The 569,756-nt window shown below is 35.3% G+C and overlaps 34 protein-coding genes, 3 long non-coding RNA genes, 1 other non-coding gene and 1 pseudogene across 85 annotated transcripts; 21 read left to right on the top strand and 18 right to left on the bottom strand.

Moving 5' to 3' along the window:
- Positions 1-1,522: 1,522 nt before the first annotated feature.
- LOC105677250 (carboxypeptidase N subunit 2-like) lies at positions 1,523-6,272 on the top strand. Of its 3 annotated transcripts, none has more exons than XM_012375728.2 (3): positions 1,523-1,639; positions 2,094-2,363; positions 3,398-6,272. In XM_012375728.2, the coding sequence occupies exon 3, from the start codon at positions 3,407-3,409 to the stop codon at positions 5,267-5,269; it is 1,863 nt and encodes a 620-aa protein (XP_012231151.2). In that variant the 5' UTR covers positions 1,523-1,639; positions 2,094-2,363; positions 3,398-3,406; the 3' UTR covers positions 5,270-6,272. The 3 variants fall into 3 exon arrangements, with proteins under 3 accessions (XP_012231151.2, XP_012231149.2, XP_067212400.1); XM_067356299.1 differs by having other exon boundaries at positions 1,557-1,639; positions 2,230-2,363; XM_012375726.2 differs by having other exon boundaries at positions 1,539-2,363.
- A 4,661-nt stretch (positions 6,273-10,933) lies between these two features.
- Positions 10,934-20,083, bottom strand: LOC137000241 (uncharacterized). 2 transcript variants are annotated; one of them, XR_010890521.1, is made up of 8 exons: positions 19,529-20,082; positions 18,771-19,251; positions 18,019-18,499; positions 17,267-17,747; positions 16,515-16,995; positions 15,763-16,243; positions 15,014-15,491; positions 10,934-11,631 (listed from the first exon to the last, which is right to left on the bottom strand). XR_010890521.1 is itself a non-coding variant. In XM_067356319.1 (7 exons), the coding sequence occupies exons 5-6, from the start codon at positions 16,649-16,651 to the stop codon at positions 15,778-15,780; spliced, it is 603 nt and encodes a 200-aa protein (XP_067212420.1). In that variant the 5' UTR covers positions 16,652-16,995; positions 17,267-17,747; positions 18,019-18,499; positions 18,771-19,251; positions 19,529-20,083; the 3' UTR covers positions 12,658-15,491; positions 15,763-15,777. The 2 variants fall into 2 exon arrangements, 1 of the variants encoding a protein (XP_067212420.1); XM_067356319.1 differs by lacking the exon at positions 10,934-11,631 and having other exon boundaries at positions 12,658-15,491; positions 19,529-20,083.
- Positions 20,084-24,597: 4,514 nt separating this feature from the next.
- Positions 24,598-27,099, top strand: TfIIFalpha (transcription factor IIFalpha). Its single transcript, XM_012375809.2, has 7 exons — positions 24,598-24,769; positions 24,940-24,986; positions 25,070-25,441; positions 25,507-25,826; positions 25,937-26,223; positions 26,300-26,643; positions 26,719-27,099. Exons 1-7 carry the CDS (start codon positions 24,746-24,748, stop codon positions 26,930-26,932), a joined length of 1,608 nt encoding a protein of 535 aa, XP_012231232.1. The 5' UTR covers positions 24,598-24,745; the 3' UTR covers positions 26,933-27,099.
- A 127-nt stretch (positions 27,100-27,226) lies between these two features.
- Positions 27,227-35,808, top strand: LKRSDH (lysine ketoglutarate reductase/saccharopine dehydrogenase). Of its 2 annotated transcripts, XM_012375806.2 has the most exons (11): positions 27,227-27,745; positions 28,886-29,368; positions 29,741-29,770; positions 29,885-30,110; positions 30,539-30,866; positions 31,123-31,486; positions 31,713-32,035; positions 32,212-32,461; positions 34,431-34,694; positions 34,807-35,188; positions 35,532-35,808. In XM_012375806.2, exons 1-11 carry the CDS (start codon positions 27,647-27,649, stop codon positions 35,645-35,647), a joined length of 2,865 nt encoding a protein of 954 aa, XP_012231229.1. In that variant the 5' UTR covers positions 27,227-27,646; the 3' UTR covers positions 35,648-35,808. The 2 variants fall into 2 exon arrangements, with proteins under 2 accessions (XP_012231229.1, XP_012231231.1); XM_012375808.2 differs by lacking the exon at positions 29,741-29,770.
- Positions 32,103-34,554, bottom strand: LOC137000243 (uncharacterized). The gene is made up of 2 exons (XR_010890523.1): positions 34,416-34,554; positions 32,103-32,497 (listed from the first exon to the last, which is right to left on the bottom strand). It is a non-coding gene; the product is annotated as an uncharacterized lncRNA (long non-coding RNA).
- Positions 35,809-35,993: 185 nt separating the features above from the next.
- On the bottom strand, positions 35,994-88,270 carry LOC105677282 (A-type potassium channel modulatory protein KCNIP1). 8 transcript variants are annotated; one of them, XM_067356317.1, is made up of 9 exons: positions 86,142-87,269; positions 83,328-83,714; positions 46,674-46,743; positions 46,531-46,601; positions 44,595-44,873; positions 43,149-43,441; positions 42,058-42,682; positions 41,820-41,906; positions 35,994-41,700 (listed from the first exon to the last, which is right to left on the bottom strand). In XM_067356317.1, exons 2-6 carry the CDS (start codon positions 83,490-83,492, stop codon positions 43,394-43,396), a joined length of 633 nt encoding a protein of 210 aa, XP_067212418.1. In that variant the 5' UTR covers positions 83,493-83,714; positions 86,142-87,269; the 3' UTR covers positions 35,994-41,700; positions 41,820-41,906; positions 42,058-42,682; positions 43,149-43,393. The 8 variants fall into 8 exon arrangements, with proteins under 8 accessions (XP_067212418.1, XP_012231223.1, XP_012231227.1 ...); XM_012375800.2 differs by having other exon boundaries at positions 41,820-42,682; XM_012375804.2 differs by having other exon boundaries at positions 35,994-41,906.
- Positions 40,355-59,585, top strand: LOC105677281 (dynein regulatory complex subunit 5). The gene is made up of 11 exons (XM_067356302.1): positions 40,355-40,496; positions 47,150-47,211; positions 47,590-47,862; positions 48,258-48,449; positions 53,161-53,331; positions 53,424-53,562; positions 53,871-54,108; positions 56,314-56,463; positions 56,913-57,027; positions 58,714-58,883; positions 59,321-59,585. Exons 2-11 carry the CDS (start codon positions 47,165-47,167, stop codon positions 59,368-59,370), a joined length of 1,545 nt encoding a protein of 514 aa, XP_067212403.1. The 5' UTR covers positions 40,355-40,496; positions 47,150-47,164; the 3' UTR covers positions 59,371-59,585.
- Positions 88,271-88,786: 516 nt separating the features above from the next.
- LOC105677278 (ADP-ribosylhydrolase ARH3-like) lies at positions 88,787-90,791 on the top strand. Its single transcript, XM_012375791.2, has 6 exons — positions 88,787-89,031; positions 89,368-89,525; positions 89,644-89,859; positions 89,956-90,065; positions 90,150-90,360; positions 90,479-90,791. The coding sequence occupies exons 1-6, from the start codon at positions 88,869-88,871 to the stop codon at positions 90,659-90,661; spliced, it is 1,041 nt and encodes a 346-aa protein (XP_012231214.1). The 5' UTR covers positions 88,787-88,868; the 3' UTR covers positions 90,662-90,791.
- Positions 90,439-122,730, bottom strand: axed (axundead). Of its 5 annotated transcripts, XM_067356307.1 has the most exons (7): positions 122,401-122,730; positions 122,158-122,195; positions 95,118-95,329; positions 94,779-94,951; positions 94,148-94,416; positions 93,648-94,042; positions 90,439-93,391 (listed from the first exon to the last, which is right to left on the bottom strand). In XM_067356307.1, the coding sequence occupies exons 3-7, from the start codon at positions 95,190-95,192 to the stop codon at positions 93,170-93,172; spliced, it is 1,134 nt and encodes a 377-aa protein (XP_067212408.1). In that variant the 5' UTR covers positions 95,193-95,329; positions 122,158-122,195; positions 122,401-122,730; the 3' UTR covers positions 90,439-93,169. The 5 variants fall into 5 exon arrangements, with proteins under 5 accessions (XP_067212408.1, XP_067212407.1, XP_067212406.1 ...); XM_067356306.1 differs by lacking the exons at positions 122,158-122,195; positions 122,401-122,730 and adding an exon at positions 107,301-107,774; XM_067356305.1 differs by lacking the exons at positions 122,158-122,195; positions 122,401-122,730 and adding an exon at positions 103,379-103,421.
- On the top strand, positions 96,613-98,279 carry LOC137000244 (uncharacterized). The gene is made up of 2 exons (XR_010890527.1): positions 96,613-98,058; positions 98,160-98,279. It is a non-coding gene; the product is annotated as an uncharacterized lncRNA (long non-coding RNA).
- On the bottom strand, positions 112,693-112,765 carry TRNAK-CUU (transfer RNA lysine (anticodon CUU)). The gene has a single exon. It is a non-coding gene; the product is annotated as a tRNA-Lys (tRNA).
- A 2,165-nt stretch (positions 122,731-124,895) lies between the features above and the next one.
- LOC105670941 (putative leucine-rich repeat-containing protein DDB_G0290503) lies at positions 124,896-137,945 on the top strand. Its single transcript, XM_012364707.2, has 5 exons — positions 124,896-125,087; positions 125,959-126,265; positions 126,346-126,605; positions 126,805-126,927; positions 127,150-137,945. The coding sequence occupies exons 1-5, from the start codon at positions 125,039-125,041 to the stop codon at positions 132,753-132,755; spliced, it is 6,345 nt and encodes a 2,114-aa protein (XP_012220130.2). The 5' UTR covers positions 124,896-125,038; the 3' UTR covers positions 132,756-137,945.
- On the bottom strand, positions 137,943-141,890 carry Rexo5 (RNA exonuclease 5). Of its 2 annotated transcripts, none has more exons than XM_012364716.2 (10): positions 141,605-141,890; positions 140,933-141,107; positions 140,696-140,865; positions 140,368-140,614; positions 140,029-140,227; positions 139,595-139,823; positions 139,361-139,505; positions 139,035-139,285; positions 138,555-138,954; positions 137,943-138,448 (listed from the first exon to the last, which is right to left on the bottom strand). In XM_012364716.2, the coding sequence occupies exons 2-10, from the start codon at positions 141,056-141,058 to the stop codon at positions 138,155-138,157; spliced, it is 2,061 nt and encodes a 686-aa protein (XP_012220139.1). In that variant the 5' UTR covers positions 141,059-141,107; positions 141,605-141,890; the 3' UTR covers positions 137,943-138,154. The 2 variants fall into 2 exon arrangements, with proteins under 2 accessions (XP_012220139.1, XP_067212398.1); XM_067356297.1 differs by lacking the exon at positions 141,605-141,890 and adding an exon at positions 141,202-141,337.
- Positions 141,891-145,189: 3,299 nt separating this feature from the next.
- Positions 145,190-166,961, top strand: LOC105670924 (bromodomain-containing protein 4). The gene is made up of 9 exons (XM_012364673.2): positions 145,190-145,529; positions 152,576-152,830; positions 162,680-162,898; positions 163,054-163,232; positions 163,413-163,707; positions 163,949-164,407; positions 164,600-164,827; positions 165,418-165,646; positions 165,803-166,961. The coding sequence occupies exons 1-9, from the start codon at positions 145,413-145,415 to the stop codon at positions 165,898-165,900; spliced, it is 2,079 nt and encodes a 692-aa protein (XP_012220096.1). The 5' UTR covers positions 145,190-145,412; the 3' UTR covers positions 165,901-166,961.
- Positions 164,849-171,400, bottom strand: LOC105670925 (unconventional myosin-IXa-like). Of its 3 annotated transcripts, none has more exons than XM_012364676.2 (13): positions 170,941-171,400; positions 170,265-170,361; positions 169,840-169,900; positions 169,475-169,762; positions 169,182-169,383; positions 168,814-168,976; positions 168,657-168,734; positions 168,331-168,488; positions 168,113-168,241; positions 167,805-167,949; positions 167,227-167,639; positions 165,805-165,951; positions 164,849-165,644 (listed from the first exon to the last, which is right to left on the bottom strand). In XM_012364676.2, exons 3-11 carry the CDS (start codon positions 169,875-169,877, stop codon positions 167,227-167,229), a joined length of 1,614 nt encoding a protein of 537 aa, XP_012220099.1. In that variant the 5' UTR covers positions 169,878-169,900; positions 170,265-170,361; positions 170,941-171,400; the 3' UTR covers positions 164,849-165,644; positions 165,805-165,951. The 3 variants fall into 3 exon arrangements, with proteins under 3 accessions (XP_012220099.1, XP_067212402.1, XP_012220097.1); XM_067356301.1 differs by having other exon boundaries at positions 169,475-169,746; positions 170,941-171,399; XM_012364674.2 differs by lacking the exon at positions 170,265-170,361 and having other exon boundaries at positions 169,475-169,746; positions 170,941-171,399.
- Positions 171,401-171,718: 318 nt separating this feature from the next.
- On the top strand, positions 171,719-172,950 carry galla-1 (cytosolic iron-sulfur assembly component galla-1). Its single transcript, XM_012364682.2, has 3 exons — positions 171,719-171,996; positions 172,201-172,464; positions 172,548-172,950. The coding sequence occupies exons 1-3, from the start codon at positions 171,840-171,842 to the stop codon at positions 172,646-172,648; spliced, it is 522 nt and encodes a 173-aa protein (XP_012220105.1). The 5' UTR covers positions 171,719-171,839; the 3' UTR covers positions 172,649-172,950.
- A 144-nt stretch (positions 172,951-173,094) lies between these two features.
- On the top strand, positions 173,095-178,944 carry LOC105670927 (venom protease-like). 2 transcript variants are annotated; one of them, XM_012364681.2, is made up of 6 exons: positions 173,095-173,518; positions 173,812-173,933; positions 175,711-175,911; positions 176,868-177,133; positions 177,671-177,969; positions 178,330-178,944. In XM_012364681.2, the coding sequence occupies exons 2-6, from the start codon at positions 173,846-173,848 to the stop codon at positions 178,628-178,630; spliced, it is 1,155 nt and encodes a 384-aa protein (XP_012220104.1). In that variant the 5' UTR covers positions 173,095-173,518; positions 173,812-173,845; the 3' UTR covers positions 178,631-178,944. The 2 variants fall into 2 exon arrangements, with proteins under 2 accessions (XP_012220104.1, XP_012220103.1); XM_012364680.2 differs by having other exon boundaries at positions 173,812-173,942.
- Positions 178,945-179,096: 152 nt separating this feature from the next.
- On the top strand, positions 179,097-208,821 carry LOC105670931 (dynein beta chain, ciliary-like; annotated as a pseudogene).
- Positions 208,822-210,467: 1,646 nt separating this feature from the next.
- On the top strand, positions 210,468-249,701 carry LOC105670930 (uncharacterized). 2 transcript variants are annotated; one of them, XR_010890526.1, is made up of 3 exons: positions 210,468-210,975; positions 248,145-248,322; positions 248,634-249,701. It is a non-coding gene; the product is annotated as an uncharacterized lncRNA (long non-coding RNA). The 2 variants fall into 2 exon arrangements; XR_010890525.1 differs by lacking the exon at positions 210,468-210,975 and having other exon boundaries at positions 246,454-248,322.
- LOC105670926 (uncharacterized) lies at positions 236,877-246,345 on the bottom strand. The gene is made up of 2 exons (XM_012364679.2): positions 245,449-246,345; positions 236,877-240,914 (listed from the first exon to the last, which is right to left on the bottom strand). The coding sequence occupies exons 1-2, from the start codon at positions 245,668-245,670 to the stop codon at positions 239,544-239,546; spliced, it is 1,593 nt and encodes a 530-aa protein (XP_012220102.1). The 5' UTR covers positions 245,671-246,345; the 3' UTR covers positions 236,877-239,543.
- RabGGTb (geranylgeranyl transferase type-2 subunit beta) lies at positions 249,415-251,776 on the bottom strand. The gene is made up of 6 exons (XM_012364671.2): positions 251,435-251,776; positions 251,195-251,299; positions 250,591-250,947; positions 250,139-250,283; positions 249,893-250,068; positions 249,415-249,704 (listed from the first exon to the last, which is right to left on the bottom strand). The coding sequence occupies exons 1-6, from the start codon at positions 251,435-251,437 to the stop codon at positions 249,492-249,494; spliced, it is 999 nt and encodes a 332-aa protein (XP_012220094.1). The 5' UTR covers positions 251,438-251,776; the 3' UTR covers positions 249,415-249,491.
- A 140-nt stretch (positions 251,777-251,916) lies between these two features.
- On the top strand, positions 251,917-253,067 carry LOC105670939 (18S rRNA aminocarboxypropyltransferase-like). Of its 3 annotated transcripts, none has more exons than XM_067356315.1 (4): positions 251,917-252,145; positions 252,201-252,367; positions 252,436-252,839; positions 252,907-253,067. In XM_067356315.1, the coding sequence occupies exons 1-4, from the start codon at positions 252,031-252,033 to the stop codon at positions 252,914-252,916; spliced, it is 696 nt and encodes a 231-aa protein (XP_067212416.1). In that variant the 5' UTR covers positions 251,917-252,030; the 3' UTR covers positions 252,917-253,067. The 3 variants fall into 3 exon arrangements, with proteins under 3 accessions (XP_067212416.1, XP_012220128.2, XP_067212417.1); XM_012364705.2 differs by having other exon boundaries at positions 251,919-252,145; positions 252,436-252,823; XM_067356316.1 differs by having other exon boundaries at positions 251,982-252,141; positions 252,436-252,823.
- A 568-nt stretch (positions 253,068-253,635) lies between these two features.
- GramD1B (GRAM domain containing 1B) lies at positions 253,636-258,704 on the top strand. Of its 2 annotated transcripts, XM_067356296.1 has the most exons (13): positions 253,638-254,181; positions 254,294-254,585; positions 254,670-254,868; positions 255,039-255,319; positions 255,550-255,702; positions 255,803-255,956; positions 256,322-256,480; positions 256,756-256,877; positions 256,952-257,144; positions 257,281-257,502; positions 257,591-257,744; positions 257,823-257,943; positions 258,269-258,704. In XM_067356296.1, coding segments are annotated over exons 1-13 (2,184 nt in total). In that variant the 5' UTR covers positions 253,638-254,179; the 3' UTR covers positions 258,401-258,704. The 2 variants fall into 2 exon arrangements, with proteins under 2 accessions (XP_012220127.2, XP_067212397.1); XM_012364704.2 differs by lacking the exon at positions 256,322-256,480 and having other exon boundaries at positions 253,636-254,181.
- A 192-nt stretch (positions 258,705-258,896) lies between these two features.
- RpS27A (ribosomal protein S27A) lies at positions 258,897-260,788 on the bottom strand. The gene is made up of 4 exons (XM_012364706.2): positions 260,652-260,788; positions 259,742-259,855; positions 259,166-259,383; positions 258,897-259,070 (listed from the first exon to the last, which is right to left on the bottom strand). Exons 2-4 carry the CDS (start codon positions 259,842-259,844, stop codon positions 258,921-258,923), a joined length of 471 nt encoding a protein of 156 aa, XP_012220129.1. The 5' UTR covers positions 259,845-259,855; positions 260,652-260,788; the 3' UTR covers positions 258,897-258,920.
- A 289-nt stretch (positions 260,789-261,077) lies between these two features.
- Positions 261,078-262,651, bottom strand: Ip259 (NSA2 ribosome biogenesis factor-like IP259). 2 transcript variants are annotated; one of them, XM_012364669.2, is made up of 2 exons: positions 262,534-262,651; positions 261,078-262,254 (listed from the first exon to the last, which is right to left on the bottom strand). In XM_012364669.2, exon 2 carries the CDS (start codon positions 262,214-262,216, stop codon positions 261,437-261,439), a length of 780 nt encoding a protein of 259 aa, XP_012220092.1. In that variant the 5' UTR covers positions 262,217-262,254; positions 262,534-262,651; the 3' UTR covers positions 261,078-261,436. The 2 variants fall into 2 exon arrangements, with proteins under 2 accessions (XP_012220092.1, XP_012220093.1); XM_012364670.2 differs by lacking the exon at positions 262,534-262,651 and adding an exon at positions 262,337-262,527.
- Positions 262,652-263,086: 435 nt separating this feature from the next.
- On the bottom strand, positions 263,087-264,275 carry RpL30 (ribosomal protein L30). Its single transcript, XM_012364713.2, has 4 exons — positions 264,169-264,275; positions 264,028-264,073; positions 263,620-263,765; positions 263,087-263,302 (listed from the first exon to the last, which is right to left on the bottom strand). Exons 1-4 carry the CDS (start codon positions 264,240-264,242, stop codon positions 263,125-263,127), a joined length of 444 nt encoding a protein of 147 aa, XP_012220136.2. The 5' UTR covers positions 264,243-264,275; the 3' UTR covers positions 263,087-263,124.
- Positions 264,276-264,623: 348 nt separating this feature from the next.
- On the top strand, positions 264,624-267,363 carry Mpi (mannose phosphate isomerase). 2 transcript variants are annotated; one of them, XM_012364710.2, is made up of 6 exons: positions 264,624-265,010; positions 265,150-265,484; positions 265,547-265,862; positions 266,058-266,225; positions 266,320-266,522; positions 266,605-267,363. In XM_012364710.2, exons 2-6 carry the CDS (start codon positions 265,167-265,169, stop codon positions 266,806-266,808), a joined length of 1,209 nt encoding a protein of 402 aa, XP_012220133.1. In that variant the 5' UTR covers positions 264,624-265,010; positions 265,150-265,166; the 3' UTR covers positions 266,809-267,363. The 2 variants fall into 2 exon arrangements, with proteins under 2 accessions (XP_012220133.1, XP_012220132.1); XM_012364709.2 differs by having other exon boundaries at positions 265,147-265,484.
- On the bottom strand, positions 266,966-268,695 carry TfIIFbeta (transcription factor TFIIFbeta). Of its 2 annotated transcripts, XM_012364711.2 has the most exons (6): positions 268,338-268,689; positions 267,918-268,069; positions 267,768-267,857; positions 267,568-267,692; positions 267,362-267,505; positions 266,966-267,261 (listed from the first exon to the last, which is right to left on the bottom strand). In XM_012364711.2, exons 1-6 carry the CDS (start codon positions 268,484-268,486, stop codon positions 267,103-267,105), a joined length of 819 nt encoding a protein of 272 aa, XP_012220134.1. In that variant the 5' UTR covers positions 268,487-268,689; the 3' UTR covers positions 266,966-267,102. The 2 variants fall into 2 exon arrangements, with proteins under 2 accessions (XP_012220134.1, XP_067212415.1); XM_067356314.1 differs by having other exon boundaries at positions 267,768-268,069; positions 268,338-268,695.
- A 389-nt stretch (positions 268,696-269,084) lies between these two features.
- On the bottom strand, positions 269,085-273,958 carry LOC105670947 (WD repeat-containing protein WRAP73-like). Its single transcript, XM_012364715.2, has 7 exons — positions 273,739-273,958; positions 273,436-273,618; positions 273,144-273,323; positions 269,965-270,234; positions 269,730-269,886; positions 269,384-269,590; positions 269,085-269,312 (listed from the first exon to the last, which is right to left on the bottom strand). The coding sequence occupies exons 1-7, from the start codon at positions 273,898-273,900 to the stop codon at positions 269,107-269,109; spliced, it is 1,365 nt and encodes a 454-aa protein (XP_012220138.2). The 5' UTR covers positions 273,901-273,958; the 3' UTR covers positions 269,085-269,106.
- Positions 270,384-273,070, top strand: Elp2 (elongator complex protein 2). The gene is made up of 2 exons (XM_012364714.2): positions 270,384-271,701; positions 271,898-273,070. Exons 1-2 carry the CDS (start codon positions 270,518-270,520, stop codon positions 273,054-273,056), a joined length of 2,343 nt encoding a protein of 780 aa, XP_012220137.2. The 5' UTR covers positions 270,384-270,517; the 3' UTR covers positions 273,057-273,070.
- Positions 273,959-274,073: 115 nt separating the features above from the next.
- LOC105670934 (palmitoyltransferase ZDHHC2) lies at positions 274,074-281,311 on the top strand. Of its 7 annotated transcripts, none has more exons than XM_067356312.1 (10): positions 274,074-274,638; positions 275,183-275,209; positions 275,421-275,515; positions 275,639-275,759; positions 275,849-276,072; positions 276,195-276,324; positions 276,399-276,525; positions 278,529-278,655; positions 280,192-280,251; positions 280,639-281,311. In XM_067356312.1, the coding sequence occupies exons 1-9, from the start codon at positions 274,491-274,493 to the stop codon at positions 280,201-280,203; spliced, it is 1,011 nt and encodes a 336-aa protein (XP_067212413.1). In that variant the 5' UTR covers positions 274,074-274,490; the 3' UTR covers positions 280,204-280,251; positions 280,639-281,311. The 7 variants fall into 7 exon arrangements, with proteins under 7 accessions (XP_067212413.1, XP_067212411.1, XP_012220117.1 ...); XM_067356310.1 differs by adding an exon at positions 277,348-277,434 and having other exon boundaries at positions 278,529-280,251; XM_012364694.2 differs by lacking the exon at positions 278,529-278,655.
- Positions 281,312-282,103: 792 nt separating this feature from the next.
- On the top strand, positions 282,104-283,281 carry MED10 (mediator complex subunit 10). Its single transcript, XM_012364701.2, has 3 exons — positions 282,104-282,268; positions 282,714-282,797; positions 282,873-283,281. The coding sequence occupies exons 1-3, from the start codon at positions 282,147-282,149 to the stop codon at positions 283,060-283,062; spliced, it is 396 nt and encodes a 131-aa protein (XP_012220124.1). The 5' UTR covers positions 282,104-282,146; the 3' UTR covers positions 283,063-283,281.
- A 1,267-nt stretch (positions 283,282-284,548) lies between these two features.
- Hexo1 (Hexosaminidase 1) lies at positions 284,549-290,728 on the top strand. Its single transcript, XM_012364688.2, has 6 exons — positions 284,549-284,703; positions 286,822-287,236; positions 288,037-288,480; positions 288,829-289,340; positions 289,615-289,745; positions 290,367-290,728. Exons 1-6 carry the CDS (start codon positions 284,639-284,641, stop codon positions 290,597-290,599), a joined length of 1,800 nt encoding a protein of 599 aa, XP_012220111.1. The 5' UTR covers positions 284,549-284,638; the 3' UTR covers positions 290,600-290,728.
- Positions 290,617-329,211, bottom strand: Ac76E (adenylate cyclase type 2 Ac76E). 2 transcript variants are annotated; one of them, XM_012364686.2, is made up of 19 exons: positions 328,494-329,211; positions 309,818-309,984; positions 308,300-308,641; positions 307,772-307,990; positions 306,351-306,457; positions 305,378-305,489; positions 299,825-299,952; positions 298,322-298,480; positions 297,800-297,932; positions 296,513-296,583; positions 296,139-296,244; positions 296,002-296,060; positions 295,455-295,625; positions 294,841-295,075; positions 294,150-294,313; positions 293,817-294,054; positions 293,269-293,523; positions 292,888-293,005; positions 290,617-292,642 (listed from the first exon to the last, which is right to left on the bottom strand). In XM_012364686.2, exons 1-19 carry the CDS (start codon positions 328,504-328,506, stop codon positions 292,377-292,379), a joined length of 3,063 nt encoding a protein of 1,020 aa, XP_012220109.1. In that variant the 5' UTR covers positions 328,507-329,211; the 3' UTR covers positions 290,617-292,376. The 2 variants fall into 2 exon arrangements, with proteins under 2 accessions (XP_012220109.1, XP_012220110.1); XM_012364687.2 differs by having other exon boundaries at positions 307,772-307,966.
- A 755-nt stretch (positions 329,212-329,966) lies between these two features.
- Positions 329,967-335,032, bottom strand: E(z) (histone-lysine N-methyltransferase E(z)). Of its 4 annotated transcripts, XM_012364717.2 has the most exons (14): positions 334,829-335,032; positions 334,577-334,725; positions 333,810-333,964; positions 333,272-333,585; positions 332,969-333,202; positions 332,659-332,875; positions 332,365-332,388; positions 332,057-332,157; positions 331,805-331,982; positions 331,343-331,717; positions 330,949-331,239; positions 330,685-330,867; positions 330,439-330,604; positions 329,967-330,362 (listed from the first exon to the last, which is right to left on the bottom strand). In XM_012364717.2, the coding sequence occupies exons 3-14, from the start codon at positions 333,943-333,945 to the stop codon at positions 330,302-330,304; spliced, it is 2,280 nt and encodes a 759-aa protein (XP_012220140.1). In that variant the 5' UTR covers positions 333,946-333,964; positions 334,577-334,725; positions 334,829-335,032; the 3' UTR covers positions 329,967-330,301. The 4 variants fall into 4 exon arrangements, with proteins under 4 accessions (XP_012220140.1, XP_067212396.1, XP_012220144.1 ...); XM_067356295.1 differs by lacking the exons at positions 334,577-334,725; positions 334,829-335,032 and having other exon boundaries at positions 333,810-334,087; XM_012364721.2 differs by lacking the exons at positions 334,577-334,725; positions 334,829-335,032 and having other exon boundaries at positions 332,365-332,385.
- Positions 335,033-335,859: 827 nt separating this feature from the next.
- Fife (regulating synaptic membrane exocytosis protein fife) lies at positions 335,860-494,603 on the bottom strand. Of its 9 annotated transcripts, none has more exons than XM_067356282.1 (23): positions 494,247-494,603; positions 460,029-460,378; positions 449,527-449,638; positions 435,779-435,857; positions 433,732-433,891; positions 431,739-431,990; positions 426,712-426,874; positions 426,011-426,319; positions 423,458-423,659; positions 414,753-414,928; positions 405,101-405,169; positions 391,973-392,097; positions 373,073-373,185; positions 372,881-372,945; positions 371,822-371,880; positions 356,221-356,399; positions 355,651-355,866; positions 354,880-355,208; positions 353,582-353,767; positions 346,935-347,022; positions 346,616-346,698; positions 346,217-346,324; positions 335,860-345,586 (listed from the first exon to the last, which is right to left on the bottom strand). In XM_067356282.1, the coding sequence occupies exons 2-23, from the start codon at positions 460,065-460,067 to the stop codon at positions 345,276-345,278; spliced, it is 3,423 nt and encodes a 1,140-aa protein (XP_067212383.1). In that variant the 5' UTR covers positions 460,068-460,378; positions 494,247-494,603; the 3' UTR covers positions 335,860-345,275. The 9 variants fall into 9 exon arrangements, 5 of the variants coding, with proteins under 5 accessions (XP_067212383.1, XP_067212384.1, XP_067212386.1 ...); XM_067356283.1 differs by having other exon boundaries at positions 426,712-426,865; XR_010890512.1 differs by lacking the exons at positions 335,860-345,586; positions 346,217-346,324 and adding an exon at positions 350,295-350,438 and having other exon boundaries at positions 346,646-346,698.
- Ccdc56 (Coiled-coil domain containing 56) lies at positions 365,107-509,888 on the top strand. 4 transcript variants are annotated; one of them, XM_067356325.1, is made up of 13 exons: positions 365,107-365,424; positions 365,686-365,858; positions 382,280-382,955; positions 383,301-383,976; positions 384,235-384,288; positions 425,830-425,867; positions 444,343-444,520; positions 506,763-507,047; positions 507,393-507,675; positions 507,787-507,945; positions 508,703-508,819; positions 509,398-509,481; positions 509,554-509,888. In XM_067356325.1, the coding sequence occupies exons 12-13, from the start codon at positions 509,472-509,474 to the stop codon at positions 509,832-509,834; spliced, it is 291 nt and encodes a 96-aa protein (XP_067212426.1). In that variant the 5' UTR covers positions 365,107-365,424; positions 365,686-365,858; positions 382,280-382,955; positions 383,301-383,976; positions 384,235-384,288; positions 425,830-425,867; positions 444,343-444,520; positions 506,763-507,047; positions 507,393-507,675; positions 507,787-507,945; positions 508,703-508,819; positions 509,398-509,471; the 3' UTR covers positions 509,835-509,888. The 4 variants fall into 4 exon arrangements, with proteins under 4 accessions (XP_067212426.1, XP_067212425.1, XP_067212427.1 ...); XM_067356324.1 differs by lacking the exon at positions 365,107-365,424 and having other exon boundaries at positions 365,703-365,858; positions 507,385-507,675; XM_067356326.1 differs by lacking the exons at positions 365,107-365,424; positions 509,398-509,481 and having other exon boundaries at positions 365,703-365,858.
- On the top strand, positions 509,886-511,446 carry mtTFB1 (mitochondrial transcription factor B1). Its single transcript, XM_012367764.2, has 3 exons — positions 509,886-510,665; positions 510,749-510,902; positions 510,977-511,446. Exons 1-3 carry the CDS (start codon positions 510,035-510,037, stop codon positions 511,242-511,244), a joined length of 1,053 nt encoding a protein of 350 aa, XP_012223187.1. The 5' UTR covers positions 509,886-510,034; the 3' UTR covers positions 511,245-511,446.
- RhoGEF64C (Rho guanine nucleotide exchange factor at 64C) lies at positions 511,284-568,783 on the bottom strand. The gene is made up of 14 exons (XM_012367758.2): positions 566,494-568,783; positions 539,551-539,774; positions 527,853-528,261; positions 525,286-526,719; positions 516,288-518,260; positions 515,956-516,167; positions 513,889-514,153; positions 513,580-513,801; positions 513,353-513,502; positions 513,175-513,282; positions 512,912-513,064; positions 512,700-512,816; positions 512,508-512,609; positions 511,284-512,391 (listed from the first exon to the last, which is right to left on the bottom strand). The coding sequence occupies exons 2-14, from the start codon at positions 539,674-539,676 to the stop codon at positions 512,263-512,265; spliced, it is 5,400 nt and encodes a 1,799-aa protein (XP_012223181.2). The 5' UTR covers positions 539,677-539,774; positions 566,494-568,783; the 3' UTR covers positions 511,284-512,262.
- Positions 568,784-569,756: the final 973 nt, after the last annotated feature.

Below are 569,756 nucleotides of genomic sequence, written 5' to 3'. Positions count from 1 at the left end.
TCAGCTTGAAAATATTTTCGATATTTTAACAAGAGCAACTGTGATTACTCGTTAGATGATAGCAGAAGAATGTCTCTGTATCGTTATTATTAATTTTTTAACACTTATGTGATCTACATTTTGATTTTTATTTTCAATAAAAATGTAGAAAAGCTGTCAATTTCTATTATAAAATATTTTAATTGTCTGCACACATTAAAGAAAGATAAAAAACCTGAATGAAATAAATATTCGTTCATTGACAAAAATTTAGAAATATAATTTTGTTTCAGAGATATATAACTTTAAATATATTTAAATTATTTTTTTAACTGCATTTGGCTTATAAATTTTATGTACAAACTATAACAATTCTTGAAGTTTCGAACCTGAAATTAATTCGAACAGTTTGAACTGTGCGAACATATTTTTAAGCCAAAAGGTTTCAAAGTATTTGACATTTGATCTCAAGATCTGAACTGTCCGAACGGCGGACTATTTGAAATTTCCGAGCACTACTCGTGATTTTTTAAATAATACGCTACCTGAGGTTGTTAAGTGGAGTATAATTGATTGTCCGTCACTATTAAAAGATAGTTAACAGGACGCTTACTTCAGGTATCTACACATAGTCAATTTATCTATCTCTGTAAAATGATATTCCAGCACGCGAGGAAGCAAGATGGCTCCAAGGAACTCGCCGCGGGAGCATCCTTGTTGCTGTGCAAATCTTTATTCTCATCGCGAAGATGTCTCTACGAATACTTTCTGTGGGAAATAAATCTCTCATGTGATGTGTGGTATTTTGCACACGAGAGCTTCGTATATATCGTGCAAGGAACGTCATATCATACGTATGTATAAGTATAGAGAAATACACGCGAGTCAAATAAATGTACAAGGTATCCTGGACCAATCGTATCATTTGTCAATAGCAGATTCCTGCAGTCGGCTTGTATATAAATTTTGTTTAAAGAATGTTTAAAACTTAATATCAAATTATTTATATAAGGCTATAAATAATTTAGAAATAATAGTCGCTTATTAAACTTTCACCACGGAAAAGTGGTGTCTAATTCAATTAAAAGCTTTGTGGTTTAAGAAAGAAAGCTAATTGCGCTACAACACTTGGATGCTGAAGCGCTTATTGCATATAATCGAATGTATATTAAGAGTGTACTGCAAAATGTGTATTAAGCAACTGGGAGAATTATTTATTAAATAAATATTTTAATATTACTAATTAAATTTTCTTTAGTTATATTAATTACGTTAATACTAAAATTATAACTGCACACCGGTACGACGTAGTTATTTTATCGCCTGCGACGTATTAAAGTCTTAATTAGATCGACGTGTTCCGGCTTGAATGTAAGATTTATTGGGTCTTTTGTTAGTTGCGGTCTGTCGATCGGTCGTGCTCCGTCGAACCTTCGATCGGCTCCCAGATACGACATGTATCCGGCACATTATCGCGTCCTACCGCTATCAGAAGTGCTCACGGACGCACGATATAATTATCATCATCATTATTCACGTTATTCGCAACAATTTTATTTTAGTGCGTTTGTAGTATGCGCTGTGAACGTAGTCAGTGAATTCCTCTCCTTCGATATAAAATCAAAACAATAATTCGCGTAGAACATTGGATAAAAAAATCGTACGTCATATCGAATTTATTTCATAACTTGATTCTTTAATAATTCGAAATTTAATTGCTTGCTCGAACACTTCAAAAATAGATGGAATTTTTTTATTGTCAATTATGATATAAAAGTGCCCTAAGTCGATGATTTTCGAGCAAAAAGAGACTCCCGGATGTTAATGATTTTGCAAAAAACTCATTTAACTAACAGATGTTTTCGTGAGAAAAAAGAATTAAACGTAAACTAGTAGAACCAAAAGAAAACTGGTTTCTCGCTGAAGCGGGCGTTGATTAACGCGTGACGACGTGATTTAATTCGAGGAAGGCTACGAGAGGCTCGTGCCATTTATTTTTTTCGATTCTTGACAGACCGAACACGTCATCGTGACGGCAAGTGTCGGCGGTTTTTCAAGAAGTCGATTATCGCTTAGGTAATCCGAATCAAAGATCATTTTTTTTTTTACATGAGGTGTTCTTGCCGAGAACACAACACAGTCCGTCTTTTACATACGCATACGAAGAGATCTAGGAATCTGTACACGTACCGAGATTCGACGGGCTATAAAGCCTTGCAAGACCTGTTTTCGTGATTGCCTCGTTCTCAGGAATCTCGCCGTGCGTTGTCCGCCAGGAATAGAAACACACGGGGCAGTCTTTGTCTGTCAGCGTTCGAAGGCAGGAGGTGTCAGAATATCGTCGGCAATTTTTCCGTGGCTTTTGCGGTTTGGCCGATTGATCGGTAAGTAGAACACGTTCTTACGCGAATGTTCCGTGAAGTAGCGCGATTTGCATTAACCGAAATTTTTACGATGCATTAATCACAAGAGAAAACAAACGGAAGCTGACGCACGAAAGATTTGGAGCGAAAAAAATTGTCCGCGATTTGTGAAGAGTCCACTCTGAACGTAATTTTATGTAACACAAAGTTTTTTGACATAATTTTATGTAATTTATATTTATAATTAAATTTGATATTTGTGTTTCTATTTAACGTGAATCCTTAAATATAATTTGATGGTTCAAATGGATCTTTGATGCCACTTTATATCTAATGAATGGATCTTAAAAGGTGTCGACATACATGTTTACTCTTCCTTCATTCCTTCATGTACATTCATGCACGTTGAATCGCGAATTTGTTAATTTTTGTAGCTATTAATGTCACAATGATGATGAGAATTGTTCACTAATGTCGCCAGAATGCATGCGCTCGCGGAAATTATGGTGGGGTATCATGAATTATGTAATTTGTGCACGGCTTCGAGCGGCGTAACCGGTTTCTATAATATCCGACATAAATTTCGGAGAAACTCTAAGCTGTCGTTTATCAGGATTCTTGTAATTATGCCGATACGAGAGAGTCAGTTATTATGCAGAGTGTCGCAAAATAGTCGTGAAGCGTGGGATTCTTTGACGCGTCTCGGTTACAGAATTTTCTTGTGCTATCAGCGTGAAATCGTAAAGTCAATGTCCTTACATTCTCACATTTTATTAATTGAATCGAACAAAAACTTAAAGTAAATATATTTTGCACGTACTATTTTGATAATTATCAAAAAAGTTTTTGTTAATTTTAAAAATAGTGAAAGAAAGTCCGTTAAAAAGCCGAAAAATACAGCTGAAGTTGAATTCAAAACAAAAATTCAAAATTGAAAGGCATTACTGACGTCTAATCCACTTAACATTACAAGCGCAATCTAATATCAATGATTAACAAATAGAGACACAAAAATCTCTATTTTTTGAAGAAAAAAAATTACCGTTTGTTTTCAGAGAATCGCGATGCTGTTCTTCATCACGTACTTGTTGCCTGTAGTGGCAAGCATACCTACAGAGTTTCAAAAAATCGACAAATCAGGATACAAAACAGACATTGACAATGGCACCTTGAGAAACATTCAGTTTCTCGGAGATCCCAGTTTGAAATTAAACCTCTCGAACTTGACGGATCTCCGCGCGGTGGAGAGAAACGCCTTCAACAATATTCTCGATGTGGAATCGCTTCTGCTGGCTAACAATTCACTGACCTCGCTGCCAGATTTCGTTTTCTCCAATCTGACAAAGTTGAGGAACCTGTCGCTGGCGAACAATGAAATATCCAGCGTGCGAAATCTGTTCGTCGGCTTGGAAAATCTGCAATTGGTAGACATCTCGTGCAATCCTATCAGACATCTCGCCAGAGGTGATCTGTTCGGTCTCACCAGATCCGTCAGGATTCTTGTCGACGGAAACATCTTCTGGAGCATCAGCACGGACACGTTCACCAATTCCTTTCTCAAGGACACCGAGGTGCTAAAACAACTGGCAGCGGCACAGGATCAAGAGTTTTCCGTACAGAAGAACATCGACGACGTCGAGCTCGATGAGCAGGAGAACACCGTGAGCATCAGGAATGACACTCGGGTGAAGATTTGCAAGTCCGACGGTGTCGTGACATCACTGGAGATTTTCCAAAAAGACGAGGAGCTCGCTGGAGGCTGCGTTCAGGTGCCGATCGACACCGACGCGAAGCGAGTGAGTCTACGCGAGCAGGGAATTAGGAGCTTCCAGGAAGGCTGGTATCGTCTGCAATCCCTGCCGATTGTCTCGCTGGATCTGTCGAACAACGAGATCGCCGAGATCACGAGGGAGACTCTCAACGATCTACCGGCGTATCTGACGTACGTGAACTTTTTGGGAAATAAAATTCGCAGAATCTGGAGCCAGGTGATCGAGAACGATCATCTGAGAAGACTCAACTTCAAGGACAATCTCATCGAGGAGATCGAGGAAGGCGCGCTCGGAAGAACAAAATTGCGCGGATTGTTTCTGGCTGGGAATCAGCTGGAGAATCTGAATTTCGTCGCCAGTCTGCCGGACACTCTCACTGAATTCTTCGCGAGCGGAAATCGCGTGAGTTCCATCGCGGACGGCGCGTTCTCCAGACTCTCGCGTCTGCTTTATTTGAACCTCGACGATAATAGAATCGACGCGTTGCCGAGTGACGCCTTTCGAGGCTTGGAGTCCTTGCAGGCGCTGACGTTGACGGGGAACAGCATAACGACGATTGAGCCGGGCGCATTCAGAGACCTGACGGCGCTGAAGACACTCAACCTTCACCGCAATTCAATACGCGACCTGCGGAGGAGCACTTTCAGCGAGTTGACGGCTCTGAAGGAGCTGAATCTCGCTTATAACAAGATTATTAAGGCTGCGTTCGCCGAGCTTCCGCGATCCGTGGACTCGCTGCATCTCGACTACAACGACATCGACGTTCTCGAGGAAGGCGATTTTGTTCAAGCGCCGAGATTCACTCTGTCTTTGACCGGGAACAAGATTGCCAGCGTAAAACGCGGCGCCTTCGACCTGCCAACTCTGCGAGATTTGTATTTAAACAAGAACGCATTGAGGACCATCGAGGGTGACAGTTACGAAGGCCTTGGCCGACTGAGACGTCTTTGGCTTTCAGAGAATGGAATATCTGAGATTCACAAAGGCGCCTGCAAAAATCTAGGGAGTCTCTATATTCTTGACATATCTAAGAATCCGTTTCGAAAGTTGGAAAATGGGGCTCTTCACGGTCTCAATACTGGCTTTGGCACCAGCTTATACATTTATGAGAATAATTTGAAGGAGATGCAAGGCGGCATCTTCGACGATGTTTAAAACATTCGTCTTTTAACACAAGACTCTTATACTTATTAAATACTTATTAAATTTTCTTTTACACTCGCATTTTTTAAATTATCAGCATGTAGCAATGCCTCTTAATTTGTAAATATATACATACATTTACAAAAAATTTAATTCTGTTAAAATATATATTATATAATAATTATTATTATAAGTATCACTCACAAAAAAATGATTTTGCAATAATAGCTAAAATTTTCTACGTGTAAAAAATTAACTAAAACAGATAAATGTTTAGCAACTGTTGTGATATTGCATATGTAATTACTTAATCAGTTTAGATGACAGAAACAGAATATATATCTGTATTGTTTGTGAACTTTAAAAAGAAAGTTTCTCTAAAGCGCCTATCTATATAAGATCAATCACGTGTTAGATCATGCAATGAATAACATTTAGCAATGGTACCTAAATTTTTCAGAAGCTATTGCTAGAACATTACTGCTATAAATTCTATATGTGACAAACAATGTTTTCACAGATACGAAAAATAGCGATACATTCTTGTTGCGATATCTAGAAATCTAACTACATCAGCGAAATATTTTTTTGAGTGATAAAATAAAATATATTTTCTTGTCGATTTTGTAAACATGTACTTTTTATTTTCTCTTTAAAACATTAAAAAATATCATAATATTATCGAAGAAATTAAGAATATTTTTCTGCTTTCTACATATGAATATATTGAGAAATGATTGGTAAATTAATTTTGAAGAACATTACTGTCTCCTTCGTGCAATTTGCAAATCATGAGTGAAAGTAAACTACTATCACGTAATATTTTAATACATAATTTTAAAGGTTTCGTGTTTTTTAAAAATTACTTACATACTTTAATATAACAGGAATTTTTTTTAAAAACTTGCTTTTGATTGCTTTCACCTTTGCTCACTTCAATTTCTAATTATTTGATTATAAATGATTTCTGTACTCTCTCTCTCCCACGAGAAAATAAAACCTTCACGAAGCAGAATTGTAGATTCTCAATACAGTTAATTGCATAATCCATACGCCATCATTACAAATAATTATACTACTTCTTTTAATGCGTGCCGATCGAGCACAGTTCCTTCGTGCGATCGCTCGATGGAAACCTTTAACCGTGTTAATATTTACCCGAGAAAGGCAGAGACGAACGGATAAGTAATTTTCGCAAAAGCGATTCGCTTTCACCGAAGGTGGCTGTGCGAATCCATATAAAATCGTCAATAATAATAAAACCCGTTCGTATACACGAGATGAACGTGCAGCTTGCAACCGGCTGGCCTTGACTTTCGCGCGGAGAACCTTTCAACTTCCAACTCCAACGAGATTCCAACTCCTGAGACCCGTTTGAAGGTCGGCGCGCTGTTAGAAATTTTCAGATTTTTTTTTCCCACCTCGATCGACTAACGGTAGACCACGGCCGAGGCGTTGTATAAGCAAATTGAATAATCGAGCGTCATCTTCATGATTGAGAACCGAGGTCTGCAGGATGCTTTCATCCATTTAGATTATGCGCGATATCCCTAAGCAACAACGGTTGATATCGGCGCATAATGCAGTCTGAATATTATTTTTGTCGTGTGAAATAAATTATCTCTCACAATAATTTAGAAAATATAAAATAAATTAATAATAATTCAATTGAAATTAATAATCTAATTTAAACTATTTATTTCAGATTATTTGAAATTAAATTCATTTTATATTACTTTAATCATTACTGCAAGACAGTTTTCCAGTTATTTTATTAAAGCTTCTATTCTATTTTCTATTCTTTTTATCGAAGTAATTGAGAAAATCAAACATTACAGTCCAAAAAACTAAATCAAAGAAAATCATATTAGACGCATTATATGCTTTATACATGATATAATAACGCGTTATGCATTTGTTATAATGCACACGTTGCATTAAAGCGTTAAAGCAGAGAGATTGAGACCGTTCAACGTCAACGAGTTTAACCCCCCTCGATATTACCGTAATCCTATCGAAACCGGATAATCTCGTTTCACGCCGCATCGATCATGACAATTAGTGCGACAAAACAGACCACGTTTCCGCTGCGAATAAGCAGGCGCTAGCCGGTGTACATTTAATTACGTAACACGTACTCTCCGGGTCTAATTAACTCGCGGATAAAACTCGTGCGCGTCGGATGCGCTTGTAAAGCGCAGCGCGCGATCCTTCCTTCCTTAAACAGACGAGTTCTTCTTCGAGATAGCCGGCGGTACGATCTGATGAGCCGATTTGTTTAATTGGATCTCGAGGGGTTCGGGTTAGATGAGCACAGATAGGACTCGCGCGTCTCTCTGTTGCGTCTCGATTCTGCGATTACGATTTGTACAATGAGCTTCCACGAAACGCGCGCGGATAATTGGCACGTGCTTAATGACTCCCGGTGACTTTCTTTCGCAACTTCTCGAAAGCATCCAGGGATGTCCAAATATCGCGGATATAAAAACTGTACCGTCTACGGTTTTCGCATGAAAGAATTACCGGTAACAATTTCACGGCGACGAGCCGGCTGAAGAAACGCCGGTTCTCACATACCGGGTGCTTCCCGTTCCGTAGCGAAGGTCCGGGGCAATTTCGTGGCATTGACACTGAATACTCGGTGTTTGCCACTTCCGGTTTCTCTCACCAACGGTACCTCGCAGGGTTATCGAACGTAACGTCTGCTAAAACCACTCGAAATATCGAGAAATCCCACAGAATTTCGTCGAATCGCGTCGCAATTTTCATTTTATTACACCGTTGCGGTAAATTCAAGCACGAAGACGAGAATCACTCGAGATGAATAGAACTACAGTAAGGTTTTGCGAATTCTAATAATTCTGTCTGAATATCCGTAGAATAATTTGCATAATTTACGATGTGAAAATGAAAGTAAAATTAAAGTTAATGTTCTTCTGCGTTATCACGATAATTTTATTCGCTGCCGACCATCGACAAGTATTTTATTTTTACTAGCGTATATTGCACCATTAAATATTTCTATTAAATCAAAATTCAATGAAATTTGTTCACGTGCAAAATGCAGACGTGTAGATCTAACGATCGTTAGCAGCACGATTCTTTCGAGTGAGAAACGCAGAAGTGGAAACCTCAAGGTAAATGTCGGCCAGTGGATACCGGTTGGAAAAGGGGATGCAGTCGGATCTCTTAAGTAGAGCCTTAAGTAGAGCAAAGGTACCTTGGATTTACGGGAGAAAGGTCTGCATGACCAAGTTCATTGGCCTTCGCTACCGCTGAGACGGACAATAGCACGTAGCCAGCCAGAAAGCACTACGCTCGCTGAATGCATTAACTTTGTGTTGCTCAATTTAAATTTTATTGCAAGTGCAACGCAGAATCCGAGATGAATGAAATGGTGTTGCACATCACTTTTTCTTTCACAAACATCTGTACTTTTTTTTTGTTCTGAATAGTGATGATTCCAAAGGATTTAGATGATGTGTAACTACTATTATTCAAGTATATAAAAACTAATATTGAAATGTACAACTTTAATTTATATCGTTTTATACAAATAATTTATCTTAATAGCATATGATTAATTGCATTAATATAAATATAAAAAATTGTTACTTTATAAAGAAATTATCGTAGAATGATAATTAATTTAGCGATTAATATTCTATATTGCTAGTAAAGAGAAATCGATCGCGTCTCGCAAGTGCGACAGCGTCATCTTATTAATTATATATAGTACATCCAGATTTAATTATATAAAGCGGAGATTATAGTAACGATAAATGATGCAATGCATTGCCATGATATATGCAGATCTCAAAATCAAAAGGCCAAAGACCGAAGTAATAATTTTCAAGACGACAAACTTTTGCCGCTTGATTTTTCAGACTGGCCGTGTTTCGTAACTTTGTGTTTAACCAGTTGACCCGACTAAGATGCAGCGTATCTGCATAAATTTGTATTCTTCTAGTCTTTTTTAAATGTAAAGTCATAAACCGCTCGCGGAATATTTCGCTTATAGAAAGCGGTCACTACAGTTAAAGAAATTATGTATGATTTCCTTGAGGAATTGCTTTAACAACCGCCGACAAAGAACATGCTGCTTAATTACGAAATGGAAAATTTTCAAACCGTTTAATTGCTTTTCATGCTCTTATTTAATCCATCCAGTTAATAACTATAAAAACTTGCATTAAGCAAATTAAGTAATACGGAAATATTAGAATATAAATATATTCTAATATTTCCTATATTATAAAACTTGTGATAATATTTGAGATTTTATTTATCTTTGCTTCATTCTTTTATTAATTGTAAATAATAATTAATTTATAATTTCGCGATTTAGAAATCATATTATAGTAAAGTATAGTAAGAGATTAGGAGGCAAAAAAAAATTTATATTTAGTTTTAAAAAAATATTTAAAAGAGAACTTTAAGATAATATTTAACAGGACGGAACTAATTTTTAGCAAGCTCTAATGCGTTTCATTTGCATATTTCAGGTCCGCCTAATGACTCGATAATTATCAAAACGACGTGACAATCCGCGCGTGACTGTTTTACACATCAAGTCAATAATTAGACTGCGAAAAATAACAATTAATATTGTTCCAATGTGTTCGCATTAATATTAAACCAAAGTTAAGTATATATTTTTTATAAATTTATTTTCTGTTTAAAGAAATTTCGTTTGGAAGCGTGATGTAAGGATTAAGTTGTGACATACAAGCTACCATAATCATGTTTTGAAATTTAATTGCTGTTTAATTATCTCGCTGTGATAAGAGAATGGTTTCGTAATTCTGTTCGAAGAACCGCGAAAGCGATATGAACGACCATAAAACTCAATTTCCGTCGGAAATATATGCAAATGATGTACATTCACTGGTGCTTATCAGAAAAATGAATCCGCATACCGTTCGCATACATATGTATAAGTTTCTCCGCGGCGGCAAGTATGTATCTTCTTTAATTGGCAACTTGAATCAGTTCGCTGACTCGGTAATCGTTCGGCTGACACGGGAAACATCTCGTGCGTGCAGCCGCGAATTGAACCGAAGCCAAAGACCTAATCGTGAAAATTAATAACCGAAAAGAGAGGATTAGACGTTCGCGATGAGCCAATTTTGTAATTTCATGCGTGACCTGTTTTCCAAGAGGATCGTTTAATAATATGTTCTCACGAAGGATAATTATCCGTAATATAGGTAACCGTCGTAGTGCGTTCTCTCATCGTAATCCAGAAAAAAATTAATAAGATACTTATACAATAATTTTCTTAATAAAAATTTTTATTAAGTATTTTAAGAGAAATTTATTAAGAGAAATATTGAGTGAAATGTACCTACTGGTCGTCGTGTGAAGATTTTTGCGAAAATTACATGTTATTATACGTATTATAATTACTGTTTTTGCTACGCAAGTGATTATTTGGCGCAAGAACTTTTGGCTTAAATATCCTTCATGTATTCCGTTATATGGAGTGTAGTGCACTTCACCAATATATCATAATAAAATACATATGGGTAATTTCTGAATTACATAAATTATTCGAATAGGTAGTAAATATTTTTAGCTTTAATACTGTTTAATATATAAAGCTATCAAATGTAAAAAAATTTGATAATATATATTTTACTTTTATATCTTCATAAAGAAAGAATGCTTCGTGAATGTAGTGTAACCTTTTACGATGTATTTGCACATCCGACATAGATATTTTTGAAAACCACTTTTCACATGCGACGCACGTATATACCATACATACATGAAGAAATCCGATTCCGTAAGTTGTGTGACACAATTTCCATATGTGTAACCCAAACCGGTGTCCCATTTTACTGTTATAGGAATACCAGTCGAGCACTTTGCAAGAAGTATTTTGGATAACGACGACAAGTTTTTTTTCTGTTTGCTCTTCTGCGACTTAATGTGTGTCGTCTATTTTCGCTATAAGTTTTTATATTTCTTATACTTGTGATTTTGCAATTTATTTGGTTTGATTGCCATTTTTCTGGTTTGAAATAAACTACAATATAATTTTAAATAAAACAAGATAACAAATGATATAGTTAAAGCTACACTTATAGTGATAAATAATTAATAACAAATTATACAATCTATTGGCATACATTATGCTATTACGAACTGCGAAATTTTCTTCGACATTGACCTGCATAATGAATAGAAAAAAAGTAACGATAATATACGTCGTTATATTAAATTGCACGCACATGCATGTCTGTGAGGTTGAGGACGACAAGAAATATCACAACAATTTCCGCATTCTGTGTAGATACTCGCACAACAAAAGTGGAACATTTTATCGACGCCAAAAAAAAAACTCGAGAATGTTGCAAATACGTTTCTTTCTGTAATCAGAATGTTATATTTATAGCACAACTATTGAAAAACTTAAGTAAAGAATATTAGAAAAAATTAAAATTAATCAGCCTCAAAAGAAGAAAATATAATAAATACTTGTCGAAAATATTTGCGATAAATAATAACGCGGCAATATTATGCAAGATTTACGATTTTTTCGTTTCTTGCGTTTTTATTTATTTTATTTCAATTTCATTAAAACTTTCTTTCATGTGTCTATTTCTTGAAAACATTAATCTAAATATAATTAATAATAATTATATAATTATAGATATTGTATAATATTAATTACAGATATAATTGTTAATTATTCATTATTCATTACAATACATAATTATTCATTACAATACATAATTATTCATTACAACGGTAAAAAGATTAGAGTCTAGATTATAGTCATCTGAAGAAAGTCTGAAGACATTCCTCTGAGCATCAGGATATTTTTAAGTTGATCCCAGAATGTTTTATGCTTTCTGGGATGATAATCATTTTGTAATATAATCATTTATTGTAATAAAAATGACATGCTAATAATCGTATCATTATTCTCTTTTATAAAAAAAATTGGATCTATATTGTCATATTCTTTTTTCGCATTGAATAATAGAATTGTAAATTTTTGCAGGATTAAAGTGTACAGAAAGACGGAATTCGGACTGCTCGACTTCATTCGGAAAAAAAGAATTAATAACAAAATTTGTTTCTATTCATTAATTTCTATTCTGCTCTTAGGATAACATATTGTATAGGACTATCTATTTTCGTTTTTTATAAAAGTTTAACAGTTTTAAGACGTTGAATAAGAGCAGCGTCTTAAAACTGCGGATTTGTTTGTAGTGGTAACTCACTACACTGACATGTGGTTTGTGTACGTGTGATCGGATAGATTGTAAACAAACGATGCTTGTTTTCTCGACTGAAATTTCGTCGCAAGGCTGCAATATAATGTCCGAGAAGACATAAGCGTATACAAGATGTCAAATAAATATGAACAAATATGACAAAATAATAAATGAAAAATATATATATGATACTATATATATATATATCACTAAAGAAAAATGTCATATACTTTTCTCATTTTTATTTTTATGTAGTAAATACAAAATAACTAATTAATCAATTAATTAATATATACATATACACATATATTGAATAAATAGTTATCTCTATTTTGTATTTTATATGATAATGACTGAAATAATGAGAGTATATATCATTTCAGTCATTATATAAAATATAAAATAAAGATAACTATATTCAATATGTATATGTATGTATTAAATAATTAATTAAGTTATTTATTTATTTTGTATTAATTACATAAGAATAAAAATAGAGAAAGCATATATATTTTTTTCCAATTAGATATATAGTATTATATATACATTTTTCAAATAAAATGTTTTATCATATCTAATTTATATCTATTAGACACCTTGTACAAGTCTATTTCGTCTCGTATGTACATCATACAGGCATACGATAAAATTTCAATTCCGTGAAAAAAGGTGAAATGACTTTATAAATTATTCGATAAAACATTAACAGACCACACATGTAGTAAATTACTAACTAAAAGAAATACGTATTTCTTAAAATTTACAAGCTCACGATAGATCGCCTTTGACAATATTTCTTACAATTTGCCAGCTCACGAATAAATCGTCTTTGGCTCTCTTTTTTCTAAACTGTCAGCTGACGTTAGATCGCCTCCGACTATATTTATTAAAAATTGTCAGCTCACGGGGGTAGACCGCCTCTGACTTTTTTCTAATTTTACATCGCCAGCACACGTTAGATCGCCTCTGACTTTTCTAATTCTACATCGCCAGCACACGTTAGATCGCTTCTGGCTTGTCTTATTCTTTATTGTAAAATATTTTCACATCATGTGCTTTCACGTCATATGCTTTATATATACAGGGTGATTCAAAATAACCTGATGTCCTTGCAATGCCATATTCTTGAGCGAATTCTGAGACGATTTTTCCTTTTACAAAATTTTGTCTAAAGCTTAGTTTTCGAGTTCTAATTGAAAATAGTTTGCTACTTACGAGTCCGATACAATGGACAGGCAGGGACGGTGCAATGCGTCATGAGACGATAATAAACACTTGATAGTCTCATTATACGTTGCGCGTCCCTGCTGCCCGTTGTACTGAACTCGTAAGTTGCTACCTATTTTCAATTATAACTCGAAAACTAAGCTTCGGACAAAATTTTGTAAAAGGAAAAATCGTCTCAGAATTTGCTCAAGAATATGGCATTGCAAGGACATCAGGTTATTTTGAATCACCCTGTATATTATGTACTCTATATTATCTATATTTATATCAAAATATCTATATAAAAAATTAACACCATTTTGTATACTGTTTTTACAAGAAATGTATATGATATATGCCACATTTTTTATTTCTAAAGCATGAAATATAAAAATATTTTTAATTTTTTGTGTCTATTATTTGTAAAAAAATCTTGATAAAAGAAACAACATTAATTTTGCGACTTGCAATAATCTGTTTCAATATATGCTTCTTTCAAATATTTAAAATTAGCCTTATTTTATGCCTTATTTCTGTCACAGTAGAAAAGAAACATTATATCTTATAACAGAGAGAAATGACAAAATATAATATTGTCTAAAGTACAGTCCAATAAAAACTGTTAAAATTAAACATCATATATAATAATATATATAATATCATATATTATAACATATTTCTTTTCTACTGTGATAGAAATAAATTTTATATTTTGATGTGTATTTTAGATACCAAAGTAAGCGCATAAAATAAGGCTAATTGTAAGTATTTAAAAGTATATATTGAAACAAATTATTGCAAATCACAAAATTAATGTTATATATTGAAACAGATTATTGCAAATCACAAAATTAATGTTGTTTCTTTTATCAAGATTTTTTTACAAATGATACATACAAAAACCAAAAATACCTTTATATTTCATGTTTTATAAATAAGTTATATGACATATGTCATACGTCATATACTTATTTATACATAATATAAGTTACTGGCCCTACGGAGTCGAACTCCGACGGCGAGGACAAAGCCACCGCGGGGACATCAACAGTGAGCAGTGCAGCGGAGGGCGCTGCGCCCCCCCTGAGGGGGAGTTGTGACGAATGTCCAAGACGATACCCGGCTCTACCTCATATGGCAAGGAAGGTCAACGGCGAGGGTTTTAGTGGGTATACCAAAAATTTCTTCCCTGGGGACTCCCACATAACCCACGAGTTCTCCACCGAGACCCGTGGGTATCAATAAAAAATTTCCCCCGCCTTACAAAAAAAAAAAAAAAAAAAAAATACTAAAATACCTATTAATAAATAAATGCAATTACCTGAAAGATGATTCGTTAGGCTTCGTATATTTTATGACGTTGGTGTTGACGTTAGCGTCAGCGTGGGCGTGGGCGTTGACGATGGCGTAGGGGTTGGTGTTGGCGTAGGCTTTGGCGTTGGCGTAGGTTTTAGCATTAGCGTAGACTTCGGCATTGGCGTTGGCGTGCGCGTTGGCGACGGCGTGGGCGTAGACGCGTCCGCAAACTTGATCATTGACATAGGCGTGGCCGCAGGGCCATTCTTCAATAAGTCGCTAATGTCCAGCATTAGCGACGCATTATAGAATGGCCCGTAGCTGTATAGCCTAGCCCAACCGTAGCCGCAGCCGCATTCGTAGGCACCAGCCGTAGCCGCAGTCGCAACCGTTGCCGCAGCCGTTGCCGAAGCCGCAGCCGTAGCCGTAACCGTAGCCGCAGCCGTAGCCATAGCCGTAGCGGTTGCCATCCATCATACGCAACGGACAAGAGCGGAGTTGATCTGTAAAATACAAAATCGAGTTCAGATTAATAATGTGTTAAACTTAGTATTTTATAAATAAAATTATTGTACATATTAAATTTTTTCTTTATTTCCCATAATTTTTAATCAAATTCTTATACATTGAGAAAAAACTAATTTTTTAGTAAATATTCAGTAAAAACTTTAATTTAACTTCATTGTAAGTTGAAAGAATTGAAATTATTTGCTTTTCAAGGAAAAAAATATTATTATGATACTAAAATACCTATTAATAAATAAATGCAATTACCTGAAAGATGATTCGTTAGGCCTCGTATATTTTATTGGCGTTGGTGTTGACGTTAGCGTCAGCGTGGGCGTGGGCGTTGACGATGGCGTAGGAGTTGGTGTTGGCGTAGGCTTTGGCGTTGGCGTAGGTTTTAGCATTAGCGTAGACTACGGCGTTGGGGGCTGGCGTGCGCTTTGGCGACGGCGCGGGCGTAGACGCGTCCGCAAACTTGATCATTGACATAGGCGTGGCCGCAGGGCCATTCTTCAATAAGTCGCTAATGTCCAGCATTAGCGACGAATTATAGAGTGGCCCGTAGCTATGTAGCCTAGCCCAACCGTAGCCGCAGCCGCATTCGTAGGCACCAGCCGTAGCCGCAGCCGCAACCGTTGCCGGCAGCCCTTGCCGTAGCCATAGCCGTAGCCGTAACCGTAGCCGCAGCCGTAGCCATAGCCGTAGCGGTTGCCATCCATCATACGCAACGGACAAGAGCGGAGTTGATCTGTAAAATACAAAATCGAGTTCAGATTAATAATGTGTTAAACTTAGTATTTTATAAATAAAATTATTGTACATATTAAATTTTTTCTTTATTTCCCATAATTTTTAATCAAATTCTTATACATTGAGAAAAAACTAATTTTTTAGTAAATATTCAGTAAAAACTTTAATTTAACTTCATTGTAAGTTGAAAGAATTGAAATTATTTGCTTTTCAAGGAAAAAAATATTATTATGATACTAAAATACCTATTAATAAATAAATGCAATTACCTGAAAGATGATTCGTTAGGCCTCGTATATTTTATTGGCGTTGGTGTTGACGTTAGCGTCAGCGTGGGCGTGGGCGTTGACGATGGCGTAGGAGTTGGTGTTGGCGTAGGCTTTGGCGTTGGCGTAGGTTTTAGCATTAGCGTAGACTACGGCGTTGGGGGCTGGCGTGCGCTTTGGCGACGGCGTGGGCGTAGACGCGTCCGCAAACTTGATCATTGACATAGGCGTGGCCGCAGGGCCATTCTTCAATAAGTCGCTAATGTCCAGCATTAGCGACGAATTATAGAGTGGCCCGTAGCTATGTAGCCTAGCCCAACCGTAGCCGCAGCCGCATTCGTAGGCACCAGCCGTAGCCGCAGCCGCAACCGTTGCCGGCAGCCCTTGCCGTAGCCATAGCCGTAGCCGTAACCGTAGCCGCAGCCGTAGCCATAGCCGTAGCGGTTGCCATCCATCATACGCAACGGACAAGAGCGGAGTTGATCTGTAAAATACAAAATCGAGTTCAGATTAATAATGTGTTAAACTTAGTATTTTATAAATAAAATTATTGTACATATTAAATTTTTTCTTTATTTCCCATAATTTTTAATCAAATTCTTATACATTGAGAAAAAACTAATTTTTTAGTAAATATTCAGTAAAAACTTTAATTTAACTTCATTGTAAGTTGAAAGAATTGAAATTATTTGCTTTTCAAGGAAAAAAATATTATTATGATACTAAAATACCTATTAATAAATAAATGCAATTACCTGAAAGATGATTCGTTAGGCCTCGTATATTTTATTGGCGTTGGTGTTGACGTTAGCGTCAGCGTGGGCGTGGGCGTTGACGATGGCGTAGGAGTTGGTGTTGGCGTAGGCTTTGGCGTTGGCGTAGGTTTTAGCATTAGCGTAGACTACGGCGTTGGGGGCTGGCGTGCGCTTTGGCGACGGCGTGGGCGTAGACGCGTCCGCAAACTTGATCATTGACATAGGCGTGGCCGCAGGGCCATTCTTCAATAAGTCGCTAATGTCCAGCATTAGCGACGAATTATAGAGTGGCCCGTAGCTATGTAGCCTAGCCCAACCGTAGCCGCAGCCGCATTCGTAGGCACCAGCCGTAGCCGCAGCCGCAACCGTTGCCGGCAGCCCTTGCCGTAGCCATAGCCGTAGCCGTAACCGTAGCCGCAGCCGTAGCCATAGCCGTAGCGGTTGCCATCCATCATACGCAACGGACAAGAGCGGAGTTGATCTGTAAAATACAAAATCGAGTTCAGATTAATAATGTGTTAAACTTAGTATTTTATAAATAAAATTATTGTACATATTAAATTTTTTCTTTATTTCCCATAATTTTTAATCAAATTCTTATACATTGAGAAAAAACTAATTTTTTAGTAAATATTCAGTAAAAACTTTAATTTAACTTCATTGTAAGTTGAAAGAATTGAAATTATTTGCTTTTCAAGGAAAAAAATATTATTATGATACTAAAATACCTATTAATAAATAAATGCAATTACCTGAAAGATGATTCGTTAGGCCTCGTATATTTTATTGGCGTTGGTGTTGACGTTAGCGTCAGCGTGGGCGTGGGCGTTGACGATGGCGTAGGAGTTGGTGTTGGCGTAGGCTTTGGCGTTGGCGTAGGTTTTAGCATTAGCGTAGACTACGGCGTTGGGGGCTGGCGTGCGCTTTGGCGACGGCGTGGGCGTAGACGCGTCCGCAAACTTGATCATTGACATAGGCGTGGCCGCAGGGCCATTCTTCAATAAGTCGCTAATGTCCAGCATTAGCGACGAATTATAGAGTGGCCCGTAGCTATGTAGCCTAGCCCAACCGTAGCCGCAGCCGCATTCGTAGGCACCAGCCGTAGCCGCAGCCGCAACCGTTGCCGGCAGCCCTTGCCGTAGCCATAGCCGTAGCCGTAACCGTAGCCGCAGCCGTAGCCATAGCCGTAGCGGTTGCCATCCATCATACGCAACGGACAAGAGCGGAGTTGATCTGTAAAATACAAAATCGAGTTCAGATTAATAATGTGTTAAACTTAGTATTTTATAAATAAAATTATTGTACATATTAAATTTTTTCTTTATTTCCCATAATTTTTAATCAAATTCTTATACATTGAGAAAAAACTAATTTTTTAGTAAATATTCAGTAAAAACTTTAATTTAACTTCATTGTAAGTTGAAAGAATTGAAATTATTTGCTTTTCAAGGAAAAAAATATTATTATGATACTAAAATACCTATTAATAAATAAATGCAATTACCTGAAAGATGATTCGTTAGGCCTCGTATATTTTATTGGCGTTGGTGTTGACGTTAGCGTCAGCGTGGGCGTGAGCGTTGACGATGGCGTAGGAGTTGGTGTTGGCGTAGGCTTTGGCGTTGGCGTAGGTTTTAGCATTAGCGTAGACTACGGCGTTGGGGGCTGGCGTGCGCTTTGGCGACGGCGTGGGCGTAGACGCGTCCGCAAACTTGATCATTGACATAGGCGTGGCCGCAGGGCCATTCTTCAATAAGTCGCTAATGTCCAGCATTAGCGACGAATTATAGAGTGGCCCGTAGCTATGTAGCCTAGCCCAACCGTAGCCGCAGCCGCATTCGTAGGCACCAGCCGTAACCGCAGCCGCAACCGTTGCCGGCAGCCCTTGCCGTAGCCATAGCCGTAGCCGTAACCGTAGCCGCAGCCGTAGCCATAGCCGTAGCGGTTGCCATCCATCATACGCAACGGACAAGAGCGGAGTTGATCTGTAAAATACAAAATCGAGTTCAGATTAATAATGTGTTAAACTTAGTATTTTATAAATAAAATTATTGTACATATTAAATTTTCTCTTTATTTCCCATAATTTGTAATCAAATTCTTATACATTGAGGAAAAAATTACTAATTTTTTAGTAAATATTCAGTAAAAACTTTAATTTTATTTTATTGTAAGTTGGAAGAATTGAAATATTATTTGCTTTTCAAGGAATAAAATATTATTATGATACTAAAATATCTATTAATAAATAAATGCAATTACCTGAAAGACGACTCGTGGCAATGCTGTGTCAAGGGTACGTTAGCTTCTCCTTCAGGATGGTTTACCCTTTAAATCCTTAAGGATAAACCACCATCCTGAAGGATACTGAGCCCTCCCACCACGACAAGGTGTACCCATGGGAGGGAAGAATTATTAATTGTAATATGACTTATGTTGGACAGACGAAAAGACAACTTAACACCAGAATAAAAGAACATAAAAACGACATTAATAAGAAGAGCTGTTCTTCTTCTGTCATTTCCAAACACAGAATTGATTCTTCCCATGATTTTGATTGGAATAATGTTAAGATATTGGACGGTGAACCCTCTTATCCGAAAAGACTGATTTCTGAAATGGTCTTTATTAAAAGACAAAATGCAGGGCTCAATAATCAAAACGACACGGATCATTTACCTGATGCCTATCTCCCGATTATTAATTTATTTCCTCTTCTATAAATTTTTTTCCCCTCCTTTTTTCTCTACCAATTTCTTTTTACCCCCATCTTTCTCCTTCCCTACTGACTCCTTCCCCCCCCCCCCTCCTTTTTCTCTCTTCTTACCGTCAATCGGAATTTCTGAATTTCTCTAACAAATTACGATCACTAAGATATTCAAGTTCAACATGTAAAGACATCTGGTCTTTTCCATCTCGTTCCTTCTACTTGGGCGAGCGCTTCTCCATCATGTAATTAATACAAGTACGTTTATCTCTTTTCTTAATTTTACCTTCTTTTTATTTTATTTATTTTAACTATTATTGTATTTTTTTGCATCTATTGCAGTCCTATCTAATTTATTAACAAACAACAATATGGTCGATAAAGGATTGCAAATACGTCTTTTACATCTTTTAATTTTTTAATCATTGCGAGCAAATTTTATATTTTATTGTTTCTTATTTTGTACATTGAAGAAGGCCTGATGGCAGGCTGAAACGTTTGTAAACATTTTTAATGAATATATCATAACCTTTGCACGAAAATCTAGCATTGTGGCTCTTTACGCTCCTTATTGATTTTATTTGATTTAAGAATTATTAATACCTTGCAATCTGGAAAAAATATAATTTTAGCAATAGCTAATAAAATGATCTAAAACAATTCGTTAATAATAAACATATCTAAATATATGTGAAACGTAATTAGAATAAGTAACACCAAAATAAAAATCCTGAACGCGGAAGCTCATAACAATAAAAGCTATCAATCAATAGCTATAATATTTAGAAAGATATTTCTGATATCGGTAGATATTTAGAAAGTATTGGAGTAAATTATTATAATTTACATTTAAAATCAAGTACTTATTTTATTTTCACTATAAACATATTTATTGAAATATTCTATTGTTGTCACCTTGGTTACAATATATAATAATAATTCTTCTTCTCATGATCTTTGTATTTTCAATTGCTTAATTAAAAAGGTTAAACAACTTGTGCATACATTACTAAATAAAGATATATAAACATATAAAAATTGTTTTCAATTCTGTCATTAAAAAATTCTACAAACTCTCCGAATAATTCAATATATCTTGCTCTGATCCATCAATCATGAAATATATTTAGAAAATGTTCCAGGGTTAAATATTCATCAACGTATCTAAGTCTTAGCCTATCCATTTAAGATATTGGATCGAAGAAATAGTGTACTTTTCATATTTTTATTTAAAGTATTCTTGTGTATGATTATATTTTTAATATTATATGATTAATATTTAGTATATATTGATTCGAAAGGTTATTAGGCCGATGAAAGTTGATCGGGCTCAATCAAAATCAATTAGAAACACTTTGCTTTTTTTTAATGTACAACGCATTTTGCAGGTTACATATTGTTTAATAATTTTTATAATTATAATCTAATATAACATATAACTTTTCTAAATATATATAATAATATTGGTAACACATAACTTTAATTTAAATTAATTAAAAGAATAAGTACTTCGTTCTTTAAAAATAAATGCACGTACAACTCAAAATATTTGAAAAAAATACGTGAGAATAAAATTTTGATTACTATAAAGCGATAAACATTATACGGTCTGTAAAATGTGTCGAAAATATTTTTACACTATTGTTCGATCCATTATCTTAATAATAAAAAAAACAAATTGGGCTCACCAATCAATGCGCAGCAGTGGAGTTGTCGTTCTGTTGATCTGTAAAATATGAAAATAAATCAAAATTATAGTTGCATTCAAACTAATAAATATTTACAACATTTTCAACGAATGAATGAATTATTGTTTACCGTAGAGTTGCTCCGCCAGCGCCCGATGGATCCTCCTGAGCCTCCTCCTCCTCTCATTGTCAGTGGTCCTTCGAAGTACTCACACTGAATCACACGCGTTCGCGGCGCACGCCTTGCTCGCGTGCGTGTCCGAATACGAAAAATCGCGCGACTCACATTAAACGACACTTCCGACGTCGCAAGCGAATCGAACCGAATTGTCCAAACAGCGTTACGCGTGAATTCCGTCCGCGTTTCACACAACCGCATTTACCAATTGAGGCACGATTTTCTCAAAACAGAGGGCAAAGGTAAGCTCGAAGAAGATGAGGTGCGATTAGTCACCCAATCAACCGACTAGATACAAGGCATCTGAAAAGCAATCGGTTGGCTTTCATGTAGAACCGAAGATGCCTTTGCCGTAGTCGAGATTTTATGATTGAAACCGACCTTTCTCTCCCCCGAGCCAAGCCTAAAGTAAAAAAAAAATCGTGTCCCAATATTTGTCATATAGCAAAAATGCGTTTATCTATAGATTCGCTATAACTCTCGGCATTAACGGCACTCCCGACGCGCATTTTGTTATATCATACGACGGAACGAATATATTTTGTAGCAGCGATTACGCGCACAAAATTGATCTGTAAAATAAAAAAATAAATGCAGATTAGTGTTTGAAATAATTAATATTTATAAAATAATTACTGCGTACATTAAACTTTATATTAATTTATTTATTCACACGTCTAAACAAAAAATTAAATTTTTAAATTTAAATTTAACTCAAATTTTTTTTAAATAAATTAAGGAATATAATTGTATTATTCACTTAAGCCTCTGAAGCTTTATTACATCATATTGTGATCATTCTGTGTGTAATATGGATACATAATTCTATCTTTTATTTTAATCAAAATAGCTCTTTGATTGAAACAATACTGGTGTTTTAAACCAGCCTCTGCACTATTATTTAAAAAAAATAACATTTTTAACGATAAATTACTTACCACAACGTTGTTCTACCGTCGCCTGATGCCTCCTAAGCCTCCTCCTCCTCTCGATTGTCATCGATGGCTGCTCCTTTTTAGAGCATTTACTCGCGAAAACACGGTTAATTACAAACGATCTTTGTCATGATAACAAAGGTAAACTCGAAAAACGCAATCGCACGAGGCTACAATTCGATATATAGCAGAAGCAACAGCAGAGAAGAGAAATTGAAAATTGCGTAATTAACTTTTCGCTTTATCCGTCGCGACTATGTTACATATAAACTACTTTTCGTGTTTTTCGCACATAAGAATTAATACAAATTAGTAATTAGTTGTAAGGAATAATCTTTAATATGTGTCTTTATTTGAAAATTAATACAATAAGGAGATACGAAAAGACTCATTGCCGTCTGCTCTGGTTCAGTGTCCTTGTGCGAATGATAACAAGGTTATAACGCGCTAAGGATGCACCGCAATGTAAATCGCAAGAAACAAAACTATCTTTGACGACACGCGCCAAAGCATTTCGATGCTAGCTCGCGATGTCGGGGATTGTTTTTGTTTTTCGTGATCTACGACGCCGCGTATGTTGTCTTGCGCACTATCACCTTACTCACATTCCTATTCGAATACGTCACAGAGCAAGCAAAAACTTTTTTTTTAATATTCTCCTTACCGTATTATTCCTCGCAATCACAACAGATATTAGATTATCCTACAAATTTTCCTACAAATAATTGTCGATTTATATTATATCTCATGTATGGAAAGCGCGAAAAACTTGCGAAAGTGGTTTAGGCATAGCATAGCTGCGACGGGTGGTAAGCAAAATTGACTGCGCAATTTTCGATTTCTCTCTGCTGTCGTTGCCTGCTGTGAAAATCAAATAAATTATAGTTTTATACAATCGCGTATTTTTCGAATTTTCCTTTATCGTGATATGACAAAGGAAAGCGCGATCGCATGAAACTATGATCCGTTTCATTCTCACAGCACGCAACAACGATAGAAAGATATCAAAAATTGCGCAGTCAATTTTGCTACCATTCGTCTTGGCTATGATATACCTAAATTACCTTTTACAAAATTTCCGTGATTTCCGCAGATGAGAAATAGTATAAATCGGCAACTGTTTGTAGAAAATAATCTTTTAATATCAATTGCAATTACGATTTGGAAAACAATGCGATAAGGAAAATACAGAGTTATTTCCGCTGCCGTGTGCTCCGCGCGAGTGTCGTCGTGCGAATGTGAGCAAATTATTACACGCAAGGACAATAAGTACGCAAGACAACAGCGCGCGCACGCGTCTTAGATTACGAAAAACAATCTTCGACGCTAATACCGAAATTACTCACATGTAGTGTTAGGGTTTGTTTTTGAATCTTGTTTACATCACGGCGTACGTGCTCTGCGTGTTATTATCTTACCAGAGCAGCAAAAGTTTCTTTATATCGTACTTTTTACCGTATTAATTCTCAAATAGCGATTGCGATACATATTAGAAGATTATATTCTATAACAAAATCCCGATTTTTTTATTTGCACAAATTTAGAAATATTGATTTAGCCAAGACTCAAACCATTTTAGCCAACACTCAAACTATTTGATCTTGGTTAGAATTTTTTGAGTTTTCGAGTTACATCATATAATAGCGCTTTAGCTGTTTTCATAAATAAAAATAAATAATATAAATAAAAATAAAAATATAATAAATAATATAAATAAAAGTAAAAATTGAAGGACGCGATTAGGCGTTTTCTGGCCGTTGCGCATCCTCTAATCTTGATGTTGTCCTACAAAGTACAATGACTGGATAGCAGATAGCAGTTCAGTAGCAGTGATAGAGCGGTATTTGGTTAGGTTATATTAGATGTTATGTTAAAACAGAACTAACAGATTGGAAATACATTCTTTTAAATTATAAATACAGTTTTAAATTGTGACCCTACATTGTGCAAAAGTTTTTATTTTATTAGAACATGAATGCAAATACAGTTTCAAAGGTATATATAATAGATAGTAATTACAATTGCATTTGTAGGTTATATTTATATAACTTTATTAAAAAGAATGCATTATTAAAATATATTCACATTAATATACGTTTCCTAAAAGACAGGATTATGCTATTTTTATATTACAATATTATATGATGTAATTTTTTTATTTTTAGCCTCCAGTTGCACCATCTGTGCAGGAATTCAGTATTAGAGTACCGAAGTTAGTATTACTTATATTTATCTCTCTTTAATTCATATTATTGTAACAAATTTTCACTTGAAAATAATTGATCAAACTTTTAGAAACAGCAAGAAGAAACACAATGTTATGAGATTCAATGCGACACTGAATGTAGATTTTTCAAAATGGACCCAAGTGAAAATGGAACGAGAAAACAATATGAAAGAATACAAGGGTTTGGAGGAAGAAATGCCTAAATTTGGTGCTGGTTCAGAATTTGGACGTGATGCTAGAGAAGAGGCTAGAAGAAAGAAGTATGGTATTACCAGTAGGAAGTATAAACCTGAGGATCAACCATGGATTTTGAAGTCGGGAGGGAAGACTGGAAAAAAATTCAAAGGTATACGAGAAGGAGGAGTCAGCGAAAACGCAGCATATTATGTTTTCACGCATGCTGCTGATGGTGCCATAGAAGCATTTCCTTTACACGAATGGTAAGTTTTCGATACTGTTGATTGTTTTATAGATAATTATAAAAATATGAAACTTCTGTACATAGGTATAACTTTCAGCCAATCCAGAGATACAAAGCTCTCAGCGCTGAAGAAGCAGAGCAGGAATTTAGTCGTAGAAATAAGGTGATGAATTATTTTTCACTAATGTTGCGCAAGAGATTGAGAAATGACGAGGATGGTGGAGATGATGAGGAATTAGAAGTTGGTAAGGGTAAGAGGCCAGGCAAAAAGGAGAAGGAACTGAAAATATCAGAAATGGATGAGTGGATGGACAGTGATGATGATGATTCTGACAGTGGTGAGGAGGAAAATAAAAAAGTATCTGAAGATGAAGATGATGGAAAAAAGGCAAAGAAGGGCAAAGGTAATAAACGAAATAATTATCATTAATTATTGAGATTATTACTAAGAAAATAATTGACAATTGTATAGATAATTAACAAATGCGTTAAAAATTTTAATGAAATATTCTAGTTCAACTGCAAAAAAAGAAAAAGAAGAAGAATGCTTCAGATGATGAAGCGTTTGAGGAAAGCGACGACGGTGATGAGGAGGGAAGGGAATGCGATTATATTTCCGACTCTTCTGATCCCGAATCCGAGCTGGAAGACCAAAAGGAAATCAAGTCCGTCGCAGAAGAAGATGCATTGAGAAAATTACTCGCATCTGACGAAGACGAGGAAGATGAAGAACAAACAGATAAGAAGGAGGGTGAAGAAGACAAAGACGAAGACGAGGAAGGAAAGGAAAAGGATGATAAAGTAACGAAACACATAATTTTTATGGCCTATATCGATAAACAGTTATATTATAATGAAATATATGGAATCGTTTCAGGATAAAGACAAACTTGGTAAAGAAGCGGATAAGAGAAAAGATAAAAAGAAGAAGAAAAAGGCGAAGAAGAAGGATCAGAAAAAGTCAGCATCGGGGAAGGATTCCTCGAGTGATTTCTCAAGCGATTCGGAGTCTGATTCGGATTCAGCCTTGAAAGAGAAAGATAACAAGAAACCTAATAGCGCACACAGCTCTAGATCCGCGACGCCAACGCCCGCAGCATCCGGGGTCTCGGATTCTCTGAAAAGAAAACAAACCAGATCTCCAGATTTGTCACAGGCGAAGAAATTGAAATTGGATAACTTCAATCTGGTTCCAGCAACGACGTACATATCGGGAGCAAAGTGCGTCTTTGTCTTCGCATCAAGTAATAAACACGCAACGTTAATGACGTTTATCACGTGTTTTGTATTTTTCAGCGAATCGGGTATTACGGAGGATGCAGTGAGACGATATCTAATGCGCAAACCCATGACCACCACCGAGTTGCTGCAGAAATTCAAATCTAAGAAGACTGGTCTCACGTCCGATCAGCTTGTCAACATTATGACGCAGATATTAAAGAAGATAAATCCAACCAAGCAAACTATTAAGAGCAAGATGTACTTATCGATTAAAGCGCAATCTAATTGACCCTCGTTTGTATAAGTAGTTCCCAAGATGGTTGATTGTTATAATTATGATTTTTTTAGCACATCAGAAATCTTATAGTATTGTTACTTTACATAATAAGATTTTCTATAAATTAAATGTGTGTGTGTACCAAGCATCTTTATACATTAAAATTTTGTAAAATTGCATCCCGATGTCTTAATTTGACTTCATGACCTCGGATAAGGTGATCAGATATCAGGCGCTACCAAACACTTGACGACATACGTGCGTCAAGCGCGTGTTGTTTGCAATTACGTTTTGTTCTCAGCGCGTGTCCGCGTTTTCAGCGCGCGTCGTCATCTCGATTATCGCGTCAGTGCAATTGATAAATGCGCGCGCGTGAAAGGAAACATTTTTCCGGGATTGGATCGTAAGTTTCTTTTCAGCGGTATACGGCCGGCGTAACGGTCAGAAGGTTACGCGATGCCGATAAGGGTTCCGGTAGCTCCGAGTTTATCAGCGATTTTGTAATACTTTCCGACATTTCCAACGATCCGTGACAATAGTATAACGGAGTCGGTTCAAAACACACAGAAAACGGTTTCGAAACGTACACGCGCGATTACGCCGAGAAGCCGCATTGTTCCAGTCGACGCCACCACCGTGAATCGGTTTCAACCGGTGAACTTCTCTCTCGGATCTCCTCCTCGGCGACCTTTACACTGCCGCTGAATCAGTTTCGACGAAGGTGTAATGCGGATTTTAGCCTTGATCAGAGCTGGACGACGTGAATCACGTCATCTGCTGACCAGTGCGACTTGTGTTGTCATTCGTAGCGTGAAATGTATAAGTGTAAGCAAAGTTACATTCAAAGTAATGTGTCTTCTGTGTAATCTCGGTTCTTGGTGTCGATCCGCTTAATTGATATCACGCCGGCATTGCTGATTCTAGCATTCTGAAAAATAAGTAAAAATTGGAAGAAGTTAATAGGAAATTATTCCGCAAGCTGAATTATTAATTTTCGAAATCTTCTAATTTAAGAATTCTTTAAACTTGTTTTGTTATTTCATAACAGTCAATCTTTCTTCTATTTATACAACTATTTTTGAAAATGTAAATAAAGAATATAAATGTTTCGGTTGATTATTCAATCACCTTCAGTATACATTAGGCGTCAATAAAAATCTAATATTCAAAATACAATAAAATCGATGGTGAAAGCGTAAAGATTGTTAATTTAAATAAAAAAATACTAATATCGCTCGAGAAATGTAAATTGAGCGATTGACATACAGGGTGTTTCATAATGTCCGTGCCAACACTCGTGTGTGGGTAGAGTGCGGTAAACTGAATAGAAAAGTCCTTTATCGTTTTGCAATTTTTGCAATAATAATTGAGATATTAATTAAAAAGGATTGACGAATAATCGCGCGTTGCACGCGGCTAGACCATGGGCTGTACACTCTAGGCGTGACAGCAACGAGGATCACACGGCAACGAAAAATAACAACGCATGGCAAGAGCAAGAGTAATACATGTTGTTATTTTTTGTTGCCGTGTGATCCTCGTTGCTGTCACGCCTAGAGTGTACAGCCCATGGTCTAGCCGCGTGCAACGCGCGATTATTCGTCAATCCTTTTTAATTAATATCTCAATTATTATTGCAAAAATTGCAAAATGGTACAGGACTTTTCTATTCAGTTTACCGCATTCTACCCGCACACGAGCGCTGGCACGGACATTATGAAACACCCGTATATCTTGTTTTAGATTTGTTATTAAGCCTAGGTAGTAGGCCGTTTGTTATTAAATTTTAAATTGAGCTGTTTACGATTTTTTTTGTTACCTTTTGTATCAAATATCGCGTAGATAATTTTTCGTGACAAAAATCAATTAGGTAAAAGTATAAAATAAATTCTTCAAAAATAAAGAGATAAAATAACTTGCTTGTGTAAAGCGCACTGAGTGTTTTTTTGCGTAAAATTTTTTTAGAGTCTTCAGGGCAAAGTGATAGCTATAAGACGGGAGGACCAATCGGTATGGGAAAGAAGGGCGCCGCTGGCTCCGGCGAACGTTCGTCGCCTTGTTCGATCGGGGGTGAAAGTAATTGTGCAACCCAGCAATCGAAGGGCATATCCTGCACAGGCTTACCAGGCGGCGGGCGCCTTGCTGCAAGAGGACATCAGCTCGGCCTCCGTCATCTTCGGCGTGAAGCAAGTGCCCGTGGACCAGCTGATACCGAACAAAACGTACTGCCTCTTTTCGCACACCATCAAAGCCCAGGAGAGTAATATGCCTCTCCTGGACGCGATCTTGGAGAAGAACATACGTCTGCTGGATTACGAGAAGCTCATGGACGCCAATGGCCAGCGAGTAGTCGCTTTCGGCAAATACGCCGGCGTCGCCGGTATGGTGAACATATTACACGGTTTAGGCCTGAGACTGTTGGCGTTGGGTCATCATACTCCGTTTATGGTACGCTAATGATACTCTGCAAGTATCCGAATATATTTCATTAAATTTGAAATTCCGCTCAATTCCGAACAGCGCGGAAAAAGAAACATTCGAAATCTTGAGCTCTAATCTATCATATCGTGATATTAAAAGCTAAATAAATAGGAGAATTACAGAAGATAAGGATATACCATGTGTTGTTCGTTGCATTTTTAGAAACACACATTCTTATTTACGTTGCATTGATAACGTTCTGTTTGTTTTCTCTATGATAATCAAATGGTTGAACAAAAATGTAAAGAAAGAATTATTCACTTTTATTATTTCTATATAGTTTTGATTTTCAAATGCAGAAAAAAAATAATCAAACCATTTTCCAAATTCACCCACGAGAGATCAGGAGCTTGTCACAATTGCTGCAAGGTATATGTTAGACAATATTATTTACTGAATAACAGGAAACGATTTGTGATACATAGATTAAAACAATTATTCTTAAATTCATGCAAGTATTAAGTGGATTAATTGCTTAACCAGCACATCGGACCGGCGCACAACTATCGGGATTCAGCTATGGCACGCCAGGCGATCCGTGGCGCAGGATATGAGATCGCTCTGGGCGCTATGCCGAAGTCAATAGGGCCGTTGACTTTCGTTTTCACGGGTAGCGGTAATGTCAGTCAAGGAGGTCAAGAAGTCTTCCAAGAGCTGCCTCACGAATACGTGCCGCCCGAGATGTTGAGGAAGGTCGCGGAACACGGCGGTATGTTGATGTAATCTCACATCAATATGCGTCATTTGTGTCGCAATTCGCTTTAATGCTTCTCTCTTTATCATTATTTTAATTGATCCGCGAAGCGCAGCTCTCTTTTGATCCGATGTTTTAAAATGCAATTTATTTTTTTTAACATAGAAAGTCTTTAACTGTGCAATGTTTTGCGATAAATAAGTAAGCATTTTTATTATGCAATAGTTATATTACTTTATGTAATTAGCAATTTTAATCTAAAAAGCTTGAAAGCAAATATATTCCAATTCTTTCATCATTTTTGTATTATTCCTCGAGCGATAAAAATGACTCTTTGCGCAAGACTCGTGGAATCTGCCGTTATTTAGAACAAGTAGAACTATTTATCTCGCGCAAACAAATATTTATCTTTTATCGACGTCCGTATTTATTCTTCGCTTCAGATACGACAAAAATATACGGTTGCGAGGTGCGACGTAGGCATCATCTCGAGCGGAAAGAGGGCGGTGGTTTTGATCCCGAGGAGTACGATCAGCATCCGGAATTGTACATTTCTACCTTTAGCAAGAAGATAGCGCCGTACGCCTCGGTGATCATCAATGGCATATACTGGGCGGTGGATTCCCCGAAATTGCTGACGATACCGGATGCAAAGTACTTGCTCAGACCGGCGAATACACCGTGGCTACCGATAAGCGTCGGCGCGCCCGCCTTGCCGCACAGGATGCTCGCTATCTGCGATATATCCGCGGATCCTGGCGGCAGTATCGAGTAGGTGTAGCGTTTATCGTAAAAAAATTCCAGAAAATATATAAAAACTTGGAAGATTATAAAAGAATTATAGAATAATATATCTTATTATACATAATATTAAAAAATAGTGTCGCATTTTTTTGTAAATTGAAATAAGAATTTGAAGAAGCGATTGTTAGATAAATTTATAAGCGCAAATTAATTTTCAATTAATTTTTAACAATTTCGTTCAAGTGTTCTAATTGTTGCACAAATTTTCTGCACATTTTGCAAGATTTATGAACGAATGTACGACAATCGATACGCCATTCTGTCTGTATGACGCCGATCGCAATAAGGACATGAAGTCTTTCAAGGGTCCCGGTGTGCTAGTTTGTTCGATCGACAATATGCCTACGCAACTCCCGAAGGAATCGACGGATTTCTTCGGCAATCTTCTCTATCCCTACGCTTTGGATATCATACAATCGGATGCAAAAAAGCCGCTAGAGGAGCACAATTTCAATACCGCCGTTCACGGCGCTATTATTGCATCCAACGGAGAATTGACACCTAATTTCGAGTACATTCAAGAACTCAGACAACTTAATCAACGAAGCAAGCATAAAGCCGATAACGGAGAGCCGCAGTGTAAAACGGTAAAATATTCCCTCCTACCGATTTTTTTTCGATCAAATAATTTTTCACATGTTTTAAGATTAAATAATATCAATTTAGATAAAATATTTTGTGACGTTTGTTTTGCTCGAACGTTTATTGCAAACGCGCAATGTTTGCTTTTATTTCTGGTAATAACATGATAAAATTTACTTACGTGACTATTTTGAAATCGATAGTATTTTATCTTTTGTGACACGTCAACAGGTAGTTGTTCTCGGAGCAGGATACGTGTCCGCGCCCTTAGTAGAATATTTACACAGAGATACGAATATAAGATTAGTGGTGGCCTCGCAATTGAAAGACGAAGCTGACGTGCTGGCCAATCGATTTCCGGGTGTGGAGCCGGTCTTTCTGAACGTGCTGGATCGTCCGGACACTCTGCACGACGTGATGAAATCGGCGAACGTGGCCGTCTCTCTGTTACCGTACTCGTTGCATCACGTCATCGCCAAAGCCTGCATCGAGACTAAAACGCATCTCGTAACAGCCAGCTATATGAATGACGATGTCAAGGCGCTGCACGAAGAGTAAGTGTTAACAAACCCATAAAACATATCAAGAGACACGGTCGTATAAAAAACGTCACGCACCAAGTAAAAAAAAATTGCTTTTGCTGCATTTTCTAATCATAATTTGCGAAAAGTACATGCAAAATTTGTTACAACTAAAATTTCAAAAGAACCACAACTTCATTGTTATTCAGAGCGCAAGAAGCTGACGTTACCGTGCTGAATGAAATTGGGCTAGACCCGGGGATCGATCATCTCTTGGCGATGGAGTGCTTCGACGACGTCAGACAAGCAGGCGGCAAGATAGAATCTTTCGTCTCATGGTGCGGCGGTCTGCCAGCGCCGGAATGTTCCTACAATCCTTTGAGATATAAATTCAGCTGGTCTCCGCGTGGCGCATTGATAAACACTCTGTCACCAGCGAAATATCTTCACGAGGGTCAAGTGGGTTGTTTAAAAAAATCCTATGCATTGACGATCCTGAAAGAAATAATTTATTGTTAATAACGTGCATTGTGATAAGCGAAATTTCTTAAAGAAATTAAAGGAGGATGTTACAAATAGGTCGATTTTCGCTCATGGTGTGGAACCAAAACTACAAATGGTTTCTTATAGATTTTATACCGTAGAATCACGTGGTAAAGTCCGTTTTTTTCTAGACAGCGGGGAAAGTACGGAAAAATTAAAAAAAAAAGAGCATGAAAAATGCAATTTCCCGTATAAAAATACATGTACTTATGGATGTACTTGAGTGAACACAAGTGTGTCCAAGCTTTTATTACTTTTACTCCAAGCAATTATTATATCTGTTCGACAGAGACGCGTCTCCTGCAAGAGAAATTATAATATCTAATTGTTTATATGGTTGCACTGTCACAGCGATCTTTCACGTCGTACAGTCAGAGAATAGCCGCCCAATCATCCCCTTACTCAGTATATACTCCAAGCAATTCTTATATCTCTTTCAGAGAGACACATCTCCTCCAAGAAAAATTATAATATCTAATTGTTTATATGGTTGCACTGTCACAGCAATCATTGACGTCGTACAGTCAGAGAATAGCCGCCCAATCATCCCCTTACTCAGTGTATACTCCAAGCAATTCTTATATCTCTTCCAGAGAGACACGTCTCCTCCAAGAAAAATTATAATATCTAATTATGAATATGGCAGCGCTGTCACAGCGATCTTTGACGTCGTACAGTCAGAGAATAGCCGCCCAATCATCCCCTTACTCAGTATATACTCCAAGCAATTTTTATATCTCTTTCAGAGAGACACATCTCCTCCAAGAAAAATTATAATATCTAATTGTTTATATGGTTGCACTGTCACAGCAATCATTGACGTCGTACAGTCAGAGAATAGCCGCCCAATCATCCCCTTACTCAGTATATACTCCAAGCAATTTTTATATCTCTTTCAGAGAGACACATCTCCTCCAAGAAAAATTATAATATCTAATTGTTTATATGGTTGCACTGTCACAGCAATCATTGACGTCGTACAGTCAGAGGATAGCCGCCCAATCATCCCCTTACTCAGTGTATACTCCAAGCAATTCTTATATCTCTTTCAGAGAGACACATCTCCTCCAAGAAAAATTATAATATCTAATTGTTTATATGGTAGCACTGTCACACGTGTCTCTCTGGAAGAGATATAAGAATTGCTTGGAGTATATACTGAGTAAGGGGATGATTGGGCGGCTATTCTCTGACTGTACGACGTCAATGATTGCTATGACAGTGGAACCATATAAACAATTAGATATTATAATTTTTCTTGGAGGAGATGTGTCTCTCTGAAAGAGATATAAGAATTGCTTGGAGTATATACTGAGTAAGGGGATGATTGGGCGGCTATCCTCTGACTGTACGACGTCAATGATTGCTGTGACAGTGCAACCATATAAACAATTAGATATTATAATTTTTCTTGGAGGAGATGTGTCTCTCTGAAAGAGATATAAGAATTGCTTGGAGTATATACTGAGTAAGGGGATGATTGGGCGGCTATTCTCTGACTGTACGACGTCAAAGATCGCTGTGACAGCGCTGCCATATTCATAATTAGATATTATAATTTTTCTTGGAGGAGACGCGTCTCTGTCGAACAGATATAATAATTGCTTGGAGTAAAAGTAATAAAAGCTTGGACACACTTGTGTTCACTCAAGTACATCCATAAGTACATGTATTTTTATACGAGAAATTGCATTTTTCATGCTCTTTTTTTCAATTTTTCCGTACTTTCCCCGCAGTCTAGAGGAAAACGGACTTTACCACGTGATTCTACGGTATAAAATCTATAAGAAACCATTTGTTCCACACCATGGACAAAAATCGACCTATTTTTAATATCCTCGTTTACATCGCAAAGAGAATGACTTTTCACTTCTTTATGATTCAGGAAGTGGAGATTGCAGGCGGCGGCGATCTGATGTCTACGGTGGAAGAGTTGGACTTCCTCCCCGGCTTCGCTCTGGAAGGTTTCCCCAATCGCGACAGCATAAAATATAGAGATTACTACGGCTTGCAGAATGCGAGTACCGTGTTACGAGGCACGCTCAGGTTTAAAGGATTCTCCGATACTGTACTGGGCTTACAGTTACTCGGTCTGGTCGATCCCAATCCGCATCCGATTCTTCATCCGAACGGACCGGATATCACCTGGGTATTTTTCGAGTTATAGCGCGATTAACGAATGTCAGAAGTGAACGTTTTGTAGATCCTTTAACGTATCGAAGTAAATTATTTTTCCTAATTGTTCATCGCTTCAATTCCAGCGAGTGCTGCTGTGCAATTTGCTCGGATTGGCGAACGACAACATCTTCTACGAGAATCTGAAACAGAAATTGGCGGAGAGGATGAATTCATGGACGCGAGTGAAAGCTATTGAGGATTTAGGCCTTCTGCAAGAGGATCTGGTCTTGAAACTGAACACTCCTCTCGACACGCTCACGCATTATTTGTCGAAGAAACTCTGTTACGAAAAGAACGAACGCGATCTTGTTATATTGAGACACGATATAAATATACTTTGGCCGGACAACAGGAGAGAGTCCAGAGGGATCAACCTGGTGCTTTATGGAGATGCCACTGGACACTCTGCAATGGCGCGCACCGTGGGATATCCTACCGCTATCGCTGTCAAGATGATCCTGGATGGTGCGTAAATCTTTCTATAATTATTTATTTAATTTTTTAACTAATTATTAAAAAAGCTATTATTAATTTTCTCTTTGTATTAATTTTCACATCGCGATTAATATATTATTAAAAGAAATGTAGAACTGTCTTTTCTCTAATCAAATTATTGCAGAAAAATGTAACGTAAACAAATAGATTAAATTCCAGGATGATATGCAAAATAATGTAGAGAAACTTTCTTTGAGAAAAAAATATTAAGATAAATTATAGCATTTCTCTAAGAAAATGATGTTTGTATAAATGATTTTATTATGTATTGATTAGATATTTATTTTATAACATTCTTACGATATTTATTTAGGAGAAATCCAACAGCGAGGAATGGTGCTACCTTTCACTCCCGATATATATCGACCTATTCTCAATCGACTGAGAGCTGAAGGCGTACAGTCCTTCGAGACCTCTAGATGGCTGTGACTTATTTATCGCAAAATATTATTTCCTATGAAGATCATATGTGCATATCACACTCTGTACATCTGAAAAATAGACAGTCAATATATTTTATTATACACATGTCAATGTATAATATTTATGCATATGTATAATAAAAAGAAATAAATGTCTTGTAACAATTATATATCTGTACATTGTTACAAAAATACATGAGCTATCGTATAAACATAGTATTAAAAATTATTTTAATATAAAATATAAAAAAAAAATATCTATTGATTTTCTATTACCTGTACAATCGATCGTATGTATAGTTCCTTCATACGATTAACAACCATTTGATGGAAAAATCAAGAAGACAAGATCCTTAATTTGATATATTTAACATTTATTGATATTTTACCACCCCAATGTGGAAAATTGCTAACAATACAATGATATTTCGCTTATTGCAATCTCTTTTTGTGTCTCAGTTATTCTAATCTTAAGATATAATTAGAATGATAACACAGGAACACTCTCGCTGCTACTCGTTATGATTTGATTGAAAATGAATCGATTTTGCGCGTTGGAACAATCAGGAAACCAACTGAATTGTATCGACAAAATAATTAAGTTACAGTCGTAATTTGCATTTTATATGTCATATGGCTATTTTATTTATGTAACAAATTCGACAACATTTTGCAAGAATTGGATAAATTTAGTTTAAATTATTTAAATAAATAATTGGTGCTATTCACTGCTAATATTTTAAACCAACACAATTCGGTCATCTAAAAATAATAAAACGATAAAGCGTTTTCCGTTATTATTCCTTAAATAATTTATATACACGTGAAAAAAACCTGAAATATTTCTGCAATAAAAAATTCAATTAAAATTCAATAAAATTGAATATAGTATATCATTGGTTTCAATTGTTTTTGTTTAACGCAAATTATTGCGTTAAATATATTGAACATATTTCTGTTATCACTACAATCATTTATTTTGTCATTTGAAGCAGTGAATAGTTTAAGTTATATCGGTATTTAATGGACCTCTTGTGCGTGACATAATTTGATGTTTGCTCATCGTTTTTTAAAATTAAAAGTAAAACATTGCAATCCTCGATATTTCTGATCCGCTACAAAACCTATTACTATCACAATGGTGGTTACAATAAGTTCTAATCGGCCTTTTATGTTGCAAATTACTAAGAGAACCGTGATCGCGTAATTTTTTACAAAATATTATTTAAGCTTTTCGAGACGTAAGGGATTTACATTCTTTAAGAAAATATTCAATCGGAGCAAAAATATATAGAAAAAAATGCAATCTAATTAAACATTTTTTTTTAAATTAATTTTAGTGCAAAATAATCTTTAAAGTAATGTCTGTGCAAGTGTGTGCTGTTTAAAAAGTTAAGTTTACCTTAGACAAAAAAATAAAACATTGACGCGCTCGCACAAGAGCGATTTGTTGAAATATTTCGAAAGAAACCACCCTCTCTACGCTAATCTTCAACTAGAAATTATCTATCGATGTCATTAATTAGAAACTACGTATGATGATTTACAGTTGGCAGTATGAGACAATATAATTAACGCATTTTGCATATAATCATTGTAGTAATGTATTCTGCATTATCACTATAGCAACAGATCCAAGCCCAAGGAAGGATCTCGCTAATCAATCGTAATTCTAACTGTGACTTCACCATAAAAAAGTGCTTCCAAGCTCAACAATTGTATCGTCTCTAATATAACTAGTGATATATTACGCAACGATTAACTATTGTAATAAACTGTGACATCCTGCTCACGAGCGGTATTAGTCTATTATTGAAAAACCGTTTAGATATTACGAGTTCCAACGCATTTCCACATTCGAATAATTCGCGAAAATTTAATTTTGCAATTTCCGCACATACTCCGATCAAAATAATTATGACAGACGTTAGAAAAATTATATACGTTAATCTCTTACAATTTTGTTCATTTTCAAAATAATATTTAAAATCAGACACTTTTAGAAATTAGACTGTAATAGTGTAAATTAGCGTAAGATTCGAATGTCGAAATAATTTGCTCAAATATCGAATGGCTCCGCTTCTAAAAATCCTGCCGACTATTTTCTGCACATTTATGTGCCTATCGTGATTACAACGTCGTGAAACGCACGTAACGAGATGAAGACTGTCGCCGCGCTCGTTAAAGATACCGGATACGCTAAGAGTGTTTTTTTCACTTAGTGATAGATAGTATCTAATCGTAATATGTAATAATACTTCGACAATGTTTAAGTTTAAAGCCACGCAAATTTTATAATCTGTAGTGTAAATCTAATTAAGTGTCTTCTAAACCAGGGCAGCGTTGCCTGCAATAAGAAGAGTTATCAGCAGCCCTGACTCTAAATTTTAATCAATTGACTAGATTGACAGACTGCTACTCAGCTAGACGCCTAGCTGTAGCTCTTTCCAATTTTTTTTCTTCCTTATGTTTCTCTTGGAATTATCGCAATTAAACCGGTTTGTTTTACGCAGGTGTGTCTATTCATGTGTTGCTCATTTTCGACAATTGAAAGTCGATCTCAAACGTACCGTCCAAATTAGAAATCAGGCGCGTGTAACGTATTCATTAAAAATACGCGCAATTCGAGCCAGTGATATGACATTGCTTCAATAAACGATTTCAGCGATAGTGCAGTATCGCTTTCTAAAAATATTGTTTGTGCAAATTAAGAGTATGAAGTTTAACTTATTTCTTAACTATATTAATTATATTTTTATTTATTATATTTTTTATATTAGACTCGGCAGAGAAATAAATCGTGCTTTATTTTCCGTAGCATCCTAGATTTATATTTTACGATCGAAAGTGTTATTAACTTCAATTAACTTCATTAATCTATGCAAAATATCGTTAATCAATCATAGTCTTAAAAAAATTGCAAGTTCTATTCTATCATTTCCAATGATTTACCAATTAATATCTACTCAGTGCTTAATATCATCAATTTTTACGTTTTTTTTAGGAACATTTTGCTAATTTATTCCAAAAATTTGTTGTGCCACGAGTGCATCTTACGTGTTGCATCTTACGTGTCCTGTCGAAAGTATTTTTAGAAGTGTGCAATATTTTGGAAATATATTTGAAATAGACTCTCTTTTTCCCTGCTTCATAAGGTTCTGTCTTTTTTCAATTAATAATTCAGAGGCGTGTTTTTTTGTTTTAACTGTCGAGTATCAAGCAATCAGTTATATTTAGATCAATGTTGCGTATCCGTTTATATTAATTAACGTTTTAGAGCGATAATGATAGTCGTGATTATTTTTACGCTTTATAGATATTTTCTTAGGAATTGCATGTTTCATTTCTTTTTATGCTAGATCGCGATTAATAAAAGTTATCACACGCAATCTCTGCAAACGCTTTTGGGGAGTTCGAAATACAGTTTCGTGCTTTGCAAAAAATAACAAAACCTTATAAAAAATATATATGTCACTTCGTGTTTTGTACAATTTATACGCACAGGGCATAGTCTTTTGTTGCGACACGTACAAAAGCAAAGGGTGGTGTCAAAACTTATTTAGATCTGCTCATGCGATTTTTAGTTAAATCTCTGAAGTAGTGCGCGAAATGTGGCAAAAGTCTGTTCGAAAAGTTTGGCTCGACATTTTTCAAAAACGCTCGTAGTTCGCAAATTATGCAACGTCTTACAACGCACATCGAAATATTGATTAATATGCTGGCAGATTTGACACATAGGTATTTTCCCAAAAAGTGTTTGATTATACATATCTCCGTGGTTAGCGCTAATATATGTAAAAATTTACATCGATGAGAGACCATAAGAAGATATATATAATAAATGTATATCACTATCTTTTTCAAGCCGGAACAATCGGTGCAATCCTGTCGCTCAATCAAATTCCACGTCACTTCCGCATTTCCGTGGCCACAAGATGACACTAATCGCTCAAACTCAAAGATACGATACGTTTTCGTATATATCCTAAGGAATATAAATTTGCCTGCCAGTGTTTGATAGAGAGTTTTCCAGGCGAAGGTTGCAGCGATTTCGCACCGTTGTTTGCGTGCACAGTGCAGCTAGATTGTGGATTTCACTTCTAGCTAGAATAGATTTCTTCAATCAGTTGTGTCCTTCGTGTTACCGGCTATTAATGTGACAATGCTTATTGTTAGAGAATATCGATTTCTTCGAGAAGAAAGCAATCTCTGCTTGTGTTGAATAATTTGTTTTCCGCTGCCAATTCAGGCTTGATTTAAAAAAACTCGTTTGACGCCAGAATATCTTGCAGATCGCTCGTTCCATTCGCAATCTTCCGCAAGCGTTCGCAAATTAACGGCCGGTATTGAATTTAGTCTTTACGCGCGTTTGATTGCCATAGCTGTTTAGTTTCTGCTGGATAATGCCGTCTCGCTCATACGAATGTTCCGTAATTCGCGAAACAAAACACTTCAGCAGGAAAGTTCTCAAAAAATCACAGATTTCTTTGCAAGAACTTTTCCGCTATGACATTTTGATTCGCGAATCACGGAACTCTCTGCGTAGATCCGCCGTAACTCAATTCGCATCGCTCTAGCTCGATCGCGGTGAAAATTGCGATTTCGTCGTTATTACTCGTTGTTATAGAAACGCGCGTGCCGGGCGCAGCCTGGCAACGCGTGTTCTCGATTCCCGTGAAAGCCAGTGCGACGAGGGATGCTCGCTCCTTCGCGCCCGGCGACGGCATTTCCTCCTCGAGAGGAAATCCGAGCGTTCGACGAACACGTCGTCACGAGCGATCAGATGGCGACGATCAACGACGATCCGGATCTCTGACTTACGCGAACCAACGAGAACCAGACGATATTTCGAAGAGGTACGTTATCGATCGCGATTGTATATACGTATACGTCGTGTATATGGAACGTATTTTTTTTTCTCACGGTATCTCCCGAGGGATAATTTACTGTTGCCGATCATAAACGCCAGGCATCCGACAACTCGCGTTTAATCGCGAAATTTATCCTACGTAAACTATAAATCGTATCTATTATTATTTTTCGTTTACTTAAATAACAGCTAACTACGGTAGCTTGGTGTTTCATTGTAATCGATTTTGATAATCAATAATTGCCGCTCACAGGCTTGCTACTCGCTAGTCCGACATATGCTCGCACGCTCACACGTCCTACAACTCGTAATAACGGATATACATATTAGAAAATCGATGCTTCACGCACGTACACCTGCAACATGTTACACACTATGAACGCTTAAGGAGCCCGCAGGCGATCAATATCTCTTGTCGCTGTTTCAGTATCGACGACGTGATTGAACGTGTCCAACGGCAAATAGCGCGCGCGCGAAAAACAGAAATGTGTGTGGAAAAAAATTTCTGATCAAATCCGGGGACATTTTTCAAAATACATATCGGTGCTAATAATATTTTGTCACGAGGCACCGTGAGTGCAGAGCGTTAAAAAATCTAAAAATATTGGTAATATTTATTAATAAATAAATATCGATTGATATATATGCATATTTAAAAGCTGGCCGTATCAATAATAAATATTGAACGCCTGCGCAGCCCGTTAGAATCAATTGGATCTAGAAAAGGACGAAGTATATTCAATCTACGAATCTACCAACGAAAATACATACGTGTGATATCTACGATCGTCAACGATCGTGTGGCTAACAATTTAGTCGAGGGAAATCGACGCGTCACCGCGCTGAAACCTATAATCATCGCCGAGCCTCGCCTGCTGCTGATCACGATACATCGCGAGGGCGATCACGCGATCATAATAAATGCTCATAACTGGGGGGAGGGCGGGGGAGGATAAATGTAAAGGGATTGACGGGTGCAACAAAGTTATACAGGGCATTTAAAACCAAATAATATTAGAAAGTCAATATTCGTACGTATTTGTATTATACAAGGACTCCAAATTACCTGAGGAATCCGTCGTTAAGAGGTAACGCGGAGTGGCAGGATATACCCTGTATATATATATATATATAACCGTGTAATGCATTTTTACTAAATTGACATATCTTTCCTGGCGATACGGAACAACCTAGAATGCAGAATTTATGTTAATTCTTCAATGTATTTTCTTTCACAACACAAAATATATCCAAATATGAGAGACGAGAAGATGTATTCAAAAAGAAAAAAAAATGTATGACATAATACCATAATTCGCGGGAACGTGTCGTTCTCTTGGCAACGCAAAGTCACGCAATCGATTCGTTGATTATCGTCTCTTTTTCAACATCTACCCTGGAAAATAAAACTAGAATGTATAACGAAAAACGCCCAAACTGTGATCTCCCATATGGCTTATAAATATTTTTGCAATTTTGCATCATAGAGATCGAATCAGGATATTCTACGGGATATCGCATGCTATGAAGAATCCCCGTTTCCTTACCGCGTCTCACAATCACTTTTTTTGCCGTTTTCGTGTTTTTCTCGTCGTCGTCTCGAGATTCCACAACGCTACGATTTGGCACGAATCCGATGATAATAGATTTCCCGAATGCAAGATCTTTTCTCGGCGAGCCACAGGAAGAGATTCGCGTGTTTTGTTTGAGCTTCTTCGATCGATGTACTTTTATTATATTTTTAAACGTCCTTTTTAAATATTTTTCGCATTTAACTGCGACAGATAATTGTTTTTCTGATTAATGTGCAGTTCAATCTCGGATTGAACATTCGCGTGACAACGTCAGATTGCGTAACTCCGCTCAATCCTTGCCAGAGATCGACGCCAATTGTCGGTTCCGCGATTGCCGAAGTATCCTCGTCGTCGCAGAATCGTCGCATTTCTCCGCAGGATTGTCACAATTGAAGCCGGTGAAGCAGCGGTCACACGATGTTCCGCGTGCTGTTCTCGAAACGGCTGTGCCTCCGCAAAGTTCCGTTAATCGGCAAAGATAAGAAATCGCCTTGCATTGCGAAGGGACAAGATGTCGGGAAAGATCCGCTCTTCGATTTCACAGACTTAGACCTCGATTACTATTCTATGTCGCTAGGAGCCGTGTTTTCGCATTGCCCTGAAAAAGCCAAGTCAAAGTTTTCAAGCTAATAAAGATTGGATTGAGAAGAGAAATTCTTAAAAGTAGAATATGGAAAATCATAATTTTTATAACAAATTAATACATCGATATAAAAGTATGAAATAATTTAAATAAACTTGATTATAAATTTAATTTGATGCTCTCTTTTAATCGATAAAGTAATATTGGAATTTACAAAAATTACTTTAATTTTGTTCTCCAAAACAATTTTCGCTTAGAAGAAGTTTCGGAATTTCTCGAAAAATCTGCGGTTAAATCGACGTGTTCCATATATTTCCAAACTATTCCAATATTCTCCCATTTCACAAGAATCGAAAAATGCAGGCAGAGATGTGGTTATTACAAGAAAGAGAAAGAGAGAGAGAGAGAGAGAGAGAGACAGACAGAGCTTCATGAGAACCAGTGATCGGGTATCGGGAAATTTTTGAGCGCGACAACTTACCTTCAACAAAAGAGCGGCGCCTCCGGTTGGTTCCACCAGTGAGCGGCCAGGAGTAGATAGAGCTCCTGATCCTGGACGGTGTACCCAGGTGGCGGTTGGGAGGGCAAGGGTGGTGGGATAGGCGGTAGCAGGGAGTAGGACGGCGGCGGCGGCGACGGGGATAAGGACTGCGAGAACGTCGTCGTCGAGAGCGGCGTCGGCGGCGTCGCGGTGACCGCTGCTGGAGGCTCGTCCTTAGCCGGAGATCAAAGCGCGCAGTCGAACATCGCCAGCGACCGTGTAATCACGTCGTCCTGCGCAAAGATCGCGCGAGATTAACCGAAGAATTCTATAATTCTGTTGTCTGTTTTCTCTCGCGAAATTTAATTCATCAAAAACTCTTTATTTTCGCTGCTCAAATATTATATAACTTTGACTTTAATATTTTCGTTGATAAAAATGGAATTTTAAAATGACTGAAGAAAATAGTGAGAAATAGAATAGTTTATTCTATTATATTAATTTATCAAGTCTCTCGCAAAAGAAATTTTACTGATGCGCTGTGTATTGATCAATGCATTAAAAATATTTATTTAATATTCCTACACTTACACTACACTCCGATGCAAATTTACATTTTTTTTAATTTTATATTATTACACGAGCAGATGCAAATCGCATTTGTGAAACGCTCGCCCAACACAGCGAGTCATCTTGTTCATAATATTATTCCGTTATCGAGCACTGAATAAATTTACGCGAGCTCCGCGTAAACATCGATTAATCTTCAGCGTTCTTATTTTTTGTTCATCATGTTAGAGAACGGTAGGTGTTATATGCACTCTGCGAGTTTACACGCGCATTTATTATTGACCTGGTCCATACATTTCTAGTTGTAATTATAAAAACTAACGAAGGAACCTAATTACACGAGAATTTAATTTTTAATGTTAATAATTCTGTCAAATGTATTTTCAAGATTATAAATATACGATGAAATCACATTGCCCGGCTTGATATAAAAGAACTGCATTACAACAGAAATGTAATCCGACTTAATTATGAAGGATGGAACATGAACAAATATTAATTTAGTTCTCGCAGAAAGAGAAAATAGTTTCAAGAAAAATAGTTTCTAGTTAATGAAACTATGGTTAAAGGGACACTCCCGGCAGAACTGGGACATATCGCAAGTCTTGAGGAACTTCATTTACAAAGTGAACGTATACAGAGTGTCTCAGATTCAACAAGACAGACCTGATTTTGTGTTTTTATAAATATAGAATAAAGTTACAGTATATCCAATTGAAAGACAAGCATGTCACACATATGTGATACGATTTAAAAAAATCATCAGTCATAAAGACTCGCAGAGTCCGTGAAATCGAAAGAGCACGGCAGTGGGCGACACCCTGTACATCTTCTATTCGATCGCTCGCAATTGTTTCACCGCCAGGTAGAACGTACCTTCAGACAACTCTCGATAAACTCCTCGATCGTGATAACGCCGTCCTGGTTGAGATCGAGTTTCTTGAAGACCCTGTCCAGCTGTTCCCGCGCCTTCCTCTCCTCCTCGGCGTGGCCGTGATGCTTCCTGCCCATGAGCTCGTGGACCGCCATCACAACCTCGCCCAATTCGCCCCGCGTAATACAGCCGTCGCCGTTTATGTCGTACAGCTTGAAAGTCCATCTCAATTTCTCGTAGATGCTGCCTCGCAGCAACGTCGACAGTGTCACGAGGAGGTCCTGCAATCCCCAGGATTGTCCAAGGTCGTTTACCGCCGCTCGCGATTATAATTCGACGGGTGGCGAAACGACTTCTTGTTGCGCGCGCGCGCGCTTTCCGAGCTATTGTTCCGATCAAATCTCGCCCGAGCTTTGAAATCGCTCATGATTGCGATATTTCGCAATTTAACGAATAACGAGAGATAATTTGAATGGAAATTGATTCAAAAAGAGACGAGAGATGGAAAGGCGCGGAAAACTAAATATTCTCCTAAAACGGATCTAAAAGGAAAAATTCATTAATATCGTCCGCCATAAAATCATCACAGATTTTTATCAAATTGCAGCAATAACTAAGGATAAAGAATAATATAAAATATATAATATAAAAAATATAACTAATAAATTTAATTAACAAGAATTGAAAGTGAATCGAAAAGTCGTTGGGATTATAATATCTTTTTAGCAAAATTAAATAAAGTTATTACTATGTCCGCACTTTTGCCAGTAATTATATCAATTTACGTAATTACAGAGAAATAGCTACAGTAATTTCTAAATGCAGTTATGCGCGTTAACTCACATTGTTGCAAGAAGAAGACGTCAACCGCAAAAAGCATCGGAGAGAGCGTTGGGGATTAATCAAATAAAATAGTTTCCACGTGTGCCAGCTTATTCGAGTTTAGGTCGCTGGCGCGATTACCGCACTGGACCACTGAAAGCTTTAATATCGCGCATCGATGCTCGCGCCAAGCTGCCTTCGGCCGCGATAGATTTTCATATGCCGCCGCGCAACACTCGCGAAATGACGAATGATCAGCCGATATAGCTTTGTGCGCGTATTTGCCTCGCGTGTCCGATGCATCTCGTTTATCGTAAAAACGATTAATTACTCGTTCGATAAGCAACGCGCTCAATTGACGCGAATTCCGCCTGTCAATCGGCGCGCTATTATCGCGAGACGCGAATGTGCATCGGCGCCCGCATAAATGCATTGCATTTGCGAGAGCACCGCTCGACACACACACCGAAATTTCCTACCGAAACTCGTCATCGAATCGCGACCCGCATTTCACTCGAATCACGACATCGATAGACGAACGAGATATAACCATGCGAACGCATTAAAATATGCAACGCCGTCTGAATTAGACACAAACATAATTGAATTAAATCCTAAATTATCGTTTAGCATGCAAAATTGATAGAGTATTTCATGTTGTAATCGAATAGTGCACTTTCATTATTTTGATCTAATTATTAATGAAGTTAAATGTCAATGTATGAGAGAAATTAAAAAAAAAAGGACATTTTTAATTAAATTGAGAATCATAAAAACTTCACTTTTGAATTTTCCATAATACATTAAAGTCTTACACCAACTTTTTCCACAAATAAAATATATACACTTCTTATTCGGCACAATAAATTAAATACACCGACAAATAAATAAAATATATATTTATGCAAATTTAATGTGAATGCAATAAATTACGAGTGACCGCTTTGCTTTTGAAATTATCGTCGCCAAGTGTGTGCAGACACGCTGTAGAAGATCTTTTTGCACAAAGGACAATGCGCCGTCATTCAAGACGAGAATACGCGCCGTTGAGCATATCGAGCTATTTAAAATAGATGAAAGAATTATGTTACACGAAAGACAGAAAGATTTAATTACCCTGAAGCTGATGGCCCCGTTGCAATTAACGTCGAAGGCCTTGAACACGTAGTGGGCGTAGAGACTGGAGTCTGCAATTCGCATGAGGGGTGGCCATTAACTAATTACGCAAAAACGCGGGCTGTTATTTAATTGGAACTCACTGCCGTGCGGGAAGAATTTCGCGTAAATGTCCTTGAACGAGTCCTCGTGTACTACTCCCTCGGGACACTCCTGGAAAGAGAGAGAAAAAAATGACCGTGGAAAATGATCGTGCTCTTTGAGCGTTTTATCAGAGCGAGGATTAAGCGTTGCCGCTATATATTTTATGCCATATGTGCGTTACATATGTACACCGCCAACCATTTTGTGGATAGCAAGTATACATGTATATATATCGGAAATGACTTTGCACCATTTGTTCCTCCATCAATAAGGCGCACGATGACATTTTTCGTATTACGCTTGAAATATTAGATCACACGAACGTGACACAGTTTTGCTAAAGCTAATCGCGCACGGGAAATATCTTCGATCCATATATTAGATAAGACGATTGACAGCTAATGCATTATTAATCATCAACGTAGAGACATTTCTCGTGAAGCAACAAAGTAATTTATATTTCATACTCTTGTAGAAATTGACATAAACAATGAGGATTCCGCACTCGATACCGAAGAACGTCGTGGCTGCTTACAGGTAAACTTACAGTAAAGTAGAATAAATGCGCTTTTATCTTCTTTGACTAGTCCTTGCACATTTATCTTGATTTTCGTGTGTGTATCGAGCTCTTCTAAATAAAATAAAATCGTACAGCTTTATCTGCAGCTCCACACAGCTTCGATAACGCGAAAAATATCCATAAATTGCGCTTCAGAAATGTGTAAGCACGAGGGACAACATATTTATTTTTTCCGCTCAATTTCGTCGGATAAAAATAATATTTTTCTTGCATCGCGTGTAATATGTAATGCAGTGATCTCTAAAATAAACAGCTTTACGATAAATATTACACAGGTATGAATAATACCGTATTCATCTAACAATATATATTTATCCTGGTAAATTGGTTCGCAGGTGCTCGCCGGAGACCTCGCTGCTCCCGCAGGAGCAAGGAAGAACGCTACGAGCGGAGGACGCCTCGTGGGACGACGACGTAATCCCCGATTTAAAGATTCTTGCGCTCCGCGTCCTAGTCTCGACGTGGAAGGATAATCCCGTTCTGCAGGAACTACCGACATGCGCTGACAGAGACGTGTTGCTGGAAACACTGCCGACGGATCTACCCTTCGAATTGACAATAACGCGAATCGAGGATGAGTTTTATTGGGAACGCGCGGCCAAGGACAGGTGAAACAATGCAATAACCCTCGATCGTGTGATAAAAACTATGTGTAATATATCGCGCGGACCAGCGGGACCATCGAAATTTAAGCGATTTGTAACTGCAGATACAAATTATTTTGACCAAATAATAGTAGGTTTATTTGTACGTGTTCGATGTAAATTTAATCTTCTTTCCTAATCTCATATTTTTGTCGATTAACTTTAGCACAATTTAACTTTTTAAAAATTTATTTTAATTATTTTAGTGTCATTATTCACGAGCGATGTGTTTATTCATGAAAATGCAAGCAACTTTAAGTAAACAAACCGTAATAATAAATACATTTAAAATCATGATTAACTAGCATTTGCCAAAGTGATACTGCACACAAATGTAATTATAATTTCCACTGTCGCAGGTGGGAACACAACGATCCGAACGAACACGGCGGCTCATGGCGACGGTTATACTGCGAACGCCACTTAGCCGAATATTTGGAAACTTTGGAAGCGAGCTATTTCGAGTCTCAAAGAGAGGAATGCGAGAAATTAATAACTCTCGCGAAGAACCATGTACATGTCATACGACTGCGTTCTCTTGTGCCAACCAAGTAAGGCAAACATTAACTTTTTAGATCTTCAACTAGCTTTTATGCGCGAGAGAACGAGATAAATCAAGATAACGTGTATAAAAAATAAGTTTCTTGGTTTTTTTTTAAATCGATTATTCACGCATCAATTTAAGCTACGCAGAAGCTAGAATTTTACTTTGGCGATTTCATAAGACTTAATATTTTGAAACATAGCTTCATCTCTGCTGAAATATATATTCAACATCGAAACTAGATATCATAAATCTTTTCACAGATGATAAAAAACATTCAGCAAAAGGTTTATGATTTACAGCGATATCAAAATTATTACGAAACGTGAATTTCTTTATGAAACATCACGTAATACGTGATGTAGATTCGCATACATGTGCGCGGACCTTGCATCGCCACGCATACACGCCGCGCGAGATTCGTAGTATTTACGCGCCCGGCTGAGAACATCTGAAAATTATTCTTAGAGCCGGTCAGTTGTCGGCTAAAATTGTAAGTGCTTGCACTTGAAGATCCCGGAGTGCGATGGACTCCCGCGTAAATATCGCGCGAGAGCTTGGCGGCCGCGCTTCTATAATTGGCCGGAGTATCTAGGAGGCCAATTATAATCACGGACGCCGGAAGATCGCGCAAATAACCGAGTCGGCTCTTCCTTTCGCTGTGCCGTCATCATCGCGATATTATGCGCACGCCTGTAGCTTAGCAGCAACTTATTTCTTAGTTTTTTAATCTCCATTTTTGTTCTCCACAAGACGTTGCGTAACTCCGTTATATTAAATTCTAATATTCTAGCGTTTAAAATAAAATTACAAAAAATAGAATTTAAATTTAAAAGATAAATCCAAGTTAAATTTTAAGTTAAAGTTGAACTCTGGAGTTATTACACTTTATCTCCAAAGTACATATCGGGATTTACGATTTTACGATGCGAAATATGAGAACCTGTATGCCTTCGGCACCATTCTGTAGCTCAAGGCAGTATGAAAGATCAAACAAATTGCCCTGTCCCTCTCTTGACGGTGCCAATCGCTCTGTCCAAGATCTAATAGTACTTTCATTCACTGTCATGCTTTCGTATACGTTTATCAAACGCTTGAATATTCGTGACTAATTCGCTTCGAAAGAAATTCAATTGCTTGTTTGAAAAATCTGTACATCACGTACAGATTTTACTTCGCAAGCTCACAACTTTGTCCCACCATTCAGCGAAAAAGTTTGAACTAAACGCATAAACGCGGAATATTCAACAGCCGTAAAACATTATTTACCGAATAAAGTTGCGCGGAAAAAATTTTTTCGTATTTGCATCTCCGAAGCATAATTTGTTAGAATTTTTATCTTCGTCAAATCGCAGCATACAGAATGGAAATTCAAAATATGTTATGCATTTCTACGGTATGCTTAATAAAAGTTATAACGGAAACTATTCCAGTCAATCAAGATCTTTGCGCAGAAAACATTTTTGTCAAAAAATAAATATCAGCTTTCGTCGAGAAATATCGTAGCATAATTTGTTGGAACTTTTATCTTCGTCAAATCGCAGCATAGAGAATTGAAATTCAAGATATATTACGTATTTCTACGGTATCCTTAAATTTAACAGAAGTCTATTAAATTACAACGGAAACTATTCCAGTCAATCAAGATCTTTGGGCAGAAAACATTTTTGTCAAAAAATAAATATCAGCTTTCAAGAAATATTACGCACCGTCTATTACCGAACACTTCGTTTACAACGTTTGCACAAAGCGGACCATTGAGAAGCACTTGTGCGAATCTGGTCGCGCCAAGTTCATCAAATCGTAACGGCAAACATACTCGCGAGCGAAATAAACTTGTTAATATGTTAAGGATTCTAATTATACACAAGCGAGCTACGGAATATACACAGCAGCAATTTGCCGCGGTCGTTGAGCAATTTTAGATCTCAAGCGGCGTAAATTTTCACGAAATTTCAAGAATCGTGGCCAACCTGATGTGTGTGACAAAATGTCAATTTGACAGTCAATTTTAGGTGGTTGGTTACGTTCGTGACAAAGTAGAAGTGGAAAACTATAGCGAGACAATGTAAAAGAAAGATCACCACCCCTTTGAATCTCATAGTTTCGTAATTATTAAAAATGTGAAGACTTCTCCGAATAATTATTAATACAAGAATTTATAAATAACTCTTTAATAGTTATAAAATGTGTCTGAAAAGCCTACCAATGTTTCGGAAAAGTCTTTTTCTATATTATTGAACTTTGAACATACAAAATTTTGCAATGTAGAGCATGGACATATGACTTGTAAGAAATTATTACCATCACTTCGCCATCACTCCAGTTTCATTCCATTCTCGGCAGTTAAGGCCATGTTATAAAATGTTGGTGAGAATGGGGACACAGTTTAAAAAGTACGGAGCAAATTTGCATAGTTAGAGCCGCAGAGTCGGCAAGGTGGATACAGTCTCTTATTGCCACTGTAATGAACTTGGGACAAGTAAATGCGAGCAGAATTCTACGATCGCATTTGCAAAACTAATCTCAGGCGGAATAAGTAAAATGATCTTCTTCGTCTTTTTTTTTGTTAAAAAAGAAATTAATTAACTTTTTCCTGCAAAATTTGCACTGGTTCCGCATTATTAACGTGAAAAGAGCTAACGACGCAGTGATACAAACATTATGAAAACTTCATGGAATAAAATTTTTATTTCTCGAGCTCAATGCACGCTGTGCGTAGCATTCGTTCCCATAAAAAAATTCTTTCTTAAATAAAATAAAACAACAAATTCATTATTTTTCGAAAAAATAATTTAGTGTATTTAATGACAAAAATCGAAATAACCAAGCTTTGAAAGCAAATTAAAAATTAACTAGAAAATAATGCTAAGCTCAAAATGTTTATTTCTAGGCAGGATTAAAAATTAAGATATATTTAACGTTAACTGAAAATTCTAGTCACTTTAAACCCAATTTATTCCTGTTGTGTGTTTTTAAACATTTGCAATTCTAATTTAAAGCGCTGCAAAACTCTTAATAATAGATCTCTTTCCATAAACGTCTCTCTGCAACCCGGCATTATTGATAGTTACGAAAACTTTCTCATTACATACTCGCTTTACAAATAACACATGCGATTTTAATAAGCAAAGTTGTGAATCAACAAATTGTTATCCCATGAAAACAACCACTACAGATTTTAGTCTGAAAATTATCATCTCATTTAATTAGAGAAACTATGAGAAATCTCGAGGAATAATTTTCTTAGGACAAAATGCTTCCTTTCGGAATAATCCGTGAATTCACAGTAAGATTTATCTTCACCTTTATTCGGGCTACAGGTCTTTCTACCGCAAAATGGTCCGAACTTCACTGTATGAATTTAAAGTAATTTTAAAAGTTTTTTTTAGATTAATTTAAATACTTTAACAAAATAATTTAACAAAAATAAATATTAATTAATATTTCTTTAAAAATCAGTAATAATCAATAACACACAATTGAAAAGAAGAAAATTATCGCTTTTATTTATATGCATATTTATCAGCTCTTTTGTTCTTTAAAAGTGTTCTTTGAAACATTTTCTTTGTGAAACACAAAATAACGCGTTAGTAAATGTTTCGTGTTAATTAATATGCGCAAACGTGTCATCTTTTAATGCATTCACAGATTTATATTATCCGAAATTTCATTCCACATCAATCTAGTACATCCAACGTGTCTAGCAAAATATCGCATCCGTAAATGTAATTACATGCTGCGTTAATTAATATGCGCAAACGTATTATCTTCCAATGCACTCACCGATTTATTATTCGAAATTCCATTCCGCATCAATCTAGTACATCCAACGTATCTAGCGCATATCTGGCGGTTAATGTGGCCCGGCGTATACGCGTTCTTCAATTATTCACTGCAAGCCTATCGTGCGACTGGGCTTCCTCTATATATGCGATGCAGTTCGTGCAGTGTAATCCATCGACCAATATTGATCATAGCCCCGAGACTCACTTCAATATATTAACGACTCCAACTAATTTTTTGCATGCTCTCGATATTATGAGGATGCATTATATAATGTTTCGAGATTGAAATATTTTTTCCACATTAAAAAAGCTACTTTTTCGAATTCTTTGTATGACTTGTAGATTAAAGCAGAACTCATATGATATAAAAAAATCGGGATAAACATAAAAAAATACACATAAAGCTGGAATTAATAAAAAAATTATTCACAAAATAAAAGCTTTTAAGAACATTCTAATAAACTTTATCACATATCTTATGGTATCATTGATAAAAATAAATTTTTTTAAACTTTTATAATTCTCTTTACATTTTTTAAATTTAATTTATCACTAACATGATTAATTTTTGAAGAATATTGTTTTTTAATTATTCTTATTATATTAATTCAATAAGATCAATTAAGAAACCATTTGTTAATATATCTAAATTTTGCATATAATGATTAAAGAAAAATTATTTATTCATAATTATCCGAAAGTTTGCAACCAATTCTCGAGCAGACATATGATGATATAGGTATTCCAATTCTGTATTTCAAAGTTAAAAACAAAAAGTTTGAAATATGTGTCTGTTCTAGAATCTATTCCAAACTTTGAAATTATATGTCCGTTCTAAAAATGTGAGATTACACATCTGTTCGAAAATCGGTTGCGAACTTTTCGATAATTATGAATAACTCTTTTCATTAATTTCGGTGTAACTTGCAGAAAACAGGTAAAACGACCGAATGTGGAGAATAACGAAGCAACTTTCGAGGAAGACGTCGCGCATCATATTCCCATGGCAATTATATTATCGCAATTCCCGCATCTCGCCGAAATTTACCTCAACTTCGGTATGATCTATATGAACGATGGTTTTGAGTGGCGAGACTTCGAGTGAGTGAAAAGTTTAACGAAAGAGAGAGAGAGAAAGAGGATGAAGATGAATCCCCCATGAATGACAGATAACAGATTTATCGCTCAAACAGGTTCTCGTTGGAGGATTGCGAGAGTCTGGGAGCAGGAATTAAAACCAGTCCAAAATTGCGAAAATTTAGTTTAACTCGCAGCAATTTGGATCGGCCTCGAGTCGCCGCTATTCTTCAAGGGATGGCACTAAATGACAATGTTAGTGAGTAATTTCGTCATGCAAGCAATAGCTGCGTCATTGTCAATCAAGAATTGAAAGTATAACATTGCTCAAAATTAAAGTCGTGACTGCAAATTTTATCGGTTGCAATATTTTCTCATTATGACGATAAAATACGAAAAAGTAGTAAAAAAATATCTACATCTAAATGATATTAGTTGCCGCTGATAAATAATATCTAAAAAGTAGCGCAGTTGTAACTTCTGGCGATTTTTAATCGGAAATTTTATTTAACTCAATTACCACACGATTCACGCAACGCTGTTTCGATTATCTCGGTTTGCAGATTGAGGAATTGGATCTGTCACATTGCAAGTTGATGGACACCGGTGCGCACGCGGTGGGCGAATTTCTGTCAATGCATCGGAAATTGCAGATTCTGCATTTGGCGAACAATAGCATAGGACCAGATGGAGCGGCCGGCCTCGTTCATGGAATATTGAAAGCGAGCTCAACTGCTCTAAAAAATTTAGATCTCAGACTGAACCCTCTGCAAGATGAGGGGGCTAATCATATATGTGCACGTAAGTCTAAAAGTTTCCTTCTCTTTCGGGAATATCAAAGATACGGAATATCTGAGATGAGCAGAAACGGAATTCAAAATTTTTCTCCAACTATGTTTAAACTAGAAATAAAAATAGCATTTTAAACAATTTTATTTTCTCCATGCACTAACACTGTTAACTTTTCTCATTACGAAAAAATAAAATTTTACTTGAACATCCTCCATTTTATATTCAATCGTACGATGCAATATTTTAAAATATATTCAACGAAGAAAAAAATAACGTAAGAAAAATATTTCGATTAAAATTTTTAAAATTACATAGTCTTAAAACTTTAGATAAAAGTAACTGTGTGTTAAAGAAAAGCAGGTGTACCTAACTCGCTGTTCAGTTAGAGGATCAGTTAGCTTCGCGATAAAAAGATCGACGAGTTTTTAAAAAGAAGTGTTTAAAAGGAAGACTTTGGAAACTTTTTTCCCCTCAAGCATAAATATTGTAATTTCGCAGTAAGCATAAATACATTAAAACTCACTGCCAAATTATATCTTTTAACTTATAAGCTGTTAAGACAAATCTCTCTCTTGTAACTTTCGAGCTTCGCTTTTCGCAAAATTCAGAAATATTTGTGCGCAATAAAAAATTCAGTATTAAATATTACAAAAATAAATCGATGTTTTTATACAATATAATATGGCTTTAGCTTTATTTTAATATAATTCGTTAAAAAAATATTTATAACAAATAAGGATTTCAATCGCGAGTTACAATTTTAACCTGCAGTCAATGTCAGTAATGCAATGTTCGATTAAAAATCTAATTTCTAATAAAATAATCTTTTCACGAGTAAAGTAGCGATAAATATAAATAATAATGTACGCAAATATATCAAAATTTCATAAACAATTCTATCTCTTTAGTCTGGAATATCGAGTTGGATGATTCTTTTGTTTGTTTGAAATCACAACGCTGCACCGAACGTTATTCAGTGATGTTTTCTGCTTGAAATTTAATGCCCGAGTAATATAAAGCTTGCCGGGGCAAATTGAAATTTAATGTTGCGTGTAGTGCTGCTTTAGCGTGGACACTAGTGTATGGATGCATTTCATTCGGCGAATAATGAAAATTTCACGAACTTGGAATTCCAGCGCAATGTATATAATTCTTTCTCTTTTGAAAGGCTAATAAAAGTAATGATAATAAATTTATTAAAATATATATATGTATACGGAGAGATCAATGATAAAATTGCATTTTAAAATTCTATATCTTCTGCATTCCTAAATATAATTTTCATTCATTTCAATAAAATAGACGCTAAAGTGGATATTTTAATTATTTCGAAGAAAAAAAAAGAAAATGCATGTTCTATGCATTTTTAAATATCTTCATCAAGTTCCTCTGAAAGATTAATAATGTTTCACGTGCGAGAAGTATGGAGTGTTTAAAAATACGCTAAAGAGCTTAAAATATAAATTACCTCGAATTTTACTTCGGAAATATCGCGGATCGTGCATTGCGCGATAAATTAAAAATACCGTTTGATTCCGCTGCAAGTAGTGCTTAATGTCGATTTAAGAAAAAGAACTGAATATACAATACCACACAATTTCCCGAACATTAGCATAACGTAATCGACTTACAAGTCGAAAGTGTGGCATAAGCGACATGCTGAATTATTTAAATAAATGCAAGTTGAATAGCAAATCGCGGCATGCACGTGCATACAAATCGCATGTTACGGCACGCGCGGAACGTGACTGAAACTCTCATTATATATAAAAATGCATGAAAGGGCAATAACATCCACTATTACGGGTAGGAAATCACCGCCGCAATTTCTTCGAAATTTGTTCTTGGATATATGTATCGTATATCTCATTATGAAAATAATAACTTTGCATTTATGATGGAGAATTTCCATAAAATATGTTGTTGACATTTTAGCTTAATCATTTTTTTTTATTTTATTATAGCTTCGCTTAACGTGCTTGCATTAGCGAAAAATAAAACAGCTAAACGGGAAGTATTAAATATAATGTAAAAAAACCGTATTTTTTTTCGTGCAAAATATAATTTAATAAATAAATAGTGATCCAAATAGTCTTTCTTATATTTTTTACATATTATTTATGCTATGTGTTTATGTCACTTGTACTAAATTTTTTGTAAAATAAGAGATATTTATTTATATGAAAATTTTGTGAAAATCTGTATAATTTTTAGTTCTGGTGAGAAACGAAACTTTGGAAACATTGAACATCAGCGGCTGTGGATTAGGACCGGAAGCTGGTATAGCGCTTGCCGAAGTTCTCTCTTGCGTGAAACTCGAGATGTTATCTCTCGATGTATCTAACAATGATTTTGGACTAACCGGTACGTACATGATAAATCGTTTTGTTCTATATAAAATCTACTTTTTTTCGTAAATGTTATTTTAATAGCAACACAATTCAATAAAAAATTTTTGAAAAGCTTGCAAAGTCGTATGAAGTAATCGAAATAATCAGACACATACGCGCGCGCATGCAAATGAAAAAATATTTATAAACTCTACAAAAGTATATTTTATTTAATTAGAAGTGCATTAATGCAGCTAATTTAATAAAAATTAGAAGACAATTAGAAAGTTGCGCGCGTTTATCAAATAATCATTTAAAACTCGTTAAGAAATAGCTATAAATTTTATTGCTAGAAGATCATTGCGCCATTATCTCGATAGTTTCGATTGCCCATTTGACACGCGATCTAACACGTCTAACGAACCGATGCGCTCCTGAAAGATTTTTCCTTTACGAAAAAAGTGGCAATAAAATTTGTTCCAGCTGGAGAGTCATTCGAGGCGGCTGTGGGGTCTTGCTCGTACATTATCCATTTGGACGGTCGAATGTGCAATTTCGCGAAAGAATCGGAGTACTCGATCAATGAGAACGCGCGCAGGTGAGAGACCCATGATCATCGAGGGTGAAGTAAACGTTCCATTTGATAAAATTCATTGAATTGTGCGAGCGACCGTTTCTTCCGATAGAGCTGTTTGCTTTTATTTTGTGGCCGCAATTCCCATTTCTACGCACGTACGCGCACGAGATAGTATTACAAATTTAATAAACCCTAAGAGACCGAAATAACCGAAAGGTTGCAGGTACGCAGCCTGCTGCAGATCTATAAATTTCCACCGTATTCGGAAATAGACCGTCGCAGAGGGAATACACGATTTTGGTGCGTCCGTAATATTATTTTTCAAATATTTCCGTTAAATTTTCGAAATCACTAATTCACAGTTTCTTGTAAAATGTCTCAAATTTGCTAATTAATCAACGTTTATCATCTTACTTTTGCGCACGATATATTATTTCTGTATTATTTTGTTAGTAATTTTTGTTTCAACGCTCCCGACTCCGTTGCACTTAATGTGTTATCTCTTATCTCAGCCTATCTCAGCGGAAGCAGGCGATGACAATCCCTCCGATAGTTCCGATTTCCTCCTCAAGTCTACGTCGTCTTGAGATAGCCATCGCTTTCTCCAGGTCGTTTGCGGACTGTGTTTGCAAACGTCATTACGTCCGAAAGGGCAACACGACGCTCGCCGCCAGAATGGACCGGGTCGTCGCTTCGGGTGCAAGCACAGTTTCCGACGGCGAAGGCGATGAATCTTACCCGTGCTTGGCAAAATGCCCAGTCGTTCGCCAAGAGATAACTCTTTTTTTTTAATATGTCGTATCCTCTGAAGGAGCATTGTTAATTCATACCGCATTAAATCGCAATCGATTCATAGCCGTGTAATCGCGCAAGATCTGCGGGAGATCGTCCGGCGGCAGAAGTTCCTTTTGGCACGCCGTTGAACTTGTGTGTTGCGCGCTGTTAACACGCTAATTTAACCAATCGATTTATCCGGTTTCCCTTCCTTTTTTTTATTTTTTTTCTCTCTTTTTTTCAAAGAGCACACACGCGGTTTCCCCTCTATTATCACGCGGATCTCCCGTCGATCACACTTTTCCGTGCACCTTTGACCTATTGACGCCGTTGCTCGCACGCCGCGTATAAATGTATCAAGGATTTTCACTCGTGAACACATCTTGGCGCAATTCTGAGGGCCGATTGCACATGAGATGCGTAGCTCTATGCATCCACGGTAATAATCCTCGTCGGTTGCCAGCAGAAACAAAGATACATTGCGTATATTAGCAATTCAATATCAGAAGAGTCGAAGTTTATCTCTCCAAAGATAATAGCGTACACATTTCTCATCCTGATAAATTGAAACACAAAATATTCTCCCTTTTCCGGCACATGATTTTCTATCACGTCTTAAGTTTCATTTATATTATTTTATAAATCTGATAGATCTATAAAGAGTAATCAAGAATTACAAATAAGAAATATAATTTGCTGTAAAGAATCATGTTTCTTTTCGTACTGTAAAACAACTGAACAGGTTATATTGTTATATTATTGTCGAAATCGTATTTCGACCTATTGTACTTCCACTTCCACAATCGCGAAACCGTGTGTCTTCGATGCAATACGCACGTTTATCTGTTATCGACCATACTTCCCAATTTATTTTATCGGGATGAGTTATTGCTTCGCGGCCGCCGTTATAAACCACATGCCACGTTTACGCAGGAATAAACAAAATATGAAAAAGGAGAAGAGCAAAATAGCGTTTTGCCGAAGAAACAGTGTCGATAATTCATCTAGTGCCAAGAGTTTGCAACAACAGTCGGAAGTTGGATCGTCATTCCCCGAGCCAAAGGGTATTGTGAATCGCTTTACAGGCGAACAAATCGATGTTGGTAAGAGTTGCTGTACCACTTTCTTCTACAAGTTATCCTGACTTGATCTTCATATGAAATATGAACCGCAACGTAGAATGTCAAAATATTCACACACACACACACACACACACACACACACACAACCCGCTTTTTACATCTTTTTAGTTAAACATTGAATTCTCCTGGCAAAAAGCCATAAATTTTTACAAAGAAAACTCAATGAATAGAATAAACCTATTTATTTATGTCAAAAAAATAATGTAGATATTTTTATCTATTTTATTTCTATTAATTATATTATAAAAAATTTATAGTAATATTCAAATGCAATTTGGTTCAAATTTCAATTTAAAGAACTCGATTCCGTATTTTTTCAGTCTATATTGATGCGCGAAAATGTATTCCGGGACGTGATCCAAATGCTACATTAAATTTAATTAATCATGGAATTGCAGGCGAGCAGGAGATGATGAAATCAATTTTGAAAGCTCGGCGTATAAAGTAGTTCTATCTACTGAGAGGAGGAGTTCTCTTCTGTGGTCATGGAAAATTTAAAACGCCGTTTGGCAGCGACGCATCCAGAGAAGCACACCGGTGCTTATCCTAGCGGAGTTTTCAAATAAAATGATAAAATAATAAAATGATCTCTACACAAGCTCTGAGGAATACTGTCAACCTTTTTTTTTTCAATTTCAATAAAATACTTTTAACAAGCACGTATTATGAGTTTCTACTTCACGTGTTAGAATAACAATCATCCACGTGTAGATTAAACCGATTGGAAATTTAGCAAACGTGACGATAACGCAAGCATCATGATGTGCGGTAAGTACGTGGTGTGACGCGGCGTGCGTAACACGAACTTCTGTGATAATAACGTATCCTTTATTACGCGTATGTGGCGAAGATTGCATTGTGAAGCGAAATCAGCAGTGCTGCCGGACTATCCTGAATAATATCTATGTCGTTATTGTACGGAGTTGCAATAACAATTTCTGCGCTGTACGTGTCTTCCGAAGAACGAGCGCTCGTATGAACAATCGGACCCGGTTACGTGTATACGCGCGTGATAAATGACTAGCCGGAAAAATAGTGCTACAAAGTTGCGGAGTGCGGACAATGAAATTTGCATTAAATCGTATGCAATCGTATTCAATCAAACCTGCAGAGGCTATCGTAAAATGTTGTAAATAATCAGAACTGTGTAGAAAATTTGAAAATGTCAAATCGCGAGAACACTCGTGATGTTCGTATCATGTAATTAAAATATTATTTAAATTACTCTGCGTTGAACCAGTTGTCTATTCATTTATCACTTATGCAACAAGCACATCTTTTTATTTCTGCAATGACTCGAGTTGTTCAAAAATCTTCTTACGAAGACTCGTAAAATTTCAAAATTCGCTAAAACATCACTCTTGTATTAACAATATTGATTTCAATTTGCTATACTAATGAATAGTATATTTTATCCAAATCAGATAAATTGTGTGTTTTTCCGAAGATAAAACGGAAAGTCCCTACGGTGACTTTTAAACAATTCTGAAAACGGAGTGCGAGCGCACCAGATAGTTAAAACGTAACGGTGTTCCGGTTCAAGTAAAGTTCGCGCGAATCCAGTCCGAATCAATATTAGCAGACATTCGTTGCAAGCTGCGGCTTTTATTTTCGATCTCCAACGCAGCGAGAAAAAAAAATTGAAGTTTTCTCTGTCGTATATATATATATCCTTTTGCTATTCCTCTTCCGCCCAATCGGACCCTTTTTCCACTTATATAAAGGTGGAGAATGTATATGTGATACGCGTGTGTATGTAAATATATATATATATGTGGCATATATACTCGCGGATGAGTGATCTCGTCTAACTTGATACGGCCCAGTTGTCGCCGTAAGCCGTAGGGCGTATCGAATCTCGCGAATCAAAGATGCTATTGATCGCTACACATTCCGATCTCCATTCTCCACGATTATAGACCCGTTCAACCCCAATACAATTTTTTTTCCTTTTTGCTCCGTACATCAAATCATAATTGAATCTCCATACATGGTGAACCGTTTCGTAAAAATTGGCTTAAAAGCCTCGATTTTTCTCTCGGTGTTTAAATACACGATGTGTTCAATAAGTTCCCGTATTATTTCAAATAATTTTTATTTATATATTAGTTTTCAACACACATCTCTTCCTTCTCTACACAAAACTTTAATCGGTGCTGGGAAGTTTGTTCAAAGTTGTTGCGAAATACAATTGAGCCTCAACACTTCTGCTTGAATGTCGAAACACTATCATGTCACTTTTCATTGCCGTTTGGAAAATAGAAAACGCTTCCGCCGTACTCGCCGGATTTCGCTTTTACGTTAGATTTTTTTTGTTTCTCGAATTGAAAATAGCCATGGAGGTGAAGCGATACAACAGTGCTTCGGAGGGAACAGATATATGCTGAAAACTAACATAAATAAAAATGTTATCTAAAAAATTCAAGCTTTTATTGAAATGGTCAGCAAACTTATTTATTGTCTAAATAAATAAGTGCAAACGAAAAAAAAATATTTAAAATTCAGATTAAATATATTTAAAAAAATAAGGTTTCTAATTACAAAAGTCGGTATTTTTTTAAGCAGTTCAAAACATTTTGATGTCATCTGCTCTTGCTGATAAAGCGAGTTCATTAAAAAATCTGCCATTATAAGATCGAGGTGTGTTGCGAGAATACTCTGTGCAAAAGCCATCCAATAAAATAATTTTACACACTGGAACGGATGTTATTCTCTTTCATATAAATAAGTTCTACTGTCTGACCCGATGGTAACAAGTGGGCGGTTGCATGTACTCTCGTGTAGTCGATATCGCGCGCCCGCATACAAAATAGTATTTAAAGCGCGGCCTCGCGCGCCTAGCTCTTCGGCACAGTATATCATGTATATTTCACAAACCCGAAAATAAAGTTTCTGTCGTGGATACTCTTCTCCCGGGACGCGCAAGTGCTATCCCCGCTAGTATTCCAGAAATCTTCTCGGTTTATGTTTCCGCGACCTTGCGGCCTCCGGTTCCAGGCAATCTGGCCGAGATACAGAAGCGTCTGGGGAAATACGTTGTTTAAACAACTGCAAGCAATCGAAAATCTTCTTGTCCGTCTCTCGGGGAAACGACGGACTCTCGATATCCAGGCTCTCAGTCGATTTTGGTTCTTTGTATTTACTAATTGAAGCTGTACGCGGAAATTTGTGCGATTTCCACAGATTTTCTCTATACTTATTGACTGACAACTTCAGCCGACTTCTCTCGGCGAGATGTACTTTAGACACGTTTCTTTCATTTACAAACTTCACCATTACATTTGTATTGAAAATTGTAATTATATTCGTATTGAAATGCATCATGTTGGCTAACGAGTTTTAGTGGAATTTGCATGCGAAGGGCATGTACGCGCCGACTAAAATTAAACGTGTAGTGGCAGCGTCAATCCGACCTTTGGCAAACAAGCTGCTCTAACATAAGCGCTTGAGAACCGACGAAAACGCGCGATAAAATTTCTTATCGCCGCCGAAAGACGCCAGGTAATATTCGCGCGCAGTGATGTCATACACGAGAATTGTTAGTGGAGAGTTTCACGACGTCGACTGATGCGGAGCTCCGCGGTAATTGCGAATTTATCGTGGCTGTGCATGTAACGGAAAATGATATGTACAGATGCATGTACTCGCGAGTGTGTATACACATAGTTAATAGCCGGTAAAGCCACAAATTTAACAGAACTTGCATAACTACCGCATCTCGAACGGCCGTTTTACGTGGAATCGATACGCTCTAAAAGTCCGGTGTGGCTTCTTCGCGTGCCGATGCTATCGACATTTTACGGTGACGATTAACTCTGCATTATTTTCATATGTCGTGTAAAATTCGTAGACAACACAATTTCGAGTGATAGCTAAATCTATCTTGTACAAGACAGTCTGTCTTGTTACTAATGTAAAACGGAAATTGAAGCCGCACGAGATATCATGCTGATAACTTTTGTTTTCAGTTCAGACGCTACGAACACGCCAAAATGATCTCGATAACTCGTTATCACTCGTAGAATATAAAATCCTCTTAAAAAAGGGAAATATAATTTTGAAAATGCACTAATTGTTTTTTTTTATATTATGTCTTCAAGTATTAAGTATTTGATTTCATGTTACTAAACCTTTTTGTTAAATAAAATTAAATTTTATGGACTCGTTTAAATTTACGTTAATTAATATCAGCAATAAAATTGATTTTTTTAATTTAATCTCAATGCAACATGCTACTATTTTGGAGTCTCAGCGTATCATATTGCATTTGCATGTGCACCCAGTTGCTTCAACTTTATACGTTCCTGGTTGGAGAAATGAGTTCATCGACTTTGGGGTGCACGAAAGAGTGAGGTGAGGTATACGTTGCTATCTTTGTGTTCTCTCAATAATCGTGCAACACAAAATTCACCGAGAGCTTTCCTAGTGCAAACCATAACTATTTAATTTATATGAGAATTTTGTGAACACTAGCATTGTATCTCTGATATTTTACGATATATAAAAAATTATTAGTTACAAAATAGTTATGCGCAAACATTAGTTAGTATAAACTTAATATTTTATGTACAATCATAAAGTACGCGAGTGGCAAAGTTGCAGAAACAAAAATTTTAAATCAAGAAAATCGTCATTTTGCACAAAATTATGATTCCAAAAGACTCAAATTCTCATATTTACTTACATGCAAATAATGACAATTGCTGGCGCAACAAGTAAGCTATTAAAAATATTAATATGATAAATGCTTAATTAAAATATTAATCCACGAAAATATCCATTATACGATATTGTTACATCTGCGACAATGCTAAAAAATATTGTGTATGCCAATTCATATCAAGGTGCACTGATAAGCGGCGAGCAGCATCCATTGCTCATCGGCTGGATGCCTCACCGCGTCGTGGAGAAAGTGGAAGAAAGTAAAACGTGTCCGGCGTGAACACGGCCGACATACGGCGGACAGCCACCACTCGCCTAAATAAATATCGGAGCGAAGCCGCTGCTGAATGAACGGCTAAGGTTGAGTCTGTCGCTTGTGTGATCGAAGGACAAGCGTATCATCACAAGCCGCTGGTGGGGCACGTCAGTGACGTCACGGGCGGAGGAGAGGAGAGATCGATACAGCCTCAGCATCCACCCTCTCCCTCTCTGTGTGTCTGCTTCTTCCTCTCCTTTACTAATCTTGTCCTTTCTATCTACACCCATCCTTTTCTCTCTTCCTGTCTCTTTCTCTCCCCCAGCCCCCCCTAAACAAAAATATTTTCTACTTCTCTTTTTTATCCTTCCTCACCTTTTCACACAATTCGCTCCATTCTCTTGTCTCTCTTTAACTTCCTCTCTATGTCTTATCTTTTATTGTGACTGTTTTTTCATGGCCTCTTCGACTACTGTTTTCGTCTCAACAGGCTGTCTTCAGGCCAGTCACTGTTTTTCTTTCTAATTTCTAAGCCGCCCTGCGAGCTTCGTGCTTGTGAAGGATGGTATATCCAACATACTGTCGCTCTCTCTTTCTCTCTCTCTCTCTCTCTCTCTCTCTCTCTCTCTCTCTCTCTCTCTCTCTCTCTCTCTCTCTCTCTCTCTCTCTCTCTCTCTCTCTCTCTCTCTCTCTCTCTCTCTCTCTCTCTCTCTCTCTCTCTCTCTCTCTCTCTCTCTCTCTCTCTCTCTCTCTCTCTCTCTCTCTCTCTCTCTCTCTCTCTCTCTCTCTCTCTCTCTCTCTCTCTATCTCTCACTCTCTTTCGGGTTCTCGGTTCTCTCTTTGGATCGAAAACAGACGCTGACAAGACTTCCCTTGGGCACTTGGGGTTTATTCCAACATTCTGTGTTACAAGCCAGAACTATATGGACATGAGCAACATTCATTAGCCGCGTGGTTAATTAGTCGGATAAATGGAAATTGGTTCTCGCTCTGTTGTTTACTCCACCGCTACCAATATTAATATATTTACAAGTTATTGTTATTATCATATAGATAATAAAAATCAGGAGTGAAGCACAAATAAGAAATTTCTAAAAAACAATAATTGAAAATACGAGTCAAAAAAATAAAGGAACATTTGAAAAATAAAGCTCTTTTAAAAAGATCTTTTTTACTTTTTTGACTTTCTCTCGTAGTTAATATATAATAATTCATAGGCTCATAATTAAATTGAAGAGTACATATATTTAATCAATTGTATCCAACTGATTAACAACCATTTTCTATATAAAATATTAATATTTAATGAAAAATGATACTCTGCATCCGCAATCGCAATTTAATTGTCGTATTTCTCTATTTATTTATCCTCAAAAATACTTGAGAGATTCGTTATAGTGTAATTTGGCTTTTGCACAAAGCACCGCGCGTAGAAATTTATTTATATTAGCTCAGTGTTTTAGTTCTGCTGTTAGTTAGCAAAGACGAATATTTGCTCTGTAACTATGTGTGTAACGTTGTATGTGACACAAAATACAGAAATTTAACGACAGCCAACGATACGTGCATAAAGCAATTAATGAAACGATTCGATCTAATTATATCGAAACCAATAATGAATCCAATCGCGTCTAATGCGCCCGCAGTCGATAATGAAATCAAACGTAATTGCGAATAACATAAACTCACGGAACAATTTCTGCATGTAAATGAAGATCAAATTGCTACGCCAACGCATTTTTGTATACTAATGAATTTTTTTTTGTGTATTTTATATCGCGTATTTATCTTCCTCGATAATGCTAGACTTCAGTGCCATTAAATGTTGCTCCATTTTCCTTCATTACACATAAAACACAGAAAAGTAGTGGCAGACTGTAAAGAAAATATCTGTAGCCTGAATAAAGCGGCAGATTGTAAAGAAAATGTCTGCAGTGTAAATAAAGCGTTTGCGGAACAATACTTCGCTAAAGAAAAGCCAACAGTTTGCTTATTTTTCGAGCACTAAAACACGGCAAAAATTAAAAAAACGCGGAATTCACGTATGAGTCTATATACATATATTATTCATCAATCGTGAAGACAAATTATTAAAAAAAAATAGTTAAAACACTTTACATTAATTGTTAGAAATATATAATATTAAAACTACTATTTCTAGTGAGACTTTAAGATTTTAGTCTCTACAATATGTTTAACTTTAGTCTCTACAATATGTTTAACTGCTGATTATTGATAGCAATTTTCTGTCAGAATTAAAACGGTAATTTAAAAAAAAATTTATAAATTATTCAAGAACACCAATAATTACAATCTAAATAAAAATTGAGACATTAATTAAACAACATTCCTTTCAACAAAAGTTAATGTAATTTTTACTTGCACTTAAGAGAAAATTGTCAATCACGAATATAATGCAAGATTCATTTCCGCACAGTGCACTCAATAAAGTGAGAGGAGACATAATGCAATATCGGGAATCGAAGCTCGAACTTTACTATAGCAGATCGATCATATTCGCAAACTTGTGCACAAAACCTCATTCTAACGTATCCGCGAAATAACCTTTACTTGCCCTTCGAGCATATCTCATTATCTCGATTGATTCAAATGTGCTGCGATTAAAATCAACTTTAGACGCAAATGGATCGCACCGATGGTGTGGATCGCCCTAATGAATATGCGCTATCGCATCGGGAATTGTTTTTCCCCTGTCAGCCTGGACGTTCATCAGAAAGCCATCCATCACGACGATGTTGGTGTGCACGCGAGCCCGATTACATTTATAGTCGAGGCAAACACAACCGCGCGCATCTTCTGATCATGCTTTTTTTGTCCTGTCGACGCGATTATAAAGGGATGTGTAACGAGCGAGATTTCTACGTCCTGGAAAAATAACGCGAATGGCTAGTGAACGGAATTAATGCACTCCATCTCGCGCGCACGCGTGTGCACAGTATATCAAGAGTATTCCTTTAAACAAGAGAGAAATATCACGGACGAGCGAATAATGTCGGCTATTAAAATTGCATTTATGACGCGCCATTGTGAAGTAAGGTAAAACGAAATATGTAAACTGCATCGAGCCATGTGCGAAACTTTATGCGTCGCGTCACGTCTTCGCCAAGCTATCTTGGTTTTATCCCCGGAACTTAACGGTTGCGTAAAATGTGCACAGAGACAGAAGGCGACGTGTTGAAATTATTAAACGAAATAATCTTAAACGGATTCGAAACATCTTCATTTATTTGAAAAATCTATTTCTTTAAAAATTTATCAGTGTCGTGATCTTTTCCGTAGATTAATAAATTAAACTTTATAACACGTTTCAATGATATTGATTTTTTGTATATAAACTACGCCATGTAAAAAAATACTAAAGATATTCGGATTGTTTTATGTACAAAGTGACATTTTTATTCTCCACATTTTTTTCGAAATGATTCATGGATACAAGAATTCTCACTTATTCAAAGCTTTTACTTTTCGTTTATTCGAGCATATATTTTATCGAAAACCAAGGCCGAGCGTCCACCAAAAGCGCGCCCGCCCTCATGTACATATGTAGGCATGCACGTGTACATGATGGAGCCGATAAAACACAAGTTTCGCGGTGGAGTGTTTTACAAACGGCACACGTCGTAAATCTCAGCGTGAATCGAGGACTGTATGTATAGTGAAAGGGATGCCGCGCGTGTTTCGGTATTTGGGTTAGGTATGAAATAGGGATAGCCAGTCACCAACGCTGGCCCTAATCCTTCATAAAAGCGTTACAACGTGATTGCCAAAGCGCCCGGGCAATCTCGTAAACTCGACTGTTTCCCCTTGCCGGCTGTTAAAGTCATTAAAGTCAATTGGTCTTCATGACGGGATGCGATAACATTTCCGGTGGGAACGTTTTGGGCGCGAAAGAGACAGTGAAGGAGAATGCGAAGGGAGTATTGGAATGAGCGTACATCGCTGGAAATCCGCCTTCGATAGACGTCGTTCCTTTTCCCGTCCCGATAAATCACGGAAATTGCCCGGTCATCGCCGAACACGACACGAGTATGCATAAGATAGTGCGAGAAGAGTCAGCACGAAAGGAAATTTCGCAATGGTTCTTTCGTCCATCGGAATGCGCCGGGCAGACAGAGGAGATTTCTAGCTAATCCGCTAATGTAAAATTCATGGACAACGAATAATTTCGACGTAATTGCGAAATAATTGATGAATTGAAAGCGATTCGCCAAAGGGCTTTTTCCAAATCAAGCTTCATGAAATTCGTTAAATCAGACAATTATATTTTTTTTACAATTTTACATGGACTTTGATGGGTTTTAATTTGCAACTGTCAAAAATATGCAACGTTAAACTGTACAAATTGGCAATAAGTGATGACCTTTTTCGCATTTTTACTGAGGTAAAATCGGCTCGCTTGTCATGAAAATTAAGGTCACGGGTTATGCAATAACTGCATGTAAGGGTTGGAGAATTATCAGAGCATTGCAATTACCGCTCGCTTTAATAGACCTCGAGTTTTCTCTCTCTCCTTCTCCCGGATGACGATCAAGTTAAAGTCTAATTATGATATTATACAGAAACTCATTTCTACTTTTTATCAGCTGCTACTTAACCCGCGCGATAGGCATTATCCGCGACTTCCCGACAAAATCACTCCGTTAGCCCGGATAATGGATGCTAGCCCGGAACGCGTCTGAATTATACATGCCGCTTTAATCCGTAGAAATAACGAGCGAGGCTTAAAAGCGCATTTATATGAAAAAAAGAAAGAAACGAAAGATTTACGCGCAAAATTCGCGTTTTATAACGTCGCCGTTTAATATTTTTCTTCCCTACTTTTTAGCTGAGATAAATTTTATCCGAAAAAGCTAATAAAATGTATGAAAAACGGAAGTCAGATAAGTTCTATGTAAGCTACACAATAATACAACCCTTCACGTTATTGTTTCACCCATTTGGGAGCTCGTCCAAGATAAAACGATTAACAAACGGAAAACTGATGGGTGAAATATGTCCGGTAACTGTATATCGTGTAATTGTAGAACATTGTACGACGATACATTGTACAGAGAGCTTGAAAGTAATATCGCATAAATAACAAAGCACATCCGGAAACAGTATTATAGATGCACAAAATATCGTTAATTCAGCTGAATGTGGATTTTTCTACGCTTTATGAGTGCACAATCGAATAACAACATATCCGGCAGTTTTATACACAATCAATCTAATTAAATGCAATTGTTTATATACGTTTTACGATATATCTTTTCATCGATTGAAACAAGATTATAACAAAACAAAATTAATAAACAAATTATGCTTGCTTTATTCGTCTCTCATAACAAAGTACTGAATTTAATTTATGAAATGTATAATAAAGTAAATACATCCAATTTCCGCGATGCGCACAATAAAATAGAATGCTCTGTACGGTTTAAATATTAGAGCATTTCTCTTCAAAATGCTCTGCATATATTCAAATTTTTATTCATTCTTGTGTCTGGATTTGTAAAATTTTTTTCCATGACATTCACTATGAACTAACAATGAACATGAATATACAGCAGTTGCTACGGGCCGTACATTTCCAATTCGCATATGTGAAATTCGTGTACGTGATGTGCGTGTGGTGGTTCGCGGGCATTATATAATTGTCTATTAATATTCATATCTAGAGAATTTCCGGTTACCAGTCTTTCCGCACTTTGTGAAAACCCGTTCTACACACTATGACGTATGACTATTGTGTCATGCGTATGTATCTTGTTAATTGCGCTCGTGAGGCTGAATATATATTCACCTTCCGCAAGTACCTGACTGTCGCCTAGACTGTTATTTTCCCTTATCTCTACTGTGTCTTTTAATTTCGTTAGACGGAATTAGTTTCGACAAGCAAGTGATCGGCTAATTAAATTAAAATCTAGGAAATCCTATAAGCTCGGATCTTAATTTTGATGATAAGTGCTGCGACGAATTTAAAGTCAATTTTGTCCGTATAAAAATGCTTTTCTCCTTATCACTTTATTTATGAGCTTTTGAATACCGTAAGTTAAAAATTTGGACTTAGAGGAAATTTTCTTTTACTTAGAGAAAGAGATTGAATAATTATTTCAAGATAAAATTTTGAAGAATACGCATCACTGCGTATACATTTGATATCCATTAAATATTCTGAAAATTAAGTATTAATTTATACTTTTATCTATATAAATCGAAGAAAAGCTGTTTTAATTTTGATCGTTTACAAATCTGTTGATAAATGGATCAATCGATCTATTTGATTCTACGTTCTTCTCGCTTCGTAGTGAGAGGAAGGCAGCAACGCTTGTGGCAATGCCCATATATTTTCGAACTATTTCCATAATTTGCGTATTTAAGTATGTACATCCATTATGGATTTGCGTCTATACTTAGCATAATGCAAGAATCTCCGCGCTACCATCGATTTGCGGGAAACTAACTATGCGAGACGAGGAGAGAAGCTTTATACGCGTAAATTTCTGCCATTTGCGAAATTGGATAAAAGCGCGGGAGGCCACGAAGGCCTTTCGTTTAACAAGCCATTTTTCACAAGCTCGTGTTAATAAAGACGAATATCTCGTCTGTGGTTGATTTAGTGCAGCTCTTGCCCAGCATTGCTGTTCACCGCTTTCGAAAATGGACTGTGACAGGAACCGCGTGCTTCATCCGTACTGCCAAATCACCTGGCTAGAAGGCCGTGGTTTCTGCGGTGATAGCAGGCATCCGAGAAATCTGTTTTAGTCACGTGAATTAGCTTTTTGCACATTTTGACAGGAAAACTAATCGTGACGTCGTAATTCGGGCCAAAGAACGCTGCGTCAAATTGGAAATTTCGTCATACTAATAATGCAAAACTGCGACAACGCCATAATATCTTGCTAATGATATCTTAATAGCATACATTACACTATAATACTATAATAACGAGTTCCAGTTTACTTATACCGCATAATAGTGATTTGATTGCATAACTTGCCAAGTGATAATACGATGAAAAATAAATTGATCAATAAATGCGCTAACGATTTTAAAGATACCTTGTTTTTAGGACAGTTAAATCGACAATCAGCAAACAGCGAGCATTTTACTTGAAACACGCAAATGTCCAATTAATCGCAATGGTATAATGACTGATCATGCGATTCGTCTTGTTCGGGACAAGCGCAATTTGCGCGCATCATTTTATGCGAAAAATCGCGAGAGGAAAGATTCTGGAAGTGGAACACAATGTGCATTCGGTTGGTAACAATTGTGCGCGCACGAAGATTTGTATTTGCCAGAAATACAACTGTCAGGACATGAAAGCGTCGGGTCGGGGAGTTACGGACTAGAAACGACGAAGAATAGCGGAAGAGACGGCGACGGCGCGGCGCGCACAGAGAGAGGAAATTTCATCCTTGAAAATAGAGGTAGCCAGGCTACGTGCAAAGGAGCAAAGTGACGTTCCCGAGAGATATTCGCGGGTTCGCCGCTGGAAAAGCCGCTTATTAAATGGAGACAAGTCGAGCCGGCATAATTTTATATCAATAGGAATATTCAGAAAGCAAACTTCCCAGGCGGCGAGTATCGACTCTGACTATGCAAATTCGTTTTCGTGAAAGCGCTCGCGAATATTATATATTTTGTATCCAAATAATGGCTTAGTTAACACCTTGCCAGATATATAGTACATAATACAATGATGAAAACGTTCGCGGCCACTCAGTTTTAGATCGCGAAAAAATTACGTTCAACAGCCGTAAAAATTTAATTAATATTCTATTACGGTGTTGAATTTAATCTTTAACAAGACACGTCTGAATTGAAAGCTTAAACCTTGCCTTTCAACTCTTGTTCAAACGAAAAGTAAATAGGAAATTGAGAGCATTAATTTCAATGCCATGCTTTTTTTTATTTTTTAGGTTTCTGAATAGATAACCAATAAAAGTAGTCAACATTATGTCCAACAAAACGTTAAAAAAGAAAAAAGAATCTGAGAGACCCATTCGTGTCGATTTTAAGTCACTATTTAAGAATTTATATATAATTTTATTCATCAAAATTTATTTTAATTATATATTTTCAATATTTCATTAAACAATACACACAATGCGTTACCACAAGCTAATGCTCACTCATGATGGACTTTGCAATCGTTTATGGAGAAAAAATAAACATTCCAATTTTACACGTTACGTTACGGAAACGTGAAAATCTCTTCGCTTTCAGGAATAAAAAAATCTAAAAAGGAAAGTCAGAAGGAAAGAAAAGTTTATAAAGAAGCGCGGAGAACCATTCTATAGAACAGCGAAACTAAAAGAACCAAACAGAGAAAAAAAACTAGCGAGTTCCAAAGACGACAGATTCTTAGCTTGAACGTCATTTTCGTGCTGTAGTCCTTGTTAGTACTGCTTTTCATCTACTGAAGTGCCAGGACTAATGGATACGTAAGAAAAGGTGCGTAAGAAACGTGGAAAACTTTCTTACGTGCTCCTTTAAATCAATTACTACTGGCACCACTTTATTTCGCTCGCAAATATTACGAATTATCGTCACTTCAATTGTCACGATGTAGATATTTATAAAATAAATTTATCTTCCTTTATTTTATTCGATATTTACTTAACCCGGATATCACGTTATTTAGTTTACTAAATAAAAACGAGCTGCTATCTACAACATTAAAGTTACAATACAATGTCAATTTAAGATTCTACATCGCAGTTTTGCACAACGCAATTTTAACTACGCGATAATGCAAGAAGCAAGTAATGGAGTAAACATTTCAGCGTATCAACCAAATGAGTAATCTAAATAAAATTGCAGAAAAATGTATGCTTTACTCAGAATGCGATTCGAAAGTGCATTTATATGTTACGTTTATGCGGAAAGAAGCGTATCGCATTATTCACAAAATTCGTCGGAGACATTTTAATTTGTCAAGTGACGCAAGCTATAAAACGCGAGACGAATGAAGTAATAGCTTCGTACATACCAAAACCATTCTTCTTACACTTCCAACATCTCGTAATCCAATAAATTTTACGTCTTCCGACTTCCGATATAAAGTAGCAGCGTAGACCTTATATATCTTAAATTACCCGAAAGAGAGGAGAATCGTTTGATCGATAACGCAATATAACGCGCCTCATGACGCAAAATTCCGCTCTCTCTCTCTCTCTCTCTCTCTCTCTCTCTCTCTCTCTCTCTCTCTCTCTCTCTCTCTCTCTCTCTCTCTCTCTCTCTCTCTCTCTCCCTTTTTACTTTAGTTTAATAAATCTAGGCTCGAGAAAAATCTCAGGAGTAATAAACGCAGCCTGGCGCGAAAAAAGCGACCACCTGTTTCGAATGCGGTTTACCCGAAAGGTCGAGAATGATACACGATCACAAATAATACATCGCTAAACGTTTCAGCATCACGCATTTCGAATGTTCGTGCCTAACGTGTCTGACCTGCGTGCTACGTGCTAATTTCCATTCCATTGTAACTTAATCGTCGATGGTAGCGAAGAAATATCGTCCGAGGCCGCGCACCTGCACGTAACCCCATTTTTTTCGACACTTTGCGCGCTAAAGTAGATTATTTTGCATAGCATTTCTTCGCAGAAAAAATCTAAGATAATTCTGATGTTCAATTAATGTGAATAAAACAATGAGATACAGGGCTTTAAATCTCTTTCTTTCCGCAAAATTACAAGACAATGCAGTGTATAATGCACGCATGCTTCAATTTAAAATCTTCCTTTCTTTAAATAATGCAGAAAAGTCTGTTTAGAAAAGAGGAAATTTTTAAAGTGAGAAAGGAGTGATTTATACCCGCAATTTTGCCGAAACAGCGCATTACCATGCTGTTATCACAGTAGTTTCGTACAGTACTTGAAGTATTTGATATAAACTCAGTACGAGTTCATACCAAAACCATTCAATATATTGAGATCTGACAGTTGTCAACACGCTAACGATTCGCAACGACGTGAAATGTCGGCCGCCTCGTTACACGAGGCTCACGGTATAAACGAACGATAAGTGTTTAACGTCGTGTCAAGTGCATCAGGAATGACGACGAACGTATCCTCGCTTCTTCACCCGAGAATGGGTGCGCGCCGCCTATTACACGCTTGTTTGACTATCGGGGCTGAAAACGGATTGGGAGGGAAAACAGATTAAGTGGAGAAATAGGGTTTGCACGGATGCAGATAATTGAGTGTGAGCCACGGCGATTTGTCAGGAAAATTACTGCTCGCTCGATGAATGGAAGCCCTAATTTCTCGTATACTCAGAAAGCACGGAACACAGCGGATATTCACGTGCGAGAAACAACCCGGAATTAATTAAAACTGACATTTGATAACGTAATTCAACATTTTATGCTGCCGATTTCTCTCGAACTTCGCGGCTCAAGAATATCTCAATTCTCGTCGCGTAAACTTGCAATTTCCGCATTGAGCATTTTATGAATAGAACAAATAGCATTTTTGCTAATGTAATTTTTATCTGCGCGAAACTAATCAAGAAAGGATCTTTACATCTACTCGCTGTCTTCGAACTTTATTCAATTCGAACGGTAAGTTATGTATCTTTGTAATTAATTTTTCATAATTATCTTCGTAAGCGCTAACTTTCCGATGAAGCTCGATACCACAAACTCGCCGAAACTTCGCCTGCCGATGGCAAATTCTTCATGCTCCGTGTAAGATCCCATGAAACCACGTATGCGTCGATCGATGTTAGCAAGGCGCAAGGTCGTCCTCGAGAGCAAGTGTGACTATCGACTCGCGTAAAACGAGCGAAAAGTACCTCCCTTAAAACTGGGCGTAGCAGAAGGAAATGTCGCGCGCGATCCGCTCGGTTGAGCGGCACGGTGGAATCTCGCGTAATTTCGTTAAGTCACGTGTAATTTCCGCCGGACATTAATACGCGGAGCGGCCGATTTTCGCAGGTGTACGCGACGAATACGAATATCGCATCAGCATAATAAACACCGTTGCAAACGCGACGCGCGCATTTCTGACGTCCCCGCTCTCACAGGGAACATGAATTTCCGCAAATGTGCACACGCGACATTGATCTGTAGTCGCAGAATCCATTACCCGCAAATATGCCAGTCCATAATTCACGAATTACTCCCATGTGATAAATATCAATTCGCGTGATTAACCACGATTAATATGCCGCGCGAGAATAATCCTCGAATTACAAACGAGTCATCCAATTTTTTCCCAGATCTATTGAACGATAAAGTATTAATGCTCACGCATTAGCCACTTCACTTATATATTTCTATAAAATTTCAATTTAAGAATTACTTATAGAATTTTATTTCTAACAATAATGTCAAATATTCAAAAGCCGCAGAAAAACAATAAACGTCCACTCGTCTCAACATTTTAATTAGAGAAAGATGACTTGTGGATTCGAAGGATCTTTTATTAAAATGCGATTTCACGAAAGTGGGGCGGCACTCTATGAGTCGTTAATTTTAAACGAGGCTCATTTGGTTCGTGCCTAAAATTATTCTCATCGCGTTGCCGTTTTTTTCACCTCGCAAGCATTTTTCTTGTGTCCCATTATTATCGGAGAATAAACACGATAGAGAATTGAGATCTCGAAGGTCAGATATAATTTCGATATGATAATGCAGCCGACTCCCATCGGAATGAGAATCTGGGTAACCCCGTGAGCTGACACGAGATTAATCTTGGTCTTCGGAGCTATGTAATATGCGTTTGCGCCTTTGTAGGCACGTGATAATTCAACACGTCCCGCGCATACCTGAACGATCCTTACGCAAGCACCGTAACGATTGCGGTTGTGTATGTGCAAAACGAGCCTCGTAATTGGATCACATTATCCGTCCGTATCATCTGCTAACGTGCGGCGGACTTATCAACTTGTCGAAATTATCGACGCGAACATTATCGGGTACGTGACAGCGGAGTGTCAGAAAAATGAGATGGACACGAAAATAGGATTTTAGGGGTTGAATATATTAAACGGAGGACAGTTAGTAATTCAACAAATTACTGGGAAAGAGGAATAATTTTTGGAAGAATAGCACAGTTAGCATCGGCATAACGAGACCCTTCATCAAATAAATTACTTAAACGACAAAAGTAATGGCGTTTTTATTTAAAAGTAGAAAGGAGATAAAGCCAAGTCGTTAGTTTTGGCTAGTTTTAGCAAATTGCGTGCCATTAATTCTAAACGCTCCTTCCAGGTGCGTTATAAATTATTTCAGAGCAAATTTCCTTTTCAATCAGTTTAAGCGAGATAATAGCACTCGTAATAGCACAATAATCATTTTGAGATAAATATTTAAAAAAAAGCTCACTTTAATCCAACTGGTATTCTTTAGTTTACAAATTAAACGAAGAAACGATTAAATTTTTACAAAGACAACTCTCTACTGAAAAGACTTTTTATTTAAAAGCACATCTTAATATAAGCAGATTAAATTTTAAACAGTCAAAACTGTAGTTAAAGTAATCGTATGATACAGCTGATACGTTGATTATAAGTGCAATAGCTCTCTTTTATATACATTATACTCTACGACAGACAAATAGTAACTGAGCCAGAACCGTGTTATTCGCCTTTCTACAAGCACTTTGGAAGTTCACAGATGTGTACGTTGCTATGCATTATCCTAAGATGCGCAAGAAACAGGCGGTGCAGCTCCCTCACGCTGATCTGACAATGTACACCCGTTGTGCAACGATGCACGATATCTAACTACAGCGGATCTATTATGACTATGGCCGGCCTTCCTCTCATTATTCAAAAGTTCGCCCTATCGCCGCCCTATTGTGAACTGACAATTATTACGAGGCACATTGTCTCGAGAACGCGATTGTCTTCACTCGCTGCCTCTCTCTCCCTTTCCCCCCCCCCCCTCTCTCCTTCACTCTCTCTCTCTACGTTTCTCATCCTCGAAAAGAAATCGAACGATCGGATAGCGAGTGCACGTTATTCTCGTCCTTGTCTTCGGATGAAAAATGCACGCGCCGCACAAAATGCATCCTCTCGATGCAGGAAATTCAGTCGGACACATCACGTTGTTAAAAGTGCGCGAAGAAATACGGGCGACCGTGAAAAAGCGCCGAGGGACGACTTAGCTCGCGTTTATACACTTTGCGCCGTCCTGTGCACTATGTTATGGCGATATGCGCTCTATTGTGTAAAGCAGCTACTGAATAAGTTAGTTCGGACAGCTCGCCACGTCGCGCTAAGTAAATTGAACCATCGTGCCGGCGGTGAATGGATTTAAATTTTGCAGCAAATTGACTCGCTAATACGTGCTCGCGTGTTTCCCTAATTACCGCTTTTAATGTTACGTTGGGAAGTATAATAGAGAACGAAAGTATTGTAACATCGTTATATACGAATGTTAACGTTACATAACATTATAAATAATAACACAAACGAGAGATCTTTATGCTCGGCAGTCCCGCTCCGATAAAAAGACTCGAAAATCAAACTGGCGCTTTGAAGAGAGATGTACGAAACATCGCGGGAGGCGCTCAAAGGTTACATATTTGGCTTCAAAATTCGAAATATTGCAAGTACGCGACGCATCTGGCGAAAATACGACCTTTCGAGTATGCAGCCTGCGAGTGAGCGGTGGAAATGCTACGTCAAGGTAAGATACAAGCATAAACTCAGCTCACGAAGCTGAATAAATAGTCTAAGAGTCGAGGGCGATATAAATGGTGTGCTTGCTGAGATATAAGTCTTTCTGGTTTACGGATTTGGATAAATATTCAACGCTCATATTTTAATTTATTTTTCCTCAAAAGGCGAGATGCGTTGCGTTCCAGTTAGAAAATTAAAACGTGTCGACGAATATATGAAATCGTGTCAATTTGAATCGTGTATGCTCAGTAAATGATAGAATATAAAAAAAAAATATGTTCACGACGGAAGTGTGAAGGCACATTTTTATCGCGCTTTTTATTATCCATTTAACGTGATTCTCGTATTTTTTTCTGCTTTACGCTGATATAAACGGCACGTGAAACGCGTACACGATTGTTTATTAGTGCGTGCATCCGCAAAAATATTTCCTTAACTAATGTTTCACAAATGAAACGCATAACAAATTGTTTTTGTACTGTTTTTTTACTTACACTTTTTAGCAAATATGTTGTCATGTTGGTTAGAATGCATTTAACTTCGTTATTATTCATCAACGGGAGCAAAAATAAATTCAAAATAAAATATATAGATACTTTTTTTTTGCGGTTACAGATTTCTCGATCATTCTAAGCACATTCGAAAATTTTTGAAAAAGTCGACTCTCGCATCCGTGCACAGCACAATCGCAATTCTTTCACTATGATTTTCCGCGAGCAAAAATGTTCGAGAAACATGTCCGGGCACTTTTGCAAGATGGAATTCACGCGGCGCTATTCCCGTGACCGCAATAAATTCAAATAGCTGCTGAGAGACCCTATTCTCCCACTAGTCTCCGGGAAAGAGAGAGGATGCTGGGATACCTTGTACTATCGCCGCGCATGGCACACACACAACTCTCTCAAATTCCAAAACCGCATTTATCCAAGAATAAATCCAGGCAAACGAGGGCGCATCGTCATGGGGAATACGTAATTTCGTGCATGGCGGAATTTTACACGTGGCACACTCATCGAGCCGTCCACGTGTGATCACCGAGGCACAAAACACGTCAATATAGACATACAAACCGTGGATAAATAATAATATTCCTTGTACTTATTAGCAAAAGATAAAAAAAAATCAATTCAAAATTTCTCAAAGAATTCGAGAAATAAAAGAAACGCAAGAGCAATCTATTTGCAAATTTACTCTAGAATAGTTCTCTTTAGGATAATCGCCGAGGATTTGCCAGCTAGTGCGCATTGGAATACACGTTGCATAAAACAATCGCAAGGACTGGCGAATATTTACATCGGTAAGCCTTGAAGAGACCACACATCGGCTCGGCTGTCAGGTGGACTGACAAGTATCGCACACTATCGGCCACAACTCGCCGTCGAGCGGCGTGAATATTTCACGAGAGAGTCATGAAAGTAACCGACCACACACGGAACTTCGAAGCGTGTACAGCTTTGAGCTTCATCGAACCGTGCGTCAGCGCAAAATTATGCATCGCAAAGCCTAAAAGTACGAACAGAATGTAGATTCGATATTGATGCGGACCGTATCGGTATGAATGAAATATTCCATCACGTAACATACGCTATTTACACGTACATGCAGGAAGGAAGTTGCATGTATAACTTTATCTCGTAATCATTATGGAAATTTCAATATTTTTCAATAACGTCCGAGCATATTAATATATGGAATTAAATTTTAATGTAACATTAAATATCTAATTATCTGAATTATGATCTGCTTCAACGATTCGATCATTAATTAACAAAACGTCTTTAATCGTAAATATTTGTGATGATTATTACATTACATTATCTATTATTTTAATCAGCGTGTGAGTGAAAAGTTTGCATTTATTATGCATCCTTTTCTATAGCTAAAATACACCATTAATCACGGAGTGTTTTCCGTTTCTTGTATTCTGAACCGATATGACGTAGATGGAAACCAGGGAGAAACCTGAAAGGTTATCCTGGTGTTTTTCGCGCGTTTACCATTTCTCTTCAGTGCCATTATCTGCATACATTTTAAAGTTAAAATTACGTAGCCACATCCATTTTACGACACTGTTGTTTGGTGCATGTTTGCACCCCGTGTATTTTACATTCACAAATTGTGGGTCAAGAGAATACACGCCCCGTGTATGAAAATAATTATATTATACGATGTAACATAATTACAATTTTAAAATAAATGCAGAGTCTGTTATTGATAAATATAAACAATCAATAGAAAAATTGAATAAAATTAGTAGAATAAATTGATAATTATTAATTGCGGACTCAGTCTTCTATTATAATAAATTAGCTGAAACACTGTATGAAATATTTGCAGTCTATTTTTGTTTTATTTTTACGATATAAACATTTTAAAAGATTCTCGAGGTATTGTTTTGCTGTTCCAATTTATATGTATAATACTTTACTCTGATAAAATAATAAAATCTAAAACCACTCACCTCAAATTATTTGGGAAATATTACAGAAAAAAAGAAGAAAAGAAAAAAAAGTATACCTAAAAAAGTTTCAAGTGTTTTTCTCTTTTCTCCTGTGTTTCTTCCTTTTCCCTCTTTCTGCAATCCCCAATAACTGTCTGTTTCCCAAATAACTTGAAGTAAATGTTTGGCTAATATTATTCTGCCATGGTAAAATATACTATAAACTGATACAATAAAGCAATACTCGGAGAACTTTCCAGAATGTTTATGTTACAAATATAAATTAAAAGTAGATAGCAAATGTTTTCACATAATATATATCAATTAATTTATATAATAGATAAATATCCACGCAATTAATGATTATTAATTATATGTATTTCTTCGGTTCTATTTCCAATTTTACTTTAATCTTTTCTAGCCTATTTATTTATTAATATCGATATGAACAAACTATCTGCATTCATTTTAGAGTTAAAACTACGATTGTATTGTATAATTTACAATTATTATTTACAATTATATCTATGCACGAAGCGTTCTCTCACTGTGCAGATGTAATACAAACGCACTACAAGCGGCAGTATCAAAAGTGGATGTGGCTATGTAATTGCAACTCTAAAATGAATGCAGATAGTGGTACTAAACGAGGATCGGTAAACGTTCTACAAAAAACGTTAGACTAGCCGCTCTTGTGTTTCTTTTTGGCTTTTATTTATACCGCGTCGGTTCGACACGCAAAATACGAACGTTCCGTGATTAATCGGGTATTTTATCCGTAGAGAGTATAACACGTGCGAATTTTTCTCACAAATACCGATTAAAATAATTAGTGTTTATTACTAATCAGTGTTTTACTAAGTAAAATTTGTTGCATTTTTGATTTTTATACATCAGCTTTAAAAAAGATTATTGCGCACGAATAAATGACGAAAATGATCAAGAAGTAGCTATTATAACAGAGTTATAATATAAATAGTTATTCGGGTATTATTATTCATTCGATATTATATTTTATAGCTTTTATATATTGTAAAAAAATATGATTTTTTTTGCTAAAATCGATAATTAATATTACTTAGTTGCATGTATAAACAGAGTGTTCCAATCATATCATCTGTTAAGCGGATTTCCGATATTTGGAGACTAAAATCTTTATAGTAAAATGTCGAAATACGATAGTTTTTAAAGGTATTTAAACTTGATCAATTAGATTGTCAAAAATCCACGTGCTCAAACACGTCTGATTGATTTTTATATTCTTACCATATGAGAAACTTTAAAAATTTGTTATTAGTAAGTGTTATCTGTGACATCACATATATTTTACATTATTTTGAAATCTATTCTCTTAATAATATTAAAACAAATTGGAGTGACTTACCGGCACGATGTGCAGCAGTAAAGTTATGCACAATTTGATCTGTAACATACAATGTAAATCTAAATTATAGCAGTGTTTAAAATAATTATTTGAGAAATAATTATTGCGCATATTAAATTTCTACTCATCTTTTATGCAAATATCTAATCAAAGAATTATATATTTATATCTAATAATCATGAATATTAAAAATTGCAAATAGAAACTTGCACATAGAAAAATTGCACATAGGAACTTTGAAATATTCACAATAAAAGATTTACAATTTTTAATATTTATGGTTATCAGATATAAATATATAATTCTTTTCTTAGATACTTGCATAAAAAAGATGAGTAAAAGTTTAATATGCGCAATAATTATTTCTCAAATAATTATTTCCAACACTGCTATAATTTGAATGTTACAGATCAATTTGTGCATAACTCCGCTGCTGCGTATCGTGCCGATAAATCACTCCAATTTGTTTTATTTTAATATCCACTAACAAATAGAATAGATTTAAAAATAATGTAAAATATATGAGGTGTCTCAGACTAACCGTATTAATAGCAGATTTCTGAGGTTTTTCATAACGTAAGATTATAAAAATCAATATGCGACGTGCTTAAGCATGTAAATTTTTGATTAAATTTAAACTGTCCATCTAAAAACTATTGTAGTCTCCACAACAATTTTTGTCTCTGAATGACTTCGGGAATCTATTAACGGGTAATACGTTTCGTTTGAGACTCTCTGTATGTATCAGAGATACAATACTAGAAATGAAACGCAGTCATAAAACTGTGATTGGATATTGAATATCCGAATAAGCAAATTTGTTTTTAGCTATGCTAACGTGTTTCTTCTTTAGTACTGAACTTCTATCACTAGTTCTATCATATTTATGAAAGTAGTTTTGTTGTACATTTGAAAGTTTTCTAGATCAATATAAATGCCTTATATTCGATATAATCATTCCTGCGTTGTTATGCTTCGTCGCTTTATTATGTTTCACTTTATGTATCGCCATAAAGAATAAGAAAAATACAATAAAAACTGTGCTGTTAATTATACAATTATGAGTCATAAGTATTCCCCATTGTATCGCTATTCAATATTTTGATTGATTTTCGGAAACGTTTCGGGAGTTTCGATAGATTTGTATGATATTAAATGTTTGCCTTACGTATACGCGTTACAACTTTAATATAAAATTTATTTCTCGTAGATAGTTAGAAATACAAGCCAAAGATTCGATAATGAGGCAGCAAATCGATTGGAAGAAAATGCTTTTTACTGATGATTGCTCGCCCAACAGCGCCGCAATCCATTCATTTACGTAACCGCGTTAACACAATTTCTGTGGGCTGCCCGTGAATAATCAATACTTTGCGAGACTATCTTTAATAAAGAAGGAGTTAAAAATACAAGTACCAGCCACACTATATCAGCTACCGCGCGTTACTGTAATCTTGCGACGACGAATAAAACAACGTTCAGAAATATTGGTTTCCATAAAATTCGAGGTTCAACCAAAAGATTTCAGAATTACCTGCGCTTAATTTGCTTGCGCTTGATCCATTTTCTACTAGAATGTGAGATTTGAAGAATTTTTTATCCCCTATACTTTGCTAATAATCTTTCTATCCACTAAACGTATACACATATTATCGAGGAATTTTTACATTCCTCTAAATTTTTGTTTTGAGAATTTGATGCATTTTTAGGTCAAAGCAATTTTCAACTAGGAACACAAACCTATGCAAATGGCAAAAAATACCTTCGAATAAATGGAGGAAATTTTGCGTAATAGAAAAATATGTTGCAACCATAAATTCAGCGATGAAAATGAAACGCTGCCATTAAATGCTAGTAATTAAGTTCATTTGCATATTACGAAGATTTACGATAAAAATTACAAAAAAAAAAGAAGTATGATTGGCGGTGCAAAAACGTTTCGTTGCATAAATTTGCATTTGTAATCTTTACGATTCGAGTGTGTTCACGGCGAGAATGGACGACTGATGCAATGAAAAGACGTACCTGCTTGAAGCCGCGATACATGACTCGAATCTCCTGGCGGGAGAACTTGGTCTGTCGCAAAAGCTCCTCTATCGGCACCGGCCTAGTGGTCTGCTGCCTTGCTCGCGTGTTTTCGAACTCGAAGAACGCCTCTTCCGGTCCCGGCGAGTCCGGCGGCGTCGCCATGACCTTTAATTCTGCCGCCGCCTAAAATTGTCGAAAGCTGCTCACACGACAAGGCTGCCTCTTCTGCCTTCCTCTCTGCTTCCGGTTCCTTTCGATATACGGTGTAATGCCGCGGAGTCACACCATCGTCGATACCATCTTCGTCATCGTGCGTCTCATTGTGCGCTTCTCCGTTTAGCGATCGTTTCGCTGCATTTCGCGCTCTTTCTCTTGCTCTTGCGTCTGTCAAAACGCAAAATTCTCTCTTTCTTTCTCTCTTTTCCTTTTTCTCTTTCTCAAACGAGTGCTACAAAATATTTTCCACGTGATTCCGCCGCTCGGGCAAACAAACCGTTTCGCGCGCAATGCGTTCAGTTAATAACGACTGTATAATGCAAAGCGCGATATTTTTAACGTTCTAATTATGTGACGCGTTATTGATTATGTCAATATTCCTTCCGATCGGGTAATTAGTTCCGTCTTTACAACTGAATGGACATTGCAGCGTGTGTGTGTGCGTGTGTGTGTGTGTGTGCAGGGAAACGCAAACGCACGAAAATTCCACCGTGCAACGGTATGTTAGTTAATTAACGTTTGCAACGCAAATAAGCATTCGCACGAAAGATTCCTTTCTGTATAGTAATACCTCATCTTTACATTAAAATTCATTCTACAGCTGTTTTTAAAACGGATAATGTAATATGATAAAAAAATTCATCGACAAATTGCTATCAAATTATATATCCAATCAATATTTATAACACTTAAATGTTGTCTTAATTGCGTTCAACACAGTTCAATTTAGAAGCCACGGCTTCAGAAGTTATTTGAATGAATTATTTGCAAGAGAAGTCAACATTTGCTGAATTCTAAGAACTCCACATCCGAGTATTCAAGTTTATTGTAATAGTCTGCAACAATTCACTTGCGATATTTGTATTTACATCATATGATTTCTTGGGGCTTGGCATAAGTCCCACGTGAAAGGAAGATATCGCGAATAAAAGTGGACTCGCGGGGGAGGGCGAGTCTGATATATGCGCGGCCCGAGTGCTTCAAGTTCTTCGCGATCCTAGGATAAACCCGTTCCCGTTTGATAGCGTGGCGTGCATACGCGCTATTAATCACTATTAGCAAGACACGGACATAAGCTGAAGCTGCGTTTTAAGATCTAGATTTCGGGGTCACTCTCTGTGAAGATCGTAAAAATAGCTTGGTATAAGACGAGTAATATTGCTCGCATAAAAATCGATGGTTTGAAATTCGCAAAAGGTTACCGTGCCAAAACTTCGGGATCGATTCGAGGCGCGGTCACTACGAAACTTATTGATAAAGATCAGAGACATAATTTTTCTAACATTAAAAGGCTAGTACAAAAATTATTCAATATAAAAGCTTACTAGGCTCCTTTCTTAAAATTAAAGAAATAAAAAGAAAAGATAATGGAAAGAAATGAAAAATTGTCACGTCTATTAACTTTAATTGTCAAGTCAGACTTAGCAAACGGTTTTTTCAATTTAACGTTACGTTTAATTATTTGATATGATTTAAATAAAATATGATAAAATATGACATAAGACCAAAAGTGCAAAGTAATGCAGTCAGCGATTTGAATAAAAGTACGCGGGGACCAACAGTGTGCCTCTTTCCGTAAAGAATATAATAATACCGCTAACGAAACCACTTCTCGAGGTTTGCGGTGCAATAACTTTTCTACGCGCAACGCTGTGTTTATCAATGTTAGCAGATGCGGATATACGGAAAATGTTAAGGATTAATGTCAAAATATTTATATCACGATTGTTGCGTAAATATAATAGTGCGATATGAGGTCAATAGGCATATTACAAGGTGTATAAATAAGCTCATCGTCGGATCGGCTTAATGGCGCGGAAAGAATTACGATAGTAAATTATCTAAATTAGCATTTTAGAAAAATGTTAAAAAAATGTCAAAGCAATACGTTACATCAAAAGTAATGTCATTCACAAATCTTTCAATTTGTCTATTATGCCGCGACATTTTTTGTTTTAATTATTTCAACACATTATATGATTCCTATGTGTATGTTTTGCATCATTTTCCTTTATTAATAATTAACTAAGTGATGTTTATCTCACTGTAAATACGTAAACTTTGTCACTGTTTGAATAACTGTGTAAATAATTATTTATTTATAAAAATGAAGTAAATTGATATTTCAATAAAATGACTAAATGTTTCTTATTGAAAAATTAAAATATAAGAGAAGATTGCACATCATTAAAGCTGCAATAGACTGAGCTTCATGCAAATAAATAATTTTTCCTTACATTTTTGTGTGTACGATTATTGTAACGTAAAAATCTCTTGTATACTCAAAGCTAAACATAGCTATTATATAAATATTACGTTAATGAGCATGCAAATATGTGTTGTGAAACATGATATGTGTTGTGAAACATAATATGTATTGTGAAACATGATGTTATTCTAGAGAAATTGCTCAATAATAATAATTTTTTATAATAATCTTCATAAGACATAATTTAACATTCATCTATCACTAAATTCTTTTTTCACGTACTAAACGAACTGGCAATAATATCATAAATATCTCGTCTCGAGTGCTAAAGCTCTATATAAGATAAAGATTGCATATTTAAAGTTTCATTAGAGAAAAAAATTCACCTGTTAACGGAGACGTGATTCACGACACAATACCGAGATCGACGATAAGGAATCGCGGTGAGGATGACTTCTTATCGCGCGGCGATTAACGACGGAGCGCAAGCAGGCAGGCAGGCAAAAGGGGTGGAAACGCGCGTTTCGGACGCGCGTATAACCCTATCGCGGATCTCCCGTTTGGTTCGTGCGAGAGGATCGCGGCAACGGTCGTCCCGGGAACGAGAGGCAGCGGCTCGCACGCGGCTGCATCAGCGGCGGCGGCGGCGACGGCGGCGGTGGCGGCTATCGTCGACTCGAGCAGGTGGATCACTCGGCGACGCGGTTGATGACCCTCCCACTATCGTGCGGGGAGACAGCGCGGCGACGAGACACGAGGACGTCAACTCACCGATCTCCATAACATGATCCCGTCGCGCTTCGTATCGTCGCGCCGGCCACTAACATCGACGCGGATCAATCATTATCCGGGGAGATAGAAATAAAACGAGAGGGAGAGAAAAAGAGAAAGGTGCGGTTGCGAGAGAAAGCGGGTGCGGTTGATTTTCCGAAATCTCGTAAAGCACTGCCGGTCCGCCCGTTGAAAATTCTACGGGCGCAATTCCAACTACAAACACAATCCGTACAGATACGCGACCGGCGGTACACTGATTGCCCGGATAGAACGCGGCTGGACGGCGCCTTCACTGGTTGGCCGGACGCCGAGGCGGCGGCGCATCGAACCACCGCGGCTGAGTGCCGTCGATCGCTTTGATGCGCCGGCGGAACTACCCTTAAACCGTTTCAAGGGTGCAGCACGTGTGAGAGTGATTATGGGAGGTATTGCATAGAGCGCAATGTGTTTGGTCTTTGTACGAAAATCGTAAAACGGAAATAAATAAATACGTGTGTCTCTTTACTATCTTCACGTTAATAAACGTGATGTATGTGTATAATACAACTTTTGATACAGAAGATACAACTCTGCGAATTAACGCATTTAATTCTGTCACGCAAATATGACGTAATCATAGTATAGCGTGACGGAAAACACTTTCAAGTCTGATACTACTATAAGTGGAAAATTTCTCGTTAATCAAGATTCGAGAAAGTTTTACACATGTAAATTAAGATAAATACATGGCAGCGGAAAAATAAGTTAGATTAGCCATTATGATAGACATTATCTAAATAACTGCATTTATAAAAAATAAATTTTAATTTTAGAAATGTTATAGCTTAATAATTAATTTAGATATTTGTACATCAAAATTTCAAAAATTGTAAACTGACATGAAGTTAATAATTTTTCAACGATCTATAATTTTTCCGTATTTTGCGTAGCATGAAGAGATCTATATTTTTTAATAATTGTATGTAGCAATATAATGTTAAATATAATATAATTGAACGCAATCCACGAATATAACAAATGAAAAAGTAGTGGTAATATCAGTACTTTATGTAATTATTTAAATGTAATAATTCAGTTCACTCACCAGTGTTGCATCCTTTAAAAGCGTGTTCAATTGTACTATCACTAGCACAATTGAGTATTGACGCTAACGTGTATATCGCACATTGATTCTAATGTAATTGAAGCAGAAATAAGAATTATTTTGTGTGTTTACAGCATTAAAATCTTTTCTCATTCAAATTCTAACCTATTTCAATCCACAATTCGACTGCCAGATCACCAATTGACAAAACACCGTAAATCGCAAATATTCGCGATGAATAATACATTCTGATAATCATTCGTCACTTTAATCAGTATCCCCAAATAAAATTAACACTAATTATGTAAGAATTAATACTAAATAATACGGATAAAATTAATACACGATTAATTGCAAAGCGTTCATATTCTGTGCTTTGAACCGTTGCACCCTGCCGGCCAAAAGAAATAATTCAACATAATGCCAATTGTCGATCACTGCGCGCTATCTTATCAACTGCGGATCACTGCGCGGTATCTTAACAACTGTGTCGGTCAACATTAGTTGCGTTTAGTGCTACCAGTGGGCTACCACTGTGTGTAAATGTGTTAGTGTATATGGTTAGTATATATGTGTATGTATGACCGCATGTGTGAGCTCAGGTCCGTGGGTTTGCTAAGCCCAAATGACTGTGCGGTTCAATCATCCTTGCGGAAATACAAATTTATGACGCTTGAATAATAGTGTCGACACATTTACGTGACTATGATTTGACTCTAGCGTCAGAGAAAAAAAAATTGAATTTATAAATTCACGAAGTTTTTAAATAAAATAGTTAGAAAATTTAAACTAAATTAAATACTTTTATTGTACGGTACGTTCTGAAAGTTACTGAAGTAACAAGAGACGATATAATATTAGGTCTGTTTTTTATAGCTGAACTGGCTGCACTAGTTCAGAGTTTATTTTTCTCTTTCCAATGTGAAGAGAAAAAGATAAACTCTGAACTAGTACAGCCAGTTCAACTATAAAGAACAGACTTATTGTATTATACATGCTGATATCATTTACTTATTTATTTTCTCTCTCCCTCTTTTTCATATCTCTCTATGTATCTCTCTCTTTTCCGTAACTTCTATAGCGCAATATCGCACTCATGAGATGGCACTGAATGCAATATATGCAAAAAGTACATTGTGCGCTTATAGAACCTTCCACTCTATCTAATCCTCTTTGGTTAAGGGTTGAGTTGTCAAGTTGTTGCTCGGGCATTGGGTCAGGTTAGGATCAGTTTACATATGATAATGACAAGAAAATGGATTTAGAATTATTGGAAAGTAAATTCTGTGGCACAATGCTGGGCGTCTTGGTCGGCGATTGCCTTGGAAGCACATACGAGGGCCAAGACACTCTATCAAATCGCGAGAAAATGATTTTTCAACAATTTCTCGATAAAATGGAGAGAAGCTGTCTCGCAGGTTAGGATGTGAAATTTTAATCATTTATTTAGCATTGTTTTTTTCTGATTTGTTATTCTGATTTGTTAAAAATTTCACGGATTTGATGTAACAATTTTAATCAAGATTTAATGTCATTTTGGACTGTCTTTCGAGATTCATGTATTCACAGATTCAATATGTTTACAATATCTGTGTTGATAATAATGCAGATTACATCAAAAGTATCACAATATTTTTAATGACTTAAAAAAATTCTAATAATTTTTTCATCTATATTTACATTCTGCATTTTAATTTGCTTAATAAAATAAATTACAAGGCCTCTTTTAATTATGTATATGGATGTGTGTATAGAGCTTATCCTGAAGTATACAGATGACTCGGCAATGACAAAATCTTTAGCCCAGTCGTTAATTAAGAAACGTGATGTAGATCTTGTTGATATAGCAAAACGATTTGTGAAAAGTTATGATCAAGAGCCAAATCGTGGTTACGGGACTGGTGCTATAAATGTTAGTATTATACTAATGCTAGCATTAATTATAATCGATTTTTACTATAAAACAGTAAAATATATTAAAATTGCAGCTATGCAATATGCATATAAATTTAAAATTTTGATGCATACAGGTACTTCAAAAATTACGCGAGGAAAAAACAGATATAAAAAAACCAGCAAAAGAATTATTTGATGGTTCAGGTTCTTATGGTAATGGTGGCGCAATGAGAATCGCTCCTATGTCATTATTTTTTTACAACAATTATGATAAACTTTTACATTATGTCAGAGAAGTAACACAGATTACACATTCGCATAAGCTGGGGATAAATGGTGCTATTTTACAAGTAACACTGCAAATCAATTTTTCTTAATAAAGGAATACTTGTACTTAATATATCTATATTAATAGATATCTATCACAAAATCTGTTGTTATCACAGGCTATAGCAATTCAACAAAGTCTCCGCTTAAATCCCACTGAAGAATTAAATGTTTCTAATTTTCTTGACGACCTCATAGACAAAATGGATAAAATTGAAGTTGATGAAAGGTATGTTTTATCATAATGTGTCTTATCTTAATGTATTATATCAAGGCTTGAACACTAATGTTAACACTGATATATGAATGTTAGTCAGCCGTACAAGGAAAAACTAGATATAATAAAGACCCTACTTTCTGAGGACGGTGATGGTCCTGATGATGAAAAGGTAGTTCAGAAACTAGGTACTAACATCACGGCTGTAGAATCTGTTCCCACTGCAATTTTTTGCTTTCTAAGAGCACAAAGACCTATTAAAGGGATAAAAACTGATAATCCCTGTAGAAGAGCTATTCAATATGCTGTAAGTTGTAAATTCCATGGTGGAATCTATCATGATAGAATAATTTTGCAGTAGAAATATATTTAAAAGTATCTCTGCTTCATTATTCTAATCTCCACTTTTTATTACAAATTTATAGATTACATTGGGGGGCGATACAGATACAATTGCTAGTATGACCGGCGCAATATCAGGTGCTTTCTATAGCAATCGCAAGATCGATGAACTAAATATCTGGAATTTTTGCGAAGGAGAAAAACGGTTTCGAAAATTGGCTAAACAGTTGCTTGATATAGCAACGTCCAACGATTTAAATAAATGAATAATATATATCAAAAAATAAAAAGTGGGCAGATTTTATTAAAATTAATTAAATTAAGCGTTTATTTATAATTATTATGTATATTTGATGAGCACCAATATTGATTAATAACAACTCTGTTAATGCAGAAGACTGTGCCTAGTGTTGTTTGTATATATTTTATTTACATTACGCCTCTTTATAAGCTCCATTGGACAACAATTTACTATTTTGGCGATATATTTTTTACTAATTATAAATATTAAGTAATAACTACACACACACACGCGCAGGCTGTTACATGTATTTTGCTATCTTCATATTTTAGATTCGTTTACGATGTTAAACATATTTTATTTCTAATACAGGAAGAATTAAAAGTTATTTGGTAACTGTGTTATTTGGGAACGAATTTGTATGACTAGTGTTGATAATTTTTCTAATATTATTAGTCATTTGCTACGATGTTAGGCTTGCATTAATATAATCGCGCTTTATTAGACTTATAATAAAAATAGAAAATATTAACGTAAATTTTGTATAAACAAGAATATAAATAGAATACATCTGAAACAATGTTCTTTCTGTTCTTTGAAACAATTTCCTATTGTTTCTTAATAATCACAGAGATTTTAAATATTTAGCATGGGTGATCAGTTCGTATTCTATTGAAGCACACAGTGAAAGAGTTCAGATTCATTTATATATTAATATTCAACTAAAAAATAATAATTGTAAATGGCAACGATACACGCGCGTATATAAAAAACCGTCTTTGATATAAAATTATAAAAATTGGCTAATTGTTTATGTATATAAAACAATTGTTCCTTCCATATTTTAATGTATATTTAACAATGAATTTAATTTTCAAAAACATTTTTTTAATCTAAAGTATTGAATTTATAATTTAATAATTAACGTGAATACACATATATTTGAATAATTCAAAAATGTAGAGCTTTTTATGAATAACAAAGATAAAATTTTTTTAAATTAATTGGAAGTATTAAAGTGAATAAAAGTTCAGCAACTCTCGAGCTGATTTGCAAGATAATATTGTCTATTCTAAAACATTATTCCCCCCCTCCCCTCGTTTTTACACGGACCAGCCATGGTTCTTGTGCTACAAATCATGAATTTAAAGATTATATACTCTAAATAGCAATTATGAACACAACAGCAATTATAAAGATATTGTGATAACATGCAACGCAGCACATATTTGCAATAACGCAGAATTTCATACAACATTTTCTCGTACTCTTCGCAAGATTTACTTAGAATTTTTGAAAAAGATAAAAAAATTATAGAAAGAATTATAGAAAAGATATGCTAATTTTGGATTATATGTCAATAATTGCCAATTGTTGACATAATTGATATTCGTATAAATAAAATATTTTCTTCGTTTTCAGATTGTTATTGAAATCTTGAAAAATCTCGTTTTTCTTTCTTGTAAAATAAAAAAATTTGTTTTCTCATAAAAATTAAAATTGCAAATTTATCCGCAGTATGTAGCAAAGGGCTATCAAAGTAGATCTTGCGCGAAGTTACAAGCGAGAAGATAAAATATATTTCCTAAAGTAACAAAACGTGTGTAAACGACAAAATATTTTTATGATATTAATGGAAGTGGCACGTAACAACAAAGTTTTAAATTTTCTCAGTAGAAAAATTCCACGAGAATTAACATACGTGCAATCGCTGTCTGCCTAAAATAGTATCTTATTAATAAAAATCCGCCAGAGATCTTTAAATCCGCCTCTAAAAACATTACAAAACGTTTCTTTTGATTCAGTCTCTATTTCGTTCTTTGAAAAATATCGCCTTAATATATTATTTACGCGATTTTCAATACTTGTAGTTGATGCAATCGCGTAATATTCTTAACAACACTCGAATATTCATAGGAATCTGATTTGTGTCTTTTCGTGTCAATCAAAGAAACAATGTTATAACATTAGTAAGGAATATGTTTATGAAATAAAATAATTATTTGAGTTAATTATTTGACTACCCGAGAAAAAATGGTATAATATCGTCAAATGTAAATATATATAATTAGTATATTATAAAAGATCTGATAACATATGATATAATCATATAAAATTACATATGTTATCATATAAAATTATATATCAGATCTTTTCATAACTAATTATATATATTTACATCTGACCAATTATACCATTTTTTTCGGGTATTGTAAAAGAACTTTACTTTAATTCGGGTATTGTAAAGATTTCCCAGTCCAAAATTTACAGACTACTTTAATTATGCAATTATACTAAGAATAAACTTTCTAAAAAATTTAAATTTAGTTGCCAGATAACGTGTAAATATCTAAATGTTGTTTTGTAATTTTTTTAAATTATAAAATGTTTGATAAGCATGTCGCTTTCAATTAGATTATTTCGTATCTCGATTCCTAGAGTTAAGTTGCAATCGAAAAGACAAAAAAGACAATGCAACATTTTTCTCGGTGGGAGATTTAAATTTTGCGAGCAGTGCCAAGAGCAGCGATACTTAATCAAATATGTGAGCTAAAATTTCTATAAGACAACTTCCGATTTCAGAGCAAACTCTTTGGCTTCTAGTAGCACATTCCTTCCTTCTATTTTTCCGGTTATCTTGTCGCTCCGTTTTGCCCGGCCTGAACATACTGCAGTCTTCATCCACATAGCAATGTGTCCCAATTCTGGGTGTTTTAGATAAGCTGAACGGTGGAACAATTGCAGTATCTCGAAACTGCGAATTTAAGAAAATAATTTTCAATTGTTTTATCTTTACCTATAAAAAAATGCGCACTATTTTAGATTGTGAAATGAAAGAATTTATAGTATTTGAAATAATTAATTTTAAAGTTTAAAATAAAGTTAAATATGTCGAACTACATAGTAATAAAATTATTTAACCATTTTAATGTACAATCGAACAATTTTATCTTTTCGTATTTCAAATGCTCTGACAGATGAGATAAAAAAAAATTAACGTGCATGCTTACGTTATCGTTTTTCGAGCTTTCGGGATGCCCGAGTATTTTGCTGATGATGTGAACACACTCCTCATTGGTCAGTATACCACTCGCCATAGGGCCGTTGATAAATTCTTCATCGTCCATTAAAAGATACCTTACGCTGTAGCAAATATCGTCTGAGAGCACAGCTCTCTTGTTAGCCGGCAGAGGCTCGATACCTTGTCTTCTACACTCCGCTTTGGCCCACCTGTCCAACGCGGAGAAGAGGTTGCACTCGCTTTCGAGATTTAATGTATCACGCCGCGCCAAATCGGCGACTTCTTGGACGCTAAGTTCATCAAACCGTTCTTGACGCAGCACCGTCTCCGGATTCGCGTCTATCACAAACAGGCATTTGTGTAAAAGATTGGTACACACGCCAGCTGCAATGTAAACAAAAATATCGATAAATTTCAAAGTTTGAGAAATTAAACGATTGAACCGATTACAAATTTTTTTTTTAATTTTATAAGAAGAATGATGTATACCTATTTCGTCGGCGTCGTTTTCGGGCAGTGATGGTGCCGACGGCGAGTTCGGCGATCTGTCGTAGCTGGATTGTTCACTGCCTCTCCGATCGTTCGCATAGAGTCCGAGGTTTTGATAAATCTCGAGCACATTCGATGGTGTTAGATGCTTCTCCAAATATGCTGCAGCTGATCGCGCGAGCTCGGAACAAAGATACTGATGGGCCACGTCAAGAGTAGCTCTGGCTGTGGACACCGTTACAAAATTGACGGGTTCGTCGTGAAGGTATCTGTACAACAAGAAGAGCAAACCATTAAAAACAAAAACAGTAATTGAAAAATTATTACGCGCATCGCGGTTTTTAAATCATTATTATTTCATGGCATGAAATATCTGAAAATGTAATTATCTTTTCTATTCTATGAAATATGAAATATTTAAATGGCAAACTAATTTCTGGCTATCTCTCTCTACAGTGATATAATAATATAATTCTATAATATTTTTGTCTAAGAGAGAATTATACAGAGAAACGTCTGATATCGTATTAATATTTTTGAACGTTTATAATTTTTTATTTTACATCTTTGTGAATTCTATATTTTTAAAAGATAAAGAGAAATTTGTATTTTTGCAAAAAATAATTTTTACCTGAGAAAATGATCGAACGCCCGCTTGTCAACGTGTTGTAATCGCAGCAAGGGTGGCGAATCCGTCTGAGGTGGTGCAAGTGGACCCGTAAGCATTGCCCGAAACCATTCCGATCTTTTGGCTAGTTGTTCTCGCTCGACGCGATATGTCCAGGAATCGCCAGGTAATCCAACCTGTATATTCCATCATTTATCACAATTATAACACATTTTTATCCTTCAGTGTATACAATTTTAGTAAATAATTTTAAGCCACTCAACAAAAGAGCGTGTTAAATTCATGCTGAAAATTCAAATTGCTGAATATTAAAAAAAAGATGTCTAACGCATTAAAGCATACCTGAAGTATTACCATATTGTGGCAATCTGCGACTTGCAGATTGCTTTCGGGTGCCATAAGAGGAACTTGAGACATGTCTGCTTGGAAATCTTTAGAAGACACCTTTGTGATCAACGGCGAGATCAGAATTTTGGAGAAAATCCTCTTGCGTAGTCCTCCAGATTTGTCGCGTCGCTTCTCAGAGCAGTCACGTGAGCATCGTGAATTGTTGCCTGTATAAATTTCATTTGGATGTCAGGAACCACGCAAAATTGCAGCGTAAAAAAAAATTATTATTTAGAAATCTTCGTAAAGTAGGACTGTTGGATGGAACAATGCAACTTGAGCAAAAATTTCTGTCTTATTAATGAAACCCTGCTGTGTAACACGATGCAATGCTACGCTTGTACTGCATTGCAAATTTTTAGAATATCCTTTATCTATACTTGTAAGCAGCAGCATTATTTTCTTTTTTATAAAATATTGATTTTTACGATGGCGCTGTCCGTGCTTCGTGGAATTACTATCGCACGGCGCCAACAATTTTCATCATTTTATCGATTATTAACGTTTACTTTACATCGACTGCTATGTACACATTACAAGAGGCATAGTATCTAATTCATACATGGGTTTGGCAGTGTTTGTAAAAGATAGGACTTCACTGCAGTTACTTATTGATTTTTTAATGATGAAGATAGCACAACATATGTGGATATTTCTGAGTAATACGAAATAACAGAGAAAAAATTCGCAAGACGTTAAAAAAAGGGAGAAGAAGAATACGATATTTATCTAGGAAGTCCTCAGGGTTGATTATGAAAGTTCAACATGTACAGATAAAATTGCTGTGTGCAATTTCGACGGTAAACAAGTTTATCACTTTTGTGCAAAAGGGGATTCATTAATAAACTTATAATCACATTAAGAAATATAAAATATTAAATATTAATAAAAAATAAACTTTTACGGATTGTAAATATTATACGACGAACACATAAAACCTGTCTCCAGGATTTTTTAAGTTGGACACATTAGTTTGATTTTAGATAATAGAAGAATTGGGATGATTGTTTTAAACAATTTTTAAATGATTAATTTTGTACTTCATGTTAAATATATAAATTTTTTTGGCACATCGAAAATACACACATACTTGTATTAAAAAATATTTTACACTCCAACGTTATATCAGCGCGTTTGGTGACATTCGTAAAATATGGAATCGAAGATACAAAGTATTAATTTTAAAAACAATTATAGTAACTAATATCTTTCAAGAGAAAACGTATCATATAAAATGATATTGACATTTAATACGACGGTCACCGCAAACATGAGGGAGATGCCACTTTATTGACAAAACAGGGAGGACTGTTTGATAGCAACTGTGTATATGTCCAACCGATTATAACTCTCTAAGCTTGGCAACGTGTCTATAAATCACATAGGTATCACTGTTTTATATTATACAAACTAAATTCGCAAATTTAAATTTTACAAATTTGTCATTATCGATTAATAAACTTGTTTCTTCTATATTTTTTCTTTTCCTTTAATTTATATTCGGAGTATAGTTTTTCGTTTTTTTTTTAATTATCATTGCTATTACTATTGTTAAGTACAATTTATTTCCAAGCAGCCCTCAATTTTTCATACACATTATGAACGCTTTAAAACGCTTTGTTATTTGCAAATTTTTATCTTCTCGAAAATAATAATTTTTCTACACAATTTCTATACAATTATAATATTTCTTTTTCACACGTAATTATTTCGTGAAATTAAGAAAAACAACTAAAACGTATATGTCACATTCACCAGAAAAATTTTATTTATTGCTGATGAATAAAAAAGAATTTATCGCAAACAGTCACGGAACAGCCGCGGAACAACCCTTCCGGAGCGAGAAGTCACGACCGACTACTAACAGATTCATCAGTTTTATACTTCTGCTATGAATGACTCAGATTTTCTTCAGAGGAAGCGGTTAACTATATAACTGTGCTTGCCTTTCATCAACTGCATCGATTGTTTACAAACGTGACAAATAGAAGGGACCACTGTAAAAACGCCAGAGATTGCTCATGCTATACTGTGAGAAGGGCCTTATCGATACTTCGAAGCTGTAGGCTGTAGGGATTGAGGAACGAAAACAAAGTCTGTTTATTGTGCTCCGAACTCGAGCCGGGTGTCGAAGAATGCAATATTGATAGCGCGACATCGCCGAAGTATTCAAAGCTTCCTGGCAATAAAGCAAGGATTGCTATCAATACATTTTTTATTCTATTTCCGATAAGAAGAATTTTTTTTAAGGACATAAAAGAGGCCTTAGGTCAAATATTGCATATTATTTACTTGCAAATAAGCGTGATAATCAATATCGTAAATATGAGCCTAGTGCAATTATTTCAATATTAATTTTTATGATAAATTTTACGAAGAAATCTGTAAAACTGATTTTGCAAAAGTCTTTGTATAATATTTTTTCCCGAAATTTTTTTATTATCTAATATTTATTGAATTGTTTTTTAAAATTATTTATTTCGAACAATAATAAGTTTTTTTCTCTATTATCTGTTAGAGTTAGATAAAGCTCTGAATTAATCTTTTTTTTTGTATGATTAATATTGATGCATATGTACAAGGCTGGCGCGTATGTCATTGCGCGCGACAATGCAATTGTAAGAACAACCGCGCTCTTTTGTCGTCTTATCGCGTTCACAGATTTCCGGTAGGACAATTCCGAAGTCATTGCGAAGAACACGGATACACACTGATCATCCGCGGAATCAAAGGTGTTAATCGTCGAACGGCTGAAACGTCGTGTATCGAATGAATAATTGCCGTGTGCTAACCGATCGTAATCGGCTAGTCTCTTTGACAACGCAAGATACAGGAAGGCACTAATGATATTCAAGACAGTCGTGAATGAGTCCGTTTGAAAAGTTGCAATTTCAAGGTCATTATAGCTTGTGTTGCTAAAATATAATATGTACTATTGTCGTCCAAATTGACGCTAACATTCACCCCATTGAGACGCAAATTTTTTTTCGTGTACAGGAAATACAATAAGAATCGTAAGATGATATCTGATAAAAAATGTTGGAACAAATGCACATGCAAAGAAAAAAATATCTGGAAAATATACCTATATTAGCACAATATGTTGCAATAAACAAAGTATTAAATAAATATTGATTATAATAGCATGTAAAAATGAATACAGTGAAATGACTTGTGTAACAATGACTTGTGTCCCAAATTTTGACAGAAAAAAATAATATAAATTTGTAATATCTAAAAGTATTAGAACAAATATATGAGTCATTGCATTCTTACTATTGCATTAATGCAAATATTTCAGATGGTATCAATAAAAAGTCATATTTTGTAGATCACATTACATATCGCACATGACACACTTCACAGTGCGTTAGCAGTAATTTATGACAAAATGCGGCATCAGTATGTGCCCCATTATTAACCATCGCGTCGCGAGGAGAATTTCAATGTACGCGTGTGTTTATAGCTGAGGAGTGGCTCGTTGAGACGATCATCGCGGGAACTCGTACACGTTATTGATTGTGCGAATAACTGCGTTAAATACTGCGTGAGGGAAAATCGTATTATGTGTTCAATCTTAAAATGCTAATATAAAAATAAAAAGGTCATTAAAATAACGATTTAACGATTAATAAGCGGAGATTGATTTCTTTTGATATATGTTATCTTGTATATATTCCATATCTCGTATCATAACATAACGTAGTAATGTAGTAGTGCGATAGGATCAACTTACAATCAAAATACCAACGCCGATAATTTTTGCAACATCAGACAAAATGTTATATGGCTCGAAAACAAAACTATGTAATCGAAACATTCGGCAAATAGGCTTTTCTGCACTCTTACATATTTATTACACATTTATTCAGGCAAATGTAAATTTAATTTGAATATATTAATTGCAAAGTGTGTAAGAGTAGTTATAATACAATTAGTTTAAATGCTGTATGCACGATATTGAATGCAATATATGATTTTAACACGACTGCATTCTTGTTTTATAGTTACATAGTGTAACGCTTGCGGAATTCGCAAATGAATCACGGTTTTGCTAAAATTAGAGCTACGAAAGAGCTCGTGCAGGCGCGGGTGCCGAATGTCAAGGGAAATAAAGCAGAATGATTTGAAAACTATTTTTAAGTAAAAGGAGAATAAATAGGTCTCAAAGGAAATGAATGAAGCACAATGTATCGCGATGCACGTTTTTTTTTAATATTCGAGGAAATTTTTTTGTTTTGTAACGGAAATACGTAGCTGCAGGCTGAACGAATGTAATCGAATTTAGTGCAACTAGAATGGCACAGGGTTAACACGAGCTGACTGTTATGTGAGTAATTAACTTCAACGAGTATCCGCACGGCCTTTTAATCCAATTGAAATTAATGCTTTTATTCCAGACGTGCCCGCATTTCAGCGAGATGCATTAAGATCGCGATGGGAAAAAAGATGGCCAAAAATTGGCTGCTATTCTTGGCTCGACACTACCGTGCTAACGTTCTCTTACTTTGCCGATATTTTCGGTTGCCAAATAACAAAAAAAAAAGATAGAAAAGCATGACAATTATATTATCTCTATTTATAAAACCTTCAAAACACTTTTATTTTATTAGAAAAATAATGATTTATGTTTTTAATTATTTCTGAAGATAATAAATAACAAAAATACTTCCAAGAATTATGTATCAAAATGTAAGATGTAGATGTTTACTATTACTTACAGTTTTAACATGTAATAATTACAGTAAACTGGAAATCTTGGAATATGAAATGAAGCGTGAATAGCCAGAGAAGAAACAGTTAATTACACTTTAGCGGTAATGTTGGCCGCTTGCGGCAATTATACGTTCAACACAATCATTGGGGTTCGCCAATTGATTCAATCGAACAGAAGATGCCGAAGATCTCCCTTCGCCCGCATTCATACAATTGCAAACCCCTTCTTGAACGAATGTAAAATCAAAAATGATTACCATCTTTTAGAAGGGTTCATTATTATTACGATAAATGCATTGTGTGGACTAAACTATTTTTATTTATGATTTACATGCCATACGCTCTTTAAATTCCGAAAATACCGTTCTACTCTGTGTACACATGTCTTAAATCCTTGGTCCGATATTTTGCCTATTTTCGTTCGTTAAGCTCTGATAGTTTTGATAGTAAGTGTAATCGATCTACTGACACATAAAAATAAGAGATACAAAATCAGGACGATCACGTTATTACATGCACCGTTACAATTACGTATCGCATATATTCTAAATCTTTGATCTAACTTTTTGCTCCCTTATGTAGCTCTTACACTGCTCTCTTACGTCAAGCTCTAGTAATTTCGATAGTAAATGTAATCAGAATACCTGTGCAGCCTGTGTAAAGAAATGAGACACGAAATAAAAAAGACAAGCAGACAATCATGAAAAAACGGCTAATTAAAATGAGATGAATTCTCGTGACAAGGCCTTAAGTCGATGATAAATTACTCGAATCGATTTTGCAAAAAATGGGAATCGACTTCCCCACATGTTCTATATTTCTTTTGATAATAATATATACACGATGTTTCAGAATTGGGAAAACCCTGAATTGAAATGATTTTAAATCGATTTATCTTTGTTGTGAGAATTTTATCTTTTCATTATTAACATTAATTTATTATAAATTCCTGTATCGCGGAATTCTCATTGCAATTGCAACAAGTCGAGTGATTGTCACGAAGGTTCTTAACGCGTGCGCAATTAAAAGATCGCCGTAAAGTCAACGTTTACGAGCGCGTTCAGTCGCGCGTACGCAAACGTCTATTAATAATTCGATCTCGTCGCGCGTGCAACACGGCATGATCGATCATTGCATCCCGAGGGCGACGAGGACAACGAACAGGTCTGACAGTGAGACGACAATGCAGAAACGTGCGAATTGAATCGCCACACGTGGTACCGCGCGTGGCGCAGCTGCAGCCCTCACAATCGCGAATGTGCGAAAAATACTGTGTCGCGTTGTATCGCGGAAACCTTGACGCGTCGACGCGATAAACGTTGAATTCAGGGAATGGCATCGAAGATACACCGCGCCTAGTATTTATAATCACGTCGAAGTTTTTAGCGATCGTGCAAGGTCTCTTCGCGAGGTGGAATTTCTAAACGCTAAATGCGAGATGACGAAGAAGCGCCGATGACGAAAAGATCGAATGTCAATAGAGACAACTCGTCGCAGAGCGACCGTATGATGACTGTATATGTTGAGAGTAGCAAAGAAAGAATAGAACTTGACACCAGAAACAGTATATCTTATAGATCAACTTCCTATATTGATTCTGCCAAATTTAATTAATCTAATGCTATTAGTCTGACCTTACCTGACGCGCGATTCTTTCTTTTTCTCACACAATCCGCACTATCAATCAATAAACCCATCGTATCGTTGTTGCTTCGCTTGATGAACTTGTTGAAAAGAGTGAAGATGTATAACTTCTCCATTATTTTGCACTCTGTGAGTAACTAATTTCTGACGACTGACGATTGCGTGTTCGAAGTCGCGATCAATGTTAATAATAATATAAGAGATCAGTTGCGCGAGCAAAAAAGCGTTTTAAAAGGAAAGATCAACTCGGAAACACCACGCCGGCCGAATGACAATCGACAAATGAGCCAGTCGTAGATAAGACGCCGCGCTTTTGTCGCTTTAAAGTGATCGCCGCTATATCCGGCATATCTGTGAAATAATGAAATCACGTGATTCATCATCCTGTTCCCACTCTCCGCGGAAGAAAACTTGCGTTTGACCTAGAAATACACACAACAACGGGAAATATTCTTGAGTGATGAATTCATCAGCTTCTTTCCCTATCGTTCGAAAACGGACAGGAAACGTATTGGCGGATGCGGCGAACAATGCGAAGAAAAAGAACACAGAAAAGGAGAATGTTAGCGAGAGTGAGATACTGAAAATGGAAGAAAACCGAAGCGGTCAGGCATCACGTGATATGGGAATTTGTCACATAATTTTTTTCATAATGATTAATTCGATATTATCGCGCGCGCGTCATCGCGTCACATAATGACGCATTAATGATTATCGATTTATAGTTAGAATTTATTTTTGCTTCATTTGATTTAATTCTTTTAATAGGAATCTGTGTATTGTAGAACGCGCGCGCGCGATATAGTATAAAAGTAATCTATAATAATAGATTGTCTAATTTATAATTTATAATGAATTTTATTCGAATATCGATATTAATAAAACTTAATTTTTGTAACAGTTTCAAGCTATGTTATTTTAATATCGCGCTTATGAATCATGTGTTGCAAAATTTGTAGATTGTAATAATCGAGTACGCCGATTGTGATCGAAAAGTGGAATAAGATTACATAGAATTATGTGAACGTTAAATTAAGTGGAAAGATAAGACTCCCAATAGTTTTGTCAAAGTACATAATATCGGTTCGATAACCGATGATAATTGCCGCTGCGTTATCTGCAATGATAATTTTGCGAGGTCGCGAATAATTACCATGAGCATTGCAAAACGGCACTCGACGTTGTTACCATAATTGTAAAACAAATATGCAAAAACGTACGCACACAGTTCCCTAATCGTGTTTTTATACATTAGCTATATTTACAAATTTTGCATTATTGTTAACGATTATTGTCCATCATTTATTTTACATTGCAGCATTGACTTTACAGCACCATATTTCAATTCTCAATAATAAAATGTAACATATTTCAACAGCATACAACATTTTTTTTATTGAGCTGTAAAATTGTAAACATTGTTCTATGAATTTATTATTAAAACAATTAGTATTGAATTTTGTGATAAATAAAAAAATTTGGGAACTATCTGTTCTCTTTAGGCAAGTTTAATTTTAGTAAAATTATAAACAAATTACATTTTGTTTAAATAGTTATCATTAACGGCAGATAATAATTTAATATATTTCACAGGTGCAAGCAGCAAGTTTATACTTATCATATTACATACCGTAGTGCAAGGAGTTATTTATCAATTTTGCGGAATTACGCATACATGGTGCCGATATTTACACCTTCAATAAATTAGCCGAATTGTTTTGGTGCTGAATTTTCTAAGTAAGATCCTGAGATCATACTGTTTTATTATTTTATCATTTACGAGTGAATCAAGTTGCCAAGCGGCTCATATGTCTCGCTTGAGTATGCAATACCCGATGCATAAACTTATTACTCACCCGCGCACGTGTCGCTATTACCGAACATCACTGTTATAAATATTACGTGGCAACGTACTCGCGAATTAAATCAGCACATCAGAGACAAACTATCTGATTGCCGCATTATTCTTATTTGATATTGAATAAGGACATAGACGATTGTGCACACTACATATTATTATTCTCAAGCCAGTGTCGAAGAACAAATATCAGTAAATAATGGAATCTTTCGACTATGGATTTGTTATGAAATTTATATACAAATTAATTCATCCAGGAAGTTTAATCACCAAATGCAGAAATAATTTTAACAAATCTACAACTTTCAGATTGTTAATAGAGATATATTCAATTTAATAAAAAAGGCATTCTTGTTCTCGCTATTAACACTTTGCATTAAAATATGATTGTGATACACCTTTTTGATCATCAATAACAAAATGTGTGTGTACAGAAGAGAAATTTGCACAAAACAGAATTTTACGAGATGCATTATGAATCGCTTCCAGAAAAGATATACGTTCACGATCGCGTCGGAGATTCATTCATCTGTATGAGAATATGACGATTAGCACGTTGAAAAGAAACTCTCGCACGTTCTGCATCGAGTATATATAATTATGCGGTAATATAACGCCAAGTCACTCGCGACTCATTTCTGTCCGAGTCGATTTACCTTAAGCCCGCCTCGATCTATGTATTTCAAGCGTATCGTTAATGTTTAAACGTTCTTGGTGTGCTTAAACGCCGCGCTCGATACATTTTCATAATCTGACTCACACCTCGAGCGAGAGATCGTGCGTGACGCTCTGAAAAAACACTCCGATCTACACGAACACACGTGTCGGGTTACTCGAGTTTGCTTCCCAGGACTTGCTGCCCGGGTTCGTGTGATTTCCGCTTGACAATTTTACAGAGATGTTAATCACAGCAGAGGTGTTTAATAAAAGTACGATTACTTGACAGTGTCTCTAACTAATTATTTTCTATTATTTACTCTATTTAGCAGATGCGATAAAATTACAGATGTAATAAATCAAAGCAGTTAAAACACACTGTTAATAAAGTATAAAGCATAAAGTATAAAGTATAAAGTATAAAGTATAAAGTATAAATTACACACGTGTAAATAAAGTATAAAGCGTATAAAATTCATTAATTAATACTTTTCAAAATTTTACTTCTTTACGTTAGAAATAAAAAAAAATTAATGCCACATATTATTAATGTAAATGCATAAACTTATTACTCACCCGCGCACGTGTCGCTATTACCGAACATCACTGTTATAAATATTACGTGGCAACGTACTCGCGAATTAAATCAGCACATCAGATACAAACTATCTGATTGCCGCATTATTCTTATTTGATATTGAATAAAGACATAGACGATTGTGCACACTATTATTATTCTCAAGCCAGTGTCGAAGAACGAATATCAGTAAATAACGGAATTTTTCGACTATGGATTTGTTATGAAATTTATATACAAATTAATTCAACCAGGAAGTTTAATCACCAAATGCAGAAATAATTTTAACAAATCTACAACTTTCAGATTGTTAATAGAGATATATTCAATTTAATAAAAAAGTTACGACATTCTTGTTCTCGCTATTAACACTTTGCATTAAAATATTTTTTTAATGTTAATTAATAAATATATTTAGAAAAATTATATAAATTTATTTTTTAAATTTGTTTATATAAATATAACAGATAAAAATTTTTTTAAATATTATCCAAACAAATCAGTAGATAAGTTTTATATTATATTATTTTGAGAATTAATTTATTCTTATTATTTTATGTATAAAAAGATCTTGTGAATCATAACGTAGGAGAAACGTGCATCAATTTTGCGAATAATTTTGCTTTAAAGATGGCCGTACCAGAACGTCGCGCCGGCGACGGCGTGATCAATACTCTCCGTTCATGTACAGTTTGGGGCCAGGTATCTACATTCTCTGTCCGCAACTCGCCCTCACTCGGAGGAGGGAAAGAGAGTTTGTGCTCCGCCGGGTAAAAGCTGCCCCGCGACATCAACAAGCTTGGTAACGATTTTATCGCTTTCACGAGCACCGCGCAGGCTTCACCGACTTCCATCGTCGATATTTGCGATTAAAACAATTTTTTACATTGTCATTTCAAAATTTAATTTCCAAGTTAAAAATTAAAGTAATTTAAGTCGATGCAGCAATGCAAATCGAGAAATTGTGAGCTTTATTGAACATTTAAGAGAACACTTACAAATTAATTTGATTCTTGGTTTTAACTCTTTAATTCTATATACATCTTCATAATTAGAGCTACAAGTATTTTAAAATCCAAAACATGTTATGGAGAAATAAGAGAAATATTAACAATTTTCTAAATTTTAAAAAACGACGTCGATACTTTTAATTTCTGAGAATGCAGAATAATCGATAGCTCACATTTCTTTGGCGTCGGAAATATCGCGTAATTCCCATATTCGATACAGTTTTCCGCGAAGTACCAACATAGGAATCGATAGCGAGATAGCAGCGATAAATTCGCGAGAAGAAATGTCGCAAGTTGAAAATAGATTTCGTATTAAATAATATATATGTAATATATGTATAATTAATAACTAATCTGTTTAAAAAATTTTTAAATTCTATTTAAAAATATTTTTTATTTTTTATTCTATTCTTAAATTTGTAATTATTGTACACACAATTTACGTACGATTTTGTAATATAGTATTGATAAGTATTTGTAATATTGATAATAAGTAAATTAATTAATATTAATGATGATCGAATAATTTCCTAGACAATTTTTTCTAATTTAGTTAACGTTTATGACGTCTTGAGATAACAATAAAAATATGACAAACGATTATCGTAAACTTTAAAGGATAATTATCCGCGATTAAACAATCCGTGTTTTTTCGGTCGCTAGTTCGCGAAGATAATTGCGCGAAAAACAAATGTTTGTTCGTTTACCGTCGTCTACTGGCTTTTAGTACCGTCGTTTTATGTGTGCCGAAATTTACAATTTTTCCACAGGCATGTGCAAACACAGTTGCACATGCGATTTCTGAGCCGGCAAATATTGCTTTGATAACGCTAAGAAATAAAGACTCTAACAAATCAAAATCGTGACTGTAAGAATAGTTTCGCCAAAGTGCTCGCGGAAATTGTTCGAAACGCGATAGCGCTTTATGTATATTCAATTCAATACATATGCGTTTCTCGACCTCCAAGCATAATATTTAACTCAGAAACAACATTCAGCTAGATAAAAATTCTAATTTCACTTTACAACGAAAGTAAGGTGATCATATTAATATAAAATCGTCATTTTGTGATTTGCAAAATTGTTGTGAGTACATAGAGTTTTAATTAATTCAAAAGGCAGAAAAATTGGAAGTTAATTTTACTTAGAATTTTTTAAAAATAGTTATTCTCTGTTGCAACTCTGTTTCTAATATTTGATATTAAATATCATGATAACTAAATATCGTATATTAAACTTTTAAATAACAAAATTGTTTTATAGATAGCTTTTGTATTAAGTTTATATTACAAATTTTATTTCTGGTAAATTTTTTATTTTTTCTATCGTTTTTGTCTCAAAAACTGTTAATATTTTGATGATTTTATTAATAAAATTATGAAATTTGATTTTGAATGTATCTGAGAATTCAATTTTAAAATTAGGATCGGAGATTTTAGAATATTCTATAACTTCTTATACAAAATTATAAGAAATAGCATAAATTGCATTGATATAATTTGAATTGATTTATCAGCAGATTTACAGCAGCATTATCAACAGATTTACAGCAGATTTATCTGCTGACAGATATGTAAATTAAGAAAAATTAAACCTTTTTCTTGCTTATAATAATAGCAGCACTAACAACATCTGTTAATTGAGGACCTTGTTATTTTATAATTTTGAGTAATTACCTTATTTTCTTCGTGCTGGTTCCAATTGAAACCGTTCTGAATACAATCCTTTCTTATATTTCTGCCGATTCCATTTATTAAAAGATACTAGATTCGATGTTATTAGACAGTCGATGAAATCAGCTGATATGAAATTCACTCTCTTAAACACTTGTATCTAAATTTCACTCACTCAAAAAAGGCAATTTTTATTATTTCTAAGTTTCTAAACTTAAAATTTATCGATATTATTTGTCATAAAATATACTACTTTTTATGCATAACACTATATCTGTCTCAAACAACCCCGTGTCGTAAATTTTTTCCGGATTATTATTTCTTATTTCTTCACATGCACGTACTTGTATCGAGTTTCGAAAAATAATACCGATTCGAGAACAATTTGAGAGAAACGTCAGCGTGACCGAGGAGAAACAACGTGCGCTTTGGCCGATGACCGGCCCTGCAATGAACATACATAAATTCGCACGAAGGAACCGATGCCCCAGGCGTATCGCTGTCTATACATAGCGCGGCTCGCGATGCGCAGACGCGAGTGTCCCGACGCTTTTACACGGTAGGATAAAGAAATGTTAGATATTTCTTTTCATTTTTCAAACGCAAAATCAATAGACATCAACAAATTATGATTTCCCATGATCGTTTTATTGACCTTTCCTTTTACCCTCTCCAATAACATCGATAAGTCAAGTAAAGTCGAACAATGTGGAAGAGAAAGAACAGGCTCTTTTCTATCCAAATGCCCGTGACCTAGATAAATATTGGGAACTCACAAAAATAGCTAAAGCAAACTTTTCGAAATGGACTACGACTGACCTATCTAATGCTTTCAGTAAAAATATATCTTACGTTGATAGTTCCTGAATTTCGATGCGAATTATAAATGTATTAATAATACTTTTTTCTTGTATAATTAGTGCAAAATATAAATGTTTTCTACAAAAATATGAAAAAATATAGAGAAGATAAAAAGTCGAGTCACGAATATGCAAAACGTATAAATTAAAAATTTACACTACAAAATTTTGATTCCATTAAAATAAAAATGTATGAGAAATTGTGAAAAAAATATATTTTATAGACTAAAGACTTCTTAAATAGTGTATTCAGAGCTTAAGCAAATTAAAAATTCACCATTTAAATTTGTTACACTGAAAATGACCTAAACGTGAGGTCAAATTGTATGTTTTTATTTTATTTTATACGACAAACATTATATTATTAAGCTCCAAGACCTTGCTTAGGCTTTGAATACACTATTTAAGAAGTCTTTATTTTATTCAATAAAAGAGTCGTTAAAAATTTTAATTAGTTTTTATTATTATATTTTATAGATTATGATATACATATTTAATATTTTTACGGTTAATTTTACTATGTTCAATCCGTTTTTTGTATATCTTTAATATATACAAGTTTGATGGACACGTAATCCTAATTATAGATAAAAATGTTTTAGAATTTATCTGAATAAAAATTAGTTTTTAAAAAATATAAATATATATTTACTTGTAATATTTCTTCTTGTTTCAATTTCTAGTCTTTGATGGCGCGTTAACACGAATCAGGGTTGAAGGCCAGCCGTGGCAAACCGATTCAACGCAAATTCGCGCACCATTTTCGGTCGAAGAATTAATTCACTGCAAGTGAATCTAATCACCTGGGATCAAAGTGCTGTATGCAAAAATATAAAATGCACAATGCAGTAGAGCATACAGAGTGTATAGGGTTCGGTAAGTAAATTAATACTTATCATTGAAACACACAAACAAATTTCAGATACTAATAAGCTTCTTGATGTTTTTCAATAAATAATTAAAAAATAATTTAAGATATAAAATAATTAAAAATAATTATTTTACATCTAGTATTTTAAGATCATTAGTTGGTTTCAATCAAACTGTGTGAATACTATTGCGTGCATTTAATTATACAAATAATAAGATTTAATCAATATTTTCTCGACAAAACTCTTCGGCTTCTCCAAATGATCTTCTGTAGTACTCAAAAGCGTATCCGCTACGATACGATAAAGAAGAATGTGATCCGAGAGGCAAGAAGATGAGGTCAAGGGACATATAGCTTCTTACGAAGAAACTGATAGAGAGTAGTATTATCTTCTAAGCTTGTTGTGATTTAGCTTACATAGCATGTATGTATGTATATTGATCATAAATTTTAATTAAAAGTTTGGGAAACATAATTGGGTTTAATATCATAAATAATATTGTTTTATTACTTTTAGAATAAACTACGAATACTCTGAATCAAAATAACTAACAATCTAAAGATAATAGAATGATAAAAAAAAACCAAACTTTATTAATTTTATTGCCAGATCAATATATTTTTAGAGAAAGATTTTCTACAAATGCTTTAAGTTTTGAAAAAAATGTACTTTACATATAATTATATAAGCAACAAATTAATTATTGATGTTGTAAATTTTATGTATTTTTAATGTATATTTGTATAATACATGTTGCATGCATTAATTTTAATTTTAGATAATTATTTAAATTTTTTAATACACATTTGAAATTGTTATGGAAAATATATATAAAATATATATAAAAGTTTTCTTAATAAAAAAGAAATAAAACTTTTTCTCTTTCAATTCATTTTTGTGGAATAGATTTTTGCACAAATATATATAATCGCATTTGCTACTGTCTGTGCCGACAAGGATAATATCGATTCGAGAACACGCAAGCGTACAGCCATACGAAATTGGGTCAAGCTACCTTATCCGGCTTTAGACAGGGTCCATTCTAGAGTCGGAATTTAGGGTCCAATGGATCGATAGCACACTGAAAATATGTGAAAGTAGGTCATGAAAAAATTTTGATTTGTAGAGCTTTTTTATGGAAACCATGTGCAAATTTGAGGAATTGTTTATTACAATCAATGTTTAACTATGGCCGGGCAAAGATACGTACTTCTAAAATATCGGAATCTAGATGTATTCGCTGAGAAACATTGTATGTAATATATCTTTATATATTTATTTTATTAGATTTACTCGATAAAAATTTTTTTCCTATAAAATGAAAAGAAGGAGGGTCTTTCAAATACTCTCTTCAATTATCAATAGGGTTGAGTAAGAAGAGGCAATCAAATTAGACAAAATTGGGCAACCAAATTGAAGGAAATTCAGCGAGCAAATTAACAATTACTGGGTAATCAGACTAGTAATTTTGACAAATATAATCGTTGAATGATTAATAAATACAATTAATAAATAATAAGAATAATGAATACTTAATAATCAATTGATTATTAATCATTAGCTATTTAAATTTTATAATAAAATTAATAATTTATTAAATAATACTAAAATCTAATAATAAGAAACTAAATTAGTATATATTTACACAAATTATCAAAGCAATTTCAATAAAAATGGCTATTACATATTATTTGATTAAAAGTTCTTTTAAATATGTTTACTTTATCAATTAATTTTAGAGTAATTATTATAATGCACTCGATTGTCATCCAATATTGAAGAAATATTAAGCGAATAAAAGTTCAGCAAAAGCGATCGGCAAGTAGTAAATGTCCTGCTTGGTCAGACATGGCGAAATTTTGTCTTGCTAATCGTTGCTTATCACTTATTTCTCGCGCGCGTATGCATCGATTCGTGTTACATCAACAAAGTTACTTGTACGTGATCCGATCTCTCTGGCAACCTCCACAGATCATATTTCGTACTAAATTCTGTTAGTGAATCGTTATACTCAGTATTTGGATTTTATGATTAAATTTATGACTATGTACATTTTTTTCTGAATTCTTTTCCTTCTAACGGAAAAATAGAATGCAACAACTCAATAGATATTTTAAAAATTTGAAAGTATTTTATTATAAAAAAATTGATATTTTATTTCACAAATCACGTTCTTATAAAATAATTGATGATTCGTTAATTGAAAAATGGATAATATCAGACAGAGCAATAAATAGTATAACAAATAATAGTACAATAAAATGTGTGGTGATTTCCTAAGAAAAAAGTTATTTTTAAATTATTGAAATATCTGTTATTAAATTTATTATATTGTTAAAACGAATTTTTGGGAACAAACTGTATATCTATTTATATATATCTACTTATAATTAAATGTATTTATAATTAAATGTAAGATAAAATATCAATTAAATGTATTTAATTATAATTAAAATTTATCTTATTCATAGTTAGTGTCAAATTTATATTTTCTTTTGAAATAAGTGATATATACATGCCAGATTACATTTGTGCCAAGAATATAATATATATGTAATACAGAGCTACTGTTTATCCGTAGCAGATAAGAAATGATGCGAAACTTTCTTAATGATGCTCAAGAATGTTTCGCGCGTAATTGAGATGAATCGTATTCAATTTGATGTCTTGATTAAATACAGACGTTCAATTAGTCTGGATCTTAATAAATCTGTGAAATAATTTCGTCTTTAATTATTTTCTTTAAATATTTTTTGAATCTTTACTTTTATTTTGAATAATATTAAATGTAAATAAAGAAAAAAATTGTCTTAATATTAGAAACAATTTAATGTACTAAAATCGTCACACGTCTAACAACTTAATCTAACAATTATTATAAAAATCTTAAAAGTACAATAATTACTTCTTCAAAAATATCATAAAATTGTAAAGAAGTGACAAATGTTATTTATATTATTTAAAGTTATTTGATATCACGCTCACCTTAATACTCTGATTGATTTTACCGAAGTTTTTCGATCTCGTTCTAAATATTGATTTATTATTGCACATAGCATTAAACATATTAATATTTGCAACTGTCAAAGAAATTTTTCTTAGTAAATCACCGACAATATCACGACATTGATATTCTGTTGAAAGTCTGCGAAACACTGATTAGAGAGATTGTGAGAGATCGCACAAACCGGCCAAAAAGTCAACCTAGAAATTTTTTTTCTCAGCAATATATGAGTCCTTCAACGCAACACACGCATATTCTTTACCTTCGACAAAAACATCGATAAATGAGCCTGGACAAAAACAGTTTCCTTACTTCATCACGGACGGCCTTTCACCTTATGCAGTCATTTTACGCCACATGTGTCTGATTCGATGGATGTCCAGTATTCATAACAATAATGAGTCACTATAGTAAAAAGTGCATTATGTATTCATGAGAAAAATATCTATCTTATTTTTTTTTTATTATATATAGATACTCTTCCTGTAGAAAATAAAAAAATTAAAAAATAGAATCAAAAATTAATTTTCTAACATTATAAATTTCTTGTCATCAGATATAAGAATATTATAGAATATAACAAATTAATAGAATTTTAAAAAAGTTCTTAAAAGTGTAAAGTTTTTAAAAATAAAGGAAAGTTCAGAAATAAAAAAAACCGCCCAACGTGGGGCTCGAACCCACGACCCTGAGATTAAGAGTCTCATGCTCTACCGACTGAGCTAGCCGGGCTTTACAAGAACCGTCAAGAAGTTTAGTTAAAGAAGTAAAATTAATCAATGTTAAAAAGATTTTAGAATATTTTTTTTTAATTGAAATATAAATATAAAGGCCATTAGAAGCTATACCTATTTGACCACCATTTACAACATAACTTAATGTACATTATTCGAGTCTAATTTACTTTTAAACTATTTTTCTTCTAAAATCCTTAATCACTATGTGTATGTGTAATGTGAGTTTAAGTGTATGTGTGTGTGTATGTGTGTATGTGTGTATATATGATCGCAGTGTATGAGCTCAGGTCTGTGGGTTTGCTAAGCCCAAATGACCGTGCGATTCAGTCATCCTTGCGGCTTTCTGGAGTGTGGCGTGCCTGCTATGTTCGTGAACCTAGCATATCATTTTCCAGCAGATCAAAAATAAAAGAGAGTTCTTGTCGCATGCAGTCGAGTTCTATAGTTCCTTATAGTTTTTAGTAATAGTTCTGGTGATTTTATCCAAAAAAACACCAATCGAAAAAATGATCTGCTAACTTCCCGTAGCAGATCATTTTCTAGCAGATCAAAAATAAGAGAGAGTTCTTGTCGCATGCAGTCGAGTTCTATAGTTCCTGATAGTTTTTAATGATAGTTCTGGTGATTTTATAAAAAAAAACACCGATCGAAAAAAATGATCTGCTACGGAAAGTTAGCAGATAAAAAATAGAGGACACTGAACATATATGTGATATGCTGGCCGTATATTGATAGTTCTGTTGATAATTAAAGAGTTTTCGTGTAGTTCTGAGCCAGTACATTGCTTTTCCAAAGAGTTCTGACGACTAAAATAATTAGAAAATTTTTTAACAATTATTTTACCCGAAAAACACGCATTTTTGTACATATATGTGATATGCTGGCCGCATATTGATAGTTCTGCTAAAAATTAGACAGTTCTCTTCTAGTTCTGGGCGAGTACATTGCTTTTCCAAAAAGTTCTGACGACTAAAATAATTAGAAAATTTTTTAAACAATTATTTTACCCGAAAAACACGCATTTTTGAGTATATGTGTGATATGCTGGCCGTATATTGATAGTTCTGTTAATAATTAAAGAGTTTTCGTGTAGTTCTGGGCGAGTACATTGCTTTTCCAAAGAGTTCTGACGACTAAAATAATTAGAAAATTTTTTAAACAATTAATTTACCTTGAAAAACGCGCATTTTTGAGCATATGTGTGATATGCTGGCCGCATATTGATAGTTCTGCTAAAAATTAGACAGTTCTCTTCTAGTTCTGGGCGAGTACATTGCTTTTCCAAAGAGTTCTGACGACTAAAATAATTAGAAAATTTTTTAAACAATTAATTTACCCGAAAAACACGCATTTTTGAGCATATGTGTGATATGCTGGCCGTATATTGATAGTTCTGTTAATAATTAAAGAGTTTTCGTGTAGTTCTGGGCAAGTACATTGCTTTTCCAAAGAGTTCTGACGACTAAAATAATTAGAAAATTTTTTAAACAATTAATTTACCCGAAAAACGCGCATTTTTGAGCATATGTGTGATATGCTGGCCGCATATTGATAGTTCTGCTAAAAATTAGACAGTTCTCTTCTAGTTCTGGGCGAGTACATTGCTTTTCCAAAGAGTTCTGACGACTAAAATAATTAGAAAATTTTTTAAACAATTAATTTACCCGAAAAACACGCATTTTTGAGCATATGTGTGATATGCTGGCCGTATATTGATAGTTCTGTTAATAATTAAAGAGTTTTCGTGTAGTTCTGGGCAAGTACATTGCTTTTCCAAAGAGTTCTGACGACTAAAATAATTAGAAAATTTTTTAAACAATTATTTTACCCGAAAAACACGCATTTTTGAGTGTATGTGTGATATGCTGGCCGTATATTGATAGTTCTGTTAATAATTAAAGAGTTTTCGTGTAGTTCTGGGCAAGTACATTGCTTTTCCAAAGAGTTCTGACGACTAAAATAATTAGAAAATTTTTTAAACAATAACTTTTTATTTCTAATAAAATTTTATGGGTAAAATTAATTATATTTAGTAAACAAATTATATCGCCAAGTTGTTGAACGTATAAGTATCGAGGCTCTAGTTGATATTGGAAAGTTCTCAATAACAATATCCATCAATAGTAATAAAAATAATTGTTAACAATTTTTATCATCTTTTCGCTTATGTAATTGTGATACGTTATTGTATATTGGGGGGTTTTTTCGAACTATATATTTAATACTTCTATACATTTCAGAAAAGTTCTGGTTTCTAATATTTAAATAATTGTTAACAACTTTTATGAACTCTACTATATGATTGTGAATATACTCGGCGTACGAAGAAAAACTTCAAGGATATGAAAAAATTATTTGTATAACAGTAATTATTTTTCAATAATTTATTATATAAAATTATATAATTATATAAAATTATATAAAATTGTTTAAAAAATTTTCTAATTATTTTAGTCGTCAGAACTCTTTGAAAAAGCAATGTACTCGCCCAGAACTACACGAAAACTCTTTAATTATTAACAGAACTATCAATATACGGCCAGCATATCACACATATGCTCAAAAATGCGTGTTTTTCGGGTAAATTAATTGTTTAAAAAATTTTCTAATTATTTTAGTCGTCAGAACTCTTTGGAAAAGCAATGTACTTGCCCAGAACTACACGAAAACTCTTTAATTATTAACAGAACTATCAATATACGGCCAGCATATCACACATATACTCAAAAATGCGTGTTCTTCGGGTAAAATAATTGTTTAAAAAATTTTCTAATTATTTTAGTCGTCAGAACTCTTTGAAAAAGCAATGTACTCGCCCAGAACTACACGAAAACTCTTTAATTATTAACAGAACTATCAATATACGGCCAGCATATCACACATATGCTCAAAAATGCGTGTTTTTCAGGTAAATTAATTGTTTAAAAAATTTTCTAATTATTTTAGTCGTCAGAACTCTTTAGAAAAGCAATGTACTCGCCCAGAACTAGAAAAGAACTGTCTAATTTTTAGCAGAACTATCAATATGCGGCCAGCATATCACACATATGCTCAAAAATGCGCGTTTTTCGGGTAAATTAATTGTTTAAAAAATTTTCTAATTATTTTAGTCGTCAGAACTCTTTGGAAAAGCAATGTACTTGCCCAGAACTACACGAAAACTCTTTAATTATTAACAGAACTATCAATATACGGCCAGCATATCACACATATGCTCAAAAATGCGCGTTTTTCGGGTAAATTAATTGTTTAAAAAATTTTCTAATTATTTTAGTCGTCAGAACTCTTTGAAAAAGCAATGTACTTGCCCAGAACTACACGAAAACTCTTTAATTATTAACAGAACTATCAATATATGGCCAGCATATCACACATATACTCAAAAATGCGTGTTTTTCGGGTAAAATAATTGTTTAAAAAATTTTCTAATTATTTTAGTCGTCAGAACTTTTTGGAAAAGCAATGTACTTGCCCAGAACTACACGAAAACTCTTTAATTATTAACAGAACTATCAATATACGGCCAGCATATCACACATATACTAAAAAATGCGTGTTTTTCGGGTAAAATAATTGTTTAAAAAATTTTCTAATTATTTTAGTCGTCAGAACTCTTTGGAAAAGCAATGTACTCGCCCAGAACTAGAAGAGAACAGTCTAATTTTTAGCAGAACTATCAATATGCGGCCAGCATATCACACATATGCTCAAAAATGCGCGTTTTTCGGGTAAATTAATTGTTTAAAAAATTTTCTAATTATTTTAGTCGTCAGAACTCTTTGGAAAAGCAATGTACTTGCCCAGAACTACACGAAAACTCTTTAATTATTAACAGAACTATCAATATACGGCCAGCATATCACACATATGCTCAAAAATGCGCGTTTTTCGGGTAAATTAATTGTTTAAAAAATTTTCTAATTATTTTAGTCGTCAGAACTCTTTGGAAAAGCAATGTACTTGCCCAGAACTACACGAAAACTCTTTAATTATTAACAGAACTATCAATATACGGCCAGCATTTCACACATATGCTCAAAAATGCGCGTTTTTCGGGTAAATTAATTGTTTAAAAAATTTTCTAATTATTTTAGTCGTCAGAACTCTTTGGAAAAGCAATGTACTTGCCCAGAACTACACGAAAACTCTTTAATTATTAACAGAACTATCAATATACGGCCAGCATATCACACATATACTCAAAAATGCGTGTTTTTCGGGTAAAATAATTGTTTAAAAAATTTTCTAATTATTTTAGTCGTCAGAACTTTTTGGAAAAGCAATGTACTTGCCCAGAACTACACGAAAACTCTTTAATTATTAACAGAACTATCAATATACGGCCAGCATATCACACATATACTCAAAAATGCGTGTTTTTCGGGTAAAATAATTGTTTAAAAAATTTTCTAATTATTTTAGTCGTGAGAACTTTTTGGAAAAGCAATGTACTCGCCCAGAACTAGAAGAGAACTGTCTAATTTTTAGCAGAACTATCAATATGCGGCCAGCATATCACACATATACTCAAAAATGCGTGTTTTTCGGGTAAAATAATTGTTTAAAAAATTTTCTAATTATTTTAGTCGTCAGAACTCTTTGGAAAAGCAATGTACTCGCCCAGAACTAGAAGAGAACTGTCTAATTTTTAGCAGAACTATCAATATGCGGCCAGCATATCACATATATGTACAAAAATGCGTGTTTTTCGGGTAAAATAATTGTTAAAAAATTTTCTAATTATTTTAGTCGTCAGAACTCTTTGGAAAAGCAATGTACTGGCTCAGAACTACACGAAAACTCTTTAATTATCAACAGAACTATCAATATACGGCCAGCATATCACATATATGTTCAGTGTCCTCTATTTTTTATCTGCTAACTTTCCGTAGCAGATCATTTTTTTCGATCGGTGTTTTTTTTTATAAAATCACCAGAACTATCATTAAAAACTATCAGGAACTATAGAACTCGACTGCATGCGACAAGAACTCTCTTTTATTTTTGATCTGCTAGAAAATGATCTGCTACGGGAAGTTAGCAGATCATTTTTTCGATTGGTGTTTTTTTGGATAAAATCACCAGAACTATTACTAAAAACTATAAGGAACTATAGAACTCGACTGCATGCGACAAGAACTCTCTTTTATTTTTGATCTGCTGGAAAATGATATGCTAGGTTCACGAACATGTGCCTGCTGAACTCTAAACTCTGAACGCGAAAATGTCATCATTTAGATAAAACATATTATGGTGATAATATAAATCTCATTTTTAGTTTCATTTAAATGATGATGTTTTCACGTTAAAGTTCGGCAGGCACTCCACACCAGATGTTTTAGCAGAATGAGATAATCATTTTTAAAACATTTCTTGTTCAAACATTTCTAATATGTTAATATTATGTCCATATGTATAATGTGTATAGTTATTCACTTTTCTAGATTAATTGATATTGCAATCCATTTTTTAATATTTGTTATTATTCTATTTGTTGCCTTTGTTTTAATAAAATTTATTTTATTTAAATTTTTGTAGATATAAATCATATTACATTAAGAAATAAATATTATATACAAATTTTGTATTGTTAATAAATATTAGCAATATTTTGAACATATATTTAATATTGTGTAAATATAAATGTTATATATGGTCTCTGTTTGTATTCGTTTTTGTAAGCTAATTGACATTGGTAACAGCTTCTAATTTCTTAATACTTGCCAAAATCATCACACAGTTAGGTCATTAATTTTTTTAAATAAAATATGTAAAATATGTAAGAGAATATGTCACAGGAAAGTTGTCACATAAAACGCATTATTTGTTAAAAAAGTGTTTTAATAAAATCAAATGCAAAATAGTAAAATACAAATTAATATTACAATATATTATACAATAAATATTACAATGTATACAATATTCAATATATTATACAATAAATGTAAAATACAATATATTATACAATACTTTGACAAAATTAATATATGTAAGATAAATGTCCCAGAAGCCAGACAATTAAGAGTTAATCATTATTAAATACCTAATTTCTTTTCTATCAAGATAATGTTTTTCTTATTTTTCTAAACACGTAATAAAGATTAAAGTTTATCTAACAGAAGTAAAACTAAAATTGTTAATAATTAATAAACAATAATTATTAAAATTAATAATTTGCAAAAGAATATGGAATATTCATATGTACCAGTGTTTCTGGCCATTATATTTATAAATATTTAAAAAATTGTTTTTTTCATATATAGTTGCAGATTGAGATAACCACTGAGACATTTATCTGATTACATTTCTCTTAACAAAAACTTAAAATTAAAAAAAAAACTTTTAAAATGATGTTTCTTATATGTAAGAAACTTCTTTCACTTTCGCAAAAGAGAATCTTACTGTTTTCTTATTATCTTTGTCATCAATAAACTACAAACTAACTACCAAAGCAGAAGTTCCAAAGTTTATTGATAGCAAAGAATTTTAACAAATATAGAAGTAATAAAAAGTTTTAAAATTTTTATATGCAAGAAACTCAAATAGCAAATGATAATTATCTGATGTCTTTTTGTCGTCATAATAATCAATTATGATGACAAAAAAATATCAAATAACGATCGTTTACTATTTGGAAACTTTTTCCGCTCTCGCGGAAGAGAATCTTACTATTTGCCCACCCGAAGTTTTGTCATCATCTTTGTCATCAATAAACTGCAAACTAACTGCCAAAGCAGAAGTTTCAAAGTTTATCGACAGCAAAGAATTAAAAAAAAAAAGTAATAAAAAGTTTTAAGATCCTACCTATCCAAAAACTCTAATAGAAAAACCTACCTAATAAAAAATTCTATACCTAGTTTTCTATACCGAATTTTTCGCGAAACCGTTGGGGATTTTTTGCGAGATGCTTAGCGCAGAGCTCAGCTCAGTTACCGCTATTTGCATCAGAAATTCGAGAGGGAGTTTTTCGCAGGATGCTTTAGCGCAGAGCTCGGCTCAGTTACCGCTATTTGCATCCAAAATCGGAGAGTCACTACCTCGGAGTTTCTCACAGGACGCTAGCGCAGAGCTCAGCTCAGTTTCCGCTAGTTGCGTCCGAAATTTGTGTTGATAGTCGACTATTATTCAACGGTCGATCGTATCAACGTTGTTTCGAGATTCGTGCTCAACCATCATCGATGGGACCACAAATTTCGAATTTCCGTGCTCAACCATGGGATCAATTAAGCCATGAGACCACGGATGTATGGATAAGCTAGGAAAGATTATAAGGAAATTGACGTATAGCAAAAATTCATATGTATTTAATAATCGTAACTGTAAATGCGTTATTTATTGAATAAATTATTTCAAATATGAAAATATCTAAGATTCTTAAATTATGTTTCTGCGAAACATATGCTTTTTATTTTTAATTTATACGTATTTGCAATATATTATATATATATGTATTTTGAATTTCTTTGACTTGTTTTTCACGTCAATTTGAACAAAATTTAACCCTGGATATAAAAATGCAAACAGCTTACCTTGTTTAAGGAAAAGGAAAAAGGGAAATAACATAATTCCTCATATATAAAAAAAAATAAAAAAAATTTAAATAAATACATAATCAAAGTTAAATATATTAATCAAATTAATCAAAATATATTGATTTATTCGAAGAGTTCATAGCAATTTTTATGACAAGATTAAAAGCAATTTTCCTACGTTTACATAATGATTTTTATTCAATAATATATGCACCGTTGTTTTCGACAACCTTTAGTCATCTCTAACAAAAGAGCATACATTAGAGAATAAAAATCATCATGTAAACATATAACAATTGTTTTTTATTTTGTATTAAAAAAGTCTACAAACTTTACGAATAACCTAATATATCTTGGTCTGATTTATGAATAAATAAAATTTATAAATAAATAAAAAAAGTACATACATGAAATATGAGTACCATAAAAAATTATAAATAAAAATTTAAGTAAAATCTTGTATAGAATTGATATTTCATTAAACATTGTACATTAACATTGTACTATATAAGAATTTAAATAATTGTACAGACTTATTTCATTAATTTTTCTTTCTCTTTATATACATATAATAGTATCATCTATGCAATAAACCAAAAAATTTCATTAATTAAAAATAAATATTTAATTTATTATATAATTAAATAATAATATACTTCATATTATAAAATTAGTATTTTCATGGTCTTCATATTAAAATGTACAATGTACCCTTTAATTTATAATTTTGTATGTGCATCATAACACATATTCCAGGGCTAAATCATGAACAAATAATCTAAGTCCTAGCCTATACATTTTAAAATAATGGATCGAAGAAATGGTTTTACTTTTTATAATTTTATGTAAAATATTCTTGTACATGATTATATGTTTAATATTCTACTATCTTTTTACCTATTGTTGATCTATTTATAATTAGTCTCTGAATTTTAACATACTAACAATATTAATTCGAAGGGTTATTAGGCCGATGAAAGTTGTTCAGGCTCAAATTTATGTGTTTAATAGTGTGTTTCTTTTATAAAAAAACAAATGTGTGTTTCGGTTACGCATATAATATCTCACATATTTATTTTTTTCCATCCGCAACAAAAAATTCAACAAGACAAACGACGGATAACACACAGACAAATAACATTTGAGAACATTATTAGTTACAAGCTGCCGGCAATGAGACAATAGACAAACACAATACACGACACATAAAAAAGACAAAAATTTACATTTCACAATTTTAAACATTAATTATTACATAAATAACCCCGACATTACTTGAACAAGTAACAGAATAATATGTATGCAAGATATTATATGCGTAATCATAATTTAAATGAAAATTTTAAACACTAAGAATTTTACATAAAAGCGCAACGACTTGCAGTAATCTAATAGTTCTTCAAATCAATATTCTTTAATTTAATTTAATTAAAATTTTAAAAAATTTAATTTATATGAATTAAAATAAGAAACACTTTGCTCATTTTTGATATACAACGCATTTTGCAGATTATATTTTTTAAATTATTTTTGTAATTATAATTTAATATAATATATATCTTATAAATATATATATAATAAATTTGCTGATATAAACGAATTTAATTTAAATTATTCAAAATAATAAGTACTTTGTTCTTTTAATAAATAATTCTTTAATGAATACACGTACAACTCAAAATACTTAAAAAAATACGTCAGAATAATATTGTATTTTTATACAATTATTATAAAAATAAAAATAGCAATAAAAATAAAAAGCAATAAATGGTCCGCAAAGTGTTTCAAAAGTATGTTTTTTACCCCATTGTTCAATCCATTATTTTAATAATTATGAAAAATTGGGCTGACTCACCGGTCGATGCGCTGCAGTGGAATTGTTGTTCTGTTGATCTGTAAAATACAAAAATAAATAAAGATTAGAACTCTGCGTTAAACATAATTAAAATTTGTAAACTTATAATTGCATACATTTAACTTTCAATTCATTTTCTAAGCAAATTTATGTTATAAAAGATTGATTGAAATTTAATATATTTAATCGATTTAATAAATTTAATGTGCAACATTTACAACAAGTAAATAAATTATTACTCACCATAAAGTTGTTCCACCGGCACCTGATGCTTCTGAGCCTCCTCCTCCTCTCAGTGGTCTTCAAAGTATTCATATACATTCGCGAATCCAAAAATCGCACGGCACTTTAAACGGCACTCCCGAATCCCGACGCGTATTTTGTTAGGTTAAAACAAAAATAAAACTCGAATATCGCTCGCACGGAATACGCGTTCGATACTCTACAGTGTACGCAACAGGTAATGAATAGAAAGGAGGGAGAAAAGTGAAAACTGTGAGGAGTAATGAGGGTTGTAGCGGCAGAGGGGGAGGGGGATAACGCGCCGACAGGTGAAACGATCTATCTCGTTCAAATACCGCCGTGCGAATAGTCCAAGAGCAAGGATATAAGGTGACGTAGAGAAAGTACTATTTGGAAGGAGTAGGGGAAAGGAATGTGCGTGCCGATAAGGCGTGCGAGAGAAAGCGTGAGAGCGAGGGAGAAAGGATATAGAGTCCGCTGGCTACTGAGCATATGTAAACAACCCCACCAAACCGCTCTCCCCATGCCGTGAGTTACCGTCGAAATTCCTAATATGATATACTATAATATTTTTCACATTACAAGATATTCTTCGCGCGTTCAGAATTTTAATTTCGATTAATAATTTACTTTAATTTATTTTATTTTTCGCTTTCTATCGTATTTTGTATGGTATCGTATCTTTAAAATTTTTACCTGTAGATTCGTCACAGGAATGCCTTAACACATGAATTTGTCAACGAGTCGAGGCACGTTTGAATTGGCTTGTGTGAAATTCACACTCGTGCAAGTTCATGTGTTAAGGCATTCCTGTGACCGTGTGTACAATGCAAAAAATTTAAATTTTAAAGCAAAATTCTTATCTATTGAGATATAATTTGTATTTTCCATTTTCTATTATCTACTTTAAGTAAATCAATCGCGCAAAATTCCTTCTTTTATAATAGATCGATACTCGATGCTGGAATATTTATTTATTTAAGAAAATTGAATTGAGCTAATGAAGGATAAATATTACAAAAAAAAATAATTTTGATAGTTATAAATTTGTATATAAGTGATTTGATAAACCGTATATTTTGCAAAATTTATTTCATCGAGATTTATTGCGTGGAAAGTCGGCACACATATACATACGAAACAATATTTTTTTTTCAAACATTTTATTTTGAGGATATTTAATGTTAACTTATATATTTATTTATTTATATAACAATATAAAATAGTAAAACGTCGTAAATGTATAAAAACGCGGAATTTTAATGCAATAAAATTAATTCTTATCTTAGATAAGGCTAACGAGTTTAAAATAACGCTGAAAAAATTGTGATAAATAATTTATTTATGAAAATTTACATATTTATTTACATTTATATGTTATGATATAAGATAAAAAAAGTGCTATTAATGCGTGAAACGTGAACATATTAATGAATACACTACTTTTTAACTGCATAAAACAGAAAGTATACTCAAGTAGTTTAGGCGTAGCATAAACGCGACACAGACGACGTACAAAGTTAACTGCACGACTTCTTATTTTTCTTTACTGTCGTTGATTATTGTCGTGAATGTTGCAATCAAGTTGTTTCTTCATCGTTTGATAATAGTAAATCAAATTTTTGCGAATTTATTATAAATAATATTATAAATTTATATTATTATAAAATGCTAACAATGAGAGAAAGTATATGTATATTTATTGCTTTAGAATTTTTTGATTGTCGAAAGATATTTTATTTTGCACAATCAATGTACATCGGAAATAAATTGAGTACACACTCACTATTCAAAATAATTTGTATAGATACTTAACTATGTTAACAAAAAATTTTTACCACGAATATTTTTAGACGTTTCGTGATTGTCATTGGGCTTGTTCGTTTTAGCTACACTGGGGCTGCTCTGGGTCTGCTCTACACAGGATAATACAGGACAGATAAATAGTTTGTCCTGTATTATCTTGTTTAGAGCAGACCCAGAGCTGCCCCAGTGCAGCTAAAACGAACAAGCCCATTGTATCACATCATTAACTCGTATGCTGTCTCTCTTGAATTTCGAAATAAATTTCAACAAATCTATTTCTTTCACTTATCTGCAGACTTTTATTTAATAAAAAATTATGAAGTATAATACACAAAAAGATTTTCGTCCATCTGTAATTAGATTTAGCATATAATGCTGTTATATATATGAAAAATGTTTTTAAGCATGCATATTGTCTGAGTAGCTAGATATCTCACATGCAATTTTGGTCCAGACTATTAAAACATACTGAAAACTTTGTATTGATTCTGCAGACATTGTCTATTACAGAAGTATAAAATTTTATATATATGTTTGTTCCAAACTCTATTGATTTTTTTCAAAAAATTGATTTTATCAGATGAGAAATACATTATTGGAAATCGATATATTACCAGCTGTGCATGTTACATAAAAGTTACATAAAAGATGCAATAGATGGCACAAAACGGCGACCGTCCTTGAAGACCACGGCAGTTGAATTTCAATTGAATTTCTCTTGGTGATAATACACGTGTTATAACCTTTCTTCTACATGTTTCTCAACTTTTATTAACGACTGATATTGTTTTATCGTGCGATATTGCCAGATATTGCGACGGATACCACGAGAATGCTACGCTCTACGAAAGAGTCGGACGATGAAGCGGAGTCAAAAACAGGTTCACTTATTTTTTCGTTCTGAATATGCATGTGATACGTATCGTATTGCCGGTTATAACATGGTACAACGGTCGATTTCGTATCAAAAAAATTATATCTTGCATTTTTTATGCCGTCATCAGTCGCTTCGGGATATAAACGTATCATGTCACAAGATTTATTCTTTTTTTTAATAGTTCCAACAGCTTTTTAAAATTTTTCTGAAATATTGTTTTCATTAAACAATAATTGCCGGTTCAAAAAATGCTTCCAAATTGATCACCCGATTTTTTTATACAAGATCTATGACCTTATTTATTTATTATTGATTTAATTAAGTTGATCTAATTGATTTAGATTCTTCAAGATTTACTATTTAGACAAAGCACATGTGCAATTATTTCTGTAGACTGATTAATATGCGCTTCATTTACACGGTATTTTAGAATATATAGATATTTATATTTCTCTTGTCCGTTTCACTCAGGAATGATTGTATGATTTTTTTAAACTATAAGATATTTTACACTCTAATAACAAGTCACTTAATATATTGTTCATTTTTCTCAATGCAATTATATATATTTTTCTTTGTTTAAATTAAGGATATTGTTCAAAGTTACAGAATAAACCTGTGAGGAAATCTATATACATTAATGTTCTGAAATATTAACAAAATATTCCACAACAATCTGTAATATGCAATATATTATTAGTAACACTAATTTTTAAGTGGGGTTTATCAGACTTTTCACACAAAAAAAAGTACTCAGTCATTCCAGAGTTAAATATGATTATATAAAGTATTGCTATATCAATACATGTATATTTTAATCTTTATTTTATGCATGTTATTTTAATTTTTTATTATTTTGTATGTTATATCTATAGGCCGCATACAGACTCGAATTCTTAGTTCACATATGGTAAATTCTCCATTGCGTCGTAGCAGCAGAATAAAACAAGCTAAAATTTCGCCAGGATCTGAAAGTGATACTAGCAACAATAGTCAACCTGTCAGAATTACCAGACAACGAACAGCGACTATGGATTCTATTGTATCAGAGACAGTAAAAAAACGACTTACTCGATATACTTCTGTCTCTTCAGATCTTAATGAGGCCTCAGATATTGATATGGGAACACCGACAAAAAGAAGAATTACAAAGAACAGTACTACACCTACTCGAGCAACAAAGTATAGTGAACACATCGATACAATTATATTTAATTATATATGTATGAAATACTAATGTTTTTGTTTTATGTAATTGTTAGTAAGCGCCTTACAAGAGCTGGTTCTGAGGCAAAGTCACCCACATATGTTAAAATCACACGCAGGACAAGATCTAGTTCTGTTGAACCAGAATCTTTACAAGAACAAAATAAGAGTCAACCTAGCACACCAGTCAGAATACGCAGACGAACATCTATGTTACCATCAGGCTCTCCAGTTAAAGAAGAAGCTGAAGAAGGAAATATTACGCCTAAACGATTAAATCCTACAATAACTGAGATTGATGAACTTACAGGCACAGGTAATTTCTTAAAATTATATCTTTTAAATGAATCACCATGTATTTAATATTAAATCTGAACTTATAATGACAGTTTATTATTTAATAAGTGTGTATTATCATGATGATTTTTATGGATAACTTTATGGAATTTGTTATAACAGATCTAATGAATGTTTATCTAATGCTTGAGTCTGACATCCATCTTATCTTTTTTTAGATAAAATAGCAATTGTACCCGTTTTGTTAAAATCAGATGAAATACTGTCATTATCTCAAAACAAAAGTAAAATACAAAGCGAACATATGGATCAAGTGACAATGAATAAGGAGCAAACAGTTGGTGAGTAAAGTTGATGATTTTAAATTTTCCAACATTAAATTTACTCTATATCTTTTGCCGAAATACATATTTTAAGAGAAAAATACATTTATTGGAAAAATTAATTGTAAGATTACTTGTTAAACTAAATGCACTACTTATTTTATTGTAACCTTTTAAATTATGTTAATTCATTTGATGATGGAATAAATGATAATTTATGTATGTTTGTTTTTGCAATAGTTGAAGGCCAATCCAGTTCTGAAGAAAGTTTGCTGCCTAATATTAGTGTAAGTGATGAAAAATCTACCGACAATAACTCTTCATGTTTGTTAGAATCTAATAAAGAAGATAAATCTAAAGAAAGTTTGTTAGTAGAGCAATCGTTAATCGACATATGTCAAGATTCGTCTACAAAGAACTTAACAGAAAACTCTTTGAATACTTTTATTGAAGAACAAAAGAGAAGTAACAAGGAAAATGAAACATCAAACATAATTAGTGGCACATCAGCAGAGAAGAATATACAACCTTTTATTAGTAATGTTGTATCACTAAGCACAAAACAATCTCTGACTTCAGCACTTGTGAATAAATTAGATGAGAAAGAAGAAAAGTCCGAAGAAACAAATAAAATTTCACCTATGAACCAAACTGAAACACAAGAGAAAAATGTTAGTAAGAAAAATTTGGACACTAATATTATTACAGAAGATGGCAACGAAATGAATTTAATATTGGAAGAACGAAGTCTAGATCGACGTGAAAATGAAGCTTTATTAAATGTATCTGATTCTGATAATGAAAATTCTGATAATGAAAATTCTGAAAATCAGTCAAACATAATGGATAAACAGTCAGCTACAGATGATATAATCAACAATGATACAGTTCAAGATGATGTAGACAATGCTGATTCTACAGAACAGGAACAGAATTTATCTGAAACAAAATCACAACCAGAACCTTCTAATATTCCAACAATTGATTTGGAGTCCTCCGACTCGGATACGAGTAATATAGTAATTCAAGATAATCAGTCTTTTAATATAACAGAAACTTCTGAGAAATCTGCAGTTGATACCTCAGGAAACAGCATCGAGTTAGTATCATCTCAGCCTGCAGCTTTATCACAAGAAGCAGAATCAAAAGACTCCTTTTCCTCAAAAAGCAATTCAGAACAGAAGAGTGCATGCAATGTATTTGAAGCTGAAGAAGAAAGCTCGCAATTGGAAAAGAATAAAAAAAATCAAGAAGATATGGAAACTATTGATAAGGATTCTGAAGTTAATATTGCTATTAAACTCTTCCAAGATATTTCTGCTGACGAGTGGAAGAAGAAAGACGATGAGGATGATAATGGTTCGGTAAATTCTAATCATCAATCAGAGGCAAAGCAGGAAAGCGACGCTGAATGTGATCTCATTTTGGTAGACAAGCAAGCCTGGCTAACTGCTAAAGATATAAAAGCACAAGAAGAGAAAGAATCTTTTGAATATGACTCAGATGATACCGTGCTATTGAAGAGCCAATCAGATGCAGCGCGAGCAAATGATGAAGCCAAAACTTTGGACATTGTGGATGAAGAATCAGTAGATATTGATAGTAAAAAAGACGAAAAAGTGGAAGAAATCAAGAAACGAAAGTCATTGACTAAAAAGAGATCTATATCTAAACGAAATGAAGATTCTTCATCTGAATGTATAGACGATGAAGAAATTTCAATTACCGTTGTTAAATCTAAAATGTCCTTAAATCAAAGTAATAATCCATCCACTTCTAAATTAAATAACTCAGGACAAGCAGCGAAAGCAACAAAACAAACACATGAAAATTCGGATGAAGAAGCTGAAGATGATGCAAATAAATTAAATAGAAGCAGTCAAGTAAATAAGAATATATCTTTGCGAAAATCAACAGGTGGAAGAAAATCATTGAATAAATCTTTGATGAATACGTCTTCAAATCAAGACGATGATGAAGAGAATGATGTGCAAATGATCTCTATAAATAAATCTCAAATGGATATCTCGGAAGAAGACAACACAGATGCACATAAAGAAAAAAGTTTAAAGCAGACAAAACGTTCCTTGAATAAATCGCGCGATAATAAGACAGTTGCTGATACCGAATGTGAAAAGGACTTATCAAACGAAGATAACAAAAATGCATCCTTAAATCGTTCAACAAATAACAAGCCAAAGATGATAGAAATATCGGACGATGATGAAAGCGATAATAAATGCAATAACAAAATGGCATTATCTGAATTAAAAAATTATTCCATAATAGCACATGCAGGAACAGATACTGAATCAAGCAACGATGATGATACTGACGCCAACAGTATAAATAGTGATGTCAAAAAAGAATACAATTTGGATGGAAAGAAACAAAAGTTCTCAGATGATAACGTAGTTGGTGATGATTGTAGAGCTTCAGAATCAGAATATTCAGATTCTAATGACAACGGTTCGGATCTTGATGGTTTTATTGTTAGCGATGATAAAGTAGAAGATGAGGAAGAAGAAGATGAGGAAGAAGAAGATGATCAAAGTATAAAAAAAGATGATGAAAGTGAGGATGTAGTTACTGAAACTATACATGAAAAGAATGAAGAAGAAGATAAGGATGGAGAAGAGGACGAAGAGGACGAAAATGACGAAATGGATGTTAAAATCATAAGTGAAATAGAAAATAAAAATGACAAAGATACGTGCGTACATAGTGAAGAGGAAGTGGATGTTGAAATCGTAGATAAATCAATTGCAAAGAAAAACAAAAAGACCTTTGCAAATAATTTAAAGTCGCGCATAGAAAGCAGTACACCAAAGCATAGCGCTGATAAACAGGCATATTGGATTTGCGAGCCACCCGAAACACCCTCAGTAGATTTACATCCGGCATTGTTTCATAAGGATACTTGGTACTCAGATGCGAAGAAAACAAGAAAAGATACTTTTGAGAAATTGAAGACTCCTGTAAAAGGAAATACTAGTTTAAAGGAGTTCAATCATACAAGTTATAGAGAAGAGAAGTTAAATAGAAGTCTTCCATCTGACTTGCCGAATGTGAAAATCAAAAAAGCTCATACCGTTAAACCGGATGTCAAAACCAATCTCGCAAGACTACACAAAACAATGAACATTTCCGATGATGACATGTCCACAATAAGACATCTTAGAAAGGAAAAATTAAGTGAAAGTGTACCATTAAGAGTTGACACAAAAGTTACTCCATTAAAGAAAAAATTATTGCTAAGGGAAGAAACGAAGAAGAATACTACGCAGATAGAAATAAAAGAAAAAAATAATGAGGAAGAAGTATCTGATCTGGTAATGCCTTCTACGGATGATGCTATACAAAAACATAGTCAGCGGAAAAAACACAAGAAGCAAGCGGGAGAAGCATTGAATGAAAATATAACTAATCAGGATAGTCGGCAGAAAAAACGCAAGAAGCACGCGGAAGAAGCGTTGAATGAAAGTATAACTGCTCAGGATAGTCGGCAGAAAAAACGCAAGAAGCACGCGGAAGAAGCGTTGAATGAAAGTATAACTGATCAGGATAGTCGGCAGAAAAAACGCAAGAAGCACGCGGGAGAAGCGTTGAATGAAAATATAACTGATCAGAATCAAAAAGTTATTGAGTCAACAACAAAGATTGAAGTTGCCAACCATTCTCCAATGCTAACTGCGAAAGATACCACTAGTAAAAATTTGGAACAGATTAAGAAAAAGAAGAAAAAGAAGCAAATCGACGTAATTGAACAGAACGAAAATGTTGGTGAAGATAATACAACTAATTCAAAGCTAGTTGCACAGAAGAAGAAGAAATCTGCCCAGCATTCCACGGTGTTAATCACAAAAGATAATAACAGTAAAGATTCGGACCAAATTAATGAGAAAAAGAAGAAAAAGAAAAAGAAGCAAATTGACATAATTGAACAAGAGGAAAGTATGAACGAAGATAAAAAGAATGTTCGCAGAAACGAAACGGAATTAGCACAGCGCAATAAAAAGAAGGCTGACAAAATAGTAAGTAGTTTAGAGCGAGATGACTACACGGTTGCAAGAAAGAAACGTAAAGAAAAAGAAGTACTGGAAAATAAAGAAACTTTATCAGAAGAATCAACGAAAAACATTGTGCAAATAAAGACAAAGAAGAAAATTAACAAGAAAGAAAACGCATGTAACCAGATGATGCCGATTAGCGACGATACTGTACAAAAACGTAGTCAGAAGAAACGCAAGAGGCAGACGGAAGAACCATTGAATGAAAATATTGATGATGAAGTTGTATCTCAAGACCCAATAGAAACGAAAAAGAAGATTAAACGTGTTAAGTTTTCCGCAAACGAAGAGGAAATTAAATTTGCTAAGCAGAGAGAACCAGTTACAAAGGATGATGTCTACGAAAATTTGAATCAGATTAATGAGAAAAGAAAGAAAAAGAAAAAGAAGCAAGTAGCCGTAACTGAACAGGATAACATCATAAACGAAGATGATATTAACGCTCCAAAATTGGTCGGAGAAAAGAAAAAGAAAAAGAAGCAAGTAGCCGTAACTGAACAGGATAACATCATAAACGAAGATGATATTAACGCTCCAAAATTGGTCGGAGAAAAGAAAAAGAAAAAGAAGCAAGTAGCCGTAACTGAACAGGATAACATCATAAACGAAGATGATATTAACGCTCCAAAATTGGTCGGAGAAAAGAAAAAGAAAAAGAAGCAGCTTAGTGTAATTCAACAGGATAATGATATAAACGAAGAAGATACGTATCCTCGAAAATCAATAAAAAAAATGATTAAATATGCTCAACGTAGCAATAGTCCATCGCACGTTGTTAAGCGTACTCTACATCCTACATCAGAAAATGAAAATCTCTTATCTTGCCAACAACAATCAAAGATTGAATACGAGAGAGATCGTCTAGCTTGGGAACAAAAAACAGCGCAGCAGCGTAGCATACTCAGACGGTATAACATAATGGAACAGGATGACCAAATTGTTACCTTAAGGGATAGATACGCCCCAGAGCCAGTCAGAGAAAAGGAAAAGAAGCAGCTTGGCGTAATTGAACGGGATAATAATACAAATGAAGATGATACGTATGCTTCAAAGCCAGTAGAGAAGAAGAAAAAGAAGAAAAATGAAATAGAGCAAATTATACAGGATATTTGTATGAATGAAACTAAAATAAAAAATGTTAAAAAAGAAATAAAAAAACTCAAGAAAATGCTGAGATCTGAAGAAAACATTTCAGATTGCGGAGAATCTGTGAAACCAAAAACAATAAGAGGTTCCGCCATGCTGAAAGCATGGCGTGAAGCACGAGCACAAATAATTCATGCAAAAAGGTGTATTAAAGATAATGAAGAATTATTAAAGAAGAGGGAAAGATCAGAAAATGATGAAAATGATGTTGAAAAGCGAAACGTGAAAATTAAGGAAAGGAAGAAGCTTGCGCCATCATCTATGGATAGCATGAACCGTCTTCCAAGTGACGTGATCGAGAAACTTAGTGATATTCCAAAAAAAAAGAAGCGAAAATTGTTGCGCGAGGAGCAGACCAGTGATTCACCGAAGAAAAAGAAACCGAAGGCAACAATTGCAAAGAATGATGACAGTGAAGTTTTATTAGATGTCCCAGGTAGCAGTACACAGTTCAGCGTGATAAACATGCAAAAGGCTAAGAAACAGCCATTGAAAGGGGCTGCCGCGGTAGCTTCGATCAGGCAAAAAATGCTCGCTAGAAACAAACGTGAGCCCGTTTCGGCTTACATGATGTTTCTTGAAAAGCAACGAGCAGCATCGAATAAGAAATCTTCAAAAAATGCATTTTAGATACGTATTATTTTAGTTTATTTTAGTTTTATTTTATAAGCATAAATATTTTCATAATGTTCAAGGTATCGTGTTTATACAGTAGCGGTCAATGAAATGTACTCACCGAAATTATTGTTTTCTTTAAACTCTGAAGCAAAATACCGTACTAAATCGTAAAATTTATATTAAAGGACATTATTAACGACCTATAATTTTGATTAGAACATTTGAGTTGAATTGTTTTAATATACTTTAACATATAGCTAGAAAAAATATTACAAAGTCAAATGGAAAAAATAGACACTCTCATTTAACACAGAGGCTTCTTAGTGGACCTTAATTACAAAACTAATAATTAGACTACCTTCATAAATACACTGAAAATTCACATATATTTATAAAAATAGGACAATATACACTCACCCGCAAAAAAAAACGTATTAAAAAAGTGTATTATAAAGTTAAAAAAAAGCGCTACAGACTTATGATACAATCCAATACAATAGAAACATACTTGCTTAAGGAGCTACATACACCTAGAGACGTAAAAAATAGGCCTTTTTCTCAATTTTTTTTTTTTTGAGAAACGTAATGTATGTAATTAATTTTAGTTTTTTTTACTTTAAAGTACGTTGTTACAACATGTTTCAGAATAAATTTGAAATAGAAATATTTGAAAATGCTGGAGATATTGTCCTCGGCACAAGACCATGTTGAAAAAAGGTGCTCCGCGGTACCAGATACAGCTCGTACAGGACTTGTTTGAAATAAACCAGACTAGAATTTTCTTAAACTGTATGAAATTATCTAGTCTTTATCGTGGCCGATTTTTAAAATATTGATTTTTGACAAAATGGCGGCCGTTTAAAAAAGAACAGTGATTTTTAGGGTAAAAATCGGTCATTCTTTTAGCTGCAAAAAAAATAAGAGCTCTAAAAAAAATCCGCCACGATAAAGACTGTCTTTTTTGTGTAGATTAAGCTCTCCAAATTTCAAGTAAATCGGTCCAGCCGTTTCCGAGATATTTCTGGTACGCGTTTTGAAAACATGGTTTCGAGAAAAACGCGTTTAAAGTTTGACATTCCGATAAAAACGTTGATACGCGCTTAGACCTTTTTCGCTATATTTCCGACAATTTTCAAGGAATCACTTTGAAACTTGCAGGGGATATTCTCAAGACCTTATACTTTTCGAATATGCAAAAAACAAAAAAATGCATTTTTTCAAAATTTTTAGGTGTATGTAGCCCCTTAATAAATTTCTACACGTATAAAATTTCACACGTATAACAATAACAATTATAGGAACAAATAATTAATTATAACAATTATTTGTAGCAAAATAATAACGGATTGATTGAAAAATTACAGTTCGTCTTCGAAGCAACGGCTATATTTCAAGTTTTTCGTATACACTAGCGTCAGAGATGACCCGTACCTTGTACGGCTTTTCGTTCGACTTGTTTGAAAAAAAATATAAATAATAATTTGTAATTTTATTAATTATATAATTTTGAATATCATTAGAATTATTGCTATAGTTTTAATATTATTGGTTGGTGTTGCATTTTTGACTTTATTGGAGCGTAATTGGAATTGTCCTTTTGGAACAATGTTTGGAACAACTAGAACAATCTATAGTGATAAGGAATAGTTTAATTTTTGAAAAAAGGGGGGCCAGCTCAAAAAATAGTTTTTTTTTGTTTTATTGGAGAACCGTTTGGAATAAAATAATATCGCTTTGGAACAATGTGGAACAAAGTTAGAACAACCTGGAACAACTTTCAATATTTGCTTAATAGCTCTCGAAGTGAACAGTCGAGTTGAAAAGTCAGTCTTATACGAGTACGAAAATTATACGAGTACGTTACAAGTCCGGTGGAAACAGTGTGATTTCACGGGTCGGTCTAGCCGAGGACTCAGGGTGAGTTTAGGCTCACCTCTAAGCGTTGTCCTTACAGTGTTATTCGATACAATCGGGGACTCAGGGTAACCTCAGAATTGTAATTTTCAAAAAAAGGGAGACTAACTTTATACACTCCGTACAAGTCCTGTCGAGGTAAATAATAAACACATCCGAATAGCTCGATCGATCCGCAACGACTCTCCGATGATCAGTTATATCGTGAGAAGAGTCATCGATCATGCACAACAGATCGTTATTGAGAGCCGTAGACGAGTCGACTACATATTAATATTTTTTAATAATGTTAAGAATAATATCATTCTATTGCTATGTTTTATGTTTTCTATGACTCTCTAGATCCGTTTTTGTTTTTCCTCCCTGTTATACTGTTAGATATAGAAAAAAGAAAACCGCGTGCAAGTATGTAAAAGTCTTTTATAAGTTTGATTCAAATATGCTTATTTTGTTCAAGCACTACACGTACAGTTTATTTAACCCTTTCGTATGTGCACACCCGAAATTACCTACGTTGTAGCACACTCGGGGTACTCGGGTATCCACCTATAGATTTTCCGGAATATTTACTTTCTAAGAAGAAGCAATTGTTCCTATGAGCCTTTACACGATAATTGTAATATGAAAGAAGAGATAAAAGGCCTTTTCCAGGTATATAGACTAATTCAGCTTATACAAAAGATCCCTTGATACTGAGCGAAGTTGACTCTAGCGGTCGTTTACTACATCGTACACACTACCCACCCTGGTAGAAAGTGCCATGCTAGATCCTGATGTCTAGCTAGCTCCCATCTTGACTGTCATATGTTGTATCCCCATTTAATATAATAAATTTTGTTTTGACGTGGCGCGAATCAGCGTCAAGCTATTTCTAGCGAGGCGCTAGAAATATATTATGTTAATAATGTTTGACTAGAAGTAGCCTGGCGCTAGTTTACTCCAGACTACTTCTAATATAGTAAAATAAGAACTGCGTGAGAACTAGCTATCGCCACATCATGGCTAGATAGTACATCAGAACTAGCGTGTCACGGCTAGATAGCACTACACTAGAGCTAGATAACGCCTGACTAGTCGATTAAGTCGGGTATTAGACTGGAAGAATGTGATGATTTTGTGTCTGGCGCTAATCTGCATGTCATACTAGCTCCTTATCAGGCAGTGGGGCAAGTAAGTTAGCGCCAGCCTAGCACCATGGTGATTTTTCTATCAGGGGAGCGTTGTAATATTACTGACAGAATTTATGGCGAGACTTAGTAAATACTGCACGACACTTTTTGAAAATAAGTGTGAACTTGAACTAATTCCTAGCTCGTGTTAATTATCTACTATATACTCAAATAAACCTAATTTAATTCTTCCCACCCTTACAGTACTTATCAAAGACAGGTTTTTTATTTCGAAGAATCCTGCTGAGTACATTTCATTGACCGCTACTGTAAATATAAGAATTTTATTATTGACAAGTTTCCAATAAAATAACTATATTAAACAATAGCCATTAGATTCTGTAATGTAAAATTAATACTTTCAGAAAAAAGTCACGAACACATCTATCTGTATACAGCATGAGTTATACTTAGAGTTGCCAGATCGCCGGGATTTCCGGGAAAGTCCTGGAATTAGTCAGTTGATCCCGTGTCCAATAATTGAAGTTTTTTGTCCCGAAAATGCATAATTTTAACGAAATCCCAGGATTTATTTCATATTTTTAGACCATTTCTCGCGATCGCAACCGTCGACACTTACAATAAAGATCTAAATAATCAGAAAAAAACTTTTAAAAAAATTATACAGTAGAACCTCGTTTATCCGACGTTCCGCGTAATCCGAGGCACCGAATTCATCCGAGCACTCTGTATTAACCGAGGCGGTTGCTCGGATAATACGGAAAAAACTCGGATAATACGTTAATACGAATTTATGTTACGCTGCTTAAATATGTTGAGGAACAATCAGAAGCTACTGCAAGTGATCTTTTATTAATGAAAAGATGGAGAGATATTACAGCTAAAAAACGCATAAGCAAATTAAAGCAATCTCGTATTACTGACTTTGTTAAGCCAATAACGCATGTTTGCAACAAAGAATAATGTGCATTCGTCAATTGATTCTTATATTTTATATTTTTATCTAATAATAAAGTTGTTTTCAAATACATAAAAAACATACATACATAAAAGTTAAAACAGCCTTTGTATGTATCTATTTTCCGTATTATCCGAGATTTCGGTTATCCGAGGTATGCTCCTCTCACATTATCTCGGATAATCGAGGGAACTGCTGACAACCCGGCCGATATTCTATCGCGTGGAGCATGCCCAGAGGTCCTCAAAAAATCGGAACTGTGGTGGAACGGACCCAGTTGGTTGCGCAGTGATGAATCACAATGGCCCAAATTTATACGACCAGACTTAGATTCGGAAGAGCTACCCGACCAAAGAAAGACAGTAATCGCTGTTTCTACAACGCTTGATGATTTCTACTGTACATTAAAAGAAAATGATTTATAAAGGCTCTTCATTAAATAAAATTATTGTTTTAACGTTGTTTGTAAAGCATGAATAGCTAAAGATAAAATTAACTGCACAACCAATACCAAGGGTTTCAAGATATAGAAGATAAGGATGTAGAGCAATATTGGGAAGAAGTGAAAAATATGCTAAATGAAACAGCAGAATAGGTTCTGAACTATAAGAATCCACGAAAGAAAGATTGAATAACAGCAGAAACATGGAGGAAAGAAGGAGAGAGAAAAGAAATAAAAGCCAAACTAATTTCACGTAAAACAAGAAATAAAATGCTCCAGTTGGAAAAAGAATATAAAGAAAAAGACAAGGAGGTCAAGAGAAATGTAAGATCAGATAGAAGGAAATGGACAAGTAACAAATTTAAATTTAAATGTCGAAAAAATTATATATGTAAGGTCAACGGTTATAAACAAATTCAAAATGTGAGACTTTAATTAATAATCCATTTTTTAACCATTGCCTCAGATATGTCCCGGAAATGTTGGTATTAGATCTGGCAAACCTAGTTATAAGTACTTCATATACGCATGAATTTTGAAGCAAACAATATTTTAAATATAAGTTGTAGTGTGCAAATTACTGCGCTTAAACTGTTGATTCTATAAATACGTTACCAATGAAATGATAAGCTGATGAATTTTTTTCATATTATTATAATTTCACAATGTTTAATGATTTTTTGGAATTTTTTAATTTTGAAATAAAAATGTTCTGAGCCAAGGTATGTTGAGATGCGAAATAAATATATTCTGTGTAATTCCTAATTTTTCATTTATTACAATATCTAAATATAATACAAAATAAGAAATATAAAAGTACCTGTTAATGATAGTTTCTTGTACATCTGTATTCAAACTAATACATATTCACAAATAGGATTCTTTGCACTATTAACACAAATTTTTTTCATAGGATATTCAGTCAGAGAAATGTTTTAGCAACACGCATATCACAAATAATAATTTCCTAAGCACGTAGAACGACATCCGGTGATATTTCTTTCTTGATACTTAAAAAACAAGTACCGTTTGCAGCGTTCTCTAGTCCACCAAATATCACGCATGCAAGACTGTTTACTGCGCCACTTTTCCAAAGTTTATGCATCCATTTATTCACAGTGCGAAAGGTTTTCTCTATCCGCTCGTCTTCTAATTGTTCTTCTTTAATTTTCACATGGCATAATACAAAAGCGTGCTCCATTGCTATTTGCGAGGCTCGTTCTACAGCATGTTTGTCGTTATTCGCTATTACAAGACGTACCTGCAATCATCAACAAATTGGCATTAAACGTATTGTTTTTTTTTTTCATGATAGATAAATTTTGTTCGAGGCAGAAACATTTAACTGTTTAGACGCGCATACTAACTTGATCATTCTTTGCGAAACTTTCATCATCCATGATATTAAGAGAAGAATTTTGTAAATATTTGGAATATTCTGATATTATTTCATCGCGGCCTATGATGGCAGCTGTGTTTTTATTTTTCGTTATGTGGCTAAATATCGATGTAGCGTATTTCTTTATTTCTGTTTTTTGCAACGCCCGCTGTGACATCTTTCCTTCATCCATTTCCATTTTTAAAATTTTCATATCGCGGCCACCAAGCAACACCGCATCCCCGTAATCCACGCTATTAGCTAATTTTAACTTGACCAATTTCATAGAAGCCATTGAATCCTCTGTCGAACAGTGTCCAGCTTTACTATTTTGAATGACCTCCCCAAGAAACTCACGCGCTAAAATCTGCAATTTTGTTTTCCTATACCTGTATTAAATAATATTAATTAAACATCAAATGCAAAATTTGTGTCCTATAATATTAATATCTTTGATATTCTATAGTACCTGTCTCCAGTGAGATTGAATATTATAGAAGTATCGATAATATAAGGGTGCATCATTTTTAATGTGTGTAAATCAGAATTTAAACTTTGGCCTACAAGAATTGCGTCTGGAGGAAGTAATGTTCTCAAGACTTGTTGAACATCGTGCAGTGTAACTGTAACATCATTCAGCATCTCCTTGGTGATGCCACTGTACCGTGTCAAATAATTTGTTATTGGATTTTCAGGTTTAACCAAACTATCATACACGATCTGTGATAAAAATTAAGATGGATTTGCGTGTACACACTTTTTCTTAATACATAAGTACTTTACAGTTGTACTTACATTCATACTTTCATCCACTATACTAATTCTGGTAAGTTCTAGATTGCCACTTGTCGTGAGACACATTTCACAATCTAAACTGAACATTGGCGATGATGATGTGGCCTCTTCATAAGCATCCTTTGTCAATATGTATGAACCGTATCTAAAATGCATCCGTTTATGTTGTAAAGATTACACTTCTATTCTTTGTGATATAACCAAAATTACGTCTATATAATGAAAAAACTTTACCTTTCTGCTAATGTCCCTTTTAATGGTACAGGATAATTTTCTTCTATCATTTGCCATAGTGATAAAAGCAATTTTGTTCTGCAAAACTTGTCAGTAGGTGGTAAATTTTCATTAGAATTATTCTTTACAGATTTTGCATTATTATTTGTCGAATGCACAGGAAAGGCACTTCTTAATAACTTTATGACATCTCCATTTGTTTGCAAAGCAGTTTCCAAAGAACCATATCCTAAAAATTAACAATTGTTTTTTATTCATTTCATAAAAATAGTTTTGCAGTTTTTGAAAATAATTTGTAGCATTCAGCTACAATATTTACTTAATTAAATAAATTTAAAATTGAATAAATTTAAGGTACATCAGAAGATCTTTTACATACACAAATATAATATTAATATTATTATATATATTATATGATACACAATTATACATACGTTTTATTAATTTATCACTTTGAGTTCCTGTTAAAGGAACAGCTGCAAGTTCTTCTGTTATGGATGCTCCATAGACGGTAGGTGTTACCACTTCTAAACGATGATTTAAATTTTTTACTATGTGTGGAAACATACTCTCATAAGCTGTGAAATGATATGCTGATAAGCCTTCGACCACAAAAACTACTGTGTGGCTTACCTTTAGAGAAAATTGTTTATTTTTAGTCATTGAATTAATGATTAATAAATGATAATGATGATTTTTAGTCACTGTGATTTAGGATTGGCTCTATAATAAAATATCAGTTTAAGATATGATACTATAATATCAATCATTACTTTGTTATACTTCTCAAGTTGACACCACCTTGCTGGTAAGTAGGGAGAATGATGTCCAAGCAGTGAATATAGCAGAAGATGCTGTACATCACTGAGAAATATTGGTATTCTCTTTCCTATTTTTGCAATGTCTAAAGTAGCATTTTCACCAACTGCTTTAAGAGTAAGTCTTGGAATTGCTTGGAGTTTCTTTTTGCGTTTCCTAAGTTCTTCTTTTAAATTTGCATATTCTTCAGAGTCAGTTAATCTAGATAAAAAAATTGCATCCAATATTATGTATATAATAGCTCATAATATATAAAGTATATAAAGTTCATAATTGAATTACCTAGGTTTTTTATTGTCAACCTGTGATTCTGTCTCATTGGGATTTTTCTCTTCTTTACTAGTTTTTAGACAAGTATCATCTGAATCCTTGTTACAAGTTCGTTTGCGATTTAAATTTTCTTCCACATTAGAATTATTTCGATTACTAAATTTATCAGTGGTGCTTGTAGCCTAGAAATGTACTTAGTACTAATTGCAAAAATCTTACTTTACATTATTTTTAAACTTAAATACAAACTTGTTTCAAAGCCTTTAATTTTGATTCCTTATCTCTGTCATTGAGTTTTGCAATTTCCAAAAATGCTGCCATTTTTGCTTTCTTTTTCTCCAGTCTTTGTAATTGTTTTGTTCCGAGTTCCTTCATAATTTTGTTATAATGTTTTTATGTAGGTTATATTGAGACAATCTGTAATCTGTGCATAAAGTAAACAATATAATACATAAAATTTCAACATATATATATGATATTCATCATATCTTCATCAAAGGCAGAAGTATTTTATGTACAGTAGTTTTCAAATTCTAAACTCTTGATATTTAAGTTCTGGGCAGTTCTTGATTGACACAATACATTTTTATTTAAGTGAACTGACTGCATTAGAACTTTGAATAAATTTAGATTTGGAGCAATTGATAATTTACTAAAATATCTCATAAAATGTTGATTTGTGAGAAAAAAGCAAAATTTATACATTATAATTATATATCTTTATAACACAACATTGTTCTTCTTACAGTCATTTAGTTATTATTCATTATTAAATATTATGTTATATAGACTGTCATATCTTTTATTCACAATATTTTATAATTAGGGTGGTAAATAATTTTTTATAGTTCACGAGAAATAAGCACATCTATATAAATTAAAACTTATACTATACACATTTAATATAATTATAAACCATACCATTATTTAATGACAGAAATTGATGTCACGTGTTAATCATTTCAGATTAACACTTGCTTAAGAAATTCAGGATTATTTGAATTCATAGATATATTAATAACAACATTACAATTGCAATATAAATAAAAAACATGAAAAAAAATGCAAAAAATATAATAAATAGAAAAATATGCGTGTAATTTTTATATAAGTTATAAAACTAGTTTGATATCATTTAATAAACACCACACTATACAACACGCGATATTTATAGGTTATGTTTAAAAATACAATTGCGCACTGATCAATGAGCGCTTACTGAGCAAAACGTTTTAGAAAAATTAGATTTACGAACAAATTTACTAGAACCAATCCAATGACTTCATTGGTCAACAGTCTAGTGATATGCTCATATTTGTAATTTTCACTACAGTGTGTAATCTATGTATTATACACGATTCATGCTCTAAACAATTTTCAAACGTATAATTTCATTTCATAGTTCAGTGCGAGTTATAATAAGAACAGAATATTAATAAAGAAAAAAACTCTATTATTCTACTTCATTATTTAATATCTTGAGAAAAACGCAAAATTTATGTCACTTCTGTGACAATGTATATAGATCATCGATCGTCGTGGATATTGATTGAGAAGTTGATAGTAACAGTTTTCTCTACGCAGGTGTGTAGTTTTAACCAATATCCGACTTAATCATTCGTTGATTTTCGATAATCAAATTAATTTATTCAAGATAATTGCAATTTTGGCAATTAATCTTAGATATTGAAAGTATATTTTGAATAATTTGCTTCATTCATTTTTTAGAGAATAACTTGAGCGCGATGAAAGAAAGAATGCCTTGAAAATACGCCAGCGCGACGTCTACATCACTGTCGGAGAAAGCGAATATCGTGAACGGCTATCCATTTACGATACGTTATATACAGAAAGGATCGGAAGATTCTAAGTTGGGGCATGATAATGCGCTTTATGCACTGACATATGATTCTCTACCCGCGTATGGAGAAAACATATTTTTCAGCAGTGGTTCTTTCACGCGACAAAATGGCTTGTAATGTGTCTCTACATATTATGCCTGCATTATCTCATTTTTTATCATTCAGAAAGATGACAGCTACTTTGGGACCGCTTATTTTACCAGTAGTGACAGCAAATGCCTACAAAAATGCTCGTTTAGCAGGTAAATAAAAAATAAATTATGCATCCGACATAACCTATATATTTAGAAAAATAAGCGTTTTTTGCATGCATAAAAAAATAATTAAATGAAAGATTATATTATACAAACAAATCATAAAACATGAATAACTAAATTAGTAAAAGTAACTGGAAAATGTATAATGTTCTTATATTGTAACTAGTCCATCAGTAATCTATACCGCAATGATCGAGTTACAGAAATAATGCTTTTATTTGAAAATCAAGTGAAAGCTCGCATATCCGGTGTAAAACGTTTATCGAACTACGTTCTTACAAGTTTTTTTCCTGCGAGCAAAAATAATTTTTAGCTCCACGTGCAAATTGTTGATCCAGTTGAAGTGCTTCGTATGTGCTGCTGGCAAGGATAATTGTTGCGTGTACATAATCGCAGGAATAAGTAATATATACGTGTGATTAAATCACTTCTATACGTTTAAGAATCTTAAGAACACGATCGCCTCTTGTAATGCATAATTAATTAGCAAGACTCAGGTAAAGCGTAAAAGTACAGAATATAGATTTTTAAATGATTAGACAATCTACACACTCATATTTACGAATATGCATTTTTTTTTATTGAATCGAATTGGAAGAATTAATTGGTAAAGAGAAAATTTATTGCACGTGACGTGATTAATACATGTTTAAATTTATTTCGACATTATTGAATTTCCTCTGATTCTTTCTTCAACGATCGCGTCATTTAGAATATATTTGCAGTGCGCACATTAACGTATATATACTTTTTTCACGAGTTACCATATGCGACGAACAAGCGACGGTTTACAACGCGACCTCACGTGTCTACTTGTCGGTGGGAGTACATTTCCTACTTTCTCCGCGATCCGTTCGTCACACAGCTCGTACGAGCATTTACCAGTCTACTTATAAATGTCTCGCGCGCTTCTCTCTTTTGTTCATAATACTCGCTTAAGAGATAAATCGAGGAAGATTTATTCGTGAGGACATTGATTTGTTTATGCAATCGGAAAACATCGGAATATCATCGCGCGATAATATTGCATAATTTTTCATCTCATTACATTAAAAACATTTCTAAATGTCACGATTAGTCGGTGCTCAACATTGAGTATTTCGATAATTAATTCTTAAATCTAAATGTCTCTGTTTATTTAGAATTATTAAAATTATTTTAAGAAAAAGAAATATTTTTTAAATATTTTATTGGCTTATTAAAGTGTGGAAAAACATCTTTATTTATATGTTGATTTTGTTTTCTTAAGAAAAGACACGTATTCTATTAAACTAAATTTGAAAAATCTCATTACACAGATCACAAAGACGAATTTTAGATAGCTATGTACCACAAATAATTGTTATAAATATTATTTTTATGAAAATCCTTTTTTATATGAAAAATGCAAATTCTCGTTATTTTTATATCAAATTCTGCTCCCACCGACTGGTAATTAAGTATTATTATTATTATTGCGGACGAAGAAGCTTCGATGCTTTCTCCGTGTCGTTTCTCCCGCCAACTCTCTGTTCATTGCCACATAAGTACATAGACATACGGTCTACTATATAATACCGTTGTAATATCAACTTCTTCGCCTTCTCCGGTCGTTACTTCCTGTACGTAGCGAACTACACAGAGGCCGATTTTGTACGCGATCATTGCTCCTCGTGGAAAATGTTGCTCATCGCAAGATCTTTCATATACGAGCAACTTTGCCCAACACAAGTAATTTATTATTAAAAATTATATTATTGAAAGCATATATATGAAATGCTGAAAACATAAGAACTGGGAGTATAAGATAAATAATAAAAATGTAACAAATAAAAAGTAGATAAATAACAATTAAGAAATTCCATTAAATTTTATTTAAATCAAACATTTTAGTTAACGTTTAAATCGGATTAGAAGATAAAAATATTTATAGATAAAAATATTTATAATTAAAAAATACGCATTTTCGTATGTGTGAGTGTGTAAAGCATTTACATCAAATAAATTTTCTGCCTTTTTCGCTTTATTTTATCTCTCTTGCGATTTTTATCCCAAATCGGTCAGTCACGTGTGCGGCATTTGCATAAATAAATTTCTCGTCTTTTTCACTCCGTTATATCTATCTCGCGATATCTCCAAATCGAGAAAGAGCGCGATAAAAATGTTGCAAAACCAGTGTCAATCGCGGTGCGCCCACATACAGCGGAGCGGAGCGCATCGTGATGTATATAACAGCGAACACGTTCACTCACGCGTGCTCGCACACACACGGTGTTTAGAAAGTCCGGCAACGAGAACGCCACACCATCGGCGGGCAACGCGAAGGTACACCTTGGTACCAGAAGGCGACGTAGCCAAAGGTAGTGCACACGCCAACGGCTTAGGTGGGGATGCCTCTAAGCTAGCGGTGTTGGCGCTTCCTCGACGCTCACTGCTCGTCGACCCGTCGAGCCATCGACAACCGGGTTGGTACCGGAGCAGCGAGAGAGTTTTTAAAATCGTCCGTCACAACGTCCAGGAGACCGTCAGTCGGCAGTCAGGAAGACGAAGAGACGAGAAGTGAGAGATTGACGGGGTCATTTGACCGTTCGGCCGTCTTGTGCTACGTGGACTAACGTCGAAAAAGGAACGATGGAGAAGGAACAGCCGGACTCCCTGGCGACGGTCGCCGTTGTCTCGGAGAAGATGCCGCAGACCCACAGCCACTACGCGCCCAGCGAAGTCTACTCCACCGCGGAACCGCCACCGGTAAGTCTTGATATATGAATCATAAACGCTTTACATCCATAGCGGATTATTCCTCATCTGTTGAGTCCTTGACAACTTTTCCTTTTGCGAAAGAAGAGCTCGAAAAAATATTCGAACTTTCAATCTCTTTGTAACTTTCCTTAAAAATCCGTAAAATTGTTTTGCTTAATCGAAGAATCCATGGATGAAATCGATGATCCGCTAGAGTTTGGAATATTCTATGCTTTCGATAATTTCAAATTTCACATGCGTATTTTGGCATTGGCAAATTGACTGTAAACTACGCACTTGTTAAAGATTATCGTAAGCAAACTAGCTCAATGGCTAAATTACGCTAAAAAATACTGTCAAATAACACAAACACAATATGATGGTCTTTTGTTGAATAATTCATTAACGATCAGTTTATTTTTTTCCTTTTACATTAAAATATTCAGAAAACATTTAAAACTAATTTTTCGAAAATACAGAAATTATATCTAGTCGTATTTAAAATTTTGCATAAATTTATGCAAATTTTAAATATTGCTTATATTAATAAATGTAAGTTTTTAGAGAATTTTTACGATGATTCGCAAAGTTAGATAAATGTGTAGTGAAGAAAAATTATCGCGCAAATTTTATTGCTTCCATAAAACATTACTATTTCAAAAAATAAAATTAATGTCGTCCTACATAAAAAACGAAATAATATCTTTTAAAGTCATACATTGCTTACAGAATAGTGTTTTTAAGATGATAAAAATTATCATTTTTTACGCTAATTATTTCCTTTTACTCATTGTACTTTCAAATAAGTATAACCGCAATTATATTTAAAGAATAACTCATTTTTTTTACGGCTGCTATATATAAATAATATAAAATAATTATGTTAACTTTTATATGAAATAGTTCATTAAATCGCAATTACGATGATTAGAGCGACGAATAATTTTTACACACGTGTGATTAGTATTAATAGAAGAACTTAAATAGAAAAATAGCGCGTACTTAATGGCAGAATGCAAATAATTGCAATTTGAAAATTGACATTCGTAATTGGACATCGGCCGATGATGAGAAAGTCGCGACAAAAGAATTCCTCGCGAATCTTTCATGATGTTCTTTGTTTGCGAGATGGGGTCCACACAACTCTTCGCATAATTACGCCTCTGTCATTATCGTTGGTAATGGCAATCGGATGGCTTCTTATTCGCGGCCTGTGTTCTCATGGATGTAATTAACTTCTTGGCATGCAAAGCGTGCTGCAGCGTATCCAAAATAACTTGGGAATTTGGCGTGGAAAGAAAGCAGGTCTTAATAAAGGAGATTTCTTAAAAGTATATATTTTTCATCATATGCGTTTTTATGCATATTTGTCATATTGAATAAAAGATGTGAATATTGTGGGAACGTCCTTCAAACTGAATATTTATAGAAAATTTTCTGTTACCACGCTCGTAGTATTGTGTATTTCTCTTGGAAAAGAAGCATGCAAACGATTCCGCGTCATTAATTCGAAGTAATGCTATGAGAGAGTGTTACGTGATACGCATAAATCCCTCGGCTATTATTTTGCGTCGGCCATGATTCGAATCGGTAAGTCGATATGCGAGTGCAAGTGGAATGCAAATATAGCATTTCGCCGATTGATATCGCCGGGGTTGCGTAATGCACCCGCGGGACCCTTCGAGCTCGCGCTTCGAACTCGACAAATGAAATTTAATTGTTTGCAAATAGGGTCACTGTCGGATAATACGATCGCATAGTCGCTGCAAGGATACACGCACGGCATGCATTTCGCAGAATTATATAGATAATATGCAAGATTTAATCGACTAACGATTTACGTAAAGAAACATATCGAAGAATCTCCGAAGGACAGAGAGTCGATGTCAATAAAATAATATTCAGCGAATAATACGACTTTTCTAGAAAATGCGCTAATAAGACGCGGAAAAAAGTCTTAGAATAGAAGATACAGTTTAATACAGCGTGAAATATGATAAATAGTCTGTAATTTTTTTAATCATTATGATTGTTCGCGTAAAAAATGACCTCTAAGACAATGTAAACAGATATTACGGAATATCATTTCTTTACAATATTATCGTTTATTTTTTGACAATTTCGAAATATATACAATATCTTTGCAAAACCGTAACTTTAACGCAGGAAAATCTACTCGCAATTAATTGGCACAATTGAAGAACATAATTTAGAGCGCTATCTTAAAAATGATATAGTTCGTGGAAATTCTAAGATACTTAATTAAAAAATGGTACACGCAAAAAGGGTACAGAACCCGTATACTTCCGTGAAAGTTGTTTTATAATATAATTGCGCGAAATCCGCAATTACACTCGAATCGCGATTGTCTATTTGTTGATTTAATCACCTCTCTCATAAAACAAATTAAAGATAATCAACCGTAATTAATAACAATTTTAAAAAAACAGCTAAATTAATAAATACATGTTGCCATCGGTTGAAACAAAAATAGAAATTTGAAACAAATATTTCTCTATATTTCCTGTCACGAAAGATATTCTATATCTTTCTATTATTTCGCACTTATGTAAAATGTATTTTTTATCCATATATGTTTTTACCTACTGAAAAACTTAGTCTTTTTTGACAAAATTAAAAAATAATTAGGAATGGGTATAGAAAAACCTAGTTACATAAGACAAGAAAATGCAGATTGCAAAAAGACAGGAGATGAAAAAAAATTAAAAAGTACTCTATACAAGATAATACACGAAAATCGTGAGCGTTCTGTTCACTAACGAGAATTTAACTACAGTGATTAAAAGAAACAAGTGTTTAATTCTTGGTATTTATAAGAAAAAAAATTCTACAAAACATGTATGCTTTGCCGTAAAAAACGCAAATTATCGCCATTAAAAATGGAAACTTAATTAACTAATGTGAGAGTTGAAGAAAGAGCGTCGTATAAAAAACGTAAATGAAGCGTGTCCTATCTGAGAATTTTTTCTTTTGTCTGTCATCCTATTATCGCAAATATGCAAATCATACAAAAAAATTAAGAAAAAGTTATAATTTCAATATCCAGATTAATATTTTATTTTAGCAGTGAAAAAGTTTAATAATTTAGAATCTATTGACATAAATTTGCAGAGATAATTATTTGGTATAAACAAATATTTCAATATAAAAACTTTTGTTATAAAATATAGATATATCTACATTTTAATCTGTCTATTAAAACATTTTAAGCATTAAATTACAAGACAAAATAACATGAAATAATGAAGGATATAAGCAATTTGCTTTTCTGTCAACGTTTAAGTCAGATAGAACACACTTTTCTATTCAAAGCAGATGCTAACAAAAAAGAAAAAAATACTTCTTTATTGCGTGGGACGGCATTTATAAAAAACGAAAAAGTTAGATACGAAAAGAGAAACGACACTTTCAAAACTCGTTTTGTCGATGCAATGACGTGCGTCTCATTCGTGCCGTGTTTGTGAACTCGGGGCCTTGAACGCCAAATTTAACGTTGACTATTTTTCTTTTCATTGTTTTGTAATATGTGAACATTTACATTTACGCGCAATATTGATACGAAATACAATTTATGTCAATGACAAATTTTGTAATATGTAAATGCAAATAATCGGCAAGCAAAGTAAAAAAATTTCCGTAAATCTTTATTATTAAATAAGAATTGTTTTGCAATTTGCAATTATAATTTACAATTTCGCTGCGATCAGCGTGGCGTTGCGCGTCGAACTTTCTGGAGATTTCAACGCACGTCTAAAATAATATGTACCTAAGCATATACATATTTTTATTTGTAATACTACATAAGCATGGAGGAATTTGCATCAGTAATACCGTAATATGTTACAAGGAAATTATGTTACCTTATTTTTTATAAGCTCAAGTCTCTCCTCCATGAATCAGGAGGTCATTTCCGCCTACGCGATCAGCACAATGATTGCTCTGCCACGCGTATCGCCGGCATGAAAGTAGATCTATATTCACAAAATGTTTTTATTTAATTACGTTTAAATTAAAATAACACGAATAGTATTACGTATTAACACAATTCAATCACATTTTGCTTTTTTTTATTACGAAGTTTTCTTTTGCATCTTAGCACCATCACTGCATCATTTTGTAGCACATAATATAAATAATTGTATATATTACTACAACATTTCTATCTATTTACAATGCACAGGATGATATTCAATCATTAAATTTAAATATAAAATTGTTCGCAATTAGTGATCATATGTTTATAATTTTTTATATATTTAAAATTTTTTAATCCAAAGATATTCGCACACAATATCTTACATATTTAAAATGTGACGTAAAACTGTAATCGTTTTTTCTAATTGCCGTAACTTATTCATACATTACTTATCCATTTAACTTGCAAATAAAACGCTTGAACAAGAGAATATTTGTCCCCGGACATATCCGTGTATTTTTTGCTTTTTTTGCGCATTATCGGCATTTATTTGTTCACACACACGAGTGGGAAATGACGAAAGCGCTTACATAAGGCGAAATAAACTTACTTTAGATGGTCATGGAAGAATACAAGAATCGAGCTAGATATTTTTGGTCATTCTTAATTGCTTTTTCTGACAAGAATTTATCGACAATTAATGTTTATTTATTATGCACATTCATTGATGTAACGCTTATTATATTTCTCGACTCGCTCATTTTAGACAAGGATATTTGATTTATAAAATTGAAAAGAATTTCTTAAGCGACAATAATAATTATAATAACTTTCTTGAAGAGATTGATGCACGCATTAAATAGATACATGGAAATTGAGAAAAAACGGAGAAGATTCAATCTTGGAGAAAGTTGGAAATTAAAATATGTGATATTTAGATAATACAAACTTAGACGTCAAAATGGTATATAATATGGTTTTCTTACGTTTCTCGTGCAATATAGATTCGAATGTAAAACAAAAGAAATGTTCGCGAGCGTTCAACGCTTTAAAGAGGCTAATAATGAGCTTGGAACGATGCTTTCATTCGTTAATTCCAAGCGTGAAGCCTTCATCGTGCACCGGTATGCATATTAGAGAGAAAGTGCAAAACGTTATCGATCGTCTCAAATCACATGTTGATCACGTGACGATAGAATTACAGTGTTTGAGAATGATTATCACCTTCAATTAATTTTCCAGACGTTCTAGTAATTTTCCAGTGCGTCTCGAGACTGCCTTTTATTAATCGAATAAAACATTTATTTGCCGAATCGTATAATATTGTTGACACAATTGCTATAATTTTAATTACACTTTTTACCACTGGTTTTCAACAAAGTCTACAGACTACAAAAGATTGTTTTCTTTAGCGGTTTTTCTTGATTCAGTTCGCATTGACGGGCATTGTTCCGGAACGTTTTCCACGGACTGCTGTGGGTGTCAATGACTTACGAACGGCGAGCAGGCCAAGAAATTCGTTTCAAATGATAAATGTTACTTTTTTTTTGTGCCTGGCAACGGTGCCTGTTTACTTTTGTCAGGCAAATCGCGCCGGCATAAAGCCAGTCTCGGATGGCCTACTATCTCTTGGAAGCCTCTCACCCGAGTCGTCCATCCACATCGAGGTCATTACGAATTGTACGTACGAGTACAGTCCGTAATGCAAGTCTCTGCATAGAGAGAAACTCTTATCCTACAGAGATTATCCAAATTATTTATCTCACAGAGATTATCCAAAATTAACAATTGATTTGATTTTAACAAAAAGATATTTGACGCGGAATTATTCCGCTTAAAGAGGCGGATAGAGTGAGAAATATACTTTTTGCTCCGAAATTAATGTGTGGCATTACGTTAATATACATCTTGAATACATAAAATAACATAATTACATAATGCGAAGATTGGACGCTATCCGAGTTTGTGCGAAAAACGGCGGAGAATACACACGCATAATCTACGAAGTCAGTTTTGAAATGGATGCAAGCAACGCTATAATAATGTCAAGATACAGTTAGCACGTATTAAATATCTTTTATTGTGCTTGTTGCTATCAAGGCTCTCGGTAGAGTTAAATGGCGACGCAGTGATTTATTTTTAGCCAGATCGTTATAGATATATATATATATATATATATATATACATACAACTTGCTCTCTCGACCGCGACACATAAATTTATCGGCTGACGATGGTCACATTAGATATTATTGTCTTATTAAATATGCATTTCTCTCGCGAGTGTAATATTTAATTTTTATTTTATTTATGAATATTTTTTTTCACGTATATACGACTGAAAGTTAATAGAGATAAATTGATGGAAATATATTTTCACTAAATTTTCAAAATACGCGGCACTATAATTTACAACTTCGATATTCCGAAGACGTTATGCATCTGTGATTTATCATGTGCGATAAATTTTGTTATATAATTTTTTATTCGTCTCCATTTCTCGGTTTTCTTTACAGCTTCCATCAGTTTATGTTGCATTTCTAAATTTTTATACATCCGGCAAACTCGGCTATTAATCCGCTATTACATAACCGAGGAAAATGGTAGTTTACGTTTTCACATTTTGCTCAAAGAGAGAGAGAAAGAGAGAATTCTGCCGAATAAACGAAGCGCACATTAGCATACTCGAGAGATTTTACACAATTATATCCTCTCTTCTCTTTCATGGGTGTAACTGGCACGGGAATTTGCGATAAAGCGCGATTTGTATCCGTATTCACATGCAGCCACACATACAGACAAGTGGAAATAATACGTATGCATATGTGTGTCTGCATTGCACTTGTCACAGAGCGGTAATATGGCACTCTTCTCACATATACAATGGGACACGCGGGACTTCACGCTGGTTAACCAACCGAGTCGAGGCCTTTTGTCGCCTCACGCTCTCCTTTGGTGTCGTCTCTGCTATTGTCGCGTTTAGAGCTGGTTATAACATCAAAAGCGGGAAGAAAATAAAGATTGGAAAATTTTGAAAAAGCTCGAGAAACTCGATTCGAAAACCTTGCCGCTTATTTCTCCGATAATTTTTCGTAAACGATACAATTTTTTTTTTACAGGCATATATGAGACCGCCGACGAAGAGCACAGCGGTTCAGATCGCGAGAATCGCCGCCATCACTCTGATCACGATGTCCATAGTGCTCGGCAGCTTCATCCTGGCGGCTTCCTGGGTTCAGGCCAGAGCCTCCTGCACGCCGGAATCGATCGCGGCTATGCAGGCCGAGTTGAAGTTCAAACAGCAACGACATGCTGGAGTGTATCAGCCGCAGGGTGAATTCCTGAAGCATTTGCAGCCGGAGGCTCTGATACAGGTAAGAATTTTATAATATTTATAATATTCCTTTGCAAGGGAAAAGGCATATTGGGAATTTTTTTTATATTAATAATAATGGAAATTAACCAAAAGCACGTTATCAGCAAATTATCATTTTACTTGGCGATCGCAGCGTTTGATTAAAGCGAGCTCAAGGTAAGTACGCGAAAAGAGTGTGTATGTAGGATAAAAAAAAAATAAAAATGAAATATTGCTATCCGCTGTTTCCGAAAAATGCAGACGCGATTATAACGACGAGATAACGACCATCATCTTGATGGCAGTCGTTGCGGAGAAATCGCGCTGGCGGTCCTGCTAACTTTTCGTAGCAGGGAAAGTGACGGTGCCCGTATCGGTGGTGTTAGATTTCTCATTTAATTGTTATAAGCGGATCAAACTTCATCGTTCGGCGTAAAAACAGAGCCGACGATGCAGCTTTCAGCTCGTTACGTTCACGGTGATGGTTTCCACGGAGATTTCTAAGTTTCCACGTCACGACGACGTTCGACGGCGCTCGCAACGCCGAACAGTCGCCGTGAAGTCTATACTCACGACTTCAGGCCCGCGCTTTAACTCTTTACGATCGAAAGTGAGAAAGAGAAACGTTAGTGCGACACCGCTAATATAATTAACGCCTGCCTTCGCGCTCGTGATAAAAACGCAAATTTGCTTTCGTAAGCGGCGAATAAATGAATTCGGAAATTTGCGAGGATATTAATACGACGCGAATAAGTTGGCATTGAGACACTTACGTAGATAATAAATTTGCACCGAATGTTCTTTCGATCTTTTTTAGGACTTCGTTCAAACGCATGGAAAATTCAAAGACTCAATCTTTTTCTCAAATTTTATGTAAAACGTGATTTCTCACGAGTATTTCTCATTTAGAGCGTTCACATGCCGTTGAATTAAATTTCTGCGCTACAGTGAATCGATTGATCGCATGCTTTTTCGATAAATGTACTGCAATTCGAACAATGCCGATTATTACATTCATCGGTTTTATTAGCGAGAAGACAAAGCGAGCGGGATCGCTTCTCACGGCGTTCGCTGGAAAGAAAGGATTGTGCTCGATCTATCGTTGTCACGCCCATCTCTGTGGTATTCGATTACCAACACGGATACCGAGATTTATCACGAATCTTTCGACCGCAAAATACGATTCGCAGCTCTGTAGACATTTATCGACAGTTCACGAATCGATTACTGCAGCAAGAATCCGTAGAGAAATTCTGTTTATTAACAAGCACATAATATTGATGTCCGAAAAAATAGCGTTTCAATCCAGAAGTTAATAAGAGATAAATTGTTAGTTTGTACTATAATGAACACGAAGAATACGTGCAACGAATGTACAGCGCACGAAATCTTCTTCGGGTGGTAACTGCAAAGTTAAACGCCACGCGCGCGACTTGCAAGTAAAAATTGCGCGTGATAATTATTGACTGCAGCTCTACAAAGCGTTCATTTTAATTTCAGTGTTAATAAATCTGCGAGTCATGCAAAAATGATCACAACAGAATGAATGTAGGCAGTTAATTTTCTAGCAAATAGAATAAATTTTACCGCTTCCTTCTAGCTGTCACACGTAAGCAAATGACTTCTCGGAAAATTATCAAGCGAATAGTTTTTGTTCATAATAAGTGCTACTTGCCGTTTCTATGACTGTTTTTGTTTTTATACATTATGCAATACCGGGAGATAAACACTCGCGAAATTTGTCAATCCCGGCGCATCCAACAGAGAAAGTTAAACGCATCGTACTAACGCCCGGTGGAAATTACGAACGGTCAGATGCTAATGAATGAATAAGCATAAAATGTCAGAAATTTAGAAAGCGTAGAGTTATTTTTACAATCATATTCTTATGCACCTCGTCAAGAGAGATGAACAGAGAGACGAAAGAAGGGAGGCGCGTGTGGTGTCTGGCAACGCGCCCGCTTGAATTGTCACGCAAATTACGATTTCTGCCGACGTAGGGAATCGTCAGCGCGTAATAAAAAATATTTCCGCTGTCGCACGAAATTTGTGAGAAAGTATCACTCAGCGAAATACTTGTCAATCGTTTGGGCGACGTCACGCACGATCGGGCGCGTTCATTATAGAAACACCGGGGTTTCGATGGGAAATCCTGCGGACGCCCATTGAATTATTATCGTTGAACTTTTACTATGCTGCACGCGACGACGATATCGTGTCGACTCGCACGTCTTGAGCGCGGAGAAATTGCGAACGAACTTATGTAAAGCGAGTACAGCAGCTCTTGGATACTCAAGAGAAATAATTGAAAATACTTTTTTCCAGCTGAAAATTCATAGATTTCACGGCAGGCAATTAATTTGTTCATATTTTTACGTTATTTAGTTTATATTTTGCTGTCTATTAAAGCGAAGAAATGACGAAAAACTTATAATATTGAAGTATTCGGAAATTTCGATGTGTGAAAATATTTTCTATCGGCGTTTTCGACTGAATAAATCCGGGGATTTTGATCATGCTTTTAGTAATTCAATAACAGATTCAATGGTATCATTGATCGATTTCAGATCAGTCAAAATCCGTTCAGTCGAAAATATATGTTTATTGACAGTGTTTTAAACGGTGTTTTGCGGTGAAAAATATGATTTCCGTGCATTTCCAAGCATTTCTTTCATTTGTTGATATTGTGTCGATTTTAATTCCTGCTCAGGAATGGCATGGTGTAATTTGAATAGCAAAAGCTATAGTAAAATCTTGGATCTCTATAATCCGTGTTTCGCTTACAACTGCTTCTACTTATGCGAGATTCAAGGTTTAATTTCAAGGATATATGCAGACAAAGCGATTGTTACAGTCGTTTTGCGTGACAGTGATAGTATTGACGAGGCAACGTTACAGTTGAAGAAGTCATTTTTATACGATTATTAACTATCATGGAGCATCTTCTAATAATTCACGTATTAACTTAGCTTGTTTCGCATCAAAATTTTAGTACATTATTTTCTTACGCGATTAATTAGATTAAAAATTTTAAAACTTTTTGCCTGAATTAAATGTTGTTAAATTTTTATTGAATTAAATCAAATGTGAAATTCACAACGGGAACAAAAGCGTGAATATCTCGAATATTACACGTGGTTTGTCTTAGTTTCAAATCTCTTTATTATCATAACAAGTGCTCCCTAAAAATGACAACCGGTGTGCATATACTTTCACTTATAGCTTTTGTCGCAAGAGTACAACCATTCCATAAATCCCGGTGAGATTATCTTTCGTAGTGTCTAGCTGACTGATTGACGGTTGACAAGAAACACGTGACGGGCATAGAAACAATTTTTTTATGCATCGTAAATCCGGCGGTACCACGATGTGATCTCTCGACGCGAACGAAAGGGAAGCAGCGAGAACGTGCAGATATACGTGGACAACCGACGCGATTAATTCCGGCAAAGTAAAGTAACTCGCCGTGAAGAATGGATATTCTAAAAAGAATGGATAAGGAGCGCGCGCGTGCGCGCACCACTGTTCGGTCGTCCGTGAGTATTAAGCGTAGAAAACGAAACGCAAAGAAACTCGCACGAAGCGGTGCCAGGAGCCGCGCGTTCAAGGAGAACCGCAATCAGGGGGAATTACGTAATTCGGGTTGCGTTCCTTATATGTGTGATTGTGATTGCGAGCGCGGATCGCCGAGCGAGCGAGCGTTTGCAAATTTGTTAACAATCATCGCGACCAATCGCGCAAAATCGATTAACCGATGACGAGACGTGCATAGATCAATCCTTCAATCATTTGTGTATTTAACGAATCGATTTTTTATGTTCCAACTTCGACACTTCGGCTTGTATTTGTTTAATTTCTTGATATTGTTGAAAACTGTTTTAAGCCTGTTTTATTTCCCTTATTTTTTCTATTTTGTAAATATTTTATTGATGCAGCTCGTTACAAATGCCTAATTTATTATTACTCGACATTTTATTTCTCAAACTGTCTGTCTACTTTTATTAACATTGCTCGCAAATGCGCGACACACTCCATCGGCTAACATTTGACTTCCGTTAGACAAGCCTCGAGTATTCATCGAACAATCGTGGAACATCGCGGAAGCGGCGTGCTCAATCGCGCAACATGTTTTCTCTTTTGTCGGTAATCAATTTCTCTCGCTCATGAGAAACTGGCTCTCTCAAATTGGATTATTTCCTCGAGCCTAACGACGTTTTCACGCATTCAATGGATATTTGATATTTTCGCCTACATGCTGTAACATCACCTCGGCTTATCCGCAGAGTCGCGGCTCCGAATAATAGATCATACCGGGATAATTGCTTTTTTTGATGAATTAAATTGGTGTATTTTGGGAAGATCGTTACATTATATCAATCATTATAAAATAATTATATCATATTAATTGTAATTACGTTATATTAATTATATACGTTTTTATTGGAACAAGACCACCGTGCGATCTCAGGCATCGTGTCGTATAGTTCGACACTTTTGCTGTCGCCGATTGCGAAATCCATCTTTGAATCGGCAGAACACGCTTTTTCCCCGAAGAGTGAAACCCGGTAGATTGATCATTTCCCGACCGCGAGCCGACGGACATCGTCGCGTTTGATCGCTCGCCGTTTCCCATTCGCGCTTATGGCAGATAGGTAGAAAGTAGGATCGGTATATAAGTATACGCCGCGAGAACGCGGGTAAAAGAACGCTCTCGTGTAACGGTCGTCTAAAGGCGAAAATCGGCCATCGCGAGGTCAATGAAATCCGGCGAGATCGCAGGCGAATCGTGGCTCATTATCGTTATATTGCCATCGGGATCGAAAAATCGCAGAATCTTTCACCAAAAGAACAAATTCTCACGATTTTATGTTAGATTTTTCAATACTCGCGTATTTAATGCAACTGAATTTTCAGATGACGTTAATTACAAAAGAATTATGGAAAATAAAAGTTATATTTAACTAGTAGAACTCGATTCCGAGAAAACCATTTGTTATCAAGCATAATTATATACACCTGCATATACATTATCCATCGCGAGAAATTCAAGTGTATTTAAAGAACATAATCGTTCTTTTTTTCCATCTTTTGCATTTTAATCACCTTGGCATTAATCTCTTATTATTTCATAATGCACGGCTAAAAAAAGGCTTCTTCGATGCTTTATTATTTAAAAATAAATGGTTCGCTCATATTTTAGAGCCTGTACTAAGACTTATCCTTGTTTCAAGGACTATCCTCGCGCGCGATACCCTCAATTTGCTGTGAATCACACGCAAATTAACAACTGCATGCACATCTTCCTCGCAAATTATTCTCGGATTTCGTAATCGTTTTTCTGTTAATTTACAACAAACGGAAGTCATCTGTCAAACGATGTTGAATGTTGGATTGTTCATTTCCTTTATCTTTGCATAGATGTTAATACCTTAATATACTTGCAACGATTACATCTTTGTTATTTTTGAAATCTAAATTGCACTAATATCTTCAATTCAAAACTCCTTTGAAGTTTAAATCTCCTCAACGAATTTTACGTCAGATTGTTAAATACGTATATATTTAATGCAATTAAGAATTAAATTCCCAAGCTTTTCCTAATTAAATTTCTAATGTTACGTTTAAAATGCACATGTATTTAATAAAATTTTAAAATACTTTTCTCAAGTCACATGTAACTTGTTTCAAGTGATTCATTTTCACAATGTAATTAACAATGTCTGGAGATTTAATTATTAGTTGAAAAGTTAAATTATTAAAAAGTATCTTGTAATTTAAATCGAAAGTGACTCTTAACTTGCGAACCTTGTAATTTTCTTGATCTTTACATGGAATACGATAATGCGAAATGCTCGTTGCGCCTTTAGGATGCTGCAGTTCTCTCATCGTCTAGGAGATACTTGGAAAACGTTACCACAATGAAAGTGGGTTACCGGTTGCGCGCAAGCAGCGGGGTGAATGTTCGCTAAAAAGATTTTCTCTCGGCGGACTAACTGTTATTGTTATACTCCTTCGTTTGACAGTTCGAAGGCGGCTTGGGATACCGCGTTCGCACGTTCTGTCATCGTCACCGGTAGAAAATAGAATCCTGACTCATCCTTGTATATGTTGCGATCGTTTTCTTCCTTTTTTTTCCATCATTCATCATTAATGAATGTATCGAGACGAGATTATTCTTCCGTCGATTAGATCTTTATTCCGCGCGAGATAGAGCGTTACGATTGTAATTTGTGATAGCCACTTGAATATATTTACCTTCCACGCACACAAGATACCGTATATAGCATTTGTAACACCCACGCTAAATATATTCAAGTGTTCGCGCTATTTTCCATCACAAGTTATAATTATACGTAATTCTTTCGATCAAGGACGAGCGACAAAAAGTTTATGCTTTAGTTTGGAACGATGACGATTTTGAAAATTCAAAAGTTTCAATTAATAAAAATTTTGGATTAACAAATTTTTTTTCAATAATCTGACAACTTTTTTGTGTCTTGTGAGAAAAAGTTTTTCTTTGGGAAATTTAGTTATGCATCGCAGATTTGAGTTTATTGTTATTAGAAAACCAGTTTTCCATATCTTGCACACAGTTCAGATTTTCTTAGACTTTTAATAATTAATGCATAATTTGATGATGCCAGGTCTGGATTGTGTGGAGGATATAATAAGACGCTTTTCTAATAACCTCGAGAAGTGAAAGTTGCGCTACATATTGATGAATAATTTTTCCAATTAAAAGATTTTTTTCGAAGAACTAAAAAGCTGCCTGATCGTTAAAAAAACGAGTTCAAAGACACGGCAATTATAATATATAGAAAGATACGTTACCGTATTTTAATTAATACATATTTTTTAATAACAATTTTTCTAAAATTGTCTTACTTATATACATATTTAATCGTAATATAATCATAAATATTCAATTTACAACTGTTTTTACAATATTGCGATTAAATTAAATTGCGGTAAGTGGCTTTATATCATACCATGATTATGTCGCTATCATGTCCAGTAACAGAGACTGCAGAACGTGTACACATGTTTTAAAAACGATAGGTACCCATAATTGGCCGTAATAACTCGCTAATTGATAGGTTGAAGAGGATTGTCGCGTTTTCTAAAGAAAGCCATTCAGCACGGCGAAGTTATCGTTGCGGCAAATTGCAATGGCGATTTCTTCCACGTCACACGCTTCGTGAATCCCGGAGTGGATGGAAATATAGCTCTCGTTTCTTTTTTTTTTCTGCGGGATTTCGCGCCGCAATGATTGCACATCACGAATCTCGCAACATATGCAGAATAATTGCTCTATAATGCAGCGAGTTAGCGAAAAGCGACACGTATCGCTCATGTATTACTTAACGTAAATCCTGTTTTGCGCGCAAAAAAAAGAAATTCAGCGCGTGATGCTTAATAATTGTGATTGTAATTTAATCAACTGCGCCATATATGTTTTATCATGCTATTGTAGAAATATTCACTGAACCAAGCAATGAAGATATACATCGTATTTACTTTGATGTGAGACTTTATGCGTGTTGAATGGCGTCTAGAAAGCTAAATCAACTTTCCTTCTCTTATATCTGAAACTTACTGAATTTAAAATTATTAATTAATGAGAAAAAAAATATGTTATATCTAAAACTGGCAACAAATTTTAAATGCGTTTCGTGTAAATCCGAGAAATTTATTGCCTGCGAATTCAATTATTTTCTGTTTGTTTTTATAATTCAGATCAGATATTAAACATCTTCTGAACGTTTGTCTCGTTTAGACGTTAAACGTTTATTTTCTGAAAGCAAATGAGAACTTTTGTAATGACGATTTTCTAATAAAATTACGATGAACAACGTGTTATGCTCTTTCGTCGTTCCCGTGATTACACGCACACATATTCGCAATTTACTTTGTAGAACACGCGCGTGAGAGACGCTATCTCCATCGACGTGGGTTGGTAAACCGCAGTTTATCGACTATTCGCATCCCGTTCTAGTTTGACGATCATGCAGGCTGTCTGTCCCGTGTCTCGTGACTAATCCGCGGAATCCTTTCTACTTCCAATTTCCCCGAGTGGAAAGTGCTCGAGTAGTCGTGTTCCCGTTCGCATCGAACTCTTTAAGCACTGGCGCATGTTCTTTTTTTTTCACCGTACGTAGGATGTACACCAGCAATCCAATTATTGTACCGAAAATATTACAAGCCATATTTATTCATGTGAAAAATATATTCCGTTTGCTTCAACACTCTTACATTATCTCATGATAATTTTTGAAGCGACGCTGTTTAGAATCGGTCTTCACAATTGTTCAGATATTTTAATCGATATAAATGGGATATTTGATAAGGAAAGTATTGTGGAAAGATAAAACACCTACGGTTGCGACAGTGCGAGCAGACATCCCGACAGTTAACGATTGTCATCGCGCGTGCAACGCGATCGTATGACTGCTATGATCCACAATTGTGCAGCTGTTGCACAAGTTGTTTTTTTTTTTCTTTTTTTTGCACGAAACCGTAATCATCCGTTACCAATCGGCCGATATATCGGGGGAATCCGAGAGAAAGATACTGTTAGCGTGAATATTCGCGGGGAGAAGCATTTCGACATGTATACATCATTGCGGTAATCCTTAACTCAATGCCCCGGTGAGGTCTTTCGCCGGATACGACGCGCAGAACGAATGGCACGCTTGGAATCGGAAAGTCTCTTGCACAAAAGCCCGCAATTGCGTGAGACCGAGAAACGCAACCGACGAGAAGAATGCGCGTTCATGGAAGCAACGTTCGAGTGTCGCTTTCTGCGTTTCCGTATTAAACCGTAATCCCGTATAGCTATTATTGCGGGGCCGAAATCCTCGAGCGCTCCGCCGGGCGACATTCGTCGATCATTCTTGCTTCCATTATTACAGTTAGTGATTTTCTGTTTCATTACGGAACGAGTGTAAAACTTGCTTCAACGGGATTTCGGCTTCAATTCGATTGCGGCCGTTACGAGGACTCTTAATCTTGAAAATTGGAAAGTTATGAGTTTTGAAAAGTGGCTTTTATTTAATTTGTACGCGGAGAAAGTTAGATCTAATTTCTGCGGCGATCGCGAGTTTATATAGCGTTCTACTTTTTTTTTATTGTATTTATTTTGCACTCAGATGAAATTAATTTTTACATTTTATTTAATATGATACCAATTTATATGTTATATGTCCTAATGCGGCATGGTGAGAACGTGAAATGTGAAATCGAACCAATCGCGCTGTTTCGTTCATTCGAAACGTTCTCTCATTTATGTACGATTTCCATCGTCTCGTCGAGGGTTATAGCGCGATAACATAAAGCGAGACCACTTTCACTAGTGACCCGATGTCGCGACCAGGAAGACAAGAGTTGCATCAACGAATGATGATTGCCGCTATGATATTTGTCCGGCTTTCGAAGTCTCGAGAAATATTCATTCCTTTTTTTTTTTATACCGATATTTTTCAAGTTTCTCTCATTGATTAGGAAGACAAAGAGTCGTGGCATGACGCCTTTCTCCTGCGGAATGATTAATTAAATGAAATTACTGACCTTAGACTTATCTGAAAGCATTGAGACATTGCCAATGTAGATGCAAACTTTCTGCAACATCTGCAAGATTCTTGTATTGCCTTTTTCCTTATTTAGATTTAATTATCGGCACGATGTGTTATCTCACTAAACGTGAATGTGTTGCGATTTACAAATATGATTAATTAAGCATAAAATAATACACTTGTATTCCTTTGGAATTAACTTTCTAATTAGATGCAATCAAAATTGTATTTTTTTTAAATAAAATTATTACTCATAATGAAACTTCGAGATTTAAAAAAAATTATTCTATTTATAGGAATCCGTCGAGTCGAAGGATTCTCTGCAAAGTCTTGCTGCGCCAACGAAGAAGGATGAGCCGGATACTAAGGACGTGAAAATCCAAGGAGACGGAGAGAACAACTCGAAATCTGACAGCGAGAGCGGCGATGACGACGACGACGATTATGATGACGATGAATTCCCGCCCGTGCACATTAAGCTTCCTCTTCAGTTGGATCTTGACGACATTGCAGGCGTAAATATCTCATTTTTCATACCATTCGATATGTGTCAAAAATATTTTAATTTGTCATGTAAAAATCTTTGACTACACTTTTGTGGCTCATGTTTTTGTGAAGATATTGAGATGTTAAATACGATCCGTCCTTCAAAATTTCGATTGCTCTCCAGACACTGATTCAACAAGCTCGCAGCAGAGTTTCCTGCGTGGTCGAACGACGACGAGCCGACGAGGTGATGGACGGAACCGGCGACAACACTTTGGATAACAGCACCGATCCGCAGCGTTTCCAAAGACTGAGCGGCGAGCGAGTTGCCATCCTTTGCGAATCGGGCAATCCAAATCAGGAGTGAGTAGCAGAAAATAACGTATACATAAATATTAATTGTTTTGAATATTTCATAATATATTTAATAATGAAATTTAATACAATGTCGCTCATATCATGAAATAGAACTAAATAAATTTTTGCACTACGGTAAAAAAATTGTTAGTCGACAAAGTGGTTTAATTAATGTTTTTATTTCAGACAACAGGAGCAGGAAATGCTCACTCCGATCATCGTGCCTCTCGGCACCGTACAGATTCCTCTCCAATCGCAGGAACCTAATCCGGGCTACCATCAATATCAGATACACACGCAGTATCAGGTTCCCGATATGCAGCAACTGCCGCTCAGCGACCCACGAGGATTGAATCACATCCCGCCGGGTGTACTTCCGCCTGAGCTCCGAAATCTTCCTCAGTTGGCCATGGAAATGAGACCACCTCGAATGGGTCCGCAGACGCCCATGATGGGACCTCAGAACCCGATGGGACCACAAGTGAGTCATCCAAGCAATGTAGACCTACTTTGGTTCCGTTACAGATAAAATTCCTTTCATGAATACAGTATGTCTAAAAAACACTTTTCTTGTAGCATTACTATAGTATAGTTACATTTTTATCTGTACTACGTGTAATTTTTATTAAAAGAAATTTAATAAAAAATGTTTTTTAGACATACTGTACATACAATATATGTTCATTTGGCGCAGTAGTTAACCACTCGATATTGATATCCAGATCGACATGCGTCAGATTCCCATTGAATTACGTCACTTCCCGATGGACCCGATGAGGGGAATGCGACCGATGGGTCAAGAGCCTCCTCGCCAGGAACCTCAGATCTCGATAATGTATCAGCAGCAGGCTGAGCAAGTTCCTAATTCCTACAACCAGGAGCAACAGGGTCCGATTATGATGCCGCCGCCTCCACCGCAGGCCGAGGCGCAGATCCAAGAACAGAGAATACCGCAGTCGCCCATGATGATCCCACAGATCCCACAGATCCCACAGACTGAACAAAGACCGCCTGCACCACCTCAGGCCGAACCCGAGAAGCCGCGCTCACTCTTCCAGGGCATTCCAATTGAGATCAGAAGAATCATTCAACAGGTACCGCTGGAGATCAAGAACATCATCCAGCACATCGGCGAGGCCAGGCCGTTCCCGGTTCAAGTGCCAGAGGGAGCACGTCGTGAGGTAAATGTCTACTTATTTGTCTCACGTGAAAGGCAGGTTCGTGAAAGAATGTAAAAATTATATTAACTCACTGCACCCTTTTCATTAAATCTGTGGATCAGATTTAACGTAAAATTTAGTTTTGACAAAACTGAGCGACGGACAATCGTTAAAAGGATCACGCTTGTAAATATACATTCTATCGCGACGCAGGAACTCAAGCCGTTCCCAGAAGGCGCACGTCCGATACCATTAGGACCATTCCCACTTCCGGTGGAAGTGAGGAATTTGATCGAGCATGGAAACATCGAAGGTCGCCCACGCCCGAATGGCGGTAACGAGCAGCAGGAAGCGAAACCCTTCCCAGGCCCGGAGGATGACAGCGACGAAACTGAAAGAAACTTCCCCGTGCCTATGGAAATTCGTAACATAATTCACCAGGTAAAGCGAAAGAAAAAGGCATTATATAATTTTTTAACTTTTAATATTTTACTTTGGCATATAATTCCGACACTTCTCTTAAAGAAGACCAATATGATCTCTAGGAGAGATTCGTTCAATTGTTGTGTTACTAAAATAATTTAATATAATTTAACAGGATTATTATTTAAATAATAAAATTATGCGCGCATTCTATAAATAATCTCTAACGTATAAAATAAACTTTAAATAATTAACGGTAGATAATAATATACGGCATCTATATTTTTGGTAATCATTTCTTTAAAATTAAAACGGAAATATAACGGCACGTATAAAAGAACTTTATCACGAATTATTTACACGGTGGCATGGCCGGTCTAAGGCGCTTTTAAGGCACCAGTCTCTTTCGAAGGTGTGGGTTTAAATCCCACCGCTGCCGTTTTATTTTTTGTTTTCCTTAACAAAACATCAGGCAACGTTATGTAATCGCTAATTATCACATTGTACAATTATAATTTGCATATAATTAAAAATGGCAATTCAGGGAACAAGCAGATATGACATAATAGACGGAAACAATTGAGAGAATCAAGTTTTGGTATCTTTAGGTTGTAGAAGGTCGTGCCTTCCCGGTTCCGAGATTTGCGTTGAACCCGATCGAATCCATGGATGTACCGGTCGAAGCGCATGCTGAAGTAACCGACAGCCAGTCCACGGAGCAGCAACCCGAACAACGACAACAGGAACAACACCAGGAGACACACGTGATGATTCAGCAAGAACAGCAGCAAGAGCAACAACAGCAGCCGATGCAGGAGGAGAAGGCTCGCCCACACTGTAAATAAAGTTTCATTTGTTTTGTATTTGAATTTTTACATTACTATTCTTAATAAATTTTTCAAAACGGAAATCTTAATGAAAATAAAAATAAATAAAAGTTAAATATGTAGGTTGAATATATTGGAATTAATAACAATGTTTATTAATTTACAGACGTGCAACCGCGTTCCGTGCGCTCCGCACCAGACGAGGTCTTCCTTCATCGTCGTGAGAAGCGCGTCCGTCGTTGCGCCTGTGACTGCGCGTGCTGAAGGATGCAATTGAGCGTATCCGTCGGACGGAACAAGTTTTCAAAAGTCCGTCTGAAATAAAGATAAAAAGAAAAGAATTCTAAAAGCACGCCATCAGATACGCACACTTTGATCAGATGTTTGCAATTGTTATGGTCCTGGCAAATGAAGCAAAATGCGACATATTTCGTCAAACGTTGCAAATGCTGAGTGCACAAAATTTCAAGTTTTTCCCAAGTTTCGAGAACTTCCGACAACAAGCAAAAATGTTTTCCAACGAAGAATTATATCAATAAACTACATTCGTCGAATATAAGAAAATATTGTGCGAAGTAGATAAATATTTTTTATATCTCGCGTGGCACAATCAGTGCTGATGAAAACGATTACTCGATGACAGTTAAAAATAAGTGTGCTTATCGAAAAATAATATCCGGTTTCAACAATAACCCGATATATCCAATTGATTTCTAGAATATTTACCCTTCTCTATTGATCAATCAGTACGAGATGAGCAAATCATTTATAAATGTTACGTTTTACCAACAATCTGCGAGTTGTTGATGAGACTAGGCACGAGTGATACTTTCTAAATTCATTGTTTGTATCGTTATATTCATTCATAGAGAGAAAGAATGGAAAGATAGTTTAGAAATCTGTGATTCCTCTACATAAAACCCTGTGAAAAACATGCTTCTGAAAACGCTGCATATATATATATATACGATTTTATTTAAAAAAAAAAGGTTAATGATGAATTTTATTAGATATTTCCGTATAATAATCGTCTTTTGTATCCCGTTATTAATTTCGCATTTTTATCTTCCTCTTGTCCTCATACTTCGCCCTTTAAAAGTGACGAAAAGAAAAATCAAAATTTATAAATTTAAAAATTTCTCAACTTCTATAGAACACTACGTTGTACGTTAGTTCGATTGATTATTTACGGATGTATTTCTATACGTTATATGCGCCTATCGAAAATGAATTTAAGCTCTGAGCGTTTTATTGATTTATATCTTTATGTACTGTTTTTTTTTTTTTTCATGACAAGTAAATAAAGTGACATGATATTGATTAGACTTAACTGATACTTCGTACGCATGCGAGTTGAATATTTTAGTTATAATATGGCGACAAAATAGATCTCCATAATTAAGAGCATATGGAATTTTACACGAGAAAAATAACGCTTGGATTTGATATTTCTAAGAATCAAGATTAAAATTAAAAAAATCATTTCGCGGCTTTATGGCTTGTATGTCGAAGTGACAGGAAACATATTTCATGAAAGTAAACAAATATCGATTCTAAGAGCATCAAAATCAAAATAAAAACAAGAATCACCTATATTCGTGGCTTGTATGTCAGAGTGACGTGAAATGTCTTCACATCCATCTCGGTGCAATCTTGCAGTCCGATAACACTATCACCGCCGGTGCGCGATGGTACGCGCGCCTCTTTGATTGCACGTTCTTCGATAATCTCGTGACTGTCGTCTAACATTTTTTCAACCACCGATTGCTGTTGATCCGCCGTTGTTGCCATTCGTACGATTTTCACAGTCTTTATCATCTCCAGAGAATGCGACTTGCACGGCTCCACCGCTGCTGTTGCCGTTGAGCGATTGCCTTCTTTCGCGCCATTTTCCTTGTTGCGGCGGGATGAGGCGCGATGCAAGCGCTGCTTATCCCTGGATGAGTTTCTTCGTAGGCTAGGTAATCGCTTCACCGATTCCGCGCTGGCACTTAAACCTGCGGCTGTGTATTCAAAGGAATTTCATTGAAAAAAATGAACAACAATGTAGAAAGTGTTCGACAATTTGAAAAGTCAAGAAACTAGAACGCAAATAGTTAAAACTACTGAACAATACAACGATAAAACAGATAATAGGCGATAGGAATTTCTATTAGTTGATCGTTTACCAATATTGCCAGAGGAAGACCGATTGGAACCATGTAGAATATGTATCGTTGTGGGATCGCTGTCTATCGCTGTCAATCTTCCTTCCATGGGCGTGAGAAACCATTCAGATCTAGTTCGCATTCGCGCGGCTTGCCTCTCATGAACCTGTGATCGCATTCTTCATTATAATATCATGTCATACTGTTATTTCGTGTTATATTTTTCCTTTCTATTTTTGTGAAATGTTTGTGAAATTCGAGCGAATGATATCCTTTATTTCATTTATGCTTTTATTTTCTATTTCTATGCTATCCACTTATAATCGTACCTGCGGCAAGTAGCTGAGACTTTTGGTACTCTCCGCATAGCGATTTACCGCACGTAGCTCATCCAATGTCATGGACGCTGCGGCGCGTCTTGAAAGATTGCTACCGTTACTCGACGAGCGACTAGATGCCTGAAAAATGTCAAATGTCTGCTTTGGATATTTTCAATAACGTGAAAGCGTAATCATGCTTTTATCACTTTCAATAAATAGTGTAGTACCTGGAACAGGCCGTTCTCTTCTAGACTAACTGAAAGACGCGCGTAACTCTCGAGTAAGGTATTTTCTGGGATCATGCGCAATGACGAAGCGAGTTTCACGGGTTCGGTCATGTGAATCATCGCCGGAGTCGATTGTGGTTCCTCCTGGTGCAATATACCTGTCGTATGGATAAATAGTTATTAAAATATCATTATAAACAGTGACATTTTCAACACAAAAATAAATTAATTTCTTCTAAAAAGAAAAAAATAAACATATTTGTCGTATTCTTATGCAGCTACGATAAAGGGAGTCAATTGTTAACGAAATACTAGAGCTCATTTACTTTCTAAATTAAATTTTAGTCCCCATTTTTCGCACTCGTATTGCAACCATGTTTTCTCAGCTTCCAGCGATAACTGCCCTGGAATTTGTAAACTCAAATTACACTCATGTAACTTAATTACTATAATTAAAAATGTTTCGTGCGTGTAAAAACTTACTTGACACGAGAGTGTCCGGCGGATATCGGAAATTAAAGATCCAATCTTCTTCTACTTTTATTATTCGACCGGTTATCCGCGCATAATATTCGTAATTATTCCTTCCAAACAGATTCGAAACACCAAAATTATCTATCATGAATTTGGTAACGCGTGTGGCAACCTGGAAATAAATTGTCGACTATTATATGATTTTTACACAAAAGAGAAAAACAATCATTGCAATATTTTAAAATATATTTTACACATTTAAAATTAAACTGAAACAACATGAGTTCTTAATAACTGTAAATTAAACTTCAATAACCAGCAAGAAGAGAAAATTATTTGATTATAATAAATGAAAATCAAGATCTCGTGTGATTTACCTTAAATCTGAGAACGTCTTCCATCTTAGCAGTCTTGCCGTCACTAACGCAACTCTGAAAGAACGAAGGCGCCACGGATACTCCTAAAGCCTCACTGGTCATATCCGTATGTGCTTGCTCACTATTTACAGCTATTACCCTGAATGTTCCGAACAACAATACCAATAATCGTTGTGTGTACATCGGCATGGAGGTAATTAATCTGCTCAACATAATTTTTTTCCGTGAAGAAACAATGAAGAGTGTATAGTCAAAAATATTTAACACACAGTGTCAATTATAAGAAATATTACATGTGTATCTGGTCCCGTTTCTGTTCTATGCTATCTAGCTGTATTATGGCAAACAATTGTTGCTCGTACTCCTTCCCGAACACTCCGCCCGGTATCTTGCGTAAAAACTTCTTCACCACGCTGGCTATTGTGTAAACGCTAAAATTGTCCATATTGACCAGTTGTCCGGTTTGCAAAAAGTGCGTCAATTTCTTCATGTTACCCTGATGACCAGGCGCTCGGAAAATGTTTTTTGCGAATGGTGCTTCCTTGTTTAATTTCAATATCAGGACCTGCGAGAAGAGCAAACTATTGTTATTCTTTATAATTACTCTAAGCGTTTTCAAATGTGTACGTTTGATAATGAAAAAGCATTTGGCATTTACCAGTAAAGGACCGGGAATGTCATTCTTGCACACTTCATCCAAGGGCACGCCAAATTTGACTCTGTGTAAAATAAAAACACATTCGAGTGTTACCTCTCTCTTGCAGTACGGAAGTATTAAATTTTGATGATAGCACGGGATAATTGCGTGAACTCTGAATGATATACCAAAGCAAATTTCTCTAAAATGGGTGAGATGCTTTTGGAGGATGCGCATATTGAATTAAAGGCTTTGCGCCAAATGCATTTTGTGGTTTGTTATACAAAATGACGCTACCAAATTTCACTACTGAAGTCGCTAAACAGCTCCAATAGCTTCACATACAATAGGTATCAGCATTATTAACGCAGTGGACTCTGAGAGATATCAACACACATTAGTAATATATGATATGCGCAATCTTCTCAAACTCTGCATTTACTTACAATTCTACCTTCTCTTCAGAGCATCAAACATATACAATGCAGAATGCCAATAATATTTGTTGGACATATTGTTAAATATCAATTAGCACACATACATCTGTGAAAAAATTTAAGAGTTCTTTATTATCTTAACTGATTTTCTTATTAAAATAACAATACAGTGTCTCTAGATAAGTATGACAATAGATGTTCTCATTGTGTCTTATGTCAATATAAATGCTTTGTTAAGCCTATAGAAAATCAATCTTTTATATAAATAATTTATATTTATATCCTAATAATTAGTACACTATGTAAGTAGACACTTTATGCTTTTACATTCACTAAGAATGTATTACTTTAATTAGGAAGATTTCTGCAGATTTTTATTTGCATTTCAATTTCAATTTTCAATATATATGTCATCATGTAAATGTACAGGAATTTTAAAAATTAGCATTAATTATTTTTTTATTTGTTTACTATAGACAAAATTATTTAATTATTTAATATAAATTATATAATAACAAAGTAGATTTAGTTAAAGAATAAAGAATGCATGCAGTATTTCTAATACATATAAACAGGCACATAAGAGACTGTTATTAATTTTTAAAAAAATATATATTTCTTAAAGATTTAATATCGTAATGTCACGTAAGGTGACAAATTTGTTGTTCTCAAGCGATATACTAACTTTTCAAGGCGTCTCGGGTATGGTGGCCCTGAAGAGGGATGTCCGCAACTGGTCACAACATTTCCTAACGTAGCGGCGCGTCGATGCATTCTTTCCGCCCAGTTACTCATTGCACTAATTAAGAATGGGAGCACTAACACCGCTTTTTACGCACTTGCCTTCTTCCAAGAGAAGTCGCGCTTACTCCGAATTCTGGCTTCCCATGCTTGTGCTAACCAACACTGCTGCACACCACCGGTTTTTGTTTATCGCTGCCAGTCTCAAGTTTCCAACTCATGTTTCAAAATTTCTATCACGTTATAGCTTGGAAATTCACTCTTCCTTATCATACCCATCAATATGTAATTACTGGCGCGAGACATAAAATACGCCCGAATCTTTGTCAATTGTGTACATACGTAAAAGTTTCTTATTGATCGAACACTCCTATCCACCCGAAGTATTCCTTCTTTGGCGCATGCACAGTGAATAAAGTGTCTAGTGTTATTATCTGTAATACCAATTGCAGAAATTGTCATTCCACGAAAAATGCGTTCGTTGAAGTTTTTGAAAAGAAACATTTTTTTAATGAAATATCAAAGTTTTCATACATTTTTTATGTATTTTGCAAATATCTAACGCAATATAAAATCCTTTATAATAGTATGTCCGCATAAAAATATTTATTTTCTAAAAATAATACTATTATAAAGCTAAAATCTCTAGAAAGCGCAATTGTATGCAGTATGAATCTCCCTTAATATTCAGCCTAGAGACTTTCAGTTGTTTAAGTTGCTTCTAGGGTCTCCAATTCAGTTCATCGCACAGTGTCGCACAGTATCAAACATAGATGACGTAATTTATATTATGCTCGATCATGTTGTCATGTTTTTCTTGTTATAATCACTAATTACATAAATATGCTGTCCTTTTTTCGGAAGTTATCACTTGGCAGTAAGATAAAGGATGGTATACTGCCGGAGGGAATTATGGGGACAGCGGAAGATCTCTTAATAGCGAAAAATCAAAGCGCTCTGGTATTAAAATCGGATACCGAGTTAAAAGAATATGTTTACGGCAAGTTGCGCTCTATTTGTGTGTTGTATCATTCGACATTTCGGGCATTGTTCAATGTCCGATGAAAGATGGTGCGATATTGCAAATGTCATGTTCTTTACACTTATTGAACTTTACATTCTTTAGTCAATGGAGTGTGGAAATTTACCTGCAAATTCTATTGACTTATGTGCATTTGATAACTTTGGTTTTGTTATTGTTTAGATCTATTGAGGACGATCAAGGACCCAGAAAAACCACAAACTTTGGAGGAATTAGATGTCGTCTATGAGGAATGCATAAACATTTGCGATAGCACACCAAGGGGAGTTTCCGTAATTCGAGTGGAGTTTAATCCTACAGTGCCTCATTGCTCGCTAGCAACTCTCATAGGATTGTGCATTCGTGTTAAATTGGAACGTTTCTTGGTGGCATCTTTTAAATTAGATATCTATATAAAGAAGGGTGCACATTCTACTGAAGAAGAAAGTATATATACCCATTACATATCTTTGCATTTTTTTCTGACACAGTGGACATATTTGTTCTTAATTCTTTATATTATATTTTAGTTAACAAACAGATTAACGACAAAGAACGTATTGCAGCTGCAATGGAAAATCCAAATTTACGAGAACTTGTGGAGAAATGCATATTAGAAGATGACTATTAGTGTGCTTCATGTACACTAATGTCGTATATATGCTCATTTAAGATAATGCAATAGCGACATATCGGATATTTTTCCGAAATACTATTTTGCTCTGTATTATATTGTGTAAATAAAAATATATTTTGTTTATATACATAAGTGACACAAGTCTGGTTCATCTGCTTTAGGTATAATTGTAAGAAAAACATTTTCTGTGGACAAGATTTAGTCATTATGAGTATTATAGCGTATGACACTTTTAAAATATTTTTACAGAGATGTAATGACAATTTTTTACGCAAATAAAATGCGTTGCAACTAAATCAACAGAATTAATAAATACCAGATTCTTTATTTTTAATGCATAATTTAAATTTTTATTCTGCAGAAAAATGAATATGATTTATACGTGTGATGCACGCAGATCTCACACATAACATAACATTATAAGTTTATAATTTATAATTTTATATATGCAGAGCAATGAAAAAATTAATAAGATGGGCGTATATACATATGCACGTGTGATACTCGCTGAGCGGGCTGAGCGAGATCTATAGTGATTTATATGCAATATTGCGCGTATCGTATGACAGTGATTAACGCTATGTGCAGGCGGGCATCAGAGTTTCCACCCATTTCTACCGCTTCTACGGATGACTATACCGGATCACATTCGCGTCGCGTGGCGTCAGCCGTCAGTCGAGTCCAGTCAGTCCAGTCGAGTCTTGAACAGCCTCGAATCGCGCAGATAAAAGAGTGTTTCGAGTGTTTTCTTTCTTTTTTCTCTTATAAGAAAGAATATTCTTTCTTGAGGAAAGAATTATCAAGTATTCTCCATCAAATATAATAAGTGAGTTATATAACAAGGGAACCAAAGTGCAAAATTTTGTAAGTTTATAAATTATTATACAAATATGAGGAATGTTATTGTATGTATTAATTTTAATTTAATGTATATTCTTCCTTGTCTAATTTTTTTTTCTATCTGCTTAAGTATTAGCAAATCTGTAAATTATAAATTTGTGTAAATCCACAAATTAATACATATTATATGAATAAAATATGATTAAAGTGTAAAATTTTAATTATATTATTTGACATTTTTAATTTTTTAAAACTAAAAATTATTAATATTTAAATTAGTTTTTTCCCTAATCTATATATTTATATTTTTGTTCTAGTTGTCAGGTGCAGAATTATAATCAGCTGATCGAGATGGGCTCCAAATTGTTTTCTTCGCTTTCAATCGTCTTTTTAGTTAAATTGTTTATAAATGCCTTGTCAATGGAAGTGGAACTTTATGGTACTTATGGTACAATACACAAATTTTTAATTAATTTATTTTATATTAAATTAAATTTTTACTAGAAATATATATATTTACTAGAAATATATATATATAATTTATGTAATGTTTTATTTTATTGATAAATGTGAAATATATATATTACTTTTTCATATTTATCGAAAATAAAACACTACATAAATTTTTATACGAATAAACATACTTAAACAGTTTTTTCATGTTACTATTGCTCACAAGTAATATATCATGAAAACAACATGCGTTATAGGGTTAATAGGTCAATTTGATACTCCGCGTTTAATGTATAGCAAGAAATTTATGACGATTTATTCAATCAAATTTAAAATCATGTAATATGTTATAACAACTATTGACACGCCGATATATGCAAAATTATGAAGAGATAAATGTCACAGAACGGAATTCGAAATAAAGCATCGCGACTATATATTTCTTTATTTTCCATTAAATATATTTTTCATTATTATGATGCATTTCTGTTGTTAATCGATAACATAATGGTAATATAGATATATTTAATATAAAAATAAAATTATTATTTAACGCAAATTTCCAATTTTGAACATTCACACACATAATCTGCATCATAAAATCTCAAATTAAAATTCTATTTTAAAATTCTAAAAATTACAATTTACTTAAAATTAATTATAAAAAAGTATAACTTTATTTTGATTGTATTTATGTGTCTAAAATTTTATTCATAATTCTTCGTTTCTTTGTTTTTACCTCATTTCTAATCGGTATTTTGATAATTTAATTTCAAAACATCAACTTTAAATTTGTCATAAATTTTAATTAAAAATTTAAAATTGTTTAACGCAGTTTACGCAGTTTTAAATATATTACTTAGACTACTTCCTGATTTGAGCTTATCTTGCGGTGTCGTAATTGACGTGTTCACGGCCGACTGTTCTTCCCCGCCGTCATCAGATACAATTGATGACCGCTACTAGTGTCGCGGTGGCACGATATTTACATATTCATATTCATACGCAATTAATTCAATCGAAAGAAACGACGAAAGTCATCGCTTGAGTCTGCGTCCGTAATTTTCCAGTGTTACGTTATTGTCGATCGCTGCGCGTCATTCCATATGTAGTACATAAGCACTAATCGATCACGTCTTAACACACAAAGTGACACAACATTTTGACAATTTGGAGCAAATGCATTACGTCTAGATATTCACGACTGCTAATTAAAAAATCCAAATCTACATTTTCATTGTTTAATTTATGTATTATAAAAGCTATTGTTAATACTTTAGGTTTACTTTTAATCGTTCACATATTATTTAATCTTTTACATATATTAAATACTTAAAGATACTTACGTCTACAGGCTGAGTCGAGATATAGTCGGATGTACGTGCGTTCAATGAATATTTAAAATCTTTTGCCTCGAAACTTTAATTAATGTTGATATTTTCATAAAATAAAACATATGATTTTAAAATAGGAAAAGACTCTACAGATTACTTCATAAAATCAATACAATGCTTTAATTTTTATAATTTAGCACTGTTTGTTGTGGAAATGCTATTATCTAAAAATGTAATTTCACGAGAAAAAATGTTGTAAGTCAGGTACATTAACACGCAATTGAAAGTGCGGGTAGTCCTTCGATCGACAGTTTCAACGACCTCAACCGCGTTTTCGCTTATATTCTTCCACATCGCAATCCTTTGCGACGCGTTTACGAGCGATACATAAAGTATAATCTCAATATAATCTCGTTCTGGTTTATGCAGAAGGTAGTAATTGCAAACTGGAGGACGGCACAACAGGCGTGTGCAAAAAGATACACGAATGCCCGTCCAGATTACGGGAGGTGCTGGAAGGTAAAAGAAGCTCGGATTCGATGGGGCGTTGCGGCTTCAAGGACTTTACGGAAATCGTCTGTTGTCAATTGAACATCACGGAAAAGATAGGACTGCGGCCAGCGGAGATAGGTACGATATTGTCAACAAATTTATTCAATTTTTACAATTAAATGGTGTTGCGTAAAAACTAGTTAGTCTACCAAATTTTGAGCAACTTACATTCGAAATACATAACAGCGTGTTTTAATCCATGTATACATACAACTTTTTACAATTAGATAATTTAATTCATTAAACCGACTTGTTAATTTTATTCGGTCCTATTAATTTATATATTCGGAATGTTTTTGATAGAAAAGAGGTGGCTTATATTTCTTCTCTATTCGCTGCTCACGGATATCATTTATTATCTTACTTTTTAAATTACTATGCGCCAAAAGATTGTGAAAAGATATCTTTCCGGTTTTGGGGACGATAACAATTCGAAATAAAGAAAGACGAATCTGATGATTCCGCGCATATATTCTCACTGTTTATTCTACCTTTATTCACAAACAGGTTTCTCGACCTGCTGTTATGATATCTAATAAACGGTTCTTACTCTCTTTTCTGCATTCGAGGAAAGATAAAATTCTGCATGAATAAAATTAAAATATTGATGTCTTTTAGAATTACAAGATAATAGCGTGTTCGAAATTACTGTACATCGCTAAAGCTTTTAAAGCTTGCTTTAAAGTTGGTTTTTTTATATAATGTTACTTATATGTATATATATCAATGTATCTACATAGCTTTAACATTTATCATATTTCTACATTTGTGTTTTTAACGTATCATTAGCACGCGCCCGCGCGCATGTAAATCGTACGCTTGTTTCCGAGAATTCGTTTAAATAACGCAGAGCGATCAGCCTTGAGAGGTAAAGACGCATAGTGACGTAATAAACTCTTACGGTCACGGTTACGACTTTATAAATCCGAGTCGGGTTCCGCGTTAATGGGCATAATGAGCCGGGTTTGTTGTGTCTTTTATAAAAAAAAAAAAAACGCAAACAGCAATATTCATCATGCATTATTGATTTTCAGCGTGCCGACAGTACGAGAACGAGATCGAGACTCAAGACACCAAGGCGAGAAAGAACATCGAGGTGCAATTTAACATATTCGCCGGTTTGCAAGCCGAACGCGGGGAATTCCCGTACATGGTCGCCTTGGGATACGAGAACCAAGACGCGGATGACAATAATTCGGTGCCCATTCAGTATAATTGCGGCGGTACGCTAATCTCTTCGCAGCACGTGCTGACCGCTGCTCATTGCGTAAATAATGTGCAGCAGTTGATACCGATAGAGGTGAGAACGAACTTTGCAAGATCATTATTGATTCCGGCGTTTGATCATCAAAATATTTGCTTCGGTTTGAGTAAATGTAATTCGATGAATTAATGAAAGAAAATTTCGGGCAAATTTTTTCACATCGCTGTCTGATTAAAAAATCATCATCAATTGAAACTAGAGACAAGTAGAAGCAAATCCCGCATAGAAGTAAAATAAATATATTGCCTTCTTTTTTTTAACTATATTTATAGACTTATCTGAAAAGTATTTAATACATGACTCAGAATGTTTCATGTAGCTTGCATTTATTATAATATAAATTTGTTTTTTTTTTACAGTATACGAAGCAGTCCACCCAGTTCATTTTGTAATTCACTAATTTCTGCGAAAAATATCACACTATTTTGATATTTTTTGCGCAAATAAATTGATTACAAGATAAATAGAATGGAAAGGTTTTCTTGACTATTGAATTGTTTGTGACGGATGAAACATCTTTATTTATAGATTGCAAACTTCTAAAAGTTAAGAAAGAACTTCTTTTGCTCTCAGGTGAGGATCGGCAGTGTGGATTTGAGAAGCGTTGGAGACGGCGAGCAACGAATTCCCATAAGCGACGTGATAACGCATCCGCGATACAGGCGCAGCCAGAATTACCACGACGTGGCTATCTTGAAATTACGAACGCCCGTAAACAAAGTGGGCAACAATATAAGGCCGATTTGCATCCAGACAAAATCTCTGGACACTGTGGAAAGGTCGCGGACCACAGACTTAATTGTAATCGGCTGGGGCGCTACCAGCTTTGACGAAGATAGCAGCACCAAATTAATGAAGACACCAAGTCTCAGGTGAAAATATAAGAAATATCTATGAAATACGTAGTAAACAAAACTTTTGGATAATAATTCTTCAAGAATTAATTATGAATATGTGCTTATTAAACTCTTACCTAAAATACATTTTATCGACATAAATGTATTGACAAAAACTAGTTCTATAATCAATCTAACATGCAGTTAAATAAAAAAATATTGTTTTGAATACACATCTCTTTCTTCTCTCAACGACGAAATTCAAAAGATATCTTTTGCGAAGATTATTACCAAGTTCAGAATGTCGGCGTTTAACAATATAAATTTATATATCTGTTATAAATGTGTCATAGAACGAAGACAATGCAGTTGTAACAATTATGCTGTAATTTGCAGTATGGTGGATCGAGAGTCGTGCGCCAAGTCGTTCACCGGTTTCAACAAATTGCCTCGCGGTCTGGACGAGAATATGTTGTGCGTAATAGACACAAACGTTACGCGAAGATCAGACGCTTGTCAAGGGGACAGCGGCGGTCCTCTACTGATGCGCACCGGGCCCACTCAATACAATCACAGTATTGTAGGAATCACGGCGTTTGGCCAAACCTGCGGGGGATCGATACCAGGGATTTACACAGCGGTTCTTTCTTACCTGGACTGGATCGAGGAACAAGTCTGGCCGGAAACGATTGACTAACGATGGGCGATGACTCATCGTCTATTTTTTTTTTTTTTCTTATCAGGAGAAATCTCAGTTCAGTGACACAGCATGCGAATTCAGATACTTTCGAACGATTTGTGGTGTTATTTCGTTTATTACGAATAATCTAGTCGGAAGCCATTGCGCGAAAGGTATAGGTATTCAACATTTATTATATTATTTGATTCCTACCTTATCTATCTTTTTGATACCTCTTTTGCGAATTTTATACTTTTATATATATATAATTTCTCTCACAAACAACGCATTCTTTCATATGTAAATATGCTTTAATAAAATATGCAAGCATATGTTGTCGTGTGGGCGTGCATCAAAGTTTCCACCCATTTCTACCGCTTTTACGATACCGGTTCATTGGCGTTGCGGTGGCTGTTAGTCGAGTCCAGTCCGGTCCCGTCAGTCCAGCTGAATCTCCAGTAGCCTCGAACTGTGCGAATAGAAGAGTGTACTTTGAGTACTTTCTTTCTTATTTCCTCTTCAAGAAAAAATCATTAAGTGCCCTTCATTAAGCACTATTATAAGTGATTTATTTAGAAAGTGAACCATTCGAGGTGCCAGAAATTTCTGTAAGTCTATATTATTATTTAATTATGAGAAATGTAATTAATATTTATAGATTAAAAGTTTTATTTATTACATATACATAATTGAAATTTTCTAAGTAACCAATTAAATTATCTAATAAGTTTTCTTTCTCATCTATTTTTTTTTAATTTAATCGATCGATTTTTCCTTGCCGAATTTTTCTCAACTATTTAAATAAAATAATAATTGGCAGATAACATAGAATCAATAACAAAAGCACACACCTGAGATTAGACTGATCGACATTTGCAATTCTATCATTTGCATTTATTTTTAAGCGATTCGGCATATATTTTACATCAGCGAAAAAAAAACAAACGCACTTTGCATCTCTCTTCTTCACTAACTGTCTTATCCGCCGAGGCTACCTGACTTTTTTTATATGTTTATATTCTTTTTTAGTCGTCAGGTGCAAGCTGTAATAAATCAACTGATCGAGATGGACTCCAAATTTTTTTTCTCCACTTTGATCATCCTTTTAGTTACATTGTTTACGGATGGCTTACCGATTCAAGAGGAACTTTACGGTACAATAGACAAATTTTAAATATATGTTAAATATGTTAAATCATCATGTGACGCGACAAGAAAAATAATGTTTCATTTTAATTTAGGTCAATTTTGCATTGTTTGTTGTGAAAATGCTATCGTTTGAAAACATTGTGTAATTTCATGAAGAAAAAAAATGTTATGAGTCAGACACATTAACACACACGCGATTGAAAGTGCGGGCAGTTCTTCGATCAACGACCTCCGGGTTTTTCCTCACATTCTTCTTCCCCATCGCAATTTTCTTTCGTCCTTCGCGACGCACTTGCGAACGATACGCAGAGTATAATCTCGATGTAACCTTGTTCTGGTTTACGCAGAAGGCGGTAATTGCGAACTGGAGGCCGGCAACTTAGGCGTATGCAAGAGGATAGACGAATGTCCGTCCAGATTACGAGAGGTGATAGATGGTAAAAGGGACGCGGATTCAATGGGGCGTTGCGGCTTCAAGAAGTATACGGAAATTGTCTGTTGTCAATTAGACATCACACGAAGGATAAAACTGCGGACAGAAGATACTGTATCATCGTGGCCAGCAAAATGGTTCATCCTTTCAACAACAAGATAATTATTAATTCGATATAACCATTTCTCATATAATTATTTTTATATTGAAAATTGCGATAAAAATTGATTTACTTGAAATCTTTTAAATAGAAAAGTTTTCTGCCTTATCCATTCTTTCGATTCCTGCATCTTTTTATATGTAAATATGCTTTAATAAAATATGTAAGTATTGTAACATTCGTCGTCTTTTTATTTCTGTACAATATTGACTGCGTTTCGAAATTTACCGCCAGTACTGGAAATCTATAGTTTACGTCACGTATATTGTAGATTTTCAGTACTGACAGTGAATTTTGGAACGCAGCCATTTCTGCAAAAATAGATTGACAATGTTCAGTTGAATGACATTAGTGACAAGAAACGTTTTTTGTAAATGTGAAAATGACCGATAAGAAGGAAGAAGAAAGAAAAGAGGACGATGAACGTCTCGAATATATTTATAAATATTTAGTGCTCTCCAGAAAAATTAAAATCGATAAATGGATAAAGATGCTATCAAGTGAGGAATTCAAGGTGCAATATTTTTCTCTAAATTCTAACCTTTAATTGTATTTATGCAAATAAAATGTAAATGTATGTCATGATTTAAGATATTTCCATTTTTTATAAATTTGTAATATATAAATTATTAGTTTGTTGAAAATAAATTTAAAAATGTTACATTAATGTAATTGTATTTAAAAGACTAGAGTTCTTTTTTAAATGCTGAAACTATCTACTTTCAAAAGAAAAATTATGATCAGTTTTTATTAAACTAATAATTATACAATAAAGATTTATTTTATTTGTCTTTCAAATGGAAATATTAGGAGACAATTATGAAATTTTTCAATACACCGTCGGAGATGATCCTGATTGTACAATTGAATCCAGCTGGAACATTAGTACCGTTTCTCGAAATACCGCCGACAGGTCGTGTAAAGGCATCATATTTTATAAAGAGGAAACCTGTCCAAATCACGAAGGAGAATTATAGAAACGTTATTATACCCGGCGATATGGCTCCGAAACCTATCGAAGAATTGTCTGTTTTAGTCGAAGAGGTAGCAATTTTATGTCTAAATTAGATATCGTTTTATACCTGTAAAGAAAGGTTTATTCTTACGCTAATTTACTTCTCCTTATCTTAATTTATTGATTTTTTTGTATAGGCGTATGTACCGATATTATCAAATTCGAAAAATCATAAGGGTTGGCCGAGTGTTATCGGCGAAGACGTGAAAAAACATGTTTATGATCTGCGCAACATAATATGCCAGGTGTGCGAAAAAGATTACTTTAATCTTTAATCCGCAAAATATAATATCTGTACTAAAAAATATTGGTCTATAAGAAGAAGAATATTTTTTAAATATTTTATTGTGGAATAAAAATGTCTTTATTAATTGTTCAAGTATAAAAAAATAAAATTTCTTAGGTCAAAGGTAAAATGACAGGACAAACCTTACTACCGATGCCGATGGGCATCGAGAATATATTCGACGAGGAATGGAAAGCACAACAGAGCGGCGGTGTCGAGGTCGATGTTCGTTTAAAGAGCAATATAGAAACTATCGTGACGAAGTGGTGCTCGCAAATCGGTGATATACTCAACGAGGAAAGCACACGCGCCTTCGTAAACGACAAACAACCGCTACCTAGTGCTGGTAGCGCTATTTGAATAGTACAATAATATTTGAATTGAAAAATTTAGAAACTCCTTATAATTAATTTTCAGATAAATTTCCGAAAACTCAATCCATCTTTTATCGACGTATCTTTTAAAACTATTGAAACGGTCGAATAAGTAGTTTAAAAAGTCATACAAATCTTTTTCTTGTATATCTGTAATATATTTTATACATTTTATTTTGAAAAAAGAAAATGTGATTTCTGAATTTTTTGATTTATTTAAATTTTAATATCAATTGAGGAAGCGATAATCATTAAAAAGACGTTTTCAGAAATCGAATTCTGGCATCAGCGACTGGAGAACATCGAATCCATTTACAATCAGATGAAGGATCTTCGAGTGAAAAAGATGGCTTCTATTTTGGAATTAACCAAGAGTCCGTACTCGCCACGTTTCAAGACTCTCTTAAAGGATGTTAGCATTGGTTAGATTCTGCTAGCATTTAACCAACGAATTGGTTAACAAATATTGGACTTATCTTTCAGTAAAAATATTCAAAACGATTTCAAACAGATATTAAATAAATTTATGCAGGAAAAATGCTAATAGGAACTATGTAATTTTCAAAAAACTTCATATTTTCAGCGGTGATTGAAGCGCGCGACGTATATTCTTACTTAAAAGCATTGGAGCCTCACTTCGAGGACATACAAAATACCGAATTCAAAGACATACAGCCAAAATTGAAGCCGATGCTGCACTGCGTGTGCCTGTTGTGGGCAAACTCAAAATATTATTGCACCACTACGCGTATAGTCACACTGTTGTTCGCGATATCTAATCTGTTAATAGATGAGGTTTGTAAAAAAAGATATTTAAACACTAGCATGCTTGAAGAATCTAAGTATTCTGCGCGACGACAGGAAGTTGAGCTTATATTTTGTGATGTAGCGTTAAAATCAACTCTTATTTTAAAACACGAAGAACATTGAGAACTTCCCATCGTGATTTCTCTCTTTCAAAATTTATAATATACAGATGTTATTACTAATCGGCAGCTTTTTTCATAGGCTATCAAATATTTGGATCAGAGCACTTTGTTCGGCGACGTCGAAGACAGTCTGAAACGTTTGGATCATGTGACAAGCATGTTGACTTATTATATAGAAATGTTCGACTTATTTAAAAGTAGAGTGGATACTTATTACAAGCATCCGTCCGAGTCAAACGCATGGAGTTTCGACGACGAATTGGTACTCGGAAGAATGATAAAGTTTCTAAAACGTCTAGGAGAGATAAAGGCAAATTTCCCCGTCTTTTTTTCTTTAATAATACAAAATCCGTTCAATCTAAGAAAACATTTTATCTGATTGTATTCTATATTTTTTATCTCATACATTTAGATTTTATTCGACACGGCTCAAGATTATTTCAAGCTAGAAAGGATCGAATTCGGGGGCTTAAGAGGGAAAATCTTGTGCTCAAAAATATATAACATTCACGATAAGTTCGTTAAGTTCTACAATGAATTCGCCGAGCTGGAGTACGATATTTTAATGCCGGAAGAAACACGGTTCACCGATCACGTAACTTCCTTTTTAGCGAAGGTGAGGCGGTAATCATAGATACAACAATCGCGCATTATGCACACCCCTTGATTAGTGCTACAATATAAACATTTATTATTTGTTTCGCAGGTCGAGGAGTTCGACAGACAGTTGGCTAATATATTCGATCAGGCGTTCTCTGAAAGTCACAATACGGAATTTATGTTCAAAGTGATATGGATCATAGGCTCGATGGCGAATCGACCGATCATCATGGAGCAATTATGGCACAATTACGAGAGATTGCTTCAAAGAATCCACAATCATTTTGATGAAATTAAAGTGCGTTGCTAATAATCAGTAATTGATAGCTAACAAATACAATATTGATCTCTGCCTTTTTCAGCTCATATTCGACAGTCATTTCAAAGACATTAAAAAGAATGACTGGATCGACACCGATGAATATTTCCCGCAAGTCGCTGGCGCATTGTGCACGCTGATACAATTACAGCATCGAATAGAGTATCCGATGCAAAGCGCGAAATTGGTCGATCATCCTTTGATAAATCACAAAATGGTGCAGGAAACCAAGCTGAAGTACGAGCAATTGCAGGTAATATCGTGCGAAATCAATGAAAGAAACTATGACGCGATAAAACGATGTTACTCTTCATCGTCATGCAATTTGGTCATTTTTCGATTTACATGTATTATTATTTACATTTATGCTAATATATCGTTTATGTAAATTTTTATATTTAGTTTTGTTGTAATGCAAGTTGCGTTAATAAAAGCATATGTGCTTCTTCTAAGGCACTCATGGACGCCAAGGAGAACGAAATATTCACAGAATGGAGTAAGAAAGTAGTCGAAGTAAGCAATCTTCATCTATCGAGAAGTTTATTAACAATATACGAGGACCAACTACTTGATGTAAACTTCGATCCGGAACTTAACGGTTTACTGCGAGAGACTCGCTATATGATTATCATGAAGAGGAAGGATCTACCTGAGGAAGCATCTCGGCTCTATTACAGGACGCAGTATTTCTTTGAAAATACTTACAATCTTGGTTTGCTCGTGCAATGGTGAGTAAACACTTTATTCAAAAATAATTTGAGTATCTCAATGCATATATTCGTTTCAAACAACAGGTACAACCGAATAAGACAGTACAGTTTGCCAGTGGAATTCGAGTTGGTGAAACACGAAATCGAAGAAGTGGACGAATTAATCGGTTTTGGCCAGAAAAATTACAATTGGAATTCTCCTGGTAAAAATTTATCAATATTTAAATGAGACATAAATAATAAAGAAACGTTTAAGAAATTAAATTCTTTAAAAAACCCTTTACTTTTTTAATAATAATTAGAAAATAATATGATATAATAATTCGAAATAATGTATAGATTAAAAAGAAATTCTATTAATTTAGAATCTTTTGCAATGATAACGCTTTTGAGTATCGCATTTTTTCTAATGAGAATTATAATACATGGACAAATAAAAATGTTTACTTTTCTCCTTATTTTATTGTATAATTTCATCGATATTTTGTTTTTCGCAGAAGTGCCGGAGTATATCGGCAATTTGCTGCGTTTGGTGCAAAAGTTATATACGCGGATCTTCCGCGCGCAAGAAAACATCACTTCATTATTGCAAACGATTTACTCGTGGGCGCTGATGCCGATATTAGAGCGTAAGGATTTTAAGAATGAAAATTTGCTCGCCATAAATGAGCGTGACGAGAATTTGCAAAAGAGATACGATCAGATCAAGCACGCTGCCAAGGAACTAAATCGAATCTTGGACGAAAATTACAAACTTTTCTTCGACTTGCTGCCCGATTCACTGTATAAGAGACATGAATTCGAATTGGACGAAAGTAATTCTTATTGTTTTTCTAAAGATAAGTAGACATACCATACTCGATCATAACACATACTCAATTACAAAAACTCGATTGGATACGAAAGAGCAAGATGTGAAAGACGAAGAAATCCCAAAAAAGACAGACGATATGGAAGCAGATCAATTGAGGTGCGAATCATTCTGTTTTTTTTTTAATGATTAAAATTATGCACAATAATATTTCATTTGTAAGCTGTAATAACAAAATATAAAAATTATTAACATTTTCATAAAACACTCATACATCATCATAGACTTGATGAAGAGATGGATATTGTGGAGGATGAAAAAGCCGAATTGATAGCCGGCGTAACCGAAACGGGAGAGGAAATTGCTCAGCGTATGATTAAATGGAAGCCCTATCTCGCTTATGTCGATGATTTGATATCGAAAGCTCTGATCCAAGCCGCTTCTACCAGGTATTGAACCGATAAATTTATACAATTTGTTTCTAAAATAAACGCGATATTGCACGAGCAACGCCTAACTATTACATACGCAATCGCAAATTAAATCGTAAGGCAAGAAATTAAAACTCTCTCTGAACATTATTTTGCAGATTCTACCAATTAATAATAAATTCATTCTTGTTTTTATGCGATAAATATTTATATACTGCAGTATATGCTACCTACTCGATGAAACCGATCCAGAGAGCAACGTGTGGCCCCTTTTCGAAATTCAGTTGTCGCTCGAAGTACCCCACATCATCTTTCACCCTCCGGTAGATCCGGACAATCCCGACGGCTTCTACGCATTTTACGAGAATTTGTTACTTGACATTATGAAGATGGGAACTTTAATACCACGTGTAGATTCCGACGTCGCAGCGGAACGAGAGCACTACGGAGTACGTTGTTGTATACAGGATGCTCACTGATAGGCGCATTGTTGCATATAATTATATGCATTAAGAACTTTAAATTTTTTTAAATAATTTTTTTTTACATTTTAAATAACAATGGTTAATTAAGAAAGAAGAGATTTTGGCAAACTGTGCTTTAAACATGCTTTGAAAACAAAATTTAAAACAAATATTTAATTGTTAATGTAATGTTAAACTAATATTTAATTTCAGATCAAAAGTTGAATGTCTTTATTAGAGTACATTCTTATTTTCAAAATCAAATATTTTTACATCTTTAAAATCTGATCTATTGTTACTATTGTTAGTACTATTATAATTCTCGGTTCACTGCGTTTATGATATAGTAATAGGATTCTTCCGTTACTAATCGCGATATAATACTTTAAGATCGATTTAGCGGAAGAAGAAAACATCGTTTTCATGCTCGAGGAGACGTGTAACCGGATCAAGTTGGGTTTGGTACAAGCGCAGGAATACATTGTCGTAAGATCTTCAAGTAACTCTATAGTTATCTCATTTTCGATCGCAAACTTTGGTCATAAATACATTTTACTTGTCACGTTTCTGCGATAGAAAGCAATATATCGATACACGGATATGTAAATATGATATATAGTGGACACTCCCACATTTCCAACTCTCTAATAAGAAAACTTGAAGCGTTCCGATGAATAAATATTAGATTTCATTATAATTTGTCAATATTTCTAGATTTAATAATGTTTTATATTTTATTATTTATCCATGCTTAGATGTCTGATCTGTTAGAATCAAATGTATGTTTGAGCGTAGCCAAATTTCCGAATTATAAATAAGTTAATAATTTATTTATATCTTACTAAAATTAACGCTCCTAAAAACTGCAGATTTTCGAACCGTTTTCCTGGTTGTGGCTGAACGACAAACAACAGTATTTGAATCTGTTCTTACGTTTTGGCCGTGCGCTCACGGATGAGGAAAAAGTTATGGTAACGCAAGGGCTAGAAACTTTGTCAGAGAATCTGAAAGAGAGAAAACCAGGATTGGCTGATTTTAAGAGAGAAATTGACTACTTCATGGAACTTTACAATAAGTGCGACAAGTTCGTAAACGAAAAGGTCTTTTTGCGTTGGTTACGGCTAGACGTGAGAGCCCTGAAGCAAGCTTTACTCAACACAATCTGCAAGTGGACTAATTTATTCAAGACGCATCTTGTTGACTATGTTAATAACGAGTACGTATTTGTTCTCCATCAACGTTTCTAATTTTTCTTCACACAACTTTTGATAAATAATTCGACACTAACAACAAGTATTTTATCTCATCTTAATATATGTTGTTTAACATATTACGATCACTCTCTTTCTTCTTTAGAGAATTTAATAAAAATTAAAAATTTAATTATTTTTCTTAAAAATAGTCTTTTATATCTTATAGCATATTAATAGCATTTGATTGATAATTGATTAATTTATATGTCACACGCAGACTCAGGAATCTCAGCGAGTTTCTGACGAACGCTTTAAAGAAATTTACACAGCCGATCGCACCGGATGATTACGAGGACTTGCTAAACACTATATATTACCTAAAAGAGGTTCGAGACCGGCATTATCAGATCGACGACATGTGGGAACCTATTAAGGTAGAGTAAAAAGGTGGTATTATGGGAGCAGTTTGGTTTTCAATATGAAATTGAAGATTAATTAATAAACAGAATCAAGGTTTCTTTGTACTCTTAAAAACCGTTTCCCTTTTTTTCCCACTCATTTATTCAGCAAAATGCGATTGCAGGCTATTATAGACCTTCTTAAGCAATACCAAGTAAAATTCGGCGAGGAAACGTATATTTGGCTGACGGAACTGCCGGAGCAATGGGCGAATGTTAAGAAGTGCGCGGCGCAAGTGAAGCAGATTGTGAATCCTCTGATGGCACGTCAGATCGAGTTGCTGAAGAAACGTCTTAATTATTACGACTTCAAGCAACAGCAGTGTCTGGCGCGATTCCGCGAAAATGTCATCTTCAGGTATCTCTGATAGATCACAAAATATATTCATATTACTAATAGCAAAACATTTTTTAAAGAGCAAAAAAACAATAAGAACCAAAAGAACGCGGGTGTTGATGCACAAAAAAATTATTAAATGATATGAAAACTTGTGTTATTTTCAAAAACAGTTCTGAATCTATATAAATTTGACTTTGAGCTACTGACTATAATTCAAGTTTCTAATTAATTACACAGTTTCGATTGTACGAACGTGTACGAGAAATTGGACAAGATAAATGAAGAAATTTTAGAATTCGAAAGGGAATTAGAAGCGCTGCGTGATCAAGCGAATATATTCGAACAGCAGGTGCCGGAATTTAAACAAATCAAACTCGCGAGACGGGAATTAAAGCTTCTAAAGAACCTTTGGGATTATGTCAATGTCATTACGTCGAGTCTAGACGAATGGAAGACGACGTTCTGGAAAAAAATAGACGTCGAGGGAATGGATCAGGAGTGTAAAAAGTTAATTCGAGAATTGAAACGTGAGTCTTGTATTGACTACAGATATTCAATATATCACGCTTCTAACATGTTGAAAATCAATTTCAATCACATTTTTTTTGTTTTTTTTATTTATCAAAATTATATAAAACAATATATTAAAAAAACGGAGGTTTTCTATTATTTTAGAATTAGACAAAGAGACACGAACTTGGGATTTGTACGCTCACGTAGAAGCGCAAGTGAGGAATATGATGTCATCGTTAAGGGCAGTTTCGGAACTGCAAAATCCCGCCATCAAATCCAGACATTGGCAAGAACTCATGGCTGAGACTCGAGTGCGCAAATAACATCATTCTTGTAATTCTTCGTATATAATCGGAAAAATTTCATTATTTCGATTTGTACAACTCTAATTAACATTACAGGTGAGATTCACCATGGACGATAAAACTACTTTGGAAGATTTATTGAAATTAGAGCTTCACAAATACGAGGAGGAAGTTAAGAACATGGTGGACAAGGCGGTTAAGGAAATGAGCATGGAGAAAGTTCTTAAAGAGCTTCACGGCACATGGGATACTCTCGAGTTCGGCAAGGAGGCGCACGAACGCACTAGGCTCAGTGTCATAACAATAGGCGAGGAAACGATCGAGATGTTGGAAGAAAATCAGGTACGTTATTTATCGGAATTCTTTGGAGAAATTTCCCATTTTTTTCCGCCAAGAGCCTAATTGATATTATTTCCTTCGGTAAAGTATATTTACTATTATGAGCTGGCGTATGCGTAGTAGTATCTGTAAAATTACTGATTCCAGGTGCAACTGCAAAGCATGATGGACTCTAAATACGTCGCTTACTTCCTCGACGAAGTATTGGATTGGCAGCAAAAGCTTAGCAATGCGGACGCCGTAATTAACGCTTGGTTTCAAGTCCAACGAGCTTGGATGCATCTCGAAAGCATCTTCATCGGTTCGGAAGATATAAGAAGCCAGTTGCCGGAAGAATCAAAGCGCTTCGAAAAGATAGACAAGGATTTTAAAGTAATCTTAATTTCTAACAAGTTTTCTTAAGGCATTTTTTTATAAATGTCTAAAAATATTAATTTTCGGAATTTTATTACAATCAAACTATCTTTGGAAAATATTTTATACTTTGTATGCTATTACAAAATCATACAAATTATCAATAATCTAATGCATAATTTTTGCAATAAAAAAATTCTATTATGAATTCATAATTTATGCAATTTCTCAATTGAAAAATACTAATCTGATATTTTTAAATTTTCCATTAAGGATCTGTTGAAGGAAATGGTGGGCAATTTGAATATAGTAAAGTCAACAAATAGACCAAAACTTCTGAGTCGCCTGGAGGAATTGCAAGCGCAATTAAATATCTGCCAGAAAGCACTATCCGATTATCTAGAGACGAAAAGACTGGCCTATCCACGATTTTATTTTATCTCATCCGCAGATCTATTGGACATACTGAGCAATGGTAAAGTACACTTTTTTTTTCTCATAAAAATAATATAGAAATTCATTTTGCCGCTGTCAATACGCTTTATCGCATCAGGAAACAATCCCGAGCTGGTTTGCAAGCATTTATCCAAGTTGTACGACTCGTTGGCGAACCTCACATGGAAAATGGAAGGCGGAAAACCGACGAAAAATGCCAATGGCATGATAGCGAAGGATGGCGAGGAAATGGAAATGCATGGAACGTGTGACTGCACGGGGAAGGTATCAATTAAATTCAAAAACTTAATAAGACACACGATGCACAACACATACATAAGTATTGAGAGTTGAGTTTATGAATGAGCCTCGTTAATTTATAAGATCTTGATTTTTCGACGATTTGTTTAAATTTGCATTAAATCAATTAAGGCTAATCTACTATGTTTAATCATCTGAATCGCAGGTTGAGATCTGGTTGAATCGCGTTACGGACGCGATGAAAAGAACCGTGAGACATCGATTCAGTCAAGCTGTCGCGTCGTACGATGAGAAGCCCCGCGATTCGTGGATCTTGGATTATGAAGCACAGCCGGCTCTATGCGGCACGCAGATCTGGTGGACTTCTGAGGTGAATATGGCATTCGCGAGACTCGAGGAGGGATTCGAGAACGCGCTTAAGGATTATCAGAAGAAGCAGATCACCCAATTAAACACGCTGATTGCAATTTTGCGCGGCGAGTTGAACGAGAACGATCGACAGAAGATTATGACTATCTGCACCATTGACGTTCACGCGCGTGACGTTGTCGGAAAGCTAATATCCATCAAAGCGGAGAGCTCCTCCAACTTTCAATGGCAGTCGCAGTTGAGACACAGGTGATTTTACTGCAAAATATATTTTTTGAAAACAAAGCCTTTTAATTTGATAATTATTTTAAAAAAAAATTATCATGTATAATAAGTCAGAAAAAGAAATAGTTTCATTAAACATTTTTTTTACAAAATGTTTCTTCTTACGAGCATAATACTTTTATCATGCTAATATATATAATAAACATTGTTTTTAATTATCTGTAATTTGCATAGGAAAATTATTTTCTGTCGCGGTAGGTATAGGAAAAAAAAATTGTGTTTTGTGCTTTGTAGATGGGATGACAAATCGGGCGATTGCTACGCCAACATTTGCGACGCGTGTTTCGTCTACGCTTACGAGTACTTGGGTAACGTGCCGCGTCTGGTAATTACGCCGTTGACGGACAGATGCTACATTACGTTGACGCAATCGTTGCATTTGATAATGGGCGGAGCACCGGCCGGGCCCGCGGGGACGGGAAAAACCGAGACGACCAAGGACCTCGGTAGAGCCCTTGGACAAATGGTTTACGTCTTCAACTGCTCTGAACAGATGGATTATAAAGTACATTCTCTTTCCTTCCTTTCCCACCTCTCATATTTAATAAATTTCCTGCGAACGAGAAATGTCCAATTTAAAAAGAATTTATCTTCTGAAATGTTCTTAACAAAATAAACGTCCTTTTTTATAATCAACTACATTACATTCAGAAGAGCGTAAGTAGTGGAAAGGGAAAATTTTCATTATTTTATGATTTTTACTATTTAGATTGTATATCAATTTATTTTAAATAATCAAATTAATTGTTTTCTTGTTCTTGAACATTTGCAGTCGTGCGGTAACATATACAAGGGTCTAGCGCAAACTGGCGCATGGGGTTGCTTCGACGAATTTAACAGGATTTCAGTCGAAGTATTGTCAGTCGTGGCCGTGCAAGTGAAATGTGTTCTGGACGGAGTTAAAAACCGGAAGAAAAAATTCTTGTTTTTTGGGGAGGAGCTTAATATCGTGGATACTGTCGGCATGTTTATAACGATGAACCCCGGTTATGCTGGTAGAACGGAATTACCCGAGAACTTGAAAACGTTATTTCGGTAATAAATAAACAATTTAAGATTACTTTCATTTCACTTGGGAATAAAGTTATTTTTTCTAAATTATTATCACAATAGAAATAGTATAAATTAATTTAATAATTCGTCACTAAAGTATTATTTCTAATAATAAATATATATTTAGATACATTAAGAATATTAATATCGCGTGAATAATCAAAAATAAATCTACAGACCCTGCGCTATGGTGGTGCCCGATTTTGAGCTAATTTGCGAGATCATGTTAGTGGCCGAAGGCTTCCAAGATGCGAGATTACTAGCGAGAAAGTTTATCACGTTATACATGTTATGTCGAGAGCTTTTATCCAAACAAGACCACTACGACTGGGGTCTGAGAGCTATCAAGTCCGTTCTAGTCGTCGCCGGAAAACTAAAACGCGATGATAGGCAAAGGCCAGAGGACCAAGTATTAATGAGAGCACTAAGAGATTTTAATATGCCGAAAATCGTGACTGACGATGTGCCTGTATTCATGGGATTAATAGGTAAAAGAATGATTAATATTGTTAAAGACATTTTAATCCTTTATTGAATCTTATAACTTAAAAACTCTCGATGTTTGTGTTAAAAAATAATTTATACTAAACTGGTATAAATTTTAGAGAATACATGATGTATCAAAAGATTTTGTTTCACTGCACAGGGGATCTATTTCCCGCATTGGACGTGCCGCGAAAGAGAGACTTAGATTTCGAAAAAATGGTCAAACTTGCGGCTCTTGATTTAAAGTTACAGCCAGAAGATGGTTTCATACTAAAAGTAAATATGTTACATATTCACGTTGAATAATTGATTGACGAGCGAGAAAAGAAAGAGAACAAAAGAGAAAAAATATTTTCCCTTTCTCTTTCGGTTTCTCTCAGGTGGTGCAATTGGAGGAATTATTCCACGTTCGGCACTCGGTCTTTATCGTCGGTTTCGCCGGCACCGGTAAGACTGATGTCTGGAAAACGCTCCATCGAACGTACGTAAACCAAAAGCGCAAGCCGTACTACAACGATCTGAACCCGAAGGCGGTGACCAACGACGAGTTATTTGGTGTCATTAATCCGACAACGAGGGAATGGAAAGACGGGTTGGAAGATACTGCACCCGTCAATTTTCAGCGCGCGCGCTCAGGCGCGCGCTACGCGCTCGTATTAGGCTCTGTAATAGACAGCTCGGCGGCTTTCTATTCTTATTACTGCTTTTCTGCAGGTTGTTCTCCATGATAATGAGGGAGCAGGCGAATATGACCGGGGACGGCCCAAAATGGATCATATTCGACGGTGACATCGATCCCATGTGGATTGAATCCTTGAACACGGTGATGGATGATAATAAGGTTTTAACCTTGGCGAGTAACGAGAGAATCTCATTAACGAAGCACATGCGTCTCCTCTTTGAAATTTCTAATTTAAGGTGATCATGAAACTCTTAAATTCATAAAAAATGTTTGATTATTGAAAAAAGTTGATTTTTAAGAAGTCGATCAAAGGAGTCGAATAATTAGATTAAGTTTAAAAAATAAACTTAGCTTTACTTTTATCTAATTAACTAAATATTAAAATAAAATGTGGAATTTAAGGCAAAAACTTTTAATAATTATAGTGCTTCTCATGTATTTTTAGTATCTTAAAATGATTTCTTTTTGTTTCAGGACAGCTACACCGGCAACAGTGTCTAGAGCGGGGATTTTGTATATCAATCCACAAGATTTAGGCTGGAGCCCGTGAGCAATCAACACGTGTAAAAATTATCCATTTTATTTTATGTCGAATTTATTTTTTAAGCCGAAAAATTTACTCGCGCGTAGATTTATAACAAGCTGGATAGAAACGAGAGATCCCATCGAGCGCGCTAATCTATCAATTCTATTCGAGAAATACATTCCACCTCTGCTGGAAGTAACAAAGTCGAAATTTAAGAAAATCACTCCCTTGCCGGAGATATGTCACCTGGAAGTACTTTGTCACTTACTCGATTGTTTCCTGACTAAAGAGAACGTACCGCCAGACGGCCCGAAGGAATGGTAGCCATATCGAAAAAATTCTTTATTTCGACATCTTTCCTACAATAATAAATAATAAAAAAAAAAAAATGCAAAACATGTACATTTATGATTTATATTTCAGGTGCGAATTGTATTTTGCATTCGCCTGTATTTGGGCGTTCGGCTCTGCAATGTTTCGAGATCAGTTAGTAGATTGGCGGAACGAATTCAGCAGGTGGTGGCAAAATGAATTCAAAACTGTTAAGTTTCCATCGGGTGGAACCGTGTTCAGTTACTTTATAGAACCAGAGACAAAAAAATTGGTGCCTTGGACCGAAAAAGTCACCGCGTTCGAGTTGGACTCGAATATTCCGCTGCAGGTTTTTTCCCTCTTGAATCTTGTTAAATTATTTTACAGTAAAGGTGTACAAACGCAAAATAGCATAGAGCAAAATTTAGATAAATTACTGTTTTTTTTTTTAAATTGTAAAGAACATATTGTGTGACAGTATATATTGTGAATAGAAATAAAATAAAAATGTCATTCGTGTTAAAAATTTTTAACGTACTCAATGCAGTCCGCTTTGGTACCAACGGGAGAAACAGTTCGCTTGCGATTTTTCATGGATTTATTGGTAAAGAAACGCGTTCCCGTCATGTTCGTGGGTGGAGCGGGCTCTGGAAAAAGCGTTATCGTAGCCGACAAATTGGCTAGTTTGCCAGATAATTATAACATCGCAAATGTTCCCTTCAATTTTTACACTACATCAGGTAAATAAAAAAATTATATTGTGGACAACAACTGAAATAGTTCCTATATTCATAGACGCATAGTTTTCATAAACTATCAGTGTTTTTCAAAATGGCAAAATAACTTATTAGAAAAATTACACGTCCATCGCACGTTGCAATCATCATAGCTCTCACTAAAGTGACCAAAGTATATATCTGCTTCGTTTTCGTTGAAAAGACATGTTACAGAAAGTGCTCGAGAAACATTTGGAGAAGAAAGCGGGGCGTAATTACGGGCCACCGGGCACGAAACTCTTGGTATATTTCATAGACGACATGAATATGCCGGAAGTGGACACTTATGGGACCGTACAACCTCATACTCTCATCAGACAACATATGGATTACAATCACTGGTAATAATTTCGATCTTCGATACGTGGAATCTTCAAAAAAGTAAAAAAATTTTATCCGATAACTTTCTTTTCAATATTAATTCTATTCCTAATTCTAATAAATAATTCTGATAATTAATTCTAATTGTTAATCTATCACGCTTTAAAAATGCTTAAAAATTTAACATAGGTACGACAGAACGAAACTAACTTTAAAAGAGGTTCACAATACGCAATATGTTTCCTGCATGAACCCTACTGCGGGCAGTTTCACCATAGATCCCCGGTTACAAAGACACTTTGCCGTCTTTGCTGTCAGGTAAATTTTATTACTTATTTATTCAGTCGTATGTGCAGTACGAAAATAAGCATTCATCATCGCATCGACATTCTCGTTTTCAGTTTTCCGCAAATCGAGGCGCTCATGATGATATACAGTCAAATTCTCAAGCAGCATGTGACGGATCCGCAGCAAAAATTCAATCCGGCGGTGCAAAAATTTACGGGACCTCTGATTGACGCCGCGTTGTATCTTCACGATAAAATTTCCGCCACCTTTCTGCCGACGGTCGTCAAATTTCATTACGTTTTCAATTTGCGCGACTTGACCAACATATTCCAGGTCAGAATCAAGTAGTCTAGTCAACAGTAGTAAATATGCGATTTTCAAAGCACAATGTAACGACAATACCACTTCGACATTACGCGCAGGGTATGCTCTTCGCCCGCGGCGACGCCCTACCACTTCCGAGTCATCTAATCAGGCTCTACGCTCACGAAGCGACGCGGGTGTATCGTGACAAATTGATAAATTTTGAGGATCAGAAGATATTCGATCGCCTGCTGCTCGAGGCGCTTCGCAAAAATGTACCCGTACGTTTAACAGCTTGATAAATGTCGTGAATAACTAGCGAAAATTAAAGCCACGTTATTTTCAACTTCTGTTGTTACTATTTTTTAATTCTTTTTATTTTATTTTTTTTATCTTAGACACTGTACTTAATAGAATATTTGACTCTGATTGTGAATGTGAAATATGCGCCCGTCTTGGTTTATTTATACTGATCTCTTATTCAATTGGTTAACGACCAGGAGCTGAACGAGAGAGAACTCGGTTTGGAGCAACCGTTGATATATTGCCATTTCGCGGGAGGAATCGGCGAGCCCAAATACGCGCCAATCAAGGATTGGGCGCAGCTTGTAAAATTGCTCAACGAAGCCTTGCTCAATTACAACGAGCTGGTATTATCTCGATTACACGTTGTCATCATCGTGTAATGTGATTTACAGTTACTTGTTTTGACATATAGGTGTCCGCGATGAATCTAGTATTGTTCGAGGATGCCATGTATCACGTGTGTCGTATCAACAGAATATTGGAGGCACCAAGAGGCAATGCGCTTCTAGTCGGCGTGGGTGGTAGTGGCAAACAATCCTTATCGCGCTTAGCTTCTTTCGTTTCCTCGTTGGAGGTAAGCAGTTTTATCGATTAGGCATTATAGCTACTATGCTCGAGTTTCCCCCACCCTTCCTTGCAAGCTTATCAAAATCTCTAAGAAAATACTTGATAAAGCACACTGGAGTTAGTCGGCTTTGATTGATTAAATATAAATAACAAATGTAAAAGTATTATTTTTTTTACATACAGGAGAATTTTAAATGCCTCAATGTAGACGAATAAGATTCTATGTAAAAAATAAAATTTCGCACCAACAACTTGCGATGCCATTATTATACTAATTTGATAGATTATTGAAAAATTTTTCTAATTATTTAAGTACTTGCATTTTGAAAAAGCGCGTTGAATCTATCCTGATTTTTGACACATGCAGGTGTTTCAAGTGCAACTTCGCAAAGGCTACTCGCTTAACGATCTCAAGGCTGATCTAGCCGTGTTATATCTGAAAGCCGGCGTAAAGGGAATTGGTATTGCATTCTTAATGAGCGATTCTCAGATCGCTGAGGAAAAGTTCCTTGTCGTGGTGAACGATATGCTAGCATCGGGGGAGATCGCGGAATTAATGGCCGACGAGGAAGTGGACAACGTCGTTAACGCCGTGCGCAATGAGGTAAAACACACTGTTTATCATTATTACGCTATTGTCAGTTTTAAATAATTAAGTGTTCATGATTATTATTCAGGTAATTGTTGTAATCCAAAAAAATTTACTAAAAGAATCTTTAAGCGTCTTGAACGACAGATGCCTGGACATCCGGATATTAATAGCAGTCATTATTAGCACGCGATCACTTTTTACGCAGGTCAAGCAAACCGGAGTAATCGACAGCAAAGAGAACTGCTGGAAATTCTTCATCGAACGGGTGCGAAGGCAATTGAGATGCGTCCTGTGCTTCTCGCCGGTGGGAGCAACTCTGCGAAAAAGAGCCAGACAGTTTCCTGCGATAGTAAATTGCACAGCGATCGACTGGTTTCAGGATTGGCCGCAGAAAGCACTGGAATCTGTATCGGCGACGTTTTTGGAAGTACAATGCTTTTTCAACAAACCTTCTCTCAAGATTGCTAAAATTAATTGTTAAGAATATATGTTTCTAAATAGGACATAGTTTTCATCTGCTTCATTCCATCTCTGTGTTAGGACTTAAAGGAATTACCGGCCGAATATAGGACTTCCGCGTCGCTCTTCATGTCCTTCGTCCACACGAGCGTGAACAACATGTCCACGCTATATTTGCAGAACGAAAGACGATACAATTATACGACGCCGAAATCATTTCTCGAGCAAATCTCTTTATATTCTAAGTTGCTGTCAGAAAAGGAATACGACTTGAAAGCAATGATTTCGCGTCTCATCGATGGACTGATAAAACTCGAATCTTGCTCTCATCAGGTAAGTAAATTTTGGTTTCAGTCAAATTATTATTAGTTTGTTAAAATGCATGTATGCATATATAAATATTGAATGAACATTCATCTTTCTACATAAATATTATGTAAGTATACTATAGAAAGTGGCCGATTATGACAGACAGCGATTACGGATTGCAAACGTTCTCAACACGTTGCTGTAGATGTTTGTTACACATATTCCTTGTATTATGTTTTTCACAAAATAGGTTGACAGGCTAAAAGTTATTTTAACGGCTCAAGAAATCGAGTTGAAGAAAAGAAACGAAATAGCCGACAAAATATTAGCCGAGGTGCGTGCGGAAAATGCAAAAGCGGAAGCGGAAAAGGCTATTGGTAAAATATAGAAAAATGTAAGCAATAATGCTGGAATGATACTAATTCATTCAAAATTTCAGTCACCGAAGAAGAAGAGAAAGTGGCGGATATTAAAGAGACGGTGTCGGAAAACCAGAAACGCTGCGACGAAGACTTGATGCGTGCGGAGCCGGCGGTGAGGCAAGCTGAAGCTGCACTCGATACTTTGAACAAGGTAACAAATTTGCAATTTACACTGCAATTAAAATTGAACATATAAGTGGACGAGAGTTTAATAAAAAATATATATATACAAAAGAAATTATTCTTGACTTTTTAATTTAACGCTACAAACTTTTTTCTAAAAGAAACACCTGTGTTAGTAAATATTGCATGAAAAAATTCATATAATCCAATAAGACAAATGGAACATCTTAGAACAGCTTTCTTTTTTCTGTAAAACAGGATATTAAAGGGAATAATTTTTGCATAATTACAGAATAACTTAACCGAATTAAAGTCCTTCGGTACCCCGCCGGAAGCGGTGCTAATGGTCGCTCAGGCTGTGCTCGTTCTATTCGCACCGAAAGGGAAAATTTCGAAGGACAAAAGTTGGAAAGTTTGTAGAACAATTATGGGATCTATCGACGGGTTTCTCTCACAATTGCGCAATTACGATAAAGAGAATATACATCCAGATGTCGTTAAGGCGATTCAGCCGTACATCAACGATAAAGGTATCAACATTGCTAATTCCCACACAACTTAACTGCGATTTAATCTTTCATAATAGATTTGAACCTCATATTAACATAGATACATTATGAAGTATAAGAATATAATAATATCTAAAAGAGCACAATTTGTTTCTATTATAAATTGTAATCATTTTTGTAATATTTTCATAATTTAAATTCATATATTTTTTCAATTAATTACAAAAACGAGCAAAAATGATTTTTTTTTGACACTCAATCGTGAAAGATGTTAAATATTTTATACACATTATTTCCGAATAAAAAAATTATAATTTTAATAAAATGCATTATGTATGATAGATTTCGATCCAGATGTTGTATATTCAAAATCACAAGCGGCAGCGGGGCTTTGTAGCTGGGTGAAGAACATCATGGTATTTCATTATATCAATGAGAATGTGAAGCCTCTGAGGGCCGCACTCGCACAGGCGAACGCCGATCTGAGGGGCGCTATGGACAAGTTAAATTCTTTGAGAAGCCGTTTAGCGGTGAGCTCTGGCTATATCCTAGTATTATCTCTTTCGTTTCGCGTGCATCTTTACCAGAATGAGACGTTGTTTCGCTTACATGCGCAGGAGCTTCAGAAAATGTTGGATATCCTAAGCGAAAAAATGAGCGTGGCTTTAGCCGCGAAACAAAAGTGCCAGGACGAAGCGGAAGCGACCGCGTTCAAGATAGACCTGGCAAATCGATTGGTAAACGGTCTAGCGTCCGAAAATGTTCGCTGGGCTGAGACCGTGCAAGTGTATGTAAATTTCTGCATCACTTATTTAATCGCTATAATTACACAAAACATTATTTAGATAAGCGAAAGATTTGATTCAGTAATTTATTAAATTGAAATTACATTGATATTCATTTGAACGCAATTTTGTTCATTTAATTTCTTCTGCGTTTATATCAAGATAATATATTGGACAAATTTTTAAATATATTTATAATGCGGCAAAACAGGTTAAAAGAATCCGAAATTACTCTTCCGGGCAACGTGTTACTCATCACGGCGTTTATTTCTTATATGGGATGTTTCACAAGGAAGTATCGAACAGATCTCATGAATTTATATTGGTTACCATTTCTTGACACCTTGCAAACACCGATACCGCACACGCCGGACTTGGATCTATTGTCTTTAATGACGGACGACGCAAAAATCGCTCAATGGAATAATGAGGGTAAGACGCGTCGCAACACAATATCCATACTAATATAAAATGTCGAATAAATTACAGATCGTAATCTCTCAACGAGGCAAAAATTTCTTATGAAAAAGCAAATAAAAAATGTAGAACAAATTCTTTGCATAGTTTTCGAAGTGTAATATCTCTTCCGTAGGTTTACCCGCGGACAGAATGTCATCGGAAAACGCCACGATACTGACGAATTCATCCAGATGGCCATTGATAATCGATCCGCAATTGCAAGGGATCAAGTGGATCAAGAACAAATACGGAGATGACTTGACAGTGCTACGCTTGGCGCAGAAGGATTATCTCGACAGAATCGAGTATGCCATCGCCAATGGTGAGGTGGTGCTATTGGAAAGTATCATGGAGACGGTCGACGCCGTTCTCGATCCGATCTTGGGCCGGGTTTTAATAAAGAGAGGAAGGTACGAGAGTATTCTCTTTTTTTTTTTTTTTCTTTATATTAAATTGGATTATCCGGCGAAATTGACCCCGCAAAATTGACGTTAACGAAGGGCCATCAAGGTGGGCGACAAAGAGGTGGATTACGACCCGCGCTTCCGTCTGATCCTACAAACGAAACTGGCGAATCCTCACTACAAGCCGGAGATGCAAGCCCAGACCACGCTCATCAATTTTACGGTTACGAAAGACGGTTTAGAAGAACAGCTATTAGGTGCTGTTGTGAAAGCGGAGCGTCCGGACTTGGAGGCGAGCAAAGCCGAACTCACAATCCAACAGAACACGTTCAAGATCACACTGAAAGCATTGGAAGACGATTTGTTGCACAGGTACGTTAGTCATTTGTTGCACAATCTTGCCTTTAATTGCTGAGTTTGTCAAGTTAATTGTGTGGATATTACGTCTTTATGCAACGTTATTCGAATCACCATCGCAGAAAAAAGTATACTTCATTTATGCACAAGTGAATAATTAACGAATAATTAAAATAAAAAATTAATTGCTTTCTGGAATAATAAATCAAAAAGCGAGCTACTTGTTTATTTTCTTTTTACGAGCACAAACGGTTATCTCGATCAAAAGCCACTAACGATCTCTCATGTCAATCTCTGCATCCCGCACGCAAACGTATGAAGCTTTTAATTATTTATTTTAATTATTGCATCCCGATTTAAATTGACGAACAAATTTATTTATTTATTTTGTCTGTTTTATGAGTCTGACGTGAACCAAAAATGAAAGAAAAAAAAGGTTAATTTTTGGTCAAACGTTTATATCAATTTTTATTGCATTAAAGATTGTCGTCAGCCGGTCCCGACATCTTGAGCGACGTTGCTCTCGTGGAGAATCTCGAAACTACAAAGAAGACCGCCGGCGAGATCGAGACGAAGGCGATCGAGGCGAAGGTGACCGCCGCGAAGATCGACGAGGCGCGAGAGTCCTACCGGCCGGTGGCGTCCCGAGCCAGCCTCCTCTACTTCATCCTTAACGATCTCAACAAGATCAACATGCTGTACCAGTTTTCTCTCAAGGCGTTCAGTACGGTCTTCCAGAATGCCATTAAATTTGCCGAGCCGGCGGACAGCCTCAGTAAACGCGTCGCCAGTTTAATCGACAGCGTCACGTACTTGGTTTTTACGTACACCAGCAGAGGACTGTTCGAGAGCGACAAGCTCATATTTCTATGCCAATTGACTCTTCAGGTACTGGATCACCTCATAAATGATTTCTCCTTAAGTAGGTGACAAAACGTTCAGGCTCGTTTAAAAAAAGGAAATAAAAAATGATTGTCCGATCGTTTTTTTCTACCTCGCAAACTTTACCTTTTTAGAAAGTTTAAATGAGAAAAATAAAATTCTATTTTTTTAGAAAGTTTAGATAATAATAATACTAAATAAATGAAAATAATAATATATAATCGCCTTAATACTTATATATAATTCCAGAATGCGTAACAGAATCTTAAAAAAACTTGCGGCATTTACCTTTTTCACGATAATTCTTGTATTTTTTTCACAGAAAGTTTCTTAAAGCTATCTTTCTGTTATATGCGACTTGTACGTTTCAAATTTATTTTTCTGCTATTTTAGATTTCGCAGATCTTTATAAAGAGGCCATACATATCTTATTATTATTTGCGAGCTAATCATTACATGATTATGTGAAATGTACAAAGAAACACTACTACGATTTAGATTCTGCTGCAAACGGACGAGATAGATTCAATCGAAATGGATTTTCTCTTGCGATTCCCTCATTTGCCGGATCTTACGAGTCCGGTGGATTTCCTCAGCAACGTTAACTGGGGCGGCATCAAATATTTAAGCAGATTGGAGAATTTTCGCAATTTAGATCGCGACATAGACGGGGCTGCGAAAAGGTGGAAGAAATTTATCGAGTCGGAAACGCCGGAGAGAGAGAAATTTCCTCAAGAATGGAAAAATAAAACCGCCTTCCAGAGACTTTGTATAATGCGATGTGTGAGATTGGATCGAATGGTTTACGCTATACGGTAATGTGCTCAAGTGGTTCATCAAGTAATCCAACGATACAAATGCAACCGTTCTTTGATATGAAAATTAATTAATGCCAATTAAAAAATCTCTAATATTAATCGATACGAAAAAACACAGATGCTTTGTGGAAGAGAAGATGGATGCGAAATTCATACATTTCCGAACGCAGTCCTTCGAAAAGTCGTACGAAGAAACAAGCTCGAGCACGCCGGTGTTTTTCATCTTGTCTCCAGGAGTTGATCCTCTGAAGGCATGCTTCTTACAAATCCTAAAATTCATTTGAATCGAATCTACTTAATTAATCTACTAATTTGCGAATCTACTACACACAGAATTAAAACTCGCGCTTGACAAAATTTGCGCAGAAGTTTGCGCTTCCTAAAGATTTCTTAGAATATTCCTCAGCTAACAACAAGTAAACTAACAATTAGGACGTCGAGAAACTCGGCAAGCGGCTCGGCTTTACGTTCGACGCGCAAAATTTCCATAATGTATCGCTGGGACAAGGTCAAGAACTCGTCGCCGAAGAAGCAATGGACCTCTCGGCGCACGAGGGTCACTGGGTTATTCTTCAGAACGTTCATTTAGTGAAGAACTGGTTGCCGAATCTGGAGAAGAAAATAGAGCAACTCTCGGAAGAGCCGCACGAAGATTATCGTCTTTATATCAGCGCGGAACCGAGCCCCGACCCTCACCAGTCGATTATACCACAAGTAAAAGTCAAATCGCACAAATATACGATACGAGGATCGTTCAATTGACGACAACGTTTTTTTTTATCTACAATTTAGCGTATAAGAACTTTATTTTCTTTATGTTATACATAACTGTATAAAACTCTGAATACTTAAACCTGCGTTGCACTACTTTTTGGACGCTCCTCTGGTTTTACGAAAATTTCTTAACACGACTTTATATTTTCGTAACAATTAAAACACAAGGGCATATTGGAGTCGGCTATAAAAATCACCAATGAACCGCCGACGGGCATGCGCGCTAATATCCATAAAGCTCTGGATAACTTTAGCCAAGAAACGCTAGAATCCTGCACGAAGGAGACCGAATTCAAAGCCATTCTCTTCGCTCTCTGTTATTATCACGCTGCTGTGGCGGAGCGCAAGAAATTCGGGGCTCAAGGATGGAACAGGGTCAGTATTTCGAATTTTGCAAATTTGTAAAATATTGCTAGAGTCTCAAGCCTTGCTTTAGATAATCTAAATCTACTTTACGATAAAATTCTGCACTTTTGTGTGCCGTGCGTTACGGAAACAGTTCGAATTATATAAAATTATATAAAATTACACATCTAAAGTCTTAATCTTGTATGTATATTGATTTAATAATAAAGTTGTTGAAACGTTGTTTATTCTAAAAAAAATTAATAAACCTTATGATGCATTAACATCATAATAAATACTGTCGTGTCTCTTGATGAATATCTATGTTATTCAGCTTTCAATAAGTAGTGTCTCGTTAATATTCACAGTCGTATCCATTCAACGTCGGCGACTTGACTATCAGCGCATCGGTATTGTTGAATTACCTCGAGAGCAATAATAAAATACCTTGGGAAGATCTACGTTACTTGTTCGGGGAAATCATGTATGGCGGCCACATAACTGACGATTGGGACAGAAGATTGTGTCGGACATACCTCTTCGAGTATCTCCAGCCGGAATTGGTCGAGGGTGATCTGTATCTAGCTCCAGGTTTTCTAGTGCCACCCAGCAGTGATTACGCGGGTTATCATCAATACGTGGAATATTATTTACCGGCGGAAAGTCCTGCTCTCTACGGACTTCATCCGAACGCTGAAATCGGTAAAATTTTTCGGTTAATTTGATCGTTGATCTTTTGAAGGAAAATAAGACAAAACTATTTCTACAATGCATTTTATGTTCGTGTTTTCAAAAGTGCAGATTTATTATTTATTTATACTTTAATATTTAAAAACTTTGTTTAATTATCGAGAAATAATTTGCAGAAATAGATGAACGCTTGGTTTTATTTGTCATTTTAGTTTTATCTCATTTTTTCTTCTCGATTTACGCTCGCGTTACAATGCGGTAAATTTTTGTTTCTTATTCTATTACACAGGTTTCCTCACAAGCACGGCAGAGAACTTATTCAAAACAATTTGGGGAATGCAGCCGCGGGACGTTGCGGACACAACGGCCGGAGTATCGAAAGAGGATAAGGTGAAGACTCTTATAGAGGATTTGTTGGACAAGCTTCCCGAGGAGTTTAATATTCAAGACTTGATGAGCAAGGTTAATGTTAAGCTATTTATTAGATATTCCGACTACTGTTATTAAAATAATCTTCCGCTAACTTTTAAATAGACCTAGCAATCGTTGCAGAATCGTTTAATCGCGAAGTCATCAATAAATTACGTATGTATATTCCAATTACATTGGAAAATATTGCAGTGTTATATTTAACGCAAATGTCGCACTTATCCTGATTGTCCCTAGTCCTTTTGTGATAACAGTCATTAAATTTGATGTCCTCGACTTGATTTACCAGCGTTTTAAATGCAAACTTAATTTTCGTCTCCTTTATTTTTATAGCATCACGCAACAATGTTAACTTCTTCTCATTAAAGTTTATTCATCCATAATGATGAATGAAATTAATGATTTTCTACCTCTAGGTGGAAGATCGCACACCTTACGTTGTCGTCGCTCTCCAAGAATGCGAACATATGAACATGCTCTGCAAGGAACTGAAGAGATCTCTGAAAGAACTGGATCTTGGTTTGAAAGTGAGCACCAAAATAAGTTTAAAATACAGTGATACAATTTTAAAAAATCTGTTTTAGGGCGAGCTTACAATTAGCGCGGACATGGAGGATTTGCAGAATCACTTGTTTATGGATTCTGTACCGCCGTCTTGGACCAAGCGTGCCTGTCCTTCCACTCTTGGATTGTCGAGTTGGTTCGCGGACCTGCTCAATCGAATAACAGAGCTGTCAAATTGGACGGTAGATTTTAATGTAAGTAAAAGCAAACTCATACAGTTTGCAACAAAATATTATACACTGAAAATGAGATTTTATTACACGAATATCGGCGCGATATGCTTTGGCCAAACGTGAGAAAGAAAATAAAATTTTACGTTTAATTTAAAAACATCAGAGTTTGCCATCTACTTTGCGCCGATATTTGACTTCCTTTCTTTCCACGCGTGGCCAATCCAACTTCTTATGGCGCGCACTTTTCGACAGTTGCCATCATCGATATGGCTGGGTGGTTTCTTCAATCCGCAGTCCCTACTCACTGCCATCATGCAGCAGACCGCTCGTAAAAATGAGTGGCCGCTGGACAAGATGTGTCTGCATTGCGACGTAACCAGAAAGCAGAAGGAGGAACTTACGTAAGAAACACTCGGAATTTGACACAACGCGAAATTAATTCTCTCGGGATGGATTTTCAAATATACAAAATTTCAAAAATTGCACCTCCTATCGAATAAACAATTCAAATCAAATATAAAACCATTTTTCGCGTAGCAAATCTTTAAGAAAAGGATTGTTAAAATTTTCAATTGATATAAATTTATTCGCGGGAAACTTAATCTGTCTTTGAAGAAATATTCGGAATAAATGTGATAATACAAACTTTGCTGATCAGGGTGGCGCCGCGCGAGGGTGCGTTCATCAACGGTCTGTACATGGAGGGCGCGCGATGGGACGTCGCAACCAGTGCGATCGCAGAATCCCGGCTGAAAGAGCTGTTGCCGCTGATGCCGGTGGTGTTCGTAAAGGCGATCACGCAGGACAAGCTGGAGATGAAGAACATGTACGAGTGCCCGGTTTATCGGACTAGAACACGCGGCAACACATACATCTGGACGTTTAATTTGAAGACTCGCGACAAGCCCACCAAATGGACTCTGGCCGGCGTTGCGATTCTCCTGCAAATTTAACCGATTGTATACCTCTCCACGCGGTGCAAAGCGGTACGTTCACACGCAATTCCGCGCTCGTAATAGTTTCTTCTGCTTCTTTCTTTCTTTCTTTTTTTTATGCTTCCCTTCGCAAGAATCGTAATGGCAACGCGCGCTCGCGCGACCACGGTTTCCCGGTTAATAACCCCTCGCAATTACGTCAAACCCTCTCCCGCGCGTACAGGCTAGTCGGAGCGGTAATAATTATAACGCGCATTATTCGGGTAATTACGATCGGCATATATCTACGTGTTGTTGTAACGCGGAGAAGTGGAGCGATTTGGTCCCCGGGTGGAATCCAACAGTCTCGTGTTGATTCGGAGGCGGGGAAACGGAAGAAACTCGGTGCGCGGCTCGCAGATGCGCTCGTTACTCCGAAAGAAATATTGCCGTAATATGTCGCCAATTGAATTGAAAGCAAACGTCAAAAAGGATCGACAAAAGCGACGACGTGCCGTTTCGACGACAACGGTAGGAAGGACGTCGGCTTTCCGCACATCCGGTGCTTTCTTTACGCGCGCACCAACACGTATACACGCTCTCGCGCGGCGACCGCGTATTATATTAGGTCTGTTTGACAAGTCGATGGCGGTACACACGGCGACAATATGATTGGAGGTTCCGAGGAAGTGGTCACCCTTTATCGACTGCGACCATAATTATCCGTTTCGCGATGACGCATCTGGTTTCGCGTGCGATGCGGTGCGCGCGGAATTTCGGACACGCGAGCAAGCGCCTTGCGAAACAGAGCGAGTCGTGCGAGCGAGCCGACTAAATGACGATAACGAAACAACGAATAAAAGTAGCGAAGTTTATTGTCGCGCGACACATCGTGACCACATTTACTCGCAATCATGTGTGCTTTTTAAAACGATCTGCTCGACTGTATTTTTACGTCTCTTGCGTTCATTCAATAAAGTGAAAATAACTATTAATAATTGCGACGACGATATATGCAAATAGAATTTTCTCAAATTTGACAAGCTCCAACTTTCATTCGTTCGGGTAATTTTTTTCTTTAGAATAAAGTTGACATATTTATTTTGCAATTTATACAACGTTACGATTTTTCATTTTATCTAATTACCAAAGGGATTCTTTAACTAGAACTTTCCTTTTCTAATAAAATATTATAACTAACAAATCTTCGAAATGATACGTATTTCGCCTGTTTGGTTTGGAAGCCAAACTTTTATGAGGCACATATCTTCGTGGATAAGCTTCTACATTAAACGCGGTCGCTGATTTTAGACGCAGCCGGCGCTACCTGTCTCGGATTAAGAAAGATTCGGGAAATATTTTTTGGTCATTAAACTAATTAGATTACTGGTATTGCGGCGGTCGGCTATAAATTAGCGTCCCAGGACCTTTACGGTTGCTCCGTCCGAAGCGTCTTCGGCCGAGAACGCCCTCCGGGCAAACACACGTTTCTGGCATTTATAGAGGACCCATTGAACAAGAAGAATGTGATAAAAGAAGCTTTAGACAAACCGATTTCGAGTCATGCCGAACGAATTGAACAAGAGCCGTCGCGCGTGATTGCTACTCGAATACAATCAGATAATACGAGTACGTGCGTTGTTTTGGAACCTGTTTAAATGCTCTTTGATTCACAATAATATTCAAAATATTATCATTATAATATATATTTCGAAATTTTGCTTTTTACATACTTTGTGTAACGTCTCAGTGCCGAGAAAGAATGCCTTCTGACAGAACGTAAGGAATATTTATATTTCCAATGTGCTGAATAACAACTAGCGATAATCAGAAATTGATCATTGTAATCAATGCAGTGATTAAATAATTATAACTCATAATATGTATTTATTAAATTGCTCTGTGTGTAAACTCGCAATCTAATAGTAATGAGATAGATTGGGAAATAAGAAGTCGGCGGAAAAACATTTAATTATATGTGCGCGCGTGTATAATTAAACTCGTATTATATTTACCATCAATGTAATAAAAATATCTTTCTCTCTCCACATCTGTTTTTGCATTCGACTCCGAGATGCGTATGGAAGAAAATACGCAAATTTTTTACTGCAAATTACAGATTGTCTAAAATGGGCTTTACGTGCAACGAGATGGATCCGCAAAAATACGGTTTGTAATTAAGGAGTCAAGAAGAAAGGCTAATCAAGTTGAGAAATAGAAACTTCCCGGCGAAGTAAAGACCATTCTACCCATCAAAATTAAAGTCATATCAAACCGAAAGTTTTACATAATGAGAAATTGTGACGTACTGTGACACAAATGCGGTATCACTACGTCATAAAACGAAGTTTCAGTAGAAGGATATTATATCTTTAACTGATTATACATGCGTCTGCATGTATACAATTTCTCGCTACTTTTATGATTTAATTATTTACATCGGAAATTGTGCCTAGATATTTGCATTTTCAATTTCTACAAAAATCGATGCACAAGAAATAATAAAATATAATATTCCGTAAATTTTTACTTTTTGTCAATTTTAAAATAATTAGTACATTGTATAATTATGTTAAATTACATGCTGCACATTTGTCAATGGATTCAAGAAAAGATATATATCAAAACAATGACTTACGTTCTCCGTCGGTTGGATATGTCCGTCGGACAATGTGTGTTCGCATATTAGAATATATCGTAAACTGAGCACAGCATAGCCGATAATCATTCATTTAAAAACCAATAATCACATTTTTGTTTAATTATTTATTGCACCATGTTTGTTGTGTGAACAAGCAAAGGAAACTCAGTCAAATACACTTTATTATCGAAATCTGACATTTTCTAAATATTCATTCTATTGTAGTTCAGAAAACGGGCATTTCATTGTTGGACAAAATACGTTTCTTCCGTTTCAGGCCAAAATGTGTAGATACTAGTGTTTTTTCTTATCTATTATGATCTTTTTTTCTCATAAATCACAATAGTCATGCAATAAAGGGTTCAAAAATAAATATAATGCAAACATGTTATGCATACAAACATAAAAGTACTGCAAAAAAGTAAGTAGAAGCAGAATTCATGATTCTGAAGCAAGAAACGCGCATGAATTTGCGCGCACAGCAAAACAATGCAGATTAGCTTCGTGCACGCGTTTCTGTCGCACGTGTATTATACGTTACCGCATGTGTATTCACCGCTAATTACTTTTGCTGCTGTCCATCATTTAATTTTATTGTAATTTGCTGATTAAATTAAGCAATTGCAATTAGCGCGTTTAATTCAGAATCAAATAAAGATTAAATGATATGTGAAACAAAGGTACATGAAGCATAGATCTATAAATATTAATATATAATTAACTATACTATGAATCAAGCAATGAAAATAATGCATTATTCTGCATGCTTGCAAATACCGTCATTAAAGTTGGACCGATAAAAAATCAATTATTACATTCGAATTATTCAAATGTTTTTGTTTCAACACTAATTTCTAGTTACGTATTACTCGGCTAAATGTATAAAATCGGTGTATTTAATTTCTATTTATTTATGCTGAGAGAATAGAAACATCAAGTCCCCAAGTAAAATACTTTCCGAGTAATCGTTGTATGACAAAATCTCGCACAATTATTTTCAACACTTTATCTCCACCTTCATTGCATTAAATTTACTATTAGCTACTTACCACTAAGAGATTCCGTGTCTCGCGCCAATATTTCATTCGTGAATTCTCAAGCTCCCGAACATACACGACGCTATGACGATTAGGCCCGAAGTTGATTCTCGATGATTTACATCGCGCATTACTTCATTCCGAATTGTGGTAATGTTCGAATTGAACTTGAGAGGTCAAAATCAACGAATAATATATGCGCGGTGGCTCGTCTCGGTCGGATCTTATTGTTAGTAAAACCGTCGGTCGTTCGCGAGTTTTCCGTCGACATCTCGTCCAAAAAGTTCGCCGCCTCTACCGCCCCGTCCGCCTCGTTCACCGCGGAGACGCGAAGAAACCGTTTCAAAAGGGATACGAAAGGTGCGAAAGACGAACGGGGCCTCCCAGGATGACTCTCGCTAATCGCGGGCAGGCGGAAAACAAGCGTGATGAGTCGCCTCGTCTCGCCTCGCCTCACCTCGCCTCGTCTCGTCTCACTCACGGCCTAACTCGACTCGACGCGACTACAACGAACTGCAACACGGGTGAGTTAACCTCTTCTCTTTCTCTCCCTCTCTTTTTCCTGCTCTCCTTCCTACTACGGCGGCACGTAACGTGCACGATATACGTAATATTTGAAGCAACATGGACGATCTGAGGCGAAGAACATATACACTGGAACGATAATCGATACACGTTATGTCCTTAACGTATATCCAGACAGACACGTAGTTTAACATGTTTTGTATACACGTAAGAACGTATAGCTTCGGAAAGGGAAAATTTCTCGTGCATTTGCGCTATGCGCGAGGCTTGCAAAAATATTTAATTCGCATCAGATCGAAGAACGTACTTTTTATTTATTGATTTTTACAAATGGCGAATTATTTTCGCTTGATACAAAACAATAATCGTTAAAACTGTAGATGATTAAGTGCTCTTGTGATTCTTGTAGATAATTTACTAAAGTGCTTCATATTTTTAAATCTTTTTTTATATCAGGATTATTACAACAATTATATCTGGAATGCATTACACGAAAATTGTTTCTCGCTTGTAAAGTAATATTTTTTAAAAGCGTTTATTATAGAAACATTGCGATAAGAACAAGAAAAATGGAGGCATTATTCTTGAATAATCTACTGACGTTTTTAAAAAATTACAAACTTGATTCAGCAGACAGCTAAAGCAGAAAGGTTATTAAAATTTAATTCTTATTAATAAAATAAGTTATGTCCAATTGAATGATAATTATTTCAGATAATTCGAATGCTTAATTATCCAGATATTCACAATTTTACCGCAAGATTCCAATCTGAAATATTTATATTTCGCAGAATTATCGGAAGCGCATTATTTTTATTGTTTTATCGACTATCGTCATTTTCACTTTTCTTTGCGCGGGTCATCATCTCGCGCCTCGTATTTCATCTCCTCTTCTCTTTATTTGCATACGCGATACATCGTTTTCCGTATCTCTGAGCCTCATCGTGTGTGCTCACGGCAAACGGTGTGCGGAGAGGTTTGAGGATAATTAATGCAAATTACACATGGGCAACGGGCACGCTACCGGTTACACGGCGTTACACGGGATGAAAGCCGCCGTGCACGCGCGCGCATCATGTAAGTCGTTGCTCTTGCATGCTGATGTGTCGTTCCGATTATCGTCCGATACAATTGATTCCGCCGTCGGATTGACTGTTATCTGGCGCTCGCAAGGCGAGATTAGTCCTCGCGCGTATTTTCCGACCTTCGTCCCATCCCCGTTTCGTCTTGCCCCGTCTCGTCTCGTCCGCGTCTCGTTCGCGTGCAGTGAGCTGTATACTTAAGCCGCGGAGAGCCACCGCACTAAACGGACGTGGCGCGTATAATTTATGAATTATTATTTTGTACTATAATATGTGTCGGCCGCGCTTCTCGCTTTCGCTCTTTCTTTCTCTCCCCCCCTCTCTCTCTCTTCCCTCTCTCTCTCTCTCTCACTCTCTCTCCACGCAGCCTCACAGTACGCGCGGCTCGTCTCTTTCGAGCTTCTCCGTGGAGAGAAGCATCTCGTCGGAAACAGTGAGATAAAGAGTATCGTCAATGGCGTAGGGTTTTCTCGCTGTTACCTTTAGCGGAATAAAGATAATATATCGCGTGTAATAAAAGAGCTGTTGCAAGAGATGTAGTATAAAGAAGTAACGTTGCGCCACCCCCTCGGTTTTTATCGATTAATAAATAGAATGCGGAAACTTGTGAGATCACCGTGATGAGCCATTCGAGATTTATTGTTCCTTTGATGAAACGCCGATAATAAAATAAAGAGGATTGCCTTCATTCTTTTGGAAGCGACATATACAGAAATAATTGGACTTGTGTCTTATCTTCCGTTCTCTATCAACGACCGTTCTGGTTCGAACTGCTCCCGGAATGATTAGGATCAATTTTCACTTTTACTCGTTTTATTAACGTTGCGCTTGAATCGCATAATGTATTTGTATTACAAGCTATAAAATTAAAAATTAAATTATTCCGTAATACGGTAGGCAAAGAGTGCATGTACGGCTCTACTGTTTATACACATTAAACATCAAATGCGCTCCTAATTGAAGACGAGTAGCCGAAGATTCGTCTCTAATTGGCCTCTAATCGCGGTGCGGATCGTGCGAATCGAAAGCCAGTGTGAGTGCTCGGAGTGCGCGGTGTGAGCGGAATTGGAGCGGTCCACCGAGAAGCGCGCCAGTGCGCGAAGCCGCGGCACAACGAGGCAGCCTGGGGAAAGACCAGACAGGCGAGCCTAGCGAGCCCGGGGTGAACAGGCGGAGAGGGTGAAAGGGGGAGGCGGACAGGCAGGCAGGCAGGCAGGCAGGCAAGGCAGGCAGGCAGGCAGGCAGGCAGGCGGCCGAGCGAGCGGCAAGAGAGCGAACGGACGAGCTCCGAGCGTAGAGGTCCGAGAGCTCCGAGAGTATCCTATAATTACGAGTAACTCAGCCACATTTGCGTTGATCCGACACCTTAAAGATAGCATTTAGCGGCCCCTTTCATCTCCGCGGCAAACAAACCAATTTATACCTCAGGCCGCTTTGTGCTCCGGCGAAGGGACGCGCTCCGCCCCGAACCTACGAGTTATCTCCGTCCTCTTCCACCTTCTCTCTTTCTCTCCCCCTCTCTCCTCTCCGGCTTCTTCCTTTTCTCCCGTCGCTCTCTTTCCCACCTTCTTTCTTTCTTTCTTTCCTCGCCGAACGTCTCTCACCTCGATCTCCTCGATCCTCGCGAATTTCGTTGGAAATCAATCGCTCTCGAAAAGTGAAATGTATTAACATCCACCCCGCGCGCCGTCCGCGGCGGTGCGAGCGAGGGAAGCGCAGCGAGGGAGGAAGCTGAAACGAGCGACGAAAACGAACAACGCGTCGCGTTTTTGCCTACTTCTGTCGTAACTAATTGGCGCGCGTTATTACTTTCGTACGTCGTTTTCGCTTTTTCCCTCGGCTGCGCCCCCTCCCCTCCCCCTTCCCGCTCCGTCCCGCCTGGTCCTTCCGAGGGGTCTGCAAGGGAGCGAAGGTTCGCGTGACTAAACGCTACGACGCGAGGACGTCGGAGCACACGATAATGGTAGGTTACCGCCTTTTCTTCTGGCATTCGGACTACGTTTCTATATTTATTGTTAACGTCGAGCGAACGCAAATTGTGCGCGCGGCTGCGTTCTCTGTATAAATAAAGTCCGCCGCGTGCGGAATTTCGCGTACATAGTACAAACTTGTAGACGCATCACTTGGAGGAGGCCGGCTAAAAACTTTCGCGACACGGGGACCCCTCCGTGGAAACACGCAGCTGCGACGCAACGTTACCGCTTTACACGTACAGTAGCGAAACACGCGCAGTCGGTTCTCGTTTCCCGTACGTGGATGACGATCGATCTAAATACCCGATCTAAATGCCCGTTGATTCTCGTGATCAACCGTTGATTCGAATTAGCGACACCAAGTCAATTTTCGGGCTGCTTACAATGTCATGCTATTCAAAAATTAAATCACAATTTCAATTTTGATGTTTCAAACACTCAATACTATTTATTTGAAATAAAAAAAAAGATACGTAAAAGATTTTAGATCGCATACGCAAGAGAATCTTATTCTTTCTACATATAAAACGATTTGATTTGAATAAAATGTTTACTCTTCTTAGCATACATTCATTAAATAAAATTGATTATTTGTTACTGTTATCTTCTCTGCTTCTTGCGTTCATATTTACAATATAGTAAAAAAAAAAAAAAAAAAATACACATAGCAAGGTGATAATGACGCTATGCGTGTAACTGTGTTACGCTGATTGAGCGCAAGTAAATAACTAAGTGAGAGGTAAATGATAATACGAGTCATTTTGCCGCGTGACACCGACGTTAGATCCGTCTGACGAGGTCGAGGTGACACGTGTGTAAACTCCCGATTACAAGATATAAATGTAAGCGACAAGCCGTCCGTTCTCCATCCACGTCCGTCCTCGCAACCGGGCAAAGCGGCATCACGCGCGCGAGAGAACCGATCTTTAACGACCGGCCATCACTTTCGCGGACGCCTTTCTTCTTCTTCTTCTTCTTCTTCGGCAACGGTTCGATCTCTTGCCGGCGGTGGAGAGCGAGGAGTTTTACGACGCCCTCGGAATCCTTAAAATATCTCTGAGAATTTCAGACCGCTCGCGCGCATCTCCTCCCGACTCCTCGTCTCCGACGCGGAGCGCCGTGCGCTGGACACCGATATCTGTACAAACGGCGGTGATATGCACCAGGCCGCTCGTAAAACGCGAGATTAACGCAATTAATTCTTGTTCCCGGGAACGACTACTCAGGGCTACTCGGATTACTCTCCGGGCTTTACTACTTTGTCCCTCTCCACATCGCGTCGCCGACGTAACGTGTCATTAGCGTGGCGCGCCGCGCTAACAGAACAAACAAATTGTTTCTCCAACCCGCCCGACACCTAAAGCGTAACTAACCCAAGCCACACCCCGTGGAAACCCGACTAATTTGGCCGATTGTGGTCGACCCGAGGAGCGACCTCTCCCTCCTCTGCCCCCGCGTCCACGTAACAAAAAGAGAGAGAGAGAGATAGAGTGAGAGCGGCTTCCTTCCCGGACTTCGGAGAAAAAAAAAGGAGGAAAGACAAACTGCGATTAATTTCGTAAAACGCGGTTTGCCGAGAGAGAGAGAGAGAGAGGGGGGGGGGAGAGAGGGGGACAGGCCAAAGAGAGAAAAAGTGCGTTGCGCGGTCGACGTCGCTTACGTCAGTTTACGGACGTTTTCAATTTCGCGAGCGACAAAAGATATTTCGGTTACACGCGAGTACCGTGACGGCGGTGATTCGTCTTCGATGCTCCGTGTAAAAAAAAGCGCGGGGGAAGGGGAGGGCACTGTTGTTCGATGTCCGTTACGAACAATGCGGCGGAGGCCCCGGACTAACGCCGGGGTGGTCGGGGCCTACCAAATAAATTGAACGAGCACGAGGTGTACGCCAAAGAAGACCGTCACGGGCCCAATTTCAAATCGATTAGCTCGCCCCACGGATCTCTCGGACTGAGAATAAAAGGCTCCGGCTGCTATCCCGCCACGAAAGAGGGAGAGAGAGAGAGTGAGAGGGAAGGGAAGAAAGTCCGCGGTTACCTGCCTCTTTACGAATACCTTTACGTTAACGCGCTCGCACGCACGCTGCGTGCTCGTTCTCTCCTCTCGCATCGTGTGTATATACGTGTATCTCCAAACGGAAAATATTCCATCCACGGATTCGGGCGCCTATGGCCCGAGGCAGGTTGATGTTTTAGGTTGTTTGACTTGGCGGCCGAGACGCGCTCTGTAATTATCTCGCCTTGGCATGCACTACCTGCCCAGCTGTATTAGCGTCCGATCCTAAAACGCCCGATATCTCGCCCGGGCTGATATCTCCGAAATATTATCGAGACACCGATACACGGCGGTGCGCAATAATACGATACATATCTCCGCGGTAATGAGAGGATCAAATAATGGTGTACGTACGTACATACGTACCGATGTACGGATGTGCGGACGTAAGTAGATACAAGGTCGGTTTTCTCGAGGGAGAATCGCGCGCGGCGGCGGCGGCGGCGGCGGCGGCGGCGGCTGCGCGGGCTAATCATAAGCGACCGGGCTCCTCGCCAATTAATACCACCTTCGGCAACATCCACCTCGGGCATCGGGCACTCGGAGAAGGACGGCGAACGCAAAGGCAGAGGCGTGAAACGAGCCGAGCAGTCGGACGATAGAGCGAGACGGAGTGAGGGACGTTAGAAGCCTCTCCGTTCGTTGCGCGAGTTTCTCTCGCTCGCGCTCGCCATTCTTCCGATGCATTATAGTGCGGTTTAAAGAGAGAGCGCAACCTCACGCCTCGGCCAGGGCTCGGAATACCACAGTTTCTCTCCGAGGGGCTCTTTTCTCTTCTCCTCCTCCTCCTCCTCCTCCTCCTCTTCCTTCGGCTCTTCTTAGCAACCGCGCCGCGCAACTGCGAGGCAACTCTGATCATCGGGAACGAGTGCGAAGAAGAGGAGTGGTGGATCAACGATCCTGTGGCATGATCAGTGGCGTACGTAATAGGGTGTAATGGTGAGACCTCTCGATACCACCGGATGCAATCCGGTGCACGGGGAAGAGATGGCGGAGGGGGAGTGAAGGGGCGAGTGCGGCTACGTTAGTCGGCAACGTGCTCTTGTTCGTATGGCAATTTTTTCGCCGCCCTGTAGCGGTTTCGTACGCATCGATGACATAATCTCGGTATATCGACAAATTGATATATCGTTATGGGAATATGCACGTGTATCGTAATAAGACTAGCAATATTTTTTGATATTTGATATTTGATATTTTTATATTTCCCATTGTCGGTTTAAATGATCAAACGTACGGTGTAGCTATTACTAGCACAAACTGTCAAATGTATTTCTAAAAATGATCTTATATTATTAGCAACTATCTTTTAAATACGGCAGACTGTTATTGATATGTCTCGCATCATGGATATATTATCTACGCGACTGACATCTTTATGAAATTAGGATTAATCAAAGCTGTAATTGCGATATTGATAATCTTCGTGTGATGAACCTAATAATAAGGTAGAAATTTGTTAAAAATGATTATTAATTATTAGATAGATATCACAAAATCTTGAGTAAAACGATCCATCAATTATGTCACAGAGGAGTATCGCGGCATCGCATTTAAACGAGCATCGCAATCATCTGCGATAAACCGCTCACATGTGTCCAAACTACTTTTCAAAATATTATTCCGCAGCTTTCACTTTCATCTTCGCGCATTATCTGCTAATAAGTTTGAAAATGCGTCGAAAATTCGCGCGGCATCGGTAACTGCCGATCTCGTTCGGCGCGATAGGAGCGACGATAACATTCGCATATCTCGCGAGAGGCACAGCGGCGTATCTCTCTCCCTCTCTCTCTCTCCCTCTTGCAAGAGGGACCCAAGATAGGATCGAGACGGTAAATCCTGCCGATCGGGAGAGTTTAGAATAATCAGATTCTTCGGCCGAGATTACGAGTCTGTAGGGAGCGAGGACGCCGCGGTGAGCGGCGGACACAACGGGCCAAGGTGGGAGAGGGATGAGTCAAGGTGATAGAGGAGGTAGGTAGGTAAAGGCAGGCTGGTGCGGGAGAGAAACGGGCGAGAGAAAGAGGAGGGCGGAGAGGGGGGGGGAAGATGGTGGTAGCGCGCGAGAGAGAGTGCGAGAGCGCGAAGAGATCGAGGGAAGAGAGAGAGGGAGGGGGTGGCAAGCGGTGAGAAAGAGAGAGAAGTACAGAGGGTCCGAGGTGTTTTTCGGGGCGTGGCGAAGCTCCGCGTGATTACAGCGCGCGAGGATCGGTCAGCGCGGTGAGAGTTCAAAGCATCAAAGAGCTCCGACCAGCGAGAAATTGCTTAGGATTCATCCTTCTCGGCACGGGCTGCGGCAACGTATGTCGTAAACGTATACCCGTTCGATCCTTCGCCGCTCGCCTTCACCCCGTGGCCAATGATCGGCACCACACCACTGCCGCCCGTCTCTCTAACCCCTCCCGCTCCTCCTCCGCCCTGCATCTCTCTCACTTAAGTAGCCCGACTCAATACCCGTGCGTATAATGAGACCTGGTTCCGATCGTGCCGCGATTACGTGCTATATATGCGTCTAATAGTATCCCGTTCGAGAACTTTATTTACGAGATATCTATTACGACGAATCCCGCCTAACTCGCAGAAAACTATTGGGAGATTATCGTGAACGCTTTTTTTTTTTTTTCTTTCTTTTCTCCCCGCGATGCATGAACTAAATACAAAATTGAACACCGCAAGTTTTTTTTCCCTCTCGAATTATTTATTTTCTTGTCGCCAATTACACGCGGCAGTCCGTCCGCTATCGGTGTCGCGACGGCCCCGCCGCGTTGAATCGCGCCGAATTTGTGCGTCCACGTAACTGCCGTGACACGACAGCGACGCAAAGCGTGCCCAGCAGCGTAAGACATGACAGCAACGTCGTCAAGATGATGTAAAAGTCGCTCACGAAAGCGGCGCACGATTATCGGGTTTCTGCCGGCACAACGGCGCACGCGACGCGAGCGAATACAAATCGAACGGACGAAAACTTGTGAGCAGCGATTGCTCCCGTCGATCGCGTGCGGATGACAGCCGTGCGAAATGCAACGCGTACAACAATTGTCGGTAATTTTCCAGCATTTTCCCGACGGCTTTCTCACAAACACACAAGCGCCTTAACGCGCCAGTTATCGCTAGTCGTGTTTTGTTAATGATCGAAGAAAAAATGCAACCAAGTTTCCTCATTCATTTCGAGTGCGATGAATAAACTGGGAACGTTGCGTGCATATCTTTCACGGACGATGATTGTAAAATTTTCCGTAATGGAAGATTTCTTCGCGGTCCACGAGAATTGAAAGCGAATGGGACGAGGGAGGATGGTGCGCGAGAATTTTTCTCGTCGCTATTACAGCTCGCCCGGCTGCACTAACAAGTACTCGTTTATATAGTAGCGTTATCAATGCGCACACGCAATACCTATTACGCCGTTATTTGTATTTGTAACGATCAGATAACGCCGGGACGCACGCGATCCGCCGATCCTAAGGGCTCGTAATGGATCCCGCACGATGGTAATTACCTCCGTTATTATCGTTACTATTAATATTATTCTTTTTCTTTCTGTGTTTCTGCTCCATCACTTATCGTTATCATCATCTTCCGTCGAAACTCATATCCCGCGACGAAATAAATTTTATTTCGGACTGTGTCGCTGATGGCTCGTCTTTGTCATATCTTTTCATAGAATCTCTTATACATAAATATATATTTCATCGCACAGAATGAAATTGAAACAAATTGTTTCCGCACTCGCGCATTCTGCATTTGCTACATTTTGTGGCATTACGCGCGTTAATAAAATATAAAGCAATTATTCGATGTGATAAAGCAGCATCGGTGGAAAATATAAATCGTACACAAAGACATAAATTTAACGAATTTTGAGCTTTGATTTAAATTGCAACTGATAGAAATGTCACTGACAAAAATGTAGAAACAGCGTGTATTAAATTCTGTGTATTAAAAATTTTATGATATATTAAGTTATCTAATTATCGTTAGGCTAACATTACAGAATATAGACAATGTAACACGTATAACTCTAACATCATATTTTACTATTATTTTGTATTATGTATGCTGGTAATACAATCATTGAATAATTGCACTTTAATCAATCAAATAATGACTACTAAATAAGCTGAATAATGAATCATCAGTGTTATTATTTGTCGATTTTAGTGCCTATAAAGTATTCTGTAATGCGAAATGGTTTGTTTTCATCATGAAGTTTACGACGTAGACAAAATTAAAAATAGAGTAACTAATTAGCAATAAAATAGTACTAAAGAAAAAAATATATATATTTTTTTCTTTTACGTCTTGCTTCTTTTTCGCATAGTTGAGTTAAGCTTAGCGTAGTTATTTTTCAACGATATTATATATATTAGAAAAAATAGAGAAACAAGTTGACAACAAAAATATAAATACTAAAATTTTTTAATTTCGAGTTTTGTATTAATAGATATTAATAGCGTTGTAATAATAATGTAGCATTCAAAGAACGTATCAAGGATGATAAATGTATAAAATGTTTGTCTACAAAAATTCTTTCTTGCGTTATTTCTATTAATATATTGCGCTTTTGCTTCAAAGTATAAAAAATAACAAAAGTAATTTTATTTATGACATGGAAGACTTACAAAGTTTAGAAGTTGTTACCCCATGTTTCTCCGAGGATCTCTTTCGTTAACTCCGTCGGCGCGATGCAGCGGCATAACGACGGCATAACGCGAAAAACGCGAAGCTCAAATCAAAAGCGGCTTTCTGCTAACCCGGTTTACCGTTTATGTTCTGACAAATGAACGCGCAATCACGGCGACCACGCCTCGGAGAATAAAAACTGCTCGCGCGTTTTTGCCTCCCGTCGACGAGCCCTAAGGGCAAACTGCAGACTCTTCATGTTTTCACGTTTTTACATTTTCATAACTTTCGCGGCACTTAAAAAACTTACTTTTCTCGACAGGAATGACAGAATGATTTGTACAACTGGTATAATTAGTTCAACTAATGTACAAAACGTTAAGGATAAATAATTATTTCTTATATTTCTTGCCACGTTTTTATTTTGTTGTTTACAAAGGATGTGCTTTAATTATATGTTTCACATTCGCCTGTATTTTATAGACTAGCGCACTCTTACAAAAATTTCTAGAGTCAAAAATCCTGTTCATGTCATTTGACAGATATTTTCTATTCACTTTCGTAACCATTGCATATCATTTATCGGAAACAAGTACAATAAGTTTTAAACATATTCTTATGAAAAGGACAAAAGGGATTTAAACCAAAAACTTTGAAGATTTAATTCAGTCAGCTCTGTTTCTTTTTTTCAAACGTTTTTATTCAAAGTTCTTTCATCCAAAACTTAATTGAAATACATCTAACAATGATATCTTTGTATTAAAGATAATACGGTCTTTGTTTTACATTTGCGTGCAATAAATAATAACAAGCGCAAATGTTCAATATTAGCAAAACCGAAAATAGCTTCTAACTCTGAAAGATTTCTTGCGATCTGTTAAACGTATTTTATGCTCAATTATCAGTTATTTAGAAGTTATCGAATACTACACGCCCTCCAATACGTAATGGATAGTAAATTCTATTAGTTCTATTTCGAAATAGATAATCAGTGTTGAAAATTTTGATTTAAAGCAGCTTGTAAGAGTGTTAGAATTATACATATAACAAGCATAACATTGGCTTCTACGCAGTAGTCAATTTAGCAATCACAGTCCGTAAAAGGCCTAACAATCTCATCGGCGCGGGCTGAGCGATTCCGCGAGGGTGAGCAGCGAGAAAGAACGCTCCTCTCAAGCGGACTTGCAATTAATTAATAACTCGAAGTACTCTGCCTAGCCGAGAGCGGCTCGTTTTACGGTGATTCTTTCGAGCGGCAGCGAATTTATGATATCGGTCTTGGCCGTGACACTTACGAAGAGTTTTAGGATAATAAAAGAGCGGCCGTGACGGCAGGGGGATGGACGGGAGGGGTGGGAGAGGGGGATCTGCGGTAAAGCGGGATCCCTGAAAGAAAGGAGAATGGCGGGGAGAACGAGAGGAGGAACGAAAGTGATGGACGGTGGCCGATCAGCGCCGTCAAAATAATGATCAGCGTAAATAATAAGCCTCGTTATAATGCCGGACTCTAGGTGTTTTCTCTTCTCCCTTTCCTTTTTATACCGTGCCGAGCGTTCTCGCTCGCAACAATGTCGATCCGACCGGAGTAATCTTTGATCCTCGTAAGCGCGCGGCCCTCGAAAAGCCTCTCTTCTCTTTATTCCTTCCTTCCTTCCTGCCCGCCTGCCTGTCTGCCTTTCTGCCTTTCCGCCTTTGTCGTTCCAGCACACACTCCCTCTTCGAACACCGAATTACATTATCGTACTGCTACCAGAACATCGCTGTATATCAAATTAGATGAGCGCTTTTCAATTTATTGTCGAACGTAATTTTTCGGAGAGACTCGTACGGATCTTTTTTCCGTCGCTTTGATATAAACAATTCACTCGAGATTGTCGTAATATTTTAATAATATTCGGAATAAAAAAAAATGACGTAGTAAAACGCGAGCTTGTGCATTCCTTACTGCGTCTCCGAATATAAATCACGCATGAAAGAAGCTCGTACTTTATAGCGCAGACATTCGGCAGGATCGTTAAATAGATACAGACGAAACGTTATTTTTTTTATTAAAAGTCGGCTCTCTCAAACGGAAGACGAGTTCGACGAAAGAGTAAACGACGACGATGTCGTGTGCGCGCGCTTAAGGTCGAGCGCTTAAGTCGCAATTATATATTTGAATGCAGGATGCGACGATCCGCTTGTTTCACCGCGAGATACATCATTCGCCACGCATATAAAACGCACAAATTAATATGCTCGGAGAACATCCTCCCGTCTCGGCGGCCATTGTTCCTCGCGCACGCACTTTACCCGCGACCCGATTCTCCTACTCGCTTGTCTATGATTACTTCTTTTCCGTACGTTCTTTCGGAGAAAATGAGTCAAAGTGACTCTAGACTCGGTCATCTTAGAGTGCTTTGCCATTAGACGGTCACATAATTACATAGTATTACAATGTTGCTTTATAATGCTACCGTCGTTGATACAATAACGACTTCATGCGACTAACATAAGAGCGAAGCGAATACGTGTGCTATCGAGTTATCTTGTAAGGTAAAATTCTAGAAATCTCACTTCAGCGACAAAGTTGGAGAAAAAGTTTAGAGTTTCGAATCTTTTATTATTTAATATTTTTCTACAAAAAGATTGTTTGAGAAAATTTAAAAAACATAATTATCCTGCATTAGGAGTGATTGCTGAACATAAAACTTTAAGAATAATTAATGTAAATTAAGGAACGATCGATCAAGATGAAGATATTATTTTGATTTATGAAAAATAATTTCTATTTGCGCACAGAATCTATGTGTTTCAAATAAGGCGTGGAGAGAACCGATTAAACCAATACCAAAAGTTAGATGCCAATTAGCCAAAGATATAGAAATCTATTTTTCAAAGTGCATTTCCTAAAACGATACGCAACGTTTTTCACGAATACATATACTTGATGCAAGACGCGTTTCTATCGATATCAAAGGCAAGGCATGATATGTAGATGTGGTATGACATCGCTGACAAGATATTTACGATGTAAATACTGATTACATAAAACAGATTACATAAACGCCGCGTTAAACGCCGATACGTTATTTGCTCTTATGCCTCGCCGCACGCGATGCTGGAACTTTCGATCTTCCTGCGGATGACAGTTAAAAGCGCGAAGCGGTACGCGCGCGCGGTAGGTCCACTCGAGTGCCCCCGAAAAAAGCGGAGTAGCGTGTCGACCGGACGTAATCGCGTGGGAAGTCACGACAAACTACCTTTCGTTCCAGTCTCGCGCCGGTAACGCGCGCGACGGAGAGAGATCTCGTTCGGGACTCTCGTCTCCCTTTTTATGCCGGGCGTATCCGGGCTGATTTATACTATATAACTACGAGAATGAATTATCGGAAGGACAGCAGCAGTAGCAATTATTACCGGGACCCACCCATCGCCGCGGACTTTTCGAGAGCTCGCAATCACCCCCGCAGAACCGTATACGGCGGGATGGGGGGGGGGGGAATTACCCGTTGAAAAATTACTCTCCCCGCGTGCGCGAGCACAAGGGGCGCAACGCGGTGGCCGCGCGCGTGCCACGCGGAATGGCAATGATTCAATGAATTCTGCAAACACAGCGCTTTCTCGGCCGACCGAGGGGTTGGGTCACGGGTCCTCGAACGTGACAAGCTTACGCTCTTAGCCGCGCCCCCGCCGTGAAGAATTAATAACAATGCCCGAAGAAATATAATAATAAAAGATCGGTTGCTCGACGAGAAAGAAAGAGATGAGAGAGACCAATTCCCCTCTCTTCTCTCCTTTCTCTCTCTCTCTCTCTCTCTCTCTCTCTCTCATCCCCTCACTCTCTGTCTCTCTTTCGGGGTTACGATGATGACTCGAGATTTTTCTTACTCACTCTCTTCCTTCGTCATCATTCTCGTTTGTCGTCGTCGTCGTCCGCGATGTGTCCGCGCTTTTTTCACGGAAAGCCTGGAATAAAAAAGGTAGTACACCGCGATATAAAAGCGTCGCGACGCGTATCGCCGCCCCCGGCGGCGAACCACGGGATCGAGCCCGCTCGATCCGAAAGACGAACGACGGCGGCAGCGGCGGCGGCGGCGGCGGCGGCGGGCAACGACGGGAAATTGAAAGAATACGAAGGCCCGAGTGGGAAGTTAATTGTTTCTCTTTTAACCAACCGACGGGCGGCGGGCCGAGTACGCGTCGTCACGGACGTTGCCCGCGCAAAATGGCCGTCGTCATCTTTCGCGGCACCGGCGGAGCGGTGCGGAGCGGCTCGATGCGCGGCCTGGGTAATAATGGCCGGCTCTCGGTTATATACGTATGTACATTGCAACGAGCACACGGCAGGAGGAGAACACACGTTACATAACTCGTTTACGGTTGCTCGTGCTCGTGCTCGTAGATTTGTCCGAGTACGGTATGTGTGCGTAAAATAAGTCGGCGCGCATTAGGGAACGAGCGCGGCGAACGCGAGCGAACGAGCGAGCGCGCGTAAGCTTTACGCTGACTTCCCCACAGCCCCGTGGAACGGAGAGAATAGGGGAATGGGTGCTAGCTATTTTATTTTATAGCCAGGGCTAATGCGCTCTTTGTGTACGCTGTAGGTTTCCGTCGCGGTTTGCAAGCTCGTATGTACGTTTCGCTAATGCCACCGCCGCCGCCGCCGCCGCTGCCGCCGTCGCCGCCGCGCACAGTGTATATGTGGAAGTTCCTCCTCTTCGTGCTTCAGTAGCGAATTACTAAATGCAATAAACATGCCTAGACTCTCGCGTGTAAGAGAGCTTGGAAATAAATTATATAATTGGCAAATTAATACTTGTGCATTAAGATGCAAAAATTCTTGACATTCCATAATGAGCTTTTCTACGGGCGATCTGAGATGCTTTAAGGCGAATCAGCTTTGCATTCTTCATCTTCATTTGACTACATAAAATATTATCGATTCTTATACAATTGTAATATAAAATGGTTGCATAATATTCAAGTGAAATCGTAAAGAAAAATCGTGCGAGTGATAGCAGATTTAGACATGATGTTGGTTCGAAAAGATAATGACTGCAGAAATGAGAATAATTCGTGAAACAATCGGAGAGCTTTTCACATATCTCTGACGGATAAACCGCGCGAGTGATAGCAGATTATTTAGACGTGACGCTTAGTATTCGAAAAGATATCTGATCGGAATCGAATTCCCGTTTTTCAGCCCTTATTACGGGCATTCGAGTAATTTCTGAACCGATCAAAAAGCTTTCAACACATTTCTCACAAGCAAACATCGATTCCAATCGGAACAAAGAAATTTCACACTATATTATCGAAAGATTGTTACCGTCTGTTTTATTGCATGGCGATGGCAATTTGATTCCGAGATCCATGATTGAAAATGCAAATGATATTACCGTCGGAAACACACTAGTTGGAAAATTGCAACCCAATCGTGGTCGCAGATAGTTTTATGATAAAACTCTTGGATTTCAATCTCACTGTTGCCCCTTTGAGAAAATTCATCTCGAAACTTTTCACAAACATCCATATTTTCATTCATAATAAATCAACGCGAAAGTAGAGGAGAGCTAATTTTGACACACAAGTGATCTCTTTCTCCTTCGTGCCTGCATTTTGTCATAAAGAAAAATAGATCGTGTTTGATTTCCAATTAATGATGTTGAGAAATGCCAAACGACGAAACGTCCTTCGATCATTCTCGCCGACGTCGAACCGTTGCAGGCGATCGATGACGAATAGCGGGCTACGGGCGATTTATTTTAAATATAACCGCTCGATTCATTGGCCGATTTGTCACGGGCGTTTCGAGGGCGACGCGCGAGATGTGTACGCACCCCCCTTGTTTCCCTTACGGTGAAAAGGGGAGAGACAGATCGAGCCGCGCGGCAGACGCGAGGTGCAATCCGTACAATGTCACCCCGAAGCGCGCTCGTAATTCGAATATAATGGACTCCGTTTCTCCCCACGTCGTAATACACGCACGCTGTACGTATCGCCCTGTACGCTTGCCGTATTGTCAATTCCAGCCCTCGCTGCTGCTGATTCGACACGATGGTGAACGCGCTGACAAAACATATCATGCTCTCGCGCCCTCGTGTCTTGCGCTCGCGAAGATCCCGCAGGATAAAGGATTCGCATTACGTAGAAAATATTCTAAGTTTTTACTACTGCGGACTATCTCGATCTTAAATTCTCAATGTAATGATGACACGGTTATCGTAATAAGAAAATGCACTGACACTAAAACTGCTACTCATTTTGTCGTGGGAAACAAATCGAGGCAGGCAATTACGATGGAAATGTCCGTAATTTCAAAGATTTTGTTAAGAGACGTTTTCATACTCAAATCCGTTTGCACTAATAAATTGGCGCTAAATATTTATATTATTTATGGATTTCACGTTTATACTTTCTAACAAATCGTGCAGGATTGTGTCCCAACAAATTTGCGCCAGCATAAAGAGTATAAATGCTGTTTTATGTAATTACTTAACATTCGAAGCAAGATATGCTTGCGAAAAATGAACAGTACCACTCATTCAAAGCGAATAATCGATTATTTATTAATTTCGAAACGGGTCGAATCTGATTGAAAACATCGCAAATAGTACAATTTGAAAAATTTCTCATTTTTTTCTCTCTCGCGTATTCCAAAATTCTCCATATTCCAGGATTAAATTCGAAAAAATGTTTTACCGCAATCCATCCCGCCGTTTGCCCGCGTACGAACTGAAGAAGAAAAAAAAGTAGGCTACTACATACTCACTTACTGAGATCGTCTCCGCCCACGTCGACCACGTTGTTACGATAATTTTGCTCTACGACAAGTCAGGAAGAGCGCTCTTTCGCGGTGCACGTTCATTGGCAAGGGAAAGGCACAGGAAATCGTCCAGGAAACAGTGCGCGCGGCGTGCTGCGAAATATTAGTTTATAGCATTGGAGTTTATAGCCTCTTCGGTCGTCGTGCCCGCCGGGGCCTACTTGCGGAGGAACATCCGTCACGGATGTATAATTAAAGCAGGATGGATGCGGGACGATTAACGAGCGCTGTTATCGGGATCGTTACGCTCGCGCTACGCTGTGCTACCTATATATAATATACGTAAGCAAATGCCGCGGAAACACCGCGAGGACGCGTTCCGTTCCGGGTTCTCGCGCTGCTACCTCGTAATTATACCGCTGCTCTTACCGGCTTACGCTCTTAGACGATAGCTATAACAAGGCTATATAATGCCGACTGAATGAGAGAGAACCAATTTGTTTAAATTTTTCGACATTCTCGCGTGAAATCGTTCTGCGTTTCGTATTCTTCGTCAACTATCTTGTTCCATCTATGTTTCCCCTATTCGCTGAGAGATAAATCCCTGAGAACATTGTCATGTTGTGCAGCATGTTTGGAAATGTACGGTAATAATATATGCAGAAATTAATGAAACATTAGATAAAAGAGTGCGCAGAAGATTGATGTACGCAGTTTTAATCAGCGGTCTATCGTCTTCGCCATTCTTTCGTTCGCAAAGATAAATACGAAAACCGACGGCGAGAAAGCTCTTTCTAGCTAATGTGACCGTCGCAAGACACGAACGAGATAAACGTAAAACGACGCTGCGTGTCGCGGTCGCGTCGCCATTTTCGGCTTCCCTATTATAAGATATTGTACGACGTAATGTATCGGCTCGTTAAGCAGTTCCAGCAGTTCCAGCGCTTCCAGCTCGCGCGATAGATCACAGTCGACCCCGCCGTCGCTACCTCATCCCTCGTCGAGATTTCCCACACCAGTGCCAAACCACTACGCAACGCTCTCCACCCTTATTGTCGGGAGTGTTTCAAATGCGAATGTAATATTCGCGTACCATTAACCCCGAACATGTGTAGGGCGTAATCGTTTCAACCCCGAGCACCCCCCTTCTACGACGGAGGGGGGAGGGAGGGGGGGGGAGCGAGTAGGGCGAGAGAGAAGCAATTCCGTAAACCCCAAACAAACGCGGCGCGCTGCGACGCTCGATGCTCCTCGGGGTAAGCCCGATAACAATCGGGACGCGAGCAACATTGTCGACTTTACGACGCGAGAGCGACGTCGCTCTCCTCGAGGAATATAGCCCAACCGCGTTCGAGTGCAAGCGCGAGCGCGCCGCCGCCTTTCTTCCGACATCTGGCCACGATTCGCATTCAGCCAACCAAACCGCGAGTGGCTCACCGTGCTCCCGCCTCCGTGTACGCTTCGATGTCCTATCTACCTATCCTGACCTTTCGCTCGGTGCGCTCTACGAGCGACGCGTTCGCGATGTACGCATGACGAGAGTCGTGGCCGGGAGAGCAGCTCAATCTCCTCGGGACGAGGAGGAAACCGGTAGCTAACCGCGAGTTAACACTGTTTATAAGGTAATAAGACGGGCCAACGAAATAAAGATCGAAAAGACGGAAAATCTGTCTCCGGCGAAAAGCCCCCTGCAATATAAGCTTAAGTAGCGATAAAAGTAAAGATTCGACAGCTTTTTATTTATAGAGAAAGTATAGCGTCCGTCGAATCGAGAGCACTTGTACACGAAGTGCTCGTTAATCAAATGTGTTTTTGTATCAACTCAATACATAATAGATACGTCTGAAAAATAACGAGATTACACTATAAAATTTAAGAAGTTTGGAGTTTTGGAGTTTTCCGCCTGTTTTAATGATATGTCCAGAGTCCACGCGAGCCATTTCTTGATCTTTTATTAGCGAAAGTGATGCAAATTAAGAACAAATTTTCCGTTTGTTTAAATTATTACGTAAAATGTTGTAAGTTATAAATTTTTTGATATATTAAATTCTTCTATCAACAATTCTTCACACAACATTCGAATTGATTATTAATGTTTGGTGGATCCTTTCCGTGAGATTTATTCGTCGAAGTCGTTTTCGGATTCTCCGATCGTTGATGTTCTTCCAAATTTTTCTTGCAGTCTCTAATCTTGTGAATCACTTAAAAATTCATGTACAGAATAAACAATTGTCTTTGTAAATTTGTTTCATACATTTGTGTCGCGATTCTAACGAGCTTAAAACAACTTGATATTTGCTTTATTGCATTTCATGACAAGATGCAGATAAGAAACTGCTGTCACTTCGACCACCTACTATAATTTGTACAATATGTATGCGATGCTTATGAAAAACCGGTTACTTGTAAAGTAAGCATAAAGTTTCAAAACTGCATTGTCAGTCGATGACGCTTACACAAAAACAAAAAAATCCCGTTATTTTTCAGATGTATAAAATATTAATTATGACATAAGCAATTTTTCTAGATATATGCTTGCCAAAAGTAATTAAACATTTTATGTCATTACATTTAATGTCTTTATCGCCTAGAAATCTCAAAAGTCAAACATTAATTGCGGCAAAGTGTCGAGACATTAACTTTCAGTAGAAACTATCTTTTCGAGATATCAAAGAAATTTTTCCGTTATTTATTAATTCTATGACTGTTAGATTTCAGTATCCATAGTGTGTTATTATTGTAATTCTGCAACGTAGCAATTTATCTTTAGTTTATTATCCGCTTTCTAGATCCATATCTCTTTCAGCGATATCGAATAAAAGAAAAGAAGCTCGTGATTTCATATTTCACATGTAATAAGCGTTTGATATGTACAGAATACTTTAAAACTCAAAATTTTAGATAATATTAAAGATAAATTTGTTGATGGATATAAAATTTTTGCAAAAATAACAAAAATTTCAAAATTTCTGAATGAGTGAAAAAGAAGAACTTTTTATAAGCTAGTAATAGTTTTAAAGAAAACTTTAAAGAAATACATAGATCATAAAACTCTTTTTCCAAACAACCGCATATCTTAAAGACACCTGAAAGACGTCCAAGTGACGTCATTTAAATGTTTTTAAAATATGCGTATTGTCTGGATCCTCTTTTAATTTTAAATGGATTTTAATGAAATTTTAAAGCTTAAAATTTATTGAATATTGACATTTCGTGATACATTGCTCGATATTTTTTCTAGGAAAGAATTGGTTACATATTTAGAAATTCTTTTATTAAAATTGAATTTGCAACTTGTGTGTGAAACATTCTGTGTCATAAAATTATAATATCTTAGTCTCATAATTAATGACGTATTCTTAGAAACACGTGTTAACGTAATGGACCCGTACGATGAACAAAGAGTGTTAAGTCGTAATCAGTTGTTTTATCTGACATCAATTTGTCAGACGCTAGAACTTTACTCTTTAAAATTTGTGCTCCGATAGCATGACACCCCAGCTATATAATAAAGCACAGGATGCATAAAGAGTCATAAGCACGGACGAGCATATGAATAGGATTGAAGGGTGAATTGCATTAAAAGTGTAGACAAGAAATATGACTGAATATAATAAATATTTTCTCCTTTTGCAACTTTTTACTTATCAGACATTTTTTTAAAAATATTTTTAAGCGCATTTTTAAAAGGCTTATTTTAAAATTGATAAACAGCAAAATTCGTATTAAATAAAAGAATAAAAAAAAATAACAAAAGTGAAAATGATAAAAATAAACGGACGAATGAAATCACGACAATAAAGATTGTTAAGATATTTGAAATAAAGCAGACGAATGAATAAACAAGATTGATAGTGGTATAAATAATAGTATCAATTACAATGTTAAATTATTTTCTCAAATCTCGTAAATATAAAGTTTTTAATTCTCTAAAATATACATGTGTGGGCATATATTATGATCTCTCCACATTATGCGTTTGAGAATATAAAAGATCACGGTCCGACCATATAATAACGTAAACAGCCAAATCCTCATTCTCGGGCTTCGCGGTAGTTAATTCGGGTACGACGCCGAGATACTATTAGTCACATAGTTGAACCGAGTCAACACTCCCGATGTATATTTCGACGATGTAAAATATACTACTCTTGTGCGTAGACACTCTCTCTGGGGGCAGGCCGGAGCGATGAGCGGCGAGAAAGAGATCCTACAATATTAATAAACCGTCTTTCTTTTGAGCCGCGCTGCGAGCCTCTTTCGCCTATCTCTCCGGTCCTTTTTTCAGGTGAGCCTCGGTGAGAAGGGGCCAACGCCGAAACGAGAATGGGCGACCGAGACTTCCAGACAGCGTGGCTCTGGCGTGGTCACAGGTGTGCCTTCGGGCGCGTTTGCCCCGGTCTGCGCGCTCGCACACGTATGCACACAGGCGGACACAGAGGAGACTCGCGCGCTCACGAAAATGTACGTGTGTGCCCAAAAAGCCATTACTTCTTCAACGCGTTACCGTTTAAACGGGTGTCTTTCTTCGTTTTAGTTTTCATCGGCGCAGCGCGACGTCGGCACAGTATCGATTTTTACTTCAACTTTACACCACGATCTCTCGTCCGTCTCCTCTCCTCTCTCTCTCTCCCCCCCACCCCTTTCCCCTTCCCTTCATCTCCACCCATTGCACCGCACTGCATCGCACCGTTTCAAATTCGTCGCGAAATTTGGCCGCGAGCGCCGAAGCGGTTAGCCCTTTGGTTCGGATCGGCCGAGTCGGAACGCGGCGCGGAGCGGACAACAAAAGCGGCGTTAAAGCATTCGGTCCGTCGGCAATTTTTTCTGGTTCGATTTTGCGGCGGAGGCACCTCTCGGTGAGGAATTCCATCCATCAGTCGGGCCTAGATTACGCCGCGTTAGTTACAGAGGAGGAGAAAGAGGGAAAGAGAGAAAGAAAACGTGTGTATGTATGTGTACACGTGTCCGTATGCGAGAGATGGAGCGTTTCGGAGGTGTCGAGGGGGTGAAGGAGGCCCGAATAGAGGTAGAGAGAAACTGGCCCTGGAGTACCTTAAGGCTAGACGCGGCGGCGGCGGCCGAGGGAACGAAATGGGCGCGAACGCGGCCGTGGAACAAAGAGAGGCGCGGAGAAAGAGAGAAAGAGAAAGCGAGGCAAGAGACGGATAGAGAGAAAGAAAGAGAAAGAGCGCGAGAAGGCGAGAGAGGAGAAACGCTCTTGAGATTCAGGTGTTGATGACCAGACACCGCGCCAGCGCGCGAAGCAGCAACGAAGAAGAAGGCGGCAGAAGCAACGCGCGCTGGCGGTGGCTGAAGGCGGGATGCCTTTCATCTTTTCATCTTTGTCTTCTACCTCCGAGGCTCTCTCGCACATCTTTCCGGCCGAAGCGCGCGGCCTAGAGGCGGCTTCCTCGGCCCGACGCCTCGATGCACATCTGACCGAAAACCCCGCAGCGAGAGCTCTCCACGAGTTCTACGCGTTTTCTAGGTGCCGATTTCGGCGTTCTTCTGACGGGGAATCGTCAAACGAGGCGGCCTCGGGAGCCAATTTTATCATGTCAAACACTGTGGTAGCCGCTACCGAGCCGCGCTACAATACTAACGCACGCAATCACATATAAGATCCAAAAAATCGAAATTACAATCGTATCGCAACTGCAAAACTGCAATTTTTCAGATTAATTTGTGAAATATTTTAGAAGTAGAATTCTGAAGCATAAGAAACTATATTGAAATACATGAGTATAAAATCTCTTCAATTTTTACACGTGCGGTTTTGAACTTTGAGCAAAAGACTGGTACAAGTTTTTATGTTCAAAGATATAGTCATTTTTTTTTTATTGCCATCGATACGATTATTGTCAGTGAAAATCAGTTGAATAGAAGAAAGTGTATACATTTACTTATTTTATACCATTTATTTACAAATGGAAGAAAATCATAAAACTCAAAAATTTTAGGGGCAATGCATCTGGTTGCAAAATGGTTATATCGTATTTTACAAGAAATCATTGATGAATCAGACAAACCTGAGCGTAAACTTGGATTAAACGTGCTGCGGTTCACGAGGGGAGTTCTCTCGCGTATTCAAAGTGGAAAGAACCCCGCGAGTGAGAGCGTACTCGTAAAGGATACTCGCGTTACGCTACAAAAGATCGAGAGGTTGGCCGTGGCGTGCCGTGGCGAAATTAGCCGAATTCTCCTTCTCCGTCAGATCATTTGAGGTTTCCGTTGCTTCCGTTGCGCCTTTTGTTTACTCGCGAAAGCGCAACGAACTCTTCGCGCACAATGCGGATCCGATATACATGCATATCGGACATGGAACTTAAGCACGCAGCGCGACGTAAGGCTGCTCCAAATGATATTAAGCAAATTTCGAGACCGTGTTAGACTTTGGTGAGGCTGATACAGCTGTAATTGATTGCGAAAATGTTGTAACATGACAACGTACGACACAAGATTGATCAAAGATCATTCAAATAAATAAAAGCATAAATAAACGCAAAGATATTTTTAATTTTTCAATTATCAAAATTGATTTTCTCAAGAACAAGGTTTTATATAAAAACATTTTGTCGTATGTCTTACACTTATTTTTGCGTATGAAATTATGTTTCCTCAATTACGGAACACTATATATTCTGCCGTATATAATGTATTCAAATATATCACGCAATTGCTTGCAACATGTAACATTAACATTCGTAAGAAATTCCTATCGATACTTTTCAACAATTTCTTCACTTGATTTGCCCGAAAATTAGATGTTGCGGAGACCACCAGTAATGTCCTGTTATCTAGAACACCCTTTATACTGGCATTCGCCTAGTAACGAGTAAGGTTTCGTCGATTTGTACAATGTATCGCGCACCGAGCGTTATCATCGAGTCACGTAGCGCGGCCGCGTTGCTTTCAATAAAAGATGAACAGGTATATAAGGGTAGGAAAAGAGTAAGGAGCGAAAAAGAGCGAAGAGGCAACGAGAGGACTGAAGGTAGAGACGAAGGTAATTTCATTTGTCCCTTTCTATCCCTCGCGCGCGGCGCGGCACGTACGCCACCACGCAGCTTCGATCCTCCGACTTCGTCGTTTTTCTTCGCAGCGGCATGAATTTGCTCGGAGCCTTGTTAAGTCCTTGCTTTCGGGCCGCGTTATAATGGCGCAAATAATGATCCGAGCGCGCGCAAATGCGCACTCGTAATCCACCGCTAATCTAATCGGCTAAACGATTCAACGTTGATTTTTCGATCCTTCTTCACGTGTTCCTATCTCCGTAACATTTGCGTACGCGATTTATTTTTTTTTTTTCTTCTTAAGTTATTTAAATAGCACACATTTGTATCCGCGTACATGGAGAGAAGGAACGAAAGGAACGGATATCACACTGCTGCGGTGTTCTTACTGAATATTTTACGGCGTGTACACGGTCGGTGCACGCTAAATCGAACCGCTAGTTGACGTAAACCGGACTACTACAGCCCAGGTGACCTCTTAGGCGAGAGACTATACCTATCTACCAACTTGTTTGCCGAGCGCTAGCTTAACGAGCTTTATTAACGATAATCGATTCGCGCAGTTGTAGAGCGTAACGATTGATCGTACGAGATCGATGTACCGTTGCCGTTGAATTCTATCGCGACTGCTCTATCCATAAATCGTTCTCAATGGAACGTAATAATGGCGCTCTATCGTGTCTCCATTATTTAACCGCTTATGACGGTTGTCGATCTTGATCTCGTATACATATATATATATATATATATATATACTTGTATATTTTTCGATACCGGTTTACTTTACTCGCGGTCACCGTTGGCTTGAAATCGAAACGCAAGATTTTTATCACGCTAATTCTCGTGGCGAGTTTAAGAATTTTTTGATATATCTGTAGAATATTTAGCGTGCTTGTAGAATTAACAATTTAGAGTGCGAATGATATCATCATTAAAACTGCAATAAATTACATCGCAAAATGATTAACATGAATGAAAGAGTGAGCGAAAGATCGACCAAGGTAATTTTAATATTTCAATAATTGGAGAACGCTGCGACATTTTGCGCTGACAAAATAATAATTACGATAAAGTTATTGAGAAAAGACGGCGATGCATATCATCGTAAAATTATTAATCATCATTAATTATGCTCATAAGAGAGGTTTGAAAATATTACGAAAATATTACGGATGTGCTTGAGTCATAAATAACTTTCGCCGCGTTAACAAGTACTTATCTAAGAGAAACGGAAGTTATTTATGACTCAACCTAATATTATCCGTCGCAGAACTTGGCAAATATTTCTAAATTTCATTTAATTGAATCTGTCAGGCACAAAACGTGTGAGACGTTTTCAAGCCTCGTCACTATTTAGCGACCGTCACTTACGACACAAGAAGAAAGAGCATTGATATAAAGAATTATTACATTCTTTCACACTCTCTATAGATGTATCGCGGGACGCAACGAGACCCACCAACGAGCGTGACTCGCTGAGGTAGTCCTTATTAAATCTTCCCCCGTCCCCATTAGAGGCAGAAATTACGGATAATCCTTTTTATTACGCACACTACGTGGACTCTCATGGAAAGAGAGCGCAGAAAGGCAACCGGTACGTTAAAAAAAAGTCAAGATAGGTCGCAGCCACGGTTCGACGCGGCATGGTGGTCCGCGCTTCCCATTCCCGACAACAAAGCGCTTTTAAACAATCTCCATTGTGCCCGTAATCCCGAGCCATGCGTGAAATCAACACGTTTTTCCACTTAATTGACAAACACACGCCTCTCCGTCCGTGTGTTCCCGACGAGCGCCCACCAAACATGATTTATAATAGTTATGTATCTTGAGTATAACGAGTAATACGTAACAATGTTTATACGCGTTTAACTGACATCCATTTCATATTAGAAACGATTACTTTTTTGCGACAGAAAAAAATGACGTCTTCTAGATTTTAATCAGTTGAGAATATTGTGGTGCCAGAAATATTGAGATTTATTTTCAAGAATTTGGAATATTTTCAGAGTTGCGCTCTTTTGAATATTGATTGGGCTGGTTTTTCACATAATTGCACTTTGTATGAAAAATTCATTTTTAAAACTGTGAGTGATCGAAAACTCGCCTTGATGTTAACAGCTTTGTGAATTTGTTTCTCATCATTGTTACGTAGCATTTTTACAAGTACTATAGATCTAACACCGCGAGTTCATGCATGAAAGAGATTGAAATGTGTTTAAAACTTGCAAGTAATAAACGATAACTTGGTCACGATAAATTGTAACAACGTTTGAGCCTTTTGGTGCGTATAAGCTATGTAGGTGTACAAAAAATACAATATACGACAGTTTTTTTGCCAATGACGTGAGGGTAAAATAAATAGAGGAATGATCAGTATTGGTAAGAGTAAAAAAAACAACACTCATCTATATGTATCGTTGGTCTATGTATATATACAATAATTTATTTCGCTACGAATCGTTTCTACATTTACAAATCGTTTTTGCTCGAGCAAGTACGAGTACAGAATATAGATGGATGCGTTAACGCATGAATGTAACGAGCAGCCTCTTGCTTCAAGAAATACAAGGCTTTGAATAATTGAATCGACAGTACGCAGGGAATCGCATTTGTTGGCATTCCGCAAAAATCTGGATAACGACGCAGCTTTTGTGATGAGATTTTACAGATTTTATATCGAGACTAATTGAACATCTTTTATACAAAAGGAATCAAGCCCCTTGCTGTTTATTTCGGAAGTAAAATATAAACTTTCCAAATTTGATTTGGAGAAGAGTACAGCGATGTTTCATATCGTAAAAATAATTCACGATGTAGTAATGTAAATCTTAATCTACTCCTCGAACCAATGGTTTTCTTAAAATTTAATTGTTAATAAGTTAATTGCATTAAAACTATACATATATATTTACATATTTTACAGAAAGATAAATGAACAATATATGTGATGCATACTTGTTTGTTCATTATTCCATGATTTATCACAAAAGATAACAAGCAAATAGTGTGTCTCTATTAAATATTCCAAAAAAGAATCTATAGACCAATTGGTGATAAAAGTCTGGCACTTTGTTCCTCTTGTATAAAATATTCCAACTAGACGTAGTTACACAATATAAAACTTAACTTCGGACAATTCATATTTTTATACATATATTACAGCCCTTTCAGTAAAACGTTATAAAATTTTACTCTGGCATTATACACTAGAGAGAATTATTCGTTAAATCAGAATTTAATTTAATTCCTGAGTTCTGACGTACTTTTTCCCAGAATAATATTCCAATATCTTCAAGTTTGATCAAACTAGGAAAAATCTCGCAACACAAAACCAAAATCTTAGCTGGCAGTTGATTCTATATTGCATAACTACGTCCAATTGAGTATTGTTGTTGCAAAACTCAACATCTACTGAGCTACATATTTTCAGAAAACAAATTTTATCGATAGTTTTTATATCTACAAGAAGTAAAAAGTTGTACGATATTAGAAATAACTAAATTACTATGCCGATAATGATGCTAATTAATATTACGAGAGAAAAACTTTAAATTATATATACATTATAATTGTTGAGTTTTGTAAAAACAATTCTCAATTGGGCTTTAGAATGCGCGTATTGAGTAAATTTATTCAATCAGATTTTAAAAATTATTAGATTGCTTCTTTTTATTGAACTTATCAATTCAAAATTTAGAAAAAGGGATAAAAAAGGAAGGAAAAACATTTCTCTTCAGATATTCAGAAAAATTTAACATCGCTGTTACCGTGCTCGCGCCCGCGCCTGCTCCTAATCGTTTAGGGATCGTCTAATTAGATAATTACATAGGCGGAAGCCGCGACACGACTTCGTTTGAACGGTAAAAGTGCACGGCGTCGCGCGCCGTCGCCGATTTGGAGTGTCGCGATTGACAATAATCGACTGGTCGCCATCGCGCGCGTCATAAGATAGCCGTAGATTACGAGTGACTCTAGTTAACTGTTCGGACAGCTTGCAAGTTTCTCGAGACTAAGCCACTTTCGCGACGTAAACCGATATCAGCAAGCAAAGAACTCTCGAATGAGAAGACGGCGTTTTACCAAACGAGGAACTAACGTTATCTACAATGTCTCCTTATCTCTGCGTCGCGTCGATTCGCGGCGAATTGGACAGAGAGTCGCAACACGATTAACATCCGATCGATTGCGTCGCGATCGCGTCAAAAAGCACCCGCGATCATCTCATTTGAATTTTTCGTCGCGTTGTCATTAAATAAGACACTATCGTTTTGCAGCGCCGAAGAAATTTTCGCGGATCCTTTTTGGCACATTCCTACGAGTGCATTACACCCTCGCTTATCTAACAGAATCGGAACAGACTGCCTCGCGCACTTCTAACAAAACCGAGACTTCCTGCTTCGTACACGTGTATACACGAAATCAATAATATCACATAAAGTTGCAAACTTTGATTCCAGACATTTGCATTGTATCTAGATATTCGTGCATTATAAACGACTGTGTTTCACAATTTGGCATGTGTAACAAATTAGAGCTAACATGTTAACAATAGTTCAGATAATAAGTAAATTAATCAATAAAATGTAGTTTTATATTTTTCATCAATAATTACACACAAATGTGTCTAAATCGTGATGCGCGCGTCTCGATTGGCAAAATTTGATAACTTTATGTGATAAGAGATTATTGATTTTGTGTGCACAGCGAAAAAAATGTAGCACCAATCGGAATGAATCTTATCAATTCAACAATAGTTAAGCCAAGCACATGTCGCGTTGTTTTTTTATTTGATTAACACTGTTATCGGATTTAAAAAATTCACTCTATCGTTGATACATCCTTTTTCTCCCTCCGTCTCTCATTTCGTTAGAATAGCGACGGCGACTTTCCTCATTCTGTGAAGGATAGATGCGGTGGAGCACATAATCTCGCCGACGGTATAATTACGTCCGAGGATACGCGACGGAGACGTGCCGAAGGAACGCTCTGACTCTTTGAAACATCTCCCGCGCGTCTTTAAGACGTTTCTTGAACTTTTACGTTGTTCGAGCCGATCGAAGAGATGGGCAGAGTTCAAGTGGCAGTGCCATAGGACGGCCTCTGAACACCCGTGGTCGCGATCGACATCGAGTATCCAGCGTACAGCGGCCTCGGCACGAGGAGCGGGGACTTTTTCGCGATCGTCTCGTCGGACAGTCTCGAGGCCTCCTCGTCGCCGGCACTGGTGCAAATACCACCGCCACCGCCGCCGCCGTCGCCGCCACCCTCGTTATCGTCCGGCGCGATAATATTCTCAATAGTGAACGGTTTTTTCACCCTCTTCTCCGTATTAGCCGTAAGAACGACCGTCGCGGACGGGTCCTCGCGAGCTGAGGGCAACTGGGTGCGCTCGACCTCCGCCACCAGGTTGGAGATCGGCGAGAGGTGGCGATAGGGCGACTTGGTGACCGCAAGCGAATTCGGCGAGGTCGGCGACGTCGGCGGCGACGAAGCGGCGGAGGTCACGGCGGCGCCTCGATAGAGATTTATTCTGGACGACGAGGAGGTGGACGAGGACGACGAGAGCGGCTCCTCCTCGGCGAGCTTGTCGCGATTGTAGCCCGTTATCTCGTAAGTGTTCTCACCCGTGAAAACCGTCTCGCTTTCCCGGCCGGCGGCCACGACGATCGCCGATCCGTTCTCCAGCGCGCGGTCGCTCGACAGCCGGCGTTCCGCGTCCCGAATGTCCCGCGTCCCCGGATGGATGGTCGTTTGCCTGGTGGGGGCGGTGGTCTGCTGGAGATACGGTAGCTGCGACACCGCGTACGACGTGTGCGAGACCGCCGGGAAGCCGGGGAAGCTCCAGGAGGCGGCGGAGTGCAGCAGCGCGGCCGCCTCGTACGTCCTCAGGATCTCGCTGCCGCCGTCGGCGGAGGCGCCGCCCGCCAGTCTCTGCCTGACTTCGGGCGACAGTAGGTAGTATCCGGCAGTGACGGCTTCCGGCGCGGCCGGTCCGGTCGGCAGACCGGAAGCGCCATCGAACCGGCTGAAACCGACCGCGCCGGCGAAATGCTCGCCGGAATTCGAAGCGCTGGCGACCATCATCCGCCTCTCCTGTATCTCCCATCGGAGAAGATCGTCCCGCAGACGATGGAGATTCGCCAGGCTGAGACCGTTGCCGGGGCACGTCGCGCTCGCATCGACGATCCCGCCGGTCGACGCGATCGGTTGCTCCGAATGCGGCTGCGGCTGCGGCGGCGGTGGCGGCGGCGGCGGGGGCGGCAACGGCGGCGGCATCGCCGAGGCGAGTGCCTGCAGCTCGGACTTGAGCAGCTCCTTGTCCGGCTTGTGCAGCTTAAAGCGCTTCCGTCGGCGCAGCAACGAGCCGTTCTCGAACATGGACAACGCGGCAGGATGCAGCGCCCAGTAGGCTCCCTTTCCCGGCCGGTGCGGACCGCGCGGCACCTGAAATCCGGTCATCCGGTTTATCCGTTGTGACAGCACTGACTCATAATGAGAAACCCGATTCGGGATGAAAATATCAATAAAAGATATCGTACTTTGGTACTGGATTTTCGAGTGAAAGCGCATTATTAAGAAAGTAAAAGTTTCACGATTCTGTATTAATTGGAATATGATTTTAAACTCGTAAAATTCTATTTTCGAGAAGAAAAGTATTGTGTGATATAAATAAATCTTCTGAAATGTTTGCGATAAACTGCGATAAGCTTAGGTATTGCTCAAAGCTGAACAGTTAATAACACGTACATTGATATCACGCATTCATTGAAACTAATTTTGAGCCAGTTTAGAGACTTCGCACCAAGGCCGATTTCACTAAATCAATTATTCACTACCAGTTCTCCAAGCAATTACAATTTACATTTAGAAATTTCGCAAGAAATTCATAATTAATTTGCCATGTATAAACAGTCGGATCAACAATTCAATCTATGTCGAATAAATATTTAGATAATCGCATTGATTCACTATCAATTTTGAGTTGAATTAATTTATTTTTCACGAACTTTTTCGCAAATTTAACGTTCCCGAATTACAGAATTCTGTACTTATTCGAATCCGCACTTTGGTGTGCAAAATATCAGAAATGCCTTCGTTTCCGCAAGCAAGCATTCCACACATGAAGCATACTTTTCCAAATATTCGTGATAAACTGCGCGTGACGTTTCAACACGCAAGTGTTTAAATTTCATCTTTTGCTTTACAAAATTCAACACAAGAGTAAGAGAAAAGTGTAAAATAAATTATATAATATTCAGTTAAAAAGATTTTAATTAAACTTTTTAACGCGCGCGACAGTCGTGACGTGCACGAATATCATTATAAATCGCACGATATAAACATCGCTATAAATATCGCACGAATATCGGACACGATGCAAAAGATACCGAGCGGTTGCGTATTTATATTGAACCTACGATTGATAGGTAAAAACAGAAACTTCAGTCATGTCAATTGGAGAACTCGAAATCAGTTTGAAACTAGGTCTGCACTATTTCTCCACGCTTTAGTGAATACGCGCTGTGGAGTGGCGCCTTAATTGATATCTCGATGAACGATCGGGACGGAGGATATACCGGGCCGTCGCGTAAAACGCTTGGAAACGACGCCCGGGACAATTACGCCGATTCTCGTAAAGCACCAGAGGCCGCTTGTATTACACACTCGGGTGGAGTAGCCCTGTGTTTTTTCCTCTCTCGATATCGCGTGGAAAGGCACCTAGCACCACGTCCACTACATTGTCGTCCCGACGATGGCCGATATAAGGCGCAAGTCTTAACGGCGATTGATGAGCTGTAGAGAACCGGGGCTTCATTACTTGCCAGGAACGAACAGGTTTTACATTTAATAACGCGAAACGATTATCTGCCGATCGGCTGAGTTAATTCGATCGGAAAGGCACAACCTGCTGCCGCGGACAGAGATCTCGCGGAGGAAATATATTACCATCGCTATTATTAGTACCACGCCTCGACGGAGAAAAGGTAGACGAGATCGGTCGAGCTGTGCGCCTCGCTTCTTTCGCGCCACACTTCTTTTCATCATTAGCCGCTACTTAAGATTTCGAGTTGCACGGGAGAGAAGGAAATACATTTCAACACTGTGGCAAGTTATTTAAGTAAATGATTTAAATACACGTTACACAAATTTTTTGAGTTTATCGGAAATGATATTTTTTTCGTTCATTAATGACTTTGCAAGACACCGAAAACTTTTTTTTTTACTGCGCAACAAGCGGTTGCACTGAAATTGTTTAAATGCAATTCCTCCTTTCTCTTATATTTTGCGTAAATTGAGTGCGCGTTTCAGCATTATCGAAAATGTTTTCTACACAAGCATAATGCCTATGCATAATGTACAACATATTGTACTATATCTAGATTTGTGCTTTATAAAGTATAGTATCTTAAAATAATTACAATATAATATTAAACAAATTTTTATTGAAGTGTGTCCTAACGTGAAACATATTTTTGAACCTGTTTCTCTTGTGTTTATTTCTTTCCTTCGGTGACGTGAAAAAAAAAGCGATGTAAAAAGAAAATATGAGGTAATTTAGATACGCGCTCTAAAAATCAATATAAAAGTGATTCAATCATCTTTCACTCTTATTAGAATTTATTTTTTTTCGTGTTTTGTGCACATTTTTTTATCTGTTAATTATTTGATCAACTTGTAGCAGATCTTTTCACGCTACAAATTTAATTGGACGTCTTTTACCACAATTTTTAATTTTGTAGTTACCTTTGCATCTTAATTTAATCCTAAATAAATTCGACTAGGTAAATATCGTTAGGTAAATAAAGCATAGGATTCTATTAATTAATTTATGCGATAGAGCGTTTATAAAAAACCGGAAATTTTTGTAATCATAAGGAAGACATAAATAAAACATAATATTTTTGTTGAGACAATCAACTTTAAATTGCTTGCGAATAATATATAAAAATAAACAGATCAATTTGAAACAACCATTGTAATTAATCCGTATACGCTGTGCAAATAATTTCGACTTCAGTTGATATAACTGATCAATGCCTGTCTTTTCCCAAATAAAATTTCTCGAAAATTTCTCGCAAAGACATTATTGCTTTCTATCGTTTCCGCTTATGGTTTCACGCTTTCTAGAGACGATAATTATAATTTGTTGTAAACAGGAGTATATACATGATAAAATTTCCTCAATTTAAGAGGACAAAACATTCTATTTGATAAAAGCATTTTGCATGTTTTGCTTCTTTTAAATTTGTTTAGTTCAGTTGAGTTTGTTTGATTCAATTGAAATTTAAACCTTTGCAATAACAAACATACATCTATTTATATAGAAATTTTAATAGAACACCAAATGCAAATAAGTTATATTATATAAGTAAGTATTCTACAATTAAGAAAAATATAATTTTGATATTTTAAACTGTTAATAAAACATTACGTTAATTAAAATTAATTATTTATAAGACCGATAATACATATTAAAGTTTTTACTAGAAATGTCGCTTAAAATTAAATAATTCTGCCTTGAAATTAACATTTGCATTTATGAAATATTCGGAAAAAGTAAGATTCTAATTATTTTTAATTTTTTACACGCATAAGAACAATTGCTAATGTTAAATAAATAGATAAAATCCGGAGATAAGATTGTTGAATCTTTTATATAGATCTAATAAGATATATGACGTGTGTACATATTACTTACATAAATTTTCATATTTAAAATAATATCTACACGGTTTAAAGCGCTTTCTGTATAATAATTACATTGTATCATCAAATTATCAATTACAACATCAAATTGAAAATTATGTTTGTATTATAAAAATGGTGCGTGCAAATCAAGATATATCCTAAAAAATTTGTGTCCTGTGCAAATTTTATAGGTAATCTTCTTGATTTAGACAATCTTCCAATTTCGAATAATCAATTATGTTCTACAAGATCCATTGTTAGATTAATTCAATATTATATTCAACTAAAAATAATTTTAAATGCATGATTATGTACAAATAAATATATCGAAGAATCATAGAGAGTTAAATGATATTGTGTTATATTAATAAGAGTATATAAAATTTGAAATAATTTTCACAATTGTTTTATGATTATTTATTGTATCATTTTGTACATTAGGATATTTTTCTCCGTGATCTTCATCAAATTGTATAAAAGCATCTTGAAAAGTTCGCAAAAAACTATATAAAAATTTAGAATTGCATTTAAGAAATTGCACGTTGTGTGTAGAATTAGAATATTCTGTGATGCAACTATATAAAGTACTTTTATATCTCGTAGATTGAATAACTTTTATGACTCAATGTATTGTGTAGTATCAAGAGCGTTTTTGCTGTGACTTATAAGTGTCGGACGGCCAAGCGACGAAAGAATCGACGTTCTTTCGTAATTTTGAAGAACGCGTGTGACTATACGCGCCATGACGGTGATCGCACGCGTTGGCAGGTGCGAAACAGATGGCCCGATAATACAACAACCAAACACCTTGCGCGTTGCGTCGTCGCATCGCAAGCCCGGACATTCGCGTTGAAAAGGCACATCGTGTCGGTCAAAAGATCCGTTCCACCCCTCGTCATGCTTCATTCGATTTGATGACATTTCGTCGACCGCGATTCGAGATGTTACCATAAAAACTTTTCAAATATTTTTGGGATCTTTTTAGTGCGAGTGCTTTGTCGTGGTTGATAAACAAAACGGCGAGAATAAAATTTCGAAGTGACTCTTGTTGATCAAAGTAGCAATCATTGATTTTAATACTTTTCTTCACTTAGAATTAGCAGTTTTTCAAGTTTCTTGTTGAAAAATCAAGTCAGCAATCTTGTTATTTGTCAAACAAGATTTAACGACGTACATTTCGCAGCGACCTAATATTATCAGGAGTCGATCAAACCAATAGAATTCGATCTCCAGGTCAGTATCGAGCAGATCGAGTCTCAAACGATGATAGGCAAGTTGCTGGACTAACCTTGATGAAGCAATCGTTGAATGACAAGTTGTGCCTCAAGGAGTTCTGCCACCGTCGCGTGTCCTTTCTGTAGTATGGAAAGCGGTCGGCGATGAACTTGTAAATCTCGGCGAGTGGTAGCATCTTGTCTCTCGATGACCATATCGCCATCGCCGTCAGCGATATATAGGAATACGGCGGCTTCTGGTCACCATAGGTATCGCGCGAGGGTCGCGGCATCATCGACGGGTGGCGCGATCAATCGATGAACCGAAGGAGCAGTCCCTGTCACAACCTCACCGGGTCCTCTTGGGAACGAACGCTCTTACGCGTCGTCGCTCGACACTTTCCACGACATTCGCCGATACTCGCGCGTCGGCATCTTACGGACTGCTGCGAATCGCCAAGTAGCCGAGGACGTACCGGAGCTGCTTTCGGCCGCGATCGGAGACGGGAATCTCCATCGGACCCAGAAGGCAGAGGGATTCCGCGGCGCAGCGTCTCCCGAGGCGAGTGTTAGAGCTCGACCCGCGCTGTGCACGTCGCCACGTATGTTTCGCACAATATCACAATTCAGACAATTTTTGTTTCGCACTGTTCGGTGCGCGAAGCCGTCGATTCGAGCCCCTCGGGAGTTCACCGAGTTATTTTGCGAGTTCGCCGAGGCCCCGAGACACACGCAGACACACCGAGTACCCACGATCGCGTCTCCGCGGATACTGCGGCCGATCTATACCCACACCCCCGCAACGGGCTTCCCCTACCTGCGGCCCCGCGGCTACGCCACGTCCCGGATTGGAGACTGGTCGGTTGTCCGCGATCTCGACTGATCTCGGCTTTCATCTTGTGCGACCGCCTCCGTCCAATGGCACGGCGCTCTCCCCACCGCTGGTGGTTCTCGCAACGCGGAGGATGAAGGACGTCGTCCATTCATTCGAGCGGATGTGGTGGGCGGGCCACTATCGCGAATACCGTTTTAGGCCACAGCCCACGAGCGAACGAGAGCAACCGGGTATCGGCCAATCCGATCGTACGCGTCGCGATCACCCTTCGCGCATACGCCCATCGACGCTGTGCACAGTCCAACGGCACTGGTGCATTACCAACGAGCAGGACGAAGAAGGAAGACTCTTGTCTTCCGCGCGTTGCGAAACGCGGATCGATTCTGCGACGTGCTTTCGTTCCGAGGATTGAAACCAGTATAATTTCGTTGTGTCTAATCCTCGAACGGCGAAACGTTTGGTAACCGCACAAATGGCGAAATCTAAATATGTTTCGGACCAAGAGTGTCCACAATTTCTTTCATATTAATCCGCAATTAATCTAGAATCAGTTTTCTTTATGTGATTTTAATTTTGTGAAATTTATATATTTTTTTTCTTTGACAAGATTAATAAAAACAACACGATTAGCCAAATGTTAGCAATAGTGATACAATAAGTTCGATCAAATTTAATAATTGTTAACATTTTGCTTACTAAGAAGTTAAATAAAATAAATAAGTAACACTCAAAAAAATGATCTTGCAATAATAGCTAAAATTTTCTAGGTGTAAAAAATTAACTAAAACAGATAAATGATTAGCAACTGTTGTGATATTGCATATGTAATTACTTAATCAGTTTAGATGACAGAAACAGAATATATATCTGTATTGTTTGTGAACTTTAAAAAGAAAGTTTCTCTAAAGCGCCTATCTATATAAGATCAATCACGTGTTAGATCATGCAATGAATAACATTTAGCAATGGTACCTAAATTTTTCAGAAGCTATTGCTAGAACATTATTGCTATAAATTCTATATGTGACAAACAATGTTTTCACAGATACGAAAAATAGCGATACATTCTTGTTGCGATATCTAGAAATCTAGCTACATCAGTGAAATATTTTTTTGAGTGAAGTAATACAAATTTGTTCTTCTCTTTAATGTTTTTTTTCTTAATTACATTTCATTTATCAATCGATACTAAACTTTACCTCCCTCTGTTCGTTGGCTATTTCATTTATCTGACATATCATTGTAATCCAATATTTATCATTAATTCTAGACATTAAAGTGAGATTTAAAGTAAAAGGTTTCTCGATGAAATAAAATTACAAGGATTTGATGAATATATGAATACATTATTGAAAGAAAAGAGTAAAAAGCGAAATAAAAGGACGGAAGAAGAAATATTTCGAGATACAAATAAGCAATATTTATCCCGTTTTTTTTTTTTAAACAATTTATATGTATAACGAATATGAATTTTAAGGAGATTTGCACAAGATTTTATAATTTCTTATCTTTACATACAATGCCGTTATCTTTACATTATCGTTATTCCGACATTGTAACATCGTAACAATGCAGATACAACGATAACATCTTTATTATTGAAAAGTAGAGAGCCGAGAGATAAGTATATTGTATTCGAAAAAAACTCCACTCTGAGTAAGGATTCATTTCCGATATTAAATTCACTATGCAAGAAAAAACTTATGCCTGTCGTCGAGTTTTATTGTTCGCGAATCAACGTGCTTATCGATTATTCCAATCATTATTATGTGGTTTCAGTATCCAAATCTGATTTGTAAAATTGCACGGTTCCGATTCTATTTCGCTCAACTACACGAGCGTAATCATCAAGTCTGAGTATTTTGATCGTTTTTTTAGTATTATTAGCAAAATTGTATTGCTCATCGAGAAAACGCGAGATCGATCTTTTTCTAGTTAGTAAGATCCAGCTTAATCTCGATCAGCGACCGCGCCAATCTAAAGATTCAGAAGAGGTGGAAGAAGATAAACCAATCGGAGCGAAGCGCCTTCATCGCTTAAAGTTTGTTGGCGAAAGGCGTGTCGCTACGCCTTGCGCCTCGCCGACAAAATGGCAATTCTCGTTGCTCGTAATGTACGTATAATCATCCGCAAAAGAATTGTAGATAACACTTTTTCTTCTATGAGTTTCAAAATATAACAAAAACTATGATATTGTGCTCGCGATTTTTATGCACGTTCAAATATTCGGTTCAAAATTTTTATATCTTTAGTATGAATGCGACTTTTACAAAAATTTTGATTTTAATGTCTGGATAAAAACGAAGTAATTCCGCGATTAAATAACAACTGCTTTTACTCAAAAATTTAAAAGCAAGCTGTAGGACGTTTTTTTAATTTAAATTAATTATCAATAAAATATAATTAATCTAATGAAATTTTCAGAGTTGAATAAGTTCCAACAAGCAGTCCAAGAATCCGTCTAATTAGATGTCTAATAAGTTCTGAGCGCCGGTCGGAATCAACGCTTACTTGAGGGCACTGCTGAATGCACACATGTAGGTATGTGGATTAGATTATGAATTAGATAAATATAAAAGCTACTAGATAATATCTATAAATTTCAAAAAGTGTGCGTTATGATAAACCGAAATGCAGTATTAGAAAAATATATTTCGATAAAAATTCAGGAAAGATAGAATATATCGATTTCAAATATTAAAATACAAAGATTAAATTTTCAATAAGTACCAAATAAAATTATTTCTGCAAAATTTTTGTCTAATAAGTAAAGTGAACTTTAAAGTAGCACAAGTCTTAAAATACATTTTTTTCATATATTTTTATATCAATTTTTGTCAGTAATAGATCGATTATAATGAGCGGTATAATAATTATTAGTATAAATGTGAATTGTTTATATGAATAATTAACTGACATAAAATTTGAAATATTGCATTAAATATAAAATGTTTAATAAACTTGCGAACTTTTGTACACAGAACAGAAGAAATCTATGTAAAAAAAGTTTTATTTAAAATAAAACAATTTTATTATATTTATCTTTACTTTTACCTAAAAAAAAGATTAATTTTAATTTTTTTAATTATCTTATATGTGCATTTTTATAACTAAAAGATTATAAAATATAAAATTGGGAGAATTAGTTTTAGCACTGCAGTCAGGAAGGATATTTGAAGTTGTTCTGTAAGTAAAAATCGAAAAATACGGTTTATAAAAAACCTATAATCATATATTTACTGAAAGTGCAAACGAGACAATGTACAACATAGAGGTGTGTAATCACACATCGAGCCGCGACGGCTTGAGACCTAAGCGATCGATTATATACTCTGGCATACAATAGGTAGGATTTATTGGTTTCAGCGCGAAATCCTTGTCTAACATTGATAATGCGGTGAGCCCAAATAAAGTATGAAAAGGATCAACCATATCTCCAGGTCGATCGCTAAAACCGCCGGTTTCCATGTCTTGACAAGTCAAAATATATTTTACCTGTAACAAAATTAAAAAAAGTTCTATTAGATTGTGATTTCTTGTTTTAAATCGTTAACTCGCTATCATAGACATTGAAATAATGAATAATCACAAAAGAGAAAAATGCTTAACCTAATATGCAATATCAATTGACTGCAAATTTGAAGTCTAATAAAATTAAAGAATGTTTGAAAATATTTACTTACCAAACCTTTTTTATCTATCCAATGTAGACGGCCTAAAATTGTTAGCGCCGACAGCACCCACCAAGAATAGCACACATCTGGCAATTTTTCGGGTCGACCGTTTAAACCACCAGAAGGTAACTGTCTCTCGCATAACCACCACCCCAAGCGATCAGCGTCTATCAAATGTAAATGCCCTGGAAAATATTTTGATAAATAACATTCAATCGTTCCGAGACACTTTGTACAATAATATACTCTGCATACCTGTTATCGAAAGCAATCCTACGCAGCAATAAATTAAACCTGCATGACTCTCGGATCCTGGTTTCGAACCAAATCCTCCATCAAAATTCATAGATCTCAATACAAACTGCACAGCTTTCTCAACATCTATCGCATCCAACCGATTCTGAAATACATTATTACCATTATAAACAATTTATTTCAATTTTCATTAAATACATGCTTTCCCCTTTTGTAAACCAAAATAAAAAATTTACTTTTTCTGATGTATTTAATGATTCTATGGATCTGATAAGTATCATCCTTAAATCCACTAGCGCCTAAAGATTTTCAGAAAAGTGGTGTTTTCAGGGTATCCATTCTATCTCAAGAATTGATTTTTGTTAGATAAATCAAACGTTCCCATTTTTAAAACGCATCGTGCATATTCCAATGGACCACAAACTATTTAGGATACTCCTCGTGATATTTACCAAAAGTGATAAAGTGGCGACAGCGCAGAATGAAAATCTGACGTCGACCTCACCCCATTGATCACCCATAAAACTTCCATCAGCCTGTTGCCTCTCTTTGACATAATTTACAACTTTATCAACATTAATTACATCCAACGCATCGTACATACACAGTATTTGAACAGCACTCAGTGTATACAGTAAATGTGGATCGTGTTGCAAGCTGGCACCGATGCCACCACTATCATTTTGACACTGTCCAATAAATTCTAATACTTCTTCCTTATTGGTTTGCTCTAATTTTCCCATTAAATCTAGAGCTGTGAGACCCCAGTACATGCCAGACATCCTCATGTGTTCAGTCTGAGAATAATTCTAAAAATAAGAATATATATTAGTCTTAAAAATGTTATGAAAAAAGAAATATATTATTGGAATCATTAAAATCTATATATTAAAATCTATATTCAAGATATATACATATATGCACATATGTACACATTGCATATACATCTTTTATATTGATATCAACTAAATAATTATTAATCAACAAAAATCTACAACTATACATAATTGATTTCTATATATTGAAATAGCAAAAGATATTAAAATATATTCTTACATATTCATCTTTGTTGGTCCCATATGAAATGAGATAGTTTGCATGTTTTTCCATTACGAATTCTGGAATATTGCTCGGTAGTTCAATGTCATTCTTCACTACTGCCTGTAAAAAATGGAAATAAAATAAAACACAGTTTATCATTCCTTTAATAATCACATATCGACAAAATAATTTTTTTAAATCCTATTCTGTACAGACTGTGTCAACTTTTTCTTTGATAACAAAAGGTTAACTTACCATTTTACAATTGTTGTTTAACACACTTAATAAGTATAAATTATATTAATATAGTTAACTATTTAAATCTAAAATTTTCTTTTAGATTTAATTGATAAATTCATAGATAACCCAAAAATACTTGATAAAACTTGGGTTAAAAATAATTCGTTTGACATGACCAAACAAATTCCTATGTTCCATGAATATAATTTAGCAATTCTGAAATTCAGAATTCATGACAAGTACAATTATATTATATACTACTATAACTATAATTACAGAGATAACAAACGTAATAAATGACACGCAAAAATACGCAGTAATGCATGAATCGTACACATATATCAAGATATAGATATGAGTGCGACAAAATAATATTTCACTAGATGGACGGGCATCTAATATCCAATAGCAACACTTGTTTTATAGAAGGAAAATTACTACTAGTAAAAATTCCTAGAATACATTTCTCCTATTGGACATCGTATCTCATCAACTTCATTTTATACTTAATACAGGTTAGAGCTAAGTTAGGTTGGGTTAGGTTATGTTAAGTGTATGGTGCATGTTAGAAAAATAATACTTTCGGTATATTATTTTAAGCTTGAGCGAAAATGTCGGGACGCAGAAAGAAGAATAAAAGTAAATTATTGGAGAAGAGACGACGTGTTTTTAATAAGGAGCAGCGATACGAGACAGATGAAGGACCAAATATGGACAACGAGGCAGGTTAGATAGAATAGATTTTGTAAGATTTGTGTAATCTTTCTAATTCAACTTACAGAATCGACGGACGAACGGTCGATACCATTCCCTGTGGCTATGTGGGATATGGAACACTGCGATCCCAAGAAATGCTCCGGTAGAAAGTTGGCAAGGCACGGTTTGATAAAAACATTACGATTAGGCGCACGATTTCCAGGCTTATGTCTAACTCCGATTGGCACTAAGGTAGCTGATAAAAAAATAGAAAGAATGTTAATTTCATTATAAGTATTTAACAGTGAAATATCTTACAGTGCGTAAGTCCGACAGACCATGAAGTTGTGCAAGAGTATGGCTGTGCAGTCGTAGATTGCAGTTGGGCACGTTTAGATGACACTCCTTTTAACAAAATGAAAACGCCCCATCCTCGGCTATTGCCGTTTTTAGTTGCTGCCAATCCCATAAACTATGGGAAACCTTGCGAATTGAGCTGTGTTGAAGCTATAGCAGCTACTTTGATTATAACGGGATTTCCAGAAGAGGCTGAGTTCTATCTTGGAAAATTCTCATGGGGCCATTCATTCCTAGAGTTGAACAGCGAACTGTTAGAAAAGTATGCTCTTTGCGCAAATAGTGAAGAAGTGATTGCAGTACAAAAGGAGTTTCTAGACAAAGCCTGGCAAGAGAAATTAGATAGGCTTGGTAAAGATACTTATGTGTAATAACATATTTTCATGTTACTTTTTAATAACTTATTCTTATTTTAATATTTTATTTTTTTTTAGCACAACCTGATTTCCCACCCAGTGATACAGAATCTGAAGAAGAGGAGGTAAAGAAAAGTGAAAGCACTGTATCAAGTGTAACTGAAGAACTAGACAATGTAAAAATATAAAGTATGTTGTTAGATATTTGATAAAGTATTAAAAACATTTATATACATGAACATCTTTTGTATATTTAAAATATTTTATTGAAGTTTCAATTAATTTTGTTATTTAATTATTATGAATTTATAAGGTATATTACGATTAAGTCATTGATAAGTTTTTTATTTATACCTTTTTTGTAATATAGTGTTGATATGATTAATATAAATTTATATTAAATCGTAATTGTTCGATTTCTTTGTGCATACATCTGCGCATTATGTACAAATCCATTTTCTCTTCAAGTTTGTCGGATATTTAGGGCCACTATTTTCAAAATCGATTAACTTTAACTGACGGTTCCAATTTGTCGACAAAATTGCCAATATAAATAAAATTTATCGAAAAAGAAACAAATTTTTAATCTCTTTCTTTGATAACAATATTTTATTTTTTATATTAGCAGTTCTGTCAACAAGTTTTGAAATCATCGGTTGACGTTAGCCGACATTGGAAATAGCGGTCCTCAATTGGCTATCAGATAGAGAATTTTTCAAGTTTTCTTAATTCTTTGCTTATCAGCCAATCAGCACATTGGACAAAATTGATCATACAACAAGTGGGACATGAATCTATGTTGTTGGCTACTTTGTGTTCCATGATCGATGCACCGCATCATTTTCGAACGCGATTGCGTGTTTGATAGTGTGTTGTGGTATAATTGACTATTTTGAGGAAAGAGCAATTTTTTATGATGTCGTAAATAATGCAAAAAATACAGTCTATGACAAAGCATAATATGGCAATAAGTCGCGACTTTTGTCGAGTTACCGCGATATAATGCGAGTAATACGTGACACGGTGACGTGCGGCTACTCTTTATCTGAAATGTATCAATCTTATCGCGGTAGGCGCAAGTGTCCAATGTGTGGATAAACGCTCTGTCCGCCAACTAAATGCATACTAACGATCGCACATCGCTTATACGCTACAATACGCTATATTATACAATACGTATCCTGTAACTTGGTGCCACGACATAACGGCTATTCTTCGATTTAGACTCCTTGGCGAGACTCTCTCGAAGCTTCCAATGTTTGACAACTCTGGCCACAAAAGCGTGGAATTCAACTCCGCCTGATTTGTATACTTTGAAACGGCGACGGTTCAGAAACATCTGGTATTAAGCATGTATGTATTGTCACTACTTAATCGTTCATCTCAATAGTATTGTGCAAACAAATTAATATCTACAAGTAGAACATAGATTTAACACTTTATACCTTTCTTCTATTATTAAAAGGAACAAGTCTGTGGAGAATTTGTTGATCTCTAGTCACGAGGTAATCAGTAGTATCAATTCTTCTGGTTTGGGAAATCAGAGTTCTACAGGAAATTTAGGGAACACTTCATCTGTGGAAAATGTTCAGGAAACATCCACTGGTGGTGATCGTAACAGTCCTGTGTCCAGTCCCAACTTGTCCCCACGTCCTAGTCCAAGAGCTCATTCCAGACGAGAATATTCCAGATTAAATTCAGATTCATCTGCCAAAGAATCACTTCGCACAAATAAGTCTGACGATCAACTATCTCAAGTATGTACTGATTGTTCTGGCAGCAAAACTTATATAATGTATTTTGATTTGTGAAACATTTATATAACTTTTCTATAAATGCAGGATGTAATAAGTAGATCGTCTGACTCAGCTGATCTTAATAAAAGTTCCACTCATGAGAATAAAAAAGAGACACGTAGCGGTGATCGCAGTAAAAAGAAATCTTCCTGGTATAATGTACTTTATCCAACTTATAAGTCTCGTTCCGAGGACTTTAAACGAATATTTAAAGATGTACCCGATGATGAGAGATTGGTAGTAGGTAAGTATTGTTTTGAAAGTGTTGTTTTTGGTATGTAAGACTGCATTATACCATATTTTATTCTTTGTGAATTACTTTTGCTAAACTAACTTTGGTTTATATTCGTTACATTCATACAATATAAACCGAATATTTAACATTCCATGATTTAATTGTTCTAACGTTTTTAGATTATTCTTGTGCTCTGCAGCGTGAAATATTGGTACACGGTAGACTTTATGTGTCTCAAAACTATGTGTGTTTTTATGCTAATATATTCATGTGGGAGACATTGGTCTCCTTACGCTGGAAAGATGTCACATCTATTACCAAAGAGAAAACTGCTCTTGTCATTCCGAATGCTATCCTGATATGCACCGTTACTGATAAATTCTTCCTAACATCGTTTGGTGCAAGAGATAAAACATATGTTATGTTATTTCGTGTTTGGCAAAATGCTCTTATTGGCGAGGTATGCATACATTGTATATAACTAACAGATTATCTATTGTCCTTTTGAAAGAATATTTGATTTATTGAGATATATTTGCAAATGAAAAAGTTTGTCAAAAAATTGTTTAATCCATTGCTGAACTAAAATCTAAGTTTCAAAAAGTGGAAATATTTAAATGGATTATACTACAAAAACATTCAGTATTCTTGAAGTTTGTCTTCTTTAATAAAAAATTCTGCTATTTTTAGCCAATGAGTATGGCTGAAATGTGGCAACTTGTACATGCTTGCTATGGTGACGAATTAGGCTTGACATCCGACGACGAAGATTACGTGCCGCCGTTACCTGCAGCAGACGAGGACAAATTGTCAACTCGTCTTTCCGTAGAGTCCTTTTCCGAGGTAAGTTTTTTATTATAACAAGTGTAACATTTTTAATTATCAATGTGAAGTTTATAAAATAAATTTTTTAAATTTATTTCTTATTTAATGAAAATTAAAGGCTGAAGCAGCCACCATGGAAAATTCGGTACCTGCGGATCCCTCTGATCATATTGCTGAACCTCAACTGCAAGTTCCAATACCTAAACCGGAATCTGTTCTTGATCCAACGGATTTGAGTGATACAACAGAAAGCGAGGCAGAAAAACATGGCTGTAAGTATATTTAGGCAAATCTTGATCGCTCATTCTTAATAAAAAATTTCTCTTAAACTATAAAATGCTAATGCACAAGAATGGTTAATGCACAAGAACATTATTTTATTAAAAATGTAATATTAAATTTATATTGTAAAGAGTTCTTCTGATTCCAACTAATTTAAATAGCTATTACTAAATATCCCAATGCTACTACTAAATATCCTAATGCTGACAGAAACAAAAAAATATATATTCATATATGTATGATACTTTGATAAGATGTTTATATCCAAACCTGCATTTTCTACTTGAATATGTACAAATGCTATTCACATCCGGTGGAATTATGCTACAGCACGTCATGATAACGCTTGTTCCAGTGAAAATGAATATACGGGGCACCATGGTCTGTACTTCTCTGCATGAAGGTCGGCAAGTTAACAAAGCAACAATACCTATTCACATCGACCAACTGTTCACCCTGCTCTTCACAAACTCGAAATTTTTCTTAGATTATCATACTGCGCGCAAAACTACTGGTAACAAAATAATATTTCCATTATTAGATTTAACATGCAAAAATATATCTATTTTGAAATTGAAAAATTCGCCTGCTGAAGATTGTTACATAGCTTTTTAAAATATTTTAATTCTTTAAAAATTAAGTTTAAAACGGTTCGAAAGAGTAAGCTTTTTGGTTCACAGTTGCATTTGTATTAATATATTATTTAATATCATGTATATACATAATTATATAATATGAATAGCATAAATTTATTTCTATCGTTCTTTTCTGATGTTTTTATTTATGTAGATTTAGTACAATCGGCATGGACGCAAAACAATCAAACTAATCAAAAGATGAGAACCATTTCATACACGATGTCTTTGACACAAGCTATTGGACCAAGGACTTGTCAAGTTACGGAAACACAGGTAAAAATACAATTCTAGCGACAACTGATCTCTGTCATAAGTTTTTTTTTTAAATACAATATATTATGTTACAGGTGATGTTACCATGCAGTAGACCGGGCCATCTTTATTGCATTGATGTAGAAAGTATTAATGCCGGTATACCTTACGCCGATTCCTTTAGCGTCTTTACTCATTATTGTATGAACAATATTTCCGAGAATGAGACAAGTCTTTTAGTTTACTCGCAGATTAAGTATAAAAAGAGTGTGTGGGGTTTCATGAAAAGTAAGTTCCCAGATTAAACAAAATCGCAGCTTGGAAAAAGAAGTATTGCGATCCACTTTTGCGTTGTAATATATAACAGTAATAATAATATAAATTGTCGAGCAATAAACTTACGAATTTTGTTCTCGAAAAATAGGTGTGATCGAAAAGAATTGTTGGGCAGGCTTAGATGATTATTTCACTAATTTAACAAAAGCACTAACGGTGGAGTGCGAAGAAGGTAGCGGAAGTGGAGGATTAAAGAGGAAAACGAGAAAACGAAGGCGCGCAGCGGGTGTAGGCTCTACTCAGACTCACGCTTCCGATCATACATCTGCAAATCATCAAATTTCTCCTTCAAACTTGCCGCACATTCACAGTAATATAATGCAATGTTTTTTTTCTGATATATTATGAATGTTATACTAACTCACTCAATCAAATGACGTTTCTTTTCTCTCACACAGCTGCTAGTACTAGAAGCGATACCAATATAATTCTTAGTTCAATGTTACTGGTTGCTGTGTTGTGTTTAGTGGTAATTAACGGCTTATTGTATTATAAATTATGGGGATTAGAGGAAGCTGCTGCATATACCATTATGGACCTACATGTACTCAAGTATGTGTTATCGATTTCTTTTATACGCAGAAATATTGTTTTTATATCACGCGTTATATAATGTCTTTTTGCTTCCAGAAATACGCCAAAGACTGAAGAAGATTGGATTAACCTTTTACAGCAGCAAGAAAGTTTGCACAACGTAGAGATGAGGAAATGGCAAAGAGTTTTGCACACAGCTGCACAATTACTTAGACAAGTAAGATTAATATAAGATTAAAGTTTTAGAAAGATAATAAATAAGATAATAAAAAGAAGATAACAGAAAAAAAACTAGATAATAAAATTAAATCAAATGCGATTTAATTAAATATAAATAAAATGCAAAGTAGTATTAGTTTACTAATTATACAAAATTTAAGATAAGTTTTTTAATATAAATTGAAATTGATTAATTCTTGTACGTTTCTTCTCAGTTCTGGATATCAAAGTTCAAAAATTTATTTAGCTATTTTTTATATCTTATATATTCTATATAGAAGTTTTTTTTAGCTTTAATGTTAATATTATGTTTACTTTATAAGACAGAAGAATCTTTAACGGAACTACAAATGAGTATTCATCCTACTGCAACGGAAAAAATGTTCTCCGTATTGAAACCAAGCTTAAAGAGTCTCAATGCACATACGGACCGGCAAAGCAAGTCGGAAATGTAAAAATTTACATATATTAAGTAATTGTAAGAATAACACAAATTTTACGCATAATGTGTCGATTCGCGTTTACCGATAAATCTTCGCATCTAAAAGCTGTTAAAATGTGTATTTTTTCTATTATTCTTATTTTAAGATTGTCTATAGTTCTCCGTACGCTATATATGTGTATAGTTCTACGAATTACTGCGACTGTTATGTAGCAAATATTCATTGTATAGTACATATATTGAATGTAAACTTGCTTTATAATTCAGGCATTGTAAAGATAACATGATATCAAAAATAATAAATGATTTTTAGAACATTCCTTTGTGTGCATGTGTGTGTGAAATCGTCTAAGAATTTTTTTCGACACAGTAGCAACTTCACAACATAATTTACAAGATCAGAAAATAGTATAAATACTTTAAGAAGGAACGGCTGAATATTTTGATTAGGTTGTTTAATCAAATAAAAGAAGATAATATAACATGGAGCGTAAAATTTTAAAACTGTATAAATGGAAATATATTCTTAGAATTTATTTCTCTTCTGGTTTATTGAATACAAGTGTGTATCCACATTTGCCACAATAATGACGATCCTCCATTGCCGCCATGAATACACCAGCACCACATTGTTCCATTGGGCATTCTCGTCTCAAACGGTGGATTTTTCCGTTTTCATCTACCTGTAAAATATTTCCCATGCCAAGTTTAAATATTTGCATCTTAACAATAAAAAAATATGATAGACGAGATAGTTGAATTATAGCTAAACTGTTACCTTGTAGTATTTTAGCACAGCAAGCTTGACCTTCTTCTTCTTGTGCTTGATCTTCTTTGGGGTGGAATAATTCTTCTTCTTGCGCTTCTTGGCACCTCCTCGCAAGCGCAACACTAAGTGTAACGTAGATTCCTTTTGTATATTATAATCGGACAAAGTCCTACCATCTTCTAATTGTTTGCCAGCAAAGATCAATCGCTGCTGATCTGGTGGAATTCCTGAAATAATGAAACGTCTTTTGTAATTTCAAAGTAATTAACATATCAACTCCAATAAACATGTACATATTATTATACGTAGACTGGTTTCATCATGATTTTATCAATGAACACTTGAATCAGCTAAGTCATTTTTTTTTGTTAAAATAGGAAGACTCGAGAAATTAATGTTTTTTTAAAATAAAAATGATAAGATTATGAAGCTATCGTAAAATATATTTTAAATATGCATATAAATTATGCAATCTTATTTTTTTGTGATGATTGTGTCTAATGATAAATCTCATTTATTACTTTAATTTATACTCTCTTTTCAAAAGTAGATTAAAGTAGGTGTTCATATTCAATATTTTCTCACCTTCTTTATCTTGAATTTTTGCCTTCACATTTTCGATCGTATCAGACGCCTCAACCTCGAGGGTGATGGTTTTCCCCGTAAGAGTTTTCACAAAGATCTGCATGATTAATGATTCTGTAACATTATGTTTCTTTGATTAGTTCATTAAATTTTATCATCAAAATCTATTGCAAAGAAAATCTGAGCAAGAAAATCACAAACATCATTTCAAATGTATGTTGAAAAATTTCTTTTCTTTAATTAAAACTTTATCTAAGATAATTAGATAATTATTTCATTAAATAATTCTGTAAATCAAAATAATTTCCTGTTTCAAAAGCAGTATACTAAAATGAAAGAGAGAGAATAATACTTCAGAAACAAACATGACATATTTGTATTATAATTCTTATCTTTATAACCTTTATTTTAGGAATTATTTATATAGTTATTTCTCAAAAATTTTTTTAGTGTTTTATCTCTTCTGAAAAATTTATATATGAGCGTTTTATAAGACATTATATTTACAATATCAATAAAGGTTAAAAGCGAAAGGAGATGGAATCTATTCAACATGTCGATCACTAAAAAAAGCAGTGTTAACCTCAAATATTCATCCGAATATTATCTTAATCAAATTCTGGTGCTGCAATAAATTACAACAATATGCAAAAAATACAATTTATGCATCGAAAGATAACGTATATATAAAAATATTTATTACAAAAAGCGTAAAATTATGTTCAAACCACGTTTATTACATTTGACCATGTGTTCGCAAATTTTTACCACCTCACAAATATAAGGGGATACACAAAGCTACAACACTACGAATCGGAAAAATTCAATGCCTTTCGTAATGAATCATCGAAATAAACGCAAAATGAATCACTTTTTTACTTAATTTGTGGAAAACTAGGAAAAGACCTACCTCCGCTAACGCGGCGAAAATACGGAAAAGAACATAGAATATGCCAACAATATTGAAGTTCCACTCTGTTTTGTGTGATACCGGAAATAGTGATTCCAACGCCATCTAAAGACTGGTGGTTACAAAATGTAAAGATGTATCCACATCAATTTTCATTCGTACGAAACATAGGAATCATTTATCTCTCACAGAGATATTTGATTATCCATTACATCATTTCTTATCATTTGTAACGCGTTAACGCGATTATGATCATGTCTGATATACACTGCTAGTACTGAAATATTATAATGTATATAACGTGACTATATAGATTTCAGTAGACAGTATATATTAAAATAACTGTCAATATAATTCAACAAAATGATTCAAATTAATATTCACGTCTATTGTCTATTATCGACATTCGCAATGATATAAAACATATTATTGTCTTATTAAATTTATTAATAAAATAGTTTTTTAATGTCGCTATAAAAGATAAAAATACATATAACACCAGTGTATGTATAGAATGAGTTATGAAAACTTAGTTAAACTTATACATTTTAAGACTTATGTATTTCCTTTTGGAACCAATTATTCAAAACGCAGTACAAGACATAACAAATCAACCTATTCAGCAAAAACGGAAATATTACCGTAATAAATAACGTTGAGATCTCAAACATATCAAATTTTCTCCTTTGTTGCATGAATGCAGTTTCTCCTATTAATCAAATACAGTTACATACGCTATGTACAGCAATCTCTTAGAAAACTTTAAGAATAACAATTGTGTTGATCTATACAAGCAGAACCGCATTAATGCATCCATCATTCTCAGGATTATTTGTAACTTGTGCGAATTTACCCCATACAACTTTGCCCGATTGTGTAACAAGACCTAATTCTGAGATATTAACTTCTATAATAGTTCCCTTAGTGATAACGCCTAAACTTGTGTACATTGGAGAGCTCGGATTTTTCTTCACGCCAATAATCGGCAGAGAGAATGTTGCTTTCAACTCGGGATGTGTAACGTGTGCAGTTTTGAATCTCAGCGCCATTGGTCTGATAAATCTTTCGAATTTTGGCGGTTTCCTCGTGAAGTTCTCTCCAACAAAAGTTACTTTGGTTACCATCCTCTTCCATGACTTTCGCTTTGTCTTCCCAGTTCTTAGTACTTTAAAAACTTCAGATTCCGACTGTGCTTTAACTTTAGGTATCGGAACGTCCCATTTACCAGCTTTCTCTTTGCGTTTTTGTTTTATCATATTAGATAGTACTTTCGCACGATTGGTAACATCACGATCCAGCAGATATACAGGCAATGCTCCCTCTGGTAGCTTGTCAGACTTTTCTTTGACTTTTTTCTCTTCGTGAGCTTTAATCTTTTTCTTCATCTGAATTTTTTCATTGCGCCGTTGCTTGTTGAAGATTTTGGCTTTTAGACCACGTAGAGTACGAGCCTTCTCCGACAGTTTATGAGGCGCACGTGCTTCCCTTTTCCTCTTTCTTTCTTCATAATCCAAACGGCGACCGTAGAGCTTACGGTGCCTCTCAATGTACTCGTTCTGCGGCATTTCTCTATGTGGATTTTTGTCCTCGCATAAAATTAATCCTTTCAGAAAAAAATTGTTTCATTAATTTAATAAACCTTAATTATTTATAACATATTTATATAATTTATGGAATATACATACTACAAAAAGTGTAAAATTACAACTGAATCATGTTGATCACACTTAACCATATTTGCAATTACTTTCGTCACACCGCAAATATAAGACAATAGATTGGAAAAATCCAATATCTTTCGTAACGAAACATCAAAATAAACGCAATAGCGTTAAATTGAATCTCTTATTTCATTTTATTTGTGAAAAATTAAAAGACCTACCTCTGATCACGCGGTGAAAAACAAATAGGTAGAAACGAGACCTTAGAATATGTCAATATTGAAATTACACTCTGTTTTGCACGGTACAAAAAATAGCGATTTCAACGCCATCTAGAGACTGATAGTTACAAAATATAAAGGTTTATTCACATTATCTTGCATAACCATATAGTGTTTTCGAATAAACGGATTTTAATCCATCATGGATTAATTAATCACTCTTTCTCAATGTATCCAATATAGAAACGGATGTCGACAACGTTATCGTAATAAACTAATTTACTTTAAACAAAAATAGCTTTCGTAAACCAGTTAGACGATAAAAAATAGAAATAATTTACTTCTACATTTTATATAAAATATATATTTTTAAAAATGTATACTATATTATATATATTTTAGCCAAATATTTTTAGACTAATTTATCTTTCGATATTAACTATTGCCTCTTATTTAAGTATATGTTAAACTATTGTTAAATGTAAACAACTAAAAATTATCTTGTATAAATATATAAGAATACAGTGTACTTATAAATAAAAGTAAAATTAAACATTTTTCAAAAATTATTTATTAAATAAAAAATTTACATTATGCTTGATCACTGGTTGGCATGGATTTAATGATGTCAGAATTACCAGGATCTGTAATCGAAAGAGTACAAACGCGGAAGTATTTACCACAAGCTGTACCTAATTCGATATTGTTTCCTGAGTAATGATGTACCCCAGTTTTGGCTAACATGGCGTAGTACTCGATTTCCGACTTCCTGTTAAATCAAATATCATGTTTAGTAAATGAACAGAGTAATAATGTGACGCTCCATGCACTCACAAGCAAGAGCAGGAGACTACTCCATAGAACTCCTTATTATAATATAAATTGACATAAATGTATGAATTTTATTAATTTCTATCAGTTTCAATATAAATATGATATGTTTAACACAAAAAAATTCTAGAGAAAAGTTTCCTTATATTTAAATATTAAAAAACTTTTTTAATTGTTCTTCTTAATTAAATAATTTGTAAAAAAAACTATTATGTCAATTTATTGTAGAGAAGGAGTACTACTTCTCAGTCTCACCTCAACGGCGGCGTATTACTAGCAATGATGACCAACTTGGCTTTGCCTTGGCGAAGAGACTTCAGAGTTTGCTTATAACCAAGAACATATTTCCCCGATTTCATGACAAGTGCCAATCGGGTATTAATGCTCTCTTGAGCCTTTTTCTGGATACACAAGTAATAAAATATTATTAAACATATTTATTGTTATATTTCATATTAAAATTAAATAATCTTTTCTGTATCTCATCTCACAATTAAGGTTAGAATTAAAAACTGCTATTTTATGTAAAAGTTTACGCCTAAGACAATTACAAGTGTAATTCGCGTACATATAATTAAACAGGTTAAAGAAAAAATAAGATACGATAATTAAAGTGTTAGTCTATATATATAAATGACCACGTGGATGGAAAAATGCATTTACCTGTTTTTTCTGCGCGACCATTTTTGCAATGGGCAATTTTTTCTGGCTGGAATGAGATTTGTGATTATTAATCATTATGTGATCGAATAATTAAACATATAGAATAATAAACGTTCGGAACTTTAATTTCACGTAACATACCTCGTGCAAAGCAAGCGTTGAAAGAGAGAATGGAGGCAAAATTTCACGACATATGTAGATGGAAATGCTTCCATTCGAGCCAACACCACATGCTACGTCATCACACTTGTTGATAAATTTGATTGGCTATCTAATAAAGCATTTTGGACTACTGAATTCTAATACCCTAGAATGCTCCGTAATTTTAAAATTTTAGGACGACGAAAAGAGCAGCAAATTAAGTCTGTCTCTTTTTGTGATACATTACACAGATCACTATTGAGGATAAATACTTTCAATGCATCTGTTAAAGAAAAAAATACAACTAACACATTTCATTATATGAAATAATATTAAGATTTAATGTGAATATAAACTATTTTTGATGTTCGTAGAAAATATACGATTTCGTACTGCATATCGGATGATCGTAAATCAAACGCTGTTTAAATCTGACATAAGGTCTGTTCCTTTTAGCTGTATTTCTGTACTTTTTTTTATTTTTCTTTCTTTTTTCATTTAACGCATCTGAATTTATACTTATTTCATTTTGAGTGTAAAAAGTGTAACATAATGCATTTGGAAGGAATGAACCTACAACCTACAACATTGGCCCAAAAATGATTTTTTTACTAATTGGGTGACTGTTAATCAGTTGTAATTCGTCGTTTATAAATACTTGTGTCTCTTGTGTCTATATACGAAAATTAATCATTCAGTGCAATAATAATGTTATGAAGGAGATCATAACGCGTGTTCAAAAAAAAAAAAAAAAAAAACACGCAATTATGACATTGAAATGATAAGATAAACTTCAATAAAATCATAAGATGATAATACAAGTATGACTATATTGTGAGCAGGTATTTATGGCAACGTGTCTGTTTTTTTATACTGTTTGAACATTCGAAAAATGTGTTAAGAAATTACATTGTATTCAATACTTAAACTATTATATAAACAATGCTTAATTTACATAAATTAAAATATTAATTTTAGTAGAGTTGTAACTCTTCAAGATGGAACTAAAATGTGCAGTTCAAATGTACAATTGGGGGAAAAATGGTATGGACAGTATGGTTGCAACTTTAATGAAATCAGCTAATGCTGATTTTGTAGTAGACGAGCAAAAGAATTATGCAGAATTATGGATGGGTACTCACGAGAATGGTCCATCATATCTCAAGGATGCAGATGTCTCTTTGCAGAAATATATTCAAGAGAATATCGAGGTGTTAGGTAGTGATACAGTACAAACATTTGGCTCTAATTTGCCCTTTCTCTTTAAGGTCTTGTCTATAAATAAAGCTTTGTCTATTCAAGTGCATCCAAATAAGGTAATCACATTTTTCCATTGAACACATAAGAATAGTGTAACATAATTGATTTGAAATTTTAGGAAAAGGCGAAAGAATTGCACAAATTGTATCCAAATATCTATAGGGATCCAAATCACAAACCAGAATTAGCGATAGCTTTGACTCCTTTTGAAGCACTCTGCGGATTCCGTCCAATCAATGAAATAAAAGATTATTTGAATAATATACCGGAGTTGGTTGCTGTGATAGGAGAAGCCAATGTTAGTTTGTTACTTCGAGCAGCTGATTCTATGGTCAGTGATGTTTTGCAACAGTGTTTTCGCAGTCTTATGACTTGTGATTCTAATGAAGTAACACGACAGCTGAAAAACTTGATAAACAGATTACATGATATAGGTACTGGTTTCTATTTATAAAATATATAATATATATCATGTGAAGTAATTCTGTGTGAAAAGAAAATATGTATAACTTTTTCTATATTTCCTCTTACTTGAGATTACTTCTTTGATGTTTTATATTGTGATTTATTATATATTCTGACATTTTTGTTTTTCCTCTCTGAAAAATTTTATTTTATTTTTTTTTCAGATGATTCTTACAAGCAGTGGATTAAAGCTGATCTGTTAAAACGTCTGCATATGGACTATCCTGGAGATGTAGGCTGTTTCACGATATACTTGTTTAATTACATGATGTTGCAGCCAGGTGAAGCGATATACATTGGACCAAACATACCTCATGCGTATCTTTCTGGCGGTAAACTATTCTTGAACCTGGAATTTATATATAAAATATGCCTTTAAACATACAAATAGAAATGGTCTATTGAACTTTTAATCCAAACTTTCAGATTGCATAGAGTGTATGGCATGTTCAGACAACGTAATAAGAGCTGGTCTGACACCAAAACTGAAAGATGTGCCAACTTTAATACAAATATTGTCATTTGAATGTGAATCTCTTTCTGCCAAAAAGATTCAACCATCTCGGGAAGACTTATTTACCGAAGTTTTTCGTCCGCCAATGCCAGAATTTGCAGTTGCTAAAATCACTGTAAGTTTTGATGTATGGCCATTTAATGTTGACAATTAATTATTGTATCTTGTTATGTATACATTTTCGAAATACTACACAGCTACCGCCTGGACGACCTTCCTATAACTTAAAACCAAGGAGCTCTGCTAGTATTCTATTGATAGTGGATGGTAAAGCAGGAATATCTTCCAAAATCTTTTCTCGTGGCTCTGTTCTATTTATCCCTGCCAATGATGAAGTGGAAATTAAAGTTTTATGCGGCTGTCATCCCATGCTAATGTTTCAAGCATTTCCAAACATTTAAGAATGCCAAAATCGACCAACAAACTTCTATAAAATTTGCGAGATATGATTAATCTTTAACATTGAAACAATTGGTATGTCTTACACAATTTTTGGCCTGCACAGGGATATCGATTTTTCTAACCATCACAAATGTACAATCTTTTTTTTCCAAAAACCATAAATCTTAAAATAATTGTGGATTTATATTATTTAGAAGCGTTTATATTGAAAAACACTCAACTTTATTAGTAAATTATATTAATAAAGCTTATTAATAATAAAGAATTATATAAATATATATGAATAAGAATAGTCAGTCATCTTCCGATTCGTTGCCTTTCTTTGAAGTACTCTCTGCAGGCTTTTCCTCTTCTTTGTAATGTCGATATTCCGGTTTCAATTCCCACATGTTTCTATGGGGATTTTTTAAATTATAGTTACACACTTCATTTAGGATCTCTTTCAAATAAACCTGAAATTCACATAATATGTGGCGTTAAATAAAATTGAAACTTCCAAAGTAAACTATATATGTACATGTAAAATTCTGAATAAATAAGAAATATATTTACAATTGGTTGTCTTGTGATTTTTACAAGATCTCTTATATTATAATATTGATGTTTTTCGAATGCTGCAAAAAGCATATCTAACACAGCTTCTTTATCATCTCTCATCTTCTTTCCTTCTGCTTTTTTCTTTTCGGCATATTCAATCTGTAAAATGTTACGTATGAGAAATCCATTTAATTGTGTTAAAACAGCTAAAAAATATTTACATTATGTTTGTGATCTGATACAGGCTTGAAGTTCTGCACAACTCTGTCTAATTGTTGAACTTGTCTTTGTGGCACAGAAGCTCTTTTGATGCTTTCCAGTTTTAGTTTCATATAACAATTATCAGCTAAAAAATCAAAGGAGATTATTTAGAGGATATTTCTAAGAAAACATTAACATTTTTGTAAGAAAATAAATATACCATATGGTCTGCATTCTAATTTTTGTACAATTCTTCCTTCCATAAAAAGTTTTTCTGATTCTGGAACAATTGTATCTGAGCTTGTGGATGCTGTAAAATTAAAAATAGATATTAGAGATACATTAAACTTAAAAATTATACCAAACTTACGGGCAACATGTGAAAACACTCCTAGCATTTGTCTAGTAACTGTTGTAACATCTAGCCTATGTTGTTTCGGTATTTCTTCTTCTCCAGATTCTTTCAGAGCTAAGACAGCTTCTGATAACTTAAGAGATACTTCAGCTTTTTGCCCAGGATTTCTAAAGAATTTATAGATAATAATAAAGATTAATATATTTATAGATTGTGTTATTGTATTTAATTTTGACAACAAAGGCTTCTAAATATCTTTATGATAAAAATAAAACGTTACATCTGTCAACTGCGTTACATGATTAAAAATTTTTACTTTAAAAAAATGGTTTGCTTCTATTCTTTAAGAGTTTTTGCTTTGCATTTAGAAATATTACCAATGTTTATCTCTTATTGAAAATAATTTTTTGAATGTAGTAATAAAGACAAACTTACTTGGTAATTTTTAATTTGCCGACTTCTACATTGCCAGGAGCTTTCTCCCATTTATTAGCTATGTATTTAGGCACTTTAACAAGCCAAACACCTCGACCAGCGTTACTCAAATCCAATTCTCTTTCTGTATGCGATACATTTGTTGACATTTTAATTATTTTTTTATATTGTAACAAGAAAGATATTTTCAAAATATAATAATATTGTGTTCTTTTTGTAAAATGAGCAAATACAAGATTATTTGTAAAATTTAAAACACTATCACTAACACACTCATCAACACCAGACAGACCAGACTGAATGTCAGGTTGGAGGACACATCAAAACTGGACAACGTGCAACGGCCAGAAAACGCCTAATCACGTCCTTCAATTTTTACTTTTCTTTCTTCTAGGGTCCTTAAGGACAGTTAAAGCGCCATCATATGATGTAACTTGAAAACTCAAACAATTTCACTCAAATCATTTGGTTTGAATCTTGACTAAAATTTGATCCAATGGTTTGAAAAACGCGATTAAAAATACGAATCACTACGTCTATAATTAAGATAGAAATAAATCACAAATTGTATTTTCGATAGACAATGCACATTTTATAAAACATAATAAATATGACAGTATCCATAAACTCACCTGTCAATAGATATTTTTTTTTTTTTGCTTAAATTTATGTATTCCTAGTTTGATTAGCATTTCAAATACTGATATATTGATTTTCTACTAGCACAATTGGAAAAACAGCACAAGGTTATAATTAAAATGATTATTTATTAAGATACATTTCTGATTTCATAAATTATCGCTTTGTTATAACCGCATAATGCTACTTTTTCTTCCATGGGATGCCAATATCCGTCTACGATTGACATATTTTTAGATATCGGTATAGATCTTGCATTTTTTCGCGTCCATTCATACACACGTGTACACTCCGAGAAGACAAGCAATCGTGGATGAATAGGACTCCACTTGACAGCTAAAGCAACGAAAGTACAAATGTATTGACGTTGTTTTAATAAAAGAGATAGATTAACTTTTACAACATACCTGTGATAGGATTTTCAACTAACAAATAGTCAAGATAATCCGTACAAACATCCCAAATCCATAACGTAGTAGGATAAAGCTCGTGCTGCAGAGCTAAATATTGTCCGCATGTACTAAATTCAAATAGTTTAAACTTTGCGATCGAGAAATTATTATCAACCTTTTTACCAATTTCTATGCATATAGGTCGTTCATGTATTTCGTGCACTAAAATTATAAAAAAAGTTAGACAGTTTCGAAATATTCATCTTATAAAACTAATTAAAAAAGAAAAGAAAAATTTTTTTAAACTTTTTTAGATAAAATAACGTTTTAACGTGCTAATATAGTTACAAACTGTACTTACAAACACATTCCTCGGGAGATGCAAATCGTTTATCAGAAGCTTTTTCTGAATCGGCATATTCCTTATATACTTTCGTTAAATAATTACATTCCCTGATTACTGGATCTAAGTACAATTGCGACAGTGGTTTCCAGGTAATGTAATTAAGGAGGACAACCTATATGTTAGTTTGAATAGCAATAAATATATGCAGCACAATAAGCAAAACAATAAGATATATAGCGAGATAAATTACCACTTCATTAAATCCAATTACGGCTAATAATTGTCCACTGGGAGACCATTCAATATTTTCGATTCCTTTCAATTCTCTCTCATGATTGTATGTTACTTCAGACAACTGAGTGGTTTTCAGCGGAGAGAAGGTAGCCACAGGTTTCTCGCATACGGTAGAATAAATAATAAGCTTAGGCTCGGCGGGAGAAGAACACCATATGCATAATAATTCATCGTTTGGCGACCAGCGAATTCCATCAATGCTATGTAAATGATCACAAATGAGTTTCTGAAACAATTAATAAAATCATATTACGCGCCAAAATTATAAAAACTTCTCTAGGGAATTTTGCTAGCTGACAGACTGAGTTTTTCTTTAACCAATCAAAATCATTAGCGATTGTTGTTGACAGAAAGGTTGCGACACTTTCTACGAGTTTTGAAACGTGCAAAAATTGTGAGGTTACCTCACGAGGTTAATCGCAATGGTCGTTGCTGTCGTAACATAAATCAGTGTTCAAAATATTCTCGTAACATTTTATACATGTAAATTTTTCTAAAATTATTTTGGCATGACGACGCGTTACATTTCCTGTTCGTGCAATCGCATTCCCCATTGCGCCGATTGGGGTAGCAACGATCTCGTTTGCTTCGGAACATGCAACGCGATCGCTATATACGAGCCGTCCACGCAAATCGGCCGCATCACTCAGACACTGCATCGGCATCACGATCATGTCAACACGGTGCGCTGGATAAAGCCGGGGAACGGCGCACCGGAATTAGAATTGCTGTCCGGTTCCGTGGACGGTACCGTGATCATTTGGAGCAAAGATCGTGAAGCCAACACTTTCCGAGATACCTCGGTGTTGGATGTAAAGAATATCGTTACATTTGTCGATTCTCTTCAATTATCCGCTAATGATTCGTTTGCCACGACTCTCCCAAAGCTGTTGATATGCGTAGGCTCGATGAATGGAGAATTAAAATTATGGTCAAGACAAGAGAATGCAGATGTCAAAGTCATTCAGACTATTTCCTTTGGAAAAAAATTACCGATATATTGTCGTTTGACATATCTGCCGAATACCAAATTTCCCCTTCTGGCTGTAGCATTGGAGGATACTTCTATCTCACTGTATACTAAAGATTCTGATATACTGGAATCAAACTTTATCAAAGTTCAGATTTTAACTGGACATGAAGACTGGGTGAGATGTATGGACTTTACTCACGACAGCCAGGGAAATGTCTTTCTTGCAACAGGCTCACAAGATAACATGATACGATTATGGAAGATTAGCGAAACTGTTGTGCAACCACCAAGCGATGAATTAGAACAGAAGAAAGATATTTTTACAATAAATGACAGAGAATATAATGTTACTCTGGAATCTGTTCTTTGTGGTCATGAAGGCTGGGTTTATGGAGTACATTGGCAACCTACAGAAGGGAAAAACAGTAACAATATGAGATTATTATCTTCTTCATTGGACAAGTCTATGATTATATGGGAGTTAGATGACACCACTGGAATCTGGATAGAAAAAGTACGCGTCGGGGAAGTCGGTGGTAATTCTCTGGGCTTCTACGGTTGTAAATTCAGTTCAAATGGACTACACATAATGGCACATGGTTTTCAAGGTTCTTTTCATATCTGGAAATATTCTCAGGAAATTGCAAATTGGATTCCAGCGTCTGCACCTAGCGGCCACTTTTCTGAAGTAGTGGACTTATGCTGGGAACCTAAAGGAAGGTCTGTACATATCTCACACATAGAATAATTTGTTATTATTTTATTTAATTATTTATAGTATTAAGTTGTCAATAAATGTGCAGTAATAGCTAGAAAATTCAAGAAATTAATTTGTTGACTAAATCTGGTTTATTTTTCATATAAAAATAGATAAAGAACAAAAGGAATGGAGAGATAAATGTCTTATGATTTGCAGATTTCTCGTCACAGCCAGTACAGATCAAACCACAAAAATTCATGCACCATGGAAGGATGGTCCTAAAGAGTTATGGCATGAGATTGCGCGTCCTCAAGTACACGGATATGATATGACATGCTTAGTTATGTTAGCACCCTACATGTACGCTTCCGGGGCAGAAGAGAAAGTGGTGCGCGTTTTTACAGCCACGTCAGCATTTAGAGATCGTTTAAGATTGCTAGCAGATACTGAGGACTTCAAATTCACAGCCCATGGTGCTACTGTACCCGCCCTTGGATTGACGAATAAAGCAACGTTTAATAAAAAAGTTGATCAGTGCGAAAGTAAAGAGAAGCCAACGATAAATATTGTATATAAACCACCTACAGAAGAAGAATTGGCACAAAATACACTTTGGCCAGAGTTGCAAAAGCTTTATGGACATGGCTACGAGATATTTTGCATGGCGGCGAGACGTGATGGACAATTGCTAGCCACGGCATGCAAATCAACTAGTGTAGAACATTCGGCAATCATATTATGGAGCACTGACACATGGTCGCAAGTTCAGAAACTAGTCTCCCACCAATTGACCGTGACGCAAATGGAATTCTCTCCAAATGGCAAATATTTGCTATCTGTTTCCAGGGACAGAAGATGGTCGTTGTTCAAAGATGAGGGCGGAAGTTATACGTTAGTCGCTGTCAGTTCAAAGAAAGACAGTCCACACTCGCGAATAATTTGGTGTTGCGCTTGGACACAGAATTCAAGATACTTTGCCACTGGTTCCAGAGATGGAAAAATTGGTATATGGTCCACGAAGATGATGGATGATAATACTGAAGGTGTTATACTAGAGACGACACTAAGCATACAAAACCAATCAGTCACAGCATTGTGTTTTGCATCGAGCTGCACGCAAGGATCTTATATTTTAGCCATCGGATGTGAAACTGGACGCATAGACATTCAAAAGATCACTATGAACGCAGAGAATGTATGGTCACAACTTGTGACATACGATACTTCCCAGGCTCATCATTTGACTGTGAAAAGACTTATGTTTCGACCTGACAATGAAGATTCATCCAATACATTGCAATTAGCAAGTTGTAGTTTGGATTATTCCGTTAAGATACATGATATAGATCTATCAAAATTATCAATAAAAACATGATTTTTACAATACAACTTCTGCTCTAACAATCCACTGTTTCCACATAATGCAATCTTAAGAAAAAAATTATCTATTTTTGACACTTACCCGGCTTATCTTCCAATTTTCAGTTTTGTAAATTTCTACTTTATCTCGGTCTTCTTCTGTTATTATTACAGCCAGTTTCTTTCCATTGGGATTAAAATGTAATTTATCAAAGGCAGAAGTTTTTAAATTTTGTATGTATGATACATTCTGATCTTCCAAGTTCCAAATAGATATTTGAATCTATAAACATCCAATTTTTTATTTTCACACTAACCACGTAAGATGCAAGTTGCTTTTTTTTCATTCACAAGTATATTATCAATAAATTGTAATGTACTTGTAACGTACTTACATTAAAATCTGCTATAGTAAGAATGTATTTACTATCTGGAGACCAAGTAACATTTTGCAAGCCTGCACTTCCTTCGGTAAGTTTACATTTCCACTGAGGATTATGCACTGAATATACTTGAATGATAGCTTTTTTTATATTTGCACATAAAATAAATTCACTATTTGAAGACCATTCTATGTACTGTAATGTAACAGAAAAGAGATAGAGTATAAGTATTATCCACTAATGACAACACTTTTAAATAATGAGTTTTCAAAGTAATTAAGTTTCTTTCTTTACAATTTGTTAATATAACCTAACCTGTATCACATCTGCAAACACAAATGATTGACAAGTTGTAAGAGTCTTTGCATCCTTTATAAGTAAATTTGTCTGAAATGCAATGGCAATATATGCTCCATTATTTGAAAAATGGCACAAACGATTGTTTATGCGAAAAACTTTTTCTTCATTAGCGGCCATTATAAAAAATTTAAAATCTGCGGTTTCTTTGAATGTCAGAATTGCCAATTGCCAATATTTCAATGTTCCTAGATGTTTACGGTCTTGATTCATAAATATTTATAGATGATACATTCTATTAAAAAGAACGAGCATTAGCTATCATATGCAAATGCCTTAATACTATTATACAAGAAGGTATTTACGACGTCTGACGTATACTCATTCTATGGTAATAGCTGTCAAGTAACGGACGTAAAACAGAGCAAAACAGAGTTGCTGTTAGAATGAAATGATGTGTGATGCGTGCAGTGTGCAAAGCAACAGCACCAAGAGCAGTGAATTTAAAATAAGATTTTCGGTGTCTAATGCGTCTTTGATACTTCGTCGCTGAGAGAGTGCGGGAAAAGTATGTCGCGATAACGTGCGTGTATCACTCGTTCGTTTGCGCAATGACGAATTTATACGCTCGGCATTCTTCGTTCTACGCGGAATTCGTATAAGGGCAGCTTCGCGGAAAGGATCGGTCGTGCTGCGATGCCGCTGTGTCTCAGCGGGCCGCGGAATAATGCATTGTTGACGAGGGCGGCAATCGGAAGGCACGCGTTCTCATGCATGCCATCGACGCGGTGAACAGAATGGGCAAGGAAAACGGTTCGTGCTGGTGGTGTGTGAAGGTCGTCAAGTGGATACCAGTTATCTTCATCTTGACGATTGTCGCGTGGTCCTATTATGCCTATGTGGTGCAATTGTGCTATTGTGAGTATTTGATGTTGATTTTTTTACGCGATTTTACCGAAGAAGAGAATATTGTCGGTATAAAGCTGATGACGTTTTCGCTAACCTTGTCTTATCTCACGTATAGGGTGTCTTATAAAAATACATGCATTTTGTTGTATTACCTGTTTTATTCATATCTGATCTTTTTCCTAACTAGAGGTTCTCAATGTGTTTTATATACTACAAGTTAGATTTTTTATTTTCTTGAAAGTAATATAACATTCTTGAGATAAATAACATGAGCGATTATTAAAAATGTGAAAATGATACAAAGCTATAGATTAGAAACATAACAAAGTTGCATTTAGTATTACTATATAATAAAACAGATGTATATATATATTATATAATACATTTATTTAAATTATAAAAAGCTACTTTAAATAAGGCTTCTTATTTTGCAGCTATGCTACAAATGTATAAACATCTAAGTCCTATAGATCTGTAATATAGTTGCAAAATCAGACTTTTATCTGTAATAATAAAAGCTTTTCACTACATTATGATCTTCTGATTGTTTCAGATACAATAGATAACAATATTCAAAAAGGTGTGTATTCTGTACATTATTTTAATTAAGTGTTTGACAACTTATTTAATTTCTCTGCTTTATTCTTATAATCAGTTTTGTTTATATTAGTAATTATATTGTGAAATAATTTTTTATATTGTAACTCCTAATATTATTTACATAAACTTTAATTCTGAGAATTAATTGTACATATATACATAATACCTTTATTATTTATGTATGTTAACAGCTTTCTACCTGCTTTTCTTCCACGTCTTAATTCTGATGTTTTTATGGTCATATTGGCAGACAGTATACACAAATTTAATGCCAGTGCCAGATAAGGTAATTCGTCTAATCTACATCAATTATACAGATGTTTATTTATCCTTCTTTCTTAGCATAATATGATGACAGTATTATATGTTACAGTCTATATTTTTTCTATATATTTTAAAAAATTTACAGTTTAAAATACCTGATGTTGAAATGGAGAAATTACGGCAAGCTGAAACAGAGGAAGTACAGAGGCAAATTTTAGAAAGATTCGCACAAGATCTCCCAGTTACTAATCGTACTATAAAAGGAGGTAATTTATTTGTAGCAAAAAGATGATTTAATGGTATAAATTGATATAAGACTTTTAAGCTTATGCATATATTGTATTTTTTTCTTTAGCTATGCGATTTTGTGAGAAGTGTCAGTTAATAAAGCCTGATAGGGCACACCATTGCAGTGTATGTAGCACTTGTGTCTTAAAGATGGATCATCACTGTCCATGGGTGAACAATTGTGTAGGCTTCCACAATTACAAATTTTTTATGCTGTTTCTAGCATACGCACTTCTCTACTGTATGTTTATTACTGCTACATCTTTGCAATACTTTATACAATTTTGGAAAGTGAGTAAGACTTTTTCTTTTATATGAAAATATTTAGATTATATAATGTTAAAACTTAATATTTATATTAATCCCATTTCAATTTGTAATTGTGATAATTGTGTAAATTTTTTTCTTTATAGGGTGAATTAGATGGGATGGGTAGATTTCATCTGCTATTTCTTTTTTTTGTTGCGTTGATGTTTGCAGTCAGTCTTACCTCCCTTTTCTTCTACCATTGCTATCTCGTTGTTCATAACAGATCAACTCTAGGTAATTATCAAATATCTTGGCTTGAGTGTTGTATTATACACTTTTTGTTTAAAATATTAACACTATATTTGCAGAGGCCTTCAGAACGCCTATGTTTCGGACAGGAAAAGACAAGGATGGATTTAGTCTGGGAAAATACAATAATTTTCAGGAAGTGTTTGGTGACAATCCACGGATCTGGTTTCTTCCTATGTTTAGTAGGTATGTATGTTGCATATATTTTATACTTTATATGCGGTAAAATATTGTGTAACTTACGAAGTGGGAACCATTTGCACAATACACAATAACTGAACTATTATATCAATTTGTATGCTTCTAGTATACCGCCTATCATAATCTTTACCGTAAAAAAAAAACAACTATGCAGTTTGGCATATTTAAATGAAATTTGAAATACGGTAACATATGTACTGCAGGGCCTTGAATAAAGTGTGAGCAAGTTTGATTTTGTCAAAGTTTATTTTTCTACAAAAGCAAGACGGTTGCATGTTTTATGTAATATAATTTTTTTTATTTCTGGAACTAGTACTTTTCTATATATTTATATATTTTTATCTAATTACGTGTAGAATGCTCCAATTATATATGTATTTTATTATTATTTTTTTTTCATAAGTAAACATGGAAAAATTTCCACGACGAGAAGAATATATGTATTGAAACGATTTTACTATATTTTCGTGTCATCACAATTATTATAAAGGGGACATCTGATTTGTATTTTATATTAAATCAGAACAGGAATCAATGCAAACAGATTGCTACATGAGTTGAAATTTACTGCTCTCCAGTCTTTATCTTGTGTGTAAAATTTTGTGTTTTATACCAATCGCAGTTTTTTAGAGATGTGGATATAAATGGGTACAAAGACTTATTTTGGTGCACTATTAATTAGAATGCAACTTCTGCACATTTTGAATTATTCTTATGAGCACCACATTTATTTGCACTTTTATGACTGATAAAACATAGCAGATTCAGTATTTTTATATTAGAGTGGTTGCATTGGATGTGTTCTAGTCTGGGAAATGGTGTCGTCTACCCAGTAAGATCGCAACACCAGGGCACTCCTAATACTTATGATTCCATGGGCAGTACTCAAAACAGGTCAGCATTATACAAACTTAAATACAAATGCAACACTTAATTATTTTGAGTCTTTACTGTGGAACTCGTTTATATCTTTTTGATAAAAGGATAACTGACGTGTATACAAATATCTTAAATTAGTTGCCAAATCTCGAAAGAAAGTTTGTATTATTCGCTCGAGACTGTCTCACTTTTTTAAAATCTTTATTTTCTGCTTCATTATCTCCAATCTATTTAGAACATTTTTATGTTTTTTTATTTTTGTATATTGGTTTTTTTTTCTTTCCAGAGTTCCAGAGTAATGATATGCCTCTTAAGTACTTCCAGATTGCATGCAACGCATTTGTATATTTTTGTTTGGCGCTGGCTTTTACTTCCACGGCTATTTTTTTAATCGTTTCTTTATATAACTTTAGCTTTTTTATCTTAATATCTGCAAGATTCATAAAATAAATTTATTTTTTATTCTGCTTCTGAGAAGATATTCTTTGCAAGTTTAATCATGTTTTACAGAATTTATAATTTACAGTTTGGCTTTATTAATTTATACACACAGCAATTTTCACGTTTTTATATTTTTCACTAAAATGTACGTTAGAGGGATGGGGAAAGATGATAAAGAGATGGTACTATAAAATACAGGAATGCATACTTAAAGTCTGCAGTGTTCTTTAAAAATATGCAACATTTTATTTACAGAAATATTTATCTGCTCTAAAGAATGTATAAATCATGATTTAATCGTGACGTATCTTCAAATTATACGTAGCGAACGATTAAGAGACTGACTTTTTGTTGCAAAATCCTTGCATGTCCTGTATGTTACATTATAAATTTTCATTCAAGACCAATTGGCATAAAATTGTTACAATTATAATGGGAGGTATTGTGCATCTGGTTCTTACAGACTGTACTTGTAGTACAAAAATGGTGTAACTATGTATAATTACCGTTTTTCTAAAGGAAATATCTCCTTGTGTATTTCTATTACTTATCAAAATCAATTGTGTGAATTAGCTAATTGATAAAAGCTAAAGGTAATGGAAATAGTTGCACCATGAAGGTAGTCGACATGGGATGACACCGAGTAGAAGGTAGGGTATGGCTTGCAGCTTTGGTGACGGGGTAAACTTTCCTGAGCGGCTGTGCAATGAGGATACTCATACTTTGTTGGGCCATGGCACCCAACAGTGGGGTGATGAAAACGAGTTTGACTCCCCACCTCCCTACGTAAATCAGGTACTTCTTAGGCTTGATCCTTAAATCAAGACAATAATCTTATTTTAATTGCTAGCACATCAAAGTGCTAGCGTTATACAGCATTCATCGTAATTTCTTTACATATGTGTACATAAATATTTGTTATTATTTGAACTATTACACATATAGCTATAAGATCTCTATTTTAAAATACAATGCATCTCATCAGTTCGCGATTTTAATTCTAACAGTAATTTTCTGATGAATCTGAAATCGATTTTTCCTGAGCGAGTATAACGAAGCGAATAATTTCCGCGTTATAAGTGATCGGGAATTCAGTCTTTGGAATATAAAATTATTATTAGTATAATGATGTTTCTTAATTATATCAAGTAAATTTACATAAAATTTTAATTTGCAATTTATTTACAAAAATATATAATGGCAAATAGTAATAAATGTTATCGTTATAAATGTTATCTATATCTATAATTTCGCAGGAAAAATCAATTCTAAAGTGATTAAAAAGAATCCTTTAAAATTAATTATTGCGAGTGACATATCGTGTTTATTAGAAGAATTTGATATGTTTTCACACTGTGAAAATTAATATATAATGCATTTAGAGAACTGTCTTGATTGTCACAAAGTAAAATTTATATCGTTATATTACACTGAAACTGTCTTAATTGTCACAAAGTAAAATTTATATCGTTATATTACAATGAATGTATATTATTGTTAAATATTATTTTCCTATTAATAATAGGCAATAATATATACATTCCGATAGCTATTCCAAATATTCTTACTTTGCTGTTCAAAACAGACGTTTGTATCTAGGATGAATAAAACAGAAAATATATACTAAAAATCTCTGTAAAAAAGAAGCCACTTTTTTAAATAGAGTAAGATCTATTTATCATTATTCTTTATCCAGAATGTTCCTGTCCTACATTTACGGTATACATGAATAAATATCAGAAATATTGTAATATTGTAAGTATTACTTACAGAAATTCCGTAGTCGGACATGATATTTATCGTTTGCAAGTTTACGTAAGATTATAAAAAAGTCTAAAAAAAGATTACGTACACATTTTGTGTATACCACAAAGTTACAGTAAGTTTCGGATTTTAATACTAATAAGTATTAAACATTCTTTTGCCGAGTGCTATCCTGCTTCTATTACAAACTAATTCTAAAATATTGACTAGCTATTTACACATCTGCTTTTATTTCCCCCTTTAATAATTTTAAATGGTTGATATATATTATTAACTTGTCACAAGATATAAATTTTGTTATGAAGAGTATTTATTTAGAAATATAAAAATTACAAATTATATATACGTCTGCATATTTATTTGTGATTCAAATAATCTTTTTTTTTAGTTTTTTTCATAAACTTGTATAATGTATACCTCAAATTTCTTATGAATAGCTAATTGAAAAATGCAACTTTGAATTTTACTTACAGCATATATGTAATTATACGTATCATATATAGGTAAATATAACATAATATCTCATTTTGGTGAAATTTATTCTACTGAACTTTTAATTAATCACAGGTCCACCATTGAACAAATGACTTTGGTAGAAGAAGCTACAATTTTGGCTCTTGGCGCTGGGTAATATTATCCGCAACTCTGATTACACATGGCCATACCTGCATGCATACATACATATAGAATTTTATGGAAGTTCACGCATTTATTCTCTCTTTTATTTTATATTCTTGAACACTTCTATTTTTTATCTAATGTACTTGTGTGTGGGGAATGCAAACACTGCTAACATTTTTATAATGCTCGTACTTATAACATTTGGGAACAGCTATATAAAGCTATTATTTTTGTTTTTTTATGCGTTATGTGATTCGGTGGCTTTGGGATATATTACACTTTTTATTCCTATCATAGACAGTATAAAATTTCCACATATCTCATATTGCTATTAAATTTTTCGAAAATTGGAGAAAGTATTTCTTAATATAATATATGAAATATATTTTACAGCACTGCTGTGATAGGGCCTTCTGTTGATGTCGACCAACCACTGATGAATACCACAGAACCTGTCTAAATATCATCATTCATATGACAAATATGCTTTCGTGCAGTTACAATTTTGCTTTACGCGATATTGCGAATATAATTCAAAATATTAATTTCTTGAAGTGCTCTTTAAAGCACTCTTTTTTACATTTTAAAATAAAACTATAATTCTAGTCGTCATGCATTAAAATTTCAAATTTTATTATTATCGCGAAGAAAATTGACAGTATATGCAAGTTAACTTTTAACGTTACGGATTGTCTTGCACCAAAATACTTGGAATATTAACACTGTATTATATATATTGTAATATATATATATGAATTGTTGTTAAAAATGTTATGGTTACTTATAAATTTAATTATGGAATATTCTATAATACAATTAATTAATTAATTAACTTTTAGTCCAATATATAATCAATGTCGCTATAAATTTATAATTATATAATTGGTATGTAGATTATAACTTGTATTACAAAGAAGTGAGAAAAGTCACTGCTCTTTAATCCAGGTACTACGTTTGCAATATTTTTGTCAAGATATGAATACGTATATGTATATATAAAACAATGTATCTGCATACATGTATCCAACAAAATGAGAGTTACAAATAAAAATTCGCCCATACTTAACTGTGAAAAATAAATAGGATGATTCATACTTTATAATAATTCTATAAAATTTTTATGTAAATTATGTACTTAACATTTTTTTTAGATTTATTTAATATTTTTCCGCGAAAGAATATTAACTGTTTTTAAAAAATGTATTATAAATTTTTGAATAGCATCAAGATTTATTTCTCAAATCTACTAATGGAAAAAATATATTTACAAATTACATGATATACGATAATAAGAATATCTTTAGATATTGATCTACTTTTGAATGCAGATATAACATAAACATGCAATAATATATATAAAGTTAATCTTAACTTTTTATCAATACAACAAGAATCAACCTATTAATTTTTTAAAAATAAATAATGTATGTATAAAGACTAATCATAGATACTTATATATGTAGAAACACTTGGAAATTCATGAATATTTATATAACTTTATAACCAGTTATTAAACACTTTTTAAACAAATGTAAATATTCCTTAAAAGTTGTGCGCATTAATTTTATTTGCTCAATATTTGATGTATATAAAATAACTATTTGAAATACAAAATAAATTTTCTTGTGAAAAATATATAAAGATATAATTAGATAATAAGATATAATTATGATTACATCGTAAGAAAATGTGCTATGAGTACAGCTAAATAGTATGAAGAATTGCGAAGTTTAAAGTTTAATTTCTGAAAATTTCAGATAATGTTTTACCAAAACATATTCTTAATACTGTACCGACTAAGTCAGTTAGCATCAGTTGATAATTGCGGAATTGTTATACATTTCTTTGTATATTGGTAAGGCATCAGTGAGACACGTCGGTAAAAACTGTCTTAAATAAAAATGGCGTCTGTCTTGGAGAACCTAGAAGCTCAATTGGAACTTTTTATTGAAAATGTACGGCAAATACGTATTATAGTCAGTGATTTTCAGCCGCAAGGGCAAAACGTATTGAACCAGAAGATGTGAGTATTCATGTAACATGCATACATTTGCTTATTTGCTTGTAAGAACATATTTTCTTTAGAAGTTAACCTCTTTCTAAGATGCATTTACAATATATTTTGTGTGCGTTATCTTTTGTGATGTGTATTTTAATGATCAATAATCAATTATTGATATTTGTGGCGTACTTAAATGAAATCCGACAATAAAGCTATAATTAAAAAGATTAAGTTAGCTCTAAATATCTTTTATATGTTATTCTTCATAATGTTTCTAAAACAGCATTTTTTTCTGAAAATATATTATAATTTTTATTTATTTATTTAATTTTTGTAAAGTATGATTTAATCAATTAAGTCTTTTATATTTGACAAGTTATAAAAATTAGAATTAACATATTAAGATTATAATTAACGAGTTAAGATGTATTATATTTTGCTTAAAATAATGTCTTTTTCTTTGCAGTCAAGGCTTAGTCAATGGTTTACAGGAGATTGAGAAACTAAAGACTCAGGTGCAAGATGTTCATGTTCCATTGGAAGTATTTGAGTAAGTCAGATTATACTGATGTAAGAATTTATATATTTAGTTAAGTTGGTGCTATTCTAAAAATATTTGTTGTAGTTATATTGATCAAGGAAGAAATCCCCAATTATATACCAAAGACTGTATTGAGAAAGCGCTGACAAAGAATGAACAAGTGAAAGGAAAGATTGATGCCTATAGAAAATTCAAGGCAAACATGCTGGTGGAGTTGAATCGAGTTTTTCCAAATGAATTAGCCAAGTACAGAGCGATTCGCGGAGATGAATAAGACAATTTAATTTTAAAACTAGATTTTAATGGGCAAATATTTCTTTACACACTACAATTTGTAATTTATGTTCTTGTAAGTTTTATATTTGTATTAAAAAAATACTATCTGTATGCATCATTTGTGTAATATTTAATATTCTCTTTTTACATATATACTACGAATGTAAATGAAGTATTTTCTAAATATTAAATAAAAATACATTAATTGGTACAAGAATATGAATATTTTTAGATTATAAATTGCCTGTTCAATTATTCATACAAATTAAACTGATGTAACACTGTTTTGTATTAAAACTTACATGTTATATTTGCAATATTAAGATAATATCATTATTTTACAATCAATGTATCAATCATGGATTGAAAAAGTTATTTTAATCGATTCAAAGATGCAATTATTACAAACAGATGCAATGATGTAATGGAGATGAAAATATTAAACAAAATTACAAAACATACAAGGGTTGCTAAAAGTTTTGTTTTAATTTTTAATTTGTATTGCATTTTTAATTGATATTGCATTCCCTAAGCAGTCACTCGTACATAAATTAACACTTGTGCAAATTTTCTTGAATAGCATCACGCTGTATTGTTTGTATTGAAACGCTCATAAATTGTATTTTTTTTGCAATATAAATGCAAAATGATTTTATGTGTTAACTGTGGATTGAAAAATTACTTTAATTGGGCCATACGATTATCACGAAGAACAATAGATAGAACAATATTATTGAAATAAATAAGTATTAAAGTCATTTTGATGTCAATTATCATAATTGAAAACCTTTATCATTATATAAGATATGATAAAAATTATCGCTTGATATTATTATGATATTTGCAACTTACATGGTTATAAGCAGTCTTATGCTGCAACGATTATCACAAAATGTAACATATAATTAATATAAAACAGTGTTAAGTAAGTTTAAGAATGTTTAACGTTTGTAATGATAAATTCTTTTTGCACTCACATAATTTAAAATCGTGCAACTTTGATATAAAATGTGTGAAGTTATAAGTAACATCTGTTTTGCGTGTAAATATTGTGTCTACAGTTGAGTGAATAAATAAAGAACAGTTGAGTGAATATTTACCGAATCTTATCTGTTTTTAATTTACTTTTATTTTTTTCTCGTTATGCAAACGTATTATGTGAAAATCCACGATGCATAAAAATATAGAATATTATTTATTTATAGTTTATAATGTTAGGGATCTTATTATTCAATTTTAATAACGAGATAATTGACGTTACAGAAACAGATTTTGTTAATAAATATGTTCAAGATTTAGATAAATATAAATCAGATTTTTAAAATGGATATTTTTATATTTTATTTTCGTTCTTGAACTATTAGATCTATTACAGCACAGCAAAATGTAACATTTGTAATAATCGCGTGTGAATTTTTCGCACATTAGAGATATCCATGGGTTTTGCCCCACTTAATTCATCCCCTCTCACAAACATAGCATGAATTTGATCTTCGGGCGAAGGATAAAATCATTCTGCGAAACGACAACCTAACATTCGACGGACAGCAGCTGTAGCGATCACATTAAGCAGTATGATCGCTCTATTGATCATCGTCCTCGCGCTCCAATCCGGCCTCAATCAAGCCGTAGAATACACGTAAGTACAAATTTAAAGATTGATATTGTTTCGATTTTATCAAATTAAATTTTCTTGAAATTTTAATGGATGTCGTATTGTCATGTCGCGTATAAATGCAGATATTATTTTCGCGCATCTCGAGTTTAATCATTTAAAAGTGGTATAATATTGGAAAATGTAGATAATTTAGTATCTATTTACTGAAATTATATTGATTTCGAGTTTTGATGCCGCTCTGTTACTTTGCTCGATCATCATCAGCTGTTTCTTCGTATACTGGAAAACATGTGCGTGTAATACATAATATACATGCTTTTGTAGCGATCAGGTAATAGCGCCACATCGCTATCCAACTATGTGAGCGTTAGTTTAGATAGAAAGGTAATTCGTTTGATACACGGTGAAAGCAACAGGTGGGTGGATTCATTGAGAAATAGACCGTATCGATCGTACTGAGAGGTCTTCCCAAAGTTCGGAGGCATTTAGAAGATTCTACTAAATAAATCAAACACTAATAATAAATCAATGTAATTCGGCTTACTTATTTATCTAATAAATTACAAATAAATGAAAACTACCACAAGCTAGATCTAGTTGCTTATATATTTTTCTATATTATAATGTACATACGTTTCGGCACATTTATTTTGACCACTCATCATTAGTGTATGTACATAAATTTTAACCTATCATATCAATACAAAACAAAAACGCATGCATATATAAATTATAATAAGGTTGTAGGCTGAATATATAACTCTCAAGATGACTTCGTAACAAACATACATAATACAGAAAAATATATGAGCTATTAAATGTAGCTCGGGCTTGTGGCAGCTTTCGTTTATTTGTAATTTAGAAGATTATTGTGCTCTTATTGCTTTTGCAGTTTTTGAGTTTGTGGATGAAACAGCATTAGAAATAACTATGAATAATAATAAAACTTCAATTTTTTGGATCAGAATACAACAAGAAAAATTTAAAATTTAATAGATAAAGCAAGATCACGTACATTGTGTGAAAAGGATCACGTCTGAAACGTTTGTTGTGTATATAAATATAAATTTTGCGCAAACATCTGGTATTGACATGACAGTCCAGTTTTCTTATGTAATTTGATTTTTGTAAAACATTGGACCTGATTTACATTATAATGTTTAAATAAAAATCTTTAGGAAAATGTAATACAATCTTAGATGAAATATTGTATAAAATAAAATGCAATTTTTTTCTCAAAATTATTATTCTTACAAATGAAAATGTTTAGTGTAACAGGTAATATATTTTTTATTTTATCTTTATAAAATTATAATAATATTTCTTTATTATTATGTATTATTTTATTTAGCTGACATAAAATTTTTTTAAAAGATGGAACTATTTTTTTTTTTTTCGCGCCTCAGAAATGACTAAAATATGAAGTGGCAATGCATGGTTACGTACCGTAGTATTACAATTCTTTCGAGCATGTCGGCTTTGAGTTTCGTTTTATGAATACCAAATGAGAAGGCATGATCAGCATCAATCTTTAACGCGGCTAGAGACTTCCATTACAATCTCACAACGGGATTTAAACACTTACACATTACTACAGACCTCGTTTCTTTAAATACATTTGGAAAAATATCAATGAGATTGATAGTAAAATAAAGATAATAAAAAAACAATCAATTATACTCTGTGATTGCAATTTGTATTACGATTAGCGTGAAAAAATGATAACACTCGTACTAATTTCAAAGCTTTATGTAAAGAATGTTTTTATAAGTAATTTATATTATAAGACAAAATAGTTTATTTTATATTATTACATAATTAACCGATTAATAATATAAAAAAGTAGTGTGCAATAACAAGATTATTCTTATTGCATCTCTTTTATCGGAAACGATATTTTTTAATCGCTATATTTATTATATATAAGTTATTCATACCTCACATCTTACAGTCAATCAGCATGCGTAATTAAATTATTCTTATCAATACAGTTGCATAATAAGTTGCAGTTAACAGAATAATAAAGTTATAAAATTAAGATAAGAATCACAAAAGTTTTAATTTGATAAAATTAAATAAAAAAGCAGATTTTCCGGTAAAAATAATCGCTATTTTTCTTTTCTTTATTTTTCAAATCAGCTCTCCTTGGCATTATAAATGCGATGGCGGTCTCTGCAAGAAAGTATTAATTACGGAACAAGACAGCAATCCAGTCGCTCTTAGCGTGTGCCAATTGACATGCGGTCAAGGTGGAACCCTTTGGCCGAGGCCGACGGGACACCTATCCATCGGTGAATCCGTGGTGCAGCTCGATCCCAATAATATTGTACTGATAGGAATTTCTACTCAAACGGTGGTAGGAAATCTCCTCCAGAGGAATGTGGATCGTTTAAAGGAGAATGCGAAGAAGCTCGGCGGCCCTGTAACTGTGAACGGTGGCGGTACCGGATTAGTGATTCGCTTCAACGATAAACTTAATCTTGACAACGCTAAATTGACCTTGGACACGGACGAGAGCTACACTCTCCAAGTGGCTTCTGATTCCGATGGACTGGTGAGTTATAGCAAAAAATAGCAAATTAGAAGTAGAAGCGTGACTGCTTGAATAAATTTACTTCGTATTCTTGTTGAACTAATGAAGTTTTTTGTGAATTGTCACACTGTGATTGATGTGTTTTCGTATTTAAATAAAATGGACAATGTGTCTATTGGATATTAAAAATAATAATAAAATAATAAGAATCGCCGCGTTTTTTACAAAGAATTCTTAGATTCTTATAAAGATTCTTATAAATAAAAACAATGGAAAATTAAAAATGTGAATATTTTAATGCATCATCAATATTATCGTGACAGTTTAACTACTGAAGTAAATTCTCAGTATCTAGAAACAAGTTTCCTGCGATTCACACATTCAAAAAAGATATAACTATATATATGTATACATATATGAGCATATTATCTCATAGTTAGATCGTGGTTTCCGCTGTGTTAAACCGCTATTAATCATATAATCTTTCTCAATGAGATATGTTAGTTAAATCAAAATAAAACTTTCCGAATTACGCGGTCGAGAAAACAAGATATTAAGAGTTTTAAAAACATTCAAATATTTCTTGAAGTTTTATTCACTTTAGTTATTGTTTTTAACAGATACAGAAACAATGAAAATTTAATTAAATTATATATGGAAAAATATTATTATAATAAATTGAATAAAAGTCAAGTAAAACATTTTTTATTATTTACTTTTTTCTGTCGTTCTTTCTTTTATTCTCTCGAGGATAACGGATTGAGTCTTGTTTTATGAATACTGAGTGAGAGAGACAGTCTTCTCAATAAAACAATCCTCAGGTGAAAGTCGATGTCACGGCGAATACGTATTTCGGAGCTCGACACGCTTTGGAGACCCTTAGCCAGCTCATCGTTTTCGACGATTTACGCAGCCAGATTCAAGTGGCCAACGGAGTGTACATCGTGGACGCTCCGAAATATCCTTATCGCGGAATTCTACTGGACACGAGTCGAAATTACGTCGACAAGGCGACGATTCTGCGAACGATCGATGGCATGGCCATGTCAAAGTTGAATACCTTTCACTGGCACATCACCGACTCTCACAGCTTTCCTTACGTCAGTAGAACATGGCCTAAGTTTGTTAAGTACGGCAGCTACACGCCAACTAAGATCTACACGTCTGAGATGATTAGGGAAATAGTCGATTATGCTTTGGTCCGCGGTGTCAGAGTCCTGCCTGAATTCGACGCACCAGCGCACGTTGGCGAAGGTTGGCAGTGGGTGAGTAATAACTTTCGTGATATCAATAAAAGTAACGTGGACAGATAATAACGGATAATGCGATTTGACGGTTAATCCAACATGTGGTTTAACATATGGCTGTTCTATACAATTCAAAGTTTTTGCCAGAGATTTCTTCGTTATCTCGAAGAAGGTATTAGTACCTATATTTATAAAATTTTAATAATTGCAGCATATTGTGAATTTATAATAGTCGTAAAGAAGAAAATCTTTGCAAATAATGTAATAAAAGACAAATATAAAAATATAAAAGAAATGTTCGACGGAATTTGTCGTTTTTTTATGACATATCTTTTATTAATGCACGATGCGTTAATGCACGAACAGGTTGGCGACAACGCGACAGTTTGCTTCAAAGCCGAACCTTGGATGAAATATTGCGTGGAGCCGCCATGCGGTCAACTGAATCCTACTAGCGAGAGGATGTACGAGGTTCTTGGGGGAATTTACAAGGACATGGTGGAAGATTTCCAGCAGCCAGACATCTTTCACATGGGCGGCGACGAGGTCAACATCGAGTGCTGGAGATCAGTGAACATCATCACCGACTGGATGCTGAAGAAGGGATGGGATCTAAGCGAGAGAAGCTTCTACTTGTTGTGGGATTATTTCCAGGAGAAGGCTCTGGAGAAGCTGAAGATCGCCAATGGCGGCAAGGATGTTCCGGCTATTTTGTGGACAAGTGGACTGACCAGTAAAGAGAATCTTCAACATATCGATCCTAAGAAATACATAATACAGATTTGGACAACTGGCGATGACGAGACTATCGGCAGACTGCTGCAAAATAACTTCAAGATTATTTTCTCCAATTACGATGCTCTCTATCTTGACTGCGGGTGAGAAAAATTGATGGAATTAAATGCTGTATATTTTTTCCTTTACCAAAAATCATATTATATTTTCGCAAAAATAAAAAAAAATAAACAGAATTTTTTAATATCTCGACTTGCACATGATAGATGTTAATAATAATTTAATTAAATATATCTATTTCTGTGAACAAAAATGTGCAGCATATGATCGCATAATCATAATTTGTGCTATGAATGCAGATTACATTTTTTGAGAGCTGAGCTTTAATTATTTTTTAATATGTTTTATCTTTCTTAGATTTTCAGCCTGGATAGGAGAAGGTAACAATTGGTGCACGCCATACAAAGGCTGGCAAAAGATCTATGATAATTCTCCGTTGCAAATGATCAAGAGGCAGGGATACGAGAACAAAAAGCACCTTATTCTAGGTAAATTTGTTATTCAATTTTTATTATCTAAAGTTAAACCTGTATTTTTACGCTAATACTACCATCAATGCTAAACGTTATTTTTCACAATATGTAGAGTTGGCTTTAAAGTCGCGTAACGCGGACACAAAAAATCGCAGTAAAGTTAAAAAAACACGTTTTGAAGGTAAATATTTTTGACACTTGTTCTAAATTTTGCGAGAAAAATTGTTTTGTCAAGCTACAGAGTATTGAAAGTACGTAATTTTAAGAATAAAACAATGTGTTCTTTTTTCGAGCTCAGGACTGTGAAAACAAAAAATATTTAAAAACGACCGAAAGCATATAAAGTACAAATTTCAAGTTTTTTTAACTTTTTGTCTGCGATTTTTCGCCGAGTTACAGCTATTTAAAAATTGTTCAATTATAAGAGTCTGAATGTGACGTCTCGGTGTGACAGAACAGTGCGGTCGAATGGCCGAGTTTTGCAAGCCGAATAGCCGAGTGACTTCAATGCACGCGTAGCACACTAACAATACGCATTCGCCCGTACTAATGGCGCATCGCGCTCAGCATAGCGCATAGCGACGCAAATGGTTGCGATAATTGGTGCTTTAAGTTCTTACGTGTTTTTTTTTGTAGGTGGAGAAGCAGCGCTTTGGACCGAACAGGCAGATAGCACGTCTGTCGATTCAAGATTGTGGCCGAGATCGGCCGCGATGGCCGAGAGATTATGGAGCGAGCCGGATTTCAAATGGCATCATGCCGAACAGCGAATGCTGAGACATCGTGAGAGACTCGTCGAACGCGGAATCGACGCGGACAGTTTGGAACCTGAATGGTGCTTGCAAAACCAAGGCTCATGTTACGCGTAAATTTAAAAACTGTGCTGTAAAAACTCATATCTGTTTTTATTTCTATCCAAACTCTTTCTTTTTACAATTTTAATGTTAGAATAATTTTACTTTAGAGCACTTTAAAATAAATCGCCACAACCATTTTGATTTTGTTGTCTCATTTCCTTCGCGTGCAATTCATTTTTAGCAATTGACGTTCTGAATCAAAACTTTCAATCGACGTTTCACATTGCCACAATCAAATGCAATCGAGACAAAAATTAAATTCTGTTTAAAGAGAAACACACTCTTTTTCTGTTAAACACTATTATTATTATAATACTACAAAATAAAATTCAACAATAATAATACTGCAATGCAACAAATTTTGCTATTATATTTTTATTCGCATAGTCACGTTCACAATATCTTCGAACTGTGAAGAAAGGCAATAAATACCGATTGTACAAAGCAATGTCATACATCGATCATACATTAGGACTGAGGCGTTCTCGTTGTTTCTCGATGCAAATTAAATGGAAATTCGTTCAAAATTATTTGAGTATGTTACAGCTCTCAAAACGAATTAATCGTACATGTACAAGTATGTATGCGTATGTATGTACAGGTAAAGTTAATCTATTTGCAGGTACCGTGTAACGATGCTTATGAGATTACGAATGAGTAATCGATAAGCTAAAAACTGGATAGAGTCAGTGTTTAAAATTTTTATGCAACGATTCTGGAGTATCTTGCAAAATACACATATATGAGATCATCGTCTGTCTCGTCTCTAAGACGTAAAATTAGTTTCAAAACATAGCCATTTTTTTACTTTTTCTTTGATTAAATCAAGGCTGCACAACTGGCTTGTCTGTGAATTCTTGTATTTCTCGTTTGCTTGGAAGTCTATGGAAGAATAAGAGAGAATGGATGTACCTTTCCCCGTTAAAAATAGCATCTATCTCTTAGAAAAGGCATCATACATAAAATATTAAAAATAAGGAATAAAGTTTCAAAATAAAAAAATAGGAAATAAACTATATCTTTATTATTTATTTTTTATTATAAATTGAAGCATGACATTCTACATATAAAAATTTAATTTCTTATTTCTAATTTTTTATGTATAATTCCTTTTATTGTGTTTGAACTCTTACGGCCCGGAGAATGCGAGAACAAAAGAAATTAAGATATAATTAGCTACGAAGAGCCATAAACCTTGTCGCGAGAGCAGCGAGGGCATCCCGAATTCAGCGAGTTGTACAACTTTGGATCAAGTGCAGGACAAAAACATCGAGAGGATGATAATCTTAAACATCCGTATTGGTATGTCATGCCGATTATTCATTTTTTAACACATAAACCGCAAAGATGAAGTCGATATTCTTGAATACGAGATGCTATCAAAAAGATTTTGGACTGTACTTCCTCCCAGAAATTCTTTGATAGCTGTGTATTACAACTGTTTCGATTATTATGATAAACTTCTTAAAAATGTCACTTCTTTGATGTCATTTTTCTCGCGCAAAAAGTTAAAACCTTATTTACGAGTTAAACGAGTAAACCTAACATTCACAAACATTTCACAACAACAGATAGATCGTTAAAACTCTGGAATCGCCTGGTTTGGCAATACATCTTTTCTTAATCCGCTCAGACAAGTTAAGATCCTGTTTTTTTTTTTTTTTCTTTTTTTGCAAACTTTTCGTGCTCAACGTTGTTTGTACTACTTATTTCAGAGACTCAATAGTGCCATGGAAAATATTTTTTTCACTCACGAAAGTGAAGTTTGATTATTCCCGATTTTGTATTGTTAATAGTTGTCCTCTTTGTAGTCGAAGGGTGTCTTCACGAAGTACGTGGTGAGAGTTCCCTTGCCCTTCACGTACGTCGGCCCTCGGCAAACGAGCTCGTATCCGGCGTCCATGAGAATCTTGGCAGTGTCCTCGGTGACTTGCAACTTGCCCATCTCACCGCAACTATCCATTCTCGACGCAACGTTTACCGTATTTCCCCAAATATCGTACTGCGGCTTTTGAGCGCCTACGACGCCCGCTATCACCGGGCCATGATTCAAGCCTGGGGCAACAAATATTTGGCTATTATTTATATTACGCACAACATCGAAGAAACAATTAATAACTTAATATTTGTGACGTCATATTTATTATTCGAGAAATATTTTATCATTATGAAAAATATTCCTCTAGATATAGAGATATTTTTTTTTGGTGAAACTTTTAATAATAATAGTATTAAAAATTATATAATGTTAGCATTAACTCTATTGTTTTTGTTGCAACATAATAATTTTCAATATCTACCTATTCTCAATTTAAATCTCTGGAAAGAGTCCCTGTTGATTTGATCCAAGATCGTCATAAGCGCAATGGCAAACTCAACGAGTACGATTACGTTATGATCTTGCTGCTTCAATGCATCCTGCATAAAATAAATAATAATAAAACAATATTATTTTAAAATCTGTTATCAAAACTATAATTAAAATATATTTCAAGAAAATATTTTATCCGCATAATTCCATTTTATTTTTACAAATATTTTACTCAAGCAATTTTTTTAAATTTAGATCGACATCATCAATATACATGCGCACTAATTATTAACTTCTTTAAAGACGGAAAAATCTTACAAAAAAAAATCAGATAAGCCACGGGATCTTGACTTCGACTTTATGACCCTACCTTGCCATCACCGTCCTCTTTGCCCGGGCTTAAGCCGGATGCCAACATATAAGTACTACCTATCGTCTTGATTTTCTCGATTCCCGAGAACTTCGGCTTGAGTAAGAGCTTGTCGAAGTCACAAATGATCTCGTTGAGTAGACGCAGACACTCAAGACCTTGCTTGTTTATGTCGGTTTCGTCGTAAAATTCCTTGTAATTCGGAATCGACGCAAACATCACAGCGATGCTACTGTACCTCTCGTGATAAAGCTCCTATTAATTAAAAATAATAATACTGTTTACAAAAATATTTCGAATCATTGTGCATCGCGAAATATACAATGAACATGTTTACATTTGAATATAAAATGATTTTAAATGCCAATTAAATTAATGTTACATATCGTAAAATACCTAATAATTAAATTCCGTAATTGCATATAACACGTAAATTCCGACAATTACGACGCATAAATTCAATATTATTACTGTTTTTTAATAAAACAATCCGCTGAATAATCACGATAAAAATAAACCCGATAGAGATAAAAGTTGGAAGAGTTTACCTGCGTAGCTCTCGTGGCTAAAAAGTGATCAGCTACGTGCGCCGGTAGTATATTTTCCAGGAGAATTTTATTGATTCCTCGCATCGTCTCCACTTCGTCCTGCTCTACTCTCAGCTTGCTCTTCCACAGAATATCCGTCCTAGATGTATATTCCACTTGTCGATCAAGAATGTGGAGTATCAAACTGACAAGCGCCAGTAGATAACCCACTTGCATTAAATAATGGACGCCGTAAAACCTGCGAAAGCAGTTCGCGTAATGTTGCAGAGGCTTTGCAGAAAAAGAAGGAGATTTATAACGCTCGCTCGAGAGTTTCGAGAGGGTCTTACTCACTTGACGTCGGTACTTTTGTAATATTGTTGAATGACTGGTGCTTGAGAGAAGACCACGAGTATTACAGCAATGGATAGTAGCATTACGCTTAACTTCAGCAGAAAACCGACTCTTAAGTGTGTCCATCCAACTACTAGCGCGATCACCGGAGAATATACGTACAGCTGAAAGTTTTTTTTAAAGACAAAAAATAATTAGAATAAAATCTTAAAATCAATCTTTTTCTTTTGTATGCGTATAATGTATTGTGAGAGCGTTGAGAGCGAGAAAATTATGTTTCGATATCGTTTTCGTGTGTACTTTGCGAACGATGGAAGTGATAAATAGTTAACGATCGAGCGAGCAAAATACGAATTGTCCAGGCGATCGTTCCGAGCAGCAGAGAATAACGGCGAACGAGAGCATCTTCGTGAGTCGGTTTTTCCGCAATCATCTGCGAACCGCGAATCCGTTTAGACATATCTTATGGATTTGAAAAGCGCCGCTCGCTCTTCAACTTCTATCTTTTATATCCCTCTATTCGAAGATGTTGAATATATTTTCAGATTATTTCCACCTATTTATTTTATTTTTATGTATCTTGACCCCGAGACTCAACCATCCTACATTTTATAAAATCTTCATCTTTAATTCATTTTATATTTATTTTTGTTTCAAATAATATTCAAATATTATTTTTGATTATACATACTGGTACAATGTATCCAACAGTCTGATCAACTTCGATCAGACTAATGACTGATGACGCGATGGCCAGTAGAGCCGTTATCAAGTATACCGTGATTCTGATACCACGGCTAAGCGCGATGTAATTCGTTGTTTCGTCAGTGTTCTCTGCGTCGTCTCTTCCACTAAACCACGAAATTACAGCGAATATAATCAAGGATGTTAAACCAGCCGCAAAACAACCGTAAACTGCAATGCTTCTATAAATAGAAAAAAAATCAGTTTTTTAACAATACTAAATAAAAACCTTTTATTATTTACTTATTTATTAATTTAAATGCTATTATATTACAAGAATTTAATAGTTTAAAATTTAATAGTTTAAAAGTTAACAGAGACTAATAGATTGATAAAATTTTTCCAATTAGATAACTTATTTTCGGCAACAGAAAAGTTTCATATTATTAGTTTAAAAAACGTAACAGCTATTAATAATATAGTATTACGACGAATAATATTATTTTATTTTGCAAAATTTTACAAATATTGACTTTGCAAGTTTGGTATAAAGACATCAGAGTAATATTCTCGTGAAGCTGACCCAAATATTAAGGATTAGATTGTGTTACAGAAACTCGCCTTGGCAGGTAAATAATCTGGATGCAGAACATCATCGTGTAAACTACGTTGGAGGCCACGACGTACCAAGGATATTGTTCATCCCTTTGCTCTCGGTATAACTGTTTCTGATTCTTATCCTTGAACGAATAAGTAAAAGGCGAAATCCCTTCATTTCCGCCGCACCATTGTCTATATTGTACATAAAAATCGAAAATGTTTCTATACTGCAGATTATGTTAATTAATTTAAGTTAATTAATTGACTCTTATTTGTTGCCGCAAATTATATTTATATAAAGAGATTAAAATACATTAATTAATTTTAATAATAACTATGTATCACATATATATTCATATATGTATACGTAATGAAAAGAAAGGGATTTAATGCAGAGATATTATTATTATTATTAAGATATTAAATTTACCCCTATTAATGGTTAAATTTAATTATGTCTGTGATATTGAAATCAACACGTTCTATTATGTACTATATCCGTTATTAAATTAACAATCTTAATTTCCGTTTAGCGCATTGATATAAATTTGTAATTTGTATAACTCACTGTGCATCAAAGCAGTTGGTATTGTTTGCTAATAGATTGGATTCGATCATCGCAATACTCTGTCGGAGAAAAGTGCATTTTAATTCATTTCAATTCTACTTTGTTGATACTATTTATAAAAGTAAATCATAACTCACTGTTAGGCCAATATTTTTTGCTAACGTTGCTTCGGCTATATTTGCGAAAGGTTTGTCTGCGCCCCAACATTCCACGTATTTTGTCATTTTGCTACTAGGCCTTGATCTGTTATAAAATATTATTGATATTACGTAAATAAAGAATTAAATAATAAATAATTAAAAGAGTAAAATATTTGTAAAAATAATATTAGATATTATAAATAAAAATACTGTTGCAGTTTTCCATGCAATCACAAAAAATGACAGTATCAATCACAAAACAGCAGAAAAGCTTTTAGCTCTTGCTACGTCACTATTGTGATGTTGACATTTTTGCATGAGACGTGCTTTGATCAAAACCGAATTTCAAAGTACTTTATAATGAAACACACCTGGAGGGTACTGGTCCAGGTCCGTGTATACGATTTCCACCGTTTTCCATTTCACTTTCCTCTCTGTTTTTCTACGAAAAGCAAGGACCATCAGCAAATTTGCATCTGCCGTCTTCTCTTTACACGAAGAAATAACATCTCGTACAATACGTTATATTCCGCTTGCAACTGTTTTAATATCCTCGTTAAAAAAATCAACAAACAATATCGTTAAAAATAACGTAGATAGTACCAAGTATCAGATTTCCATTTCCGAGAATTATCTAAAAAAATCTTGCTTAGAAAAATTTTATGTTGCCGTGAAATACGACGAATGAATTTTAAGCAGCGGAAATTAATCTCCGTCATTGTTATCAAAATTACATTTTCACACACTGAATAATATAAATGGTTTTATACATTTTGTTCCTGCAATAAATTTTTTTTTTTCAATTATTACGAGGAGATCTTCGATATATCTTTATTACACAAAATTTAAGTCGCATGACGAAATTGCAATTTGCTCGAAAAAAAAGAGCATTTGCAAGCAAGAAAAATGTAAGATGATAGAATGGTGCGAAAGCCCGGCTTATCGGGCTTTTAAGCAAGTTTTTAACTATCTTCCGCTGGAATATTTATCGATAAACGGAACATTATGATTCAAACTTCGTTCACACAGAAATAAGATAATTTTCCACTTCGCAGGCAAACTTTATCATTACTTTCTGATAGATTATGTCTCGACATTCACACGGATTTTCTATTTTTTCACGTAATACTGCATTGTCCACTCTGTAAGGTGATTTTTGTATTACGATTTCGCAATATGATTTGAAGTAAATGACATTACTTTCCGCAAAAATTTGAATTAAGTCTTTTCTCATAAAATTGATAATTGGATTGTCATATAAAAGTGTACTATTTCTAGAATGCGGAAAAATTTATTTAAAGCGACAATTTTAAATTGCAAATAAAGCATTTGTTTTTATCGGCATCGTTTTCAAGAAATATTACAACCAGTATTTGCTGTCTTTCGTATAAATATATAAATTGCTTGTAATTCAATTTCCGTACTCAATGTCAACAATTAATTCGCGTCAATAAAGATAAAGCACGTACTGGCACGCTATGGCGAATAAATGAGGAAATCGCGATGCTTCGACGATACCATTTGTCTTTTGACAAAGCGGAGAATTTAGCAGCGGGGATTAAGAGTAATATTTCTAATTATAAATTAGGAATCAGAATCAGCAAAGGAAAGATTGAAGCGCTTGAAAAGCTATCAAGTAATGATAAATTCTCACTTACCTTAGTTGGCACGATAAGAAAAGTCTTTACTTTGTGCTGAGCAAGATAATTGTCCCGGGATCCTCCATCACCCGGCTCAACTTCGAATCGATCGCCCAGTTGCAATAGAGTAGCTTTTGTGATGTGAACTCTCCTTAAAATTGCAAAGAAATCGTTGCTGATATAGCAATATAGACTAACGTTGCTTCTCTTATATGATTTTGTACAAATAAAATCTCGCAAATTGTTGTACTAATCGCAAATTATCAAGCGATCGCCAAGAGTTTTAAATTTTAATATTCCAACACCTAAGATATATTTTTTAAAATATAACTGGAGTTTTATGCAATTATGTAAAAACATAGATGTAGAAAAAGAATCATAAATAATTATCTGCAAAATTGTACAATCCGCGATGGAACTCTGTTTTCGAAGTTGCGTGAAAACAAATATTTTAGTTGTCGACGTTAATATATTTTCGTGTAGAACATTGTAGACTGCGGCGCGCGTCCAGAGGGTTGCAACAACATTAAATCGCCTTACCCCGGCAGTCCGCCGCTCTCCATATGATTGGCCAGAGTCACGTCGTCGCTCCACACGTCGAATTGCCATTTCCGCAGACCAAGCACTCCGCACAGCACGTTTCCCGTGTGAATTCCTATCCTCATGTCGACGTTGAAGCCGGTGGCCTCGCGGACAAACCTACGCGCAAGGAGACAGTTTGAAAATGTATTTTCGTACCGCACACGCGGGCACTTCTCATGCTCGCTCCCGTATTCCCACTGCACGTCTCTTGTTAGATTTCCACGATTATCCGATTCCGAGTACTATTTATTCAATGCGAGTTATTTTCGTGATCGTTAAAGGTAAGTGGCAGTTTTATTGATTCCCCGCGACTCTTTCTAGCCCCGCGATTAAAATCTCATTATTGTAAGAACTTTAATTTATTATTTACAACTCTGGTCCTGTGGGAAATCTAATGTAAACTTGAAGCAAAAACTTTTAATAGCTTTATACAATGCCTAAATATGTAGCCGATCAATACAAATTTTGAATTATTGACTTCAAAGAAATTTCGCACTTGCGATATATAATTTAGTAAGGAAAAAACGCGATTTCTATTTATTATAAGTAACAATAAACTCTCTTATATTTACTTAGTGCAAAAAATTATATTTAAAAAAAGAATTATTTTTAACTTGTTATTAAAAATAAATGTAGTATTTAGATATCAAATGTTAAATGATGCCTGTTAAAGGACAATGAGGGAATTTGTAAAAACAATAAACTATTGAAATTGTTAAGAATAATGAATAGCAGTTATGACAGCAGTGATGACTAATCTTTCGATTTGCGTTGACCCGAGGTAATCGCATTTGTAACAAAGCAGTGTTATATCAAACGTATAATCGAAGCTATGCAAGCCAAATGATCGCATTTTGATATGCGGACATCATTGGCAAAGTGCATACAAATCTGTAATTAATAAAGCGCAATATGCGATTAACTGAAGGTTGCGAAATGCTGGCGAGAGCAGATTGTATTCGCCAATTACTGTGTGTAGTTATGTAATATCGTAAAATGTAGAAAGATCTAATGTTCTGTTTTTGGATTAAGTGGAATCAAAAATTTTGCATAAATCTTTCTCTTTTTAAATTTCTATCAATTAAACCACTAAAATAATAATATATTATTTAATCGGTAACTATAAAAAATTTGTATTTTTTCTCATTCAATAATTATTTGCATTATTGTACAAGTAGTGAGTAAAAAAAAATATAAAATAAGAAATAGTATTAGAAAGTTAATAATGAGATATATTATGAAATATAATCGACGCAATATATACGTGCCTTCATTAAAAGAGTTTTTCTTTTTTCTACAATTTCTTTTACATATAAAAATAACGCATAACAATTATTTTCACATTTTTTCATGCTATTCCGCTTTGGGCAATTTAGAAAAAATTGGTAGAAAAAGTGTAACTAACGAGCTGTCGCTCGTCAGCAATATGCTATAATTTTGGTATTTTATTCGGGCTCTTACCTGATAGCATCGATCATTTGCAGTCCCATATTCACGCAGTTGTAAGCATGATTCGGGCGTGAAACGGGAAGCCCAGAAACGCAATAATAACAGTCACCCAAAATCTTGATTCTCATGCACTGATTGTCCTAAAAATCAAATTAATTAATCACACAATATTCCAAAAATCATATTAATTACGAAAATTTCATTCAAATAGCTTTTTGAAATAAAAAATTATGATTATATATCTTTCTGTATATAATAGTTAACTTTTCTATAATTGTTGCAATATTTTTAATATAAAATTTTGTATATTAATTATAAATTTATTTGTGTATCATATAATTTGCATCATTAAGCATTATCGAATTTTTCTTAATTTTCTATAAATCTGTATTTTGTTATAAACATTCATTTTTATTTTAAAAACTGTTGACAATTCTGTGAATATATCTAATCACTTTAAGCTCTTTAAATCCCACAGTCTTTTTTTTTATCGAAGACAGATATCTTTCCGGCAATCTAGTTGCGAAAATGAACATGCTGCTCTCAAAGACGGCAAATAGACAGAGGAGATATCTCGAAGAAGCTTCGATAGATTCGTATGGGTTTCATCCATATAAATGGAATAAAGTTTTTCTATTTGCAGCGTCGCTTATTCGCGCCGTATAGCGAGATGATATTCTACCTTCTCCGCGCATAATCGCATTTCGAACCATCGCTCATCGTATCATGATAAAATAGCTTCGTAGAATTCATAAATTTAAGAATAAACTCGGAATTTTATTCCGCTCGTGTAATGCTGATCTTGCATTCGAATTTGATTTGGACTCAATCTGATTTGATTGACTAAGGTCAGATTTAATAAGATCCTAATCAGACAAGTGTTATAAATTTATAATAAGTTGGATCCAGTTTTCACTATCAGTTAGAATATCTTGATTGAAAAATGCAAAAATAAATAAAAATTTATTGCGCGACGCTTTACGAAATTAATAATTTTTAAATGATAAATATGAGTAACATGAAATTAATCTTGAAAAAAATAGCAACAAATAATTTTTTATTTGTAACATAGCCTGACTAATCCGGAGCTCTAAGAAGTTTATCGCCGACAAGGATATTGTCTTTTTCCTACATTTTCCGGTTCGCTACTTGCGTAATCGTATTTACGTGACTTTTCTCTTTCCCTATCTATCCTTTCTCCTCCCGTTATCTAGTCCGGTTTTACCAGCCGTGAAACTCAATGGTTATCGGAGAATCAGAGGAGTTGCCTCGATAATAATTGTACAAATTGCGAGAAAGCACTCTACTGCTTTGTACGAGAGCAGGAAAAAAGAAAAAGAAGAAAGATACAAAAAGTTCTAGACACCTTACATTTGATCCCTTCGCGATTGCCATTATTATTTTATATCATGTACATTACAAGCAGATACTGCGAATAGTTGAGGTTTTACGAGGTGTTTAATATTTAAAATGTGGTCACTTTAATCTCGCAAGAAAAGAGAGAGCCATTCTGAAATATAGTCCATTTTTTTATTCAGTCGAATTTGATTATTTATTTGAACTTATATATAACGACCTACATAACTATGAAACTCGTTTAACTTTGCGCAATGCATGTCGTAAATAAATTTTTTACTTTTTTTAGCGAGAGTGCATTTGCAATAGAAGTGTGTAATTGCTTTTGTGTATGATTTCGCAAGAATTGGATTTTTCAAATAGTTACGGGGGAAAATTTGGCAAAGCTTTCTCTCTATTGTCAATTTGTTCGACACAGTCTTTCGTTTAAAATTCAGTTACACGTAAAAAGTCATTCCAATATGTTTCAGTTTATTCCAATATATATTGTACAAGCATTGTATAAAAATATAAAATTATTCCTGCAAACAGATTTATTCTCTCTCTTTATGAATTTTATGGCACAAGTAATTATGACAATTATGGCAGGATTTCATAATTTTGTTCAAAAGTTTGACAAACTTGGCAAGTTTTCGCAGAACAATTAACTATTCATAAATTGCAATTTGCCATGGGAAGTCGGCAATTACGTGGTATTATGCGACGATTTAAGAAAAACGAGAAGTTACGAGTTGCGATTACGCAGCTGTGATGTGCATCGGAACTGAAATCGGCGTCGATAAATTCCAACTTTCCCGTCAAGTCACGTAGGAAATTGAATCCGGAAAATTTTGTCATCGCGGTATTCCGCCGATCGCAAGATTATGAAAATAACCATCGCCTTCCGAGGCCAGCGACGACTAATACAAGGCAAATACCACATCGTGGGATTCTCCGAGAAGACGGAATTTATCTACGGCACAATTCCGTTATCGGTCTGCGTGCCTTTGCTACATTTTCGCCATTACAATTACTACAATGACCATCCGGAAATCTGTTGTCTACCCACACGCAATTTTAATAAACGCGGATTTATTAATATTAACTAATTTAAAACGAGCATTTTAACTTATTCAACGTACTCATACTTTTTGCAATATCGAATTTAATTTCTGTTATGACTTAAGTATATTAAAAAATTTCGACGGTTCGACAATTCGACACTGCAGCGATTTAATAAAGTGAGCAACAATGATTTAATTTATATAAATTAAGTAAAAATTTTATGCACAGTGAAAAATTTAATAAGAGAAAAATTCTAAAAATTTTGAAAATTTTATAGTAGAAAATTAATGTTGAAAATGAAAACTTGATTGTAACTTGATAACAGTTTTTGTGAAGTGTAAAATTTAATGATTTAACCTTGGTAGGCAATTAATAAGGCAAAATTTGCCTCTTTAAAAGTTAATTTTTATGTATTTTTATTAAATTATAATTAGAAACAATATATGTTAGAATTAGAAATACAATATATTATAAATAAAACATGAAATAAATATAAAATAATGTTTAACTTATTTTTTATTTTGTTAAAATCAATTTATATAAAAAATTATTTTTATTTTTTACGGCAATATAACAGACTACATCCTTGTCAATAAATCCTTGTTAATAAAATATTAAAGCAACATATAAAGCATTTTTGAAATAGCCTCTGGTTTTATTTTTTTTTTCTGTTAGCGAATCAACTAGCGTGAAAATCCCATTTGCAAGCTCGGAAATGAAGGGAAGATTCCGTGTGCGAAATGATCCGGCCGTTGACGATACAGTATTCGTCGAACCAACACGTAGCACTCGGATTCATGCCGCGCTCGGGTGACGCTATAAGTCCTTCCGGCTGCTATAAAAGCGAGTTATGCGATCCCGTAAAGCTGAAGGTCTTGGCGTTTGCAATGTGGCCCCCGGCGAGTGAGATTTAGCAAGCTGCTCACTACTAAAGCTTCAACCGCTTCCAACTAGCTTACTCCTTCGAACAGACGTTCGGCTTTATAAACAATTTCTGAAGCTTGTGATCGATAACTGTGGTGGTGGCCGGCAATGTTGCGGTTACGGGAGCAGGTCGAAAAATAAATGAAACTCAACTTTTAAAATCCGCCCGCGGATGTACGCTCGACTCTGTACGATACTGGAACCGTGTATTGCGAGTTTGTTTAGCGATATTAGCTTTGGTTAATGTGAGTTACAGCGTCCGCAATGTCGACTTGTTTGTAAATAGTTTTCAAAAATTTAGAGAAAACAGTGGAAATTGATAAATATACAATAAAAAGCTAACAGAGCACATAACATTATCAAAATTATCTTTTATATCGATTTGCTTGCTGTTTCTATAAATTACACATTATTGATTTTTTCTAAAGTAAATTATCTTACATTCTTTAAAAAAGGAATAGACAGAAATTGAAAGTGCAAAAATATTTTATCTTAAACGTAAGAACTGTACAATTTTTTACTTAAATCAAGTAAACTAATGAAGTAACAAAGTTTTCTCAAATACTTGGACCATGTTTAATGTTGTGTTTCTTTGTTATTTTAATATCGCGCTAAAATAGCACAACACAGATCTTGTAATATCTTCATCTTTTTTTACCAAAAAGAAAGAATAAAATTGGTATCTAATTATAAGCAGACAAGCAGTGTAATATTAATTGTAAGTACATTTTTCATAGATTCATTAGTTCATAATTTAATAGAGCTAAAGCTTATAAAGTTTCAATTTATACGGTTTATGAGCAATCGAAAGAACGAGTAAAAATGACGATATAAAACTATATTGTACTTTTATTAGATCTTTATTTGACCTAGAAATTATTCTAAGTACTTTTTGTAAATTAGCCTTTCATCTATGACCTAATTAAGTTTTGCATATCGATAAACCAAATTTACGTTATAATATTGTAAAAAATTTACTTTTAACTTTTTTTTTATAATATTATTAAATATCTGTCTTGCTAACTCAATTACTAAATAAAATTTTTACAAAATAACATGTTATAGTTCAAAAAAAGAAAAATAGAAGATACTCGTTGACGAAAAAAAAAACATATTGATTACATTTTTACAAACTGGAATCAACAAATGGAAGAAATTTTAACTCCATCATTCTATCACAGTTTAATTGAACAACATTCAATATTTGTCGAAAAAGTGCGACCGTCGCAGATCACATTTCGCAATCTCGTTCATTATTTTTTAACCAAAAGTGATCTATCACTTTTGCAGATCCGCAAATTTGCAGTTCTGCAAATTTCATTATATTGCGAACATTTCTTTCAATTTTCCATTTGCTTTCACTTGTCATTGTTTTTTACTATAAACTTTATATTTTCTAATATGAGGAATATCATGTCTTTTTCAGCATTTTATTTTCGCAAAAACTGCTTGTGCTTTTAAAAATATTATGTTTGTATAAGTCGCTAAACGGAAATACATATGAGAATAAGAATCAGAAGTACCTTGCAAATAATTTATAAATATTAAAATATTAAAAAAAAATATAGGATTTATCGTAATAAATATTTTTTGAAGAATTTTTTGTAAAATAAAAAATTCTGTCTTTTTAAAAGCTAGGAAGCTTGAAATTATACTGAAACCAGATGTTTGTAGATTTAGTAGAATAACTTTCGTTGAATAAATTTTATTAAATGTGAAATGTTTGGGTATAATATTATTCTTGCAAATTGAAAATATATTTTCTGCGTTCTTCTTCGTACAAGTTGTAGACGATCGTATATTTTACTGGATAGTAAAAGGTCTCAAACATTTGATTTGCTTAATTCGTATTGATTCGTATTAATGGAACGTAGTCGATCTTAAGTTAATGGATGAGAACAGCGACATTGTACGTAGCAAAAGTTCTCTCTCTTAGTGGCTCTCTACGTTTATCAATACGATCGAATATCTCTCATTTATTTTACTTTGAAATCAAATTCAGAAATAAAATGAACAATCGTAAAAGCGTGTCAATAAAAAATAATGCAGTATAGAATACTGAGAATTAATAAAATACTAAGTGATAAATAAAATTTGTTTCTTGCATATTTGCTAGAAACAATTTTTACATGCAACTAGAAAATTACGTTATTGAATTGAAAAATGTACTAATTTATTAGACAAATTAGAATTTTAATTAAAAATAAATTAGATTTATTCAACTTTTACTTTTTCTCTTACCTGTGCTATTTGATCGAATCTGCCGAAGAGCTCGTTGAGTGTCTTTACGAGATCGGAAGCCGAGAGCTGTTCCGAGAGCGGTGTAAAGTTGACAATGTCGGCGTAGAGAATGCTAGACAATCAACAATAATACTCTTTCTAATTTTATATTTTAAGTGATGCATAAATAAAGAATAATACATATATTAATAGTGTTAAAAAAATTTAAGTTTAATATTTACATTATCTTTTTTATGTGTAAATTGAAACAGAATGAAGAAATAGAATATCTTTAACAAATTATTTAATAACTTATTTAATAAATTATTTAACACTTTATAAGAAAGATAATAATATTAAGATTAACTTTGAACATGTACATAATATATTTTTGCATTCTCAAAGAAGTACTTTAAAAGACAAATGAATTATACGTTTTCATACATTTTATATTATCCGAACTACCTTGGTCAAGAAATATACCTCAAAGAAAGGGACATTGAGAAAATATTCGCCTTTGATCGATCGACATTTGAGTCGGATGCTGCACAATTGTGCAGTCACGTGACGTAAATTCAAATGCATCGCTAGATATCAATGCATAAATAAAAGAAGAGCGATCAAATATGTGCAGCGCGCATTTAATTTAATGCAATCGATATTAATTCGTGACCCAAATAATCTACGGGAGCGAGAAGCAAATACGTGTCTCTTAAAAACACTGATTAAATTATTTCTGTTCTTAACCTTGTAAAGCCCGTCGTTATCTTATTTTTAACATTTGTCTTGGTGAATTGATCAAATATTCATATGAACAATAGAAATCTTCTCGCAGTAAAGATATCGAGAAGTAACCGCAATTAAAATATTTAATTCTCATACAAAATAAAGATTGTTATTTATTTTGAATTTAACTAACAATATATAACAATTAGGAAATATTCTATAAAGATTTATTTCATTATAATGTGTGTTATCAATTTTAATGACGTACCTGACATTATTATGTCGCTGCACATACATCTCTTGAAAGGTGGTTTGCTTATGCTTATTAGCCTCTTGACAAGCATCCGCCATTTTCAACATTATACTCCTTTTTACCTGTAATAAAATATGTTATATGAATAGACTTTTTTTCTGCATGAATACCTATATATCATTTGTACAAATATTATAGTTATTATAAATACGTCACTGCTTAAATTGACGATTGGATTAAATGTTTATTTATTCCTATGACGTATCGAATTGTAAATTTCCGGATTATGCCACAACGTATCGACAAAACAGTGTACACCGTAGTCTTCGATTAGTGGATTTGCACGCGAATCACTCATCCAAGGTCGTAAATTATTCATGTGACCGGTAAATACGCGTCCATACGCGTTATTTGCAATGGTGGAAAATAATCGGAATTTCAATTGCAAACAATTTTAATAAATAAATAAATCCTCTCCATATGTATTATTAAAAATAATCAATTCTTTAATCAAACCGTATAATAATTTACAATTGAAAAAATAATAGAAATAAAAGCGTAATTGAATAACAGAGTAATCCGCCGGATTATTTTTTAACATTTAAGATTATTCAATCTCCAGCGCTATCAGTGTTTTAAAATCATCTTCGATATTGTAATACTAGTTTGCAGGAGTTTATCCAGTGTAAGTCGTACGCGGTATTATAAGAGTGTGTAGCAAAAACCGAGGAATCGATGATCGATAGGAATCAAGAGAAGACGCGACATTTTTGTATGTGATCGTCCTGAAATAAATATCCACGCCCTCAATATATTATATGTTATTATACTTGCAAACTTTTTTTATCTCTCTCTCTCTCTCTCATATTAATTAATAACGACACTTTACGAAAACTTTCTGACTGCTCATCTATTTCTTAAATAACTAACATCAATCTTCTACTATCCATATCTTTCATTTCAAGCTAAGTTATTATACTACGATGTGCAGTTTAATTTCACAGAGAACTTTTGCATCAATCTTTTAATTGCTTCCGTTGGCAAACTTGTCGCAAAAGTTGCAATCTGATTTTTATCGCAGTACGATATTTCTTAAATCGATTTGCATCAAGAGATTGCACACAAATCCTTGTACGTAAGTTGTGATGGAGAAAGTCGTTTAAAATCGATACATTTACTTCTTTTTACACGAAAAAAACTTCTTGCTTCGACAAGAGGAGAAAACAGATGAAAACAACTGTAAATCTCATCTGACATAAAATTTGAATCTAAAATTTCATTCGACAAAAGATATTAATTAATTAAGGATTGCATATAATGCCACATAGATACGTACGGACGCGCAGTAAAATTATTCATTGCGATTGTTTCCATAATGTACCGCAATCATGATTTAGATTACGCATAATTTCACGCGATACATTTTTATAGCTCACCTCTGCAGCAATATAGGCGGGAATAACGCTTAACAATAATTGCTCCTGTTGTTCCCTCTCGCATTCCAGCTTGATTCGCGATTCAATCACCGTCTTCGTACCGGAGAACGTTTTTCGATGTGCTGTAGCGGTCAGGATTCTGTAGTACATGCCTGCGAGAATGGCAGCCAGGAAGAACACGATTTCCACGATAATCTGTGAAAAAAAAACTTTTTTTTCCTGAAACGCCTGCGTTAATTTAATTAGATTCTTAAAAACCTCAATTTATAACGAGAAGCACGATAAATTGTTTATTACAATATAACATCGAAATGCACTTTCAGAAAATTACATTAACTTACATTAACTTTTACAATATATGTACATGCGCTGTAAGTTATTAATCACAGCGCATAGGTAAAAATGGTTATACAAGCTTTATTGTATGAAGCACTGAAGTGAGACACTTTACCGTAAAGAATAAACTCTAAAAATTAAAAAATTCCACAATTTCCGATTTATTATTATTTAGCTCTCAGCTAGATTTACCTGAATTATGTTGTAATAATCCGAAAGATAATAATCGTCGAAGATAAGTCTTCTTGCAACGTGTGCGACTACCAGAGTGCATCCGGTGATGAGAGGTATTTGCCATCTCATCTTAGGCAGAATTGCGATTATCGACAGGATGCAGGCGAACAAGGGCAGGACGCTTCTTAATATTAGAATTCCTAGACCGAATATCACGGAGGACATTAAACCTATCAATATCCTGGATCGTTTTGAAGTCATAGTCGAGGGCAATTGTGTGATCACCAAAAGTGTCAAAGAGGCGATGAGCATGATCGTCAATGTTGACACTGATACAAGATCGGTCACGTGGAACAATTCCTGAAAAATAAATTAATATTGCACAGGCAATTTTTTGTGATCCCGTCTTCGATCAAATTAAGCACAGTTTATTTTTCACATTTCACGCGAGTTTTCGATATTCCGCTGCTAATATTTATTTAATGTAATTCAAACGGGTTTTATGTTTCCAATATTTTTACCAGCCCAAAATAATTTGAAGCTGATAAATTTAAAAATTGTTAATTATGCAGCGGGGATAGTCAGATATCGATTGAAATGCGATATGGAAACGAACGAAAACGCATGGATGAGAGAGATTGAATAAACTTAAACGAATTTTGTCCAAGTTTTATCGAACTTTTCTCGCAAATGTTGTTAAGACTTAGATACTTTTTTAAAGTCTGGAGTTTTTGTTAGATCTTTTTTTTATGAGTTTTGAATCTAAAAATAAATTTGTTTTGCTCGGCGACTGATTTCACATCTATGTCACTTTTTGTCACCGAAATGCGAGAGAAAACTTTTCGATTTGAGATAAATCACGTTATCAATTTTCTTGCGAATTACTGACTCAAAATGATCAACAATGTCCATTCTCGGAGTTGATCTTAGTACACGGCGTTGTGTGTATTTTCCGTAAATCTATCGGTTTGAACATGCTTCCTCGTTTGTCTCGATCTTCCTGCCTTTGATATCAATATTAATTCTAGGCTCCGTTAACGAAGCCGTGCGGTTCAATTTCAGCACACGGCTTGTTAACTGAGTTCGCAAAGAATACATATATGCACATTGCCAAGAGCTATCTTAGACCAATATCGATTCTTACAAAGAAGAGTTAGATGGAGTTTTAATTGAAAATTAATTACTGTGTCGATCGTTATCCTCTAATCCTTCTTTTAAAGGAAAATTTGGAAAATACAGACATCTTAAATATATTGACTTTTGCAAATAATGATTAAATTCAATATAGCAAGATACAAAAAGTATTTCACGAGAAGATTTTTATAAATTCCAAATTTTTTAAATCCTAAAGTTATACAAATAGATAATTTATGTCAATATACATATAACGAAAATTTATTTTTTAAACAGATTGTTTTTACTTTGGAAATTTATATTGATAAGTAACTGTTATTTAATTAATTTCCAGAAAAAATATATCGTACATTTTGGAATCACCTTATGTCATATGGAATTATTAATTATTAGAATACTTACATGATAGGCGGTGATACACAGAGCACCTAGAGCGATCAGCGAAGCGACGGCAGCAATGCAGAGCGCTCCTGTATAGAGAGATGCCGTCAGTTTTCCCTCGTACTTGTCGCGAAGCTCTTGAAGTTCCTTAACGCCAGCATCGTCGCCCGCACCATCGCCAAGACTCTCTGGAGAAGAAAACGTTGCCATACGTTAGCTTTTCTAAATTATTGTGCACATAAAAATGCGCAGAAAATATCTATGAGAAAGAATTTCTAGATAGAAGAAAAGTCGAGAAATTCGAAATGTCTTGCACAATATATATTGCAAGGCAACAATCGTACTACTAATATTAGAACGAGCGACTTACATTCAATTGTTAATAATTACAAGATTGAGAATCACGATTTTGACTGATTGTGAGAGTGTATTAGGATTTCGAATAAGAAAGTTTTTTACTCAAAAATATACATTTTCGAAATGATAAATACATAGCTCTAGAAAACAAGTGACTGACATCAATCTAGAGAGCGACGTAAGTAGTATGAGCCAACTTATATATATATTAACATTTTTTACATGTAATTTAAACTTTGTCTTTCCATTTTTATACTCTATCAAATTGAAGACCCGAAATTCTGAATACAGTGTATTATTACAAAGAGCAGAGATACATAATGATATTTACTTTAGTGTACTAATCAATACGTTGTGCAATATAGTTTAGACATATTGAAGCTCTATACCGCTTATTGCAGTATAAGTAAACGGTAATAAACTATAATACTGTTTCAGACATAATCCAACAGGAAATTACTGACTTAATACATTTGACTTCTGTTTAGAAAGGGCTTTCACGTTGTAATGCACAGAATTCTAACTAAAGGTTACATGACGTACGTTGCATTGTGGAAACTTCAGTCATAGTAAGGTCTAATTAATTGCTCAGCTCAAACACGAATGAAATTTGCATCATAGATAACATAGTAGATGAATTTATATTAGGCTCTTCAATAATTTTGTGAACGCCTATTAATTGTAACGACACATAATTAATTATGTAGTTCATGTTAGGCTTTATATATTTATTGTACTATAAAATTTGCGCATAATTTGCATTACAATGGATGATCTTCGATTGTATGCGCTAAAATATGCATATAATAGATTATGTATACATTTAGATATATGAGACTATGTTATTTTCTATATTTTTTCCATATATTTATTATATGATACTGTATAATGTATTATATAATTTTCATATTTCCAATTTTAATGTATATTTACATATCTGTATATCTGTATATTATTGCATCAAATATTTTGCAAAGAATGTAACAATATGTAAAAAAGTCTTTGCGATTCGTCAAGAGTCGTTAAATTTTTTACAGCTTTTTTCGCAAAAAAGTATGTATACATTACTGTGCGTGTTTTAACAATCAATTCCTTTTGTCGTGCGAACGATGGGTAACGGCGAGCATAAATTAATAGGCTTAGGACAGTTAATTGGAAGGGGTTTAAAGAACGAGTAGAAGATTAAGATCGATGCGTAAGAATTTGGAGTGAGCACAAACATAATTACACTGATCAATAATTATAATTTTCATACTTAATTATAAACAGATAAAAGAAATAAAAATAAAACTGAGGACGGAATAATTTTTATAATAATATACAGAGAAGTAACATAAAATTTTGTTTGATCTTAAGTTAAAGAAAATAAAATATAAATTCGAGAAAAAATAGAATGAATCCTTTGTGTGTAATTTAAAAGGTATCATAATACTATTTTAAAAAGGTTATATATTTTTACTTATTATTATCAGATATTTATAGAGATAAATGTGGCATTAAAATTTGATTATTGGCTGCATTTTAATTCCAAATAATATTTAGAATTAAAATGCAGTTAGTCATATTTTTTTGTAAATTGTATCTTTGTAAGCGCGACAAAAAGATCTCATTTAATATCACGAAGTTTAAAGGGTAATGTGCGTAACGAATATTGCTTTCGTGTAATTTTGCACGATAAGGGAATGCGTGTCAAGTTATAAGGCAAACTGAATTGCTCCACATTCTTCACAAAACGTTTCTCCTTCGTCTTTTACCACCTTCATAAAAATCCTAACACTTTTTATTGTGCGCTGTATTTTCGCCAATAGATGTTACTGTCTTCATATAGAATGAAAAAAAGACTCGATTGAATCAATCAGATTTTGTTAGTTTGATTGACAGTCTCCAAAATAGCACTCTTGTCAATATCGCGATCCTCTTCTTTGATAAATCTTCTCGATAGAAATCTGATATATAAACGATATGCTAAGAGAGAGCAGTTTGATTATATTTAATGATACATAAACAAGCCTATTAAATCTGACTGGCACGCTGAGTGCAAAGGATTTCGACAAAGTGCGCATGTGTTCATCAGTGAGCATTTACATTTTTATTACAATATGTAAAGTATTTCATAGTACATATTTATAAACTTTTGAATATTATATCGTAAATCCGCGTATTATATACACAAAATATTTATTTCAAATTTATATCTGTATTGTCTTTATATTTAAAAAAAATATTATTTTGCATTCTTTGAATTTCAGTATTTCAAGTGAATACTTTGTGCGGTACTCATTGTTATTTTAAAGCGATTCATTCAGTCCAGCAAAATATTATTCATTTTATCTCACTAATTTCATCCAGTTTTGAATGCTGTTATATCGTGATTTTCCATCAGATTTTATTACAATAATCTTGCTTTGTCTTTTAATCTATTTTTTTTATAGAGTTTAATCTGCAATTTGTGAATATTTGCAATATTTCTAATCAAATCACGTACGATGAAGAAGGTGTAGTCACGCTTCGCACGACTGTGATATCTACTACGAATGCATTAACTTAATTGATCGAAATTGTCGTTGTTGCCGACTAAACGAATCAACCTAATCCGCTAATGAAACAAGTCGCATTCAGACACGCGATCGCTGCTAGCTCGCGATCGATAGCTAGTAGTTCGATGTTATTCAAGGGCGGTGGCGTCGGCGCGGACGTTGGCGTCGGTGATCCTAATTAGTCACTGATCTTTTGCGCGGAATGTGCAATTAGGCATCTTGTTAAATTGATCGTGACGCACACGAAATTATCATTATTCTGCTTGCGATCGTTACATGTGTCCTACGTGAACGTCGCATTATTTCCATAATTCGTGATGCGTAAATCACGATAATATTACGTGACAAGTAACGTAATATTATACAACTGATATTATAATGTGATAATCAACTAAATGAGATAATAATGATAATAAACAGAGCGTGACAAAAATAATATAAATTGTATTACATATATAACATTATTGCATCTATAATAATATACTGCTTAATTCTTGCTTTCTCGTACCAGATTTCCTTCTAACGTAATCAATTTTTGTGAGAAATTTTTTAGACATTGCTATTAATATAAATTTTATTCACGTTAGACTACATTAACGTTTTTATTTCATTTACGGATATTCTTTGTAAAATAGGAACTCTACAACATTTCATCGCAATGTTCTCATTAATTGGATGCTCACTTTTTTTCCTTCTTTCTCGCTTTCTCTCTCTCTCTCTCTCTCTCTCTCTCTCTCTCTCTGTCTCTTCTTTTTGCCACGGATCATCACAATTCGCTACGAAATGCAACGGTGTGGCTTGAATCGCAAAGAATTTTCCCGATATGGATGGAATAGTTCGCCCTTCCTCCGCATTCATATAACTTTCAATACCTTTCGCTCACCACCGTTCGTCACTCATACAAAGCGTGTCCGTATGAAAATTGCGAGAACATCTTTTGCAAGACTAGCTCCACGTGAATCTGAATTTGTATGTTGCAATAATTTTATAGTGATAAATAGTACTAATTTTAATACAGATGTAATATCTTTCTGCTAAAATAGATTTATAATTTAATAAAACAAACTTGCAGCTTTAGAGACATTTTACAATTTTTACCCTAGTAAATATATAAATTAATTATGTTATTAAAAATTACATCCGTACTAAAATTAGTCGGTTTCATTATTATACAAGAGAAAGTCAAAAGTAAAGGGATATTTTCAATTAATTTTCAATCAAAAAAGTCCCTTTACTTTTTGATTTTTCTTAGTACAATTGCTTCTAAAGTAATTTAAAGTATTATTTATAATTAATCTTGAACAAAAGTTCAAGATAAATAAGCTTTAAAAGCTTACCATATTAATTATTCCAATACTTAGAATCCACAACAATTCTTATAATAAAGTTCTAAAGCGGATTTGTATGCCGACAAGTGCAATTTGCTTGTGTCTCAATTAACTCTTTCAAGTTCATTGTTGCACGACTATTACCGTTAATATTGTCTTGAGAAACTCAGATCGGGCGCAATTAGCGCGTTGTCCGCGAAGCAGATTGCGCAGCGTTGCTTTAACGCAGAGAAACGCGTCTTATCATCGCCTCGTGTTGATTACGAACTTCAAACCTCTAAGTTTCGCGATTGCGTCGATTCAGCAATTATTGAACTTTGCATGCTGCGCTGATTTCGCGTTTTCCGCTCGCAACAGTTTTCCACACCACAGTGTGCGAATTTAATGAAGGATGTAACATTGACGCGAGATACGAATAAATGTAAAGCATATATGAAATGTGAAATGTGGAAAAGTCAGCCAATTTTTCACTTTTATTGTTGATTTCGACGGCAACTACGATTTTATTATATCATACAATTTTTTGGAGCTTCAAATGTGCAGCATTTTTGTTCGTTTCTATTTTGCCTCCAGTATATTCATAAAATAGGATTTTTTTTCGTGTATCTGTTATTCATTTCGTGTATATGTTATTTATTAAATTGTCAGAAAACTGCGCAATATAATAACAATTAAAAAAATATTATTTAAGAAAAAATTATTAAGATTGTTATTTTGCTTATTTATCTCATAATATATTTCTCGTTGATCAGAAATGTATAATATGTCATACATTTGTATTTGTCAAATTGCAATATAAATTTGCCTATTTTTTATGCTTTATTTCTAAAAATAAACTTGTTGCGCTTTTTTATTTTCTCGTAAATTAGTCAGGCTTTCACACACAGCATGACGTTACGAAGAATTGATGGTGGCGACTGACTATGCGTGGATTTTATGTAAATGAAATGTAAACATTATGCCGGAGAACTGAGAAGAAGGATTTTTTCTCAGAATCCTGTAAATGAAGTACGCCGAAATTTCTTCTTCCTTTGTTGTTTCTGTTTCATCAATTTGTAAATCTCTGGGCTCATGACAGGAATAATCAATACTCATGTATCTTTGCCCATTTCAATTTCATTTTTAATTTTTGCAATAATATATTTTTACGTTTCATATAAATCTAACATGACTTGTTTCTTTTCCATAATTTCATCTCTTTACAATCGCATGACAAGAATAAAGAATGTTCTTCCATTTATGTGTCACGGAAATTAAAACACAGATAAAATGAGAAACGAAATTTTTCATATCATCACGAGTGTTTTAAGAAATGAGATTTTGAATTCTCATGTTACAGCATTCTGAAACTTACTTTAGCATTGTTTTTCAATTTTAGAATAGAAAATAATAATAAATAATAATAAAACAATAGTTATATATAATAATAAAGACAATAATTATATATAAATATAAGAAAAGAAATAAAAAGTATAAATAATACAGAATAATGCTTAATGAGCATTATATTGATTTAATATTTAAACTTTCCCAGATTGATAGCAAATTTGATCAAATTTGCCAATCTGTCAGCTAACATTTTGCTTACTGGATTTTGTTTAAATTTTCATATGTGAATATATGTAAATATATATGCACTCATATAAATATAGAGATATATAAATAAAGTGTTTATTTCAATAAAAATAACGTATTTGTTTAACAAAAATTAAAATATGCGGCACTCTGCTAGCAACAACAACATAACAGCTGATAAGTTATTTGCCGTTTTATTTCGTGTTATTTTATTTGCAACGATTGCGTGCAGTGATGTAAGCGAAAACACCCTCATGAATCGAACGCACCCTGGTTCATGTCACGCACGTGCGTCGCTGTTATTTGCTAACAGGTATCTACAAACATGATAAAACGGCTCGTGACACGCGTAGATGGCGTTTCTGAAATAAATACTACATTCTTGTTACGGTAATGCGCTTCTCGTATTGATAAAGTTTTAATATTGATGAAATTGATATCGAGAGATTTTTTTCTCTTCGACGTTTCTTTTCAGTATTATTAAAACATAAAGACATTATACTGTGCTCAATCCTAAAGATAATGTATACGTAATATTAAAGCGGCACTTGTTATTGAAGCAAAATTGACATGGCACGAATATCACATTTTTTTTCCTCTCTTTCTGAATATTATTAATTCTTTCAGCGTGTAATACAGACAGTTTCACGATCGAGTGAATTTAAAACGAAATTTTATTTTGTCACAAAAAACAACGGAAATGTCCAGTACGGTGCGAAATTTTACATGCATAGAACGGAACGGTGTAATTGTGCGAAATCGGGCTGCGAAATGCGTCCGGCCGCGACGATGCAACAATTTTCGCTCGCTGCGAGATACCGATTGTGCACGACGCATGCCGACGCGCATTTACGTCGAACGACCGCGTTTCACGATGTGCCTGCGTATCCGTTCCGACCGATGTTTCCTGCGGTCAACGCCGATTCTCCGCTATAAAAGCCGGCAATAATTGTGGCGCGCTGGCAGCTTCGCGAGCTAATCATCACGCCTGTTCGATAACGCCCGACGAACACAGTTACTCGCGCCGGACTCGATTTTATATTTAATTGTACGCTCGAAGTGTGTCATTAGGTTGGCGGCTACGGCGTCGCGACGCATTATTGTTCCGCGCGGGGATCGTCATTCGGAATTAGCGCTGTATTTAGATGACTGTTGTAGTCTTCGCGCGACAACGCTGTTAATCTTCGCCGTGTTACAGCCTCATTTGTAAATTAATGTATATTAAATTGTGCCAACACTTCTGCGAGTATACGCGAAGTAATATGATTGACTCAATTTTATGTGGAACTCATGTACGACTCATTAGTGATTCTCCGTGTTAGTTTTTTGCGTGAAATTTAGTTTTGAAAAATGGACGAACGACTTGGCAAATTCCATGTTATCAGGTTCGGAATTTCTTTTGTTTTTGCAAATATCCGGAAAAATGTAAGCAATGTGCTGTCAATACTCGTGGCATGCAGCACGAGAATATTTGACATTTTATCCAGTAAATATTTTTTCCTATCCTTTGATGTAAATACATTTTTCTTCGTCGGATAGAAGAGTTCATATCGGATATCAAAAACTTCTTCTCTCTCAAATAAAAGATGCATTGCAAGTAATAAATAAATAAAGCGATATGTTGCCGAATACTTTTTACCGCTTTATGTGACAAAACTTTAATACTGTTGTTGTAACAAAGTTGGGTATGTGTGAGATATCGATCTAAAAATATAGTAGAAAGTTCATCACTAAATCAAATTTTAGTTTATTTTCGTCTTATTTCAAGCTATCAGATATCTCCTCATTCAATAGCATTAAAACGGTCTTAACAGCTCCAAGGTGGTAAAAGCTTTCTACGCGAAACATCGCGTGATACCGTTATCATGAATCTGACGATATTAATACACAATTACCATCCGCTTGTTATTCGAATATTGTTATGCAGGATTATGTTGTAATATGGATAACGTTGTCTGTAGGTTTGCGATAATAAACGGCAATCTTCAAATTATAATCTGGTTAAATAAACAAGCTAATAATATTGATACGCATAATAAGTTATAGTTATAATACGTGTTATACATTAATTTTATATCCGATAATTAAACTCACCCAATCAATGTATTGTAAATTGTAACTTTTAATCGACATCAGTCATTGAAACGAAATTAAAACAAAAGAAAATAATTGTACAACATAAAATAATATTAACTACAACATTTTTCTGCAAGTTTTATCTAGAAATTAGATTTTCTATAATTCCTATTTATCTGTGACGATATAGATCTGTATTTGTGAATTATTCTTGACGTTAAATGTATACGCATTATCTTATAAAAGTTATAGTTCAAGCTTTCATTCGTTATTTTATCCGTTAAAATGATAATTAACACCGATCCGACGAGAAATACCTATAATATATGATATTTCTGCGTATTATCAATTTCTAGAGAAATCGGGCGTTGCAGCTGCCGGCATATGTGCATAGAATCCCTGACGGGTTTGCGTATTTCCCATACGTAACTATATCCGGCCGCCAACTAGAATCACACGCTACCAGCCAACGGAAACCGATAGGAGACTGAATCCGGAAAACGCGCAAAGTGCAAACGTTTATGGCACCGGAGAGGATATGCGGACAGCATTCCCAACAGCTGTGGCCTATCGCCAGCGAGAATTACTTTCAATCTTGGATGAAAGAATCTATCGAGTTGCTCCTCCCAAGTGACTTTCGGTACTTTCGCCTTTCAATTTATAAAACTTTTTGAGAAATAACATTGCAATGACTGTAGAAGCAAAAATAAAATAATATAAAGTGATTAAAAAAAATAATTAAATTGTTTTAAGATGAATTAAAAGACATTTACATTTATCGTTAAATTGGTGCGTTGGCTTTGAACTGTCCGAGAGAGGGAGAGAAAGCTCTGAAATACAATTCATAACGTTTCAGAAATGTTCCTATATTTTGCGCTTTGGTCCGAACCGAGGCTTACTTCTGGCCCGGTGGCTCATGGTCGAATTATGATTTAATTAGTTTGCTTCATTCGAACGAGTTTCTGCCGTCGTGGAAACCGTTGATGGGGAGTCCACGATAACGAAGTATTTTCTCGAAGGGCAAGTATTGACCAAAGATAGAATTTGTTGGCCCTTCTCTTAGCCTCAATCGAGGTTCGTGTCGAGAGCAGGACAACGTTTATCGATTCGGTCTGACCACATCAGCTGCAGTTTCACTCAATAAGACCACCTTACAAACGGAAATAAAAATACTGCGCTAGATGAGACTGCGAAGATAAACTTTCTGTCGCCTTTGTATTCGTTTTTCTTTTCATTTTTTGTTAATAGCGTTAAAAAAGTAGTGTCAGCATGACTCATTTGACGTGACAAGAAAGAATGAATTCATATAAATAACGTGTTAATTTATATTTGATCGTTAATATGTACAAGAATTTATATAGAGTTAAGAAATTTGAATTATATTAAACAATTATTTATAGCCATGGTATATTAATAATAAGATCATTCTGATATTATCACAATTCCTATCATTATCAAGAAGTATTCTTAATGTAGTACTAAGCCGTCTATGAAATTGATTGCGTGCATTTGCTTCGTTATACGAACGCTTATATTGCTAATAGCAAATTGGTAAGTGCTCATACACTGCTTGAAGGTCAATTTCAATTGTTGCTAACTCGGTTCAAGTTCATTCACTAAAACCTCAACTCGTTAATTTTCCATCATTGATATTAGCATTGGTAATGGAATTTTGCATTGGAATTTGCAACTAATCGGATATTCGGAATTATACAATTTATAATTTTGTTCATAATCAAATCGTTCAAAAATTTTAATCTACGTAAACATGCAATTAATTTTCATTTCCAATTATTTTTCAAATAAAATTATAAAAAAATATTAATTTAACTTTCTTAATACATTACATTGAGATTAAATAAATCTTAATTAAGTAATAATTTTAATCAATAAAATATTCACGACATTTCTTGCTAAAATTAATATATTAAGCATAAAAGAATTTTTATATCCATTTCTCTCTATAATATCTGTATAAAAATTTTTTTACAGAAAAAAATAAAATATAAAAGAAAAAAAGAAACCAATAATTAAAGATGCGTTATTTGAATGTTAAAATTGTTACAATTTTTGCGATTTTAAAACTTGTTTTGAGATAAACGCACTTGCTAATTTTTTACGCAAAGATAATCGATCGTATAAGAGAAGGAAGATGCGACATCAAATAGAAGATCACATTGCCGGGGACCGCCAATGTTTGCACGGCACTATCAGTGTTTAACGTATCGTGCATTAAGCGATTGGCAGCGTGCAAATGTGTTTTTACTGCGATGCATTCATATTAGAAATGTGCCGCACTATTTAGGACAGCATAGTAATTTTGCATTTTCATGCAAAAACTAAGTACGTGTGTCAATAGTAAATTATTAATAGTACATAGCACTTGCATAATTATTACGCTACATATATTATATAGTTATTACCTAAAATTTTGTTGAGTTGACATTAATGATTGATACTATCTATGAAATAATAACGCGAAATAAATTTATTATTTTGTTAAAATTTTTTTTTTATATCCATTTAATTCGAATAACACCATAATTGAATTACAAATGCATGTAGCCAGCCGTGCCTCGCAGAATTCTATGAAATTTTCGATTTAGCATTGCTCGTGTACGTGCATGTAACATTATGACCCAGTTCTGCGTGTAATTTAATACATTAAATGCAACGAGCACTAAATCGCGTTGCAAATATTTTACGGACATTTCGACAATTGATGTCAGAAATCTACGCAATTTTCTTTATCGTGTAATATGTTAAAATTCGAAAAAATTCACAAAGCACCAACACATCTGCAGAGATGCCCGTTATCTGATTTCATTTTAAACATAATGTACAGTATGTTTAAAAAACGTAACTGACATTTTTAAAATTAAATTTATATTAACAAATTAAAAAATTACACGTTACACGTTACACGTTGCACGTAAAAATGTAATATGCGATTACATGAGTAAGTTATTCAGTCGTTATCATTGTCAATAACAGCTTGGCATCTCCGTGGCATATCTATCTACTGTAGTGTACTATTATTGACAACGATAACGATTGAACGACTTACTGATGTAGTTGTATTACGTTTTTTGTCTGTATATACGTAATTTTTTTTTACACTTATTAAAGTAACAGAAATGCCTGTTACTAAATTTCACATTTCTTTTAAATATACTGCACCTCAGTTACTTTGATAAAATGTATCGCTTAATGCTTTTTTTATTTTAAATAAAACACAATAAAATATTGCCACGTTACGTTGAATATTTTTTTACACAGATACTTTACTTCGGTTTCTCTGTGCCATTTGCGCGCCGTAAATTACAGCACAAACACTTTGTGTGTGCAAACGTGATACATATTGCACCGTGTAATCCTATCGAATAAACGGAATAAACCTGGTAGAGCAAATACGTTCGTTTAGGCATCGGGTTTATACGCACATCGGACGAGGCTTTACCTACACTTATTGTTAGTTCTCGATTGCGTGCTTCAAATATCGTTTCGCGACCGCAAAGGAATTCCTTCGTAAATTCGCGCTTTGACAAGAAGTATTTTGTTTAGTGAGCGACAGCAATCGTGTTAAAAATTAAATGAGTGCAAAGTCAAGCATATAGAGTTAATATCTTTTAAATAGCGAAAGAGATAATAATATTCATTTTTTAGTTCAAAAATCAAACCTGACATATATAGAGATTTTAAAAATCTATAAAATTAATTTTAAGTTTGATTTGAATTTATTGTGCATTTCAGTGACTTTAAATTTTTTTTTATCGTATATTCGTATATAGCACATGCCATATATTACTTCACTTTTTTACGTAAGGTAATAAGTTACATATTTGCATACATATTGCATGCATATTGACACAGTTCGGTGAAAAAAGTGCTAATTAAAATGAAATAATTAGAATAAAATAATTTACCATAAAATAAAGTCGAGATGGCTATAGCACGACGTGTCGAATGCATCGGCTAGCGCGATAACTGATATATATTTCATTACTCGTATGCGATTTTAAGCGCACGTAAATTTTTTTACACAGCGTGACCGTTGTTGCATCTAGGCATGCTTCCTTGGGGAGAGCTAGCTCGGAAATATGAGATAAAAATGGCTACGCGTAGCGTGTGGCTGGGTTTTTTTTTCAGTGAATCCCTAGTGATACGAGTTCTCTGTTGCAACGCGTTCTCCATTGTGCACGTTATGCTTTGGGCTCATGGTTGAAAGCCTTTACTATGCAATTACGTACACGTCCTTTCAAGGACACGTTATTCGAGCGCTACAATGTTCTGTTCGTTCTGCTCTATTTTTTCAAATCGGAGGATAAAATTACTTGTCATGCAATGCAACGTAAAATTTTTACAGGTAAGATTTCTAAAGAAAGAAATTTTTATACGGGTATAAATAAAAGTTATTTAGCAATTTTATAAATGTGGTTGTGCATTTTGTCCTCTTTTTCTATTTTAATTTATTGATATATTTACTTTTAAAACAAAAATGTATGCGAAGTAGTTTTAATAATAAATAATCTTTCTTTCAAGCTTTTTGATCTAATTTCTAATATAAAGTTATTTATTTCTTAATACATCTTTTTTTAGAAAATTAAAGTGATTGCAGTTTAATTAAAATGTTTTACAACTACAACCTTTCATGTATTAGAGCATAAATGACAAGATTGATGTTAATTTGATTTGGATCAAGGGACCTAACAGAAAATACGAGAATGGATAAGCTCGTCTGATCGAAGAATGTCGAAGAAAGTAGGGTGATAGGCTATCGGATATCAGTCGATTACACAATCGAGGGAAGTCTCGATCGTAGGAGATCGCCAGAATTGACACGAAGTGGCGAGGGCTACTGGTATCGACAGGCCTCGACGATCTGCCGTCAGCACCTATCACGGTTTCAAATCGAGTTTGGTGCTACATTCGCAAAATCTCCTCGTAAATGTAAATCGAGAGACTAGTGAGAGTTTCATTGGCTGATAGCGGTGATATTGTCATTTATGCAAGCAATTTCCGCTCGGAACTATTAACGAAACGCTTGCGTAAAACAGAAAATTACTCCTCGATAAAATATTGTTGCAATAATAGCGATTGTGCATCAAATATTTAAGACAGAATGAAATTAACTTGTTAAATGTTATATCTGATTACAGAAAGGTTCTTTAGCTTCGTCAATTAAATTTTTATAAAATTATCATTGTTCCCTGCTCACCGAACTTATTTACGCCGAAGTTTACCAAAGTTTGTTGCCGTTTAAATCTTTCTTTCTTTTCTGACAAAGAGTTTAAGGGTGATCTAAATAATTACTTCTCGGCGAAATATTGCTGTAATAATAGCGATTGTTTATCAAATATTTAAGACAAAATGAAATTAACTTGTTAAGTGTTATATCTGATTACAGAAAAGTTCTTTTGCCTCGTAAATTAAATTTTTACAAAATTACCGTTGTTCTCTGTTCACCGAACTTACTTACGCCGAAGTTTACTTAAATTTGTTGCCATCTAAATTTTCCTTTCTTTTCCGATAAAGAGTTTAAGAGTGATCTGAACAATTATTCTTGATTTTCACAAAACCAGATATTATTATTATTGTTATGTAACTGTATCATAAATACAAAATTATTACATCAATATTGCAAACAAATGTTATCTCGTTTCTCTTACAGCTATATTAAACCGACGAAATGTATCATCTGAATAATGCAAATAAACTTTTACGTAAAACTGGGATTAATATTGTTGCTGTAACTAAAATTAACGATGTTGTTAAATGTTCAACTTGTTTTATCGTACACATTCTACAATTATATAGAAATATTTAGTTAAAAAAATATAAGACTTGTGATTTTAGAGTTTCGATTTTCTAGAAAATAATAATTCATCGACGAAGATGTAAGATGACAAATCTAATTTTAAAAAAATTCGTACATATTTAGACGATGATTCACGAAGCTCAGCTCTCCGTTTGTTATTTCAAATTCATGATCTTCCATCTGCGCTGCATTTTACAAAATAATCTAACTGTATTTTCAAAAGCAACATTCGTTTCTATTGCATAATAAGCTATTGTATGAAAATTAACTAAATAGTAAAAATAAAAATCACTGTACTCCATTTTTATCAAAATGTTACAGAAATTTTTATCAAAACATTACGGATATTATCATCAGTTTCAATTATTAAAAAATGTAAAAACGAATAACACATCCGTTATATGAAGAAAAATAGATCATTTATTAGTGACACCTGCTGACAACTAAACACGATTTAACATTTGCGGAGTTTGGATTTCTGCACTAGTTCAAGATCGAACGGAAATAAGTTCTCATAATTTACGACGGTGATATTCTCGGAGCAGTAAAGTCGCGCAACGTTTATAATCATTGTGCCGACATTTTGCAATGTTTTGCTTTGAATTCTCGCGTTCCAGTAAAATTTATATCAATGCCCCGTAACTGTATTTATATCGTAACAAATTTAACTCTTAGGAAATCATTAAAGTGTAATACGATTATTAAAATGTCCACAGTAGCAAGAGTGCGGAAGTGAAACTAGCGGCGCGTAATATCACATCAATGAGATTTTCAATGTTCTTTCAATGTTTCTTTCATTCAATTTCATGCACCTGTTGGTTCGTAACCAGTTTAATAACAGCTCTGTAAGATTTTGTATGAATGTTGCATTGGTATGCAGTCATTATTTCAAATACAATTTAGGTTTATAAATTCATCGAATGGCTTTTGTTGAGAGAGAATTGCTAGAGAAATTAATAATTTAACTAACAAACAATTTTACTGGAAACGTTGAAACGGACTGCAATGCAATAAAATAAAAAACAAAGATGTTTATTGGTATAAAAACGAATAGATGGTGTATTGCTAGATTTGTTTAAAAAGCGATTATAAAAGAGATCTTGCGCGAGTCTGTTTAAGATTCAAGAGATAAGAACAAAATTTGTTTGCAATTGAAAACATATTAGAACAATGTTCTACGCAAGCTCAGAGGTCAGAGTGATATCGAGTAGATTCGTGCATTTGTGGTTTAGGTTGTGACAGCTGTCAAAACGAGAGTGGGAAATACGAACACGAGTATGAACATATATCGGTGAGCCGCGAACTGTCAACGAATGATAAACCAGAAAAACTGTCAGTAGATACAAAATGATTAAAATAGCAAACGAACAGGGAACTTCAATGGATATATATATATATATATATATATATATAATAAAATCTCAGTATATTTAATTATTTAGCATTAAATTATGATTTTGAAAAAATTGCGATAAATGACATAAATATTAAAATGTACGAGTTCTAGTCCAAACACCGTTTAAAGCACAATCGATCCACAAACATCCATATTTAAACAATTAATTTTGACTAAAAGTGAAGGCTTCTGTCTCAAATAAATAAAGTCAATAATTTATTTGAGCCAGATCGCGAATATGCGTTTACAAATCACATGAAGAATTGTCACTTCACAAATTAATTATAAATTTTTTTATTTTTTGCTAGATATATAAAGAGACAATCCAGGACGATACTAGTAATATTTGGAGTTTATTGCTACTATCATCACTGCGATTACTATCGTAAATGTCTGTAAGGCCGCGCATGAACTTGCGAGGCAAGATAGAGATGAGTAATGAAAGGATTAAACCCCGTATAAAGCGCTTTATCCGGACAGAAGCACTCGCTTCACCTTGCGCCGCGATCTGGACCGTAAAGCTGCATAAAGCGAAAGCTGCTGTTGTTACTGCTGATCCCGATTTCACACAGCCGCGCGGATGTGGTCTGCACATGATGCGTTTCGCCCGGCGGTTTCCGGAATTACGTATTTTCGCGGCGAGTGCACGGTACGACATCGAGCGTAACCCGCTCGCCGTAACCGTTGGTGTTTATGTAAACGCACACGGTCCCCCGCTATTATTTCCGCGTACATGACGTGATTAATAACCGGCCGAGCGAGGGATCAAAATAAGCCATGGACCGCGCGCGAATTTGGAACTTGGCTCCGCTTTTCTAGACGTCTTATCCGCGCGCGATGACGAATTTAGCGTCCGGTTGAAACATGTGGAATTAGAATGTCTGTCGAAAGTTTATAAATTCACGACAGCACATGGGATATAAATTAATCTTCAGACTGTGCGTGTAAAAAGATGTTCGAATTGTTATATATGCACCGATATTTGCTTTCTTTTTCAATAGATATTGATGATTCAATATATTCAATTATTTACTAGAAATATATAAATATGTGAAAATATATTAATTATTCGATTGTTATACTTGTTGCTAATGTGAGATATGTAATATTATTTGTGGAGCAATTTTGCGCTAACAGAATATTAAATACTCAAAATATTATATCGAGTATGTTACATCTATCTAATCTGAAATTTAATAAATGTAAAGCCGGCTTTTCGCCTTAAAAAACCTTAAAGCCAGATTAAAACTTCCACAACTTTCACACAGGTTTAAAAAGATTTTTGCTTTTTAAGCTAATTAAACTTTGGGAACGCATAACAACAGAGTTCCCCTTCTTATAATTGGGAAGTAACACTCTTCTCTTACGGTACAGGTGCCTTTTGTGTCAATATAACAACGATACTAGGAGAGGTTCGCAAATGCAACATACATATAAGCTAAGCGGCCTTGTTTGCCCGAGAATTGCTATTATGAAACTTGGAAGACGATACAAGACGCTGTAACGTGATTATGAAACACGGGCTTGAAGAGAAGTCGGAGGACCGAATTTCACATGTTGTGAAAATGTCAGCGCGAAATATCGGTAATACCGCTTTCCTATAGCCGCGTTTTAAATCCGTGCTTGAATTTATGCACGCTCGTTTATCCCTCGCAAAAAATCTCGCGACTCACGGATAAAAAAAAAAGCAAAAAACGAAAAGATAAAATGGTCGGATCAAAGAGTCGCGAGAATTAAGCGCACTCCTACGCGATGATATTTGAACAAGTTTTCTCTGCTGTTACGTTTCTTGCGCAACTATATTTAGTGTATAAATATATCCAGTACGAACAACTATTTATTAAAAACACGAGAAAACACATTCGCGCGCGCTTACGTGCAGTCTCGTTTCGCGGCATCAAGTGGATGCGCATAAAATTATGCGAGAGCGCTTTTGCCGAGAGACGTTTCGCGAAGCGTCTATGACAAAAAAAGCGTTCTTCATGACGACACGCCATCGATACACCACATCATTATTAATAAACGCTATAAGTACTATAAATAGATTTGTGCAAAGTTTTATTTGGTTTCGCAGATTCTCTGCCTGTTCTTGCGTTATTTTAAATTGTATTTCAACTTACTGCAATTACGCTACATTATGTGCATATATGTGACGTTTCTTAATAATATCACGATTACCAGACCTCACGTTTAAACAAATGTCAAGTTTAAATGGTTAACAATAAAGTCTTGAATAAAGATTAAATCCGATCAATGATTGCTTTCGATTCGTTCATATATTTACGAGCAATTTAACTCATTGATACGTCTCACACGTCATTGCCAGAAATAAAAAGGTTTCAGTGATTTTTGATTCAGTTTATGCCTGCGAGTTTCTAGATTAAATTGTCTTTTGAAAAGTTTCGCCGCAATCAACTGCAAATTTCGATGCAATTTTTAACAATATAGAAAACGTTTTAACAAACTGTCTTTTATTGTTAATGGACGACTTTTTTCAAATAAAGCTTTTCTGAACGATAATAAAACGATAATAAAATTGTAATTTTCTGATATTACGCCGAACGCTCGCTTCTCGTTTATATTTTCCAAATTTATTCGTGAAATAAAAAGATACGCGTTCAGTATGAGCTGTCGTATTGCATAATAAAAGCACTTTTTCATCGTAATTATATATTGTCAAGAGAAATCCATTATGTAATCTTTATGTAAAATTATGATATTCGTGTAACATATTTTCATATTGCATATGTTCATCGAATTATAAATCAAGCGTTGCATTAAAAGTTAGAAGTAGCATAATAAATTACAATTTCAAGTTGGGAAATGATTCCTAGTGGATATCACGCAACTCAAACTTGATACAACAACGTTGCTGAACTCTGTAATATATTGCTACTAAATCTTTTTCTTGTTCTAAATGATCACAAAAGTTCTTTTTTGAAAATGCGTTATGTTTCTATGCATTAAAGTATCTAATTAAATTTAAGCTCAGGTGCATCTCATTAACATTCAATTTGCTATTTAAATAATCACATGTATGTAATAAAATTTAAATATAATATGAAATATAACTGCAGTATTATCGATCAAAATTCAACCAATAAAAATTACAAAAAAATTATTATGATATTCGATAAATAATTTTTAATTAGACTTCTGTAATTCTTATCAAATTAGCGTAGCTTTAGCAGTTTTAGTATGCTATTGTATCAAGTATTTTGGTTGTAATATACAACTTCCAGCATAAATTTTTCTTTTCGTTAAAATTGTTCCTAAAATTTTAACAATAATCGTAATAATCTAAGCTTTATCTTTTTACATAAAAAATATATTGTGTTATTACTAGCATTCAATTAATCTCAAAGATGCTCAAGCAATAATTACAATGTAGAGCATTAATATCTCCTCTTACAATTTTGATAATAATTAATAATAAATTGGTAGTTTGTATTTTGATCTCTCGTGCAATACGTTGGTAATAAGATACCTAACCTAACCGCAAAGTACCATTACAAAAATTTAATTCAAATTTTTAGAATAAATAATTACGACAGATTACTTTATGCAATTTCAACCGGGATCTTTAAATATTTAGGAAGATTATCATTACCTTCTTCTTCCATCTTCGCAGGCGAGATTCCCTCAGGCTTGGCCTCGATCCAAATTGGCTTCCTTCTCCGTGTCGAGTATCATCGGCGGTGCAACGTCGTTTCTCTCACGCACATTTCACATTCTTCGTGACATTCGCTCATCCGCTACGCGTTGTGCGGTGTGTTTCCGCGAACTCTGAATCTCTCCTGAATTTATCATCCAAGAAAAAAACGCGATTCGTTTTTACGCTACCGACACTCACCCTCGCGCACACTTAATTCGGATTCGGATGTTAGCGAATTTAATACGCGCGTGCAAATATTTATCGGACACTCAGTTCAATTAAAATTTTGACTCCGTAAATTTTTGCGTTGTCACCAGGTGTACAGCCTCGTTATATATTTATTAACCGTTCCTTTATTCTTAATCTAGTTTTCATTTTTTTACTTATTTCTCAAAAAAAAAATGTCGAGAAACATTTTTTCGCAGCTTATCATGGCGAGATATTTTCTCACACTTCTCAGACAATTTTTATTTGCCGTAATTAATTCTTGACTAGACATCAAACTGAAAGTTTATTGTTTAAATGTAATAAAAATTTGATTTGTTTTCAGTATTTTTAAGACCAATACTTTTGATTTGATAATCCGTCAATAACCTCTTTATTCGACCGTTTCCGCAGACGTGAAGCCCGCAACTGGTGGCTGAATTGCCACGCCGAGATCGCCGAGAGAAACTTCCCTACAATCCCTTCGCGATAACTCTGTAGTAAAGCTGCGCGAAAGCTCGTCGTCCGTTACGTTTCTATTTAAGCCGAGAGAGGTTGCTCGCAATTTTGAAGCAGTTTGCGCGTTTGCTCGCCTAAAAGGAATAAAGTTTATAATTTTTGTGTATTAATTTGTATCTTTTTTTGCACTCCAACATTGGCACTTCTGCTTCTTATAGTTACTTTTCTTTGAAGAATCATACTTTATAAATATATATATTGTAACTTATATCTTTGAGCGAATTAAATAAATAATTCATTAGATAGCATGTATTTAATATTAATATCAATAGAAAACTTTTTATAATGCAGAATTTTTGTAACATCTTTTTTTATATTTTACAATTACAGAGACTTCTTTTTTTTTACGTTTTTTGTATTTTAAATTAAATATAGGTAATTTTTCCTGTTAATCACATTTGTAAAGTTTGCTAATTGTAGTAATTAATTAATTTTATCATTATTAATTAATTGCATAAATTGAAATAATTATTTGAATAAAATATGTTTTCGCGACAGCAAAATGCATATCACTCTTATCTAGAAGCAATTTGCAATTAATATTTACTCTAGCAATTGTAAATCGCTGCAGGACATAAGAGCACACATAAAATACCTTTTCCATTAAACACGTTTTAATAAGTTATCTCAAGAAATATTTCTTTTTATGACTGTTAAAATTGTATTATTCATCTATCGGGTTTCTTAGGTACTTATATTTTATAATTCCATTGCTTATTAATTTTATTGCTTACAAACGTATTGATTGCGACAAAATATGACATGGGACTTATACATATAAAGATATAAAAAAAAAACTTTAAGTTAAATATTTAAAATTTTTTTACACACATACAAAAAATCTGTATTATCACTACAATACTAAAATATTAATTCCAGTTTTATAAAATAAATCAAGGTATAATCTTAAGTAAAAATTAAGAAATCGTATTATTAAATTACGTCATAAATAAGTCAGATATTTTTGTTTCCAATGTTTCGACTGTATATGCACTTGTTTAACGTCCTATACATTTATATGCGTTGCTATATAAAATTTTTTAAAGGAATTCCATTTCTCGTTCAATGCCGACAAATTTAAGTTGCTCCGTTGGTCCATATCTGAAAATAGTTTTAATTTATACGGTTTTAATCAGAATTACAATTCAATCATTTTATTAATGTTACAGTGACATACCTATAATCGAAAAATAATTCCTCGCCAGGTTGAATTGCTCTCTTAGCAAAAATACCTATTCTGTGATCGCCGTTAACCATCATTACTTTTGCATAACAATTGGGATTTATCGAATGATTGGCGAATCTTATTTTATTTCCTTTTCTTGTTGCGTCAACGACAAAATCTACAAAAATATTATTTTTTTAACTTTTTTTCTTCTACAATACATAACAAATTATAATATGGTATTTATACCATGCTTACCATTATTAAGATTAAAAAGAAAACTGCACATGTATTTATCGTATACTTTTCCTCTTCTGTCAGCCTCATCTTGACTGATGATTTCGCCACAATACTCTGAGATAAATTCATTCTTCGCCGCGGATTCTTTCAAAAAAATTCCCCAGCCCGCTACATCAGATGGTGCCATCAGCAAATGTTTATCTAAAAACCAAATCAAATTTTCGTTTACAATTCTTATGCTTCTAAAAAAATAAGCTAGAAGTTTATTAATTAGGAACTTACGAAGACCACGTTGCACGCTGACATTCTTACAAGATATCTTAGTAATATGAAATTGATCAGCGCCACACGTTTGGCAAAGATCCGGATCACACTCTCTCACAGCTAAATAACACGGACATTGCTTCGTGTTGCACTGAGCCTTACATCTGCAACCGGGAAAACGATTCTGGCATTCGCTGCTGCACTGACAGAATTTTTCGCAGAAGTTTTGCGCCTGTATGCATGGGCACGAGTTATCACACTGACGACCCGGATGATCACAAGGTGCAAAGTTATGTACGTGATTAGCACCTATTGAAAGAGATTAAACATCAGATCACATTAAACAATTGCAAAGAAACATACTTGTTAAATTTTTACAGTTCAAATTTTTGAAACTAATTAATAAACGTACCAGAGTCTTTCTTAAGCTGTATCTTTCTGCAATGCATTGACCATAGACGATGCTTTTTTTTCTTTTTCCGTGGTGGCGTAAAGTCCTTCGAATTCTCTATAGCCGGAATATCTGAAGCTTCCTTTTGTGCGAATGCGTACACCTCCTGACAAGTTTTCGTTAGCATGATTTGAGCTAGCGCGCATGGATTACCAGGAAAGGCCTTGTGAAGAGCTCGGAATGAGCTCTGTTCCGAACCTGTCCATGAGAACTCGCTTTCCGTTTTAATCCGTTTGCCAACTCCTAATAGCGTGAAGGGTGTTTGGTTTTCAGGTTGTGCTTGGTCTTCCAAAATTTCTTCAGGTTTGGAGTCCTTGTTAACGTTTTGTTTAAAATCTAATTTGAAAAGTAAAACTTTTTACAAATCTAGGTGGAATATTAATAAAAAATATATAGATTTCATATTAAGTAATATATATTAACCTTGACAACTGCCTCCTTGACCATATTTATTGCTATCATTGCTGTCTTCACTGCTCGCTTCATTTCCAGAATCAACACTTGCCTGTTTTCGTACTTTTCTAGGGCCGCCACGTTTCTCTTCGCCTTCTTCTTCTTTTATATCTGCTGCCTGTGCTGCCAATTTCTCCTTCATTCCTTCCTAAAAATTAAAATTAAGATATCAAATCTATACATTAAACACAGTATTATATTAAAATAAAGTATATAGCGTACTATGTGCATATAACACTCTGCTCCACATGGCTCCGAAAATGGTTTTAAATCAGGTCCCTTGCGCTTCAGTAAATTCGGTCCTGGATGGCAAACTTGAAGACCTACAAGCAACATCATAAACTAACTACGAATGTACTCTCGTCGGCTGACTCGGCATAGTTAAATGGAGAAAAATTTAGTAGAGAAACACAGCGATGAACGATGAATGAAATATGATTGTGGATGAGCCCTTGACGATGCCTCTGTGCTAAACAAAAAAAAGCTTCCGATCGAAAATGCATTAGTTTATATGCAATGTTGTTCTTTACCTTGCGGCGAGGTCCCCCTGGCTGCTACGATAAAATCAGGAATCATAAATTATTGTAATTAATAAATTTTGAATTCAAAACGCTTATTATAAATAAACAATATTAATAAGATATATATATATAAACAAAATTATAATTATTAGTTCTACTTTATTTCTATAACAAATTATAAAAATAAAATTTATTAAAAAATTAATTAAATAATAATAAGTATTAAAGACAATATTATTTTGTAGACTTAACAAAATACAACTTAAACAAATATAGCACTATACTTTATTGCACTATACTCACGATGTAAGAAGCAGTCGTATTTGAAGCATCTCCTGCAGAATAAAGTATGAAAAGAATGCATTGTTTGTTCTCTAGGTACACTTTTAGCGTTTACACCATCTATATTTGGAGTGCATTCTGGAGGTAAAATATTCGGATCAGATCTTTCCGTTAATTCGATATATTTTTCTTTCAATTCTTCAGGTCTTCCTTTGTCAGGGAACATGCTTGATATTGCCTGCACAATAATTATAAAACTATTAATATTGTACCACAGAATAATTGTTACTATTATACCACAATGCTCTGTCATTGTAAATAATTATCTTACATTAAATATATGCATTGACGGAAAGACCGTCTTTCCGTCTTCTGCCTTAACATCACATTTCGTTTCAGCGTCCTTCTTTTCATTTTCCTTTTGATTTTCTTTTTCTTTCAAAAATTCTTTTCCTTTTTTCACTTGCTCTCTCTCCTTATCTTCTTTTTCATAATTTGTTAGAGCATTCACTAAATCAACAAAGATGGAATCATCCATAAAACCAGATTCTCTATCTCCATGAACCTGTAACAAAATTAATAAAATTCTTTACGTGATTGGTAATAATGTAAATTTAGATTATTCTCTCCACACCTTTCCATCATAATTTTTAATAAGCTCCTCAATAAAAGTGCCATCTTGATCCAAAATCTCATCACCCATGTAAGGAATGTTATGCAAAACAGTTTCATCTTCCACCATAAAATTTTGTTGAATCGGAGCCCATGTATACATGGTTGGTATAGGAGTCACTGCATTAATTATTTTTACAGGACAACTTTGCACATCGCCATCAGGACTAGTAATTTCAGCTTTCTTCATACAAGAAAGATGAGGTGGAATATCTTGCACTGCTATCCACATTGCCTTTCCATCTGCCCAACGTTTCTGTTCAGCCGCAAGAAGATCTATTCAACAAAGAGATTTAAACATTATTGATACAAAGTTACATTATCATAGTAATCATTATTATTTTAAACATTAGTTATAAGTTTAGCTCATAAAGATTTATATAAATCAGCAAAATAAGAAATAAAAATTATAATATATTTATATGTAACAAATTATAAAATATAAAAGAAAAAACAGTAGAAGAGGTTAGAAACCATGAAGCCTCGAAGGCGCAACTTGCCTGTCATAACCTTGCGATTCTGATTCCATGCAACTTTAACCTCATCTGCACGCTTATAGCGTTTCATTTGCCGTAAACGCATGTACTCTGACTTTACTCTCTTCTTCCATTCCGCTGAAACTTTGGCCTTTGACATCGTTACAAATGCACAATTCCTGAAACAAAACTAGAATTGCTATTGATCTCTATGCTCAAAACACATCCACTCCGATTCTCCATCAACTGATATTGTCAGCTCAATCCCCTCTCTTGTACTGATTTCCCACTACCCACATTTACCACAACCACGTGATCACTGAGTATGCGTAGAACGAAAATGCTGTTGTATGCATATAGTGTTAAAGTAAATAAATAAGAAGGTATGCAATTTCCATATTTCTCAAGAATTACTTTTAGAAATAAGTATTCCATGTTAAACAGTTAGAGATTTGGTAAAATGATGAATAATACATATATAGATTGAGTGTCCAGCATCCTTAATAATTTTTTATAAAAGAATCAATATTATATCAATTATTATAACTTTATCAATTTAAATAATTATAATTACAAATATAATTAATTGTATATAATCATCAATTATAATATGTAAACTGTAACAATTAAAGAATAATTATTAAAAATTAGTTATTTATATTATCTTTCATATGCACAATAAACCATGAATATTTTACACAGATGTGATGCCTAAGTTTCTTTTTTCTGAGACAAGATCTTTTACTATTTTCTACTCAAGTAAATAATTATATTATATTATTTAAACATACTATGCAGTTTCCAGCAAATTTCATTCAGACAGATAGAGTTTGTTATGTCTCGCATTCCAAATATTAGAATAATTAGCCCAAATATTAATGTGCTGTAAGAAAGCTTCTGGTTTCATAGCTTTTTAAGCGATCTTTTCTGCAATCATTTCCTAGTTAAAAGAAACAGATAGAAAAACTTTATTGCTTACAAATCAATAGCCACAAATTTAAATATTAAATAGAGTTAAATGCAGAACATGATATTATACATACATTATGTTCTCTGGCTGAAGTTTATTACATCGTGAAACACATTTACACGTCGTCTTAACCTATAAATCTGTACTAAGTAACTATTTCGTGTTATGCTACATATCGAAAGGGTTAATATTATTTTTATGATTAATTGATAATATATTTCAAATTAATTACCCGAGATAAACAATTTTGGCCTTATTAAGATACTAAACTCTTGTTTTTGACAAAACTTACTTGTTACAACTTTCTCGCGCCATTTCTATGAGATTGACAATCGACCCTTAATCGTATTCCGAGTGATTCCGGCATAGACCGAAATCGACCGATGATACTAACACGTCACAAACTACGTGTTCTATGCAGGTCAATGCCTTATTCTAGACAATAGTTTACGGTACTAATAACTTCCGCATTCTTGTGCGTGCCGGCATGTGGCGCCACTTTTTTTTCGCATTCCATGCATTCCATTGCATGTCATCTGCATCTAATTATAGTGATGTATTTGCTGGATTTTCAAAACGCTATCCCAGCAAACACCAAGTTACAGTTATATAATTGTTAGTTGTAATTTCCCACTCAACAATATAACTGTTATATAATACACGTGTTATATAACAATTATATTATTGAGTGGGAAATTACAACTAACAATTATATAACTGTAACTTGGTGTTTGCTGGGATCACTCAGCGAAAAATTGACGTAGCAACATGCGATAAAATCCAATCTTCTCGGTTTTTCATGCTGCAGATGTTTATGCACACCGCACATGCTCTTATCACGACACACATATATGTATATACTGTATATACACACACATATACATGTGTTAGACTCAGATAAAATAAACGTAAAATGTTTATATAATATATTTGTTTTTTATTTTTTATTTATATTTGTGATACATATGTGTTTTGAAAAGTTTTCTGATCAACATCGGCATACTGTTAATATCGAAACTTATATAGCCAACCATTTGGCCGAAATCCTCACCTGGTTTTTTCTCTATACTTCAAAGTGTGATTTGGAATAATAAAAATAAGTAGTTACGTCGACAAAAAATATCATTTATTATTTTCGGTGCTTTACATGAGAATGAAACAAGTCACTGATAATTATAGGAACGAGCAGCGATTCGATTTCATCTTTTTCACATCTTCATTTATTTAATGTTTGTTTTATGTAGTATTTTTCTTCTATGTATGTGTGTGTGTGTTTATTTGTTTGTGTGGCGGGGAGAAAGACCAACGTAAAATTAAAAAGATTTACATGAATCTAAATTTCTTCGAGAAATAGTTGGGCGAAGAATTCGAGAAATTTGCATGCCGCGCACGCTGATTGTATTAAAAAGAAATCTATCATTCTTCAAACCTTTTGTCGATATTGAAAGACTTTTGCTCTTTCTACCTACATTTTTTTCATTCACAGTGGAGTAGATATTTATTTGAGTTTTAAGTGAAGAAAGAAGGAAGAGATAAAAACGTCAAGAGCGCGATTGATACGCACATATTTAACGTCTTATCGCGAAGAATACAGAGGAACTCATTGCCTTAAACTTTTTGCATAAAATGTATTTCATCTCTTTGCTTGTAGCAAAACTCTAATTCTGTATTGCTGCATATGCAACTGTCATTAATATAATTTATTAAACAAATACATTATAGGTATTCGTAATGTTCATATAATGAGTATGAAGCATTTATTAAATTTGGATATATTATCGAATAGGAGACAATTATAACAAGACATAGTTAAAGTTTATAAAGAGACAAAACTAAGTTTATAGAATTTGTGATCAATCGTTGTCAAAATTTGAAGAAGAACTAAATAGAAAACCGGCCATCGAAATTTTTCTTCTTCTTTTGTTTCTTCTTTCTTTTATGTTATAAATGTTTCATATAAAATAAACTCTACTCCATCATTCTCACATTCTTTGTCTCTTATATGTCGTTTTTCTTGCATATTATTAACATGACCAAACACTTCAACAAATTTTCAGTTTTCACAAATTAATTCTGAAATTCAAGGCCTACTACGCTATTAAGAATTATTTATAATTATTGACTACTCAAAATTATCAAATTATCTTGTGAGACATATAGTGATCCTTGTCGTATTTTCTTGTCAAAAATACGCGTGGATTGTTATATTGCTACAACCAATGTTTTTCCGATTCATAGAAAAATACGACTTTCTCCCCACGGAAGAAATAAATAAAACTGTCTATCCTAATTATTATATTATTATTTAATCATACAGATTCTCTCTTCTTTATTATTCCTGTCATATTCTCTTTGCCATGGATTCACCATAATTAGAAATAATTAGTGGTACTATGCGCAACTATGCTCTGCATTCCACCATTACATCGAGTATCCTAAATACAATATACACTTATTTTCAAACAAAATAAAAAGTATATGTGATGAGAAATCGCAAAAGAGTGAACACCATCGCGAGATGGACATAAACTTCGAAATTTTCTTCAATCACGATTGAGTTTATGTGATCTCAGTCGTACGCTATTTCTAGAATAGAAAATTTCACATTTGACAATTTTCTCTTGTAGAAAAAGTCACAGAAGTTATATAAGATACATACGTGACTTTTTTAATAACGCGAACATAGAGAGAAAGAGAGAGAAAGAGATCCAACTCGCATATTGACAATAACTAATTAGTTAAATTTTATTTATGTTAACTAATAATTGGGCAAAGCTTTGATTCATCGATTGTAAGAAATTTCTGAGACGATTTTTATATTTATTTTTTTTATTTTGTATTAAAAATTTATAAACTGATAAAGAGAATTTTCACACATATCGAAAATTGCTCTCAAATATGTTTTATTATTGAGAATTTGACTAAAAAAATTAAATCAAAATAAATTTTCTTCAAATATTTGCGAAAAATCAGATAAGATAAAAACTTAAATATTCAGGACTTTATTTTAACAATCTTAATATAATTATTTGATCAATTATAATATTTACGCACACAAGAGTTTTACACGCACAATTTTTTATATATATAAATATATTATACATTTCTAATAATGTTAATATAAAGAGTTTTGAATGCAAAAACAAAGATAACTCCATAATTTAAAAATTGTTTTAAATATAAAATTATATGTAAAATAAATTTTGCAAATAACAGAATCACCTAATTTTTACGATATTTTTTACACATATTTATAAACAAAAGTGTCTGAATATTAATAAATTATAACTTCTTCAGTTGTTTGCGAATAACAATTGATTATCTCCATATTTTTTCTTTCTTTTTTTTTATACTGATAATAACATTCTTATATGAATACATATTCTCACAGAACATTTTATTGTATAATCCATTACATAATATCGACTCAGGAACTTCCTCAATAGTGACAAATCGATGTTTAGTTAGTTAATACATCGGTCAAAATTGTTATGCAATTATTAATCGCCCCAGAATCAATTAAAAGTAGAATTCGCAGTTCGCTTAACCGATAATTATTCGCACTCTTTTGATTAACCCATAATTTAACTACACGCTGTAATTCTAATCCACATGCGCGACGATCAACATTCAACATGCAGGGTACATCACATTGAATTTGGTATATGATGACATATTGTATCTACGTGTCTTTTAGCTACATTAAGGGTGTCTTTCCCGCGTTGTTGCGCCTTTTTCTCTCTTGCAACCATTTCTCTCGTAAAAATGTGTATAAGCGTGGTGTATTGATCACACGAACGCTTTCACATATTGTAAGAATTTTAATTTTTAATAACTCTCTAATATTTTTTATAACTCTTACTGACACAAAGCAAGAAGAATTACCGATATGCTCGCCCTTTCTCTACAAGACTTCACAAGGCCATAGTATTTTTTTTGCGGCAATACTCTCCAGTGCTCTTCACATAATACATTAGATACATTAGATTTATCCATTATATGGATTTTAAATATTTAGATGTAACTAAGAAAAATCACGAAACTTTATTAGAAAAGATAAATGCTGTTTGAAATTATAAATGTTTGAAATTATTCAGACATAATTCACTCTAAAGTAACAAAGGATTGATAAAAGAGTAACTAAAATTATGTTACTTAAAATATATATGACTTATATATGTATAAGAGCTTATCAAAAATCGATCAAAATAAAATGTTAAATTTCTGTAACTTTCATTTTAAATCTGAGTAAATATCACAATCTCCACAAGAGAAGTATGTATTCACTGTTTGTTTCGCGCGAAAAAAATTCTATAAATAAAACTCCATATAAATTTCTAAATGTGACAGCTCATATTGTGTCTCGACTGAATGAAATCAGCTTACACCAGCGAAACTGCCATTCCTATGGCTGATGAGAAAATGGCAGAATTTCTTAGCATGCCTAACTTCATAAATTCTACGTATCTACGATCACTAACGACAGCGATATATCAGAAAGACGAAACTCGGAGAATATTAGAAAGGACAGTTCGATTGCTTTAGTACGTGGAATCTCGAGTTATTTTGTACGGAACGAAAGATACCGTAGAACGTAGAAACAAAATCAAGAATCAAGACCAAGAGTTTGCTCTTGGTCGAAGAGGCCATTTTAACGATGTTAAAACGTTTCAACTAATTTGTGTGAGTCAGATTTAATGTAATTTTTGCAACACGATTATCGCTATAGACACATTTAACTATCAGTTCCTAGTGGTGTTCTGCGGCCGAAATTCTTTGGGTCCCGAATGATTATTGTAACTCGTTTAAGCCCTTTCACGTACGATTCCGTTTTTCGCCTTTCCCTTCTCTTCTCGAAGCCACTCGCACTCATTTTCATTTTAATTACACATTTTACAAATCATTAATTTAACGATTAGTACTTAGGCATACGTATGTAACAATTAATCGCGCATCTACGAGGATCAAGCATTTATGGGTGAGCGTCCTCTCGCGATTCAAGTTCGTATGTTTTAGGCCGTATTTGAGCAGTCGCTATTAAGAACCGGAGATCGCAATCAATCGTCATTGTCGACCGTCTAAATTCCTATGAGATACTCCCTTCTCACGAAATGCGGTAAAGTATGATCGAGCCGGTGATCGGAAATCATAAGATCTACAATCGTAACTGAAAGTCACCAACGAGAAACGAAAGGAGCTACAAGTAGTTATTTTCTTCGTTTTCTCGTACTGTGTTTCGTCGCGTCAAGTAAAGCGTATTTAGTCGTACCGTACGTTCAATTTAAGAATTTTTCAATTTTCTTAGATTTCAGCATCCACAACACAGCGTTACTTAAGAGTTTGAAATAAATCACGGACGATCGATTTGCATCTGCAACATCGAAAGCTCGTTTTCTGCTAGGCAGTTGGAAAAATGCTGCTACTGTTTGATCCACGTGAAGACACGCGCGCAATTCCGTGAGATTGTCCTTGACACTTACAGTTAGAATTACAGTTAGAACGAGTACAACACAGATATGTAGAGAAGAGGCCATTGTCTGTAATTCTAATAAATGTTCTCGACGAGGCAGCCAGTCGCTCTAATATGCATTTTATATCGAGAAGAAGAGACATTACTTCCTTTTGTAATAATTCATATGTCGATAATTTTTCTAGGAATGTTTCTATCTGCGACTGATCGTAATAATTTATCGAATGTATCGAATGTACAATTACGCAATAATTCGCGATGTGTGCTCGACTTTAAGGATATATTACACACGGCCCGCAATAGTACGAGAATTACAATAAGTAATTATAATAAGTAAGATGTATATCATATTTTCTAGAGATTCGTAGCGTAACTTTGAATCAATAATTTCGATTGTCAAGATTGATACAATGTCTGCTTGTTGCTATCTATTTGTGTGTGTGTGTGTGTGTGTGTGTGTGTGTGTGTGTGTGTGTGTGTGTGTGTGTGTGTGGTATGGCGTTTTGTGTATTAAATATTTGTCGTAAATAGATAATAGTGAAACAGACTTGAGTTATGCTCTACGTTAAAGCTTTACTTTTGTCGTAGAAAAGTCGTAGTTGTTCTTTATCTCTAACGAATGACATGTGCCTAGACATTTTACTGTAAAGCAAGCTCGAATTTGATCGAAGACTATTACAAGATTTTCAAGACAAGCGGAAAAAATGAAAAAACTATAGTGTACAATTGCGGACAGTTTAATCCTTTGCTCTCAGAATCTTATACGTATAAATCTTATACGTATAATATAAACAAATAAATTTTTCATTGTGAAGATGTTTCAGTATAATGTGCTGGTTGTACAAAGATTACGCAGAATAAAGCTTTTTAAAATAAACGCAAGGAATCCAATCAATTATATATATAATAATAATTTAGAGAACAAAAGGTTAATGCGTTATCCGTAATGATTTATAATAAATCATTGATTATGCATATATATGATCGAAAACTACTCTTTGACGAAAGTAGATTCTCGTGTCAATCTTGCAAGTATTTTATTATTTAGTATAGCCAGAAGAGAATTAGCAGCAGCGATAGCAGTAATCGCAGTAGATAACGATAACTAGAGTGATCGTAGTAATAATAGTCATTAGGTCACTTCAAAGGCTAGTAGAAAACGTGTCTAGAACGCGCTCAGCTACTTACAAGGGAGAAGTCTAGAGTGTACACGATTGCATTCGTACGAGAAGATTGTCCATGCCATAATCTTTTACGAGAAACTTCCGACAAAAATATGTTTCCCCGAATTAATTCGTGATTTTCGTCGAAAGTTTCGTCGATTCTTTTTATGTACGCCACAAATATCTCTTTCGCTTGATTCGTTTGCGCTTGCGTTTGTTCTGTGTTTACGAAGATTCGTTTACAAAGATTCAAAACTTATTTCCTTGTTTTTTTACCTTAAATATTATTCGCATAACATATTCTTTCGTGAAAAAAATCAATTGGATTATTGAAATAATCGTTACAAACCGTACATTAAAAGATCAATAGTTATGTTACAGAACAATACAACGACACGAATATTGTACAACAAAAAAAAACCACGAAGTCATACGTGTTAATGCACATACGTCGTTTTGCGTCAAAAGTCTAATTTAAACTATCCAATGCTCGTGAATTGAAATCAATGACATCGGATATGTTTCTAGACTGATTATAAACTTCCTTCATAAAAGTATTGTTTTCTTTCCATGCTTTTTATATCTGACTCCCTCATGCAAAGGCACAACCGTCTCATTTACGATCTTCGCAGCAAGACGTATCGCTGACATTCAAGGCGAAAAACCGACGAAGCGATTATATGGAGAGAAACAATACAACTGTAATTAAAAATGCTTCTTTTTTTCACAGGCCGATATACTTTCCCGTTCTGTGTTTTAATTAAAAAATTACTTTCTTTGGATGCTTGGGCACTCGCGATTCTGCTCTGCACTGTCTTTTTGATCGTAATAAAAATAATCGTTCCTTGTAAATCACAAAGAAATTCTAGTCGAAATACTCATTTGAATCACCATCTAAGATTCAAAAAAAAAAAAAAAACGTTAAATTTTCGTGAGAAAAACCAGAAATTTTTGGTATTTTACAGCTTCAATATTCACAAAAGGGTAGAGAAAAATTGAAACGTACATACATATGTATCAGCAATGTAACTGTGAGTCAGAACTACACACGTACATCGTCATTATAAATTTCATTTCAACACTGCCTTGCGAAAATAAATCTTGGATTAAACTTTCATTGACATTCCTTAAACATCTACATCGTTAACATCAAATTTTTTTTTTTTTTTTTAATGATATGGGACAGTGACATCGTATTTATCCTTACATATTGTTTAAACACATGTACATTTTGATTACAATTTTCCCGCAGATTGTAGTAATATATAGTGTAATTTTTTATATAGATGTGCATGTGTACACGTCCCGAGTCGATATATCGACGCCGATAAATTTTACAAGTTATACAGATTACATCACATCACTTGAGTAACGCCGCGTATCTCTTCGTCCGCGCACGCACCACATTCGCTGTAATAATAAATCTGCGATCTTTACATAATCGTTTACAGAGATGTGATTTCGTGGATCATCGTAAGGGTGCTGCCGGATCATTAATTAATTCTGTACGATATTATCACGTTTATCACCTATCGCTAATTTTTTTCGGGCGGGGTAAGCGCAATGATTCTAAACAATCCGTTCTGTCCCTAACCCCGGCGCGGGACATTGCAGGACTTAAACACATTCACATTGACGCGTCTCGAGGATCATCCTAGATCGTCCCGAAGCAACGGATTAAGCTCATATTTTTGCCGTATTGTATTTTTTTTTGCTTGTCAATTTCCTCGAATTCGCAGTCAAATTCCTCGGGGTTGCTTCGTGAATTGTCGTGGCAAGATCCTCAAGAGGCTGCGCGAAACAGGACGTAGATATTATTAGATCTGAGAAACGTCGAAGAAATCTGCCTGTCCGTTCCGCTATCAGTCTACGAGCTACAAAAATTGTGCGACTTCTAAACATCGAGTTTAGTTGGTTATTATTCAAGTTGGCCGCGAAGCTATGCCCCCCCCCCCCAGAACTCCCCATCCGCTCCTCTCGCCACCACCCCAAGCTAATTACTCTTTTTTTGTCGTTGGCTCGGCCAGCGAGCTTTAAAACGATTGTCTACCATCAAATAGTTAAAGCAAGTTACGTCTGTCGAGACATCCGTTCGATTTCGATGTTTCCTATCTCATCGCCGTAATTTTTTCTGGAACGCGGAATATACATATTTCAATTTATCTTATTGATCATTCAAGATGTATGTAGCGTTCTTACGCGCAATCAGTTCTAATTTTTCATATTTCCAGCATCTTTTCTTATTGTTTTTTTACTTTAAAATTTAGCAAACAAGCTAATACATTCAAATAATTTTAATAAACTATTAAAAATTATTACAAACTTATAATAGTTTATTTATATTAGTTCCGTATTCTAATTGGAGTTTTTATTTCGAGCAAAGATAGGAAACGTCGCGAAAGAAACATCTCGTTGACGTAAAAGAATCAAACAGGCTGTCGCCGTTGATTCTTAAGTATTGATATTTCAATTTTGCGAAATTCGATCGAATCACTGACTGGGTCAACCAGATGAAACCACCGGCGGCGGCAGATATCGATCGAGTTTCGCTTTACAGTTTTCATCGATATATTATTCTCGTTTTGGGAAAAATGGACCCTTGTTATCTCATCAGAATATATGACTGCCTTCACGTTTTTGTAGTTACTTGCCAAAAAAATAATCTTTCTTTCTCTTCTTTATTCTTTTTCCTTATTGTTCATGTGAACAGACTTGCACAGGTACACCTTTATTGCTAAAATCACCGCGAATACCGATAAAGCATTCGCGGATCTCGAAAGGCGCTAATCGAAGGAACTCGGTTTTTAGGGATTTACCAATGCGTTCTTTTGTTATTCTTTCTTTCTGCCGAGTCAAAACGTGGCGATGTTGATGCTACGTCGCTCCATAAGCGCACGTTTAATGGGAGGGTTATCTTTTTATCATTTTTAAAATTGATTGTCTTCTTGAACAGTTATAAGTAAAACCATCTGTATTTGATTGTCTTTTGGTTATATGCTACGCTGATTATCGATTTCTTTTTATTAAATTTGTCGCATAACGTGTGATCGATCCGTGTTAATGACTGACCGTATTATCATTCATTGTTTCTTATACATTGCAATAAATAATTTTTTTATATCTTCCATAAATAATTTTTTTATATACTCTATAACACTTTCTCAACATTTATATTTATATAAATAAAAATAAAATCTTCTTTCTATATATATATGTATATATATAATTTTCTTTTTTTATATATGTATATTAATTTCGATGTTATTAAACTCTATAAATATATTTTCTTCCATCGTTTATATTTGCAAAAGTTAACGAATAATCAAATATTTAATTAATAAACATGTCATCTATTATCTGTTTGTTTGTAGTATTTGCGAATTGATGATAAATCATAATAAATATCCATTAATCGACTCGACACAAGTTAATAACAAATCTTCATCCGTTCTATATTTTCTCCGCTTTATTTTTTCCATCAATAGAAATAAAGAGAAAATAAAATTTGAGTAAATAAGACAGAAAAACACAGTATTAAATCAAAGTATTTTTGAACGCGCATATTATTACAAATTTAAGACATCAGAAATTATGATCGGAAAATCGCATCAACACGGAAAGACTGGGACTTTGTGGACGCAAACTTTGCCTTTTGGAGCAACGTGCGCCTCTAGTCGCCACACTCAGAGACTTGTAATAATAAGAAACGCCATTATCTCGCAAAAATCGAGATTGCGCTGGATCCGAGCTAGCCAACACCGCCACACAATCAACCACGATTTCCATCAAGAGATAATCTTGACGACGGACTCGCCCTCGTCTTTGAGCAAAAGGCTCAGTCTGAGGTCGAGCTCGCCGGCCTCGAGGGCCCATTTTTCCCTTAACCATCATGGCGAGTCTGCATTTTGCGTGCCGAGGGTGTGGATCGGGAAGAGCGGATACCAGTCGAAAATAAACTCTTTCGGCGTCAGCAGATTGAGGTCCACTTCCGCTCCGCCGAGACCCTGATTGCTCTCGAAGCCTTGCTTTTTCTCCCACAACATCACCAGCAGGTGCTTGCCCTGCAGGACGTCGCAGCGACCATACTTCAACGTTTGCCGATACTGTGGATTCTTTGAGTGCCGTACTACGCGAGTCTTGCGCTTCTGCAGCCACTTCTCGCCATCTCGTTCTCGCAAGTACGTCTTCACGTAAGTATCTGCGGGTGAAGATAAAAATCTCGCCGTCAATCTACACTTGAGAAAACACTCTTAAAATCTGATACAATATTTGACGTATCTACAAGCGAAATATTGTGCTTTTTTTTTCTTCTGCCTGTGAATTTTTCATTTCTTTTTCTTGAGTTAAAAGACTTTTAATTGTTTTATAACTTAGACATAAAAATAGCTTTGAAATAATCGGAAAACTTTGAAAAATAGAGAAAAACACGCATTATTATTGTGGTAGATTTTATGAAATTTTTTAATTAGTGAAATTATTAAAACTGAATTAATCTCTTATAATCCTCTGGAGATGTTTATAAATAATGTTGCATCGGTTAGTTTTGCCGCTGGTTCGCGTATAATATACGCTAATGACAAGTTAGCGAATGTAGGTCATCGTAATTAACCGGTTGAACGCTCGCTCGGAAATTTGTTTCTATACGCTAAAGTAATGCATGAATAATCAAGACACGCGCTGTAAAAGTAACGGTCCAGGAATTAACGTTCGTGTTAAAAGATCTCATACATATATTAGGAGAGTTTTATGGTAACTATTAACAGGAGCGAGTAATTCGTGTGAGATAATTAACAGTATAAAAGAGAGAAGATATACTCCTCAAAATTACCTGGCTCCTCCTTTTCCTCGAGACAGATATCCCTTGCACAGATAACTTCAACCTCGAGAGTTCCCTTGCATATATAAAAGCCCAGTTGCACTTCGCCGTTCTGCGCACCTGTAATGTTCGCAAATGCAATAAAATAGACGCAAAAGCGTGCAATTCAAGCAAAGATCATACTACAAATTTCTGATAAAATAAAAATCAATAAACATTCGAAGCTTAATGAATTAAAATCTGGTTTTAGGAGCCTGTAAGTTGCTAATTAAAAAATGTAAAATTATTGCAATCGAGTATATGTTGGATAGGATTTTTCGCGAGTTTGTATCGCTTTTAATAAGATAAAGAAAAGTTATAAAAATAAATAATTCGATCTTAAGATCACATAGGATTGGAACGGATGATTACCACTCATTATTTTGTATCCCTTCGGCAGCACCTGTCCGCGACCCAATTTTAGGTCAACGCCATTTTCATCTCTCGCCGACTGACTGTAATAATGAAAGTCACGTCATATAAATTCAATCATGTTTAACTTAATGAATATCAATGTGAAGTAATTCGAAGTTTCCGTGTACTCTTCTATCGTTAAATATGCTTCATTTGAAATATCAATAATGCGATAATACAAAGTATAATTGATGAATCGATAATAAACACGCTGAAAATGTAAATGGAATAGAGTGATTGATTCATTTTAACTTGTCACGAAAGATAGATCGCATACCTCCATTTCTCGTCTTCGTCGGATTCGCTGTTACGATCGTAAAATCTCTCAGGAATCTCCATTACGCTGTCTTTGCGCTCACCCCGCCCTACGAATTGAAAAAGATCTTTTCACATTATTGATCATCGACTGGGCTGCAATCTGTGTGTCGTTGCAAGAACAAATAGGAATTTATTGTTCAAAATATGATTTATTCATTTCTGTTTGTTCTGTAAGACTATTTTCTGAGTGCACGTCCACACAAATTGCAATTGAGTTATTGCGAAGAAAAATAGTTTACACCTGCCAATCAGAAGAATCAATTCTACGGCTTGTCGTTTCAAACTCAATTTTGCGACAGATTTCTCAGAGAAGCTTCCTACTAGACAATACGACAGCTGCAAAGCGTCTTCGATCGTATGAATTTCAGTGTGATTCTAATAATCTAAATTTTTTTATTGTATGTATCGTGATTTTCATCTTCCTTAAAACATTTTTAAAAATTTGCTTTTAGTATTTTTTATCATTGGCCGTCTTATTTAAGCGGTATCTAATATAAGCAGTGATAAAAGTTCTAAATACATTTTAAATCGCATTGTTAGTTAAAATATATTTATTATTACGAAGTATACGATAAAAAAATAGAAAAAAATTACATTTCCACGTGTGTATCATTTACAATAGTCTTTCATATAATAAATAGTGTACTATATTATATTTTTATTATATTTTTTTAATAATATTTAATATTTTTAAATTATCTATAATGTCAATTCGACTACAAACGAACGGACGGCGAATATGTCGATTCAATCGACGTCAATAGAGCTGCCGGCCAAGTTGCCGTGAAATTCAACGACCGAAACTGCCTGTGAATTAGATAGATGTATGTAATAAGTTTCAAACGCGTTCTCTCTACATAGAAGTAAGATACAAACTTCGGTTCCAAAGTACCAGCGATAGCAGGGAGTTTCAACTCTACGAAGAGGAAAGTTTGGTCTCGATAACTGTAATAAGATAATTAGAAGCTCGGAGAGCTTAGAAGTTCGTTCTTGTTCTGTTAACATATCCCGCCTAAAGTTCTTACTATTCGTATATTTACACTTCTTCATCATAGAATACAAAAGTACTCTAATTTTGGTGCATTCTTTACTAAAATTACAAGCGTTATTTATTAAGTTCATTCATTTATGTTTTAAATTAAAATTTCAATTTTTTTTCAGGTTCTTACTATAAAAAAATATCATTATATTATTATTGGTAGCGCAAAACATTTTATTGGTGAAAATATTTAATCAAAGTAGTTCTCGGCGATTTCCATCCATCACATTGCATTTTCCTTTTCTTTTCTTGACTATATTTGAGCGAGATTGTTTCGAGCCAGAAGTTTATTTCCTTCGATAATATTTTTTGAAGAATGTGGCGTGTAATCACATTTTCTATTTGTTATATAAAAATATTGTTAATATCTACTTCAAATATTACTAAAAAATATTTGAAAGTGTTGTGCAGTGGAAAGTCAATAAATATATATAATTAAGAATACAAATTACAAGCAAAGAGAGATGAAGAGCAATTGTCGCTAGACAATAGAACGTAAAAGCAGTATACTGATATCATAAAGTTAGTTTCTATCTAAAGATAGTTTATCAGATAAGTCAAATAAATGTATCAATAAAGTGTTACTTGTTAGGTGTTTATTGCGTTAATGCAATATTCAAAAGACATGCGATAATACAACAACATTCGGCTTTTCTTACCTAAGATCACGACTGTAGATAACAACAGTGGTAGCAGCAATTGGCTAGCGCTCATAATCTACGAATGCTAATAGTGCGTCTAAACGTATATTCCGAAGCATTATTATTATTTTTGCTTTAACTGCATAAAACGGTTCGGAAGAGAGAAGTAAAAAGAAGTCGTGAAGAGAGCGTAACGTTGATAAGGTACTTTCTTCATTACTCACCTGTCTACAGATAACTCGAAACATTGCACAATTTCCACAATGTTAAAAGTAGTTAAAAGCATTCCGATTCAATATGCATATGTTTTAATGAAAATATTGGGATTTTGATACAATTATAACGGTTGTTAATTAAACTGGATTTGTTACTCGAAAACCAGTAATATTTGATAAACGCGAATAATAACTTTGATTAAAATTTTCATGTAAACGTCGCGTATATTACATTTAAATTAAATGGTTATCTTAAATTCACGGAAGATATAATCTTAAGAAAAGAGAAAGAAAAAGATAAATGAGTTAATTAGAAAATGGCGAGGAGTTATACGCTAACTCTTAGTGTTTAGAAAGATTAAATAGACTAATAAATGAGAACAAAAAGTGGAATGAGATTAACGTAAGCAGGAATTAACGCAAGCAGAAAATTAATGACACATCTGAGAAGTTGCAAAACTAACAAAAGCATAATTAATCGCGTCATAAAAAATTATACCGTGATAGGATTACTAAGGATATGTGTGAAAAGGAGAAAAAGTATTCCATGGGTGGAGTTTACCAGCACGTATCTTTTTCTTGTCTTATATGATAAATGACATTGCGTGCGTCTTGGAATAATAGAATGTGGCGTGTATTGCGAGCAGTAGAAAGGAGAAGGAAACATATTAATGGCACGTGCGCGCAAAAAGATGAGCCAAATAAAAAAAAATTTAAAAATGAGAAAGCGAAACCCGAAAGCCGTCAGAACGGTATTCTTAATAAAAAATACATTGATGCACCTCTTCTTAATTTTTTTTTTTTATCAAGTACCTTATCCACGTAATCGATTAGTAAGAATTGCGGAAAAATAGAGCAGAGCAAGAAAGAATAAGAAAAGGAAAAATTAAATAAATAATTAATAATATTAACAGAATAAATCTATCATGTCATTGTATTATTATAGACATAATAAAATAAAGAATGAATTATATTACATTCAAACAAGATATCGTTCTTGGTAAAATTATTCTTCTATCAGAAATCTTTCTATTCTTAAAATATTTGAATTATAAAAAATATTTTTGTAACAAAAAGAAAAGTAAAATATGTTTCAAATTTAAAGACGTAGTTTAAGAATTGAAGAAATAAGATTTAGAAATTCTGTGTAGTAATAAACCTACCCTCTATTCTTTCTCCGCTGCGAAATAAATAACGACGCTGTTTGTTAGAAGGGAATGAAACTAAAGAGGCAAAAATTGGAAGCGAGATTCTGCTCAAGGTATACAGTACAGACAGACAGAAAGTAATAGAAAGAAAAAGAGAGAAAGAGAGAGAGAGAGAGAGAGAGAGAGAGAGAGAGAGAGAGAGAGAGAGAGAGAGAGAGAGAGAGGGAAAGAGAAAAAGCGATAGACAGTGAGCGACAGAGAAAGAGTGTGTCTTACCGGACGCCCTTAACGTTGGTTGACAGTGTCTTGCGGTTATTTATCGAGGTGATGTGGAGTGCGGCAGTGGGAAGGAGGCCGAGTTACCGGTCCTCGGAGACACAGGCTCGCACTGCCACACAGTAACTGTTGGGACTACGCACTCTGTTGTCGTTGTTGATGGTCGATGATGGTTGGTTGGTTGATTGGTTGGTTGGTGTGGTTTGTTGGTTGGTTGGTTGGTTGGTTGATTGGTTGGTTGGTTGGTCGTGCGTACGTGGCCCACGATATGTCGCCGATAATCGGGGTCGTAACGATGGCCAATGGCGTTTCGACCGAGCGAACCGAATGTTTCGCGATTCGAGTCGAATACGGAGAGCGTTCAGAGTTTTGGCGAACCGAGTGCCGACCGAGAAAGGATATATATCAAGATAATCAACAGTACAGGTACTGAATGTGCACGTCACGCTCGAGGCTGTGCACTTATGCGAACGAAGATGCACAGTCAACAGTCGGAGGGGGAGCGAGATACTGACTAGATGATTTGCGGTTCTTTTGGTGGCGTTGGGACGTTTAATGATCGCTTCCGAATATCCGACTTACTGGCAATGAGGTGGATATTGAGATACGCGAGACAACACGGTCGTAGTTTCAAGCTTGCGAGCGGGAGAAAGCGAGGAGAACGTGTAGGCAAGGATAATTGTGGGAAGCCCTTTAACTCGTCGCGCTGAACTCATTACGCTTTCATGTATCCCCCAAAAACGTCAGCCAGCTTATTTCTCATGCAATTCGCAGCCTAGTTTCTCGTAATGCAAATCTACTCCGAATTTTCATTACTGCTTTAGCAGATAGGAGTGGTAATCTCGTGGTTATTCGTTAAATTAGTGGAGTTTTATCTTCATGTCAGTTTCGCACAGAGTCGTTATTTCGACGTGAAATTTGTTAGCATTTTTTCTATACATTTAGCAAATTATCAACGATACATGCTTCGACAGATGCAATGCCAAGTCTGTTTCAGCATAAAGAGTACAAAAAAATTGTTAACAGAAACACAATACTGTTACTAAATATTAATTGCTTTAATCATTTATTCCTCGAACGAAAAGTCTTTCATGATTGATTTTACGATCGTATTATCATCGCAATCTATCCCATAGCATCCAGCACGTGCAGGAAGCCGCCAATTGAAGCGATCATTAAGCTTGAACGATGAAGAAACGATAATCTTGCTGACAAAACGATCAGCGGCGCATCGCTATTCTGACAGCTTAGTGTCAATGCGACAAATAACACTCGAAGGAGTGGATGAGAGGCTGAACAGCGTAAGAACAAACAAAGATAGATAGAAGAAGAGAGAGAGAGAGAGAGAGAGAGAGAGAGAGAGAGAGAGAGGAAGAGAGAGAAAGAGAGAAACAAAGAGCGCACGATTACGGCATAAAGTTACAGATGTGCGTGCAACGGCGCAAGAGCACGATAGCGAATTGTGTCTTTCGCTGTTCTGTGGTTTATCTGTGGTTACATCGGTAGAGTGGTGATAGTGGTGGCGGTGATAGTGCTCTTTTCCGCTTCACAAAAGCACGGAGCGCAGCGAGAGAGGGATCGGTATTCGAGTCGTTACTGTCAGGCTGTGAGACGGTACGAGCAGTCAGCAACAGGCAATAGAGACGCGCAACAGTGATCGCAACACAGATGAGCAGAGAGCACAGGTCGCGTTATCTTTCGTTGGACGGGCTGGAGAAATAAACATCGAATTTCTCCGTAGACCATTAAGCAGAGACAGGCACAGAGGCGAAATGGACACGGCGGCTTATGCTCGTTAAAACGTCGATTCAAGCAATTCCGTCGACCGGGACGATGACTCTTCGAGACGAAAAAGCGGAGGATGATTGACGAGCGAAGCTTGAGAAATTTCGCAGATCCAAGCGAAACGTTGCATGATGGATTGTCTCGATAGATTCCGAACGGATCTCGATGACTGAGACGCTTTTGCTTTTGATTCTGGCACGATTCCTTTCCGATGTCGAATTGGATAAATTCCTGCGCCCAGATCGGCAAATCTGCATGTCAAACTTGTAACAAATGCTCGCTGAAAAATTGCGACAGCCAGAAATGAGATAGGCGTCGAATCGATCCGGGACATTGAGCGTGTGAACGATGAGATAAGCGACGGAACGAGTATAAAACAGTAGGCGAGCGTCGAAGGTGGTCATCGTCATGGTCGACGTTCGATACGAAAGTCTAAAATCAATCTAATTGTAGTCGGAAATCTTGTCGACGTCCTTTCCAGGTCGGAATATTTCCTCTTTGATTCGTCCGATTCAGATGTCGTAAAAGATATGGCATTTAGCAAACAAACAAAAAGTTCCTTCGCATGTTAAAAATGTTCGCTCGGTCAAATCGCACAGGGTCGGCAGGACGTGATAGTGCGAGACATATAGTAATTGCATCAACATTCGGAAGGATGTAGAAAAATTAGAAAAAAGGATTCTCAATTTTACAAAATAGTCACATGTCGTGGACATTTATATAAATAAAAGTTATAAATGAAGGCCTACTAATTGTGATTAGAATATTTTCTTGTATTAATTTGACCGTATAATAAGTTAAAAAAAAAATAATAAATCACGAAAAAATGTTCTTTGATTTTCTTGTATAAAATAATGAGTAGTGCAAAAAAACTGTAAAAGTAAAAATAAGAAAAATATCTAAAATCTTACCTAAGAGTTTTTTTATTCCAAAAATTAATATTTTAAGTTATTCTTAGTTACATAAGCTAACGCGCGTTAATAAAAAAAAGTATGTTGAAAAGTCGCAGAACGATTAATAAAAATTACTAAAATTTACGGTATAAACGCATAATTGTTTTCTAAAAATTAATCAAGAATAGGGAGAGAAACCAATATTAAAAAAAAGATAAAGGCAGATAGCGCACCACAACGAATGTGATCAAACATGTGAGACGATGTACGATATTCAGACAAAATGCACGCACGCACTCGCACACTTACGTACATTTAGATGCACGACTATGATAGAATGGATGTTCATTAATGAGATTCGCGATGTCGATCAGACGGTGATGATGACGCGATGGGCCGACGAGACGTTAAAGAACAGTAACTGTGACGAAAAAAGGAAAAGAGAAAAAGAGAGAGAAAGAGAGAAAGTGTGTTACAAAATGCAGTAAAAATGGTCGTGGAGGTGTGACGAGCGAATGGAGAGGTACAAAGACAGACAAACAGACGGACGACGGACGAACGAACGAGCGAAATGATGGCCAAGAGAAGCAAAGAAACGTTTATACTCACGGCTGCTACGTCTCTTGTCTCCGGTAAGGCTCATAGTCCTATTGAGCTCTCCCTTGGCCGCCTTCAATGATCGCAAACCCTCCAAGATCTCCTCTGGATCCCGCATCGGTCTGGTGAACGAACTTCGCCGTCGATCGCGATTGTAGTACACTATCGAGGACACGTCAGCTTCGCCCATACTTCCACCTGAAGCAAATTCAACCAGAAGCGATTAAATACGGTCGCAAAAATCAATATATTATTGTAGAACGGACGTTTGAAGTTAATGGCACTTTTTCTTAGTTTTTGTCTTTTAGTCTTAGTTTTTGCATTGGAACTTACAGTTAGATAATATAAAATTATTTAATTTGAAAAGTTTCACACCTGTATATGCCGATGTAACAATTAAATATTTATTATTATGCATTTAATATTTTTATTGCAAAATTGTTATCGCGATGTTGTATGATATTATTATTTTTCTGTTTTCTTAATGCTACTTCAATGCTGACTAATTTCTATACTTCGACACTGCGCGGTGTATCGATTTTTTCTGTTACCGACATTTACACGAACATTTTCCCGTTGAAATGACATAATCGAATAGCAGTAATCGAAGAAGTTGTTACTTAAGCGTACCGAGTACTTCAGAGAAGCACTCGAGGCTACCCAACAATAGCATCGCAGCCATTGTGTCGTTATTATCTTTGAAAAGAAGTAGAAGGAGGACAAGCTTGCCTTAGGGTGAGAGCTAGCTTGCAGCGGAAAGCGGAACAAAAATTATTGGGTCGAGTACCCGTAAACGACATTGAAAGTTTCGATAAGAGGATATTTCAAAAGACAAATTTCTGCAGCCTCCTGCGGATCTTCTATGGTTCTTTCTTATTTGCGTCATTCATCAGTCATACGCGAAGTCATTTATAATGTCAATTCAAAGACATATCGATCGTTAGAGAACGTATATATACGGGTCTCACGGTTTATTAACGAAAAATTCTAAATTTTTTTCTCATTATATAAATTTATATTATATCACACTTTTTGCATTTAAATAATAGCTATTGTTAAACGGAACGTTAACCATTAAAATTTCCTGAAAAAATTTATGCTATAAATTGGATTCTATATATCTTTCTCATTTAATTAGCTATAATATTAAATATTTTCGCAATTAAACTTGGTATTAATTTTCCCCGAGCAAGAGGATAATGGAAATGACTCGAGAAAGATCCTCTTATTGACGCGCCACTGCATTTTACGTTGTCAATTTATCTTAGGAAGAAAATGGCCTGTGTTACGATTTCTCTCGTAATACTCACGTTTACTATCGGTACCAGTTGGACTCTGGAAGCTGCTTCTGCGGCTACCCGGAAGGGATCTACTGTAATCCCGACTGAGCTCGTAAGGCTCGACCTCGAGTTGCTCGGACTGACTGGAACCGCGTCTAGAATTGGCGACCCAGGCATGGTCCGGATGCAAGAAGCAGAACTCTGGACTACCGCTGTCGCTCTGCGTATCGTCGCTGTAGCTACGATCTCGCAGTTCCTTTCTCAACAGCCTCTGCGCGATGTCCGTCGACAGTGAGCCGCGCGGCGAACAATACGGCGATTTGCCCGTTCGAAGTCCGCGCGGATCTTCCAGTCGATACCTGGATACATCACAAATTGCGATACTTTGACTTCAACGAGATTATTTTGCATTTAATTATCGCTTTAATTAATTTACATTTGTGACATCGTTCTGTAGAATTACTTAAAGTTGTGTATACGAGTATAATATATATTTTGATGCAAGTAGAAATTTTGTATTAATTTATATTAGATTTATAAAGTGACGAATTAATAATAATTAATAAATATCTTTAAATAATTACAATTTGGATTTTTTAAAATATTTGCTATTATTAATTTATTTTGAATTATTAATTATTAATTATAGTAGCATAAAAATGACGTTTTTTCGGACTTCCGAAAATAATTTAGAATTATTTTGCGAACTATTTTACCATGATAATCAGTTATGTCGTAAATTATAACAATTGCGTTCAATGTAAAGAATTTTTTAATCTTCGTTCATCGAAATACACTTACCAAACTGCTCTATCATTTTCAAGCGCTCGCTGAACATCAACAGTGCATTCGCCAAGGAACACATTATCACCATCGGGACAGTAATCCCAGAGAGTCACCTCGATCGCACGTTCCATCAGACTCTCGCCATCAACTCCGGTAAAGAACAATGTAGCGTTCCAGATAGGTTTCTGGGTCGGCTCGGCCACGATAGTCTTTAGCGGAACTGTGTCACCGCTGTGAAGGCCGCAAGTGATTAATCAATTCCTCATTTTAAATATTGAAGCACATAGATACAACAAACAAAATAAATTAATTAAAATAAAACACTGTTGACTTGAATATATAAAGCTCTTGAAAAAAGTAATTAAATAAATAAATTCTTTACACAAAACTACTTATTAAATATTATTTGAACATTATGTTTAAATTTTATATAGATTTTTGAGAAACTTATATCAAATATATAATTGTCGCTTCGCTTTCTGTTTAAAATGTAATAATTTTTGTGTGATCAGAAATCAATTTTATAGAAGATAAGTGCGTTGGATATTTTTAATTCAAAAATTTACGAGTTGATCATAGACTTACCTTGGCGGGGCAAGAATAAGCTTAGCGAAAGCTTCTGGTAAGGTGCCGAATCCACTATCCTCTCGCGCACATAAGTCGTCGGCCATAAAAACCGAAACGATCAATTCTCTACGCTCGCCCTCGTATGAAACCTGAATCTGTACACGACCTGTCACCTGCCTCTCCTTTGCTATTTGCTCCTAAAATATAGGAAAGCGGTTTTAATCCCTCCGATGCGTCACGATAGAAAGGGTCAAAGATTTCTAAACCTGCGAGTAATAACGAATGTTCCTCTTATTTTCCATAAAATAAAATTTCCAAAAAAATCGATAAATTATTAAAAGTATTCTTAAAGGCATACATAATAATAATAATTTTAAAATATAAATGGAATAGCATTTAAATATTTTATGTTTACCACTTTAACAATAATTGATAAAAGATAAAGACAAAAATAAAATAAAATAAAATAAATATCTCTCTGCTAGAACATTTTATAGAATTTTTTAATGGAACTTTCGTGCGCCACTCGCGGCTGTCATGTAGAGCCGAAAGCGGAATTAATTTTGCATGCAGAAGCAGTTTCGCGGCAGAGTTCTGTTGAGAGGATAAAACAAAGAAGAAGAAATGGGCAAACTAAGAGCAGTCCTCGAGATTCAGTTTTAGTGTCAAGACCCATTCCGTGTCAGACCATATAGCATAGCAATTATAGGGTATATAGTTGTATATGTGTCGAAGAATGTAGTCCTAGAGAAAATACTAATCCCGTACGAAACCTCGCTTCAACATAACTTTTATTTAATATCTTTTTTAATTAATATAATTATTAAATTGCAATCAATTTCTCATTGTTAATTTGTATAATTGAAATATGATGTATATAAAAGATTCAAAAATCTCCGAGATTCACATATTTTAAAATTCTATTCCTAAGTTGTTTGGGACTTATTCTTTTAAGGCGTCTTATATGATACTTTTTCGCATCAAAATATTAAAATAATCATAACTCTCTTCGAAGTAGTTGTAAGAGAAGACATATCATTGGACTACAACCTTGGACATGCGATACAGTCAAGAAAAACGTTCGTTTAAGCAGCTCTTCGCCAATTCATTAATCTTTTGTTTTGCCAGTACGATTAACGTCTTATATATTTTCTTCTAAATCTTCTTTTCCCTTCCGTGTATTCTTGTATTTCGCTGTTTTCACGATATTCTTCACACACATCTCCTCTGCATTCTAATCTCGCATGCCTTCTTCGTGTATACTCAAATCTTTCATAACTATGAAAACATACGTTGTCTATATCTGTTTTTTTACACGTACGGTTTTTCCGGACTGTAAGCTGTTTGCTACGTATTTAAAATATGTATTCATTAAAAAAGTTTTTCTCTCTACGCAAGCAAACACATGTACACTCCAGGCCAAAAGTTTGGATACACTTAACAAAAATGTGATAAATTATTATAAAAAAATATTTTATTAGAAAAAGTTGTTATATTAAATTCAAAATAATCTGAAATTATTAACTAAATTAATAAAAGAAAAAATATTTACAGTTTAACATAAATCTTACACTTTTTCAAACATAAATCTTAAACGTCGAAAAAACCCTTAGCTTTCAAAACCGCATTTACAAGTCGTGGCATTCTGGCGACAAGTTTATTTAGTGTTTCTTGTGGCAGGGATGTCCAGGAATCTTGTAACATTTGCCAAAGTTCAGGAGCTGACGATGGATACACCAGGCGGACTTTTCTATCGAGCTCCTCCCACAATAATTCGATAGGATTAAGATCTGGTGATTGCGGTGGCCAGACCATGTTCGAAAGAGTGCCATTTGCTTCTTTTCCTTCAACAAATCCTCGACAAAGACGTGAGCTATGCTTTGGATCGTTATCCTGTTGCAGAATGAATCCTCGGCCGATTTTTCTAAGACCGGAGGGTATCGCGTGCGTCTGCAGAATCCGTTTATAGTCTTCCTTTTTCATAATACCTTCAATTTTTACAAGATCTCCAGTGCCATGTCTCGAAAAACATCCCCACACCATAATGAAACCACCCCCATGTTTTACTGTGAGCATTATGCATTGTGGCGCCATTTTTGCTGTACTGCTTCTTCTCACGTAAATTCGCCTACGGGTGCCAAAAAGTTCAAACTTTGATTCATCAGTCCATAGAACATTTTTCCATTGTTCCAATGTCCAATTTTGATGCTGCTGGGCCCATTGTAGACGTTTCTTTTTATTTATAGGACGCAGTAAAGGTTTTTTGACTGCCACACGGTCTTTGAGGCCTGCATTTCTCAAACGTCGTTTTACTATAGTGAGAGAGACCGCATTATCACGGCTTCTGTTCACTTCTGCACGGATTTCAGATGCTGTTAATCGTCTATTTCGCTTGCTTGTAACCACCATATACTGATCCTCTTGAGAAGTGGTTACTTTTGGGCGTCCTGAGCGAGTACGGTCAACCAGACTATCAGATGTCTTGTAGCGCGCTATGGTAGTTTGGACACCCTTCAGCGACACTTTCATTTTTTTTGCAATAATTCTATATGACTGACCTTCTTTGTATAAAGTTACGATAGCACTTCTCTTATCAATTGAAATTTCTTTAGATTTTGCCATGTTTTCTATAAAATTATCAATTTACAAAGCCAGTATCAATACACTTGTTAAAGCTTCGCTGTCGTTTTCACTATTAAGGTTTATCTGTTTTAGCATACACAAACAAGTCCGCAATGCACTTCAAAGTGTTTATATTATCGCAAGCAAAGCATTAACACAAGTAGTTACTTACAGAAATTCGAGTACGTACAAAGAACTTTTTTCAAGTGTTTAAATAAATATGCACACTACTCAAATTTAATTAATTTACCTCTCTGGTACATTTAGACCTAGGCATATATGCATTTTCTAAATACCTAATAGGATAATAAACGCGATAAGTATAAAAGAAAATACTATAGAAGCGAAAAATTCCGTTTAAGCACATTTAAATGCTGCTTAGAGCAATGTATCCAAACTTTTGGCCTGGAGTGTATATTATACTGTCGCAACGCGCTTCTTCGGCTGCAATACGTTACATTATATAGCGATGTAAATATTGAAAATTATAAATCAGTCACAGTTTATTGTCTGCAATTTTAATACTGCAGCAATTAAGATAAATGTGCCGCATTGTTATTGCCTCTTAAGAAACTTATTTGTGCAGATTGATTATATTACTGTTGTTCGTGAAAGTTAAAATCAATTGATATTTTACTACGATATTCCTGTGAAACGTCAGTTCCTGGAATATAATATGAGTTTGCGATATGAATACAAATCTAATATCCTAATTTCAAAACTGAAATTCGATACGATATGGTAATTTCATGAATAAACTTCTGAATGTATGCTAATTTCGGAATTGTATTTTAACGTAGTATAGTGATACACGTAATTTTTTCGACAAAATAATATTTTTATAAAACAACATTTATGGCAATTTTAGATTAATATATAATAATAAAAATTTTAAACTATAATATTAATTAAAAATTTTTTAATTACAATAACGAAAAACTTTAATTTTGCCAATAGAATACAAAATTAAAATTAAAAACAAGTTTTGTTAAAATAAAATAAAAGTAAATTAAAATAAAAATAAATTAACCGTTTGATTGCCAAAGATGTTGCAAATATATGAGCGAAAAGTGCTGTGCGTAGCGTGATTCTGCTTCTTCTATTGATATCGAAAAATACCAAGTATTGCGCTTTTTTTATTTTACTAATTAAATATTTAAAAATAGCTGTTGTAAGATAATTGTGTTTAGTATATTTTTCCATTTTTTATATAATTAAAAGATTAATTTAACTTCTCGAAAATCAGAGCTTTTACTGCAGCGCTCGTTGACACATGAAACAAGAGAAGCATTCAAATGATTAACAAATATTTTAATATTTATGTAAAATGTATATTGACATGTAGCCATTACAATATATCTCTTTAATATAGATAAAAACAAAAAATAAAGGTAACGCGACAAAGAAAATTATGGTAATCTAGATTATGCTTGGAAAGAATTTTCGCGGATGATCTCTGTTAGATCTTAAGCGCGGTTTCGGTAATAGGAATAGAAACGTTATCATGGATAAAAGCGAGTAAGGATGAGAGAATCTTTTTATCCCGAAAGTGGAAAGTGAAAAATGAATTTTAATGAAGATAGCGATGAGATTCTAGAAAGAAAATCTCGGCGAAAGTAATCTAACCGCACACTTTTGCCATCTCTATTATCTCTCTACATAATAGTTTTATATGTATATTAAAGTGAGATCACCGAATTTCACCGTTGATAAAATTATGCGCCGACATTGAAATAATATTTGTCAATATTCTTCGCCCGAGAATTAATCTGTCATGAATTGCTAATTATTTGCGTAGTGTTTTATGACACATTTATTATGAAGTTAGAAAGGAACGAAAACGATTGAATTAATAATCATGTATAAATAATAATGTTTTCATAGCAAAATTTTGGTTGTAATTTTTGTCAAACATCTTTTCCGTTTTGACTACTATCTATTCGACGATTACACTTGCACAGATCCATATTTTGAAGCCGAAGAAGAGCCGCGACAAGCATTTCATGTACATTGTCAGTCTACGGTTGTTTCCAAAGCGCGCGTTTTCCCAGTATAGTTAACAACCGATCGGCACTGTGTGATACGTTTTGCAATACCATTTCTTTCGCTTTCGAAAAATATATCCAATGCACTCGATAGAAGTGCACACGGTTCATGAAATCTGCGCTCGCACATATCTCGCATTTCGGTATATGATACTGGGGAAAGCGACAATGTGACAACAACCAAACGCCCGCGTTTCCATCCGAGCGATCCACATAACGCTCGTTACCGTGAAAGATTATCGGCTTCGTCTGCTCGTACAAACACTAGATGAAAACGCTCGCATTCAACCCCCGCAACAATAAGAATCGAACAAACGGAAGCTGGTGAATGCCCGTTTATATTTGTTTGCCGCTAAGCACACGATGAGCGCGTTGCGTATCCGCGGGGCATTGAATCGTCAACATCTCGACTATTAGTCGCAGCATTACAACAATTGTAAGCGCGCCACGTGAGATCTTGCAAAGAGCGGAAAATCTGTGCGGTCGGTCGGTCGCATCGCGAACAATATTAGAACAATGCGCTTGGACGTTTGGCATTTGTGCATCACTCAGGACGAGTTTGGTGTTCGTGTGTCTGCGCTCGCAACTAAAATTAACCAAGGGGATAGCGGACCAAAAAAAAAAACAAAAATAAAAAAAATAAAGGAAAAAGACAGATAGAAAGCTTCATAGATTTACGTGTGTGTATGTGTGGAGAGATAGAGAGCGAAAGAGAAGTATTGGTACACGTTTTATGAACTGAGATATCATTGAGCTAAACAACGATACAGCCACAGACATACGAATAAAATTGGGAGAAAGAATGAGAGGTGATAAACGAGCCGTAAAGGAGGAAAAAAACGCTAACGTACAACTAGAATTCGTGCCAGTTGGGAGAGAGTAGCGTGGAGGGCCAATATGCTAAACTTGCTCAACATGGACAACTTACATTTCCTCTTTTTCATTTCTCTTTCGTCTCAGCGGATCTATTGCTTTTTTTTTATTTCCGATTTTATCGGTTTTTTTTTCTTTTTTCTTTTATTTATCTTACACGGTGCGGTCGGCTTTTGTCAGCGGGTATATACAAGGGAGACACACAGTTGCGTATATATGCATGTATATATATATATATGTATATATATATGTATAGTATAAAGAAACGTAGAGATGACATTGAGTATGTACATACGTATGGGCGGAAAAGAGTGACGGAGTTACTTAGAGTAATGTAGAGTACAGAGACGGAGCAGAGTGTACAGAAACCCAGAGAGAGAGAGAGAGAGAAGTCTCGTGTAAGTCTCTCGTATATCGAGATGAATGAGAAAAGTAAGGATATCGTAAGAGACAGAAACAAGGGTGAAGGGGGCGAGAGAGAACAAAGGAAGAAGAGACGTCAACTGAGTGAGATCAAAAATAAGAGAGAAACGGAGAGGCGGAGAGCTGTGTAAGACAACGTAATGAGGAGAAAGACAGAGAGAGTGAGACAATGGGACGAAGATGGATATACATTTATACATATATATGGTCTTTCTCTGGCAGGGTAAATTACATAAAGAAAGATCGAGTGCCACAGCCTCCGTGTATGCATATAATCGAGCTTCTCCCGTGAGAATCTCCTTTTTTCACCGTTTCTCCTTTTCATTCATTTCTCGGCTTGGATACGGCATTTCAGCGAGAAGAACGAGCCTCATCATACGTGTTCAACATACAAATTATGTCGAGAAAATCTAGAACAGTGTCGGGCAGCTTTGCGAGGAGGAATTAAGAACCATCACACATGTAGAGTATTGTATTTTATTATCAATTTAAAAGCAAAATGCAACTTTATATAAATAATTTTTTCTTTCAAATATTATATTATAAATAGTTTCCTCAATCGAGCTTTTTTATTGAAAAATTGCAAAGCAAGACAAGAAACACAGCAATAAAACTAAAATCGATCATATCCGAGTTTCGAATGTATATTATATTATATTATTCAACAAATATTCTGATTTTACAAATATTTAAGCTCTGGATGTGCGTTAATGCAATATCCAATTAAAGTAAAAATCATATTGCAATAACAAACACATAACGTTTAATATACACATATATATATATATATATATATATATATATATTTTTTTTTTTTTTTTTTAATAATATATACGTATATATATTGTCTGATATTAAGGTACATGATATTAACATGGATAAAATTCGCTCGACACTATTCCATTCTTTTCGCACTTACGAAAAAGCAAAAACGTGGATTTGGAATAAAGTTTGAAGTCAAAGTGAGAAATTCGACACCAAGTGTTTCGCAACGGATCGCGTCCAGGCGATTTTAGTCCGCGCGAGATCAACAATGAAGCAAAAAAGAAAGGAGAACAGCAACGACACAACTCGCCCCAACTGACACTTTTCGCGTTGCGCGTTTATTTCGAATCTTGTTCTCGTTGCATGCGCGTGTCTATGGTACAGCGCGTCTTGCCTCTCTCACGCGAAACGAGAAGTGAAAAGCGTGACATTCGTTCTCTCTCACAAAAGCAACGGGCACGCTCGCGCTGTCTTTTCTTTTCGCCACCACGTACATCACGTCCTGGAGGATCCTGGAGAATGTGCGCGATCATCGCGAACGTCACTGTCATCCGATTTTATCGCTTTTAAGAGACTCAACGACGCATTATAGCGCTTTTCACGTAATTTTGAGCACGAATAATCTTTTGATATTGAACTTCTCTCGCTTCGTTAAAAAATGTCGATCACGCAAATATTTTTTAAACGCGATGAGATTTGCTTTACAAATTTTAAGTCCATTTACAAGGTATTCAATGTATAATATCAATAAATATTTGTTGCAATTATAGAGCTTGCGTTGCGAAAGATCAATAAACTTCATATTTAACTATATTAACTTTATGACTATCAAACATTATTACAATAGTTATAAAATTTACACGACCACCTATTATATTATTTTTTCCACACATTATATATATATTGTATATACTATTAATATACGATTTAATAAACAATATTATATAGAAATCTCTATACTTTAATTCAATAAGATTCAATTTTTATCTCCCTGTATCAGCAGAATTCTAACTGATATTCTTATTTGCTAGAGGCGTTTAGAATTCACGCTGTAATATTTAGAACAGATATGATCAATTTCGATTCCGAAGCCGCAACGCTTTTCTCTCTTTCTTGTCTCGCGAAGTGAGAGTGAGAAGTAGGAGTAGAAAGAGACAGACGCTGAAACGCCTCCCATCGATCGCTGCGCATAGAATCTATAATCGATCGATTGGAGGTACTTCAGCGTCTGCCTCCTTTTATTCCTTCTCCATTTCGCTTCGTGAAACAAAAAAGAGGAAGCGTTACGATTCCGGAGCCGAAGTTGACCATGCCTGATCTAGAATGAAATATCGACTTGTACACGTGAGCTCTATAAACTGCTAAACAGTAATGGTACACATGTTAGAAGCACCATTTCTTTATATTCATCTTGTTCTTCTCCAATTCCACCATCGACGAGATATACAAGGCGCGAAGGAAATTTTTAGTGTATTACATGTGAGAATTTTTGTTTCTTAACCTTATAAAACCGCACAACTAAAGTGTTCTGATTTAATCAATGAACCTTGCTGATTTTGGAAAGAATATTGTTACTTTAGATATTTTGCAAGATTATTTCAACACTTTTTCTTATATATCTAGATTTACCTGTACTTTATAATACTGCCTCTTCCTTTTTAATAAAGATTGACTATAAAATCAACAAAATATTGGAGCGAAAGACTTCAGAGTACTCAGTGAATCAAAATGCATATCAAATAACAACTGTTATAGATAAATTAAATTTTATTAAATTGTATGATAGAAAAAATTGAATAATTTATTTTCGAGGATATTTTCAGAATGCGCTATGAAAGGTGAAAATCTATAATAAATGTTATAAAATATATTGAGCAGCGTAGTTATTTTCGTAAAATAAAATACAAAATTTTTCATATTACACGGAAGCGCAAAATTAAACAATTACGTGACTTAATTTTATATCGTCATTTTATGCATCATTAATTGCGAGAGGCAAATCTAAAATAATTCAATTTTTCATTGTAATGCAATTATTCTAACGATATTAATATTTTCATTATCATTGTAATAAGGCGCCGCATCGTTAAAAAACTTTCCCGCGCTGTGCGAAGTTAGATACATGAAGCGATCATGTGAGCAAATTTGGAAACTGCCAGTCATTCAGTCAGTTCGTTGTCGTGCGTCGCCGGTGATAATCGCTCGAGATTTTCGCGTTCTTTTGTCTATTCCGGACAATTTCGCGTACGAATAAAGTCGGGAGTGTTAAATTCAATGATAAATAGTGTCGGTGAATAGTGTCGTCTTTCTGATTGTGCTTGTGATTGTCATATTTCGATAGCTAGTGTCCGTTGCTTCATACGCACCGAGTTCTTGTTTGTTAGAAGACGCCATGTTTATCATGTACATTTGCAGTATTTCGCGTACGTCTTTATCTGGCATTGAAAGCATCGAAAAGCATCGAGAGACTACTATGATAGATTGATTGACACAGGTAACCTCTAATCTAAAAAAAGCTCGTGTAAAACTGTTGTTCGTGATCACGAATTTCCAGTTTTCGGAAGCAAAACTCGTTTCGACGAATTCGACGAGACGAGTAATTCTATGGATGTTTTAATACATTTATCCGCTCAGATGCAATTACACGCATATGATCGTAATGAGTATCGATTACGTTTATTTCGGTTGACGTTATTTGCGATCGAATCTACGGATTATCGTTTTTATATTTTAATTAATTGAATATATTTTTCAGCACCTGTGACTGCTATCAGTGATATGCTATCGTATTGCCCTTTCGAAATACGTCTGTTTTGCGAGTGATCAAATGCATTGGGAAACGTTGAAGCATCAAACATTTGAGCATCGGAGAGTCAAGGTAATGGATTGATAGACAGGATTCCTGCTGTCCATGACGTTCAAGCAACGGTGAGTGTTCCTATTCTATTTGTTGCTTCTCTGTGACTTTTTGTGTTGCACAATGTGGAATTTGCTCGATGACTAGCGTGGGAGAAAAAATATTATCTTTTCTTTGATTCCATATTTGTTTATGGCCAATATAAATAACAAAAAATAAGATTTATTAGATTTCTCTATTATCAGAAATTGTTAAAAAAAAATAGAAAAATTTAAACATAATAGGCAGTGTATAGTAAGAATCTATTATTATCATGTTTTGCAGAAAATGCAGATAACATTATTAATTTCATCAACGTATAATCAACAAAGTTCATTGATTTTGGCATTGCACTTCTTAATATTTCTGACTATTCTGATAAATTATTTGATGGCATGCACATAGTGCAACGCTATTTTTTCACAAGATTCAGATAAAAGAAAGATATATTTGAAAGATTTAGAAAGCTCTGTCCTAACGATTGAAAGCATCTAATTCTAAGCATGATTTCTTATTTAATAATTGTATTTACAACATATAATTTTGCCTAAACATATCCGATAAATCTACATGGATATCATTTTATCCTTTAACATTCATAAAGGTAGAAATTTGTATGTGTTCAAGCAAAAAATGCATATACCTGATACTTAAACGTTACTTTAAATAATTATGCGATTGTAGCATATTATATATGTTGCATATTGTATTGAGATATGCAATTATAATTTTTTTAACGCAAAATCTATTTATTTAATGTAAATTATTTTCTATTCTATTATTCTAGAAAGTAAAATGACTTTTATTATGTAAAAATTTACAGATAAAGTGATATAAATATAATATACGAGAAAATTATAAATTTTAAAGTTAAAAAACATAGTGTTTAAAATATCTTAAGAGTCATATAGACGTAGATACTTTGTGCTTGTAAGAATAAAGATCACTGAATTGAGTTGTCATGCTATCTTTCTGTTAGCATTATAAATGACATTGTGCATCAGATATATGCGTCTTGTGCTGGAACGAGTTTCATATTCTATAGATATCTATTGGTCCAACTGTAAAAATCTCTTGCGAGAGATACAGTGGTCCATAACAAAGTTCTAGTCTTTAGATCAAGTAATATTTACATAGCCAATCAAAATGATTGACTTGATGTGTCGTGTGATATATTTAGCTAGGCATATCCTTAAATTATTTGTTACAAGTGATGCAGCAAAGTCAAAATCTGAACAAGTCTAGTTTTTAGTACTGATAGTAGAGCCTTTTCCTAAAATTTGTTTGAAGATGTAAAAGCAATAATCATCTTACAATTAATCGTCCACGCTAATGCGATAAAGCAGAAGTTAAAAATAAATATACCTATTTTTTCAATTCTTAACAGTAAACATTTATAAAATTAACTAAGTCAGCTTTTGACTTAACAGCATTATTTATATTAAGTTACTCAATTCTCGGTGTAAGTATTTTATCAAAACACCTAATATACACCTATAAGAGAGACTGCGCTAAAATACTAGACCCAGTGTCTTCCTGTGTCCCGCGCTTTACAATCGCTTCTATGTCTCAAAGCTCATGTTTATATCTAGAAGCCGTGTGAGTTTCTGTTTTCGTTCGCTCGTTGTCTCGAGAAAAACAATGAATCTGGGAATAAGAATAACCTTGACGGTTTATATAGATCCATTTGAAAACATTGATTTAACTTTGAAGTTTCTGAAATCATATCTAGTGTTCCCTTCGAAACAATTTAGCTTTCGTTACTATTACTTTTTTTATTTGCCAATACTTTCAAAGGTAAGTCTATCCTTTATTTTGATATGATAATTTCAGTATACTATTAAATATAGAAATATTACTGTATAAAATTTATATTTATAAAAATTATAATATCTAATTAAATAATCTTTTTTAAATTAATAATATTATAATTAATAATATTTAATTAAATAATCTTTTTTAAATTAATAATATTAATAAAATATATTTTATGAGAAAACAAAAAATAATTATCTAAAAGTAAACGCTTTTCACAAAATTCAACAATCATAATTTAGCATGTTTAATTTACATGCATACAATATAACATCAAACATTTATTTTCAATAGCGTTAAAATGTGAATTCAAGCAAGTATTTAAAAAGTTAGATTACTCGTGTTCCCAGACTTCGCGACTGATGCTAATTTTTCGCGAAAACGGATAATTTTCGTAAAAAAATCCTTGGAGGTGACACGAGCAACGCGCTGCTCACACGGCGATTCTCTACGATTGATTGTACGAAAGCTTTTCTCTTTCTTGAGACAGAAATCGGTTGCGGTGTCGCGTAGATGTTTCTTTCTTACATGTGCGAAACCGACGGACGGAGGTGTTCACAATTAATCGATGCAATTACACACCTAGCCGATTCGCATGTCACATTCTATTGCAATAATTAATCGGGAGGATCGACTGAATAGTATCGGAATGAGCTGACGACGCATCAGTAAACGATTGAATTAACGGCTACGCGTAATGCAATGTTCGCGGACCGTTTCTAGCGCTAATAGATTAAATTATTCCGAAGCACGACAGCTCTCAGTACCGTCCAAAATTCTGTGTGTTAATGATGTTTGGAAAAACGAAGAAAATGAGCGAAACAGCTCGTAGCTTTGAATATTCCGGAATTCCGAATCTAGTCACCAATGATATAAATTAAAATATAGATTTCCTTAATTTATTTGCACGGACAAAATATTCCCATTACGTTTAATTTTACAATATATTACACATATATGTTTTTAGAAATAATAAAATACTACAATATTAATATTTATAATAATAATTGCCTATAATGGCAAGAACAATGAGATATACGAGATTCTATATTTGCATTTGTCTTTTGTACAAGATATCAAATTTGCATTTTTTTGTAATTGTTATAAAACACATTTATTTTCACTACTTTTCATTAAGTAACTAAATAGTAGTCTTTTCTCAATTTTCATATTTTTCTGTAAATATTCTCTGAGATATTTGAAGTATATAAAAGTAAGGAACACCCCCGCAATTACATCGAAGAAAACGAAGCGGCGTACACCGTAACGCGCATTTCTGTTAGTGATTGTACGAGTGCTGCTGTATGGCCTAAAGGGATCGTATACAACGTGCTAATAAATTTAATATACTCTCAAGTTGCGTCGGCAAACCTTACTCAGCAGGTAGAAACCAGTGCCGTCAGTGATATTCGAAATTTCTTATATTTTCACGTTTAAAGAGTGAGATAAACATTACAATTTGACATAAAACTGTAAATAAATTGAAATTGACATTAATGTTTTATTTGTATGCTTTATCTTTTTTGTTTGTTAATAATTACATTTGTACATCTGTCTTAGATTCATGTCTTTAAAAATGTGCAATTTTTATTTTTGAAATGTCAAATATTACGCGAACGTTTATCTTCTCAGCGATGTATTTTATTTACTTTACGAATATATATTTATTCCGCGAGAATATGAATTCATATACCTCTTGCCAATACTACCGCGTAAAAACGTTCGAATTTAATAGTTTTAAACGCGCACGGTCTGGCACGTAATATTCAATGCATGAATATGATTCAATGGAATAATTGCGAGATGCACATAGCACATTTTTTTTCAAAAATATGTTATGCATACAGTTAGAGCATTAAAACGGGTTGGACCGATACTATCGATTAAAAAGCGCCAATAGCCCTGTAGCTATCATACAAAATGTTTGAACGGCGTGTTATCGGATATTCACGGCACTGGTTGAACCTGTAAATCGCGAGTGTTGTTTTTTTTCACTAGTTACAACACAGTCTTGTCCTCAAATTTCATCTGATAGATAGTTCGAGGATATTTTTATAGCTGCTAAGCGAGTGATAAGAAATTCCATTAATAATTTCACCCATTCGTGCTAAAACCCTCGGGTTTGATAGGATATTCATCGGAGTATTCGCGAGCGTTTTAAAAAATAGTGAAAATGGAAAATAAAAAAGAGACAGAATTAAAGTAGTTAGCAGTAAATTCTTCGTAAATCACGCGGGCGGTCATGACGACTATAGTTTTTTGCAGGAAAATAAATTTACCGGCCGTAAAATTTCGACTTTTGAAATATTAAATTGCAAAAATGCGACGAGAATACATTTTTTATCATTTTTTGAATAATTTGTTATTCGTTATTAAAATATATTTTGATATTTGTTAATTCTTTGAAAAATGATTCAAAAATATATATAATTAAAATAAATAAATGATATAATAAACGCTTGCACGTTTAATAATAATAGTAATAATGAAAATTTTATATCACGGTTTTTATTCATGTGAAATTTTTGAATGTTTTTGCTATTGCTTTCTTCCGATTAATATCGTACAAAACACGAGTGTGTTTTGTGTTTTTTCCTATTTTTTTTAAATTTAGAAAACGACAATAGCTTTCACTACATTCTTTCTTTTTTCACCACGAATCCTAAAATCACACAAGTAAATTGTTGCTACATATTAAAAATTACTATCTTGCTACAGATCAACCGAGCTGGATTTCACCTTGCAGTTTTTTTCTTCTAAAATAACCTAATTTTTTTCAAAACACGTTTGTGAGAGTTATTTTCCACGTAGTCCTCGATTATCTCCGACAGATTTATTTTTCTCCGTCGACGCAATCTTCACAATTTATTCGAAGCGACTGCGACAACGCGAACGATATGCTCGTTTTGTTTTGCCAAGCAAAAAGAGACACCATGTTATAGTTCGTTACGTTCCATACATACAATATTTACATGTAGCAGTTTTCACGTACAATCACGTACAATCAGTAAAAATGTGCGACCGAATTGTGCCGCATCGTGTCTTACTTTAGAAACAAACTGGCTGAATTGCATGATTCAAGCAATTTTTGAGGAAATAATACTCGGTAAGAGTGCTCGACTTTCTCTTTCTTTTTTGTCAGCTTTTCTTAAGCACTGCCAACTAAATACTTAGATAAGATTGGCCATGAGAGTTTTACCGAAAGACAAAGAGGGAGAGGGAGGGAGAGAGAGAGAGAGGGGGGAGAGGGAGGGAGAGAGAGAGAGAAAGAGAGAGAATTTTAGGAACCAATTTAGCTGTTATCTACGAATCGACTATTCATGAGACTAAACGCGGACGGGGATAAACGAAATGATGCAGTTGATGGAAGTGAAGTTTCCTAATGTATAAAACATTTCCAAAAATATAAATAAAAGATTAGATTGTCTTATGTTTATCAGAGAAACAGCACAGTCATTGTGTGCTGTATCCATATTAGTATCAATATTGCGATTAAATTTCATGTTAATAAAAATGTGCGTAGATGTTAAAATTTTAATTCGCGGATGTAATTGCCAGAATTAGAGATGCAGACAATAAGGATTATCTTATCACGTACAAAGAAAAATGTAAATTACGAAAAATCTAAATTGTGGAAATAGACAGTTGAACGAAACGTAAATCAGTCTTACTGCGGAACGCCGTGCTTGAAGTTGATCTGTGGGCATTCCGATCGCGGTCACAGGAACTCTTTTATGAATTGTGCGCGTGATACTTTTGACACACACGCTTGCGGCACATAACGTAGCTTGCTCATTTTAACCGAGTTGCACGTTGACGTGGAAAGCCGCAATCTCACGCACTCGTCCACAATGTCACATGTCACGCCTGTCTGTACATCCGTCGCTTACACGTGTGTACAATCAGTACGTGTCGTGTACGACCAGTGAATTACACGTATATATTATGTACAAAAGCAAAGAGTACGACGCGAGAGGACGCCTTTCCTTTCTTCGCGCGTTCGGCTGCTCCTCTGCGTTTTTCCCTTTCTTTTCCTTAAAACGCTCTTATTCTCGGCTTATAAGCGTGCTTATCCCCGAGTCTGTGTATGCATCGTGTACATCGTGTAGGGTAATGAGAGAAAGAGAGAAAGAGAGAGACGGTCAATGTGTGTAAGTGTCAATTTATCAACTCGTTATACCGGCGTCTTTGGCAGTTTCCTGCGCGTCGGCGACGAGGGCGTTTTGTCCGTTTCGGTTTCTGCAAAAATATTTCAAAATTGTTATATATATTTTTGTCGTATCAGTTACGTATTTGTACAATATGACGTTTTTCCGCAATCGTTTTTCTGCAACGATTAAGACGGCGGGCTATGAGAATGTTTCTTAAGAGTCGTTTTCTCAGGTGCAAGTATAAATATTGAAAAAATGGACGTTGAAAGCAAGCTGCCTATTGAGTCTAGGATTTACAGTGAAATCCTGGTTATGTAAATCTCAATTTTGATTTTTAATATCAGATTATTTTTAAAAAATCACGCATTGAATGCACACGCAAAACCCCATTCAAATATATCGCGTTGAAATATAACGATTCGTTCAGCAAATATTCAGGGATACAGAAATACATGTTTCGCGAGTATTTTCGAGGTCAAAACGAAACCGTGTCAGCGGTCAGAGGTCATTCTCGCGATGTCCCGGAATATATCTCGGGACTTTTATCCAATTTATAAAAAGCTATCGCATACTAGTTGGAGGCACTTATTTCCAGAATGACATGTGTCAAACCTACACGCGCCTGACCATCTCTTGCGCTTTTTTTTCTTTAACAGTGATCTATTTTCTCAGTGAGCGTTCTTCGCTACTGACCTCGACCTCATTCAATCGATTAGATTGCAATTAGATTGTTACAGAACTTATTGTTATCATGTTATAAACGATCGGTGAAAAACACGCACGTTTTATCCGGTCTTGAATGTATCAAGGCTTTTCGTAAAAATCGTATTTGGAGCGTGATAATTGATAAGCGGAGTTTCGATAGCCACTTTATAGAAATTGCAACGTTTTTATTTGTGTTAACTTTGACTCTGGCTTTCAATACATTATTTGTATATTATTTATGTAATTTAAAATTGACGTTAAGTAAATTTGGTATAAATGTTCGGAAATTGCAATAGGAGTTACGTTCCCACAAGCTTGAGTTAGGAAACTTCAGGTTATTGAATAGATTAGTGTATACTTTAGCAAGTTCTGTTGATACTCACCCATCAGCAAGTTCAAATTTGTCGGAGTTTTTCCGGATTGCGGATCGTCTAGCAAGTCTCCGGTGCTGTTTTGCGAGGACGCCATAGAAATCGGTCGTCGGGAAACACAAGGCGGATACAGAGAATCGATTTGTTGTTAGGTTCTGTTCACGATTGTCTTACGATAATATTACTATGTGTGCATTGACTTACATATCGGTCGCATGTTCCACCACCAGTTCCGCCACGTCGTCGGTCCGCTCGATTATCTGCTGCACCTCTTCGAAGCTCCGATCGATCAGAGATACTCCGGACCATTCCAGCACCTAGATAGATATTTTATACGATGTGTTATTTTTAAAAGAATCAAATAAGCAACATTATTTAATAATGTAAAATATTAATGCAGAGAAATATGAGAATAATATTATTTTTGCGCATTAACAGTTCCCAAAATCATTATGGTTGCATATAAATTATTATTTGAGGTATCATTGTTAATTGTTATTACTATAAATATGTTTATTTACACGCGGAACGTGTTATAATGCCTACATACGCAAGATATCTCGAAATAGCAATTTTTAAATCCGCTTTTGGTCTCGAAATATTGCGAAATGATTTATCTCGTGTGCAAAAGATAGGAGTTAGGATGGAATCCCCAGCGGTTCGAGATCGGAGGTGGTCTCGGTGGTGAAATTAATGTCAAGTCGCGTCTTAGGGATGGTAACAGGACCGAATTGCAATCGGTCGTGAAGCACCCGGTCCCGTCGGCTCTTTAAGTACTTTAATTACTTTAATTACTTGAGCGGATTGCCGTGAAGGGGAGGGGAGAAGACGGGCGATGAGTCTGCCATCGAGAGAGGTAACTTACGATGGTAAGCTGCGAACTTTCGGGGATTCGTCGGTGCTAATCCTTAACGCTGCTCAGCCGAGGAGATGTTAAGATTAAGGCTACGTCCATCTTAACCCGATGGACGTCATTTATCACCGCGTAAGATGGAAGACCGCAAAAATTGAAACATGGCGATTAAATACGGCTCGGTTAACGGGGACGCGTGCTTGCCGTCGAGCGCAATCGATGAATTTAATAAATATGCTTCTCGAATAGTTTTCACAGGCATAAACTCGGATTAAGCGTATTTAACGACGTATCGCTTTCGTTGTCACTCGCGTGTCGCGTTTCTCATTTTGCAATGTGCAATGCGTATAGTAGCATTTCAATTTACTTTATACTCGACAAGGTGTTGCATCGGTTTAATTAACGAGAATCGAAATAAACGTCCGACCGGGATACTGTAATTATTTCGGCACTGCGTTGAAAACTCGCACGAGAGAAAAGCGAGAAACTCGTGTTTTCTCGGTTTTCTCACAATGAAACATTAATGTGCGGCGCTCGCAACAAAATATCGCGTATAACGTGCGTCGGCTGCTACTCAAACGTCGAATTGTGAAACTTGCGCAAGTGATTTCGTTCAAATTATGTAGCGTATATTTTATTACGCAGAATCTTAAAACGCTACTCACCGCCACGTTTGCTGTGGTAATGTCTAGAGCGGGTCTTTGAAGAACGTCATACGATCGGCGTTAATTACAGCGCCCGACGGCTTTCAATTAAACCGTGAGTGGAGTCAAATGCAAATCGTTATCTATCGAGAAAGAAAAAAAAAACCGCGCGATCGATACGGCACGGCTATTTTTCTTCCGTTAGAGTGAAAAGACATAAGAGCGAAAAGTCGCATTATAAGCGACTTTTGAAAATCAATTTATCACACATTATATTAAAATAAACTCTAGGCAGCGTTATATAACATATGTTTTCACGCCGATTCTCTACAATTTCACCGCGTTTTCTCTTGTACAACGATTACTTTGCAAACGCGACAGATACCGGAAGATATTAAACGCGCATAGTAGGTACGTGACGACACAGTCGATTAGTCATGTCCCCTTTGCACAATACATAGAAACATGCACCTCGAATATGAGTTAGCTCATGTACAATTCCACGTATGCACGTATTCTCATAAGTATCCCCGCGTCCCGGTACGAGCTCGTTCGTGCACAATTTTCTTTCACGGACAAACATTTATTGTTGTCGTCGTTGTTATATAGACAGAACAACTTGTATTCGAAAAGCCTGCAGCTCTGTGAAATGAATTTCCCGACCCCCTATGTGTGCTAGACCGGACTTTCGTGAAGGATTCACAGTCTTGTGCGGAAAGGACTTACAGCGAAAACGAGGAATGCGGGAAATTCGAGGGAGAAATATAATTTGGAATTCCGCTATATTTGTTGAAACGCAACAACGCGTACTATAATTATGCGGCGCTTGAATGTTTGAATGCTCGAGTTTTCTCGTCTACATTGAGAAATGTTTGCGATGAGAAGAAACTTTACATCGATACGGAAATATTTACTCGAGCGAGAGATGGAATGGTATTTCCGATTTTCCAGATGTTGTTGAACGGCTTTTGTTGCGCGCGCGAATCTCCGTGCCTTTGTATAATTCCGTGTACAATAAAAGGGCGTTTATAGAAGGGGAGAAACGATTTCATGCGCAGGTGGTACAATAAGGCACAATTTTTCATTTAATCAATTTCTTCACGTTATGTAAAAGCGATTTTTCGCTTCTTGTTCCGAAATGGTCTCGAAGCAATATTTATTGTATCTATCTATATATTTTACATATATTTCAATCGGAATCGTTCTATTTTTTAAAATTCCATTGCTGAATATATTTCCAATATAATTTCATTCGTTGTTATATTTTTGTTATTTTTTATCTATTCTTATTTTCTAATTTTTTAGCCGTACTATTAGTACTATTCCACGTTTTATCGTGTGAGCACTGTAATTTTCTCGAGTAATCTGAGCTTTCCACATTTTCCGTTTCTCGCAATCTCCTTGGTTAAGTTTTCTTTCGTTTCTTAAGATCATTCCTCGCGTTTTGATTATCAGACTTGCTTTAGTTCGCAATCACGTTTTCTCACGCACACGCGCACCATTTTCTATCTCGCTGCTTTCGAACGAGCTTCCCAGCTTTCACATTGTATATCCACGTAGATTTTTTTTCCTTCGCTGCTTCGAACCCTTATAAAGGGAGATTGTGGATGCGGTAACTGAATGCAGGAAATGACGCGTATGAAAGTGATCAGCCGCCGGTTCGCCGTTTCCGTAATCCTCGTTCATTGTATGATATATTGCATCGATCAACCAGAAAAAAAATCCAATATGCACCTGCAGGCGCGACACGGTGAAGAATATTCATGGAACATTGGCGGCGACACAATGCCACGAAGTTAACTAAAAAAGCGTTGTGCGATTTAAAAGCCGATCGATCCTCACAATCGGAACCTATCGTGGGTGGTTAAAATCCGCACAATCGGGACGCAGCATACGGGACCTGGGATATAAGCCACCGAATTGCGGTATTCGGAATGCGGGAACGGTAGCATTTATTACAGGAATTATAAAACAATTGGTTCAGAATTCGTTTTGTGTTTCCGTATCACGAAATTATTTCGATACGTGCTAAATGCTGTTTACTGCAATTGTAACAGTAATATAATAGTAAAATCATGTAAATTTACTGTATTATTTTATTTCATGTTTACAGATGTGAAGTTATCGTCATTGTAATAAATATTATTGGGTTGATCAGAATATTTCTTTGCATTTTTTTGTTTTTATTTTCATCGACAAATCCGAAGAAACTTTCTGGTCAACGCAATATTATATTAGATTAGGATGTATTATTTTTTATCATTTTCAAAGTATAAGCAGCTGCGTTTGAAAGATGCAACTGCATAAAAATCGACTTCTTTTGTTTTTCTTTTTAAGCCGACTTTATCACATTATCCCGTCGTTTATTTACGATGCACATGCCGTATTTCGCGCCATTTGGAAACATTATTTAAAGTAAGCGACACGCGCACGTTTCCCGTCGACTATTCAGCCCTTGAGAAATGCGTCTTCTTAGTTTCACGTCGTCCCGAAAATTTACAACATGCTATTTACTCCCAGGAGTGAAAGTGCGACGTTCAAGTTATAGGAAATCCATTTTGCGATGTTTGCGAGAAAGAGGAAAACATCATATTTTATTAAATTTTTTTCTGTATAATAATGCGAAAAAAATGCGTTTGCACAATGAGACAGGTATATAGAGCAAAGCTTAGGATTAATGTAGGTCCGTGTTAGTACACATAGAATTTTCGCGTGGAATAGGAAATATCGCGACGCGAGAATATACGAATATAAGCGAAGTGTGGAAATTTTAGCGCGAGTTGATGGAAATAAAATTTCGGGAATTACGTTACCAACATTTTTACAGAGAAATGCTGTAACTAATGAGCAGCAATACATGTGCTGCAAATGTGATTTAACAGAATTCAACGCAATATTTCACAGAGGAACATACTAGATATAAAACGCAAAATGTTTGTAAATCTTCAATTTTGAAGTTTATTTTGCAAGGTAACCTTTTGATTAAAAGTTTTTTATTTAAAGAGCATTCAGCATGATGTTTTTTATTTGATTAACGGGATAAAAAGTTAATAAGATATTTATTTGATTAACAGATTAAAATGTGTGTGTGTGTGTGTGTGGGAATGCATATTGATATGATAACGTGAAAAATTTTCAATGCGTGCATTTATGAAACACACAGAATACACATAGACAGAATAGAATATTCATTCGGAATATATTAGTCTTAGAAGCGTTGTACGCGTTATAAATATTTTTTTAATTTTTATACTTTATCTCCGGCGTACGTTGATCGCATCTCTATGTCGTTCATTGCTTAATCAAAAGGTTACCTTGCAAAATAAACTCCAAAATTGAAGATTTACAAACATTTTGCGTTTTATATTTAGTATGTTCTTCTGCGAAATATTGCGTTGAATTCTGTTGAATTACATTTGCAGCACATGTATTGCTGCTCATGTTAGATTGCTTTGTATTTTCATTCATAAAAATTTGCATTATTATTGATGCGTTGCTGGTGTCGCGTAGGTATTACATAGCGTGACGTAAATATTTGTTCAATATTAGAATAACAAATAGAATGAAGATAACGCTTAATTTATCGTTAAATTAGATTCAGTTTTTGACAACAAAGTTCTGGTATTTTTTATTGAAAAATATATGAATGTAGTCATATATACTTTTAATATTACAAAACAAAGTGGCAGTTTTACTTTAAATTTACTTCACCTAACGCGATAAAATTTATTTTTCAAGCTTCGTCAAATAAAAATAAAAGGATTTTATTTGTCAAAATACACACCATTTATTCGATTCGTGACCGAGTTATGATTGATGAAATATTAAATCAGAACGGCGCATAATGTTAAAATCACATTGCTTTATTTCACACACACACATTTCAAGCCACTCTAAGTTATTTTAATCTTATTGACATTTAAATCGCTTTCCCAATTTCAATCTTTTAAGATAAGCTTTCAACTCGCATTTCATGTTCTCAAGTAATTAAAGTTATTAAATTTGATTTCTCAGTTTTTTTTTGCACAGCCTACATGATCTTTATTTGAAAAGCCGATTGTAAAATTTCTTTTATTTTATCTTAAGTAAAGGCTGTATTCGATATATGTAAAATATACTTTAAATAGTATATTATTTTTTCCACTAAATTGTTAATACGATTATACAATTTATTCATTTACGTTGGAAGTTACATAAATTATATTGTTAGCTCTTTTCACTTCTCTTCGCGGTTGTTTGGCATTGTAGAGTAATCTACGAATGAAACACGTACGCATATCACGCGCAAATCTACTCTGAAAGTATTGGTTGGTACTAAAAGTTCCTCGTACAGTTTATTGGGTCACGTCGCAGGTTAACAGCGTACTGCGTCCTCATTGACGTTAAATTTCATTTCCGACGTAAGCCGCGCGACGGCGACATTTACGTGACGTCAGGGGTAAACATCAGAACACGAGCAGTTGGAGGTTGGATTTGCTGTTCGATCGACTCGACGTCAAACTTTATTGTAATTAATTATTATTACGTGGGCGATCATCCATTAACCACGAATGTATGTATAATAATTCACTGCATAGATAGATAGGTGCATCATGACAACATGATGCAAGCTAAGAATAGGAAAGAGATTATAACATCATTCTTGATATGCGGTGCAAGATGCGAGATACGGATCGCAATAAGAACCAATTTTTACTTCAATTTGCTGATAAAAATTATACAGAAAATTATACAAAAAATTATACAAATTATACATTATATATATACGGGGGCGTTGCAATATAGTACGCAATATACGCTTCAGCGTAGCAAAATTTGGAGGGGCGCAAAATTGTAATAGACCCCGATAATTTTTCAAGTGTGTAAAAACCGCGTGGTGGCATGGCGTTTTTTTTTTTGCTTAGCGCTTGGAGCGCCCGAACCACTTCCAGCGTAGGGGCACTTTTCTGACGGTCGCAACGCCCCCGATCACAATATAATATAACAAAGCTTTAGAGGCTTAGATGAATAATACAATTATATTCCTTAATTTATCTAAAGTAAACTTGAGTATAATTTAAATTTAAAACTTATTACTCGCTACTTTTACTGAAGTAATATTGATTTTAAATTGGTTAAAGGATTATTACAAAGACATTCACAAATGTCTCATGAAATTCTTATTTCAGTCTTTTGATCAGGCTTTTCTTAAATTGCGCTTCAAAAACAATTGATATTTATTAGATAAAATATTTTGGATGTCATTGTAGTATAAATGTATTTGTATATTTTACAGATAAACCTTCGCGCTTCAAATCGCCATATATAAAGTTTAATGTGCGCAGTAATTATTTTATAAATATTAATTATTTCAAACACTAATCTGCATTTAGCTAGATATTTTAATACTTTTTAAGACATTAATAATACATTAAATCTATCGTAAATGTCCCAATTTCCAAAAATGTTTGAATAAAAGATAGTTTACTGTTTATTCCAAATTATGAAACAAGAATCATCCCTTGTGTTAAAAAAATCAAAATCTATTTTTGTTTAATTATATATTTATGCATGTATATATTATGTATGTATATATATATATATATATATACATATATGTATATGTGCAGTATACAATTAAAAATTTAATAACTTTGTTAAAAAAATTTTGTGATATTTATAATGCAATTTTATTATATTTTAATACCCTGAATAATAGTTGTTAGCTATATTAACGAATTATGAGTTAGTAAAAAAGCAACAGTTATATTTTTATTAATTTATGTATTGCAGAGGGCATTATTTAATTTTTTAATCATATGTTTAAGTTTTTGCACATTTCTAATAATTAAAGATATAACTACATGTGTATGATATTTAGATGTAATACGTACGCTTCAAATTGTCAAAAATTTTTGCAATTTTGTACGACAATGCATCTCTCTGGTCGCCCGTGACTTGTAAATTACATTTACCCAAAATAAATTCTTGAATAGACGCTACATCTCTAATGGAAAATACATTATATTTCTCTTGAGCGAATTTATAGATGATTTTACATATTAAAATCTCTACTCACTGCAATCATAACCTCTTTCAATCCATCGACCGCTAAACGATCGAGGAAACATCGTTGATCGCAAATTTCCGCGGTAAATAATACATTCCAACAATCGCCCGTTACTTTAATCGGCACTGCTGGCAAAAATTTGTAAAAATTATGCGTTCTTATTATGTAATTATTGCGGATAAAAAACGCGATTAGAATCGACACTTCGTGAAACATTCACGCTCTGCAATGTTTTTAAAGCTCGCAGCGGCCGGTAGAGGAGCATGTGTCCCACCGACTGTTACGCGTATTGCTCTATTGACCGCTAGAGTGAGTGACATCTTTTCCGCTCACTCTTTTCGCGCCCAACGGAATGCAAAGTAAAAACGTAAATTATTTAATCGCATATTTTATCCGTAATAATTGCGTAATAAATGTGCATAAAATCGCAAACTTTTGTCGGGAGTGTCGATTAAAGTGACGGGCGATTGTTGAGAGGTATGTATTTATCGCGAATATTCATAATTAACTATGTTTCATCGATTGTCTGGTCCGTGAATTGAAGCAGGTTAGAATATCAGTAAGTACAGATTTTAATGCACAACAATTTTAGACATGCAAAATGATCGCTACAATTGCTCAGAAAGATTAAAATGTAATGTATTTTTTTAGGTGTAACTTGCAGAAAACTCAGGACGTCGGATTTATATCGAGTAATGATCGTGCATACACACGCACACGCACACACAACACCCGCGTACGTATCCGCGTACATAATGGCTTTTATTTTTAGGCAAGACTATCATTATTTGTTTTATTTATTATGAGTGTACATTGTAGAATCAATCGTTAAATTTATATCGTTTTATACTATAATTATATGTATGGATGTGTCGCGGCACAAAGTACGTTTAACTTGTATTCGTTTCACGTACCGTAGCGTGTCAAATTCGTGATATTAATTCGCATAAAGTATACGGGTTAATTTTCTTTCGATAGTTGGTTTCGAAACAGAGCAATTATCAAACATTTATTTATTCGAAACCGATTCGTAGCGTTGGGGTTGTTTTCGTCGTTACGCTTAGTATGCGCGCACATCCTCTTTCTCTCTCTCTCGCGCGCGCGTTCGTGTATCAACGTAAACATTGTGGCCCCCACTTCTCGCATTCCTTTAAGTCGGAATCGGCACGACCTTGTGTTTCTCATTGTACCATTATTATTCGCACGGCGGCACTTATACGAGGTAAATGTGTATCGGCGCGCGTTATCGTCTTCAATAATACCATTATTATTTCTCATAGTTTTCCGTATCATGTTTTTCTGTCTAATCTATCGCGGAGAGTGTCGAACACGTAGTCCGTGCAATAATATTTCAGTTACATCTTTGTCTTAAAATGACAAAGGACGCGTTGGGAGTATCGCTTAAAATATCGAGCGATTTTCATATGTGCAACGCGAACGCGAGTGAGTGCCTTGCACTGCGAGGACTGAAAGGAGGAGGGGGCTCAGGAGGAGCATCGGGCGCGGGGGAACAACGTTTGCGTAATTAATCATTTATTTCTTATTTCTTATTCGCACAAAATATTGCATATAAAATATTAATATAATGTAGCGCCCATAAAATACTTAAAATATTTTATACATTTAGTAAAACATTTACAATAGTTGATATATTCACCATTCTTAGAAATATTTTATATATTTATTATTATTCAACTAATTAAATTTTTTTTTAAATTATATTTTTGAAAATTTTAATTTTTAAAAATTTTAATTCTGTATGCATAGATAAACAAATATAAAATTCAATGTGCGCAATAATTATTTCACAAATATTAACCATTTTGAACAGTACTCTAATCTGGATTTACTTTTTTATTTTGCAGATCAACTTTGTGCGCGTAATCGGTGCTACAAAATATATTCGTTCCGTCGTATAGTATAACAAAATGCGCGTCGGGAGTGCCGTTAATGCCGAGAGTTATAGCGAATCTATAGATGAACGCATTTTTGCTGTATGACAAATATTGGGACACGATTTTTTTTGACTTTAGGCTTGGCTCGGGGGAGGGAAAGGTCGGTTTCAATCATAAAATCTCGACTACGGCAAGGCAATCTTCGGTTCTACGTGCAGCGCGCTAGTTGTACAGATAGCCGGACTGTCGAAGGTAGTCGAGGACGGCTACCGGAGTTAGTCAAACGCTACCGATTGCTTTTCAGATGTCTTGTATCTAGTCGGTTGATTGGATGACTAATCACCTCATCTTCTTCGAGCTTATCTTTGCCTTCTGTTTTGAGAGAATCGTGCCCCAATTGGTAAATGTGGTCGTCTGAAACGCGGACGGAATTCGCGCGTAACGTCACAGCTTGGACAATTCGGTTCGATTCGCCTGTGATGTCGGGAGTGCCGTTTTAAGTATCGCGCGATTTTCGTATTCAGGTACGCATGCGAGCAATGCATGCGCCGCGAACGCGTGTGATTCAATGTGAGTGCTTCGAAGGACCACTGAGAGGAGGAGGAGGCTCAGGAGGAGCATCGGGCGCCGGCGGAGCAACTTTACGGTAAGCAATAATTCATTTATTTGTTATTAGCAAAATATTGTATATAAAATGTTATATAATGTAGCGGATATAAAATATTTAAAATACTTTAAATATTTAGTAAAATATTTATAATAGTAAATGAATATTCACTATTTTTAGAAATTTTTCACATATTATTATTTCAACTAATTAAACTTTTTTCTTTATTCAAAAAAAATAATTTTGAAAATTTTAATTCTTAAAAATTTTAATTCTGTATGCATAGATAAACGAATATAAAATTCAATGTGCACAATAATTATTTTACAAATATTAATCATTTTGAACAGTACTCTAATCTGGATTTACTTTTTTATTTTGCAGATCAACTGTGTGCGCGTAATCTGTGCTACAAAATATATTCGTTCCGTCGTATAGTATAACAAAATGCGCGTCGGGAGTGCCGTTAATACCGAGAGTTATAGCGAATCTATAGATGAACGCATTTTTGCTGTATGACAAATATTGGGACACGATTTTTTTTGACTTTAGGCTTGGCTCGGGGGAGGGAAAGGTCGGTTTCAATCATAAAATCTCGACTACGGCAGGGCAATCTTCGGTTCTACGTGCAGCGCGCTAGTTGTACAGATAGCCGGACTGTCGAAGGTAGTCGAGGACGGCTACCGGAGTTAGTCAAACGCTACCGATTGCTTTTCAGATGTCTTGTATCTAGTCGGTTGATTGGATGACTAATCACCTCATCTTCTTCGAGCTTATCTTCGCCTTCTGTTTTGAGAGAATCGTGCCCCAATTGGTAAATGTGGTCGTCTGAAACGCGGACGGAATTCGCGCGTAACGTCACAGCTTGGACAATTCGGTTCGATTCGCCTGTGATGTCGGGAGTGCCGTTTTAAGTATCGCGCGATTTTCGTATTCAGGTACGCATGCGAGCAATGCATGCGCCGCGAATGCGTGTGATTCAATGTGAGTGCTTCGAAGGACCACTGAGAGGAGGAGGAGGCTCAGGAGGAGCATCGGGCGCCGGCGGAGCAACTTTACGGTAAATAATAATTCATTTATTTGTTGAAAATGTTGTAAATTAAAAGACTTAAAATATTTACATTAGTTAATATTGATTATTATTAGAATTTATTTACATATTTATTACTTTTTATTTTAATAATTAAACTTTTTCAATAATTCTTTTATTTCATATTTGCTTACAAAAAGAATTAAAAATTTAATGTACTCAATTATGATTTGATAAATATTCATTATGAACGTAATTATAATCTTGATTTATTTTCGTATTTTACAGATCATCAACTATGCAGATCAACAGAATGACAACTCCGCTGCTGCGTATCAATCGGTGAGTGAGTTTATAATTTATCTTGATTGTTATTAAGATAATGGATCTATAAGATACATACTATAAAATTTAACACATTGTAGATCGTATATGATATTGATTTTATAAAAATTTTAGTTTGCACATTGCAAAATATTTTAAATTTAACTAGTTTCTAGAAGAACAAATTATTTATTATTTTGATAAATTTAAATTATATTTTTTGTCACACGCGTTATATATATTTTTTATATATTTATTTGTTAACATGTTCCATGTCGCTCTGATTTTACATAACTTTCTATTTACGTCGTGAAATTTATGTATATGTTGTAAAAAATTATAATTATAGAAATTACTAAAAATAAAATGTAACACACACAAAATATGTTGTACATCATAAAAAGCTATAATAAATTTAAGAAATATAAAATATTTTATTTTAAACGGCCTGAATAGAAAATTTAGTGAGGCCACCAGTAAGCCACACGGCATGGAACATGTTAATAATACCACACAAGATTATTCGAAACACGTAAATTAACATTTCAAAAACAGGATATGTTGATTTATGTTTCCGGTTTGCAATGAGTTAAAAAATATATGAACTAAAGAGTATGTAAGTGTAGACAAGAACATTATATGAGGACTAGTTTGTTTCTTTGCAATATTTGGGATATTTTTCATTAATTTGAGAATGAAAAATCTTTTTACTTTTTATTTTATCCTCGTATAATACAATAAAAATAGGATAAATTTCAATACGAAATAAAGAAAATCATACAATGCAATATTATAAGCATAATGATATACAAGAATATTATAGATAAAATATAACAAATATATAATGTCATAGATCCATTATTTTAAAATGGATGGGCTAGGACTTAGATTCGTTGAATATTTAACTCTGGAATATTTAATAAATGTTCTTTATAAATAAGAATTAAAGCAAGATATATATATATATATATATATATTGAATTATTCAAAAAGTTTATAGTCTTTTTTTATGACAAAATCAAAAACAATTTTTATATATTTATATGTTTATTTATTTAGTAATATGTATAAACAAGTTGTTAAAGATGGCCAAATGTTGTCGAAAACAACGTACATATATTATTGAATAAAGATGGATTTAAATATAAAACAATTGTTTTTTATTTAGTCATAAAAATTGCTACAAATTTTCCGAATAACTTAATATATTAAAATTTTTGAAATACATATGCGAATGTAAATATAAGTTAAAAATAAAAAGAATATGTTTTATACAAACGGGACAAAAATTGAAAATTTATGTTTTACATTTGAAATAATTTATTTAATAAAAGAGCGTATTTTTCGTTATCGATTTTTGTTTGGTTATTGATTTTGAAATATATTTGAAATATAGTCTTGCTATACGCTAATTTCTTCAGAATCTTTCCTAGCCTATCCATGCATTCGTGGTCCCATGGCTTAATTGATTCCATGGTCGAGCACGGAAATTCAAGATTCGTGGTCCCATCGATGATGGTCGAGCACAAATCTTGAAATAATGTTGATAACGATCGACCATCGAAATGGTCGACTATCAACACAAATTTCAGAACTCTGCGCTAAGCGTCTTATAAAAACTACCGCTCTTAAATTTTTTAATGCCGAGAGATACAATTTGCGTACTCGCCAACATTCGCTTTTGTTCGGGCAACTTATGTATCCGGAAGCGATCCTATCAGCGCGATACACTCGCTTACGTGTGATAAGGCAGCGCCCTATGCGACCACCTTGGAAAGGGGAACAGCAATAGAGAAATTATAGTCGAATATATAGTCGAATATATAGTCGAAATATATACGTGTATACACTTTTGTATGTGTGTGACAAGCGCACACATTGTTAAGCGATAAAGCACATACGCGTTTGAATAGCGATGCGGTTATCGAAAAATTTCAACGACAATCTATTTAGATAAATTGCTTCTTAACCATTTAATATCCCTTTCGATGAGCCATAACACACTCATTACAAAAAAAGTCGAATTCTTATGCATGTCGTGCTTTTAGTACTTTTATTAATAAGAATCAATATTTATATAATATTTATTATTTTCAACAACAAAATATAATCGTAAAAACATGTAAAAATTGATCGCTTGATTTGTAGTGATCCGGCATAACGGTGAAAGCAGAAATTTTAGGAACCTTTTTTTTTTTTTTTTTTTTTTTTTTTTTTTTTCGCGCTTGGGGCGCGTGAGCCACTTCCAGCATAGGGGCGCTTAAGACGGTCGCAACGCCTCCGTATATATATATATATACAGGGTGTCCCATTTAACTTGAGACAACTAAATATTTCGAAAAATAAGCATTGTACGAAAAAATGTCCCAAATAAACTTTTAATATTATCAAGGGGGACGTCTGCCTGTGTAAAAATTAATCCGCCCCTACCGCTTCTTGGGGGGGGGTGGCAACTTTGAAATTTCAAATGGAAACCCCCATTTTTTATTGCAGATTCGGATTCCTTGGAAAAAAATACGTAAGTTTTGTCCGAGACATTTTTTCGAATCGTGATAGATGGCGCTGTAATCAGTGAAAATTAGTTTTTGCCATTTTCTCTCACCATCGAGGTGCTTTATTTCGGTGAGTCCCCTCGCCTCTCACTATTCAATTACAATAAATGCTCGAAATGATGACCTTCCATTTCAATGCATTTATTAACTCGAGCTTGGAATGCTTGTACACATGTAGAAAGTGTATCTGGCGTTATTTGTGCGCAATCATATCTAATACGTTCCACCATGTTTTCTCGAGTATTTGGTACTTCTGTATACACTTTTTCTTTAAGGTAACATAAAATTATTTCAACTTTCAAAATTATTTCAAAATTATTTTAACTTTCTCCTTTAAAGATAAATAATCCATTATTTATTTGCTGAAATAAAGAACGCGTCCGTAAAAAAACAAGTAGCTTGCGTACCAAAACTATGAGGCATCTACATATGTAGTAAATTTCTGAAATACTGAAAATACTGAAAAGGAGAAACAAAATAAATGAAAGAAATTAAATCAGAACAATTCTTCAATAACTGGATTCTTTAAATTTCAAGTCAAGTAAATTTCAGTAATACATACGCTAGCTACTTGTTTTTTTACGGACGCGTTCTTTATTTCAGCAAATAAATAATGGATTATTTATCTTTAGAGGAGAAAGTTAAAATAATTTTGAAATAATTTTGAAAGTTGAAATAATTTTATGTTACCTTAAAGAAAAAGTGTATACAGAAGTACCAAATACTCGAGAAAACATGGTGAAACGTATTAGATATGCTTGCGCACAAATAACGCCAGATACACTTTCTACATGTGTACAAGCATTCCAAGCTCGAGTTAATAAATGCATTGAAATGGAAGGTCATCATTTCGAGCATTTATTGTAATTGAATAGTGAGAGGCGAGGGGACTCACCGAAATAAAGCACCTCGATGGTGAGAGAAAATGGCAAAAACTAATTTTCACTGATTACAGCGCCATCTATCACGATTCGAAAAAATGTCTCGGACAAAACTTACGTATTTTTTTCCAAGGAATCCGAATCTGCAATAAAAAATGGGGGTTCCCATTTAAAATTTCAAAGTTGCCACCCGCCCCACCCCCAAGGGGCGGTGGGGGCGGGTTAATTTTTACACAGGCAGACGTCCCCCTTGATAATATTAAAAGTTTATTTGGGACATTTTTTCGTACAATGCTTATTTTTCGAAATATTTAGTTGTCTCAAGTTAAATGGGACACCCTGTATATTGAGTATTCTGTTTGTCTTTATGTCATAAAACTTAAACGACAGGTTCTTTAATTCTGAGTCGATTCATTAAATTAGAAATCGTTTGATGAAGGATCAGCATTTGTTTCAGATTTGACGTGCAAGACGTAAAACCATTTACGATCTTTTTACTGCTGCCACACAAAATGAAAGATCAATATTTAATTATATTTTCCTTCTAGGTCAGATTTAGCAGAAATTTTGCTTTCGCAAGGTTTCTAATTATTCCGCCCTTTTGATAAGAAAAACGCTTTTTTATCTCTATTCTTTTTTATTCCTTTTCTTCTTCTTTGTTAGCTGTTACTTAACATATGTAATATACAAGGCGTTATAAAATATTTTTATCGCAAAATTACACCAAAAAATACATAAACTTATTCATTATGTTTATATTAAATTATATAGACAATACATATATATTTTTTTCCATAATAAATAAATTTAATAGAATTTAATAAATTAAATTTAATAAAATTTTCAACAGCCCATATTAATTCATATCGTTTAATATGCTTGAAACTGTCAGTAAAATGAATTAATGAATTAAAAGCTAGTTTTGAAATTTTATAAAGAGACTTGCGAATTACGGATAAATTACCATAGTAATTTAAAAATAATAAAGATAATATTGGCTGAAAATTTCGAAGTTACAGGTTTAAAATATCTATCAATTCCATTAAGTAACATTCTATGAAGTTATTTCATCGATACTGTAAAGTATGGTCCTTCAAAGACAATGACAGAAAAGGCAATAAGAAAATAGTTCTTGCGCTCCAATAACCGCGTTTCCGATTCTGATTATCTTCTCCGTAGTTGTATTGTCTATTTCATCAAAGATAGTTTAGCGAACAATCGTTATATATGTCAATTGTTTGCGCGATCTTTTTGGCTATCGCTTCTGAAGTTAAGATATGTCATAGGTATGCGTGACTTTTGAAGAAACTTTAAGCACAAAATAGTTGAGACATACAATATTGCTAGCGCTAAACTTGTCTGGAATATCGACCGCTTTCGGGCGTATCGGAACGTGATCTCAGCGGTTGATCTTCGAGAAGTCCCGCTTGGTAGACAGAAGTTTAATTATCTTTGGATTTAACAAGATCGTGGCACACTGAAGAGAGAAAGATAAGCTCGCTGTAAACCGTGACTTACTATAGATATACAGATGTGTCTCTGCGATAGATACCCGTTCTTCTTGAATTTCACAAAATTCGATTTCTTAATATTGGAATCTTTCGATAAACGTAATAGTCTTTATGAGAAGTAGGAAACCATTTCATTCTTTCTTAGATGATCTTCTCTCTCTCTCTCTCTCTCTCTCTCTCTCTCTCTCTCTCTTCCTTTTTCTCTTCGTTTTAGTAAGTGGAGTATTACTGTTTCATCGTCAAATCAGCAGTCCCGTGTTTCATCGTAAAAGCACTGCTAAATATAGGCACGTAATAAACTCGATTGAGTCTGTTCTATTGAATATCGAGTGAAAAAAGATTGAATTTTTATGAAAGTTTATGCCACGGTTCTATTTTCACTTTTATAATTGAGTGCTCGAATAAGCGGGCGAATGCTATTTAACGAAATCACTTTGAGCAGATGACAATTATTATTCCGAACGAAGCAATTTGATCATTGCGCGCCCGAAACGTAACCGTAGAAATAAACGGAAGGATAATTGCGGAAGTTATGCGCGACTCTAGTATCGCGCCTGTCTATTCTAAAGCCCGACAGTAACGAATTGTTCGTCATCGTAAATGGATGCTGTCGAACTTGCCCGTTTCGATTTTACAAGCGGCGAGACGTAAGCGGATTAAACAAAGCGTTACTGGATTCGCGAGGTGCACGCAAGCACGGATTTCCATCCCACGAGAGCAACAAGTACGTCACACGCCTGTCACGCTATTGTCCGCGTTTCCTGCTCTCTCGTCGCAGGATTCAGGGCGCACGGTTTTCTTAACCCTATAATGTGACGTATGAATTTTATCGGAATCCGGCACACGTGGATTATTCTTGTGCAATTTGGATTTTTTACTGTTCGGCAGGTAGACATCTATAGTGACGTATATTTTCGCTTTTGTTTCGAATTTAGTTTTGAATTAATCAATCAACTTTTAACAAGTTATTGAATTTGTTTTAAATTTTTACTTAATACTCGAATATCTAGATCAAAACCATGTATGTGTTACTTATAATACCTTCTATTTATAACTTTTTTATAAAATGAAAAAGCGCAGAGCACACGAATCAGTGATAAATTTTTAAAAAACCAACAGAGAAAAGACTGAATATGAATCAAAAGCGCGGATGTCGGAGAGCAAAAAACTACAAATTAAACAGAATAAAAAAAATAAATTTAAAAGAAATAAATTAATTAAAAATCAAGACGACGACTGAGGAATGACTTACATGTGTAGAGTTAATTTCAGATCGATATTCACTATATGATAAAAGGAAAAAAGCAAACGTTTTCCGCAGTGAACTAATACGCGCGTAACGAGAATGCGGGCTATTGTGCGATATCCGCTCGTTTTTTATCAGACGATTTTTTGTTACTATACGCGAGAGAAGAAAGCGTACCGATGATAAGTGGTCGTCCCATCGGGAACTTTTTATGGTAATATAATGATGACAAACAGAAACGAGAGAGAGCATTCCACGACCATTCCGATCGATCGATCAACTCACGCTCGGTTATCTATGTTGTCTCTTTGTGCACGATGACACTTGAGAACAGACAGAGGGCCTAAAGGGCACTTCCCGCCTTTTCGCTCGGTATGACGTTTGAATGACGTCTGCATATCGTACTGTTTAAGTCACTTACTGCCCGAGAAAATAGGTTTTGCTCCAAATTTTGTACCGCGTAAACGCGACAATGGAGATAAACGATATTGCAATATTTTCTCTTTACGCTTTATTTTAATAATTGTTATACTCGATAAAGAAGTAATTTTAACCCGTGTATGATCAAAAATTTTTGTTTTGCTCCAAAAGCTTTGCGCTGCGTAAATGCAGTGGTAAATATAGGTTTGTTAATAATTAAAGCGTCGGAAATGTATGTCGATGTAAGCGTTGCGTTATGATAAAAATAAACTTACACTTTAATAATTGTACTCGGCATATCGTTGGGATCGTAGCAAATTAACGCATAATGAGCTCTTGCAAGCGCGAAGTTTGTATGACGTTAAATAAAATTCATTTGAATTTGAACGTGAGTGCGAATACGCAAGCGAGCAGAACGGCTCTTTTCACGCTTGTTACGTGCACATTGTCAGTAGTTCAGGTTTAAATTTAATTAAAATTGATGCATCGAGGGTTGTCGATATTTATGCGTATTAAGTATTTATGAATACTCAACGAGAGCAACGAGCATATCTAATGGGAAAATATTTTCTCATGAAGCATTTACGGATGCTTACAGTGAGCGTTTATATTATACTGTATTGTGAACGTATTGTTCACTTATATGAGACAATTAGTTAAAACATAACTATGTTTTTTTTATATTTTATAAATACACGCAGAAAAGTATAAAATAGACACAAAATCATAAAATTTAGAAATGTTAGGAATTATATCTCCCGTGTAAATAAAGTTATGATTTGAAAATGTAAAATCGATTTTGAACAGAACAACGCGATCGCGTATTTATGTTTTCTACAATAGATGTTTGATTGATTGAACGAATCAGTAACACAACTCAACAAAATTTAATTTCTTTTTTTTCCAAAATAATAATAATGATAATTTTTTAATTTTTGTTGCCATCAATTTAAAAACAAGTGTATATGTATAGATAATAGCAACATATTATGATGTTAAATGATTCACAAATATGTGAGTTACATTTGAAAAATAATTATGTCGTAATTAACATTTTACAAAATGTATAAAATATGTATAACGTGAACGTACCTTGTCTCCTTGCTGTAAGCCGGCTTTCTCAGCGGAGCCACCCGGCACGGTCCATACGATGCACGCGAAGGTGCGCCCGTCCGACCCGGTCTTGCCGCCCACCACCCTCATACCAAATCCGCGCGCTGCAACAAAGGGCATGTGGGCTCAGAATAAAAAAGTACCCGGAGAAAAATGATACAACGCAATTTCTGCGGATATTTCTCGTTTTCGTGGGTAGAATTTACGTCATCGGCGAACGAGAACACGTCGGGTGGCGCGCATGTCGCACACCGATGCCGTTTTCGAGCGCACTCGACAGAAAGAGAGGGGGGAGAACGAGAGAGAGAGAGAGAGAGAGAGAGAGAGACGCAATTACGCAGCGACGTAACTCGCGCAGTTTCCTCAATGTTCCCCCGCTTAGCGTGAATTTATACGTATCCGCGTGAGTGCGGTTGTAGCTGCAACGCTGAGGAAAATAATTAACACCCACGTTCGATGTAAACGTGAGCAGCAATTGCATCTGTTATTGGAGGTAACAATGTCACATTGTTAGTGAATCTAACGCTGCTTGAGAATGTTCGTAACTTAACCTCATGAATTGTTATCCGATTGTCGACATTTCTTCTTCTTGAAAATACTAATTTAGTCAAGATTACGAAGAGCAAATCAATTTTTTGGTAGTCATAAAATTGTCAGAATTTTTTAACAATTCTAAGATACAAATTTTTCATTCTAATCTCTGCTATATTAGTCCAAGCATTTGAGTACAGATTGCACGATTGATGCATTTATTATTCTCCCATATCACTTTTCAATAGGAAGAAGTTTTAGTAGGATAAACTCGGAATCAATCTTATTTTCAAAAAGAGCTAATTTCCTTTTATTTATCTAAATCCTCACTTATGCTGGAGAACTACTACAATGTTGTGTCTCGTCACATTCGGAAGTTAAGTGGACCTTGACGGAAATACAATCCGATGTGACCAAGCTAGTTCTGACCTATTGGCTAAGGCTTTCGCAACATCTGGATAAACCCTCGCGCCATTAGCCGCGCGGATTCGACGGCCACATTCCAGTTATTGCCGGTTACCGCAGATCCTACGGGCTCTAATGGATGGGAATTCACGTGATGTATTCACGAAAGCTTTAGAAATTACTTGGAAAGAGACAAACAGAAAGACGGGGGATCTCGTTTTGCTCTTATATTATGCAAATCTCATTATGTGCATTTGCATCCACCTGACTCATTCTTTAATGCAACCAAAGTACTTATGAAATTAATTACGTTGACCTTTTCAGAAGAATTTCGGGAAAATGAACAAATTATCAAGTCTTCTAGAAGCTAAAGCGTATCCAGGAAACACAATTTGAGTTTTAATTGCAATATCTATACAAACAAACATTCGCGAATAGACATTTAATATTCATTCGTTTCAAGGATATTGCAAATAAAATCGCGAGTTAGTTTTCCATTCCCGGAAAATCGAGTTTTATCGGGATCGATAGAAATTAATATCACTGGGATTGTGTGGAAAAGATCGGTGCAATCGTTGCTGCTTCCAGATCGCGTTTATGTCGGGAAAACCGGTTGAAAGTTTATTCGTTCTGTGCTATTTGCGCAAACGGAGCAACGTTACTCTCTATCAAAGTTTTAACGAGCTGTAGAGATATAATGACAAGGGTAAACTTGTGGAAGACGAGAAGAGAAGATAAAACGCAGAGATTTACCGATAATAGCGTATAACATTTGTAATTTAGACACTCCCTGTGAGCCAAAAAATTGCCAAAAAGCTGTTAAAATAGTGGGAAACAGTTGTGTCCGTTTTTTATTTAGTTTTTTATTTAGTTAAAAAGTTATCAGAGACGAGCTATTACAGAAATTTTAATAAAAATTTTTTTCCGAATAATCGCGAACAGTTTATCGTGTAATTATTCAAAAAATATAACAATGATAAATAGTGTGATAACTAGTGCAAATTAATTGCGGTTTTTAATTTGTTAATAATCAAAGCTAATTTTCAAAACTGTTTAATATTCTATTGTCGAGAGAATCGAGAGAAAGAGAGAGAGAGAAAAGACCTTCTTATTAAAAATAACTAAATTCTATTTTAAATATCATGGGAAATATTTATTTTTGACGTATGCCAAAAATGAAGGGGACGAATCGATAAACAAATCTCGTTGAAAAACTCATTAGATGTTTATTTTAGCATTTCAGTGAGTTTCAGAGGGCAGGGTATTTTTTCTTTTTCGGTGATCTTTGCTCCGATCTTTTTTCGATTGAATTATCAAGGTTGTATCACGAAATGTGGGTCGTGATACGTAAGCTGAGGTATGCGATGACGATGAAAGGTCAAAGGCTAGCCGAGAACAGGAAGGGCACAGTTTAATGTACAGCCAACTGGCAGTCGCACGGTGATACACAGTCGAGTTCTGTATCTCGTTTTTCGTGCTAAACGTATTGTGTGCGCGTAGTCAACATCTTTGCATTCGACATGCCTAAGCATCCGTGGTCAGCTGTGCGCCGTTCTTGCATGCTGCCGGTGATAATATTGTCTCTGTATATCAGAGAAATCCGAAACGTCCAACGCAAGAGGAACCACTTAATTAAGTGTTATCGTGGTGGTCGTCCACGTAATTTCGTTATGATGTGTGCACATTAATCGTACCACTGCTGCGCGAAATTCTGTCTCTTGCCGCCTTTTCATACGTCTGTGAGAGAACATTCAGTGACTAATGGAGTTCAATTTCAATGATTGCAAATAGAGATACAGCTCTCTGCAACTTTTTGATGATTGCAACATTCGCCGATGCCGATATTTTTGTTAATATAAAAGATTTTCAATATTAATAATTTAGAGCAGTTGATAATATAATACACTTATGTTGTTCGATAACAAAAAAGATGCATTCCAAAATTTGCATTTGAATAAACGATTTAAACTTTGGAGAAACTAGAGCTGGCGCACAATGAACTCACAGAAACAATATCGACGGTTCGACGAACGCGTCGCATCGAATGAAATTATCGCGGTTGACAGAAAGTCAAAAGCGTCACGTATTTGAGACAAATCGGGTTACTATCTCACGTCAACGTCTCGCGATTAAACCCAGTCGGAACTTCAGATTCGACAGTCGTTAAATAAGTATGAATCGGATCCACAAATTGATTACTATTTTGAGCTGTCTGACGCTCGAACTTACGTTTGCACAAACGCGACGTTAACAAGATATAACGTGGACGCGACATCGTACCATTTAATTGATCAACGTCATCGAGCTCTCGAGCACATCGGAATTATCTGTTTAATTCTCTGACGAACTGGCTAAGGAGAATCTTGTTTATGTCGTAACGTCGATAACTTCTACAGTAATCCGGTTTGAGGTTTCGCTCGTACTAGTAATTATGAATAACTACCGATTATAATAATTTGTCAATCGCAAGCGCATAAATCTTGCTTGTCTTAATGCTAGAAGTTCGGCATTTGCATATTATTAATTATTTTCTAGATCGGCGGTGAATGTTCGTAATTCAGAAAGACAAATCAGGTGAATACGGCAAATTACTATTGTACATTATCGTGCAAAAGAAATCAGCTTTCAGTGTGTCGATATTCAGATATTGTTTGCATGATATTCTGTTACCAACACTTTAAAATAGTGGTTATTGTTTGCCGTTTGACTCTTTGGAAGAAATTCCCGAAGAATTATAAAAACAAATAATCCCTGTCGAGCTGGCCCCCCCACCTTGCACAAATAAAAAACCAATAGCGCAAAATTATAAGCTATTTATGAGCTTTCATATTCCGCAAATTAAAATTTTTCAGCTCGTCACGCTGAGCATAAATTTAATGTTTTTTTTTTTTGAGGGAGGGGGGGGCTGAGTCGATATTGACTCAGTCCCCCCCCTCCCTAAAAAAAAAACATTAAATTTATGCTCAGCGTGACGAGCTGAAAAATTTTAATTTGCGGAATATGAAAGCTCATAAATAGCTTATAATTTTGCGCTATTGGTTTTTTATTTGTGCAAGGTGGGGGGAAGGGGGGCAGCTCGATAGGGGTAAACAAATAAGCATTGTCTTGATTTGTGACTTTTAGAACTGCAATTTTTTCGGTTTCGCTCTTTCGGTGGTGACTTTTAGTCAGTATTTTGGCGCTCATATTAAAAGCTCTACATCTTGTCGTCGGTTATAATGGAATGTAAAAAATTCAAGGTTTTTCGAACTGTTTTTAATGATGTCTCGAGAATGTTTCACGCGAGCGTTTTTACATCTGCTGTTCGCGAATGTTGCACAAATCGAGAACGGATGTTTCTTTTATTTACATCATTGCGTAAACTGTCGCGAATCGTCAATTTTAACACACTCCTCTGCCAGCATTCGCACGGTTACATTCGAGTAGACTCTCGATGTTTCACAGATCTTTTCCACGAGATTTTTCGTTCTTGAACGCCTCGAGCATTTGTTGTCTTCCACATTTTCCCTGCCGTCTCTAAATCTTGCAGAGCACTCAAAAACTCACATACGGGATTGGTAATCTCCGTAAACTTTACATTTAACATTTCATAAATTTGCGTCGCTGCCGTCTTCCCAGAAATATTAATATTTTTTTCAAGATAAACTTGAAACTTCAAAATATCTCTCTATAGCGCTTATATAAAAAATTCATTAATTACTTTTTAGACATACCGCGTATAATGCTCTTCTCTAATGAGTTTAGTAATTACATTTGATTGAAAAATTTGTAAACATTTCCAAAATTTAAAAAAATGTGCGCGATTACGCATAAAAACAAACATTACCAACTTCGTAGCTCGAGGACTTTTGCAATCGTTTACGAGTACGGTAAAGAATGCAACAAGCAGTTGGAAACGACAAAGCTAATTAAAGCTCATGTTGGTGCTCAACAACTTACAAGAAGTGTGGTCTAATTACAAACAGCACGCAGGTTGCATAATTATAAACTGCATGCTGCTCTCATTTACACGTGTTCTTCCACGCTTGCGATAACGAAGTTAATTCTGAATTGGATTATCATCGAATATCTTGATTGTTTAAAATATTAATAAATTAAAATTAAACCACAAAAATATTCACTCGCTTCTCAATTTAGTAATATTAAAACATTAAAAGTATTTTTATATTGCAAAAATGTATTTTTATACTACAAATAGCACAGTAGTACTATGCGATGTTTTATAACGTAACTTTTAATTTCATAATTACAAATAAAAAGATGACAAACATATATTCATTAAGATTTTAACATAATTAAGCTCTTTGAACAATTAAATTGTAAATTATATTGTAATTTAAATTTATCCTGATTTATTATATGCAATAATTTTATTATAATATTACACACAGAAATAATATATCATAATTTATATAAAATCACAATATTTGTAAAGAAATTCAAAGCCATAATGTTTAATGTTGAAAATACGTATATCATAATTAGCATACACACATCGCAAGTTTCTAATTGGATAATTGTATTGCAAAAGACAGAGGATGGGCACAAAATAATTCCAAGTGAGATCTGCGTGTAAATGAGCAATAATGGAAAATGCGTCGGCTCGTAGACACAATGGCGTACCTGTTGCGGACAGTTCAGAAGCTCGGGGCACAACCTCTCTGTAGATCTCGTCTCTACGGACGATTTTTCTCATTTCTTTGACCCTCTTTTTACTTTTACCTAGTCATTTCGCTTCCTTCCCGACTTCGTGATATTCACTATTCCAAACGAATTTCACATTAGAAAATGATCGCATAAATGCGTTTGTACCTCTTAAAAGAGAAATTTATTCGATTTTATATGACATTTAGTGACTCAATATAATAAATATAAAAAAAAGAATAAGTTATATTTTTTCGAAATATTTTCTTAATTAATTCTAATATAAAATTACACCTAATTTATTTCGTTGCCGCAACTAAAAATATCTTTGCAAAACAATTCAATTGTTTGAAACTGTTTTGCAAAGCAAAGTAACAATGATAATGATCCTTCATAATTTCTGTAATGTAACACAGAATGAGCTTGCTCTGGTCTCGTATAAATAATAATAATAACAACAGCTTTCTTCTACGTTTGCAATGCAGTACACGTACAGTCGCACTTTTTCTCGCCCGTTATTTCCATTAACTCTGCCCTCGTTTGCGCGATTGTCGCTTGATCCCTGAGGGCAGATAGCTTCAAATGCTCAAATGAGAAAAAAAGCTCTTTTACGGGAATATTAGCACCTGGCTGGTGGCCTCCTTCTCAAGCAACACTCTTGAATGCAAACGAGCGCTCGATAATTTGAAAGTGTTATCAAAAGACTTCGAACAACCGAGAGATACGAAGCAAATCACAAAAGAGAATAATATTGATATCTTGAATAACTTAGCCGTACTTCATGATAAGTGGGCGTGGATAAGGCGCTGTTTTTTTTCATCAAAATAAAGATGCTTTATTTTATGAGCAAGATGCTTTATTTTACTGCAATTTTGCGTTTTATTAAACGTATATTTAATAGTACGCGCTTAAAAGTTGATTATATACGAAATCCTTTTTTTACGTGTATATTTTATACATTTATTAAAAGTCTCTTGGTATGCGTAAAGTCTCATGTATGCGTAAACTCAAGTATCGCTACTTCTTTTGCAATACACGTGTACTTAAAAAATATACGCGATATTGAACAAAGTGAAACGATCACTTTCAGCAAGTTTTACACAATGCACCTCAAAATAACAGCTTAAATGCGTCACGTCGAGATTACAGGCCGAGTTGTCGCGCGCAATTAAATCCGGACGGCAACTTCGTGTTTTTCCGCGCTGTTCGTCGACGTCGTTTAATTATAATTATTGTCCGAGTGAAATAAATCGTCTCCACCTACCACTGTTCTTGCGCGAAGTATAACGATATCACGCGCATGCAGGCGACAAAGCGAGAGGCGTTCCGCTCTAAATTATAGTTTGTAACAGCAGCGATAATTCATACTCTGAAAAACGTGACTTACGAATTAATTTGCATTGTTACCGAGATTTACACGCGAGTGCCGCGTCGTGCGGGGCAATTTTTATAGCCTCGCGTGTCTATTGCAAATACCTTTTTTTTTTTTTACTGTCGCGGCCGCATGCTTCCGAGCTCACCGTTTGCTCGTATTCCGCGATTTGCATTTTTTCGGGCAACACTGAAAGTGCCCGTTACTCAACGATTATCTAGTTAATCCCTCACCCAGCACTTACGCAATTCGTATTGTTCGTATTGTCGATGTTTTTATTGCGTTAAAATTTGCAAAGACTAGCTAAGCTCGTTACTACTATTGTATCGCGCTTTTAAGAGAATAAACACGGATTTGCATCGCCATTGCAAATGTATTATTTTCGATCATCGATGCATTAATGCTTTATTCTGAACAAAAATATATTAATTTGCAATGAATTATTAGATTCCTTTTAATTTGTTTTGAATGGAGCAAATTGCAAATTTTTAACAATTTCTTCTACATAAAATTATTTCAATAAAACAAATACACATTTTGATATTATGGATAAATTTAATTTTAAAATTAATATCGGGAAATTTAAATATAATATTTTGCATAGTGTGCAATATAATAAATAAAGATTTCATAATTTTATGTATAATCAGAGCACAATTTTTCGCATGTTAATATTGATTTAAATAAATAATGCAAATATACGCTATTTTAGTATAGTGCATTGACATTTAGAAACCTGGCGCAAATATTTGCACGTTAATGTATCAAGTATACGATTCTGTTTGCCGTTTGCAATAATGTTCGTTCTATTATTTCGTTCATATGCTATGGTTCGTTCAAACAGTTCGAATCGTATTCGCCAAAACTGCCATAGCAAATATCCCTATTTCTCATGATTAAATCAAAACAGATTCTTGTATCTATAGTCAACCTGTTGATTGTTAATTTCAGACATCGTTGTTTCTCGCCGTCCGCGTTATCCGCCAACCTTTGTTTTACAAAAATATCGAGTCGCCGCGCGACGAATGGATAACACAATTTGCTTGTTATATCGATTAATGTCTACAGAAATATTTTTTTACTTCTTATTCGTTTATGATTTTTTAAACTCAAATCTAACGAAGTAGAACTTTTTCAAAAATACCAGCAAAATTAATTTTGGTTGCCTTGAAGCTTCACTCAAACCTATCAATCGCTATCCAATTGTTCATTCTTTCGAAATTACAGATGCTTGATAACTCTTTGAAATCAATCGTTTTCTATTTTGGAATTTTTGTATTTCTTCGCGTGAGGTAGTTTTTACGAATTTTTTTTTTGCCAGTTGGATGCTCGTCGAATATAGACATGTACGGTGGCGAGAGGCCAAGACAACGAGGGGTTGATCGACACGTATCCGGGTGCGCGGCGAGCCAAGCGGTTTACAAACAGGCTTGCAAAATACACGAGACATGTCCGTTTGGCTTAACGCGTCTCTGTTGAGCCGGCCGCCGCGAAAGAGTCGATCGATGGCGCCGAATATTGGCGCGCCTTCGGGCGAGCACAGCTGCGTCCGTGATGTTCTGTGATTCGCGCGAAAAGCTATTATCCGGAGATAGATGTGTGCAAACGTTGGTGGTGGTAGTGATGATGCAGGCCTGCTATCGCAATTCGGGAATTCGTGCGCGGCGGCGACAAGTCTTTCTCACGCGCTGCGCCATCGTTATTTGTGAAATCTATGGCTCTCTTTATACTTTATATGCGTAGTTTTCGTTGAACATCGTTGTTTGTCGTGTATGATGCGATTTAAAGAGATAGGAAAGTTTGATGAATTAGATACGTCTCTTTTTATTTTGATTTTTTATTTCATGAGATAATTCATTTTGATATATAATAGGTGCGCAACTAAGTTTCCGGGTTTTACACATGGATGGCGCTAACGATACATGTAGTCGATATACATGTCTAAAGTTGTGTTTTTTTATTAACTTGGACATCTGTCAACAATAACCAGTCATAATACCAACAGATATCGCAACGCAAAAATATTTTTTCTAACAAGAAAGATGTCGAGTTTTGTGCCAAATAAACAGCATTTGCGGGAAGCTTTGCTTTTCTGCTTCAACTTGAAACAAAATGCAGCTGAAGCACGTCGTTTGCTTGAAAAAGCCTACGGCGAACATGCACCATCGAAAACTACCTGTGAAGATTGGTTTAAACGCTTCAGAAGTGGCGATTTCGACACTGAGGACAAGGAGCGCTCCGGAAGACCAAAAACATTTGAGGACGCCGATCTGCAAACGTTATTGGATGAAGATGATACACAAACACAAGATCAACTTGCGGAGGCATTAAACATGACTCGCCAAGGTATTTCCAAACGTTTACATGCCATGGGAAAAATTCAAAAAGAAGGAAAATGGGTGCCGCATGAGTTGACTGAGAGACAGATGGAATATCGAAGAGCCACTTCCGAAATTTTGCTTTTGCGGCATGAAAGAAAGAGTTTCTTGCATCGAATTGTTACTGGCGATGAGAAGTGGATATATTTCGAGAATCCCAAACGCAAAAAATCGTGGCTTTTACCTGGCGAAGCATCAACATCGACGGCACGGCCAAATCGCTTCGGAAAGAAGACAATGCTTTGCATTTGGTGGGACCAGAAAGGAATCGTGTACTATGAGCTGCTGAAACCGGGCGAAACTGTCAATGGGGATCGCTATCGACAACAATTGATAAATTTGAACCATGCATTGCTCGAAAAACGGCCAGAATGGGACACGAGACACGAACGAGTGATATTGCAGCACGACAACGCTCCGTGCCATCGCACTTCCATCGTCCAGGACACCATCAAAACGCTGAAATGGGATCTGCTACCGCACCCGCCGTATTCACCAGACCTGGCCCCTTCCGATTATCACTTGTTCCGGTCGATGGCGCATGGCTTGGCTGGGCTACACTTGGCCAATTTCGAAGAAGTGCGAAACTGGTTGGATGAATGGTTTCGATTCAAAGACGCATCGTTTTATCGTCGCGGTATTCATGTATTGCCAGAGAGATGGCAAAAATGTGTAGCTAGCGAGGGACGATACTTTGAATAAATCGTTTTTTGTATTTCTCTTGAAATTTTCCATTTTGCATTGATAAAAAAAACCCGGAAACTTAGTTGCGCACCTAGTAATAATTGGGCGATTAGAAACATTTTTTAATTATAATGCCTGCTTGGTTGTTTTTAAATATTTTAATTTTTTAATTTTAAATAATGTTAACGTAAATATTTTATATTTTTAATCCATTCGATAATCTCTGAAATTTTTATTAATTTTTTTTATTTTTAAATTTAAATTATTTAAGTTTTGGATGCGCGTTGACCGCATAGGTGCGGATATATGCTGATAGATATACATATATGTATTTTCTACGATATTGCCTTGTCATTATAGCTTTCGCGGAAAAGCTGTCATTATGAAATTGCAGCCCGAAATTACAGTTGCATCCAGTTTACATTCATGCATTACGTATTATCACGCTTAATGGCTTTCTCTTCAAATCGCGGCGCGGAACCATCGTTACTGTGCTTTCTGTGTGATTACAACAGATTAGTTGCTGATAATGCCGTGATTAGTATTGTAGATGCTGTTGCATCCGTAAACAAGAAGCGATGAATGAATAGTGCAACAGGGAAATGCGTACTTATCAAATCAGCTCGTAATTTGTAAACTTGATTTTTACTTTATTTTTACGTATACGATACGTCTGAAAAATAACTGGATTATTCGAACGGAAGTTTTTGTTAATTTTTCGTTTAAGTATGATATATATTTGACAATCAATGTCGTTATTTTTCAGACATAAAGTTTCTCTTTTGCATGATAAATAATCTTAGTGACCCACGAAAATATATCGCGATAAAAATTCTTATTTTCTGAAATACAGATTAATTATTTTATATTGAATCAATGTTAATTCGATTTTTAATCATGCTGTGTATATCGATGGATGACTAAAAATAATAAATTGTTTCGTATTTAAATCGCATTAAAATAAAATAAAATTGATAATTTGAAAAGTTGCATATATTTGTTCTCAGTTCAATAATACGGGTAAGCAAGCACACGCTTCGTGTAACTATTATTCGCCGTTTTTGCATTAAACAAGTCACCGCGACTAAACGAAGATCACTGGACCATTCGTAAATTTTACTGCATGGTCGCCACGGTCGAGAGTTTCGTACTGTTGAATAAATGCATTAATTGTTCTGAATATTAGCGCGCGTAATAATATTTGATTGCAACGTCCGCGGTAATTATATAAATAACGATGCGAGATTCGCAAATCTCACCAATATAAAATATATAATAAAAGGCGAGTTACGAATCGTTTGAATTAATCAAGCATAATGTATTAAAAATCTTTTGTTCTGTATTTCAGATTTATAATAATAAGAATTAATTTAATCAGAGAACTGTTAAATATTAAAAATTATATTTTCCGTCAAAATTTCGACGATCGGAAATTCTCTAAAAATCTCTTTGAATGCATGTGTTATGATTACTTTCAAAGATAAAATTAAAAAATCCTATTAAAAAATAGATAAAAATCTTCACTCGGCTAACCCTTGCTGTCTCATAACAGCGCGGGATGAGAAAAGGTAACGGAAATGCGTGTCGTAGAGGAAACGAAGCGTTTGAATGCGCAACGAATAATTAAACGTCAATCGCACGCCTACTCGTCGGGCGCAGGCTTTAGGGCCGATTCTCTCCCTTTCGCTTATTTACTTGACGCACATAGAGCAGCATGGTAGCTATTACATAACGGTTGATATAACTATCAGCCATCACCCATTTAAAGCGTCGACTATCGACAATCTCACATGTGATGCGACGCACCGCATTGATAAGCGCGTTGCGTAGGTACGTGATCGGAAGGTAGACATGTAACGATAATTCGAAACAATGACAGGATGACGTATGAGCAATATTGCAAAATATCTAGGAAATTTATTTCTCAAATTACTAATTTTATTTTAGATTTAATTTATTTATCAGAATAAATCTCAAAAATAAATGTGGAAATAAAAATACATAATTTATTGAAAATGTAAATGATAGAACATCGTAATGGAATATGTACAAAGAGTTTAAGAGAACGAAATGTAAAATAACAATAGACGAAAAGGGAGCAGTTGGAGAAGAAATGGTGCGTGAAAGGATAAGACAAAGAGAGATGGAGTTCTAAAGTGACGATAAAAGTGACAAAAGATTGATTGTAGATCGCTGATTAACTTGGATCCTATCAAAGTATTTCGCGATTCGTTAATCTTTTGATTATCGTTGTATTAGGTGTCTGCTAAACCTGTTGCATCTTTTCCGATTATTCTGCATGATATAATTATTTTTTCTAGCAATTATTATTGTTAATATAACTAATAGAATTTTTGATCCTTTATTTTGTTACGATCAAATTTTCTTTGGTACTTATATGTTATATTATTTACATGTATTCCCATTTTTGAAATTTCGTTGAACAGCTTTGCAAATTTGATTTGAATTTTTCTCAATAATTTTTCGATTATCTTTAAAAAAGTGAAATAATAATAGTGATTATAAAAATAAAAATAAATTAATAAAATATTTAATATATTAAAAGAGACAAACTGATGTGTTATTAATCTTTAATGTGTGAATTAACATATATATATATATATAATAAATTATATGAGAAAAACAAAATGAGCAATCAAGTGCTTTAATTATTTTTTTAATTTAACGTTGTAGAAAAGAACAAAATTGTTTCAGTATAGAAAAATTCCTCTAATAACAATATGTGTTTCTTTTTCAAATATTATTTACAATAGTAAAAAAAAAATTCACAATTTTCTCGGAATACTAAGGCTTGCATAGTGTACTAATGTATCAATAATATCAAAAGTTTTCATTCACAGCTGCAACGAAAAGTCGATATTCTAAAGAGATTAAAGACACGACATTAATTACTATTATTACTATTTGCGTAGTAATATATATCAGCGATATCGGTATTGGAGAGCTTTAGTCGATCAATAGAAATTGGAATCTAGAGCAAATTCCAGCCCTTCTTGAATCTCAAGTTCCGAAATGGACGCCTCAATGGTGCTTCAATTATAAAAGTAATTAGTGCACTAATTATGTACTTACTTCTGTGTCCTTTATCCATGACCGGGTCTCTCCTCAGCTTTACCCTTCTCTTTGCATTCATCCGTGGAGCTGTAAAAATAAAATATACGGAAAAATCAATAACAGTTTTAATAACAGTTTTTGTTTTTCTGTATATTAATGATATTTTGCAAAAATTAAATCATAAAATATTAAACAAGATTATAAATAGGAAAATATGCAACAACGTATGAACAAATTTAATATAATATGAAAACGAACAAAAATATATGTGAAGATATGATGCGATGCAAAATAAGCAAAATTCTGAGATTAAATTTGAAAATAAAATTCGTGAAATATAAAAAAGTATGGAAAAAGCCTACATTGTTTTCCAAATCTGAATTGAAATATAAATTGAAGTATGCTCACTGGCCAAATAATAGACTGATATTATATAATGAAACGAAACAAATAAAAAACCAGAATGATGCAATGAGCAAATAGCTAACAAACAATTTTAGCAGAACCATGTTCGCGTTGCGAAAAGAAACAAGACTTCTCTTAATTGACACTGTCAGTTGTCGAACTGATTGCGTACTTAATACGATCTATCCGTTGTTTTACATACAGTGGTAAAATCGTTCGGTATCTTCTCGCGGAAACAAACTTACAACTTGTTAATTGAAACTGTCACTGTGATTTGCACAACGGTAGGAATTTCTGTTTAACGTAGAGATGCAGGTAAAAGAGGCGCGAGGCAATATCGAACTACAGTCGAGATTTTCGAGCGGCTCCTTTTTCATAATGCAGCCTGGCGATTTCTGCTCGGTGTAGCGTAAAGGCGATTTCGATACTGACCCCGATTGCACCTACTCGGTCTACCCGACACATTCACGGTCTCGAAAAGTTGACCCGACGATGATCCGCGGACATATTTGAGATAGGAATAGATTTATCGAAGCAGCGAAGTGATGTAGCTGAATTTTTAATCGCACGAAACGCGAGCACATTCTTCAGATGAGCAGAAAAGATATGAGAAGTATAGATAATACTTATTATGTTTTAAATAAGGAAGAGAGAAAAAGAGAACCTTAATATACTCCAATACAGAATGATATTCTCTTAAAGAGAATACTGTTATATCTTAAAAATTATTCTTTTCTAAACTAGACCTCTGTGAAGTTGGCCCCCCATTTTTCAAAATAAAAAAAAATGATTAGAGTTCTGGATGCCCCCCGAGGAGTTCTAGAGTTCTCAGACCATTTTAGAAAGAGTTCTGCCATTTAAAGTAAAGAAAACACCATTTGAAAAATGGGGGGGCTAACTTCACGGCGCCCCCCATTATGTAAAAAATCCAAATTTTTTTATAGTTCTGAGTAGATTTCAAATAGTTCTATAGTTCTAGATAAGATTCAAAAATAGTTCTGCTCGAAATACTACGTAAATTAAATTTGAAATTCTCGACTTAGAAAACGAAAAATAGCGAGAACTCGTTCAATTTTGATTTTAGCGTTTCGAGCCTTAAGGATAATCGTTAGAACTCGTGAGGGGCTATACAGAACTCTCAACAGAACTGCCGGTTACCGAGAAAAAAATTTTTTTCCTGTAGGACTTAAAAATTTTTCGAATCCGAACCTTCAACCATCGAGAACTTTTTTATTTCGCCTCTGAGCGCTTCGAGTGTTAATAATTATCGTTAGAACTCTTCGGGGGGCGTCCAGAACTCTCATCAGAACTGCCGGTTACCGAGAAAAAATTTTTATTAGAAATTTTTCGAATCCGAAACTTCAACCATCGAGAACTTTTTTATTTTACCTCTGAGCGTTACGAGTGTTAATAATTATCGTTAGAACTCTTCGGGGGGCGTCCAGAACTCTCATCAGAACTGCCGGTTACCGAGAAAAAATTTTTATTAGAAATTTTTCGAATCCGAAACTTCAACCATCGAGAACTTTTTTATTTTACCTCTGAGCGTTACGAGTGTTCATAATTATCGTTAGAACTCTTTGGGGGGCGCCCAGAACTCTCAACAGAACTGCCGGTTACCGAGAAAAAATTTTTTTTTCTGTAGGACTTAGAAATTTTTTGAATCCGAAACTTCAACCATTGAGAACTTTTTTATTTCGCCTCTGAGCGCTTCGAGTGTTAATAATTATCGTTAGAACTCTTCGGGGGGCGTCCAGAACTCTCATCAGAACTGCCGGTTACCGAGAAAAAATTTTAATAGAAATTTTTCGAATCCGAAACTTCAACCATCGAGAACTTTTTTATTTTACCTCTGAGCGTTACGAGTGTTAATAATTATCGTTAGAACTCTTCGGGGGGCGCCCAGAACTCTCAACAGAACTGCCGGTTACCGAGAAAAAATTTTTTTTTCTGTAGGACTTAGAAATTTTTTGAATCCGAAACTTCAACCATTGAGAACTTTTTTATTTCGCCTCTGAGCGCTTCGAGTGTTTATAATTATCGTTAGAACTCTTCGGGGGGCGTCCAGAACTCTCATCAGAACTGCCGGTTACCGAGAAAAAATTTTTATTAGAAATTTTTCGAATCCGAAACTTCAACCATCGAGAACTTTTTTATTTTACCTCTGAGCGTTACGAGTGTTCATAATTATCGTTAGAACTCTTTGGGGGGCGCCCAGAACTCTCAACAGAACTGCCGGTTACCGAGAAAAAATTTTTTTTCTGTAGGACTTAGAAATTTTTTGAATCCGAAACTTCAACAATCGAGAACTTTTTTATTTCGCCTCTGAGCGTTTCGAGTGTTAATAATTATCGTTAGAACTCTTTGGGGGGCGTTCAGAACTCTCAACAGAACTGCCGGTTACCGAGAAAAAATTTTTATTAGAAATTTTTCGAATCCGAAACTTCAACCATCGAGAACTTTTTTATTTTACTCTGAGCGTTACGAGTGTTAATAATTATCGTTAGAACTCTTCGGGGGCGTCCAGAACTCTCATCAGAACTGCCGGTTACCGAGAAAAAATTTTTTTTCTGTAGGACTTAGAAATTTTTTGAATCCGAAACTTCAACCATTGAGAACTTTTTTATTTCGCCTCTGAGCGCTTCGAGTGTTAATAATTATCGTTAGAACTCTTCGGGGGGCGTCCAGAACTCTCATCAGAACTGCCGGTTACCGAGAAAAAATTTTTATTAGAAATTTTTCGAATCCGAAACTTCAACCATCGAGAACTTTTTTATTTTACCTCTGAGCGTTACGAGTGTTAATAATTATCGTTAGAACTCTTCGGGGGGCGCCCAGAACTCTCAACAGAACTGCCGGTTACCGAGAAAAAATTTTTTTTTCTGTAGGACTTAAAAATTTTTCGAATCCGAAACTTCAACCATTGAGAACTTTTTTATTTCGCCTCTGAGCGCTTCGAGTGTTAATAATTATCGTTAGAACTCTTCGGGGGGCGTCCAGAACTCTCATCAGAACTGCCGGTTACCGAGAAAAAATTTTTATTAGAAATTTTTCGAATCCGAAACTTCAACCATCGAGAACTTTTTTATTTTACCTCTGAGCGTTACGAGTGTTAATAATTATCGTTAGAACTCTTCGGGGGGCGTCCAGAACTCTCATCAGAACTGCCGGTTACCGAGAAAAAATTTTTATTAGAAATTTTTCGAATCCGAAACTTCAACCATCGAGAACTTTTTTATTTTACCTCTGAGCGTTACGAGTGTTCATAATTATCGTTAGAACTCTTTGGGGGGCGCCCAGAACTCTCAACAGAACTGCCGGTTACCGAGAAAAAATTTTGTTTTCTGTAGGACTTAAAAATTTTTCGAATCCGAACCTTCAACCATCGAGAACTTTTTTATTTCACCTCTGAGCGTTACGAGTGTTCATAATTATCGTTAGAACTCTTTGGGGGGCGTCCAGAACTCTTATCAGAACTGCCGGTTACCGAAAAAAAATTTTTCTTGGTAACCGGCAGTTCTGATGAGAGTTCTGGACGCCCCGAAGAGTTCTAACGATAATTATGAACACTCGTAACGCTCAGAGGTGAAATAAAAAAGTTCTCGATGGTTGAAGTTTCGGATTCGAAAAATTTCTAAGTCCTACAGAAAAAAAATTTTTTCTTGGTAACCGGCAGTTCTGTTGAGAGTTCTGGACGCCCCAAAGAGTTCTAACGATAATTATGAACACTCGTAACGCTCAGAGGTGAAATAAAAAAGTTCTCAATGGTTGAAGTTTCGGATTCGAAAAATTTCTGTCTACAGTAAAAAATTTTTCTCGGTAACCGGCAGTTCTGATGAGAGTTCTGGACGCCCCCGAAGAGTTCTAACGATAATTATTAACACTCGTAAGCGCTCAGAGGCGAAATAAAAAAGTTCTCAATGGTTGAAGTTTCGGATTCGAAAAAATTTCTAAGTCTTACAGAAAAAAAAATTTTTTCTCGGTAACCGGCAGTTCTGATGAGAGTTCTGGACGCCCCCCGAAGAGTTCTAACGATAATTATGAACACTCGTAACGCTCAGAGGTGAAATAAAAAAGTTCTCAATGGTTGAAGTTTCGGATTCGAAAAATTTTTAAGTTTTACAGAAAAAAAATTTTTTCTTGGTAACCGGCAGTTCTGATGAGAGTTCTGGACGCCCCCCGAAGAGTTCTAACGATAATTATGAACACTCGAAGCGCTCAGAGGCGAAATAAAAAAGTTCTCAATGGTTGAAGGTTCGGATTCGAAAAATTTCTAAGTCCTACAGAAAACAAAATTTTTTCTCGGTAACCGGCAGTTCTGTTGAGAGTTCTGGGCGCCCCCCGAAGAGTTCTAACGATAATTATTAACACTCGTAACGCTCAGAGGTGAAATAAAAAAGTTCTTGATGGTTGAAGTTTCGGATTCGAAAAATTTCTAATAAAAATTTTTTCTCGGTAACCGGCAGTTCTGATGAGAGTTCTGGACGCCCCCCGAAGAGTTCTAACGATAATTATTAACACTCGTAACGCTCAGAGGTAAAATAAAAAAGTTCTCGATGGTTGAAGTTTCGGATTCGAAAAATTTCTAATAAAAATTTTTTCTCGGTAACCGGCAGTTCTGATGAGAGTTCTGGACGCCCCCCGAAGAGTTCTAACGATAATTATTAACACTCGAAGCGCTCAGAGGCGAAATAAAAAAGTTCTCAATGGTTGAAGTTTCGGATTCAAAAAATTTCTAAGTCCTACAGAAAAAAAATTTTTTCTCGGTAACCGGCAGTTCTGTTGAGAGTTCTGGGCGCCCCCCGAAGAGTTCTAACGATAATTATTAACACTCGTAACGCTCAGAGGTAAAATAAAAAAGTTCTCGATGGTTGAAGTTTCGGATTCGAAAAATTTCTATTAAAATTTTTTCTCGGTAACCGGCAGTTCTGATGAGAGTTCTGGACGCCCCCCGAAGAGTTCTAACGATAATTATTAACACTCGAAGCGCTCAGAGGCGAAATAAAAAAGTTCTCGATGGTTGAAGGTTCGGATTCGAAAAATTTTTAAGTCCTACAGGAAAAAAATTTTTTTCTCGGTAACCGGCAGTTCTGTTGAGAGTTCTGTATAGCCCCTCACGAGTTCTAACGATTATCCTTAAGGCTCGAAACGCTAAAATCAAAATTGAACGAGTTCTCGCTATTTTTCGTTTTCTAAGTCGAGAATTTCAAATTTAATTTACGTAGTATTTCGAGCAGAACTATTTTTGAATCTTATCTAGAACTATAGAACTATTTGAAATCTACTCAGAACTATAAAAAAATTTGGATTTTTTACATAATGGGGGGCGCCGTGAAGTTAGCCCCCCCATTTTTCAAATGGTGTTTTCTTTACTTTAAATGGCAGAACTCTTTCTAAAATGGTCTGAGAACTCTAGAACTCCTCGGGGGGCATCCAGAACTCTAATCATTTTTTTTTATTTTGAAAAATGGGGGGCCAACTTCACAGAGGTCTAAACTAGAAACTATGAGATAAGATAACATAAATTTCTATGTTTCTGCGCTGCATTTTTTAATAATAATAATAATAAGTCATTACATAATCTCTTTGCGTAAAAATTTTCCGTAAAAAAGAATGATAAATAAAACCTGTGGACAGACGCTTAAGGAAAACGTATTGTAGTACGTGTAAAGAGATTGTTTAATCGTATGTACTTTGAATGTACTGAGTCGGTTAAACTTTAAATGAAAAACACCGTGAAATACTAGGTGAACTTCGTTAGCGACTTGGCTGCAGCGAGCATGAATGTCGCGCGATTACTTAGCACGAAAAGCATTTGATTATCTTTCCGCTGTCGCGTTCTTCATTTTTCCATACGTTGATTATCACGGTGTATTTATTAGCGAGCGAATTAATCTCTTATGTTAAGTAAATTAAACACGGATAATATTAATACATTATAATTACAACAATACAGCAATGAAACTAATAAAAACTGGATTATATACTATATAATTTACACTTTAAATGTGACACATGAAAATTTATTTTACACTTTAATTTGCTTCGTAAAAGAATTAAATTGTGATGAAATTATGATATAAATTTATTTTATGCTAAAGATGTGATTTAATGATTAATACGCGAATTTATTACGTCGTTATATACTCGCAAATATATTCTTGATCGTATATTTTTTTTACCATGTAAATTTCCTTCAATTCACGAGCTAATGCGTAGACTATTTCTCCCCTATAGGCATAAATCAATTACGTGACCCACTAACAGCTTCAACAAACGACTCTTTGTGTAAACAACGTTATCCGCTGTCGTAGCGGATAAACTTGCACATCGTAAAATTACGTACAATTATTTTAGCACAAAAGACAATTGTTATTTTCACACCTGTGAACCTTTCATCTTCTTGTTCCTTTCTCTCTTTCTCTCTGCCCATTTCCATCTTCTCGTCTTTTTTACTCCTTTTCGCGCGCTGCTTGTTGCATCGCGGTTTATCGGCGAGATAGATGATGGCGTAATCTGCCTTCCGATCGACATTCCGTTAATGAACACGTAGATAGATCGCGATTCGCGTATAGCTCTCGTATGGCGTGTCGGGTCGCGATAACTGCCGCGGCTGCAATCAATATAGCGCCCGAGACCTACGCGGGGGAGTCGCCTCTGGGCGAGAAAAATGAAATGGTCCGTTTTTGCACTCGGTGACCCATAGAGTGACGAGGAAAATAGTGTGTCGAGCGGCCTGCCGATAAAATCTTCAGCAAACTTGAATCGTGTTGGAAGTGATCCAAGTGCTGCTTGCATATTTTTTAATTGTCGGCTCTCAGTTTTTTTTTTAATGCATCGTAACGACGCGTATAGCGCTGTGAAGTAGCTTCTAAAATTATTTGTTATCGATGTAATCAATTAACAATTATAATAATAAATAATAATACTAATAATTCAAGAACTTTGCAGATGTAAAATGTCTGCGTATCAACAAGTCAGAAATTTTAGAAATGCATACGGAATATTAAAATTATTATTATTATTTTAGAAGAATTAGAAATAATTTACATAAGATGTATAACTCTATATATTAATTGAATTAAATAAATTTTAAATAATTCTCTTTTGAAGATACGTATCTTCTGAAATTAATATAAATAAGTGAAATATAGTAATCACAAACTAGGTTCACTGTTAAATTACTATTTGAACTACTTTAAAAGACAATTACCTCTTAATTTTAATTAAATATGATGGGAAAATGGACGCTTTTATCAGAAAGCTTAAAAAAACTGGGTCAGCCGTAATAAAAAGATACTGCATCGTGACCGAACTAGTTACTCTCTCAGTTAATGATAATAAAATAATTCAACTAACAATATGCAGTAAAAATTATCTTTCCATATTTTATATATACATCCTACAACGAGCAATATTTAAATATTACGCTAGAGATCCGTTAAGGAGTAAAAATAAATATAAAAGAATTATAATTATTATAAATACTTAATTTACTTTACTAATTTGTCAAATCTTCAATCTTAATATTTCAAAATTAAATAGAAGATTTTTTAAACACTATTTTATATAATTATTTATTGAAAATTATTGTTTTTTTAAATGTAGGGTAATTTGATTTATTAGTGACTCAATTCAAGTTTTCTACCGTAATTATATTTGTTGTAGTTAGATTTCAAGAGTTGTAGCGAAGAAGATTATCGACTGAACGCGTTTACAAATGCCCTTCTTTTCTAAAAGGATAGATGTTCAGAACTGACATGAAATAAGAGGGATACAAAGCACACTTTAATCGAGATGCTCGTAGCTTGTAATCCGCGTAGAAAAAAGTACTTTGTTTTTTTTTTTATTCTCTTCAGATAACAAAATCTTTGAATGCACAATAAAAACTGGCTTCTGTACAAATAAACTTGTGTTTTTTTCGTACGATTCGATTATACATACTGAGAAAAATGGAAATGTTTGTTTTACAAATTGCAGAAAATGATCTTAACTCTTCCGAGTAAAAGTTTTTCGCGATACGCATGCATTTTAATGGCATATTATACGACAATTTTGTTTGCTAATTTCCTCTGCGAATAGTTGCTAGACTACATAAATACACAATATAAAATGTTTATAAATTATCATACGGCAACTATAAATTATGGATAAACGCTAACTTTAAGAATGAGTTTAAAAATTTTGCAAAAATTTTTAAGAAAGCACACAAAATCTTTGTGAATAACGTTGGGGACACTCGAGAAACACGCAAGATACTTTTTATCTCGCTACGTGAATACATCACGTTTGTGAAAATAGTCTTCTCGTTTATAGAGCGATGAAAGATTCCTTCGTAACGACGACCGTATCATCGATCCTAGTTATGTATTATGCCACTCCTCTATGCGGAAGAGCGATTCTGTTGAAAGCAGCTTGCGCGCGCAAACTGTGTGTGCAAACCGAGGCATAGGATGTTCGATCGTGCTCAAATCAGATATCACACAAGTCTAATTAACCCTTGAATGTCGTGTTATCCTAGACAAAGAGACGAACCGTTTCGTTTTCCCAAATTAATCGGTATTCGAATACGACACCTTGGGCAACTCGAGCGGGAGGAGGGTGGATTCCTCCGGTGACCTGCGAAATTAAATTCTCGATTCCTAATTAACAGGATTTCACTAGTGGCAGAACAAAAACCTCGGAGTTAACTGAAACCAATATTACCCGCGAAATTGAATCACCGTCCGGCAGGAGCACGAAGCTCGATCGATCAAACGCACTGTCTTTTCAGCTACCGTTTTTGCCTCCCCCCCTCCCCTCCTTCCCCCCGTAACGCTAACATTTGCACGCTTGTGAAATATTCCTGCGGTTTGCGGATTCGGTGTCCTTAATAAAGTATGAAGCCGCTCGACGAATAAACGACAAACAGACATTAAGGCTATTTGTAATCTTTACATTGCATAATCAAATGATAATAGAGATTATTTTTGAACGAAAAGGCAGGTGATCATATTTCACTTGTAGATGAATATGTGAAACGTCGATTCATGATTGATATTGGTATTTCTTCCACGTTTTTCACGCGATTACAGGAGAAATATGGATATGGAGAAATATGGAAGGATAATAGAAAATCAATAAAAAGGGCGTTAGGCAAGATAAAGTAATACGCCCAAAATTAAAGATCAATATATGTACATATACATTCTTCGGAAATGTTTCAATAGGTAGGCTTCAATAGATTAGTAGGTTTTAATAGATAGGTTTCCATAGTAAGGCTCACCAAGATCACTGTCGACGTCATGAATGACGATTTTGATGCCCTCCCCGTCGACCAGACTGCCCTGCCTAGGCAATTCTCGTTCCTCAGCCGCGACCCTGCTAACAACCGTCGGAGGGGCGGCTTTCACTGCTCCTGGTTGGGCCGATGTCAGTGCCCTTATCGCATTTATATCGGGTCTGAAATAACACATCAATGATTTATGATATTAGCAAAAGTTTTTCAATAAATAGCAATTTCTATAAACTTTATTTCAGAAAAAGATTTGCAGCGACATATAATTAATTGATATATTTGGTTCAAATAATTAAAATGGACAAAATGGTTAAAACGTTGTTAAAGTAAAGCATGAGAAATAGCGTTAAATTTCCATGGATTTGTTTAATTTTGCGATATTATTTTATTTACTACAAAATTTCGAGTATTTAATATTTAAAATTATTTTATTTTGAAAAGCTCTTTCGCGGGAACAATGCCACAAACAACATTTGTTGTTAATAACGGCTGATTTTGTCGACGCTTAAAAACTATTTCACGAACCGCTAAATATTCTTATTAAATGCGGATATAAGCCGATTTAAGGATCTGATTATAACCATTATGCGGATTAGACGGATTTAAACTATTACGGATTAAGCAGCAAGATTGAAATTGATTTGCCTACGTCATAACAACTTTTGTAATTGCGAAACTATTTCGGTATAGTCAAAAACATATTTAATAATTGTAACCAGTGCTTGGGGCAAAGGTCGAAAAATATTACAGCCAATATCGACTTTCTTGAAGTTGCGATAATAAACCGCCGAGAAATATTGTTTTATTTCGTAAACATCAGTATGAACCATCAATATGTTGACTTAAAATAAACTTTTATTAGCCGTACGTTCCTACGATATTAAAATATGCTCGCCATAACTTATTCATATTTTTGTTACTTTATTATTATTTAGATTTTTGCTTTTTTTGCTTTGATGTAATATTTAAAATTTTAAATAAACTGAAAGCAATAAAACAAAATGAGTTGAAAAAAATAAAAAAATTTAGTAGCAAATAAAAAGGTATACTGAGCTTCAGATTTAATTTAAGCATATGCAGCATTTTTTTATATATATTTTACTATAATATATATTTCAGCATCCATCACCACACTCAAATTATTCTTCTGCAAAAAAATTTTCCGTACACAAACATAAAAAAAAATTAAGTTTTGTAATTTGTTGTTTTAATTTATCAAGCAATTTAACTTTTAACATGAATCAAACCTCCAGTGACTTCTTAAATTAAATTTTCCTTACAATCTACTGGCGAAGAGAATACGAAAAATATAATCTTGTTACTGATGTTTATACGAAATAAAAACAAACGGTGAAATATTAAAACGGCAATTGCGATAAATTTTTTCTTCGCACGAAGCACCGTGTTGGGCAAGCAATAAATTTATCGACCCACGCAATGCGATACCATGGACACAAATTACCACCTTAATTCCGAGCTGTAAAGGCTAAGAAAGCTTACATTCGAGGTTTATAAAGCTCCAGCTACTGAACCACTTCACTCCGCGTAAAAACTTGTCGGTAGCTTTGTGTCGGATTTTAGCGGAATATTTAGCACTAAATGTGGGAGTCTGATCTCAACTTGAGATAATATTTGTTGTAATCTTTGACATAAGACATAAAATTTAGAATAGAACAATTAAATCTAAATCCGTTTCTCAAAGACGATATCTTTGCGATTTTTTCTCATCTTCCAAAAGTAGTAATAATTTTTTCTTATTATTAAATATTCTAATAACTTTTAATTAGAATATTATTTTACGCTCTGACAATACAACATAAAGTTGTGTTAGATATTTCATCGGGTTTTTCTGATAATAATGTTTCTTTTATACTTAAGAAATTCTGTTCTTTGAAAATAAAATAAAAATAAAGCATTCAACGTTAAATGTAAAGTATGAATATGGTTTTTGATGTGTAAACGTGTCAAGAAAAACGCGCTTTGAAAATATCGGTACACTAGTAGTTCAGCGTATATAAGAGTCTTTCGGTGTGTATGTATCGAAAGTTGCCGGCATAATTGTGCAAAAAGTTTTCTGTGAGGAAGAAAGAGGAAAAACTGGAGCGATAGTTACGATAAAAGCATCTGTTACAAACTAACGGTGAAGAATGCCTGTGGAGCTCAGTTTTCACGGTTAATCCTTTGGTGAACAGGGTGAATAGAAAATAAAAAGTTGCAAGATTAAAATTTGTGTAGAGTTTCCGCACACTCTCGTTGGAAGCATTCCAAAAAATATACCAAGTATTGACGACATTTTAATTGGAATTGCATTTCGGCCATAAATTTAAAACTCGTGAAGCTTTTCGAAGTATCTTAGGAAATATCGTACAATATAGTATGCATGTTGAATATAAGATTCTCGTTAAAGTCGGTTGAAAATTGAGAAGTTGTGTTGTGAAATCTATTTATATCGCAAGGCGACTTAACGGCCTTTTTAGCGGGAATTTCTTCGAAATTTACTTTGTCGCGAAATCGTGACCGCGCAACTCACAGAGTCGCTTTTGTAAAGAAGTTGATTACAAGTTCGGGACGTCTTTTTCGACGCTCGCTCAGAAACTACGAGAAGCAGCTTCAGGAATAAAGTACGAAGGTACGGAGTCGGTATCGCGTTTCCGTCGTTCTACTTCTAACCCGGAAAGTTATCGTGTCTCTTTGCGCAATAAATGGAAATTCATAAGTCAGTTGCGAGTCGGTTACAATGATTGTGTGTGGTGGTTCCATGCTACACTGAACGCGGACCGATATCTTGGCGTGCGTGATGTTCGTGCAACTACTTCGTCCTTCGTTTTCTTTGTAAGTTGAAACTTGCAATTCTACAGATGCGACCGAAGTAGCGCGTGCCCCGCAGCACAGAGCTTATCTCGCATTTTATACGTAATGTAGGAAAAATTGTCTTTGTAAGAGAAAAGGAGAAAGCGATACGATACCTAGGCAAGCGACTCAAACGAGTCGTGCAACTTTTAACGAGTCCCTCAAAAGCATTTCCGTTTCTTTCGAGATAATTCTGCGATTGCAGTGTTTGTTATGCAATTGTTTTTGTAAGAATGGATATAAGAGAAGTGTTATATGTACACAAGAAAATGTTGGCACAATTTTTTGTATTCCTAATCGTAGCTCTTTTAGATTTATCATAATATATTATATTGTAGTTATATTGCGAAGAGAATTAATAGCGATACTGAAAGGTTTCCTTTCCTCGTCTCGCGTCTCACCTGATTGCGTGTATTTAATCATGCAAGTTCGCAACGTGATATTAACAAGAAGCGATTTCGATTGCCAGCGTTCGACCTTTCAAACGTGAATCTGAAATGTCGATTCGACGAAGTCGTATCTTGCGTAAACACATGAGCATGTGAGCGACGTTTATTTCGGTGAAAATAAAAATACAACAGCCGCCGGCGAAACCCTTTTGCGTTGCGTCTCAACGCGGATCGAGATTGAAAAATAGCAAACTATCCCATATCTGATTTTCTTCCAATCCTCAGTATTTCGTCGATGGAACAGAAAGTACGTTTTATATAAAGTCGCGTGCAAATCTGTGGGATTTCGTCGTTTTGTCAGTTTAGAATTTTCCTTTGACTCTTTTCTTTTTTCATTTGATACGAATTTTCTCCTTCGTTTCATAAATATGTTTTTTCTTCATCTGCAGAGATGTCACTTCAGAATTACTTTAAATTACTATTAAAATTCATGACTTTGCGTTTTAAATTATATCTGTGAATTTTATTAAATTTCTTTTTTTTTATTTCCTGATAAAAAGTCGTATTGCATGTGGATCAAATTCTACAATCAAATACAATGGAATGTCACATGTCTTCTCTCTCTCTTTCTCTTTCTCTTTGCCTCTCTCTCTCTCTTTCGGTTTTGTGCAAGGGTTGACCGGGACTAGATGGAAATTTACAAGATCATATCCCTTTATGAGATTCTTCCCATTCTTTTCATCGCAGATCATAGCCACTCTTTGAAGGAGAATCGCTTAATTGCGCAGTGCCATCACGAACTCAGGCGGAATAAAAGCTTTGCCTGGCCGTTTCGCTGAATAAGAATAAGCTGCGCGGTCATATCGATTAGCGCATACTCGGCCGGAAAGTTCACGGAAAGATAGAGTTCTGCTTTACTCGCATGTTTAGCGATATTTTCTTATTGAGTTCTCATTTAAAAGTTGAACACGCAAATAAAGCGTGGGAAGCATAACATATTGTTACGTATCAACGCATAACATATCGTTACTCTATCAACATATTTGTTCTTAAAAGATAAAATCATTAATTCCTGCACGTTGGATATTTTTTTTATATTAAGTATTTTTCATAACATTAACATTTTCGTTTCTAATTTATGAAACTATTTGAAGCGTATAAAGAGATACGTTAATATGTTATGCATTTATTGTTGCATAAACAAACAATATAAATTTCATCGTCGAGCTAGAATTAAGAAAATTCCGCGAAACTGCGATAAATTTCAGACCCGTGCGTCTACGCTATTGTTATTAGTACTTTAGTTACTGCAAAAACTTGAGTTGGGAGGATGAGCACAGAGCAGAATAACGAAACGCGATAATTACGTTAAATCGCAGTTCCGTAAGTAAATTGGAATTAAAAAGTTTCGAGATTAAAAAAATTATGTTGCGGCCGAAACTACGAAATATAATAATTGGTCAGATGGTTAAATAGATGAAAATTAAAACTTTTTTTGCTATTTTTGTAAGTTTTGTTTGAAAAGGGAAAAAAAGCATGACGTAAGCTATTTGTGGAAATAAACTCTTTCTGGAAATAAGTACCTCTACAAGATTATTCGTAATTTACTTATATTGTTAAAAAATGTTAAAAAATATTGTTTAAAAAATGTTTTTCTTCAAGTTTTGGTGTTTGACAAAATATTATATTTTTTAACTAAATAAACTTGTTTTAACATGTTTATTTAAAAAAAAATAATTATAATGATAAATTAATTATGAAAATATTCAACATTTCTTCGTGTACTATTATCCATGTTGGATTAAAATTGAAATATAAAATTACATTGAATTTTTATTTTAAAGTACAATTTATCTTAACATAATTTTAAGTAACTTGTATGTCAAGAATGTAAATCTTCGTTGTGCAAACGACGCAAGTGCTTTTACTATAGAATGAAAATTTTTAAAGTAAAAGCAAGACTAGAGATGTACATAAGATAGGTTGAAAATTTTCCCGACACCGACGAAAAGTGTGCCAGTCAAGACGTGCGATATTCAGCGGAATTACCGGGTCGATTTACCCTGATTTCCGGCGGTCTACCGAGATGACGATACCTAGGTCGTGGTTGGCGCGGTGTACGGCCGCTTGATGCAAGCATTCGAAGCACGATCAAATTTCGATGCGGTGCAACAAGGTCGTATTAAAGCGCAAGTGCGCTTATACTCCGTGCAACGTGATGTTCCGCCGATATAAGCCAGAAGGAAAATTGTGCGATTGTTTTAATTCTAGCAGCAGCTGTTCTCGTGCTTTCTGATTTAGCAATCCGCCGTGTCGCTTTGAAATTGAGGTCGACGAATGGTGCCGCTTTAAGATAGTGCACATTGATTGTGATAAATAATCGACGATCCTCTTCGAAAGTATAAAAACGGGCTGGTATTTTGGAAGACTTCGTATATATGCTTCGTTTAGCAGATTGAATTACGAGAGCTATGTTCAGTACATTCCTTGCAAATTTAATGATCTATCGCATTTTGTAAATAGCTGAAGTTATCTGTCGCGACAGATGTAACATCTAAATTGCAAAATATAATTTTTGAGAGGGAAGATAACCAAAAATAAGTTGCAAATTGCAGAAATCATAAACATAATTTTTCGCGTTACAGAGATTGCTTGAGAAAATAACACTAAGCTTGCGATATTAATTGTTAAGAAGTTTACTTATTATTATACGAGGATCAAAAGTTTCGGAATGAAACAGAGAAACGATTTATATCTTTTTAAAATTATTATTTTTTAATTTTTTAATGTCAATGCACTTAAACTAACAATGTTTCAAAGCTATTACAATATTATTACAAAACTTGTCAAGATCTGCAAAATATTGCTTTTTTCACTTTTTCTAGCAAAAATCTCTCCAAAAAAGAGTTTTTTTATCTGTTGAAATAGATGGAAGTCTGACAGTGTTAAATCAGGCGTGAATGTGACAAATCTTCAATTTGTCCATTTTTTCCATCGAAACAACACTTGTATGGGGACGCAGATTGTATTGATGGATCATTTTGCTAAACCTGGCTTTTTTTTACAAATATTTTTGTGCAGCGAGTTCAAAAGGTTAACGTAGTACTTTCCCGTTATTGCGCCTTTCGAAAAGTAATCTATCAAATCTCTTTCGTATTCTAGAAAGTCGTTGGCGTCGATTTACCTTTCCAGTCGATAAAATCACTTTGTTTGCTGCCAAAGAACCATTATATGTCCGTTCTTTTTATTGTTATTTTGTTTCTGGTGTATAATGGTAAAGCCAAATTTTATTTGTGGTTATAAATGGCACAAAGTCGGTTGTACTCTTTTTAAAACAGTTCACTTTTGCGAACAAAATACTTTTGCACAATTTGAATGTGTTTTCGATCAATTTTTAGCAAACGCGGAATTCAATTTCTATGCATTATTTTTGTTTGATATCTCTAAAATGTAACTTAAATGTGAAAAATTGAAAGTTTTAGTTTTTAATAGCATCTGGCCGCATGAGATAATAGTGATTATGCTATCTAGGTGATTTATAATGCTGACTGATGGCCCTAGCTCGTCATTTTCTTTGAGCTTTTTCACTCAACCAGAAGCAAGACGATGAAGGCGAAGGAGCTCGAAGGTTAAGCCAATTTTGACAAGGATAATACATCACGTAACGCGCGACCCTCTTGCCAAATATCTCTGGCTTTTATAATAAGCGTAATAGCTTCTGAAGATTGCCTTCGATGTTGGACTTTTCGTATACACAAAGTAGTCAGGGAATGCAAATTTTTACTGTCAATGAACCTGTCTAAGGTTTGGGTTGTCAATCACTGATACAAAAAAAATCGCATCCTATTAGGATTAGAGTGACAGTATGGGCTTAGATGATAAAAAGTGAAAGCAACGAACGATCAATATTGAAATATTGATTTTCAAGCTACGTTATTTATTCAAAGTATTCCTCAGAGAAAAATGTACAAATAACAGAAATAGAAGAACGTTATTATCATTTGAGAAAAATTTTGATTTAAATTGACATTAATGTTACGCATGATATTATTTTTCAGTTTATGTTAAACGTACAATATATACTTTTGCTATTTATTCTAAATACTGTATCACAAATGCAAGCTTCTCGAATAGTTAATATCACAAGCTTACCGTACTGTATTTTCGAGCGGTTTCTATATAGCGTGGAAAATTAAGCTCTCTGAAATTGTAACAGTTCCGAACTCGACTTTGGCGAGAACCGCAGATGCTCGCACGAGTAAACACATGCACATTTGAACGAAAAGTAGGAGAGGTGGAAGAGAGGTATTAATTATTTCTCCAGTAGTAAACTCCGCTGTTTGCGATACACTCGACTTCTTGCTTGCAATATACGTGTATTTGCTACTCATAACGTGACGTTCCGCCGTAAAAACGGAATAATCATAGGCAGATCGAGATGTGAAGAGTGGTGGAAAGCGCGGACGAGAAAATCGATTCTCATTTTCGCCAAGCCGATGGTTACGAAAAGGTGTTCGTTCGCTTCTATATACAGAAATTTTCATCGACGCGAATCGATACTCGTGCTAAAAAAGGAAGCCTGGAACACGTTGCTTAAAGCTAAATTTAGGCATGAAAATTTTCCTTCTCTCGGTCTACATTATTAACAAGATTACGATTTAAAAGACAAAAGTTCAAGTTGGTTTACTCACTTCAAACTATCGGTAAACGAGTTTTAATGATATGCAAATACTAGACGATGATTACGCTGTTTTTTCTATGAAAGTAGATCACTCGCGCAATAAGCAATATTTTATTTCTCAACGCATTTCACCAGTTGATATATGATTTTACATTTTGCGTCAAAATTAAAAATCAACAATTTAAACACTTTGAAGGTATCCTTAATTTTCTCAAGTTTTAAAAAGTAGACATAATATTAAATGGAAGTTTATTTTAACCACAAATTCCCTAAAAAATTGTTCGCGTTCATTAATCTTTTATTAAAAAATTGTTGTTGAACAGGAAAAACTTAATCCTCGAAAAAGAAAAAAATAAGTCTTTTTTTATGGCGCCGACAAGGGCAAAAGTTAAGACAAGTTAAATTACTTTTTGGAACCTGGGATGACATATCTATCTTGGATGTCAAAACTCCGGTGTTATGAGAGAAGTCGGAACACCGACAAATACAATATATTCGGATGTTTGAAATTAAAGTCCAGAATTAAAGTTAGTCGATTTACGTAAGAAATGGCAGCGCGTAATTCACATCGTAAGAAAAAGTCGAATTAAATATAAAACTTACAAGTATTTTTTTCTAATGAACGGAAACAACTATTCTGAAACAATTATCATTAAACTAATAGGAAAGAAATATGTTTATATATTAATATTAATTAATGTTGTAAGAGAGAACTTTTGCATAATACCTTGAGATAATTACAAAGTTACAAGTTTATAACGGCGGTAACTTACAATTGAGAGCCTCTTCGTCGATTGCGTCTTTCCTCGTCGGGTATGAGAACGGGTTGGGGCACAGGCGGTGTCACCACAGGTGCGGATGACGAGTCCAGCTTAATCATTTTCTCATCGTCGGCCGCAACCTCGTAGGGCATCGGTTTTACGGCGCGGAAGGAAGACCTGCGCGTTACGGGTCGCTCTTCAGGTTCTCGAGCGCCTACGAAGAAGCAGACGACCAACGTTTTTAGGCCGATTACCCTCGAAATATTTAATGTGACTTGTTATTACGACGAGCAAATCGCCTTAAGTGACGATGTCATTACTGTTAGATATAATAAAAGTAGAATCAGAATAAAAGCTCGGATGTAGTAAAATGCTTTGATAAAAAAAATATATTTAAATCAATTTTATTTAGACGCGTTATAATTTTATATAATTCAGAATTAATAATATATGTGGAAAATTATATTTATGCCAGAATATTGAAATATACACGACAGTTTTTTGATGAAGGTTCTAAAAGTGTTGAACATATTCAAAAGGAATAAAATGGTCATACACTTGAACATCGAAGTACAATGCGGGTCAAGTGCCAATGTTGTTTCTTTTATAACACAGGAAATGGAGTGTGCAGTCCGTGACCGGAGCATAGAGAAACGAACATGGGTTACATTGCGATACGGGCGTTGAAACGTAGCATACTTTGCTTCACTGCAGATATCAAAGTTAAAACACTAATTGAATTAGAATCGATTCATATAATAACAATCGAGTAATTAACACGACAGTTTATTTTCTTGTGCAATTATTGAACCTTCTTTCTCTTTTTTTCTATAAAAAATCTTTTTACGTGGTCTCTCAATTTATACAGAATTTGAAACTGCTGGTCAAGGTCTTACTTCATTTAATATTGCCTTATATTATATGTAAAATATTGGTGTCTTACTGACAAAACTAGCGTCGCGCCGAAAGAATACCTATAAAACATTATGTTCGACAAAATGGAGATTTGAAAAGCAGTCAGAAAGAGTCGATCGACGCGTAGTGAATACAGGCAGCTTTGAAACCGCGTTACGTTCGTACTCTTCTCCGTGATGCATCGGGAAATAGTTTCCATGGGAAATTCGCTGCAAGTTCTCTGTGTGTACGACCTTTCGATAGAGATCGAGAGAGAAAGAGAGAGGGGGAGAGGAGAGAGAGGGAGAGAGAGAGAAAGGGAGAGAAAAGTTGAATTTCTATGTCGAGTTGGTGCTTGTTTGGTACTTCCGATCACGCATACACACTGGCAATATATGTGCGCGTAGTATTAAAGTTACACAGTCATAGAAATGGATCTCAGGATTCGCGACACATGTCCAACAGACGACACGACTGAATTCAATGCATGAAAATGGAGATTCTGAAACTAGTTTCGCGCGGTTGCTATTTATAGCCGGTTCCTGTGGGAAATTTTATCTCCGAAATTGTATCCTTGACTACTAGTTACCAACAATTCGATGACGTATTACAGAAAATTTTTGTAAAGCGGTTTTATTGTACGCAAGCTTATTGTATAATAATGCATTCTGAAACGGAATAACTTGGAATTCTCCTTCCAAATACGATCATGTAGTTAATTGAAGCGGAAGTTGTCGCTCGAAAACACTGTAGTTGAGGAAACTCTGTATTATATATTATATTATATATTATATTATATAAACTAACGTACATACTTCGCGGTGGAAAAGGTCGAGCAAGAGGAACGAAGTCGCACTGTTGTGCGGCCGAAATATGCTTAGCGAAAATCGGCTTACTTATTTCCACGGAGTTGCTTGCTTTTGATGAAACACTGGACAGGATGCATTCGCATTCTGGAGCACATTGTAGTCACGGAACAAAGGAAACTACGAACTGGACGAACAATACACGGAGCAAAGCTGGTGTTACTGTTCGACGAGGTCTATTTGATTATCCTCGCTAGCAATCTTTCCCACCCTTAGGGTCCTTTAGAGTGTAATCATCTCTAACTTGCCGCGGACATCGTTGCGATAACTCGTAAACGCGCAATTCGGTGGAGAAATCAGAGCACGTGTTGCCAGTTTGCTACCGTTACCGGAGGGAAGTGAGGGAGAAGTTGGAAATTTCAGCGCCTTTGGATCGACGTTTGCTAAAGTTTCGGCAACAGCCCCAGAGGCCAAAGATATAGTTTCGTTAGAGAAATTACACGACGGAATTATGCGACACAACCACGATTGTCTATAAATATTTTCTGCTTTTTCTTAGAAAAATCTTTGATTGCGATGAGTTAAGAAATAATTCCAATATTTTTCGAAATAAAAATATGTGATAGAAAGAAAGAAATTTGGATATACTTTGAATATAATTTGAATGTATTTTGTATGTTACAGATACTTGTGAACAACTCCGTCACTGCGCATCGTGATGAGTAAGTTTAATTTCTTTTATTTTTTAATATTATTTAGATAATAGAATAAAAAAATATGTACACGCGTTGTAAGATTAAGTTAAAACCGCGAACTTTCGAAACCAATTTCTTATCCATTGCAATAAAGTTTCCTCTCAACGCACCTTGTGCTGAGATGGAGGCTCTTTGCTGGGCAGCAGCAATGGCCATTGCGTTGAGGCCACTGCTTCCGGGGGCGGCGTAAACGTCATAGGCAGATGCTCGTCTCGGTAACTGGACCGGAAGTCCTAGACCGGTATCAGGATGTGTGGGCTGTGCGCCACCGCCACCCATCGCGGCTGCCGTTTTGATTTCATCGTCGTAGGACCTTTGCCTTGTCACGCGAGATTTACGGCGAATCGTGCCGCCTCCACGGCGAGCACGACGCCGACGTTCCTCTTCGTCATCCAAATCGCCAGTTTCTTGCTCGATTACTTTATCAAAAGAATTGAGAAATATTTTGATTCAACAGTAAATTAAAGCAAAATACGTTACAATCTAACACTATAATTAATTTCGAACAAAATTTTTGTCTCGAAATTTCTTCCATTTGATTGTGTAATATAAACGAACAATTAATTATAAATAATCTATCAAGACAGTCAAATTGTTGAATTTAAAGAAAACGGAAATTTTCTATACTAAATTTATTATACACTCGAGTTTTCTTTATTTTAAAAATGTGAAATTTATTGTCATTATAAATATTTATCTAATTCGATCGTAACGTGGTCTCGTCGCGATCGTAACGTGAAGCGAGGTGTCTACATTGTGGCGCGGAGAAGCAACAGATAACTCACATATTAGCAAGTAAAACGATCCTTACCGCCCGTCTGAGCCGGCATGACGACCCTCTGAGGGCTAGTCGCTCTTCCCCTGTCGGCGGCCTGATGGCGATCGGGCGAGCCGCCTCTTGACTTGCTCTTCCTGTCCAGATCGCGTTCCCATCTGAGCTCCTCTCTCTGGCGCTCTCCTGCAACCTTTCGAAACTACAACATTACACAAAGATTAGGACGCCATGCGGAAGACGTCACCACATGTAGGCCGTGAGTGAGAGCGGGGAAGAAGTCACAACGTCCCCAACAACACGGCAAGGGCGGGCGAGGAATGCAAGTGTGAGATTAGGCAGCACAGTCTGACACCTAGAAGCTGACGATTAGATCGACGCACAGAGATCAGCTGTAACTCTAGGGACTTATGATTTGCATGATTGAGCAAAACTACATATCGTATTCGATTGAATTGAATTGTTCGAATGAAACTATTAATTCTTCTATGGAGAGTTGTTCTATGCGCCGCGGGCTATCAAATACGTTATCAATTTACGAGCGCTAAAGAATTATAAAAGAGAAAGAGAAAGAGAGGGGGAGAGAAAGAGAAAGATAAAGAAAGCAAATGCACATTTATTTCTACTCTGTTTTAATTAAATTAATCAATACATTTGTAAATATCATATTCAAAAGCTTAAAAAAAATTGATAACTAGTTACATCACGTTAAATTGTTTAGTGCACAAACTTATGGATTAGAATCAAATATTGTTTGAAGAACTGGCAGTTTATTTTTACAAACGAAACATTGTATCGTACTTTAACATGATGTCGATTCTATATACATCCATAAATTTTACAAAGCTAAAACAGACTTCGTGCCACTCGCAAATTGCGAGAAAGACATTTCGCGTGATACACTTGAAAGTTCTGAAGTTGGTGTAAACTGCTTGTTGAAAATTAATAGCGTCCCCGACACTTGCGGATAATAGGGAGGGGTAGACCGCGCGAACACGACCGAGTGTTCGCGATAATAATGAAATGGCCGCGTCCGAAAATTAACTTCGTCCGAGTTTCGTCACGGCATCCCGTCGCGTGGCATAATTACACGCCGGGAACAATTAAAGCGAGCGAGGTGCGAGACAAGGCACGCGTACGCTCCGCCGTCGAGCAAAGTTCGAGAGGGTTTCGGCATTAAAGCTCCATTAGGGTCAGGATCCGGAGGCAACGGACGCCGTGCGATGCCGCGCACGTCTTTCTCGCTCACCGCGACGAATTCCCGACGGGTGGATGCGCCAGCGATTCCGTTTGCGTGCACCTGTCGCGCGCATAAATATTCACGGTGATGCAGCGCGCGAGCGTGCACCTGGGAAACGTCATTTTAACACGCCCGACGACGAGCGCGTCAAGATGCCATCGTTTCTCTCCCACACGTCGCGATAATCTCCTCTCGACGAAACCGCGTTACAGCCGTACTTTGTGAGTCCGTGCGACGAAACTGGGTCGCCGTTCACGTTTACGACATAACATGCGCCGCAGCACATATCGGCGATTTTCAGAGTGCGAGGCGCGTGCGAGACGCGGAGGATGCATCGGATACTGTGCACGTTGCGCATCACTCAGGATGCTCAGCCAGCGGTAAATTATCCAATAGGCGTAGCCAGCGCGTCTAAGTGCATGTAGGTAGCTGAGAAAGCCAGTGCCGTTATGCAGAGCGCCTCGAAAACGCAAACGCAAGTTTCAAGTTTAATCTGAATAGCGTATCCGCAATTGCACAAGACATTGAAAAATCGCATGACAATTTAAAAGTTGTTGAAGAATCGAAGATTCAATTAAAGCCGCATTCATTCATTTAAATACAAATATTACATATGAATTAAATATAACACAAAAGTGGAATCTTTTCGATCAAATATGAATAGCGAAAACACATTCAGTATAAATAACATTTAGAATTTGCCCGGCACATTTAAAATTAATTTGATTAAACCAACCGTGGCGACCGGATTTTAATTGCGAGATTATTTTTAGCGTCTTTGTTGGTCGTTAATTATTTTTGCGTCATCCTTTAAACATCACGATTGCATTTCCGTAATTTTACCGGTTGCACAACAGTCATTCCATTCCATCCATCATGCGGCCGCGTTAGCTCGCTAAAAACCAGTAGCCGTGACGTGCGAATGGCACCAAAGTGGATTGAATCTTGAGATGGAAAAAGCGCCAACGATAATTACCACGTGGAAGATAAACGTCCTGCCCTAAGCGAGGCGTATCGCGAAAGGTTGGCGCGCGAGGGCGAGCGATAAACTTTAGAATTAGCGTTTGTCCTCGTAAATTCAAGACGCCACTTCTCGGATTTGTGCGCGCCTACGCGTGCGTAAATGCTCGTAGGACGTATTTCATTACGTCAGAACTCCGACAAATCGGATTTACTATTTTAAGTCCGCTTTTTCATGCTTTTTGTATCAAATGTCAAATGAATGATTCGTCGAATGAAAATGACACATGCCGGCCGGTGAAAGAAATTAGACGTAACTTTGTAGATTTATATTTAAAAGAATGTAATAACAATTTGATATCGCGAGAAATAGTCCGCGGAAAGCAGAACGAAAAATTTGAATAGTAATACATAGTTACAAATTTGATTGAATAACAGGAAAACATTTTATAGTTTGATTTTGTCGTTGCAACAATTATTCGGAAAACACAATAACCGGTTGTGAAAACAAAGCTGCGCAGAAAAATTTTGAAAATATATAACAATGGACGGATTTGTTGAACAAAAATTGAAACAAGCAGAACAAAAATAAACATGGTGGAATTTTATGCAAATGCAAGAATTGCGATATTGCAAAAGCTCTAATTTAAATTTTTTCGGCGTAATAAATAGTTGCGTCCGATATATATATACGACTGCAAAGATTTTCTATCCTTTTACTTCTGCCGATATGCTCCTCTCTCTCATTTCAATTTCACTCCACTTTCTTTCGTTTCCGCAGTCGTTTCCGCTTGCGCTCGCGTCTCCGATTATTCTGCTAAACGATAAAAACGACTGTCGATAAATTCCCGAGATGAGGTGCCTACTGGTACCACAAAGTTGTCGGTTCATAATAATGTAAGTTTCAGCCCTTAGGGAGTTGTATGTATGGCAATCAATAACTGAAGCTTCAATAAATTTAAAGATATTGACTTGTGTAAATGTCACGTCTTATAAATGAAGTAAGTCGGAGAATATGGAATGTGGGAAATACAGCAATAAAGAACCATCCTCGAGAAATTCTTGAATAATATATTCATAATAAAATTTTAACAAGCAAAATAAGATTGTCAGGATATTTTATTCATATATTTAAATCTTTTATAATATTTTATATGAATAACTAACGAGTATTATTGTCCAGGACTATTTCACGCTATGAAAATAAATCGATAAATCGGCTCCTGAGGCCATCCTCTAAGATCGTAAAACTCATGTGCGCTCTTTATTACAGTGCATTTCCTTCCGGGTTCTCGAAGTTCGTGTCTACGACTGCTACGAGACTGCGTGATAATTGCACGTTCGACAGTTGTCTGTCTGAGTGTCGAGTAATGAGAAGTCTAGTTGCACACACGTTCACCGTATGCGTCGATGTATATTAGTTTCCGAGGCATAAGTGCGTGGGTGCTCCGTTTTCGCGACAAGTGCACATGACCCATGAGCAATGAGATCTCGTTGAGAGTAGTCGAGCTCCGCATCAAGCCCGACATCAACGGAAGCGCATCTCATAACGGAAGCATTAAAGCCGTAAGTGACGAGGACACGGTCGTCGATTTGATCGTTCGAACAATTTTATGATTTCTCATAAGTCACCGTAGATTAATCCGAATAATAAAAGGTATGATAAATAAATCGGTTGATTCAGGCATTTACATTTATTATCATACTTTTACAATCTTTTGCAATTATACTTTGCGGGAAGTGATATAATTTCCATCTTGGGATGATATTTACAAGTTCAAAAACATTCATTGAAGTTAAAATAGTTCAGCATTTAACTTGTTTGATTATCAATTTACCAAGTACATTCTGAGAAATGAATATTATAATAACTTCGCTGGAAGTTGGCGCGAGGTGCGATGTCAATTTTTCCGCACAATTTTCATGCAAATACTATCATCAAGATTGAGATTACAATAAAAGTCAATCCATTACGTAAGCAGCGATGTTTTAAAAAATACGAAAAAAAGATAAAAACTACAAAAACTGTATTTGAGATAGCATAATATTTTCGTCCTTGTACAATCGCCGACTTTACGCCATTACTCGCAATGGAATAATTCGAGATTTCTCTCTCGGCGGACGACTTGCACTTTGTTGCATAATACAGTGACGTCCAAAGAATCATGACGAGTAGCATGAAGTATACATTTGAAATAATAGCAAAGTGTAGCTTAAAGCGTTCAAGCGGACACTGAAAACATGGTATGCGTTGACTCGACAGCGCTAATTCAGCATTCCTAATTTCAAACATAGCGTACAAATTTTTTTTGCTTAACAATATACTGTTAGAATGTTGGATTATACATCTCGCTGGGGAAAGGGAGTTTCGTGCGATAGCAAATCATGAGTAACATCGAAAGCCAGTCAAACGATACGATGCGCACGTAAAGCGTGATTCTTATTTTAACAATTTTAAAAATTATACTTTTGTCTGTGTTAAACTTTATCGCAAAGAAATTTATTTTATTACATTCAATACACACTAATTTTATTAAGAGAAAAAACATCTAGAATGATAACATATATCAGGAAATAGTTTTTGGCAAGAAAAAAGTTATATTTTTATCGTTGAACAGCTAATGTATAATTGTTTCATCACCGTGGTTTCACTTATAATCGTTTTCTATAATATTTGTTATTTAATTATAACATATTACAAATTAAGACTGTGATCGAAGTAATTATGCATCTATTCGCATTACAATATAAAGCGATCAGAAAAATTATTCTGCGTATTTTGAGTAATTATCATCGTATCTGTATTATTTAACTCTTAAAATTTAAACGTTTGTGCTAGCGAAGCGTGACTTAAATTCTCGCTTACCTTCTCTAGTTCCTTGAGACTAGCCGGCGAAACGTCGGAATGCCTTCGGATTTCCGGACTCCGTGGTGGTGCCAGTCCGCTTCCGAGCGTGCCTATTTGACTTCCAGTGGGACCGAGCCGTGCGTCACTGTGCCTCCTCTGGAGAGCCTCCAGAATTGGCACGTCCAGCAGCGAATCTGTAGATTCCTGTGTCATAATCGGCTGGTCCCTCGAGGCAATCTTTCGACGACAGACGCTACATCGCCAGGAAGACTGTTTTTCCGAGAGAAAAGCAATTTTTTAATCATTGGCGCACGTACACTTTTATTACGTTTAATAACTTTGCATTTCCAATATTATTCTTTAATTTCTATGTTCGATTTTGATGCAAATTAAATTGTCAATTCGGTCACTTGTGCTATTTATCAACATAAATTTAAAATTTAAGATAGATTTAATAGCGTGGTTTTCAAATTATTAATGCAGATTGAATTACGCGATGGAATTTAATTAATAAAGTGCAATACGTGAAAAGTACAATGAGTGAGATAAAAAATACGTTGAATTAATTGATGTAAAGAAAATCATTTGCATTTATTTCTCAAAGCAATTTTATTAGGAATCTAGGAATATATAAATTTCTTTGCTCACATAAAATTATGCATTATTTTTATTTTGATAGACGCAGTAAAATATGAATATTATTAATTTTACATTTTATCGTAAAAATAAATTTTTTAAATCATGTCTTAATATTCATGGAACATTTACATAATTAGATTATATCTGACTTGAATTTTATAATATGCGAGTCTAATAGCAAAATTCATGTATTTCGTGAAAGGAAAGTTATTTTTCTTTTTTGCCTGCCGGGAGCATGAAAAATTGTGAATGGAAAGCGTATGCAAATCTTGAAATTTACTAAATGTGCATGTTTCCATCATATTCGGATGCGCCGATTTTTTTCTTCGCGATTCTTCACGATACGACGTAACGCGTTTTATCAAGTATAAAATAATGCATATTTTAACAAATTTAGCTCGGCACGGCAGTATTATGCCATATATTAGAAACGAGTGGAGAGGCGCGATGAATAGATTCAGAATGATTACGCACATTCTACTGAATTTGGGTTATCCACAGGAACGTCGTGCAAGGGCACACTATTCATTCGGTAATCCGACACGAGATTAAATGTCGACGCACGATCAGTTGCGTTCATTTACCAAATTTATCAATTACGCGTGTAATTAGAATTAACGCGCGATCAGCGCGTATCAACGATCAAAGGGCAAACAAATTCGTAGCCATTAAACCCAATTAATTTTGGGCGCGATTAAATGCGGAGCGAATTCGCTCAAATCGCGGATAAACTTTCGTTCAATCCTTGTGTTTATGGTAATTTGAGCAAAAATTTAAATCCGCAAAGGTTGTTTTTTTGCTCCTTTTCTTCCATTTCCACGGATTTAATTATTGACGCGAAACGGCGCGACGGTCCGAGCAACATAATTGTTTTATTGTTTTCAGAAAAAAATATCGAACAGTCGTGAGGTGAGAAACCCTAATAATTTTCCACGGTAATTTTCTACACGTGTTACGTTGCTCTCCTTTCTACCTCTCATGCTTCAATAAATATAATTTATTTTTAATATCGTTTTAAAAAACCTTTTCTGAGGACTTGAAAAATTAAATGAAATTTACAATTGATTCCATAATTCAGAGTCATTGATATTGAGGATCACCGAACTTAATTATAACGTATAAATAAAAAGAAAAGTATTTAAGAAAAACAATAATAAAATATCACAATTACTTTTAAAATTAAATTTTCACGTTTGTAACACGGTCTCGGTTCTTCTCTCGTAAACGCCTCTGTGCTTTTTTTTTGTTTTGTTTTGTTTGTTTCGGCAATTGATTTGCGCCAGACTCCGTTTAATCTCGTTTTACGGTAATATTTACCGGCGAAAAACAATGAACATGCCGGTTAATTAGAAATGGAGACGTGCAAACTCACCGGATCATCGGAATTCGTTGTCGTGGAATACGAGGCGCAATCCTCGCAGACCTTGTGTTGACACTCGCAACAAGTTCGCGAGACTTCCTCGGGGCAGAACGATTTCCGGCATACCCTGCAGTCATCTCCGCTGCTTGTCTTGACGCCGGTTTCCGACTTTCTGGAACGTCAGACCGATAAACTTCGTTAAAATTCAAACTTTTATTATTCACGGCAATTTTTCCGAGTACGTCCTAGATTATCACGCTATGATCGCACATACAATCATACAATTATAATGCTATTGTACTGGAAAATATTACAGCATAATTATGAATAATCTTTTTCCGTAATTTGCAGTGTGTAATTCGGTTATTGAATTCGGTGGGATTGATCGTTCGTAGAATAGCACGCTCGTTATTTAAACAGGCGCGGGTTACTTAGCTGACCGACGACGAATCAATTCCCGGTCCTTAATGGACGCGTCGTATTAAATATCGCTCGGCTGGGCGCACGTGCAAACCGAGCCGAGCAAACGATAGAAATAGAGGTGAGGTCACATCCATTTAAACTGACAGTGATCTTCATGGATCGTCTTCTATACGGATAACGATCTACTCTACCGCGCGCTCATTCGCACGTATATCCCCAGTGAATAAATCTGCTCGCGTGAGATAGCGTAGTGGATTATAACTGCGATGGGGGTTATTACACGACCAAAACATTTTCAAATAGATTGCTACGTCTGATGGAACACAAGTTACACTTTACTACGCAAATATTGAAACTATTCGAATGATGTTTATTTAGAGAATGCTATGACTACTTCAATAAAATGTATAGAATATTAAACAGCTGTTGCAGCATTGTTTGTTTGATGCCAAAATTGTAATATTTTAGATATTGTGTTATTTTACGCACAAGTTTTTCACAGAAACATCAATTTGCAAGTATTGTAATTTGAATTACATATAATTCAAATTAATAGTATGTTTACATAATTTAATTAATTACGTAAAATTGCGATGTTAAAATAATTTTAAGTTTAGTATATTATATTTAAAGCGTAGTGTTAAATGGATCTATATCTAGGAATTGCAGATATTAAAACAAATTAAAAGTTAAAAAAAGTTTGAAAGTCAAATTAAAAAATAGCGAATATTCAGCGCAAGGTCAACATTTTCATTCGTACCGTTGCAAGTGACTTTTGTCAAGGATTAATTGCTTTCAGATGTACCAATTTGAATGCAAATAGAGTGCAGTTTGGCAGGCCCTTTGGGAAGCGAAACTTCGACGGAAAAAAAACGCAATACTAGATTTTTACAGTTCCGGAAACAATTCCAGGCGTTTTTTTTCCGTTTTTGTTATTCGTAAAATTGTACGTACAATCAAGTTAACATTTTAATATTTCGAATTAATAAATATGCTTCCATACAAAAAGGATTAAATTTTATCACGTAATAAAAATAAGTTTTTAATTTTGACATTTAAAATAAGCAATCCTATAATTAAAATCTATAAAAGTTTCGTTTTTTCATTTGTATTTATTTGTTTGTTGCATTGATATTACGCGCGCATATAATTGCACACACAGCAAATAACTTGCTAATAATCAACTGTAATATAATATTCAAAGCATCATGATATATACATTACGATATAGTAATACCGTTGCTGACGTAAAGTATATATTCGAATAATTAATCAACTCGAAATTAAACGGAAACGAAGATATCTTATATGTAAACAATTGCAAAAGAATCGAATTACCCGCTAAATTGCTGTTTTTACGCGAAGAACATAAGCGTATAATAATATAATATCTAAAATGTTATGTATTTCAACATTAATTGAATTGTAATTATACAAACTATGATGTTTGGCGGCGAGAGGAAGTACAAGACCTCCGATAAAGGTGATAGGGATATAAATGATATGTTGCTGAAGCAAGATATTAATTTTAGTCGGCTAATACACTTGGAAAGTACGATATTCCTTGCACGTGGTGATAAAAAAAAATAATATAAGTAACATTTTGTATATGTTGGACTTTGGAGAGAGAACTTACGGTTTCAGAGATTCAATCGTCGAAGTCTCCTCTTTAGGCTGAATGTCCTCCACCGGGGTGACCTTGGCCGGCTTCGTTACTGAAAAAAAGGAGTATCTTTTTTTATTATGTTTTATGAAAAGCCTGTGCCATTTCTATTCACGGGTTTTTTTAGAAGCTATGTCCTCCGGTGGTCCCCGCAATTCGAATCGATTGCATAGAAATTTTTTCTACCCTTCTATTGCCAGAGTCTTTAAAGTTCCATTCGGAAGCCTTCAGAATATATTTCCGAGAGGACTCGTTAAGTATTCAGTCCCTCCTTTCTTCCAGAGAAGGAAGAGCGCCGCGGTGATTTTATCTTTTGCCGAAGGCATCTGTAATCGACCGGCGGCGTTATCGCGCATCTTCGCTGGAAAACGATCGCGCAATTTCGAGGGTCGGCCGTTATAGAAACGAGTTTCCGATGTGTCCCGTAGTATACTTCGTCTATCTCTTTCTTTTCTCTCTGAAAGATATAGCTGCGTAAGAAATGATAGGAATCGTAACCGAATTGCGCCTTAATTTCATTTACATCGCGAAGAAAGGAAACGTCGTATTCAAATTAGATTATTACAGTAATATTCATTTGTACTGTTTTGCTGCTTCGTCGCTTTCGAATTAATGAGAGTTTTTAAAGAAAAATATTAGGTTAAAGATATTCTTACTAGTCTCAAGAATAGTTTCTCTGTATATAACAAGAATATGCACTGTACCGCCGAGTAAAAAAGTGCTTCTGCAGCTTCTCAATTAACCCAAATATTCTGGAATTTAATTGGATGATCCATAATTTTTTTCTCCTTGCAAGCATTGTCGCAGCATACATTAACAGAATGAAAAAAATCGTGGATAAAGTGAGAAAAAGAGGAATTTTACTGTCTGTCGCGAACGTACTTTTTTCTTGTCTTGTTGTAGTATTTATTTATTTCAAAAATATTTTAAAGATATAGAATTTAACACAATAGTTTATAAAATGCATCGAAAATTTAACCAAAATTTTCCGAAAATTTTACATTTACGATAGTTTTTTATTTATATAAAATCTGTTTTGCTTTTTTAGATTTATATAACTTGTTTATTATTTTCTTTGCAAAAGATAAAAATACAGTACAAATTCCTGAGATTAAATGTGCTAGAAACTAATATTGTAAGATAACTGTCTAATTTTTATTAATTTGAACTTTACTCTATAATTATTAATATTTTGTCAAAAATTTACATAAAATTGAAGAAAGCTGAAAAAAGTTATTATTAAAAACCTATAGGCTTTATAACTCGACAGCAACATGATGTGAAAATAAAAAGAAAACGTATTGCTTTACAATTAACGTTATTACTCGTTGAAGCGATGTACGTTGCAGTACAACTTTTTGCGAAAGAGTTTCAAATTTCGAAGAGAAAAATGCGAGAGATCACGCCGGCGGCGATGAGAAATCGGGAAAAATCAGATTCGCACGCGAGTGTGCGGTGCATGTAGTTGGATTAGATTGCTCGTGGATCCAATTAAACTTCTAGAAAAACCGACCAGATGTCCGTGATCCACCGCATATCACTTTCCTTGCCGCGGAAATTAACCGTCAGATTGAATCTTACGTGAGTTATGACATGATTTGGAAAATGCAGTGTAGAACGTCGTTAAGCAGTTAATTCTGCACGTTTCCGTGCATGAGTCGTGAGAATTACCCATACCAGTTTCTCGATTAGATTATTTTTTAATATTTAATTAAAGTTAAATCTTAAATCAAATTTTTATTTGTACAGAATCTTCTTTAAGGCGGATCTGTGAAGTTAGCACGACATTTTATTAATAAAAAGAAATTACGGTTCCAATAGCACTTTTCATGGTTCTACAGTTTTTTATAAAAATAAAAATTACGGAACTTTTTTTTTATTTTTATAAGGAATTGTAGAACTATGAAAAGTGCTACTAGAACTGTAATTATTTTTTTAAATCTTAATAGAATGTCGTGCTAACTTCACAGATCCTTTCAAGGCGCAATCATAAACTAAAATTACATAATTTTTTTTACTTGTATAAATATTACATACTTGTATAAATATTATAAATAATATTTACGGGATAATTAATATTTAATTTTTAATGTAAATTAAAGATACAAATAATAAGTAATAATAAATTATTATATCTCTTATAATGATTTTAAATAATAAATGTTTAATATTAAATTTTTAATGTATTGACATTTTTGTAATTAAATTATGCTAAAAATTTTATAATAATAATATATAATAATTATTATATTTTATAATAATGAATATATAAAAATAATTTAAATAAAAAGCAAAAATTGATTCAATTTTCATGTAAAGATTAGAAAATTATATTTTAGATGTAAAAATTACATTTTTATTTTGGTACGTTTTATAAAGCGCTATAATGTGCAATACAATGTAGTAAGAAAACGCACGTAAAATTTTACTTCTACAATAATTAATGTTTTTCTTTACTAATGTAATAATTAATAAGAAGAATAATTTCATTTAAAGGTATGTAGGTTTATAAGAGAACAAAATTATTGGTATATTATTCAATCAGTCTCTATACTTTTTGGTTGTGACAAACACCATCGTAACAACTGAATTTTATTAACGAAATGAACTTTTTTTTTCGCGTTGGTACCTTGCGCGTTCGTAGAGACGGAAATTGCGTTTGCGTTTCTGTCAACATTAACAAAGCGGATTACTGACGTACAAACACAACGGAAGAAATCCTTCCTGAACGATGTGTAAGAAATGTCGGAATTTTCCTTCTTGTAGCGCTTACTTCGTTATCGTCGGGATTCACCGAGTCACGTGAGAGTCCTGATTATCCGTTCTTTGACAGATCGTTATCTGGCTAATTAGACGAAAAATTATCGCGGAAACATTTTTATATCTCAAGATTTATAAGATGTGTAGGATTTATCTAAGAGATTTATCTAAGAGATTTATCTAAGGATTTATCTAAGAGAAGTGAAAAAAGACTTTAATTAAAATTTATAACTTACTTAAATAACTATTTAGTTGAACATGTCAAACAAATGTAAAAAACTTACGGGGTATTTGCATTAATAAAATAACACATATAATATCATTGCTTTACTTTAAACAGATTTGTCGTTTGTTAAAAATGTATGAGATTGATATTTTTGTTACAGTTACGTTTTATATAATATAAAATATCTTACGAAGCATGCTATTTTTAATATTTTTGGAACTTCTATCTCTGGAGTATAATAAGTTTATATATTGTATATACGAAGTCACAACGTTTCCCAATTTTCCTGAAACCGCGTTAAACCGTTTAACGTTTTGAGGGATGTAAATTCTAACCGAGCTTGCCACATTGCTGTTGACGCGTTATCATTCTCTCAAGACTCCAAAATAGCTATAGAAGAGACAGGAGAGGTTTCTATCACCTTGATGGAAAGCTCAACGGTATCTCCTTGAGTTTCCAACAAAGGCAACTCGAACTTTCTCTTAGCTTCAAGTTTTCGGAAATGTAGTGGTCTGCTGCAAACACGCAAGATTTAACTTTCAGAGAGTTATATAACGAGGAAGATCGATCTTAACCAATTTGCACCATCGTTTTATATATAGATTATCTGTCTGAATGAGAAATAAACATACTCGAAATAAATCTCAAAACAAGAACACAAATAAACAAGAACTGATAAACCTATCATTAAAATTCTATTGAAAAATATATATACGGTGATAGATATGTCTAGCAAGATGCATGGATATTTTTTAGGAATTAATTAACACAATAACAGGGACTTTTTTCAAAAACATTCTTTTTCATTTAATTAGTATATTTGCAATAATAAAAGTTTTGTTTTCAAATTTTTCCGTTAATTAAGCTTTAATTAATAAATATTTTTGTTACTTTTTCACTATTGAAAGTTATTAAGTTGCTTTATATCTCTGCGAATATTTATTTCTTTTTTTGTCAGCAGCGCTTGATAAATAGCTGAATATAAATGCTCTCCAATAAATTGTTACAGCTTTAGCAACAAGAGTTAAATATTTTGAAAAAAAGGATATTTTGCGTGATTTTGTATCAGCAATTCTTGACACTTTTCAGTCAGTGAAAATCAGATATGTCGTAGATAGAAATATGGTAAACGCAACGCGTGCATTTTTTCCCAATTTATTCTGTAAAATCAATACATCTCGCGATATTTATGTTGTCTTTATGACTAGGCGTGTTTTCGATATTTTTCCGATGAACATCAAACACAGAACTTTCGAACGGATAAAAATCTAGAAGTTCACAATCTTTTAAAACATTTCATTGGCATAATTTCGACTGCGAACTTTAAGTAAGCCTGCGAAAACTTGCGAAAAGGACAGAGGTCACTTTGTTGACATGATGAAAAATGTAGTAAAAGAAATAATTTAATAAAGAAGAAAGAAATGAAGTATTCGGTTTTATCAAAATAGTCATATGATAGAAAAAGGATATTTTTGATATTGCAAATAATTCCGGAGATATATGTTGATTGCACGTAATTTTTTATAATGTTAAATGCACATAAGTGCACATAAGTCACGCTCGTTTACCGTGATATTATATTACATATTTGCCGCTCGCGCGCTTAATACGCACATGATAAATTTTATCGCAGCTTTTGATGCGCGACGTGTGCAGGAAAAAAATTTATTAGCGTTTTCTCTATTAGCGTAAATCCATCCAATTTCGCGCGCTCATACGGGTAGCACTATGTTTAGACGCAAAGAATAATATTTCATACGCATTAATTCCGATACCGTTCGGATCGACTATGTATCACTGACCCTCGACCATCGACGAGTGTTTTTTAACGGTATTTTCGAACGGCAATGCAATCGCCAATAATATCGCTCCAGCCTCGACCATTATACGCTAAAAAATATAGCGAGAGACGTGTAGCTCGCAAATATTTGTCGCGCGCATAGTGGCTTGGTTTTCGTCGAGTTTTCATCGTTCCCTAATAAGCCGTGCGTGCGTAATTGGATACACGACATATTTTTGGTATCGCCATCGGCCGTTGCAGCAGAAGGACGGTCGATATCGTCGATTGACATTGCGCCCGATTCAGTGTACGATAAACGGACACGTAATTAAAGCCTCTGATCGCTGATGTAACATTTCCGTACTATTAGAGATAACGCAGTCCTGATGACCTATTTATAGCGTTTGTGCAATGCAGCGCAATGCAATGCAATTAATATTTAAACTGTAAGTGTAGTAATTATTTGCGATTGTTGTTAATCATTAAATAAAAATATAAAATTATTCGAAAATATAAATTTATTAGAATATTTGACGCTTATGTAAAATTATTTTATCCATAAATAAAATGTTACATAATTGCCAGAAATAATGCTCCATATTTTTTAATAAAAAGTTAAAGCTTGTTTTTTTTTTGCGCCCGCATGATATCGTCGGGACGATATAAGAGTATCGAATAATGTTTAATAAATTTTAAATATCTTGCGATGAATTTTTTCCGTTATCCACGCACAATCGATCCATAAATTATTCCTAAATTTTTATCGGCAATCTGTATATCTAACATTTTGGGAATATTCTAGTATAAAATGTTCAATAAATTGGAATTTTTTATCAAATAATTTTCTTCAACTTGAATCAATTAGTTGAATCATTTCTGTTGAAAGTTCAACATATTTATTTTCTGATTTTTGTTGAAGCAAAATATAAAAATTTGCGTTAGCACTATTTATTTATTCGTGAGTCAACATTTAAATGAAATTATTGGCAGTATCATAAAAAGAATGTATTGATCTACTAACTTTGCTCAATCATTTTATTAAATTTTTTTATAAGTTTATTCTATGTTCTCTTTTTCGCGAATGTACGCGATAAATTATTATGGCAAGTATTATGGAATTAATATAAAAACGGAATAAAAAGTACCGTGCCGAATGATTGCTGATAGAGAAATCAATTTAATACAATGGAATGTGCAAATGTTGAGCTAGAATTAATATTAAATATATTATAGTGAACAATATGTATAGTTTAGTAGTGTTTGCTCTCAATCAAGACTCATTATATAATCGGTTATTGATCATTTCCTGCTAATGAACCACAACATTACATGACTATATATTTGCTCAATTATCTCTTATGAGCAACACGTATTTTTATAAACAAATGCTTTGTTAAACAGCTTATAATTTGCATACATAGCGATGGCACTGCTTAACTGAACGATGAAGAGAAATTATCGAATCGTAATGGGGCGTGCTACTGCCCGACGGCGATGCGCCATTGGTGGGGTTATTGCTCGTAATTGATCTCCAGGTACAATCACATTGTTAATCATCGCTGTAATTAATGGAGTAGCAGATCGGCAGCGAATTGGCTGGTTGAATGGAATACCGTTGAATCAGTAGTCACAAAGTGTATCTTGATGAGACTGACATGTATATATCAAGATGATCATAAATTTTGACAATACTCGCGTCCGAGCGCAAAACAGTCATTGCCGAAAATATTGCGGCGTAGATACACGATTGGGGCGATAGAAATCGATAGAAATATGAATACTTGCGGCTTGAATTTTTTTAACAATTGAATGCGATGATCCAAAGCACCATGCAATTTTTTATTGCTCGAACTAGAAAGGAAAGTATTTTGAGATGATTTTAGCGATTCAAGAAAACAGGATACATGTTTCAAAAGATATTTTAGAAAATGAGTTCTAGAAATGCTACGAAGCATGGCGTCTCCATGCATATATACGATCTCAAGGGGAACTATTTTGAAAGAAGCAAGCTGGTGTTTTTGCAATTTTATAATAAACTATTATATGTGTCAAATTTTGAATTTTTATCAGACCTCAATTACAGTGCAAAAATCATCATTTGTGTAACGTTATAAAATATCGCCACAGCATCGAAATTATTACATTACAGTGCGAAATATCGTGATTGCAAAGCGATTTAAAAGTAATAAGAAGAGAGATACTATATTGGCAAGTGAACTATATATGGGAATAAATGCAAGGGCGGAGATTGGAATCGGTCGTATACTGCCGTTGAATTATACTGCGATAATGCCAGCTTGTGAACATTAAAGATGGCCCATTCAAGCGCTCCTCTCCTCGTCATCTTTCAAACGCGCGAACAAAGGCGCGACGTTCCCGCCGGATATGCGAATCATGTGAAATCCATCTTTCAATGGAAAGGCAGCTTGGAAATTTCAAACCGTTCATACCTCCCATTCTTACACTTTTGCGCAGTGTCTCTGACAATTTCAAGATTTCTTTCATCGCTTATCTTCTTTTGTACCAATTCTTCTAGCTCCCTTCTCTTCGCATATTTTTTCGTAGTGCATATTCCATTTAATCGGATATTATATTGTTTTGCAGAAAATGGAATGCTGTGCTCGTACGACGGAAAGATAGAACAATTTAGTAAACGCAGTAAAAATTGTAGACGTTTAATATAAATATGCATTTATTTTAGCAAGCATATCAATATACCAGATTGTACGACAAAAATGCTTTGACATTTATTGTAAAATTCCATATTATGAATTTAACTGAAAATTAGTAAAATATAAAATAATGAATAATTGGGAATAATTATTGTTGTACTTATCTTTGCTTTCTCATTTCATTGTAAATGCAAATAAGTATAGAATTTTTTGAGGACAGCCTTGAAAGGCACTTGCCCAATAAGAGGATCAGAAAATACATCTTCGAAAATCGAAGATTGTAGTCATACTTGGGAAGCATAAAGAAACGCGCTGCTAAGAAAGATTACAGAATGAGAGTAGTGGGTAGAGAAAAGATATATATATATATATATAAATGGAAAGAGAAAGAGAGAAAAACAGAGGAAAATGGAAAAGAAAGGGGGAAGAGAGAGAGAGAGAGAGGAGAGAAAGGAGAAAGAGAGAACAGGATGAAAATCGATAATAGCGGGTCGAGGTTAGATTTAAATTTTACGTATGACGCACGTAAGCATGGGCAGGATGATGAAGGCGCGCGAGAGACAAGTAGATTCCTTCGCGTTGACTCAACGAAACCCTGGGGTGTTGATTTGGGTTTCCAAGTCACTACTAACCCTTAACGGAAGAGATTCTGCGGAAGATCCTTTGAGAAGGAGAAATGTCGCAAAGTCAGAAATCCACAGAAACTAGTCTTAATCGGCCGATAAACACGAATTAGCTGTGAAGTAACTCGCACGACGGCGATTTGTGATAACCTACTTAAGCTCTAACTAGAGCAACAGCTTTACTGTTACTTCAACAGCGATAAGAGATAAGACTTAGTTATATTTTACATTGTAATGATGAAATCATGAGACGTATATTTCGTTAAAGATATAAGTAATGTATAAAAACAAGAAACAAATACACATACATACACATATAATGTTAAAATATTATAACAGGTTTTTAAAATTCTCACACATCTCATTGTCAGTTCAGCGATTTTTCGCAAAATACAATATTGTTCTTCATCTCTGTTCCCTCACTCGCTTTTCTTATTTGCCATATCTCACTCTTTGTAATGTTTTTGTTCTTTTAGATAAAATTGGAAAACTGAAAGATAACAGATTTGGCAGCGTAGATGAGAGCCAAGAAAAATCGCAGGAGAACAAGATGAAGAAAAAATGACTACATGTTTCCAAGAATAGAAGAAGCGTTAAGACAAATGCGGAGCGTCTCAAGAGGAATACTTTATGGGCGACTAAAGTGGAAATGCTGTAAGTTTTGCAATTAACTTTTTTTTCAACAGTTCTACGAATTTATGAATCCCATTTTGTACTCGAAAATTTGTGGCCGCCATTTTACCAAACATGATTTACCAACCAACATTTGCGCGGAAAATCGCAAAGCGTATAATAGCCTTTTCTAATGGACAATCGCAAAATCCTAAATTGATACAGAGCGCGTCATAAAGTACGAGAAAGAGTACGTGCAAGATACGCAAACGGGTTCTCGCGGGAGTTGCGGCGGATATTATATCGCACTCGCGCGAAGCTGTTCGATGGAAAGTGGTATGCTCCAGCGTGCTCCAGGTGTAAATAACAGTTACCATCGTATCGCGTCCCCCTTTTCTGTCGCGCATACCTCCAAAAGCATTCGTTTTTCCTTGTATTACCCGACTGTTCGTACATGTCTTCATGTATGTGTCTTCATGTATGTGTCTTCATGTATGTGTCTTCATGTATGTGTCTTCATGTATGTGTCTTCATGTATGTGTCTTCATGTATGTGTCTTCACTCCTTTTCGAATATAAGCTCGCATTTTTCATGGCGGTATTCAGTCCTTCGGTTTTGCTGCGAATTCGCCGCCTTGTTGAAACTTTTCACTCTCTCACAGAAGTGTTCGACCTTGCCCGGGTTTTGTCATTTATTCGACTTCAGGGCTCCATCAGTCCCCGCTCCGCGGATCACCTTGCGTTATCCAGCCAATCTCGTAAGTAACTTAAATTTCTGCCGAGGGAGCCGAGTAAAAAGGGATGTCGGCGACCGTTTTTTATTTACGTAACCCTTCCTCCGGTAATACGCTCATGATACCTTTCAGTATCTTGAAATTGTTCTACTTTTTTTCTCCGCCTACTGAATTACGCTTACATAAACTGGGTTTACGATTATTACTTGAATTAGATTTTTATAAATATACATTTGTTAATTACTATATATTTAGATTTAAAAATATTTATACTACTTTTTTTACGATTTAGAATTTGCAGTGAAATCTCTTTAGTATTCCAGAAAATGTTATTCCAGCCGACGGATAAACCTCTTTTAACAAAATCGAGTGTAAAGTTTAATTTTTTCCATTTCAAAGAAATCACAAAAGTAGTTTTATTCAAACATAAACATATATGAACCACTCAAAAGTCAAAGTGACTAACTCCATCAAATAAAACTTCATCAATTTATTTGATTTATGAAAAGTTAAGCACCAATTATGTGTTTTGGTACTAAAATTGGAAAAAGTTGAGTTAATTAGTTTGGCTTTTGAGCGGTTCATATATAAAAGAAGTTATATATATAATTTTTTTTATATTTAAACAAAATCTATAAATATATTATTTATAAATTTTTTATATGTAAAAGAAACTACTTGACAGCTTGCAATTTTACATGAAACATGCCAATGCACTAAATAATTTCGGTTATAATATCGCCATATATACCTCATTCCGAATAAGTTTTACGAATATTTAGGTTAAAACTACTTCTATAAGACTGATAGATACAATAGGCTTATTATTGTTATAAAGGAAAATTTTATTACTGATTCACAATTATATTTCATCCGTTTAGTAGATTGATGTTTTATGAGTTTGTATAACACATTCAGTATTCTACAGTATATTAATTATTATAATTAGAGTCGGCAGAGTTTGGTCTTGTAGGAAGACAAAATGGAATATCATTCATTTATATCTCGTTAGTTAAGCGATTATCTAAGAAGTAAAATCGTCTTATTCGTCGGGTGAACTAGCGTGTTTCGCAAGAGTTTCGTCGGGAATATTTTGTTCTCTTATTTAAGACCGGATCGGGGAAGTTTAGTGGCTATAGTGGAGTCTGCAAAAGATTATGGGCGAGATTCCCGGGGAATTCGCGAGCTGTGAAGCTCCGTCAAGAGACGAATCGAATCGCTGCGCAGTGTCCAGGGACGCGAGGCACGCGGGGAGAGCGGATTAATTAGAACTGCCCGTTTCGGGGGAGCGACATTGATTCACTTTCGTTTACGTCTGATCGTCTGTGAATGCGATTAAAGGCTTGAACATCATTACTTAACGATCACGTGAACAAAACGTGTATTAGCTCCAAGAAAATAGGAGATCGATCTTTATGGACAACAAGATAGGTTTCAATCTTGTCCAAATATTATCCCTTCCTTCTCACATGTAGTATATTCTATCAAATAATCGTAGTTCTTATCAAGAAAATTATATGCCATGATTTTTAGTGATTTAAAACAATTTATAATCGAATTTTTATTAATTGTTTGACGGTATAAAAGAATTTGTTGCGCAATAATTTGATTGATTAAAATCCAATTCAACATTTTATAAGTTTCCATCGCGGTTTTAACGAGTTTAAAACAAAACTTGACGTTACCCCGTTGCTCTATTATGTCTTCATGATGAAGTGCACTAATTAGAAGATACGCTAGCGGTACACAATAGGATTTTTCGTGCTAAATCGCATGTAAGGCACCTTGTTAGCCAGCCGTGCTGACTACGCTACGAGAAACGTTGTGTAGTGCGTGTTGTGCTTGCTACATGCTAGAGTTTGATAATAGATCCGATGCTATTTTCGCTACAAGATTCGCTGCTTATCTGATTAATTTACAATGAATATTTATACAATTTCTACCGCTTGAAAAAAGAAATTTAATTGCACGCTTCTCGCGAAAACTCCATCACATTCAATGTTGAAAACACGTTTCAAAGAAGTACCATCTTGTTTTATACGCGCGCGCACACCAACAAATACAACTGTTATGCACCTTCTGCTGCAAGATTGCCTTCTACGCTCGCAATCACAAGCATTACAATAACAATGGCCGTCATGGCAAAAATGTATGCGTTACTTTTGTATAGCACTTCGTATCTTATCCAAAAGCGCAGAAATAGTTCAACAATATAATATTCTATTATTGTATTATTGACTTCGTTTGACTTAAACGAAACACGAATATAAATGCGAGATACAAATAAAAAGGAAAAACTTCTGGCACGATTCACGTCACGAAACGAGAAAAGAATAAGCTCCTGTAGGGAGGAAAACTTTCTTCGCACCCCAACGAATCTCTGTAATTTAAATCCCGCGTCGCCGAGGTTAGCTCGTCCGGAGAGTATTTTTACCACGCTCCCACTCTTCTTCGTTAGCGACTTGTTCCTCGGATCGAAGTAAAATAAGCTCTCGATGTCCCGGCGAAATCTCTTCGCGTTTTCTCGTCCACGTCGCTCTCGAGAGATTTCACGTTCTGTCTTCTCGATTAGAGGATTTTCGTAATCGAATATCGTTTTTTTTTTTTTTATTCAGCAGAGCAACACTTGGACAAATTGTGCACTCTTCGCTTTCGCGGATTATACTGTCAGGTCCTTTTATTTCGCTTCGCAAGCGCCGCGATAATCTGCAAAATGAGTGTAAAATTTTATGAATAGCAACCAATTGACGCGCTGCGATCCATAAAATCAGTTCCAGGCTTAACTCTCGTCACCGATCGATGATGAAGCGTTCGATTATTGGGCCCTCGAGTGTCCTCCGAACGAGTGTCTCTCGTTTAATCGGCTATGAATGATGCAAACGTATTCTCTGTGTATTTCGGTATATTCCCTTGAACGTTCAAAGTAACCTTTAAACTTTTGACACCTTTGCAAGCGCAGTCATAAGTTGGGATTTTCTGAGTATGCGGGATCCCATGTCGGCAAAATGAATAATGTAAAAAAAATTAGGGTTAATTTGCGTTACACTTTTAGCGAGGTAAAGTATATTGTAGTCTAATGTAAACACGAGATTAATGATGTTTGCTCATTATGGTAAGATACAAGGTCGAATGATTCTAAAATATTGTATTGTTAAACCGATATTAAAAAACCATCAATTAAGCGAAAGCGCGGAGCAAAACAGAACACGAGTTCATTCATTTGTGGATAGCAATAGCTTATTTTACAAAACCAAACAATAAAAGCTCTTGATAAATCGAAAATGTACTTGACAATGCCGAACGCTGATAAATTGCGGCACGTTGTTTCTTTAACTCGCCATATAAATCAAAATAGATTGCGCGTCGTATCGCGATATCGCTGGCGATTGCATGCGGTCGCGCAGATGCGTCGAGTCCATTATTGCAATAGCGATACACCCTGCGCCCGGTGCATTCGTCTTTAATATCTTTCACGGCGGCGAAGTACGTGGCGCACGGCACTTTCCATCGTGCAAAATGAGAGAAAAAGGAAAATGCACGCCGATGAAAAGCGCGCGGAAACGCCCTTGCCCGACTGTCCTCGATCCCCATTGGCCTGCCCGCGCTATATATCTCTCTCTCTCCCTGCATCTCCACAGACACGCACACACACATCCTCCCTTACACGGCGTCCAGCCGTATAATTGGACAAACACGGCCCATATTTATGCAAGTGCTATCCGGCACGAAACGCTGTTTGCATACTGCACGCATGGTTACGCACAAATATAAATTCTGCGGATTCGATTCGCGCGAATGCCGTGACCAAGACATCGTCGTAAAATAAAAGTGCTCGCAGAAATGATATCGTTCGAGTATAAATGTCTGTATTCCGCAGCCAGGTCAGACACCAACGCGAGAAAAATAGGAGACGGAACGAATGTAATATGATGCGATAAGAAATTACCGAGGGAATGTTGCAAAAGAAATTTATGACTCCGGTTGTATAACTTTCAAGCGTATTTTACAATACGTAGCAGTAATTTACGGGATCGTTAATGTTAATTGAACGAAGTATGAAGTACGAAGGAAGTGTATATAAAAAAGTACATTTCTTGAAAATGACGCATTAACGGAGGTTCTAAAAATCAAGTATAAGATTTTGATGTTGAATCTTTTTTTCTGAATAATTTTATTATTTTGATGTGAAAAAAGCTAATATTGATGAATAAACATTAAACCTGCTTTTATAATAATTGCTTGCGGTGTAACAAATGCACGCATTGCGTGCACAAACGTCAAGAACTAAGGCATCGTAAATAAAAAGAAAACTCACCGTTTCCCGTAGCTATGATGTTGCCCAGCTGCCACAATTTGCTTAAAGTTTTTCCACTTTCCTCTGGTGTAACTGACCCCGATGCACCGGCTTCCGGTTGCGTCGTTACCATCTGCAACGGCATGTAATGCTTCTTTTAGAAATTATCTAGTAAAATGTAAATATAAAGGCGAGGAAAAAGTTTTCGGAAAATCATTATTTTAGAGAACTTTAGAATTTTAGAAAAATTATATTTGTAGATTATTGTAGGCGGTATTTAGGCTTTAATTCATACTCTTATCTGTCTACTTTCACCTCTTTGACCCGGTGAGCATAAATATTAATTCCCGCGGTGTGTCTCGACAGTGACATTCTCGAATTCTGTCTGATTATACGGGGGGAAATATCGAATGGTGATCAACAGAAGGTTGGAAGTTAAATACATCCATTATAAAACTTGCCAGCTATTAAAATTGTGGTCAAACACGCGATTCTTTGGTTTACGTTTCATTAGGACTATATTATGGTCTCGCCGTTGGGCTTGACCTCAGAGATTTTAATCAAGAGTTGCTACAGTCGTTTCACATCGACAAATTACGAGAATTCTACTTCTATATGCGAACTAATTTATGTAAAACGCGTAAATAAGTTAGCGATCGGTCGGAGTTACGTTCATTTTATTATCTTGATAGTTTAGATTTTCTTTCTAGATTTTAATATGTTGTTGATAATGCATTAGTAATGCTTTCTGCACTTGTTTGCAATTTACTACAAAATTTAGTAGAATAATTTTAGTCATTTAATAAATATAACAACAAAATAATTTAGATAAGCTAAATTAATGGCTATTTAATAATTATGAAACATACTAAATGTTTTTTCTGCAATTACATAAAGTTATGAAAAAATAATATTTATTGATTTTATCAAGAATTCAATAATTACATGAAAATTTAATTTTTTTTATTAAAAATAGTGTTACGCCAGTAAATAATTTCTATAAGTTATATGACATAGAAAAATATAATAAATTTCAATATATGTGTGTTATGTAATTTGAAGTACATGATTGATTACTTTATTGGCTCACTTTGTTTTTTCTAGAACTGAAGGAAATTGCTCACGTTTTATGTTTTGCAGCGCTCATAAATATATCGTAGAACAAATCCAAAGATATTGCATAAAACGGCAAAATCCAATTTTCTTTCCTTCTTCTTCGAAAATAAGAAAAATGACTTTGAAATACTTCTTTGGGTAGACTTTGTTTTTCCGAACGTGACTAGCGCTGTATGTATTTTCCCCGAGTTTTGATTGGCTCGTGGTGACCTTTGAAATAGGACGAAGGTAAATATCTTTGCAGGTACAAGCGAGTCTATACGAAAGCCAATTTAGTAATCGACATGTAAATTGCACCGTATCTGGCCGATTGCCAGTCTCCGCTTTCTCTCTTCTCTGTCTCTCTCTGTCTCTGTCTCTGTCTTTCTCTCTCTCTCTCTCTCTCTCTCTCTCTCTCTCTCTAACTTAATCTTCCGAACTTCGGTTTCCGTTTGTGACACAGAGCTTTTGATGCTGGTCTTCTTGTATGAGATACTCATCACTTCCTTGCTCTATACTCCGCGCTGCACGTGCATTCCTTTATATACCAGCAATATTATTCGGCATGTTGAGCGTAGCATATCGTGAATCCGGATTCTGGAATGATTCCAGCGGTCGAGAACAGGCAGCAGGACGCCCCCGTGATTTGATCTAGGTTGCCGCTGATGGAATGCGGCAGCGCAAATATACATATACATCGGGAATATTAAACGCGCGGCAAACCGCGGTCGCTCCAATCCCGTTTCTATCTGCGCGCGTCATTTCGCGAATCGTACAGCATACAGAGCTTTCATATCGTCATTGAGTTCGACGTGCATTTGATTACATTGTGTATAATTTACGATAAATACCGTTGATTTCACGATAATAAAATAACTGATCATGCTCCTACCGACAAAATATATTTTGCGGATTAGAACATCTCTCGGAAAATGAGGCAAATTTCAGCTGTAGTTGTGTAATTAATCACGACTGCGATTTGTGAATAATTTCATTTTTGAAATATTAGATTTGTCTCCGCTAAGTATTACACTCATTACTTTAAATTCCGAATGCTGCATCGCGTGTTTATTCCGATTACGCGTGAATTATAAATCTTGTGAAAATACATACGCGGTGTGTGCGTGCGCAACAGTTGCAGCTGTTCTAACGATATTACAAAGGAGCAAAATTATATTCTGCTTTCCCATATTTCACAGACGCAAGATTAAAGTTCGAATATATGTATTTACTTGAGCTTTACCAAGATTATTTTCAATTATTATTTGAAACAAATAAATTGCAAGAGAATATATCGGCGAACTCGCTTTTGTAACATTAAACTTTTCATTGCTAATTAATTCGTGAACACGCGTGAAAAGTGATATACTCGCATCGATCTACTCGCATCGAAACTTGCGTCTCAACATTTACATTTCTCGCAATAGAAATTGTCGAACAGCGATCACATTACCGATAACACACGTCGCATTTGCAAACGTTATGACGCGCACGACTAAAGTTCCGTATTCGAACGTCCTTCATCGGTGAAGTTTGGTGCAATTGTTATTAGTTGGTTGAATTTAATCAGTAATACAACATTCCTTATTCTACCATTATTTATGACCGAAGGGTTCGCAGGAGGATATGGCCTGTCGTAAATTACAATAATCACCTTCCATAAGTGTTATCGCTCCTGTGACAAATTATTACAAATATCAGGGTCATTTTCTTTAATGTTCCTCGATATAACATTTCTCACTGATAGGATAATATCTTTACCCTCCTTACCCGCATTTTCAAGAATAATATCTTACACAGATAAATTCAATATTTGTAGGAGTTAATTTTTACTTTTATTTAAAAATAAGAATTTCTTTTATTATGGCACATGTTTTTCTCTCTGTAAATACTTATATAGCGTTTGCAATCATGGTAAATCCAACATATTTATTTAACAACAGATAAATTAATAATTATTGAAAATATATCGCTGACAAGTGCAACGTAGATGTTTTCTCGAGGTAAGAGTGTTATCTCGCAGCGTCCAAGCATCTCACGTGCAGCTAAACGCAACAGTCAGCATTGGAATATAATGCAGAGTTCACAATCCCCGCATCTGTGCGAATAACGTGAAATTTACGACAGCGAGAGGAGTATAATCGCATGATAGATGAAAATGGCGGTGTGCCCATGTTTGCGTAGATACTCGCGGAAACTGTCGCACTCGCGACCGCTTCCCGACTTATCGGTCACCACGACCATGATAAATGATCGTATTAAGTTGAAAGCGTGCAGAAGGAAGATGAAAAAGGGAGTAGTTGAAAAAAGAAAAGGAAATTGTATACTCTATATCGTGGGATTAATTTTTGCCGTTACGGCTAGTTAGTACAATCAAATTATAATTAATTAAACATGCATTCGTGGAAATTGCACCAACACGGAGACATTTATTAGAAATAAAACCGACGATGTGTTCTTCATATTTTTTTGTTGTTGTGATTTAATCATACATTTATATTAATAAAATATCAGTATCAAGACGATTTCAAATTATGTTGTATTTAAATTTTAAAGCTGATAGTAATATCACGCGTAAAGCGCAAAACGAACTCGTGAAAGTGTGCATCAGTAGAATATGATGCGTGAAAGTATAGTTTTATGACTATATCAATAAGATCGAAGACTATAAAAAAAAGTTATGATCAGAAAAATACTAAACGAGCAACTAAAAGAGCACCAAGTAAATAAAAAAGCAGAGTATAAACATTTTTTAATATTTTCCGTGTCGGAAGAACGCGGTTTATTGAATAACGAATAAACTGGTCGGCTGGGTTGAAAAATATAGTCTGATATGTGTGTATATACAGCAGCATTGGACCTATGCTTTTCCTCCGATTTATCGGAAATCTTTCCAACGTATTCAAAAAGCATGGCTACCAAATGGCTTCCACCTCTCCGATAAGACGACCGGAAAATACCTCGACTCGCCGAATAGACGCGAGAACTTTCTCCAAGCGCGCTCTTATTTCATGAATATTCGAAAAAAAAGCGACTTCTAATTCCGAATCTTCGAATCGGTATGATTTAACTATGTAAATTTCCCCGCGGCATGTTTTCGAAACTAAAATTGGGTTGACTGCGGGGTTTTTTTAAAATTAGCAATCATAAGTTCAAAAGTAATATTACCCGCTTCTTAATTGCGTTACATTGAAGGTTTGGCACTAACGGGCGAAGTTCTCATGACTGTAATAGCGAAACTTTCTACTAGCACTACGCTTTTATCGCTATTTTTACGCGACGGCCACCATTAAATGCTTCTATCCTGTATAATAGTGCAATGTTTCCTAACTTGGACTTTCTTAAACGGGCATTTTTCTTGAAAGCCCGACTTTTTTACCGAACAATAAATCATGTCGCAAACCACAATTTTAATTTTTAATTAAATCAACAAGTATAATAAATAATATAATCATGTGAGAATTTTATTGTACAATAATGATCGTCATTATTAAGATCTTTAAATTATGTGTAAATGTATTAATTAAAAGTAGATAAATCAAAATCACATTTTTATTTTATTCTTCGTTCTTTTCGTTAATGGCAGTTTTGAAAAATGTGAGAAAGTAAAAGGCAAAACTTAGACTGGAGCTAAAACGCTAAACGTAATTTCGCAAAACATTAACTCGGCGAATTGTTTACGAATAAGTCGTCTCGTAAATCTTCCACGTCTATTCTCGAGGTCTTTATGTACACCCACGTGCTTGCTCCATATAATTCGCAACGTAATGTGAACACATAAGGTAAATGTTCTAGTGGCCGGACATTTAAGAGGTAATCGTTATTGAAGATATAATTTTTCATCTATCAAAATAATCAACGCTATAAAAAATCGTTTGCTCTTAGTAAAAGCGTTCGATCTTAACTAAATATAAATAAAACTAAAAAATTTACTAAAAAATAAAACTAAATAATTTACTAAAGATTTTTTTATATTCTTGTGTTTCATAATTATAAAATTGAACAGTAACTGTTTTGTTAATGTATAATTGAAAATAATGAGATACGATCGGCCGGAACATTCATCTGATAACGTCAATACAATTTGCATATTATTAATAGCATAAATAATAACGAAATATAGCAAAGGACAGTAAAGATTGATAGATATTGCTGAAATAATTTGGAAATTGTTACCGGAGAATATGTACATGTGGATGACAATTTATGCCAGAAGCATACGCAGAATTGTATTAACAAACAAATAACTTTCCATCCATACAGAAGGACCTATTCAATCAACATCCAGTAATCAAACGATCAATTAACACCCGTACGAATCGCAAAAGCAAAGGTAGCAATAGAATATGTTAATGGCACGAGCCAGTTGAACGTAATCGTCGGGCCTTTAGCTGACTTTGACACTTGTCGACTTTATGACGGTAGCAACAGGGACCTCGTAAAGCGGTACAATCGTTACCGAGTGCGCAAGCTCTTTTGCTTGGCCGATACAGAAATGCTCTCGCGATCTTTCGATATACATAGATTGCAATAATTTAAGCCTCTAAATGTCAGAGCGTGTTTGCCATCGAACGCCGAGCTGATGAAGCTCCGTACAGCGGCATGTCAAAGCGGGGCTATTGATTTTTATGCACGAAAGAAATACGTAGGTGTAAAGAGCATGTGCAGAGCGAGCGTTTTTCCCTTTTTAATCGGAGATGAAGTGCACTTCTTGGAATCGTTTTTCAACAAGAAATTTCTTCCGCGCGACCTATTTCGAGAAAGTACTGCTAATATCACAAATCGCGTGTTGTGAATTTGATAATGTGAGATCGCAGAAATGTAAACGACGTATTTTTTTTTTTTTTTTTTTTTAGTTTTCATCGAGTTATTCTTGTTGCACGTGGCACAAGTGAATTCCGCCAGAAATTTTTTGCACACTTTATCTCTCTATCGCGATGGGACGGCAATTTATTCATTGGAAAGTGAATCCCTCTCGGTGTAATGGTTTGATAAAGTTTTGCGTTCTCGGCGGTTGCAGCGCTAAATTGCGTGTTGAAATGCAATGGTACAGCTCATTGGCATCCATCACACACGGTAGGCTAAAAGTTCATTTCGACTTGCATTTGCAGAGAAACAGATTACGCGAGTAATTGCATTTCTGGTAAATTAAGGAAAAAGCTCTCTTCTCGCTTGATGTAGCAAAAAACAATCATTAATAAAATTACTCGCTGAAAGCGAGGGGATGTATTGCAACGCAGGAAAAACGAAGAAGTCGATTGTGTGTTTTAGAATGCTCACTGCATTAATAACGAGTTTAAATAGTGTGTAAAAGATTTTTCCCGGCGAATTTACGCTCAGAAAATTTGCTTCGATTCAAGACAACATATCAAAAGGTTATTTTGAAACATGACTCAGTAAGGCAATTTTCTAGATTAGAAATGGCAGCATCAGAAGTCAAGTAACAAATTGGCTTTATTTAATTAACTTTAAATTGGCTTAAGCAAATGAGTATTATTGTCAATTGCAATAAAAGTTTTACAAGTTGATTAGTGTGCTGCAGAATATTATTTGTTTATTATGAAAGAAGCATTTAATGAAAGAATGTTCAATGTACTTTACATAATGAAATTTTAAGGAAAAATTTGTTTTGTCCGTGTCAAGTTCAATAGCGTAAATTATTTAGTTTGAATTATTAATCAATTTACATTGATTGCAATAATTAATGTAAACGACATAATACTTATACCTAAAGACGCAAGATACATATAAAACATGACAAGATCAGTCTGCATATATAAGATATGAGGGACTTAAAAGCAATCGATCTCGAAAAGAAACATAAAAATGGAGTAAAAAAGCGTCGCGTCAGCAACAAGTATTACTACAGCGCTTGCGATATATACGTGCAGCGATACATTTTTATCTCAAAATGTAGAGTATTAAACGCGATCGTAACCGAGAAGGTCACCTGTGCGCGTATAGCTGTAGCACGCGCCGCGTTTTCTATACAATTTTTCTACAACGTCAAAAGATGGGAAATTCCGATTTTTTCGATTTTGCTAGAACTTCCCGTTTTGCCCGCGTTGCGATCTGCTATAAAGAAATGTGCGTCAGCGGAAATTTTGCCGAAGCCGTTTACGTCACAGAACCGGCCTCGCTCTTTTCTCTTGGAGTTTATAATTTTTCTCAAGAAGATGAGCCTCTTCTTTTCTTTCGTGCTGTCGCACTGTAAATGACGGTTTGCGGACGCCAGTCGTTAGCACTGATATAGCTTTATGGCAAAAGTTTGTTAATAAAAGTTTGCTTACGGGATCCTAAAGCAAAGGACACGTGGGGGAGACAAGATTTAGTTTAGTAACATGGATTTCGCGTCTTTGGAAGTTGAAAGTCTTGTGGGAAAATGAAAATAAACATCATTAGTACGCTTTTAACGAGGTTAATTGCTATTATGATATCGTAATATATTGACGTCTGAAATTTTAAAGAAATAAAAGCGTAGGATTGCGAATCCGAAAAACAGAGGGTTGCGAACAATTAAAAGGAACGATGAAATGATGAAAATTACGTTGGAGATTTCTTTTTAAAAGACACTCTCTCGCGCGGTCAAAAAGGTCCTTACAGTTGAATTAAATTGCCGCATTAATTAAAAATAATCAACGCAGCACCACAAAAAAAAAACATTTTTAATCCAACACTTTATTAATTTTTGTACCGTACACTAATAAAAATAATAGATTCTCAATGATTTGTTCTGTGAAATGACAGTTAAATAATTTCAACAGCGTTTTAATTATATTCTATTAGCATTTCTATGCGCGTTATAAATAACATGCGCTGAAATGTACAACTATCTGATCACTGGTGTAATCTTAGCGGTGACAGAACCCGCATTAATGATGAAAACGGTGTTTTAGAAAAATCGCCAAGAGGGTCTTAACATAATCGGCACAGGTATAAAAACTGGATCTTTCCACCATATTACGATCGACCTTTAAGACCGTTGCCGAATATTGAAGCTATCGCAGACCAAATAAACAAGCTCGCGTCGAGGGCTTGATAAATTTCGAAACGACCGATAGATACAGCCGGTATCTTCTGCCATGCGAGAAATCGGCTGGGCGTGTGAACTGAAAAAATACCGGTAAAAGAGGAGGATCGTGCAAATACGGCGATGCCTTTCAATACCTAAATGGAGTATGAATAAATCGAAATTTTCACGAAGAAGAAAAATAAATTCATGAATATAATAAATAAAACATCAAATTTATTTAGTTTAAGTAAAATTCGTATGAAGCTAAACTTGCTGTATTTACCAACTGCATTTATTAAGGTATAATATTTATTTAAATAAAAATTCTTTGACTGTATTGCTAGAAGCAATGTGCATCCATTAATCATGAGACACTTCCTTGAATATTATATATGTGATGGTTAGGTGAAACATGATACAAACGTTAAAAATAGTAATGTTTTAAAAAAATATTTGCTGAGAATCCTCCATAAAATTCAAAATAATTTAATGGCACCGCAGGCTGATATGCAAAAAGGACACACTAGAAACGAAATTAATAATGACAACAAAATGTCCCTGCGGTAGAATTTTGTCTGATGCGTAATTTTAAAAGTACATTAAAATAAAATGTGGATAAAGATAGAAATGATGAACAAAAGCATAATGAAATAACAGAAGAGTGAGTTTATGTCAAATTTTTAAGTAAAATTAAAGAAATGCACATATGTACATAGCACAATTAATTTTAATTTTTGTATTTATTCAAGTAGCTAACATTAATTGAAATTAAAGAGGCAGAAAATTCAAATATTTTCCAAGTATTCCTGTTTCTTCTTTGTGATATAAATAAAGATGTAAAGAGAAGAAACAATGGAGATGATATGGCGCGGAAATTCCAAAGCTGCCAAGAACATAGAGAGCAAAGAAGAAACCAACGTACAAATATTTCTAGCGGCACCGGCTGGGAGGAACACTCTGTGCAAGAGCTTTCATCTCCGGGCCGGGCCAGGCCGCTTTTGCAATAGTGCAGACGCAGCGCAAAGAGATTTTCCACAGAGCCAACCGGAATATACGACGAAGAAATGCCGATTATGCACGATTAAGTTTATACGCAAGAAGGATCAAGGACGTAAGCCTTGTATCATAAGTTCACGTGTCGCGAGTACGAGCTTCTTATCAATTGAGTTAAATCGTTTTGTAACACACACACACACAAACACGCAGAACAAATTTAATTAATTTTATTTATCATTAAAATAATCAAAAAGGTGCAAAATATCGTTTCTCTTTTTTTTCCACCTTTTTGCGTGATTGATGTGAAAAAATGTGGATTATAATGATCGAAAATGTAGACATCTCGTTTTACTTTGATATTACGTTAAATATTTATCGTGACATACAACGTTATTGTGACAATGTGTAATAATATTAATCTTCAATATCAGTATGTAAATTTTAATATTCAATTTTAATCATATATTTATACATTGTTTTGACGTGTATGTAACATCATAATATCATAACGTTCAAACGTGAGCCTTTGGTATTTAGTTTTGTCCGAACACTCCAATTGTGCAGCATAATTAATGCCAAATGAGCAGCTTTTATTGATCAAGAGAATGGAAATATCGTGTTAAAGTGAAATTTGCAATTCTAATGTGACTTTCGTAACATAACGACCGATTTGCACGAATAAAAGCTTTGCGTTGACATTGATCTTAGGACTGATCCTGCTGTGCTATGTACTTAATCGCGCGCGATTCCGAGGTCTTAGGCATAGACCAGATCTGGCGGCTGTTGGGATCGTCCATTCCGTGCTCTGTATTTCGAGGGAATCGATGCCAACTGTTGAATATTCGATGCGCGGTGGGTATCCAGGAGGATAAAACTGGTCGTTAAATAACCGGCTGCGTACTCCGGGCACGATCTATCGATTACCTGGATTTTCCATCCTGATTCGATTCTCGCGGATCGCCGAACAGCCCTCGCGGCTCGGCTTGCGTGATGTAATTACGGACATTTTGGTATATAATTCGTATCTGCATAGCTTTACATTTCATTACATCTAAAAGTATCCGATCGGAGATGAATGCGATTTTGTTCCTTTCATTCTCATTGAAATACGAGTGAAATATATCAGCTTAGTGAATAAAATGTAACATTTCTCAACAATTATTTCCTATAGTTGAAATATTATCACAGATCTATCTCCAATATTGCTTCACTTTTAACGTCAGGTATATCAATATTACGTTCAAAGTCTAATTTTTTTTAATACAAATTTGATGCTGTTCTTATAAAAATTGTGATTAAAAGTGGACAAGCAATATAATAATTCTACAAATAAAATTTTTCTTTATAGATTCGTATTGTTAATAATACGAAATAATTAATTGGGATAATCTGAAAATACCGTATGAAACAATGCACTTACCTTCTTCATTAAAGACGTTATTACATTGTTGCGCAACATCTTGACGGTTCTCGATCTCGGCTATTCTCAGCGGAACAAATAGAGAATACCTAAGTTGCGCCTTTCGTCACTTCCTGCTGACCGGTGCTTGCATAAAGACTCGTGGCCCCCGTTGCTGATTTTCACGACCGCCGACCTCGGCTCACAACAATCCTATTACGTCTTCACAGCCGCAAAATCTTGATTGGTGGCGAAAGCTGAAGCCATGCGGCTCCCTTTCCAGCCGCGAAAGCATCTCCTGCGACCCGCCTTTAATAGTCGTCACTCGTCCTTAATACGACATGGGAGCCTTCAGATTGTTGCCGTGTGCTCTAAAAACAAAACGAGCGTTTAATTACACGCGACTGAAGGCCTCGGGGCAAAAGTAGGCCAAGCCTGTAATTTATAACGTTCACTCTACACCTGCTCGCTTAAAATGAATCTGATAAATCATAGACTCGATCCACTTCACTTCTGTGAATGAATCGCGATAATGCATTCAACGATCATTAAAGTTTGTTCCGTTCTGCAGTCATAAAAGCTTCTTTAGCTTAATATCAAGCGCTGCAAATTCTCCTTTAAAGCATCGACAGGTTTTCAGAGTTCTTGTGCCATACACCACTTTGTAGTTTGCAAACAATGCCTCTCGCAGGTTAACTAACTGCTTTGAGAGGAATGTTTGGCCGAACGTAACTTCGTTAGAAAGTTTGGACGCAAACAAATATTTGCTCGCGCAAATTAATATCTGACTTTGTTTCGTCGCATACGGGATTTCAGTTGCTGAAAGCGCACACGCGTCACGCGAGATGATTAATCTCACTTTTCCGAATGACAAGCCGATATTTTGGATACACGAAAATCGCTACAGTCAGCAATTTAATTGCAACACGATAATAAAATAAAATTGTCATGGTGCATTATTGGTATATTTTTGTTAAAACGATAGCGTAACACACATATGAGTGTTTTTTCACCTACTGATAATTTTTACTTTGAGAAACGCGAGCTTCTCCTAAAAAAGTTAAAATTATATATCGTTATACAGTTGATATGGAAACTGTTTACGTTTCATGTGCTATAAAATTCCGAACAGTCGCATTGAATGCGCATACTGTTGCATGTTACATGTACTCATACGTCAAGAGAATAGTTCAAAAATTCAACATTTATTCATTTCAACGCCCAGTATTTTCAATTGTTCGAAAGTGCAGGATGTGTCAAGGGATTTGATTCTCTCGAGTATAATGTCCGCGACAAAATAATTACAAATTCGAATTCAAAACGTCACAGCGTTTAAAACTAATGCAGCCGCATTTCGCATGTTGCAGCACATGTTTAGAACAAAGTTATTAATTTCATCCAACGACAATTCGAGCACGGAATATTTATTCATATGCTACAGTTAATAAAAATACAAAATTAAATTAGCGAGATAGTTTTATTCGACAACTTGCGCGACTGCAATTTAAGAGAATAAAATTTAATTGCGAACATGAAATGTTTTTGAAATAACGATTTAAAGTCATTAAAAATTAAATTTTTTATTGCAAATTATGAAACGATATAGGTATCAAGAAGTTGATACCTATATACTAAATTTAATCAACGTACTGATGTGTTATAGCACGTGTTTATCCTCATTAGTTGTAATTTCAATCAAGGAAATCAGCTACGCGGCAACTACAGGCCCTTAATTCTCACGAGCATACTTGATCACAACGGCATTGTAATTATGAGTTTAAATTACATAACGTAGCCATTGAAACTAGTAATAAATTTACCACGTAGCATATGTAGATTATTCTACACGGTGATAAATGACCGATAATTCTTATTATAATAATACATATTAACGAGATTTAATTAATCCGATAACTGTTCTGCTTTTATTTTTATTTTTAGCTGAGAATTATGATCAAATATTATTTTTAGATCTGATAATACTGTAAGTGAAAATTTAGTAAATACAAATAATTTAGTCGGTTTTACAAAAATACATGCAAAAAGAAATTTTTCGGAAAAAATACGAATTATTCTACAGCGTCACTTCACGAACATTAATTACTACTTGTTGTAATTGCGGTAACAAGTTCGTTGCTTTTCAACATAACTTCAAGCGCAAACTGATTCCGCGCGGCAGTGCAAAAAGTAGTCTATTCATCTCATCGCGTGCGTTTTGAAAGTCGCGCTCTCCTCCGCGTCGCATTCCGCGGATCGCGGAACTCATCGCTCGGCGAGACAAATTTCTGCTGCAACCAGGTTTCATGGTTACGTGAATCATAGTAATTGCGATGTAAATAGCTTCGTTAACCATTCCGCTTGGTGGAATTAGCGCGACGCTGCCGCTTTACCGTCGTTCTAACGTCGTTGTGCGGCCGAAATTTGTTATTACCGAGCTGCGTTTAGAATTTTCCCTCATCGGGCAGTTCTACTTTGCGTATGCGTAGCAATAAATTATATGGATGATGTCACACATAAGCATTCAGCAGAAATTTAAACGTTAGTCATTATACAATATTGTCATATTTTCAACGAGAGAATGAAGCGGAAGAATTCTTCATGTTTTTCGGGATGCAAAATGAGGAGAGAAAGTGGGAAGAGAAAAATTCACATTGCACGAAAGAACGAAATTCTCGTAGAAATAAAATAAAAACGCAATCGAACGTGGCAATAAGATGATTATACCAATTTTCGGGAACCAGAGAAATAAGTGGAAAAATATCAAAGAGATGAGAACGGAGTGTGAAGGGTGGAGAATCATAGAAAGGAGGACGCTCGACGTAGAAGTAGGAGAAAAACGAAGGAGGCGGAATGGAATTTCAAGCGCTCCGCTCGTAATACTCCGGCGTATATTAATTTATCTCATAATGATTTCGTCGTGGCGCCCTAGGATAATATTCCTCGAACGCGGGGCGTCTGTCTCGGACGAGGAGAAACGGACTGTAAGAAGTAGTTTGGTATTCGCCCATATTAATTATCAAAGTTAATATACGCATGAATGTGACGCGATCGACAGGCTAGCAAAGCGTGAACTTCGTAATTATACGAAAATTTGACGGACTCGCAAAAGCGAAAGGCTTGTATCGAATAACACGTTGCTATTTTGTAGGGAAATTAAGTTCAGTGAGCCACGTTAATTAACGAAGATGATATGTAGGTCGTATGGGGATGTTAATGACCGTCGTATTTCACGGCGAATGAAGATTTCACTGTTGTACTTTTATTTATTCAGCAATTAACTGTCGTTAAATAAACTATTCGGTTGTTTAAATTTTTTAAAGATTTAAATCAATTTTTTTTGTTATCGAATTTGTTTAGTTTCTTTGTACTTTCAAATAACTTTTTTACGCATTTAAATTCTTTGCTTCTAAACAAATAGCAAATAATTATTTATAAAGTCACCTTCTCACGGCATTCTTACAACGAACAACGGACGTTGAGATGACGTTGAGATGATGTTGAGATTAAGACAAATTCTAAGAAGAGATTTAGATATTACGAATGAAAGTGGTGTTGTATATAAGTATCAAAGCATGATACGCAATATATCGGCGACGGATCGCCTTAGAGCGGAGCGCAAACAAGCCACCCCCGCGACTTACGACGAATACTCTGGTTTGAGGGAAACTCCGATGACGTACGAAGCGGAGACAAAATTATCCTGACGAGGAGATCGGCCACGCTTGTGTCTGTGCTCGCGGAACGCAGAAATATCGACCACAATGATCGGAACAAGGACGGGCTTCAGTCACGTTTGCAGATGCAACAATGAGCGCCACGCTTATAGAATCTCAGGGAACTGTGGTTTGCATGCAATATCGTCGATGACGAGAAAAATCAGGACAAACGCGGGAGGCGGGATGGCGGAGAGAATTTTTCTGCCGACGATATTCATAGCTGTGATGCGTGAAAAATTCACAATGATAATGCGACAAGGAAACGCCGGAGATTGAACTCGATGTTGAACAATATCGCTTGCTGCGATATTAATACACAAAAGCGTATTTTATCTCATTTTTTAGATATACGCGAGAAAGAAAAATTATTACCATTTAAAAGATTATTTTCCGTTCGTACGGTATATGTCTAGAATATGGTGGATATTTATATGCTATATTTAATATTAACTGTGTCAGTTCAATATATGTTCATCTTGAAATAATATATTTTCATATTAATAATATCTTTATAAGGGAAATATAAAAGGATCAGAGATGATCGTATTTCGCATTAAATACGGGATAAAGAGTTTTAAATTTAGCAATCGTTAAACTTTTCAACTGCAACATGTTTTCTGGGCTACTTTTCTGCATTATATATATTTTATGACGTTTGCTATTTTTACTTATTAATATGAACGACTTTATTGTATTGATAATTCTTTTAATGCATTTTCGAATGACCTACTTTTTGCCGGTTAAAATACACGCAATCTGGAATCATATTGGCCACCGTGAAATCAAAATTAGTTAATTGAGAGGAAGTTGTGAAATTAGATGAGTTAGATTGCAGCACTGTGCGGCCTGCCTGCGGATACACGGACACGCTTACGCTTCTTTTATATGCACGAAATTCCACGCGGAACAGACGCGTTCAAATTATCGTCCTTTCTGCTCGAAAACATATCCGGCTTACGTAACAATGCCGACAATAATTTTGCTGCACTGTTACCTTTTGAACTATCAAATTGGCATAAGTGCATAGCAACCCGTTAATTAAATCCGTCGCTCAAAGCGATGTTGTAATTTGTTTAAAAACCGCCTTTCTTGATTTATGAGAAATTCAAAACAAACACAGGCTAATTAATTTAATTACTATTAATTTAGTTTTAGTGAGTCGTAATAATTTTTGAAATATTGTACGCGTGCGCATTCATCTTTATGTTTCTCTTACAAAATGTTGTTGCAATTTTTTAAATTTATCGCACACCGGAACTCTCATGGAACTCTTTTACTTTCTTGTGTAGGACTCCTCTTTAAATTCTTATTGAATATTAATATAAAATAATAGAAAGCTATCTTATTTCACTCGAACGCAATTTCATCCAGTCGCCAGTAAAGTCGTCGTGCGAGTTTCAAGCAGTGACGATTAAGTAGAAGACGTTTAATCAACTTGGAATTTTGTGCACATAAAAGAAAATTAGAGCACACGTATGTCGCGTATCCGCAGGTAAACGATGATTGCAATCTGACATATCTAGTTTCACGACTTTGTCTTAAATTACCAATTTTGATTTGACCTCAATTCCACTTAAAGAGGACGTCTATAAATAGCGGCAAAATTCATCATGAGCCAATTGTGTTTTCGGCTTTGCCGTTACGTTTTCGAATATCAAATAAACCCGCAGCTCATCGGAAACGTTAACTCGAGAGGAAATCGAGAAACAACCGCGCTAAATTGAACCTCCATGTATAATCGATTTTGCAAACAAATCCACAGATATTTGCAATTAATATAATAATATAGAATTATAAAAATATGTATGGGAAAGAGTACGAGATGTAAAACAAGTATTTGTGTTTAATACATTACATTAAACTGAAAATTTACACGACATCGCTTGATAGAAAAGAATGAAATAATCGACAAAAATTGCATTGTTGAAAATAAACGAGTTTGTGCGTAGAAAATATATTTTACATGTGATGCAAAAAGTTAATATACTTCTTACGCATCATCAAATTCATTGTCATTGGTTGAACACTGAGTTCTAGGGAATATAATTTCTTGACACATTAAGTATACTTAATAATACTCTTTCATACACAAGTTTTTAGAACACTGATGAAAGTTGAATGACCGAACAATTGTATTTATGTATCATAAATTTATAATCAGTCACTCATGAAGAGGAATACGTTGACATCTTGTTGTGTAAGAAAAAAAAAGTGTTTCGGTCGACTTCCGCGGTTTTTCATAAGAATAGTCGGGAGACATCTTTTTATACACATCGCTTGTGATACTTTCTTACAGCTTGATGATGATAAATCGCTACTCTGTGAAGATCGATGATAAGCGAATCCAGAGCTTGTTTGTACGCGGGGATTATAACGACCACGGTTACAAAGCAACCCCTGGTTTCCACTCTCGCTATAAAACGATGTTTGTTCCAGTGGCTACTTGTTGAGCTTACTATATACTTTAATACCGCGCTTAGCTGGAGGCTGCCATCGTGTGTTTCTCGTTATTATATATATATAATTTTAGTATTTGACTCCCACGTACAGGATTTGTGAGTTTCGCCTTGTTGCTTTCTCGCACGTGTAATGGTAACTGTCGCAGCAAATTCGAAACGTTAGTAATACGTATTATGTAAAACGAATGCACATGATAATGCGATGCATAATCTTTAAATAAACAGAATGAATTATATATTAATACAGAGAATAATTTGCATTCGATAAACAGAACGATATTTGACAATTTATATGTTTATTATTATATATTATAATAGAGTAAACTTAAATTTGAAAATATGCAAGCCAAAAATAAAATAATTTAAAACAATTATTATAATACATTAATAAAAGAATATTATATGATGCATATATTACAATAATTAACAATTGATATTGACACAAAAATTCTTATAGTTTAATTAATAGAAGAATTTTCAGATTCTAGAAATAAGATATTGTATAGTAATATTATTATATTTATTTTTTTAAATCTTGCAATTTAACAATTATTAATTTTGCATTAAACATCACAATTAGTCTGATACTAACAATTTCGTATTGATCGCGATATCAAAAATAAATCTTTATAAGTGAAGATTCAAGGTTGTTACCACTTCTCGTCTGATCGCGCCTTGACTAGTTCTACTTGTTGCGGCCGATCAGATACGATGTTCTTTCCCTTGTCCGTGTTTCCACGTTTACCTTCCAACAAATTTAAGTGCACGTTAGCTTCCGAAGAAACTTTATCACAGAAATATCTTTGCTCATGTCTCCGCGCGACTTCTCGAAAGAAAAATAATCTCTCTATGTGAGTTTACTGTTATGTTAAATAATAATTTTTATATTTTTTTAGTGTAATGAGTTTAATTCTACGATAATTAAAGCTGGAATATATGTGACATTACTTGCATCTTATGTCTTGGAGAAGAAAGTCGTTCACACAATGTAATACTTATCGTTACTATTCGTTATATTCACACGTGACCTCGTTACTCGCCATACGTGCTCGCTAGTCGAAAATTTTGTAAATAGGTGTCGAGTCAGCGGCAATCGATCCAGTCGTGTCAATTCGAACTTGAGCTCTGCGAAGTGATCTTTAGCTACACAGACTGAATCTTTTGTCCTTTTCAGAGCACGGGGAAAAGTAAACTGTTCCCTACAGTCTGAAATTCGTTCTTTCGCGGAGGCGCGACTGTAATAAATGAATCTAATCAATCTAACGCCCACGATTCGTCCTTCTCGTGACGTAAAGGACAAAATTTCCGTTCTTGACAAAGCGCGTCACTTTCGCAAACAGGTTAGTTTCAATAAAATGTCTATTTTTAAATCCACCTGAAAAGCTATTGTTTAATAACGGCAATATTTAGCTATAAATATTCCGTAAAAATAACAGTGAGTACACGCATTGTGTCTATGCGACGAAAATGTAAAATAAATCCGGCTTTTTAGATCAAAATTATTAATATTTATTTTATGAAAAAATCCTCGGCTTTTGTTCAAAACTAAAACAGACAAATTTTTATTCCAAAATTTTATACGCTAATATAACGTCACATGGTGACATAACGAATTGTTATTTCAATATGATGCATAATGTGCCCTACATACATTCTGAAAAAAATTCTAGTCCGAAATTCTCATCATTTACTGTCTTACGATATCGTAATGTTGATCGTTGAAAAAATTACAAAATTATTATTTTTCGCGACTTTTATCTGGATTGAGCGGAAATTTCTGTTGCACGAGACTTTCGACGTATGTACGTGAAAGCATCGCACCTCACTGCGCATTTACATCATTATTATACATCGTGACACACAATATTATAATTCCATGAGGGAACGGCGTCTCTGCATGCAACGCATCGATCTACATATATGTGCCCGCTGCGTGTGTTCTGTGAGAGCGGATTCAAACCTATTATCCCATATCAGATTTCATCCGTGTAAGCGCGTCGCGCGTGTGCGCGCATCCGTTTGTTGTTACATAGAGCGGGCTGGTTGCGCGAGCTGCCAAGCGTGCTGTGTCACTGACATCCGGCTATTGTCCTATAGAATGAGTAGCACCGTCTATGGTGACGGATTTAACCCTTAGTAGACTCTCTTTCGAACATAAGAAAATGTTACTATAATTAATAATGAAGTATCAAAATTAAAATCTTATTTATATACTCTAGCTAACGGCTAAAATAATTTTCTTATTAAATTTTCTATCTTATAAACTTGTTCAATAGGGTTAAACAAATGCTACTTACATGATACAAATAAAACAAATTTATATCATCCGCTGAGAATTAAATTCGTTGATTTAAACACGAACGGAGCGTTTTGTCTACCATAAAATATACAATAATTAAATATCAAAAATATCTTTTAATACAGAAATTTATATACTCAAATACATAAAGTTGCAGCTTTATTAATTTATAGTGTATAAATTCTACTGCTGATATAATTAGCGAGAGCAGTGTATGGCCATGTTTTGCGGACACCCGTTGGCTGTCGGTGGCAGAGCCGCGCACCACCCGTTTGTATACAGAATTAATCCAATTTCTCATGGACACGCCCGACTTCCTCGGGACCAACGCGCATCGTTCCACGTCGTGACCCGTTCCTGCTCATTTTTTATTCAACTGGGAAAACCCGAACACTCGCCATGCCGAGCTCCCGACGGCGCGCTATGATGACAAAGGTGTAATAATGATTGAACTCGGGCAAGCTATGTATTTCTCATTTATTTCTCCAAGTAAGATAATTTCGTTTCTATGGTAACGCTCGAAGACGCTGCAAAATATGTCGAATGAAAGCAGCGGAATGGACAAATATACATAAATATATTTGGATTGAATTTAGAAATTTCAGACTATCGACGTAAAATCTAGAAAAAGAAAAAAGTGCGAAATTTTCAGTCCCAGTTGAATAATTTTAACGATTCCGCAAATAGCGCAAATTTCCAAGTGACTTCCCAAGAAAAACGCGACTTCCACTCCCGCGAGATCTCATTATGAGCCACACCACTTCACGGAAATTACCTTTTTCCTTCTTTTTCTCTGTGAGCAGATTAATCCGAAAGTTTTCTCTTCCGACTGGCAAAAGTTACATGCACAAGCAAAGACACAGTTACGTGTTGCGTATGATTACGACGAAAATAAAATTGTTTAAAAGAGATAATAAATTTCACTCAACGAATGACACTTACAGATGAAAAATCGGAAATAGAATATCGTGTGTGTGTGTTAAGATACATTTTCACACTTAACATACTGTTATATTTTTATTAAAGTATATTGAAGTTAAAAGTTATTTAACACTTTATTATACTTCTAATATGAAACCAATTCGATAAATTTATTGTACTTTTACGCCATAGTACACGAAACTCATGTTAAAACCACTGATTGATGGCAACTCATCAATCTTTGTTTGCGTCAGAACGAATGCAACAAATTGGTGCGCAGTAAAATTTCCTTTTGTTTCAATCAACAGTAAAATACAATTGTTACAGTGGAACATCTAACGAGCTTGATGCTTTCAATTTATAAAAACAATATCGAGCTTTGATCTTGCCCAGATATTTTTATATATTTAATCTCTGATATATATATATATATATATATATATATATATGAGCAATTAAATAAAGTGAATTTTTTATAAACTTATTTTGTTATTTATTTCAAGCTTTAAAAAAAAATTAAAAAATTCTATATAAAATATAATAATTGTTGTTACTCTTGCAAAACGATCTGGCAAAGCTATTACAAAATAAATATCTCGAAACTTTAAATCTTTATTTAAATAATTTTTTAATTTTGCAAACATTAGTGTATCATATATCACTAGTGTATGTACAGATATAACATTTTTAACGTGCCCTATTCTGTATAATTATTCTAATAGAACTCCATCGATAAATTAAAAACGAGGTGTATGCAACAACCTTTGCTGTCACATGATTTCTCTCGACAGAAAAAAAGCATGCTTAAAATTCTATAGAATTAAAAATTATTATTAAAAGAATTTCATAATCTTTTCAATCTCTCAATTTCTTCAATCTCCAATTCTATATTTTCACGATATTTTATGGGGCTTCTTACTGTGTGTCATTGAGCAATTGATTTAAAATGTAAGTTAAAAATAAAATTGCATTTATTGAGTAGGAACAAATTATATTAAAGTCAATTTTGTGAAACGCAGTTCGTTTTGTGATGGCAACTTGTCACAGTTAGCCGTAACATTGGATAGATCGTAAAGGCAGCGAGCGTATAGTCCATTAAAGGGATAACGAGAAGGATGCTAAACTTTTATAGCAGGGTCATCCATAACAGAGTACGCTAATGAAACTGTCAGGTATTAAAGTGTCACGCCTAAGGACGGATAATTATTAATGATGACTTTAATAGGTGCACTGGGGCACTTCCTATATGCCACGTCAAAAGAGAAGGTTTTAAGGACTAGCGCAATCGAAAGACAAATCGACTTCCGTGAACAAAGCGGAATTCTAAGGCGAGTAGACTTTTCCACGAGCTTGCTCATACAAATAAATCGAATCCATGTGAACAGTCGATTAATCTTTAAAGGAGAACGTTGAGGAAAATAGTAAAAGATGTTCTGCCATTGAAACTGGATCGTAAGAATGATTTATTTAAAGTTTGTGGCATATTTTCCTGTTTACCGTACGTTACATTTGCCTTGACCCTACAACCGTTACATATTTTGACTTCAAAGATAGTTGCAGATGATCCGAATGCATAGAAATTTTTATAATAAACGTGCCGGTAAATAAACATTCTAAATCACATTTTCTCCGTTTATCAAAAAGTGAGAATATGTGAAATAAAAATTTAAGAGTATAACTATGTAAGAACCGCGTGCTCTCACTCTTAATCGGAGAAAATACCTCGATAAGTTGATAGACGGCATCGATATATTGTCAAAATGCAATGAATAACCTCGATTGTGTTGGAGGCTAGCCAATAACTTGTGACTGTCGTATACAAGAGCATGTAATATTGCTTTCGAGTTATCTTATGTTTTGTTCAAGGTCTCGAGTTATTGAAAAGTCTCTAAGAAAAGGAATTGTATTACGATACATTTATATATTTAGAAAGAAAAGATAAACACATACAAAACTTACATACATACACGAAGAAAATAGAATAAAGGAATACGCCGAATTAAACTCATGTTTTTTCACTATCAAAGATTTGCGATAATTAAAAAGCTTTTACACATCAGAGATTATATAAATTGTTTCCCTTTTAATGTCTTTCAGATTTAATTAGAAATATTAAATGTAGGTTACATCATACATTTTTATCTGGAGCTTATGCATAGTAAAGTACATTACACAATTTTATTTTTAATTCAGAAATAAAAGAAAATTGGATAAGGTACATTTTAATTTTATATCATCCAATTATGTTCTTTATTAAACGAGATACCATAAGGTTTATGATTTAATTACCGTGACGTAAATTCGGAATATGAATTAACTGCGACATATGAAGATTATCGGCGAATGAATGAAAGATAATGATGAGCGATAACGCTTAATCCGCGATATCACCAATCAGTTCGTATCAACAGGCACTTAATTATTATTGGTCCGTAACACCGATATTCGGAGAGATCGAGGCTTGTGCTATAAAATCAGCTCTATGCATTCCATTGGATATTCCTGGAAATTCAGTTAGTATGCGCGTATATATATACACCGAACGAACTTGTTCCAACGGCCTCACGGCCGTTCTAATTAAGCCGGCGGAAATGAATTGCAATATACGCGGTTTAATCGATACCGCGGTACTTTGAGTCTTCCCTTTATTTCCTGAAGGAAAGGACGAATTCGTACAGCGGCTGCGGTTATAAAAATTAATTTGCTCCGCACTACTCGCGCGGCTGGCACATAAAATGTCGGATGTTATCCGGAAATTCGATGTTTTTTGCAGTATTCTCGGAAAGGAAGGACGTGTTGAAAAAATTTTATCCCGAACGTTATAACACTTTTCTTTCCGCTAATTCGCACACGTTGTAAAATGTTATCGTATATGATCTCTGCTTTCCGATACGCCAACGCGTTGTAAAAATTTTACAGTTTTGCTTAATCAACAATAAATCATGTTTCATGATCGAGGCATCACTAAGCAAATTGATTTCGTTATCCTTCGTGGAGGATCTTCCGCGAATCGTCGAATCGGCGCGTACAACCGAAACTCGGTATAAGTTTATAAGCCCTGTCCTTTATTCGACGCACGCAGCAGCATTGTTCATTAGTTCCTTTATTAATCTTGTTCGCTGCCGCTCGAGGTGAGCTCGGCGACTCGCTTCCCGTCTTTCACGGGAAACGGAAAAGCTTTTGTGCGCGCCGCGCGATCGATCGACTCGATTAAAAGCTGCCCTGACTGCTGACTGCCGGCGGCCCAATCAAAGCTCGTTCCGCGTTGCAATCAAGCTCGAGATAAACTCGATCTCGAAGAGGCAGCGTTTCCGCGATTTAGCGCAATTTCCAGCGACGCGCGAGAAGCGAGCACGAAGCGCGCTTGTACACGAAGAAGATAAGCGGCTGCAGTTGAGGGGACGCGCTTATTGCAATCACGTTACGAGATACAAGACCGGGAAGTCAACCAAGTCGAGAATCTCAAGTTACACGCTCTACTACGCTTCGCGTAGTGTATTTGCGGAGCAGAAACTATTTCTTATCAGTACTTCCGAATTTAGAGCGCCGTGAATCACGCGACATTGGATACCGATAGCATCTTCGCTTGTTCTTTTATTCATCGTCATTAATATCTGCATAATTACTTCTAACAATCTGTTATTATTTCTAATAATTATCATACTTATTACAACAACCTTTTACTTACTTGCCATGTATATATTTAAAGCGGTAAATTTTACTGTTAAGATCAGTCTTTTCGCAAGAGTTCTCGATTTTCTGCGCGTTGACTGCTTTGGAGTAGTTTTTCGAACAACGTGTGTTTTTCAAGCATCATTTACAATTCTGCATCATGTTTTTTTCCGTCTAATTCGCAGACAGGACACTCGCAGTTTTAGGTCGTTTCGTATTCGATTAAGTCAGCTCACGCTATTCACTATTGTTGATCGTAACATAGGTAATCTCATAGGGATACATGTAGGAATGAAGAGAGAGAGAGAGAGAGAGAGAGAGAGAGAGAGAGAGAGAGAGAGAGAGAGAGAGCGAGAGCGAGAGAGCCAAGTACCGACGTTGGCTAGGAAATGGCTGCCACCTGTAGCTATTGATCGGCAGGGCGGCGAAGCTGAGTATGTACGTGCGCGCGTATTTTCCTCTCACCGCTCTCCACCTCTTCGTCTTCCGACTTCTATCGGGAAGCCCTGCCAGCTTACGTTTCTCCCGTCCTTCGACGACGATTCCCTTACAACGGGCTGTTGCGTATGACGGATTTATCCTTCGCGACGCCTTGTGAAAGAAATTGGGGCTTTGCGAACATATTATGCCGCTGCTGCTGCTGTTGTTGTTGCTACTGCTATTGTTCATGTATTTCACGGCCGCGTAGTATGCGTTTCTATCATCGCGTTGTTATATGACATTTTTCAGCGAAATCAGAAAATATACGATAATATGGTATTGTGCGTATAATGAAGGCCTATATGTCGAAAAATCTCTGTCGCCTTGATATTTGAATCTGAAAAAATCGCGCGAGATAACATTGCGAACATGACGAATATGTTCACCGCGGCGAATCTATTTTTGTAACATAATCCTAGAGATAGATTTTTTTTCTAAAAAAACTAACTTTTTTTTTTATTTTGTCAGTTTCTTATATCTTTTCTATAGAATACATATTTGTCTCTTTGACCTTTATATTTAGACTCAAGAGACTACTTTTTAAAAAATTATTTTTACTTGGGGCTTACGATAATGAAGTTTAAATTTAGAATTTTCCTGAAGAGAAAGTCTAAATTTAATATTGATTTTTGCAAGCGTGATTTTCCAACTAGACAGAATTTTATGGAAAGGACCTTTTGAGTTAAGTCAAATAAGCGAGAAATAAGTGACAACTTTGAAAAAGATGTATTTCCAAAGTTGCTAAAAAGACAAAATGTGAAAGTTGAATTTGTTGAGACGGACATTGCTTTAATATAATATAAAAGTCTTTTAAATTAAAATATAAAGAAATAAATTGCAAAACTAGGAAAAGTAGAAAATACTAGAAAAATACTTTATACGAGAAGAAGTAGTAAAGTAAAAGGACATTTTTAATTAATTTGGAAATTAAAAAGGGTATTAATTATTTAAAATTTTTATTTTTGTGACTATAATATTACACTGATAATATTACTCTGATAATTTTATGAATGTCATTAATAGACATTAAATTTATTAAATTTAAATCAAAGTTATATGGCATAAATATCAGGGAATTAACGACAATTTGTAAAATGTATGGAAATCGATCTTTTGGGTTACGATTTGATGGCAAAGGCACAACTGTGGTAGTGTGGAACAGAATGACGAAAAAGGTTTATTCCTCCGTAAAGATGTAGACATCTCGATTGATTTCTGTTCCTTCCGACCTGTGATGGCAACAGTACTGAAGATAAGAGATTTTTATGGAGTCATCGCAGAGACGCTACTACCTTGTACAATAGGAATCTGAATTTTATTAACTCTTCATTCGTTTCATTCGTTAATCGAGCCATATAAAAGTAATAAAAGAAAACAACACGATTGTAAATCGCAGAAATGTTTTATTCCATTCATTCAATATTATCTGAAATGCGTATCTATCTTGCCGTCTCCTAAATACGAAACGCTTAACACGCAGCTGTAATCTAATTGAATATGCATATCTGCTGTACCGAATTTTCATTAGCATTTGCATTGCCACTACTAATTTGCTCACATAATTAACATATTTCGTATTATTCTGCACGCTCATCATAAAAAATTACAATAATGTAATATTTTCGAAAAATTCACGTAAACAGTGCTCTTTCTCTTTTGTTTGTGTTAATATTACTATCAATATTTATGTAATTATAAAATATATGTGTATATTTTTTTAATAAGTAAAAAAATATGAAAGGAGGATGTTAAAAATAGGTTGATTTTGGCCTATGGTGTGGAACCAAAACAACAAATGGTTTCTTATAGATTTTATACCGTAAAATCACGTGGTAAAGTCCGTTTTCCTCTAGACAGCGGGGAAAGTACGGAAAAATTGAAAAAAAGACCATAAAAAATGCAATTTTCCGTATAAAAACACATGTACTTATGGATGTACTTGAGTGAACACAAGTGTGTCCAAGCTTTTATTACTTTTACTCCAAGCAATTCTTATATCTCTTCCAGAGAGACTCGTCTCGTAGAAGAGAAATTATAATATCTAATTGTCTATATGGCAGCGCTGTCAGAGCGATCATTGACGTCGTACAGTCAGAGAATAGCCACCCAATCATCCCCTTGCTCAGTATAAACTCCAAGCAATCCTTATATCTATTCCAGAGAGACTCGTCTCTCCTACAAGAGAAATTATAATATCTAATTCTTTATATGGTAGCGCTGTCAGAGCGATCATTGACGTCGTACAGTCAGAGAATAGCCACCCAATCATCCCCTTGCTCAGTATAAACTCCAAGCAATCCTTATATTTCTTCCAGAGAGACTCGTCTCTCCTACAAGAGAAATTATAATATCTAATTCTTTATATGGTAGCGCTGTCACAGCGATCATTGACGTCATACAGTCAGAGAATAGCCGCCTAATCATCCCCTTGCTCAGTATAAACTCCAAGCAATTAGATATTATAATTCCTCTTCCGAAGCGTGTCTCTCATAGAGAAATAATAATTGCTTGGAGTATAGACTGAGCAAGGGGATGATTAGGCGGCTATTCTCTGACTGTATGACGTCAATGATCGCTGTGACAGCGCTACCATATAAAGAATTAGATATTATAATTTCTATTGTAGGAGAGAGAAGTCTTTCTGGAATAGATATAAGAATTGCTTGGAGTTTATACTGAGCAAGGGGATGATTAGGCGGCTATTCTCTGACTGTATGACGTCAATGATCGCTGTGACAGCGCTACCATATAAAGAATTAGATATTATAATTTCTATTGTAGGAGAGAGAAGTCTTTCTGGAATAGATATAAGAATTGCTTGGAGTTTATACTCAGCAAGGGGATGATTGGGCGGCTATTCTCTGACTGTACGACGTCAGTGATTGCTCTGACAGTGCTGCCATATAAAGAATTAGATATTATAATTTCTCTTGCACGAGACGCGTCTCTCTCTCGAACAATTGTAATAATTGTTTGGAGTAAAAGTAATAAAAGCTTGGACACACTTGTGTTCACTCAAGTACATCTATAAGTACATGTGTTTTTATACGGAAAATTGCATTTTTTATGGTCTTTTTTTCCATTTTTCCGTACTTTCTCCGCTGTCTAGAGGAAAACGGACTTTACCACGTGATTCTACGGTATAAAATCTATAAGAAATTATTTGTAATTTTGGTTCCACATCATGGGCCAAAATCAACTTATTTTTAACATCCTCCTTTTCTAGTTGAAATGAAAAAAATATCAACGACATTTGGAGCATATCTCGATTTATCCAACATTTATTAAATAATATTTAGTCATGTTCAAATGAAAATAATTTAAAAATCGTAAATTCGATGTTTAAACAACTCTTTTCGTATTTTGTTCCAAGAATACAAAAAGAAATAACATGAGAAGGAATAATAGCACATTCTATTTGACATATTTGTGCAACCTCATACGCGAGTATTTCAACCGTAATTTTGTGGTCAGTTTTATTCGTAGCGCTGTAAAAGCACACGTGACAGAAGACAGAAGTAGAAAGCAAACTTAATAAATTAGCGCTAGCACAGCCATGAGACACGTTTGCAGAAGCCTTGCAGAATGTTTGAAGAAAGAACAAGGCATATAATGGACAATACAATAGAGAAAAGCGCACAAAAGCTGCGGTCACAGTCTTATTCCTTTTATTTGCTAACTCTACTTATTTCATAATTACGCTCTTCTTGTGATTAACGTATGTGCTACATTTCACTTCAATGAGTGAAACAGTTTTTTAATTAATTTATTGCTTTGTAGCTTGAAAAAATGTCCGGATATTTTTGAAAAAAAATACCAGTAAAAAGTCGTTCGTTTAGAATCTTTAAAAGCAAATTGTTTTTTTTTTATATAAATAACATGTTTTTTTATTTTTTAATATTTTATTTATTATATAATATTTTATTTGTTCTCTGATGCAATTACGAAAAAGACCATTAAAGGAAAGAAAAGATTTGTACAGAATTTATTATATTTTTAGAATTTTGTTGAAACAATTAAAGTTTATTTTTCTATCAGCTACCGCTCGATAAGTTGGCAAGCGTAAACATGTATACATGCTTCGTGGAACTACGTAAATTAATTAATTAACGAATTCTTTTACGCAGTGAAAAATATCTCAAAACAAGCAGAACATGCCTCGCCTTTGAAGCATCTACTGATAACAATCTCTAAGGCAATAGTATGATAACACATTATTCAGCACTACGATCATAAATAATAAATTCATGCTTAGCCGATAAAAACAATAATATTTAATAGGTTTATGAAAATCAATAATATTTTAAACACACGTCAGACCTGTGACAATATTATTTTTCATAAAAAAAATCGATAATTTAAGAATACGTTTTTATAAAATATTTATTGAAAAGAAGGTTAGAATTTAAAATAAGGAAATGGAGGAATTCTGAGAAAAAAAATTGGATTTTGCATTATAAGCAGTAAGGAACGTTTGATTCTTTCCCGTCCAATCGAGATCCCTGAATCGCCAATAACTCATGAATTGGTCCTAAAATCGGTCGACATCGCATCGCATGAATTCTTGTTCTAACCTAGTTTGAGAATCCACGGCGTCCCATAAGGAACATTTATTCCAAGGAGTGCGGCGGTGTTCTTTATTTTCTTCGAAAACGATCGAGGGTCCTCGGAAGCCCATAAGACACTTCTGGCGTAGTTTCATGACGGAAAGACGATGGGGAAGCAGGCGCGAGAAGAGTCCCCTTTGCGAACGACACTCTCGCAACATGAAGATTTCACTTTCAAACAAGCGGTTGAGCCGAGAGACTTACGACCATTTACGAAAATTACTCTAATACAAGAGGAAATGTGGAAATTGTGGAAATGTCTCTACGATATCATGCACTCAATTTTATATTGATTAATTAAATTCGAGAAAAATTCAGTACAATATTCCTCTCTCAGTTGTATATCATAAAGACTTCTTTTTCACGATAGTGAATGAAACAAAATCGCCAATTTACACATTTGTTTCTTAACTATTCAAATATACAGAATTTTTTTAAGCACATGTGTTTCTAAGTAAACTTCTTTCAATAAGATTTTAAGTAAATTTAAGTTACTTGAGTGATGGAGCATTCAATCCGATGAATTGATTGAAAAAAAAAAAAAACGAAGAACAAGAGATATTTCGTATGCGGAAAGGACATCGCGTTGCAGAGCGTATAGCATCACAAGCGGCTGAACCGCAAAACTCCGTATTCCGCACGCTTGATTCCCCGGGGACGTCCATGTGTGGAATCACAACCACATAGGAACGGCGGTAAAAGCGCGTATATATTTTTTTTTTACAGACGATGTCGGAGCTCGTTCTGAAAGAGAAGCGGGCTTCAATTTGCCGGAGTTTTGGGGACAAACACGTGGCAACAATATCTCGTTACATTGTGCTCGCAACCTATTATACATTACAACAACCACAGCTTTCTTTCCGTGGCAGCGACGGTTTTCAAAGACCGTCACAGCCACTATTTCTGTTTGATGTATTCGCGCGACAGAATTCTGTCCAACGCGTGCTCAAGATTATCAACTTTTGCGTCCTCTATTTTTTGTAATTTGTCATGTTTTATTTTAATGGAATTTTATTATTATTATTTTATTATTAGTTTAGATTATGCACTTCGCAGAAAGTTGAATATTTGAGATAATAATTGTATAGTGTCGGAAAAAAGATTTATAACATTATATATTGCACAGTTTTTACTGCAAATTGCATACATTTTATATTAAAATGTCAAAAATATTATTAAATATATTATACAATTTTCTTGCTTCTTATATTTTTTAAGCAAATAAACGATGTTTTTTCTAAAAAGAAAGTCAGGTTTTATAGTTGCGAATAATGCGTTAGATCGAAATCATTTCTGCGAGAAATTTTAGAACCTCATAAATCGCAATAGATGACGTTAAAAAATCGTTTGGCTTTATAAGTTACATGAAAATCTCGAACGTATTGATATTGCATTTCCGATCCGCGTCACATCCATCACGTGTCACTTACCACACTTTGCTCTCGGAAATCGCGCGAGATATATTTGGATGTATATATGATACATCTGACTCGCGAGCGATAGCCTATCTTTCAGATACTAAAGCGGAAACATCACGGGAAATTCAAGAAATCAAGTTGTTATTGATTCGCGCGAACTTGAAATCGACAGCTTGCGGCATGATTGTATCCCTTTGTATCCGCTCTGACGCGTACAGATAGAGAATTTAACCAGAGAAATATTGCAAGATATCAAAATGTCGAACAAAGTTTATATGTTTCTCCTTTGTTAATTTGTATCCAATTTTATTTAATGTATTATCACCAAAATTTTGCAATTGTTATCCTTAAATTCTTAACGTATTTTAGTTAAAATAGTACTGAAGAGATAGTGTGTTATAATTTGACCGAAACAATCTTATAATTATAAACACAAAAAACTTGCTTTGAAACTTGCTCTAAAACCGACTTTCGCTTTCGCTTTTGATAATATTCGTTTTTTTTTGTTGCTAATATCACTATCACTGCACGCAAATCATAAATTGTCTCACTGAACGTGAATACATAACTCATGTCTCGGTTGAGTAAAGATAAAGATAGGAAACGCAATTTCAACGTGGATTGCATTAATCATTAGGTGAGCAACCCACGCGAGATTTGAAAAAAAAAAAAAAAATGGTCTGTCAGTTCGCTATTGGGGGAGTAAGGACGCCCCTTAAGTTATCATCGACAAGCGGCACGCCACAACGTGCTTTACGACCCGTGGATAAAATATATTACGTGAAAAGTCACCTTCGAAGGTAAAAATCGAAAGATAGAATCGTAAAAGGAAACATGTGTGTAAAAATGTGCGTGGGTACGCACGGCGAATAGCGAGTGGTGTATACACTGTAACGTTCGATAATATTATCGCGCCGCGCCGCCCGTCATGCGTATTTTATGGCACATTTTACATAATGATACAGCTCAGCTAAGCTCATTGGGAACTTTACTCTTCGTTAGGCAATTTTGCGTGACAACGGCTCTACATCGTCGCGATATAATCAGCTACGCTCTCGGATTTACAAATATTTCTCTGATATCGTGAAAATGCCATGAAATTGGTGACACAGTAACGTACAGATTTAAATCTGTACGATTTTAATATAAATTGCGTGACACTCTTTCTCTTCCATAAAAGATATATAAATTTAAAATGTTTAAGTTAAAAATGAAGTTTGTAACTATTTATTCTTTAGATGTCGATAAATTCTTCATAGTGCAAGGCGTTAAATTGAAGCTTGTTCAGCTTGCACTTAAATTCGAATCTGTATTGAGGACGAACAGTTTTGATCGACATGCGTAAATAATTTGGACATGGAATGCTGGATGCGTCAGCATGATTCTGAAATGTCAGACTGACTATTAATCAAAACAATATTAATTACAAATACGAATTATTACACATAGTTTAATCATTATCATATAATCGATTAACAGAATTGGAAAAAAGGAGTGACCTTGGTGAATTATTCAGAATACCGAGTAGAGAGAGAGAGAGAGAGAGAGATGGTTTTCAATATTAAATATGTAGTGAGTTTAACGATCAGGTGCGCATCGCATAACGTATCGAATAATGCAACGCATCGATACCTTGGCAAATATCTTGTGTAAGTATTTTTGTAGCTTTAAGTCAGCTCCGTCGCAACACAGCAGATAACTTTGTTAATAATTTATGTGTGCTGTGCGAAAACAAGGCAGCACATGTTGAATTCGCAAAGTTCAAGCAAACCACTTTCCATAAAAACTTTAAAGAATCTTTTAAAAATTGAAAGAGTTCCTAGATTATTGTCACGCCACATATGGGAGAGAGGGGGGGGGGGGAAGAGAGAGAGATTTTACTTTTTATCTCTTGTAATATTACAATTAATAATTAACATAATGATATAAATAATATAATATCGATGATTTGTAGATCTACGATTTCGACCTTTTTTATTTTATGTATTGGTATTTGTTTACCAATATATATGTTTTTCTTAATTAAACATACGAACTATTATTTGCATGATTTATTCATTTGATAATACGCTCATATGAAATTTCCAAAATGCATTGAAAAAAGGAGCAAGAAGCGTGACATGTAAAATAACACACATGCCAGTTACCAAAATCGCGCGTTTCATTAAAATGCAGCATTTAAATCTCCCTTGAATAATTCAAATCATAAATGTAAATTACACATTTGCCGAAGTTCCATGCTTTTTACATTAAATGGACGCACTTAGCATGATAGCGTGATAGCGCGCGTTTTGATAATGTGACGTAACAAAACATGAGTTACGTGACGTGATAATAATGAGACATGCCTTTGCACAATGTTGTTTTATGCAGTTTGACATTCGGGCCGCTTTCAAGGTTCGCTGGAAGCGCATAGGTGACACGTAACAAAGGCGCGTATTCTCGATCAGAAGGAAATTCTCTCCGGAACGAGAAACGACTTGACGCGAATCGAACGCGAGGCCGCGTCAGCGATGAAGGTAAAGAGGGAAAGAGGATTGAATTTCGCTGCCGCCTCGGTGGTTTCGAGGTCGAGGGCTGTCGACCGACCTAGCCGATCAATATAGCTACAGGTGTCCGAAAGTACTAGCACTAGTTGGTTTTTATACTTTAAAAAGACATCGACAAGCGTTGGCACGACATTTCACTTGAGGCGTTTTAAATTTTCTCGCAAACACAATAATTACATTGTACAATTGTATTAAATACAAAATTATAAGAATTACGTACGCGAATACTATACAAGATATTTCGACTTTTAATTTCACAACAGATTCTTTGTCAATTAAACAATTTTTGTTGTAAAGATATCAATATCTTTTTCGACAAACATTCTAAAATATTTTTTATAAACAGTTGACGAATGTTTCGCAAACTAAATTATTAGGATCAAGCTAAACATCAAAAGTTTATTTATTTTTATGTGTACTGTATACATTTTTATAATTTTAATTTGAAATATTTAAAAGATTTTAGGACAATATAAACATTAAGCTGCAATATCTTCAAATTAAGCGTCATGTCGGTCTCCTGAACAAATAATGAAGAATAGCTGCGGCAAATTTCAGGTCTGCTTGTGATCGCTTTAGCTACAGGTGTTCGAAATTACGAGCACGCAAGCTTGTTAGATATATACTATATGCATCCCGCTTACTCAAAACGATTTCATACAGGCTTGCATGAAGAGATAAAAATGAAGAGATCTCGGATAGAAAAAAATAAGCAACGTCAGCTGCGTTTGAGCAGTGATATTTCTAAAGATCGCAATTTGCAATTCATATTTTTATTACACATAAGCTTAGATAAAATTCATCTCGGCAACATTATGGAAATTTAGCTTTGGTCATTATTAAACATTTTACTCCTGTAAAAAAAGTTTGCGTTACATAATTATTGATTTGAAAAATTCTATTTAAAAAATTCTAATATATACAACTCTGAACAATTATTATCTTCTATTTTATCGTTTCTCGTAATTCTTGAGAATTCTCGAATATTTGCTTAATTTGATGTTAACAACAGATTCAGATTTCTTGAAATAAGTGGGAAATTATGTACCTATAAAAATCACCAAAGAAGGTTGAGTTGGAAGTAGCAGTTTTTCATATTTTTTTATACTTCAATGATCTGGAACGAAGGGTTCTTCTTCATCCCTTTGCTCTTTATGTAAAAAGTGGTTTGAAAGAGCGTATCTTACCAAACAACTCTGCGGAGGGCGTGACTTCTTCCCACCTTAAGACATTTTCTTCAAGAAAGTGCAATAAATATGACAGAGTTCTCATCGTGCTTTTTTTGCACATAGCATTGCGTAGATGCTTAGCTGACTAAAATATTTTCAGTTTGCAAAAGAATCGTTTAACGATGTTTCTCAGCTAATTCTTCGCTGATGCAGCTTTTCTATTATTTCTTTTTAATTTTTATAAGACTAATGATTACGGTGTCTATATTTATGAATTTAATTTATCAATTGTCGTTTAACTAATGTATAAGTCAAATTCGCATAAAAATGCATTATTCACTTGCTATTTTAGAGAAGGGGATCTCTTGGCGGTAGTTTGTCGAAAACTTTTCTGTGACCGTCTTCCACGTGATTTAGTAGTGCAAGTAGGCACGTAAATATCATTTTGTAAGTTGAAGTAAAGAGAAGAAAGAGGAATAGATAACGTTCTGCTAACGTTCTGCTAACGAGCTACTACGAGCGATTTAGGTCGACAATTCTCTCTCTATAAGTATAATGACAATCTATTGCGACGTAAATATGTCCAATTTGTAATCGAACTTTTAATTGCACGTGTATTGCAATTAATTGACAGAGATCGATAACATAGCTGATAGAAAAATCTCTTCGTTACGAAATGACGGAGAAGGAGAAATTATGGAGATGAGTTTCGTCGTCTGTGCGTATCGACCGACACTCCGAGGGGAATAAGTAATCATCGTGTGCCTTGAAATGCGAAACTGGGGCACTAGGCGGCCTTGTTGCATCCTGCGCAACAATGCTGTTGACAGTAACGCACCGTCAGGTTAAAGTAGACCCAATATGCGCGCTACTATAATTATTATATCACAAAGCCGTTATTATCCACAAAAACACATTTATTATGCGCATCGTGTTGAAATTAATGCAATTTAATTGCTCATTTGATTTAAAATATCATAATTTAACATTACAATAAAATGGTATTTCTTGTCAGGAAATATTTGTTAAATGCAAAAATAATATTCATAATGTTTAGCTAAGGTACAATGAAGATAATGAAAATGGATGATAATTCCAACTCATTAATTTTAATTAATTACAGATTGTAGATAATAAAGAAAACAAAATTGTTAATCATAATGTTAACAATTAGTTGAAGTAATAGCAACAGTGTAATTTGTCTGAAGTAATTGCAGCAATTCGTATTAGACACAGGCTGATGATATTTAAAATTATGTATAACGAGAAGTTCGACACGAACGAGTATTAATAAAAATTTCAATTAAATTCTTTTATCGTGAATTATGATTTCATGACATATGTCATATCTTTCGTTTTTATTCATCTGACAAGTTATCGAGACTATTGAATGTATTTAATACTTTTTTTTTTGCGCACCCTATTTTAACGTTTATGCCAATCGCAGCTACTTGTTTCCCTTTGGTTCCACTTCTTACTATCCGTTTTAATGCCACGCGCTATAAGCGCACCGTATCGTGGTAATTGCATTTTTATTCGATTTAATTCCGGCTCTTGACGCGTAATTGACGTTCTAAGAAGCGACTCGTGGCGAACAGAGGTGTGAGCGTGGATGTACGAAGGAAGGAAGGAAGGAAAAGGTAAAAAGCGTGATCGCGTATGTCCCGGATTGTGAAACTGGGTCAACCGGTGACCCTTTATCAGGGCAATGCACACCCGTGGAAATTACCGGTGATAATTTTTTGAAACGGCCTAATAAACGACAAGCTTAAAATTGCAAACTATAATTTTTGCAAATTTAATGAAAAATTCAAAGTGAAAGAGTGAAATGCAAAAAACGACACAAGGGAATCAAGTCTCTAAATTAAACGCACGAAATAATGATATAAATTAATTGCATACATAAATTGATGAACATTTAATTTACGCACTAACCATAATTTCTAAGCTTTATTATTAATGGTTAATAAAACTCGAAAACTTTTTTTTAATCTTGTATTTAAATTACAATATATTAAAAGCTAGAAAATTGATATCAAAGACAATTAATTTATCTACAACGTTACTTCTATAATAAATTAGTTTTAGCGATATTAATCCTTAAAATCCTCTTATCTAGTAAAGTGTAAGGAAAAGCACAATTATTTGATGCTTTAAATTCTGACATGCTCCTGAAATTTAATACGATTTAAATATGCATATTATATTTTTATATTACATTATTATATTTGACACATTTAATTTATTTATAGCATGACAAGAGCAAAGGACAAAAATAATATTTTTCCACGTCAAATATTAACGGAGTTATATTTGCGATTAATTAACAATTCGCAAATATTTACAATTATTCAACGAATTATGATGATATGATAATCTTTATTGATTAGACTACCAGTAAACTGTATATTTCCAGCGTTATGATGCGACGTGAGTTACGTGATATCTCATTGGTCGCCAAACGCTAGAGATTGGGACTCGCGATGCCGCGCGGTAATTTACATATAATTAATTCGAGAATATTGTGGTGTGCAACGGGTAATAATATTACACTGCTGATGCCAGTGTCGACACGTTGGCGTGTACGCTGCTTTTTTTCCACGACCCCATAAATTTTCCATTTAGCACGCGCAATAAATTGCTGCTGAAAATCAGTGAATTTAAGATATTCAACGGACAAAGATTTATCCAACCACTGGATAATACATTTTACGACAATGATTAATAAATCGCGATTGTGATGATTAATAAATCCTCTTAAGAAATCTGTACTTGCGCTACATTATACGTATTCAGTTGATCAGTAACGATCATAAATCTTGTGCAAAGTAGAATGGATTTTTATTCAAATTAATGATATTTATATGAATGTAAAAATATATATATTATATAACTATATATATGTATATAGTGTAGTTGTTAATAACAGGATTATTGATATTAATAATAGATTCAAGATATAAAATCAAATTCTTTTCGGGAATGGTTGCATAAAAAAAAGTACTCTTTACAAAATATCTGACAAAAATTTTTTTTCTCTCATTTTTAATCACACGCTATCTGAACATAATTAATCGTCGTAATTTCACTCTTCAGTGCAACTTTATTTCGAATTCAGTATGCAATTGTCAAACTACGCAGCCTGAAAAAATAAATTTTGCTCAATGACGTATTTTAGCGATGAGGATTGACAAATAATACGAGTGACCTACTCTTGTTTTTATTCACTGCGCACATGCTATAATAATTTTTTTATTATATAAAATATTATTAGATTAATTGTTTATTAAACAGCCTACAAGAAATGTATATGAAGATAATTGAGGCAAATATTGATAAATTTTAATAATATTTTTGAATTATAGATTTTAATTATATATACAGTTTGCTATATGATAATAAATGATATGAATAATGCTATAAATTTCTTATCCGCACATTCAATGGACGTATTGAATTTCGAGTATCGGAATTGACAATTTTATATTAATTCAGAATTGCTTAATTCAACATCCATAAAGTAGTAGTATATATTATATTATTCAGTTGTGCGCTTCTAGATATGCCTCATCACATAATCCGATTAAAATGCAATCAATTTCTCTCATCCATCAAGAACGAAATACATGCGGCGATCGAAAAATGCGCACGGCGGACTTAACACGTGAATTCTCCGGTGGCAAAGAGCGAATTCGATAAAACCAGAGAACGAATTTTAAATCTCTTCAATACGTAAATTTTATAGTCGCAAGCATAAAAACTGAATAACTTTTTAAGAGAGGATGCTACGTACATCACTGGCCATGATTTAAATCCGAAATTTACCTATTCATGGCACTCATTCGTTCCCCGCGTTTACGAGACACGTTAACTTAAACTTCACGAAGGCGACCTCATTAAACTGCTAAAGCACGCGATTACGATTTGTCTCGCATCTATCAGATTCCTTTGATCAGCTTGTTTAAAAAAAAGTTAAATTACTTCGCGATACGACAACTAGTATGATCTTTACAAAGGAATGCCGGACCATTAATTATGTACTTTATCTATATTAGTTTGTTGACGAGATGTAAATTACATTCTTTATGTTACAAGGAACGAAGAACATCCGCATCTTACATAAGTTTTTCCAATTTTATTTTTATTTTTAGAAACGGACAATTTCCATATTTATAAATGTTCATAAATAAGTTAGAAGACAGTTACAACTACAATGCTAAAGCATTTATGCAAAACATGAAATTGTGCTTGCAAATCTCTTAATTTTTAAAAAGTCCAAAAAATATGATAAACATTTGTTATACTTTTAATTCTCATTAATAGCAAATATGCAGAGCGCGCAATATAAAGTAACTGCATATGTAATACTCGAATATAATAAGTAACGACAGTTTATTACAGTTAAGTCTATTGTGTGAAAAATCGATATAAGGTTTGCATTCGCCAAATATTGAGTGTTTGCTACTGTAAAAGAAAGAATTTTCCACCGTTTTCTATTCGCCAGTGAAGTCGATATGCGCGATATTTTGCTTTTCAAATAGCATTCCGAATATTAGAGCGAGTATAAACCAATTACGGAATCATGATTGCGCTGATTGTCGGCAATAGAATGCGACAAAAACGCGAATAGAGATCTACCATTCAGCTTTTTAGAACAGTTCCTGCTATTATCAAAGCTCTTGTGAAATTTTCATTCCTGTTTTTTTTTCAGAAAATGCCTTTCAAAATAATTAATAAAAGTTATGAATATTTTGTGATCGTAAATATTCCGTAATGCAACATTTTGTATGCCAAAAAAAATGGAGAGCAATAATTTCTGAGATTTCGACAAAAAAATCAAACAAACAAGAGTGGACAAAAAGTTAACTATCTCGATATAAATTTTCGCGCAGTGAATATAGGGAAACTGTTACGAGGTAGTTTCACATGAGAGTCTGCGTGTAAAACTTTCGAAGTAACTCTTTGACTGCATTTGCATTGTAGTGATGTTACGCGTAATACTGTATCCGTTTTATGCACGAATAAAACCGCACAATCCCAGCACACAAACCGTAGCATGGCGGCTCAATGATATACGATAAAAAAGGAATTTCAAGACGTGCAGTTGACATACTTCCTTTGTAGGATAATCGTCAGAGCGTCCGAGGTTACATACGCAAATCGATACACGTATTTCCATCTTCATCCTGGCGTGTGCAAACTTTTACAGACAAATCTGTGTCTCGTGCACTTAATCAGAAAATTCACAATTGCAGATCTCATTGATTTATGCATTGTTACTTGAATTAGCTTATTAGTTTATCTACAAAAAATGCGAATTGAAACGAGCTAGAATTAAATTGATTTATATTTCCCATGAATAAAATTTTGTGAAATTTCAAACTTTAAATGTAACGAATAATGAATGTATGTAATTTGATTTATATCTTCCTTTAAAATTACGATTAATTTCGAAACAATTTAAAAAAAAAGTATATTTATCAAACTTTTTCGACGCACTAATCTCATCTTGATTAAACTTGGAAACGTATCTGAAATCGGCCTTCAACATGAAGCGAAATGAATTTGCTTTGTGTTAAATGTACGCCAGCGTCTCGTACTTGAATCTTGTGCAAAATGCGCAATAATGCGCAATCGGTATTCGTTACTCTTTGTTATCCACCCACATAGAGAATTGTATATAACAGACTATATATAGCACGAGCTATATTACAACTTTATTACACACGAAATTCCTTGTTATCCCTGACCGCATTAATTAACTCCCACACGCAATTAAAACTTGATCCTTCGTTTGAAAGGACAACGATAACTATCCGCAACGTATCATGATATTGCAAAAGCCCGAGAAGCGAGCGATGGTGATGCGCGCTTGAATTTTTCATGTGTTCGTACGCCTGGGCGAGTGCGAGAGAGAGAGAGAAAGAGAGATACAGCGGTGGCAGAACAAACGGATACAGGAGCTGGAGTAGTCGTGTGTGGTCTATTAAGACGGGTAAGACGAGCGGCACGAACACCGCTGCTCGTCCCTCACGATATCCATCGCGGTGCTTTCAGAAGAATTGTGCGAGACAATGCTTTTCAGGAGTGATCACGATTGTCGAGAACAAAGAAAAGGGCTTGCGGGGAAGATGGTGCGCGGGAGTGTTGGGCACTGCCAAGTATTATCGCCCTTTACGTGCAAGCGCATGCCGCGGATGTTCGCCAACAAAGAACGTACGAATAATGAAGTTGAACAGCGAACGGGAAGGTGAAAGCGCGGCCGGCGCGAGTGCCGCTTTTGACGTTGAAGCAAGTCAAATTAATTTACATTCTCGAAGCACTGAACACGAATCTTTTGGTAAATCCCGTTACACGCGTCTTTCAGCGCTTCGTGCCGCATATGGCAACTGATTGAACGTAGCCTAATTTCCCGCGAGCTGCGCTCGGAAAGGAATTCATTCAGTTTCATCAAATTCATTGAATTTTCTAATGCTATATGGCGGTTTACAACCGAGCACATACCTGGAATACATCTTCTTAGTGTAATTCAATTTGCAGTGTGTACCAAACATGTTTGTTCAAAACTGGGGAATGCTTTAAGCAGTTATACTAGTTGCGATCTGAATTTGTGCCCGGAATAAATTTTCTCACTGATCTTATTGCTTTATAAAGTTTATTTTCAGAGAATAAATATTTAAAAAATCAAGACGTGCCAGTGAGATATTTTAGAGTAATTTCAGATTTATACGATGATATATTTCATTCTGACAACGAGCATTTTTCTCAATTCTTTTATTTATCTTTACTGTTTTCTCCTGTTTTTTTTTTTTTTCTAGATGAATTGATCATTCTGACGGTTTTTAAAAAAGAGTTTTTATCAATTATAAATTCTGAGAAAGATTTATCTGTAAGTTATGAGAAATGTTATATCTTAACACACACTACGCTTACAAAATAATGAAGATTTATTCTATATTTTAATTATAATACAACGATCCTCACAAATATATATAAATAAAACACATACAAGTTTGTAGATGCATCAACTAAAATTTATCGGCTTATTTCAGTCATTTAAAATTCAAAATTAAAGTTTAAAATTAAAGTATAAATATATTGTAAACACGTTTACTACATGTATATGATAAATTAAACAAAATTGACGTCAAAATTATATCGCGAATTGCGGAATTTATTTAAAATTCTTCTCACAAATATATTCAAACTGATTGAAGTTTAGGGGATAATACCGACCTTGACCTTCTTTTCCGCAAAAGAGTTCAAAGACGTGAGAGTATCCGAAGTGAGATTTGTAGTATTGTTTGTCGTTTGACCGACCTTGTTTTGCGTAAATCGCTCTATTCTTTCTACTTCCTTCCGAAATGTGCTTGAGTGTTATCATCGTTGCGGCTCCACTTTCAAAGCAACTTAATCTCTGCGCAATTCGTTGAGCTTTCTCATAGTTCTTTCTACGACAATTATTATATTATTGTGTAAAAACGAGATAAAAGCAAGGAATGACTATAATGAACATTATTTAATGAATTATTAAATAATTTTAAATGCATATTTTAACACAATTACAATTTCTATTTCGTCCGACTTTAAATATTGACGTCTTTATGCTCATTTAATATTTACGAGCGGGAAGCCACATTTATAAGCCAATCCAATTCTTCGTCCAATTTCTGAAGTCATTAAAAAAACTGCAGAAAAAAAAGTTTCGAGAGTTTAATATTTTCGTTGCACATTCTGAACAACGCTCGTGCATTCAACAGTTTTTGTTACGCAAACGTGCAATCGTAAATAAAAAAAAGTTTGCATTTTTCCGAATACAAACATGTATTGATTTTATTTCTGATAATAAGAGATAATAATAAGAGCAAGGATGCTAATCTCGAAAATGATAGAAGAATCATTTCGATTCTCATTGATATAAGGCACCGTTTTCGGATTTGCCTTTTAGATTGATGGGAATTCGGGAAGGTTTGTAAAGTTGCGTTTGTGTAATCTCAGGAGATGCATACGAGAGTCATTTGAATTGCGATTTCCGAAAATCCAGTTTGGGAAATGCCGCAAATATGTGATCTTTGTGAAAATACACAGCGATTTGTTGGCATCTGTCCAACGGCTGTGTTCCGTTTTTGTGAAATTTATTGGTTCTCGATGGCAGTAGTATAGTGACCGCTTTAATGTACAAGCCACAGTTTATTAAAGTTATTATTGACAAAACCGCTGCTTCAAAAATTTGGCCACAGAGGCTAATTAAACAACTTTCTTTTCGACATAGTTTCACTCGACCACCTATACACGTTTTAATTAATTGCCTAAAAGGAACTAAAAAGTACAAGACAAAAAATTGACAATATTAGATGTTTTTATTTATCAAGATAAATCTTTAGAATCAATTCTTCAGAAGTGAATGTAATTTAAAATTGCAAACGCGAGAAAAAGTTTCAACTTCAATACAAGTATAGCCTAGCTGTTCAACAATCATAAAAAACGCGGTTTTATTGATTTTTTTTTTAATTTACTGTCAATTATTTTTGCACGGTCTACTAATTTACGTAATGGCTGACTTTTTAATTAAACTTTGGAAAAAGTCGTTTTTTGATAGACAAGAATTGCGCGTAAATAAAATTTCCCATGCACGTGTAATTGATATTTAATATCAATTATTTATTTCAGCTAATTCGTTTAGCTAAATTGTTTCGACACATTAAAATAAACGAACTGTTGATCGAAAGTTCTCGACGATATCACTTTACAAGCCGGATGTTTAAAAGATGCGAGTCAGTGTAATATCTCGTTGCAGGAGTTTATCCGTATCGGAAAAGATATTGCGTTATTGACATATCTCCTTGACTACTATCAAATCCGCTTCATTTGCTGAAAGATTCGCGGAGATTAAATGATCGAACGTACATAAAGAGCGCGGAATTGTTATTCCAGAATCCGGAGGAAATTTCAGCGGCGGTCAGTGGATTAAAACCGTGCCGACGTCGCTATATTATTTCGCATGCCTCGTTAGGTTAGATGGCACTCTTCGTATTTACGTTGTAAGTTCATAAAATTGCATAAAGAAGTTCCGCATCTTATGTCCTTATAATAAGGACAACAGCGTCATAATAAGATATTGCAAGAAAACAAGAGAAGTTCCTTGAGAGTTGACATTTAGGTATCTTGCGCGTTATATAAAAATGATCTCATTTTCAACTAAATGATCTCTTCGAAGCCATGTTTCTGAAAAGAATTTACAAACTATTATTCTGCAAAATAATTATTTTGTCTTCGAGATAACAATAGCTGCAATGATAAGCCCCCCTCTTTTAACACATAATAAAGAAATTTAATTAAATATGCGTTTTTCTTCATTTATTAAGTAATATAAAATTTATGCGATGCTGTTTAATGGAAAATGTAGACTCGACTTGCACGCTGCTCGTGTACGTGATAATTGCACAAACTGCTGCGCTTTTAGTCGTCAAGTATCGTGACTACTATCGCCCTAACGTCGGATTTAGGGGAGCAACTAACCTGTTACTCAGATGCACTTAGAAGCTCCTCAACTTACAAGAAGATTAATGGCTGCGATCGAGCGAACTCGCCATTAAGAAAGACGCGAAATACGCCGCGTGACGCAGATGGAACGACGTGATCCCAGCTGAAGGACTAAATACTGAGCTCCGTCTTCAATCCCCCGCTTCCGATTGCTACGCGTGTAACCTAATTACGATCGGTATACGCGTGCTCAACAAAGACTTTGATGCGAAACAAATCTCCATTCTAATCTACAAACGAGACAACCTGTTACTTGGCTCGAAACTCACCAACTTATATCAAGTTGGCGGCTTGAGATCGACCGCGGAAACCATCGAGCATCATCTGCCGCTCATCACCATCACCTCGTTAACTGTCTTGCCCAGCGAGCGTGAATTTCGCAACAACTCAATCGCTATGGCGCGAATTCTGACGGCCATGAACCGTAGAATAATTGCAATATATCGACGCGTCAATTATTTGTCATTTGATCGCGATTTATTATGAAATTATCTCTAAAAATTAACTGTACTATTTGCAATTGCAAAATTTATCTCTTTAAACCGTTTCAAATTTACTTAAAAAAGATGAAAATTGTGTTTCATAAAATCTGTGGAAAACTTTTTTAATTGCTCGGTTTCTCATCTTTGTTGTTGCAAGTACAAAAGAGAAATCTTACATATTAAGAACAAGGATTTTTATTCGTACATACATATTATACATGTTTCGCTTCAACGTATATTACAAATTGTATTACACAGATTGCAATGAACTTTAGAATCGCGAAAAGATTAGAAACGTAAATTTTCGAACAAATAAATTTTTCAATTTAGCTCCTTGTCTGCTCGCAATTAATTCTTCCGGAACGGTCGCCATTGTAACAGCCCTCAGATATATTTTCTAATCCTTCTTTTGCCTTGATTCAATTTCCGAACCTACATTGCTACTATTCAACCATGAAGTGTAACGAGTTCACATCTGAATATCGATCACCGAAAGTACTACGTGCTTCGCCACCTTCGCACAGATTATGCACTCGTCTTTCGGATCATCGTGACCATCATTCTCAAATTCAACGCGTTTCGTCACGTCTGACGCATCAACATGTCTGATGAAATTAACTGTTGAAAGCACGATTTTAAGCAGAATTTGCAGCACCTTGTCCCATATAAACGTTCTACGTACGTATGTCTCCTTCGGGTACATTTTTAAGCGCATCTTCATCGCAATCTACGTCGCCAGCTGTTACTTGACGGTTCGCGATTCTTGTCCCTCGACATCCCTAACATGTTAATGTCCGAAAATCGGCTGGCAAAAACAGAGCGATCGCGGTTGAATCGCTCTGCATACGAGTGCACATATCCCGAGCGTCCCCGCTCCGATCGATCGCGATCGATCGCTTTTATAGACGTTTGTACAACACCAACCTGTTACTTGTCGGCAGCTTTCCAAGAGAAGAGTAGGGATGCGTGCAACCCCTCGAGCGCGCTTCTCGGCTCCCTTTCGCACGGTTGCACGTGCTTTCCCCGGTATTGTCTTGGCACCGACAGCGCGCGCCCGCTTTCTTTCCCCGATAAGACGCGATCCGACGGATCCACACCGTCGCCGAATGCGCCCGAAGGGGGGAAGAGCGAGGGGAGACCGGTGTTCTGCGGTATCCCGCGAGTTCAGTTGCAAAGAAAAAAAACAGGATCGCCGCGACACCCCAACGAAGCGACCGTATCGTCGGGCAGGCAGCCCGGCTTGCACTGCCCGGGTCTGCCGTTTCTCCCACCGTAGGACCGCCACCACTGCCTCACCTTCCCCTTCCCTCCCCCCTAACCCCTCTCACCCTCTGCTAGTGTGCCGCGACAACCCCCGCCGCACCATCCGCGTTCTACGAACACGTCCTCTCCCGAAAAAGCTCACCTCTCAACCCCACCTGACGCCGCTCCGCGCGTTCTCCCCTTCACGTCCCTCGTCCTAGAACCTCTCGAGTAGCTCAGGGCGCAAGCTCGCGCCCTCTCACTCCCTTCGAGGGTTACAGGCGAGAAGCCTTCGCCTCGCGGCCGGCTGATGCAGGACGAAGGACAAGACGAAGACACTGCATCGGGAGGAGCGTGCGTCGTCGATACGTGCGTCAATCTCGACTACTGCGTACTCGCCCGCGGTCCTCGGAGAGATCGTCGCACACTGCACGTTGAATGAGTGATCTGACTTTGTTAGTGAATGAATATGATGTTTGCCGCCAGCTGAATGGGGAGAAGTATACATGCGAAGGAAAAAGTCGGCGTAACAGAGTGTGAAAGCAGAAATTGTCGTCAATTTTAGATTCAAAATTATATTTATCATCCTCAGAGTTTCTTCCTAATCTAGCACAGACATTTAAATGCAATAAATTATGGTCTAACAAATGTTACATATTCAATATTCAAATGAATATTCTAAGATAAATATATATGTTATAGTTTCACTACGCGATTATAGTAATTTTATTTCCAATCGCCGTTGTTTATTCATGCTTTTGTACGCGTGAAACTCAACTCAATCGAAACAAATAAATTTTGCACCCTTGCGTATTCGCGTCTGACGCACAATTTAAGTGATTAACCGGATGTGCGGATGCTCGCGTTGAGAGATGAATAAAGAGGCGGAGGACATGAATCTGCGTTATTAACTTAATTTGAGGATCGAGAATGTGAAATGATACGTAAACCAAGTTATAGTGAATACACAAATATACACGCGATATGCATACATAAAGTGTGGAAGCAAATCGAAGTATATATTGCGAAATTTTGACAACGTTGCGTTGGTGTGCCGAATTGTATGCAATATTATTGCCGAAACTATATTCAAGTCGCGTACGTGAATAAACAACATAGCTTCGTTGTCGACATGTTTAATCGAAATGCTGGAAATCGAGTTGCATTGCTGAATCTTAACTTCATTCAGCGATAAATTGCGACATGCTGCTCGCGCGCGCGCGTGCGTTACATGATCCGAGGTAGAAAAGCGTAATACTCTTAAAGTGCACTTAGTAAATATCTCTCTAAACGTAATGCCGTCAAGCTAAATCTGTTGCTTTGCAACACGACAGTACGGAAAATTACATATTCTGAAGAACGGAGATAAACATCTTCCCAGGTTTTAAAGAATTTCACGTTAAACCGATCAGCTGATCGAGAGCGAGCCTCGCGTTAAAAGTTTATGTATATAAAAACTTGATAAATTTATTTTTTCCAGATATATTTTAATAATCTTACATATGTATAGAAAGCTTAATATTTTACCCAAAATTGTTTTATTTTTTATTAAAATAAAGATTATTGGAAATTCTTAAACAAAAGGCGCTCTGGGATTATACAAAACGCATCATAACATAAAATAAAATTCTTTCAAAAGCGAATTATTTAATTAATTTGGAGAAAAGTTTTGATTAGATACTAAATTTTTCGCAAGCTTTTAATTATTTATCTTAAGTATCTTACTAAGTGATTTTGAAGTAAAATTCTGTTGAATTGGAGCTTACTTAAATAAGAAATGAGATTGTGCTTTAAAGCTTAATTTGTACGAAGACGAGAAATCAATTTTTAATTACTTATAATTCAAAAACGTTTCATGTAATATTTTCGTTAAAAAAAATCTACTACAAATTTGTCGAAATCTATGCCGGAGATTGCTGAGGATATATACCTCGTATATTCTCCACGTGTCTGCTGTATCATCATTCTCCTATAATATTCTCTATGTGAAAAGACCGCAGGTGGAGGATTTCAGAGTAAATCCTGACGAGGCGTCACGTGGGACGTCACTACCTGATCGATTTCGCGCGCGGAGAGGAAGTTTCCTGGCGAAAGCTCAGGTCGCGGGCTCGTGCCTCGCTTGTATCCCTGTCCCCTCCATTATCCTGCAGCCCCTCCGCTCCTTTCCTTGTCCGCCGGACTGTCCAGGGATGCGGCGGAGGATATTTCGCGATGCGCAGGCGACGAATCGTGCGCGCATTTCGGGGACACTCCGATTATTACACGTTGGGGATGTAGAATAGTATTCCGTCACGAGGGGGCGGTCAAGAAAGGGTGGGTGAAAGACAAGGAAGAATGCTTCGGTGTGTCGGTACAGTGCGGAAAGTTCTGCGTGGTGGAGGATTAGACTTAGGTTGGAACAGCGATAGAATAGATCCTTTAACGATGACGCTTGTTATCTGTCTGGAATAGAAAATGCAGCGGGGGTGTACATTCTCAATTATCGTCTTTCTCGCGTCTCAGGATACGAAACTTTTCACGGTACACGTAATTCTTATTCCAGCGCTTTTTCAACACGATTTCAAATAGATTTCCAGAAAACTTGATTTGTGTATTTCATAAAAGTGTGCAACTTTCTAATATAAATTACGATTTTAAACGACACGTGTGTCTAAGAATAGTCTGAGATTGTGAAAAACATTTAACGAATGTAACATTAATGAAATATGATCGTGAAAAGTACTTTCGCTGACTTTGCGGCGCCCGCAACATCTGCGCCACCGGTAATTGAGAAGAAAGTATGTTTTTAACAATTTACATCAACAACAAAAGAATGCCGAGCCACAGGTCGAGAAATCCTCTTTCATCTTTCAGTGCAATTCGTTGAGAGAAATCTGTACGCTTTGGCCCTTGATTGTTCCTTGAATTCTGGCAACGTCGTTAAATTCTTACGATGCGAGAATGTCTTTGAAGCGTTATAAAATGCACGGGCATTATTCAAGCCGCGAAATCTCGCTGGGGAATTTAAAGCAGAAACGCAAATACGTAGACCCACTTGTCTTACGGAACATATTTTATGCTTTCCCGTCCACGTGCGTTTGTTAATCTCAAACCAGTATGAAAAGTTTGCTCTACGGAACGCTGATAAAATCTTCGTTTATTCTATTGAGACGAGTACTTCAGTTTACATTTGCAGCTTAACAAAGAAGTAAAGTTACGACATACGTATAATTCTCCTATTATAAACTGCTTTCGAAAACACTTTCAAATGAATACGGAGCTCGCGAGACAATCTAGATATCTTTCTACATAAAATACAAGTATGTCGAGCATTAATTAAAATATCACATCTTTTCCTTACACTTCAATTTTACATGCAAGAACACCGGTCGCTTTTAACAAGGAACATTAATCATTGTTCTCACAATCAGTACATAACATATCGCACTTTCTAGCGCCGGGACTTTACAATGGACTCCTTCAAACACACATACACGCACGCACACAACGGTCGCAAATTAATCCCTTATACACGGGACTTAGACAGAACACAGGGGACAGTTTCGTATTCGAGTATGCTGCGCTTTGTGAATCGTGCCAAAAGCGGAAACGCGTTCAATGCAGAGGCAGATCTCGCAGTTATATCAGAAACACTCAACACTGTATGCATTAATACACGCAAGACAGAAATGATCAGATGATATTCGCCGTGTAACGAGAAATTGGAGTATCGATATCTCGAAGTAATTAACGATCGGAACAATTTAAAACCGTCATACCGATTTCACAATTTACTCTGCATGATTAATTAGGACAGAAATTTTGACAAGCTTTGCTTTATTTTTCCACGCCGATTTATGACAGAAACAATTTTGCGACGTGCAAAACTTTTTCCATTAATCCAATGCCACTGATGGCACATCGTTCCATCGGTCAGGAGCAAGCGCCATTTTATTTCGTCGCTTTTAGTCGGGACGAACTTTCAAGGTCGTGCATTATCAATGAGAACGTAATCAAATTTTTCAACATTTTTTTACTCTCAACGATCGCCGTACATTATGTTCTTCTTTGCAACAAAAATAATAAAATATTTTATCACTAGACCGATTATTAAAAAACAGTTTTATCTAATACGGAAATTAATGCAAACCATAACCATTTGTAAAAACATTATGATGATAAAGCTTTCTTCATTACTAACACAGTCTGCACGACGTAATCTCATGTCCGATATTAACTCACGCGAAAATCGTGCGAGATTCTGCGGGAAAGTACATGTGCTTGTGTAGATAGCTTCCGAAAATTTAATCTGAAATTCGGTTTTTTTCATTCTTAATTATCCAAACATGAAATTTGTGTATTCCCGTGTAAAATAATGATAAATTTTCGAAAATAACACATTTGTGCTCGCGCGGACCCAGGAGATATATAATTATTATACTTTATTAAAACGCAAATTAATTACTCTCGTCGAGCGCAACATCGCTGCCACCGCTCATTTCGAGCGAAAATATGACTAGAATTTTGCAGTTAAATATTATTCCAACTGACTCTCCGCTCAATAATTTTGCTTCCATTGTCTCGTAATTGTATTAGTTTGCGTTATCTCGTAACGTCATTCTATCTATGCAAATTCAAGCTTCGAAATATTATGGTAACTGTATTCATTCCTTGCAATTTTACTAATCTTTTGCACCGCGATTCTGGGACAGAAAATTTACTACGCACCCCAATATTTGTATACATTTCGCACACGCGATCTTTTTATGCAATTAGCATTTTTTTCATATTCTATTGAGTTTGTTGTACAACCGGGATTTTTTCACGCGCGATTGGCGCGTATTACGGGAGGAGTTCTCGGAAATGACGGATTTATAAATAAAGCACGCGCTATAGCAACAGCTTTACACCGATAATCGGGCAATTTCGACGGCGCGCGACAAATATCGTAGAGATAATGGAGACGCGTGCTCTGGCGTGTACGAGTAATTCAATCTGCCATTGCCGGTAGTCAGCGGCAGCGTCAGCGAGTGGAAAAAGGGAGTAACGGGGCTGCCTGCCTGCCTGCATCTCCGCTCGTGCTACGCCGCGCTACGTCATTATGGATGCAAGTCCACATCCACCGTGCACCCGGATTCTGCGCGATAATCCACAACCGGATTATCGCGGAAATTGAAGTAACTATGTGATTACACAGAGGCGGCCGCGTCTTACCTGCTCTCTGTTAGGCGTTAATAGCGTCGCATACTAACCGCCCTCTTCTCTCCAAGCAGTGGGCGAGAACACGTTGTCGCCTCGCCTTGCCCTGCCGGCGTTCCGCATTTCCCGTTCAGGAGATGAGAAATTAAGAGGGTGGAAGGATAGCGCGCGCGCCGAGTGATGAAGAAATCCTCTTACGACAACCTTCACCGTATTTCGTGTTGGAGTATCATTAAATTAACACGCGTTACATTGTGATACTTTATTCGCTAATAATAAATATATTTGGACAGGTTATTTTAAACGTAAAAATCGTGTTTGAAATATTTAATTGTGAATTACTATAATTGAAAATAGTATAGTTATTTGATCAAATTATGCCAATTTCTTGCTACTGACAAGAAAAGTAGATAAATTATAGATTATTATTATTATAGACAACTATAGATTATAGAATTATAGATTATTATTATTATAGATTATAGAATTTATAGATTTTTTCATTAAAATTCTCATCTTGCACAGAAAATCCAAGATATAAATTTTAGAAATAATTTATAACTTCACACATTTGGTTTTAAATATTAATTTAATAATATAAATGCAGGCACAGCTCTATTTAAGTTTTAATGTGACCATGCCTTTGCTGACTTTAAAAAGAATATATTCTTATTTTATGAAGAAATCAGTAATTAAATGATTGTAAATTGCAGATTGCAATTTTAAATATAAAGCTCGCGGAAATATGATGTGCACGTGGCACATCGAAAGCGGTTATTTATACAATATACCGCCGACGTCCGTCAGCTGGTTCAACTGGCGTACGCTAGTTTACATTGCAAACAGCACCTTGCGCTGATCACCTTGACCCTTCTGTACTCACCTTGGCAAAGTTTCGCGCAAACGCATACATCTTTTTCTCTCCATATCTCCGGTTTCTCCTCTTCTCTTATTCCCTTTACTCATTTTTCTTTCTCTTTAATCCACGAGATTGTACGATTTTTACAGTTGATATTAGATACATATTGCAAGAAATTTATCATACAATTTATCTTCTCTTTCTGTCAGTAACAATAAATTTAATTTTCAAATGTATACATCGTCCGAAAAGAACGTAATCGATATTTTTTTTTCCTCCATCCATATCTATCGCAAGATTCTTGAAATATTTTCCTATATATTAACTTTTCTGCGTATTAGTTTAAATTCTGATGCAAATATGTAATTAATAAAGTTCGCGAAAAAATATCTCAAAGAGAAAAAAATTTCTTATTTTTTTCTGAATCAAGTTGCGCTACTTATTAACTTCTATCGACTATCGATATTGAGCTTTTGCGAATGCGAAAGAAACTTGAAAGAAATTCGAAGCGGGCGTTTTTACGCTCTCTTCGACACGTGCAGTTCGATTCTAATGCCGTATAATTAAGCCGAGATGCAAAATTCTCAAATAAAAAACGATTATAATAAATAACGATAATAAATAACGACTCTTGAAACAAATTGATACAATTAAATAATTATTATATCTGATAATAAATTGTTATTTAAAATAATAATAATTTTCATTAATAAAATTTTTGATTATTGTGCATCTCTCGAAGAATAACAAGCAATAATTATATTCAAATAAAATATGAAACATTTATTTCTTTATATTTAATTATTACTTGTTAAATATAATTCATCGATTGTTTCATTTTAAAACTTCGCCTTTTGATTTTTGAGAAAGTAACGTGTCTTCAGCGCAAGCTCGTAACAATGACAGAGCTTAGATTTATTGACAAATTATTACGAAATAAATATCTCGGATGAGAAATGCGCGGCAATTGCCATAATCGAAGTCGATAGGTAGCACTCTCTCTTCATAATCCTGCTCGTTGCGCACGTGCGAGCAGGATTACGATTTCGTGACACAGGCACGTTTCGTCGTCGTCGTCGTCGTCATCGAAATCCGTGTCACACGATATCGCACATTATCATAGATATTGGCCGAGGGCTTTAGCTTCGGGGCTTCGGTACGTTAACGGTCCTCATAAATAAAAAAGATCGTCGAGCGGCATGAAATTCGCCGCCGACGGAACAGCGTTTCTCCTCTCGAGAGTATCCTGCCATGCCGTTGCCTCTTCGGCTTGAAAGGCTCGTTTCTCATTCTTCCCGTCCTTTCGAAATACGCGGATCCACTTTACGCTCGATACACCGTAGTGCCACTTACGACAGTACGCTCTCCATACCGCCGCTGTTTCGAAGATACTGCTGTAATGTCGAAGAAGCCGTTTTTCCCACATCGACGTAACTTCTACGTGGCTTACTTTCCAAGTGCTTAAAATGAATGGGATAGATTTGAAAAGAAAAGTCTAAATTTTTTTTTCAGCATAGACCGTAGGATGATATATACACGGAACGTAACATTTTCAACTCTCAAACAGATTTAAAAATGAAAATTTATTTTTAGAATATATTAAATTTATATATTTTATTTGTGTCTCTAAAAAATAGCGTACTTATTTTTTTGCTTTTTAATAAAATGTATTGTGAGTAAACAATACAGTTCAGGAATACACACACACATACACACACATTTTGTATAGATAAATAAATTATTATATTTGCCATAAAGATATAATTAATATTAATCAATAAAATTAATCTCAGCATTATGATGTTATGGTAAATACACATAAATATTGCAATGAATCTCTAACAGTGTTACAAGTACCGTATTGGAAAACCATCGCATAAATCACAACGCCTTCCAGCACATAGCGCACAACGATCCCTTCAATTTTCTTTTATTCGTCAGTAGTTTCAAAGTCAATCTTCGCTATCGCGAAATCGTGGACTTTAAGGACGCCATTGCGCATAAACGAGATAAAGTGAGACGTCTTTCCAGCCGCTGGAAGTAATTTTGTTATGAACTTTCGGGAGGAGCGTATTTTTCTCAGTGTTACCCGAAAACAGTCCACGTCTCTGCGAGTCTCGGATAATAATCAACCTAGAAATGGAAAAATTTAATAAAAAATCTTCAGCTTGCTTTCTTTCTTTCCCTTCTAAAAGACGATGATATCTGAAGCGCAGACTATCACCTTCGGGGGAACTTTTGCAAATCGATTTTGCGCATAGTGTACAAACTTCACCGTGAATTATTTTGTAGGTTGACTTTTGCGTGGGTGACACTAAGCTAGTTATAATAGAAACTCGTTGCATCACATCTGGCAATGTTCCATGTGTACTTTGACGAACATTATGGGCTTCGTGTGTTCATAGCGGTAATATAAGAAAATATGGCGCGCTTAATTGGAAACTTTTACTGTATCATTTACATATGCGCGCGAGACCATAGAAATCGCGGCGCAATTAATTATCTATTTAATCATTTAGTTAATTATATGCGTGCATTAATAAATTGGCTTATTTAATTAATGACGTGTTCTATCTCATTTGTCTCATACAGTAGGATGCTCGCCAACCGCATTGCTGCGTTATATCATCAAATTATATCATACAACTGGCTCGAATTAATAACGCATCCTTAATATACTCATAATTTATTACATAAAATATTGCAAATGCAAAATAACAAAATAAAGATGTACTTTGCGCTAATTTATACACAATAAATGGCTAATTAACTCAATTTATGACATTGCAATGTACATAAATCAATAATTAAATGTTTTCTTTAATTAATATAATTTTTCAAAAATTATAAACTTTAATATACAGAAAAATTTACTAAAAATATATTTTATGTGATTTATGTGAAACTTTGATAAATAGAAACACCGAGTTTTTTTATTCTGTATCAGATTTAGTTTGATTTATGCCAAAAGTCCAGCAGAGTGAATTTATATTTCAAAAACCTCTTAACTCTTTCAGTAGAGAAAGCGTACATGTACACTGTCCAAAAACCGCTTGCCTACCGCAGGATATACAAGCACGTCCTGAAAAATATAACATTTGTGTGTTGCGGCTGCAAAATTTACTTATTATATATACACGTGGTTTTAAATTACGCAGTCTTTTACACACAGACTTATCAATAATTTTAAAGAAGGTAGCGTGCATAAAATTTAGTGTCAATTTTTAAATAATATTGGGTATACAAATCTCATAAATTCTGTTTTAGATTTTCCAAAAATTTCAAGAAATGCATTAATTTAATAAGCAGCTTACTTCCTTTAACGCAATGAAAACAGAAGCGAACGAATCATTAATGAATCGTAAGAATCACTCAGAAATTTTCAACTTTGCATATTGAAAGCAGCATTTTCCGTTTAAATTTAAACTTCATTCCCAGCGGCAAATTTTGTTGTGAAGAAATCGATAATAGATTGCTCTGTACAAAGAAATACCCGTTGAATTATTAATACGATTCAAAAATCCTCATGCATACGCAAATCTTGCACTTTACGGGCTTGCTGTTGCAATTTCTGCCAATGAAATACGATAATAGAAGCAATATTAGCAAAAAAGAAAAAAAAACACAAATTGCTTCTCGTGGACTTTGTCTATTTAACAGAGAAAATCGAAGTTGGTGATCAAATCGGGTGCACAATTGTATTACTTCCATATTGCTCATGAAGACTCCACTGTCGGTTGTAATTTTGGCGATTCTGTTCCGAAGATTCAATCTTTTTATCCCCAATTGACCCGTTCGTGAAATAAAAAATAACCGAAGAACAAGTAAAAATATATTGGCAATCAATTTTTAGAAGTAATACGCGAGCATTTTATCGATCATCTTATCTCTGAAAAATTACGCGAAATTACGCAATATATAACAACGAGACGATATAAATAATATTACTTATAAATGAATTAGTTTAGCCGTGAGTATGTGCGGCCTGACATCATATCAAATATATTACGCATTGTGGTATGAAAATTATGTTTGGATAATCCAGATGTTAATGATATGTTCCAACAATGGAATCCGATTTATAACTTGCTATAATCGGAGTGCTGTCTCGAAACGTTGAACATTCTGAAAATGTTAATAGATGCGCGCATACGCTTTTATTGAAAATCCGTAAATCGATGCGCATTATGGCATCACACATATTGCAGATGAGAGTGAGATAAAATTCTCTTTAATAATTAATTCGACGCTGGCAATCATTAATTTCAAATTGCTATTAGATTATAATTATCATACAATGAGTATATATGTTGTTGTGAACTATATATCTACATTATGATATACGCAACGTGATTATCTTATCTAAAGATTTAACGATGATTTTCTTTTCATATCTGTTAACCACGCTTATGATACATTTTTAAATATAATATTAAATAAAATTCTTTCTAGATATGTAAAAAAAATATTGGAAAATATCGTAAAATTCTTAACACCGTAAAAATTTTATTGAGGAATTGTGACGCGCGAGATTTACGACACACATTACTTTTGATAATGCTTTTAAGCAGCAACAAAATCTGAATGTACTTTGGATAGGATTTAAGAGATGCATAAGAGAGAGACGCGCGCGCGGAAGTAGCACACGGAAGGTATGTTTTAGCATCAGACATCACGAGCGTAGACATAACTCTTCCGTTAAGATTACAAATCAGAAGCAAGCGGAACATAGTATAGACTAAAACAGATACGCTCGTAAATCTAAGGAAATGGAGAATTCGTGCTGTTTTCAGACGCAACGCGTTCAACGGTTTAGTGTAACCCGATGCAGATAGCGATGGCTTAACGTGTCAAGTATTGATTTTCACTAACAAATAACAAAAGCGAATAATAAATAAAGCGAATCTTGCATCTGGCAACAAGAGCAAAATTGAGAGTGTAAAATCTGTCATTTTAATTGGAATTTTTAAGTCCATTAACTTTTTTATACATTTTTTACATTCTCTATTTAGTTTTTAGACCATATTGGACGTCCAATATTAATTTTAAATTAAACTTTTATTCAATATATTATTTTCGATCATAGTCATCAATTTTCCAACAAGTACAATTCTCTTTGGTCTTGTAAAAATTATTTTATTATCAAATTGAAGTAATGGTTGTAGAAAAATTGCTCTAGAATTAAAAATCATGTGTTTCAGTTATAGAAAATATTTTGTTATAAAATAAATAATAATTTTGCAAACATTTAGATGATAAAATTTTAATTGGAATTCTATCTGTAACTAAAATTTTCCGATGTAATTTCTCTTTTCCTCTCTCTCTCTCTCTCTCTCTCTCTCTCTCTCTCTAATTATTTTTCAATACGTATAATTAGATGCAATATACTACGTGTTCAGAGAGATGTATCTATTAAATATATCTATTTATTATAAAATATATATGACCAACGCGTAATGGCAACGTCAGTTGCTATATAGCTTAGCGATTCAATTGAAAATTTATCCGAGCCGCCTAGTCCACTCGTGAACGGATTACTGATTGTACGTCGAATTTCAGTAGCGGATCGCTCGCAATCTATCGAATTCCACGCGTGCACATCGTTATTAACGTACCGAGCAAGTACGAGCGAGAGCACACACTCGTGGCTGTCAGGCTTCTCTCGAAAAGGAACAGTCGATCGATCGACAACGACGACGTAACGATTATAAGTATAAACTTATCGATACTGAAAAAGAATATTTTTTTAGAATACTCTATGATACTACGAAGAAACAGATCTTTCCTCTCTCTTTCCTTCAATATTAATTTTTTGTGGGTAGAGCAGAATAAAAACAATAAACCAACGATAAGCACTTAATTTTGTTGATATATCTGGATTTGATTTTTAATGTTGAAAGATGTTAGATGATGTTAGATTAATAGAGGTGCAGTCTAGTTTAAGTAAAGAAAATAATAATTGATGATGTACCGTGAAGTAAGTAGAAGTTTAAATTATTATATAACGGGAAAAAATGACGCGCTAGGTTCTACTTCTAATGATAAAAATACGACGTTTTAATAAAGATTAGAAATTAAAAGTTAAAGATTATAAAGATTATTAAAATCAATTATCAAACTTTATTATATGTTTACTTTACATATGATTTTTATATTATTAGATATCCTATTGGAAATCACAGGAGCTTCCATACTTCACAAAAGTGGTGTAAAAAAACTTTTTATTTAATATGGAAGTATCATGGAATAACATGGAACATGAAGAGTCCGCAATGAGATACGTCGCAATGAGATACGCCGCATTGAGATACGTCGCAATAAGATACGCCGCATACATTCGAAATACATTTGGAAGAGTACAACCGCATACATTACGACCATAGAAATATGTATTTTAATGAATGGAGTTTTTGAGAGAATATCGGAGAACATCGTTTTGTGACCGAGTAAGTTGATGATCATTAAATCAATTGCAAATAGTTTAGCTTATTATTATTTGCCTCTTTATTACTCTTTTCAATATCTTCTTAATTCAAATATCTTTCAACATGCATTAATATATTATCTTTAAGTATCTATAAGCAAATTTCTAGAACAAGTCAATTTAATATTTTCGAACAAGATTTGAATCATAAATTTTGTTTGAAATCATAATTAAGTGAATTTGACAAGTGTATCGACAGCACAGAATACTTCGAGCATTTTTCAAAGCTTTCTCTTGAATAAACTTTCACATAGTTGAGATCATTCTTTGTTTAATATATTTGAACATTACAAATGAAGCTTAACAGGGTGACAAGGTGACCTTCATTGACAACGATCTTGGCGCTGAGGATAAGATAAAGGTTTTTCGTTATGAGGGTGAGAGTGACATTGATGAAGAAACTAAGCGCTGACGATCTTAAGAAAGAGAAAGGATATCTCATAGAACTGAGCGCCGAGGAGTTTGAGAAGAAGAAAGAGGATCTCAGGAGGAGATAAAAACTTATTGTACGGAAGATATACTATATGAAACTCCCATTTTCTTTTTCTCTTCAGAAAACAAGAATAATCCCCCTGTGCTAACTAAAGAAGGTTTGCGTTAAATATTAATTTGATAATAAAAAGAAATAATTTGTATAATATGTATAACACGTACAATTCTAGTTATTTATAATTTATCAAATAATGTAATATATATTTTAGGAATAATGTTAATTGCCAATTTGGTAGGCAAGATTAAAAAGAAGAAGAAACACCTTGAAGATAATGATTTATCCTTGCAATATTAAGCCGCCTTCCAGATTCCTGGAGGGCGTAAAGTCTGTCATTTGAAATTGCTCGTTTTCCATTAAGCGTATGCTGGTGAGTTAACATTGTTCCTTCAAATCTGTACATATATATTTATAACATAATTATACCTCTCCTCTCGATTTTATAAGACGAATCGCGCTTCTTTATTTCGCGACAGCGGCTGTCTCGCCTTGTGTGTAATGTTAATGCAAAATGCTTTCTTTATTATTGCGATTCTACGGCTAAATATGTTTTATATTTCACCTTCTGAAAACGTTTATTTCACATCCATCCACACACACGCACACATTTTTATATATTAATTTTAATGAAAAATTAATTTTATATGAAATACAATCTTACAATCAGTCTTATTCAATCTCTATTATTCTTTCTGATATTATTCTTTCTTTCATTTTTGTTTAATCTTTAATTTTCTCTTCTTCTCTCTCGATTTCTTTTATTCTCTCTCAATTTCTTTCATTTTTTCTTTCTCTCAAAATTCATATTATTATATTGAAAATGAGCTGCTAAATAATTAACATGTATTTTTATTAAGTTTTTTTTTGTTCAATTAAGTTTTTTAATCATTAAAATGTGTTGGTAAATTATTTAGAAAGAAAAATAGGTAATTAATAAATTAATTTTTTAAATTGAAACGGAGAAGATGGAACAAAGATACAGATATTATTTTTCACGTTTGAAATATGTGCCCTGAGGAAATTAATTAATGATTAATTTTTTTATTTATGACGAACACACAGCACTCATGATCATGTTATTATATGAGCCATCTATTGGTAAAGCAAATTAATTTTTGTCCAATTAGTAATACTACTGACCAGTAGATGACTCGAGAGCATCATACGTGTTACGTATTATCGCTTGTAACTGCCGTCTGTGTCGCTGCAGTAGTAATATCAGTATTGGATAATATTCTTGGATTGTGAGTAATTTTAGAATATAACAGATGTAAAATTTATCTTTTAATCGTACATAAAAATTGCAGATCTTAATATTAATATCAAATGCATAAAATTTTATATAATTGATGTTATTAGATTTTTGCCACAAAATACGTCTCAATACAGTTGCAGATAACCTATCAGAAATTATTTTGAATAAAACTAATTTTTAATAACATGTAAAATTTTCTTTCTATATGTAGCAAAATTAATTGTTAATATATTCTTTGTTTTTATATAATTATTTTATACTTGGTATTTTTATGTATCTTAATTTGTGTGTATATCAAAGTTCTAATTAGCCATACAACAATATTAGACTTAGATTTTGCATTTGTTACACGTGATTAGTATGAAAAAAACACTCATCTCACTACATAATTTGCTACACAATTATTTGAATACACAATTAAACAAAAGTATATAATATTTGAAATGAATACACTGCTTGGGATATATTATATAAATATATAAATCAATCTAAGCCAATTATGACGCATAAAATTTCTAAAAAAATATATTTAAAAAGTTATTGAAAAAACATCATTTTCTGCAACAGATTTAATGAGGGTATAACTGATAGTAAGAAGAAATTTACCTGTTGTAATTAATCAAGGATACTGGTGTGTGGAAATGGGACCTGGTGAATGATTTAAATTGAACATATTATATATCATTCCTTTAGCAAGTAAATAAAATTAATTATTTTTTACAGGCAGTCAACTTGAACAAAATGAGACAATGCCAAAGGTTGACGTGTTGAGAGATGCAGGAAGACTCAGATCCACAGATGTGGTTTATATGAAACGCCTGGAAGATCAAAACTTGCTTAGAGCAAAAAGAGTACAAGCATATCGTAAAGCTAATAATCGCACTGCTATCGCTTTAGCCCTTGGTGTCATCGGAATTTATACCTACACAATATATTCTGTGAAGCAAGAAAAGTTTTTGGATGATTTTGAAGAGCCAAAAAAAACAATCAATAAGATTGTATGAGATAACTTTGTTTAAAAACGAATAAAAAAAAGTCATAGCTTGTTATGTTAAAAAGGTTAAAGGTTTTATATTTTTGCAAGTTCTTATATCAAGATAGAAAATTTGAAAAGTAATATTTTCTTTTGTGAAGATTATACTCTATAAGTATTTATTTCACAAGTGTGCTTGATTAGTATATAACAAGATTAGTATTTGTAAAAATGTCTGCTCCACGATTGCCACCGTTTCCATCCATACGAGACATATTGAAATTATACAACTTGAACGCCGTAAAACGTTTATCTCAAAACTTCCTTATGGATAAAAATTTGACCGACAAAATCATAAGGAAAACAGGAGATCTCGCTGGGACTCAAGTGCTAGAAGTTGGCCCAGGCCCAGGACCTATAACTCAATCTATCCTGAAACAGATACCGAAACGATTAGTAGTGGTGGAAAAAGATCCCAGATTCAAACCGGTTTTAGACATGCTAGCAGACTCATTCAGCATGGTTAATGGAAAAATGGATATATTATATAACGATATTATGAAAACGGATATGGAAACTTTATTTCCGGCAGAATATAAGAAGGACTGGAATGATAAATCTCCGCACATCTATCTTGTAGGCAATTTACCGTTCAGTGTATCGACACCTTTGATTATTAAGTGGCTGCATGCGATAGCCGAACATCGAGGACCTTGGGCGTTTGGTAGAACAAAAATGACGTTAACATTTCAAAAAGAAGTAGCAGAACGTCTGGTGGCTAAACCGTCAGAAGACCAACGATGCAGGTTATCGATAATGGCACAGGCGTGGACGTTTCCAGTACTTCGTTTTATCATACCTGGTAATTGAACCTGGCTCATGTTACTTTGTAATTATAAATTTGTTATAGAAATGTTTATTCATATTCCAATGTATAATTTGCAGGCAAAGCTTTTGTTCCAAAACCGGACGTTGACGTGGGAGTAGTGTCGTTTGTGCCATTGGTCAAGCCGCGTACGCAACACGATTTTAAACTGTTTGAAAAAATAACAAGACACTTGTTTAGTTTTAGACAAAAATACAGCATACGATGTATCGAGTAAGTGCGTTTGGTTTCTTAAATTATATATTATAATATTTATAAATTAATGTTTTATCTCTTATTTCTTACAGGACTCTATTCCCATTATATTGTCGTAAAGAATTAGGTCTGATGATGTATAAATTATCTGACTTGGATCCAACTATGAGGCCTACCCAATTCACCGTCGAAGATGTTGACAGGTTGACGACCGCTTATAAATATCTGACAGAGAAACATCCGGAGATCAATTTGTATAATTATCGTTCGTCTCGACATTTGTTACCGTTATCAAACACAACAGACGTTGTGATTCAAGAATGTACAGAATTAGATTTATTAAAAGAAACGAGTATCTAATATCTTGGGCTGATTTATAGTCAGTAATACGCAAACGCGTCATATTTTACTTTTATTAAATCGCAGGTTTGTAATGCAGCAGATTAATTCGTTACAATGAATTTCGGTTAGAACTGTGTGTGAGGATTTGTAAATATACAAATTATATATATATACACAATATGGCTTAGTTCTTAAATAAAAATCTAGTACAAATGTACAATTTGCATACTTTCTGTGTTAAACATAATGTAAATACTGTTAATCATTTTGAAGGAGAACAGAATTGTAGAAGCGAGAAAAAATATGTTCCTAATTTATACGCATTTTGAATGCTCGCTGATTGCGCGAGGCATATACGGCACCCTGTATCCTCGATGTTGCTGATTCACGCAAATTCCTCGATACTTCTGTTGGTCTGCGAACATCCTATGACCTCAGATCTAATAATAAATCTATTCTGCAACCGGTAAAAAGTAAATCGCAGATGAAAAGTAAGACGGACAAATATCTTAACAACGTCGTAAGTAATTTGCGCAAAGAAAACCCAATACACCGGTCGATATCACAGCTACTCGTCGTGTTTTTTTTTTTTTTTTTTCTGAAAGATATAGATATTAAATAAACTTATGCGTACGCGCACAAACATGTATTATATATTATATATGCATACTTAAAATTATTCATTAGGAATCGATATTAGTATGCGCGACTCGACGCCACGTGACATTCCGATTACAGAGACGTAGGAAACGAAGTTTCTGCTACGTACTGTAACAACCGAACACAGGCAGTTATACCTTGAATTCAGTAAGAACTAGACTTTTGCGCTACTCGTCGACAGTCGCGTACGATGAGCCGAGGAATACCTTTGGTCCAGCGTTCTCTCTCCCCAATAAATCATTATTAATTCATCTGTGGAGATCATGAAGACGAATTTAATCGCTCAGGATTCTTCGCGTCATTGAAAATACCCTATTTTCAGCGTCGGTTAAAAGCGTGTTACATTATGCACACGCTTGTTATGTTTAAGCTCTTGTTAATTTCTCGTTACGCCGCAAATCATGATGTTAGGAAGGGCCCCTCGACGTTTACGCCAAGCACCGAGGGACTGTGCGTGGGCCTGCAACGTTCTGCACCACCTTTTCGTTCTCGCGCCGTCCTCTGCCTGCAATAAATCAATTTATCGTTCATTTTTAACCATCTCATCGATAATTAATCTGTTTACTGATAGAGATCCGCTATTTCGATTTAAAAGAAATGATTAATGTGCACAGATCTTACTTTAAATATAAATGTTTCCTTGGAAGACAGCTCTTGTATCTCGAAATAATCTTCGAGATCCGTTTCACAGCACACTATGCACTTGTCGAGATACAGTGGCTCCTGAAATAATAATAATAGTAAATACAAATTTGCATGAGCAATATTATTGAACGGCGATGAAAGAATTATAATGTGGAACATAAGACTTACTCGTAACAACGAGTAACGTCCAAGTTTCTCTTTGACCAAAAGTAGGGTAGCTTCCTTAATTCCTATGTGCTTCGGAAATAGCGAGTCGTCATTGAATTCAGGATAATCAGCATTTGGCTGAAAACAGAAGTTTTATTTGTGCATGTAATCTGTTTCATTGCGCAAAGAATTTCTTCGCTAAATATGTTAAAAAGGATTAGTTGCGTGTTTACCTTGCCGTTTGTGACAAGCATGGCAGTGACAGGTGCGAGTTTAACCGTTCGACCGCGTCTCCAATTATTATCAGTCGGCTGCGCCACTAGAAGACGCCCTTCAAACACAAATCTAGCTTCTTCGTGTGCCCATTCCAAGATCTCGACCGCCATCTAAATCAATAAATTTTACGATAATAATAGCGAATCGTTATCAATATCGTTAATTGCATTTTAGGATAAGACGTAAAGTGAAATAACTTAATTATGTTAAACGAGCTTACCTTTCTCAGTTTAATATTCACCATATCCTGCTCACCGATAGACCGCCTACCGTTCTGGATAATCGAGATTCTCCTCCATAATTTCGTTGATGTAACATCCTTTGCCTCCTATTAATAAAACATATAACATTTATTTTCGTGATTTTCGTGAACGGTTTTGCATTATAATTACACTTACAGCATTCATATGTTCCAAGTGTAATTCGATGTTCGTTTGAGCTTGCTTGAGCCTCTTTTTCGCTTCTTGAATGTCAGGTCGAACAGAAGGTGTTGCTTTAAGTAAACGCGCCAGCAAAAGAGGGTATTTCGTAACTCTTTGGACAGGAACCTAAAAAGAATAATTATAAATAAAATTTTGTAAAATTTAGAAAATTAAGAAAGGTAAGTTGAGGGTAGTGATGTTACCATTAGAAAGGAGTTCAGGTTCATCCTTCGCAAAACTGTGTTCTCCATTTGAGACACTCTGAGGAAGATGCGAAGAAGCTCCTTTTCCTTCTCCAAATTTTGCAATAATAAACTAGCGCTGCCTTGGCGCGTGCAGTAGCTCTCGAAAGCGTGAAGCATCCTTTCCGATTCGAGGAAGATTTTTCCCACGTCTACCGTCAAGAGGTCCTCGTCTCCAGATTCCTATCGCAGAAACCAATAGCGTAAGCTTTTGGAAATATATATTTGCAATGAAAAATTGAAATAAATATTCTGCGCGCAATTTCGTACCTGCGCGAGTTCGACGCTATCCTTCAGTTTCTCGGCTAAAACGAGATTGTGTTCGAGCAGCTCCTCGACGTTCAGAAAGATCGCCGATAGTTGTTCCGACGTGAGGAGACCCGCTTTTAGCATCGGCCGGTGGAACTCCTCGAGTATGATCTGCAGATCTCTGCCGTACTTCTGTTCGGTTTCCACGATTTCCGTAATAATCTCTTTCCGCTCGGCGCGCTTCTTCGAGCACTTTCTGCATACAAAAGGTGCGTATACGACGCCGCTGGAAAAAGTAAAACAGAAATTGTTAAAGAAATATAATGATTTACGAGAAAAAAATGTTTACAACCTATAATATTTGGAATGTTTTATACGAAGAAATTTTATCGCATGAAAGTAGATGCATTACTGCGATTGAAATCTTATATTTTAAAGAAAAATGGTCCATAATGTTAAAATGTACATTTTATTTATAACATTTGTTAAGTTAGAACTTTAGAATGTACATTTTCTTTATTGGTATGTATTGAAATCTTATATTAAACAAACAAAAATGGTTTAGAATTCTGAAATATAAGATTTCAATGCATCGCAGTAAAGTTCTAGGCCTGTCAAATGTTACGACATAAGATTCTAAGGCATAAAAATAAATGATAAATGTACATTTTAATATTCGAAAGGATTTCTAAGTTTAAAATATAAGATTTTAATGCAAAGCAATAAAAAACTCAATATAAATTTAAAAAATCTATAAATTGTCTATCTATTCGCGATATTATCGAGATAATGTGCTTTTTTTAAGAGAGAATAATCTATGATCGCAAATGAAAGTGACTGTCGTAACTTGCCAGATGCATATTGCATTATCCATTCATCAAACGTCAACTGCGTTCTTCGATAACGACACTTTCGCTCTCGGGCAAAATAAAATCGATAGCAAGAGAAAGTGGCCCACTGTCTCTTGCATCGCACTTGTCGCGTAATTCTAAGGTGCAAATGCATCGACAGCTTGCGTCAATTTATTCTCTAAATACAACACAATATAAAAAAAAATATAACTAACCAAAGAATTTCTTTTTTAAGAAACACGTTAATCCAGAAAAAGGCATTCTTTTTGATTATTTAATTAATTAGAAATTGATTGCTTAGCATTTGTCAATTGAAAATGTCTTTACTTTTTTTACTTTTGTCTCATAGATTGCATAGATGACGGGAAGATTCCGAATCCTCGCGGAAAAATCGCAACCGTGACAAAACGACATTTGTTCCTCGATTCGCGAGATTACTCCTGAGTATCCGGTAAGCAATGCAGCATTTTCCTCGTGAATTTACGGTTTGAAGGCAAATCGAGTGAATCTCGCGCGGAACTCGCAGTAAACCAAATCTCTCACGGTCGAAACTCGGCCGCTGTCGTGAAAGACACGCTCCAGCAAGGATTCTGGACCGTTATATCCTCTCTCCGGATCATCGAGCGCTATCTGTGAATCCGGCCAGAGGTGATAACAGTGCACAATTTAGGACGCCGGAGCATATTAAAAACGAGTTTCAAGAAACGAACGTTTGCGTTTCTTTTACGTTCAGCGACTCGAACGGGACAGGAAGCTATAAAACTAAACTGCTGTTTATTCCATCAAGATATCGCTCATCAATGTATCATACGTTAAATAATGTAGTATCACGCGGAAGAGATTAGCGAAACCGTTAATCACACATGACCGTCTTCACGCGCGTATGCATTTCTCTAAAAATCGTTTTAATAATATGTGTTATATAAATTTCAGAAAACATTTAGAATCGACAGATTATCTTCGAGATAATGATTTTTAAGTGGACTGTTCAATTATAGCAGTAACATTTATTTGATTATAAATATTCACTCGACTCGTTTTCGAAAGTTATAAATCGATGAAGAAAAAAATCATTTCATGTTTCAATCTCGGCCAAAATAATTATGCAAATCAAGGAATTAATGCTTGATTGATAATCGAAACACGATCATTAAGATATATTTCGCCATAAATCGCAACGTCGAATATTAAACATATTGAAACAATAACATAAATAAATTAAACTTTTACAACATACCTGTCCGTTATCAGAGGATCCAGTCGCTGCTCGCAATCCTCGCACAGCTTCGTGGCGCCGGAAATTACTTGCGGTATCCCGCCGAGAAGGCTTCCCGGACCGGAGGAAACATTGCCCGTCCTCCAGCGTCTCGTAACACCGCGCGTGCTGCTGGCTTGGCTACTCTCGGATCCGACGCCGCTGTCGGTTCTCTCAATGTCGACCGTTCTCGACTGCAAAAACGAATGAAAAATTCCGATTATAATCTCATATACATTAATTAACGTACATCACTTCCAAAAAATCAGGAAAAAATTTGTAATTTTACATGTCGATCGATAGCGCCAACTCACCTTCAACGCTTCCGGCGAGCTCGTCAGGATGATGTTGCACTCCTCGCTGCTGTCGGACACATTGGAGATCTGTGAGCTCTTGGAGCTGAGATCGCCCAGACTGGTCTCCTTCTGCTCGTACAGAGCCTCCAGGTCTCCCTCGGCGTCGTCCTCCTCGTCGTCGTCCTCGTCCTCGTCCTCGTCCGCGGGCCGTGTGCGGTCCTTGGAATCCATCAGGAAATTCAACAGCTCGAACTTGGTGGAGATGTTGTGCTCGTCCTCGGGTGACGTCGACATCTTCTTGAAGAAATCTTCGGGGCTCTTGGACAAGTAAGTCTCGGCCAGATCCGCCGAGTTGGATTTCTTGAAAACTTCCTCGGATAAGTAAGGACCGAGAAACTGGCCCGGCGTGATCTTCTTGTAGTATCTTTCAACGTCGCCGAAGTAGATCCTGTCTTTGAGGTAGTCCTCCGTGGGTGGCGGGCTCAGCGGCAAGGGCGGCGGCTCGTCCGGTATCTCCTCGTAGATCGGCTCCTTGATCACTTCGTAAGGATTCTCCTCGAGAAAAAGATTCGTCGAGATGAAATCGCCGTCCGAATTCAGGCTGGACGATCGCGAGTAATTCGCCTCGAGAGTCGATTCGGAGCTCTCGTACTCCTTGCTCTTCAGCAAGCTCTGCTTCAAGATCTTTAGGATCGCCTGGCCGCTGTCCTCGTCGAGGATCTCGCCGTTTTCGCGAGCCTTCCGCAACGAGTCCTCCAGCAGCTTCGAGATCAAAGCTTCCTTCGACAAGTCGGACAATTTGGGAGAAGCTTCGACATCCTTGAAGCGCGTTTTCGACTCTGGTCGCGCCGTCTTCTCGTCGGATATGCAAAATCTCGACGATTGATTGGTATTGGAAGACTTGATCTCGACGCTCAATTTCTTTCCGAAATTCGCCGCCGGCTGTTCCGCGCGTTGACACGGCGAGGATGTTTCTTCGCTGGGCGAAGTGGGCGCCTCGTCGCTCGTTTTCGAGTTCGTCTCGCAATCTTTGACACGATTATCCTTCCCGGTTTGCTTGGCGCGCGAATCATCGTTCGCGGACTCAACCACGATGTTCGATTTGTAGTTCTCGAGTATCACTAGAGTGCGATTCTCCGCAGAATTCTGGATCTTCGGCGTGTTCTCCGAATTCACGGAGATCACCGTCGGATTGCACACACTGTCCTCTCCGCCTACGCTGATGGTCACTTTATTGCCGGCCGTCGATTCCGCATTGGTGCTCTGATCGCCATTGATCAGAATGGACGTCCTTCTGGCGCCTCTTAGACCGGAATCCGGACCGATCTGCAGCCGATGGACCAACGGCGACGAGCGCGGGCTCACGGTGATTTTGCAGACGTTGTTCTCAGGCGAATTGATTTCGATCTTGGAGGAGCCGTAAGAACTCGTCGAGTTCCACGATGCCGTTGACGCCGACGATATCGTTCTCCGATGATCTCTGATCGAGTTGACCGGGCTCTCGTCCAGATCCGTGTTGCTGGAATCACTAATTTTGAAGCGATGCCTCTGCCTGCCGGGTGGCGGCGACCAACTCGTAGGTTTCATTGTACGGAAATGCTCGCTGCTCATGTCAGAAATATCGCTGCGCGCGTCCGGCGGTGGCTCGGCTTCTTTCTCGACATTCTCGGCAGTGTTCTCGGGGATCTCCTGAACGTTTTTGCTCATCTCGTCCTCGCGATCGGGCTCTTTAAGCTCGCCGGAGACGTCCGTTTCTTCCTCGATTTTCTCCGTCCCGCGTTTTCTTCCCGGTAGATTTGCCTCGTCGCCGTCTTCCCGCGAAATTGCGCACGTGGCCGTATTGATAGACGATGACAGCGGTGATTCCTTGATCTTCTTGTTCAGACTGAGACGCATTGTGTCCAAGAACAGCACGCTGCCAGCCGAGATTTCCGGTCTGCTGAACGACCGATCGCTTTGGCTCCGTGTCAGTAAGGATTTTCTCGAGCTCTCTGCGTTCGAAGAGAAATTAAACGGCTGAGATAAGTAATCGAAACGACGGCAATTTAGATGTGCAGAATATTAACTTCATAATGCATAGCTATTTCTCCCATATTTATTTTAATAATTATATTTTTAACGATTATTTGATAGCCAAATTTGTATCAAGAGACGTATTTATGTATAATCTGATGTAAAGTAGAAAAATCAGAAAAATATAAAAGTAGGATGTTTCGTCGCGAGTTGAAAGTATCTTAATTGTATAATTACGCGAGTTAAAAAAATCAAATCAGTCGTGGAGATCTTAGGGACTTTTAGTGGACACATAACGGATTGCCTTAGGATTTATTTATAAAGTTCTACGAAACCAAACCAGCGCATCGCGTCTACAACAATAATCTTGCGGAAAGAGTTGCTGCGAGCAGCTGGAGCGCACACAATCCGTATAATTTAATTTTACGAGCAAACACTCGGTAACTTGCACTTTTATTGCTGACAGACGGATACACGCATTTCTTTCTTTCGCAAAGCGAGAATTTCCGTTTATTTTGCAGATCTGGGAATATCCGCATCATTCAAAACACCGGAAAGAAAACCGCAAATGTGAAGCGTGAAGCTGGAATCGGATACCCGTGAAAATTACGCCTGGTTATTTGATGCCAAAATTTAACCGGATGCGCATCTGTGAAAGTTGATGTGCATTCTTAGCAGATATATATCGCTTCATAGTAATGTATAATTGCATTCGCACAAGAGGTGAATTTAATTTGTTCTTTTTAATAATATAATCGTATTACGTCATGATAAAAGTGAAAAATTTTAATGAAGCTTAATCATGTCGAATAAACTGTGTTGTCTTCTAGCATATATTTATTTCGGATTTAAAATTGCAAAACACGCGTACCGAGTTTCTATTATTATTCGTTTCCTTGAAACATTTTACTTGCAAATATGGACTCTCCTTTATACTCTTCCTTTCTTCCTTCATAATTTTGAATTTAGTCGAGTACGCATTACTGAGAAAGATAGATTTGCTTAAGAGCTACTCAAGAAAGATAGATTTGCTTATTAAATAGCATTCAAGATATTTTTTTAAATTCCTTTACACTTTACTTTAGGATTTATTCATTTATTCTCAACGCAAAATTAATATAAACTTATTATCGGGGTTCGTTTCTTCGATCTCCACCTCGATATGCAGCGTCTCTCACGATCGATGAAAGTGCACGAATCTTTGATGGCTCGCGAGCTCAGAATTTCTCGCCGCGAGAAAACTCGACGGTTTTTTCATAGCTGCTCTACTTTGCGCGGCCGCCAGGAATTTCTGAGACGCGCGCGATTACTTGGCCGCAAAAGCGATTGCGTAAATTGCCGACGCCTCGTTTGTGACTTTATGACTTGGATCAACCTCATGCACGAAGAAGAAAAGATGAGCTGTGTGAGGTTTTGCGAAACTTAACATTGGGCCGCGGTAGCTGATGAGATTTCTTTGTGCGAATGCAACTATACCGACCATTAGTTACCATGACATCCTAGATTTGACATTAGCACTGTTGCAGACACAAATCTTTTGCAATTGTAAAAAAATAAACGCTTTATTCTATTTTTTACATAATAAAATTATTCAAATACAAATAATCATGCAATTTTAATATTTCGATTAAAATGGAGACTTAAAATTAATTAATTTAAAATCAGAGATTAATATTTAATTTCTCTAATAAAAAATGAAATTTTGAGCAATGAGACAACAAAAGATCCAGAACTATCAAACGGAGAGCGAATGATGCTTTGAGTTTGAAAGAGAACATCGCTTTTACAATAAAGATTCTAGACAACGAGTCGCTCTTTCTAAGACCAAAGAAAGAAAAGCACGAGAATGACGCGCGATGAACGATGAGATTTCTCGTTCGCGCGAGAATTTATGCCACCGCGTGCAAAACGAGCGAAGAAGACCGCTGACGATGCACGGGCCGTGAATCGCTGTGTGAAAAAAAAAGGGTTATCGAGCCGCGCTGCTCTGCCACCGGTGTGAAAGAGTGAAAACGTGGGAGATCTCTAAAAAGCATAATTACACTGCTCTGGACCATGCGCGTTGATCAAGGGAACGACCCGATGATTTATGAGACTAGTGGGTAAACATCGACGGTGCGAAAAAGCCAAGGTTCCCAACGACAGTGCTCGATCAGGTGCGTCTATAATATTATACAGGTGCAGCACGTGGCGCGGTGAACGCACGAATAATTTATCCTTTGAAAATCCTCTATTTTCACTCACCGCAAAATGTGTGCGAAATGTTCATACATCTTTTTCATTTGTTTTTATTGTTTGCTATTGCGCTATATTATACGGAAGCTAACACGTGTTCAGCTAACACTTTCGATTTATTCTATTTTAATACTTTTTTGATGAATGGTAGAATTGTATGTATTCAATATTAGTTGGAAATTGTCATTTAACACAATAAAATTTGAATTTCCATAGATTCATAGCGCGATCCGAAATCACGCAATATATACGCTCTAATTTAATTATGAGAAGATTGGCTGCGCTTATTAATTTTCAAAGTGGAAAGAGCGTAGCGAAAGCAATCCCGCACTCGTGTAAATCATCGAGTTATTACATTATACCTGAATTATCGTACGCGCAATATAGAACGCGAAATTGACGAAAATAATCCGCGATATGCATCGCGCGTGTACATAAGGATTGTTCGCCGGTCGCGCAGGGAGGAGAAACGAGTGTAAAAAGATTCGCGCTTGGGAAAAGAAATCAGCGTTTAGATTTTATAATTCGTACGCGTTGGACTCGCTCGTGCCTAAGCTTAGAAAGTAGATTGCCAGGGAGGAGCTAATTAAAACGCCATGAAGGAAGAATAGAGACAGACATAGAAAACAATGAATGGAGAGATATCGTCTTTAGAATCATTAAAAGTGCTGCAGGTGCTGCGACGAATATATGAACATTAAATGCAAATGCTTTCTGATATTAATGAATGTCAACGGGATAAAATCTTTTTATTGTATAAAATTAAAAAAAAAATATATATATATATATATAGAGTTGACATTCATAATATTTTTTAAATTTTAATTACATGTCAAATTTATATGTGATATTTATTAATTGATAAAAATACAAAAATTTGAAGTCAATAATTAATTATTATTTTCAAAACAGTTGTACTTAATAGTTTTTTTCTTGAGATTAATGGTTGGTATTGTATTCAAACATGCGCACGATAAACAACAAGGCGGATGCAACAAACGTGTGAAAAAAAGAGAAAACCTCGGTGCGTCTTTTATAAAGCATTTCGTCGTCGTGTCGCTCGTACACGGTTATCTAAACGCCTCTGTGGTCATGCAGTGCATTTACACCGGAAATACGATCACCGGAAGTCATCCCAAGCGATTTGTTTTATTTTCCACACATGCGCATTTTGCGACGGGCACAAAGATTCACGGACACATTTCGCGCGCAATCACCGCGATTATAAAACAGAACAATTTTATAAATTTTCTAATTAAAAACTTAACTTTTTGCACAATTTTTACTGTACAAATTTTTTGTACGACAGAGATTTAATTTTCCGAAGATACTCATAAATTATTATAGACGGTATTACGACTAGAAAATATATTTAATTAAAATCGAAACCGTTGGTACAACGGAACTTCAGTCGCGCTCTCCGTAGATGCACGAATGATTCTCAACGTCCCCAAGAAACTGACAGCTTGATGCGAACTTTACAGCCGTGCTCGATTATTGAAGCATAACAGCTGAGCTACATGTTAACTCGTCTCGATCGTTCAATCTATCGCGAGCAAATATATCAATCCCTGAAAAGTGCATCGACACGATCATCACAATATAACCACTATGTAACTACTTGCTGCGCCAGAACATCCAGTACATTGCTACTATAATAGTATTGAACTGTTACTTGCATTGAATGCGACGTATGATCGACGGAGGTCGCGCATAGAATATCTATTAATCGCAATGGTAATTAACATAGTGTATGCAAAGAGAAGCAGTACGGCGGTCGTTAACACACGTGCGCACGTTCTATTAATAGGATAAATTCGCGTAACTCCCACTTTTTTTTTTTCCAGTCACAACCGGTACTCAAACGAGCCGCGTACAAATCGATCGGTGCGGCGCATTTCAGCAACTCCGATGTTGCGGCCAATCATCCAAATTAATTCGCACGACTTTCCCGTCACGTCTTATCTCGCGTTCGCATGCAGACTCAATTTGCGACGCAAGCCGCTCTACATTCTTGAATCTGCTCGTCATATCGCAATGTCGGATCCGATTTCGCGTTTTTTCTTTTTTTCAAGAGAGATTTAATTCGACGATAGCAACGGTAGAAAAGGAGACCCACAATTTTTGAGGTTTTAAGAGCACAGACGTAAAAATATAAAATAAAGTAAAGTAGATAACAAAATTGTAACATTTTAAGTCGATTTTTCAATTTTCAAACAAATATGTTAAAAAAATGATAAAGATGGAATAAAATTTGCTATAATTTTTTAATCATCTTCCCCACATTTGAATACAACAGTGTAAATTTTTATATTTGCCCCATTGAATGCAAGAATGCAATGAAAAATTGCAGAGATTGTGTTCAATGTGATCGTGAGAATAGCACCTATCTCGAAACAGCGAGAAACATTGCCGACGGAAATTATTTTACATTCAATTTAAAGCAACTGGACTTTCACGGAATTACGTTTTCCATAGTGGAACTAGCTTCCGCGACATCGGGATTGTTCGCAATATCGCGATAATAATGCCCGCGAACTAGTACTGCGTGATGCACTTTATTGTTGAAAACACGTGCGAGCCCGCTCGCCGTGATTGGCAAGATCGTTTTTGCGCCGGTCGTATAACTGAACAATACACCGGTCTTTCCAAAAAGAGACGGGACCGACTCGGTTGCGTCCCGTCACTGCGGAATTAGTATGTAACGATTTCTCCTCCTTCTCTCCGGCGAAGCGCTTGCGATACTCCGGCGGGCCGCCACCGGGCGAACTGATAAATATGTACACGTCGTTCCGTATAAGGCGGACGACCGCCGCTCGCATTGTCCCCCGATCGTTTCGTATCTTTCCCACGCGCCCACTTTCGCAACCTCTCTCTCTCTCTTTCCTCGCGAATACTTGGAAAACGCGAGTCCGCGGTATGATAATGTCGCTGGAAAGTATCGTTTCGACTTCGCGAGATAAATACACAATATATTAAAAATTTGCGTAATTCATTACAATTAAAAAAAAAAAAGAAAAAAAAAACATTCTATGAATATTATAAATATTTAACTCACAGTCTCTTTATTGGAATGCTAAGAAGGTGGACGATAGTTTTAGTATCGCCCTGTACATTTCTTGTAGGAAAAAAACGTGGATTTTAATCGATTGCCACCTGTTGCAAAAACGATTGAAAAGAAGCCAGCATAATTTTTTTTTACGATCGACTAATAAATTTCCAATGACGCTATAACTCTTAAAGAAGATATTCTTTTGTGCGCATTCTATATATCTTAATGCGTATAGCATTTTTTGTTTATTATATGTGCGTAGCTATAGCTCTAAAACATATCCTTAGGATAAGTAGCTAGAATGATATGTCAGCTTGACGCTAGTTAGATTCTGACCTTCAGCAATTTCGAATGCTGCGGCCGCAATTTACGAAGCTCTTTTAGGCGACTTTTTTAAAAGCCAGCCAAGCAGCATAAGGATATGGCTCAAGGTCGTCAGGAGGGATAACCTTTCTCCTCTTGCCAACGACAAAACCATCTTAAGGTTACCCGAGTTTACAACCGCACCTAACTAGCATTTACATTTACATTTACATTTAGCATTAAATTGCTTTCGTATTAATTTGTGTGCGCCAAACATTTACGTGTGGTACAAGCATGCATTTACGCGAGAGAAAAAAAAGATTCTGTTCGTTATATGTTTTTCACATTTTCGATACATCTTCATATTTTTCGGATGGTGTTTTCCCAAAATAAATCTTAATATTGTCAAGATACGAGTAAAAATCGTACATGGAAATCATCAATTTTCAAAATCCTTGGAAACAAAACTGTACCGTTACGAGAGACAGGAGCAAGCGTAAGCTGTTATCCTTGAATGCGAAACTTTTTTTCGAAAGTTCAAGGATAACGACTTAAGTCCGATAAGTCGCGCCAACCTCAACGGCTCATTAATCACATGCATTAGCATAATGAAAAAAAAAAAAGGATTGTAACCGATGATAACCGATAAACATTGATGAACTGATGCGAGATTATCAATTTGCGATAAACGGTGATTCCTGCTCGTAATACGGCCATGCTATATCTTTAGACCCATTTCCACGTGCAAGATTAATCCCTAGACGACTGTAAACGCGCTGTCCTAAGGGCGAACTAGCCTTCAGTGTCGTGAACGGATCGATTATAGTTATGTAGATGAATTGATGAAGGGACCGTAGATAAATTGATCATTAATTTGCTTCTATATAATAATAATCCAGCTTTAAAATACAGAGTTACGTTATTATGAAAATTTGATACTGCTATTTTCAGAAATAAATTACATGTTCGGAAATATCAACGTGAAATAGCTAATATCGCTTTGCGTATTATACATAATTAAAAGTATGTAAAAATAAAAGATCGACATATAACACAATAAAACAAAAATTCCAAGAAATAAAATATCAAACGCGGCAAGAGTTGAACTTTTCTATATTCTCTTTCTCAAGAAAATTATTTCGATCAAATATTTAATATTATATGTGTAAAAAGGTGATTCGAATATTTTTACTGATGGTTTTGCCATCTAAATTAAAAATATTTTTTCGCTCTTCGGTGATCACGCAGAATCTAACGGTGTTTTTTTTTTTTTAAACTTAATGCAACGTAGAAAAACTAATTTATATAAATATGTGAAGCAATGGAATTGCATTAAAAACAATCTGTTAGCTATCTCGAAATTAACTAACAATAATTTTAAATACGCGTAGTTGTAATTCTGGAATGCCTTACCTTCGGATTTCAAGATTAGATCCTTCTCGTCCACGGCGATGCACGGCAAACGGTCCTTCAGCTCCTCGATCTCGATTTCCAGCTCGGTCTCGTCTTCTGGCCGAATAGTCTTCCCGTTCGACAATCTCCTCTCTTCCAGTAATATCCTCTTCTCTGCGTGGACGTTAATTTTCGAAGAGGGCAGCGAGGGCTGCGGCTCACCGCCGATCTCATCTTGTCTCTTGAACACGACGGGACGATCGAGCTTTCTGGATGGAACGAACTTATCTATCTTGATCCTGTCGAGACCGGGCGGCGCCGTTTTCTTCACTTCCGGCACTATTCTCGGTTCCTTCAGCCTGACCTTATCCACCTTCGGATCCCTGATGTTCGGAATCGTGATGAAGTTGTGCTTCTCCTGCTGCTCTTGCGGCACGATCGGCGCTTCCTCCTCCTCGAGTTCGGGACTGCTGTCCCGTTGCTCCTTGCCGCAATCGACGAGCCTGCCGAGCCTGCTCCACGACAGTCGCGTCGCTTCGGACGGCTTCTCGGGCGCAAATATCATGTTGTCAACGTTGAAAAGCACGTTCTTTCTTTTGCTCTCGATTATGCGGCCGCGCTTCAGAATGCTCTTCAACGTCTGTCGGGCTTCCTTCAGCCGCCTCGGCGGTCTCTTGGGTGACACCTTCGGTATCGGAATTCTCGTGATCGGTGGTGACACGTCGTCCTCGTCGTCCTCGTCGTCATCCGAGATCTCTCTAGGTCCTTCGTTAAACACCCTGATTCGCTGACCGCCGATCGCCGCCACGGCACTCCTGTTCGGTATCCTCTCGATCGATTTTACCTTTGACGAATCGAACAGGCTGGACGACAGCGTCGTTCTGAGATCGTCTTGCTCCAACGCATTGTCCGACAAATCGTCGCTCAGGTCGTCCTCGTCCTTTTGCTTCTTCAGCAACAGATACGGATTCACGTTGCACTCGAGGATGCTCCTTCGCGGATCCGCAGCGACCGGCGACGTCGTTCCGTCCTTCCAATCGTCCTGGCTGGATCTCCTTTGATTCGTTTCCCTCGGCGGCTTCTTTGGAACGCGAGCAAGCCTCGCAGACGTCGTCGCGGCGAAATGAGTCCGCGAATGACTTTCCGAATGACTCTCTTCTAGCATCCAATCATCCGGAGACACGCCGTTGCCGGTGAAACCAGGTCGCGATATGCGATCGTCGTAGCTCGCAGCCACGCTCGGCTCCTTATCGAACCATTCGGATCTCGACGACGCTCCCTCGATCGAGCCCTTACGCTCCTTCGCGACGGTCCGCGCGGTCACACTCTGACTCCTGGAATCTCGCTGTGTCGATGACCGATGCGGCGAGATGCTGCGCGCCCGTGATCTCGGCTCCACCAGCCGGTTTCGTCGCATCTGATCGTACGGATCGTCGATTGATGCTCTTAGCACACCTGACAAATAAGATTAACCGCTGTAAACAAATTGCCTTGCTCTTCTTTCAACTCGATTTATTGCGTAGATTTAAATCTCCAGATAAAACGCGAAAATAAATGTTTTCAAGAAATTTTATCAATTTTAATTTACACGTGATTGTTAAATATAAATTTTAATTTAATTCATTTAACTTTAATTTAATTTAATAAATTGTCAAATAATTCGAAAAGCGACGTTTAAGATCTATTTAGTCTAATTTAAAGTTTGAGCGTCCTTAATCTTTTGATAATTTATATGTAGTTGCAGAAATTTTTTAAATTTCTACGTATAAATTATTATTTCTACTTTCCACTAAATATTAATAAAAGAAAGTAATGTCAGTAAGCAGATAATAAATTCACGTTCACATTTCGCATCAATAATATCTTAATGATAATAGATGAAGCAATGCCGAACAATTCAATTGCAATTACGAACTCATCTGAATGTAAAATATGAATTGTCTTAATCAGAATATCGCTACCCTACATTTCCAATGATTCGCGAAATATCGTGCACAAGCGCTTAGGCAAACAAAAAGTCACGATCTAATCTGAAACGATTTAAATGCAAACTAAACTAGGCACGAGAGGCATCATCGCGAGGTAAAATTCAGCTATCTAGCCCGCGGCTGAGAACTTTCTGCGCTCCGCCGCACGCACGCTATCTCGAACGCGAACGAGGAGAAAATCTCTAATACGAAACGCGCGCAATTAGAGCATGAACATCATCGACAGCACGATAAACCAAAAGTTTTTCTCACACTTTGCCCTAACGAATTCGAAACCGACATTCTTATCTTATGCGACGACAAAAAATGCCATTTCAAGATACAGATACAATTTTTACTAATTTCTGTTGGAGTGATATAACATGAGAAGGCCATCCCTTTTATCATAACAGCTCATAACCTTTGAGATGGTACAAACAAGTAGAAACATGCAAGGATGAAAAAAGTACTGATAAGATCATAATTTTAAAAAATGCAAATTTGGTAAGAAAATAAAATAGGTAAAGACGAAAAAGTACTGGAAGTAGCATCCGTAAAATATTAAAAAATACAGAATAATAAATAAGATAAAGGAAAATGTAAAGGATAAAATTTACGTACCGGCGAGGCTGGGCCTGGACCTCGAGGATGGTGGCAGTCGACACGTACCTCCCAAGGGCAGTCCGGTAACTCGGTGACCGCCGCACTTGCGGCAGCTACCGAGCTTCCTGACGGTGCCAGCAAGAAATTCCGGGCAGGAACATACCACGAGAAGCGGCGTCGCGCCCGACAGCAGCGGTGGCGGCGTCAGGAAGGGTCGCGCCTGATCGTATGCGGTCGTCCGCGACGATCTGACCGTGCCGTATAACCACGGATCGCCGCTGTAGATCATCTGGCGAGAGAGCATGCTACCGCCGCTTATGGTGCCCCAACCGCCCCTGCTGGGGTCATCCCCAGGATTCTGGTGCTGCCGCGACAGACCCAGTCGCACGCTCCACGACTTCTTGCCTTTGCTTAAGGTATCGTAGCTCTGTAATCAGTTTAAAAAAAAATAATTTAGAATACGTAGGAATAATAAATAACATAGAGAAGGAAGATATTTATCATATTAAAAATATTATATTTATCATAATTTATAGAAACGTCAATTTTAATTAAATTATTATCATATGCGAGAATTACATCCTTTTCTATTTTTCCTTCTTTCTTTGTCAATTATTAATTAATTTTGCAATAAACAGAAAGAAGAGATATAATTATTTCTTATATTCGTAATCACAATCAATTATGATTCTAAGATTTAATTTTGATTACAATTGAATGGTAGTTGTTAAATTTATATAAAAAATGTATGCATTTTTGCATAATCGCCAATCTTGCGTAATTTTTTATCACAAATACAGAATATAATCTACATTCATTTTTTCTATATATATATATATATATATATATATATATTGTAATACTTGAAAAATTATTTTAACTATACAGTTATTACAAAATGTCTCAAATATATTTTTTTCAGCGTGATTATTTATTCCTTCGATCACCGAACGAAATTACAAGTCCCGCAATAAATCCCATTACAAAAAACGTCCGAATGTACTACGCGTATGTCGTATTATTTGCGCGGCATTCTTACGGTGTCTATCGGTAATTACGAATCCATCATTCTGCTGACTCTCCGGTTCAGAGCCTCAATATCGCGCACCTATAACAACTTCCTAGATGTAGAGAACGCACGAGGTTCTGAATAGCCAGAGTTATATTCATCCAAACGTAAAACAGAGGCGCCATTGTTGCTCGTGTCATTGTCCCGACCATCATTCTTCCTTTCTTCGGACTGTTTATCGTAGGAATGTCGTGGTCACGGCATGCATACGACATCGGTATTTACGCCCGAAGAAACGAAATTCCGATGCATATCACTGAGAACAACACGCGCGTGCCTCTAGTTTCAAAAGTAGTTCTTTCAGTCAAAATAATCCATCTCTCTCAACAGGATTTATATTATTAATAATTTAGAATGACATCGCAATGGCTTTGCGCAGGCCTTTGTTAAAGCATTTCGCTTCTAGATTTATCAATGGCATTGGCTATAATATTTCCGACTGTAAATTAAATATTACAGTATCATGTTTTTATTTTTTAAAGAATGTGTTCAATTTATCAACAAGATTTCCAAATATGTACATAATTGCAACTGTGAAATAATCTATTCAGTTATACATATTTTTTCGTAGTTAACGCAGCCATGCAATAAATTTTGCTTTTAATCAACGCTGCGTGCCTTATCGTATTTTATCGCAACAGCGAAAGCGAAATCTCGCGTTATGCATTAATCTTATGCAGTGCGAAAATGCGAAAGCAAAACGCAAGCTGCTTAGCCTTTCACCCTGGCGTGTCACTCCGTCTGCAATTTTATCGCAATCGAGAATCGTCTCGCGTTCGACGGATACTGATCATTGGATACGGTCGTTTCGATTTTCCTTTAACGGTGTGCAACCGCGATGCGCTCCATCTTCGCTCCTCCGTCTCTCTCTCTTTTCACGTTCAAAGTCTTCGCAGATCGCGCAAGTCCCTTCCGTAAATCGATGTTCGTCAACGTCAGCCACATTGCGTTCTCCAAAGAAGGAAGAACGCTCATGACAGGTATATGTAAGTACGAAGAACCGCGACGTGGAAGAAACCGTGAAACGTAGGAACGAAGGAAGTAAGAAGAAGAGAGCGCGGGAGAGAGAAGGTAAACGCGTTTCAGGGAAAGTGAACGACGGTAGGAATCGCTCGCAATCGGCAATTTAAATTCGCTTCTCCCTTAGAGAAATCGGAGAGATAACGTCGCGCACGTCCCATACTCGTTGGCGTTGAGTTTTGCGAGGAAGAAAGAGAGAGGGAGGGAGGAAAAGAAGAAAGAGCGAGCGTGCAAAAGAGAAAGATAAAGCGAAATCAAAGACATGCCAGGAGGAAAGAAGCTACAGGAAATATACAGGTTTGATTCTCTGTTTGTTAGTTTATCGAAATGGTGATTTATTGGCGTGTATTTCCAGAGAGATGGAGAGATCTTTCCTACAAGTTCTATTGGAAAAAAAGAAGTACCTACTCTAAAGAAATATCAATTATAATTTGCTTCTGAATCAAATTATGAATGATTAAATCAAATATTTGTATTCTATTTCCATAAACTTATATAAGTTTCAAATAATCTATTTTCTGTCAAAAATATTTTGCTGTTCGTAACAATATAATTTTTAAATATTTTTTTTTTATGTTTACGTAAAAAAATATTACTGCAATAAATTGCTACAGAAAAATCGAGTTAACAACGAAACAATCGAGGAAGACAATAATAGAGGTAAAACCAGAAATGGACAGCTATTTAAAATCGCTCAACACGAGAATTCTCGTGTTCAAATGGTCTCACGTAATAGCAAGATCTGTCTCGTCTATCGAAAAACTGCCGCGAGCGCATTTCAAGAAAGGCGAATGTCGCGGATATACAAGAAGCGCGACTCATGTTGAAGCGCATCTAAGCGCATCTAAGCGAACGAAAAAGTCAGCAGTATAGACTGCCTCGGAGAACAAGCGGAATCAGAGAGTGACCGAAGAACCGCGACTTATCGTCGAAGCTCGCTGCATTTCTCCGTCACACTGGGTTCTTCAGGGAAGCCTACGTATGGAAAAGTAGCGACGCGTGCTTTTACGACGTGTGCGATAATCCGGCCAATCAGCGCTATCGACATCAGCGCTATCGGCTGTCAAAATCGCCAAGGAAAAAAAGCACTTCTCGGCGCGATGTGAGATAACGTCTCGTGGGATAGCAGTTACGAAGGGGAAAAACGCGATACAAGTTTGCCGACGATGTGTACCGTTACGCGTTATTCAAGTATGGGATTCCGCGATTCGCGCTCTCGAAAATCGCGCGGCGATCAACGGTCGGCGCGCACGATTGCGCTAACAAAAGAAGAGATCGGTCGCGACGATTAAATTAGAAAACGGTTCTTGTGGACGAACGGGATGAACGGGATGAACGGGAGACCGGTGTTCCGTTGCGTTGGAGGATATCGTTAGCTTCATGAGTCTCGTTAGATTTTCTTAATCGTCATGGCGTTAGGCTTTTGGTTACTTTAGTAATCCATTTAGTCCGGCACTTTGTAATTATCCTCCACGCGCTTATCTCTGATCTACTGCGCTCGCAGTTCTCGCGGATAAGTTCGTTGGTGTAATATGCATGTGTATACGCGAAATGAGGACTACACCTTAATGGAGAGAGCGGGGCATGGCGATTTGTTCGCATCGCGCGTGCTTAGAGGCCGAATCTAACCAGCGATCTGCCGAGAGGGTCCGCGCGATATGCACTCGACCTCCATTTCTTCTTTTTGCAATTGCGAAAAGTAAGCGGAAGACCAAACAACTCATTCCGCAACTCCGACTGCCAGCGGAAAGAGAAGTCTCTGTATGTATTTGAAATGTTTCTCGAAAAAGCCACTTACTGTCAGACACAAATTTTAACTACAACGTCGTGGAACTCTGTTAAAATAATTTTCTAGGAAAAGTGATAAGAATAATATTTCCCGACAAAAAAAAACATCGCGACACGTTTTTCATCTCACACATGTATGAAGTCTGCTGATGTAACTGATCTAATTATTTTCGTATAAATTTTATAATAATATAAACATTGAAAATATGTCATTAATGGATTGCTATGATTCAATGCTTGTAAATTCGATACTTTTTTTAATTATTCATCATAGTCAAAGATGTGCTAGCATCTGTTATTTTACTAAAATGTTGAAAATAACTTTTCCAAAAGCGTTTGATAAGTGAAAGTGAAATGCAAATATGTATAGTTTCATTAGAATAACGGTCACACAAGCTTTCCTATAAATTAAGTTTAGGTCACACACAAATGATTAAGAGGATACCAAAACTGAGCGCAACTTACTAGATCCAAGAGAGCGTAAAATTGTGGTAATTAACGAACGCAATCGAAACCACGAAGCGCAAAACGATATGAGACCACGCAATAAAATTTAAAAACGAGAAAGTTCAAAAAGTTGACTCGCTTTGCGCCTTCGATTATTAGAATGCTGAATCCGCGCGATCGCGTTGGCAGCTGCGGAGCGAAAAGCAAAGTATACGAAGCGCATAAGGTCGGAAAATGGGGCAGCTGGCTTGCCTCGGGGGCGAACAGCGAGGTGCACTTTACTTTCTCGTCCATGCGGGAGACTTTCGTAAAAATCCTGTCCCACAAGCTCACGTAAGAGCCGGTCGCCCGTCGACCGGCCAGTCGAAAAACAGAAAGTAAACTAGCATATATGCGAGCGGCTCGTATGCAAGTAAAAGCACACATAGACGTGGGTCACCACGCCTGCATACAACTGCAGGTGCTGCGCGAAAACGGGCGTGGCTAACGAAATCGGTCTTAGATCGAATCGAACGACCTTTACGACAGGTACTACTATAGACGTTATATCTCGTGATAGCACAGAAATTTCAACAATAATCGCGAAATTATGTTTCAACAACAAATTCGACTTCATTTATTGAATTATTTCTTGCATATATTTCTTTCCCAAATTTTACAAAGCATTTCGTATTACGACTTTAAATAATTTTCGTTAATTATAACTTATTCGGTAAAATCTATTTATATAAAGCTCTCTAAATTACTGTAGCAATTTTGCATGTTATAATCTGATTTGCGTAATAAATAAGATTTACGTATAATTTACTTATTCAATCTCATAAATGCGACAAACATAAGTATACAATCTTTTCATATAACCGGAGTTATGGTTACTGTTTTTAGAGACTTATTGCTTCGAGAGTGAACAAGATCTTCCGATGCCTCGCGGCTCTTCTCCGATGTTGGTCTAACTGACTCTTGAGAATACATGAAATCTCTTCACTGAAACGTACTTTTCTGTACACACAACGTTCAAGTTTGAAGTGAGGCTTGCTATTTATCGCATAACATTTTGCGAACACTTGAAATATTACTTCCACGATTAAATAAGAATAGTAAAAATTTTGAACGCTAAACATCACAATAGAAACTAATGAAAAGAGATACTATTTTCACTTTCTTCTATTTGCTTCTCTTAAGGAAAATTATGGTCGATCGATTACCTACATATTTTATACAAAAAAAAAGAGAACAATACCAAATAAAAAGTATCAAATGGATCGAATTGCCGCCAAGCTTTAATGCTCCGTACCTAATCGATCGTGGAGCGTTGAAAGAATCTTGGGAAAGCAATTCGATCCATATATTTCTGTTCTTTGAAATAAGAAGCGAGAGAGATATCCAAGATTCCTTTCGCACCGATTTTTCTTTTCGCTAATTTACGATGTTTGCTAGCTTATTCTGGCCGGCGTGTTTGACTTGGCTCAATGAAGAGAAGCATGAAATAAGCATCAGGTGTGTGTATCTCTAAAAAGAACACGAGATCTCGCTCTCGATAAGTCACGTTAATTTATACGGCAACACGATGGTGTTTCAAAGATGATTCGAAAGAGGGATAGAAAACACGTTACATGACCGACGACGGAAAAACGGTGATTCGTTCTTGCGAAAGGACGAAGTAAAAAGAAAAGAAGAAAAACGAAGAAAAGAAACAGGTGAAAGAGCACTCGCGTGCACTTAGTTGCTCATCTACCGAGGTCATCTCAATACGACGATCTCAGAAGGGGGAAAGAAGCTCTTCTTTGCTAATTAATTAGTCATTAATTAATACAGTATCACTAATCAGACGTGATCGATTCTTAGCACCATTTTTCCCATAAATTATTCGCGAAATAACAACTCAAGTCGCCTGATTAGTAAAAATAATTACGTGATATCTATGCCGCAGAATTTGTAGCATGAAAATCAGCATCTGGTTTTACATAATATTAACTTTTGTTTTGGTATAAACGTGAGACGTTGAATATATTCTCGGCAATGTTACGGCATCACATTTAGATATCAAGCTGTATCGCATGGCATACTTGTCAAAGGTGTAAATAAAGTCATACCAATAAAATCATTAGTCATAAAAAAATAATGTTACATTTATCTGTTTTTTTAACACTTACTGAGAATATATCGAACGCTCCTCTGTATATATAATAATTACTTAAGAACAACTAATAAAAATAATGATGATATGATACCAAAGACATTTCTCAGCATTTTTTAAAAATATTCTAATAAATATTCTAATAAATGTTTCATAAATTGCATATAAATTTTGCTCTCTACGAATAAAAATACGCAAAATCAAATTTTTTTCCAGATATATATATATAAGTTAAGTGTATACATATACTTATATATATATAAGTTTAACGTCCGTCATTAGTGAACCATGCTTTATGCTTTTGCATCACGTACCACGAGAGTCGTCTTTAAAAAGCGGCCTGGCCGGTTCAGTGTCGACAATTACCTTTCCAGATGAAAACGCGTCTGTTACGCTCAAGTAAGCGTACTTTTCCGGTCGGAGTATCAATATACCATAACAGGCAGGTCAATGACTCGCCAAGTGTTTGAGAAATTATCTATGCCTCCTCCGCACAAACGACACATTATCTTTCCCAAGGAGAACGGCGGGCGCGCTATATTCTACCTTTAATACCATCGGCTCCATCATACCAATTGTGCAAAATGCAATAATCATAATACCAGTCATAAGAGTGCGGTAACAGTTTTCAGTCTGCCCGTTACCGCGGGAATTACCAGTCGCTGCGCGCGGAGAAAGAAAGGTGAATGCGAGAAGTCCCGGCTTTATGTCCCGGCAAGCCAGACGTTCCGCCTCGAGAACATCATGGCTTCGTTAATTTAATCCTTCATTGAACTCGTGAGAAGAAAACTGGGTAATCTTTAGAATTGTAAAAGATCCTTTCTTAAAACTACAAGTCATCTTTCTTCTTTTCGGATTCTTCAAATAAGTTGAAAGGTTTTTTTCCTTGAAAGATATCGAAATGTCTTTCAAGTTGTACGTTATGGTTGATAATTCTAATATAATAAGTCTCAGACGTCAAGCGGCAAGATTTTACTCTTCATGATGATCAAAACTTGTGAAAAAGTGTGATTCAAATTATGCAACTGAAGAACTCGAAAATAAAAGAGATGGCAACATTATCAAAGTAGTACAAGCGTATGCTTGTCATTAGAAAAACTGCATGCAACTCTGATGCCAAGCGCACAGGCACGTTTTTCACGCGTCGCAGAGCAAATCATGGCTTCGGGGATGGCCGACCAATGGAAAAAATGACGGTCACGAGTACGTGGATCGAGTGAGTGCAGTGCAGTGCACTGCGTGCATTATCGGATAAACGTGTAAGTTTTCATTTCAAGAAAAACACGCATCACATCTCACCTGTTAGTAATTATACAAATTAATATTCTTTGCAATGCTAATGATCAACGATTATATATCTAAATGTTGCGCTGCAACATTAACGCTGCAGTATGCAACGCGTTATGTAACCAGATCATGCCGTATCCCAGAAGAGAGCTTTATGTGAATGTATTATTGCTGGAGTTACTTCGATTCTTTCTACCGGCGTATAAATCAGTTATATCGCGAAGGACACGGTTAGGATTTTTCTAAAATCATTAACTACGCATCATCTAACTGTCAAGAAAATATTGTCAATAATCAACAACATAAAATAATATATATAAGAACCAGAAACGCGAATGTTAGATCACAAAAAATATTATAAATTAATTATTAGAAAAAATATAATATTACGCATAAGTTAAACTAGTGTGCTGCAAATTGCATCATGTAATATCAAATAATATTTATCATAAGATCTCGAAGTTTAAAATCTCATCTAAAACCATGAAATAACATTGTGTAATTAAAATAAATATTAACATTGTACCAATTTACAGATATACATTTAAATTTCCATAATTTACAATTCCACACAATTTACACAAATGCAAATATTTGTTTGTTTATTACACTGTGAGTATTGCAATGATAGTTGTGTACGCGATGCGTTATCGCACGCGATCTTGTGACTAAGCCGACCGCATATACACATGCAACTCGGGGTCACGGTAGATGCACGTGGATCATCTTTGTGACTTCACCGATGCGTCTCCACGTTGCACAACCATACGTCGGCGTGTGCGCCAAGCAACGCGTTATTACGATGCCACTACGGTGAATACGTGTCCCTTTCATATACGGTTCCTTTCAATATCAACTCCGTAATATTTTGTTATATATAAAGATTGCATTCGTATTCGATTTATAAATATTACAATTTTTAAGTCTAAGAACAGTAAAAAATATTTTAACATTCAAAAAACATATTTAATATTCCATTAATATTATATTCAAAATAATTATATAATACTTTCTACCTTATCTTGTCGAATATAATCCGAAAAATTAATATTTAGAAAGCTATAATAACCTTTCTGAAATAAATCCATCTTCGATTTATAATATCAAATAAAGATATAAAATAAATTTCTCTTTTGTGTCTTTCAATAAGTTTCTCTTTTTAAACGACGAAAAGGTATTTCATTAAAAAGATTAAGCAACATTGAAATAAATGCAATTCATCCGCCGCTAACGATCGTTTGCATCCTTGTAGTTGATACGCGTATCGAATCTTCTAAAATGATGCAAAACGTACTGCGTAATCGCAGGAGTGATTAAAACACGTTTATTTGTCGTGACTGCGATACGAATAAATGTTCGCAGCCAGAATGAATCGATACGAGATAGAGTCGGATTGTTTTTGCGCGAAAATTACATCAAGGAAAGGAAAGTGACACGCTCGACGGCGTGCGACGGCGGCGAAATTTTCACCTCGCAAAGAACCTGTCGCGGTGGCGGTAGCCGGGGATGATAAAGATTAGAGACGACACGCGCTAGCGAGTGTGACGACAAAGCGATATCTGTAGAAGTTGCTAGTCGGCGAGAAGGTTAGATAAGAGAACGCGTTAGGGAAATCGCGCCGGTTGCATGTGAATTCGAATGTGCTTGTTTGATTAAGCGAATACATCAACGAGATAACCCCTGATTACTTAGTATCGTTTCCTATAAATGATAGTTAAATTTGAGAGGGGTTCGAGTAATTTATATGTTTTTCTTAGCTTATAAAATATAAAATATTAAGTACGTCTAAGTAAGATATTATATAACGTGCCAATACTTCTTGCATAATGCAATATTAGGTATCCACGAGAGATTATATTTCAAAGGAATAAAATAGTGTAGGATGGATCAAGTTAAAAGATTAGGCTCAGCTTACGCGAAACGTCTTATTGCTTGATGTATTATGTCGACATGGACATTGCAAAATAACAACTGTACTGCGTGATAAAATTGCAAAATTAATAAAAATATAATAATGCCATTCAATGTGAAGGAACATTTCTTTTTATTGTCAATTTTGCAACACAATGCAAGTGTAATAATATATTTTAATATATTCGGTTGTCGAATCATCAAGATTTAAAAGAAGTAATTTAAAAAATTTTTTAAATTACATATATATACATATATATTACATTTATATTTGTATTCTTGTCAGACAAACAACTTAATTTTATTGTAACGTAACAAAAAAAGATATTATCCTTGAAAAAGACAAGTAAAAAAGAAAAGGAGAGAATAGCGCGTTATCGCAAGCAGAACGACAACGTGAATGTACGAAGTATTCGATGTCATAACGGCGACGACTGGTTTTTGAAAATAAAATCAGGCGAGCCTTTGCTTAAGCGGTAAAAAAAAATTAAAGCACGTACTCTACTGCGACAACTGTTTTGCGTAAAACGTTTTCTGCTTCAGGATTTCTGGCTTTATGCCGCATCAAGTTTCCCTCCTCGAATTCTCTACTTTCTTCCTTCGTGATATGCATTATAATATGCTGTATATTAAGTTCAATTGTGCATAATTGGAACATAAATTGTGCAACGAGTTTAAGAATTATCAGTACTACATATCGGTATTACGTATTGTAAAATAGAAGATAATAGCTACGATAATTATATTTAGAATAACAATTGCCCGTTTTTTTATGTAACAAATATTATTTTTCTGTTTACTGCACAATTTTACGTAAAATACCAACAAATAAATAAAAAAAAAAATGATATTAGTAAATAATTTGATATTTTCTTTTAACTTGCGCAATTTTTTGACGTATGTATTGTAAGTAACTGATAGGTTTCTAATAACCCTGGCATTTTGTATAATTGTAAAATCGAGAATCAGAAGAAGATCTTCCTTCATCGAACACTTCACAATCTAATTTTTTCTGCAATAAAAATAAACATTCTCAGAAATTCTCAGAACATTCATAGGTATAAAAAAGAAAAGACTACAAACTTTATCGTAAATTTTGTCCAAGCATGTTTCTCGCAACGTAAGTAAGAATGTAGAAATTCAAACTGCAAGTTAAGCAATGAGTTTTTCAATCGTCTCTATATCGGCTTGTATTAAATAAAATTATCCACACTAACATCTATCAACATTGCTGAGGAGGAATGCGATACGTGAAATAAAATAGAAAGGATAAAGGCGAAAAGAAAAAGTGAAGGTGTAAAAAAATCCGTGATCCACTAGATAGGCAACCACGTCACGTTCATTCATCCCCGTGTTATGCAAGCGACTTATACCCAGTAATTAACCCATCTAAATGCACTTTCCCTATTTTGACACGCCAGTATCGCTTGTACGCCGCGATTCCTTCTCCGTTGTTGCAAACATCCGCAAAACGATCAATGTACTTTTTTTTTTATAAAAACCGCAAGAACTAATACGCCATGATATTGACTTTCTCTCCAAATACTGGCCAATGTTCTAGATGCTTTGTGTATCCCACAAATCATATGCCATATCATCGTTATGTAAAAGCGTTCTTGCGCTGTACAAAGTGGCTTGAAAATTATTCATAGCAATGCTTTCCTGGATTCGAGGAAATGCAAAGAAAGACACGCAGACTTTGTTTTGTCCCAACTAGCAATTACATTACATGGCAAAATGTAATATTAGAAAAGCTTTCCTTGCACCTGTCATTTTGTCTGACAAATTATAATATGCATCGTGCAGCGGAACACGTGGGTATACGAATATGAATACAGGATGATTCGTTGAAAAACGAATTCATACTTTACTTTTGCAATTGCAATCTAGACAGCTACGTCACTTTCATTCATCCTTGTGTTATGCAAGCGGCTTCTACCCAGCAATTAATCCATCCAAATGCACTTTCTCTATTTTGGGCACGCAAGCACCGCTGTACAACGTCGTAGAACGAGCGCGCGAGGATTTTTTTGTGAAGAGTAAAGATTTCGACGTACCTTGCCGGTAGTGGACGAGCCGGACGTCGGACTCAGACCCTGCTGCAGATGATACATCTTGGGAGTGAGCATAGCTGGAGGTGCGCCGAGGCTACCCGGGGCGACAGCCACGCTCGTCATGGTCATTTCCCGCGACGGTCACAGACCTCAGGTGTCTTCGCAGCACCAATAGTCCGCGCTCTCCTGTTTTGCGTGTAATCATGCATTCTCAGATTGTGGCAAATCTGTAATTAATAAGAAAATTGCCTTAGAAAAGTTGATTATATGATTTCTAACTACATATATGATTCTATGGTTTTATCGTGTCTCTTTAACACGAAATGTATATATTTAATTATAATATTGTAATATTATTCAATTATAACTTTGTATTTGCGTCAATTTTATATCCTTTATATAATATTAAATTAAATTAATTATATATTTTACATTTTTATGCAGTTTTGTATTATTTTACATTAGATTAATGTTATTTCCTTTATATATATGCAATTTTTTGTTGATATCTAAATTATTCCGAAATAATAAGTTTTCATTTTTCCTGCTTTATATTCAACCTGTACTTAAATTTCATAGAGAAGACTGAAACTATATTTAGCTGGTGCTAATTGTGTTAATATCTCTGCGGCGAAATCTACGGCGGAGTGATGAGTTCGGGTTCGACGGTGGCTAAACGGCATTTCCTTGCATAATCATCGCGATAAGTTGCGGCACCTGACAATAGTACCGTGCAATTTCACTTCTCTCACTGAGAGATCGCGATTGTGCAATTTTCGTCGCGCCAGATATTTGGCCGGACCTAGAAAGCGTCTAAGAAATTTGTAATTCACTGGAGGTGGAAGTTTCGATGTTACGTGCAGCGCTTACAGACAAATGTATTTCACAGATTTTATGTCTGACTAAACGATCATATAATATGTCACAAGCATTTATCTCCGACTGTCAATAAGTTTTTTGCTATATCGCGTTGTTGTAATATATACGTATGACGTGACATTTCGCTCGTGAGTTCGTCCTTCCTTGCATTATAATGACAATGATTGTAGATACAATTGCTACTTGTCATTGCGTCTTGTTTCTAAAAATCAATTTCTACTTTCAATTTTATTTCAATTGTAATTTTATTTTAATTTTATTCGTCGATACATCAAGCCGAAATTTAGCATTTATTATTTATTACATATATACAAAAACACATTATATAAGCATATATTTTTCTTAAGTCATCCAAGATTCATTCGAAAGATAAACGTACAAACAAACAGATTCATTAATCAAATACCACGAAAACTTATAAATAATTATTAGCTAGGTAAAAATCATAAATAAATATTAGCTAATTTTATCCGTTTTCTTCGATATGGCAGTTCGTTGCGTTGGCTTAAAAATACTTATCACCTATGCTTTAAAATGTTTCAAAAGTAGGAAGATATGAAAGAGACGGGTCGCCTGAATCTCACGGAATGTACAGCATTGTCATCATACAAATTTTGAATGAAAGAAAATTGTAAATAGATGCGCAACAACCGTTTGAATGCCTTTCCACGATCTGCGGCTAACAGTCGATGCAAACAAGTTCCACAAATTAATTCCACGAGCGAGGGAACTCGGTGTACGAACGACTCGGTAGTATTTAATTAACAGAGCGAGAGAGTATTTAATAAATGGAGCAGATAACTGTTCGAACAAAAGCAAGCATCTGAATTGTCATAGACCGTATCGCGATGCGCGTTGCATTCAACGGCATAAATATGAGCATGTTATTTCCACAAAAAAATTCCGAAAGTATAAAATATCTATATTTACTTTTTACATATTTAAATTTTCATTTTTAAATGAATAAAAATACGATACAGATATTATGTCACAGATTTTATGTAAATCCGAAAGCAAAAATTAGTAATTAATAAATAATACAAATAGTTTGCAAATTTTTAATTTCTACATAGCTCTGATGTGTATAATCCACTGTAATTTTTTTATTGTTCGATTGCGCGGTCTTGCTCGAGCTACATTTGTGGCATGTGGAACTCAAATAAAGACGTCTGCAGCCACCGACTGTGTCGACGCGTTACGACCGTAGAATGCATTCCGGAGATTCTTCTTCATCGATGCACTACTGACGACCGCTCGTGATATATGAGTAAACACACATCAGGTAAGAACTAAGATGAGCGTAAAAACCGTCTGCTGTAACTATTTTCGCGCGAGATTACGTGAAGAAGCTGCGAGAAATCCATTAAATACTTGTCAAAAGAATGGCGACTTGATGAGTCGCGCGACATAATGATTGGCATTAATCTGTTGATGAATGTTCAACTATAATATATGTTTTATGTGACAATCGTTAAAACATAAATACAGAACTTGAGAGATTTATTAATCCTTCAGTGGTGGAACGACGAAGCTGATTATTACCGAATTAATTTAATTTCGCTTAGTTATATACTTGCAATTACGTTTATTATACCCTTATGTTTTCATCAATCATTTATTTTCTGATATTTCTAAGTTATTTCTAACTTAATTTTAATTTCTACTTTCTTAGTTTCTAATTTCTGAATATTTGAATAATATATAAAAAATTTTTGCAGTAATACACACGTCGTGGCCGTTCATGTTATTCAAGTTGTATGAATGCGAATCACATTTCATGAATTGCAAAGCTAGAAACGAACAAAGAGAAACAGCATCGACTTTATAACAGGAGTGTGTGTGTGTGTCGCGCGTTCCGAAAGACAATGATCGGCCATTCGCTTTCGTAATGACACGGTACGTCTACGATCTAACGTCAGAGCAATAGCCGAAGGAAACCGACGTTGCAAAATAAACTAAATAATATCGGACTATTATCAAGATCTCAAAATAGCCGACTACATTTTCTGTCTGTCGCATTTTTTTCATCTACAAAAAGTTGACTGAAGAGGAAAGTGATTTGTATAATAGTGAAGCTAAGAGTATTGGCCTTTCTATTAATTTTGATTTTTATTATCAAAAATTTTACAATTATGTAATATGAAAAAATTTCGATGCTTTAATTTTTTACTTAATTCTCTTTAGCAATTTTTATTTTAAGTTGACATTTAAGTATCAGGATATTTAAACGAAAATTAGAAAGTTGTAGGAAGTAACGGATTGCCATTAAACTTTCGCTAAGAACAAATTGACTCCAAATTGGACGAAAGAATTGTCAACAGGAATATAAAAATAACAGTGGAACACTTTGTACATATATTTGGAGGGATAATGACAGATGTTGCTGTCATGCATGGCAAGCACCTAGCGACAGGATGGCAATGATGATGATGCAATCCACCGTAAAACCAAAAGACTACACATTTCCTCGTCCGTATAACTTATGAACCGAAGCACGTGTACTCGCACGGTGTGCACAGCTCGTTGTACATCGCCGATAAATCGCCGCGGTGAAAAGTAATAGCCGAGGAAATCGCGCATAACGGACAATTATGTCGTTACCGTACGGTAATCAACAGAGCGAATTTATTCGAAACGCCGAACAAATTGATGCCATACAAAATCTACGACAAGATTACGTAACGAGGCCTTTTGCCTCCAGAGCCTTAAGCAATAATCGAATTTTAGATTTGAGGCTTTAATCTTAAACGAATCTCGAGACAATAAACTGAAGTAGAATGGTCGATTCTCGAAATGTGGAAAGCGATACAAGTAAATCACGCAAAAATGAATTGATGTGTATTTATCGTGACTTTAATAAAAGGTTATAACATAATTTATCTCGACTGTGAGAGATATAAAATTAGATGTCCTAGAACTCAAAATTGCACCGTTATTTATATAACGATGGAGATTATCTTTCGCTGCGAATGCAAAAATTCATACGGTCACGGATTCTTGTAAATGACTGACTGTGAATGATGCTTTGGTCATCCGTGTCATATAAGTATTTTCCAACAAGGTTATGTGCACATTAATTACGTCCTTCAACGGATTAATTAGTAGCTATAGTAAGATAAAAATACCTTGTCTTTCGTCTAATCAGCTAATATCGACTTACGTGTAATACTGTATAGTACATAACATAACACAAAAACTAATAAAATTTTAATTATCAACAAATTTCAAAAAAGATTTTTAAATCAGAAAAAAGTGTTTTGCAATTTTCCAGGAAAAGATATAAAACCAGTATAAATCCATAACTATTAGCTATTTATTGTGTCAATTAATGTGTTAAAAATTAAAAATTATACCAAATGCATGCAGAATTTATTTTTATTACAGGAAAGATAAAAAAAAAAATCTATTTCGTCACGTTTCATAAGAACAATCTTTAGATTACGAGAGTCCGACAGAAGTCTCTGAACGACTCATCTTCCGGAAGAAACGTGTGACACATGGCACGCCGTTAATGTAGGTTAACACACCTCTCGAAGGACGACGTGAGCGCATACTCCGAGTACTGTTAACTTGCGCCGACCGATTCTCATCATCATGCAACGTCGCGGCATTCAATGATTTTTACTTAAGCAATGCCGTGTCGCGCATTCTAACGTGAAGCCAGTATCGAATGACTGTGTATGGTGACATATATATAAAAATGTCACCTACCAAACTATGTTGCATTCTGTAATGAAAATTGTAGCAAACTTAAGCTTCACGTGTAAATTTGTATGTAAAATATAACTTACATGGATTCAGATACAATTCAGAAGTGAAAAAGTTCAAATGGCAAATTCTGTACAAAGGAATTAAGCAGATACAAAAAAATTACAAAGAGTTGTATATAAAATTGATTTTTCTCAACGAAGTATTCTTGAATTATATCATGATAAAGCCATACTGTAATAAATTAAAAAATATGTTAAAGAAAAAAAATTTGATTCACTCCAATTACAGTTTAGGTTGTTCCTTGTCAAATATATCTCAAAAAAATATGATTGATATAGAAAATAATCATAAATTTCTAAAATATACAATAGGACTGATCGAGGTAATTGTGACAGTAGGACGAATGTGAAATCGTAATATTTTCTAACGATAAAATTAACAATTATTATTTTTTTAACAAGTATATGATTATTGTATAAATCAGCAATTTTGTGAATCTAGAAAAATTATCAACATATTAGAAATTTATACATTTCTTATGATCGACACTATCTTCATCTCCAAGATATCTATCTTGTAATCTAAACTGAAAAATAATAGAAACATAACTGTTGTTTCTTATTTACTTAATGACACTGCATACGTCAAAACGAAATGGAATGTATTGCGCTTGTAATCTTTTATCTTTTCTATTGTTTTCAAATCAGTTCTAAATTCAAGTATCTATAAAATAAAATCAATTTTTATCTCAAGATAATATAAAATAATATAATTTACGTCTATTTATATTCCATATTATGATAATTATTTATATTTTATCGGAAGAAAAACATCGACGATCAAAGGAAATCGATGTTGAAAGCACAGCAAGCCAAATGGATGGAAAATCAATGTAAAGACCGAAGCATATTAACTTTCCCATGATCAATAGCCGCTGAATAGCTCTAGTGGTTAACCAATTGATTACACACAAACAGACTTGGAATTTTCTGAGGTTAGAAAAAAAGACTTATCTAACAATCGATTAGCCATCGCGCGTCGTTTGCGGTTATCAGCCGCAAAGTGCCGAAAAGTCAATATATATCGCGCTGTTAAAGCTTTATTTTCACGAATACCGATCGAAGAAGTTGGATGATCCCGATAGGTGATGGTTAGGTCGAGCCGATAACGGTTCTCGAGAGGAACGGTTATCGACGCCGCGCGCGGAACGAAATGCGAGATCGATGCGAGAACGGTGGCGAAGAGGAAGAAGAGGCCGAGGGAGACAACAACGCCGGCGGACAGCCGTTCTCGTTAGGTTCGTCGAAAGCTGGTAACGGATTGCTTTCTGTGAAAAGTCCCCACGGCAGGGACTTCGTGGAGCGAAAAGACGATTCCGGGGAGATGATCCCGAGGCGGAGCTCCCGTGACGCGAAGCGTGAAATTGCCGCGATCGGCACGCGTACGTTGAACGACACGAGAGCGCGAATAACGATCCTCTCCTTCTCTCCGTAACTGCGGATCGTCGCAGATTTATCTCGAGTCGCGCCTCGATGCTCTCCGCGGCAAAAATATTGCGGCACAGCATCATCCGCTGCCGCATCGACGCTCTTCGCAAAGGTGCGTAATTCCGGTCGACGTAACAGAGAAAATTTTGCAAGACGAGAAATCAGCATTAGTTATCTTCCTCGATGTGCAAAATTAATTTCGTAAAGCTTGGTAATAAGTGCCTTAAGATTATATCATTCAATTATAATATTTAGATTTCTCATAGGAATTATCAATTTGTTCGAATCAAACTTTATCACATCGTAGATTTTGCACGTTAAAAGCGTGTGTTATAAATAACATTAACACTAGAAACTTCGTTAATCGATAAAGAAAACTCATAAAAAGAAATAAATGCGTCCGGTTGATAGCATCGACAGTTGCAACATCGCGCAGGGAATTAAAACTCGAGAAATCCAGACAAATATCACCGCAACAATACTAACAGCAATATTTACCGTAATAAAAGACGGTGTGGTGGTAAGTCAATAACAAGCAAGATTTACAAACATGCAACATCACCTCCGTACGATTTGTATTTCGAAAGGCTAATTGGGAAAGCCCGAATCTCGATGAACAGTGCGATATGTAAGTTCCTCCGACAAGTCGGCGCGATCGCTCAAATGAGACGGTCTCGGTTGCGAAAGGTGTGAGAGCTGTATAAATGAAATAATACACCGCTGAATTGATCGCGGAATGGAATGAATGGGGACGAAACTAAATATAACACACTACTCGCCGCGCGGCGTGAAAAAGGTGTAATAAGAAATCATGAGGCAATGGAGATGGGAATCTGTAATTCCAAGGCGTGAAATTGTCACGTATCGGCACGCGTTAAAATACCTGCGGAATAAGTGAGCAACAGAAAGACTTAAAAAGATCTCGGAGCAGTCTCGAATTTCGAAAATCTTATGCACTTTTATTCACAAATTAAAAATAAAATAGAATAAAATTTTGATCTTATCATTTTATATATTCTATTTATATTTTATAGCTTTAGATAAATTCTTATATTAGTCATCGTTAATAATTTAGTTACTTCTTCACTTTGATCATCTTAATTGGAAAAAAAAAAACTGCTGCATTAAAGTGTGCCAATCAAAATCACACGCAAATAATTAATATGTTCACAAGAAACCATCGCAATAGCGACCTCGACATTACGCTTAAGGGAACAGTCTTCACTACAACTGATTCAAAATTAATATAAACAATAGGAAAAAAATCAAATAAATATAGATTTCAAATAGAGATCGGTTGGGCGCGGAAGAATAAGGGCCGGACGCACAAGATCAAGATGGACTTTCGACAGGATGCAAAAATGAAATGAAATTTTATGGTGCTCCGGAGACCAGTTCGAGCCTTACACACTGCGCTGACCCACTTGCGACTCTATCGTCGGCTCCCGATCACTTTCATACCGGGCAACCTGACCGACAACTCGGCTTGGATCCTAGGTCAGTGCGTGTTCCTGTCGACCCTTTTTTAAGAGATAAACCACTGAATTTTATCTTCCATATACAAGATATTTAATACGAAGATGCATGGGCAAGCAAAAGTGGCCAACAATATAACTCCACGATTTGATATTAATATTTATCCAGCGTTATTGAAAATCACGCTTGAAGTTAATGCCTTGTTAATTAAATTAAATTGAATCAACTTGATGTTGATGAATTTAATTTTATTTGAGTAAATAAATGTAATTGAATATGACTGAAATTGAACATGTTTTAATAATATAATAATTATTAATCATTGTATAACGTTTCAGCCAATTTTTGCGAAATGAGGAATACAAATCTACACGGGAGGTAAAAAAAATAATTATATAAACGAATCTATAGAGAAATAAAAAATTTTAAATTCCCGACGTCACAAGCTATATTATGACTGAATATTTGGACAGAATGACTGTTAGATCCGGAACTCGATTTCACTCCGACAAAGATACATTTCTCAATTTCGGCAAGACGAGTAGCTCGTGTTACAGCTCAAGTGTTTGAAACAATCGAAGATTGAAAAACAATCAGCGGGCGATAACCCTGATGATTCAGGAAATATCCATTTCGATGTAACTTTTTCGCTGTTTTCGCCATAGCCCTTTCTCTTGTCTCGCCTATATTAAGAAGCTTATCGAAGCGAGACAAGATTTGAAATGCGTAAAAACGTATAAACGACATCTCTCATCGAGTAGCACGCACTCGAGCGAGACTATCATAAAATCGCTCTATCAAATGATATTAACAATAAAAATACTTGAACGACAATCTGGACTTTCTTATCATCAATCATATAAAATAACATCATTAATAACCGATGCATTTTTACAAATAATATTCGCAACGTACACGAGTCAACATTTTTTTCTAATTCACTCAAACACAAAATTAATAAAAAATCATGTGTCGCAAATGTCATACTTAAAGGTCCGCATTCATACTACTTATTTATAATGTTGCCCAATGTTCTATTCGTTCTGTATAACAACCGCGAATAATGTTAGGACACGGCTACATTCAACGCTATACGCAGAAAGGAATGTGGCCTTAATGTACGTTTTTAGTACACAATGACAAAATGTTGGACAGTCCTGTTACCAGCCCTCTAAACTTAGCGTGAGGTCTCACATAAATATGAATAAAAATCAGGATGCGTTAATAGCGTCCCTTGTCGTCGATTGCTTTCCGAGAAGAGCTGATCGTCGTAGTCGCGTTTATGTGTACTTCTCAAAAGTATATACAGTTTATAGGCCGTACATTATGTACCTCGTGTTAGAGGCAAGCGCTGGCCGTTGTTAAGCGTACGGGTGAACGTTCACGAGTCGTCGGACTAAACTGAATAAAACGGAATTTATTGCGCGCCGGTGATATACCGCCAGTGTAAGTAATTACTCAGGCAACGCAGCTGCTGCGAGATGATTTCTCGACTGTAGGCCGGTTAGCGGAATATCCTTTGCTGAAATTAATCCGGCCACTAATGAGCGGTTACGGCAACGCGTGAGGTCACTTGATGATTAACCTAGTCGATACCACTTTATTGTCATGTAAAAATATGAAGCATTCATATTCATGAAGGTAGAATATTGAATTTTTTTGTGCATCAAATTTAATCTAGCGACTTTAGAACTAGACATCCACATCCAAGTAATCCAATAAACAATAAGCAATCTGCTGTTTATTATCTATTTTTATGCCCGATAAAATTTTAAATTTTTTAATTGAATAAAAAAGTTTTATATTGTGGGATGTAATTTCAAATCAAGGTAAATGTTCAATGATTTTTGAGCGTTTAATTTTCACTGCACATAGATTCAAATACGATTGCGAAATATCGAACAAAATTTGGCGATTATTTTTGGCAAGGTCGTCGGAACAAATCCTGAAATCCTTGCTGTCTATCCTTAAGTTCTCCATTTGTCTGCTTCATATCTCCTCAAGGCTGAACCAGTTAAGAGCCGAGCACCATTCACGATTGGCTGCTCTAGCAAACCTCTTATTACGAGAAAATTTGAAGGCCTTATTTGGTCCGTGTTTATATCATACGACGGCGCGTGGCGACTCGGTCTTGCTGACCGCCTTATGACGAGGAAATTCGCGGGCCTTATTTAGCTCGTATTTACCATACGTGCCGGCACGGTTTTGCTGTTCCCTCGCTTTTACCTTTTCTCGCAACGTCAAGCAAGGAAACGAACGAGTTTTCTCGCTCATAAAACCTGGGGCGTTCTCGCGTGCGTCTGAAAGTCAGACGTCGGATGTCTCAAGTATCTTTGTGTCTTCTTTATGACATATAATTAATTAGACATTCCAGTATAAGCATATCTGTGTCTTTCTAAGGCACTCTTGGACGTCGTTTTTTAATTTGGAAAATTTATTCTCGTAATTTATCGTAATTTTATCAAAGCTTCTCAAAATTTCCAAACTAAATGTCACTGCTACCGACGTCTATTTTTAAATCTTGTGTAGTTTATTTTAAAGTTATTCGTGCGTAAAAAATGTTCATTGATTTTTAATTGATGATAAAAATCTATAAGTAAGATAATTTTAATAAGGCATTATTTTAACCACGGGCGGAGAAATATTGATGTTGCATGGCACTCAGATGTAGTCTGGCCGCTACACACGATGTAGGTAGACGGCTTTCCTCCATGAAAGTGGCCCTCTCTTCGGCGATTCGTTACGTACGGCACGTGTAAACATTCCCGTAAGCAATCTCAGCCTCTTTCATTCAACCATCCTTTTTCACCCGCTTTCGTGACCCCCGACTTCTAACCGTTTGATTGTATTTACCCAAGACTTCCATAAAACCTCGCGTAAAGCTTCTGCGGATATGTCTATTGAACATTCAATTAACAATCAATTCACCGTTAAAAATTAATAATAAAAAATAAAATCAAATTCGAAAACATTTCTTCTCGATAAAAGTGGAGAGACGGTCTTGCATACCACGGCTCAAGAATGTGTTCGGCGAGCGAGACGCCTATTTTAAAAGAAGCGATGGTACACTGGAGCGATAGTATATAAATGCCACGCGAGCGTTCCAGATCGATTCTCGACTCTCGTCGAGGTTGGGCCGCGCCGATCACTGCCGAGATCGAAGGCACGCCGCGTGCGCGCATTTGTATTAATGCCATGCAAACGCTATGCAAATTACTAATCCAATCGCTTTTTCGATATTCGTAAGTGTTCTCGTTTATGCATAGCTCTAATGTACATATGCAAACACACGGAAATGCCATCAACGATGTCCCACGCCGAATATGCATGCGAACATCGATGCAAAAATTCGCGAAAACGCAAACTGACCTCCGCTGATGTTTCCGGAGAATTGTAACGCAAGGGAAAATAAAACTGAGATGTTTCGAAATAATAATATTAAATTTAAAACATTGCACTCCGATCGGATAATCTTTTACTACCAGAATAATTGCAGACATAAAACTACGGGATAAAAGCTGCAATTCTGAATATTTTATCCAGACGACATTCTAACAGTAACGTATAAATGGGAATCGTTCAGATGGGTCCTTAGATAGGCTTCTCGAGATAATCTCAAAATCCAGTGATTTATGTTTCGCAATATTCCTCGCGCATAAGAAAGTTGAACTGCTTGAGATTATCTGGGTAAATCGACCGCTCTGACTGCGTTTTCGTCTTGTATCAGCGATCTGCATTTTTCCAAGACCCAGTTAGCCATCGATTAGGTTTCAGCTCAATTAATAACTGGGTGTCCAAAGAGACACATAGTCACGCTCTGATGTCGACGCTAACCCGGATGAATTTACAGACGAATCGAAAGTTAGTTTTGATAGGAATTCATCGCGACATATTGACGCGACATCCTGGCATCATTCGGACAACATGCGCCGCGTAAAGTGACACCTGCTTTTGTGTCATTCGTAAACGTTGAATACATACGATTCTATAATTTATAAATACGGTATTCTGATACCGAAAACAGTTAAATATTTATTGTGCCGCTGCGCTGCGACAATACACTTTAGAAAGAGTTGCGGTTCTCGTCATTTATACGATTTAAATGGCAACTAATATTAATGCTTTTATATTGCGAAAATTAGAAATGCCACAATAAAAAAACAATCTTGTTCCAAAAATGTAATTAGATAATATTGACACAAATAATATGATATCATTGAAATTTATATTAAATTTGTTAAAATCGCAGGCAATTAAAAAATATACTTCCTAAAATTCACTGCAATACATACGATAAAACAATGTTATTAATATTTCAATAATATTTTTCAGTTCACGCAATTCAACTCCGGCAACGAGACGCGATGAAAGTTGGAAGTAGGTAAACCAGCCTTCGAAATCCGACATCATTACAAAGGCGGCCTTGATGAGAAAGAGCCACCCACGCTTGGGTGTATTATTGAAATAACTAAATATGATATTAGTATACACGAGCGTGTGTTTCCCAATTCTCTATCATGTATTACCTAAAATAGCAGTCTGAATGACAGAGTAGCTAAATGACTAATTTACTACATGAACAATAATTTAATTTTAAAAATTAATAAACGGAAACAAATGTGAGATTTTAAGTTTTTCAAGAAATTAATTTTCCAAGCAAAAGCCATATTTAAAATTTTATCTATAAATACTGACCCGCATGTATATCAAGTGGAACACAAAGAATAATTAAAATCAGTAACTGTTGCACGTCCGTTAGCTACATCTTCTTCTTATCGCTATCCTTCTTACTCGTTTTGTTAACACGCACTTGGATATCGGGTACGTTTACAGGCGCTTGCCCGATACGAAGAAAGTATCGCGGCAATTTGTTCCTGCTCCAAGATAAGAGATCTGCCAAATAAATGATCATGATCGAGAATGCTTAAGCGAGCTCATAATGCGCTGTCTCGGGCCGGTAAGTCGATGTCCTGTCTGTTAAAAGCGCCTTTCCTCTCACCGTGTATACCGTGTGTGAGCAAATGTGGCCATTGGCTTGCGCCTATAACGAATCGGTGCCGCCCTCGGTAATGGTTTTACCGTCGTCGATCAGGCCGGCATTCACGCTCCGTTTACTACGGATCACTAAAGGAGGATATATAAGTGTGTCCATTCCCAATGTCATAATCGCGATGCATATAGCTTCCGTGAAATTTTTCACAAATATTTTATCCTTAAATCTCTAATAAAGACGATAACACCGATTATTAATTACAATATTAAATTATTATGCCCCGACTATATAGATCTCGCACTAATGTGTTTTCTTTCAATTTAACTGCAGTCTCATTAGTTACTCAGTTACTTAGTTATTTCCTGAGATCCGAGTTTGCTTTTATCAGAATATTTACGCGCCGTCGTGGCGAACTTCCGATCTCGTTCAAAGCTAAAGCACTTGCATAATTTAATTCGCCACTAATATTTATTTGCTCGTTATCTTAATCCTAAGGAATCATCGCGAATATATACCACTTGTTAACGAACAGCGCGATAAATTCCGCGCGCCGGGATACGCAGTCAGAACGATATTTATAGTGCTGAATATATCCCCCGACTATAATTAGCGTTAATTGATACGCGCGCCGTTTTCTAGTAATTAAAACGAATAACGCGAATAATAAAAAAGTTATCCACATCCACAAGCGCGATCGTAAATATGCACTCAGTATTCTTACGAGATAATGGATACATAATCGTCGTAAGAGATCGTAATAGGAATATATCGCGCGAGATAGGATTTTTCCATTAGCGATATTTTAACTGGCACCGGCTTTACTGGCTTTCGCAAACAAATAATAGCAAGACGAATCGTTATTTTGAAAGGTGTCGCGCGGAATTAGGCAATGTCCACATAGCTAATTAAGCTACGAAAATTCGATTACAATAAAGACAAGGTCTGACGCCGCAACAGCAATTTTACGATGCCGTTCAATGACATAAATTAGCCTGGAAGCAAGACAATGATATATAAATCCTGAGAGGATTATTACATAAGCCATAAGATAAAGGTACATATAAAATTATGTTCACGCAACTATGTATAGTTACAGGATTAGTCCGACAAAAAACTTTCTGCGTTTATCGTCGAATATCTCAAAGTGTTATTGCAGCATATGTTTAAGAATTTTATTTATATAAAAGAATAATAATTAAAAATGTCACGAAAGAAACATAGCTTATCTCTTTTTACAAATTTCAGAAAGAGAAAAAAAAACCGATGAGAATTAGAGAAGGAAAAGAGATACGAAAGGAAGAAATATGACGAAGAATTCTTGGCAGTGTTCCCACAATTCTACACCTTAGAAAATTATACATACACTGTGGACCATTATGCAAATCAGATTCAATCCTGAATCTTTTTTTAAATGTCTCTTAATGTCATCTCTCCTTTCATAATGAAAAAGAATTATCTCGAAAGAATTAAGTATACGTCTTGCGCGCACGAGGATGTAAACGGCACTGCGTCAGAACGGAGACCGACTTTTGTTGCCAGTCGATTATTAAATGAGTAGCCTAGCCGTATCGTATGCAATGTTGCCTAGTAATCGGAAAACAAAGACAATGGCCGCCACGCAGTGTCGCGGATAAGGTTAACAGCCTTCACCGCGGGCTATGCACCACGTAAGTGTCTCCTGTGCGCCATACACTGACTGTGCAACGTGTGACTGATGCACGTGTGGAAAAACACAGTCCGCTAGATGCTACATAATAGTACGTGAGCGAGCGACGGTACAATTTTCTGACGTTTCTCTACTCGAACAAATAAATAAATATTTATTTTATCATGAAAGATGTGTGATTTGGAATATTGTTTAATACAGCTTTACAAAAAATGCAAATACAAATTACATTTTCAAATCTATGCATTTTACTTAAAGACATTATTTTTCCAGTTGCATAAAATTACAAAAAAAAGAGACATCCCAGATTGTAATGTCAAAATGAACCACCGTATATTGTAATTAGGTTTAGTGAATTTCACAAAGGTTTCACCGTCACACATAAGTTTGCCACATTACTGGTTTGCCATTCTATTTTCAGCAGATTACCGATCATGTGTGATTTTGATCTAAACGCAGATTGAATAAAGGATATACGTCATACTTAATATGACTTGGCAGTCAAGTAAAGTTCTTATCAAATGAAGTCATTCGAGTCATTTCTCATAATCTAATTTAAGATCGATCAATTGGATGGATTAGTTAATCTGATGCGTTGCGACTCCAAGCTGGCACACCAGGCATTGAAGTCTCCTGTCCTTTCTCGCGGTTACATATTACTGCGCGCAACCAATAACGGTGGATGATGTACGACGACAAATAATTAATTGACAAGAAGGGGAAAAGAACGAGTTTGCCGACTTGGAAAAGCGGTGAGAGCGAGACAGAGCCCCCGGCATTTCCTTCTCTCGATAGCGAGTCGATCCGAACCGGTCGCACCGCCATTTTCCCCGAGTTTTTGCCGGTGCGGTCAACGGTTCGCTCGGGCCAACCAGGTCACCCCTCTTCCTCATTCTTCTCAAGTTCGTTACGAGTATGACGTCGTCGATGACAGAAAGAAATGCGACAATACCAATTCCAATCAGCGACGCGTTCTGGTATTTGATTTAATGCCGCGGTGAGAATTTTACACGAGTATTTCGCAATACGAGTTTGATAAGAACTAGTTAATCGAACGAGACGACCATTCAATTATGGAAGATTTATTTTTAAACAAAAAATATGGTTTATGGTAAAATTTATAGATATATGAGAAACTGACATACTTTGCTACATAATTAAAATTTGTGAATTTTATGAAATAAAAATCTATTATTTAGTATCCAAAATATAAAATTAACTGCCCGTTCCATTGAAAAAAAATACATAATATAAACTCCTGACTACTATTTATTCATTCGATGACGCATAAAGATTTAGATGTCTTCCTGCATTTAAAATGGAAATAATATCGGCGATCTACTTATGGAACCCACCGCGCGCTACTTCATCCTCTTCAATGCCATTAGCGTAAGACAAACATCCACGGATGTTCGTCATCCGCGCAAGCACTACAAAGCTCGTTGCACCTAAACGGTATTTCTCAGAACCGTCGTTCCGGTATCATGCGTAGATCCAAGAAGTTTGTGCGTGCCACATTCCGATCTGCACCACCCAGACCGGTATTAATTACCTAAGTCGATAAGCTGTAGAGGCGACAAGCCGCGAGTCACTATACGGTGACGAACGTCGCATTACGGGACTTTTCTACCGCCGCCGTCGCGCGGTAGAAAGGAGTTGTCACGTGATTGCGTCGGTATAAAAGGAAATACTTACTTGACGATTACGTGGACGTTTGGATTAACCTCTCCGCCCGTAGCGCGGAGCAAAGCCAGCAAGTATATACTAGCTGAGAAATTGTGCGCGCAAATGAGGAACGGGCGCGATGATTCTGAAAGAGCAGTGAACTTTTCATGCATAATGCTATTCTTCGTATACTTTTAACCCTTTGCGGTTTCTGCGTGTTACGCAGGCTGCGACATACTTAGCGTACAATTCTAACCGTATGTCTCGCAGCTTTGCACGAATGTTGTGTATAATAACTCCTGATTCTTACGGTGGTTCAGAAATAATTTTTTTCATTGAAAACATTTTAAACGCTATATAACGCAATATTATATGATTTGTTTAATCATATAAAGATACTCAAAGATTGGAGATTGACAAAACATATGAGAATAGTTTGATCTTTGTGAGAATCAATCTGTCTATGCATCATTGAGTGAATAATATTCGTCAAGAGCTGTCAAAAAATGATAGAAATAGCTAATGTCCTAAACTTTACAAAAATAAAATTAAACATTAAATATTTATTTAACTGTCTTTAAACGCTGGAAATATTGTAAAAATATATCGATTAGATTGGATTATGTGAGCACTGTCGAGAACTGAGAAAAAACTTTTTAAAGATTGAATCTTTGATGCTGCATGAAGTTTTTGAAATTAATGAAATTTAACAACGCGGTCATCAAAATCTCCGGATCAGCTTATACGCTCTACATGTGAGTTTTGGTGAGCGGATTAACGACGAAGAGCACATTCGCCTGTTTGCTCTCCTATTGACACACTTTACAAGCATGGCGTAATATGGCACGCATTCAAAGGCACTCAACCTTGCGTGTTGTCTTTCGGTCGGTCGCCGACTGAACCAGTGAATGGTACCAGCTGGTAGCCGTTGGTTGAGACTCTCTGATTAACTAACGGTCGCAACGCCCGTAGTCTGGAAATCGTAATACAGCTTTCGCATTCAACTCGAAATTGTCGTCGTCGTTGTCGGCATCATCGATTTACTCGCAAATAAAACGCGAAATAGAGAACAATAAAGACAACTCCGTCAGCATGTATCAGCCCTATTGTATTCGCAAAATGATGGAGAATTCTCACACGCTTGTGGAAAGAAAGCCGAAGGAACAGACAACCCATTGTCGACCGCATCGACCATTGTAATTGATACTTGTTCTTTCGGAGCCACGCAACACGCAATGGTGCCCTTCATGGGCTTTCGCATCGCAGAGTTGCGAAAACACGCACAATACTTAATTGTTGAATAGGCTCGAGTGGATCAAGGAAACGTATGACATTCTTTTAAAAGAATAGAACTCTTATATCCATATATAAGTTAGATTTCATTATAAAAGAAAAACTTTGTAACATGTAAAAAACGAATTCTTTCACCTTTCGTTCGTCAATTATACATTAACCATCTCGCTCGTTGTGCAAAATTTTAATGGGATTTATACGCAGCGTGAGATTCGGTGTGGCACATCGACAGGTGAGTTAACGGATATATATTCGTAACCTCTTTTCATTTTCTCGCAGTACAACTAACGGCATGGTCTAATCATCTAAATAATGATTTAATTCTTTAGAGAAAAGATGAGGCCTTCTCGTGTAAATTTTAATCATTTAAAAATATGCAATTAAATAGTTATTCCCATTATTACATCAACTTTCGAGTGAAAAAACTTGCACAGCAAGTCGTTTCCTTCTTCATATGTTAAAATATGCTACAAATATTTCGAAGGATGAATATCAGATGAGAGATATGCTTTATCGATAAGAATTATTCATATAAAGAATTATTCATTTCAGTCATACGTCAAGGAACGCTGATCGTGACTTGTTCGAGCGCCATCGAACAAGTGACCTTAACAGAATAATGCGCGCACCCATTATTACGCGGCGAAGCGGTATACATTATCTGTTCACGACATCGTTGGTGCATCAAGACAAAAGGTTACTAGGTTTCGTGTTAGGTAATCGCATCATCGCTCTATAATCTCAGAGCATGTTCTTCCTCAAATTCAAATCTAACGCGAATGGCAAAAATACAAAAATCCTACTTAATCCGAATTAATTAATTTTATATGAGACGTTATATTGTTCATAAAAGTTTCAGAGATTTCAAGCCACAAACATATTGTTAAAACAAATTTGTAAATATTTTTAGTTCATAAAATTTTCAACAATTTAAATTGATATTCGTAAAACTCATTAATTCTGTAGGTTATTATAACAAAACCTCAAGATTTAATTTCATATGATTCAGGAAATAAGTAATATAAGATTTTATCAATCAAATAAAAAACTGAATTTTGAAGAAAATATCAGATATAAAATAATTGAAATTAAAATTCGGATTGCGCAAGAATCGACATATAAATACAAACCACAAACTCACAACCGTGGTAAATTCAAAATTAATTTAGAATTCTTCTTTGTTTTTATGCGCAAACCAGTTAATAAGCTTCCAACCGGCAAGTTTTTAGATCGTAACTCATAGAAACAAGCACGATCAGCCAGCTCAGAGGGCAACAAAGTTTCCCAAGCCCTATTCTTTCCACTCGTCCTTTTTCGCTATTTTTACTGTTGCTGCTTGCACTTCTATCTCGGCTATCAATTGTTTTGCTCATCATGCAGAATTGTTCTTGCGCACTTCCTACCACATACTTATAGACAGTGGCGTCACAGAAAATTCTCACGACGTCCGCGAAGGAAGACGATACGCCGAGTTAACGAGGCGATAATTGATGCAAACTAAGCTGTAGAAATAATCTTCAATCTACTATAATCGCTACATCCAAAAAGATATTTAAAAAAAGCAGGAATAAGTGTACAATATATTTTGAGAATTATAACTATTTCATATAAAATTATCGTATTTTTGAAAAAAAAACTTTATAAATAAAATATGAATATAAAGAATAAAATATGAGTAGTGTTATATATTTACATATATTATTTTCTTATTCCTGTTTCCCTTTTGTTTTTTCTCTCCCCACGTTTCTTCCCGCAACTTTATTACTTTCTTTATGGAGATATTGAACGATAAACACATATCAGATAGTTTCCTGCTGCGCCTAAAATATCATGCTACTAAATTGAGAACATTCTTGGAAAGCGACAACTGCATGCCTGCTCGTTTTCATAAATTTCATTTGCAAAAATAGCTTTTATAAAGCTGTTAACAGACACCTTGCGATTGAAAAGATACTGAGATGTTTTTGTTTTAGGACTTATTTCATATAATGGCAGCATGGCTGTTATAAAAAACGAATAATCAAGTTTCTACTCCGAACTGGTTTTATTTCAGATATTCGATATGTCTCAGGTATTGATAATTATGAGAAATTTGAAACTCTTTTAATGTGAACGAGTATTAAGTTCATTATTAATACTATATAGAAATACGTTGTATGATATTTTTTATATCAATTTCATCGAAACTAAATTAATTAATTTATTAATTTAGAATAATTTAATTTGCTAGAAATATATCATACATATATTCCTGAAAAATGGGATTAATTATTTGTGTAAGCGCCATCAATTGACAATTAGTAGCGTTTTGAAGCATCAGATTTACTTTAATAAATTAGATAAGTCAATAACTTGCACGAAAATTGAAAAGAAAAGTTAATATTAAGTTAATATTATTAAGTACTGTGTACATTTCTTTCAAGAAATTCTATCTGTGATTAATTCAAACTGAATATCTCCACCATATTAATCAAACAATAGGAAAAATGGAAAATCATCATATAAATATTTCATCGTTTCGAAAGCGTTAGGCATCCGTCATTCCGTCGAATACACGTCGGAGAAAGTGAGATCTGGGTATGACCAGCGGTACAATTTTCGGCGGTGATTGTCGCGCTTTGCTTCCGGCCACGAATTTAGCCTCGATGTGCCACAAAAGTCTTATCCATCATGTCGGAGCAGCCAAGCGTGTAACCAAGACTTAATTCACGAATTCCGGTATGAGTGCGGTGGCCGTGCGCGCACGCAAGAAGCGAAAAGGAAGGAGAGTCGGGGAGTTCGAGAAGAGAGACGCGCTCTTACCTCGCCCGTATTTACTTTCTACGGGAGACAATCGAAGGGAATCTCTTCCCCGGATGCTTTCACGATTGTCTTTCGTCGCCTGTTCTCATGGCTCCCGGTGTTTCGAAGAGCCAATCAAGTTAACTCCGACACAGCTCGCGCGCGCTCCTTAATTTCGACCGCGGCGAAAGTGTATCTACCTCGATCGAAAGTGCATCGTGATGCACACACGCCACCACCACTGGGAGATGAGATGGCCCCTTTCGAATTTTTATAGCCGGAGACACTTATTTTGCCCGCGATAGAAGAAATTTACACGCCTCCTTTTCACGGAGGCAATATCGGTAACTCTGAAACCAGACTGACTAGTCTTCGATCGGCACCATCTACATTTCAAGCTTTATCCTAAAATTGTCCCTGCTTCTAAGGTTATCATTCAGCAGAATATGCGAAAATAAAGACACCACAGGGGTCTAATAAAAAATGATCAAAAATATATATCGTCCGGTTTCTTAATATGTTAATAATTTGAAATATTAGTAATCATAGATGTAGTTTAAAACAAAATTTTAATGTAACACTCTTCTACATCACCATGTAGAGATCGATTTTTTCTTTTACAATAAATTATAAATAAACAAATAATGAAATTTCGTCATAAAGCCATTTAACATTATCAATGAATGATGCTTGAATCATTCGACAAGTATCTATGTACCTAAATATTAAAAATATTAAATAAATTTATCACGACTGGGATAAATAAACATAAGTACTTCGCGAGATGGAAAGCTGATCAATTTCCAGAGTTACCGGAATAATTTGGGGGACAGGGTCGGCTGGAGAAATTACGAAAGGTACACAAATGGCGCCTCGCGTCACAGTCGAACCTCGAGCGTTTCATTTCACGATTGAACCAAATAACTGAAAATCATATGCGAAAGTTGGTCACACTTGAAAAATACGAATCCAGGACGGATCGCCGATCATGGATGTTTTCACCGATAGAGGTACGCCGACGAGTAAAACGCTGTAATAATTATATATTACGTTTCTGGAGAAGTAACCGCATCAGTCGCCACCGGAATTGCAATTTTCGTGAATACACCGCTGTAGCGAGGCTTTCGTTTTCACTACGCCCGCCCCGTTAAAAGTTCATCTAGATGCAACCAGTTTTCTGCCAGCTAAAAATCACTCGTTTTCCATCTACGTGCTTCAGTTGCGCGTATTTAAGCTTGCGATTATAATAGTCATATACACACTTTTGCGTGTAGTGTATATTATCTGTCTAATTGTATAATTAAATTATCAGAAAGAAATCTGTCATTCTAGCAAAGCAAAACATGAGAAATTAATTATAATATTTTCTACAATCGAGATAATTTAATATATATTAGCACGTGCTCAATTACGTCTGAAGCACTTAACAGTAATAAGAAATAAACAAACGAGGTAGCCCGGCAGTAATAAGAGCCACTAGAAATCTTCCTACTCGTCCGCCGCAACATCTTTCATTTCGCAAGATTCTCTCCGCGATTTTTGCCTACATTGCATTTTTTTTTCTTGTCATCTCCATTTTGCGGTTGGTACTGAAAAGCATCGGAAAAGAGAGAAACATAACTCGCGGTTACCCGTCGTAGATTACATGACGGAAGAGGGATCGGCTTCAACTAATAAGTGATGACACGATTTTTGTCTATATCATAACGGCATTTGCATCGATATCATCAGTGATTTAATCCACACTTGATCTTCTATCCCGTTATATCTTATGAGAATAAACACTGACTTGGATTAGTCGTTTATATCAAATTTTAACAAACCCTTTTCATGATAATTAAGCTAAATTGTTGGTAACAAGCTGCAATTAAACAAGTATATGCTAAAAATTTAAATATGTACACATTTAAATATTCACTTATCATTATATGTTAATTGCAATTGTAATAATGCAATTTATCTGCCAAGTGCATAATTAATTAATATCTGTACATGCTAATTTCACTCTATCGATAAATCACATTCATGCGGTATTTTTTATGCTGATTATGGAAATAACAGGAATAAAAACTCCAATTTATATCGACGTCTTGAGTGTATCTTCGTAATTGATCGAAAGGCACTTTAACAGATATTAAATGCAATAGCATCACAAGCTAAACATTCACAAGTCTGATGACCAGTTGATATCACTCCACTGAGCCATAAGATTATTTCCGTTGATTACCAAACGACAACTATAAATACATAACGCATACTAACCACATACACATGCGCCATGTGAAATATCTAAGAGAACAAACTTCCGACGACAATTGTATACCTTGTGTTTAAACAGAGTATCGTTCCCTTGGTTTATTCATGTGTGTGCATTAGCATACGGAACGAAGGGCTCTCTCTACCACACGATACCATACCGGTATTATGCATTCTCTGGCAGCCAGTGATAATCCAGAGCGATACATCACATCATGAACATAAAACACGAATAACTAACGAGATCCGGCTCGCTTTTGCAGAGACGTGGAACAATCAACATTATTCCCGCTAAGCATTCGCAAATATATCTATGATCCTGGTAAAAAATTGTGGTATCCGTATTTGACATGTAAAATATAAGATTGCAATTGACGAACAATGCGTCCCACTCAATTTCCCTGTCAATTTAAAGTTAATACGTTAATGCTTGACGAAAATATTAAGAGATATTCCTATTCAATGCGACTTTCTAATTCTCAACATTGTATTCTCTCTTTCTCTCTTCTCTCTCTCTCTCCTACAATTATTATAAATCTTAAATTAAAACCCTTTAATAAAAATAAGTGAAAGACATACCTTTATTATTTTTTTTTTTTTAATTTAGATCTCCAAGAAAATTTTTATGTTTAATCATTGATTGTTTTAAAACTAAATTACAAATGTTCTGATATTTTCTAAAGCATTATTTTAACTGTCATTAAAAAGTATGGCAGAAGCGAGTCATCCTCATTATATTTCATATTCTTATTTGAAATATATGTTAAATTACACGTCTTTCAAATAATTGATATCTTTTTATTTAACATTTGATTCTCTTACAAACTGCTTTCAAAGTAGTTATAGAGCAATGTATGCACTCCAAGTAAATATTAAAACGCAAGTATATAATAATAGCTTTATGCTCGTCATTCTAACGCCTTCACGGAGAAATCAAGCTACCTGCATCCCGGTCAACGGACGCTTATTAATCTAATAATCTGCTGCGTAATTCAGCATCGTTTATTAATCGCTATCAGTCTCGTCGCAAAAGGACCGACCATCACGTGTTCATATTCACGGACTAATGAGCTCCGATCGAAGACAAGAAGAAACGCGCGTCTAATGAACATTCGCCGCGCGATAATAAATCGCTCGTCGGCGCGCGCGAGAGAAAAGAAGTTTCGATGCAAATCGATCGGCACACATTTTTGTTTCTGCTCCCGCGCGCGATCGCAACAGATCGATCGGGCTTCGCCAAAGCGTTCCGATCCAATAAATAAGAACGGAACAACGTGCCGCGGTATATAATCTTTGTCACTCATGCGAATCGGTTTTGCCTGCGCGATCAATCGGCGACAATTCGTTCTGACCGACTATTTCGCTCACGAGAACGGCTGCGAAATTGCTAAGCTCCTTCTACCTCCTTTTCCCGCCTCTCCCCCCCTCACCCTCCATTCTTGATAAAACATTCTAAATTATACATCTGCCGTCAGTCGCCCCTTTGACTCATAACTATAACGTAATATTCGATGAATTCGTAAAAAAAAATAAATGACTTAAGTATATAGCATCGGAATGTTCAAATTTTTTAAATAATTTTGTAATATGCATATATATGTAATAAACGTTATCTTCTCTACTTTTTCATGCTGATTTATACAAGAACATTGCGTAAATATATTTTTTACACATTCAACCTATTTCTTATTTATTGAAAATAAAATGTTTTTGAAAAAAATACATGATGTATCTTTAATTATATTCTAAGTAAATAATAAGGTTTCGCTTTGTTAATTTATTACCTCGACATTTTATGCTGATTAATATAGAAATAATAAATAACCATAATCAGTGTCGCTAATTTTTTAAAAATATTATATCTCGCAGCTAAAAGATTAAATGTCTTGCAACCATGTAAGATAAATAAAAGTATATATAGTATATAAGTATATAAACAAAACATCTTGATATAAATATATACTGTCATACTGTTTTTGCAAAAAATGCACGCGTATAAAAATAATGCGAACTTTATCCTCGCCAATATTTCGCCAATCGTGATTGGCCATAACTTGAAGCAATATGCTCTTTGATCAATGTCATTAACATATAATTTCAACAACATATTTGTGCAATCTAGCTTAGAAAAAGACACTTAGACTTGCGATAATTATACTTAGCAATCACAAATAGAACAGACTGCGAATCTATTACCATGAAACGACGTTTTTATAGATATTATTGAGTTTATATATGTACCTGCGTGAACTATACATAGCCACGTTTCCTGGAACACGACTTAGAATCCGGGCTCTATGTTCCACGAGAAATTTATTCGTATCACGACGTCGACTACGGAGGTTAGTCCGCTTGACGGGGGCAGAAAAGTCGGGATATTTACTGGAACTGGACATACTGGATACTACAGAGCGAGGAGAGCGGTCTGTCAGCCATTCACGCCGCGAAAAGGCGATTGCGAAGATATTTGCGAGATATCCCGCGGGCATTCGCGCTCTTTCAGAGCACGAAGCTTACTTACATAAATGTTCTCGCGATTCGCCACCAACTGGCACTGATCGACGATTATCTATGTCGCGATGATAAAAAGCTGAGCGTTTTCAATTACGTTTCCCTACGTGATCCCTCGCGGTTTCACAATCTTGGATCCGAAATGACGGAAACAGATATATATCCGTGCTTGATATATTGAACCTTCAGACGTGTCAATTATCAGAAAGAAGAATGTAGAATTAACAATAAAAGTTGGCTTAAAATATAACTTCCTATATCTTTAAAAATTTTGCGGCAGAATTTTACGACTGATACATGCCTCCGAATCATAAATAAAAGATAAGAACCCGAATGAGTTGATGTAAAATCAATATCTCTTGAACAAAAATAATAATCCACAAATTTAACGACTGTGCTAAAAGTTTATTTACGACTCTTTACGTTTATTTACCAAGTGCAATCAAGGTTCGTCACTTTCTCGCATTTGTTTCGAGAAAAATTATTCAGAAAAAATAGTCGCACAATGTTTCACCCCTCTCTTGTTTTTTTTTTCATCAAAAGGCAATTATTATATTCAATCGTGATATGCGGAAATTGGATTTTACCATAAACCGTTAAGTTCCTTTCAAATTGCTATAATCGCAGAGATAATCCGCTACCATATATAGGATGTTCTAAAATAATTTGAGCTTTAATGTTGAGCTTTAGTTTTTCATAATCCAATTTTCAATATGTTTAATATAAAATTATTTTATATTAATATAGTTAATCAATAGTAACTTTCCTATAACGTTCATTTATCAAAAAATGACAAAAACTTCTTGTTTATAAAAGAGTCAACTGTAAATTCTACGTAGAATAAGGTCTTGTCATTGATATGCATCTTTTTAGGGCACCCTGTACAAAAGAGGAACAGGCAGTCGCGTTTCTCTGGCGCGAGGAATGTTGTACAAAATGACTGGCAAGAGCATTATTTAATGATCGACTTGTACACTCGTCTAGGCGACTGGTGTATTAGATACGAGTATAAGAAACTATGAAGTAACGTTAATCAACAAGCAATATATAACCTTTATAACACATAAAACTCTTTCCGAAGTACGTTCTATCGACTTCCCATTTATAAAAAAGTTATTACATCTCCGGAATAAAGCATCAAAATACAATTATTAATTTAATCTAAGCAATATGAAACGATACTGTTGTTCAATGTAGAAAAATTACATGATAAAAAATGTAAATTGGATAATTGAACATTCTCAGATAATGAGTCTCGATAATGAAGCACTCGGAAAATGAATATTCGTGTGATAATAGTTCTATCAAACACCTGCAAGATTTAATCATACATAAATGGTGCTTTTACCAGTACGTAATTGCTTTGGCCGAAAAAGTTCAAAAATTGAAAAATTATTTTGCGAAGAGTAAGTCAAGTATAGTATAATCATCTTTTCACGATTCATCTCTTATACTTCGAATCGCGACCTAAAGATTTCACACAATTAGAACAGCTGCATAAAATGTTGTTAATGCCGATCAGAATAAATTACATGCGACAAGTAGCAATTTACTGTTAACAGTGGCATTATTGTAGTATGTTTGTAAAAGACAGTCATGGAATATGAAAACTAATGCAATAAATCTTACAAATGTTTCTTTTGTATGTATCATAAAAAATTTACATATAATTTTTAGTTTACGTATTATTCTTAAGGTATTATCAAATTGTATGGTATGGTAAATTGATAATTTATAATTAATTATAATTTGAGTAAGTATTAATAACCAAATAATCGCGATAATAATTAAATAATAACTCACATAAATAATAAACAGAATTTTCAAAGATTTTTAAATTTTATAAAACGACATTTAAATATAATGTATATAAAACAGTTTTCCGGCATTTAAATGGAGCATTGACAACAATTCATTGTAGACATATTTCATTGGCGTCTTGATTTGCAAGAAAACTTTAGTTTTAAATAATAAATATATAATATATATATATATTGTAGATCTACAATAACAACAATAATAAGATATATATTAAAATAATTAAAATATCAATCCTCCAAGATGTTTTGTGCGTATCAGTCATTGCTCCGCAGCGCTCGAAAAAGAAACATTCTCAAGACTGAAGATAACAAACCTTCGATGAAACCCTAATATGTTCTACAATTAGAGCAAAGAGCAACAATCTATCGACTTAAAGTAGTGCAATGAAAAAAATCAAGAGCACTTACTTCCAAGAGCGGCTTAATCCATCCGGTATCATATCCAGGACGTCATGGCACAACAAAGAAATGAAAATACAAAATTCTTTAGCACCAAACGCGACGTGGAACGGAACTCGCAGATTATCCCGTGTATTCGTGTCACCATGTACCGGTATAATCGCACAATCGTCGTTTTCGTGGACACTTGTATTTCGCGTGCGAACACGAAATTACTGCCACAATCGCCGGTCACCGCCGAATCAAATGTCGAACTGTGTGGTTTTCTTTTCCTTTTTTTGAGATTACGAAAAACCGAGAGAATGCAGCGGAGGAATTGGAGGAATTCGTCGAATGGAGTCGAGAAGAGGTGAACGAAACGAACAAACGCGATGAACCGGACGGGCCGAACGTCGGCAACCAAGTGAGAGGCTAGCGGCACTGCCGCGCGAGTCGCGTGACGTCACAGGCCTCCTCTCTTTTTTGCCATTCCACGGTGAGCGCCGCGCGCGAGAAAGGTGTCCGTACCACCTCGCGGCCCCTTCTCTCCGTTCGCGATGCCCTTCTTCGCAAAGTGCCACCGGAAAGCACGAAACAACATACTTTTCGATATCGCGCACATTATCAGTTTTCGCCGGTCAATTTCCCAACATTCACCTGTCACACGATCATCGATTATCAATCCCAAACATTACCATCCGAAACAGAAATCCAGTTTTACATCCTCGAGTTATAAATAAAAACAGAAATAAATTGTCAATTCGCAACTTTGCACATAAATCATAAAGCAATGACATACTTCGATACTTATCGTAACTCTAGACAAAAGCCTTCATTGTGATCTGTATATCTCATTCAAGATTAAAATCTTTTGACGTGAAATTGAAACCTGTTGTTTCTTAGAAGTAGGTCATATACGTTGGTTACATTAAAAGGCAAAAAAATCTAATCTTCTGTATTTCTTAATCTTTGCAATAGACAAGTATGCATTTTTGAAAAAAATTAATTTTTCCTTCAGCAATGTTTAGCAAAATCTTACGAATTTTTTTATTGCTAATTACACCATTATTTTATTCAAAGTCTAAATTTTCCGAAAACATACATCCAACAATATTGAATTGTTTGAAAATTTTTTAATTTTTTTTATAAAAATGAAATTGAGAAAGAACTTAGAAGACTTTCCGAGTATGTTTTGTTGAAAGTAATAAATAAAAATGTACAGTAGGTCTGTCAGATGTTATTTATACTTGATAGGAGCAATCTGTCCTTTTTAGTCTGTGCTGCTACGATTAAAGATAGTAAAGATATAAGATCTTCCAAAAAGAATCGAGATTATTTCAATTATTTATAAGAATAATATAAAAGTAAGGAGATTCCAAGACAATAAAACATAATAAAAATCCGGAAAATTACTTAATGAACACTTATCAATTAATCAAAATATATATAGTTAATGTCAATCGTTAACCATGATTTTCGCATCGAATTATTCTACAAAATTACACGTGTGACCCCGTCTCAATCAATCGATCGCAACACCCGTTACATGGGATCGTTCGCGCACGTTCCTTCGTGCGGGGTACAAAGCGAAGAGTGAACACTTTCACGCGGAGGCCGAGTTAGTAAATATCATGGCCATATTTTCTATCCGCTCGTCCTTATCCCGTTCGCTCGTACACACCAATGTACACGGCACGGATACACTCCGCTCCTCCTGTTCTCGCTCGCGCATCATTACCTGACTACCTCCTTACTTATTCGTTGCTGCTTTCCCCCTCGTCGCGATACGGCACCAGATAAACGCGGTCCTCAGCTGCCGCCTCCCCACCCTCGGCCCCGCGGATCATAATCATCACAGATGCCTCGACATTCCTCCACCTTGATTACCCTTTATTATAACAACCTACGCGCACACGACGCACGCTTGAGCTTCGTTAACATACTGTTGCAAATTGCGAGAGTGATTGTATTACTTTGCCAAAATCATCATAATAATATTGCGAGATTAATACAAGATGGTATATAAATCTCACCCATAAATAATACCCATTTTAAGATAATGGATTTATGAAATAATGTAAATTTTATTTTTGCATAATATTCATATTGACAGACAAAAATGTGCACAATGCGTTAAGAAACAAATTTAGCAAAATAATAAATTTGTTCTTCGAGAAATTAATGCCTGCACAATTTAAAATACTTGAAAAATGTACAGAAATAAAACTTTTAAATAATATTAATATTGTATGGTCCACATTTTGTGTTACACGAGAGTATATATTTTTAAATCCATTATCTTAACAATATTGAAATAAAAAATTGGATCAACTCACCGGCATGATGCGCAGCAGCGGAGTTGTTGCTCTGCAGTTCTGCAAAAATACAAAAAAAAATATCCAGATTATAGCAGTGTTTAAACTAATCAGCATTCGAAAAATAATTGTGCACATTCAGTCTTTTATTCGCCTACAAGTAGCTAATAAAAGAATTATCAACAATTTAACTCTTTGAAATAATAATAAAAAATTAATAATCATAAATATTAAATTATTGAATATTTCAAATATTCGTTATACAACATTTTGCAAATAATAGGTAATAAATAAAACGATAAATACCTCAAAGTTGCTCCACCGGTGCCCGATGCCCATCCTGAGCCTCCTCCGCCTCTCAGTATGGAAACACAATTCACTCGCGAAAACCCGATTGATTATAATCGCGTGATATTTTGCACGGCACTCCCGACGCGTTCTTTGCCATATTAGGACAAAGATAATACTCGGATATCGTCGCACAGGTACATTCGACACTCTGAAAGAAACAAAGAAAAGAGAAATAAATATAAAATATCATATTTTACCGCGGAAGCGATTTTGAAATGATAATTACGATAAGGGAATAGTAAAGATGTAGTATAGAAGTAGTTAAGGTGGTAGAAATAATGGGAATAATGCGACATCAAGCGATTTGCCCCGTACAAGTGCCGCCGTGCGAATAATAATGGCTAGTTTATGCTTCGGTCTTAATCTTAATCTTAGTCTTAGTCTTAACTTAATCTTAAGGACTCGTTTATGCTTCCCTGGAAATTCGGACTACGCATGTGCAAATGTAACAAAACCTAACCTAACCTAACCACAAATTGTAATAGATCCCGGTGTTGCAAATTATAGTGAATGTTAAAATGAATCGTCAGCGGCAAAAAACTTTAATGTTTGGAATGGCACTTTTGTTATCAAGTGCCTATGCAGCATGTGTATTATTAAGAAATTGAAAAAAAAATAAAAGAAAAC

Source organism: Linepithema humile, chromosome 5 (genome assembly GCF_040581485.1).
Source record: "Linepithema humile isolate Giens D197 chromosome 5, Lhum_UNIL_v1.0, whole genome shotgun sequence".
NCBI lineage: Eukaryota > Metazoa > Arthropoda > Insecta > Hymenoptera > Formicidae > Linepithema > Linepithema humile.
This window is presented reverse-complemented; position numbering and strand designations above follow the sequence as displayed.

What these genes read in the sequence shown, in the direction of transcription:
- LOC137000241 (XM_067356319.1), bottom strand. Translation starts at nt 16,651, where the DNA reads ATGCTAAAACCTACGCCAACGCCAAAGCCTACGCCAACACCAACTCCT. An exon ending in CCTAACGAATCATCTTTCAG is followed by an intron (nt 16,244 to 16,514) that starts GTAATTGCATTT and finishes TGTATTTTACAG; the next exon opens with ATCAACTCCGCTCTTGTCCG.
- LOC105670934 (XM_067356310.1), top strand. Translation starts at nt 274,491, where the DNA reads ATGCATGCCATCGACGCGGTGAACAGAATGGGCAAGGAAAACGGTTCG. An exon ending in AGATAACAATATTCAAAAAG is followed by an intron (nt 275,210 to 275,420) that starts GTGTGTATTCTG and finishes GTATGTTAACAG; the next exon opens with CTTTCTACCTGCTTTTCTTC. An exon ending in TCATAACAGATCAACTCTAG is followed by an intron (nt 276,325 to 276,398) that starts GTAATTATCAAA and finishes CTATATTTGCAG; the next exon opens with AGGCCTTCAGAACGCCTATG.
- LOC105670926 (XM_012364679.2), bottom strand. Translation starts at nt 245,670, where the DNA reads ATGATGCCGCGACCCTCGCGCGATACCTATGGTGACCAGAAGCCGCCG. An exon ending in TCAACGATTGCTTCATCAAG is followed by an intron (nt 240,915 to 245,448) that starts GTTAGTCCAGCA and finishes ACCGGATTTCAG; the next exon opens with GTGCCGCGCGGTCCGCACCG.
- RhoGEF64C (XM_012367758.2), bottom strand. Translation starts at nt 539,676, where the DNA reads ATGACCATGACGAGCGTGGCTGTCGCCCCGGGTAGCCTCGGCGCACCT. An exon ending in TCTAATCTTGAAATCCGAAG is followed by an intron (nt 518,261 to 525,285) that starts GTAAGGCATTCC and finishes CTTCGAACGCAG; the next exon opens with AGAGCTCGAGAAAATCCTTA. An exon ending in TGCTTGTCACAAACGGCAAG is followed by an intron (nt 512,817 to 512,911) that starts GTAAACACGCAA and finishes TTCTGTTTTCAG; the next exon opens with CCAAATGCTGATTATCCTGA.
- GramD1B (XM_067356296.1), top strand. An exon ending in TACTGCGCGCAAAACTACTG is followed by an intron (nt 256,481 to 256,755) that starts GTAACAAAATAA and finishes TTATTTATGTAG; the next exon opens with ATTTAGTACAATCGGCATGG. An exon ending in ATGGACCTACATGTACTCAA is followed by an intron (nt 257,745 to 257,822) that starts GTATGTGTTATC and finishes TTTTGCTTCCAG; the next exon opens with AAATACGCCAAAGACTGAAG.
- LOC105677250 (XM_012375728.2), top strand. Translation starts at nt 3,407, where the DNA reads ATGCTGTTCTTCATCACGTACTTGTTGCCTGTAGTGGCAAGCATACCT.
- Fife (XM_067356282.1), bottom strand. Translation starts at nt 460,067, where the DNA reads ATGTTGCGCAACAATGTAATAACGTCTTTAATGAAGAAG. An exon ending in AAATTTGAACTTGCTGATGG is followed by an intron (nt 371,881 to 372,880) that starts GTGAGTATCAAC and finishes ATATTTTTGCAG; the next exon opens with AAACCGAAACGGACAAAACG. An exon ending in AGACAAGAGACGTAGCAGCC is followed by an intron (nt 347,023 to 353,581) that starts GTGAGTATAAAC and finishes TTCAATTCGTAG; the next exon opens with GGCGGGGTGAGCGCAAAGAC.
- LOC105677282 (XM_012375802.2), bottom strand. Translation starts at nt 83,492, where the DNA reads ATGGCGACGCCGCCGGACTCGCCGGGACCGGAAGAGGCGTTCTTCGAG. An exon ending in TGTATCGCGGCTTCAAGCAG is followed by an intron (nt 46,744 to 83,327) that starts GTACGTCTTTTC and finishes CTCTCTTTCCAG; the next exon opens with GAGTGTCCCGAGGGAGTAGT. An exon ending in TTATCGAGAGTTGTCTGAAG is followed by an intron (nt 43,442 to 44,594) that starts GTACGTTCTACC and finishes ATCTTTGCGCAG; the next exon opens with GACGACGTGATTACACGGTC.
- RabGGTb (XM_012364671.2), bottom strand. An exon ending in AGGATTGCTTTCGATAACAG is followed by an intron (nt 250,069 to 250,138) that starts GTATGCAGAGTA and finishes AATATTTTCCAG; the next exon opens with GGCATTTACATTTGATAGAC. An exon ending in GGATAGATAAAAAAGGTTTG is followed by an intron (nt 249,705 to 249,892) that starts GTAAGTAAATAT and finishes ATTTTGTTACAG; the next exon opens with GTAAAATATATTTTGACTTG.
- LOC105677278 (XM_012375791.2), top strand. Translation starts at nt 88,869, where the DNA reads ATGGATTTAGAATTATTGGAAAGTAAATTCTGTGGCACAATGCTGGGC. An exon ending in ACGGGACTGGTGCTATAAAT is followed by an intron (nt 89,526 to 89,643) that starts GTTAGTATTATA and finishes TGATGCATACAG; the next exon opens with GTACTTCAAAAATTACGCGA. An exon ending in GAAGAGCTATTCAATATGCT is followed by an intron (nt 90,361 to 90,478) that starts GTAAGTTGTAAA and finishes ACAAATTTATAG; the next exon opens with ATTACATTGGGGGGCGATAC.
- RpL30 (XM_012364713.2), bottom strand. Translation starts at nt 264,242, where the DNA reads ATGGAAGCATTTCCATCTACATATGTCGTGAAATTTTGCCTCCATTCT. An exon ending in CAACGCTTGCTTTGCACGAG is followed by an intron (nt 264,074 to 264,168) that starts GTATGTTACGTG and finishes ATCTCATTCCAG; the next exon opens with CCAGAAAAAATTGCCCATTG. An exon ending in AGTAATACGCCGCCGTTGAG is followed by an intron (nt 263,303 to 263,619) that starts GTGAGACTGAGA and finishes TTGATTTAACAG; the next exon opens with GAAGTCGGAAATCGAGTACT.
- TfIIFbeta (XM_067356314.1), bottom strand. Translation starts at nt 268,486, where the DNA reads ATGTCAACAAATGTATCGCATACAGAAAGAGAATTGGATTTGAGTAAC. An exon ending in ATTAGAATGCAGACCATATG is followed by an intron (nt 267,693 to 267,767) that starts GTATATTTATTT and finishes TTGATTTTTTAG; the next exon opens with CTGATAATTGTTATATGAAA. An exon ending in AAATCACAAGACAACCAATT is followed by an intron (nt 267,262 to 267,361) that starts GTAAATATATTT and finishes TGTGAATTTCAG; the next exon opens with GTTTATTTGAAAGAGATCCT.
- Ac76E (XM_012364686.2), bottom strand. An exon ending in CAAAAAATATTGGCCTAACA is followed by an intron (nt 296,061 to 296,138) that starts GTGAGTTATGAT and finishes TTTCTCCGACAG; the next exon opens with AGTATTGCGATGATCGAATC. An exon ending in AAGAGGACGGTGATGGCAAG is followed by an intron (nt 293,006 to 293,268) that starts GTAGGGTCATAA and finishes TATTTTATGCAG; the next exon opens with GATGCATTGAAGCAGCAAGA.
- LOC105670925 (XM_012364674.2), bottom strand. Translation starts at nt 171,050, where the DNA reads ATGAGTAACTGGGCGGAAAGAATGCATCGACGCGCCGCTACGTTAGGA. An exon ending in AAGAGAACGGCCTGTTCCAG is followed by an intron (nt 168,242 to 168,330) that starts GTACTACACTAT and finishes GACATTTTTCAG; the next exon opens with GCATCTAGTCGCTCGTCGAG. An exon ending in GTCTTCCTCTGGCAATATTG is followed by an intron (nt 167,640 to 167,804) that starts GTAAACGATCAA and finishes TTGAATACACAG; the next exon opens with CCGCAGGTTTAAGTGCCAGC.
- LOC105677281 (XM_067356302.1), top strand. Translation starts at nt 47,165, where the DNA reads ATGAGGATTCCGCACTCGATACCGAAGAACGTCGTGGCTGCTTACAG. An exon ending in AACGTCGTGGCTGCTTACAG is followed by an intron (nt 47,212 to 47,589) that starts GTAAACTTACAG and finishes ATTGGTTCGCAG; the next exon opens with GTGCTCGCCGGAGACCTCGC. An exon ending in CGTTCTCTTGTGCCAACCAA is followed by an intron (nt 48,450 to 53,160) that starts GTAAGGCAAACA and finishes TGTAACTTGCAG; the next exon opens with AAAACAGGTAAAACGACCGA.
- LOC105670927 (XM_012364680.2), top strand. Translation starts at nt 173,846, where the DNA reads ATGGGCTCCAAATTGTTTTCTTCGCTTTCAATCGTCTTTTTAGTTAAA. An exon ending in ACTGCGGCCAGCGGAGATAG is followed by an intron (nt 175,912 to 176,867) that starts GTACGATATTGT and finishes ATTGATTTTCAG; the next exon opens with CGTGCCGACAGTACGAGAAC. An exon ending in ATGAAGACACCAAGTCTCAG is followed by an intron (nt 177,970 to 178,329) that starts GTGAAAATATAA and finishes TGTAATTTGCAG; the next exon opens with TATGGTGGATCGAGAGTCGT.
- Ip259 (XM_012364669.2), bottom strand. Translation starts at nt 262,216, where the DNA reads ATGCCGCAGAACGAGTACATTGAGAGGCACCGTAAGCTCTACGGTCGC.
- LOC105670941 (XM_012364707.2), top strand. Translation starts at nt 125,039, where the DNA reads ATGCTACGCTCTACGAAAGAGTCGGACGATGAAGCGGAGTCAAAAACA. An exon ending in TGAAGCGGAGTCAAAAACAG is followed by an intron (nt 125,088 to 125,958) that starts GTTCACTTATTT and finishes TTATATCTATAG; the next exon opens with GCCGCATACAGACTCGAATT. An exon ending in ACACCTACTCGAGCAACAAA is followed by an intron (nt 126,266 to 126,345) that starts GTATAGTGAACA and finishes TGTAATTGTTAG; the next exon opens with TAAGCGCCTTACAAGAGCTG.
- LOC105670947 (XM_012364715.2), bottom strand. Translation starts at nt 273,900, where the DNA reads ATGGCCGCTAATGAAGAAAAAGTTTTTCGCATAAACAATCGTTTGTGC. An exon ending in TGTTTGCAGATGTGATACAG is followed by an intron (nt 273,619 to 273,738) that starts GTTAGGTTATAT and finishes GTTACATTACAG; the next exon opens with TACATAGAATGGTCTTCAAA. An exon ending in AAAATTGGAAGATAAGCCGG is followed by an intron (nt 270,235 to 273,143) that starts GTAAGTGTCAAA and finishes TAATTGTTTCAG; the next exon opens with AAACTCATTTGTGATCATTT.
- Hexo1 (XM_012364688.2), top strand. Translation starts at nt 284,639, where the DNA reads ATGATCGCTCTATTGATCATCGTCCTCGCGCTCCAATCCGGCCTCAAT. An exon ending in CTTCTGATTCCGATGGACTG is followed by an intron (nt 287,237 to 288,036) that starts GTGAGTTATAGC and finishes AACAATCCTCAG; the next exon opens with GTGAAAGTCGATGTCACGGC. An exon ending in TTGGCGAAGGTTGGCAGTGG is followed by an intron (nt 288,481 to 288,828) that starts GTGAGTAATAAC and finishes ATGCACGAACAG; the next exon opens with GTTGGCGACAACGCGACAGT.
- TfIIFalpha (XM_012375809.2), top strand. Translation starts at nt 24,746, where the DNA reads ATGAATGCAAATACAGTTTCAAAG. An exon ending in AAAGGCAAAGAAGGGCAAAG is followed by an intron (nt 25,827 to 25,936) that starts GTAATAAACGAA and finishes GAAATATTCTAG; the next exon opens with TTCAACTGCAAAAAAAGAAA. An exon ending in GAAAGGAAAAGGATGATAAA is followed by an intron (nt 26,224 to 26,299) that starts GTAACGAAACAC and finishes GAATCGTTTCAG; the next exon opens with GATAAAGACAAACTTGGTAA.
- Rexo5 (XM_012364716.2), bottom strand. Translation starts at nt 141,058, where the DNA reads ATGAAGGAACTCGGAACAAAACAATTACAAAGACTGGAGAAAAAGAAA. An exon ending in TTCAATCTCACTGGAGACAG is followed by an intron (nt 138,955 to 139,034) that starts GTACTATAGAAT and finishes TATTTAATACAG; the next exon opens with GTATAGGAAAACAAAATTGC. An exon ending in GTTTCGCAAAGAATGATCAA is followed by an intron (nt 138,449 to 138,554) that starts GTTAGTATGCGC and finishes TGATGATTGCAG; the next exon opens with GTACGTCTTGTAATAGCGAA.
- LKRSDH (XM_012375806.2), top strand. Translation starts at nt 27,647, where the DNA reads ATGCGGATTTTAGCCTTGATCAGAGCTGGACGACGTGAATCACGTCAT. An exon ending in GAAGGTCGCGGAACACGGCG is followed by an intron (nt 30,111 to 30,538) that starts GTATGTTGATGT and finishes TCTTCGCTTCAG; the next exon opens with ATACGACAAAAATATACGGT. An exon ending in AATATCTTCACGAGGGTCAA is followed by an intron (nt 32,462 to 34,430) that starts GTGGGTTGTTTA and finishes TTTATGATTCAG; the next exon opens with GAAGTGGAGATTGCAGGCGG.
- mtTFB1 (XM_012367764.2), top strand. Translation starts at nt 510,035, where the DNA reads ATGTCTGCTCCACGATTGCCACCGTTTCCATCCATACGAGACATATTG. An exon ending in ACTTCGTTTTATCATACCTG is followed by an intron (nt 510,666 to 510,748) that starts GTAATTGAACCT and finishes TATAATTTGCAG; the next exon opens with GCAAAGCTTTTGTTCCAAAA. An exon ending in TACAGCATACGATGTATCGA is followed by an intron (nt 510,903 to 510,976) that starts GTAAGTGCGTTT and finishes TATTTCTTACAG; the next exon opens with GACTCTATTCCCATTATATT.
- LOC105670924 (XM_012364673.2), top strand. Translation starts at nt 145,413, where the DNA reads ATGGAGAAGGAACAGCCGGACTCCCTGGCGACGGTCGCCGTTGTCTCG. An exon ending in AGCCGGAGGCTCTGATACAG is followed by an intron (nt 152,831 to 162,679) that starts GTAAGAATTTTA and finishes TTCTATTTATAG; the next exon opens with GAATCCGTCGAGTCGAAGGA. An exon ending in TCGGGCAATCCAAATCAGGA is followed by an intron (nt 163,233 to 163,412) that starts GTGAGTAGCAGA and finishes TTTTTATTTCAG; the next exon opens with ACAACAGGAGCAGGAAATGC.
- LOC105670939 (XM_012364705.2), top strand. Translation starts at nt 252,031, where the DNA reads ATGTCGGGACGCAGAAAGAAGAATAAAAGTAAATTATTGGAGAAGAGA. An exon ending in AAATATGGACAACGAGGCAG is followed by an intron (nt 252,146 to 252,200) that starts GTTAGATAGAAT and finishes TTCAACTTACAG; the next exon opens with AATCGACGGACGAACGGTCG. An exon ending in TAACTCCGATTGGCACTAAG is followed by an intron (nt 252,368 to 252,435) that starts GTAGCTGATAAA and finishes AATATCTTACAG; the next exon opens with TGCGTAAGTCCGACAGACCA.
- galla-1 (XM_012364682.2), top strand. Translation starts at nt 171,840, where the DNA reads ATGCTGTCCTTTTTTCGGAAGTTATCACTTGGCAGTAAGATAAAGGAT. An exon ending in GTTAAAAGAATATGTTTACG is followed by an intron (nt 171,997 to 172,200) that starts GCAAGTTGCGCT and finishes GTTATTGTTTAG; the next exon opens with ATCTATTGAGGACGATCAAG. An exon ending in ACATTCTACTGAAGAAGAAA is followed by an intron (nt 172,465 to 172,547) that starts GTATATATACCC and finishes ATTATATTTTAG; the next exon opens with TTAACAAACAGATTAACGAC.
- Mpi (XM_012364710.2), top strand. Translation starts at nt 265,167, where the DNA reads ATGGAACTAAAATGTGCAGTTCAAATGTACAATTGGGGGAAAAATGGT. An exon ending in TTCAAGTGCATCCAAATAAG is followed by an intron (nt 265,485 to 265,546) that starts GTAATCACATTT and finishes TTGAAATTTTAG; the next exon opens with GAAAAGGCGAAAGAATTGCA. An exon ending in TCATGCGTATCTTTCTGGCG is followed by an intron (nt 266,226 to 266,319) that starts GTAAACTATTCT and finishes CCAAACTTTCAG; the next exon opens with ATTGCATAGAGTGTATGGCA.
- RpS27A (XM_012364706.2), bottom strand. Translation starts at nt 259,844, where the DNA reads ATGCAGATCTTTGTGAAAACTCTTACGGGGAAAACCATCACCCTCGAG. An exon ending in AAAAATTCAAGATAAAGAAG is followed by an intron (nt 259,384 to 259,741) that starts GTGAGAAAATAT and finishes TCATTATTTCAG; the next exon opens with GAATTCCACCAGATCAGCAG. An exon ending in CTGTGCTAAAATACTACAAG is followed by an intron (nt 259,071 to 259,165) that starts GTAACAGTTTAG and finishes AATATTTTACAG; the next exon opens with GTAGATGAAAACGGAAAAAT.
- Elp2 (XM_012364714.2), top strand. Translation starts at nt 270,518, where the DNA reads ATGACGACGCGTTACATTTCCTGTTCGTGCAATCGCATTCCCCATTGC. An exon ending in TGCTGGGAACCTAAAGGAAG is followed by an intron (nt 271,702 to 271,897) that starts GTCTGTACATAT and finishes TATGATTTGCAG; the next exon opens with ATTTCTCGTCACAGCCAGTA.
- axed (XM_067356303.1), bottom strand. Translation starts at nt 101,638, where the DNA reads ATGGAGAAGTTATACATCTTCACTCTTTTCAACAAGTTCATCAAGCGA. An exon ending in AAGAAAGAATCGCGCGTCAG is followed by an intron (nt 95,330 to 101,517) that starts GTAAGGTCAGAC and finishes AAATTTATACAG; the next exon opens with GCAACAATTCACGATGCTCA. An exon ending in ACAATATGGTAATACTTCAG is followed by an intron (nt 94,952 to 95,117) that starts GTATGCTTTAAT and finishes TGGAATATACAG; the next exon opens with GTTGGATTACCTGGCGATTC.
- MED10 (XM_012364701.2), top strand. Translation starts at nt 282,147, where the DNA reads ATGGCGTCTGTCTTGGAGAACCTAGAAGCTCAATTGGAACTTTTTATT. An exon ending in AACGTATTGAACCAGAAGAT is followed by an intron (nt 282,269 to 282,713) that starts GTGAGTATTCAT and finishes TTTTCTTTGCAG; the next exon opens with TCAAGGCTTAGTCAATGGTT. An exon ending in GTTCCATTGGAAGTATTTGA is followed by an intron (nt 282,798 to 282,872) that starts GTAAGTCAGATT and finishes TATTTGTTGTAG; the next exon opens with TTATATTGATCAAGGAAGAA.